This window comes from Anser anser (assembly GCF_964211835.1).
Source record: "Anser anser genome assembly, chromosome: 7".
NCBI lineage: Eukaryota > Metazoa > Chordata > Aves > Anseriformes > Anatidae > Anser > Anser anser.
In genome coordinates, this window is record NC_139727.1 from 10,710,254 (window position 1) to 11,257,001 (window position 546,748).

Sequence of the window (546,748 nt, forward strand, 5' to 3'; positions counted from 1 at the left end):
GCTACTTTGTCTTGTGTGAGCCATTTATTCCTTGTCTCTGAAAGTTGTACATTCAGGATTCGCACTGTGGAGTTCCACACGTAGCTGCTTCTAAGGCAAGCTCTAGTACATTTGGAAAAAAAACACATGCGTGTATGCGCACACACCCACAAATGAACTTCAGGGTATCCTGTTTGGAAGGCTGCCAGGCCCAGCTGCGTGTTGTCTCATAAGAATGTTCTCTTCAGGGTACAGAGCAGCTTAAAGGAATAGAAAATCCTCAAAGGAGAACCAAAATACACCAGAGACTGACATTCAAATACAAGGAGAGCATAAGAGCTAGAGGACTAACTTTCAGCTGGGCAGCCAGACAAGGTATGTTAGCCAGCCACAGAAGAGGACTGAAACATATTAAAAAAAAAAAATCCGTAAATCCTCCTTAAATATTCAGGGCAACAGGACTCAAACGCACCATTCTGTCTAAATCTGTTTCTTGCAGCTCCTGAATAAAGGCCGGGTGCTTTAGCCGTACCAGCTGAGTGTCCAAGGGCTTCTGTTCCAGCGCAGGCAGACAGGAGGCTGCCTGCCAGGCGTGCACCAGGGCTCCCTGGCTGCAGAAGCCGGCTGCACGGCCGTGCGGGCAGCGGCCACATAAAGAACTAAGCCGTGAACCCTGCTCTGGGATGGGCACGCTGCTGCGGCAGCCTCTGAGCAGACGTTAACCAGGCCAGTCTCCTCGGCGTTCTTCTGTTAACCACCTTACAAAGAAGCCATATCACACGCTTTGGCTGCAATTATTTTTAATGGAAAAGACTAATCGATGTTTTACATAAATATCAATTAGTGATAAGTCAGTTAATAAGTAAAGGAATACATACCCCTAAGTTTGAAAGGCTTACAATGAAACTGACAAGGTAGCACACAATGAGGACTACAAGGAATTACAGGAGGTGGGCTGCACTTCGGTCACCTTCAGTAAGTTCAACTGCTAATCAAATTAGGCTATTATTGGAATTAGTCACAGTGCAGTCTTCCCGTGCAGCAACAAGGACAGATTCAAAGGGGAAAAGAACTTCAAAACCATCTTTCTGCTTTCAGTAGAAAGCCCCAACTATTAACGTACAAGCCTCTAGTGGTCCGCTGATGTTAAGCCCTTTCGGGATCTAGTTACAGATGTGCAGTGTACCCATCTGAAAACTTAAATACACGGGTTGTATCAGACAGGAATGTGTTCACGTGTTGGGTCTTGCTAGTTTCTTTTCTACAGCACTGTAAAGAATTGAGGCCACTTTTATTTTCGGGCAGGCTTCAGTGATGGAGAGGAGGGGGAGCTATTTTCTGTAGTCATTAAGACTAAAGTGACTGGAAGCTGTACCAGAAACTACGAAACTTCACAGTTTTTCATGCAAACTGACAGATGTGATCCACATTTCCATCTGACTGCTTTTTTTTTCTCTATGGACCCAAAATGTTAAATACCTAAAGAGATAGTGTCCACAGCTATAAGGGTCAGAATTATTGGAACCCCACTTTTATATGCATAAGAATAAAATTCCACAGCTAAAACATTACAATGGAATAGACAGTGGGATCCACAGTTTGCTGAGTTAGTGCTTCCCAATTAAAACATCAATCTGATGAGAAAGCATCTGATTCCCCAAGTATTACCTTTAAATACCATGTGGCTAAGATGCCTGTTTTCCAGTGGCTTAGTCAACAGAAGTTCATTCTGAATTATCTAAAACTAGCAGAAAGATACACGTTTCATTTTTACAGCTGTCCCAGTGAAATTCAAATAGTTACTGAATGCTGGGGACACAGCAGGTTCTGGATCTACTGATGCTTGAAAGTGAATACTCTAGAAAAGCCCATCAATCCAGCTTTGTCCTATTTCTTTGACAAACCCATGTCCACCCTGTCCTCTGACAGGCTCAAAAAGTTGCAAGAAAGTTTTATTTTAGGACTACGTTTCCAAGTCTCCTGTCATGTGTCAGGTCCCACAAATTCATGTATTTTTCAAAATCTAGACTACACATACTCAGCTGGGAGACAGCAATACACGATGCAAACAAGACCTTTATAATAAACAACTGCTCAATAAAAAAAAATGCTTCCAAATACAGCCTAAGCTACCTCACAACCCCAGTAAGCTGGAACCCAACCCACATCAAAGTTGTAGCAGCTGAAAGTAAATGCAACATTTCTGAAGTTGATGCCAACAGTGGACATTTGACAGCACCAGAGAGATTCTGCTTTGTACTTGCACTGGCTTCAGCATACTTCAAGTGATGATCCATTACAAGAAGATTCATGTAGTCCCGTAACAGATACAAATTCACTAATACCTCTATAGTGTCAGATCGCTTACGCTCAGTGGGTTTACATTTCAGAATTAATCATAAAGAGGCATCTTCTGCACCATAACTCCTATATTTTTTGTTATAATTTTAGAAGAAGAAGCAGACGGCCAAACACAAACACAAGAAATCAGCTGGCTGCAGTCACTCAGCGTGATGTGCAATTATTCAGCAGGAAGGGGACAGTTTCAATGCTTCCAGTTCTTCACATCTAAAATTTAAAATAGGATTATTCTTTTTAATCTATGATAAACAGAAGAGAGTAGTTCTGGAAAAAGCATGTATAAGACACTGGAAAAAATCATTCTAAAACAGTTTCTAGAACTTGGTATCTTGCCTTATAGGGTTTGACGGACTCTTACTTGCTAAGAAGAATGCCTTTTCTCATTTTTAAAAACAATGATAAGGAGTTACCTTGGCAGAAAGGACAAACATGACATCAGGTGCAAATACACTACCAAGGTAAGAAGTCACCTAGACATTTAGACGTGAATTGCATGTTTTAGTTACAACAGAAGTTACCAAGATTTCACCAAATATCAATGTTTAATTGTGATCTAGTCAAGAACTCAATTCCCTTCCTGGCTTGGAATCAAGAGAAAAGGAGTAATGAAAAAAAAAGGAATGGTCCAAGCTGCTAAGAAGGTGCTTGGGAAGGAAGTCTTACAGAATCACAGAAATCATTTAGGCTAGAAAAGACCTCTAAATCAGCTAGCCCAGTCTAACCAAGCACTGCCAAATCCACCATTAAACCATGTCAGTAAGCTCTACAACTACTCGTTTTTTGATCTTGATGCTGTTAAATATTACTTTCATAGGTCTCCGAAGATGAAAGCTGCTGCCTCCTCTATTCTGTACCGAAGTTACGTTTAGGCTCAGGTATTCATTCTATGCATCCTACCTGTAAAGGAGTGCGATACAGCCATTTTTCGTTATCTCCATTGAGCTTCATACAGGCAAAAAGGTCACAAACTGTAGGAAGGCCAAACTCCTGGAAAAGAAATCACCTTAATTAATGATAGCTAAACATAAAGACATTCTAGTGCCTCTTCAAATTCTGTCAGGTGTTCATAAAGAAAAAACTGAATCCTGAACCTCTGAGATTAATATAGTCTAATATTAATTAAATTTATTTAATTAATAAATTAATTTTTAGATTAATAAAGTCTAATAGACTATTAGACTATATATTAGATTATTTATACTTCAGAATTAATTCTTCTTGTATGTTAAACACTGGCCTCATCTACTTAATTATTTAAGTAATTTAAGTAATAATTGCTGAAAACATTAAAAGAGCTTAAAACACAGCAGTAGCAAAAACTTATGTGCATGCTCACTTGTGCTTTCTTGCGTAGGAGCCATTTATCTTCCACTGGAGGTGGGTTAGCATTTTCTAGGTTCTTTGAAGTCAACACCCAACTGTTTACATTCAAGGGAAGGTGGAATGGAGCCAAGAGGTCTACGAAAGGACTCTTGAAACTATTTGCTTTTTCCCTGCTTGCCTTTTCTTCTGCACTTTCTGTTTTGTGCTCAGACTTTGCTAGCCAGCTTGTCAGGGGCCTTTCGAGCAGTACTTTCCATGGTTCTGCTATCTCTGCTGAATAATCCACTTTCTCTACGCTAACAGGCTCCCCTGCAAGCTGCTGTGAGGGGTTAAGCCAGGTATTGGCAACAGACTTTGTCTTCTCATGCTCAGGCTTTGGTACAGCTTTCTGGCTCACTGGAACTCCGTTTTTATCCTTCCCTTCCTTCTTCAGAAGCCATTTACAAAGGGCCACTTTTCCACAGTTTTCATCACACACGCATTCTGAAAAGCTGGTGCACAGCTCATTAGCTTTGCACACATCTTCCACTTTGAAAGGGGCCTGGGGATGCTGAAGAAGCCAAGCATTTACGGCAGATGTAGTGGGTGATTTCTTTCCGTCAAGATGTTCATTCAGGCACTTCAGATTTCCCAGGTTCTCAATTTCCACGCTTTTGATCTGGCTGCCACAACAACTGGTACACGTTTCAGCTTTGAGGAGCCAATCATTCAAATTAAATTCTTCCCTAAAAGGTTTGAATTCATACTTCCATTTCTCATCTGAAGCACTACTTCCATTTTCCACCTCAGGCGTAAGCAGCCAGTCAGAAAGGTCCACCTCTTCTTGTTCAAGGCATTCCAATTCCTCCACCTTTTCCATGGAAAAGGATGAGTTGAAAGTAGAGGTGGAGTCCTTGCGAGCAGGGGAATCTGTCTTCCCAGCAACATCATGCTGTTGATTCTGCAGGAGCCAGTTTTCCAAATCTTTCAGATTTCCCCAGGCTTGCTCAAAATAACAGACTTTGGAAGAACTTAAATCCTAGTAAAAACACATCAAAATGCATTTATTAGCACTAAAAGGCAACGTTCAGTAACTGTTGGCACAGTTTTAACTTGGAATATTCTGGTAAGTGCAAAAGTATTACTGGAGCATGAGGCAGAGTGAAGAGAATTAATGAAGATTTAATTTCCACCGTATTGCATCTCCAATCACTGTCCCCTTTATTAAACTAGGTTAGTGCATAAAAGGCGTACCTGGCTGGGTTCCGACACACATTTCTGGGTAACCCATTCTTCAAGATTGGTGCTGGGAATATATGGAGCCTGGCAAACACCCACAGGTCTGCTTCCAAGTAACCAGTCAGCAAGCGAGGCACCCACTGTCCCACACAATGTTTTCTGCTGGTAAAAAACATTCTTGGTTATGGAAGTGTGTAATTGCTGAGGCAATTGATGGTGAACATCAAAATGGTCAATACATCAAATCAGTATTTCTAACCAAAAGAAAAACCCTAAGTTCCTTCTGGTTAAGAAAAAAAAAATCTTCAATTATCTGTATGACTTTAAGCCATCGCACCAACGGATTGTTTTGTGATCCTAGATTACTCAGAGAGGGAATGATAAGAAAGGAAAAGACAACTTCTACAATGCACAGTTCTGATGCATAATCCAGCCATAACACTCCTTTTGACCACACTTCCCCTTACTAATTTGCTGCTCTCTGAATGTTCACTGACACTGTTTCTGTGCAGAGCCCAACATCCTGTTTCCCGCGAACTCCTGGATTAAACCTCATTGGACAGTTCCAAGCCCTGACGCGACAACACTCGGTTAAAACATTTTGACTGACAACCAAACTCCAAATTCACATTCATGCATCTCCTTGCATGTCTGTTCTTGGAGCAGCTAGAACATCAGATCATTGACGCTTACCACAGCAACTGCTACTAGCTGCTCAAACATCTTAATGAACAGAAGTCATTTCTCAAGCAAGCTAATATACTGTGCCTGAGTTCTCCTTTTACCACTCCTTACAGTGAAACGTTCGCAGATACAAGTCCTAATCTTACCTGCTCACAGTTCACTAGGGCAAAATTCTGCCCTGGGAACCAGGGAGAAGCATTCTCTCTCTCCGAGGTTTGCTATAAGGAAAGAAGAGTAAAATTCAATTTAAATCTCAATTTTGTCCAGTTTCTAGGATGATTTCTACAATGAAGCAGAAGCAAAGCGCAGTTACAGCTGGTCGCTCTTTATAGCTAATAATTTTCTCAACATTTAAAAAACACAAAGATTTGCTCTAAAAATACTACTTCCATTCGACTGCCTTTTAAGAGAATTATCTCCAATAATACAGAAGATACACTGCTTACATAAGAATCCCAAAATATTTATACATCATAGATGGCTTTCTGCAATATAAGTATTAACATCTAAATAAAATATTAACATTAGTTTTTCACTTGCTGGAACCATAATTCCCTCCGTTTCTGCCAAAATATCAAAGTAACATATACAAAACTAGATCTATGCTCAGTGAAAATCACAATTAGGTGCATAATTAATAAAACACTGGGTATGTATTACACAGCTAGAACTATATGACTTGTACACAAGATTTATTCAAGCTCTAACTGAAAGTGGAAATACCACTTGGAATATATTGCAATACTGCCTATATATACATATATACATGGGTATGAAGTATTGCAGTCCAGGAAAGTCTTGATGCTTACCATTGTTTTAATTGAACCAAATGAGGTAATAGCCTGGCGAAGGTAGGATGTGTCAGCCTCAAAATTCAGGACAGAAGACTCCTCTGGTTTAAGAGTAAGACTTTCCAGTCTGAAAGAATAAGATGGTAGTTACAGAAATGTTATAAAAATTGCAACCTTATACATGTCATCTGTCACGTTTTGTGAAATCAGTCTGTTATTTCATAAGGTTTCCAAAGTGACTTGGCACTAATTAACTGAAAGATTTTTACTGTTTGCACAAAAATAGGGAGATGCCTGTTCATAAACCATGAAGAAAGTAAACAGCCAACAAAACACAAGTTTTTCCTTCATATTTCAACAATTAATATTTGAAAAAATGTGCATGTCCACACCCATTGCTTTTCATGATTCTGTTTTGGGTTTTTCAATCTGATAAAGATGAGAGGAATCATACTTCAGACTGCTTTAAAGATCTTACTTCTAGGAACTATTATTATGAATTAGATCTATTATTAGTTCTCCTAGAATCACAAATTGAATTAAATTCATAAGTCAAAATAAATATCAACTGTGTTAGCTTGCAGAGACAATATTTACCTCTCCAGACAAACTGAAATCTGGTTTGCTAGTTCGTTACTGTAGGAGCGTTCCAGCTGATGAATAAGGCAATTGAACTGTCCCAAATACTGCACAAAGACAAAATACACATTACTGTTTTCGCTTCTAAAGTTACAATGGAGAAAGTACTTGCAGAGACAGTTTATTTAAAAATCTGAGTGCAACAAAATCAATTTGCAGCCAGATCTTACCCAATACAGCTGCTGAGCTTGCTGCTGCAACGCTTCCTCTTTCAGCTGCTGAATGAGATCTACCTGCTCGAACAGCCAGACTTCACGACTGCGCAGGCATTCCAGGTGGCGACTTATGTGGCTGTGAATCTTAGCTTTTACCTGTAAGGCGACAGGCACCACTTCTGTAATATCTGTCACACAACAAGCATATACCGTGCTAATTACAAAATATTTGCCACAGAGAAGTGGTATTTCTGTACCAATTCATTTCTCAAACGCTAACCGCAGTTGCCCACAGCACATGACTCACCAAGGCAGTGCAAGTTCCAAGGCTACCTCTGAAGGAGTATCAAATAACAGGGTTGTTTGCAATCTCTCTCTATTCTGATGTTTCAGCCAACAGCTACAGAAAATTCTGCGTGCCTAAGCTAGTAGCATAGGAGTAACTTTATCAAAAACACGCCCACGTTATACACCAAGATACTTGGCTGTCTCTAGGGAGATTTCGTACCATCATCATATGATAAAGTACTCTGGAGTAATTAAAACTGTCATCAAAGTCGTATTAGTTATTAATGCATTCTAATGAATTAAAAATTACCTCCCGCCAGTTCTCTTTAATCTGTTGCTCAGCTTTGACAATTCCAGATATAGCTGCTTCCAAGTCCTTCTTTGCTTGAAGGCACTTCGCCAGTGGCTCGCTGCTGCAGGAATTTCTACTTCTATCTTGTGGTGGACTCATTCTTAAAGTGTTCCTAAAATAAGACAAACAAAAATCTTAATAGTTTCTATTCCTCTTTAAGGGAAGAAGACTGGCATCATATGAAGAACCATCTGGACTGCTTCACTATTAAGGTGAACAAAAAAGCCTAAGACCCTACACCGACGCAAGTTTTCTGAACACAGTTGAAGCTTTCTGCGCAAGTGACACCAGTCTCGAAATGCCTTGGCCCAGGGAATTTACGCAACCACAGGAAAACCAACAGATTCTTGACAACAGGTCCAACCACAGCAGCTTAGGCAATCCTCCCTGCTGCTCACATTCCTCTGGCATTTGTGCCTAGCCAGCAGACTCCAGCAGTTGGGAGCTGGTCTGGGCAGGGTTCAGCAGACCTGCGGGAGCTGGGGAAGAATGGCCTGGCAAGGGGCAGTCACTAGTTGAGTCACCCTTTTTCCACCTGCAGGCAATTTAACCAGCTCCCTTAAATTCCCTCATAAGTAAGAAAATTCTTATACAGTCTGATCAGCTCAAAACCCAAGCACTGACACAGACCACTCTTTACTAAGTTGCAAGGGCCAAAACTTACTGTGGCTGCCCGTTATTTTTGTTATGGTCACAGCCTTAGTAACTTACTTAGCTTCAGCATATCCTCAAGTAAAAAGGGCTCAGATACAAAATTTCTAAGAAGTTATGCTAGTAAGGATTTTGGAAATAAGGAAAAAAAGCTAAATACAGATTTTAAGTGAAAAAATGGGAAGCATCAGTAAAAACATGTTTTCTAAATAGTGGGTATTTGTTACCCAAGAGTTTCAATTCTCCTGTTCAGTTTCACCGGATTCCTGAAAGATTTCACAGGATCTCTGAACTTCAGATTTGTAGAAAACACCCCATTTAAAATGTTAAAACAGGTACTCAGCAATAACAGCTATGGAAACCCTCAGCAGAATTAAAAGGTTCATATCTATCAATCAAAATATTACATAGATTTCAACACCCCACTGGAGAGAACTCAAAAAGTATTCCAAATACAACAAAACCACAGAGCTCGTGTTACTGAGCAGCTAGTTAATCCGCAACTGCCAAGCTCCACAACTGCACAAACTGCAATCCAACAATTGCAGTTTACAACATGAATATACAACAAGAAAATACAACATGAACCAACAGAGCTGCTTCTTGCCCCTCTTGTTTTGGATGGCTGTACCTGTATGATCCAAACGCTTAAATATACATCCACTGTCTGACGTACATCCTGCAGGAAAACCTAAATGGGAGCCCAGCTCTCAGAAGTAATCTAAAATTATTAATACAAAGACAGGGAGATACCCAGCCAAGAAAACAATGACACTGGATATATTCAAAGCTGTCGTATACTCAAAAGAAAAAAAATATATTTTTTTTATTATATTCTTATGCAACAACTACAGTCAAAGTCTGAAAGGCTAAAAGTAATTGCCTTGCTTACTTAGAGCATAAATAATGCACTTAAAGGACTGCCGTGCCAATGACGTTAAGCATGTATCTACAAATGCCAAGTCTGAGCAAAGTATACCGCACTGCTATTTAAACATTTTCTGAGTTTATGTCACAGGGGAATTCTGCAGGAAGCCTGAAGAAAAGCTGCTTCAGTTTTTACAATGTAGATTAGCAACTTCATCCTGGCACAGGCAAATTTAAGAAACTCCCACGTGGTCCCCTAATGATCTCTGAAAATACTTTCTTTTTTTCGTCTTTGTTGTGCAGGAGTCTCTCTCCGGCACGAACAGAGTCTCCCTGCAGCCCCTATAAAATGGCCGTTCTTTCGCTTCCTCAGACCGCAGCCGCTGCAAGCAGTGTCCCAGCCGAGGCTGACAGCCGTCTCTCGCTCCTCAGCTCAACTCCCCCAGCCCAAGGGACGCGGTGAGGCCCCGCTCCACCACCCCCGCCACCACCGGTGGCCCCAGAGGCACAGGGCGCAGCCAGCAGCCCCACGGGCTGATAAGGCAGCACGCCTCTGCGCACGTAATCAGGGGAGAAGTTGGGGCTAGAAAACAACAACACGCCTGAACAAGGCTTGAAGATAGCGTTATTGCTGCTAATAAAATACTTACTAGTCTTTACGGGGGGAAAAAAAGATTTAAAAAAAAATTGTCTGTTTCTCAGTACCTAAAACCTTCAGCAGAGTTACAAAACCCCTTCAGCTAAAGCTGGTGGTGACAGCTTCACCCCTCTTAATGCTCTGTATAATCTCAGCCTCCAGATCTTTTGATTTTCTTTGTAGCTCAAGCTCCCAGACAAAAATTGTTTTTTAAGACTGTAATTATGTATAGTGCAGCTGGGAGCAGAGGACAACCTTTCTTCCCACACAGCTTGCTAACAGGCTGACAGAAAACTGGTTTTACTGGCTTTTCACTTTCAGCACAACCATCCCAGCTGCTGCTGAAAAGATCCTTGTTTTCCATTTCCAGTGGATGGTGCAAACCCTCAAAAGATGACCTTCCTGAGCCCTTACTAGGAGGCTGTCCCGAACAAAACTGGCGTTTAAGAGACTATTTATAAATACGGAACGATTTCTTGGAGCTGCCAGGGCCAGGCTGTTCCCAAGGTTTCACCGACCTGGCTTCATGTGGTTTCACACCAGCTGGCCTGTTTGACCTGAAAGCCCTCTTCGTTTCCATCCTGCCCCACTAAAAACAGGCGTTCCTCTTCACAAACTATCCCGAATTAGGCGCGTGGGAGTTGTGGTCAGGGAGCAAAGCACTGTAGGCGTAAGAGCCGAATCTCAGAAATTTCCATTTAAATCCAAAAATAACAAGCATTGTATAGAGCACAGCACCAACGTCACAGACAAGTACCTGTGCGGAGCCTCATCCAGGGGCATTATTCTACTGCGGAACGGCTGCACACCCCGTATTTTGTAAGTCAAGCCTTTTGCAGAAAGCGAGCTCCAGCAGTTGTAAGTAAGAGAGAAACTGGAACAGGGCGGCAAGGAGCACTAAGCCTCGGGCAGGGCATTTCCCCAGCCTCAAGCGGCAGCCCCGTGCCGCCGGCCCCAGCTGCGCGCTGGGGCCGCCCGGGGAGCGGCACCGTGCAGGATCCCAACGCTCCGGGAAGCCGAGGCCTGGAAGGGCCCTGCCCCGCAGCGCACGCAGCAGGGCCGGCGTCCCGGAGCGGGGAGGTCTCACCGACGCGGCGTTACGGTACAGCACAACCACCGCCGGCACTTCTGCGCTTAACGCGCCCTGGAAAAGCGCCGGACAGACGCCTGGCTCTGCCCGAGGCACACGGCCCCGCAGGCGGCGCTGCCCCTGGCCGAGCGCAGCGTTACGGGGGCTCGCTGCTGCCGGCCGCCTCCTCCGCGCCGCGGGCGAGCGGCCCGGCTCCCGGCTCAGCCCGTCCCTTAGCCCCGCGGCACGCCGGGCCCGAGGCCGACGGCACCCGCCCGCCCCGCAGCCCCCGGCGCCGTGCAGCCGCCGCGGCTCCGCGCAGGGCTCGCCCCCCCCATCCCATCCCATCCCGGCCCCGCGCCGGCCCTCACCGTGCGGCCGCCGATCGCTCCCTCGGGCTGACGGCCCAGCGGCTCAACGGCGCCCCGGGGCCGCTCTCGCGAGAGCCCCGCCCCGGCCCGGCCCGGCCCGCCCCGCTCAGCCCCCTGGCGGCGCGGCGGAGCGGCTGCAGGGCCGGGTGGCGCCGCCATGGCGGGCGGGGCGCGCAGCGCGGCGAGGGGCCGCGGAGAGACAAAATGGCGGCCGCGCCGCGCGGGCAGCGGGGCCCGGCGGACACGGCCCGTGCCGGGGCACCCGGCTTGGTGGGGGGGTTAAGGGAACGAACGCGAAGCCCCACGGAGCACCGGCACTCAGGGCCCCGCTGTGCCCCCCGGCGGGCACCCGGCAGGACGGGCAGGGGCGTTCGGCCCCGCTTCCCCCCTCTGACAGGGGCTCCAAGGAGAAGCGGGAGCGGGGTCTCCTAGAGACCGCTCTGCTGCACCCCGTGCCTCTGCCCCAGCCACATCAAAGCACTGGAGGAAGGCTCGGTGCTACAACGATTTTCTTTGCAAATCGCACAGGGCTTATGCACACGCTTTAAAAGAATGGTCTTGGCACTCCTTTAGACCGGACCTCCTTCAATAATGGCAGTAACTTAACGGAAGGGGATCAGCTGTGTTGACGCTGCGTTCAGCCCCCATAACGTGATGTACTCTCTCTCCAACTCAGCCGGCACTGGGGCTGTCTGACAGACAGGGCAGTGGCACCTCTAGTGGGCCCACAGCGCAGCAGAAATCAGAGAGAAGTCGTCATTGCAGGCGAACAGGAAAGTGTTTGCTTTGTCTCCACAACCCCAGCTGCAGGTGGTGTGGCTACATATCCCTCCCTGAGGCCTGCACTTGGTCCCCTGCCAGCAGCCCCACAGCCCTACACCACGTCCACCTGCAGCTGTCCCCTAGTGCTGGTGCTGGGCAGGCAGCAGCTGGTGGTCCTAAATGGTAGAGGGAAGTATTTGTGTACTTTATACATGTACTCCATGTATGCAATGAAAGTAAAACAAAACCACAGGTACAGTCATTTTAATCCTCACCCAACTTTTCCTGCCTTTTTTTTTTCCCCCTTAATTTTTCTCTCCTGAAAGCCTCCAAAGCTTCAGCTGGGAGAAGCATCTCAAACAGTGACCACTTCATACACACACAAGCTTCTGCAGACACAGGAGATTCGATAATGGCCAGAAATTACATCTGCCCAGTTACCAAGCGGAAAGCACCTTCAGTTCAGATATGATGTATACGTAGTGCTACTCACCATGCTTTACAAATGAGAGGAATTCCTGTATACGATTTGTGGGACTACAATAGGTTTAACCACGTCTTCCGTGTAAGCAGGCATGGCCCAAAGTCAGACAAAAATTTGCCCACATGAAGTATTATTTGTCCGTAACTGCTTCAACAGCAGCCACTTCCAATGCATGCTATTTGTGTCACTGAAAAATTATCATAAAGGCTGTGCATACCTGTAGCTAGACTTCCAAGACCAAGACTACGGCTTTGCTTCAGCGCCTGACAGAATTGTCCCTGTGGCGTTTGGCTGAAAATACTCTCTGCCACGGTGTGCTGGCCAGTCTAGAATACACAGAGAAATACATTCAATAAGCAAAGTCATATCCCAACAGTGGTTCACTGATCCCCAACTGAGTGGCTCCGACAACTTAAAATAGCGAGGAAGGAGTCGAGTAAACAAATCCTTTGTAATATCCTGTGTATGCTACACAGTCATTTTTTAATAACTACACAGCACACTTGGGATGTTAAAAATGCTGTAACGTTAAGAAGTCAGAACATCAATGGAAAAGCTTACCATGTGAGTGTAGAGCTCACTGCTCACATTTCAGGAATCTAGTTTCCCGAAGAGCTGGATTTTGGGTTGGAAGCCAAACGTAGGGGTTGTGTTTTTCACCCTGCAATTGACTGACTTGGGGGACACGGCAGGACAGCTGCTTTCTGTTTGGCTGCTTTGAGGATAGCTCAGAGACAGGGTAAGGGCAAGCAATCAGTTTTGTGCCCAGTTATCGAACACAAAGTTTCCAGTGGCCTCAGGACATCATCTCTGAAACACTGTTCCCAGAGACTCACTTTGCATCTAGATTAGAAATACAAAAAGCATTTAAAAAAGGAAAAAAAAGTACTCCTGCACAGTGTATTTCTCCAAATCATCCATTACCTTCTGCTTGTTATGGCAGGGTTGGGAGGGATGAACTTAAACTAGTTCAGGTTATTATTAATTGTCTTTGGAAAAAGACATTTGGCTTCTGCAAAGCTAGAAAGCCAGGAAAACGATGCAGGAAAGGGTTAGTGTCTGGTACTGGGTAGGAGTCTCCAATTTTCATGTCCCCACTTGAGAGAAATACTTTATGTCACGTAGAGCCATAAAATACCCAGATACTCCATGTTTCTGTGAGAGAAACAACAGAAATCTTGAATGAGAACCTGAGGAGGAAAAGACACAAAGCATCCTGAACACCGCTGCCGTGGTGCCTGCAGCACAAAGGCTGGATCCAGCTCCTGGGTGTGGGGAGGGTGTGGAGATGGTGACCCAGGTGGGTTGCCCCTGCCGCAGAACCGCCTGTACTGGAAGGCAGGAGTGGGGCTGCTGGGGAGGTGACGGCAGCAGAGAGCCGGGGCCCTACTTTCTGCAGCCCTGGGCAGGGGCTCTCTGTCAGCACTCACAAACAGCACCAACAGGCTCACAAAGGCAGGGAGGGAGGCATGTGAACAGCGTACAACATCAAATCTAACTCACCTAAAACTGGTTTTTACAAAGCTTCAGCCTACTTCAGATCTATCACGAACAGATTCAAACTGTAGTGAAAGAGCTGTGTGAGTTTTTCCTCATATGCTTATATATATATAAAAATACACACACACACTCCAGCCAGAACTGGAACAGGAAAGGAGTCCCGACGTAGGCTTAAGGCACAAGGGCTGCTTTATCTGACAGCTTTGCTATGTTATGGCTCTAGGGTTTGCTTTTATTTGACAGAAGTGGTTTGCTGAACAACGGACATTATGCAATCAAAACAGGTCTCTTCTGCTTTTTCAGAAACACTTATCTTTTCCAAGTTCCTTTTTAAGAGAGCAGCTACAGCAGCATGGCACTAAATTAACCCATAACTCTGTTAGAGTGAGGTTGATGCTGAAAAGTCATAACACTTAGCAAATACAGATCACTGAAAACAAGGAAGAAATGAACAACACAAACCATAACACCATAAATTCAAATTAATGTACAGGCTTGCCTGAAATTGGATTCTCAGAGGCAATAGCATTTGTAGGGTTTTCCAGACAACACGACCACAAGGCAGAATTAAACTTATGTGCATGCAGGGATTTCAGCTCAGTCCCAATGTGGGGTGAAGAAACTCGCAGTACAGCCAGCGCTAGCAGCAGGGCAAGTAAATTATCTGCAACTATTGCAAAGAGAGAAGGGACTGACTTTTTATGCATGTATCATTACTGATGGTAATGATGATTACTGTGGCAGGGGAAGGACCAGAAAGGCCAGCTCCTGCTGTCAGGGCAGTACAGCACAGGTCAGATCACACCACCCGAGCCCCGATGGTTCTGCCTGCTTAGCACGCAGCAGAGAGCTGCTCGTCAGCAGTTTCGCACTGGAAGGCACAAACAAAAGGGTGTTTCTGCAAGGTTCACTGCACACGGAGCTGTGAACCCATCTCTGCTTTACAGTTAAAGTTGCAGGAGAAGCAGGCACCATAAAACGGGGAGGAGGGGGTCTGTACTGCCAGGCGGTGTGCCAGCTGCTGAGCACCAGGTGGAGCTAGGAGATGTATTCTGGCCAGCAGCATCCCTGCGCATTACTTCATGGAAGGCTCTCGATCCAGATTTGTGAAATAATGCTACCTTTAACTGCACGGGGGACAAAATTTCTCCTTTACTACATTGCTGAGACACAGCCACATGAGCAGCATTGTTGTTGGAGTTGCCTTTTTTTTGCCAGGAAGCGAGCAGGAGGGGGTTGGAACAGGATGGAGGTTTGCAGTGTCATTTCCTCGCTTGGGCTTTCCTCTGTGTTTCCTAAGCTTCCTTCACAGGCTGTCTGAGTGGCATAGCTGTAGTGTATTGAAAGGCCGATAAGATAGATGACATCTGTTTAGGTCACATATTTGATAGGATTAATGCTTCTAAAGACTTAAAAGCTACAGCTTAGTACTCTGCTATCTGAACACATTGGCCCTTGGACACATGACGGCTGTCAACTCACGACCCAGCATTTGCAGCGAGCGACTGAGAAAGATGGAAGCTGGACAACCAAGTGACTGTACCAACAGCTGAACACCCATTTCCTTCTCTGATGCCAGTCAGCCATGAGAGACTGGGTACTTAGTCCTGCACCAGGACTTCACAGTTCAGCCCCTCTCCAAGGACCTCTTTGCACAGCATCTTCTGCAAGAAGAAATAACTCAGCATCACCATTTTTTTTGCGTGTAGAGGTGCTGCCCCACAAAATGGGTATGCTTGTTTTAGCTTACATAGGTGAAAAAAGAGCACACCCATTCTTATACTGGGCAGAATTTTTGGCTGCAAGCTTCTTTATGAGTGAGAAAAGGAACAAAATTCCCATTAACCCACAGAACTTACCCAACTCTTCCCCTTCACAAGCCATGTGGCTCTCTAGAGCTAGCCCCTTTGGAGGGCAGGGGAGCGGGCTGCCACTGACTGCGAGATCACCAGGAAGCACCACTGCCCCATCTCTCAGCTGCGGACACGAGCTGCCCAGGGCTCTACCCAGAGGCTCACAGGCATTAGTCTCCTTATTTGCAGAGAGCCAGCTGGATCTTGTGACCTATTTAAATAACAAGGCTTTGGAAAGAATCTCAATAGGCATGTTGTTGTCATCATTTCAGATCTATAGTTCTGAATAGCAGGAAACAAAAGACAGCTTAGAAACCAGAACTCTCTCTTCTCGCTTAGAGTCCTAAAAGGGAAAGGCACGAATGACTGATGCAGTCAGGTTATTTAACTGGTATGGCAGGAGTTGATTAGAATGATTTATTTCCATCTCATAAACCCACATGCTGCCTCCCTCTCTTTTGCCAATTAACAGCATTACTTAGCCCTAATAGACTGCTTTCATTTTCAAGGGGCTTAGGAAGACAAATTAATCACCTCAACATGTCTGAAAGGAACAGATGGCAGCGAAGTATTAACATTGCAATTTCACAGTTGGAAAAGCTCCCAGAAGAGGGGGCTAGCAGTGTCTGAGGGCACCCAGCCCTCCATGCTTGGAGCCAGGATTCCTGGTCTTGTCCCTGCCCAGAGACTCCGCTTTATTCTAACCTCACCACACATGGCTTCTCCTGAGCAAAGCTGCACAGTTTCACAGTTTGTATTACTCCATCTTTAACAAGGAATAACATCCTTCCAGAAGGCCTCTTACCTCAGCATGTCTCCAGACAGGTCATTACTGCTTTGGATTTAAAAGACTAAATGTCTATCCAATAATGCAATTAGTCCAGCTTGCCATCATTTCTTACTGTCTATAAGCAGAGAAGCGATCAGGAAGAAATACGTTCCTCAGGCCGTACAGTGGAGATGCTTTTTTTCCTCTGAAACATCTGTGGTTACAGCTGGGCACAGAACAGCTGATTGCATTTTCCTCCCCACTCACTCCAGTCTCAGCAGACTGGGAGCAGCATTGCCCTGTGGGGCCTTTTGGCTCAGCTGTACAGGACACAGTTTCTCAAGCTACGTCCAGAAGTGAAGAGAAGCTTATTCTAGCACAGATGTTCCTAAAGCAAAAGAAGAAAAAGGGTGAGATTTGTGGCCATCCTTAACAGAACCAGCTCAGGATCCAGGCTGTAACAGCTAGCAACTGAAAGATCACTTCCAGCAACATAAGGCCAAAAGCAAATTAAACTTGCCAGAGAAAACCAAATAAATAAAAGCAATGGTTTTAGAACTAACTGGTATGACATTGACTAAGCAACTCTTCAGGGTAGTTTTTTTTTTTTTATTTGAATGAATTAACTATGGAAGGTTTTTATTTAAAGCATTAAGAAAAACAGTCTCTACTTTAGCTATTAGCCCTATAGCCAAAGATGATCTCAAACTACACGTGTGCAATGATAATGAACTCAGCCAGCAGCAAATGTCCGACAGGTTTTGGCCTCTCCTCTGGGAACAGTAACAGTAAATATGGTGACACATCTCCTTTATAAGACAATAATTGAGTGAAATTAATTATTATAACTTCTTCAGAGCTATTTCATCAGCATACTGATATTATCAATTCCCTTCGCTATTTGTGCTGAACCACTGACCTAAGCATCTCAGCCCATTATCAGTCCCACAGCCATCACGCAGCATTTGCAGTTCAGTCCTTCTAGAGACATCAGTCACCGTGCAGGGATGACTTACTGTATTTGGAATATTGCATTTGCAGGTGGCTGTTCCTATGTTTCAAAGGAAAGAAAGAGCACCATAGCAAAAGTGTTAAAGTTGCCAGTTCTGGAAACTGAGGATTTGTACCAAATGCAGCCCCAATTTAACTGTTTTTCAAATGGGCTCAAGAAAAGAATACACTCTGATTTCACCCTTGCTTGACAAGCACCTGGATTTAGCATTGATCCACTCAACTATAAATCTAGAACGTCTTCCTTCTACTTTATATATAAGTAGAATTAAATGGATTTTGATTTTCCTAAGTTAGAAAGCATTCAAAATCAGAGGTAGTTCTCACATGTGCAAGAGTTAACACTTGAACAGAGATCTAACATGAAGAATATGTAATGTACAGCCTGGTTGTATTTAAATTTAAAAAAATGAACCCAAAATGCAGTGAATCTTTTTTTTTTGAACAGGCATCCACCATACAAATAAACCAACTTATTTTACCCATGTAGTTAACATTCAGATGAGTAGGGTTTTTTCCAAATGTGCACTAATATGTCTTGTATTTTAAACCTTTCCAAAATCATAGGAAATCCATAGATACAAACACTATTTTTGTTACCAACAGGTTTCTTGACAATTCTTTCACTTCAAACAGGCTCTGCACCACATCTGTATTACAGTATAATAAAAGGTTTCTCAATGGGAATTTTTTGTTTGCGTTACAAAATTGTTTTGGAGAGAAGAGAGATCTTTAACCTGCCTGTATGACTACGGCACTCAGAACAAATCTTATTTTGAGCTGTACTTTGGTGAAAACAAAAATCTCATGTTCAGCAGACACTTGACATCAGATCAGATATGGAACACAGGACAGGTGAACATTACATGCAAACCGTCCTCTGTGTGGCTTATGCCACAACAAAGTAACCACTATTCAGGATAGACACACATAAGAACTCTCTGGAAATTACTTTTAATATAAGGATAACAAAACTGCTTTTGAGTTGTAGGGTATGATAGTGTGACAGACTATGAACAGCTTTTGTTTCATGTCTTCAAGAGATAAGCATTCAATAAATAATTCACATTACACGAGTCATCTTTGGTAATACTTTACATTTGCATCAGTTGGTAAACATCAGTTCTGTGTATTGAGGGTGTAGTTCATCATAACTACAACCTGTTTTGAAAGTTGCAGGAGCATCCTCCAACTACACATCAGTTTGCAAAGGGATGAGTTCAGGGTAGTAATAACAAAGTCACATCACAGAACCGTGTAGCAAAAGTTACAGTTACTTATAATACAGCATTCACTACTTCTTCATTTTGTCTACAGCTCAAGTGGGTTTATAGTCAGCATCAGCATAAATTAACAGCAGAGTAGCTACCAAAATTTAACGAGCAGGATGGAAAGCTAAGAATTTTGATTAAAGTATCATTTTCTAACAGTTTCCTAATCCTAAATTATTAAAATACAGAAAAAAAATCAACATTTTAAAAAGATGCATCATTTAGAAAAGGTCTTATTCCTTACAATATTATGTAAAACCAACATAGAAGAATAAGGGCTACATTAAATACAGTCAAAGCAGTCAGATGACATGACAGGGAAACAACCCTATGTCCTCTGTTGTACTGCCCAACCGTAAGTTTTTCCTTGCTTTGCTGTGTATCTGACAGCCACGGAACTTTTCCCACTTACACCAAAGTGGATTCTCCACATGTACTTGTGTTAACACTTAAGAGCCAGCATTGTTTACAATTTTAAAAAAAAAAAGCACGGCTGTCCTACAGCTATGCTCACTCCACTGCAGTACTGGAACGAGTGCAACAACTTGGGTATCTCAGGGAATGCATCATTGTTCTGAATGGTCTTTTCTTCCCCATTTTATCAGAAGATGTCTCCTTATTGAAAGAATCCTCCTTTCTTTTCCCAGCCAGCTGAAGGGGCTCTGTCTGGAATTGTTCTATTTGAATCTCAAGATGTTTTTGAATAGCTAGACCAAGGACCTCTGGATCCACAGATGCCCCATACACTTCCCACGTCATTCCTTCATCATCCCATCTCACTTCACGTACTGGAGATTTGGGGGCCTCCAAGTCTTGCTGCTCCAGGTTCACCTCTGGGAACACGTGTGGGTGGCCTTCTGCTGCAGCTGCTGGGCTTGTTGCCACAGATTTGCATTCCATGGTGGGAAGAGTTTGTACCTCGGCATCTCTACGCTCAAGAGCTGCTTTCAGTCCTTTGGTTAAGTCATTTACAGAGGTCATAGTCCACATATCCTTGGTCTTCATTACCATGTCTGTGCCTTGCTGGTTGCTAAAGGCCACACAGGCGGCCTGTGCTTCTGGAGGAGCTCTCTCCTGCTGAGTGCAGTGCTGAGCATGCTGCAGTTGTTCTCCAGGAATGCTACAGCACTTTAGGACTCTCTTGGCATCCAGGCCTGATTCACTTACTGAAGACACAAGCTTAGGGTACGTCAGAATGTCTGAAGTAGAAAAGGAATGAAAATAGCCAGGTGCTGCCTGCTCTTTTCCTGACTCGCTAACCGAGCATACCAACCGCGGAACAAGTTGTATAGATGGTATGGGCAAAGAATGGCAATAGGCAGGGACGGTAGCATCTACTTTCAGACAGGAGTCCTGCCTTATATTACAGGGCACTGCAGAGTTGTTATGAACTGGCATCACCATAGGTGAGTATGCAGAGTTTGGAATATTACCATAAGTCAGACCACCATGAATAATCCCAGTGGCTTGACTGAACATGGTTCTGTTTGAGAAACCATTGCCAGGCATGTGGGGTCCAAGAACAGCGCTGTGAAATGTTCCAGGATCTGTGTAAACAGTTGTGTTACGTGGAATACCGCCGCTGTCAAAGCTATTTGTGGGTACTTTTTGGTCTGTAGGTATTGCTGGAAGATGAGTCCCAAGGTTTTGATAGGGAGATGTATTTTCATTTGTTTCTGACACATCTCTCTCTGACTGGAAAGACATCCTCGCCACTGATGGACCATGCCTGCTGCTAGAAGAACTTAGGCTGGAGCGAGTAGCACTGGTTTCTATGTGAGCAATGCAATTCTGCTGTTTGCAACTGCAAGTTAGGTCGGAGTGGCTTCTCTGAAGAGCATCTCCTGGTTCTTCCATTTGGCATGTGCTATGCTGGTGTACAACGCAGGCTGAAGAAATATTCTCAACAGTGCTGCTCTTCACATACATCTTAGTGTCACCCACTGCCCAAGATGCTGGGGACTGTTCAACGATAACAAAATGGTTTGCAGTCTTAGTTCTGCTCTGTGAATTGTTATCAGGTGACAGATTGCTCATGGTTTGGACTACTGATCCATCTGGTACCATCAACCCAGCCTGTGAGAAGGACCATCTCGGACTTGGCACACTCCTGGCATCACTCTCGTTTCCCAGGGTTTGGCAGACAGTGCTACTATGGCTTTTCCTAAGCTCCAGTTTGTTGCTTTGCCTTTCCTCTAAACTTGACTGCCCAGCACAGATCAGACTCGAGGAGCTCTTTGACAGGGGGTGACTGTTGACATTCAAGAGACCATGACAAGTAGGACTCAGTGTGTCCTTGTGGGAATGAGTGTGGAGCTGGTGGCTGTCAGCTGACATGGCAAAAAAGAGGAATCTGGAAGAAACAGAGGAGGAGAAAAAGAAACAGTTTAAGAAGGAAATACAAAAACGTTCTCCTTGGTTTCTACCTTTTACCAATAGTCATTTAAACTGCGCCAAGTACCATCTCCTTTGAATTTACTGGAGCCAGTTTTGGGGACGTATAGAGATATCGTGCAAGTTAAGCAAAGGCAGGTATGTTTTTAAACAAGATAGCTTTTTGCCATGATGGTCATCAGCCAGCAATGTTAACTGTACTGTCAAAACAAAGCAAAATATTCAGTTTTTAGTCTCTTGATGTTATCACTTCAAAAGTTATTCAATCACCTCTGGAGTTTTCAAGCAAAAAAGATCCTGAGAATCTAAACAAATGAACAAGTTCTCCCTTTTTCCTTACCCTTCCTAGCAAGCTTCTTTCAATTGCATTTTGCAAGACCACCGCTATATTAGTCAACTGTTTTACCAAATAGTTCCCATACAAATGTACAGTAGATGTGGGCAAAACCGTTTTGATCACCAAAAGGAGACGAGCCCTGCCATATCGGTATGGAGTCAGTGCCAGTGTTCCCAGAACCAGTAAAGCTGGGGAGCATAGGGCGAAGATACGCAACTGGCCCACAGCATGGTCAGCATGCCTTCTAGCTTACCACAGGCACGATAGGAGGTGGCAGCAAAGAGGGATCCAGTGAAAGGCCAGAGGTGAAACTCCCCTAGGAACCACTGAGCTGGAAGGAAAATCAGTTCTGTCCTATTTGCAGCGCACGCAGCCACTGCTGTTGTTGGAAAACACTTGCTTCTACTGGTTAGCATACTATCCTTTTGTTGCCCTTCCAAATTGTTAGCGTGTATGTTAGCACACCCACATTTAGGAGAAGTTGTCAAAGTTTCTGAACCTAACCAGATTTAGTAGTCTTTTTTTTTTTTTTTCAATTGAATCAGGTTTTCCACTGTGAGTAGTCAACTCACATTCCTTCGGCATCAGATAGATGTCTTGCATATTAAAGTAACTTACTACACAAATACTGAAAGTATACCTATATCTATCTATACACAGACACATACATATAAAACTCATTCTGTTGAGCAGAAAAATCTCGAGCATTTATTCTTTGCTTCAGATAAAGCTTCCAGGTCAAGTACTACTGGGTCATTTGCTGTGCAAAAGTATAGTGGGAGCCACAAGTTACCATTTTAGGAAGCTTTCCACCAGATGTGCTGCTCTATACATTCTGCCTCCCTAGCAGAACTCCTACAGAAAATGTTCACAATTTCTTGTGAACCATATCACTGAGGAAACAACTGTGTGGAACAAGACAGCTATGTACACATGGAAGACAAAAGCATTCTGTAAACATAACAGGAAAGTTCACTCATAACACCAAGAGACCGACAAGGGAGCACATTCAAACCTCTCAGTGAGAAGCTTTTAGCATGATCCTTTTAATATGATATTTACAGGATCAAAGAGTCATCTGCCAACATAACTGATAAAGAGCACACCTTTTGTTCCATCTACAAACCAAGTGCTCTTCTGCTGATCCAAACAGCCATCAGCGCTTACACTTGTGATTGCATTTTCATTGTTAACTTTAGCAAGCTAGCAGTTCATCTTGCAAATTTCCCATCACTTGAAATCCACCTGGGTTGGCTATTTTTCATAATGAAATTACTGTGAGCAAGACAACATTTCAAATAACAGTGGTTGGAATCACTTCTCTGAGAAGAGTCTTGACATGCACTTTGTAGTAGGGACTTGCAATAGGCAACAATATCCTTTAGCATTAGGGTTTGCTCAAATTTGGACAAAACTGTATGCCAAAAAAAGGCAATTTCCCCTCCTTCATTCATATTTGTTCAGTTAGAAGTTAAACTCATTACGGACTGCAACCACAGCAAGCCTGCTCTATTTGCCATGCAGCCTCTCTGGCCTGTGGGACTCCACCAACCGGTGGCATCCAAGGATGACAACATTAAAAACAACACCACCACAAACACCACCAACAAAAGCATATTTTCTTATAGGTATGAAGTGTCAGCTTCCTGGGTTAGAGGTGTCGCTGAGTGCAGCTGCAGTCAAAAACAATCACTTCTTGCCAGGCTGGCTATTGGTATATTTCTATGAGTTCTTCAGAAGCCTCCGCAGAATTTCCCTCTACACTTAGAAAAGAAGCACGAGCTGGGAAAGGGACAGTTTTAAAATACTTCCCTCATCCCCTCCTCCAGAATGTTATCTATCCTGCAGCCACTTATACCTATGGGTATAGTCTGCCACATAGAGTTCAAAGGAGTCAATAGGATTAAACACCAGAGCACAGCTGTCTGCAAGGTGAAGACCTTATATTTAATCTCTTTACAAGATAACACCTGCAAAGGCTCTCACACACACTGGGATGAAATGATATTTACCAATGGATATCCTGTAACACATATTGAGTCTCAAGTGAAAGAAAGCTTCAAACATAACCTGCTGTAAATGCTGTAAGGCTATGGAAGCTTTAAAGAGCTCTCTCGGAAAGTTGACAAGATTCAAATGTGTACGTGTACACAGATAACAAGATCAGTGCTTTATGTAGCATTTCTGCAGAAACCTGTGTAACTAGAGGTGATGCAAATTTCAGTTTGATTCATCATCTGAATGAGAAGCAGAAACATTCACCTGAATGAAACAGTCCAAGTATATCAACATCACTGAAAACAATATCCTGCGTGACATTTGCAATGAAACCTTCAGACAACACCCAAGAGTTGTATTTTTGTCCCACCCATATGGACTCCCACTGCAGCTGAAATTATAACTAAACATGGGCCAATGCTACATATCTTACACATGTACAAAAACGTATATAAACTATAACCAACAAGTATCAACAGCATTTGAATATTATCTTTGCTCAGATATACAAATGTTCCTCCATGCTAGCACGAATGTAACCATTACCCCATGACTTTCAGGCCTTAAAATCCAATGAGCACACACTTACATAGCACCTCACCAGATACTTTAGGACACAGCTATGGGTGGGGAAAAAAAGAGTGAAAAAGAAAAAGCCCCACTGAAACAAGATGAATCAGCTTCCTTTACAATAATGCACTTTTCTATCACGTTGAAATCCAAAGCGATGTTCTCACACACAGCCTGAACACTTCCCTACTTATAGGCCACCCATTGGTATCCCCCCTCTACTGCCTGTTCCTTTCCCACTCTGAAAAGACCTACGAGCCCTTACTCAACCAGCACATTTTGCCCACCTGGCACAGGCAGGGCTCTGAGCCAGACATGCCCACATGGAACTGGAGGAGGCGATACAGAACAAATGTCTGGTAGACCTGGCCTTTGCTCACCTCTGCTGCAGCCAAGTGTTCCCACTACATTTCACATTAGCATGAGTGCACACGCAGCTGTGTCACAAACTGCATCAGCTTCTTGACCCAGATTTTATTTATTTATTTATTTATTTAACTGGCTCAGCACTCACTACATCAGATCATCAATCCAGCCACACTGATCACTAATGTCAGCACAGGAAGGAAACATAGAAAGACCATCCCCTCTGCAGAAACAGACTTACCACTGCAACCAGAGCAAACCCGCACAAGTGGTGCCTTCCGAAGACCTCGGAAATGACATGCAATTCCACACCTGCCTCGCCAAACATCTTCATTTCATGTGCACAATGCTGGAGCTGATTCCCCAGAGCCTGCAAAAACTCACATGTATGTAAACCTCCCTAGAAGAGGTGGCACAACACTGCATGCACACACACTGGAGATGCTGTCCTTCCCACATGAGTACAGGCACACAGCATCCAGCTGATGGCTTCTGAGAAGTGCAGATGTGAGAAGATGTGCTCCTTCCTGAGAAGGAGCAGATGTGTCTGGGTGGGTACACCAACAGTTAGTTGTGTTTTTTTGTTTGTTTGTTTGTTTTAAACGAGGGAGGGGCTGGAGACAGGTGCTGAGAATGGTGTGATGTTTGTTTAAAAACAAGCAAAACAAAAATCAAAATATGGAACCTCTCTGCTATAATTTTATAATCATGCAGTGCCAGCATATTTTGTGTCTTTTGTGTATTTCCAGATAACCAGAAAACAGATTACCCATGTGAAACATGAACACAAACACAGATGATTTGGGTACTTACTGACCTGAAACCTCACACACATTGGGTGAAGACTGCTTTGCTTAACTTTGTTGTTGTGTTGTTTGTTTTAAGGAAATGCATCATTTCTAAGACAGTAATCATATTCAAAAATACCTATGGTATATTCTGAGATGATCAGAGAGATTTTGATTTGGAAATTCAAAGGAAATCTGCACCTGAGTACACAAACAAGAAAGCATGAACTTTGAGACAAACACCCTGCTATGAATATATAGAAAATTGTTAGACGAGCAGAGAAAGGATTAGGATAGAAATGGAATTAACATCCACTATTTTTGGCTTAGCTTCAGATAGCTTATGAGGGGATCTAGTCTGCTTTCATTAATTCCACTGAACTACTTTAAAGCAACAAATGTGTATTTTGCTATGACTTATGATTAAAGTTGCGACCTATTTACTGCACTAGCAAATTCAGTCTCAGAATATTAAATACCATGTATGTTATCAATCGAAATATTCACTGATAAATTAACTATCATTTTCAAATTATTCAGCATTTATATTGCATGCACATACTTTTAAGTACATTTTTGACAACAAACACAACAGGATATAAAGAGGAGTAGTTAATTGCGATCATGTCAATATATAGAGCAAGCTTTCATGTAATATGCAATACCACATGATATTTCAGTATGATCATATTTAACTCCCGCATCATGTATTTGCTAGTGATTGCTTTCTTCCCTGCATTGGGCTTCCTGGTCTGACAATCAGGAAGAAAAAAGCTATTTTTCAGAACCATCAGAAGAAAGTTCTTCCTTCATCTAATGTTCTGTTTTTAAAACCAGCATCTGACTACAAAATAAACGATAAAATCAGGGTCAGCTACACAGATAAGAGCATTAATAAGTACATGTGGAATTTGGAAGAGCTGGGTGATTTGATCCGTACCAAAAGTTTAGGATGACAATTGTTAATTGCAGGTACTAGACAAGACCCTTCTGTGGTAAGCAGCAGCGCTTTCTAAGAAAACACACAACATTAAGGGGTTGCTAGGTCTTTGCAAGAAATTCACTACTTCCTTTGTATCATTCTAGGGCCCCACTGTGCACCAGCACTTGCTAACTTGTACAATAATCAGCTTCGTAAGAGAAACACAGAATTTCTGCAATAGCACCATACTAGAACACAAACACATGCATGTTTTATACCAGAGGAATAGTGTGATTTTAATTAACTTACAAGATTTACTCGAATAGAAGGCTGCTATATCTAGGTTCTTAACTCTGTTTAATCTTATTACAGACACCATGGTTATAAATTTGAAAAGGCAAGACCAGCCTTTAAAATAATGCAACTTTCATTCTAACCTAAGTGACAGCTGTCAGTTAGCCATAAACATTGCCTCAAACACAATGCAGCACACACAGAAAACTCAATTTCTGATTAAATAGTCAAGTTACCCTGTGTACCAGAAGCAATGCAGCATGTTCACACTGCGTTCTCTTCAGGCCTGGTATTTTAAGCAATGCATCCTCATTGTTAGTGTCTACAACTGAACTTCTGAGATAGACGTTTACCATAGGCAAATTATGTAAAAAATGTTTTCTAATGAAACATTAATTTCCTGTAGAGCTATACTCATTTTAAAGAGACTCATACCAACAAACTTATAAATTTTAGTATGGTCATATCTAAAAATTTGGTCCTGCCTGCCCACACTGCAAATTAGGGGTAACTTGCACAAGATAAGAAAGATCTACCTGTTCTGCATTTACACGAAGATTGACATGCTACTTGCTAATACTTTATGAAACCTAAGGGTCTTCCTTCCTTTACCCCCCTTGAAGAAATAGTCCATTAACAGTAATCAATAGCATCAACTGTTGGGTGGGGGAGAGTCAAACCACTCGAAAGGCATTGGCAAAACAGGATTAGCCATGTTAAAAAGCTTAAAGATTCAAGTGTTTGGGATTAGTTTTTGTCCTTTTAATTATTTTATTTTGGTGAGCTATAAGGGAAAGGAAGAAATAGAGGAGTTAAAAGAGGGGAAAAGATTTTCCTCATCAAGGAACTTAGAGGATTTTCTCTAAATTCTGTAAATACAACTAAATCAATGCACCTAGATTAATACAGAATCAGGTTGAGACCCCAATTACTTAACCTGTAATCCATCATCTTCCTTTAGGCTTTCCATTTTGGAATGGCATTGTATGTTGACTATGTTTTGTTCAGTTAAATCTGCTAATGCCTTCTTCTTAATATTTTGTGTCATCTTGTAATACTTCCAAGTATCAGACAGTTCTACAAAACAGACTGATCTGGGTATCTACAAATACCATCATATGCACACAACAGACAAGTGCATACTGTGTATGTGAATGGGATTAGTCTTCAGTTCTGACAGTATGTTGCTGCTTCCCCTGCACCACAAGGAGCACTGGTGACAGTGGTGATCACCAGAGCTCCCTTGTAGGAGGCAGAGTACATTTGACAGACTAGAAAACACAAGAGCAGAAGAGTTACGACACTCAGTACTCATCACAGCAAAAGCATAAATCGCATATATTATACATTCATATAAACTGACTATTCACAGCTTCTCTTTCATTTCTGTTAATTATCACTTTGCTTGTCAGACTCAGCTTAAAATTCTCAGCCCAGACTTTGTCTTCACACCAGCTGAAGCTAAGCAGTCTGGACAGACACCTCTGTGTTGACTCTGTGTGTGGCAACAAGAAGAACGAGTACCATTTTACTGGTATTGCTGAACCTTAGCTATTTCCTTATGTAGGACCCAAGCAGAGACCTCTTCCCCAAACACTGAAGTTTCCATGGGTAGCCTTGTCACCAGTGACCTCACCAGAGGATAATAAATAAAATAGCTACCATGTCAGAAATGAGTAGGTTCAAACATTTGTTCATACATACACCTCGAAGCAACATAACAAGACCAGTGTGTCCCCAATTACCTACAATAAGGTCATGTAAGAAGATGAGCAATCCCTTTTAAAAACATCAGGCACAGCCTGTAGCCCTTCTGGGGAGTTCTGCCACAAGCAGTCATAAAAGCGAGCTGCATGTTATTTTGGGAACCAGTTTTAGTTCTTATTAATGTACTTATCCTCTGAAGTGGGTAAAACTCAGTTGTTAGATGGGATCAGGAATGAGAAATTCAGTAGCCTGAGGCTGAACCCTAGATAACAGCAGGCTATGAAGTTGTTTACATCACTGCACACTTGAAAAAATTTAAGCACTTAGTCAGAGGCAGTAAATCAACATTCAGAACCAAGCCCAAGAAAAATAAAAGGCTGAAATGGTCCTGGCAAAGTCTGAGCCAGGAGAGAAGAGCTGGGAAGTCTAAATTCTAAAATGAGATTGCCATAGGAGATAAGGCTGAGAAGTATGAACCAAAAGGAGGCTATTTTTATGATAATTTCAGTGGAATTCCCAAAGAGAAGAATTCACATTGGGCTGTAAACAACTTATTGGGAAACCAGAGAGGAGTATCACAAGGGAGGCACATGTTGGGATGCAGCCCCGACACCACCACACAACGCATTGCGCAAGCATGCATCCTCTTCACCACCTTTCTTTGTTTAATCATCTGTCCCAAAAACAACATTAAAGATCTGGTTAGGATTTTGGTATTTTTTGGAATAAACTTACATACAAAACATTACTGCCACTGTATCTCCTTGTACACACAGACCTATTTCACTGTGCAACCTGACAGAGCTAAAACACCATGAGATACTGTATAGTCGTGCTTGATGCTTACTGTTAATATAGTGCCAGTTCAATTTTTTAAAGCTCACCTTTTCAGTCAAAAGAGTTAGAACTTGTTAAATTACAAATGGAGTATGCTGATATGCTCATGGATTCAGATGGTTTCAGCAGCTGGGGCTTTAAAAAAAACATCAAGTATCATGAGATCAGGCAACAGTGACCTAGAATCATACTTACAGTGAACACAGTGCCTACAGAAGTGGTACATTGATAAAATTGCCTTGTTGGTTTAAGCAGAACAGAATTATGCAAAATGAAACTGTTAATTCAACTGCCAAATCTATGCTAGTAAGAATTGCTAGCTACTGATATCCACTGCTATTGCTGTAGTCATATGAGAAAAACATTTCATAATTTCTTTAGGAATTAATCTTTAATGAACAGAATTTGCAATTACCTATATACATTTGGTTTTATTTCAAAGAGACAGATGTGAGCAAACTTCTTCCTCTTCATTGCAGAGGATCAAAACCTATTTCATCACATGCATGAATTTGGAGGGGACAGGTCAGGCTGGTATCAAATGACTCATTCTCCTCCTCAGAGCTCCCTTTTTGGGTCCACTCTTCAGTTGCGAACAGCATGCCTCCACAGCAAACCTACTGATCTGCAACTGTGTAAAAACACATGGCTATAGCTTGTTCAGAAAGCTTCTACCCACCAGAGGGCCAACCCTGCAAACTGCATGGATCACGGTTGCTTGTGAAGCATCACGAACATAAAAATCATACGGAAAACTAGAAGTCCAGCTACAGCCTACTTCCAATCTCACAGCAAGGGAGTACAGCTGTATATTAATGCAACCTGCTTACAAGAGGCCAGCAGTTCGCACACCACAGTGAAGAAAAAATCACCCAAACTGGCTAAGTGATTAAACTATCTCCTTGTAAATTCACGTGTCATAGTAGAAAATACTCAAATCATCTCTGCTGTTTGCTCGAAAGCCTAATAGGAACAGTTAGAGAAAGAGATGAACTCAACTTGGCTTAGCCTCCCTGCCATATGGCTATCCTAGCTTTAACTTCAGGATTCAGCACTGTGGTTAGTTACTTCTGATTAAGAAGAGCACGAAGATACTAAGATACTCCACCCTGACAAATTAACGTGCATCTGACACCTAAAGCTCTGTCACAATCTGTGTGAGCTGATGGACAGTTACATGTGTGTGCTCTGTGCTGCCTGGATGGTGGTGGCCAAAGCACACAGCTGAGCCTTTATCTAATATGCCCAGCCTCCTAAAAGAGCTTATTCACTTGGGCTCAGTGTTATCCTGCTAGCACCCACAGTTTTATAGCTTGTTAGGGTGGCAGACAAAGCACGCTTAAGTCTGCATCAAAAACACTAGGTAGATACAGCCACAAGCACAGCAGCTTCTGTGTCTGCTTATCATCCTTGATAGAAGGATGGCAGTTCCTACAGCGGCACCAAACAGGGGTAATGCTGATATAAGCAAAAGTATCAGTACTCTGAAGCTCTCCAAACACCTGTTAAGAGAAAATATTTACAAATTGAAAGGTGCCCCACCAAACCAACCAAAGATGGTTCATTCTTCTTATACATGTAGTAATTGTCTCCTTCTGCCTAAAAAAAAACAAACACCTTATCTATCCAGTTATCTAGCAAATTAGTAAACCTAGTAAATTAGTTTACCCTCACTTTTTGTTCCTTCATTTTTCCCTGTGATATACCAAGGGCTATCAAAAACACTCATTCTTTACTTAAATTACGATGTTTATAAGCTGTACATAATACACTGGAAAACAAAGATTCAAGAAGGCAATCCAACTACATCCAGAAGTTGCTCTGAGCAGCGATAAGGAACAGAAGACAACTGACTTCTGGATTATAAAAATAAGAATTTATATGATTAGAAAGAGGAAACAATTGCCTTCTGCTTCTGTGTTTACTGACATAATTGTATGACCTTGAGCAAGTCATTCACTTTGTGACTCAGTTTATTCATCCGTGACTCAGGGATTAGATACAGAAGCCCCTGATGTAAGAATTTAAGGCTTAATTCATGATTGCAGAGCACTCTGAAATCCCAGGATGAAAGATACTAAATATAAGACATTGAGAAGATATACTGTGGGTTCTTTCATAATATTTGGTTTGAAACAAATAAACAGAGCATCTCTTTACATGAAATTCTTGTTGCACTTGCAGAAAACTCATCTAACTGGTCCAGTTCAGCTACTATGTGTGCCTCTGAAGCATTTGCTTAAAGCACTCCCCTCCTCCCAGCGTCAGGCCAGGACGAATAATCTTAAGGATTCCAAATACATAAAACCACTATTAACAGCAGTTTTATTTCACTAAAACCTACATAATTTCTCAAACAGAATTATGTATATGTTATATATCATATATATGATATGCATGCTAATATCAGCTATATTATGCAGCAATGATTTACTGTAAGTAGATTCATTATACCTTTATAAGCAGATCTGACAACTGGAGATCATGTTGTCCTGCAGAGCTTCATTCACTTGCATGCTTTCATTTACTGTGTGATGATTATTCTCACGTAAATCTCTGGCAGGAGCTACAGAAGACTCTGTGACAAATTTAAGGCTTTGGTTCACACTGCAAGTTGTCTTTTCCATATATTTAAGCTGAACAAGACTTGACAATCTCTTTCCAGACAGATAAGTGGTAATACACATATGTTCACGTAGGAAAAGGACTAAAATGAAGTCTATTCATTTATACTTTTAACACTGCTAAAAGTTCCTTTTTTCCTACTGTAGCATAAGCTAGCTTTGGAACCATACAAGCATAGAGTAGAGCAGAAACTGTAAAGAATAAGTTTCCTTTTCAAAATCGGTATTTCATCACAAATAATAGTTATTATGCCATTCTGTGTTGTCTCAGAAAAAAAAAGTAACTGTCCCAATTACTCTGTGGTCTAATCAGACTTATGTGGGCAAACGTCTAAACAGGGAACATCTCTCTACTCTCTCAGGACTGAGACAGGAAAAAAAAGCATTAGACCTTGGGTAGAGGAGGGGTTCATGCTCACAAAATGCTATCCAAAGCTTGTTTGACACTAAAGACTACAGGGAAAAAAAGAGAGACAGAAAAGCAGCAGACTAAAGCTTGAAAATATTTTCTAAATCTGAGTATATGAAGAACTTCCTTAAGAACGTATATTTACATCCTTCTCTGTTTAAAAAAGCAAGTGTCCCCTCTTCTTGCCTAATCTCAACCATGAAATGAGCAGTGGAAGTCTCCACTTCCTTATTAACATTTAGCAATGTCAGGAACACAGAATATTGAGGTATAAAGAGAGCGACCCAGGAACTGCAAGACAATGCAGGTTCTGGTGATTACCAGCGTAGAGGAAGATCCCACCTGTAACAACATTTTAAGACACTTATCCACCCTGTACATTCACTCCACTCAGTCACAAACTCTGAATGCCCTAGCAGATTCTTGGCAAGAAGCAATAAAATATTTTTAAAAGCCTAGAAACAACCCAGTTTAGAAGAGTTAGCATGGTTTTGGGCATTGTCTCTCCAATTTCCACTTCAGGTTTATGAGTCAAAAAGGAAGCTGAGTTGTCCAATTCAGCTTAGATGAACTGAGTTCCATCAGTCTTATGCACTGTTGACTGGAGTAAAGCTTCTGCAAGCCAAATGTAGGTCTTACATCTATCTGCTCAATCCCATTAACCTTCATTTGCACACTGAGGTGTGCCCTTGCTGAAGCTTAATTAGCAAATATTCTGCAGATAGAGAAAGACTCCCACTCCTTTCTCTGTTTCATATCAAATCCATGGTGCGTAAGAGTTAAGTGATAACTTGTGAAGACACACGGCTTAAAGATGCAGACAACTTCAAAGGTGATCTTTCTTATGATTCTTTGTAGGTGCAGAATGACACTTGGAAATAACTCATGTGCTCAGTGCTCACACTGAACACCATGCTGGCAAAGACCTGGCTATGTGGATTTCATTTAGCTAGCCTGTACCTATTCCCATGTTCTAATCGAGTACATACTCCTAAGCAGTCCCCAAGTGTTTTTTTTGGAGGTTCCTGTTGCTGAAGGTAATTGCCCTGAGTGGGACTTCATTCTGAAGATCTTTAACAGCTTTAGTAAAGGAAAGAGACCACCTTTCCCACAACCTACTAAAGAAATGAAGGATATTGCTACAGCACAGTTCTTCACATATGTATGAACTATCAGCTATGTAGCTTCAGATTAATTCAATAGTTTTAATGCATCCATAAGAAATCTTGCAAAGATCTTAACCAAAGAATGCCTCATTCAAAATCTCTCAGTATCCCTCATTGTATTCTCATTGCATGCCTCCTGCAGACATTCCTAACCTCTGTACTCCTTTTTTCATTCCCCCTGCTCTTTTTGCTTTTACAGAAAAAAAACATCATCGTTCCCTGGGAAATGTACCTGACTATTCTTCATGTACGTTCAAGTAAGCATCAGTGATGTTATCTTAGGAAAGGATATCAACATAAACTCCTGTTAGGGAAATAAAAGAAGTGTCAGGTGTTACCATAAACACTACTTTCTATATGCCCATGGGCAGAGTAACTTAGAATATAAATCCTCTTTTGCAAAGGCCAATTTTTTCTTCCCGTTCTCTTCCCCCATATTTTTCTTATTACTATACAATGAAAGTGCAAGGATTCACCAAAAGGCGAGTGCTCATAAAACTCATGGTGTTGTTCATGGTCACGAGAAATGGAAAAACGGAGTGCAACGCTGACAAGGAGACTAAACTGTAACAACATTGGCAGCCTATGATTCATGCTCCATTGTTGCTCTTGGGCCAGACTGGTTTGGGACTACAAACAAGCAAAATATTGCATACATTTGCTAAAGACGCAAGCTTTTGTTTCTTTGAGGAAATAAGAGAATTGTCCGGTCCAGTTAGAGTCACTTGCAACAATAAAAGCATGGCATATAATAACAGAAATAGGATTATTTTTTTCTGATTTACTGAAAAATAAATATGGGACACAGCAAATGATTTAATACCATTAACAGTTCTCTGGTTCTGGAGCCTTTGAAAGCTTCTTTCCTAGACTGCATCCTCCTACAAGGTGTAAAACAGCTTGCAAACACAAATGCAAGGGACCCATCAAACACACTCCATCTTCATTTTAAAAACATTAAGTATAGGGGAAAGGAATGTAAAAATCAGCCTGTAATCTCCAGAAGAGTTGCTGAAGAGGGGAGAGGATTCTGCTGTTGTTCTGCACAGAACTAACTAGCCTACCGACAGGTATAGCATTATCTCACTGATACAGCAAATACTTTCTGCTCATCTGGAGTGTTTTAGAGCTACCTCTGATTTACATCATTTTGCCATTGCTCTAAACAGAATGAACACTAAACTTTAGAAGTATGGTGATCATAAAGAATTTTTGTTTGTTGCATTCTCCCTCATACATTTTTTCCAAGTTGATTTTGAGAACGCATAGTTTATCATGGAAGGAAAAACGTGGATTTGGAGTGGTTAACTAAAGGGGAGTTATCAGATTTGGTAATGTAAACCAGCCCAAACATCACTAAGCTGTACAGAATTTACTGCTCTTGTTGTTTATGTAGTCCTAGGTAAGTGTCAATAACTAAACTCCAACTCCAACTTTCTAGATAGAGTACAAGTACAGCTAAGATAAAAATGCATGGGTGACAAAATCAACACCTTATAATCAGAGAACTGTTTTTATAGAGTGACTGAGCCATGACATAGGAAACATGAAGCCCTCAACAAAACCACCATCATAAAGGAAACCTTCCCCAAACCTAATTCTTTTACACAGAGACCCCATGCAGAGGCCTTTGAGCTCAGACCTTACTGCAATCTTGGTCCTGAAAACATTCAGACACATGCTTAACCTTAAACATGCAAAAAACTATGGGCAGGTTTTAATCAACATCTTGTTGAGGAAATCGCTGATATTTTTGTACTGGCTGATTACTTTGAAATAAGAGTCACTGGAAATTTTGATCTTTACATGGTCCATCTTATTTAGGCACAAGCTCATAAAAAAGCATAAATATTACACATTTATCCGATGGTTATCTTCCGTCACCTGTCATGCTTAGAGTTCTCTAAGCAAAAGTAACTGCTTGTTCTCCCTCTCCTTTTTAAACCTCTTCCCCAAAATCCAGAAGTGCATCAGCACAAACTCTTACATTTAATCACAGGTTGTAATCCACAACATACACATGAAACAGTCTTCTGCTATGGTTTCCTATTTAAAATGTTGACTCTAATGACAATTAAAAGCCAAACCAAATCAAACCTTCAACTTTAAAAAATGGAAAATTTGAGAGAATATTTTATTGGTCATCCTAAATGGTGATTGATCATCTATTTAGTAAAGCGTAAAATCAAAGCTGATATTCAGAAGACACTGAAATATTTCTCAGTTTTTCTTTCGGTATCAGATATTAACATCTTAGAAATTTTAAAAAAGACGTGTTACGCTTCATGGAAAAGAAAAGAAACCAGATTAGTACAAACAGGTAACAATTAAAACTGTACAAAATCTAGAAATACAGTGACAAGTATATTCTACAAACACTTGCTAAAAGGCATACACATACACACCTAAGTTAAAGACATGAGCACAGAAAAACACCTTCCGCACAACTACGTTAAATTTGATTAAAGCTCAGAACCATAGGTCCCATTTTTTAGTAGAAGAAAAAAATATGATTTCCTTGGCTTTTCAGTCCAGCTATCAACCCCCTGCTGCCAACACAGCACTTACAGAAGCCTGGGTCTGTCTCTCTGCAGCTCCTCTCCCTTCCCCTCATCTGCTTTGTTACTCTCAAAGACTTACTGGCAAAACGGAGAGGATTCGGTGTCCTTACAGGAGGCGAGAGACCAGGCAGCGCCTGACTCCTGTGGTCCTTACCTTCCCGCTACTCAGAGATTGCGCATCCAGCTTCCCTGTTCAAGTTACTTGGAGGGGATTTAAAATTGATGCTCAGAAATGTAAGGAAAACAAAAGCCAAAAGAGTTCAGACTTCCTTTAGAAACTGGGCTCCTTGATCTGCCTGATGCTGTTGACACTAAGGTAAGCATTTAAGGAGAAGGAGGGGGGATTGTTACAGAGCATCAAAGACAGGAGACTGGGAGATGGGGTTTCCTCTGCCTAGAGGTGACGCCCCTTCCTGCCTCCCCCCTTGGCTGGAGAGGAAATAAAATGGAGCCTAGGAGGGAGGGAGGGAGAGAGATAATCCTGCAGCTTCATCTGATTAGAGAAACTGGGCCTGTGCAGAGCCGGCAATGCCGCCAGGGAAGCACAGGGAGGGGAGGCAAAGAGGGGCAGGAAGAGGAGGAGCAGAGGGGGAGGAATACAAATGATAGGGAGAAAAGGAAAATGATAAAAGCTATACAAAGGAGCCAGCACCTGGACCAAGCTATCCTGGATGTGTTCAATTTCAACCCTCATGGAAATGTGAAAATACCAGTAGGATACACCTGCTGCTTCCAGTAATCCAGAGCATTAAAAAAAATAAGTCAACCACAACCACACACACAAAAAAGCCAAACCCAGAATGCATCAGTTGTATGGATATGGACTGGGAACAAGTCTATCCTAGTAGATTCAAAAGACAGACTGACTGAGCTGAATAGGGAAGACGGAAAATGCAGCATGCTACAGACAGGTAGTTGTCTTGCTTGTTGTGGACAGAACACAATTCAGAACAAATTTTCTGTTGCAAGTCTTTTTCCAGAACCTGTTTCCTCTTACTAAAACAAATCTGAGTTGAACCAACGTGACTTTTTAAAAAAATACGTATCAGCATGCACGCCACAGTGCTTGCAACTCTGGCCTCAGTTGTGTGTGCGCACCTTGCCCTCCCACGAGTTCCATGCCATGGTAACTGCCTCCCAGTCTGGCCTCCCTCCCATGCCCACGAGTCCATGGGTACCCACTTACACCTGGCCACCTGCACCGCCGTGCTCTGCGCCTGTAGGAGGCTGCAGCCAACCTGGCCCTTGCTGCCCCCAGCTGTGAAGGCAGCACCGTGCCCTTACACTTGGCCTGACACTGACAGGGTCCCCAGTATGCTGCTGTTGAGCTTCGCGGCCATCTGCAGCGGCCTGTTTTTGTAGTTTCTCCTTTTCCACTCACCTTTATCAGCTGCTGTACTCAGTCCTTTCCCAAGGACACCTCTCCTTGTCTCCACCTTGTGAGCCTCATTTCTTTCTGGCCTATTTTCTTCCATTTCGAGCTTCACATGAGGCAGGCCAGTTGGATCTCTGATGGGGCAAGGAAAAGGATGCCAAAATGTCAGAAAAAAACTTTCAAATTCTTTTTTTTTTTTTGATCAGAAATAATTTAATACCTTTCCTATATAGCACCTACAGCACATTCTCAGTTTGTTCCTGGGTCTTTACCTAGTACCCTCCCATCACAACTCGCTCAGCTGGGAGAGGGGGGCCAAGACCCACCTCATAATGCTTTTGTGAACACAAGAGTGCTTCCTGAGTCTTCAAAACAGGCTACAAAAAGTCACTTTCTATGTGAAGCCAGGCTTTGAGCCTAAAAGACCTCTCCACACACACACAATGTGCAACTACTCCTTTAGATTGCAGGTCAGAAAGCATTTTAGGGGTTAACAGCCATGCCTAGGTCAGCAGCAGCTTTCCGGCCACTTTATTTTACTTGCCATGTTTATTACAGCAATGAAGCAGAGTAGGCAGTTCAAGTCAGCAGCTTGTGCTGACCATATGCATCCTACATGGCTGGAAAAAAAGAAGTTCCTTGAACCCTTCTGTTCCTGAGCACTCTTACTGGTGTCCCTGGTAGCCTGAGATCATGCCTGGACAAATCTCACCGCAGTAGTATAGGACTTTGTGAGTGCTGTGGGGAAGAGTACAACTTGACAGCATTTTACTTCCTTTCTTATTCCGACAGAAACCTTTGGCTGAGTTGATGAGAAACACCCTGGCACTTGTAGATATTCCAGCACTGTTCCATGGATGCCAACTGTGAAATGATTCAGCACACAACCCTTCCAGTCAAATGCATTTTCCAAATTTCTTGCAAATTGTCCAATATTCCAAGAACACGTACATAATAAAATGTGATGATAGCATCACATTTTTTTTTAAACCCTCCACAGGATGAAGTTTCATAACGTTCTCATCCTGGATTTGGTATGTCCAGCAAGGCTGACTATTTTCATTGAACGCATCAAAACATGCTTACTGAAAGATAGTGGTGACCAACTTGTACCTTAAGGGGTTACATACTACTGTCACCCATAACATTGTGATATGTATATAGCTTTTTAAATTTTTCATTTCATCAGAAAAGACACAAAGATGTCTCAAATCCATGTTTGCACAATTTATTCTTTCTTTAACCAAGCTCACAGTTAAAGGATATTGAGAAGTCACTAGCCTACTGTATCTTTAGATACATTAGAATAAATTCAGACAATGTTTGTGGATTTCTCCTGGGAAGAAAGGAAGAAGTGCCCTTCTGAGCTGACTCACAAAAATACTGCTTGCAGTTTGTTCCTATCTCTGTCTGCAGAGTCTGTACGCAACCCCTGGAAGGCTGATATTTGCTGTCTGATGATTCAAAGCCACTTAAGCCAGTGAAGCTGCACCTGCAACCAGGCCAATTTTAGCTTAATGCATTTCTGGAATGTGTACTAGCTTATGACAATAATGTAGCCCTCCAGGAACAGTATGCTGTCTTGTGGGCAACACTGCTCAATTGCCAAATGTCATCTGCCACAGTCAATTTGGATCAGGTCTCAGTCATTGCCATTGTAAAGTATTTTTGAGGGTTTCTGAAGAGTAACAGCACTTAAGTAGTCTGAGTGAGCCTTCAAAATCAAAACTAATGTACCATAGCTAAACTTAACTTTCACTATGCACAAAACTGTTAGAAGCTCTCCATTCTAGATACCGCTAACCTCTTCCTGAAATTGGCATCCTGTATGCAGTGCCAGATTTTCAGTTTTTGACACTGTTTATCCAAGAGAGTGCTGATGCCAACCCAAATGAGTACCAGCCAGTCCAGTACCGGAGCTAGAACAGTGTCTGTTTTCACATACACTCTAGGCAAGTAAAATATAAGTGGGACTGTTTGAAAGCACAGAACTGACCATCACCTACAATTTGACATAGGCAGCACAATTTTTTTTTAAAACAGAATTTTACTGTCAGACAAGCAATATCACAAACTTCAAATTAAAGTAAAAATACACATATGCAACAGCTGTAATTCAAAGATAATTTACCAAAACAATCCATCTGAACACAAGAAAGCAATGCCTTTTATATATAAATGCTTAACTTATTAAAAACACCTGGAACTACAGGCCATCTTTTCATGTGCAGGCTTTCTTTAATAAGATGAGCTCTTCACAAAGACAGCCCAACTGTAGCCAGTATGGTCCCTGAATAAGCCTCTATTCTAACTTTATTTTTCTGTAAGAAGGAAGATGATTTGTGTGGGTTTATCCCATCTGCTGGTTTCATAAAGTCATTATGAAATCTGGCAGGTCATCTACATTCATCTTTCTTGGGAATAATGCTCTAATGCTCCTGACGTGACTTTGTTCAAGGAGCAGCATAGATGTGGTACTCTTCTTTGGGGGATTAATCTTTTTGAAAGCTGTCAGGCTTTTTAGTACTGTGAAAACTGTTGTTTTTGAGCCGTGTCATCTCCTTTCTCTTTTATGTTGGGTTTGAGAGCAGCTTTCTCAACAAAGCAGCCCAGTTCTTTTACCTTGGCAGTTTGCAAGGCACCCCGCTGATGTAAGCAATCTCATATTTCAAAGACTTAGCAAATCTCTACATAGCACTACTTTTTTGTCTGTTTTATTAAATGAATAGAACAACAGCTGATTACGAAGAATACTGATCCCTCCTTTAAGCATGTTTTGCTGTAAACAAATGATTTCATGACATGAAACCTCAAATCTCATCTTAAAACAAGGGACAGTCACATGGGCACTCTGCTCTCACTTCTCCTTTGCCCAGATCTCATTTCCTCCAATGCACAACCACCAGAATGTCTCCCCTGTTCTCTACAATTGCTCAATATCCAGTAGGAACAAGCAATAAATAATTGTATACACACAAGAAAAAAACAAGCAAAACCCCTTCAAGCCAGTTTCAGGGTAGCTTTAAGCTGCCTTTCATAGAATAAGGGCTTTGTTCTTTTTGAGAATTTTAATCACATGTTTAGCTTCACTATCTTGCTGCTAGTCTTCCATCTGTTCTGTTACGCTCCCAGACTCCCACAGAAAAAAAAACGAACAACCAAGCAACAACAAAAAAAATACAGGACAAAACTCCCTGGGTTTTAGCTCATACCCAGAGCCGAGTGCTGTGAATAAAGGCTGCTGTAGAGACAGTTAGTTCTACTAACTGTCTTAGATGTAGTCAAACATCTAAATAAAGATTTGAACTTGGATGCCTCAGTAACCAGGTGTAAAATGAGGAAATAGTATCAGCAAGAAGCTGGGGAAAGCACCAAGGAAAACACTGTACAAGGAGAAAGCAGCTTGGGAAAATAATTTCTGACCCTGATCCACTTTGAAGAAACAGCTCTGCAGCTCCAAGAAAGGCTTTGTTTTCTCATGACCTGGAATATTCTCAACCAATTCAGCCTACAGTCATCATAACGTGGTTGTCAGATGGCCTGCGGACTGACTCTAGCCCATTCAACACTGCTAATCCAGCCTCCCTTTCCCTGGATAACATGCTTGGACGGTTTACCCACCCCTGCCTCTGCCCCATGCCTTTCTATACTGGTCTTCCTGACAACTCTTGCATCCAGGATATGGTGGGGGAGAGTATGACAGAAGGAAGAGAGATGGAGGACATACTGCAGGGAAGTTGGGGGAACTTGAAGGGGCTTTAGATGTAGTCTCTGTGGCTGCCTTTATTGGTCCACCCTCATAAGAGGCACGGTCCTTGGTTAAATAAAACACAAAATTGTTACGCAAGCAATATACCAGGGTGACATTCCAAATTAGACACAGGGAGCAACAGTACTGTATATTAAATATGGCATGCACAAGTAAGACCTGTAAAGTACACAGATTTCAGAGCAGCCCCACAGGAAGGAAATAATGCTATTTCATGTGCGACCAGTGCCAGAGGGAGTCCGGCAAGATGGACTGTAAACCTCAGGTTTGCTCTGCCTGCGATAATCTGCAGGGTTGACTCTGTGACAGATTGAAATGCAGTAACAGTGTTTATGCAACTAAATCTTGTTCTAATCTATTAGTTTACGTAACCTTTGCTCATGGACATACTGACTCATAGGTCTCAGAAATCCTAAGAAAATGTTTAACTCTCTCACATCCTTCAGCCCCTGGTTGCCAAATACAAACAGATTGTCGCAGAGATCTCATTCATTCTCTAAGGAAAAAGTAGGTTGGTATGGCAAAAAAGGTATCAACTCAAGTCCTAAAAAGCAACTTACATACAACCAAAACTACATAGTAAGTTGGATAACAGTAGGCAGGAATGCTTCAGGTTAGCATTTCCAATGCACAATGTACCACTTGAACCTCAGGCTGGGACAGGAATAGAAACGGTTTACTTGGCTCCTAGGGGGGAAAAAAGGAAAAAAATGCATTTTACCATTCAGACATCACCTTTCTCAGTAAAGTGAGGCAACAGTGCCTGTGGGAACAACACTGATTCTTGCTAGCTTGAAAGACTGACTTTTACCCTTCCTATATTTCTTGAATTTTTTAGAACATATACCTTAAGTAAGCAATGGGAACAGACAGTGTGCAGTACTCTGGCTGCAGCAGACAATTCCAGTAATTGCTAGCCTGCCCACATCTGCTTATTTCAGCCCTTCTTGTGAGCACTTACCTTTGTTGGCTTGTTCATCTGGCTAAGCACTAACTTAGATTTTTTTTAAATATTTGAATTAAAATGAATATTTAAAAAAAGTCTTTCAATTGAATAGTTCACATAGCTGCTATGATACTGCCCATGCGGCACTTCTTGATACCAACACTGTTCCTGATTTCTTTTTCTAATGAAATAATCCTTTGCATCGAGGATTTATGCACAGGCCAAAGTCCATTGATATCATTTGGAATTAAGTGCATTTAGGGCCAAATCCGATTGTGTTATGTGTATTTAGGAGACATCATAATTTATTTCTGATGCACACAAGACACTGATTTACTTGCAGGGTACTGTACAATCTGTAAAAGGATCTGATCTCACTGCTTGTTGCAAAAGCAGTACAAGAATAGGCATGGTGCCTTTTTATACAAAGTTCCCTTATGTATTATGATGGCTTCCTAGTGGATTCTGTGATCGTACTGAATCATTCACTCTGACAGAGACAGAAGCTGGGTCAGTCACTTCTGAGCTCTGACTTGTGCAGTGGTTTGCAAACTGCAATCCAGCAGAGGGAGCCAAAGAAGTGCGATCTGCCTGCAGCCCCCAGCGGCTTTGCAAAAAGGGGATCACTTACACGGATAAAATAAGGACTTAATTAGCTGAAAAATTCATTCGTTTTCACCTACAGTCAGGATATTCTTGGGACATCCCTGATCCTCAAAATCTCATTAGTCTCACTCAGATTTTTTGGCACCATTGCTTAATTACTGTTTTTCTTTTGTTTGTTTGTTTAACAAATATGTGGGATGGCATCTGTAAATCTGTCACTGCTATACACAGAAATATTTTAGGTGTATGTACCTGCAGAAACAATCGCAAGTTAAAATAAACAGATTGTATTTGCTCCCCAAACAAAGATCCAATTTTGACATAAATTTATAGTCCCATAAGGCTGTACCAATTAGGGCTACGTTATATATGGCATAATTCTTATGCCATTATATATACCTATGCCATTATGCAGAAAAGCACAAAATCATATACATATAATATATATTTATGATTTTTATAAATATATATATATATATGATTTTGTGCTTTCCTGCACTTCATCCGAATTTCATGATGCATTTCTGCCTACAGAGATATATGCTCAGCAATCCCTCCCCATTTGCTTATACTTCTTATACTTTGTTTACATTGTGTTTGGTCTAAATCTATTCTCTATTCCAAAGGGACTGAAAGTTAGGAAAAAATACCTATTAAAAATTAATAAAAACTAGTTTTGCCTTTGAGCAACATTTGTTCTTCATCACTACAGCTGTGTGAACAGTTCATTTTGCATGTGTACACAAGTAATCTTGCAAGGCCTTGTCAAAGCTACGGAGTTTAGATTATTACCACCAAGGGTAGGTGGTATACAAAACTGTAAGCCAGACATTACCCCCAAAAAGCTTTAAAGCCATGTGACCCAGAGCTTCACAAGTCATCATCTCTGCAAAAAAATCTCTATAGGCCTTGCACACAACATCTGTGAATTTGGTGCTTATTAACAGAGGTCTTTAAAGGAACATTTTGTACTGTTTTTTCTTAGAACAGCAACAGCTGTTAACTTTTTCAATGCAATTTACACTAGCAAAAAATATACCATGTGAACATGTTACAGTAAAAGCAGACTTAGTATCTCTGAAATTTTTATTGTGAAACAGGAAAGGTCACCTAAAAGGCATAAGAGTTCACATCATCTGCATTCTGTTCCATACCAAAAAAAGAGCCACCTTTACAAGAACTTTGTGTCACTGCATCGATGCACATCAAAGCCCAACATTGGACAGGAGGTGGCGCTACAGCCTGCATAAATATTATTATTCGGGAAAACCAATGGTCACAGCATACTCTGAGTAAAAGGAAAATATAAGGTAGAAAAAGAAACACTGAGTTGTGCGTAAGTGGTGACATGCAGACCTACGTATACTGTCATATCAGCAGGCATATTATAACACTGCTGAGAGAAGACCTGTAAGAAGACCCTGAAGAGGAAGTAAATGCATTGTATCCCTGTTTGTCAGGGAGTTAAATACCCAGTAAAAGAAGAGCCAAGTACGGAAAAGTCTGTTTTGCACAGCATGCTCTGCACAAGCTGTAGCAGTTCTTTGTATGCTCACAGGCTCCGCTGCTTCAGAAACTGATGGAACAGATACACTCAGGTGGAAGCTTTGCACAGACACAAAGCATTCAGCTTGACACTTCATGAAGAATACCAAGGTTTGCCCAGGAAAACCCCTGACACTAGCTAAGTAGGAACCCCAGACCAGGGTTCCTTAATTAGGTTACAGCTATCTTTCTTTTTCGGCTGCCTTTCTCCCTAGGTCCTTCTAGAGGCACCAAATGTGGCAGCTTTCAAAGATTTTTTTTTTTCCTGTTCTCCGTTTTGGCCCTGTCTCTATGCCCGACTGTTTTATACCTGCAGTATTACTGGCTGACCAGTTCTGGATTGTGACCTGAGCCACTCAGAGTGCATAAAGCATTCAACAACAGTCAACAGTAAAACCAAGAGAGAACATTTCTGGGAGACTCATTCCCTTCTGGATGTCCTTACTCTTCCATATTCCCAGCTTTCCTTTTGAAAAGAAACTGACAAATAGCTCCCGGAATAGATCAACCTCACTGTAAACACAACGGTGTGAAATACACTGAATGAATATTTCTCAAAGATATCCAGTTTAAGAAATAAAATACATCATAAGATAAAAGACACAAACATATCAAGTTGGTGTCTCAGAAGCACAGTGAACATATTTTTAAATCAATACATTTTAGAAAATTGTTTTGTAAGAGAATATTGCTTAAACTGAGTGTTCTGACATTCAAAAACAATCTGAATTCATTTCTGACTTTTCTTTCTATTTTTCAGAAGGCTTAAGAACAACATTATAGCAGCTGTTCACGCTTACCTTTTCTACATCTCTTCCAGTGCTCATGTCTGCCTTTTCCACATCAGTTTCAACTTCGCTGAAGCTAGAAGAAAGCCTCCACCCAAGCAGCCACAAAAAACAGCATCATCATTCTGGTGTACAAAACAAGAAAGCTAAACAACCACCACCAAAGTAAGGAAATCACCCATACGCAAAGGGGCGTCAAATGCAGCAAGAATCACAGTATCTGGTTTCTTCCCAGACAATGAGCTATGTATATTTTCAAAAACAGGAGACAGACGTTTCAAAGTTCAACAAAAAAAAGAATGACAAAGAAATATATATTACTAGTTGGGGTCCTTGCTTTTGTTGCTAATACTACAAAAATCATAAAGTTGAGAAAACGCATACCTTTATCCTCTATTCTGAACTAAGACATCTTGGTGATAATCCTGAAGTATAGTAAATATAACTTTGTATATAGTGAAATTTTTACATGGTCTTTTAAAGGCCAAGGTAAGAAACGAGACCTAGATATGCACGCCACAAGATACATGTGTTATGTTATAGAAAATGAACCAGAAAGTTAGACTGTTAGTACAATTTCTAGCTCAACAAAACATTACACTCTCAGCTTGCTCCAAGCTGTTCTAGAGATAAACTTTCTTTTAGAAATCAAAGCTATTTTTCCATATGAAGCAGATGAGAAACAACTGAATAAACATTCACAGCATCAGCTGAGAAGCAGAGAACACAAATTGATCCTGGTCAAGGCTGGAATGTGCAGAATGCATATTTGTTAAAGTGACACTATACTCTTGAAATGGACAGAGTTAAAGTGCCACAACTTAGGCAGGAAGTCTCTTTAAGACACTTCCAGAATTCTCTCTGATACAATAATAAAATTGTAGTATGTGAACACAGGCAGATCAGCTTCGTCTTATATTTGAACTTCGAAATGGGCTTTTTAAACAGACACTCCACGGACAAAAAAAACGCCTTTAAAATAGAGAAGCTTCCACTGCCTTTCATAACCTCACAAAAACCTTTCATTAGGTTATGGCCTAATGAAAAGGCTATTTTTGTGCCCCAAAAGGCAAAAAACCTTTGACCATTTAACACAAAGGAGACGGGGAGAAGAAGAAACTATATTTTTTCCTTCCCCAAACACAAACAGAAGACTTTGTCCCTGGTAGGCTGGAACTCCTTCTACCCCCTCTTCAAAATGTTTTTTCCAATTTAGTTAACATACAGCAGAGCAAACAGGAAGACAAACATGATCTCCAGTATTAGTTATTTTGACTAGTAAATTTCAATTCTTGGTTTTGAATTCTGCACACAAATGATAACCCGTTACTTGGACGTAACCCAAAACGACCTAAGAATTGACAATGATGTTATCAGGCCTAACTACAGTTATTGCATCACCATGCAGAGTAGCCTCACCAAACAGGTAAGAAGCCCAGTATGAATGTCAAAACAACATTAGCAAATAAAATTTATACCCTACAGCTTCTACCAGCCTCAATAAAAGGTACAATCAGACAATACCGATCACCCCATCTATATATTTGATTGCTTTCAGAGTAATAGTGAGCAGGCTGATGCTTTATGAAGTCAGGTACAGTAATCATCCACTCAGTCTTTTAACGATGAACATCACAAAGAATACACTAAGACTTTAATAAGAATTAAATGCATTTCTAGATCTTATTGAACTGAAAGTTTTGTAAAACTGAGTTAAATTGTCTTTGATTGATTTTAAATTGGTTTAAGGTGATTATGTTTATTTGCTAGCTTATAGCTACATGCATACAACTAAATGATTTAAGGTGACCATAAAAGAATGCACCATTTGAAACTGTTTAAGACCACTTAAATTGATGCAATAACTTCTAGCTACACAAGATTAGATTCTCAGAGAGCTATTTTAAGAGAAAAAAAACAGCAAAAATGCTGAGACAGAGCAGCAGAAATCTTGCTGTTAAAAGACAGAAAGCAACCACAATAGGATAGTAAGCGCAAAGACATAACAGGTAGGATGAAAGTCTTTTTAACTACAATGATGCTACTGAATTGTGACCATCTTCCTCTAATATGCCATATCTGAAAAAATCAGTCTCTTAACATTAGAAAACTTTTCTGTAGAGTAGAAAACTGAGATACCAGCAAGAGTTTATTAAAATAAAAATATATGTATAAAAATACATTTTATGACAATTCATCAGTTTTACAGCAGTATTATATACAATTAGCAGATATTCCATACCAGTCCTTTTGTGTTTTTTTGAGGGGAAATAAGTTAAATGCAAAAATGCTTATTGTATTTTAACAAATATTTGCTTCCTTGAGCTAATTAATTTTTCTTCTGCTTGCAATCTTGTTCTTACAGTGTTATTCAGTTGTGGCAGAGGTCAATGCTTCAAAGATCAGGATGAAAATTTAGCAGATGGAAATCCTTTTGCAAAGGATAGCTGTTTTCATCTAGCACAAAATGGCTCTTAATTTCCAAGAAGTACGATGCTTCTGTATCTGCTAGCAGTGAATGACACAGATCTGCTACTATTGTGCTGTACGTTATATCCGAGGAAGGCACTGCAAAATACAGAACAATCTGATTTACTTACTTCATACTTTCATAATAGAACCTAACACTGAAGTTCTACATCCATGAAAGCTACACTCAATTACCGGAAATGTAACCTAACATCCAAATACAATATTAGATTTTGTTTTTCATCATTTTTTAAGACAACAATGTGCGAAGAGTTCTTCTGTAGTGGGTTTCCGTGGCAAGGTTTTGGTAGCAGGGGGCCATAGGGGTGGCTTCTGTGAGAAGGATCTAGAAGTTGCCCCATGTTAGGTAAGGGCCCCACTGCTGACCAGAGCTGAGCCAATAAGTGATGTTGTTTTGTGCCTCTGTGAGAGCATATTTAAGACAGAGGGAAAAAAAATAAATAAAACGCTGTGCCACACAGCAGCTGGGAGAGCGAGAGGAGTGAGGAACAGCCTTGCAGGCGCCAAGGTCAGTGAAGAAGGAGGGGGAGCGGTGCTCCAGGCGCCGGAGCAGAAGTCCCCTGCGGCCTGTGCTGAGGCCCATGGTGAAGCAGGCTGTCCCCCTGCAGCCCATGGAGTACCACGGTGGAGCAGGGTTCCACCCTGCAGCCCGCGGAGGAGACCACGGTGGAGCAGGTGGGCCTGCACCGATGGAGGCTGCGGCCTGTGGAAGACCCCTGCCGGAGCAGATTCCGGGCCAGACCTGCAGCCCGTGGAGAGAAGCCCACACAGGAGCAGGTGAGCTGGCAGGAGCTGCTGCCCGTGGGGGATCCAGGTTGGACCAGTTCGCTCCTGAGGGATGGACCCCGCGGTACGGACCCATATCTGGAGCAGTTCTTGAAGAGCTGCTGCCTGCGGGCAGCCCACGCCAGATCAGTTCAGCAAGGACTGCATCCTGTGGGAGGGACCCCACAGCACAGGGGACGAGAGTGACCGAGAAGGAGCGGCGGAGAAGAAGCGCTATAGACTGACCATAACCCCCATTCCCCCGTTCCCCTGCGCCGCTCAGGGGGAGGAGGTGGAAGAGGGTGGATGGGGGTGGGGAAGGGGTTTTGGTCTCTTTCCTTTCTCACTTCTCCAGCTTGTTAGTAATAGGCAATAAATCTTACTATCTCCCTATGCTGAGTCTGTTTTGCCCGTCACAATAATTACTGCGTGATCTCCTTGTCCTTATCTCAACCCTTGAGCCCTTTTCATCATATTTTCTCCCCGTTCCTCTTTGAGGAGGGGGAGTGAGAGCGGTTGTGGTGGAGCTCGGCCACCCACCCGAGTAAAACCACCACAGCTTCTCATTAAACTATGCTTGTGAATCATATACAACACCTCAACAATCCAAACTCAAGTATCATCAGTGGAAGCCTGTCTGATACAACACCATTTATAGTTATTTCTATAATTAATGTATGACAGCTACTTCTAAAAACTTCTAAGGGATTTTTTTTTCTATACAGGAAATCCATTTAGTAGCTGAATATTTAGCAAACTTTGCTGCCCATAGTATTTCTACCACAATTCATGAAACAGTACCTACTGATCTGTTCAGCCAGTCGGCAGGAATATTGAGGAAGATTTTTTCCATCAACTCAGACACCACATGAATATTAATTTCACATCCACTATCTTCTACTGTCATCAAAGCAGGCCTAGGTCAGAAAACACAAGACTCTTGAAAGTTAGCTGCAATATTTTTTCTGGTTTAAGCAAGATTTCTGAATGAAAGTAATATAATGTAATACTACCCTCCGACATATCAAGAACTAGAAAGCCTCTACGCACTTACCAGTCAAATCTGTAGAGCTGTAATATGAGCTTGATATATACTGAACTTCACTACACAACGTTAAAATAACTTTAAAGCTATTAAGTAAGCCTTACTTTGAAACAACGGCAAAAAACAATGCTTTAAGCAAATCAGGCTTTTTCCTGAAAGACGATGAAAACTGCACCAAATGAGGTTTTTAATTCCTGAAAGCATAAACATGTCAAGATGTCATAAAGCTGAACACTTGATGTTTCTGCTAAAGCCTGAATTTCACTTCTTGAGATTAAAGTGGATTGAAGATAGAGCTTTTTAATTGCTAAAAATTAAAAAATCTTCCTTCATTTAAGAAACTAATTTCTCAGATCAGGTAAGTGTACAAAGGAACTGTAATAGCAATGGAAAGCTGAACCTTATCAGTCAACTTGGGAAACACTCAATAGTCTTGTATTTCAATACTTTGTTTTGATAATATTCAGGGCAAAAACCTAAACATGCAAACATAACCTATGCCAGATCTGGAAGAAATTCACCTAACAAGTAACACTTGTCCTGTTTTGAATAAAAAGGACAGTTGTCTGCATATGAAGTGACAAATATAGTCCCAGTCTTCTGAACACTTCTAAAAATAATTAATTAAAAAAGCTGTGTAGCTCCAGTGAAGTTGCTAAGTTATCTGAAGTCGTGTATAAGCAAAATAAATATACACGAAAATGCATGCATCCACAGTTTTCACTATTAGTTACCAATCTCATCCTATGAGTTTTAGGCCTACTCATTTCTAGTGATTTACATACCTTTTCTTTTGTTAGTTGACAGGCAAAACTGGTTCTATCACGAAGACAAACTGAGTAACAGATATTTTTAACTAGATACTAGAAAAATTTGTTCTGTTTATTCACGTATCTACTATGTCTTTTCTTGAAGACTTCGGTTGCTGTAATGCTCTTTCTTAAAGATGCAGGACTATTTTGCAGAGCAGAGAATGATCAAGTTACTACCCTGTTAGACAAAGAGGCTTCTATTATTTAAATCAAAGTCAAGTAAAAAAACTGTTGAGTATGTAATGATTCACTAATGTAACTCACTATGAAGTAATTTAGGAATAATTTTATAGGAAGAAAACTGATTGAAGACTTAGATATTCTAGAATTCTATTCATTCTATGATTGTCTCAGAATTCACTGTACCTACAAGTCTTTCAAGTTACTATGATTCTTAAATTTACTTTGAGCTTTTGAAATGTGACTACTTATTGTTCAAGGTATTTCTACATCAACCAAATCCAAATAAGCCGGAATCTCATATTCTTTAAGTAAATATGCATATTCATCTTGAGTCACAGTGCCATCTACTGATAATTTTGCATCCCTGCTCTCTGAGAATATTTAATGAAAACATTTGTTAGTTCTATTCCCAAAAGGCTAAAATAAATTTATCAGTTTAGAAACGTGGTTGCATGTTCACACAATTTCAAACTTAGGCTGAAATATGAGGCTCAAGTTTTACTTTTGTCCTGAACATTCTACTTCATCCTAACTCACTGAAACAGTACTGGATAAACCTTGTTACTGAACATAGTATTCAAAGAAAGTAAAAAGTTACATTACTTACAGGTGACATTCTTTGTTTAAATCTAGTACAGCAATTTATGAACAGATTGTTGAAAATTCATTAGAACACCAGAAACTACAAACCACACCTTAAATACACAATTTTATGTGAGACTTAAAATAGAAAAATTGTAGTTTACTTCTTTAATAGTATATATTCTAGCTTTATCTTATTTACCTGTAGAATGTTTTTACTTTGTTGTATGGCAAACATCTAAAACATTGCTTGTAGATCATGTTCTCATCTGCCTGTAGTTCCAAGCCACATTTAGCACAGCCTGAATACGTAATCATAGGCAGAGAAGCCAACACACACTCCAGGGAAGTGTCAGCATGGAAGATGAGTTGCCTGTACTGACCAGTTAAAACAATGAACTTCAGCTCTAAGATGTGGGCTTTCACTTGAATCACTCCTACAGAAACAACAATTTCAATCAAACTTGCGTTCAGTTTTGTAGATAAAGCAAAGTAAGAGGTACAGCTGATTCAAAAACAAAGTCATCAATATAACTTTATGCATTTTTTTTCTTTAGAAACACATTCTCAAATGTAAGAGATTATTTCAACAGTGAAAATTTATCGTACTTTAATACTACATCTAAAAAATATACATAACTATGTAGTACTTCCTTTGTTACTGTTATGGTAGATCCCATTATAGAAGAGCCTGAATAAAGGATCAAGAGATCATAGAATTTTGCAAAAAATTTTGAAATCCAGCAGTACCATAAAACAATCAAAATGACTTTATTAATCTCGAAACACAGCTTTTCTAATGTGGCAGGCCAAACATTATTCTGTGGTAATCAGAATATCTTACTTAAGAAAAATTATCAATAGAAGTTTAAGCTGCTTTTATATCACATGAACACAACGGTGAGGACTGAGTTTAAGTGCACAGAATGAAATAGGGACATTCAAAATAAATGGAAAATGATTTCATAAACACCTATAGATCTCAATGCATACAAGCAAAGTAAATTTCATATTATACAAGTTTTAGATACAGGTTATAGATATGGAAAAAATACTATGAAGTTTGTCATGGGGATTTTCTGCAAATAAAGTCCATGATCTGATGTATTAGATGCATTAACACAGTAATTGGTAAAATAACCTACCTGTTCTAAAAACTTTGTTCTGAAAAGGGGGTGTGCCAATAGAAGTGGAATATAAGCCATGATTAGATCAGGAACAGAAACTAATTGCTTTGCCTCCACTCTGATTCAGAGATAGACACTAAAAAACAGAGCTTTAACAACTTGTTTGCTGCTATACTTATAAATAAATAAGAAGTTAAGTACTGCAAAAATCAATTTTATTGAGTTATTAAAATGTAACACCAACCTTAGCAATCCTCTAGGCCTATTTATGAGGGGATGACTGTCCAACAGATTTTTTGATCTTCTGTAAGAAGTTTATAATAGCAGTAGCTGTTTTACTCTAGCTTCAGAGAATTCAAGAGTACTCCGCAATATCCAAAGTAGTTTTCCACAAACTCTTTGAGTGGTTAATCACATTATTATAATAGTTGACATAGGCAACAAAAGGCAGCACTTCCCTATATGTTTCAAAGCTATCTTTGTATGACACCACATACCACACCTACCTCACTTCTGTGCTCCCTGAATGAAGGCTGCATTCAGTTTAGACACTGAGCAGCAGCCTCTAAAATAAATTTGGGCTCTCAGCAGAACTATGTTAACTTGAAAAAAAACATTTTACTTCAATAAAGAGCATCTATTTTGCTTAGCTATGCACCGCACTATACAGATACAACAGTACTAAGAATAAATTTACCTGAGTATTTTTCATCCAAATGTGCTGATAGATTTGTCATTTTCGTGACAGAGGTTCTGCTTTTCTGAAACTTTTCTTTAAATTCAATGGCCCTTTTGTCATCATCAAACAAACACTCACAGTATGACCATGGAGTTGTGTGCAACTCTAAGTCACCTGAGACAGAACTACGTTGGACCAGAAGGTATTTAAAGTCCCATAGATGACCTACAGACCAGAAAACAAGCAAGAGTTTAATTTCCATATCTTGGTTAATTTATAGAAAACTGATGTCATTTACAAGATTAACTAATAAATCAGCAAAACGTTCTCATATAGTTGGTTCCAGCAAGTTTAGGTCAAGCCTCATGAAATGCATGTTTTTTCTCTTTCTCTATCAACTTTGCATAAGAATTGCATGGCTCCTTAAGAGTACCAGAAGAACATTTTCCGGGTTTCAGAGAAGGCTCAAAAAAAATCTAAGCGTAAAAAAGATGAGTAATGTTTTCATGTTTTTGGAATGGTTCAGGTAGGTGATACTAATGCAGTGTTTGCTCAAATGGGAACGTTTTACACCATGATTTCTTGTACTTCTCTTTAAGAATCTCTATTATGCATATTGCTGCTTCTTATGTTTCAACGAGAATTTTTAAAATCTTTCAAACCTTTTCTGTTGAAGTTCTGGGGGGAAAAAAGACAGACATTTTCAGAAATAACAGTTATGACAAAGGATTATTCAGAGAAGAATTAGACATTGCAGTGAAACAGAAGTAGCCTTGAAGAACCAATGAGCTCGTATGGTATGTTGAGACCAGTTCAGGTTCTTGCAGTGGCTGATTTTTCATAAATCATTTGAACACGTGCACTATTACACTGTTTAACCCCTCTGGGGGTAGAGCTAAAACGTTAAGAAAATTGCTTGGCTTTCCTATTAAGCTATTGCTTTCAAAACAACTTTTTTTTCTACAAGTTGTCCCTCATTAAATTATGAAGGTACTCCTATAAAAAAAGGAAATACCACTTAGTAATATTTACTTCATCTTAAAAGCTTATTCTGTGTTTTCCCCATCAATCTTCAATGGGTTCAGAATTTCACCCCATGTTAATAACAGCTACCCTCATCCTCCAAGAATGCTGGTTTACAGAAACGTATTTGATGTGTTTGGTAGGATATGGCAGATGAGAGAAACATTTACTGAATGTCTGATGATTGTATGCTGGAAGCTTGGACCGATTTTTAGAAATAGATGAGAAATTAATTTTTATTGGCAATGATTTTTATGTGCTTCAAAGCTGTATAGTCTTCTGTACTTTACTCTAAAGATATACACCATTCAAAATTTACTAGTTTCAATCCCTTCCTCTACAAAACTGAGTTACCTAATCTACTAGTATAAACAGTAACACGTCCCAGCTGTTCGCCTGTGACTAGAAGCAAGAATAATATCACGTGCTTTCCACCTGTAACCCACTCACACTATTAGCTGCTGTGTTGTATATACTTGTTTTGTATCATGTGAGCTTTTTGGCTATCTTATGAGGATCAAATGTTCAGTTTGTCTCTGATGCATATTTGAACAGTTGAGAAATCTCTCTTATCTTGAATTTCAGATATAATCTTTTAATCATTAAAACACCAGCCACTAGATACACAGAATTCTAGCTGGAGAATAAGACATAAGCTTTACCAAAAAAATGTAAGCAAATGTAACACTACAGGGCTGCATCATCTTTTCTGCTTTTCTACTTTAAGCATCAGGTAGTTATATATTTTTCTGTCTTAGAAATTACCTGTGGAATCTACTTAATTTTTTGCAGCTCCAATACACAGCATAAAATACTTCAGAATTCTATATTAAAAAGTAATATCCTAGCATAATAAATTCTATAAAATTTTTAAGCATTTATCTAATAAATAGCATATACCTGCCTACACTGAAGTACGCACAAAAGTAAAAGCCATGTAAGTTTTATGAAGTAAAGTTAATTGGTTAATACTTAAATTGGACTGTCTTCTTCAGGTAGTCCAAGAGGCAGACCTTGCAGTTATGCAATTTCTTTTTTAGGACTGTAAATTATTGCTAAACTGAAGCGGAACTGGCAGAATTCAGAATTTCTAAATTTAAAGTCAGAACTCAAGTCAATACTCACTGAGGTTGTTTAACCTTTCTCGGTTTTATTTTGAAACTGACTTTAAGCAGACATGCTCAACACTTCCAGTAATACAGCATCTACTTCCTAAATGTATCCACTGATCAGAAAGGCTAACTCTGGAGTAATCAATTTAAAAACCTAGTTTTTAAATTAAACCTGGTTTCAGGTACTTTAAAAGAACAGTAGTAGGCACTGCTAAAACACAGGCTATGTAGTTCTTACAAGAGATGCTTTTATTCAGTTAATGGCTAGATTTGTATCTAGATTCAAATTTTTGAATATTCATGCTTCCTCCATGTTGTAAAAAGAATGCATTCAAATTCTGTTGCTGATGACACTATTTCCAAATAGAGGAGACTTGTTAAAGTTCAAAAAAATATATACTGCCATTTCAAGGGGAGTATATAAAGGTTGAATGGAAAGTATCACCAGTTGGGTATGTTAAAGCTATTAATAGAATCATATAAATCCTATTACGACAACCTACCTATAGGTACAAAGACTTTACCTTTTCTCCTTTGAAGTTGAGGGCACCAGGCAGCTCCTGCTCCCCACAGCACCATTCTGTAGTGTCGGTCTCTGCTCTGTTCTACTGTTAGAATAACTTTTCTCTGGGTGCCGCCTCTGTAGCTATACACGGATTCTGGAAAGTTTGAACTTATGACTTGTTTGTTATATAGTAGAAAGCATATAAAAACACACCTCAACATTAAGATAAAATCATGCTACTATAACATTTCTAAGCAAACAAGACACCTACAATTTCTTCAGGACAGAACAGTGATTTCTTCAGTAAGATCAATCTAATTCGGAGGAATGCATAAAGAATATTCATTTACCCTTATCCACCTAACTACTTGGCAACTGGACATCTCCCTTTAAAACAGCAGGTATCTGAACATCTTTGAGCACCCCTTACTCATCCTAATTGATACAAGTGGAAAAAAATTGTACTCAATCTCTCAGCAATAGATTGCCATAATGGGAAACTAAAGTTCCTTTGAAATATATTGAAAGAAATATTTCTCAACAGATTTTCATAAAGTTACAGTCATGTACAGCACAAAGGCAACTGTATATACAAACTGAAACAATTAAGATATCTACAGGTAATACCTGTACGTTTCAGTTCCTAAACACTTTTCATCAACAAAATCCTAGGATAAGAACTCTTGCTTTAAATGTCCTAATCATTCTGAGATCTACGTACAATAATAAATTATGGAGATTTATATCTTCAAAAAAATCTCAATTTATAATGAGTAAAGGTGACATTGACAGTGATAAAGTCATTTGAATCTTTGACTGATGCAAGCACTAATACAAGATGCCAGTGGAACATGACCAAATTGATGTGAAAAGCATTATGTCAAACGCTGAGAAACAGTGGTACTGTAAAGAAAGGAAGACCATCAGAACAGTTAAGTAGGGAGAAGACGACTACTCCTTTCCCAGGGGTTAGAAAAAACATGGCAGGACACTGCATAAAGTACTGAGAAGGCCCCAGGCCAATTTGGTTTTGTTTCTTTCAGAATGTGGAAGTGATATTAAGCAGCAGCTGTAAGGCCTGATTGTGAAGTAATGGAAACAAAATACAAAATTTAACATGGAAAACAGCTTCAGTAAAAGGAATCCCAAAATAATCACCTTCATTATTTTAAGCAGTGTCAAAGAACAAAACCCATCACATTGAACACTTGAATTGGTGACAAAGACACTTTGAGAAAGCAGTCTTTGCAAATACACAAAGAAATACACCGGAAACAAATTTTGTGAATAAGTTACATATTAATGAAGTAGCTTTCTGTTCTGCTTATGCAAAGGAAATATAAGTATTGCAGTAAGACACTGTAATTTCACACCAGGAATTCAGCATTGAAAATTTCCATAAATAGGTATACAAGTAAGGACAATAAAGAAATAACACAAATGCAGATACATAAGAAACCAGAAGTGCTTAGCTTTAAAAAAATCTATTTTAACTAGGAAAAAAACAGAAATAATTAAAATGTTCTGAATAAAGCATCAGGAAAGAGCACAGTTCCATTACAAAGAAAAGAGCAAATCCTAGAACAGTATATTAAAATAATAATTTCCTCATTTCATTTTGAAAAACCACAGGATTTAGAGTCTAACCACAAGTATTCCTTTAATAACAGAAGGCTTATATGGAAGGTATCTGGAAAGCAAGGTTTGAATTAGTGAAACTTCACTGTCCAACGTGACATTTTTATAAACCTTTTCCAAGCAGCAGGCTATCACAACAACACATCTGTGAGTTTCCAAGAGCCATTAAAAACAGGTTTATGTTCCTTCACTGTACATTCAGTATCCATCTCTTCTCAGGGCTCCTACTAATCATTCCTTAGTGAAAACACCAATCCTTCAGCGAGCACGAACACTGAGTATCAGTGCTCTCTGACTGCGTGCTTTTTGAACAGATGTGTACGCTATTGATCAGAGTGTGGAGTAACCTCCCTCAGCAGCTGAGTTCAGTCATTATTTCCTTCCTGCTTAGTTCCATTTCACCTGCTATGACCTCTCAGTGGATCTTCACAAAGGTTTTATTTCTGACTCCTGTCAAACACTGGAGTATGGAATGAGAAACAAGCAGCAATAGGTAGAATTTAAATAGTCATTTTGCAAGGCAGTTCTGAAGTTCTGTAAGTTGAAGTCCAGTGCATGAACTTACCTGTTAATATGGCAATGTTGATGATTTTTAAGATCAAGTGAACCAACGTATTTGGCTGAAGCTGGTCTAGCTGAGCATACTGAACACTATTCAGTCTCTGAACTTGCCTTCGTGGAATGTGTCCAAAGTGTGGAAATTCTGATGATACATATGCCAGTAAGCCATGGAGAACATCACCATCCACTATATGATAAACTTGTATAAACAACAAAAATTAGAGGGACCTCTTTTTTTTTTTCAGCTTAGCAGTATAAAATTAATTGGTACATATTTAAACCAGCAAACCCAAAACTTAGGAAATTCTAAGGCAAGAAATTATTGAGATTTGAAATATTAGATCCAAAATTTAACTGTACTGCATCTGCCTCCTCTTGATAACATTCCAACATTAAGTGCAGTTATGGTATTTTAAGTTACACCAAAAACAGGAAAAAGACCTGGTTTTGTAAGTTCGTAAGGACAGCCTTTTGATCATTTACCCCTGAACCTGTCTTAAATAGCTGACAATAATAGCTATCAGGAAGACTAAGAATAATGCAAGTTCAATGATACTTCCACTGTATTTTCCCTTACCCTTTGTTGCTCCATAGCTCATGTATCTTTGAAGTCTTTATTTTTAAATAACCAGCAATTAATTATTTTCCCTGAATGTTATCTATTCATTTAAGTCTCTAAAATTTTTGCAAACAATTTCATCCTCATGAAATCTCAAACCTCTTGCAGTTGAGCCCTGTGATAACTACTGTTTCTTAAATTAAGCTCAAAGGATTCAGTTTTGAATGTTAACCACTCAACTTTGCCATAAACTTCACATGCCTATCTGATGACATCATGCCCACATTTTCCAACAGGTGTTCTTGTCAAACTTCACTGTAGTGTTTTGTACCTCTCAGTCATTCACATTCCTATTTTACCCTGTGTATTGTGAGGCATTCCAAATAAAATGGACTACTTTGAATAGGTATTTTGCTGTGATTTTGGGGGAAAAACTTATGCACAATCTTACATTCTTCTGGCTTGAGAGCTGAGCAGTTCCCCAGATTCAGTAACTGACTGGTAAATGTAGATTGCAGCATGATTTCTCCATACCAAAGATTCTCATACATCATGATATCTGGAAAAAAAAAAAAGCCATTTATCAGTTCATGCATCCAGAATATTGACATGTATCATACTATTCTTGGCTATAGAACCAAAAATCTTGAAGTTGGCTTCAGATCAGACCTTTAATTTTGAATCCTCTCCATTCAGCTTGCTATTCTTTCAGAACCTCATTATCTACTGTGTACTTCATTCTCAAATAGCTACCTCCCCCCACCCAAGGGTTTTCCTTCATTACTGAGGACTTACTGCATCTCATGTATATGCCAACTATGGCTGACATTTATAATTGCAAGGGTGTTGCAGAAAATGTTGGAAATGCACATAATTAATCAAGTCATTCCAACAGTTAGGATATGTTCTGTGACATAGACAGTAAACTGAAGGAACTTCCACAATTCAGACACATGTAACATGCACATCAACATCTACTACCATTTCCCATGGAACATCGACAGAAAAGCTGTATGAAAGGCAAACTGAAACTAGTATAATAATATAGTGCTCTGCATAAGATCACTGGGAGCTGTACATCTGCTTTAATTTCTTCAACTGCTACTAATGAACAATTTGCATGGTAAGAGAAAAAACTGCACAGAAATCTTAAAATATTTCAGAGTAAAAAGCAATAATGAAGGACTTCCTTCAAAAATGCCAAATACTAGTTAGATTCTTTAAAGCCACTTAAGGGAAAAAAGTTACAGAATCCCAAAACCATGGCTTTTAGATGCTATCAGTGTCTCTGCAGGAAAATCTCGTTACGTTCTGGGTGCAGAACAATCTACATGCCAACCTCAACAGACAAAACCGTCTGTACCAACTACTTTCCCAGCAGAGTCACTGTCATCACACCTATCTAAGCGCTGTGCCTGCTAGTGCTGAATGCTGCTATGCAGTGCAAGCAGGAGACTGACAAGAAGCCACCAAAGGGGAGCAATACTAGAGAAGAGATACACAGCCGACAATAGAGCAAGCTGCTAAATTTAATTGACGGCAGGATGCCAGTAAGGTGTCAGAACTACAGTAACTCCCACACATTTTCTGGAGTTATATACACAGATCTGAGTTTGAAAAAGACCACTTGGAAACAAACTGATTTTTAGAACCTACCAAAACCACTTACAAAGACTTAAACACATTTGCTCAGTAGTTTAATTATTCTTGTAAAATATTTAATAGCCCGATATTAAGCACTGTATAAACAAAATTGGTAACAGTATTGGGCAATTTATTATGTCACATTTCAGATAAGTAAAGTACCAGGCTTACCTAGAAACACTTTTGATGTCTTTTGGGATAAGAAAGTCTAAGCAGCAAAGAAAGCCCAGCTATCCTAAATCATTTTAAAACAACTACCACTGCAAGGTAAGCCCTTTAAGAACTCTTAACAAAGAAACATATGCGTCTTAAAAATAAACCATGGAAGTATTCAAACAAGGTGGGTTTTTTTTTTTTTCAAATTGCAAAAACTAAATGGCCAGATGACTATCAAGTTCTAGTCAACTCCAGCTCTAGTATAATAAAGTTCTTGATAGAACTGCATTCTCTTACATGACACGTATTCTATTAATCATGGATTTTTTTTCTCCTCTTAGGTATTAACAAATACAAAGGATTTGTTGTGAAGAATCTTTATTACCAGCTGACTTGATAAGAAAAAGGAACTGAAGACAATATATTTATGCAGTCTATATCAGTAAGTAATTCACAACATAATCCAGTTTAAGATGCTAGTGCTAAGGTACAAATCCTTCACATAAGGAAAAGAGTATTTCACATCCTGAGACCATACGACCATCACAATTTTCTGGTCTGTATGCTAGTCCAACAGAGAATTACAGAAGTCAATACGTACTAGTAATCTGGTTTGTAGCAGCACTTACACATTTTCAGAAACAGCTGTTTTAAAACACTGATAAGTTACAGGATATACCTGACTACCTACAGCACAGCACCAGTGTCTATGCACTGCTGTGCCTCAGATCAGAGACTACATAAAAGACTGACAGTTGCTATGGGATATTCAATGTTCCAATGGCAGTATGACTACAGGAATTCAAACCAATACTAAGCAATATGAGTGATATAAGTGCTGTAATAAAGATACTGACAGACGCTTAGACAGTTCGAAATTAATAATTATACATCGGTCTAGTTCTAACAGGCATTTTAAAGATCCAGATAAAAAAAAAAAAAACAAAAAACTAAAAGAATCCTCACCTGTAAGTAATACAATATCCCCAGGAAACACAGTGAGTGACCAAAATGCAGCACCACGCCATAGCACCACCTTCCTCTCAGTCTCTGACTGGTCAGTAACTACAATTGTTGCTACTGGCACTTTACACGAAGATTTTGGTCTAGCCTTAATCTGTATTTCTTTGATAAGACATGGATGTACTATTGTGACCAACACATTGTACTTTTGATTTTTGCAGCAGCAGTTCTTAAGTGGTGACAGTAGTTCCCTTTGAGACTGCTTGAACTCTGTCCTTTCTTGATCCACTCTCATTCCAGGACCAGCTGGAGGAGAATTCAATTTTGCTCTCTTGCATTTCAGCTGCCTTTTAAATGTTGATGGGAAAATATGAAAAAAATCTTCAGACTTGTGGGCTCTTTTAGAAGAGCTCTTATGAGAACTTTCTCCCTGAGAGCACAGTATTCCTGAGCTCAAAGGTTCAATACGGATTTCATTTTCAAATTGCACAGCAGAAACATGAGATTCGTGAGACTTCCTTGTATTTTCATGAGCACTCACTTCTCTTGCAGCTTCAAAGCAAATGTTTTTCTCATCACACTGCGAACTGAAAAGTTCGAGAGAACTTGTATACTCCTGCCCACAGTCATTTTCAGCCACGCTAAGACATGTTCCAGCATCAGATTCAAATTTAAAGTGATCACATGGTCTTCCTTCACATTTATTCCCTGTTTCTGTTTCTAATAGCTGTACAGTTCTCTGCATCTCATTCTTGTTCTTAAAGTGATTCTGTGCAAAAACAGCCACCTGACTTGAAGTCATTATACTACGAAATTCAGTATCAGTTGACACTGCAAGGTCTACACAACCACTTGGTTTTCCTCTTGGTTTTGACTCTTGATTTTTGGGGAAAAACATATCCAGATATTGACTTAGATGTTCATGGTGATCATTTTTATCATCTGATTGAACACCTTGTTCCACAGACCTTAGGTGTATGCTAATCTCCTTTGTACTAGCCACCAAATCAGAAATGTCAGAACCCTTTTCTAAATGACTGGCTTTTACTTCAGTGATGTTTGAACAGTCACATGACTGCTTACATTGTCTATTGGATTTCACAAGTTTTTGAGGAAGGTGTTGATCTGCAGCCGGATTTATGTTTGCAGGTTCCTGTCCATCTCTGGATATTTGACAATCAGAATTAATTAAACTTCTGGTCTTTTGGGGTGTACTGGCACAAGTTCCCATGATAGGTACAAAAGATGACAAATACTCTTTTGCTGCTGTTAATCGCCCCTGTTCAGGCTGCTGAGAGCAGTCATCATTTGCAGAAACTGCTGTGACTGGGGAGCTTCCTGCCTGAAACATTAAACAGTCTGTCCCTTTGACTTTTTCAGAAAAAAGACTGTGTATATCAAATGAACAGTGGAGTTCTCTCCATTTTTCAACAGCAGGTGCCAAACTACTTTCTTCAGACATGTCCGTTTGGCTTGGAATAGTGGGCGCTCCAACAAAAATATGAATTTGAGATCTTTTCGACATTTTTGATTGTTGGCTAAGTTTGACTTTGAACAGTGTGGTTTATGCAGTAACTACAACACTAAACACTAGCACAATAAAAACGATTTCAGCTTTTCCTTAATTTTGAAATACCTAAATTTCAAAGGAATACTTCATAATTTTACTAGTAAAAATACTAGTTAATGCTTATAAAATTAAATGCATGATAAAAAAAAGTTATTTACTGGGTTAAGCTTATTTAACATACTAAATTATCTACAGTAGGGGTTAATTTATGATTCTTATACTTGGAAATATGTAGCAGATGCAGACCTGTAGTGAAGTTCAGTATGTACTGAAAAGACCCTCACAAAGTTTCCAGGAACCTAACTTTTATTACTCACTCTTCTATCACCTGAGCAGACTTAAGTTCATTTATTATCACTAATTAACATCATGTGAATTTACATTTTAATTGATGTGAAATAAGTGTCTCAAACTTTTACAGCAGTTAGGACAATTTCATCCCCTGGAAAAAATAACAATTTTAACTAAATTAAATATACTAGAGTCTCTTAAATTTCAGAAAAATTCAGTAGAATTTCATAATTTACATAGCTATAAATTAACATTGCTGTTTTAGCACAAAAGTACTGTATTTGGTAAGTGAATATTTTAAAGGGCATATTTCAGGATATTACCAATAAATTTTTAAGTATTTAATAAGCATTAAGTGGTCACAGTGATGCTTGAGCAGACAATTTAGAAGTTGCTTTAATCCACATATTTATCATACTGTTGAAGTTCAAAACACTTCTAAGCTTATTAAAAAGTTATCTACCTTACACACCACAAAACAGAAACCTTAGATTTTTAAGTTATCTGCTATATTGTCATTTTAAAATACTCAGCTACAGCTACAAGCATTTTATGCATTAAAATGCAGACACCTAACTACACGTTTATAAGTTTTGGCAGTGTTGTTAATAAATTACTGCAGTAGGGAATTCTGCAGAGGTAGAAAACAGAACACCAGCAGAGAAATTCAGGAACTAATCCATCTGCAAGCAGAAGAAAGAACATTAAAAGATACAACAAATCAAAAATTTTTGCATTTTTCATTTAACACTTATTAAATTAACAGACATTTTGTTCACAATCCACTAGGGGTCAATAAATCTGCACATTCACAAAGCTCATAGTAACAGAAAAAACTACAAACATCCTGGAACACTAAACTCAGGTATATTATAGATGCAACTAGAAAACCAGTGTACAACTGCTGAAATTAAGTATGTCAACGTAATACAAAGAAGCCACAAAACAGAGGAACTAGTGTTGCAGTTTTCCATAACGAGTAACACTTACATTGGCATACAGTATCCAAATTTCTCCAGTTATACATTTAAATTTATGCTCATAAAACAGCTTTTAAAGGACAATTATATTTTTGAAAGCCTTATATTACATAATTATAGAATAATAATACACAACTCAGCAAAAAAAGACAGAATGAACAGTTCAGCACAATAACGTATCAGGTAAGAAAGGAAAAACAGTGACAGTAAGGTTGAATCCTTAAAGAAGTTAAGTGATGTTAATTTTTGCAGGTAAGAGGCAAAAGTCTCCCCAATACATGAGTTAAAACAATTTCAGGAACAGATCCACTACAACAAACAGAATTTGTTATCCTTACTTTATGTGAACTTTAGAGCTGCAACCCAACTGGTAAGATTAAATTATTTCTTTCATTTCAAAATGTGTTGTCTAATAGCAGCTTTTTTTTTTTTTTAGTTCAGTTGCCTTGGTTACATATGGATAACCTTAGATACCCTATAATGGAACAATGTCTACTAATAAGGAGGCTCAAGTGAATAAAAGGTTCAAATGAAATAGGAAACAGTTTTATTCTCCATGTGTAATACAAAAGTGCTTAAAATCTGACACAGATCTATGCTATTCCTAAAGAACTTAAGAGATCGGTGAAATAATGCCAAATTGGGCTTTGTCCAATGAGGAACAGTTCTTTCATTTCAACAGCCTAGCTGCTACGAGGACTGAATACTGACCTGCCACAGGTGTAAGATTCAATCTTGTCCCAGTCTGTCTGTTACATGTCTTTTTAACCTGGAAGAGATTTCAGAGGCTTATCTAAATTCTGCAAAAACTCTCAAGCATTTGTATATCAAATCTCAGAAATATTAATTATAATGTGTTTATTAATTTAATTATAAGTTTATTAAGTTAATAATTCATTATAATGTGATCAGGTCAAAATAATTTGCATACCTATTTTCTTTACCCTCAGATTAAGCCTGTAAGAAACAGAGCTCTAAGTTTTCTTATGAGGAAAAACAGATTCAACTGCACCGTCAGTGAATCCACTGAGTGTTTGATGAGTTATGAGGACAATGGAAGGGCACTTTGGATGCTGAGTAAGTGAGAATTAGAATAATATGGTTAGAGGCTATAAGCTATTGCTTATACCAATAGATACCATAGCATACATAGCATAAAGTACTCAACATTAAGAACTGTCATGTCTTAGACTGCTTCTTGTGAATGTAATTCCGGGCTTCTTGTATTGTACTAAAGCAAGTTCTTGCACCTTATAGCTAAGAAGAAAACAGTACTAAAGGAAGGCTTTTATGTAACTACATATTTCATGGGCTAAGCATGTCTTTTCAATACTGAAAGTTAGTCAGTAGGAAAATAAGTTTAAGATCCTAGAAATGTAGTTGTACTTGACCCTACTTCCAGCAGAGGTATCCCGTACTATATTTCAAATGCATTCTTCCTATAAATCATGTTGAATAATAAATTACTCTGTTTAACCCTTCAAGGAAAAAATTACTGAAGAGCAGTATTTGTTTTTATATTTGTAATTCTGTAAAATCCCTATGACTAAAACCATGGGAACTAGCTTCATTTTTTGATTATCAAGCAAAAAAAAATTTTTTTAAAAGACAAATTTTGTCAACCTACAAAAGCAATAAAATACAAACCTAAATGCATCTCAATAGCCCCACTTCCACCATCTCCACACACACACACCCCGTATATGGAAAACAAACTCTTTACTCTTTATGCAGTCTCAATTAGACAAAGCTAGTATCTTCTTGCCATACTTGTGGTCTTAATAAAAATCTATGTTTATCCTTGAGATTCAACTAGATACATTCTTCTTACTAAAAATAATATTCTTGTGGCTAAACCTCTCATCCCCTTTAACCATCTCTTTGGGGTACTTTTTTTTTTTCGGTCCTCTTTAATGATGTTATATGTAATTTCAGAAAGTTTTCCTTAACTTTCCAATTCCAAAAATTCTCTAAACTTAGGTGTTTTTTCCTGATTCATACCTTTAAACAGTATAAGGATACTACATCAAAGCAATCGAATCTTTCTATTACTTGATGACTTTTTGAAACTGAAGCATTTATATTTCCAAAGCCTTCAATTTCGATTCTTAAGATCTTAGGAATGATTAGTATCTACTTCCTGACTCACCTAATAGGTCCACTAGCAAGGGACCTGCTTTGGCAATTTGAGTGGTTTGTTATATTAAAAACACCAGCTGCAGTATCAGTAATCATCCGTACTTATAATCATTTACATCTGTAAATTAAAAAAATGCTTTTAAGTTTGTATAAGTTTTCCATATGTAAAATTGCTTAAACAATCATTTTTATGCTATCTTTAGAACAGAGTTAGTACTTATTTAATTAGTTATTAAACTTGTCTTGCTTTAATTCTTCTTCCAGACTATTACAAGTCTTCTAAAATAAAGAAAACTATCAGTCTAACCATATTACCAGCATATCACTGCCACAAAATGATTTATTTTTATCACTTATTTAAAGGATCCGTGGGTGGACAGGGGGTTAACTGCTAAGATAACAGGAGCTAAAGCTCATAAAGATATAACCAAAACCTGAACGCACATATCCATTATGCCTGTTAATTATTACACCATTTCTTAATTTGTGAAAAGGTGCTCTATTCATAGAGCCAATGGAAGCCTAGCTTTTTATCTCTGAAATGGTCAGAGTCTGATTGACGGGTCAATGATCTTTTAAAAACACTAACTACATCAGCAACTTTTACATTTGCAAGACACTGCAACTAAGGAGTAATACACCTATGACAAGAAATACATTATGGCACATATGTCCTCCAACCTACACAGTAGTATGGGAATTTTTAAATTAACAGTATTTAATAAGTACAACTGTCACTAGCAGTTTATTCATCTCTAGTCATTTGCTATGCATAAGACATACTTTTCAAAGTAGCTTGAAAATTTTTCGTCCAATAGTGAAATACCCCAGAAACCTTTTGTGAAGCTAAATTAATGCCCTTAAATTACCTTAAAAGATAACTCCTATTCCTTATTTCACTTCTCATTAATGGTATCAACTCACCATGACAATCACTTAAGCATTCAGCCAAGGTAATTTAAAAGTGTGTGTGTGTGTGTGTGTGTGACAGCTTCAGCTGCCTATCAGTCTTAACAATAGCCAAATGCCTAAACCCGTTTTCAAAAACTATATCCAAATACGATTTTAATCAAGGTTTCACTGCCCTACATATGGAAAGTAAACTGCAGGAGTTCCACCTCTCAGTAGCAATTTCTTCATATGTCTATTACACGATATGGCCTTATACATTAAACATACACAAATACAGACAGTAATGTATCAGAAGATATAGGGTTAAAGAAATATAATGCAAACATGTAGCTTCTTTTCCTCTCTGAAATTCTTACCACCTACAAACCCCAAAGCTTTGAGGTAAAACTAAAAAGTGTGTGCATTTAACTTGTAGCTTTGATTTGATATTGAACTTCTTAACCCTTAAGTAGTTCGTAACACGATTCCTGTAATATGCAAAAGAAACACTGGCCATCACCTGCTCAAATGCTAGCCCTTTAGATAACAAATACCTATAAGTAGGATATTCTTTAACTTCTGAATCTTAAATTTTACTGTAAGCTTTTTACCTCCCTCTTATTTGCACGGTTAATTCTATACTGCTATCTGCAGTATGAAGACAGTTTCACTGACCTTAGAACAGAAAAACTGAGTTCTTAACAGACACCTTCAGGGTATCAACCTCTAATTAAATTCCAACTATAGTATCTTTTTTGAATAAAGTTATCCCCTATGATGCTTGAATAGAAAATCCCTTAAGATATTTGTCAAAGGAAAAAATGAAATAAACCACTACATACAGGATTATTATACCACTGGAAAATCTTCTGACACCTTTACCATGCTGCTCAAGTTTTCCCTCAGTACTGAAGTTTTACTTTGTTCAGTAGCAGTACCTGGTTTAAAAAAAAAGTAAAACTGAACCAACTGCAAGCAACGTAGTGACAGTTTCATACACTTTTCGAATCTGAAACAACTCTGGGATTAAGAGATGAACATATTACACATTTGACTGCAACTTGGGCAAGAAAAGAGAAAAATGACCTCAGCAATACCAACAACCCTTGCTGGTGCTACATGTGAATCAGCATCAGCAACAGCACCTACCCACCCAATCAATAAGGTGCTTGGTCCCAGTATACAGATGTGCATGTGTTAAGAACAGCCCTATGGAAAATAGACTGTCAGAAGAAATTAAGCGAAGCAATTCATAACAGGAGCTGTCTAATACTCTATATCTGAGTAAGGGATGTACCATATGGACCTAAGATTGTATTTCTTCTAGTGCACTGGCAACACAAGGAGACTTGAATGGATTGTTTTAGACTAAGCCAGTGGACCTACCAAGAAATCAAGAGAACACGCATGCGGGAGAATGGGAGTACATATACATAGGGTTAACTGGGAAAATGAATAGGACAGGCCATAACAGATCCCATTTTTGTCATCCCTTACTTCAACATTATCATCTCCTTCCTATCACCACATACTGTTTAAGTCTTAATACAGAACTACAGTATTGACCTGAAAGCCTATCTATAACTGAGCTTGTTAATTTCACTCCAAGATGGTTGTTTAGCTCACATTCTCCAGAATACTGTGCACAGGGCAGCCATCCTTGGGTAGATACTGTTGTATAGCCATAACTGTGCTAGTCAATGTCTGAATTTATGAAAATCACCAGCCTTCACTTGCTAGTAGGAATACTGTTGCTGTAATAATTAGGATAAAGTTACCACTAAATGTGATTTGAATAGATTATTTCTTTCAGTATACATTTCTTTTAATACTTATTTATATTAAATAGCAGAAATTTTTATCTATTAGTATTGAATTTGTCACTTACTATTACCTGAGGACTACTGTATCACTTGGTCTCAAGACATGCACAACTGGTTTACAAACAAATGTAAGGTGTGCATGTATTGCCATAAAAGATTTAAACTTTTTTCTCATCCATGGAGTTTTCAGCAAACTTTTTTTTAATATGAAACACCTATGGTTTCGGCATTTAATGAAAAACCTTCCTAAGCACTCCTGCAAGCTTAAGCAGTGAGATCAATAATTTAAGCCTAAAAGTAGACAATGTTTTAAGCAGTTCTATAGGTTGACACTTTTCAAAAGAAGAGTGTAATCAAAATACAGAATAAAAGGCCAGAAACACGCTGTTGTTCTTCATAGCTATTACTGAACTATTATAATAACTAAGACAAGAAATCAAATGGCATTGCTAGGTTTAATGTATGCCTAAATGCCTGCAGGATCAAGGCCTACAGTTTCTAAAGTTATGCTGCAAGGAGGAGTATTTTCTTTGATCTGAAATAGAGACATTTCCTCTGTTTGGATTGTATGTAGCTATCTACTTACGAGTTGCATCAGACATCACTTTAAAAGGATTATTTTTTGAAACTAAATGATGCGAAAATCTGAACGCTCAGACAATTCATTTTCAGTTCAGTCACTGAGATAATCTTCCTTGCAGTTAAAAAAAATGAGTAAAGGTAGTAGGGTTTTTTTAATTAACTCAGTAATTCATTCCTCACTCCTTTTGTGCCTTGCAAGATCTTTTAAATAATAAACATTGTTTATTGATCTTTCTTTTGCAATACTTCAAAAACACAAATAGAGATGAACACAGTGGCTGTTACAAACAAAAGAAGTTAAAAGCTCTTCAGAACAGTGACCTTTTGAGTAGGAAGGCGAGATAAAGGTAAAAGGTTAAAGATACACAGAAGTTATGTGCACGCTTTGTTGAAGAACATGCATTCTCTACACCCTTCACTTCGAGAACTATTTTAGACAACTGAACTGCTATACCATCTGTCAAAAATATATTCTTTCAGGTATTTCAGTATACTCCAAAACCTCACAATACTAAAAAGACATAATTATGGCTTGTTTTCACAAAAAAAGCCAAGTCTGCAGAAAATTATCCAAAGGTATCACTACCAATGAAAACCTATTTTCGGACTTTAATCTTTTGATAAACTGAGGTTGATAAAGAAGTACAGGGAGAACCTAAGACAAAAATGAGGCAGCTAGTCATAGTCAAAGAAACGTGACCATAACAGACCTATTTACATCAGATTAACTGCCTGTAGATTTGATTTATTAGGATTAAGATAAAAATCAAAGACTTTTCCAAGAAGAAAATAAAAACTGATGCATGCCTCATACCTTGTTTTTCTGAAACAGCTTTTTGAGCAGTAGAACAGAGTTGGTTTCCAAACTGAGCAACAATTCACTGGCCTTTGATTTAATGATTTTCTGTAAAATCTACTTCTAGACTAGTAAATGCCTGTCAAGTTGACTTAGTATTCATATCAGAACATCACTAATGTTGTGTAACAGGCGTAATATTAATCAAGTACATCTTGCACAAAGAGTTATTTCTCCAAAAATCCAAGATCCTTATTTAGGATCAAAACACATAAGCTGATATTTCACATTTTATGAAAGTTACTAGAATCCATCTTCTGCAAGAATTTTCAGTTACTTGGATTAGCCGGCTATTGCACACAGTTAGCCATAATGAAAGGCTGCTCTCACAACTGCAGTTGCCTTAGTGGTTTGGGAAATACAATATGGATAAGTAAATTCTGTGGCAGACAAAAATCATTTAGAATACCAAGGGGCCATTATTTTCTTACTTATACCAAAAAAGTGACTCAAAGATGAAATTTATAAACATGTGGATGCTGACTGCATATTCCTATACAAAAAATGGGAGATCACCGGTGTTTGGAACAACAGTGGTAGGTAAGACTGCTGTGCTTGTGCCTTTGTATTGTGGGAGACAGGGTGTTGAAAAGGTATCATTCACAAAATGAACATAATTTTATGCAAATCAGTTGTAGGTGTTACTTATCTACATTTCATTCTCCACAAGTGGATGTTAGCCCTAGAGTTAAAGAGTCACACTTCCGCTTGCATTTTGAAGTCTAGTGAGGTATTTTTCATGTCAGCATTATTAAGCAACTCAAGTTACATGCTTGTTAACTGAAAAAGCCAGCCAGCCACCCAAAGGAGTCATACCAGAGATATGCAAGTCACCCCTTGATCCCACATGCTTGAAGGCTGTGCAAAACTAGAAGCTACCCGAACACTTTCATAAGCCAGATAGCACAGAACCCCCAAGAACTCTTTACACCAACAGCTCAAAAGTTCATTCTCCCCCTCACTGTTTACGTAGAATTCCTCCAGAGTAACAAATATTTAGTCTTCCTATAAACAGAAACCAGTGTTTTCTGGTATGACTGAGCCTACGGCACCAGATCTCTTCCATTTCCCCCCCACCCTGAGATATGTTCTGCACGTTCCAACTATTTCTTCATTACACAACTACATCCTTCATGTGGTGTCAGTTTGTTTTTGTGAGGTGCAACCTAAGTGGTGATAGGATATATTACACAGGTCATCTCTACTGATACTTTTATAGCTCAGGAAGAAGTTATCTCCATACAATTTTTCTATAAAACTAAAACCTCCAAAAGGTAGCGCTTTTGATGTAAGTATTGTATTTTAAACAAAAATGACTTTTTTTTTTTAAACTCCATGATGGCAATACTGGAGACTTGAATACAAGTCAGTTTCTCTTCTTGAAAATGCAGAGAAATTACCAGGTTGTTTGGGGATCTTAGCAACTGAAAAATATATGCTTTTCTGTCTACAAGTTAGAGAGTACGATTTTTCTGAGATAAAGCTCCTTCTAGTAATTATAACCTTCAGACTTGGGCCAAGCTGGTTCTGTACAATAGTGAATGGCACTAGAAAGATCACAGATGGTTCACTGCACATGCCTGCTTCTTATTGTGGCTACAGAAGCAGCATACCCACCCCTTTCTTTATAGGACTGTATGAACATCAGCCAAGCAAACACTTTCACAGACATTATGGATAAGAAGTATGGTTGTTAATTTACTAGAGCACTGCAGGGAAAAAAAAAATCAAGATAAAATTTCAGTGTTTTAAATTAGTGAAAACTGAAGCAATACATCTGAACTCAAAGTTTTAAGAGTTCCTTAGCATTTGCCTAGCAAGAAATTAAGATATGCTACATAAAGGAAATTACCATTAGCTTTTTTAATAGATAAGCCTTTACATTTCAATGGTTTAGATAGATGTTAGTTTAGCAAGTGAGTTAAGCTTTAACAGAGCACAGGTGACACTGAGTAACTATCAACACAGATGACTGAACCAAAGGTGCCTTTTAGATGTAAATTTCCCCATTTCAAAGACAGGTAACCTCTCACCGCCCCCTCCACCTCACTGACTTCAAGGCAGACATACACTTGGATTATTTTGAATAAATGGTCTAATTGATGAGACTTGAAATCTGCAGATTGCAAAGGCCAATTGTGTCCTAGGCTGCATCAACAGAGGCATGGCCAGCAGGTCAAGGGAGGCAACTGTCCCCCTTGGTTCTGCTCTTATGAGACTCCACTTGGAGTGCTGCATCCAAGTCTGGGGCCCCCAGCAGTAGAATGACATGGAACTGATTGAGTTGATCCTGAGGAGGGCCATAAAGATTAGATGGCTGGAACACCTCTCCTATGAACAAAGGCTGAGAGCTGGGGATGTTCAGCCTGTAGAAGAGAAGGATCCAGGTAGACCTCACCATAGGCTTTCGGTACTTAGAGAAGCTTATCAGAAGATGGAGAGCAACTTCTTACACAGACAGATAGTCACAGGACAAGGGATAATGGTTTTAAACTAAAAGAGGGGAGATTTACATTAGGTGCTAGGAGGAAATTCTTCACTCTGAGCACGGTGAGGCAGTGGAACAGGTTACCCAGAGAAGCTATGGATGCCCCATCCCTGAAGATGTTCAAGGTCAGGTTGGATGAGGGTTTGAGCACCTTGGTCTGGTGGGGAGTCCCTGCCCATGGCAGGGGTGAGGGGGAGCTAGGTAAGCTCTCCTGAATCAACAAGTACTCCTGAAGTGACATTGTTTAGTAGGCAACTTGAAGATTTTCGCTTGGCAAGTAAAAATAGAGATTGTCCTTAAGTAGTATCCTTCACTGCTAAGTAATGCAAAGCCATTTCTACTGCTGTATAAAACAGTTGTATTATACCAGGTTTATCTTATTTTTATTCCCTCGTCACAACTCAGCTATTTAAGACTATAAATGTTAAAATGAAAGACCATAAAGAAAGGTCTTGATTCACATTTATCTTTCAAAAAACAATCTTGTTCCAAGACAACATTAGTATTTATCAAAGGGGTGGGGAGATCTTATGTGAGACTTAGAAGGAATTGTAAATTACCTACTCGACAATGAATCTTATATGAAGCAAAACACAATTTAGCAGGGACTGAACTGCTCCCATTTAAAAGTTACCTACATTTTTTCCATATTACATTTTATTTTAGTTCTAGTTCCAGGCTCCGTGACAGAAATTTGCCACCATGCTTTGTACTAGTAACAGTGCTTCCTGTAATTCAAAGACTGGTCAAATACCTTTACCTTTAGAAGAAACTACTGATTTCTCAGGCCAAGAACTAAATTTCAAGAGCAGCACTACTGGTGGAAGGCTTGTCATTGATCTGTAAGATTAGAAGAGCCTTACAAGCATGGATGAAAAACATTCCTCTTTAGTGATGATCCTACTGTAGGAATCAAACTGCCTCACAGCTGACAAGTCAAAGCTCTGTCCACTGAGGTCCCATTGCTGTTCACTGACAGACCAGGGAATAGCTGAACTGCGACGTTTGTCCTCCAACAAATCAATTTAGAATTGGCAGTGCATGCAGTTATGATCTGTCACTTTGACAACCACAAAGTGACCAAGTCACTTTGGTCCCTCTCACCTCCAGAATTTATATTCTCTTATGATCTATCTTGGACGGAAAAACAAAATGGAAAAGCGAGTGCAGATGTAGCCCAGGAAATTATGTTAGATTAAGTTGATCTGACATGTCTTCTCAGCATACTAAAGGCAGTCCTGTCTACACTAGCACATTCCCAAACAACTCATGCCAATTCCAACATCTATTTCATTTAAGTAATTTAACCTCACTGAGTATATTAGAAAGCTTTATAACCAAATACAGTCACAGATCAAGTTATATTACCTTCTCTTCACTTGTCATCCTCAGACTTCCTTTAAGAGTCTGATTTCATACATGTTAAATACATGGAAAGAACTGAAAATCTACTGGAAAAACCTACTTAACTGATATTTGATAATCATTCCTTTCATCCGAACTAATGCATTGAAATACCTTACAGAGGCAGCTACAGCAAGTATTTGTTATTCCCACAGGGAGAGCTTCTGCTTGTTTCCTTAATTTCCGTAGATTCTCTTAATCCAAGAAAACCTGGTAAATTCTACAATAATTTTTCCTTAATTTTCTTTAATACTCTACAAAAAAAAGTGAACCGTAGTTCCATTAGAGCTCATGGATTCTGTTCCTAGGAAGAAAAATAGCTCAGTAAAATTATTATGCTCTGATATAAAGGATAAACATTCAAGACAATAAATTTTAGTTATCACTTTAGACGATCTTAAGACTTCTCTCTTGAGAAAACCTTACTTTGGAGAGGAAAAACTGTATTAGCTGGTTAGAAAACGCAAATTCTGAGTTCCTCATTTCTCAGAGAATAAATACTGTATACGCTCATAATTTGTCCTACATTTCATTACCAATTTGAAGATCGCAAAACCAGATCAAGTTCTAAATGATACTTAATGTATTTGTCCTCCCCATGTCTTTAAGTACGGAAGAAATTATCACCCCTTTCTTACGGAAACCAAGGCCAAGAAAGATTAAGTGACTTACTTCAGCTCACAGAGTCAGCTGAAGCTAGCAGAGAACTCACTTTGTGCAAGCATTTAATGCTTATCCTTCAAACATTGCACAACCATAGCCCAATGTGTAGTTCTTTGACTTTTTAGGTAACTATCACAGAACTATTCTTTTCAATTCAACTTTTCAGCTTACCTGTTGACATTTTAACATTTACCACCTTTGGTTAGCCCATTTCTATATCTAATTTCCTCTCTACCTGTAGTGTAAGACATTGTCCTCAAGCACTTTTATTCCTTATTCCAGGTCTGAGATACTAATTTATACAATCATAAATAGCCAGTTAATTCAAATTTGGTACTAACATGGTGTGCTTGGTGTTTTTTTTATTCAGTTCTTGAACCTCATACTATTTGAAACAGGTTCTCTCTTTATAAACTAAGAGCTTCTTTATGTACTGTGCAGAACCAACCCACACAAAAGTTAAGATTTTCAAAATGCTGCAAATTAGTTTTTGATTTATTTCATGAGGCACTGTGCTATATTCTGATGTGGCTTTAAGATTTGTACGTTCTGGGAGGAAAAAAAGGTGATGAGGGTACAACATTTTGCTAAAAATCTTTTTCTTTTAGTTAACAGGCCCATTAATTTCCTTGACTTAAAATAACCTCCACTGAATTAGCCACATAATAAACAAGAATAAATTAAACCTCGTACTAAGTAACACTAATGGACTTGCACTACAAGTATTGGTTCACTGCTAAGTGATGCATAACGTGTACAGAGGGAAAAGAAACGGTGAAGGAGACTGGCTTTCTCCCTCCTTCCCCTCTATTACCTTCACGAAGCATTTGTCGAATGGAAGAAGCCACTCCATTTCTGCTTATATAGCCTACCATTTTTATACATCCCAGTGTTACATTTAAGCAACTGCCACAATACCAATATATCCTATAAACTTGAGGTGAACATACTTGTGTTGAAGAAAGTTGATTTCTCTAATGGTAACTGCGAACAATGTAAAAGCATATATTTAGACAGCCAGTTAGATTTCCTTTACTGAAGACAAACACCAGTTTATCTAAAAAACCGATAAGGCAAAACAAAAGAAATCAAGATAAGTGCTTTCACAAATTCCATGACCATTTTAAACTGACAGTCAGATGACAGCAATATAATATTCCTTCCAAAAGCAAAAAATCAGTTACCAGCAATGATGCAGAGGTTCAACCTTACAAGTATTTCAAAATAAGCTTCTCAACCTCCTGACTTTCAGTGAAAAAAATCAGAGGTGATAAAGTAAAACAGATAATAAGTAAGACATTATCTTGCCAACACTGACAAGCTTAGACAAAGAGTAATCAAGAAATATTGAAATGCAACAGAGTCTTCAATTTGGCATTTAAAAGGAAACGCTTATCTAAATCAGATTCTATGGCTGGGCTGAAGGTTTATGGCGGTAATAGCAAAATGTTCTCGCATCAACTGGGAATACTTCTCAGATGCTCTTCATACCTCCAGAGACCACTGGGTTCATCCCACCCTTGCTCCTTACATTGTCCACTGCTCCCACACTGGCACCAAGCTACAATGGCAGCAACAAGTAGTCCAGAAGGTATTCCAGGATAAGGAGGAGAAAACCAAATATAGATTCTGTCTGTGCGTGTTTTGCCACAACTCCATAGACTGATGTCATTTATGTCTGGCACTGCATGGTTATTTATTTAACATTATTGGCATGTTGGCAACTAAACACCATACATAACAGGTCATTTTAAAGAACTCTAATATTTTACAGGAAGGCATGATTCACAAACCAAGTTGTTTAACTAGAAGACGGACTAAAAGGACTGGAAAATGTCTAGCTTGGTTTTTTTTTGGGGGGGGGCGGGGGGGGGGGAATATGGTAGTATTTTCAAGAAGTGTTCATAGATGTTCTTAGGGTAGGACCTTTTCAATTAGAACCATCTCTTCTTCTGACATGATTTCCCATTCTGAGATTCCCTGGTAATGAGTTATGTAACACAGTAACTTTCTGCTTTGGATCTCTAGATACTATGAAGGATGTTTAGGTCTGTGAAAGAAAAGATATCACATGATTTTTAACATTCAGCATAACCAGTGAAAAATTTTTGGAAATCTTTAGTGTTGAAAACTACCAGCCAGCATGTATCTCGACTTTTTTGACGAACGACTGTTTCAACTGTACCAACAAGCTTAACTCCTTCCATCTATGGCTGAGATACCAACATCTTCCAAAGGGCACTAATGCTATCAGCTTTTTTGAATTAAGCATTCAAATATTTTAAGACTTCCATAGCCAATGTCTTACAAAATCAAAGAGGATAAAGTTGATTTTGTTGTAAGAAATACAAAAGCACTACAGTAGACTAGTATCCTCTAGTTCTTAATAGCTTTGTTTATTATTTAAACAACAGACATTTGATTTATGGCAACAAGAACTTCTGATTGCCAGTTCAGTACTAAAGCAAGAAAAAACTGGTTTTCCTGTCTCCGATGCTGGGATTCCAGGATGACAGAATCTCTGCTATAATTTTCAGCCAGACAGCTAAGGCCAACAAAAGAAGCAAAATAGAATTTTCAACTGTAAATGTTGCTCTCTAACAATTCTTTGTTTGCCCTAGCAAACCATACTTTCTACTCTTTATTATGCTGACTGAAATAGACAGCAATTCTAAAAAAGAAGAGTGTAACTTCTGGGAAATAAACTGACTAAAATATCTTCCCTCCTAACTCTATTTAAGGGACCAAAGCAGTAAGCTCACAGTGCATCTCTGAATGTTTTTATGCCTGTACACCTGTCAGCTTTCCCATTGATAGCTTTTTCAAACACGTTTAATAGTTGGGTGAAAACCTCAAATATATTGGCTTTTTCTAACTGTATCATCCCCTCGTTTGTCTTTGAAAGTCAAAGTGAGAAAGCACCAAGCAAAATACAGCTGTTATTCCACAAAGATTCAAAACAACTGCTTTAACAGATTCTCACTAATAAAGGAACTGAGAAAAGTCTTCAAACTGACCCCTAAAAGCCTCTATAGCATAATGAACGGCCATGCTGACTGAAAGGTCACCGAAATCAAATTTGTTACCGACTTCAGTGAGCTTCAGATCAGGTCTGCAGCCTCCAGATAAAGTTATTTTGTCCTACCTATCTGAAAGCCAGAAATGAAATTACCATAAATAACTGTTACTAAAAAAGGCATTTTATATTTCAAGTGTACTATCTGACAACAGCTATTAGTTAACATATTGACAGTAACACAGTACCAAAACATGTCACTGAAAATTTTTGCATATCTATAGACTGTCTAAACAAGAGATGAGGACATTATCTCCTGTGTACTTGAAGAGCTTTTTATATCTGTTCTGTCACAGAGCTGAAGTAAGCAGTTGGCAACCTCAGTCATCATGCACAGCAACAATATAAACAGATGGAGACAGAAGGTCTTTCAAAGCTGACAAACATAAGCACCACCGCTTTTCACAGCAATCAGAAGTGTATTTACTCACGAGGCAGTTATCAGAATCGATTCAATATTTTCTGACTCTGCAGCAGAATTATTAACATTTAAAAAGCTCAGAATGCTGCCCTCTGACACTTGCTCTGAAACACTGGTGGAGGATCCATTCCACTTACTGAGGGTTTTTCAAGTACCTTTCACTCAGATAATTAGGAAAAACCTCTCAAGCTGACATTCTGCAAAAAAAAACTAGTAATTCTATTGCCATAACTGTAAAATAAGTATGGTACCCTGTTTCTAATGTTCAGAACAAGTAAACCTTGCAATTGTTTAAATAATAAATTTAACCATTATTTTGCTGGTGATTGCTTTTGTAGCAATGCTTCAAACACAGAAAACAAGACTAACATTTTAGACTAGCCTTCTCTAAAGAAAGTCCCTGCTAGCCTGAATCTGACAGGTTACTCATTTCCTTGTACAGTTACAAGTTGCATTCCCCACTGTTATAGTGCTACAGACAGGCAAAAAAATATATATATGAGCAAGATGTTAGCATTTTATAGTTTAGTAATCATGAAAACACACTTTTACAAAATAAAAAAAGGGAAAAAATAACTAATGGTGTCTAAGCATCTCACTAGTAACATAATATACTGGAAGCTTTAAAGTCTTACTTCAAAGTCATCAACATACCCCGTTCTCTAACTCTGCTGCATTACAGAACACACATCCCAAATCTCCAGCATGGTCATATCTCATTTCTGCAGCCTGCCTGGAGAACCACTGAAGTCAAGTCTTCACAGCATGGCAAAGGGAGCCAATAAAGAAAACCTGCCAGTCTGTTTCCCAGCGTTGTTATGGCTGGACACAGGTAAAGCTATTTAGAAGAAAAGTTACCTCACAGACCTCAGACAGTTAAGGGACTCAGATGTTTACCAGAATTTTAAGTTCACCTGGCTCCCCGCTAGTCTCTATGCAGGTATGTTTAGGCATTGATACCTTACACTACCAGTGGAAGGCCTTTTCATCAGCTTCAGTCTCTAATTAGTTGTAAAGAATCGACTGAAATAAATGAAGATTTCTAGTCAAGTCCATTCTATAAGAGTGTTTAGATAGACAAGCCAAAATAAATCATCATCTTCTGGGATTTAACTAATTCATATGTTGCCTGTACCAGCAGCTTATAGAGCCAGCCCTCTAGCAATGCTGACTGTAAAACCAGATGACCATGCCATGCTTCTCATTTCACCCCTGTTATATCAAGTACCAACTTTGCATAAAAAAGAAAGAACACAACAAGGAAAGAGGCACTTAGGTTCAGATCTAAATTATAGAGTATTACTAACTGATTTGGAATGAAAGCTAGGACTAGATCATTCTAATCACTCCTTAGATTTACAACAATCACATTAAACTCAAGGCACAAAGCAATGCTGCATAACACAAGTCCAAGAAAAGTGTTTTTGTCATTTCTAGTGAAATTAGGAAGGGACATCTACTCATAGGGAAATCAATGGGGAACATGACTTTGCTTCAACTCATCGAAGGGATTCTTAATTGTACCGCTGGGCTGGAACCTTTGTTTTACAACTCTACACGTTTTTTTTTTTTCCTCAAGTTATTCCAGAAATAACATCTCTTACATGTGTAAATTACCAAAATATGGTTGATAGCTCAAAATGAAGCTTGCTGAAACAACTGTAATTCCATCTGCAGTGTATTTCAAAATCCATTCCTGTTCCCAGAAGAATGTTTCCTCAGTTTACCAAGGAATTTACAAGGGTTACCAAGTTTACAAAGGAATTAGTTCTCTGCCCACTATACTGATCAGCTTTACTCCTGAACATTGCCTAACAGATGCTCCAACTGAAAACGCTGAACTGGAGGCAACCCTGGGGTTAACCCTGAGTTCAAAGGGGCTCAGCCAACCAAGAGCTTCACTTGCAGCTTTTTGGATCTCTCACCTGCTTTGGTGAGCTAATACAGAGACCAGGATGTGAACAGGCGATAGCTATCCTAGCTTCTGAGAGAATTTAGCATCGGGACATCTTAGGCACATTTTAACCAACACTGACAGAGAACACTATGCCGACCCTGACTTTATAGCAATATTTTTCTCCATTTATGACGATGCTGTTAATGATGTTAAACACAGGAAAGATTATCCTGGTCACCTAGATACTGTCAAACAGCTCATACTTCAAGTAAGATTCTTGTATTAAAGCAGACAGTACTGATTTCTGATTAGACCTCATTTTATTCAACAGATCTTTAAGATTTGATACATTACATTTGACTCCACTTGCTCTGAAATTGATAATATTAACCTCAGAACTGGATTCCTTCAGGAAAGAATGATGCAGTGCTTATTATTTATGTATCTAAAAAGTAATCAGTTCACAAATTATATAAAGATGTTTCAAAACCTCAGAGAGAAAGTTACACCAACTTGTTTATCTTCCTCACCTACACTTCACACATTTTCAGTAACAACTTACACCACCAACCTACCACATGCACAGTTAAAAATGACCACATCACAAAGACTATGAGTAATACAGACAGTCCCTAACCACACAGGTACTACTTAAAATATATATATACACACACACGTATATGCTTGCATCTGAAGGGAGGTACATGTATACAACCAATATTCAATACGAAACTAAAAGGCAGTGCAACTTTTGGCTGTAACAACAAATAAGTTACCTTTGAATCCATCCAGGATTTTTTTCTACTGATGCTGCTCAAAAACAGATCTTCTGACAGCACGCCAGGTACTGCAAGAACAAATAAGATACTGTTAATTTTTCATCATTACAGTTGTCATTTTCAAGCCTGCTGGCATTCTTTCCAAAGCATTTTTTGATTTTTTAGATTCCTTTATAGATTACAGATTCCTCTGTTTAAGGAAACTTGGCTTTGACTAGTCACCACTGGCCATATAAGAACCTTGGTATTGTATATATGATTCTTGGTAGCTTGGTTACTCTCACCTCCACGTGGGATGCGAAGCAAAAAATACAGTAGAAAACTACTGGTTTCCATAAAGAGCCTGTGAATTGTACATGCAAGTTCATTCATTCACAAAAACACGCAAAAAATGCCTAGTTATCTTTTCATTTACAAGATTTAAATAATAAGAAGAAATTTAGCATACTGATTTAGTTATTAAGTATTCAGGTAGCTTCAAACTTTTGTTAAAAAAAACTTGTTTAGAAAATAGTACAACTGTGGTACTGCCATTACTCCAAATATAATTGTATGACCAAGTCAATGGAGAGACCCACTTTTGAGGGTCCCATTCCCAGCAAAGCACATTCACAGTTACGCATTGTAAAAATGTCCTGATGCTGCAAGCAGTTGATAATTGAGTAAAGCCCATATAGATTAGAAATGCCACAGCTGAAGGCAGTGTAACAGCTACTGATGTCCACCTTCTCCTTCTGATCCAAGCCAATGCACTTGGGCGAACTGGTTTAGTGATTTTTTTTTCATTCAACCTTTCTGTATGAAGTGGCATTCTAGATAACCCACAGCACAAGCTGCACATCCCTAGCTCCCAGGGACTACTTACCACTTAATTTACCAAGTATTACCACCTTTTTTCCTGCAGTTTCACAAAATGTAAGAGCTTTACAAAAGCTCAGCTTTAGCTAATGAGAACCTGCAGATAATGGAAATCAAATCATAGCTCAAAACTGATACAAGCACCAAGAACACCACAAAGCTGCAAAAAAAAAAAAAAAAACCAGTAGAAGTTATCTAATACCTATCTATGCTAGCAACAAAAAAGATGTGAGACGGTAAGTTTGTCTCTGACACGGTGTGAACGCCCAAATAACAAACTGGGCTAAGAACAAGAAAGGAGCTTGTTCTTGTTTCCCTATCACTTCCTATCAAGCATCTTTGTTCTCCATGCTACAACTAAAACCCACCCTCGCTATGGAGAGGAGGCAACCATTGTCCTTTTAGCAGCCATAAACCTTGTTATGAAGCTCAGGCTTAAGAAACACCCCTTGGAGCTCCAACAGCCTCAAGTGACGAGCTGCATTGCAGAAACCTACGCTTTTGGCTGACAAAAACACGCAAAACGCACGCTGCTCTCCCCCAGCCTGGGCCGGAGAAAGCCCCTCAGGGCTGAGCGCTCCTGTCTGTTGCTGCCCTGCGGCCTCCCTGCGCCCCGCCGGAGCCGTGAGCGCCTGACCCCAAGGCAGACCAATTTCCTCGGGCACCAACCTGGCGAGGGCGCTGCGAGGCAGGGGCGGCACGCCTCCCGCACAGCCCCGCTCCCAGGCTGGGCGCTGCCCTGCGGAGGCCCACCCCGGCCTCCCCTCGCCTCACAGCACTACGGGCCGTTAACGGCCGCCTAACGGTCGGGGCGCGAGCGGCCGGCCCGGCGAGGGAAGTGGCAGCGGCAGAGGCACGGGAAGCCCCGCCCCTTCCCGCCGCCGCCCTATCAGCGCCCGAGGGGCGGGGCCTGCCGCGGGGCCGCGCCCCTCCCGCCCCGCGCATGCCCGCCGCACCCCCCCCGCCCCCCCGCCCCTCCCTCCGCGAGGCTCCCGCGCGCCGCGCCCCCCTCAGCCCCTCCGCCAATCCCGCCGGGGGCGGGGCGGGGCGCGCAGGCGCAGTGCGGGGCCGGGCGCGCCCCGGCCCCCCCCGCGCCCCCTCCCCTCCCTCCTCCCTCCCCGCGGCCGTTTAAAGGCGGCGGCGGCGGCGGCGCCCCCCGCCTCCCGGGGCAGCCCAGCACCGCGCGCGTCTGCCGGCCGCCGCCGCCATGTACCGCTGCCTGGGCGAGCAGCTGGCCTCGCGCCTCGCCGCCACCGCCGGCTCCGAGCCCGCCGGGGCCGTGGTGGTGGCGGCGTGGGGCCGCGGCCGGTGCCCGCGGCGGCGCTACTGCGAGGCGGCGTCCCCGCGGCAGGAGGACGACCCCAACTTCTTCAAGATGGTGGAGGGCTTCTTCGACCGCGGCGCCAGCATCGTGGAGGACAAGCTGGTGGAGGGGCTGCGCACCCGCGAGAGCATGGAGGAGCGGCGGCACCGCGTCCGCGGCATCCTGCGCATCATCAAGCCCTGCAACCACGTGCTCAGCGTCTCCTTCCCCATCAAGCGCGACAACGGCGAGTGGGAGGTGATCGAGGGCTACCGGGCGCAGCACAGCCAGCACCGCACCCCCTGCAAGGGAGGTGAGACGCGGCCCGGGGGTGTGGGGGGGCGGGCGGGACGGCCCCTTGGCAGGGCTTCCCCAAAACCCTGCCTTCCCGAATTCCTCGCTTCCCCGAGGTGGATGCACGGTGAGCCCGACCCTCGCCCCAAAGAGGCCGCCTGAGCCTCCGGGGTAACGGGGACGGGGCACCGGCACCGCGCCCGCTGGCAGCAGGGCCTGCAGGATCTCCGTGCAGCCGCTGTTGGCTCAGCCCCTGCCGCAGCCTGCTGTAAAACACCGCTGCTCGGCGCCCTGCCGCCCTGTCACTGCTGACGTGCAGCTTCCCCGTGCTGCTGCTCGCAAACAAGCCCTTCTCCACACTGCCCGTGTCGCTCGGTGGCATAACAACGCACGGCTCGGTGGCAAATGAAGTAACGCGATACTGGTTAACACCCGATAGCTTCCAGTGGGTCCTGTTAGCATTGCTCAGAGCTGGGAGAATGCTTATTCTCACAGCCAGCAGTTACAAAATGCTCTGCACACAAACAAAAGAAGCAGCTGGGTGATCGGATACCTTCTGTTCCGATCCTTACGCTTCTAAATCCTCGGTAGACATTCTTGATTAAGTAGCATTTCTTATGCCCAATTTCTCTGACACGGCAGCAAGCACTGCAGCACTTTTGGAAAGGTTAGGGCTCTGCCTGCTAGACTGGTCCAAGACAGTTTCCTCAACCTAATGCACTCTGGGATTTGCTCCTTGGTTCTATAGGCATCCGTACTTGGGATCTGGAATAAGAATGTAAAAAGTAAATAACGTGGCTCTTGAGATGTCATAGTCTTGCACAGAAAATGTCAAGGCAGTTGGAAATGACAGCTGAAGAAAACACCCGGTCTCAGCAGTTTGTTCTTTTCTTCCTGTGCCACTCCCCTCCATGGGTTTAGGGAAGGAATTGCAAATGATATTTCCTTTCCACTCTACTCAGTGCAGTGCTCGTAAATGGATTTCACCTTCTAATGCTCTCTAGGAATCTGCTCCCTATCAGATGACAGGTCTGGCTTTGTAGTAAATTTAAATGGGATGCAAGATACATGCGTAGACTGCTTGAGACCTGCTGTAAAAAAGGTGGGGGGAACTGGAATATTTCTTCTTAAACAGCACAGAGAAAGGGTGGTAAAGATATCTCTGCATCCTTCTGGAATGCACCAAAAACTTAAGCTTTTGTTTAAAAGTGATTTTTAAACTATAATCTTAATAGATTCCACAGGGAAAAAAAAATCCAAAGCCCAGGGAAATGCAGCTCAAACTCTTATCATAGTATGAAATGGAAAAACTTGCTGAAGTGTCCTACACGCTGCGGAGTGCAGAGTATGATGCAAGTAATTCACACCAGCAAGAAACTGCAAGGGACATAAGGTCACCTTTTAAAAGAGGGGGGTGAGTTGGCATCTGGAAGGCTTTCAGAGTAGTAGGAGGAACACTGCTCCTACGTCTCTTCAGATGCAGACTTGTGAACTTCGGCTTTGTACTGCCTGAAAAACAAAGTTTGATAAAGTAAGATTCCCCATACCAAATGTTTTTATGGACATGTACTAAGAGCCTTCAGTTACTGCTAGGTAATTGCTAGCAAGTAGGTATGCTTTGTCATCTCTGTCGCTCTTTTAAGGAGTGTTGTACTTTAAACTTTCATCTCCTGTGTGTTCCTTGAGCTTTACATGTTGTATCAATTGTGATCGAATTTGGCTAGAGGTGCATTTACAGAAAATGTACACAGTAAGATTTTTATTAATAAGCCAAAGAATAAGAGGTGCTGGTTGAAGAATGCGAAATACATTCTTCTGTATGCAGCTTAGAAGATGAAAGAGCACTTCAAGATTCATGCAGAAAAGTGATGGGTTGCGTTTAGTCTTTTGAAGATTGTCCTACTTTAATTGCTTATTTCTTGATACACGTCCATACCAAAATACTTCATAAGTGATTGTATGTTACATCTTCATACCTTTTTGTGTGAGATAATTTACAGATTTAACCATGAATTAACCAAGAATTTGTACTGTAAATTGAATAAATTTTTGATTGAAATGCTCTAAACCTGGAGACAGCTCGATTACTTGAGGTAACAGACTACATAAATAATTTAATAATTCTGCACTTTATGCAGGGCCTTACTTTTTCTACTAAGTGTCAGCTTAGCATCATAGCAGTTAGTCTGTTTCCTGCTGTTACCGATGTCATCCTCATTTTTTTTGCCTGCTCATTCTCCCCTAGAGGGAAACCTCAATCCCTGCCTAGTAGTCCAGCCCCAATCTGTAAAGTGCCACGGTTGATCTTTCTAAAGCAAGTTTAAAACACACAAGCGCATGCAAATGATACCTGCCGGTAGAAATTGAGCCATTCATTCCTTGACTACTGGTCCTTCTGTACCTTCCTTTCTGCTGTCATTTCTGTTGCCTGCAAGTAGACAGAACTCAAGTCAGCAGAGCAAGCGTCAGAAGAGGTTTGCTTTGAAAATAAGGGTTATGAGTGGAAGACGATGGCCTGATACAGACATGGAATGGCAGACCACACGGGCTGGGCTGGATGAAGGCAAATTCAAGATCAATCATAAATTTTTGCATAGCAAACCTTCTGTACTTCGATGGGAAAGTTGACTTATTTCTGTACAGGTATGATGCTCTTAATGCCCCAGATCTAACAATCTGACACACAGCTAACATAAATAGGAGATTATTTTATGGCTTTCTTATCCCACCCTCCTCTCCCACCAAGTGGGTATAGAAACACAAGTCAGCTTGATTGTGTCAGACACAGTTGTTGCTACACAGTAGTGCATGTGACTCTTCAATGGGTCTAGAGAAGTGCTTTTCAGGAAAACCGAGCACTACATACTGAAACATGCTTTGTTTTTAGTTTATAACCTCAGTGTCTCTTTCACACCATTGAGGGAACATGGAAATAACATTTCTTTCTGCATCTTGTGGCACTTACCTGTTTCATTTTTAGAGAAAAGAATCCTTAATTCTGTTTTCAAGACTGTGGAGAAGAGAAGCCTGGAGTAGCAGGCCCTGCAAACTTTTGCAACTCAAGAAGGTGGTGATTCTTTCTCTTTTGGTGTGCTTCTCTTCTGCGCTGTAGGTATCTTTACAAGATGGTCATGAATACACCCATTTAAGTAGTAGGTCTTGCAGCACACAAATCCAGGTTTTAAAGACTGTTTTCTGCAATTTAGCTGTTTGCTGGACAGGAAACTAATTAGATGCCTCCTCATCCCTTTAAGAAGTTGGACATGAGCAGTTCTCTTGCATGGAGGAACTCCAGTTGCTTGTGATCCAAGCTGAGTATTTGAGACTGGGCTGACGCTCAGTGGTAGCTGAAGTAATGCTGCGGGTCAGATTATTCTTTCCCTTGCTTCTGTGGTGACTTGCGTGCTAGTGGCCAGCACTAACAGGAAACCACAGCTGCTCTTGTTCATTGCAGTGACAGCTGCCTGAAGAACTAAAACAAACCAAACAGGGTACAGGAAATGAGATGGCTGAATACAGATGACTCTGTTGAAAAGTACCCATGCAGTTCCTATTTAAAATAATGAGTCTTTGTAAATAATTTTATTGGGTTCTGTGAAAGGTATAAAACTGGTTAAGCTGCTTTCTCATGCAGCTGCTGACAACTGTTTCCATTCATAGGTCCATGTGAGAGACTAGATTAGTGAAAATAACCATTGTGCAAATACGAATAAGCTCATTGAGTTCCTACCTGCTCAGTAGTATGGAAGTGATTCCATGTTTGCTAGGCAGCACTTACTGCAGGGATAAAGCTATTAAATGGTTTTAAAACTTTTTAAAGCCTTCTCATGTTAACTGACTGCCCAGTAGGTCTGTTATCAATGAAACAAAATCAATCAGAATTGGCAAACAGGCTAACCTGTTGTTTATGTTCACCTAGATTGCCCTAACAGAGCCTCAACTGCTTCCTTAGTTCAGAAAGACCTCAAAAATCATCTTTAGCTCCAGAGCAGATTTAGTCTGAATTTAATTTTTATAGGGATTTTGAAAAACTTTGTCATAAGTTACTTCAAAAATCATGTTTACTATCAGTATTAAAATACAGATAACATTTAATTTCCTCGGTTGACTTGGAGGTGAATGGATCCAATTTTCTTTGTGGTTTTCAGCTGGTTAGTGGAAGGAGCTTTTTTCAGTATTACAAAACTTTCCAGTCTTCTGGTTTTGGCCGTTTTTCTTCTGTCTATCAGAACTTCTCCTTCTCCCTTGACCTAAGTACATGTTAATGAGCTTCCTACTGCACAAGGTGACATTTATTCATCTTACCCTTGCCACAGTTTTCCAGTTGCAGAGATCTATGGCTGATGCTAATCACAGTGTCCAGTCACCAAATAGCTGCAGTTGTGCACATGACCTTGTTTAAAACAGCATGCATACATGATGCTAACCTTGTTTGCAACAGAGCAGCACAGCCCCTTGTGTTGGCTTGGCTACTGTGACATAACTTATTCCCCTTTGGAAGCGGGGTTTTCATCCCTTAACTTTCGTTGAGGGGTGAAAACGTAAGGTACCTTGACTTCCGCAAGGCTGTGTTTATCTGGGGTTGTTATGATGGCTTGTTGTGTTTTTTAAGTCATGCATGAAAGTTCTGAGGGTCATGTCTTTGACCCAGGGGTCTTAGAGGGTAAGATTTGGAAATTTATCTTAGGGGCCATAGAAACGACAGAAGGGTAACCTAGACCATCAACAGCCTGAAATAAACCATGGAAGCTGATCTAACTTTGAAGGAATTTGAGAGCTGAACAGAAAAAAAACAAAAACAAAAACGGTAATTAGCCTGTGATAACACTTTCACCAATATAGCTGAAGCTTACATGAGTGCCTTATTTTCACATGTTTCTGTTTTCATATTGCAACTTACCAAACCTTAAAATTAATACTGGATATATAAATAAAATGGAGAAAAAACAAGGATAAGAAATGGGTGGCTTATGCTATTGCTATCTTTTTATAAACTAGTTGCAATTCTCAATGAGTCGTATCAGTTTGGGTTTTTGCCTCTGATACTCCTGCAGGAGGGTATGCCTTTCTCTTCTGGCTATGAACCGTTTCAGTCTCAGCTTTCTCATGTAATCAGCTCATACTGTTTGTGCAGTAGCCAGCTTTGTCCTTGATCTTAAATAGTTGTTTTCCCTTGCTACTGTTGGCTCCTTGTCTATTTATAGAGAGATCATACCTCTCAGCATTGGGCTTTCTGAATAAACACGTGCTGGGGGTCGAGGAGGGGAACCTCTTGCATGGTTGTCTCCCTCGTGTTCTCTGGGTCATCTGAGCAGGTGTTTTTGCATCTGATTTGCATGCATTGCATCAGCTCTATCTTGTTAGGGAATAAACTCTTTGGCACAGCATAGAGTTTGCCTTTTTAATGTCTGCACTGTGGTGGCTTATTGTTTTGTGGCTCCAATGGCATTTGAACTAGCCATGGCCAAACTGTTATTTCTGCCCTCTGTGCACACCCATGCACGTAGTATTAATATCTGCATGGAAGCAATGTTGCCGTATCTCTTTGTATCAGTCTTTAGTACTACATTGTTCTGAGCGCAACTGAATGAACAACCTCGTCCTTTAGGTAGGGTTGAGGTAGCTCTGTAGGTGAGACCCTACTTCCTAGCCATATTGTAAGTTCAGGTACTATGTGCCTTCCTGGCGGGGCCAGTACGTACACAAAACTTGCCATGTTCACATTTAAAAGTGCAAGATCTTACTAATGCCCCACAAGCTGTTTTAATAGTGTTCTCTGCATGGACTGAAATAAGCATACACGTATGTTTACAGATACATTTCAAGTAACAGAGCAGCTTACTGAAGGTGCAGAAGCGGTAGGGTGAAGCATTCTGTCTGGCTCGGTACCTTAGTAGTCACTTGGTCACTGCATGGAGACTTCTGGTTGTCAGTACAGTGGGATCTGTCCCTAGGGGAGCCTCTTTTGTGTCCCAGCTCGTTAGCTGACTAATGCTGTATGTGAAGAAACAAATACTTTTATCTCCTCCCTTGGCAGTCAGTGAATTAAATTTAGGAATGAGTAATTCGTGTTGCCGATTATTGTACGATGTTCTTATTTTCCAGCACCAAATTACTCATCTGGCTTTGTTAGAGGTCTGCCTGGAGTTTGCTGGGTGGTGTGGGGAAGTTTCTCTCTGAGACCCGCAAGACGTGAGGAGCTGTGGCTCAACCGTGTTTTGCCTCCACTGTTGCTGTGGTAACGGTTTAGTTTTGGGGCCTGGCTTGGGCTCCTTCTTAGCGTAGGTAGGCGCCGTTTGTCATCACTGCACTACAAGATCGGGCCATAAGGACACTAACTTACTCTAAGTGTGCGGTATTACATGGAGGCAGTCAGTAATCATCCTCCAAAAGTCAGTGGTTCTGTACGCTGCTTTTCTAAGGAAGCATGACAAACATACTGGAATCTGCACAACATAAAAGCTAGCCAGTTTTTGGTTTTAAATCCAAAGCCCAGTTACGTGCCTGTTAGTACAATCCTTAATAGAAACCAGCTGATTAACATGGTAACTCACTGCTGTGATCACAGAACCCAAAATACAGTCACGCTGATAATTGCTGCTTTGACATGTATTTCAAAAATACTGTGCCTCAAGTGCTTTGCTACCTCTTTTTGCAAAAGGGAAAACTAGTTCATAACAGCTAAGAATCTAAGCTTAAATCATAAGCAAATTTTACTCCGAGCAAAACAAGCATTGGGCTCAGTGCAGGAGTTAATTGGGTGAAGTTTAGCTCCAAAATGGAGGTCATAAAATGGAAGATTTAAAAGCCACGACAGTGCAGTGTGGTAGCAAAGCCCGAACTATATACTGACCAGTAATGAAACAACATTAAGATGAAAATAATTCTTCAGCTAGACTGTCTTCTGCTTAGAAAAACAAACTCGGGCTTCGCATGCTGTTTAACTTCGTGGGGTGTGGCAAGGAAAAAGAATTCTCAAGCAGAACAAGAATCTGTATTTTTCAGTGAAAAGTATTTTCCATGGCAGTGAGTCACACTGTAACTTGAGGCTTTCTTCAAACTATTTTGTCTAGCTAGCTAGCTGTAAAAGTCACAAGTTTCCAGAGACTTAACTATGTGGAACTTGCTAGGGTTTAAAAAACTATACTGCTGTGCAGTGGTGGCTTTAATTGCTTATGTATTAAGAATCAAACAAAACAACGAATAAAGCAGTACTTTATCTGTGGTCCATTTTTAGAAGTGGGTTATTGAATGCATAGTAACACTGCCAAAAGAGCCATATTAATGCATGGCAATACTATCCTCCTGCCAAATTAGGAAGCTGTCAAACTAAATTTCACTCATGTCCAAATAGAACAGAAATTAAGTCTTTTAACTGTGTGCATCCTCTCGCAGCTGGAATGTACAGCATTCTCAGATGCCTGGTTCTCATCAGTCCTAGCAGCGCAGCACAAATAACTTCCCTGTCAGAGGTGGGCCTCCTGTGGAAGGATTACAGTTCCTGGAAAACAGTGACTAGCTGAGCAGTGAAAAGGAATGAACTGTTAGCACATCTTAAATGCTATCCATCCGTGCCACAGAAGGCAGGAACTGCCTGTCACCTCTCAGGGAACCTGAAATCCACACCCTGAACTGCATCTGACATTGTAATAAATGTTTTAGTGGATAAACTGGAGTAAAGTGCCTAGCAAAGTAAACACGGCTCCGAATTGGCTAGTCACCTACTTATGATAAGCCACCCAACAAGCCATTTCAATTAAAACTGGTTAAAAGACTATGAAAGAAGCTAAGTTGCTCAAAAATGTAAAGTTGCCCAGAAAAGGATAATTTCAGCCTCAAGTCTAAAAGCTGTCCCTATTCTGGTGTGCATGTGTGGGTGACAAGGATATGTCTCAGCTGAAAGCATTTCAATACTTTTGTTAGTGTTGGGTCTTTTTGCCTAGTTCATTTGGTTTGAAAGTTTAATATTTATTACAAGAAAGTTTATAGCAACCTGTGACTATAACACTAAGTGATGGAGATGTAGCTGTTTTGCACGTGTCTTGTTAAACTGCTGCTTGTTCACCTTTTCATGCCCCGTCTTCCATATGAGGTGCAAAGGGACTGGTCTGTCCTTTTGTATTTTGTTTCCCTGTTGAAATTGTACAGAATAACTATCCTAAACTATTTCACCCCCCCAGTGCTTTCCGTATATCCATAAACAACATTTTGTGTGCCTGCAGGAGTAGTTCTGTCATAGTGCTGGCAAAACCACTTTGTGTACACAACTTGCTGAAGTCTGAATAAATATATGGGTTGAATCAATACACAGTGACCTAGTTCAGATGAGGCTGGAGGGGCAGAGTTCATTTCTGCTCAGCATAGACTGGGGCTTTGGAGCTGGCTGGCTTGAGCAAGGCCTTCAGAGGAGCCCTGTTCTGAGCGCACCTGATGGGCCAAGAGGGACTGCAGGCCCCAGGCAGGACGGTCAGTGCCACCAGTGGTGTTTGCTCTTGCTCAAGGCTCGACAAAAAGCTAACTGCTCCTCTGAAAGATCAGTAAGACCTGTTAAAGCATATGTTGTAACTTAGTGTTGGGTTGGGCTTTAATAGGTATCACGTAGATTTCACACATTACTTCCTGTGAGAAGTTTCTTGAAAGCCCAAATGTTAACACCTTTACAGCTACCTAAGTCAGAAACCAGTGAATTCGCCTTTGGAGGCCACCCTTCCCCCATGGACACACACAATTTAAATTCTGTTCCATGGAGGCATGGTCCTTTCTTTTGCTGATTGAAAACACATAAGACAGCAGAGCTGGGCCCTCAGCTTTATTTGAGCAGCACTCAGTTCCTCTGAAACTGGGATGGTTTCCAGAGCATTCAGAACTGGCTTTCAGAGTGGCACAGTGCTTTAGTTTGGGTAATGTATGCTGGCCTTTTTTCAGTCCTGAGGGCCTGAATATGGTCTTCTCTTTACATAATAGGAAATTCGCGGTGCCTTGTCCTAGCATCTAAAGGACACTCTGTGCCTGCTACAATCCACTGTGCACCTTGGCACAACCTACGGCCAAGGATTTGGGAAGTAGAGGGGGAAATAATAAATCCATCAGGGCTCTGTTTTCTGGTTAGTGATGTAGGAGAAGCTTGGATAGAAGCTACCGTACAGCTGTAGGGTTGTTTTTTTTTTTTTGCTGTTGCCCCATCACTTTGGGCATTACATTGATTTTAAATTTCTTGTTTAGGCTCATGTGTGCTGTCAGTTTGGCTACAAATATTTTCTGTTTTGCAGCTACCTCCAGCATACATGAATTTTAGCTTTGAATTCAGTCGATTTATTGGGCAGCTACAACCCAGTTTTAGAAAATGTGTAAGAGTCAGGCAGGTGACAGATCTCTACCCCTGTGTAATCATTGTCTGCTGAGTGCTGAACTGCCTTGAAGGCAGTGACCACCCATTTTGCAACCTATCTGCTATCAGACCACAACGATTTCAATTTGCAGCTGGACCATTTGCCAGCACACGTAGCAGTTCTGCTGGTGACTAAGAACAGATGAAGGTGTGGGCTGGCTTCTGCATGGTATAGGGCGGGTGGCCTGCTCACACATGAGCTTGCTGGGGTAGAGTTATTCCATCAAAATGTTTAAAGCAAATTTGAATTAAAGGAGCGGCTTACAGCTCTCTGTTACGTGGCAGTGCCTAGCAGTCAGAGCCCTGAAGCGGCATATAGTTTTGCTGGACCGCAGCCAGTGTGTTGCAAGGCTCATAACTTAACAGCAGCTTGCATTACTCTAGTAAGGAGATCTTGATTTTAACATGCACAGGTAAGTTACATTCAGGAACATGGTTCATCTTGTCTAAACAATGAATGAAGTTCAAAACTAAAGATCTTACAGGTTGCTGATGAGCATTATAAGCCTCCCAAAAACTGCTCTGAGTTACCTATCAGCTCGGCTTGTCTTCCTCTGAAGGAGCATTCACTTTTGCTCCAAGGTTGGTTGCTGCTTTTAAACTACTTCACACAGAATTGCTTGAGTCATGAATTCTTGCTAAAGAATTAAGTAGAAAAATGGGTGACTGTTCTCAAAGTCCTAAAGCAAGAAAGTTCATGAACTGCGTCCTGGTGTCTAGAATTAACCTTCCCAATATATAAATGCCTGTGAAGTTGTTCGGTGAATTCCTTTTTTCCTCTTGTGTCTTTTGCAGGTATTCGTTATAGTTTGGATGTCAGTGTGGATGAAGTGAAAGCCTTAGCATCTCTAATGACATATAAATGTGCCGTTGTTGGTAAGTGATGATTTTTCAAGCAAGGATATGATCTTTAATTGCTATCAGTACTGATGTATTATACAGAAAAGCATCTGAAGGATTAAATTAAGTGTTAGACACTGATCTCTGATTCAAATACGTAGCAAGTTGGGAAACAAGAGCATAGCAACCAAAACAATCACATATATTCCCTCTTCTGTTACTGTAGACACTTGAACCTGGATAAAGTTGCATTTTCATTTGGAAAGTCCAAACTCTGCTAGTTATTCCCCTGTAAAAGTACTGCTCCCTTAACTCAAATGTATGACAAACTTTGATTAATTGGGGGCTAATTTTAGGGGAACAGAGGCTGTAAAGGATTCAGGCTGGAGGTGGGGAGAGAGAGGAGGGATAAATTTCCTTTACAGACATGATGAGGTACAGGCTGCTAAACTGTAGGACAGGTTAGACAGAATCTACACATCAGCTGATGGAAAACAAAATCTTGAGTATAGAGACACTTCACTTAGGACTTGTAAAACAATTTGTTGAGATAAAACAGTAAAATATATGCTATAGAACTTGTTGCTTCTACAGGTGCTAAGTACAAAAGCTTCAAGTGTAGCAAGTTTAAATCATAAACTTTTGCATTTCAAAGGCCATTTTCAAGCTGCCCCTGAAAGATTTACCATTTTAGTAGAAGTACCTAGATTGAGTTATAGCTTATACTTGTGAAGACCTAAATGCTACATGTGGCAAAAAAAAAAAAAAAAGCAAATTCAGTACAACAATCAAAAGCTATTTACTCACACATACTATTGATGTGTTCTGCCTGTATTGTTGAAAAAGTAAAATTATTTTCCTTCTTGTAGATGTGCCATTTGGTGGGGCAAAGGCTGGTGTCAAGATCAATCCCAAGAACTACACAGTAAGCTTAATCATAGACAAAAATCCTGTTAACTGTAGTACTGAAGCCAGCCAGTTTAAAAAGCTCTTCTAAAGGTGTTACTGACCTATTGAAACTTCCTGCCACTTCTGCCTCTGCAGAGGTTGAATTTAGCTTGTGCATGCAATAGGTACAAAATGAATTTTTAAAAGGTGTTTCAAAGGTTGAATCCTTTGATTTAGTTGTTTTTTTCTTGGAAGTCAGAATACTACAAATAATTCAGATCCTGAATATTTTTAAGTTGACATTGTTACTAAAGGCTTAAATTTAATTGTTCCAAGAGGAAAGTTAATGTTTTAGTTTATTTTTGACATAGTTTTATGCTCCATTAAACCTTCTAATGCAGTGTTCCAGTGTAAATAATAACTAACTTGGCTTACAAAAAGTTTTTTGCAGGCTTGCCTTCCTTTCCCAATTAAAATAACTTGTACAGAAAGGAATACTAGAATATGTACCAGATATTCTGAACTCAAAACTCTGTAAGGATTTGTGCAAAGTAATTCAACTGTGTTGATTACGTAACCCAGAGGCTGGCTATTGCTGTCACTGGGTATAAATCTCTCACATAGGATATCAGATTTGTGTACTGGAAATGTCTGCACAGGTGGTTCTTACTGCACTGCACTCCTGACTTGTCATGGATCAGAATGTACAGAAAGAAAGTTGAACATTTCCTTGTGCTGTCTATATACCAAGGGGCTGTTAGGAAATGGCACATCAGCTACGTAAACATATGAATCATCCTTCCTTCTAAAAGAAAAGGGCGTCTTTTTCTACTTGGGTGTAAGTTTTAGCAAGTATTCATAAACACTAATGATTTCTTGTAATATTTATTGCATTTTCTTTATAGGACAATGAATTGGAAAAAATCACAAGAAGGTTTACTATGGAGCTGGCAAAAAAGGGTTTCATTGGTATGTTGCTTACATACATAAATTTTAGTGCTCCAATTTAAGTCTGATTTATTGTACATTGGCAGCATCAACTAAATACTATCCTTAAAATAATTGCATTTGAGAGCCGTAAATAATTTGGGTGTAATAGTTTCAGCAAAAAGCTGCAAACTGAGTCATTGCTACTTAGTACATGGTAAAGGGAGCTATATCTTAACCTTTTTCTGTGGGCTGTTGTGCTGTGAAAAGCCACAAGAGCTGAGCTCGTTGGATCCAAAATGAATCACGTTTTTCTTAGAGACAGATTATAAAGTTGTGACCAAGTCTGTTGCAATTTTATTCTCTTAATATCAAGCCGTTCACTGTAACTGTTTCCTGTAGTCTCAGTTGAGGCTTTTGGCAGATATCTGAGGAAACAGAGGAAGGAAGATCCACCCCAGAGAAGGTCGGTGGCTTCACCCATGGCAACCACAGGCTGCAAGGGAAGCATAGGCAAGAACTATAGGTGCCTGTCGTAACAGAACCTGTGGTTGGTGCTATGTCCTTCTCACAAGCCTTTTCCAAATACTTAGAAAACAAATTTGTAGAGTCAGAATTGGATTTAAGATCATGCTGATCAAGGTCCTCAGATCTCAAATAGGCTGGATAAATGCTCTATTCAGTTACGTAGAAAAACAGAATTTGCTTTTATTGCAACAGATGTGTGAAAGTTATTTCAAAGGCTTAGTTTGTGAAGAAAGATGAAACTCTTTCTTGAAAGGAGGGGTTAAATCAAGTATGTGCTACAGTACAATGGTTAGAGAGAGCCTATCTTAAATTTTCAAACAAAAAAATTAACCAGAAACAATAAGGAAATTCTAATAAAAAATATATGGCATGGTATATAGAAATCATACCTAGATGTTGCCCTTTTTGCTACAACAGTGATCATTGAAAAGGTAAACGTATGGTTTTGATGCGTTATCTTACTCTCACTTATTGAAAAACTGACTTTCAGTTTACTGAATGCCTTGTGTGAAAAGTTGGAGGTTTTGATAGTGTTATCCAAATGTGTGATGTAACATCTAAAACTGAATTGAACCCAGAAGAAGCAATTCCTTGAATAATGAACTGAGGATTAAACAAGAAAACAGTTCCCCTCTGCCAAGCCCTGCTTCGTTCCCAAGGGAATCGTGTTTGAAGATAACTATTCATGCTGGATCCCTAAAAGCTATTTTTGCTGTTGCCAACAGGTCCTGGAGTTGATGTGCCTGCTCCTGATATGAGCACAGGGGAAAGGGAGATGTCCTGGATTGCTGACACCTATGCCAGTACAATAGGACACTATGTAAGTTTTGAGCAGAGGTTTTGAAGTAGAAAAGCTTTTTCAATCTTTGCCAAAGTCCTTTTATCTAGAAATTTATTATTACGCTGCTTAATCATATAATTGTATTTGATTATGTGGAACTAAATACATTCTCAACAACTGTAACAACTTAATTGATATGAGTTTTTTAGGGTACAATCGAAGAAAAAACAACTTGAAGGCTAATCTTTTTTATATTTGGCTTAAATTAAGTTTGCCTGGTCCCATACTGATTGCAACCATTCAGCAAAAGGATTATACCTTTTTTAAAAGTCTCAGACTAAGATTTTTTTCTATTTCTACCATTTTGCCCTGTTAGTACTATAATTACAATTTTGTGTTTGCTAAATGATGATTTAATAATAGTTGGTATAAAGTACTGACATCTCTCACTTTCAGACTATTGAATTTACAAGTTTCATTAAATAAATGCTGATTTTGTGCACTCAAGAGACCATGTAAGTTCTCACTTACTGGTATAACAGTAAAAAAAAAATGTTTTTAAGTCTGCGAAAATGAATTTTTAATTATAGCCCATTATTTGACCTTTGTCCTTATATTGCTTAGTAGGTTATTTGTACCTGCATTGACTGTACCAAAACCATGACTGTTGACTAAGCAAATACTTACATTATATACTTCTGACAGATTGAACAGAAGAAAAATGTATTTTGGACAACTTCCTAACACTACTCTCATGCTATCTAATCCTTCTAGCTTGCCTTTCAGACATTTTCTGCTACCTCAGCAGGTCATACTTTCCTAAGAATCTTACCATAGTTTCATATTAGGGTGTAAATATGCTAAGCTATTGCATGTTTGCCTAACCCAGGTCCTTTTGAATTGTAAAGATGCTTTCTTTTCACATTGTGCAGTTACTTCCGAAAGTTTCTCAGAAGTACAGCAGGGTGTATACTCCTAGTAACAAGGCATTAGAGCCCTCAGACACCTATTTCTTTGTGGCATGCCTGTACGAGACAAGTCTGCCTCTCCTGAGAGAGCAGTCTCTTGGCAGAATATTAGTCTTGTGCTGTCAGTTGCCTTCAACAAGAGGAGGAGGGGATGGCATGCTTTATTCTAGGTCTGAAATACAATCTAAAGTATGTTGCGGGGGGTGGGCGGTGGTGGTGAATGATTAAGGAATAGGCTGTTAGCTTGCTGATTAGTCAAGTTAAATAGCATGTACACAGAGCTGTCAGGGAAATGAGTCTGAGACATTTACCTGCCTTTTGTTATTCACATATGTAAATCTTATTTAAAACTGTAAGCCTGATAAAAAGCCAAAAATATAACTTCAGAAAAATGTAAAGGTGCAAAGCAGCAACTTGCTCCCCAGTCATAACTTAACATTCCAGCATCTGAGAAAACTACTGCCTCAAGGCACTCTAAGTTTTAATATTTAACTCTTCGCACTAAAATGCATATTTCACTGTGATTCAATAGCGTTGCTGTATTAAAAGTGACGTGGAAGGCTTGCAACACACATCATGGTTAAATTTTTGCTGTATTTCTTAATAGTCAGTTCATATACAGTTGTGTATTCATTTTAAATGGGGTCGAAAACTAAATGTTCATCCAGGAAAATGTTTAAATGGCTGAATTTCTTATACTTTCTCATCTCAGCTTATGTAGTCCTACACATGTACACATCACTGAAGAAAGCAACTACTGAAGATAAAATCACATCTGAATTATGCTACAACTTCTTTTATTCCTAGCTTCTCCCTGCATGGCAGTGTTCTTATTCTTGAACAAAACCAATTGAGAGGATTTAGATAATATCTTTCAGAAAAGTGAATTAGAATTGAAATAATAAGGAAAAATTAAATCAAGGTTACTTAATTCTCTTGACTGCGTGAAAGAGAGAACAGCAGCCATAGTGGGACTTGTAAGCTATTGTGGAAAACGAGCAGGTGTAGAGAAGGAAGGTGAGACCTCTGCATGGCTGCAAAAAAGTGGAATAATCTGTCAAAAATAGTCGGTAGAGGAGTATATTTCAGGTAAGCATCTGGCTGAGACACAAAGCACAAAAGTGAAGGTGACTAAGGAACTACACAACATATGAAGGTGATTATGGGGGAAGGAGGGGAAAGCAAGCTGAGAGGAAAAGAAGGACTATTGAATAAAACAGAAGCTAACCATAACTGAGAGAAAAGGTGGAAGCTATGCAAGGGACTATGCTTGGGTGGAAGCATAACTCTTGGGTGAGAGGGAGCTATCTGAAAAATCTACAGACCTGATGAATCAGTGTGGTTGCACACAGATGTGTTTAGGGAACTTGAAGTGGAAAGGAAAAGTCAAATAAGAGAGAAACAGATAGGGAAAGTCTGCTTGAAACCTAACATACAAAGGCTCGAAGCTGGAGAAACAAGCAGAGCATTACCGCAGCATGGAAAAGGGTTAAGACACAAGCAGAAGTTCGGAGTGGCTGAACTTCACCAGCTAAGTTCAAAGACTAATGCAGAAGTCTTTAATGATAGCCATAAGCCATTTTACCAACTTCTTATTAAAAACCATGGTTTGTCTTTTGTCCTGAGATTTGCTTTTTTTTAAATAGACTTAAAAGCAAAGTTTTCAGGACTCCAACATCAAACGTGGTTTGCGTTATGTGACTTTAAGAAGATTGGGACCTGCCCTCAGCTCATGCTCTGTTTTCTTGTCAAACCATGCAAGTCTTTAATAACTACCATGTTAACTGTTCCAGAAAATCCATCCTGAGTTACTGGATTGCTGAATGGAATATGGCTAAAGTTTTTGATTAAATTCATCCTCACCCCTTTTTTGTACTTCCTGTCTTAGTAGTCAGTTTGATACAACATTTGAAGGGACTTTAATAAATACGTTATTGTATATGATAGAAAGGTATATTTTTTCTAGTCTTTATCATGTGATTCTGTGATTTATAAAGAATACTTTCTCCTCCGTGAATGCACAAAGGCTAAAAATGTGTTTTCAGTCCTAAGAACAGAATGAAAACGTCGTAATACTCGGAACACCGCACCCAAGTTGTTCCCAGCAAACCACCACCACGAGTCTTGTTTTGGATATGCCACCAGAGGGAGCATACATACAGCTTAGTCAGAGAAATGCAGCTATGTTTTGGGAATTAGGAATTGCGTGTCAAGTCCATCATTTCTCTTACTGCTTTTCAAGAGGGGCAGTTAAAGATTACGTGTACCTCACTCTTGTTTTCAAACAACAAGTATTTCTACTTTCCATTATGGCTCTAGCTGTCTCCTACCATTCCGCCTCCACTTATTTTTGTCTGTTCCTTTCCTTCCTCTCACCAAGCATCTTGCACTCAGACCACTGGCATGCAAACATATTTGGCACAAGTAATGGAGAGGAGGGAGCCTCCCAGTGACTACACTGCTGGTGGAACAGAAACCCATCCGGCTGCTGGCAGACTCATTTCAGTGGATTCCCTTTCATCCCTATTCTTTCACTTGCATCGGGTGCCAAGGCACTGTCTGACTGTGCTCCGAGGGTGTGGGAACATGGGAACCGGTGGTGACAGAAGAGCGAGGCCCGAGCAGTGTCTAGTCTGGGAGAAGTTTTTTCAAATTACTAATTTCAATTGAAAAGTTAGTCTGATTTTACATGGTCTATTTTTTCTTGGGTAGCTGTCTAGCATGTAAAAAGCAGTAGTCTTGACTGTACATACTGCGTTTCTGAATAAAAGCAGTCAATGCATACGCTGCTTTTCTGAAGTAAAAGCAGTAAATGATTATCTAACTTCTCCTGTGTGACCCTTACACTGTAGATTTTCCTCTGGGATCAAATATCCATGTATTCTGACAACAGGGAGGTATTAGGCCTGTGTTGTAGCTTCTAAAAAAATGATTTCATTATTAAGGAACACTAAACAATGTTTACAGATGATGAAACAGCTTTAGCCGTGACCAGCCAAAGGATATGTCTGAGCCCCTTTGAAAGACTGAAATGTCAAGAGTAACGATGGAAAGTATATGGCTGTAATAGGAGCAAGTATTGAGAAACACATCCCTCAGAGCCCTTTGATTTACCAAAGGTCTGCTCTGTGCTAACCGTGCACTAAAGATGTCACCGCAATTAACTGCAGATTCAAGTTAACAAACACTTTAATGCAACACAAAAGTTGCAGAACATACCCAGTGTTGCATTATGTAACTTTTCTGACATCTGCAAGAGTACTTCTGAGACGCTGGCCATACAAGCTCAGGAAGGAAATTGACTACAAACTAAATGTATGTGAACTATATCATGTACCAACTCCCACAATACCTGTTGTCCTGTTCCTGAAGCATACAAAATTTCCTGTTCCAGCTGTTCCTTGATTACTCCCATAACTCACAAGTCCTTCCCTGTTTTACAGGATATTAATGCACATGCATGTGTAACTGGCAAACCCATCAGCCAGGGTGGGATCCATGGACGTATATCTGCAACTGGTCGTGGTCTCTTCCATGGAATTGAAAATTTCATCAATGAGGCATCGTATATGAGTATATTAGGAATGACTCCGGGATTTGGGGATAAAACATTTGCTGTTCAGGTAACTATTTTTTCCTTTAACTGCAGGGAAAAAGTGGTAAAGAAAGTTCCAGCAGAGCTACTTTGAAAAAGGGTTGTAGCAATAAACTCTGTTAGGGTTTTATGACTTCCAAGTTAACCTTTACTCCTTAAGTTTAGAAATGCTTTTCAAGCAACACAGGTGCCCTTTATTTTGGACTGTTTTATAAAAACTGAACTTTCAGTTGTACTCTATGTGTACAAAGCCAAATCTCCTGTCTTTATAGACTGCAAAGAGCAAAGTGAAATAGATTACGGGGGTTCCTTAAACTAAGGCTTTGCAAACTTGGCAGTGAGGTATGACACTGCTTCTGCCTACACAAAAGTTTTTGCACCCTTTTTGAATTAAAAAATTAGGAAGAGAAGGAAGTTTTTGTTCCACTATGAAATAAGTAGTTGGAAAAGCAGAAACCAATACCTTACCATAAAATTGTAGGGTTGAATGTACCTCTTGGTGTTGGTGTTCATAAAACTTCCCAAGTCTCTAATTTATGTAGTTGAATTTTGAAAGGATTTGGTATTCAGTAACACACGTAATTCTTAAAATTTAAAAGAAATAACTCATTCTATTCATCAGCTTTGACAAGAAAGTTAAATTGAGGATTTAAGGGATTGCTTTGAGTTGTCGTTAGTACCAATGCACTGGTTCTTAGAAATACAGTAATTGTAACCTCCAAGTTGTCCTCTAGTTAACCAGTGGACTCAGACAAACATCTCTGCCCTGCACTGACGCAGCAGGACGCTCTCTCCCTGCACTTAAGCATGCTCACGCTTGGCAGAGGGCTAACCAACAGGCACTTAAACATAACTCAGACTGAAACCGTGGCCAAAAAAATAACTGAAAATTAATCTGGGAAAATGAGGACACAACATTGCAAACAGACCTAGTGCGTGATGAACTGCATCAAAGTTTTCTTCTAATATATATGTATATAAAAAACATAAACATAATTGAAGTATGTTTTACTGGAATTTCATATTCAGCTTTTTTTCCAGCATGTAATCTTTCTACAAATTTTTACATGGATTGTGTGACCTTCTGGTCTTTGGCCTTTGCTTCCAGAAGGTTGAATAATGGCTTAGACCTAGTGGGTTTTTGTTTGTTTGTTTTTTACTGGGAGGGATGTAGGAAATGCTGATGAAATGCAAGGTTATCTAAACTTAGTTTTGAATTGGACAGCTTCAGAAATTTATTAGAAATTACATATCTTTCTGCTAGTTCATATGTTTTAATGTGAAAACTTACATTGTTTTATATTTGTTGGCCTGCATGTTAGTCAAAACTCAGAGTCGTTATAGAAAAATCCATGAATCCCTCTAAGACCATAGCAGTTATAGAATACATATTGGTAATATTCCTGTGTTGATAAACATCCTTTTTTATTTTCATAGTAATGTTGACATTTTTCTTTCCAGTATAAAGAACTTAACAAAACTGCGTTTGCTGTGTAGCAAAACTATGACATATAATTTCTACAATACTGTTCAGGCCGGTAACACATGTAGATGTTTTCCATCTTTCCCATACACATCATCTAATGCTAGGACATACCAACAGAGAGCTATTTAAAGCTATATAAGCCCTAGCAACAATCATCATTTTAGCTGAAAGGTTAACTACTTTTTCCTTTCTCTTTTCACATTCAGGGATTTGGTAACGTGGGCTTGCATTCTATGAGATACTTGCATCGGTTTGGAGCAAAATGTGTTGCTGTTGGAGAATTTAATGGTTCTATCTGGAATCCTGATGGGATTGACCCAAAGGAACTAGAAGATTACAAATTGGTAAGAAATCTAGCTAGTGGTTAGCAGAAATGGCTTAATTTTTTGCCAGCTCTGCAAGCACACAGCATGACTGTAGACAGGTTCTGTATGTAATATTTAAATCATGCTGCAGTTAGTACTTTAAAAAACGGTGCAGGAACGGTGATTCTTCTGGCTTTCTCCCCATCCCCAATATGAACGTAGGTGGTTGACGCTAACTGATTTTATGGCTTTAGCTGTCTGTTTGGTTTATAATGTTGTATATTTTTTACCCTTTGACCTGACTCTCAAAGAAATGGCAAGGGATCGCATGCATGTGGGTTAATTATTTTGGTTTCAGAACTGGAGTTCATGATTATTTTGCCTTTCCTGTGACTAAACTAGGAGGCATGTCTCAAGAAAATAGGGGAGGGAGGTTTCTGAAAGATTGCTGTCTGAGAATCAGGCACGTGGACACTTAAAAGTGCACTCTTTCTGCTTCTGTTGGATGTTTCTGTACTGATGCTTCTCCCTTCTCTCTCTTTTTCTCGCTTGAAAAGTTGGAAGAAGGAATGGGAGTAAAATGAGTACACACTAAAATCACTCCGGTTTGTTTCCTTCCAACAGCAACATGGGACAATCATGGGCTTCCCTAAAGCACAGACACTTGAGGGCAGTATTCTGGAAACAGACTGTGACATTCTCATCCCTGCTGCCAGCGAAAAGCAGTTGACTAAGGCCAATGCTCACAAGGTCAAAGCAAAAGTAAGTTGCAGAGCTCAAATACAAATAAGTAGTAGAAAAGGCCAGTTTAAATACTGGTATTCAATGATTAGTATGAACAGAAACATTTCTCTTTATTTCTTTTTTTTTTTTTTCAGATTATTGCTGAAGGTGCCAATGGGCCTACGACTCCTGAAGCTGACAAAATCTTCTTGGAGAGGAATATCATGGTTATTCCTGTAAGATTCTGTTATGACCTTTGATTTTCATTACAGGGTAATATTTCTGTAAACTACAGCAAGACATTATTTATTGAAAATTTTTATTCAGTCTCTCAGAGTAGTGTTTAACAACTGGTATATTGGACATGGGTGTTAGTGTTGCTCAAGATTGGTAGTAATTACTCAGAGATCTCACTGCAACTGTAAATGCCCAAAGATACAGCTAGTACACAAAGGCTACATATTCAGAAGAGAAGAAATTCACAGTTACTTCTTAAATCTGTAGTTTTGCCTGTTGAACTATTAACTGATACTTGATCAACTAAATAGTTTACTAAACTAAGAAGGAAGGCAGAGTAAATATACTGAACAGTTTGTAAACCTTGGGGTCTACAACTAGTGCTCTGACAGAATTGTTTATTGCAGATTGTATAGAGTAAGTGTTTGCACATAGAGATTATTTGGAAGAGTAAGATCTAAATGTGTAATGATATCCTTTTCCCAGAGAAAGGATGTCCTGATCAAGAGAGAAGAGCTAGAAAGAGTGGCTAATCTTCTAACTCATTGACATAGCCCAAGAATGCCCTAATTTTCTTTATTGAAACTTGTGCTAAAATAAAATAGTCAAGCCAGTCAAGTCAAATCAGTAGAAGTAATCCCTAGACGCCAGAAGAAGATAAATATTATCATGTAGGAATACTATCTAGATTGTCTTCTGTATTGTGGTTTAAATTTGTACATAATACTCCTGCTCTCCTTTCCGTAATACAATAGAGTTGTCTATCACATGGTAACACTGCAAGACACGTACTATTTCTTTGCAGGATCTTTACCTGAATGCAGGTGGTGTAACGGTGTCCTATTTTGAGTGGCTGAAAAACTTGAACCATGTCAGCTATGGTCGCCTGACTTTTAAATATGAAAGGGATTCAAACTACCACTTGCTCAGTAAGTGCTCCCTTCTGCTTTTACTCCCTGTCTAATTGATAGATTGAACTAGTAAACACCAAATGTGGGAGAAATGAGTATAGAGCTTATTTTAAATTCACCTTAGTTTCCTGTAAGTCTATTACTGCTGCATACTGAAGAGAAGAAAAGATTTGATAGGGTAACCGAATTGCAACTCGAATGAGGACAAATGCTTACTTCAGTTATCTTGCAATTCATGAAGTGATGGCTTTCCTCAGTTTTGTGAAAATACTGAACTCACTTTATGAACTTACGTCAATTATTTATTACTTAACAAATGTCTTTCAGCTGTATACATGGTATTTGAAGAATATTCAAAGTTTGAGTAACTTGACATCTGAGTATTTTTAAATACAGCCTTTTCTTGTAAGTGACACCTATCAAGGTGTTTTTGAAGTGGTTGAGGGTTCTGGTAATTCTAGTTGAAATCCCTTTCTTACCTTTAAGATTCATTTCTGAAATACTCCGTTGGTTTATGAGAGCTTATTAATTATATTTCAATAGTTAAGATGAAATAACGATCGATTAAAAATATCGAAGCATTTCTGATGTCCTAAGGAAAAAAATGCTAAAACTATGCTTTTTTTCAGTGATAGGGGATAACTGATTGCTTTAATGTCAAGAAATATTTTGTCTAAGGCTATTTGTCAAGTTATGAATGTTGATACAGATTGCTTTTGTCAGCTTTATGAATTTAGTGAGGTGAGTTAAATAAAACCCAGTCACTTGCCACATGAAATAGTCCTATAAGAATTTTACTACTAATACTGGAGGAATTCCCCTCTATATAAAAATTAGAATCAACATCTTCCCTGTTTCATAGGAAACAAAATTAAGATGACCCTTCTCTCACCCTAGCCGCTACAATCTGCATTTCATGCCATGGAATGTTAGAAATCTTGGGGACAGCTAATTTTGTTAGAAGTTGTCCTTTTCTTGTCCATTACATTTCCTCTGCTTTATTCCTTTCTAGTGTCTGTCCAGGAAAGCTTGGAGAGAAAATTTGGGAAACATGGTGGAACTATACCAGTTGTGCCTACAGCAGAATTTCAGGATAGGATATCAGTAAGTAGATGCTGTGGGTGTGCCTGTTTGTTTCTATAGTTACAATACCAGGATACAGCTACATAACAGTAATCAAAATTCCACCTTTCTAGCTATCATGGAGGTTTTTGCCCCAAGGCATTAGCGCACAGTTAGCTAGATGGCCAAACAATTAAAGGAAGCAAGTGATCTGAACTAAGGAATACAGGAAGTAAACTATTTTGATTTTCTTAAGCCCTTGCAATATATCTCCAATATTGTTAAAAAGCTGCAGTTTTAGTACAGACCCATTTTGTATTTGTAACTGCTTTGTAGTGTCAGATTGGTATTTAAAATACTGTCCTGGTTTTGGCTAGGATACAGTTAATTTTCTTCATTGTAGATAGGTGCTGAGGCATGGTACTGTGTTTTAGATTTAAGGTAAGAATAATACTGATAACACCAAGGGTTTTTAGTTGTTACTGAGCAGTGCTTACACCAATCTTCTATTACAAAAGGAATAAATACAACCTCATTTTGTGCAGTAACAATAGAAATTTGGATGTTTTTTCATGTGTTATCATCTCAGACTTCAGAAAGAGTTAATCAACAGAGAATTGCACGCTGCTGTTCACATAGCAGTCTGTTACTCTAATGAACTCCACTATCTCCATCGGTCAGATGGAGATGTGAGGGTTGTTCTGTTTTTTTAATTGGGGATAGTTGAGGATGATTCTTTTTTGCAGGCCAGTAAGGAGATTTTTCCTGATGCTTTTGTTTGCTATGACATACTTGATATCTCTGCTATCTAAGCTGATAAATACATAGATTCAATAATATCTTTGATCCCTGGCTATCAAAGATTATCAAGCTTTTGTAGAGGGAAATTCTGCTTCAAACACTACCGGAATTTGTTTTAGAAATCTTGTTGGTAGAGGTTGCCTGGATATCCAAACAGCTTTCAATAAGATCTCATACCGCAGACAGCTTCATATGCTGTTTCTGTAACTCCAGGGTAATACACACAAGAGCCGAGTGAAAAATTGTAGAATGTTACTCTAAGACTTGGATTAACGGGCAAAAAAAATAAAAACCAAGGTGAAATTTAGTGTTATCTACTGGGTAACAACATACAGTGAGAAAATTTTTACACAAAATAATAGGTTGTAAGCTCATTTGTATGTGTTTGCATTCAGAAGGAAGATCTGGAGGTAATGACAACACATAAGTTTAGAAATCCATAGCAATCAAAAAGCAAATCCAGTGTTAGGAACTGTTCTGAAAGGAATAGAATGAGACTAACTATAATGGTGCCACAATATAAATCCAGAGCGTGTCTGCCTTCTCAATCGTGCATGCATGTTTGGTCTCTATCTTAAAACACTGTAATGGGGAAAGAGGTCAGAAAAACATAATTAAAGATACAAAAGCTTCTCATACATGGAACAACAAACTAACCTAGGCCTTATTAGCTTGAAATAGTCTGGGGATGGAGATTAATCTATAAAATGAAAGGTGTGAAAATGGATGGATAAAAATAGCCATCACTGGAAGGAAGAGCGAACAAAAATAAGGTGCTGTTAAGCAAAACCAGTGGAGGGAGATTCAGGATGAAGAAAAGGGACGATTCTTAGCACAACAGACAGTTAAGCTGTGGAATACCTTGCTTAAGAGTGTACAGGCCAAGTTTGTTTTTTGGGGGGTGTTTTTTGTTTGTTTGGTTTTGTTTTTTAAACACAAGTTCAGGAGGAGATTGGACAAATAACTAGGGAAAAAATCCAATAAATAACAAAAACACTAAACCATCCTTTCTCAGGAAGAAATCAGGGGAGGTACATGTAAACTTGGTCTGCTGTCAGATGATAGAATTAGACCCTTAGCCTGACGTAGTAGGGTGCTAGCATTTTCAAAAACATTAGAGTGAATGAGTAGCATAGTAAATAGGTTCAGTGGCTTAAAGTGACTGCTGTGATCCCTTCAAGAGAAGCCAGAGAAACTGACCTAGTAATATGTTCATCTTGACCAAATTGGTATTTGAAGGAAAGCATGTACTCTGTGAATCCAAGTCCCCCATTATTAGTAAGTGACAACAGTCAGGACGATGGAACATGGAAGATGATGCTCAGTCATCCCAATTCAGGCTATCTTCAATTATTTATTGTTCAGTGTATTTAAATTTTATTGGGAACCAAGTGGTTCTGGAGTTGCACAGGGCTAATATGCAGCATATATGAATTGGGGATCCACACCCTTCCTAAAACCTGTCTTCAGAATAATTGCAAATAACTTCTACAGGTTATTGACTTCTGAGAGCTTTTTTATTAACATTTACTGCGTTTTGAAGGCTGAAAGCAGTAGTTACAACATCACTAGAAATGCTAGCATCACGCGTCTAGAAGCCAGACTTCAGTAACTTACATCTAAGGTTTTAGGATTGAATTGACTATAATTAGCACTTAAGTAACACAGTATAGGCAATTCAGTTTGTCTTACACCAGTTATTAGAAGAAAATGAGAGCAAGCGTCAAGTAATTACAGGACTCCTATCCACTGTTTCAAATACATGACTAGTACCCTTCTATTCATTGGATTAAATCCTAATTTTATTCTGTGTTGTTGCAGGGTGCATCTGAGAAGGATATTGTCCACTCTGGGTTGGCTTATACAATGGAGCGTTCTGCTCGGGTAAATGTTGCTTTTTATCAACATACTTACAGGAAGAACTTAATGTGGCTTAGCAACATACACACAGTTCATGGTAATGGATGTCACTGATTCTGAAATATTCGTTCTGTGCAGGGATAGCCAAGTTTCACCAGGCATAGAAAACAGACTAACACAGATCAGGAAGTATTTTCTGGAAGAAGCTATAGTAACTGGAAACACATTAGTTGTCTTCTTGTACCCGAGACAAATACTTAAGAGTGCTGTACTTTGCCATCAGCAGTTTTAGATTTCTCTCTTTATGCAGTATTTTTAATTAGTGGGGCAAAGACTGTTTGAAACTTGGTCGCTTCCTGTATCTGAGGTACACATGGATCCAAGACCTGATAAAAAGCAACAGAAATCTGGGGAAGATTTGGTTCCCTTTTAGATCTCAGACAGATAATTGAGAAATTCTAGACATGATCCTTAAAGAATATGAGCTCTAATACCAGTGTAGGAGCTCTTCCAATCCTACTTTCATCCTGTAAGCAAAATCTAGTATAGTTCCTATGGAGAAACTTGCAACAATCTCATGTAAGTTTTTCTGTTCCAGCAAATCATGCGGACTGCCATGAAGTACAACTTGGGTCTGGACCTGAGAACAGCTGCCTATGTCAATGCGATTGAGAAAGTCTTCAAAGTCTACAATGAGGCTGGCCTGACCTTTACATAAGTAGGCCGTCACTGCTCCTTGTTGTATCCCATCCCTCTTGCCGTAAATGTACCCTCTTCTTGGAAAAGTTTATCACAAGTTTACATGTAACCACAAAAATTTCTTTTCTTCTGACATTATAGTGGATTCTATTCTCAATTAGTTTCAGTACAAACTAGTCTTTTTTTTTTTACAATAAAAACCCATGGATTAGGAACTTGTATACAAGCATGTATCTGAAGATAACAGTTCATCTGCACTTGTGGGGGCCATTCTGGGTATTTCACCTACAAAGCAAAATGGTACATTTTGTGTGTGAACGAGTGGTCTTGCCACCTGAGCCACTTCTCAAACTTCAGATCAGATACTGTACTAGATGAGCACTTAGCTCATTATTACTTCATGCACTTTTGTTTAATGATGTAATTTTGGCTTTGGCACTTTCAATAAGGCCTTGTATGATCAATGCTATTGCATTGTCAGAGGAAGAATGGGCCTCTAGCAGGGATTAACTTTGATAGGAGTCTAATTTTTATTTGTAGTAAAGCTTCAGGCCTGGTTCTCTTTAGGCAATGTTTTTTCTTTACTGTGCTGCTGTTATAGGACTGCATTTTATTGCTTGTTCAAGCTAGCTTAACTATCACCACGAAGTATATGTAGAGTCGACAAACTAATATTTTTATAAGCTGAAACTATCAAGCAACTCTAGTTACATTTTTAAAATCAAGCTTCTATGTAATTATTCTGACTACAGGTTTTCTTTTTTTTTAAGGGATAGTCCGAATTTTGGTAAGCAATCATACCTAGGTTTTCAGCATTCTTTTTTAGTCTTTTCCTTTCGGAGGCGTTTTGAAAATTAGATGCTGCCTCAGTGAACAACTACAGTGAAATTGAACCCAGAAGTCATTGGCCAAACTACAGAGGAGCTAAAATGCTGCTATAAACTTAATCCACTGTCTTAACACTTAGCCTTTTTTTTTTTTTTTGGGTCATCAGAAGATCTCAGAAGTTTTGTTTTGCACATACTCGAATATGACAAAATGGACCTCAACACAATATTGTATCAAGCACAGTTCTTAAAGTTCAAGGCTTTTGTCCAGTGGAGTCCCCTTGAAGTGCCAGATGTTATTTATGTAATGAATGTTTTTTTTAAGAAAGACAACTAGTCCCTCCCAGAAACTCATGCTTTTTTCTATCTACTTTGTAACTGCATGACATAACATGGAGAGAAGAGCAGTTATTAAAAAAAGTTGACCTTTCCAAACCTACTATGTTGGCGTATTATTGTCTTCTATTTCATGTAATAGCTTTCAGTTTTTTTCAAACTGAATCGTCACAACACACTTGTTTATTCACTACCTGGCTACTGGTAAGAGACTGTCTTTTAGTTATAGAACGGGACTCACTAATAGAAATCACTATATCAAACTTGCCAGTCAACAAGATGGCTGAAGTTATATATGGTTTAAATAGTTTCAGGTCTTTAACGTGTTCCTGTAAATTTGTATGGAGAACTGCTCTAGTAGTGAGAACTACTCTCATAGTTATCTTGGAGCTATAAATGTGTAAGATACATTTATCTAATAGCTTACGCCATCACAAACGCTAATAGTCAGGGTTAAAAAAGTATTTTCAATCACCTAAATGCAGCATATATATCCTGACATTTATAAAAAAGAAAGCTGTGAGCATGACATAAGTACTATGATCAAGGTGTGGATCTCTAAACACAAGAGCTGTATCTTGGATCATATTTTCAGGTGCAGGTGCTAGATAATTACACAAAACTCAGATTGCATGCCTCTGGCAACTTGCAGTCTACTTCAGCTAAAACTTGGAGACCAAAAGTTCACAAATTTTATTATTGAAAAATAATCTTAAAAGCTAACGGATGTACGCTATCCGATGACATGGTTGGTGAAAGCAGAGTGCAGTATCAGTAGAGGAACTTGGCTAATTGTCTGTTTTCTCCCTCCCTGTCCCCCTCTCCTCTCTAGTAAACTACTCTCTCACTACTTCTATTTGGCTGTGCAAACAGGAAGAGTGGGACCCTTTCAGTACTGGAGCACACAGGAAGCTAGCACAGGTAGCTAACAAGGGTATTTTCTACCTCCTGTCCTGGTTGAAGGGAAAAAAGCTAATAGCTGTGCAGTGCCTAGCTTTAAATCCCCCAGTTCATTAGCATCGTACAGTCTTGTAATACGCACCCATTTGTATATGCTTTCCCAGGACCTTCTGTAAGATATCCTCAAAGAAATCAGACCTACCATCAGCCATGATTTTACCAAACCTAGAGATGAGCCTTTACCAGAGAGAAGCCTTTGAAGACTGAATTTCTCCCTCAGCCCACTTGGCTGCACTGACCTTTCGTTAACAGTGTCACTGTGGAGACCTGTGAGGCATGACTTTGAGCAGAAGGAGAACTTGGGGGTACTTTCTGTCAAAGACTAGATTCTTGATGAGACTGACCTTTGGGGTTTGATTTCAGATTACAGCATATCTGAAGATTTGTCCTTTGCTTGTAGCTAAATGCAAGAACCAAGTTGTATTGGTGAATCCAGACTTCTGGTGATTGATGCCCTGCACTGACGTGATAGCCTACGTTAAAGGCTACACTAGAACTGAGTATATGTGCAGTATGGAGCTCAGTCCCATTGTCATTACATAGTTAAGGAAAAAAATAAAACCAAATGTTCCTTATCACATTTTTAGCACCTCTCTCTCTTTCAAGACCAGGCAACAGCAACACAGAAAAAAAAGTAGTAGTAAAACTTCACACATTTGCTGTGAGCAACCCTAGCCTTTTTGTAACCACAGCTGAAAAAAACAGTCATGGCCTAGGACATAGATTATAAATATAGCCATAATGTTTTCTTGCAATAACTGTAACAGGAATTCAGTTTTTAGATCAAACTTTATGGAGAACACTCCCCTCCTTGCACAGACGCATGCCACACACAAGCTTTGCCTCCAGCTAGCATCACTGTCACTGCTTGCATTCGCTGACATGCCACTACACGCTTCACCAAGGTATTTGCCAGGTTGCTTGGTAGGGAGCCAGTCAATGCTTGAAGTCTGATTTGAGCACAGATTTGAAATGGTTGTGAACCATGCCTACTAGCTAGAGCAAGTACTACAGGGGTAGGTGTAGCTGAGTCCCAGGAAAGACAACTACAGTTTTCAGTTCCTTGCCTCCTGCAAGCTACTAAACATGAAAAGATTCTGGAGTACAGAATAGCCAGTAGAACGACCATTTTTCATCCCAGCAAAGAAATCAGTACTACATCAGTTTTCACTGAAGGCTCCTGTTACCACCAGGAGGAAGTGCTGGAACAGCGATAATTCTCACTGTGATTTCAAGACACTAAGTGATCTCTAAATTATACCATTAAAAATTAGCAAGTTTGTAGTGCCCAGTTCCTGACTGAAGTAGCAAATCAGTTCTCTCATCGCTCTTAAAGTTCGTATGCATGCAAGGTGGTGACTTTGTTTCAGCCCAGATTTGCTCTTTGTTCTTCTGGCTCATGTTTGATTACTGTCCATCTGCATTTGATGGGAACCATGAAAACGTGATGCCTCCCTTGCTGTACTGTGCACTGCATTACATATCAACACTTTGCTGTGGAGAGCTCTTCAAGTTACACTGATAATCCAGCCCAGGCAGCATTAAGCAGTTCAGTGGTGAGTTAAGTGCTTCACCAGCAGTTTTTGCTGTTACTGTTTTGACGTTAGCATTGGTTCCAGTATCATGGCGCTGTTTTATGGTGGTTCTGTATACCTTAAATACAGCTGAGCCTTCATTTGCACAATTCCTAATCACAATTTTACAGATAAGATCAGAAGTGAGAGTAGTCACAGAAGCAATAGGTACATACCTTGTCTTGAAATGGGTGTTTAGGTGCTCAGCTTTTGAGACTTGCTCTGATGGGGCCCTAACTTAAGCTCAGTGACTACATGAGAGAGGACCCTAAATTGCAAGTCCTTGGCTTGCATTGTGCCCACTCACAACCATCCCTTAGCTCACGCAAAGAGATGGTGTTTGGCTGGATTAATGGCATAGCACAACTTCAGCAGTCTGCTCTGTGCAGTAATCCAGTCTTTCTACACCAGTGACTATGATTCAGTGTGTGTAATCAAAGTAATCCCAAAGAATGCACGCAACCCATGTAGATTATAGGGGTTTTATTTAAGAGTACATGCAGTAAAAATTTACAAGAAGTTCGGTGGTGTTACAGTATCATCTTCATTGTCCAAAGCTTTTGCCCCAGGAAGTTGCTTGATTTGCTACATTTTTTACAGCTTTTTCCCCAGTTTCAGCTGCTTTGTAGACTTCATCAAGAGCTTTTAAAACAGAAAAAACATAGGTAACTATCATTACTACAACAGCTGCTCTTTCTCACCAGGTGTAGGTGAGAGGGGAGTCTAAAGGGGATCATAGAAGGTACTAAAGGAGTCTGGTTGTAGTACAGTTCTGCCCAGGCAGGGAAAGAGGCTGAAGTGGCCTTGTTGCTTTTTGCTGGTCAGCCCTGGGACGGCAGTACAGCCCTACTAGGAGGGGGCTGCATCCTCAGAGCCCCCACATCAGCACTGAAGTGCTGTGCTCTGGGTGGAGAGCGTTGGGAAAGCAGGGCTCTCCCCTGCTGCCGTCACTGAGGGCACCAACATATCCAGCAGCCTCTCACAAGATGAGGGGTGCTGGGGCAGAGGTGGGGGACCTATCTGGGATTTCACTGGAATGGCATTAAAAGAAGTAGAAACGGTATTGTACCTTTCTGACCAGCTTCCTTAGCCTGATCCACTGCTTGCTGCACAGTCTGACCCACTGTGTTAACTGGAATTAAGAAAACATAAGTGTAAATTAAGCAGTCCACCCCTTTCCTAAATTCAGTAATGACAACTCTGAAGGGTTACCTAAAAAAAGGGGGGGGGGGGGGGGGGGGGGGGAAGGTTAAACAGCCTTCAGTTCAACCTGCATGTTTTATTGACCTTGGCTCCAAATGCTACCTTCTAAAGGCATTGATCTGCTCTGCCCAGCAGCCACTGCAGGAAAGGCTGAGTGAGCCAGAAAGAGGATGCAAGCACACTGTGAGGGGCTATTGCTTGGGTGAGAGGACAGCACTGAAGCTTCAGACACTCCCAACCCACTTAAGAACTCCTCCAGGCTTGGACTGAATGGCTTTCCAACAGTAGCTGTTGCATTAACGCTGTCTCATAAACCAGCGGCCTATTTCACCCTCAGTTCCTAAGACCTTTTACTGCTTAAAAGCTACGCTAATTATCAGCATGCATCATCTTTTGATGCAGTTTACTAACTGGTGGATGATGCGGGCTGATCAAGGCTAAGAAAAATGCTTTCTGTACCAATCCCAGGTCACATCCAAGTTCATGGCTCCCTTTAGGAGCTCTGGAGCAGGTGCCAATTTTAGATGCTTGCAAAGACCAGTTGTTCCACTCTAAACTTAGCAATGGCTCAGGGGACTAAGCCCCCAGGGCACATGCAGGCACCACTGAAATATTTCAAAGATAATTTAATTAATAGTTGCAGAACCACCAGTTGGACGGTCTTGTTCTGCTTTGAAAGAAGTGGCACAACAACCTGCTTCCCACTTTTGTTTTCATTTAATGAGGATTTGGAGGATACCTCTACTGATAATACTTCCGAGACTGGGTGCGGCACTGGCAGTGAAACAGCACAAGTTGAGCACCACGTGCTGTTTATTTACTGCCTCTCATCAAGGCGTGCGACAGTGCATCGAAGTGGTCAGAGTCAGGCCAGTGCCTGGGAGCTCCTGTTGTTGCTCCTGCTCCATCCGGAAGAGAAGCTGGACTGCAGCATGGGGCATGCTGGAAAGATGCGTGTGGGGTTCAGCCCAAGGTGTCTGCTGGTATCCAAAGAGATGGTTCAGCATCAAGCACTTTGGGCAAAAGGGGAAAGGGACATGCTAAAATGGACAAATGCCATGTTTAAAATTTCCGTATCAGTCTTCTAGCAGAAAAAAAACAGTAATGTTCCTCTAATATTAAGAAACAGAGCATGAACATTAAAAACCCTCCACCAAAAAAAAAAATACAAAACATATCTAGGGCTGCTGTACAGCAAAAGCAAGAGGGAATCTTAATTCAAAAACAAGAAGTGGTGGTTACCCTCTGCTTGATTCCTGGGGTGTTTATTTCATGCTTCAGCATAAACATAGTTGGTTTCAGAACCAACTCAAATTCTTAGGAATAGGGGGTAGTGAGTGTGGGGTTAGGGCTCTTTCACCTCCTAGCAAGCTGACCCAGGAATAGATGGTAAATTAGTAGCAGGCTTAACACTTGCTTCACTGAGCACTGCCTGGGGATCTGCCCATTAGGGAATAATATTAAAAAAAAAAAACATTTCTACTGCATTTGAGGTCACAGTATCCAGTTTCAAGACTCACTTTCCATGACATTAGGTAATCTCAACCCTTCACATTATATGAAGCACTAACACGTCAGGAATTGCATCACTACAGAGTCTGCTTGGCTTCACCAGCAGTGGCTCACCTAAGTGGCACGCTCCTTAATTCTGGAGAAATGCTGGAAGTGTCACAACAGCAAGACTCAGGTGCCCAAGCCCCAGTGATTACACCAATGCTTTTAGTGGCATGAGCAGCTACAACATCAGCTGGGCTGGAACAGATCAAAGACCTCAGAGCTTCAGGAAGCTAATCCATTACCCTACTACAAAACTCGTATTTATCATGGCTGTTCATAGTTTTTGTGTTTTTTTTTTTTTTTTTTTTTACTAAGTCACCTCACCTCCTCTATCAGCTTTCTACTGTCCTCTCGTCTCTTCAGGAGATCATCTAGATACCCACTTGTTAGAAGTGAGCAGGAGAAGTATTTAGAAACCAGTAGTTAGTACTGGTACCTTACTGTAGTACCAGAGGGTTTTGGAGACATACCAACCACACCCCTGAGGGGAGCATCTATAAAGCCAAGTTCACACGTGAGACATTTGCTCCATGCTGCAGAACAGAAAGCCCACTGGGGTGCAAGCAGGGCACACACTTCAACACCTAAAAAGAGGTACATGCAGAGGGAAATAGTGGTTTGCATTTACCTGCCACCTGTGCAGCACTTTCAGCTTGTTGTGTTGCTTCCTCAGCGAGCTTCTTCCCAATCCCAAACATGGCTGTTTTCAGTCTGCTCTCTCCACAGAGGATGGGTGATCAGGTCCCTAAGTTTGGTTCTGTTACAGTGTTCAGCAAAGTGCAGCTTTTTATAGACAAAGCAGAACTCCTCCCAGTAGTTAGAGGGCAAATGCAGGCTGGAGCACGGGATAGCTGTGAGCCCTTGTTAGGTGATTAATATACGATGCATAAAAGGGTGAAGAGACATTGCTGTTTGTTGTGCTTTCCTCCCCAGAGAAGGGGTGTGGATTAATCGGCAGAAGTTTTCCATAGCCCAGGAATAAAAGCTTTGTTTTTCCATGGCAAGAAGTTGGTAAACAGAGCGCATTCCACAGCTGTCCTTATGAAACCTTCCCAGGAGGCTGCCGGGGGCAGAAAAACATCCAAAATCCTCAGCTGAGGAATTGCCTAAACGAGCTCTGGTATTTCAAAGCCTTACATAGAAAAGTATCCAGTTTCAGAGGATTCTTGCCGACTTTTTCCTCCTCCAGTCAAGACTTAAACACAGAGTTAAAAAAAGAAACAGGCGGGGCTAACATTGCTTTTTTAAAAAAGTACGTGATGAAATCTTTGTTATGTTAGACAAGCCTAATAATCTCATGGTGTGTCATAACATTTTAACTCTCCATTTCCAATACCCAGCTGGGGAGGCTGAAAATGGACGGCTGGCACCCTTCCTCCATCCCCACAGTGCACGCTTGCAGGATCCAGCACAAGGAGCAGTTACAGACAGGTTTTTCCAATAGCAAAGCACTACAAGCCCAACCACGGTGCTCCCACGCTGCTGGGTAGGACAGGACGTGGCAGCAGGCCATCACTGTGCTAGAGGCTGCCAAGTATGTCCTGCTTACCCTGTACCAGAGGAGCAGGATGCAGCCCTGCCTCTGGATATCCCTGTGCTAGGGATTATAGCTGTGACAGGGGAAGGAGGAGGCAGAAAGCATCAGGGCAATTCATCCCCACTCCATTGTCTCTAGGAGAGCTCCTGTGTGCTACCCAGCTGTTCATACCCATGGTGACCAAACTTGTATTTTGCTGAGATCACCAGCTTTCTAGTAGAATTGCTTTATGCACCCTTCCACACTATGTACAGCCATCCCTCACTCTGTTCATCAAACAATTGTTGCAAAAGTAGATCAAAATGTAATGTACCCTAAAACAAAATGCTGACCCGGCAGCCTGATCTTCTGCCCACAGCAGGCTCTAGGAGAACCTCTCTCTACCCCAGACATTTAGCTCCATGAACAACAGCTCCTCTACAGTTTGCCCAGCTGCATGCAAATTGTAAAGACATTTCACCATTGCAGTTCCAGTTTTACCATTCCAGTTTACATAGCAAAGAGACATTTTACCATTGCAGTTCCTCGCTTACATAGAATAGGTCATTGCACTCAATTATATAGGATACAGAGGGATTTCTGAGCGTAGAGATGGACATATCGGTATCATATTATCTTCTGACAGCATGTATGAAAACAACTTTTAGCAAAATATACTTAGAAAAACAACAACAACAGTATGATAAAAGTAAACATTTAGTTTTGAAGTTTTCCTTGAAGTTAAAAGAACTGGACGTAAGTTAGGAACCAACATACAACGCAGCAAAACCCTGAAATATTTCTGACAATCCAGAACAGCATTTGACCTGGGGAAAACCATTACACAACAGCAGAGCAGTAAAAAATTCACCTATTGTTCTCCACAACATCCTTAGTTATCCACACCTAGATCCATTTTCAGGAAACAGCGACTTCCTAGTCCTGTACTGCTACTGCTCCACTTTCACAGCGAAAGATTCGTGAGGGCAACAAGCCTTACGAATCAGCAGCAGGCTTGCACATTTCACAAAACAACAGCTTGCCTTACACAGAGGCACCAAAAACACCCCTCTTCAGCACTAAGGGCACACTCTGAAAATGCCAAGGCACAAGCGGGTACCTGACCCAAGCTCAGTCAACCACCATAGGCAAATACTAACAGAACATGCAAGAAAAAAATCACGCACCTTTCATCACCAGCCCAGGCTGCAGGACACCCACACCCTCTGTGATGGATAGCCACTGCCACCACACGCCACCCCCTTCTCCCCCAGATCACGCACCTCCCACCTCGCACTCCTACCTTCCTGCTGTGCCTTCCCCCCACACCTGCAGCCATTTTATGGCCTGCCCAGGCAGGCCCCCAGGCCCCCCAGCAGCCATTTTGTGTCTTGCCCAGCCAGGCCCCCCAGCAGCCATTTTGTGGCCTCCCCAGCCAGGGCTCAGCTGGGGCAATCTTGGCCCAGGTGCAGGCAGTTTCAGGAAGGGCTCCCTGCGCTGCTCACAGCAGGGCCGCTATTTGCCAAACCTGGCCAGGGTTAGGGTTAGGGGGCAATTGTTGTAAGTGGTAAGAGATAAGCCTGAAGGGAAGATCATCCTCCACAGGTGGCAACTGCCAGTGAACCTGCTGCTACCACGGATTCTGGGAGCAGACAGCATTGGCAATGCCAAGAAAGGTTCAACAAGTTCATAGGCAGATCTGTTCATAAATGGAGGCCTGAGGGAACAGGTGAGGATGGCCCCTCTAATATCTGCAGTTCAGCAGTCATGGCTGCTTCGACAACAAGAGGGAATGGGCTGCAGAACGTCCAAGCTTGCCAGAATTCCCCAAATCTCCATTCCTATTGGCATGGCTTGGTGCTGCTCCTGCTGTTTGGGAAGCAGAAAGGCTGTGGGGTTTGGCTGGCACTTCTTCAGGTCGTGACACAACAGCACAGCGCAAAGCATGCAGCCTCCCCGGCAGCTCCCCCAGCAGCCACCTGTACCCCTTCCATCCCCGTCCTGTCCCTGTCCCACCGCTCAGCCCCAGGGCCTGCAGCAGCGGCTGCCTGTGCAGGGCCAGCAGGGCTGCGGGGCCAGGGGCGCAGTGGGTGCCGTGCTGATGGCACAGAGGCTGATTTGGGAGGGTGAGTCCTGCAGGACAGAGGCTGTATTTCATAAACCCATGTGCCCTGGGTTGGGCACGTGACAGAGCCAGAAGCTAAAGCAAGCAGGCATGAGAGCAGGAACTGGGGAAACTGAGGCAGTGCCGTTCTGGTGGCCAGCTACGGGGCTGGCTATGCTGAGCCCAGCAGGAGATGCAGCTGTGGCTTCCCCTAGCCAGGGCTCAGTTAATGTTTAACACTGAATGCCTCCCCAGGCATGCAAGCCAGCCTGTTGCACAGGGCGTTTGTGTTCTCTGCCATCTAGGTTTAACACACGCTCTGCTGGCCCAGCTCCTAAAAGTAACCCTGAGCGCTAGAAATGCTTGAAGGGAAGTGGTTCTTGCTGGGGTAGGTCTGCAAGTTGTTCAAAAAGGGAAAAAATATATGTTCAAACTACTTTTAAATGGGAAGAAGTAGGTACTCATGAACAGGAATTGCTTGCCTGAAATTCCTGGCAATTTCCTATCTGAATATTTTGATATTTCCTATCAAAAGGGAAACTATAGGCATCGCCTCTGTGGCCCCTGCATGCGCAAAGGCTGAGGGGCTTCCTCCGGACAGCAGCAGAACAAGGTGCTGCTGCCACAGGGCTCGGGGGCAAGCTGCAAACTGCCCGTGGAAGTGGGGTTGGGCGTGAAACCAACTTCGTGGCCCCGGCTGGCAGCCGTGGGCTCCTGCTCCACACCGTGGCCGGAGAGGGAAACTGCAGGGAAACAGTACAGAGTGCAACTGCCTGGGGGAAATGGGAGTTGCTCAACAAGAAAACGGAAAAACGTCTGGAAAATAGAAAATATACTTTTTTTATGTTGCAGAGAAGACTTTCTGGATTTTGTACATCTTTACTAAATAATAATGAGTTTGGGAAAAGTTACTAGGAGCAGCTGAGACAGTAGACTCAGTTCTGGTATTTCATCCTTTAGGATTACAGGCTTAGTTGTCCCTATTGCTACCACTGATGGCAATCAGGGGAGCAGCCCTAGTGAATGGACTGCTGCAGTCAAAGCTGAAGTGGGTACAAGGAGTTCATAAAACTCCATTCCTTGATAGCCCAAAGGTATTTATTTGATAGCAGCACTCACCTGTGCAGGTGGGGCCAGGCTGGGCGTGAATCCGCTTTGATCAGACCTCAAGGCTCAGCCAGCTGGGGACACACCCAGGAGCAAATTTTAGGGAATTTGAGAACACAGCTGGTGGAAGCTCAGCTGTTAGGTAACTCCACGTGTCCCTATGGCTTGTGGCACATGAGCTGGTAGGAGCTGTAAGGCTCTCGTTTTGCTTTGATGCACTATCCGGAGCCTTTTGGTTTAGATGGGAATACATGGTACTCGGTTGGGAGCTGGCTGCCTATGCGATGCACAAGGGAAGGATGAGCCCCAAATTCTTTAAGGCCAAAGAGCACTGTGAACAAGATCGTGATCTAATTTGTGGAGCAAAGCTCTAAAGTTTAGCCCTGGAAATACTTGCCAGTAAGTGAGTCAGACTCACGGGTGCCTCTGCAACAGCATCTGCCCTCAGGACAAAGGAGCTGTGACAAACTCTGCTCAGGCTCCTGGGATCAGTGCTGAAGCAGCAAGGGCTTTGTGTCACGTCCCTGCTCCTGGCACCGAGTGCTGGGAGTTGCCTCCTGGTGCTCCTTGGCCAGATGGAGACCAGCATTTCTGCTCACTGGAGGAGGGGGCTGGCCTCCAGTGTGCCCCCCGCCTGGCAGTCCCCTCTGCGGCTGCAGCGAGGCAATGTGAAGCCTGCATGCTGAGTGTCTGGCCTGTACCAGGAGCACAGAGCACCAGGAACAGTATCAGTTGTTTAAGAAGATAAGTGGTTTTACTGGGAAAAACAGAACAAACACACACCATAACTGCCGATTTTTTTGTTAATATGAACTAAGAACTGCTTTGCAGAAAGTAAAGTGTAATGAAGACCAGTGCGTGGACTACTATTACCCACAAACACAACACCAAGCTGTGAAATTCCAAGCCTAAGTGCTCATTTTCTGAAGATTTCACCATGAGGGAAGTAACCATGGAAAGTACTAAATAATTAAGTACTATTGAGTGTCGCCCGGTAACTGACAGTGCAATAGTGTTGCTCTTTTTCTGTGAGCTTGCACTTGGGTAAATATTTAGGCTTTTAGAGCTTTAAATGACAGTGGACATTGCATTGGGACACTCAGTGCAAAGCCCTGGACTATGTTTGCTCACAGGTGATGCGTCACATATAGGTTCCTCTAAAGGTTTTTCAGTCCGTGCGGTCCTGAGCAGATTGCAGCCAATGCTCAGTGCTCTTCATGTTCAACAGTGGGCTACTCTGTCCCAGGACTGCACCAGCAAACACCAGTGCTTCCAAAAAAACCCTTGTCACCCTCAGCTCTTGGCCAGCAGGTGTGAGACAGCAGTGTTTAAACCTGGCCTGGGCTGCCCTGTTTCTTTATATCCAGATGCCTTTAGTTAGTCTTTGGTTTTCTTTTGTAAGGCCCAGATTAGCTTTTTACCCAAAACAGACTGGTGAGACTTCAATCCAGTCAAAAAAAAAAAAAAAAAGAAAAAAAAAAAAGAAAAAGGCAAATATTGCCAAAATTGCTTAGCAATGAGAAACATCCAAAGGCAAAGGTAAGAGCACTTACTGTGAATAAGTGGGTAATAGTGCCTTCTGTTGACAAAGGAAAGGCTAAGTGGGCATCCTGTCAGGCTGCAGCCAGGCTCTGACTGCTCAGCAATCAGCAATTTAAAATAAATATTTCCATCTCCCAGGCCAGCAGATTGCCCACTCTGCTCTGTAGCACAGCCACCTCTAAGCACCAACACCTCGAGAGCGGGTACCCGCTGTGCCGTGTGTGCTGGGACATCTGTGAGCAGTGCTCAGGGACTGCTGCTCATTGCACCTACCTTACGGGACGGTCACTGGCCTCTTTGGACTTCAAATCAAAAGCAAAAGAGATTGGCAGGACATTGTGCGATCCTTTACTGAAACCCCAATGACACAGCAAGAGTACATTACAAGGTGATACATTTCCAGGGGGTGGAGGGGTGGAAATCTTAATAGTACTTTTTATTTATCTCAGTCTGAAAATACAGCAAAATAGAATGAGTGAACAACCAACATGAAATATAACACCAGCTTAACTTTTGATTACTGAGAGGAAACTTAATTTCATCATGTGAATATTCTGGTGCCCCAGAAAATTAACAGTTTTGCTATTTTTGTAAGTACACTCAACAAATGTGGCAATAATTATTGCACTGTTGTAAGAGCAGGGCAATAACATTGCTGAAGCCTTATGGTCCATTTTGAACAGAACATTGTGAACAGATGTTATAAGATGTGCTAAGAGATGTAATTTTCCTATAGGAAGAATAAGGAGAGCATTCTGCCTTACGATTTTGTACTTGGGGAGAGAGTAGTCATCCAGATCTCAAACAGTTTTCATTTTTCCACATGCAGGAGTAGGGAGTTGCAGAACTAAGATGGATTTTACATGCAATACTGTTTGCTTAAATTAACATTATTTCTTAAGTCCACATTTTTTCCCAAAGCCAGACATGGCTTCTGCAGCTTGTCCAGTTGCTTTTTCTACACCATCCTGTGCTGTCTTGGAAGCCTTATCAATAGCTGAAAGAGAGGGAAAAAAAAAATAACAGATAAGCAAAAAGCTTGAAAAAATGCACCACAGTTTAATATTTATGATGGGAAGGGGAAGTGTGAAAATGTTTACTCTGTAAAAATACAGGGATATATCTTGCCAGCGTCCAATGATAAGAAATGAGCTGCCAAAGCTCTGTGCTCGGCGCCCTTCCAGCTTTGATCATTAATGATTGACCCCGGCTGCTGCCTCAGCAGGCGCTTGGGGCTGGCCTGGGCTTACCCCTGGGCGGACTCCTGCCCTCGGGGCTGGAGGAGGCAAGATGCATTGCAAGCCTGCTGCATCCTCAGGGAGGAAGAACGAAGTTTTGTCTGCTTTGTTCCCAGAACTTTTCTCTACAGGAAGGCGAAATCTGAGCACGAGGCTGAGTGCCATGCACCAGACACGGTGACCGGGGGCAGGTCGTTGGTTGTGGGATGTCTGCCAGCGAGCGCATGGTGCTACCAAGGAGCAGATCCAGAGATCCTTTCCCAGGAGTTTTGTGAAAGGCCAAAATTGTCACAGACACCAGGGGACCGTCATCCCGAGCGTGCTCACAGGACAGGGGGCAATGGGAGCTGCCTGCTGTGCGCGTGTTCAGCTGCTCCATCTCCTGTTGACTTCAACATAATTTCTCATACCTTTCTGGCTGGCATCTGTAATCTGGTTGACTGCATCTTGCGTAGCCTGTCCCAGTGAATTTGCTGTAATTAAGGACACAAAAATACATTTCCATCTGTTCACACTTATGCTCATAGGACCTCCTGATGTCAGTAGGCTTTCCCTGTCAGGGGCAGGTTACGTCCCTGCCACTGACAAGGCTGGGGTCTGTGGGGTTTGCTCATGGGCACCCTATGAAGTATGGGTGCTGCCAGAGCAGGCAGCTGTGAGATTGTCATCAGCACTTACTGATAGCTGGGCACATAGATGACACATCAGAAGATAAAAATATGAGGAGGAGATAAAGGAGCAAAGGTTAGCAGGGAGCTTGAATGAGACATTGGGCTGCAAGTTGCTTATTTTGCACTACACTAGCTTTTATTGATTTTTATAGGTCATTATGCTTGAAGATCTTTGACCATCTCACGTGCATTGTCCTTGCCGGCTGCTTGGATGTAGTGCCTTTTTTCAAGAAGGAAGAAAACATACTAAACAGAGCAGGACAGGAAAAGGGAGATTTTACAACAATCTAAATGAGCGTGAAGAGAACTAGAAGAGAAAACAATAATGGATCAGCTCCAGAATATAAAGCATTAAAAGCACGAGACGCAGTGTAGTCTTGTGCTTTTGTAGACAAGATGTGTGATAGCTTATCAAAGAGTGGCAGCCATCTTATCACCTCTGCTAGAAGGTGAAATGATCCCTCAATGCCAGGAACACATTCAGGATGCAGCAAGAGTTATTTAATTTTTTCAGAAAGGAGTACCACCAGATCTCTGGGTCTACTCTACATTTGCTCCCAGATGTGTAATACTCTACTCTACCTTATTCCAACTCCAAAGAAGTCAGTGAAGTCACTCACATGTTTCAGCTATACAGCAAAGTGCTTGCAGGACCTAAATCCAGCACTGAATCGAATACAAATTATACCCTGCTAGGAACGGTCTGCACACAAACTCTAAAGATTATACTATAAAACGCTATAGTAAGCTAGACGCATGGTGATTTTTTTCTTTTTTAATTCATTTAAAGGTGAAGCTATTATACTTCGCATTGCAAGGTTGGTTTCCAGTGCACAGTGCTAATAATAACAGAGTACTTGTCCTACAACATGGGAATATTTATGACAGAAACATATACACAGGCTTTTTAAACCATGTAAAATCTGGTGGTCACTGATGGATAAGACTACAATAGAAACACACTTGTATTATTTCTTACAAACAGTCCATTTTAATCACTTTAGGTATTACTAGAAGGCATTGGTATTCAGGCCAAGTAGCAAACATTCAAGGCCAACTCCAACTCTTGAACAGAGAGCAGCTTAAAAACCACCACAGAGAACAAAAAAAGACCACACTGAGCAAAGTAAATGCTAAATACAAAAGGTCGTTACCATTAAAAAAAAAAAAAAAAAGGCTTCAACACTTAAAACCTACCAGGTTTAAGATCTGTGTGGGGAGAGCTCGAGAACCGCGCTCAGCAGTGCCTGCACCAGCTCTGCAGAGGTGGTGCCTGGGCTGTTCTGAGAGCCAGGGCTGGAGCCTGCTCCAGGTGATGGCCAAAACGTAGCCCCAGGGACGGAGAGAAAACGAAAAGCCATGCCCTGCTCTCAGCGTGGGCCTGCCTGCAAGCAGGGCAGCAGCTCCTTGTCAGGACCTTTACTGTCCAGTCTCAAATGTTATCTGTTAATGGGACGTCTTATCAGTTACAATGAAGCTAGAAGTATAGCTTCAGATTTTGGTTTGGGTAAGTGCAAGCCGAAACTAACCCCCTGGCAAACAGACAATGATATTCCATCTTCCTTACCAGCATCTTTTGCTGCACCTTCTGCCTGCTCCTTCAGTCCCTGGAAGCTTTTACTTGACATGGTGGCTCCTGATGCCTTTTCACAGCCCTCTGCTTCAATAAAGTTCAACACCTGGCAACGTACAGCACACTGTGAGGGGTGTCCTGCCCCGTCTGCTTTTATACGTGTGCCAGGAGACCTGCCGATGCTTTTGGGGATGACTGGTGCAATGGGTGGAGTTTGAATTTGAGGAATGAGAGCTGAAAATCTAAACAGAAAAGACGTTTATTTACCCTTCCCAATGAGAGGGTGTGCCCAGGTGGAGATTTCTGCTTCATCGCATTGTCTTTGTTTATAAGTGTTTTTTGTTTTTTTTTTTTAATTCAAAACCAGAAAAAAAAAATCCTGTTCCATCATAACAGACAGAGAAAACCACTGAGCTAAGCTCCATAAAGAGCTCTGGAAAACTACTACAGCAATAGTACCTGGGCTCGGTCAGAGTTCACCCTAGCCAAGCTGGCTTCCTTCTTCTTTCTTCCTTCCCCAAGTGTTATGGTAGAGCTGAACCTCCTGAGGACAGGCTGCAGCCTGAACTTCATTTAGGTTTTAGCAGTTTTAATCACAATACACTTTTCTGGTCAGATGCAATACTTTCTAATTGTGAGGGCTGTAATTTTACCTGTGTTTTTACAAGAAAATGCAAATCTGGCATCCTCCCAGTTGCATGTTTATGTTGGATTGTAAAAAGCCGGCATTGTGAAGGCCTTGCCTAGGCTGGGTGACAGCTGGGGAAAAAAAAAAGACAAGAAAAAACACTGTTTACTGGTATGACTTTGTATTACAGATTTTGTTGGTACAGCATTATTGTTTAAAATCATTTCCTCACCTAACATCACTACTTAAATAACAGTTTCTGGCTTTAACCTCTGTCATTTCACAGGTTCCTACCAGCCTTTGAAATTGATGTTTTCTGCCACCAATCCTGTGCACAAAGAAACTCGGTACAAATAAACCGCTGTGCCTGGGCAGAGCTGAGGGTCAGTGGGTTTGCCAGCTTCGAGGCTCCTCATTACCACCCTCCAGTTCACAAGGCGCCCTAGTTCAGACATTCACGCTCATAGCCACATTCATCTTCCTGAGTAAAGCCTTTTTGTTGGGAAATGGGCACAAGAACAAGATACCGTGGATAAACTAGGGTGGGAAGTGACAGCTCTTGTAAGTTCAGTACTTCATTAGTACCCAAGTGAGCAAGAGCAGCCGAAAACAAGCCTAAACACAGACCGCTTCCCTCTGCGGCTTTATTCGGGCTGGCACTGCACAGAGCTCTTTTCAACTTCTGCACCGCTGGCACCGCTCATTTATTGTTTCAGACAGCAATCCTCTTTCCTCCAAGACAGGTCAATTAGCATTTTAGTTACGCATTCCCATCACATATCTTTCTCGATTCCTCGCTGATTTCTTTTTTTCTGATCAATTTTCTCACTTGGCTTTGCAAAAACTCTGATAAAAGACACCGATATTTTGGGGTTCATGGCAGTTCTTTGACTAAAACACCACCACAGACCTACTTATCTTTCTTGCTCAAACCCAAGAAACTAGCAACAACAAAACCACAACAAACAGGCAGATTTCACCAGTTCTCAGCACCCTCAGCCAGCTTGCTGCCGCCTCGATTAATTTTGTGTGGAGTCATGCTAGCAAAAGCAAGACATAGGCTTTCTAGCATCCTCCAAGAAGGTTGTCACAGCTCCAGAGAGATGTCCTCACATCTCTTCTGTGCTGCTGGAATTTCAGCTCAAGGGCCCCACTGGCTCTGGCTGAGGGAGTCTGCCTAGAAGGGAGAAAAGGAGTTTGGATAACATTTACAACTGAAACGTGCTTGTACTGAACACTAAACAAGCCCTATATTGTAACAGTATTTTAGAGGCAGCATAGCAGTATGGCTCCTAGTCTGATGTAATCCTTATCATTAATATAATCCTTATCATTAATATAATTGTCCCAACTACAGTAAACTAATAAATGAATACACAAATCCAAAACCAAAGTAAGAAAATTACATGTCCCCAGCAAAATGACATCACAAGTCATTATAATATAATCCAGAACAGAAGAAATAATCCTATTGGGCTAATACGTACCCTACCATGTAGAAATTCTGGCTCTACCATATCTACATGGTAGGGTACGAATTAGTCCCACGTGAGGGGACCAAAAGGTCTGTGCATCAGGTGGCTTGCAGAGTTATGAAGCCACATCAGAAAATTCCTGAAATGTCTTACATCATCTTTATTTACTTTGTGAGTTAATGTTATTTTTTTAAAGCTCACATGAAGCATTTAGAACTGATGTTAGGTATACATCAAAGTGCTCAGAAATAAAAAGGATGATTGACATGAGCAAATATGATGACTTGAATTTCATTTGCTCAGGAATTTGCAGCAGTTTGTTCCTGTGTTTTCATTTTGTTATGAATATTGAGACTGCTAATGTAGATCAAATCTATTTTTACTTTTAGCAAAATAAGTATTTCTCTAAAGAATTTAGCCTTGTCTTGGCCTCCAAAGGGAGTAATATCACAAGAGAAACAGATTAAGAGACTATTTAAGGAATAGCAAAAGTAAAAAGGTAACTTACTTCTAATTTTAGATCCATGAACTAAGCAAACTAACCATATGGCTTTAAATTAATTCCTGCAGGATACAGGTCACCTGACATACATTTCACTGAGCATCTCCCCATGCATGTTCATGCTGGGCTTGCTGTGGATCTCTTGTGAGTGTCCTGGAAGTATCGAGCCCACGAGGTGTGGGTGGCCACCACCAGCCCCCCAGCACCAGCAGTTCAGTGTGCTCGTGGTGCCCTGGGGAACACTCAAAGTGCTGTCTCTGCTTTGGTAGGAGTTAAGCTATCCTGAACATCTGGGTGAGCTTTTTCAGTAACTTGGCCTCCTCATTAATCCCAGTCTTTGCTTTGACTCTACTGTATGCTTTTTGATAGTCTGCCACTGTTGTCAGAGATGATCCATCCCTCACCTGATGGACCTGACCTGCAAGTACTGTGGGATTGTTCATTTTGCTATTGTCAGCTCTCAACTGTGCTGTCTCAGGAAAATAAAATCTAGGGGTGGGACAAGGTACTATGAAGTATTTTGAAAGCTGAATGCCAACACCCTGCGGCCTCTGTGCTCTCAGTCTCTTAATTTCTCCATGGTATTGACCCACTGCTCCAGCCTCTAAGTACATCTACAGCTTTTTACTCCTCTTCCTCCCACGGATTACCTCTTTCTCAATGGGTTTCCTGGTCTTGGGTTGCATCATTCTGAGTGTCCTAAGGTCAAATCGAACCGCCCACAGGTGGAAAATTGGTTTGGACTTTTGCCCCATTTAGTCCCTAGTATTTGCTGAGACTGCAGACGTTCTGGTTAACACCAGCTGTGGCACCACGTTGTGCAGGCACAGCCACACGCTGAGGTTCCCCTAACACTTCAGGCTATTCTAAAAGTTACTCTATGTGGGTTCATCACTTACTGATGCATCACTTCCAGCTGAGATGTGGAAAAACATCGCTACTGATGACAGCACAGCTGCTCTCCTTCAGTGTGCAATCTGTCCCACCAAGACGCTCCTTGCCTGGCTCCTCAGACTTCTTTTCTGTATCTACACCTTCTCAGTCTGATGCCTCAACAGTGCCTTTGATCAGCAGCAGGTTATTTCCTTTCAGGGGGAAGAAAAACGAACAAACACTGATTCCTTAAGCTCTAGGAGGGCTCCACAAGCCACGGCTCTGCCTGGAGCTAGTTGGCACCTTTGAACATGCAGCCCAACTAGCTTTGAGACACTCTGAAAGCCAAACATAAGGCACTGCAGGGAAACCAGGAATTATTCTGATTTCCTTTCTGTTCCCACCTCCACCACAGCAGGACACATCTCTGAATATATCACCCTCACATATATCAGTAACACAGCCTTTCTGGTGGCATTACCTGAGAGGTGTGAGAGGTACTTAACGACAGCTAGAGCTCATGTTTTACACATGAAAATAGCCAAACAGGGTTAATTAAGTGGAAAGTGTTGACATGTATTTGTTGTTTTTTTCTTGTTGTTGTTCAATTATACTTTTATATATTTATATTTTTATATACAATTATACTTATACCAGGGATGGTGTTTATAGATATATGGAGTTTCCAACAGTAAGGTAAATACAATGATGTGTCAGGGCTGAAAAGTCTTGCACAAATCACTCCTGAAGCTAACAAAGTATGTGACAGTCAACATCTGCATTTGCTAGAAGAGCCTGGCACTAGAATGGCCAGGACATGATGATTACCTTAAGAAACAGAACTGTTTGCTGACAAAAAAAGATGTAATTATGCTAAGTCAAGTGTTACTCATTTAAAAGATCAAGCTAAAGCTGTTCTAATTAAACTAAATTAGCCTTCCAGTTCAAATGTAGAAATTCAACTGGGAGAAAAGTAGGTCTGACTGAGTCTTACCTTGCAGGGGTAGTAATGTCCCCCAGAAATCCCCAGTCAGGTCTGCTTCAGACTTGAGATTAAAATAAGGCCAGTATGTATGGACTGCTCCTTTAACTCCTGGATTGTCAGGCAATTTATGGTATCTCATATCCTCCACCTTGAGTATTTTGGGAAAAAAAAAATAAGTAAAAAAGGAAAAAAAGTCTGGTCTGATTATAAGAGTTAAAAATATAAGAAAGGCTGGACTACCACCTTGAGGTCTGGCACAAGGCTGCAGAAGAGAGAACTGGTCCTGCTCTCCCAGGACTGGTGAGGAGCTGAGCTGGGCTCGAAGCCGAGGTGAGGACCATGGGATGGCCATGGATATTTTCTAGATACATGGAGAGGAAGAAGAGCCACAGGTCTTTGAGCTGAATTTCAGGGCATGCATTCTCTAGATATGAAAACTGGGCTTTCTGGTGAAGTGTGGCTTTAAGAAGTCTATTATTACCTGATTTGCATTTAAATTAGCAAGTATAGGTTAAGGCATTCATGAGAGACCTGCTGCTTTCTTACCTGCACGCCAGGCAAACCTCTTCAGAAACCCAGGCCTGCATGCTCTTCAGCCCTTGGCTAAAGCCTGGTTGTGGGGGGCTCTCAAGGACCAGGACCTGCGTCAGAACAAACCACTTGATCAAGCCTAACTCTAGTTTTACATTGAAAGTAAGTTCTGCTGTTACAAGGGGGAAATAAATAAATAAATAAATCAGCCTTTTGTTGGTCATTTGTATGGTAAAGCTGAACCTCCATGGAGCAGCAGCCGTTCCTGCCTCGTGGGACCACCGAGCTCCAGGCAAAAGCAGCAGGGTTGGAAGCTGGCCTTGCCATGCCACAGCAGGATTGAATTAACATTTTTTGTGAGAGCGGTGCCATGCTGACAAGGTCCATCTAAATAATTCACAGCATGAGATGTGCAGAAGAACCTCGTGGTCTCCCAGCTCACGGCCCATCAGCAGACTGCTTTTGGCCTGTTCATCTCCATCAGCGCTCACCTAGGGCGGTGAGGTGGCTGGCGTTTCCCTCAGGCTCCACCATGGGATGTTGTCTGACGCTCTCCTCCACGCTCACGCTTTTCAGTTTCTTTCCATCACCTGTAGTTATGTCTGTGTGAACACCCATTAAAAGCACCGATATCCTTCCTACACGGTAAACCAAATAGGTGCATACAACAAAGCTTAATGAAGTGATTAGGAGACAAGCCCTTGGCTCTTTCATGCAGACCCTTCTCCCTCAGGGGAGGCACACTTCCAGCTCCCTCACCTCTGTCAAGGCCGCTGGGGCTGTGCTCTCCGCTCTCCTCACCCAGGCTGGGGCCAGCCCGAGGCAGCTGCAGGGAAGAAGAGAAGGCTGCTGAGCCCACGCGTGGGCAGGGTGACGCAGGTGCTGCGGCAGGAGGAAAGGGCACGGCCTGACCTCCTGCCTGAGGGCTGGCGATCGCCTCGTGCAAGGTCCATGAACGGCCCTGGCAGCTCCAAGCACGGCTGGGATAGAGCAGGAGCAGGCAGGGGCCGAACCCACCCAGCCTGCCCAGGAAACTGCCCGCTGGTGGGAGCAGAAGCAGAGCGTTGGGAACCATTCAGGTGTTTATGCAGTAGCCGAGCAGTGTTTTTAGGATTATGATTCAAGATACAGGTGTGTAAACATCAGTTAAATCATTTCCTTCCCACAGGAAAAGCAATGCTACAGCGTCCACAAGTGGCGTGCTGCAAGCCTCTCCCACAGGCAGTTACAGACCTCGCTGCTGCAGAGCAGTGCCTCTGCACCCCTCGCTTTGCAATTCCAATTCTCCTTTTTAAGCTGTTCTGAACCAGGGCAAAGCCTGCAAGAGACAACAGGCGTTCGGGGAGTGGCTTCCTCCTTGCTTTGAATTACAATTTGACTAGGCTGATGCATGCCTTTACCTTCCCCATGTGCTGGAGCTAGCAAGGGCACTCAGCTCCACCTTCCTTCTGTCTGGCAGAACATTTTTTTGCATCACTGTAAAGCAAAGCTTTGGAGCAGGGGGTCTGTTTTCCTGCCTCTCTCCAGTGAGCACTAAGAATAGCCACTAGCCTCCCACTGCTAGGCATGAGCATCATGACCCCTTACACCCTCTTACCTTGTCCTTAGCTTTTGTTATTTTAATTGGCGAGTTCTGTAGATGTTTTGCAGGGCATCAGAAAAGAGTGTGCACATGTTGGATATAAAGCCCTTTGAGGGACGTTGTTATCTCTGCTAGTGCATTTTTGTTCCCTGCCCTTGTAGATAGAGATCAAACATCCGTGAGGATGGAAATCTGCCACACTCTGCAAGGCAGAGTTTTATAGATAGCATTAATGAGTGAGAGGGGCTGGTATCTCACTTGCTACACCCTTTCATGCTACAGCTAGTCTCTCCTGCAATGCCTTCAGTAGTTATCATTATGCACCTTAATGAAGGTCAACAGTCTGATTTTGAAGCAGCCTAAATCTCTACAGGTTACACTGCTTTCTCTTGACTCCAGGGATGCTCTGCCTGTTGGTGAATAAAAGATAACACTTTTAGATCCATACATATTGATGTGTTTTAAAAATATTTGTCAATATTTACAGTAATAAATTTGTAACATTTTTCAGTTCTCCGCACTTGTGAATGCAGAAGGTCTCTACTGCCCTCACCCACCAGCTTATCTGTGGACTGCCTGGCTGTGGTAACTGATAGCAGCCCACATGTTCTCATCACACTAATAATTCTCTGACATCTACTAACAGACTCATTTCACAGTAGTCCCGCCCGCCTGTACCAGCAGTAACACACTTTAGATCTCACAGGCTTGTGTCTGTCACGTTTTTTTAATCACACACTGGCTGTTCGCTGCACCCAGAAGACAGCAGGATATGGTTTTCAAGCCCTGGTGTGCACAGGGTAAACAGCAACGAACAAATGCCATCTAAGCTCAAGATGACTTTCACATTCCTTTATAAAGCATCCTTTTTCCCAAATCCCCTCATGTACAATCTCTTAAACACAAGGGTATTCTTAAAAAGCATGAAGTCTGTATTTAACTTTATTTACTTAAAAGGTTAAAGTCTTTATTTTTCAACCCTGAGAGACTGAAAGCTGGCCTATCTACGCTGCTGACTTCAGAAATACAAGTTGTCACTATTCCCCATCATTTATGTCATGATCTAAGGCCCTCATGGCCTGGAAATGCTTGTATTTTGGTGGCACACTTGCACAGGAAGAGATCCTCATTTTGGAAGTACTGACATGTAAACTGTGCAAATAAAACCAACAAAATTTTTTTCAAACACTTTTTTATTAGTTTTAAAAAAAATAATAATCCACAATACCTAGAGATCCCAAGTGCCAGTGCAGGTGGACATGGGCCATGGATCAGTGAGCCCCACCAAAACAAACCAGAGCACCAGAACACGCAAAGCTGGGGGTCAGGAAGCCACAAAAGACATGGAGGGGAGGGGGATCACCCCTGGTCAAGTGTCACACTTTCCTTACAATCAGGAGCCTGACTTACATTGTACAGTAAGGTTGGTTTATGAGGCAAATGAAAGACAACAGTGCTGAATGCAGTTAAGTCTGTGGATAGCAGGACTTCCTTGTTGCAGTGTCAGCTAGTATTTCCATGTATGCTCTTGGGATTCCCTCTTTTGAGCTAGAAGTAACTCAGTTGATTAATTGCCTTCATTTTCACCCTGTGAGAGAAGTAAGAGGAGAACAGTTACATATTTTCACATGGAAAACATACATAAACTTTGGGGCAACCAGGGGTCTTTGGACTGAAGTTGGCAGGGAAATGCCACTCGGGGAGTGTTTGTCCATCTTGTGCAACAAGAGCTCTACTGCCCTCGTTCAAGAGCTGGAACTGACCCCAAAACTGATGTTTGGCTTTAAAAGGGCATTGCAGCTAGAGCAGGGGAAAAAAAAATTAAAGTCTGGTTGAGACCAGAGAAAAGCTATTCTGTGTGATGATAAAACTATAGGAAAACGTTAGCTATTACATGTGTGTTTACGTTCCAAAATAAGCCAAAATCAAGCAGCAGTTGATAATCTGTCATATCTGTCACTCATGGCAACCTCTTGGTCCTTAAAAAGGAAGCAGCAAAACAACCTCTGAGCTCAGCTCTCATCCAATAACTCATTAATAGGGGAACACCAATGGGCTTCACGTGCAGCAGATCCACGATCACCACCGTACAGAGAGCAGAACCCTCCTGGGGAAAAACACCACCACGGAGGACAACCAGGTGCAGCCTCGAGCTCGGGGGGCTGCATGGAAGCCGGGCTGGGGCATCCATCTCCTTACCTCTCCGCTGCCTTCTGCGCTCCCAGCTGTGGCCGCCTCTCCCGCGGCCCCCGGCTGCTGTGGCGGGGCCAGCTCCTCCTGCCAAGCCACAAAGGAGAAGTTTGGTCTCAGCAGCACAAGCGCAGACATCACCCTCAGCTCGGGCTGGCTGCCTGAGCAGGCTGCACAAAGTGGGTCTGAATGGTACACACGTGAGTAAAATGCTACAGCATGGGGTACATGTTGCTCTGAATCCATTTTTTGTATAGCTTAGTAGAGAGGAGGCCTATGAAAAAGCAATTTGATTTCTTGCAGCCTGCCTTAGGTTTGCTTTATATGGGAAATCAGTTCTCTTCCTTAAGTTTTCTTTTGTGTCACTGAGATCGAAGACAATTTTGACCCTTTCCATTTGAAGAAACTTGGGAGAAACAAACTTACCCGGAGTAAGATCATGCTCAGCCTTTTCCCACATTATCCCATTTACCCTAAGCACTGGTTGCACAGACTATAACTAATTTTATATAGAAGCATTGTGGTGGTATTAATGTCACTCCTCAGATAAAGTTTCATTATCAAAGGACAAGCTTTCCTTTATGTTTGAAATCCAAGCATTTTCATAAGCACTTTTTTTAGCCACTTCCCCACATTTTTCAGCTACCTTCCTATTCGAAGAAAAAGAAAAAAAAATGTATAATTACCAGGCAATTACTTTTAAAGTGATTTTTACCACATGAGAAGAAAAGTCATAAATCCTGAACATGGTGGATGTGCACAGCAGATGCACAGAGAGCAGAGATGCACTTTTATGCAATTGGCATAGGTCATCGGCAAGAGCAGGAGGAAGCAGAAATAACAGGACCTCTATGGAACAGACCCACGTCCCTAGGGAACAAATTAAAAAGCTTCCCTGGAGTCTGTCTGTGAGTGCTTTCCTGCTTTTTAGGACTGTATCTGGAAGAAAATGCTATTAGGTACCCTTCACTTCTACATGTGTCCTTATCTTCCTGTCCCATCACAACTGCTCTTGTCAGTGGGAACCAACACTGCTGCTTTTAGTACTGAATTAGGAAAGAAGATGTGATATGAAATTAAAAGGGGAAAAAAAAGCACATATTTCACAATTACATGAGTAGTAGGTAGATCCCTTGAAAATTTAAGCTGGAAATTGGACTTCACGTTCATTGTTAGCAGGAAGGGGAGCTGGGAAATGGCAGCACTGCGGTGTGCTTGTCCTGCTATAGGCTGCCGGCTCTCCTTGAAAGCCCCTGTAAGAGATCAATCCACCTGGAAAGACAATTGCCAAGTACCAGTGGCAGCCCAGAAATCATTTCCGCTGCAGCTTCGGGAATTCATTTCACCCACCTCCTGAGATCCGACTTGTTTGTTTGTAAATAGAGGCTTGCAATGGGGGTGGCTCCATATGATGAGCGCAGTGGGATTTTTTCCCCAAGAAATGTACTCTTAGTTTGTATTGCATTGCTGGCTGAGATGATTATTGTCAGCATCAGTCTGGCCTGCACTAAATGAGCCCAGGCACTCCAAAAATATTAAATTGTGCACGTGATGGAGATCTATATCCCAACATAGCAGGGAGCTGAGGCTGCTGGGGTCACTTAGCCATAGCCTTTCCTAAACAAGTCAAGTCCAGCCTCAGGATCCAGACCGTGGCTTTAAACACTTCACATGCATATAAGGCTACGTGACAAGGGCTTATAACTTCACAGCACATGTCAAGCCAAAGCACGACAGGCAGTCTGCTCAGCTGAACGCCAGGTCGGAGGACAGACCCACGGACAGCCGGATCCCTCCCTCAGGACCCTGCTCAGCACGCAGCATCTGAGTGAGGGGCGCGCTGCCGATGCCCCGTTCAGCCACTGTGCTGCCTGTTGCATCCCTTACGTTGTGCTCTCTGCCAAGACTGAGTTACAAAGGGTAGGAGTGACTCACCCCTCTATTTATAGAAAGGGAAGCAACCATGCTTTTTGAGAGCTTTCCTAAGCAGTGGCGGCAGGAACCAGCACAATCACAGGATGAAGAGGTGTCAGTCTGTGTTAAGGATTTCTCCTCTCAGCCTTTTTCTCACACACTCCCCACCCTGCCCAGAATAGCCAGCATGAGAGGAGGACCGGCTGCATTCTTCAGCTGGGTGTTAGCTGGCTGGGATTTCGGCGACTAGCTGGTAAAACAGTACGTACAGGGGGCCACGTGGTGTAAGGGGCTTCGCTACAGATGAGGAGCCAGAGATCCACAGGTACCAACCCCAGCTATAACAGCAACTCACAGTGTGATGCTGGGCAAGAAAGCAGGGGTGAAAATCCAGCTTCTCGTGAAGGACAAAAAGAGCTTTGACATTGCTGTCAGCATTCATCCTCTAATTAAGAAGAATAAAATGTTCTAAGGGAAAGGCATGTTGCAACCATGACGTAACCTGTTAAATGTTTCTCCTGTTCTTAAATGACATGCATATAATTCTTTTTTTCCTCAGAAATATATTGTCTTAGAAAAATTATTTTAAATGGGGAAAAAAAAAAAACTCATTGCGATTGTTGTAGGCTGTTCTCTACTTTTTGGGGGGCAAGTGTTGAATTGCTTTGGCTAGAGTAGACAGACAGTGGTTTAACGTAATAGTTGAATGAAACAAAATGTTAGGATTCATTACAAGAATACTACACAAGATTTTATATATGGATGCATACAGCATATATACACTATAGTAGATTCTTGTTTATAATCTCTCTCAAAGGTTATGAAACATGGTTATCTGTTCAGATATCACTCATGAAAAACCAGAAAAATTAGGACCTGCCATTTCTAAAAGCTCCTGCACAATTGCATAGAGCATACTATCTATAGGCTTCTGGGTTTGGATATTTTAATATGTTCTGTAGAAACAGATTTTAGAAATTCACAGGTTTTGCGAAGAAATTAATTACAACTTGATTCTCTGTTTCTGGATTTCTCTATAGAATAGATTTCTGTCCATCTATATTGATTTCTCTGTTTTACAGGTTCTGTGAAATTCCTTTCTTCAGCTCACACTTTGAGCTCTATGCTTCTCTGTTCATACATGAAATTGAATTTATATGTTTATTCATATTATGCTTTAGGCATTTTTTTTAACAGCCCCGCATATTATGAGATAAATAGGGAGATAATCCTGATAAAGTTAATCTAACAGAGAAAGCAGGCAGACTGGATGCTGAATGATGGATGCTGAAATATGATGTACGAAACACACAAATTCACTGGCAAGCAAGATTATTTGATATAAATAATTATTATTATTTTAAAGCTGTAAAACCACAGAGGTGCACTGGCAACCTACCCTGCCACAAATCCAACAGCCAGCCACGGGACATCAATGGCATGAGGCAGGGAACGGCTCGGCCCCTTGCAGCAGTGGAGCACCTCATGTGCTGGAGCACAAGTAATGCTGTGGGGCAGCCTTACCGAGCCCCCAGGAGCCTGTGGAGGGGCTGCGGGGGGCTGAGCACAGTGGGACGATGCTGACAGCCCTGTCTGAGGGTCTCCCCGCCGCCAAAGCCAGCGCGGCCTGCCCCCTGGCACTGTGGGCATGCAGGTGGCTGCGCAGGCCCAGGTGAACCCTCGGGACGATGCGGTTTTCATCCTCCTCACAGCCAGGCTGTTGAAGGGTTTCCTGGGGCTGCTTATACAAATAATACATTTTTTATTGTATTTAAAATATTATTTGGCAGGATGGTCAGGGCACAGCCTTTAGGCAGGAACATGCGTGCCAAGCCTTGTGGAGTTCAAAGCCTCACCGGTGCTACTGACCCCCTGTTCTGCACAGGACAGGCGTGCAACACCTGGGTGCACAGGAGAGAACAAGAGCACAGGCTGCATGCAGAGCAGCCCCGTCAGCTTCTGCTTTTAATTCCTCGGGTGCAACCGTCTTCACATGAGCAGAATTAAGTACACATACACCAACTGCTCCTATCCAAAGCGCAGTGGTTATGAAAGCTGCAGGCTCGGACATGGCACATGTGCACCAGACCCAGCCCAGGGAGGAACAACAGGAGCCACGAAAACACCCAGTGCTTGCACATAACTGACACCTGCCAAAATTGCCCGTGGAGCGAGAGGGAAAATGATCAAAACCAATTTAGCATGGCAGAGCTACAAGGTGACAACTAAACCATATGAAAATTGACAGGACAAATAGATGTAAAGGGAAGATTGAGGTGGAGGGAGAACTGTGGGGAAGCATTAGCTGCTGGGGAAATTCCCCTCATCCCCAGGGACATTTGGTGTGCGTGTGTGAGCCTGTGTGTTTAGGCACACGTACTCGCTCCCAGCCACACGGCGTCTGCAATGCAGCAAACTTTGTGCTGTGTCATGCAGACAAACAATTAATCCTCTTCTCAGACAGGAATATTTACTGGGTGGTTATCTCACTGAAATCCCTCACTGTCTACTGCAGGGATCGAGATGGGTGCAGAGCCACAGACAAAACCCGTTATTGATGGGTCTTATTCCTTTGCAAATCAGAAAAATACATGGAGCGTTTATAATCTTTTAACTTACATATATTTTAAAAACTCCTCACAAACTGTTGGTCCTTTCATGTACTCAGTTAGCAGTGACCAGGGCACCAACAAAGCCCTACCACGCCGTGCCAATGCCACCAGGCTGCTCTCACCAGGGGCTTGGCCACCCTGCGAGGGTGCCTTGGGCACGTGTCCTCCTGTCCTGCTGGGAGCAGCGGGGGCTTGTCCAGTTGCGTGCCAGCCACCCCACGTCTGTACAGGTCTCAGCACTGGCCCCAGAGCTGGGTTCTTCCAAGCCTACATGCTCCCATAAACCAAACTCGCCATTTATTGCACCCATGCTGCTCAAAGACCCCGTGGCGGCAGCCCAGAGCAAAATGTAATGCTGAATCTCTCTTCCTTGCTCGTAGGTGTCAGTCACTGGCACCAGCTGTCAAACGCGCAGATTAAATGTCCACAAGCCACCCGTAATTGATACAAATACCGGGAACGCGCCTCCTCGGCCACCCGACTCCTGCAGCACTGCTCACTGCCCCCCACCTATCCACGCGGACCCCTCACACAGAGCAGCCTCGCCATAAAGCCAGCAGGGAGCTATGCTGGGGGCAGCTGAAGACAGAAGCAAGACTTCAGCAACTGCTCTGTGCAGTAGAAAAGAAGGACCAGCTGGGCATGGAGAAGTCTCAAGACGGGACACAACAGCTATCCCAAACTTCAGGGCTGAAACACTTGCCTATAATCTCAGGATTGCAAGGTTTTCACAGTACGTATTCAATTTTTAAACATCTAACTGCTATCCCTTTTCTAATCTCTAATGGGTCTCTCAAATGCATTACAGTGCCCAGTGCTGGTACTGGCAGCCTCTGCCTGTATTTCCATTAGCAAATTGAGCAGCACAGTAGACACAGGCCTGGAGAGAAAGCAGCTGGTACAAGAGCCCAGCACAGCCCTTTTCCTCCTTCCAGGCCTCACCTCTGAGCAGCTCTGGCCCCATGGCCATCAGCCCACTTGCAGCCCGGACATGCTCGGGGTGTATTCAGAGCCCGGGTGCCCTGCTGGCACAGCTGAAGTAGGGTGAGTGAGGACGATCGGCACTCCTAATCCAAGTCGAACTACAGCACCAGAGTAGATGAACCCCTCTCTTTCACAGAAAACAACATTTTTTCCCTGAATTTATTTCTCCTGTGACTTGTTTGCTTTGCTTTCCCCCCCCGTTTTCATTCTGCTGCCCACCTCTGCTATTTGGCATGACACAGTGATATTGTATCAAAAGCAGTTTCCTGGCTCCCTCCTGTATGTTGCCCTTTGGCATGACACATCCCACATTTTTTTCCTCTTGATCAGCCCCCATTTTAACTCTAAGCAGGCGGGTATCGACAGAAGGTGCCAAAATGACAGTTCAGAAGCCTAATCCTGTGGAAAACTTGTCTATTGCTGCTCAGCCCTGGCCAGACGTGCAGGCAGCTCAGGTCTGCACGACAGACCTACGCCATCAGCAAATTCTTACCTCTCCTGGGCCAACCAACCCTGTGTTTGGTCACTCAAAAGGTACAAAAGGTTGCCCATTCCTGCATATGGGGGGATGATATGTTTGCACTCCTGCAGCCTAGCTGCCAGTCCCTGGAGCAAAAGAGATTAACCTTATACCAAGAGCTTAGTAGATCTTCTCTATCTGCCGTTTTGCATGTTCGCAGGACATTTTGCATCACTTGTAGCTGCTTTTCTCCTCTTTTGTTAGGCTATTCTCTCAGGATTTACGTGGTGTGTAAAGGCCCCATTTCACATCACAATGTGTTTACTGTCAGGTCAGGAAATTCATCAGCCAACCGTCTGAACAATTAAACCAAATTTGGCCAGCTTTGCTTTGCTTTGACTCTGGGTTTGGGTGTTTTGTGACTAATCTGGCTCACGTCACTATCAATGCTATTGACTGCAGCTCTGAAAAGAGGGGAAAAACAACCAGGCTTACCAAAGAGCTGCCAGCCTTGTGGCTCCTGAGCAGCCTCATGTGCAAATGGCTGCTGCTCGCTACCCCATGGGGAAAGTGCCCGGTCTGACGATCAACTTGGCCTCTACTTAAGGAGCTGTTCTGCTCCTTCACATGCCCCTCAATCCTCATGCTTGAACTAGCTCAGTTTGTCAAAGTAGATTTGAGGACAGAAGATGCCTTGTTTGAATATGGCTTATCTGATGCACACTTGGGGTCCCACAGTCTGTATCAGCAAGTGCCTAGCTATTGTTAAAACAAGTACAAAACAGAGCACAAGGGCAATGCTCCCTGCTGTCTGGAGCCGTGCAGCTTTGTCAGAATCGCTGCTGCTGGCTGAGCCCCCAGCCCCTGCCCAGGCAGGCACTGGGGGCATTGCCCACCCGATGCAAAGCCAGCTGCCATGAGGGCACTGGGGGGCTGCGAGAGGACCATCCAGTTCCCTTTCCTTCCTCTGCCAGCACATCCCAGAGCTTTGGCTCCTGCTGGGCTTTCCACCACAGCCTGGTCATATTTCTGCTCAAGTACCTCAAAAAACAGTCCTTTACAGCACCAAGAAATAGGGAACCAGGCTTTTAATGGTAGTGTCCACTGCCAGGACAAGAGGCTAGGGGCAGAAGCACATTACCATGCCCCTCTGAACACAAGAAAGAACTTATACTGTGAGGATGGTCAAACACTGGTACAAGTGGCCCAGAGAGGTTGTGGAGTCTCCATCTGTGAAGATAATCGACGCCTGACAGGACACAGTCCTGGACTACTTGCTCTTATCCTGCTCTCACTGACCTTACGGGACTCAGACTAGATGATCTCAAGAGGGCCCTTGCAAACTAAACAATTCTGTGATTGTATATTAAGTATTTTGTAATAATATGAAGCATTATTTAATAACAAATATTGTTGAAAACCTTTCATTAAATAAGTGAAACCTTCAACTGCAAACATTTGCAGATATTTTAAGCAAAATCCAAAGACGACACAAACATACCTTTTTTACAACTCCTGTAGTGGCCACAATGGTCTCTGCTCCTTCTACTGTCTTGTTCGCCACTGTGTTCACACTGGCTACTACGGCTTCTCCCACCACGTTGGCCTGCTCCTTGGTCTTCTCAGCAACTGGGATTTCAACAACAGCAGAAAGTCAACAAGTGAGGCACAAAGGCTGCCAAATTAGCTGGGACAATAAAATGGTTGCATTAAGGTAAGGGAAGGAATCAGTCCTACTGCAGACCTTATTTGGATTTTTTTTGTTTTAAACTATTATTATTTTACTATTTTCTTTTTTTAATAGGAGAGCACATCAGAATATAAAGCATATATGTGAGGGCTTCGTCTCACCCAAAATGCTTCTCAGGGGAACGCAGGCGCTGAAGCCTGTCAGTCTTCATGGGTAATTGGGGACTGAAAAAATCATTGTAAGATACTTAGAGATAACTGAGCAAATAAAGTATTTTGGATTTCAGACTGTGTATGACCTCTCTCCAGCTACCTTCTATTTGTCTGTTCTGTTTAATGTAATACAGCTGGGTGGAAAACAGTAAGTCAGTCAGGAAATTCTCCACAGAAGGGATCCATTCACCTCTCTTCAAGGCAGTCCAGACCATTCACTGCCTCAGAGCTTGTGGCTCCCGGAAAGGTCCCTGCGGGCCACTGACAGGCCACTGCACCTGGCATGAGTCCCACAGAGCAGGGCCATACCCCAGCAGGAGCTGAAGCAGGCACAGCCCCCTGCAGGCCACACAGCACACTTGCCTTTGTAAAACGTTGAAACTCCTGTGAATCAGCTGAGTCGGCCAAGTAACATTTGTTTAATGTGCTGTGTTGTTTTTTTTTTTGACCTGCTCTGCCGATTAAATATTTTCTCCCATCCATGTGCACTGCAAATGCCAGACCCTGAACCCTTGCTCCTGGCAAGCACTATCCATTCATCAAATGGAAGGTCACGCAGATCAGTGGTGTTCCCCAGAGACCTTGCGTTTGGCCTTATCTAGGGCTACAACAACCCATTACAGATTTCCACATCTCCCCCAGGGCTGTGCGCTTACCTGAGGTCACGCTTTGCACTACGCCTTCCTTGGTTTTGGTACCTGTGAAAGGAAACAAGTGGTCTGTCAGTGTTATCTAGTGAAGAACCCTCTGGTGTCTGGACGTGGGTGGCTTGGCTTTTTGGCCTTACGAGGCATGGTGGGGAGCCGTGGTGCTGTTGGTGGCTCGCACAGCCTGCAGAAGGGGGTTGGCTTCCTTGCCCAGCGAAGCCAGGGGGTACCTTAGTGCAGGCAGTTGGGTAACTTCAACCGCCCATGGGCTGGAGATGCCCAGACTTGAGAAATCTTGATTCTAACAAGATTAAGTATGAAAAAACTGTCCCTGGCGTGCTTCCAAATGAACAGAACAGTTGAGTGGAGGTAAGTCAATGTTAGGCTAAAAGTCAAAACAAACATGTACTAAGTGACCTGGTAAAATCTTGCTTATTTCACTCTTTCAAATGGAATTACACCCATGACTCTCTCTTGCCTTTCAGCAGGGTATTGGGCTGCAGTGGTCATTTGAAACTTCATCCTATACTCTTAATAGACAGTCTGGAGAAACTCGAGGCTGACTTTACAACACACTGCATACCTCCCGACTGGATTCCCACTTCAGTGCCTCGGACCAGGCGGTAAGTGCCTGCTCGTAGCAATAAGCAGAATGCAGATGTTTGTATATACAATTATAAATACACACCATATATATGCTTATCTCGCTGTTCTCAAGGCAGAAAAGCTAACAGGATGTGAGGCATTCAGCTTACAACAGAAGTAGCCCTTGAGGAATAATTAACCTCCACAGCTTTCCTCCAGGCATGAAATGACCTGCTGTACGTCCCTTCTGCTTGCGCACCGCAGCACGTATGTTATGTGGAATCACGCAGTGGATGGGCAGCCTCCCCGCCCCCAACAACTAGGTGTCATTTCACAGTAGGGAAAAAACACTCCAAAACGAAAAAAGTACCAAATCTCTCTGTTGGAAGTTGAATAAGCACACACCAAAATGTTCCACTGGCTCCATTGTGCTGCCTTTTGTAAGTCATCTGTACCTATGGAGGCTCCTTTCAAGTTTTCCATACCAATACAACAAAAAGGTTTTTATGGCCAGGTTTCAAAGAGATAGAAATACAGAGTAAGTCAGACCTTTAACTCCAGCAGTACTGGAGCAACCCCGGGTGTGGTGGGAGAAGTCGGCCACACCTCGTTCCCATTAACAGCCTGAAAAGCAAAACAGGTGCAGGGCCCTGATAACAACAGCCCAGGCCCAGTTCTCCCCTGCCTGCCTGATATAATGTTATGTATTATTGAATGTAATTCTCAATTGTTGATGTATTTTGGTGGCTGCAGTGGTTGCCTGGGGTAGAACAAAGCTGTCCTGCTACAATGTGCCCTGAACATTTCACTCCACCCTCCCAAACCGCGTTAAAACTGAAGGGATGAAACGCTCACTTCGTGCTTGTTACTGCTGCAGACTGCATCTACTAACGATGCAGATGGTATGCGTGCACTGCTGTGAACTGGATTTTAAAATGATGCGTATGAGAGACAAGTGTGCGCAGAAGCACAGCAGCGAGCAGAGCAGCTGCACGTCGCATTTATGCCATGAACATGAGCTCCTGGACGGGCTGGGTGCACTGAAATCGGTTCAGATGCTGCTCCATTCCCCAGTCCTCTCGGGGCCGTTCCAGCCAGCTCCAGCCACACACGGCCACAGCACAGACGTGACTTACAGACCTTCTCGCATCACACACAGATGTCCAAGCTTAGTCCTTTTTCAGTCAAAGAACAGCACTGAGGTAAACCGAGTACTTAATTTGCTGTCCTGGCCTCAGCTTTGCATTAAACATACCAAGACAAGAGCTGTACTTCTGTACATTTATTTACACGGCTCTTGATTTAAGGGCAGGTGGCACTGTTTGTGATACAGAGACACAAGCAGAGGAAAACCACCCGACACACGAGAAAGAGCAGCAGGAGGTGCTGCTGCCTGCAGCCCGGGGGGAGCCGGCCGCGCCCCGTGACTCAGCCTCCAGCTCCTCATGCAGGCCGACCTTCCGCCGCGCGCCCTTGCCAGTGCCCACAGCTGTTGAATCAGAAAGCGATCACCTGATGCTCAAGCTCATTTCACTCCTTAGTCCTTGCCCGGGGCTGCTGTACACGGAATTAAGTGTTCATGCATCCTGCCCCTTCTGCAGGAGGAGCATCCGAGTGCTGCGAGTCATCCTTCGGCGCTCTGTGCTGCAAGCGCGCAGGGCCGGGCCTGGGGTTCTGCCATGTGTGTGACTGAGAGGGGCTCTGGCAAAGCAGAAGTGCTTCTGAATGCCAATATTAAATTGTGTTAACGACTGTATAGTCATTCCTCTGATACAGCTTCGCATTGTCTCCACGAATTACCTTTAGCATCACTTATCCCCCGTTTAACCCAACCCAGGCAGTGGCTGACCGAACCGCCCCTGTGCATCGTTCATGTGAGACCCCCATTGATGCCCGGGCAGCTGCCACGGGGGGGAGGACAGAGTTTTGGCAGAGGCTGGATTTCTCCCACTGCATCTCACTCAGGGGTGCACGGGCTGGGGCCAAGGCTGTGTGACTCGGGGACAGCAGAAGTGGCAGCACAGCGCCCATGGGTATCCCACAGCGAGTGTTTTGTTCTGGTGGCTCTGTCAGAACCTGCTGGGACAGGGCTCTGCCTGGGAAGAGCAGCGCAGGTCTCCGATTCACCCTTTGTGAGGCACAGGGTGAGACAAGGCGGAGTGCACAGCACACTCATCGCTCCTTTTAATGGCTATACCTGGCCTCTGCCTTCTCTGCTCATTTATAAACCAGATCTGTGAGCTAATCAGCATCTGGCCTTTGCTTCTCATGTCCATGAAGGACCAAGTGTTGTTCAGTGCATGACAGGGCAGAACTGGTGGTATACAAAAGAAAAACAAACCTCTTCATCCTTACTTGATCCTCATTCAGTGATTTTAAGGCTTTTAGAAAATATTATTGAAGAGGCTGGAATCTCACGAGCAGACTTCATACTTTGCTCCACAGCTGTGTGAAAATGGAAAACAGGTCGGAGTATGGAGACATAAAACACTACCAAAAGGAGATGCAAGGAATTATGTATAAAAATTCAGAAGAATCCTTTCTGACATTGCTCAGACCAGGGAGCAGCAGAAGCAATAGGGATGCCACAGTCTGACACCCAGATGTGACATTTCACAGGCTGGTGTTTCAATTACTGTGGTTGGTTTAATTATTTACAGGGATGCTGTTTACTTTTCTTCTTGCAAGTCAGATTCAAACTGAAATGCGAACCGTTATGCGTGTTAATTTACAGCATACCAATAGCTGAGTGTTTAGAAATTTGGGATAAAGACATTATCAGATCTGCTGCACATAAAATTAGTATTTCATTTCTAATTTATATGTGTATATATATATGTATAGCTACTGTCAATATAGCTGTTTTAAATACAGTAGCTAGATACAGCTGTGGATATTGCAGCATGACAGCAGGAAGAGTCTGCATGTAAACTTTCCTATTAAAAAAAAAAACATCTCCCACATCCAGCAGATATAAAAGCTGTACAAGGTGCAGCAATCGGCACCAGGGTAGTCAGTCTTGGGAACTGAGGCCTTTGCAGCTTTTATAGCACCTGTATTATCTGGCCACCCAGCCATGAAATCGCATGCACTAGCTAGTGCAGGTACTGGGTCCCAGGGGTGACCTTGAGCTGGGAGGTTTAATCGAGAGATTTCTGGGCAGGGCAGAGGACGCAGAGCCTTTCCTTTGTGCACAGTGAGTTAGGGTGTCTCTCATAAAGTGAGATGAACGTGCACACAGGGAACAAAACAGGTCGGCAAATAAGGGAAGGATTTCAGGACAGAAGGGTACACTTCCCCAGCTACTGACACTGCTGGTGGCCCTCAGGGACCAGTCAGCGTGCAGCAGGAGGTGCAGCAGGGATCGCGGTGCGCAGAGGTTGAGCAACGCCCTGCAAGCCCCAGCCAGCAGCCCCAGCACGCACCCGCCACCCAGGCACACGCTGCTCAGCACCATGCCAGTGCTGCCTCCCCTGAGGCAGCGGCAGTTTCTGTGCCTAATTGACAGTTGGGGAAACTGAGGCACGGGATGGACGCGGTATCCCAGGCTTATACAGCTCTGTGCCAGGGTTGTGGACATCAACCAGACCTCCTGATGTTCACTCCTAAGCTCCAGCCACAGAATAATTTCCCCAGACTTTCTCAGAGACAATCTACATGGCAGTTCATGCTCAAATGTGGATAAAAAGCAGTTCTCTCTTACCTACATACATCACACCTTCTTTAGTCTTCTCTGCAGCCTCTGTCACTCCCTGCTTGGTCTTTTCTGCAGCAGCCACCACACCTTCTTTAGCAATGGAGAAACCTTTCTTAAAGACATCCATCCTTTTTGCTTGTTCAGGTACCACCTGGACGATCTGAGTGAGGGGCAGCAGCAAGCAGCACCTCGAGAGGGAGACTGCAGTCTGCAACCCTGCCCTTGCTGGATGCTCGCTTTCCCTGCCAGTCTCTGTCTTTGCTCTTATTCCTCTGCTGGATGAGGACAGTGTGGCAAACCTCGCAGCCTTTGCTGGCTCTTATTGATGAAGTGCACTGCGGAGTAGCCAATGCCTGTGAACAGCTGATACTGAAATATTAATGATATGGATCTGCTTGGTAAGATATAAGGAGGGAGGGGGAGAGGAGGACAGAGGTACGTAAGGGACTTACTGGAAATTTTCCAGATAGCTAAAGCTTTTAAAATACACTGCAGTGTTCTCACTCAACGATGCTGTCAAGCAAAGAGGGAGAGGTTTTAGCTAAAGAGCTGAGATCCTGAAAGTGCCTCTGCCAGGGGCTGCAAGCACAAGCTCTCATGGGTTCCCAGGAGGTGGAAAGCATGTAAAGTGTTCGCAACAAACCCAACAAAGTCAGGTCTCTTGGTCTAGCCATTACCAGAACCCATCCTGCACAAAACAGTAACAAGAACATTACTTCTAGTAAGCACAGACAGAAAAGGGGAACCAGCTAAAGGCTGGTGCCAAAGGACAGGGGGCTGGAAGTCCCATGAGTCACATCTGTAATGTTTGATGCTGGTCCCCCAAGGCACTGAGTATAAATGATGGTTTTTGCTTGTCTGCATGTCCCATTACAATGGTTTTCTTCTAAAAAACCCGGTGGCTGTTGGGGGAAATCCTGTTTCCTCTTTGTTTCTCGGAGTGGCCCTAGGCAGAGCTTGGCCAAGCCGCTGCAGAAGCAGCCTCAATGGGAGGATTGGTGGAGGCAACCTTGCAGCCTGTACCCCCCAAAATCCCCCCATACTCAAGGCCTCACCAGCAAAAAATATCAAAGCACACGATCGTTAATCACAGTTGGATATCCTAATGTGCTTAATAATTTAGCTTGATGATTTTTTCTTTCTGAAATAGCCCCTAACTGGCCCAAATCAGCTTTCCTCTCACTAGCAAACTGACATTGAACAGAAGTGAGTGCAAAATCAAATGCTAGTACAACAAGGTACCATTTTGCTTCTGGTGCCATACCTAAAGCTGTGAAGCCCCGCTCTGTGCACACAAACCCTGGCCAGTTCTCGCTGCTTTCCCTCCCCAGGCAAATGGAGAAGGAACAACCAAGGCCCAGCACTGGGATGGGGGCAGCACACAGACAGAGCTCTGGCTGCTGAAGTCAGCACATTTCTTTAGGTTTTGGCAGTGCTGTCTTACTCCGTACTGAAACAACTGAAAGAAAGACTAGACTGTTGATCTGGAAAATAAGATACAGATTTCTTAGTCTTTTCCTTACCACTGGTTTTCCTTGCTGATAAAGCACAAATTCCAATTCAGATATAGAGGAGCTAAGTCTCTGACAGACTAAATAGACTAATAAACTTAACTGTTAATTCAAACAAACAAACAAACAAACAAAGCCCATGCCAGATTCAGGGGAACAGACCACAACTCAAAGTGCTCAACCCCAGGCTATTCCATGGGAACGTCTAGCCTGATAAGGCTGTGAGAAGTATATTTTGATTTTGCTAAGCTATTGTTCTGTCACTGGAACTCGTACAATTAAATGCTACATATTTGGCATTGTTATAGAAGTTAACAAATACATGAAATATCAACCTATCCTGCACTATCCAACATGAGTCATCACCAGACTGAATCAACCCACATTTGAGTGGGATACTCCTTTCCTGCCTTCTCCTCTCCTGATGACCTTCAGACAGAACTCACAAGAGGTATTTAAAACTCTCTGGATCACTCCCAAGACAGCAGGCAGCTTGCACGGGCATTGTTTTACCTTGAAACACTTTTAGGAAAGCTCTGGACACAAGACAACATTGTAGGTGACCTATATAGGGCAAGCATCAATACCAGTTCCTGAACATTGGCCACCTCATGGCATTTGTACCCCCCTTCTACTCTAAGCCAAGGATTTAATCCTCATTTGTTGCCAGTCCTGCCTCAGGTGAACCTAACAGCAGGTTAATTTTGTGTCTGAAAAATTGTTCTCCCCTTGTAGTAGACAGAACAACTTAATCAGCAGCTAGAGAGGAGTTAGGAGTTCTTCCAGAGGGCAGTTCAGAGAACCCAAGTTCCCATGTTGCACACCATCTGGTGGCAGCCTCTTTTTCCCTGTTACCTACTGGGGACATGGTGCAGAAGCCAGCTAAGACAGGCATTTCTGAGGCACCCGGGCTGCAGTGAGCTCCCAGTCTTTTCTACTTAGCTTCACGCATACCACTTTGTGAAGCTGTACCTCACAAAAGCTCAGCTGATCCGCATAATACCAAAAGAAAGCCCTGTTTTATCTCTGTAATGACAAACCATCAAGCTGCTATTCGTTTAAAGTCTGAATTTTGCTAAGTCAGGCTTGCCCACTGGAGTCTCTTGCTGTGTAACACCACCGCTCTTTCTTGACAGTCTCCGAAAGGTGCAGTTCCCACATCCCACATGCCTACAGCTCTCCCCAGGGGTAACGGCTAGTACCTGGAGGCCTGTGCAATGCACGGGTTCTCCCACTGACTCTGCAATACGTGCAAGACAGGTCTAACTCAAGTCTACTTATTCCCAAAAGCACAGACATAAAGGAAATCAAGGAATGCAAAGGAAATAAAGAAATAAAAAAAAAAAAGGAAAAAGGCTCCTGTCCTCTAGTGCCATTTTGTTTGTGACTATGACGGATTGAAATACAATTTTAATTAATTTTTCTTTCTTCCCTTGTTAGCTTTCCAAATTGTCACTCTACACACAACAGCTTAACCTTGTCCTTTAACAAGGAACTTACTCTGCAGACTGTCAGCTGATGAAGGCATCTCGCTGGGCGACAGGACTGGGATTTGGTCATATTCTACTGAAGTATTTTGAGCGTGTATGATGTCTGGAAGACAGGTATGGAAAGGAAAGACAGGCTGCTTTGTGGCTGGTACATATCCTTTGTTCAGGACGCTTTTGTATGGAGAACAATACTAACAGTAACAGGATCAAACCTTGCTCTAAACAAACAGAAATCCTCTCTCTCTCTCTCCCCATTTATGAATACTTCAAAATGCAGAAAGAACTGTCTCCGATCATTCATTTTCATGCTCTCAAGTAAACAAGCCGTTCTGCTCGACATCCTCCCGGCACACAGCTGACAACTCCAACCCGGTACGGTATGTAGGTTTGCATAGCTAATGAGTAATTTCCTCTGCCAGGGAGCAACCAGAACAGCATGCGGCTGACAGAGGAGCCTTTTGCGAGGCACATGTGCAGGGCGCTGCCCGTACAGCACACGGCAGGCTTTAGGGGCTGCTCTCTGCTGCTGAACACCATCAATGGATTTGGAGCAGAATGATACATACACAGCAAGAATTCATCTTCCTCCCCTGAAGGGCAGATCGCTGAAAAACTGTTTTCCCAGCCCGGCTGCCTGCCTGAGGAAGAAGTCGCGCTCCTGCTGCTCCCCTGCACATGCAGGAGACCAGCCGGATGCACGCACGTGGGCCTGCAGCAGCGGGCAGAGGATGAGACAGCATTTTCCAGACCTAAAAGCCAACGGCGAACGAGTAGCTGCCCCCTTGCTGTGCAGATATCAACAAAATTGTCCTAGTCCTCTTCGCAGACATCAAATGCATTCAATTATTCAGCCTGCTTCAGAGATTTGAAGCTGGGATAAACAAATCTGGAGCAACTCATGCTTGTTAAAATAAATCAAGCTTCTCTTGTTTTTTTAAACATTTTTCCCAAAGATTTTTTTCTCTTTTTAAACTCTTAGATTCTGAATTTAAGACCATAGTATTAATTTAAGAGCATTATGGAATTGCTCTAATATATTATAGCAGTGAATCTGGGAAGATACAAAAGAAACAAAAAATAGTCTGAATGTATTAATTGAAAAATTTCGATTCTAAGGGCTCTTTTTTTCCAGAGAAGCTGCCTGGCATGGCCAGTGCATTTGCTTTCCAAGTGCACGCAAGCCATTTCTCAAGCACGCCGCTTGGCGCTGCTTACCTTGTGCTCTCCACCTCCTGTCCAACTCAGACGTGGGCTCGGACTCTGAGAAAGCAGATGGGGCCAAGATGAGAAACTGGATCTTACGTCTTCCACGGATCACCCAGAAGTCAGCACCGTTATTTGGCACCTTGGTTATGGAGCTACAAAACACATATCGAGTTCTCAGGGCAGACAACATGGAAAGGGGGTTAAGAGCTATGCTTAGCATAAACAGTTATAATTAACAGAAGGCAAGAGCAGTCATGACAGTTAATTGGCAAGGTCACAGGGCGCATGGATGAGCCTGGTGTAATGAGCATTATCAACTCCTTAAACACTGAAGACGTGTTTGAAATAGTTCTCAGAAATACTGGGGAGAAAAGTATTTTCACGAATAAGGACACAGAAAAAAAGCCACTAATGACTGGGAACCAAGAAGGAAGAAACAGTATCTCACCTGTCAAATTTAGTTGCTAAAATAGAGAGCAAATTTGTTTTTCTCTAGCTGTTTTGAGAGCTGCTAGAAACTTCTGAGAAGTATCAGGGCAGATCCAAATGTCTCTGCACCACTATTACTACGTCACTTACTGACAGGCTTTCAAGTATACTTTTGGAGTAACATCTACTGCCAAATCATTTTCCAAATTAAATTTGAAATTTGATTTATCTCACCCATTTCTTCCATTCCAGCAGTGGTACACAGCTCTGTAAAATGCACCAAGTTTCCAGTCAGGTAAGTAATGGAATAGTGAATAGACATCTACTCATACTACTTGGTGCACGCTTGTCTTTCTCATCTAGTAGGTACCTCCTGGAGGAGACTGACCTCAGAAGGCAAAGAGCAAGCTGTCATGGAAAATGACCTTATGTGTCTATTTTTCCCTGGTTGCCTGTTGAAGCAACTGCTCAAAAAATAAAGTAGTGATGTGTCATGCTCCTAAACAGGTACTCCTCATACCTGCTCCTCTGCAGATGTTAAACACAAAAACTTCATCTCAGTCCACTAATAAATTAGCTGTTATGAACCAACAGTATAAACTGAATACGTTATTCAGGGACCCTAAACCAGGACAGTTAATAATTAGACAGAAATCTTAACTAGTGTTGTTTGGTAATGAGAGTCCTTGGAATAATTCTCGCCTTCTGTATTCATATCAGCATCCTGTGCTATGCCCATCATGAGGAAAGAGACGTCAGTCCCTGGCATGCTCAATATTTTAGCGTCTTTCATAACCGGCACCCAAAAGTCATGTTAAATTATTAACTGGCAAATGGCTGAGCAATCTGTGCCTTCTGACTGCTGCACTGTGGGCAGCACCGCTGCAAAGACACACAGAGCAAGTCCCTGCACCTGCAGGAGGAGCAGATGTTTGAGCTGGGAGGATGGCAGAGCAACTTTGCCCCACTACTTGTGAGATACCACACCTAGGAAGAATAAAGATTTAACGGATGACTAAGTGGAAAGGTGTACGCTGAAAGACAAGACCAAAAGGGTTAGAAAGTAGGTCACAAATGGGATAACTTCATGATCTCCAGCACAAAATCACTCTTCTGCAAGCCATGATCATACAGCCATTCAGGTTTTAAGCCTGTTGTTTATTTTGCCTCATGCTTGTTTCAGTTCCTTCCCTACAAAGGGTCATCTCAGATAAACAAACACAATGCTTAGGTCCAGTTCCTTATAAGAAAGTCACATTTGCATGTGAAACAAAGCACATAAAATAGTCACACATCAATGTTAACTCGTATTACAGCAGGATGTGCACAATTATGTAATAAAAGCAGCAGGAAGGAACAGAGGGAAGTTGCTTCTTTCAGTCTTAAGTCCAGAATCTGTGATTTCATCTCCCTGGAGGAGTGACTGCAACAGCAAGAGCAGGTTTTGTCCTTAGAAAGACTGAAATCTCTCCCTGCCTTCCCCCAAGACGCTGCTGTGCCCTTGCCCTGCGGTGTCACAGCCACCAGTCAGAAAGGGCATTTCCATGTTTCTAGGTTCTTCCATTACACATAAAAGAGGAGCAAGCAGGAGGAGAGGGCTCCAGATCTAACCCGTGATAAGGAGATGCAAGTCCACAGTCTTTAATAACAAGATTTTCTAAAAACCGAGCGAGATTTTATCCTCCTTTTTTCAGCTGACATGGGAATGACTCCAAAACCCCTTTACATTTAATACTCACAGGACAACCTGAGCTTTGGAATGCGCATCTCATCATTCAAACCAAGACATGATCCAGCAGTCCTGCACCAGAATCCCCACCTGCTTTGTCAGGGAGCATAATCCCCTTTTAATTTTATTCTTAAAAAATGACAGAGTGCATCATGCAGCAAGACAGGGAGGAAAGAAATACACTCTGCTTTACGATAGCAACCAAACCTAAAAGCAGCACCATAAAGTGAAGCAAGACCAGTTAAAAAAGCTACATCAATCTACTACAGCCTTTTAAAAATTATTACTATTAGGATGAGGTGACAGATGTAGCTCCATAGAGGAGCTCTTGGCAAGTACTTTCTAGTAATATCAATTAAAAATGCACAAAGAAGAAAATTAGGCTTAAGATCTAAAGATGACAACTCCCAAAAAATTCCTAAAAATATTCAATAATCTTGACCTCCCTGAAGGTCTACTTGAAAATCTTAAATTTTGGTGGGAATAGAAAAAGATTCACAGAGTTATTTTGCAAAGTCACACAAAAAATGGATGTCTGTAAGGTTTTTTTGTTTGGTTTTTGTTTGTTTGTTTTTTACTGTGAATTTACTCCAAGTACCTTAATGGCCCCAGTTTTTTGCACATACTGTAAGCATTCTGTCGCTAAAGCCAGGGTATTTCAGCCTTTACATTTGGGAAAAAAAATTGCAGATATTAGAGTAAGCAGATATTTTCTGGCACAGTAACAAGAGCCTGTTACACCACTCAATATTTTCTTTCCTTTCTTTTCTCTTCCTTTCCTTTAAAGCTAACATCCTTTTCCTGTGCCTGAGGGAGAAGGCAGTTGATAAAAGCTGAGTTCCTGTTCACAGATAAGTTTAGAAGGCAGTCAAACTCAGAAGTTCCTTGAATAAGTTATATTCCTACCACCTTTTTTTTTTTTTTTTCTTTCCTCTGTCAGAGGCATTTGAGCCCCACACAGGAACCAGGCTCACATTGTTCGATGGCCATGGACATTTCCACAGTAGCTGGGAGGGTCGAAAGCTTTTTCCGCTCTTTGTTACAAATCTTTTTTTTTCCTTCCTTCTTCCAACTTTTCAGTTAAAGAATATTGCCAGGGCATTCCAGAATTAATTCAGGCTGCGCTTCAGAGACGATAACAAGAGACAGGTGTAACCAGGTAGGAAAAAAGCCCACAATGCTACTGAAGCTTTTGCTCATCTATCATGCGGTAGGACTGGCAAAGTTGGTCAGGCACTCTGACCATCGTGGGCATCGTGAGGGTCCCATGCACAGCTCAAAGCCACCAAATTACGAGACCTCTGCGTACCCTCAGAGGACTCCTCTCTCACGTGAGGAAGAAGGTTACTGGGAGGCAGAAGGGCGCAGGGAGGATGCAAGAGACTACCCTTCAAGCATCTCCTCCTCACATCAGGAAGAAAGAGAGGATTTTGAAGCTGCAAGCCCGCAGTCCCCAAATGGGTAAGTATCCAAATATGCATGTTTTACACGTAATAATAGTGGAACCATGTTCAATAAAGATATTCTGTTGATGAAGGACATTTTTTGGTAAAAGTTTCTCTTTAGAGCACACTAGATTTTAGGGAACAATCTATATCCAAACAGGAGGGGTTTAAATGTTTTATCTACAGGAAGATAAAATTTAATTGCTTGTGGAAGATGAAACCATAGAGGGGACTGACTCTTTCTCCTAGTCCAAGACAGCAGAATAGACTGAGGTGCTTGGACACACCTTGCATAGCAAAGCCATGGGGTCAGGGTTTTGCAGCTATTCTTGTAACATGACAAAAACAACCAAATCAAAACAACAACAACAACAAAAACCCACCACTGTTTCTGGCAAAGCAGAACTAGACAAACTTCATTTACTGCCTTTTTCTCTTCTCACCCCAATACGGACTTTTGCTGATTGAGGCAACTTTTGCCCATCACCAGAACATACCAGATGCAGACTTGGGCCTTGGGAAAGAGAAAGGTGGGAAAAAGAATGGCAGGATGTTAGCAAAATAAAAATAGTGAGGGATAAATATAAAAGGAGTAACAAATAAGCATGAAAACGACTACAGATTCAAGCATACTTTCTCCTGAAAAAAAAAATAAACCACCATATTTTAACAACAGTGAAATGCTTCTCATGGTCATCATGGTCATCTTTAGCAGAAGTATAGCCAGCCTGAGTAGAAAAAGCATGTACTTCACTAGAAAGATTTCCAAATGCTGTGATTTTTGAGTTTTACAGAGCATGTAAGTAGGTCTCTGAATGTTTAAAATAGATGAAAACCAAGCAGGACAGTGTATGAATCTTTTATAGCACTGATGGAAGGCTACTGCAGAGCCTTGTTTGGGAGAGCTGAAAGAGCAGCACAGCGCGTGCTGTTCACAGCTCACTGCTTCGGGATGCTCTGATATTTTTCTTTAAATGCTCCTGAGGCAAGGAAAAAAGGGAGCTGGAAAGAGACTACAAAACCTTGTTCATGTCATGCTTCCCTTTTGTGACAATGAAAGTATGCAATCTTGTTTCTAAATCATATCTACATGTAAAACTAAGGCCTCCGTCCTGCATGGTGAGTGTTTCCCTTCATACGAAATCCTCCCACAAATCTGTAGCTCAAACATTAAGTCATTATCCAAATCCGCAAGTGTTGACTTGCAGTTTTCTGATGGGTAGTGTTCAATAACAACACATACTGTTAATTCACTAACTCCTGACTAATGCTCTGTCAGAGCAAGGAAAGCAAAGCAGAACCAGTGCCCTGGCCTTCCATGCATGCTGTGCTGCAAGGTGACAGTCATTTGATTAGTGGTTGAAGTGTTGAGAGCATTCTAAATACTACAAAAACTCAAAGGTGTAAAAAAGGTGCATGCATAGGTCAGCAAGACACTGTAATATAATATCCTAATAGGGGTTTCTTCCTTTGCTATGTAACTTTGTTGAGCAGCAACTTGTGTAATGCTGCTCAGCACAAGCTATTACTCATTCTAATTTCCTCCCAAGAAGAGAAATACTTCCTCCTTTTATGGAGATAGTTGCATAATGAGTCAAATCACAACGTTCCCTCAATTATAAAGTAACGTTGATGACTACAGGCAATCAAAATCTAATCTGGCAGTAACTTGAAGGTATTTGTTCTTTTGCTGAAGAAATCACGTTTATAGTGCACAAGTAAAGAAATGCAAGATTTTGAGAGGAACTGTGGCCAAAACTGAGAGGAAAGAGTGCCGGTAATAAGGGATGGCACTGCTCTACTTGTACCTGCGCTCCAAATTCTTCAAGTCACTGCAAATGGCTGAAACAATGTACCTTCAGGCTCCTGAAACCCTCAAGTCCATATCAGGTATTCATGGCCGGAGTGGCCTGCTATGCATACACAAGAAGTTATCACGAGTTTGGTATTTCCTCCCTGCAAATGTGACACGTGTTCTGGAAAAACCATTGAGAAGTCAGAGAGAACTAGGAAAAACGCACCATAAGTTAATGAGGAACTAAGAGACACAGGGAGATAAACACACCATAGAACAGTCTGGGGTGGGGGAAACAAACTGACAGTCTATGGCAACTTTGCCTGTGACATCTAGTCTTTCTCACAACAATGATATTTTTTGCCCAAACTCTTGCTATTTCCCCAGTGTTTTAGAAATAGTGGTTGCTACAAAATATCCTTAAATCTTATAAAAATAAATTTTAGAGTATTATTTTTCTTATTGTGGCTATTTGAATAATTGGAGATCATAATGACTAATGTGTCCACAGTAATTAGAGAGAATCCCCTGTTTTCTGTTTCAGCATGTAAGGTGAAATGACTCATTAGATCTCATTCAAATGCTTGGATGTGTTACTTCACTAATGAATTCTTCTCAGAATAACAATAATAAGGGCTTTAAAATAAGAAAATCGGTTAGAAGTCACTGGCTTCAGGTGACTGTTTTAATGAGAAATGTGTGAAGAATAATCTTTTTGTTTCGACTGTTCTTCAGAGGAAGAACTAGGTAAGAGTTTAGTATCTTAGCTGTTGCTCGTATCTGAGTACACCAGAGAAGCTTTGCATGTTCAAAGTGGGCAAGTATTTGTACGTGTTATTTACAAAATCCAAACCAGACAGTTTTCCGCAGGAAACCATCTTTTTCTTTTTTTCTCTCATTTTTCCCAGCAGCTGTGTCTCATATGAGCTGATCAGTTTGACATTACTTACTTCCTTATGGCTGAGATAAATGGATCCGTGTGTACACATACTTCCATCAGAATTAAAAAGGGAAGTGAAAGCACAAGTATATGCATAGATATGGAGCACATTAGCATCTGTTTTAGCTACGGAAGATGAAGAGTAAGAACAATAAAAACAAGTTCTGGATTTCATAAATACTCAATGCATAATACCCATAATACGTGCGCACTCATTTCCCATGTGAAACAGATGCTTAATGCTGAACTTCATAGGAACGCTCTGTCGTTTCCAGTGGCTTTCCTATGTGTGGGTATGAACAGCTAAACTGAGCCTTAAAAAGATGCTTGGGACATGTGGATGTTTTAAAAGTGATCCAGAAAATATGAAATAAGAGCTTTCAAGGTTGCCTTGGTTCATCACCTACTGTAATACTTACCACTAGGTGTAACCAATTAACTACGTCTGATCAAGTCATATTGAAAGGCATAATACATCAAGGAGATAATACATCACAGTTGTTATCCTGAAAATTGCTATGTAAACAACACCTGATAGCTTGTGAAAGCTCATCATAACCTGACAAGCCACATGGGAGATTTTTGTCTCTTCAGAGCCACTTCCATCAGATAGCTGATGACAGGTAGCCAAAGCCTGAGCTGATGAACGTGATGAACCAGCCTTTGAAACAAATTCCCTGGCCCAGGGAAGAACACACCATTTTATCTGGACCCTTGCCATCAACCCACCCCTATTTGTCTAAGATCCATGGAAGGACCTATACTGTAATTACATTCAGAAGGGTTTGTTTCCCCTTCCTACAAACAGGTTGTTTCTTGAACCAAACAGCGCAGCACAGCGCCATTACCAAAGCAATGTAGCGGAAGGCTCTTATATTTTCTCAGCATTGAGAAGAATTACAGCTGGCTGGCTTTAATCCAATCCATGTGCCCGCAGCCCCAAGAACAGTCAGGTTGACAACTCAGATTTCATGCACTTAGTGTTCATATTTCATTTAAAAAACATAAATGAAGCATCTAAAAGGTGCAATTCCGTCACATGCTAGCTTGGACAGCACAGCCTAAAGTCCTCTGTGTCCTCAGGTGGCCTGATCTGTCTGTCAAGTAACACTGTAAATGAGACCACTTAAGTGTTCCAGGTTAAAAATAAACTTATGAAAAAGCAGACGCTTTTTTTAACCTTCCCCCTCAGTAACCATGCTGACAGAGTTGGTCCCAGATGGATGGCTTACGCAGTATGGGAGAAATGGACTGTGGTGATGAGATGCGAATGAGCAGAGGAACTAAAGCTGGATTCCCTGTCTATAACCGAGTCTCACAGAACTTCTCTCTCTTTCCTAAAGTGGAGTCACTGCGAAGTAGCCCCTGTCCTGGATTTACCGTATCTCCAAGTTGGGCAGGTCGTTTAGTTTTCCTTTCCCTTTATTTCACAAACACATGCTCAGTCTCCCATCTGTTGCAATTTTTCTTACAATTAAAATATTTACAAAAAAAACCATCACGAATTATAAATAGAAAAGGCAGAAATCTGCAGAATAAGTAAATCCGTGACTGCATTAACATATGTCAAGGTTTGTATATGCAATTCTGTCAAGTCACCCCTTGATTAGAGTGCGGCTTCCTGATGTCAGCCAGGAGCATTGTTCTCACTGAAACACACGCCTCTTCCTTCAGCTCTGCACTGAGACAGCCACAAAGCAGGCGTCTTCTCGTGATTAGCCAGGGTGTCAAAATATGGAACAACTATCCTCTGAGGTGCAAAGAAGCAGAGAAAACCAAAATCTCTCTTATTCTAGGGAAAGTCAGAACAATGCTCTATCTTAATAGCTTGTTTTCTTTGTCTGCTTTTACAGGAAAACATCCATTGATTTAATTAAGACCAGTTTCATACTGACTCATCTATTTTTTCCAAATTAGACAGGGACTTTCTTAGGAAGCTTATGGGATACTGAAATTTCCCACCAAAGTGGAACAGAACATAAGCTTAAAATAAAACACGTCTTGGATGAAATGCAGCTAAATGTGATCCTCAGCCCCTGACATCCTGCACACTAGCTGAATGGCCATTGAGTGCTCAACAATAGCTTGTGCAGTGCCAACTTCATTAACAGAAGCAATGGATTTCCTATCAAAATTAGGCACTTGGCTCCTTTCAGGACTTTTGGAAATTCTCTGATAAAGCTTCTGCCTCAGACCGTCACTGCTGGCCAAGAACACCACTTGCTATTTGACTCAGACTATCTTGAGCTGCATGTGGAGCAGCTCCCCACTAATGTACACCTGATGCGAATGACCAGTTCCTGAAGAAACACAGCTTCACTGCACGTGATACAGTAGTTACCAAACCCTCTGTGTCCAAAGGATTGTCTTATTTCCTTTGTTACACAGCTCATTAGTGCAAGCTCGAGCAATTCCTTCCTTCAGCAGACAGCAAGGGGTCTCTTGTTAGTGTAGTGACAGACTCCCCATCAACACTGCCAGCAGGTGGATCCCATGCCGTCCTACTTCTGAGGTCAATACTCCCGAAACAAGTCGCCAGTGGCCAGCCCTCAACAAACTGAGGCTTTTGCCAAGGCCAGCCAAAAGACGACCAGGACAAACCTTGGTGCACACTGTCCTCACCCTGAGTGCACGCAGTTTGGAAAGCTTGCCTTCCTTCATGTTTTGACTCCCTGGCACCAGCACAGCCGTGCTGGGAGGTGGCCACTGGCTGTGACACTAGCTCAAGGCAAGGTCTGACAAAGAAGTGAGAGTGCTATATTAGCAGTGAACTTTCATTTGCAGAAATCAAAAGATGAAATCCAAGTGTAGGCTGCCCTCAGAGCGGGCCACAGAACTTGTATTCTGTGAAGAGAAAAAAGCCTCCTGCATTTATTTCTCTGAAGTAGCTTGTACAGCAGTCGGGCTTGCCTCAAAAGCAGTTGCAGCCAAGTCTGCTTTCTCTTGAACACCTGCTTACAGCGAGGCTCCAAGCTGAGGACAGGATTTACTCAGAAACCCTTAACTGCACCAAGTTTTTAGGACATTCTGCAGGCCAAGTGACAACTAACAGCATACTAACAGGCACTACTGCTGGAATAGAAGTGTCATTTAACCAGCTTACTCAGGGCACTGGAAGACTTGCAGCACCGCAGGAAAATTCAAACACTTGACACTACCACTGCCACTCTTTCAGCCTAGCTTTAGGTAAATTGCTAATAAGTCAGTCTACCTTAATTAACCCTAAAGGAAAACCGGGGTAGTCCACAGGATGAGGTACAGGAAGATCCCAGATTCCTGCCCAAGAGGGAGCTCTACCCATTAGCAAGGAAAGACAGAGAAGCAGGAGATGCAGTAGCTTCTGCTGCCTGACTGTAATACACGCTGCTGGCTGCTCAGAGCAGGAGAATTCACCGATGTGCTGACAAGCAAGCAGTAATCACATGCCAGCTGCTAATTAAAAGCAAGGCCACACCTTGTTCCCTCTGAGAGCCAGCACCTTTTTCAAGTACTTAATCCCTTTGGCATTCCACAATGAATAAAAAGATACGTCTTCCTCAAAACTGAGGCACACGGTCCTGGCTTACACTAAATTAAATGCAATAGTCGCTCTCTGTTTTATTGAATGCTTTTTCTTGTTGGTGAGAATTTTGCACTGCAAGGAAAACAGCACACAGGTTGTTCTACAGCTAAAGCCTCAATCTTTTTTTCCACTTCAATTGATAAAAGTCAGGAGTTCACGCAGCTTAATGGAAAATCACTAGAAATTTGAACAGAGCGGTCCTCTGTCGTCATCTAGTAGCACATTTTAGCAGCAATAATTGCATATCTTCTCACTGTACAGCAAATGAAAGTGTCACAGGCCTGAAAAGTATTGCACTCTGTCAGAGACAGACACAAATAGCTGGGAAGGAGTTTTCAAAGTAATTATAGAAACTGGCTTCCTTGAGATAGAAACATAAGGAAACTGATGTGAAGGACAACTCAATTGTACGAGTACAGACAAAGGAATAATAAAACTTATGGAAAAACAATGTCCTGAAGTCCTGAAGCTTTTGAGGCAAAAATTCCACTGACCTAGCAAGTGTCTAAAATGACACATTACAGTGCCAATCAGGAGAACAAGAAAAATAAAATGTGTAAGTATGTAGCTGAGCTAGGAGGGCATTATTCACATCCACCATCATGCTGCTATCGGCAGTGTAGTGCTGTATGAAAAAAGAGCCAACCTTATATTAATTTTAGCATGATGTTACTGATAGCAGACCAGCCACCTTGCTTTATCTCCTACATTTTGAAGAGTTGTTCTATTTGCTATAACAGCAGGATGTCTAACCAAATCCTAAAAGCAGAAACAGAATTGCCTGCATTTTGCTATGTTTCAGTAAAAGCAGGGATAGTATCCAATATAAGAAAAAAAAAAATCATTCTAAAATCAATTTTCAGTTTTAAGACCTCAAAGGTTAAAATAAAAGGAGCTTAAGCTAACCTAAATCTGCTGAATCTTATTTAAATATAGGCTGTCTTGTAGCCAAATTTATTTAACCTCACAGAAAACAATACACTTCACTCAAAATAAGGCAGAAATAGACACACGCATGTTAAGACTCTTCAATACTGAGATTAGAAGAAAGACTTAAAAAAAACACCTAGTCTAGTAAAGAAAACTATTCAGATGCTTTTTTCCGGGTTTAACAAGAAGATCAATTTACTTAGACTGTAAAACAGGAAAAGCAACTGAACAAATGAAGTATATGTAGCCCTGGTCTGCTAGGGTTCACTTAGGTGTTGCTCCAACATGCAGTTTTGTTATAAACTTTACCAATCCCCACCCTGGAAAGAAAGCTCTTCTTCTCTCTTCACCCAGCAGCTTCATTCTAATCCCCTCTCCTTGGTAGCACAGACTTAAATCAAAAGGAAACCCTTTTAAAGGGAACAAAAGCAGAGCGTGTTAAGTTGGTTATATATTCAGCGAGCGAAGCTACACAATTACAAAGAGGAAAAAATGCAGAAGCAGAACACAAAGCTTCTGTGTCCCAGAAACAAGCTGAATAAAGGAAGTCCTGTGTGTGAAAGGGCAGTTCTTTGAGACTTCATAGCCCGCTGGTGTCAGCAGCAGAATTCCCGCTCGCCTCACTGAACTTTAAATCAAGCCTTTTCAAGTCTTTAAATTATTCCACTTAACAATAAAGAATGACACATTTCCCTCAAGTTTAATAGAGTCAAGAAGTATTTTTAGTAATAGATAGCAAAGTTCCCTTAAAGGAAGCATTTGACAAGATGTGCAAAAAATACTGCAATAGAAATTTCACCTTTTGGCACACATATCTATACTGCAGCTCATTACAGATGGGAAAAAATATGCTTTATGTACTTACTTGATGGAAGAATAAATGTTTGTAAACTTCAAACTCAAAACCACCAGAAGTTTTTGTGATTAAAACCCAAACATGATATTATACAGCTACTCAGCTCCACGTGTAAGCTTTTAAGAAAAGGAGAACTAGTGAGAAGATATAAAAGAAAAACAAATACAGAAACATGACCATCATTAAAAACAGTTTTTACTGAAAGTCTATCAAACTCTCTGTTGTTCATACTACTTGTCCTGCATAATGCATAAGTGTCCAAAGCAAGCATCAGGTTGGGATCAACTATTGATTCAACTTCTGGTAGCACACAATGCCTTTCTGTTGGTGGGAATCTACAAGTAAACACGCAAGATGCCTGCAGCACATCAGCGGACTCCGAAGAGAATCCTAATATTTTCTATTAAATGTGTTTGTGCATTTATACGTGCAACATCGCAAAACACTCATTCTTGGTCACACACGTGCTCATGCATGTAAACATTTGGTTTAGATTTGTATGGCTTACATGACTCAAAGGACTTATTTGGGAGCTGCGTATGGTGGGAAAAGCAAATCAGCACAAATGATGATTCATGGGGCGTGGATTGTTTTCATCAAGAAAAAGCAAAACATGAAAGCAAAGGAATCCTATCTGAAAAGGAGGTTTCCACGTTGAACACAGGTCCTGCCGGGATCTGGCAGGTATCCCACCAGGCAGGTCCGAGGTACTGCAACTGGCACCGGTGCCAGCTTGTTCTAACAGCATGGCCAGGTCAAGTTATTTCTCCAGAGAAAACAGAGCAGAGGGGATTTGAGCTGGAAAAGCCGCTCCCAGCAATGGCTTGCCAGGCACGTGACAGAGGACTGCATAAATACAAGCACAAATCACGTCTCTGTTTCTGGGTTATTAACTGTATGCTGCCACTGAAAAGCAATGCAGCCTTCTAAAACCTGGTGGACTTGCACACACCTTGGACCAAGTGACAGCCAGAGCACGTACATTGGCCTCCTGATGTTAACTGTGCTGCCTTGTCACACAAGCAGAGCATTGGATTATTCAAGAGTAATAATTTAATAAAAACTTGAGGATTTGACCTCTGGTTCAGTCCTACGGAGCAGAAGTACCTAGGGGTATGGCTCCCACTGAAAATAGACACAAAACTCATCCAGCCATTCACTTAAAACTACAGCTCACCAAAACAGCTATTTCGGCTTGAAATCAAAAGGAAAGCTGCAGCACACCGCTTCCATGCTCTGCTTTCGCACCTGCCTCTCAGAAAGGAACAGTTTTGTCTGCAGGGTGCTCACTGATGTCTCAGTCACATTGCCCCTCAAGAAGCCAGGGAGCAGAGGAGGCCTGGGAGAGAATGTGCCCACCTCACCCAGGCCGTCTGCTTTCCCTCTCCATGCTTCCAGCTTCCTCCCCTTCTCCGGGCCGCCCTGCAGCTCCCTCGGCTGCTGTGACCACAGCTTCGGCTTTCGTGCTCGATGTGGTTCCCCATTGTTTCTGCAACTCAGTTGGAGAGGCAAACTTTTTCCATATATGCTGATTATCGGAGATTTGGTTCCTGTGTTCCCATTTAAAAATATACTGCCTAAAGTTCAGTTGTTGTTTTATCAGGCACAGCTCTCCCCCACACAATGCTCTGCTCCGTTTTAACACAAACCCATGGAGTACAAAAACCTCCAAATCTTTCCAAATATCCCAAGGGATATGACCAGTATTATAAAAGGCCTGAATCTGCTTTTATTTTGAGAATCTACAGATGATTTCTTATGGGAAAATAGTTTAATAACATGCACAATGGCATATAATATGATTTGTAATTTCCCTTCAGGCTTCATCTAAGCAGATACACTGCACGTATTGACACCGGCAAGCTGTAAGTTCACAGCAATGGCTATAACTATAGGGGATGCTTGAAGGCAGGGAAAGGTAGAACAGCAGACCGCTAGAGATGGCAGACAGAGGAAAAAATTCATAATGTGAAAATAGCACCTGCTTACTCACCAGATTTAGTCCTGTGCATTCAAACTTTCCAGCAACAAATGTCTGACTACGAGATTGCCAGCGGCAGCATCAGGAAAAACGAGGTTACAAAAACCAACCAAACAAAAAAGACAACCATAACGAACAAATCTTGCCATCACTAATACACCTGTCACTTGGGCATCCAACAGCAGAGCAGCTCAGATTTTGAGATTTAAGTGGTCTTCAACCGGGACAGCTAATTTCATGGCCATTATAAGGGTGTTTCTTCTGCAGGTGCCTTACCATAAGGAGTTATGAAGACCTCAGACAACTTTTGCAGCCAACCTCATGCCAGACTTTCCTTCTGGGATATAAACAGTGGAGCTGGGTGTCTCAATTCAGACTCCGGCAGCCCCAAGGGACTGCAGGTCCTGCTGCAGAGGGGGAGCTGGGCTCGAGGGGCTGCGCTCCTGCAGGCCACCCTGCGTCCAGGCCACACAGGCTGTGCGACGCCGCAGTCACGCAGCCTCAGGCAGAGGCTGAGCTGGCAGATCTGGTGCCCCGCAGTAAGCCGGTCGGCTTTCTGTGGTTACAGGCTGCCCAGCCCCACAGCAGCCTGTTTCCACCTGCCTCTATTGAGAGGCTCTGGAAAGTTAAGCTGAATTATCTTTAGCAGTGATGGCGGTATATATTTTTTATTTATTTCTCCCCGCTGCTCAAGCTCACCTCTTCCCAAAGGAAGAGGATTAGCACAATTTAACATGAATATGCTGCTGAATGTTATGCTGCAACTTCCTAACGGCCCTGCACATACAGCTCCAGAGATCCCCATGCTCCCCTGCAGCGGGCAGTATGCGAAGCCACACCACTAGAAACCCGTGAGGGACACCAGGCCCACGCCTGTCCCCAAAGTGGGTAGTGTGTAACATGCAGCTGCTGGTTCAGTGACTCTCTCTCAAGATTTTATAACCAGAGAGAAACAGTGAGGCAGCAGGGACACGTGGTCTCTGTACAGCTTCTTGGTCCCAACAAAGCTGCCACAGCCCCCTTCTACGCATTGCTACCCATGGAGCGCACCAGGGTGCCTTGGTGTTTAACTGGTGAACTTCTGTAAACACGTCATCTGAAATAAGGCATTCAATACGTGTACAGACTTCCAACAGTAACTGCAATTACGAATTAATCAGATGCTATTCATCGTATTTTTTTCCATTTCCCGCTACAGTTATTACTCCTCACTTCCTGTCATTTCTGAAATTGGTTTTTAACCATCAAATTTCAACCAACAATACACTTCATCTTGACTTTTAACTCTTGAAAATAAAGATGCTCATCTACACTCTTAAACTGATAGATGTCTATATAGTTCTGACTGGGAAAACTGCCTGAGGTCATTACCAGACTAGTGAAATTCAGTCGTCCTTGATAAAAGCATAAAAGCCAAGAAAACAACCCTAATTTCCCAATATTATTTTTCTGCAGGGCATGGGAAGAGGTTATTTCAAAGTTAGCCTAATTAATAAAATCTGATCAGTTACTAGACCGTCTTAAAGCAGCAATGCTTCGGAAGACACCGATTATTAATGGAATTTCTGTAGGATTAAGTTTCCAGAAGCAGTCAGCCCGGACACGATGAGTCAGACGTGAAGCATCTGAACTGGCAACACGCCGACCCAGGCAATTTGACATTTAAAGCGACATTAACCTGCAGGTTATCGTGGGTTGGAAGTGCCTCCTGCTAAATGAAAGGCCTGGAAATGGAACTAATGCATCAAAGTTCAGACAATCAACCCTTCTGAAACAAACTCTGATAAGCATCCCGAATGAAAACAAAGGAACTGAGAGCTGAGGGAGAAGCTAGCAAGCATTTTCCACTTCCATCATGATGAGGAAAATCTCTCCAGATGGAGAAAAAAAAAAGAAAAAAAAGGTGGTCCCTCTGCATTTCACACCATTACAAATAGACTTTAAAAGACCTTTTTCAAATTCTTTTCCTGACTTTTTTTCCCCCCACCAGGAACTGGTGTTCCTTCACGCAGTCCCGCCTAGTAACATACGTAGAAGCCTGCATGAAAGAGAAGTACATCGTCAACTCCCAGCAGCCCTGTCCAAACGGAGCTCCAGACTGCCAGAAGATCATGTAAGTATCCCATACAAAGCCACTGGAGGCAACAGAATCTTCTGTGAAGTATCTAAATGATATTTTCAAAAGCATTTAATGGCACGTTTTAAAAAGAACTAAAGCACCAACCACACACACACACCTAACTTCAAAAACAAAAGAAAAAATAAAAACTTCTGCCTGTGGCCGTCAGTGAGACTGTTCACAGTTAGAGACATGCAATTGCCCAAGCGCTCGCTCTTCTTTCAGGACTGGCTGCCCAAAGGGCACTGGCGGTAGCCAGCAATGTCCCTGAAGGCACCATACTTGATGCATTTTTATAGTTGTAAGACATTGATTCGAAACTCACTTTTTAAATGAAACAATATTTAATACCCATTTAATAAATATTTTCACATTTATGTCGTTCATTGATTTGTGAAATAAAAGTGCTGTTGCTATTTGTTAATGCAATTCATTTTTCTCTGAAACAAAAATAGTTTTACGATCACTTCTAGTGGCAGTTTTAACAAATTTATGTCTTTCTTGGTGGCAGTGCCGTTCTGTAATGCTTGCTTAAAATCAGAACTTTCTCTACAACTCATCAGCACAAGGCAAATGTTAAAGGTCAGTCCGAGTTCAATTGCAAAGGACTAAAACAATAAATATTCAAGTTGTGTTTCCGATAGTTACAGAAATTTGCCACTGTGACATCTCTCTTTAAAACTCCTGTCATACTAGTGCCAACATTTTGGAAAAAGTCTCTGCTGGACAACAGCAGGGGTGTGAAGTAGACCACTGCAGCCCTGCTAACTGAATACTATTTATATTCTGCCAGCATGTATGAATCTCCGTATACCTCCTATTGGAAGCAGCAGTCCTGAAAAGCAATCTTATGCGGGGAAAAAAACGCTGTCAATTACTGCTTAAATGTTTTACTGAGCAATAACAATAGAATTTATGACAAACTTCTTAACCACTTTCTGTATTAGTCATCTAGGACACACTTGGCACCAGACTACAGTTAGTCAGTGAATTTCCACCAGCTGACAGTAGCTTGGACTCTAACGCCTGGACCCTTATTCCTTAGGTACAGGACAGCCCTGAAGCCCATCTATCAAGTCAAACAGAAGGTTTTGAAATCTTTGCAGTGGAAGTGCTGCCCTGGATTTATTGGCAAGGACTGTGAACAACGCGGTAAGGAAAGCCAGACACCAAGCATGAAAATTCAGACTAAATGATATTCACTGTGGCAAGAAATAGCAGTTTGCCTATTTGTTTTTCCTATTTGAGAATTGATGCCTTATATTCTTTGGTCTGCTATGCTTCAAGGCATCAGTGATTTGGGGCAAGCAGTAGGTGTAATTAGCTGCAAATAAGGCTAATAGCATCAGCTACTTTTCTCTAATCTTCACAGATTGAGAGAGGTATTCATTTAGCCAGGGCAGGAGGGGTGCTGCCTGATGTACAGCTCCACCTAGGAACATCTAATTCCAGGTAGAAACTGATGTAATCAGGCAGCAACACAAGCTTCTGACAGGTCCGAAAATTAGTTTACAGGAAGAAGTCATTTGGTAGGGAAATGGCCTTGTATCCAGTTTCAGACAAGCCCTGAACTACCACAGCTCCTAGCACTACGTAATGACACCTGCAGCTGCTAAGTAAAAGAGAAGGGAGGACGGTGTGGTTTTAAGACTGGACTCCTTCATGAAACTGGCAAGATTTAGCAGATAGTACTTCATTTGAAAGCAGAAGAATAAAAATTGAAAAGAGGTAATTCCCCGTAGTAATTAAGGCAATCAACACAAAAAAGTCAAACATAAAGGTGAAAATCTTTGTCCAGTTCACCTACCCAAACAGACTCTGCTGATAAAACCGGAGTTTCTGTTTACATCTCTGTGGGTTTAGCTTTTCTCTGCAGACAGCTTTTCTTAGATTAGATAGATAGATTTATCTCTAAGGTGATGCATTTACCTGGCTTTCATTTGTCATGTTAGAAGGATGTTACCAAATGCAGTGTACCTTGTTCAGCCCCTCCTCTGTTACGCTCACTGACCAAAACCAGCTGCTTCCTTATCTCCTCATTTGTACAGCATCACCTGCTGAAACTGGTGCCACACTACCAGAACATTCAGGTAACTGGAGTAGCACAGTGGAATCTGCAGAGCGTTTGGTAGGGCTCTCCAGAAAACAAGCATCTATTTGTATCTGACTCATTTCCTATCAGTAACACAGCATGAATTTAAAAAACACCCCCCTACCACATAGCATTAGCATTTATACAGTGCTGCATGTCAGTGCCGTACCACAAGCGGGGTTCTCCTAACATGATGTTGCTTGCCCTAGGAAACCTGCAGTGCAGAAGCCTGTCTCCACATCTGTCACATTACACATGAAATTGCCCTGTCTTGCCTTGCTGAACTGTAGTGGTTTCTGTATCTGAAATGTTTTCACAGATGTATCACATGTCAATTGCAGATCCCAATTTCATTCCAGTGCCAGGAAATGAAACGGAAGGATGGGAAGAGGAGTTCTCAAACCACAGTATGTTCTTGAACTTAATTTACTTGCCATTCTCTTACCTCTCAGTCACTGCCCCAAAAGACACATTTTTAGCTGCTATTTTAACATGATAAGCTATAAATGCTATCTATAGTGAAAGCATTATTTGGGAACGCTTTTACACGATGACATTTCATTTATTGGCACTAATGAGGGCTTTTGCTATAACATTGCATGAATGCTCTTGACAAAACAGCCAAAAGTTTAAAAATTGTATGCTGGCTGGTCATCATCGACACCTAGTGAGTGCTGGTGTGTTAAACCTTAACACTACCTACTGGTAGTGTTAAACCTTTCACTGGTATGGATGTTTAACTCCTTGTTCTGCTCAGTGGATTCACAGGAAGGCACACCATGCTCAGAAGGTTTACCAGAAAAAAATATCTATTCAAAATGCCATTTCAGAGCAGCTACCCAGTAGCTTTGAGAATATTGTTATGAGATACCACAGAACCATACCTCAGGCACTCTACCCTGCCAGTCTAATATCCAAGAAGGACCTTTTCTTACCCTCTGGGAAAAGGTGGCGCCTGTAGTGCTATTAAATAACTTCTAGCAACTGGGTTTAGGGTAGCATTACAGCCCTGAAAGAGAGTCTTCTTCACATTATGCTCTCAGCACTGAGTGAATAAGCAAGCAGTTGCTCTAGAGGACTCAAGCTTATAAAACATTAGATTGAAAAGTCAAAGGTAACCCTGGAGGGCAAGAGGCCCTGAGGATGGCACAGTTAGGGTATACCAGTTTCTGCAGACACTTTGAATTCTACAGCTCAAATTAGCAGCTATTTATTTAGAGTAACATCAGTTAAAGGGCCACTCAGCGAGAGTCAACTGTGACACTTAAACCCTATGCTCCTGAATCCTTCTTGAAACACCTTTATTTTTCTTTCATCCTGTCCTTTTATTCTGGTTTGTTAAACTTTGCAATCCTTTCATTCAATTGGATTGAAAGTAGTCATTATTACAGAATATTTTTATGGCATGAGGAGGTTTTACATGAATATTTTACTGCCATGATGGCAAACATGGCTGAAGGTCTTCTGTTAATATTTAAATACATATTAAGTTTCCATCACTGTTGGGGAAAAAAGAAAGAAAGAAAACCTTTACAAAGAAACTGAGTTAAGCTGCTATAAATCAACAAACCCCTAAATGTCAGTGCAAGATTTCCAGAGCAGGAAGTACAGTGGTGTTCTCAGAGCTTGCAGGTCTTGTAGGAATACATGCTGCACTCCATTGCATGACACTTTCTTTTTGAATCTTGTGATTAGTGTCAACATCAGTGGATTCAAGAGAACTGTTGGAAGTCATTCAAAATCAGGAGGCATTACTGGATGATCTTCAAAGTGATATTCATCAAGCAGTCAGCAACTTAGGTGATTTACAGAGAATATTTGAAAACAACGGTACAAGCATGGTGTTAGAAGTGAACCAGAGCAATGCAGGTGAGAGGTCTGACGAATTACCAGCCTGCCAGCAGGCCCTATAAAACCATGCAGATCAGAAGGAAAACCTGGAAACAAGAATACACTGACATCCCTTGGTCTGCAGGTAGCTTCCAAAGAGAGAGAAAATGGGTGAAATTCCAGTGCAAATTAACAAACCAAGTCCAAGCAAAACTTGAAATGGGAGATGAGATGAAAGGCAGATCGCTTTGTACTTACCTGAAATTTCAGAATCTGCCTTAACCACATAATAAAGAGGTTGCTTTTACTAATTTGTTAGCTTAATATTCTGCTTCTCTGGCTTCTTCTTTTCTATGGGGACGCAGTGTTAGGTTTGGTTTTTGTTCTTTTTTCATGCTCATGCTAGATACTATGATGTGCTGAATCTCAGACTGGTGTATATAATAAAAATAATTTGCCCCTTTATCTAAAACATTATTCCTGCTGTATATTGCAGTGAAAAAAAAACCAAACAGCAACATTTGACCTACTAATGTGAGCCACTGGCTTACAGAAACATTTTCTAATATACAGGCTATTGTCTTCACTGAACTTCAAGTCACTCAGTTTGAACATTAAAGTTAAAAATCAAGCCTTAGTATAATGTACACCTAGTACAGATACCTCACAGAATTTTCAAGTTATTGAGTCCTGGCCTGGAATATTCAGACGCTAAGATGCTGCGTAACTTTGTGAAGCAGAAGGTATATTGTAGAAAGCATCAGAAAAAGAACAGCATGAGAAAGTCAAATAAGCACACCAAGTAAGAATTATTGTGAAAAGGGGCAGTTATGGCCACTAACAAAACTGTTCTCTAAGGGTTTAAAAATGCAGTATTTTTCTGACTTAAACGGGGCAGACAACACATATCTAAGTTACTGTCTGCAGACTTAAAGATACAGCATGCTTTGCACTAACTTGGATTTAAAATTAGATTATTTTTGCAATTGTAAAAACTATTGCATGTGCTCAGATTCTGGGGAGTAAGATGTCAGTTACTGTGGAAAAATAGATACTCAAGTTATCCTGGCCAGATTAAGATGCTTTCTTAAAGCAGAATTTACATTTAATTAATTACTTTTTAATCTTTCCGTGTTAACAGATTTACAGGAAAGGCTTCTGCAGCAAGTTTTGTTTCCCCATGTGGAGAATTTTCTTAGGAAACATTTTAACCCAATGTGGGCAAGCTTCAACAGAAGCTTACAGAACCTCTCCAACATAGTGGGAAACCTGTCCCACAATGTGGAAGTCAACAAGAAAAGCATAGAAAGATTTCAAGAGAGCACTGTACCTAAGAGGGAATTCCAGGAGCTAGGAACTAAGTTTGAATCTAAAGTCCAGGAAAATGTGGTGAAAGCTGATCACATGAAAAGGGATATAGAAAATCAATTGCAAATGCAGCAGGCTAGTATTCACTATAACCTCACCATGATCAAGGCAGATACTGACACAAAGCTCAAGAAGTATCACAAGATACAGCAATCGCATTTCTTAGCTTTGAACAACAGCTTAACAAACATGAAACACGAGCAAAACAAACTTGAAAATAAATTTGAGACTTTGAAAAAAAATTTATCAGAACTCTCCTCACATCATGGTCCCAAAGATGAAACCACCCAGTTAGCTATCAGACAAATAAATGACATGCTGTCAGGGCATGGAAAACAGCTTAAAGAACTTTATATGGAGTCAGATGTGGCCTTTCAGAATATAGCAGTTTTAGAGAGATGGTTTAAGGAGTTAAAAAAAAATATCTCAAAGTATAGGCCTGAAGATCTAACAATAACTTTAATGGAGAAATCACTTCTAATTGAAGAAAACAAAGCAGCAGTGGAAAGGCAGATAACAGAGCTGAACTATACTCTCTCAAATCTTCGGGAAAACTATTCAGATCTGTTGAGGTACATGGAGGAATGCAATTGCCAGAAGATATCTTCTGACAGTGATATACTCGAGGAAGATTTCAAGAATATCACTTACTCCCTTGAAGGCGCGCAATCAAACTTAAAGGATATGAAGCAGTTAGAATCTGTTTTCAAAGATCTCTTGAGGAATGAAATTGAAAAGCTCTCCTCAGCTTTTCCATCTATCCATCAGTCCCTTAACATCCGTCAAGAAGAAAACAGACAGCTTCAGTCACAAGTTACATCTTTGTCAGAAGACATAGGCCTCTTGAAGAAGAAAGACGAAGAAATTCATAGACACATCAAGTATCTCAACAGTTCTTTTGGTTCTCTTTTAGAAGATGCCATGCGGCACAAAGTAGCACTGGAGGCTTTACTGGGAGAAGAGTTTATGGAATTGTTGTTTGAAGAAGATCCTACTACCCTAGTAACATCAGTGGTTCAGCTGCAAGAATCTCTCAGAGAGATCTCAGATAAACTCCAAGAACAAAATATGACCTTAGAATCTCTCGTGAAGAGATTTCATCTCTTGGAGAGAGGTCAACGGAGTACTCATGATGCTCGTGTATCTTCAAAGCATTCCAGACAGGAAACTCAAACACCCTCTGCACTGGATGACGTTAGTCAGCGCAGCAATGTAGAGCATATGGAACCTAATTATGAGGCTTCCCAAGATGACTCCTCGGATAGCTCAGCATATAATGACTTCATGACTCTGAAGAATGACATCAAACATCTGAGCCTGGCAATCAAGAGGCATGAAGCCAGAAATTACATGAATATCTGCTGCAATCATACAATAACAAATGTGGTGGAGCCACTGAACGTTTCTGTGGAAGTTCTCTCAGGAGATTTAGCAACCATCAAAGAGAAGCTGGAGGAACATCTGCTGATTTTCAAAAAGCTATTTGGAAGCAATGAAGAATTAGTTGCCACCAATATAAGCCTGGATGTTGCAAAGATTCAGTCAATGCTGACCAGAAAAGTGAGAAGGCAACAGAAAGGCCAAGACAAGCAAAGAGACAAAAAGAAGCCTGAGAAACACAGAGAAAATACACAGATAGTAAGTGGAAGAAATACAGTGCAGACAGAACTTCTGGAAAAAGGTAGGTTGTTTTGTTTTACTTGCTCATGTGCAGGTCTAGCTTCTCTCTGGGCCCTGCTACAGGTCTTCCTCCTCCCCCTCAAAGCACATGAATTGTGACCTGCCAGATATCTTGTGGGATGTTGAAGGAGATGTTTTGATGCAATTTACATCCTGCCCCTCCATCTCAACACTTTTAGTGAAAACCAAGTTGATGCTCTGGTGCACTTTGTTCAAAGTCGATAAAATGACACCCATTACAGCTGCTAGAGAATTAGCCTTGAATTAATTGAACTTCAGATATTTAGAACACAAATTCTGTCTGTAGATGCTCATGTTAATGCAGTAAGTTTTCTCTTTCAAAGCTGATAGGGAGTGCTGGGCTTCCTGGTTTTGCTTCTTGTTCCTCTGTTACTTGAGCCTGGAAGGAATGTACTCAAAGCAACAGATCCTAGCTCATCTGGACAGATGCATTAAATTCACTATAATAACTTGTGCAAATAGAACAGGGAGGATTGACCAGAGAAACTCACTCTCAGCGCTAAGCTTCAGAGACAAGTTTTTCAGCTTATACTGGACTGAGTGGCCAGTTCCCTTTCCCTATAAACACACAGCCACAAGCACCCAAAGTAACTGCCAGAGTTTTAGCACTGGCTTTTATGACTGTAAGCCCTTGCTATGGACATATAATACAGAGCAAAAATCACCTACTTCAGGCAATTCTGCTGGAAAACCCTAGTTAAGACTGAATAAGCAGAGAATGTATTTCAAACAACTTTTAGGACAGCAAAAAGAGTGCAATTTTTTTTCCCTCCTGGGTGGTCTCAGCCTCATGTCTTTCCAAGGATACTGATCTAACCACTGTATCTACCCATACAACAGAACACAGACCTGAAGATGTAACAGTAACTTTAATGGAGACATCACTGAGGCCTGTTTTTGCTGTGACATCTGCCTAAGTCTCTACAACTAGTTGTTTCTTCAGCTACATCAATCTACATTTTTTTCCTCAGCTATTTCTGAACTTTTTTTTTATAACTGTAGTTAAGCCTCTATTGACTTTGCTTCTTTCCCAAGAATAAGATGTCTTATGTGCCAGCAAAACAGAAGTATTTTCTAAAACATGTTTATCTTTGTACTGAGAACCCTAATTTAATGATATTACTTGAACAGAAAAAAGGAACGTTCTTTTAATAGAAAAGTAAGAGCCTACTCATGTCACAGGATCTCAATGAAAGAGGCTTTTCTTTGGTTAAGGAATTTTCCTTTGTGCTTGATTGCTTCTCCAAAAAAGATAATTGCAAGAGGACTTTCCACAAATTTGAAAACATACGAGTGGAAAACAGACTGCAACCTACAAACTACTCCTGAAAATATGTGCAGACAGATCTCCCGACCAAATTCTCAGTCCTAGAAGTTCAATTGTATGTAGCACTTCTTTTCAATAAAAATAGTGTTGGGAACAAATAATTATTAAACTGTTTCCATTTATATAACCATGAGGCTGAAGCGATGGGAATGCTCCCACCTTTTGCAACCCTGTCGTTGCAGCTGAGGTGGGCAGGCTCCTGGAGGGCTGCAGTGCAGTATTTTCTCATAGGAAGGAACGCCCCCAGTCTCAGACCAAGCCTGGAAGCAACCTGTTATCTTTCAGTGTAGAGTAAACCACAGCATTTCATAGCCCTGTGTGCATATAATGCATGCGCTCCCTCCTCCACCCCAAGCAAGTTTTCTGCCAGTGCTAATATGCCTATTCTGGGCATTTTCAGTCCCACAGTATGTGTGATTTGAAAGCAGGCATCAGCAGAGGCTCAGGTAGTTAACTAAGTGCCTCACAGGTACATGTCTTTACCAGCTCTTTACTTCTGCTAACAGTCTCAGGCATGACTTACTGAATAGCTTTCGTGTCCAAAAGCTTCTCAAGTATTTTCAGATTATTTTTTTCCAATTATGTGTACTGGTCTAGTTTTACCTCTTCCTGACCTCTCACTTTTTATAATGTTAATCTTATAATAGCTGCAAGAACAAGTACCACTGCTACATTTAGAAAGAGTAAATGTATTTTGGATCACAGACAATGTTTCTGAAAGACTACATCTAGAATTGTTGATAAAAAAGCTCTGTTTCATGGCTTGGGCTCCTGTACAGATAAAATAGTAAGTAATAGCTGGGGAGAGAATGCTCATTGCTAAAAATTCTGTTCTCTCATTGCTAAAATTCTGTTCTTCTCTCTTTTTCAGACTCATCAGTGGCATTCCATGTAGGATTCTCAGACCGAAAGGATAAAGAAAGAACTCTGAGATTTAATGAAACATACCTCAATTACGGACAGAGCTATTTCCCTGAACACGGCTACTTTAAAGCACCACACAAAGGTGTCTACTTCTTTGTCATCTCTGTGGAGTTTAGTTCAGGACCGGCACTAGGACAACTTTCTTTTAGCCGTGGACACAAAAGAACTCTCTCAAGTAGCCAAAGGAAAACACCAACTGGAAATACTATGACTACTTTTGCTATGGCAGAAATGGAGAAAGGGGAGAAAGTATGGTTTGAATTGCTGCAGGGCTCTGTGGTAAAACGGAGTCCACCTGGGACAACAATGGGTGGATTCCTACTATTTAAAACTTGAACAGTGACATTTTGTTTTACTGATATCTTTTCCATAGATGCAATGGATCAATTCACTATTGCTTCATCTGTGATGTATTCAATCCTACTGCATGTGTTTAAACATAGCACTACTCTAGATTTGTCTTCAAGCTTCTTTTCTGGAAGTGTTTGGCTTTGATTAGTTGCTTATAAGCAGCAATGGATTTCTTTTCAAGTGATAACCTAATGGGTTGGACTCCAAACATTATCAGGACACACGTTCCCAAATCCTTCTACCATGAGAATTATACCTAATTAGGAAAAATGCTTTGTGGGACTTTCTTCATTTACATCACGACTCATTTCTCTTTCCCCCTTTCTCACGAGCACCTAGAGTACTGCAGTCAGCTCTGGGGCCTCGAACATATGAACGTGGATCCGTTGGAGTGACTCCAGAGGAGGGCACTGAGGAGGGTCAGAGAGCTGGAGCACCTCTCCTATGAAGACAAGCTGAGAGAGATGGGGATGTTCAGTCTAGAGAACAGAAGAATCCAGAGAGAACTTATAGCACCCTTCCAGTACCTAAAGGGGGCCTACAGCAAAGCTGGGGAGGGATGTTTGTCAGGGAGTGAAGTGATAGGACAAGGGGTAATGGCTTCAAACTGAAAGAGGAAAGATTTAGATTAGACATTGGAAAAAAGATTCTTTATTCAGAAGGTGGTGAGGCACTGGCACAGCCTGCCCAGAGAAGCTGTAGATTCCTATCCCTGTAACTGTTTAAGGCCAGGCTGGATGGGGCTTTGAGCAACGTGGTCTGGTGGGAAGTGTCCCTGCCCATAGCAGGGGGCTGGAAGTAGATGAGCTTTAAGGTCCCTTCCAACCACAGGCATTCTATGATTCTGCAAAAACAGCACCCTCCTTATGGCAAATATCCTCACCGTCAAGGAAAAAAGAAAAAAAAAGAAAAATGATACTTTAACACTTTTTTTTTTTTTTAAATGTAGTTGCTCAAAACCAAGAAGCCAGGACAATTTTACCTTTCTGTTCTGTGTGGTCCATAGGCAGTCACACGGTGTTTTGCAAACTTCTGCAGATCACTCAAATTCAACATTTCTGTCCGTACATACCATGAACACTAGTAAAGATCTATCAAACCCAGTAAGGTGCACCCTGTAACACCTATTGGTAAGCAAGGATCTTAGAAACAGCCTGGTCTTTTTCCTTGTAGGTCTGTGCTGTATTTCAACTACATTGTAAAATTTGATAGCAATATAACATTGTCCAAATGTTTCTCTAATATATCCCTAACATTAGGAAAATGTCAATGATATTCAAAAAAGTTTTTGAAACTGCTCCTTATTTCTACAGTTATTCCTGAAGAACACTGGGAATACAGCACAGACAGTCCAAAATTTAGTGAATAGTTTAAAACCAAGCAAGCAAGCAACAGCAAATAGACATGCTCACTGGTCTATTGCCACTGTTGAATATAAAATAAATTTATAATTAGAGTAAACCAAACAGTAGAATTTCTGAACTGCCGACATTCAAGTCTCCATAAGTCTCAAAATGAGTATGTCTGGTAATGTCCTAAATTTTTTTTTCTGTCAAAGGAAGTATCTCCAAAGGCTTTCATTTTAAAGACACTTTTATTATTCCTTGTTTACCATAATTTTTACCTTACAAAACAATATATTAAAAATATTAGATTTGCCAAAATGAAACATATTTAAAAATTCCCAATAGTTTTGATGAAAGAGATAAATTCCTATCGTGTATTTTAGGTCTTTTTAAGATAGTATTTTCTAACAGTTACTAGAAAAATGCTGTTGAGTTTCTCTCCCCACCTATCTGCATTCTGAGCAACATCAAACTACAGGATAATTAATAAAAAACACTGATACTGCACCTAAGACAACAGTTTGACAAGCGTCTTTTGAAATAAAATTACAAAGCAGGCTTAGCTACAACTTGCTAGACAGATTGTTACTCTCCTTCCAGAAAAAGGCAACAAACGAGTAAAAATGTACTGCTTCATTTTAAGAATCTGAAAATTGGTATGATTAAATCCCTTCCAGAGATTCAAAAACAGAGGGCCACAAATGAAGATATTCATCCGCTCTGGAAAGAGAAAATGCCATTTCTGACCTGATTGGCAGCCCCACGTACTCCTAGCCAGTGCTCCCCTTCGTGTGAGACTAACTGGACAAGTCTCTCCATCTACCCGGCATGGAGCCGGGCCTGCACTGCTCTGCAGTAGGCAACACAGAGCGCCCACGAGCTCAGCGTCATCTTCTGCCCCTCACATCGCTCAAGTATCTGAGGGAAAGAAGAGAAGAAAAATGTGAAGAGGTGAAACGTCAAAAAGGAAGAAAATGATCGATCTATAAGCCTGGGTTCTTTTAGTAAAAAGCCATTGTACCGAGGTGACCCAGCCATTTTGACCAGCGGTCCTCCAACTATGGACTTTTTTGCTGGCAGCATCCTGCAGTATTAAGTGTGCTGCCCAGGTCAGGAGAGAATAAGGAACACCTCATTTTTGGTGAACTAACTCTGTGCACCTCATTTTTGGCACGCTAACTCTGCAGCTACCGGTCAAATGCCAAAATTAACCACATTGAGGGGATATATACATATATATGTATTTAAATACACGTGCTTGGTTTTAAAGCTTTGACAGAAAACTTCAACTGGAATGAAAACCACACAGCTGCTTGGAAAGGGACAAGGTAGGTAGTAGTTATGATATCAGGGAACAGAGAAAGGTCTATGTCATCTCTGATCCTAGCAGTTATCCAGGCGGGACTTTTAAAGGTTTGTTATCTTCGTGCTTACCAGAGTTTATTTTTGTTGAAGAATAAGCCAGACTAGTTCAGTGATCATCAACTCGTGTGAATACAACTTTAATATAAAGATGTTTTCATGTTTATATTCTTCAAATACATGCTTAAGTTAACCACCTGCATACACAAAGAAGAGATACTTGACTGGAAAACTCTTGTATTTACATTATGAATCAAAAATTTCAGGACTATAATGGTTTAAAAATTCTATCGACTGCGTAAACCAGGAAGTTTTTCTTTTTTTTTTTAATTTTTTATTTTTAATATCTATCATCACCACCACCATCATCAACCTGAGACTCATGTTTAAAAATATTTTCCAGCTTCTTGTAGTACTTCCCCCAGATCCTCTAACTGCCAGAAAACCTTGCTGTTAGTTCCAGATTCTGGATTTCCAAATGAAACCACTAAGCTTTATAAAAATATATTTTAAAAAGTGCCGTACATATTTCAATGTCTTTGTGAAACTTTTGTCAGTGAAACTTTTACTGCTTTATGAATGTCAGTATCTTATAGTGCTTTGCATTTTAAAATTAAAGTCTCTTCATGTTTTTTTTTCCCTTCTGCATTACTAAGATGATCTCCTTACTTCACTCACAATTCAAGTACCCACTGTGTACAAGTACCCACTGTGTATCAAAAATTTTACTTTGTATACACCCAACAATGCCTGTATTCTCTAGTCAGATTCACCTGAACCCACTTCACATATCCACATCATGCCAGCCTCTGAAATCCACATCGGTCGCCCCTCATGAGCCAGTTTCATAAGGTGACCCACCTATAATAACAGTCCTCTCATGAATCTGAGTCACGCCTGGTATTGAAAGACAACATTAACATCAGTGAGATGGACTGAAATGGTATTTTGGGGTGCTGTGACGATAAAGCTAGAGAAAGGATTAATGAAATTTACGGAATTGAACCCAATCCTTAATGTAAACAGTGATGCTTCTGCAATTTGAAGCTTGTCATTTTCAGTTATTTAAAAACTTTTTTTTTCAGAAAGATTTTCATATCTTTAGGATATGGCACCATCCTGTGGCCGTTTCAAGGAGCTACATTAGGTTGCTTGGTCAACACAAAGACTGGTGCAGAAGTTTTAGTTACCCACAGTATCTTAATTATGTCCTCCAATAATCCGATTTTAAAACCCAATTTTCATCCCAACCACAATCAGTGCAATCTGCGAAGATACTCTACAAACTATACCCACAACGGTGAGAGAAAGTTTCCTCTTTCAAGATACTAACTGTAAAGAGGGCAAATCTTTGTGCTCTGTAAATTTCTGCTATTATGTGTTGAGAGGAAGAAAGATATAAAAAATAAATACAATACTTTCTTGAACACTAATGCACAAAGATATCACTTGAAGTTATGGAAAAGTGTTATAATTTTTATAATATACTGGTACCTGTTTATGTGGTGTTCAGATATGAAACATTTCCAGCTACTGTAAGAAGCTAAGTCTAAAGAAAAGATTATGCCTGATAAAAACATACCTATACACAGACGAAAAGGGGTAGAAATTGACTTTATTTTTCCTCCTTGCAAACTAGACCTGAACTCTATATGCAGTTCAGTAGCTGGTGCATTACTGCAATGAGAAAACACATTCTGAGATTTTATAGAATTGTGTACTCACAGACAAGATATCCCCTTCATTGGTCTTCATTTACTTGAACCATAAAGCAGAATGAACTTAAGCTATATAGAAACAACTGCGTGACTCTGTAACCAACAGCACATATTAGCTCAAATCTCATTATTTGGATAAAACTACACAAAAAGAATGTTTTTCACAGAGGGAGAACACATACAGAACTCCTCATTCCTTTATTTTTCCCTTTTTACTTGGTGAGCTCGACCGACTGAGGTGAATTTATATAGATAAAAGCAGCATGTAGTCAACTTGCACATGTTCAAATAAGAGAAATAGTCAACTTACACTTGTTTCTGGCTTTGCTATAAGTCAAGTATAAAAATCAGACTAGGAAAACTTCGGTTTTACCATTGTGCTCAACTTTAGGCCAAGGAATACAGACCTTAACTAAGCACTACGCAATTCTGAACCCCATTGTATAGTCAAAGTTACCACTCACAACTTACTCAAGAACTGTGGGAAAAATACATGTACGAAGTATTAAAAAGTTGGGAGTATTTAGTTAGGGTATTATGACTTCCAAGCCATTACATTTTTAAGGCAAAATGTTATAGTAACAAAACACATTACTAATGTGTACTAAAATAAGGTTATTTACTTAAAAATGATACATTGGACATAATCTGTGTACAGAACAAGCAATTCATGGTAAACTCAGTAAGGCACCTTTTAAAGCAGATGCTGTACAAAATACATTAGCGTGTTACATTTTTAAAGGAGTATTCTACACTTCTGGCATATAACACACGAGAGTGTGACCGTTTACCTTGTTCCACTCTTCTTTCATATTTTATTTACATCTTCTATACGTTAACTACAATGTTATTTATTCTTCTTGTATACAATATAGTACATTTTATTTTGGGCACGGCATGTCAGAGCACAAACATCACTACTACATGATGTGGGTGTTTGTAACTGCATTCAAAGATAAAATATTACAAAGCAACAATTACATAAAATTTGTTCAAAAATTAAAAGTAATGTGCACTCCACTTCTGCTATACCAACCAAGGCTAATACACCATGGCTCCATAAAGCACTGTATCATGCAACACTGCCAGTTGATTTCAGACATCACTCCCTATTTGGAACAAAGATTGTGGGCACCAGATAAAATCCATTGATTTCAGAGGCACTCTCAGAAGAATGAGGATGTGCTAAACCATTCTAATATTTGACTGAAGATGAGTATAACTTCCCTTTAGAAATGTCTGCTATAGCCAATTTTAAAAAAATAATTACTGTATTTGCTTTTCAAACATTTTAGACTGCTGAAATACAGTCTATAAAGATAGAGTAGATGAAGTGTGTCCCAATGATTCACTTTACAAACACATTCAATTGGTCACTTAGATCAAGATCTAATGGAGGTAACTTAAAACATTCATTTTACACTTCATAGAATATTTCAAGATAGATTAATCACGAAAATAATCAGGATGCATTTTGGGAAAGCTGTCTGTTTCCTGAGTAAAACTCAGGAAAAATAATATTTTGAGTAAAACTCAAAAAATTCAAAAGGAAAGCCTACGTTTTATTGTGGGAATATCATGGAATTTGCAAGTTAGCCAGGAACACAAAAAATTTCCACTACTGTAAGAGCAACAATTGTGTAAGATACTCAAATTATTTTGCAGCTAACTAAAATCACATGGAGCAGGTTAAATTTAAAACAAACCTTCCATACGTGAGTGTAAGAAATTCTAAGGCAGTCTTAATACTCTCAACATTTATTCCACATTTCTGATTTTTATTTATATATTTATGCTCATATATAAACCATTCACTAGGTTTAGGAGACTTTTTCTGTTGTTGTTTTAAGATGACGAATCCTTAAAATTTCATCCAAAGAGAGGTAAACACATGACAGACAAATCCAATTACGCACTCTAACCTTAAAGGCTTCCGAATTCTATGGTATTGCATAAAGCAACAGCTTAGATTAACAGTATGTTTAATCATGTTATAATTAACAGGCTGGTTTAGAGCTAAGATCTGCTTACATAGCTAAAATATCAGTATAGTCACACTTAAGCTCCAATCAGTGAATTACTTTGCATAGAATGCAGATGTGTCCAAGTGCTTTATGCAACCAGGTCCTTTAGCAGTTAGCTTTTTTTTGAATATTAAGGAATCAAAAAATACCTAAACATCTAGCAGCTCTTCATGACAATGAAAACTGCACGTGCAACATATGTTTGCATACGAACCTACTAACTGAAGTGCTGAAAAAATTAAGCTTAACCTTACAGATTAAAGATTTTTTTTTCTCACAAGTATCAAAGATCATCTTTGCAGCAGTCAGCTTACTTCTTCTGTGTTAAAATGATGGATAAATCAATTCAAGTCTTAAGATGTCTACCAAAGATCACCATCCTATTGCCTTGCAAATGCCTAAACAATAGAGGAGAAAACAGATGAATGATTAAAAGCTGTAGAAATTCACACTTCCTTCTTTCACTTATACTACCACCAATGGCTTCTTGAAGATTTGAGAGAAACTGATTTTAAAAAAGTTTACTGCTTATAATGCTGTAGCAACTTCTGAAAGAAACAAAAATAGGAGTGGGTTAATTTAAACATCTCCATGCTCTGAAAGTTTAAGCTAGCAGGGTATCTACATAAACATTTCTCCTCCTTATTGACAAAAATTCTAGACATGAAAACAAAAAAAAAGCTTATCCCTTACTTTTTTGGCTCATACCAATTGTTTTTCAACTACCTGTGCAAAAATTATGCGCAAAGACATGATTAACCATTTAAAATGCGTCACGTATTTCTTGGCAATGGATGGAGAAACCTTCTTTTAAAAATCCCTTTACCATGAGAATTGTGGCACAATATCGTGTATTTTTTTTACCATTTTCAAATAAATTAAAATTATAGTTGATGCACCTATGAACTTTTCAGCCAGAATACATATTAATACTTAAAGGCATTACTGAACAAAAGTAATGACTTTATTAAAAAAAGAAATGTCCCTTGAAATAGCTAGTTATCTATAAAATATGTAGCACTGTTAAATAAAGTCTGTACATCACAATAGAAAATAAAAATACTGCTATCTTTTGCCTGACCATTTACATTATGTGTACTACAGAATTAAAAAGAAAAAAGAATGTTAGAAGGCTGTAGTTGTTCACAAATCACATCAGTTCTGCATTACGCTTTTTTATCAGATGTATTTTCAAGGGAAATTTAAACATAACAAAACAATCTCCATGTACATACTTTAAGACAAAAGATAATCTGGCATAAAGCAATCTGAAGTTTTAACATTTTTTATTCAATTTTCATATTATTCCTTTTTTCTTCAAATCTCAGCTATGGCATTTATGTGTGTGTGCACGCATGTATCTAATTATACACATGTACATAGGACTAGATTTTTTTTTTTAATAAAGCACAAAACACACTGTATAAATAACTTCCCTTTTTAAAGTTATCTAGAACAAGATTTACAGTACAAAGTTATAGGCACTTAAATTATCGAATAGGTTCAATGATTCCCATACTGTGTTTTCATTCTTCTGATGATTCATGCAGTTGAAGCTTCAACTTTATCATACTATTTTCTGACTTCAAAGTAGAAGTGCCAAAGAAATTATAAATCATTACTTCTGCCTTACAGTAACCTCATGGAGGGGTTCTGGTTTTTAACCAACTTGTCTGGATCAGAGGAGAAAAGGAAGGAACTACTGTTTCTTGTGCATACCAAACAGTTGGCACAATAGGACCAAATTTTGCAATTATACTAATTTATTGTATCTTCATAAAGTATCTTTCAATGCCATTCCTCAAAAATGTGGCTAACTAGAACGTAAAACACCCACTGATTTACTTTTTCTCAATTCTTGAATTTTACAACTGTCCACTAAGTGTCCCACAGACATGACCTCCTGCGTTTACATCAGAGCAACCCAGCCCAAAATCTTCTGCATGTTGTGGATCTTACCTTCAACATTTCATGTATTCTGTTCTGCAGGTCTGGCCCTTCATTGTATTCTCTAACCTTCTAATCTTTCCTCCTTTTGTGTCTCAAAATGATACTGGTTCTCAAGCCTTTAAAAACTTATCTTCTGCCTAGTTTTGTCAAACAGTGAGAAAGCATGCTTCCACAGCTGACTAGTTCCCTCCTGTATGGAAAAGTTCAGACTATGACATGCACCTACCAGTGAGTTCCACTAAAGTGTAAAGGCAAAACCACAACATTAGTGGCCTTTCTGTTCAGATATAAAGTACCCTACAGCAAGAATACTGGCTGCATGTGGCATTGTGAAGAATATACCAAATTTCATAGTCATCCAATTATGGAGCCCACTATTCTGTAAGCAAGATGACCAAGGCAGTATATACCTCTAGAGAAGATTGTTTCAAGTGCTCTACAGACCAGGTAGGCATTTCTTAATTTATTAATTGTTCACATTTTAGCAGTTCTCCTTGTGACCTAAACAAGAGTTCAAATAAAACTGAGATTTTTGAAGGATAACTTAATGGCAAGGAGTAAATTCTGTAGCAAAACTCTAATTGTGGAGCCACACAATAGAGCCCCGATAATAAAACTTCGTTCATTTAAATGTTTTCTTATCTATTCCAAATGGCAGCAAAATAATCCTGGCACACACATAAAGGCATAAGGAACTGTTAAACTGAGTAGTATCACAAACAGATTCATAACCTACAAGCTGTTTCACAAAAACTTGGTATGGATCGACTAGGTTTTTATCAGGTAGAGGCAAATAAAAAGCTTATATTCTCCATCTCTGTTGAATCCATATAGCTTGTTAGGCTTTCACAGAAAGCACTGTAATCTGAACATTCAATTCAGTACCCAGAGTTTTACTGGAGACTCACTAAATGTGACTGAAGTCTCAATGCAGCTCAAACAAAAACAAAAATGTGTATTTTACCAAGGCTGTCCATATACGTAGCATGTAGTGTACAGAGGCTCTCAGTATCACAGTCTATGAAGTACTGAAAGATTGGATTAGCAGCCTGTAGAAGCGTGGTGAGAAAATATACTGAATCTCAGTTATTTCCTCTTTCCACATAGGTCTCACCCATGTTTGGGTGAAAAAGTTCTAGGAGTCCAGCTTTGCTCTCCAATGTCAATTTACTAAGTCAAATCTTGACATCTTGTGATTCCACCATCTTGGCAAGCGTCTTCTTGATCCTCAAGGCAGTGAGTCTTGAGGCAGGATTATGAGCCCAGCATTCAGACATTAATTTCAATATTGCTCTTAAACACTGTTAAATAAGAAACAAAGGAACAGTATTGTAACAACTGACAGACCTGAGAGGTGTATAATTTTGCTTCACTGTCGAATCCAAATTAGAGAACTCAAGTCCAAACCTGTAACTTCCACATTTTCAGCAAATTTGTTCATAGAGAACTTCCTCTTCCCTTCCACTACCTAGTATTACAATAGTTGGAACTAACTGAAGTGTCTCTTTAGTTTAAAAAAGATGAATTGCCACAACTCAAGAATGTCAGTACAACAATGATAGCAATAAGCAGAACACACTCCATCTATACAGCAAAACAAACTGTAGACAACTTTCTCACTGAAAATGAAGAATTGACAAAAATTCTTAGCCATCCAAAAATACTATGGGGAAAACTGGGAATTCCTATAAAGTAAATCAAATATTTGGAGAAGAAAAGCTGCATATGCAGCTTTCTATGTGAAACAGTTAAGTCTTATTCATTGGGTTCAAGCTGTGGCCCTTTAAAGGCACATTCATATTTAATATTTTAGTAGTATCATAGCATAAAGATAACGTCTTTTGAAAAAGAAGGACTGATCTGGAATGTACCGGTAAAATGAGGAAAAAAATACCTGTCACAATAATCACAAGACATAATGCCATTAACAACCCTATTCCAGGGTCAGATATGCTGAACTCAGGATATACTGTCCAAAATAAGGGTAATGAAATTACTTTATATTCCACAAAACGCCTAATGTCACAAATAAATATGCTACATGCATTAAAACTATTAAAAAACAACCCAAAATTTAGTTTTAGATTTGGTCAGAACACTGAAAAGACACTCCACTATCTAAATAGAGGATCTCACTTAGAGCAGTATTCATACATTTGGACACTGCTTAAGGATGTCTTCCTCTTAGATCACTGAAAAGATACGTAAAAATATGGTATTTTGAGTTGATTTCAAACAGATCTTTATCCTACTATTGCTGTGTGGTTCCAAAATATCAAAATAATTGAATGTAGTCTCTCTGAAGTTTACAACACTTTAATATTTCTAAACTAAAATAACCTTCTGTATTAATAAACAAACCGAACTCATTCTTCCTTTCAGCATACTCACTTCATCACTATTCCATCTGTTAGATACTACTGGGCGTAGACGTTTGACACACACCACTTCTCTCATGTCCTCATAGGATGGATCGTTTGGCACCATGTCATAGTATGGCAACTGATACTCTTCAACAATACCTGGGGATGATTGTGAAAGAACAAGCATCGTTTAAGAAAAAAGTAAGAAAATAATTAACAATGCTTCTACTCTCAAATTTCCTTAAGCAGGAGCAAAAATAACAATTTTGTGCCAAATCAAACGCAACATGCCGTTATACTGTCATAAAAAGCCAAAAACTTCATTAAAACAATTGTTTATCAGAAAAGCTCCAACAACTATGAAAAGCAAGTTTAAAATTTAATCCCTTGCAGTTCCTTTGACTTTTTATACATAATGTAGAATTTGGCATCTTCTAACCCACTCTACGCTATAAAGAAAAAGGGAGAAAGCATAAGATGGAAGAAGAGTATGCAAGCCAGAGGACCACAAAGGAACAGTAAAGAGAAAAGCAAGGATGAGTCACAAAAACGTGTAGAACACTGAATTAGAACAGAAGCACAATAAATTATAGCAAAATATCCCAACAATTACATTTTAGAGTTTGCATTGACAGCACAGTAGTTGAAATACATCTCCATCCCACTACTTCTTTTTAGACCAGGTACTTTGGTTTTTGAGTAAGGAAAAAAACCCTGAGCTGCTTAATCGTAACAATCAGAAAGGTTTAGTTCACTGCTTTTCAAGCTATATGTTAGACAGGTTGTTTTGACTGCTTCAGAATAAGATAAGCCTGTTGATAGCAGGCTTGTTACATTATTTCCTGGAGAAGTGTTGTTAAAGCAAGACAAAGGCCTAGTAGATTTTATATATAATATTTAGAAGTTTACCTCCTGTGACACAACGCCGAGCCATTTCCCAAATGATTAGCCCAAAACTGTAGATGTCAGCCATGATATACGGTTGAAAATGGTTTTTATTCAGGCTTTCATCTAGGACCTCTGGAGCCATGTAACGTTTTGTTCCCACTCTAGTATTCAGGGGAACATCAACTTCATTTGTGTCACTGTATGAAAATGTGAAGTTAGTGAATTGTGGAATGCTACAAGATGTGGTATGAAATCCTATGTGATGCAATCATTACAACGTAAAGTTCCCATTTAGAAATCACTTTTTTTTTCATATTTCCCTCTCAATACTACAATTACAATACATTGTACCTCCCTGAAAAAGATTATACACGAAAATAATTATGAGTATGGAAGATGGCATTTTACATCTTGTTTTGCAATACGTTAAAAACAACAAAAAAAGAATTAAAAACCACTATAAAGATGCACATATTTGGCAGCAACTCAGATGAAAATTACTTGCAAATGCTTATGCTTTCTTTCAGGCACTAGTGTAGAAAGAGACATTTCTGTCTTTCTTGAGATTTAAAAAAATATATATATATATTCAATAGTACTATTACCATACTTCTTTCACCATTTTCACCATTAATTTAATCAATTTCAACTCCTTTTATACTGTTTACATTTTCTATGGGATAATTTATAGTGAAACTATATGATAGCAATTACTATAAAAGGTCAGTTTTGAATAACGAATAAATTAGTCTTCTCTTCCTTTCCTCTACAAAACTATTACATCCCACAAGGAGAGGGTTTTTTCATTATTCTCTTCTTAACAACCTATTTTCATCTTGATGCTTACCAGCATTCAAAAGATTAACTGCATTTTAATCTCAAAACAACAACAACAAAGCCCTGAAAGCATGAAACCAAATGACTCCGTCTCCATTTTACTGGATATCTGGTGTATTAAAAAGAATATATAAAAGAATTTTTTTCCATTATACAGGATTTGCCTATTTACCTGTTAAACTTGACTGCAAGACCCAAGTCAGCAATGCAGCAAGTTCCATTTTTCTTTATCAAGATGTTTTTACTCTTCAGGTCCCTGTGTGCAATAGCAGGCTTGCCTTGTGTTCCATATATTTCTGTGTGTAGATGGCACAGACCGCACGCAGCAGAATATGCCAGTTTGAGGAGAGCCCTGTTGTCTAGTGTAGTGCATTTCAGAAAATCATAGAGTGATCCATTTTCATGATAATCTGTAATCAAGTAAAGCTGTGTCCAGGATCCAGTTCCTTTAATATCTGCAGCTATAAAACCTATCAAATATATAAATAAAGTTACAATTTATTTGCATGTGATTTGTTTATTCAACAGATTTGGTAAGAATTCTTAAAAATATATTGTCTAGTACTGTACCAAAAGATACCCATTCCCCTTATGAAAACTAGTAACACAAAGTGCTAAGATTTCACCTAAACGAGGTCATATGCACAGAAATAGCAGAAGCATGTTTCCAACCAAGAACAGCAAGAATCTATAACTTCTATAACATTTTACTGGTTATTATTTCTATATTTTTCTATATTTTCATTATTTCTATAACATTTTACTGATTATTCCATAGAAGAAGCCATATGCTCCTCATCCCACTCATTAAATGCTCCTCCTCCTTCACCCTAACACAAGCCTGCCAAACAAACAACATATTGCTTCCTTACCAAGGATGTTTTCATGACGCATTAGAACAGTTTGGTAAATCTCTGTTTCTCGGAACCAACTGGCTTCTTCTGTGGTGAAAAAGACTTTGACTGCAACTTTTTCACCCCTCCATTTGCCCATCCACACCTCACCGTATCGTCCTTTTCCAACTTGCCTCACCATCTGAATTTGTTTGGCAATAGTGCGCTGAACCTACAAAAAAAAAAAAGGAATGGAAGTCGGGGGGAGAAGAAGAAAATCCAGCAGCTAAACAAAGGGACATGGGCAAGCTGCTTGTCAAGCCCCAGTTGCTTTGAATTTTGATTCTGTTGGAAAATTTGTTCTGTATTATTTTCCAATATTCTCATTCCAAAGTTATAGTATCCAGGGAAGAATTGTATAACAAACTAAAAAGATATCAATTCAATTTCCTATTTAAACAGGATATATTCTCTTGCATTCTATTTCTAGATTATAAATTTATCATCCGTGTCACTTGCTAAATCTTTATACAAGTATTAAATGTGACATTGAATCAAAAAATACGAACAACCATAAAGCAATAAAAAAAATATCTATTTTATCAGAAAGTAAAACCTAAAAAAAAAATCTGAGTTCACTGAATTGCATACTTGTGTTACCCATTCAATGCATTTACATCTTAATGTTTGTAAGGCTCTAATTTTTCTTTGTGCTTTGCTGATGTCAAGAGTTCCCCCAAATAATCTAATTTTGTACTTCGCTTTAGTTAACTAAGTGAAGATAGGTTCCCATACTTATTCAGTTTGTACTGTATGTTCCACAGTAATTGAATATTAAAATATTAAAAATAATTAAAGAATGAACTGCTTTATTCTAGGCACTAGGTACAAACCCAAACTTTGTATTTAATGGAGAGAAGTTCAGTGAAGAAAATCTTAAGTTTATAATTTACCAGCAACGGTAGTCCTGATCCACTGCCAGAACTCTGTGACTGGTCAATAAGGTCTTTTAATGACTCCCCAGCTGGAATAAATGCTTCATCTTGTTCCAGGTCACGATTATAACAGTGCCTCTTTGCCATCGACTTACAATAATGCCTGCAAATATTAATGGTAGAAATAAAGTTGAGCTCCAAAACACTTAAAGTATGTAGTATATTAAATATCTTTTTTCCTCATTGAAATGTACAAGTTTTCTTAAGAAAAGCAGATTTTGATGTACAATTTTATCCAAAAATGAGATTTAGAGAGGTTCTTTTTAATATTAAAAAATTGTTGTAATTCATGGAGAGCACATCAATTTATTGTGAGTCATGTAGAAAAGCAGCATTTTTAACATGCAGCTCACAGCCAGTGTTACTAGTGTAAACCACCACTGGTTGTGGATTAAATGAAAGGACTGAACCTTGAACCATAGCAGATGAGGCTGACACAGGTACATTGCTGCTGAAGCTGCCAGAATGATGCTAAGCTCCAGCAAACGGCTGAAGCAGACAGAAGCAGGCATGGTCTATTAAACTGCGCCTGTATGAACTACCATAGCTCAGGCAGTCAATTTTATAAACACAGCACAAGTTAGAAAATACATCCTTGCCGTTTAACGTTGACAAAAACAGAATGTAAAGGTAAATCTCCAAAGCATATCAAATTTTGGTATCAAAAGTGATTGAAGACCCAAACATACAAATATTATTGACATACTCCTGTTAACTGGATGCTTTAGTAAAGTTACACGTAGCTTAGAAAACTGCAATGACTTTGTTATCTAGTGTAAAGAATCAAATTCACCTAAATTCTATGCTCTGAACGTTTAATTTTTACCTAAAAATGCAAACTTGTATCCACATAGACATGAAATTTAATTGCAATGGTTTTACCTCCAACCTATTCTGTTTACAATCATTTGGGAAATGAAAAATGTCACCGGTAAAGGAAGTGCTTTCCTTACTTGTAACAAAAACAGCTAAATAAGATGATCATGACAATTATGCAGACTGCCATAGAAATCAACACTGCCATCCAACGAATGCTGCCATCAAAAAGTCCATCTGTTGGAAAAAAAAAAAGTTTCCAATGCAGTCTATTAATTAAACACGTGGCATAAACATATTTTATCTAAAACATGCAGATTACTACACCTAGGGCCCCCTATGTAAACTCTCAAATGCCAGCATTCAAGACATTTACGCTGGCAAATTATTAAAGCTTGCTAGACTCTCTAGAACTCTCTCTAGAACTACTCATCTGCTATTAGACATGTTCTAGGAATCCATACTGCTATCCCAATGGGAACACTTATTAGAGATGACAACATATAACAGGAATTCATTTAAATAGAACAGTTAAGTAGAATCTGGTGTCCCGGCTTACACATGAGAAATTACAGAATTCATATATTCCAAGTTTCACAGTGTTCCAGATTCTCTAAAATTCATCTGCTTCCCCAGACTTTCAAATGGTATTAAAAGCAGTTGTGTGACAGAAAAAAAGGGAAATGATGAATCTACCTCAAGAACATGAGGTTCATCTATCCACTTGTCTTGTTAATTTATTCATTTTTTAAACACACAGGAATCAGAGTCCATATACTGGCTGAGTATTTTAAGAGTGAATAATGATTCATTAAGTTGTTATTCTTCCATTTAATATATTAGATTAGTAGCTTGTCATCAGCGACTGCAAAATTTCTTTGGGAAAACGGATCATAAAAGCCATGAAGAATGGCTGTATCACCGTCACTGTCACTAATCATTATATGGTAATGAAAGAAAACAAACAAACAAACAAAAAACCCACAAAGAGCCAAGAAAACAGTGAGTGAGGAATTACTCCAAACTTCATAAACATACATACATTTGTGCCTTTGGCACAAAAAAGGCAAACTGTATCATAGGCTGCATTAGGCAGAGCACTGCCAGCAGGTCAAGGGATGTGACCCTTGCCCTCTGTCCAGCATTGGTCACACCTGGAGTACTGTGCCTGGTTTCAGGCTCCCCACCACAAGAGAGACATGGACATACTGGAGAGAGTCCAGCACAGGGCCATGAAGATGATGAAGGGGACTGGAGCACCCCTCCTACAAGGAAAGGCTGAGAGAGCTGGGACCGTTCAGCTCAGAGAAGAGAAGGCTCAGAAGAGACTCATCAGTGTAAATAAACAGATCAGAAGATCACATGCAGATCAAGAAATGAGTGAATGGAGTAAGAATACTGTAAGTGACTGTGGAGGAAAACCTCATTTGAAGTGGCAGAAAACTGAGAAAGAGTATGCAGTGTAGTATTGAGTTTCATATCAAAATGACTTAGTAAGGAAAAAACAAATTACTACAATACTATAATTACATTTTCTCCTTATTTTTCATCTGTTGATCAGGAAGAAGACAACCTACATAGCATAAGTATGAATGCTTAGGAGCTGTTTACCTGTGCTATCAAGTGGCGGTAAAGTTGGTTGTAAATCCTGATTGCAAAAGTCAGTCCTACAGCACTCAATTGTCCGACGTAATTGTGCTTTTGGTGAATCCTGTTGAAGGAGAATTGAATAAACGTTTGACTTGCAAATGTTTCCAGAGAACTCCATCAAGCCAGGACTCTACTCCAATCTTTGCTCAAGGACCATCAAGAGTCCTTTCTATCACTGCTCACCCATGACTATTCACTCCAGTCATATTCTCCTCAGTAGCAAAGAACAACATGCAAAACTCTATGATGGCAGTCAAGCTATGGAGATTTATATATTGCTTATGAAGTTTCCCTACTTTATCTCCAAGGAGATCTTGGATTTTAATGACACCTCATTTTACCCATTTACCTTGCACTGGAAGTCTGAACCTTCATACTTCATGCAACCAGAAGCAAGCGTTGGTTCCCCATGTTCATCTTCCTCAACAATAGCAAAGCAATGCCCATTAGTTCTGGAATAAACAGATCAACTGTGCTTTACCAGCTTGTTTGGTGTTTAACATGCAGCATTAGAGATTACCCTGAACTCATTAAAAATACTTAAACTGTGGTATCTAAAAATTTTTTTTTTGTAACACAGTGGTTGCCATACAGTCTGAGATCAAACACACACTCCAACCCTTATTTTCAAATAAAACACTGCAAGGATGTTTTCTACTAAGTTTCGGCCTTTACTACCCTCCCTCCCTACCCCCATCACTTCCAGATTGCTGGTAACCAACTACACAAAAGAGTTTGTTCAGAAACAACTGAGGTGGGTGCGTGAGTGCAGACGGGACCAAATCAGCTTATTGATTTACAACTGTATAGGTTAAAACAAACAAACAAAAAAGCTCAACATTTCCCTTGAGTCTGTTCTTGAAGCTACAATGATAACAATAAGCTGCAATGATGGAAAAGAAAGTCCCAGTATTTGAAAATTGGCTATCTTTATTTAAAAGGTACAAAAACCTGCATTAAAAAAAAACACGCCAGAAAGCAATCAACAAACAAGCAACTCTGAACAGAACACCCACAGTCACTTCCTGAAGCTGACAGCCACGAATAAAATTTGTTAATAAAAAAGGCACATTTTTGATTTCAATAATAGATGAAAACCTCAACGATATTTTTAAGGAATCCCAAACCAATTCCCAAAAGACCGTGCTTTCCATACTTATAAAATAAAATTAAGATTTTATTAGGTCAAAATTCATTCACTCCCTCAACACAGACATTAAAGAACACAAAACCCCAAATACTTTTGTTTCCCAAAAAGATTGTTTAACTAAAGACACTCTGATTTGAGAAACGTAATTCCATAAAGTACCCTGCATATGTTCACTGCATAAGCATTACTAATTCTCTAACAGCTTATTTCAGAATAATCATTCACATTGCCATTAGCCACTTCAGAGGCAAAAAAAATAAGGTCTACCCTGACTTTATACACTAGAGGGCGATAAAAGGCAAAAAATAAATATCAAAAGGAATTTTAAGACAAAATACTGGATAATATCTGAGAATTTTCTAGGTATAGATGTTTGTGTGTTCTACGTTTGTAAAATACTGCCTGTATTTGCATTTCAAAACATGTCACCAGTGTTTGTTCCAGCTCCTTGGGTTCCACAAAAACTATATGCCAAACGACAGTTTAAGATACTTAATATGGTTTCAAGTAGAGTCAAATTACATTAGAATGCGATATGCTTTCTATTACATACCTTTGGGTTAATTCTTAAGGAAGAAAAGAGAGGGGCCTTAAACATGGAACATGGTGAATGAAGAAAAAAGGAAAGGGAAAAAGGGACATTTCAAGACATAAAAGTAAAAACATCTTAAGGAGGCAGATAATCAGTACAAAAGATTCATAAGACACCTATGCCTATCCAAGCTGAAAGCTACCCAGACGTCCTATGTTCAGAGACTCCCTCCCTGTCTTTCCCTCACTCACCTCTACAACTAACATACACATAACAAGAATAATTCTCAGTAAATGGCTATGTAAAAAAAATAACATTATCTTCTGAGTCCTATGTGAAGATATATTAGAAATATAAACAAGCATGCGGTCGTATCAGAAGGTTTAGATTTGGGTCATTTAATACTCACCCAGTTACAAAATGCTACATACAGGTCACTAAAACCTTAGTCCTTCAAAGCAGCTGGTGGGGGGCAAAATGGCTGGTTGCAAATGATTCTAAGATCCAGTTAAAGCAGTATTGTTTACATACAGATGATTGTGGATTTTAACTCTCAGCTTTCCTCAGAACTAGTCAGTTTCTCATCAAGTACAATCAAATCACCAAAGAGAACCTAAGTCAGCACACCAGAGATACTTCGTGCTCTCATGAACAAAAAGCCTCTTCCAAGATCTTGTTCTATCCTGTATTCAATACTTACATGCATGTGTTATTAATAGCATCATCTGGACAATGTCCTGAGCAGTAGCACTTAAGAAACGGTAAGGTGTCTTCTGGAGCAAGTGTTACCCCATTTGCTTGTTTCTTCTGGTCAGGATTTGTCTTCATTCCAGTGCCATGCAGCATGCTGTCTAGATTTTGTCCTGGACATTTAAAAAATAAAAATAATTTATTTTTTTTAATACATTTCTGTATCTCTGATAACTGGTTAGGAACTTCAGAGGAAAAAAACACCACCACCATAACAGAATAATTTTATTAACAAATAATTATGCAAGATATCAGAACTCCCCTGAGATTACAGTAGAAATTCACGTTAATAATGTTATTCTAGAACTATCTAGATATTTTCTATCTTAGTAGTAGATCTTTCAGCCATAATCAACATAAACAGAAAGGATATTTTTCCTTTTTTTGAGATGGGGCAGAAAAGTAGTGATACAAGACTGGTACCAATTTTCTGAAGAAAGCCCTTCTCATTCCTGCGCTCAGAAAATCAAAATGCTGGCCGCTGGATAACCACAACAGTCTAATTTTATGCATGACCGAACATACTTAATATGCAATTTTGTAATTCTCTGAACTGAAGTCATTTTTTATGGATTCACAGTCTCACAGAAGAGCAGTAATAACTCCAAAATCTCTTGGGTTTTTTGATCTCTGTATGCATTAGTACTTCAAAACAGAGCTAAAGTAAATCTTGTTTGCAAATTAAATTTCAGTAAATGACATGAACATCCACACAAATGAGCTTTCAGAGAATAAAAATAGGGCTAAATAATGTTCCATGTAGCCTTCAATTTCTCAACATTAGTAGACTTGAGCATCATTTATTCTAGTTCATATTATTAAAGTGCTTTTCTGAATGTAGGCATTCATAAGAAAAATACCATCTGTCTTCTTCTGAGGCAAGAACTTCCACAAAAAAAAAATTGGAACATTAACTGCCTCCTTTGGAAGATGCTTTGTTACCACTATGAGAGATGAGATTATCTTCATCCATTTCCTCCAGTTTTATCGCACATAATGTCACTGACAGAAAACCTCTTTCTATTCATTTCCTAACAGTATTCTTGGTACTTAAAGTCCCCGAAGTGTGAGCCAAATAAAGTCAGAAGAGTAGTGAACAGACTGTCACCTGCACTGGCAAAATTTATAGTCAGTCTCTGTGGGATGCGTAGCATTGAGAGAAAAGAACAGCCACTTGGGGCTGATGGAAGCTTTCAAGAATTCAGTTATTAATTCAGCACGTGCAGGTACCTCAATACCTCTCAGAAAGATTTGCTACAAGGACAACTTTCAATTTATCTAAGAATAAAAGGTATTTTGGAGGACGTTCATGGTCTCCTTTAACAGATTTTTGTGTCTTCTTGTCAAACACACTGAACGCTAGCTGTAATAAAGACATTACCCTAATGCTGCACCTTGTCTGAAAGACTTGCAGAAAAGATTAAAAACTTGTACAGCTACCACATTCTGCATGAGTCTGTTCTAACATCTGCTCTGTCATTCAGCCAAATGTGCAATTCAGTATTTGTGAAATTTGATCATTTTTCTTTTTTTCTAATTTCCTAATACAGTACACTGAGTGCACTGTCCTGATTCAGCCATTTCCCTGAAAGTACATTGTGTCTTCTTCAGATATAATTAAGAGTACATCCTAATTTACCTAAACGCTCAAACCACTAAGCCGTGTTTTATTTGAAATGTAGTTTTCAAACAGTACTTCAGTATTATCCGAGTTAAATATCTCCAATATGTGCAAGTTGTTTTTAACACCGGACCTTCTTGTTAACTTCACATCAAGTTTACCAGTGCAATAGGTATTTCCACTTTAATAAAAAGAAAATTTTCATGTATGAAATGGCAACTCCTCCAATGTCTGTCTACAGTTTTCTTCCCAGCAAAAACTGAAAAGCTCATTTTAATACTGTGCTGCAGACATTATACAACATTGTTTTCACATTTAAGAGCTCCTTACTTGCTCAGAGAACTGGTAATTCCACTTAATATTTACTTAAAGGAAAAGCCATTGCCTATGTACAAATATTATCTTTCCTTCTAATTCTGTTGAACTACTAAAGTATCTTTCTAAATAGTTAATATTGGGAAAAAAAAAAACAAACCTAACTTCAGGGACATTCCAGATGTTAAAGGCCCGAATACTTTATGATCTACATCTCAAAGTTGCTCATTCATCTTCCTACCCTGAACATGAAATGCATTTTCTCAATTTGTTAGAAAAAAGCATCAAGGAACCCTTAATGCATGGCTTCTCCTAGCTCAGAAGAGAAAGAGCAAAATACTAAACTGCAGTTTGCAAAAGATCCAGGCTAACATAACCTAAATCATTCTCCAGAGTTGGCGACAGAAAAATTTGTAAAGCACAACTTTTATTATTCACTGCCAGTGCAAAGGTACCATCTAACATTTTTATTTTATGACCTGTCTGGCATTTTTAAAGCAATATTATTCTTCTTAAACTAACACCGCAGCATGACTACATGTATACCACCCTTTAACAGTACATGTTAAGATGAAATTAATTTTTCCTCTTAATTCTTTAGGATGGATTGTATAGCAAGTTTTATCAAAAATAAATACCCCAAGAAATCCATGCTAGATAACAGTATTTTCATATAATATCTTTGTATTTTGTACAGTCTATACAGGCAAAGATTTCTATTCAAAGCAAAAATACAACTTCATTATCTTTGAATGGGAAAGAGAAACAATACTCCATGGTAGCCTGCTTTCGTCTTACAGGCAATATTTGAATTGCGCAAAGAAAAAGACAAAACATCACTCTCGCATTTTTACTTTCTAAGAGGACAAAGAACTCCTATTAAACAGGAAAGACAATTCATTGAGTATCAAGGGAAGGAAGAGCAAGGAAAATATTGAGACTGTTTGGGATTACTTCACAAGAAAGTTAATAGCCCACAGCTAGTTTTTACTCCCCACTACATCCTTCACTGTGATACCACAATTCAAACTCAGCATTTGAAGTGCGGTTAGTGCCCATCTTCAAGATGGTAGGTCTGAGGAGATGAGCAGGGATAATAAGTTGGCTCCCATTCACCTGAGACGTGAAAGGGGCAGACCAAGACCCAAATGGGGGCACAAAGATGTTTCATTGCCTTTTTTTCCTGGTTAATAGATACTGAGTAAACAAGCAAGAGTGAATGAAGGATATAATAAATAGTATTTTGCTTCAGGAATCATGTGGCACTGTTGTGCCAGCACTCTTGTTATTGCCACACTTGAAAGCTCTGCCTGTCAAACATTCACTCTGCTTTATCTTCCTCTGGGTAGCAGAAGACAGAGATAGAGGATTACATTTTAGAGGTCTTGTGAAGCTACTTGACAATATAGTTAATGGCTTCTTTTCTACTACACGTGCAGCTGTCAGTCCCATGGATGAGCTAAGAAACACACAAACCTTACAAAACGAAGAGACTAAGTTACAAGTTAATACACAACACTTCAAAAAAAGTAACCAGATTTCAGGCACAGCAAAACTCCTTTCTGCATTATTTCCTACCCTTTGCCCGTAAATTGCAAAAGCCTGGTGGAGCTAAGCAATATACATTAGCAGCAAATGAACAGTCATGCATTGGAGAACTTGATCACGACTGTGGACCAATTTCAGCCTGTTTGTCCACCCTTGAGAATAATTCCACCATATATCTTTTAAAATAGGAATTCCTCTATAGTAGATGTTTTATCCCATTTCTAAAACTTACAACACTCAAATATCAGTGTGAGTTGGAGCATTCTCTTTTTGTGCAACCACAGTGCCAGAGAAGGAGAAGCTGATGGAACTTCAGTGTCACTTGCTCCAGACCATCACGACATTGTCTCACGTACACTGCATTTCTTCTAACAGATTTCTCGAAGAAAAGTGTGAACAACTGCTGCTGACAGGAAGATGTTAAAATGACTTCAGCACTGAACTTTTTTTTTTTAAAATAAAACCAGTTTGTTTTTAAATGAAACCTGCCAATGTATCATACTCAGCCGTTGATCAAAAACATCAATTATCCAAAGAACTTCTATCCCAATCTTAGAAAAACATTAGACTGCAAGCGTATGTTAACGAAGTACTATATATATATGAAAAACCGCACTAGGCTAGAAATGTAATTGAAAGCTTCAAACACTAATATGAATATGGATAATCCTAAAAAGGTACTGAACAAGACAGTGAATTGCTATTAGCCACTGTGAACTGAGCTGCTACTCAATGCCAGGATGCATATGTCATTTGACCAAGTCTTCTGATCTAAGACAAGGTTTAACACAAAATCAGTTAGAAACACAGAGGGCAAAAAGCGAAAGACAGCAATACAAAAGCCAAAATTCTGCCTATAATTTCTTATTCAACTATATCACCTCTATCTCCACAAATAAAGTTGTAAGGCTAAAACTAGTAAACTACAGCAGTCAAGTTCTTCAACAGCTTTCTGAATTCATAATGGTATAGTTTTCCCCTGATATGTTTAACAAAATTAATACAGACATATATAAAAACATTTTGATTCTAAAATAAATTATCCTTAAATGGGATTTATCCTTGAAGAACTACACTACTCTAAACATTTTTTTTATGTTAGGAAGGCCTGGCTTATAAAAAAGAGATAACTTGAACTTTTTTTATGTGGTAGTTTTAAATTACTTTTTCTTGCTTCACAATGCAGATGCTGCAAATCATCTGCTACAAGGACTTATCACCTTTCTGCCTATAACAAGCTTTCACAATGATTTAACATGTACTGCTATATGAATTAAACCTTAGTACAACTGATACAGCTTGAAGAAAATATCAGTGCTTTCCATTGAAAAACACTAATAAAGAAAAACAACACAAGAATGAGGTTTATAGGTACAAAGAAAACATCTTCAGTACTTCTATTAGCTCTGTGTCTGGCATTTTTACTCTAATTGTTCACATAGTGCTTTTCCTTTTTTTTTTTTTTGTTGAATATATCAAGCCTGTGATCTCTAAAGACCAGGCACGTTAGAGGTAGCTCCATCTAGCAGAACTGGTTCCTAGGGAAAAAAAAAATGGACCAAAAGTCACAGCAAGTTCCCAGCCTACTTGTTTAAAACCTTTCACTGCCACCCTCCAGCTACCCCAGGAGTTACACCGTGGCTCTCATCACTGAGAGGGTGCCCAGCAAACGCAAGCCTCTGGTCTCACTTCCCTGAAATGTCATTTCTGAAGAATGTTTGCTGCTCTTGTGCTTTAAATACAAAAGACATAAGCAAGATTTTATTTATAATTTACTTTAAAAAATATATACTGCATTTTAATTTACATTAAATGTATTTTTAAAGAATAAAGTTACTCATAACTATCATTCAGATTACAATATGGAAATATATAATCTCTTGGTAATCCATTAAAGTAACTTAATCAGCCAAATATTTAACAATAATTGACAAGTTTTCATTTATAATAATTTAACAAGTTTACTGCCAATGTTTTAAAGATAGATGTGGGGATAATTGGATAGATGGATAGATAATTGGGGAAACCATTGGTAAGCAGAAGTACGATATTTTTCAGCAATAAATCATCTTCTGAAAACTCTAAATACCTTTCGCAGATTTTAGAATATTTTTTTTCAGATACTGAACTTAAACACATAAACTATTCCACCTGAAATTCAAGAAGTGCATAAAAGTTAACTGATTTTCTGTATCAAATCTTTACATAAAAGGAGGTACAATACTGAAACAAGCCTCAACAGATTTATTTTCAGCTCACTAATGGACAATACCAACTTTAACAAGTCTTTCAATATTTAATATTAATACTACTTTAAAATTTAACTTCTAATAAACTTCTTCATGCATATTGAATGCAATTAATACTTCTTTGTAACTAATTTAAAAGGATTAAAATACTGGTCTCCTGCAGCACGTCCGAAGGACACACAAGAACGTGATGATCCACGTATGTAATATTACATCGTACTGTCAGGATACTGTATCAAAGTGCAAAACATAGGAGAACACGTTTAATTATATTTGAAGCTACTTGACCACTCCATTACACATATTGATTAGCTCTGTTCATCAGTGCACTGTGAAAACAAAGAATGCTGCTCTGAAGTAAGACTGGTTCTCTGAACTCAAAACCTGCACTAGTGGTAAGACAAAAGCATATTGACCACGGAACTTAATTGCCGTTCAAGCTGACGAACTCTTGCCTTAGATGAGCAGAAGTAGGTGGGTGACTATGTGAAGCAGTAGTGAGTGCAGAACAACTCACAGGCCTGAAGATATTGCAAAGGCCTTCCACAACGAGAAAGGAAATACAACGTTTTTTGCATTTTGATTTTTAACAGCTGTTACTCAACTTAGTTATCTGCTATCCACTCATTTTTGTTCATTTCTCTACTCATAGAAATGAGAGCAGCGTCCCATAAGCTGAAAAGAGGACCCAGTCCAAAAGGTGACTGCTGTGTTCCCCTGCTCCTTAGTACCAACAGCCAAACAGCAGCTGCTCCCCAGTAATTTCATGGACTTGCCTGCTTTCTGCTCTTGTCGGAAGAATATTTTCACATCAATCAACACATGCAACCACTTGTTTTTTAGAAGTTACCTATTAAGGAATGTGTGTACATATACTTGCACGTACACAGACATTTGTTATCTATCCTTCTCCCAGGTCTCGGTAAGCCCTGAAGCTCCCACCGTTCTGAAGCAGCCTCCAATACAACTGAGCGAGCAAACCTTGGTACCAGTCCCTGAAAGCACACGTGCTCAATGATGTTTCCTTGTCTCCCGTCTTCTCTCCTCTTTCTGTAAATTACACAGATTCTCTTCAATTCCTCCTATTGTGTGTTCTCCACCTCTGCTGGTTTCTATATGCACACTGATGCATTTTTGTAACACCTTGCAAGTATCTTCCCTGTCGAGACTGTTCTTTTCACATTAGATCACCTCTTTCCTATGAAAATTTCGAATACTTGATAACTATCAACTTTCACACACACCCCCAAACACAACTCCTCCAAGAATGCAACAAAAAGCAGAGAGGCAACTTTTTCTTGCCACCCCTAGAAACCAAACATATTTCATGTGTTTGAAGACAAGCCCTTGGGCAAGTTGCATCAAAGAAACAACATTTCAGCTAGCTCAACTTTCCCAGGACTTTCAGAACTTGCTCAGTATTGATTTGAAAGTCAGAGATATTCTTAAGAGTAATTCCTTCTTTAGAAGCTGAAATTTTATTTATGTTTTCCAGTGCATTTCAACTTAATTTAGTGAAATTTATTACTGTAATATACATTAGAAGGTATGCATTGAACCATTGTTAAAATTAAGAATTAATCTATTTTAATTTTAAGTCACTGTAAGACCTACATATTTATCTTATTTCTATTTGGGAGATTAGAGAGAAACAATTTTGCTCCTTCAGTTGCTCCCACCTTGAGTAAAATACTAAGTATTGACTATGCTAACCGGTAACAATTTCAGTACAAAGAACAAAACAGATTTCCAACTTCTTCATTGGGAGAAGCTGGTATCTCCTGCAAGAAGTAGCAAAACTGATTAAACAAGCTCTATTGCAAATTGCCAAGTCTGAAAATAACCTAGCATGGAAGAGACCTCCAAAATGCACCTGGTACCACACCCCCAGTCAAAGAAGGACCAGCTTGGAAGTTAGACCAGGTTGCTCAGAGTCATTCCAATCGAGTTTTGGACAGCTCTAAGGACACGTGTGACAAGTTCTCAGGCAGCCTGTTCTATGCTTGTTCACATTCACCGTGTGTTTCCCCACCCAAATTTTTCACCCCAATTTCATTTATTGTGATTTGTTCTCATTACCAATATAATCACCTCAGAGCTATCTCTAAAAGTCTGTAAATCCAAATTTTAACTATACTTAAACTATGTTATTTCTATCTAAATAGATTGAGCTATTTCTTGCTAACTAAAGATTGCACATTCACAATGGGATGAGGGACCGGTATTGAGGATTTCCCTCTCCCAACCTAATGTAGCCAAGACTCTGAGATTCATGTTTATTTGTATTGCTGCCTTCAACCTTGAAATCTTTGCTACAATCACAAAGCTTCAAATCAATACCCATGCTCTTCCCCAGTCCTGAAATGTGTGCATACACAGCCAAAAAGAAATGCAGCTTTAAATATCTTTAACAAACTGCAATTCTGCACAGATCCAGAGAGAGGACTTGTGTTCCACAGAAGTTTAGCTGTGAATGTGAGTGGGATGATACCAGAACAAGCTGACAGACAATCTGCCTTGCACAGAAGCGCTCATTGTTTATTCTCTGTGTAGCTGACCAGCTCTCTCACAGTCAATTCCAGGTAAGAATCTTTCATGTCAGTCTTGTCCAACTGCACCCCCAGCAAAAGCTAGGATCAACATGGGTAGAACAAGAAATTTCCATTGTTAATTTGAAATATCATTTATATTTACTGCTTGATAAAGTCTGGTAGTCTGTGGAAGTGCTTCTCCCCACCTAGGTTAGCAGCTGCAGCAGTTCCCAGATACAGGTTAATAAAATGGATTCACTGACACCATCCTAACAACCACTAATAGTATTCTCTTTGCACCCATCAGAACAAAATACAGCCAGTTTATTTTTTTCTCCATACAGAACTACTTTTATACTTAAGCTTCCTTTAAGCTACTTAAGCTACCTTTATACTTAAGCTTCAATTCCATATAGAGTCAGAATGAGGTGACAGCTACTTTGGTCTGTCTACTCCAAATACATATTAATTTAACCCAATTTGAGAAAGGAACAGAAGACCTAATGACAACTGTATGTCCAGATGTTTTTTGGTAAGTGATGATCAACAGACTCACAAATGAGTATTTTCACAAACTTAAAACCAGGCTCTTATGACCACTATGTAGTCCCACCTCATCCAATTGAGTAAGGACAAGCAACTCATTTAGATTACTTAACGCCACACTATCTAGGGTGCTGGGAATGTTAGAAGGCATAGGGAATTCCACACTGCAATTTCTTCAGTGGGTCAAGCGTAAAAGGCTCAGACAGTTACAGGAAATTGCAATTCAGAAGGACACACCACAGAATTTCCTCAATTCTGCTGCTCACGTTAAGTTGCTCCAGAGAGTACTATGTATTTCTGGTAACTATTCAAGCACTTGCTAAACTAGACTTATTCCATGATCTACCCTACAATAACATATGACCACTATACTATAATGCTCCTTGTTTTTGTCAAGCTTCTGCATGGCATGTCAAGCAGACAAGCCACCTGACTGGGAAAGAATGGTCCTGGTATTTAAACAGAGTTAAAACAAACAAACAAAAAAACACAACCAACCAACCAACAACAAAAAAAAAAGCACAAAAAGAAACAACAAAAAAGCCACTGGAATACACATATTCTTCAGTTACAGATTAAAAATACACTTATTGCAGCTAGCAGACATTTACCTTGAACATGTAAAATGATAAGCAGGTAGGCTCCAAGCAATCGCTCATAAACTCTTAGTCGAGTCATTGTTCACTTTTAATCCTTCCTGTGCAAGGCAGTGGCCCTTCTGCTTGACAAACGTTGAGCTTAGTCTGTCCGGTGAAGCCTAATACAAGATTTGGTGCTTGACTGCAAAGATGATTTTGCAACTTTTCAAACTCTGTTTCCTGAAAGACACAGTAAAGCAAAATCTTAAGTCATTATTTGCATTTCTGAAAATAGGAAAAAAACAACTCATGATTCTTCATTGCACTGAGCATAACTAGGTTGCTCAAATAATTAAAAAGGCATATATTTATTAAGATTAATAATTGAAAACATTAGTTGTTTTTACCCTGAAATACACTTGATAACAACCAGATCCACAGCATATTTTTTTTAAATGTTCAGATCGAACAGATTTGTTAACTCACTAGGTACAGCCATGTATTTTAGACTCTTATACAGCTAACATAGGTAACATTTAATAGATTAATGTGCAAAAGTTAATATTTAAAACCTGCTTCCTTTACATGAATTAAAGTTTATATTCATTATTTTTCATAAGGAAGAATTCAGCAGGGCTATTTTCTAAAAGAACAACACATTTTGTTACCAGATGAAAAATGCTTGCAAAGAACATAGCAACAAAAACCCAGCCTCTCAGCTGGATGAAAAACAAATTTGTACTAAAATACTTAGTTTAGTTAACTAATTTACTTACAATATTACTTTCAAAGATTTTGTAATATTTCAGAAGACAATAAACAAACAAACCTAATAACATTTAACATTGAATAATAAAAAAAATAAATTTCATTTAGTATCAATTGTATTCTAACCCCTCTTCTTGGGAGCTAGCATGTTATACAGTGTTTGCTGGAGAAGACGAAGTTAGTCCAATCCACAGCATCAACGAAAATTTGTTAATAATACGTTAACTCCAATTCAAAATCCTGATATCTTTCCGGATTCCCAAGTTTCATGTACATAACCCCCTCCCAAAAAATTACGCTATCATATGTGCACATCATTTGCTCTGAAATTAAACAGAGTTGTTCTCATTCAGTGGACAAGCACGCAGATAAGACAGTCAAATTGAAAAAAAATTACTTCTTTGGACCACAGTGGTCAAATATTACTCATCAATTCAGTGCATATTTGTGGTCACGTTCTGCTTAATAAACTTTTTACAGTGATTAACAAAGGAAGCGTAATTAGGCCTCAAAGGACTACAGAGCAGCTCACACACCTAAACAGTTAAGAGAAACAAAAGCGATTTTGCAGGAGGAGGAGGAGGAGAACCCCGATTCTGCCTCTCTCCAGCCTCTTGTTTCGGTGGGCCTGACCCCCTGACCCCTGTCAGCCTGGCGCTGCTCATGAATGCAAACCCTCGCATTTGTGCAAGGATGTGCTGCAATTACTGCTGGTGGCCGCTTCCACCATAACTAACTCAATCTGTCTGCTGGTAAGACCCGAGAACTTTTCATTTTAATTAGTGCTTCAGAGGCATTTGCCATGGAGGGAAATTAGCGGCAGAGCCGGGAGGTGTCTGTCACTTCAATTGCGGCTGGGAAGGGGCACGCAGCCTCCGACCCGTGCCCTACTTTTCACACATCTCTGACTTCTCCCTAATGAAGCAACAAAGTGCTCGGGCGCTGGCGGCCGCGGGGCCTGCTTCGGACAGGCCGCCTCCGAGCTGCCGCGCTGCGCCTGGACACAACCGCAGCAGTGGTGTTTGCCATGAGGGAAGGCAGGTTGTCTGTCCTACGGTCGCGCCGTATTTACAACGATATGCCTTGCAAACATCCTCAAACACTCCTAGCTTCAGAATAAACTTCCTTTCCAGGCACAAATGAAAGCAATGTGGTAACGAAACTATTCTCTCTTTAGCATTTCACAATCAAAAGAAATATAACCGATTCCGACAGCTGAAAGGGAACGTCCTTCTAATTACAAAAATGTCAGGACAGCAACATAAAACTATATATTATTGCTTTAGTTCCTGTTTCAATTGTGATGAACTTCAATCCTCAATAAAACACGTGGATGATATGAGTGGCCAACACCTTGTATGTAGTTAAGCAAAGGTTTAATTTACACCATTTTTGCAGTCCATCAAGGAAAAAACCCTCTAATAAACTGATTAAAGTGCATTTAAAAATCATTTCTGCACTTCTTCAAGCAAATTTCTGTAAGTAGCACCTATTCTCACTGTCTTTCACATTTCAAGAGGAGGAGTGTTTGAAACTTTCAGAAAAGTTTACATACTGCGCAACACAGTACACTATCATAACATCAGGAAAAAATGGAAAAAAGACCATTTTAAGGCAATTCACTTCCAATTTCCTGGTGATTTTTGTCTCTGAGAGACAATCTAAGATAGTTCTCAAAAAATTTTGTCCAACATTGTAGGATGTAATGCCCTCAGTTTAGAGCCCATATTTTGTACCTGGATCCTCCTTTCACTAATATTTCACTTTTCAGAAGACAAATATGTATAAATATATACATGAAAGTGTATGTAATAAAATAACAACAGGAATAAATTTTGTTTTAATTCCCCATTTTTAAATCACTCTAGTTTTAGAATGCTTATCACCACCTAAAAGAATACATCAAAAATGGAAACTAAAACCCAGCAGGACTGCAATTCCTTTCTGTTCCCCTGAAATGCATACGTGATGCCTTCACGTTATTAGTAGAATTATCTTTCTGCAGTGTCAAGCATTCAAGCATCAGGTTTGCTGTTAGCCAGGAAAGCCCTGCAGCTGGTTCAAGGCCTTGGTAGATGGGTGCTACGAATATTGCTGTACTCACAGCTGCAGTGACCATGTCTTATGGTGCGGCAGGGAAGCTTAAGCCACAAATTTAAAAACCAACCAAACAAACAATACAACAGATTTAGAATGAAGTGCCACAGTACAAACTACATGAACATGTCCTGTTCTATTGCCCACACTTCAGAAGCAACAAACAAATGTCAAAAACCTGACGTGGGCAGGCTGAGGCAGTTTATTCAGTCACCACATTAACATTCAACAGAGTTCCTCTGCCACAGCTATCACACAAGATTTGAGGTGTTTCTTATTCATCTTTCGAGCTGCTCTTCCTTTTTATGACTTCAGCTTCTGAGCTAAGCTATGACAATTAGTTCAACAGCCTATGCTGTTCCTTCTCAGGAGAGGAAACTGAAAATATTTAGTTCGTAACATTACCTGGCACTCTGATACACCTATATAGTTCCGACAGATTGAAAAAACAGACCATTTTAAAACAGACTAGTTGTTCCAGCAAACACCATACCCCAAAGAGTGGTTGTTATGACCTGCGTCTGAGAATATCTTTCGTTAAAACAAGACGAAACAACAAAAAGTACATTTGACAGAACTGAAGGGGCCACAGCTGCACCTCTTCCACGTTGGTCGTTGTTGATGGGAATCCAGAAAGACTGCAGCCATGCTGTAGCATACTAAGGTAAGCAATAGCTGGAATTTCTCCCAAAACTGCCTGGTATTAATAGTCTAGAATGACACAAATAAATGAGCACTTCAAATGTGTTAAAGCACCAATTAACTGCTGGAACATTGGTCTACCAACACAGTAATGCTGAAGAACTTCAAAACCACAAGCCAATCAGTTGATTTCAAAGTCCTCAATGTCTATTTTTCTGTTATAACCATGAAGAAGTATTCAGCTATAATCTTTCAGAAAGTAATTTATTCCTAAATCATAAATCCTGATTTGTCTACAGTGTAATTTATTATCTTTCTTAGAAATATTTTATTGACGATAATGCTTTTGTTATTGTAACTTTTTTTTTTTTGAAATTGGAACTCAGCTGTGAATTTATGAACCAGCATGGGCATCTAGCCCTACGCTCTGTATGACTCCAAAAATATGAAGCAAAAGTGCACAAGATTTGTTGTATGGTCTGAAATGATTTTAGAAGTAGGGAATCTAGTTGTAATTGTTCTTTAGATGTGGCTCTGTAATATTTTTAACAGCATGATCCCCAAACCAAATGAGCCGCACTATCCCAGATTTTAATAAAGAATGATAGTGCTGAACATAGCAACAAAGACAGTATTGTAAAAAGGGAATTTATCTTGTAAAAAGGGAATGTATCAAAAGAAATGTCAATCTCTAACTTCCCAAGAATAAGAACATTAAGTCCATTTCAACACACAGGATATGTTTCAAAACATTTGCAGCAGTACCAAGTAAATCTATTTGGCAAAGCAAAACTGGAAAATATTAAATGTAGCCCCTACGTGTAATGGGGGAAAGATGTGGTTTAGGTAATTATAAACATGCTGCCTCAATCATACGTGCAACTTTGAGGTTGAACAGAATGCTGGAGAAACTGGATTGTCAGTCTAAGCCAGTATGCAACAGCAACTTTTCTATTACAACTATTAGAACTTTAGAAAACCTGATATGGTGCTATAATTATTGATTTGCATGAAAAAAATAACAGTAAAGAATTCACTACAGAGCAGACAATAAGTAGGTCTGAGAAAAGAGATTACAACTGCAGTTCACACAACATTCAAAGACCTAGATTCAAGCTTATTTATCAACTTTCATTAGAGAAATGAGCAGAGAAATGAGCACAAGGAGTAGGATGTTGATAAGCCACATCGGCTAACATGAATTGTCAATTCAGTTGAGTGTTGTTTCTACGCAGGATTTGGATCACATGAACAATCGAAGTATTGGGACTGGAATGAAATACAATGGCACGACAGTGGCGAAGTTAAACATATTAGGAAGAATTTCTTCTCTGTGTAGCCTAGGAACTGATGCAAAGGAAATAGCTATAACCAACTCGAGTACACTAACTGAATACCTCATGTCAGAGACACTGGTGAGATGTGGCTAGGAAGGAGGCAAACATGACTCTAAGACCTTGCAGGAAAATTTTCCAGAGGAAACAGTAAAGCATGAACAGCACTGTACAATAGATAATACAACTGATAAATTCAGCATATGCCTAGAAGGACTGATAATATTATCTGGAGAACAGGAAAACCCTATGAATGGAGGAAAAAAAAGATTAATAAAGTGGAAGTTGGCAAGGAAATGATTACACTTTGGAAATACAACATATGAATAAACACATGGAAAGATGGGCAAGCATTCAATCTGAAGAAAACTACTGGCTCAACAACGACTAGATATGGATTAGCCATTAAAGTCTGTTTAGATCAGAAATTTGAAGACAATTTCAAAACCCTGCTTAGGCTTTAGGGAAGACTTAAATAGAGTCCAAAAACTTAATTTTTCCGTAGCTTATAAAGGCCACCATCTGATCTAGCTGCAGGTGATAGGAAATGAACAGACTGATCTGAGAGTCCTTCCAACTCTATGTTCATATTTATAACATAAAAAGAGCTGTAGTTAACTTTAGTCAATTCCACAAAAACAGGAAGTTTAAATGTAAGTTTCAGGTTCTGTACAATAATTCAGGCATAATTCTGTCAAATACTCATACAGGCCTATTTTCCTCAGACTTTTAAAACAAATCTCTATTATTTTATTGCAAGGCATGCCTACACAAACTATTGTAAAATGTGAAACTTAAACATAGCTAGTACAGGACTAGTTATATTAAAGTGTTTTTCAAATATGATACCTTAATAATGCAGGTAAAATTGCTAAAATCTATTAAGAAATCAGAGTCAATGGAGAAAAAAAATGAAAGCCAGTTGCCTGCATGGCACCAACAAAAACTACTCCAAAGAAGGCCCTATTTGTTTAGGCGCTGATCTGTGCAAGTCCACAAAAATAATTCCACTGAACTGCAGATTATATTAATCTAAAAATATTAGTCACTGCAAAATTTAAAAGCTAAAAAGATTGTTTAAATTATCTCCATGTTCTTTCTCCCTTCACAATCTGCTACAAAATTTGAAATATTAAATGAAGGGTGTGTGCATTATATACTCCTTGAGACTGAAATGAAGAATATATCTCAGTTCTATGCAGAGGATGTTTATAAACGTGTTTATAATGCACCTACTGCAATGGTGGATTTGTTCATTCAAAAACCATAAACCCTAACAATTGCCTTCTGCAGCATTGTTAACATTCTTAAGAAAGGACTTATTTGTGAGCAGCTGGAAGAAAAGTCACCAAAATCCACTCAGGAATCTAACAGAAATCTTACAAAAGGAAGATTTCACGTTGCTTGCCAGTAACAAATGTGTGTATTACTGCAGACTTTAGAAAGCAAACTACTAAATTATGATATATCTGTCCGTTTCACAAACAAAGTTGTTAACCATGAAGAAATTAAAGCATAGCTGCTTTTTACCATGCCCAGCACAATTAGGTAATTGGGGACGCCACTCAATGGACTCCTGAATGCCCATCTTACTGTTATTCTGGAATTCCAATTAACTGCTACAAAGTTTCTGCCATTAAATTAACAGTAATGAAATTCACTAAACTTACTTTCCCAGTGCCATCAGGTATTCAGACATATCCTTGTGTGTTATAAACATGACGCATTCTGTTATTTGAGCGTATTTAAACAGGATCTCACTACACAGTTTTTATTCATCTTGACCCAGTTTCCCTCTTTCAGCTGCACCACTTTTGCGATTAGCTGGCTGGGAGCTTCTGCACTTAAGAGAAGCAGCAAGCGGACACCCAGGCTCCTTCCTACCACAGAAGGCATCGATTTCTGCTATTCTACTAGGAGCTATCACCCTTAACTGGTTTTTAGTATCTGTTTATCGATTTTGCTAGTTCCTTACTGTCAATACCAATCAATGCAAGTTGCAGAAAAAAGCCATTAAAATTGTTACAAATTTCACGTCACTATTGAAAATATTATGTGGTCGCACTATGCTGCCTACGAGACCTAGAACGTACTTTGGTTCTGAGCTATGAGTATTTAATACAAACAAGTATCGAATACAAACAAGACATGTAAGCTGAGGAAGGCAACATCCTTACTCTACATTTACTCCCATTTAAAAATGAACACACGGATCTGAAGTCAGGGCCAGTACCTTCAGAAATATAAATGCTTTTATCAGAAGGTTTTCAACACGTAACATCCCTTTCAGCATTACAAAGATGACTAATGAATGTTTTAACAGCCTTACAGTGTGGTTTTTTTTTTCTTAATTTAAGAACAATTGTTCATTAATCTATGTCAAAAAATCCCCAAACCAGAAAACTGTCAGGGCAAACTTTATTACACTTGGGCTGCATGGTGTTAGCCCATTGCTGTTACACTGCTGGCCTTTGCCCAGCGCGGAGAAGGAGCCTCCTGGCCACCTCGGGTGTCCCCAGCAAGGATGATCACGCAAATCTCCCAGTGTGGTGCGAGTTCTCCAGCACCTGGATTTTGGCTGGTGGTTGTGGCACCCATTTTTTGTTTTGTGGAGCCTTTTCCTGGTGACTGCAGCCAGCCCACGGCCAGGCCTGTAACTGTCCACAGTGGAGCCGAGCCGCGACACGCAATGCGGCCCGGCTGCAGCACAGCTACCGCACGAAAAGCACTGCTCTGATGTCAGATTTGGTGCGAAGAAGAAAACGAGAGCAACGCATCTGCGATGGGTCGAACCCTCTCCCACCTCCCCATTAAATACTGAAAAACTGACTAGGAGCCCTCTCCCGCTGCCCCCGTCCCCTCCCCTGACGCCTTCCCCAGGCAGTGGGCTTTCTGTGGGCCTGCGGCCGGCTGCCAGCTGCAGCGAGCGACGCAGCCCCCGGCCGGCCCTCCCCGTGCAGCCGCGGGCGCCCGACGAGGCTGCGCGCAGACTTCCTGGCTCCAGCGCCATTGTCCGCATGGCTGCCCCCTGCCCCTCCGCAGCGGGGATTAGCATGGCGGAACTGGCTTCCCCTCGGCGGCCGGCCTGCTCCCCTCCAGAAGACCTTCCCAACAACATGGTTTGGGGTTTCTACTTTTTTTTTTTTCCCCTCCCTTCTCAGATTGTCTCCATCAATCGTCTTTTCCTAGTCAAGACTTCCCAGAACTAAGCATGAAATAAAGTGCTCAGTAACCGTTGCTGACAAGGCTCAGAAATACCCGGCTGCACAGCGTAGTAATTAGCAAGGTCACCGGAGTCAACTTGGCAACGCTGCTCACAGAGCCTTTGCTCTTCACGCTCAAGTGTGTGAAATCAACTGCTGTAATTTTACTTCTTATTTTAAAGGACATACTTCCCCAAACAGAGCGAGTAGCGAATAATTTCTAGGAGGAAGCAGCAGAATGGAGACCTTGAAGCCCCCTTCCTTTCATTTACTCCTGAAAGTGGAGTTTCAAGTTGAGAACTGGAAGGAGCAGACAGAAAGCATTATTGATCAACCCCCCCACCTGCTGGTAGTGACATCTTCAACACAGGAATCTCTGCTGCCTACCTGAAACTGTGAATACTTCTCTGGTATCTGACCAAGACACCATGGTGTCCCTTGTAATGCCAATGACATGTGACCAACATTAGAAAAAGGTCAACCAAAGAGAAATTCAGGAGAAGCAGACTGCTTGCCTCAAACTGTATAAACTGTCAACACAAATACTTTTTTGTTAAGCTACCCTTAAGAGGTAATTGACGTCCAAATTAACTCACACATCATTTTGTGAACAAGATAAACATAGCAAATGCTACTTCATAAATAAGCCACATCATTTTTTAAATCATCAAATTCACACCTCATTGCTATGGGAAAGAGAAAAAATTTTCTTTACTATTATTTCCTTAATACAAACACAAAAAGACAAGACTGACAAGTTCGACATCATCACAACTTGCTAATACAAAATGCGTCTTGGCAAGGTAAGCCTTGCTCCTCATTTTCCTCACATGCTTGCCATGCCCATGGAAGCACCATAGCCTGCTGATAGCAGAAATTTTTCAGGATAGCTGCTCTCACAAATCACTGTAGAAATAAAGCGCAGTAATTCTCAAAAGCGCAGTCTCTGTCAGTCTTCCAAAGAGGCCTTTTAATAATTGCACAGGCTGAATAAAGAAGTGGTAGCTGCTGCTCCTTCAAACTCCTCTAACACAGATGGGGCTGATGAAAAAAATATATTTTTAAAAAATATTACTACAGAAACAAGATTTTAGGTATGTACTTCACAAATGACATGTAACTCTCAAGTCTGTTATCCCTGTTAGTTACATTGCCCTTCTAACTTTAAATTGCTGAAACACGCCCTTTTAACCTCTTCTCATAATTCTCTTGAATTACACGAACAGTCAGCTAGCAGCCCTTCTGTCAGCCCTGAACCTCAACACTCACCCTGGAAACTCACATTGGGGTATTTTTAAGAGGTTACAAGTCCCAGCCACAAAACATGAGGAGGTGACCACCTCCACAGTGAGGGCACAAGAAGTGAGCAAGCATTGTCGGTGGCAAGTCTAGCATAGCCTAAACCAGAATCACTGGCAGTTTAAATTAATATGCTGGGCTCTGAACAGCTGTGGCGATGAGCTGGCACATGCTCAATACTGCCTCGGAGGCACTGACCTCCAGCAAAAGAGCACAGAGCCCTCACACCAGCAACTCCTGGGGCTTGCGAGGACAGCCCTGACACATACAAGGAGGTTAACAAAGCTTCAGCAGGCGCAAGCAGAAAGGAGGGCGGGGGGTTAAACACCAAAATCCTCCTGAGAACAAGCATTCTGTAATTACAACATTCATTATCTAACCTCATTCTTTCCAAGTTCTATGCAGTTCTCAACAGCAGAGTGATAAAAGCTCATACACAAAGCATGCCATGCTCACATACAGAGTTATTTCACAAATACTGGGGGTATTAAATTAGATGGCTATACTAACAAAGTGCTTCCACAGTACAAATCTAGAATTAATTCCGTGCTACATTCACTTTCTACTTTTATCCCCCGTGCTTAGCTTTTAATTGTGAAGTATATAAGAAAGCATGATGGCTTTGGGAGAGTTTTCCAGGACTAGATGAATGCAGCTGAGCCTCTCTGGCCCTGTTAGTATTCTAACAGGGTATTCTGCAAGGCTTGCTGAGATGAAAATGAGAGTTTAACCTTGATTTGCATTAAACTTTAAGTGCATTGTAGATTCGCTTGGTTAAATAACTAGAGTAACAATGTGTCACACAAACTACTCCTCATAAGTTTGAACAATGTACTTCCATCGAATATAGCTTCAAAGACGTTTCTAAATCCAAACACTGTAATCTTTCAATAAGTAGACAATGACAGAGTTCAAAGGTAATGTTTATACTTCAACAGTTATAGTCCCCTATTTCCTTCTAGTCAAGTGCTAAAGCAATACTGTTGGATTTTTTTTCCACACAAAATTCACTTAAACACACAAGAAGCACGACTAGAAAGCAGAGTAGGATTAAAATATTTAAACTTACTGTTTAATAGTTTTATTATTAGTATCTTTCCCATTAGTACTCATGAGATTACATCACTTCTTTTTCTTAGTGCAAACAGGTTATTTTAAATATACTAGGAAAGGAGTTAATACCCAGTCATTCAAGATCACTTTCATGTAACGACCACATCCTGCCTTTTTCCACGTTACTTCTGTTAAGGCAATGACCACATTTAAGTCACGTAATCCTTCCACATCTCCACCAACAAAACCTTCTTTCTTTCATGATCCTTTATCCTTCACTGATCACCTCCTAGTTAGTGCACAAGTTACTTCATTTTTCAAGGATGAACAATGACCTCCCCATCCTTATACACACTTCAATAGCCCAGTGCATTTGCACCACAGAAATAGCCCATAAGCATACTTAACTTTTTACTACCATTTTACACTGCAGTAAAATAACTACACACCTCTGTCTTATGAAACTGAAGTCTAGGTTTAACCTGAGCTCCCCCTCCACTCCTGGCTTTAGTTGCAAGTAAATAAACTCTTTTCAGATAACACTATCAATATATAACACCCTATTAATAATTGATTTTTCTCTCTAAGTCAAAGAGCAGGAAGTAAGATTTATAGTCTGCTCAGAGACTGCCACAGTCCTTTAGAAACAAACAGAACACAAGACACAGCACTGGTTTTATAACTGGTCATTACACACAATCTCACACACCAGCTGTGCCATAAGCATCTGAACTTTCTGTTTTTACCAACTCCTGTGAAAGTGAGATAAATTAATATTGTCTTACACACGATGTGCTTAACTTCCCCAAACCTGCAGCTATAGGATATGGAGGAACTACTGTCAAGGTGAAGAACTCCACAGAGGCCTCAATGATGAGAATATAAATCAAATCTACAAATGGGAAAGAAAAAAAAGCCTTAATAAACCATAAAGGAAAAGAAGAGTGGAATCATTACGATGATGATAATATTGGTTGTCAAACTACTATTTTCAAACTACTACTTTCAACACTCAATGTGAACATATCAAAAAAAAAAAAAAAAGAAAAAGCCCCGACCCCTCAGAGCATTCCCAGCAAAGAAATATTTTCTTGATGACAGATCTAGATACACATATGAGAAATATTTAAGATCCAATCTCCTTAGTCTTTCTTCTTTGTTTTCATTCTTGGTTGTCTTTCTTTACAGCAAGATCAAGTATTGGCATCACCTGGTAAGGTGAAGCAGGGAGCAACCCCCCACTTTAACCTTCACCGTGGCTTAGCTGTACCAGTGATCTTCAGCATAATTGTCTAAGGGTTGAGGGTCACCAGACCCCATCCCTCTCACCTGCAAAACTTAAAAGAAATTCTTCACGTCTCAAACATCAGGCTGAGCCACTAGGGCAGGTCTGTCTGGTAACAGGTACTTCTTCCATTACAACTGACGAGAGCAAGCATGACAGATGCAATGCAAAAATTAAGCATTACTGGCAGAACTCAACTTGCTGCTGGAAAGAACCATGTATGAACCCAATCCGAAACCTGTGTTTACATCGAGTGACTGTGACACAACAGTTGCATGCAAGCACTCCACAGGACCACTGGATAAAAGAATGCTCAAGCACATGATCCTTGTCAAGCAATTCATACAGACTTTCAAGAAAAACACAGTTTGCTTCTGCATCATGAAATAGCCCCACATCCTGTTCTTTCAATATATATTTCCTCCCATCTCTACCACTTGAAATCCTGCAAGTGCTTAACAGATCTAAAATTTTTTTACATCAAGAAGTCTAACAAAGTGCATCCCTAATTTCTGAATTTATTCACATTCTCAAGACAGAAACTAAAAAAGACAATTCTCATGCAAAACAAAATTACTTTAACTGCTTTAAGAAGTTGTCAGCAGATTCCTCTTTCCTGTTCATAATTTTGTAAGTGAAGTAACTTCAGAAATAACTTTCTGAGGGCAGGAAATTTCAAAAAAGAGCACAAGTGTATCTTTTCTAAGTAGAACAAAATAATACTGATTATTTCTGCTTCTCAAATTGAGCAGGTTCATTAGCAGTGCTCTTTGAACTTTCTAGATTATAAAATTGCATCAATGTAAATTGTTTTGGGTGTGGTCCACAAAGTGGTGACAAGGGAAAGGACGAAACTAGGTAAAAACTTATGTTTCAGGGCTGCTTACTGTGACTTAATGTAACCATACAGTAATGTAACCAGAATTAAGACTGATTAGTCAATTTAAATCTGTGAAGGAAAAAGAAAGCGTTACAGGAAAACCTCAATGAAGGGAAGAAGTTTTTATTGTGATTTGAAGAGCGTAAGGAATTATTTTTGGCAAAAAGAAAAGGAACAGAAAAAGTCATCATTACTGAACCATCTCTAGCAAATGCAGCACAGTATCTTGTAATGACCCATCCTTTGTCACTTCCCCAGTATTTTTCCATTCCTTTTTCTTTTTTTCCTGTGACAGTTTTTAAACATTTAAGAAGAGTACAGAAAACAAAACCAGTAAATGAAACACTGTGGTATTACACAGCTCCACTGCAGTATTTTTACGCACCTCTACTGAAGAGGATTAGTCCTATTAGCTTACCATGCCCTTAGGAGGTCAAGAAGCATTGTTTTGGGCAAGAGTATAAAACCCAGAGAACGGTTAAAATGCTCTTTGTCCAGATATCCCACTTCATTCATTTCTTCTGCTGCAAAACGTACCCATAACATCAATATCCACAGAGGCACCTACTCATCATGAATTTACCCATCTACCCCTTTAAATCCATTCTAAATTTTAGTCTCTACAACAGTTTACAATAACTGAATACCACTGCGTAGCTCTGCCCTACGTTTAAAAACAAAATCTCACAAACCTGGAAACTGAAACATTAATACTAACACCTTCACAAATGTTCTTGATAAGCAATCAATTGGCTGCCGCAAAGTACGTGAACGTGCCTTATCCAAACTCCAGTTTGACAAGAAAACTGTACAACTTCTTCCCCAATGCTTAGAATCATTCTACTACTCACCTCCCCCAGGACAGCGTAGGACATAGAGCAAGCTATTTTTGTTTATCCACTCTATCAGAAGCACAGTTTTAATATTCTTGATACTCTGGCACAGAGAAAAAGCACAGCATACTGAAGACATGCCTCCTAGATCACAGACGTATTAATACGTCACATGCCATATTGTAACCGCTCCCCTTAGATCTGACATTGAAACATTTGTACATAAGCAAGCAGAATTCTTTTTCAAAAGCTTAATTTTTAATCGTGACTTTCTCCTCATCCTTCAGCTTCAGCCTAAGTTACATAACTAGCTTTTTCTTCTCTGAGAGGGTGAATGACCAAAGTATCTGTTGGCCACTGGGACAAATGTTACATTTTTTTTGAGGAATTCATTTCAGATGGTTATCTGATTAGCTGTAAAATTGACAGATACATTAACACATTCAAAAATAACATTTACAAGACCAAGGCATTAGAATATGTGCTCACTTTTGAGCGTATAGTGCGCTTCATGTGGGATTTAGTATTTCTAATAAATCCCACTGGTAACAACAAGGTCAGTCACTCTCACAAGTTCCAAATTTTTAAAAGATCTTTTCAGATGCTTTTTTTTTTTCTTTCCAGTCACTGAAACAGTATGCTTTATTTTTGAGACTTTGTGCCCACAGAAGGCTTCAGCAGCTGTTAATCTGAAAGCTTTTCATATGCTTTACCTAACAACTGAAGCAAACCATCCTTTTTCAAAAACTAGCAATTTGAAGCTACATGTCTGAGTAAGTGCAAGTATTTAAACACCTTGGAGGACCTTCTGCACAACTTCACTGTTGAAACTGATCATCTCACCATCCCTCTAGCATTACTCTGTCTCCAACAGATTTGCATTTTCTATTAGCGTGACCAGTTGCAGACTTTTAAAACCTGGGTGTATGACGCCCTGTATCTATCAGAACATGGAATAATCCACGCAAGATAACTTCCTCATTACTGTAAGCAAGCCGCAGCTTCCAGGATACTTGAACTAAAAATAGTCACGAGCATCGAAGCTTCTGTTTTTTTCAGAAGTCTGTACACAAAACACACAAATGTAGGCAAAAGCTTATGCCCTGCCCCGCCTCCCCCCATGCATTTTCTCACCCACATGATTATTCTTGTAATATATATATTAAACACTCTTTCTGACAACTTTTCACAGAGGAAAAACCTCTGAGGACTGTGTAAAACCAAGTCTTTGGTTCTAAATCAGCGGTCTGACTTGTGCACTCACAGTGTCGCAGAAGGTAAGGCCATCCACTTGGCCAGCTTTCTGCATGCGCTTTGAGGTGGCAATAGCTAGGCTCCCAGGAAGGGACGGGTATAGGGCCGGTTCTGGCAGGTCACTCACTCTTCACCAAGGCGACACAGGCTCCCACAGCTCTCCAAATGCAGCTCTGCCATCACGTTTCTAAAACTTCGCAGTAAGGACTTCGATGTCTACGTCTCTATTTCTTATCTATTGTAATGTTTTAATATTTTACAGCCACCTGCCTTACTACTTTGATTAAATAAATGCCTACTGTGACAACATTGAACTCGTTCTGGTGGAGAGAGCAGCAAGGCTTGCCTCATTTCCACTAAAGCAAATATTTGTTTGCTCATCCTACCTGAATAGTTAGGTTTTCCTTCCTTAAGTTCACACTAAATAGATCAAGTAACCGTTCCCTTCATCATCAGTCATTCTAGAGTTGTGTACTTCCTTTACTTTTCCCCAAATTACATAGTCTTGCATTTTTCCTGTTAGCTTGCTCTCAAAATTATTAAGAGATACAGCTAAATTAGTATTACCTTTTGGGAGACAGCCACCTCACTGGCCTTTTTTTTTTTTTTTCCCATTTTCAAACTATTCCATTATGAAAACTGAGTATTTTTATTCCATTTTCTTACTCAGTTACAAACAAGCACAAGTGGCTTAGAATGTATAGCTACCGCACATACTGGCAGCCACAGCCGCTCATGCAACAGCTGAACCAGTGTTTTACATCTGCTTTTCCCTATACACACATACTACCATCCCAATATTTGGTTCATGTTACTAGAATTAACTACTGCCATAATCACAAGTCACTTCAACAAAATGTGCATGGAGTAACTTTTTTTTTTGTAGAGTAACTTGCACCATCAACAGACAATTCTCCATTCTATGTATTATCAGATTATCCTGTTTCTAAAAAATAGCAGTACATTTAAACTCAATGGCATATGACTAACCAAGCCATGAATATTTACTGCCTATTATTATTCAGATTATATCCCACTGTGGGTATTTTAACAAAGAGAAATTTCAGAACATAATATTTAGGTTTTAAAATAATGCAATTACTCAAGATCTTTAAATCCTGTACTGTGTTGTAAGCAAAAAATGTATTTTAAGGACATGATAAAAATATGTCTTCTTTACCAAGACGTGGCTACAGTTCACATTGAATATTTTTAAGGATATCACATGTTTACATTAGAAATGAGGAAACTAGTAATTTCCTATTGCTTTTTTTTTTCTTTTGGACATTAAGGATATTATATAAGGACCCTTATCTAAACTAACCTTAGATTTTGCTATGTTAACAGGTAACTGTTTATTACTTTAAAATGCATTTTAACTGGACCCTTAGATTTATTTCCATGTAATTCTGTTTATCAATTCTAACACTCCAGAAACATTTCACCTAACATTTCATGAAGCTTACCATAATGTTATAAACTTGGAATCTCCGGAGAAGGTCATTCTTAACTTTTAATCCTTGCTGAGGGGATCCTAGTTCATATCTAATATTTTAATGTTTCAAAACAGTACCATCATAAATAAATGTTTATCTGCTTGGTTTTGCCTTGAGGGAGTAGGGAGACAAAACCTATTCTTCAAATGAAAACAAAACAAGCCGTGTTATTGTTTAGGAGATAACCACATCTTACCATTCTTAATCTAAACAGCAAGTTAACAAATAAGCAAAACAGAAAACTGTGTATGTTTCTGATTGCATATCCATGTTACAATCTCATTGTAAAATATGTTCCCATTAATATAAACATCTTCAGATTGTACGGTGAATGCATTCCCTATATACTTCTCTCATCTTCTTTTAAGTTCTTAAATTAATTTTCCATCCTACCATAAATTCCCATCCTCAGATACAGAAATAAGACAAAATTTAGCCTCCTCTTACTACATAGGAAATTGCTCAGATTTCTTTGAGATACGCTACACTTTCAACAGTAGCTTCTGAGCCCGACAGGTTCAATATCAAAAATAAATAAATAAATAAAGGGACTGTAGGACAGTATAACGTGATCTTCCTGAACCTGACAGTCCTGGACCAGCAACCGGGAAGGTTTTCAACCTAAGCTGTCTGAGATTGAGATGGTCTTGCTACTCGCACAACCTGGGCTAAGCCAGGAAAAGTGGGTTTAAGTACTGCCAGGAGGATGCTGACCACAGACGAGGCATACTTTACTTTCCAAAAGACCAGCAAAATGTGTGACAACATGCTTTAGAAGAGAGCAGCTCTGCAGTGGAATCACTGTCACTTCCTGTTTTGATCAGCAGATTAAAAAGAGGACACATTTCTAGTTACTCCACTCCTGGAAAATGCTTTCAGCACACTGACCTGCATTTCCCATTCGTGGTTTGAGCCCAAAGTGGCTGAGCCTGTTTGTTATGGAATTAACTCTGAGCAAATAGTTTGCTGCGAAGGAAATTCAGTGACAGCTACCCCAACCTTACACAATAATAGCTTCCTAACTGAACTGAGATCTTGCACAGTCTTGATGGTTAATAAGAAAATCATCACAAGAACAACAACTCATCACTTCAAGATTTTGTTCTGAGACACCTGACGTGTGCTCCTGGCTACTAAACGAACAAGCTCCGTTCCACGAGCTGAGATGGCTCTACCACCGCCACTTTGGGACTCTACAGGCACTAGAAGCTGGGAAGTAGGAAGCTATTCCAAAACCATCAACTGAAGTTACTGGCCAAGCAGCTCCATATCACAGGTCTTTAATCTTCTTTTAATTATTCCCTTGCTAGAAGAAAGACAAACTAAGGGACTGTATCACAGTTTAATGGAAAAAATACATAGAAGCAATCCAAGTTCAGTTTTCAACACTCTAAAGAAAACAAAGTAACCACACAACCAAAATCTTTATGTTAAATAAAGACACAACATGATACAGGAGTCTAATTGCAGAAGGTAATTAAGCATACACAGCCATACTGATTAGGTGTAAAATACTAAACTATATTTCTCCAATTACATCATGCAAATGCTGAAGATCTGCACAAATTCACAGCTACAATAAAAAAAGACACGTATCCTACTAAGACATAAGAGAATTTTACACTCTCAAAAATAAAGTACAATTAGCTAAACTACAAGAAGTGCCATATTACCAAGAGATTCTGTATTAAAGATGAAAATAAACTAAAATTATTCCTCATCTTGAAATCTCAAAAACTGTCAGACACGCATGATACGCTTCACTGAACCTTAACATGGAGGAGATAGAGAGATTTAATTGCAACTTTTCTCTGTGCACCACCTAGGAACTAACAAATGAAGTTCCAATTTTAGATGCTAACATCTTCTTTTAAATGATATATTTAAGATTAAAGCATTCACTTTCACAGAGTTTTGTGGGTGTCAAAGTAAGAAATGGGCTAGGAAAATTCAACTGAAAGCAGGTCATGCTGTGAAATACAACACTGCTGATCTCACTTAAAGTATATAAATTGGCTGATCAACATCTGGGCAGATATACTCTGTCCATATCCAGTATTCATATTCTTCCCATCTTTTGGCCTTCGTAACCTTTTTTTTGCATCTTCTGTCTATGTCACTTGGCTATTCAAATTAAATTACAAGGTATGAAAAGAGGGGATAAAACATGTAGGAACACAAACGACTGGCAAAATAACCTGTTTTTATTTGGTTCTAATACACTCCCTCTTTCTTGTTATTTGCATGTTTGTTGACTTACAAGCCCATAATCTTTAGTAAAAACAGGACAAGCTATGTCAAGATAGTGAAATCTTGTGGTGGAACAGTGGTGCTATTTTACTTTTTGCCAGATCACTTATTTACCCATATTGCTAATACTATTAAAAAAATATAATGGACATCGCGGAAGGAGTGATGGCAAACTGTGGAGTTATGGTGCTTCTTTTTTGTTTTTCCATTTAATTTTAAAAGAAGGCTTAAAAGGAAAATACAGATAGTATCTAAAAGACACATTAAATGAATTTACTGGTATTCTTTCTGTAGAGAGCTCACCTATACTTGATATCTCCAAACATTTACCTTTCCTCAAATCTTTTATAGGAAAGGAGTGAGATTTTTTCATTAAAATTTAAAAGACTACTCACGTAAATACTGTGATCAGTTCTAAATGCTTTGGGAGTGGGATCGCTGAGAACAGTGGGCAAGAAACAATTGTTTTATGATGACCCTACCCCTTACAAATCTCTATTCTTATAAAAACTTGAGATTTAAGCAAACACAGCACATTAATCACTCTTCTCAATAGCAGATGTAGTTCTGGTGTTCAGAGCAGACTGTCTAGGTTAATGAAGCTATTTAATGCTACAAATAGCCCCTAATGTTTACAGCTTCCTATTAGGATGCACATGTTCCCCACAACCTCAGTTCTGACATTCTTGTAATTACATGGCTGAAAACAGAAACTGTTATTCCTGGTAGGCAAAAGAGTGACCTTACAAGACTGCCACATCTGCAGAGTCCTCCTTACTGATAAAAAAAAAAAAAGAGAAGAGAACTGTTACCTGTTGTTCAGCTGTCTCTGTCATTGGATGAGAAATGATCTGCTCCCTTCCACAGGGAGGGAAAGGGAGGAAATTAATTTTTGGTCCTGTCACAGTGCAAAGCTTTTAATTTTCAGCACTACCCTTTACTTTGTAGTAGTACGTAAGTGTGCTACATCTGTCCAAGATGTTATTTTTGCTGCAAGATGCACAGTACAACTGGCTTTTTAATTACCCTTACTTCAATATATGGAATATGGATTAAACACAAAAAAAAATAGCGCTTGCCTGTCTTCTTGTATTGTCAAGCATAGAATAACCTGAGTAAAACAGAAATATGAAAGAAGCTAACATACATCATCAAGCTAACATACATCAAGACATGTTCAATGTAGACCAGATTAAGATCTTCCTCACCTGAAGTACTGTAGATTGACTACAAATCTTACACTTGCCAACACAAGTTTAACTTTATACCTTTGTTAAGTTGTTTATAGTATACAGGAAGTTACTACTTTTGAGTAATGACTCAGCAGAAGAAAAATACAGGTTACCTGAATTTAATGCTGATCTTTCCCTTTGAGCTTTTTCTCTAAAATTACACTTCCACAAGAGGATAAATGCCTATATGGATAGGTTATACGTGTCAAATATATGAATTCTGGTTAACCTTCCTTGGTTAATCTCTGTAAGTGGAGGCATCAGCCTGCTTTACGTGAACTTTATTTTCTTGAAAAGGGGATTAATGTCAGTTTGTAACAGGGGCCACAATCTACAGGACTACAATAATTTGAGACACAAACTTCTTTTAAGAAAGAACAGACGACAATTGATCAATCTTGGGAGCATAAGTCTCTGAAGCTGTCTCACCTGTTATGAAACCCTGTTTCTACCCAAATGGGAAAAAGTGAGAGGAAGGGCCAACACTATCACATCTTAAACACTGTATGTGGGCATTACTTAAGTTCTAGTTAAGCAAAACTAGAACAATGAGAAGCTAGATGTAGGAGGGCCAGTGATCACTATCTTGAAACAGAGTTAGTGCTGCAGAAGAGAGTTCTGAAATGTGTCAGAAATCTGATGTTTCAGGATGTTTGTACATCTTAATCACATAAAGGAAAAAAGCTTTAGACACCACAAGGCAGCAAATTTGAAACAACACACCTCCATACCCATCACTCACAATTACAGGAATGACTGAGTTATCAAGACAGTGGAATTTATCATGAAAAAACATGTTATTAATAGTAGTAATACTAAAAAGAACAGCATAATAAAATTTTGTACCCATCAAGCACTATGCCAGAAGACAAGATGCCCAACTGGCACGTCACTTCGCAGCATAAATAGTCATTTACTTCAACTAAAGGATTACCAATAATTGTAACTGGACAGGTTACAGTGAATAGAATTTGACTGATATGGTAAGGTAAATTTTTTTCAATATATCTCCATAAAAGAGGTCTCTGTAGCTGATACAGTTTTGTCTCTTTTCATAACTGAAACACTGAACAGAAACTAGATCAAACAGCTGTTTCAGAATGGTACTAAAAGCTCTGTTATCAGCATAAACGGCTCAAAAAATTTTAAAGGAAAGATAAGGTGGCTGTTTATTATATGCATATTTACTCCTGAAACATTCAGGATAGAGCTTTGCATGCATTTACCTTACCTCAGAATTAGGAAACTGAATGAAACTGTATTGTACTTCAAGCTTCCTCCAGACTGTTTTCATCTGTACTTCCACTTCATCAGTTCAAAGGTGATACTACGGAAATGCATATTTCTATCAGTCTGTAAAACAGAAAAAGAATTTGATTTAAGCGTTATCCAAAGAAATTGTATTGACAGTTTACAGTACATAATGCAAACTGCAGAAACTGATATTCAGAAGTACAGAAGCCCTCTGATACTATGAACTGCTCCTAGAAAAAAACTTCTTAGACACTTGCATTTGTGGTAGTTATACAGCTGCAGCATATTTGTAAAATACTGATACTAAAAAGCATTTAATTTTATTTCTACTACATACACATTTGTCCTAGATGAAAGGAGATGCTTGGGAGGAGGGGTGTTAAAAACCCCTGTAGATTGTTTTCTTATGAAAATATGCCTTTCTAATCTCTCCCAGTAACACTCTGATTCACCTGGCCTGCACCGACCTGATTAACAAACCACTAGGTTTCTCAAACTTTGTTTTTAAAACGATGCAACAGATTAGAGCAAGGACACTTTGTGTGGTGACACCAATGGAAAAACAACAACAAAAACAATGCCCAAGTCAATCTTTATTGAACACAGAAGAATCTGTAAGACTGAAGCCTCACAACAAAATTCCACTGGTGTCACCCCGTTAGTTCTAGTACACAATGAGCCATATACAGAGAAATAATAAAATATAATAATAAAATAATATAGTAAATAAAATATAATAATAAAATATACAGAGAAATAATCAGTAGGTTTATCATAGCTACACACAGGTATGACTGCTCCTGGGAAGAAAAAGCAAGTCAAGAAGTTTGGCGAAAAAAGTACAAATGCTGGCAATAGGGTGGGTTTCATTTTTTGTTCGTGTTTTCGAACTGGCCTACATCCAAGTGTCAGAAGAAAGCAAGGAGCAGCAGGCTCTTACCCTGCATTCTAACAGTCGTAGCAAGCCTGACTTCTGTCAAGTCCCATGGATTTTAAACATTTACGTGGAAAGCTAATTTGGGCTTATCAGCTTTACTACTTAGATTCCAACTCGAGCATATGGCGCATATTGCCAGCTCTTCCCATTTTATCACAACGTCACAATTTGTGAACGCTTCCATCATCCAAAGCTTTCAGAAATATACAAGAATTTTATCATTAAGAACTTCTAGTCTTAAAACTGCAAAGATAACCTTGAAAGTAACAAATGCTCTAATATCAGTAACCCAGACGTGCTGTTAAAAAATATACAACCAATCTTATAATCTAGTGACTTAATGCCTTATTTCTGAACGTGGAAGCCAACAGTACTGGCTGAACCATGAGCCTAACATGATTTCTAGCAGAGGAGAAGTTTCAGCGTCCACCTCTCTACTCTTTTCCTTTCTAAGCTCTATAAGGACCTTTACCATTACAAGGTCAGGATACTTCTGTCTCCATGTCCATTTATAAGCACTGTTTCTAACACACTGAGGTTTAATAGTCTTGGTAATAAATAATAAATCTGTGTAAAATGGCAACCTGAAACCGTCCTGAATATCAGATAGCAGCAGTTCTTAAAGACAACTGTCTCCACTGAGCAGACAGGCTGACACTTGATTGCTATTTCTTCCACGGTAGAATTGGAAAAACATTCTTGCCATGCAAAGGTGTTTGTGGAGAATGTTTTTGCTTTTTTAAAGCAAGTTTGTAAAGAATCTGCAAAATAAATCCATCTCTCTCTCTCACCAAGACTCCAGTTCACCTTCTGTTGGACTCCAAAAGACAGGACTATAAACAGAAAAAGGTCAGTGTGCTTTCTGTTTTTACAGCATGGCCAAATCCCCTGTATCTAATATCTGATTTATACAAAGACCACTTTGTATTATTTAAAAAGCCTGCTTTGTAAAGACATTTCTGCACACTGCTAGTCCTTTTTTTTTTTTTTTTAAATGATGTCCTCTTTCCAGACTCCCAAACTGATGAAAATTCTTAGTAAACATTAATTTCTATAAAGTATTTATTGAATTTCCTGATCTTACTCCCATGAATCAGGTACCCAAGTTCCCTCAACAAACAGAATGATTTTAGTGAACTTCTTGATCCGCATGACTGTGTATGTTCATATCTGAATTCAAATCAGTAGTGCTCTTCAGAAACCAGTCCCCCCAAACACGCCTATTTTCCTTGCTTTACTTTACACAGCAAGGCAGCCTCCGTGCACATGAAGATTTATTTTGAGTATATGTAGATCAGAAAACAAGCTTCAGAAAGCACATCGTATATGCTCCAACCGCTCGCAGGAATCCAGCCACAGACTCAGAGGAAGACTGGTTTGAAACAAAACCCTCACAACCTGTATAGCATGGCTGTCAGGTTCTCAGCACCTGACAGATCTGATTCTCTTACGCCACACTGCTGGGTAATGGGGACACAGCCTCTTTAGTGACTTTCAGAATTTTTGCATCAGTTCCAAATTCATCTCTCCTTTTTTTAAAAGGACTACAAAACCTCAGAGATGAGTGAAGTTAATGCTAATTATTAATTCATGGGAGTAACCTCACTGTGTTCTATTTCTTCAATTTCTTTATCCGCATGAAATGCTACTTAAGAACATACTGAATTTTATGAAAAGCAATTGACTTAAATATTTATAGTTATCCAAAATGCTCAACTATTAATGGATTAGTTTTTCAAAATATTTAGTGTCATTCTTGATGGCATTTTCCCAGAAGAAATGCTGTTGACAACCAATAAAAGTATTTAATAAGTTATTCACACAATTCCATCTTCATTTTATTAGAACTTCATCTACTACAATGACTGCAAAAAGCACTAACAAATTCAAGAGTACACAGGCTCACAGCCCTTGCCGCTAGTTACGTATTGAATCCAGATTTATCTGGAAATTTTTGCAACATTAAGATTACATTTAGGATCTCCATACACTATTAACTCAGGAATATTGCCCCCCAATCTAAAGAAATGAAAAGAAAAAAACTGAATGACATTAATATACTAACTATAATATACTAGCTAACCCGAAGAGCTGTAACTTTGCAGACACCGGCAGGCCACAGGGAACAGTCCGAGCACCCAGCGTGGGCTGATTTATCCTCGTTCGGCAGGAGGAAGGGCTCTCCTGCTAACGCGGGGCAGGAATGAACAGCCCTCAGCAGGACAGGCAGAACGGAGGGACTTGCAGCGGCAAAGCTCGGAGCAGAAACCAGACTCAGGCTGTGGATTCCTCCTCGTCATCCCACTTATCTCTAGAATCAGCTTCCCTTCGCAGCAGCTCCCGTTCCTCCAGCTCCAGGGCCACATCCATCTCACTCCCTCACCTGTCTACACCACTCTCAATGCAAAAGAAGTTGCCTGGCGCTTGACTCTCCCTGTGCTTTGTTTCTCCAAGTCATTCCTCCTGCATCCCCAACTGCCTCACCAGTTTTCAGCTCAGTTAACTTTATTTCTCTTAGATGATCTACTCCACATAAACACACCTTTTTTACATCTTGCAGTTGGGGAAAATTGGTAATCACCCTGTATTTTGAAAAGAATCAAAAAAGGAGCCTTCAGTACAGATTAGAAATTTTAGAGCAGAACAAAACAGAGGTGGACGAGGGGCATTCCCATGTGTCTGTAAACATCTAATAGCTGACAAATCTACAGGTGAATAACCACCACAGCTTTTAGTCCAGAAACAGACAGGAAAGGTCGGCACAGCGGAAGCCTGTAACTGAAGGACAGAATACTCAGAGGGCTCTACCTTTAAATGAAAACTGACTTACTATGGATCTGAGGAACAGAAAGGTAAAAATGCAACTATTTGCACAGAAATTTCTGGTAAGCTCCTGTAACTCAGGTGTGCATTTTAAATGCAAAATTATGCATACTTAAGGAACACAAGTTTAGAAAGCAACTTTAAAGTAACGTAACAGTTAAAGTAATTCATTGGAATTAAGTACATGATCATAGAAGGATTCATGGGTACAGATTATGGGTTAAAGACCTATCAATTAATTCCAGTTTCCAGTTACTTCTTCCTCACTCCTAAATAATCCAGCCACCACTGCTCCTCTTCTGCAAGGTTCGCCAATTCAGACAGTCATACCTTTATCACAGTTTATGAAACAGAACTCTGTTTCAATGTTCCTGTGAATTCAGATCACAGGCTTGGGTGATACCAGACAGTTGGAAAACAACAGGGGCAATAACCTTCATCACTTGATACTTGGGGTTGGAGCAAAGGGAGAATGAGGAAATCAGGCGGTGCTGGCAACATGTAAGCAGTGCTGAAGGGTTCACAGCCAGCCGATGGTTCTGTTAACAGACAGGAGAGGTCTCAGAAGCAGATCTATCCATTCTAGGGCAAACTATAGTCAAAAAAAAAAAAAAAGGTTTTTTGTTATAAATCTAGGTATGCATAAAATATACCGCAAGCCCAGACTGTGACTGTGGAAGACGTTTTATTCAACAGTCTCATGACTGCCACTAGCAAATTTAGCCAGAGCTCCTATAAGCTAGAAACAGTTTAAAAATGTTGATTATACTGCTATGAGAAGTCTACTGTAGCCATGAAATTTGAGTGGAATTTTAAAGGGAAAGCTTCCATACCAAATTTCCAAATCCTACTTCAAAGTTCATGTCCAAGGATATGAATTTCTTAAGGAAAACCTTTTCAACAAATTTACATGTGAGTAAAACCCCACACTACATTGGTAAAGCAAATACAATATTGCCTGCAGCACACCCAAGGCTTGATGGCTTTGTCAGTGGAACACTGAAGGTATATGAGGATCTGGGAGAGCAAACAGTCCTTCCAAAATATATGGGACCATTATATGAAATAAACTGATGCTTAGGTCGAACAAGCTTATGCAGCCTCTAGACACCGAATTGCAAGGTGTGAAAGAAGAGCCTGAAAAATGGTATAAGCACATTTATCCAACCCTTGAGGCAAGCCAGTTTTGACTGATCTCCTACTTCATTAAGGATATATCTTCATGAAAACCGATTTTAAATTTTGATTTTAAGCCTGGCTGTATTCCCTTGCATTTTAATACAGAATCACCAATGTATTCTTGTGAGGTATTTAAAATGCAAGGAACAATATGATATTCCAGAACTACATGTCATGTTTCACATCTGGCCGTGACTCTCAAAATCGCTCACGATATCACTGATCTTTTAGCACTTGTAAGTTATTCTCAGAAAGCGCGGATTTCATCATCTTCACTGAATACTGTATGGATCCCTTATGGCAAAAAACCTTTTTATCATTTGCGGGCAGATTTACTGAACTTCGAAAATACTACCTTGAAACAGTTTGATGAAAACAAGATATTGCGTATAAATAATACAGACCTAAACATCAACGGGTCAGCTGAAGTACTAATCTAACCTGGCTGATGGCATATGCAGGCAGGTAGGACAGTGAGTGCTGCTCACCAGTTCAAAATCTCAACTGACCTTTTATTTTCAGTCTCACAGGAAATACAGGGCAAATCTGTACAACTAAAAAAAACAATACATCAGCTTTTCTTTAAGTCAGATCTCCCTCTTTCTAGGGAAAAGCTCTTCTCTACTGGCAGACTGCAGCCTTCTTCCTTCTGGAGCATGATTTTTATTATGAACATTATTAGTTGCAAATTAGACCACTGGACTAGGCCTAGGACATTCACATAAGTTTTTACTCAGAAGGTGTTAGAGCACTCTTCGTCACATCTCACACCATTCTCTCCCTGTAAATAGGGGAGAGGGTCCCTGAACAACCTCAGGCTTTACTCGTGAGGCCTTACAACTGTGCAAACTTACACAAAGGCAGAAGACGCCCTAAGTAGGTAGTTTCTGAAGGACCCACACTTCTTCACAGCTTGGTACTCTCCCTGTGCTTGTTATGCATTTCTGTTGTCATCATCTGAGCTTCCTGCAGAAATACAAGACAAAGTGTTCTACATGCTCAAACTTCTGAAAAATCATTGCCCTAGGGCCTATCTGGAAAGATCAGAACAGAAACTCCTGAGTGAAACCGTAGCATGCAGTATGAGACAGACAGAAAAAGAGGATGCATTTTACGCAGTGACATGAACCTGTATAAATCGCAATGCACTGCACCCTCCAGAAGGCTTTGTGACACAAGGAATTTATTACTGGGGCCATGATGAAAATCCAGACATGAACCTCCTGAGATACTGCCTTAGACCTGTAACAAAGGTCTGCTTTGGCAGTAGGGCCAGAAAATTCCACTAGGCTTTTACTTCATCCTGACAGATGTAATTTCCTATAGCAGAAGGTTTAAGCCTTCTCATTCCTTAGCAGGCTATCTTGAATATTTCACTCTGGCATAGTTAGCTACATCACCTGAAGTCACCGAGGGACTCCACAAGGCTGATCTTCTTTAGCTGCTGTGCAAGCAGACTCTGCACTCACAAAGCAGCCTCAGTATTTCTTTCACTTGTCTCAAATGTTCTTCATCCACAGGTCCAATGAGTCAGACTGAAAAAATATCAGCTGACTCTCTATACTTTGGGGCTAAAAGCTATCTGACAACAGCCTGCTGTTGAATCAAAAGCAGTTATGTAGAATGCCATCCCCAAAGGCAATCCCATCAGCCTACAGCACTTGCTTGATGAACTATCCAGCTCTGATGCATCACCATGAAGAAGTCAAGCCAGAATATGACTTGCCAAGCTTTGTTACTAAAATAACTGGACTGGAGACTTTTCTTTGCAAGTACTTCTTTCATCACAGCTCTCCAAGTACCCCAACCAGTCCTGAAAAGTGCCTCTGTTTTTAAGAGATCTAAAACTCAACTGTTTTACCTCAACTCTGGAGGTACCCAACAGAAAGCTATCCCCCCCATCCACAGTCTAAGCTTGCTCTCAGAATTGTGAAGACTGATTGGCCTCACAATTAACACTGTCTTCTGCTGCATTTGACGCCCCTGAAAACATGGCTAGCTGCGATTCCATGTACTTAAGTCTTCCTAAATTTTGGAAAGTCATCAAAAACACTTAGGCTCTATGCTGTTTAGTCATCAAATTTCATAGTCAACTTCTCAACGTGCTTCGAAACCTGCCTGGGCCCTATCACTTGGCTAGTAGTTTGCCTTGTGCAGATAAAAGTAACAATAATATGTGATCACTTGGCACACAGACCTAGAGGCGCACATTCTTATCATAATACTGATCCTGGGAACGCTGCCCAGACTTCCATTTCTCTCTGACAAAAGCACCAATGAAATCTAGCTTCTGCCTGTGCTGCAGGACCACTAGGCCATGTTTTGCCAGGTGATCCTTTTCCTCCTCCCGCTACGATTCCTGCAAAAAGGTCAAGTGTTTCTTCAATCTGCCTTTTCACAGAGTGATTTAAATGTGATACAGAATTTCAGGAATGCCTTTTTGTCTTTTTTTTTTTGGTATTTATTTATTATATATTTGTATCTTACATTTATATACATATGTTACAACTTCAAAGTCCCAGGGTCTTGGACACTATCAAAATACTGCCTTTAAACTTACAAAACATTCCTCTTAGCTTACACACTTTCTGAATCCACTGAACACAAAAACCAAAACCTGGTACATGAAAACCATCCATCACTTTTTCATGTCCTTTCATACCAAAAACACAGTCGGAGCCATCACTGCAACAGTCCTGAGCACATGGAAACGGTGACAATCTTCACAGAAACCACGAATCCCTCACACAAACACACGCACAAAATGGTTAAAGGCCTCCACCACAAGCAAACCCATCAGGTACGGAAGTTTTCCCAACAGAAAACAAAACGGCCTTCAAAAGGGACTACATGCTAACAACCAGGATCGTAGTCTATCACTCCTGGGGGAAACAAGACATGCTAAAACTCAAAAAATTACTACTTTTTCTTTAAGATAAGAGAATATACATGGGTATTTTTGGCAGCTTAAACAGACTTTATGTATTGTAAGAACCCTTAAAATTAACTTTATTCTAAAATCATAAAAACACTTTTTTAATACCTCAAAAAGTGTTCTTCCCCAAAAGCAATGTAAGCACCTCTGTCTTCACTTTAACTCGGCCTTCTACAACAAAAGGCTCATAGTATGAATCCTTTCCACTTTGAGATCTGACACACAGAAAGCAGCTGAAGGCCAGTCATAACGGTTTTTTTTGTTTGTTTGTTTTGATTCTCAGTGATGGTAACAATTTACAAAGAATATGGAAACCTTAACGTCCAGAAGTTAGCAACTGGCACAGAGACAGAGTTTAATCCTCCACCCCTGGAGCTACAAAAATACACATACTCCATTAAATGGCCTTCAGTGAAACCAAAATTCTATTGGCATTAGAGGCACAAAAACACAGAATTCTTGCCTTGCCCAATAAAATCTGTTCTGCTAAACATATAAACCTTAAAATTTGCATTCGTTTCCACCATTGTGAAGTGAAATAAAAGAATCAGTCAACTATCATTAACTCTTAAAATTGGCAGTGACTATTAAAGCAAGGGAAGTATGAATTAAGTTCATGCAGTGCACGTTACACCAATAACACAGACGAGACTGTATTTATATACTAAACCAGAAATTTAGGCTCCTATTGATGTAATCCCTAGTAACACAATGGCTACTTTATTTTGTGTAACTGGTTAGTCATACTTTAATCAACACTCGAATTTTATTAAAACGTACTGCAAAGTGTTTCCCTTCAGACTAGTTAAGACTTATCAATACTGCTTTGGAAAAAAATGACTATAATAAGGATGGTCAGATAAGGAGGCTCAAAGCTGCTAGAGATCCGTGCATGATTTGGTGATATAGATGACTCAACACCTGGAATAACATTATATGTAAGTTTGGTTCCCAGTAGACCCACCCATATTTCCCAGAATACAAACACATTCATGTGAAATAGTGATAGGCTATGTGGAGAACCACCAGACTCACCTCCAAAAACCTTTAGAGCAGACAACCAAAGACAGGAGTCTTTTGCAGACAATAGCTTTTAGCTAAGAATAAGAGATCCCATCCAGCCCCCTGCTCTCTTTAGAGTCATTAACATACATTATGGTGGCACAACAAACCCAGAAAAGAAAGGCATATAAAAATACTACAAATTATTCTAGACTACTTCAGAATTTATTCTAAGTGCTGTATCTGAAACTTAACTATTCCCAAAGTCTATACAGTAGATTCGCTTGCATAAAATTTCAGGAAGTCACGATCTGATATTCCTCCAGCACAAAATGTTCTGCATGGTTATCTTAAGGGACGGTCTGGTTTTATGCAATTAACTGATATTACAGAAAAAAACTATACATCTTTGGCAGAGAAGACACAGAACTAAAAATTTTGCCATTTTTTCATAAATCAATGGTACAAAACCCTTCAACTTCTATTGGTAAGGCAAAGTGAAGGTGTGCTTCATAACCCAGAAAGCTATATGAAATTATCTTGGTAGCATTTGATTACATCTGATCTCAAGTGGACTAGACTTTCCTACATCTGTTTAAAAAATGGGGTCATACCTTCAGATGACCCTTCCCAATAAGGTAAGATTGATTTGTTATTCAGACAATGATTAGTCCCATCCCCAGAAAACAAGATTTTTTTTGTTTTTGAGAAAACATTATACATTAAAGTAAGTATATGTATCACCTCTAAAAAAAAAAAGTAATAATTACGGAATCAGAAGTATTTGATTTAAAAGTATGCACTAGGTACTTACCCTTGTAATCTTGGTCCCTGAAAATTCCTCCAAAATTATTTCAGAACAAAATGAATTAAGAAAATTAGAAGAAAAATCCTAAGTAATAAAATAAAATGGATCCTGCTAAAGCATCCTTTTACTCGTTAGAATCTTGGAAAAAATGACCACAAAAAGAAGTCACACCCCTTACCATCTGCATGATGATACGGAACTTGATTTGCAAGTCTGAACAATTAGGCTGCAGTGGCCTCAACCTCTCAAACAGAGCTCAACAGGTTAGAGAAAGGTAATGCATCATGCAGGAAGTAATATACACGGGTAACTCAGCATAGAGACAAAGCTGCCCCAAAATCCTCAGCCATTTTACCTACTAAGTCTAACAATTATAAGTTTGGAGTGCTGGAACACTGTATGCCTGTAGTTCTTTGGCCGCCAAATCATGGATTTTCAACTTGATCTAATGACACATTTGTGGAAAAAAACAAAAACAAAACAAACAAAAACACTACATACAGAATAGACCTTAAGGGCTTAGACAAAAAGAAGGTAGGAAAACTCAAGACAAAATTCTGGAACACCCTGAATAATTATCTAGATTTCCAATCTGGCCTCTTGCATGTCCTACTGACTTATATGTTCAGAAGTAACTGTAAATAATTTCTATCAATCTCAAATTCTCTTCTCCAAATGCACAGGACTACTGGTGCCTTCGTAAAGGAACTGAAGAAAAACAATCTTTTTTTTTTTTTCATTAAATTGTATTTAATACTGGTGACAGGTCACTTACAGAGAACAATTAACTGCTTGGAAACGGGTTCACTTTATATGGCAAGACCACCCATCTGTGAACAAATACTGTAAAAGACTGACTATATCCTGGACCGAATAACTTTACAAAGAATTTTTAAATGTAATCCATGAAAGGAATTAGGCACCACAAGCAGGATTTACCTGATGCTCAGCTTCTTCAGCCATGAAGAGGTTTTTGTCAACAAAGCTCTACAGCCAGAGGTTTGCTACTGCTCAAGCTGAAAAGAGCTCATCTGCTTAAGCCTGCTGAGAAGTCTAACCTGCTTGGTGTTCTGTATACATCTTGAACCACTCTAACAATGGGGGCATGGTAATGTGAATTGTAACTGTCACTTTTCTTCAAACACACTTTTAATTCAACAATCTAGAGGTTGCACCATTGTCCTACAGGCTTTGGATGAACAGGGTGCCCCGAGACAGACCCAGAGAACGTAGGCAATCATTCTCCACTGCACCTACAGAAGACACACCACTTTGCAGAGCACAGCACAAGGCCCATGGAAGAAGGTGCCAGAGGGAGGACCTGTTTTTCAGCCAAACAATTAAGCATACGTGGGGTGGAAAAGGAATGCTGAAATATGGCCACAAATTTTAGTATTTGCTTTAGAGCAAAACACACTCCAAACTATAGGTCACTTATTCTTGGGACACAGAGAAGGGGGATAGAATCCCCTTCATCTAATGAAGTGCGACTCCTTGGATTTCCTGTCGAAGAAAGCATGCCATCTGCAAGGATGTAGGCATAACCATGTGGACTTGTACTCTAAGGAAAGGATAAAACGATAACATAGTTCTCGGCAGCGTTAACAGTGAAGTCTACAGTGTAATAAAATAATATAAAAGCTTCCCATCAACACTGAGACGCTACATCAGGAAAACACATAATTTGTAAGTTATACTGCTCAGTAAGTTTGTTTGCTTTAAATTTCATGTTTCTTTTAGTTCTGAAAGGCTTGCCTCCTTGTAAGAAACTTAGGATACCTGATGTTGTTGCTTTAATGTGACTTCTCTTTAACAAAGGAAGAAAAACTCTGACGCTAGCAGCTTTTTCTACTTAGCAGAGGCACAAGAGCCAACAGCTGACATTTGAATTTCATCTAAATTCAAACAGGAAATACACTCAAACGAGTTATCAATTACAGACTGATTCACTCACGACTGCAGTGAATTCTTCATTGCCAGAAGACACACTGGATATACTGCAGTTATGTGCACTTACGGCACACTGGGGTAGAAATTTACATAGATTTCCTTTTGCCTTTAACAATCTAAAATGAAATTCCTCACACCTGAAAACTGTGCCCAAGCAAACGAAGCAAAGCACACCCACGTACAGGACCACTCTGGATTCCCTAGAGACAAAATTCCATTGCACAGAGCAAGGACTATCACAGGAAGATCTTTTCTTTTCCAGCACTGTCCTATTTGTTCCCAATTTATATTTAGGCTTTTACAAAAATAATCTTTGAAAAAAGCTTAAAGTAGAGCTATTTCAGATGTATGCACTACTACACCCTGTAACTTGAGTCTTTTAACAAAAAAGCTGAAGTAATAAATTGTACAGACACACTAAGTGATTAATTACCTTAAGTAACTGCTGCTTCATTATTACTCTCTGAGATATTCAAGAGCTAAGAAAACAGAGCATCTTTCCATGCTTCCTTAGCCTAGGTATTTCACCTTCTATCCAAATAAGCGAATAAAATTCTTGTTTTAAGAAAGGAAAAATGCAAAAGGAGTTCAAATATAGAGCTAACCTCTGCCCCTCTCCACACTGAGAACCATCTGGATTCTATTAAATTGTCAAGCAAGCACCAGGATTAATACGAAGAGAAATAAAAGAACCACTGAAATGTTTAACATTGGTAGCTTCTTTATAGGCTATGCTAAATCTCCATATGAACCTCAGCTGATTAACACTTCAAATGCATGACATCTATTTTATAAAATTATACAGACCACTTTCACTCTCCCTTTCCTGTGACTACTAAGCAGAACTGCAGCTAAAAATTTTTTGTATTATCCTACTCTACAGAGCAGCTGCCCAAGCAACTTATGAAACTGTAAAATAGCAATCAACGTTGTGAAATTCAGGGGAAGGCAGTAAAGCCTTCCATTTAAGGTTGTCAGATTATCTTACCTCATGTAGTTAGTTCTGTGCTTTAATGTTGTATAACATAGTGCAGATTATACAGAACAGAGTTCATGCATTTCCGAACCCAAAGATTCAGCAAGAAAAGGGCCTAACTCCAGACAAACGCCTCCAAGGCTCTGAAGAACTTCAGCCTCATCTAGGTTTACAATTAAGTGACAAGCTTGCATATGACTTACAAGCCTCACCAAAGGGAGCATTCCTCAGAATAGTTTCATACTTTAAATAGATATACGACTGAAGCATCAGTTTTCAGGTTGGCCTTCTCAGCATAACATCATTCCCACTGAACCCAAAGGCCAATTAATTTCCTTCCTCCTTGCAGAAAGGAATTTCACCTCGCTGATGATTTCCTGGAACTTCAGCATTCTCCATGTGATGTGACACACTTCGGAGCACTGACAGGTTTTAACGGATAGTTTCTAAAGTATTTGTGGGAAACAAAAAAGAATCCAGATTCGGGGTAGCAACTTCCTTGTTCAGGTGAAGAAAGGTAAGATGCTGCACAAGAGCAAAAGGAAAGGAAATGGCAGGAAAAGTCATTTTTCCCCTCGAGTGTTTTATTAAAGACTGATAATTAATATTTTGCCTGTTTTTACACAAATATATATCAATTAAAACTCCAACACCAATACCATACAATTATACAGGATTACAAAAGAACAAGATACATACACAGAGTCATGACCACTTCTGCTTGTTTAAACCTCAAATGCAACTGGGGAAAAACGTAGGGGCTGTAGATTCAAGTCTTCTGAATTTGTAAGATGCGGCATTTAAAACAAAAAAAAAGAACATAGCCCCTTCCTAATAAGCCACATAGTATAAGGAAGGTTGAAATAACCATCCTTTTCTTTATAAGTAGTTTTGCAAAAAAATGAAATTGACACAGAATGACACTGTCAGGCATCAGCAGGCTCTCTCTGTAGGAATGTCTCACTTTGCCCCACAGAAGTATACAGCCTTTCTAACTGTTGGCCCTACCAGCTCAACGCAGGGTCAAAAACGGGTGACTTCCTTGGCTTTCCTCTAACAGAAGGAGATTCTGCATGAGAAAGTATGTACCCAGATACGCCACTGCATTTACCTCAAGTGATTTGTTCAAGTATACAAGACTGAAAGTCAGGAAACAGCTTTCAAGCATACAAGAAAGATTAGAACATCTGACTTGGTTGTGCCAGCTCTGAAGAGTCATGAGATAAAACAAGAAAAGTTACCAAAGTGAGCAGAAACAAATGAATGTTTAAATAGAAGTTGTGCTGCATAAAAGCAGTGCTCTTGCACATTCCTTCTCACGTTAATACATTCTCAAAACTGAAATAGAACAAGTATTTGAGTAATTTAAACAGAACCACACAACAACTCAGTAATGAGCTTACAGCTCTTAATATTTAAAAAGAAAACAGAACTTTAAAGATCTAAGCAATGCAACTAAATCTTGATCAAAGAAGCATGCAATCATATTCTGGCAGTTGCTAGAACAGATGCCTGCCATTAGTTTAGTATAAGTATCTCCATAATCTAACTCATCCTTAGTTAGGAAGAATATCTGGGATAAGAACAAAAACAAAACAAAACAAACGACCTTGAAGTTACAGGAAACCCAGGAATGAGTGAGCTCAAGATGCTGTAATATATTTTGCTTGTGCATGTATGTCTGGAAGTCAGGTGAGACCCAGAAATCCTCAAGTTCTTTGATATACAGAATGTCTGTCTCTAATAAACAAGAGTGTTTTATGGTAATTCAGTAATCTGATTAAATCAGTTTTAGACTGTCAAGCCAACAAAATGTCTAACTAGTTTGGACTACATGGGTTTTCGTCTTTCTTAAAAGCAGAGAAGGGACTGGGGAACACATGGAGGCAACGACGACAAGGGACGCAGATACACGTGATCCAAAGCAAAGAACTCCTGACAGCATCCCTGCTAAGTCTTGCCAAGGCTTGCAAAAACACAGAACGGCCTCAGGTTATTTTGTGATGAATGAAGAGCTTGTGGGCTTTCCTTGCTTGCACGCTCACTCAGGGGTAAGGTTTATCTCTTTGTCAACAGAACCTAATACGCTGCAATTTGTTCAATGCCGATACCAGTTCTTAAATGCAGAGTTCAGCAAACTGGTCTGGGAGAGGTGGGGTTTCCTTGGTTGGTTGCGGGGGGGTGTATGTGTGTGTGTTTTGTTAAATAAGCTGAGACCTGCCTGTAGTTCCTCCCTACTTGTTATAAGTAATAAAAACATTTTTAAGTTCTCGAGAGGAACATTCTTAGATACTGAAAAATAGCAGTGGTTTAGATACATAATCCTTATCGCACTATCGTAACTTGATCCTGGAACTGACAAACTCAAAACCAGCCTTGGAGCCCTATTACCTGCCTCTGCTGGGGGGAGGAAAAGGGGGTAAAAAAAAAAAGACACTTGATGATTCAAAAACACGATGATCAAGATGCTCTTAAAAGTACCAAATGGGCTAAGCCAAATACAGTAAAACACCAGCAGAAGGAAGCTATACCTTTCTGTTTGATTCAACAGGTACCGATTGAAGGAAGAACAAGATTTCATTCCCCATCAGCTTCAAAGGTCATAAAACAAAGCTCATCCGTTCATCAGTGATGTGTACAGGAGGGACTTTCAAATAACTGAGTAACTGGAAATATTTATACTTTGAATGGGATGAATAGGAAGAGGGCTGTTTAGGATAATGGCAGAGGTAAGGGAAGGATGTGGAGAGAGAATGGCTTTGTTTCAGCCACCGCTCCTCCGCAGACCGATTAAACAGCTCCAGACCTCCGGCTGGCCGTACAGCCCGGGAAGCGCCCACACCAGGGCTCCTCCGCCCTGACGTGCTGCTTCAGGTGTGCTGACTCTACACAGAGCAACAGCTCAGAAGCACATTGCCCACTGTACACAGAGTAATGACAAATAATTTTTGCATTACTGCAGGGATACTGTATTATTTTTCTACCGGTCTTTCAGTGCCTAGATTATTTAAAACAAGATAAAAATATGCATTTTAAAAATAATACTTTTTGACTTCCAATTACTCCGCTTAACTCACCCTTTAGTCAACTGCTCTTCCTTTCATTTGGTCACAACTGTTAAAAGCTTTAGTAGTTTAAGTGCTACCTAAAGTTGGAGATATTTTGATGAGCTACAAGGGCTTCTTTTCACTTAAAGACAAGACAGGATATGATGCTGAACAAACAGAAAAGGCCATTTAATACTTTACAATGTTCTGATGTTATGTTTTTAGGATAAATAATTGTGACAAACACCAATTATACAACACCACTGGGATACAGAGCTGCCACTGAAAAGCAGATAAAGAGCCTTCCAAGCCACTGTCAACAGCAGTGAAACCAAAATAGTTTATGGAGAATCTAGGAACTATTGAAAATCATGACTTCTGCTACGGTGGGACTAAGAAACAGTGCACAACTATAATGGGAAGTTGCTTATAATCTGGTCTTATCTTTCATCTTATTATCTTTATTTTTTCCACTGTAAAAAGGCTTGCTCGGATGCTATGCAGTTTATGTGCTACTATAAAATAATGAAAAAAAGCCACTTTTCATATGAGAAATTTTTCCAACACAGCTGTTACAAAGAATATCAGGGGATGGAATTTCATTATCTAATCCTTTGCAAAAGCACCTCTACTTTGAAACCAATGATATTTAAATTTAAATGATAAAAAGAAGACAAATCAAAAGACAAGGAAGCAAACCTCAAATCCCAAGGAATTCCAAGGAAAGGGACCGTTTATTGAAGTCTGTGCTTAATCCAAGTGGAAAAACAAAACAAACAACCCCCTCTGCTACAGGACAACTAACTGTATTGGCCTGACATTTTCTTAACTTTTCTTTGATAAAACTACAGCCACATTTGAGAAAGCTTTCCAGTTCAGAGATTCATTCTATTTCTTGTTGATGCTGCTATAAGTTTTAATTAACAATAAAAAAAACATCAAATACACACAGTTTTACATGAAAGCCCTGAAAGATATTAAATGTTTACATTTCCATGTTATAATGATGTTCAGGGGAAAAAAAACAGGTTATATAAAAGAAGCAACAGTTGCAGAAATGCTACCAATGCAGAACATAAATAAAGGAATATTTTGTTTTCTGGCTTAACTCATATGTATCACCTTACACATAAACATGATTTGCAAGCTAATGCTGGCCCTTTGAAGTTATCACCATACATTTATGTATGTGAGGTATAGAAATTGTTATTTTTTATCTGTCAAAATTGAAAGATGAAGTCACAGGACAATAGACTAACAGGTCTTACGTAATGCCAGTATACAGTTCATACCTGGAAAACAGACAAAGAAGAGCAGGTTAAGATTCATGCCTTCAGTATACGGGGAATTTTCTCTAGTCTTGTAATGTGCCTCAAGGTTTCTGGTCCTCCATCAAGTTCCAACATGGTTTCTTTAACAATTTAATTTAAGCATTTAAACTAAAAAGGATTCTGGGGAGTTGGATGATAACATTCACATCTGATAATACAGCCAAGAAAATCCAACTGAAAAAACCCCAACGGTTTACTAGTGTGAGACTTGCAGATAGCCAGAACACCAATTCAAAACCTGCCATAGTTTATTACTGATTATTGCAGACATATCATTGTCGTTTGAGTTCGAAAACCCAATGTGCATAGACTTTTGCTGAACAAATTTGCTGCAAGTTTTTGGTTACATATATAAAAATAATTGCTTACAGGCCAACAATTTCACATATAGCCATTTCAAATCCTACCTCACAAAAGGAGAGAAGAAATCTACGATTAGCTCACTTAAAAGTGGAGGAGGCGGGGAGTTTATTTCTAAGTCTTACAATATGATTTTAACGTTTGCAGAAAAAACACGGGTCTCACAAGAAGTACATGAAGAGTTACTCCTTTCCTGGCATACTGCTTCTTGTGTTTGTGAACCACTGCCAAATCTAACACTGACAGAAGAAACACTTCAGAACTTCAGCATTTTTTAAAGTCTTTCCATTGTTTCAAATACGCTCTTAGAAACAAACAACAATTAACATCCATCGTATTATGTTCCCTTTCCCAGGTCACAAACACTGATATTTTTTAAAAATATAAGAAATTGTTGTAGCGCAAGACTACATACAGTTACTTTAGTTAATTCAGACGCTAAGATTTAAAATAAAATAGGAGCCCAGATCTATTTAGACAATTAAGTGGTCAGACAAAAAAAAAAAAAAGAAAAAAATGCTAGGCATCCGCCCAACAGCTCCCACTGACAAAATATTCAGATTGAGATTTTCAGATAGCCTGTAGCACTAAACCATTTGGCAGCTCTCCTGCCTCAGTTCTCTGTATACAGACAGGCTTAAATCAGAGAATAAGACTACCACAAGTAAGGGATAAACAGAAAAAAATAGTCTACATATTTCTTCATGCCGCAACCTAAACCTTCAGAAAGGTAGAATTCAGGCCATCTGAAATAAACAAACTTCAGCGACAAGTAACTAATTTTAGAAATGATATGAAAAAAAATAATCCTGTGAGGTTGCCTTCTAAAGAAAGATCTACTAGAAAAGCTCACCAATCTGACACTAAACGCAAGCCATCACTCAATGCCATGTCTGTTAGCTCAGTTTTTCTCTCAACTGTGAAACAAACAGAAGATCCTGATACACTTGGAAATTAAACACTGAAGTTCCAGTTTGCATTTTAATTACCTGATAAGCCACACAAATCAAATTTAACCATAGTAGACAGGTAAACATACGTGGCTGGTGCCGAACAATGTCAAGCAATTCCTGCTCCTGTCCTCTGCTCACTCTCTGAGTCGAGTGAAATGATGCCAAATAAGAGGGACCCACCAAGCAAGCTGTTAGATGGGGCTAGGCAGCAGCCGAGAGCTCCGGAGGAAGACGAGGTAACCACTTACCACAAACCAGCAACCCCACATGCCTGATTTGCTGCTAGTGGCACCGCTGACCCACTGAAGTTGGAAGGGACTTCTAGAAGCTGCTTACTCCAACCTCCTGCCCAACACAAAGCCGAAGTGAAGCTGAGTTACTCAGGACTTAGTCCAGTAGTATCTTGAATGCTTCCAAGAACAGCAATGCTGCAACTTCTCTCATTAACGTGCCCCAGTACTTCACCATTCTAATTGTGCTTTATTATTATTTTTTAAATCCCGTAAGAAGTTACCTTGCTGTTACGCGTAACCACTGATTTCTCACCCTTCCAAAATACACTTCCAGGAAGAGTCGAGCTCCACCTTCCTCACAACACCCGCCAGGGGGCTGATGACACCAAACAGGCCACCGCTCGCCATGGCTCTGCAGGCACTGGGCACCGAGGCCTGTCGGCCCATCCTCCCTCAGCCCGTGGTGGCGGCCTCCCAGCCACAGGTCACCCCGCTGCGGCCGGCTCTCTCCTCCTGGGGGCCCACACCCCGCAGGCCGAGCACACACAGCGCCCGGCTATGGCTTCTGTTCCCATCTGGCAGAACCATGAGCCAAAACCATGAGGTTTAGTCTGGGTCCAACGGCGCCCTTTCCCCCCCAAGTTGCAGACCAGAGACAGTACTCACTTAACCAAAGGATGAGGTTCCTCAAGTAACCGATGTGGTTTTGGGGTAGGATTTTTTTTTTTTTTTTTTGGACAGGTTAGTTCTCTGTCAGATCAGTACAAAGGAAATAACTTAACCCAGTCGTCACAGTTGCTTGATGGAATATAACAAAAGCAGTGAAAGGCGCAGAACCACCTCTCCGGCCATTATCTCACTGCACTATCAGATGAACAAACACCTGAAAATTTTACAGAGAAAGCAACACTGGAAACATCCATCTGCACGGTTGTTAGCTCAAACACCGATTTATTTTAGTGCCAAAATAATTTTGTTGCTTGCCACGGCACATTGAGGGAAGTGTTTTTATGAAGATCTATGCAAACATTTTGCAAGGTAAGCATGTGTGGGCAGAAGCTACATAATTCCGATATGCCCGTTGGTAGCTTTCAGCCCAACTGCAGCAGCTATTTCAACTAAGGCAGAAGTCGGGTGCTGGTGATGTAGTTTTACAGAGTACTCTGCATCCACTGGTCTGCCCTGAATCGCAGCACAGTGAGTTCACCATCACCACTAAGCTGCTTGAAGTTTCTGACCTGGCACAAGTACCTAAGTAAAACAGAATACGAGTGCATTTGGAGTCATTTTCTCTCTCCTAGGCATTACACACAAAGATCTAAGCTTGACAACGAAGAAACCGTCCACCTGAATTGCACTAAAACACATTACAGATGTATATATTGGAACAAACAAAAACAATTTTTCTTCTTCTATCATATCTTTATATATTCTCAGCAGCAGCTGCATTCACTGCATACTGCTTTTCTGGAATAAAAAGATTTTCAGCCAACACTACACACATTTTCAAGGACAGTATAGGTCACAATGAGTTGAGCAAACACTAAGAGAAATTTGGCCAAGGAATAGATGATCAAGTCATTTATTTTTACTATATCCAGTCTCACTACGGAAATGAGATAGAGTCTCTTTTCATTTTGGCTCTTACAGGTAAATTCAACCTTCCTACAGAGTTTATGTTCACATTTTGAACATGTGCAACGGACAGTAATTTGTGGAGCACAGATTTCTGATGTTCAGGCAGAGAAGAAAGACGCTTCTGGTAGGAGAGGGGAGAGACAGAAAAGACACTGCAGTGAAACAGAAAGGAACAGTTTAATCCTTGGTCTGGGAGAGCACAGGGATAAAGCAGCAGCAGCTTCCAGAAAGAATTTTCATCAGAACAAGATACTCTCTGTGAGTGCTTTGTGCTAGCTAACTAAAACAACTGGGGAATTTTGACATAGGACTCCCAATTTCAGTGGGCGATTGCTTTTATTTTTGGGAGGAGGGAGGAGAATAAAAGGAATTCCTTTGACGAGAGCTGCATTGCTAACCACAACCAGGATCATTTTACCTCTATTGCTACAAAGAGGTTACATGCCATGACGAAAAATTCCATGATCTAACAGCTTCTTATTATTTTACAAATAATGCAACCCCAATAAGTTGTATTTTTACAGTTGATTTGTTCTGTACATTCCACAGCACTTATACACATATACACATATACAGTGTTTACCATCCAGGCTCCAATAGATGTGCTATTTTGTATCCTTCATGAGACAGCCCATGAACAGAGCTGCACTTAGCTCTTGAAGCAAGTCCGGAGTCATCATTTATTTCATTTTTGTGCTCTCACAAAGAAGGTAGAGGCAAAAAATGGGGGGGTGGGGGGGGGAGGGGGGTGTAACAACAACAAAAAAACACAAAACAACATGTCAGAATTCCAAATTTTTATTTCACCCTTGCTTTCTGTTACCTGAAAAAATTTATGCAGCCTCAGAGAAGTACACAGATATGTTAATGACCTACAGGAGAAGCAGATAAAAGCTGATATTGCTGTATCTTTAGACCATAACAACTCCAATAAATACTGCACAGAGCATTCTGTTCCAAGGTCAACTTGAAACTTTATATACAAACATAGTTTTATTAAAAAAGCCGTAATTATATTCTCCTGAAGGTTTTCTTTTTCTTTTTTTTTTTTTTTAAGTGGTGAAAGCTTTAAAAAGTGTGCGCTAAGTACACAGCCTCCGAGGAACAGCTGAGCACTGCTGCAAGGCAAACATTAAATGGAAATTATATAATCCTTAAAACACACTACTTCAAATTGCTATTTTGTATTCATGAGAGGGGGAAAACGAGCAAAACACACCAACCTCCATCTCCCTGAAAACGATAACCATTTATTTAGAATTTACGTTAAGCTGTAAATACGGGCAGCAGCGTGAAACACCAGCAGGACACCGGATGGAGCACCAGCTCTGTACCCCTCGAAGAACCAAGCCTCAGCGCACTGATCCCTTCCCAGCACCCGCTTACAGGGGCCGCGGTGGCCAGCAGCACCGCGCAGAGACACAGCCGCTTCCAGCAGCTGAAAAACAATAAAAAAACCCGCTCCGAGAGCGAGCTGGCTCCTCACACCGCCCGCGCTTACTCGGGGCAGATGAGAGACAACGGAGGGCCGGGGCCGAGGCGCTCCCTCTCTCTTTCCCTGCCTCCTTCCCTGCCTCCCCCGGCCGGGCCCCAGCCGCAGCCGCCGGGCGGGGGCCGTGGGCGGGGGCCGGGCGCTGTGCGCGGCCGTAACGCGATCGTGCCCGGCCCGGCGCTGCGGGAGCGCCTCAGCCGCCCGCACAAAATGGCCCCGGCCGGGCCTGCTCTGCCGGCATGGGAAAGAAGGCTTTTTTTTTTTTTTTTTTTTTAAATAAACGTGCCTCTCTTGAAGTAAAATGGAGGAACCGGGCCTACCGCACATTTGGCTCCGGCGCCTGTAGCCGGTATGCCCAGTTATTTCCCCTCAACGCGGGCGTGCTCCAAGCCAAAGGCGAGCCTGCTCCTGGGAACAATCACTGCTTCCTTAGGCCGCGGAGGCCTCGTTGCCTTGCTCCGGCCCCACCTGGGCTCCAAGCCCCTTGGTGCCGGTGACCTGGGGAACACAGAAACGAGAGCCCCAGAAGGAGTGCTGTGCCTTAGCAAAGGCTCATGTACCGGAACCGGGACCCCCCCATTCACAGCAATGCCACTTCATAAGCCCAAATGAAAGGGCCAACTACATCATGAATTCACTTCGTTTTTCAAACCATATCCATACAGTTCACGATGCAACCACACCACAAAGTCTAAGTTTTCACCTACCCGCATGCACAGAAATAACAAACACCATGAAGCTATGCCTCAAGAAAACACAAAAGCCGATCTTACAGACAAACCCTTTCCTTCTTTTCTAAGACAGTGCTTCTGTAGCACAAAAAAGGCTGTTGCAATTCAGAGTATTTTCCTGTAAACAAAATAGCCAAGATTTTTACCATTCTGAACATACTGAAATTAATAAGATGCCATTATCCTACTAGATAAGAGACAAAGACTTGCAGAAAGTAAGTAATCAATCATTCTAGTAATAGCACAATGTAAGAAGAGAGGGGAAAAAAAAACACGCTGAAAAAACATTTTCCAGCAGTAGTAATTTTACTTACTCAACACATTACCCAATGTTATTCTATCAGGAACAGTGAAAAGAAAAAAAAAGCCCTCAAGGCACCTTGGGAGGGTTGCAAGTCTTTAAGGCATCAGTACGGCAAGGAGGAGCTCACACTGACTTTCTTCTTACACGACTTTCATAGGAGGTGGTTTATCCTTTTGTTAGCTTAACTAAACAGGACTCTGTGAAACGCTGGTAAGGGTGGCAACTGTTCTGCGCCTCTACCAGGAACAGACCTTTAGACAGTGTATTCTGTGTCTGCAGAATCGTTTTGTTCGTGTAAAAACACATCTCACTAGCAACAAAGGCTGCCAGAAACTCTTAACTGTCATCAAGTTCTGGGCCTAGATTTTAAAACATATGTAAGAAGTCAGCAATGGAAATTCAGAGCTGAAGGATCTTTAGATACACACTCCTTAACTCTCAGTTTCTGGTTCTGGTTCCCAGCTACAAAATGGAAACAATTTCTAATATGGAGATGTTGAACTGGAGCAGTGTTTTAATGATAAAACCCCAGAATTCAGTAAGGAAGGTCAAATACCACTATGATGGGGGCTTCCAGAAGACCTAAAATCTTGAAAAGAAATTACAGTAGACTGGATGTTTATAAATATCACCTTTATCTATATTCTAATACATATAACACCTTCCACCCCCCAGAAAAACAAAACAACACACAACAAAATGCTATGGATATTTTTAAACCTTAACCAATAACCATTGTAAGTATCAGAAGCACCAACAGCAAACTATTTTACCCTTACATTCTAGGCAAAATAAATTCAGTGTTGTTATTTTTTTTGTGATGTATCAGAATAAAAATCTTACACGGATGCCTTTGATACTTACAAAATATAACCACTTTCTACACAATATCTGTATTTACTGCAAATGCTGACTTAAATTTGCAAGACCTTATTTTACAGAAAGCAAAATGGTTGTTTTCCTGTATGCATTACATGCGACACCTTCAATTTTTCACATTATGCAAAACTCTAAATCTTTACTCCCCCCTCCCCCCAAACAAAAAGGTATTACAGCTCTTATCTGTTACTCATCTATTGAATTTATTTCTGGAACAGTTACTTCTGATCTACAACTTGGGATCTGACATCCAAAGTTCGAAGCAAGATCATGATTTCTAACTGTCAGTATTTTCTGTTTTACTTCACATTTCTGTATTAACCTCAAGGTAACAGGAAATTCCCCAAATATTCTAAAGTAAACAATCAGTTATTTTTCTTTTAAAATATATTTAATAATGCTTACTCGTTTGGAATAAAATGCATTCAAATTGTTGGTCAGGAGTGGAAAAGCAAGTATGTTTACACATTAAAACTGAAGTTCAAACCACCATAACATGATTACCCGACAGATATTAAATGCTTGCACAACGTTGTGAGTGTTGAGTCTTTTCCAGAAGACCCACATAACAGTTCCATCCTCAGCATCTTCCCTGCAGTCATGCCTCCCTCCCTCTCTCCTTTTCTTTACACGTCAACTCCCCTCTCCCACAGGTTGTGTTCTGGTCCACTATATATATATATATACACACATATATATACACACACATATATATATATATATATACACACACAGAGAGAGAGAGAGAGAGAGAGAGAGAGAGAGAGAGAGAGAGAGACAGAACTGAAAATACAAAGTCATCCTGAAGTCTTCAACACAGGTAGAACCCATTACCCTCAAATAAAACATGTCCACATATTTTATTGAAGATATTCTCTGCTGGTGCACTGCTTTCCAAGACAGCAGTTGGAAAACATGACTCTGAAGTTTTATAAGGACAAATGCCTTTAGTACTTCACTTCAACACAGATTTCATTCCAGCAAAGATTACAACCAGTCACTGGAGTAGAAAAAAACAAAACTGAACAGATAACCAAAAAAGATAACCAAACAAATCCCCAGAACCCTAAGCTCCCAGAACATATTGAAAAGGGAGAACAATTATGAAGGATTAGAATTCTGCCTTCTTCCCCAGACTTTTAGGTCTAAAATGAATCCATTATTTTAGGTTGTTATCTGATCTGTATATCTCACACAGTTCCCTTTTTTCCTTTCCTTTTTTTTTTTTTTTTTGTCAAAACAGCCGCATCATCAGTGGAAATTATTGTAATAAATGACAAGCAGCATCAGGAAACATACCAACTTGTAACAAATTTTGTGGTTTCACAATCACAACCTTCTTTGAAAACTACAGACCACATATCAAAGAAAAATACATAGCGAAATGGTGATTATCAGCAGAAAAGAGACAAAATAAATTACAGTTGCACAAATTACAGTTGCACAATAATTACTGTTAAAAAGCAGTACTGAAATGGAAAATATCCTCTAGCTTCTTTTCCTAGTGCTAATCTTAGGTGTACACAGAGCCTGACAAAAGCCCTTCTAAACCAACCATACTTCTGAACATACTTCATTTCATGAGAGAAATGCAATTGTGAACTTTACTAACAGCTTTAATAAGCACCGCTTTAGACAACAATCCGTAATATAACTGTGCCCAAGTAGTCCTAGTGTGTTATAGCTGAAGTTAGTCTAACCAAATGAAGTTATGCCTATGTTACTGCTTTCAAGAACAAAGAAACAATCTTCTGAAATATGCAACTAAAAATAAAAAAGTTATAATTAAAATATGCTTTTAGAAACTTGCACTCTGTAAATTAAAATAAACAAAAACAATAGCAATTGGGAAATTTGTTTTCACGAGGATAAAATATTTCATGGTATACCTCCCAAAACTACATGTTCTGGACAATAATCAATGCTTCCCACTGGAAAGAAAATGCACAGCAAAAGCATTCAGCAAATCCAGCATTTTTCAGAATAAGTGACTCTGTAACAGACAGTTTATACAAAACCTGTTTTCTAGAATAAAATAATGGGTTTGGCAGGTGGAGGAGTGTGGACTGCAGACATACTAATGTATAAACATGGGTACTCCTTGGACCTTGTTGCACATTTCAACACTATTTTTAGATTATTCTCTCACAGCAACTGCACTGGGAAGATGGCATTTATTTCTATCATGTCCACTGTCAAAAAGTGAGCCTTCTGCTTCAAGTGCAGCAGTTCTTTGGAAAATACATTTAAGTACACTGTATTTAACTCTCAACTATATTTCCCTGTTCACAGCTATGAGCCAGCTCTGCATAATACACAGAAAAGAGCATCCACATTTCACTTACTAGATTTATGCCCTTTCAATCTCCTTTTGACTGTGTAAAATTGCTTGGATCTGGGAACAGAATTTACATTGCTACATAAAGCTTCTATTGTTTTCTCTGTTCTTCTGAAGCTTGGGTTACCTGATGAAAACAGAACAAAAGAACTCAGTTGAAGTGATGACTCCTGCCCTGGCCATGAAGCCAGACAAATACCATGGTATTTCTTGGTTCTTACACCTCTCCTACTTTTTTCATTTCAACTTTTCTCTCCATTCAGGAAAAAAAAAAAGTCACCACCCATCAAACAAATTGCACAGCAGGCAACAGACCTAGGAAGGCCTGGTTTCCTACAGATGTATGTTTTCTTTTGGTATGCATATTTTCCCAATGCAATTGCTCCAGCTGTCCCCCCATATCCTGTAGGATTTCACTCTCACCATCCTTTGCAGTGTAGCCACTTTTCTACTGACATGCATATTCCTCTAACCACAGCTCTCTACCCGTCTCCTTCCCACATCTCCTGGTGCCGAACAACGTCTCGCTGGCTGGACTGCATGTGCATATCGACTTCCCCTCATCAGTCTTAACAAGCTTACCAAACACTTCTGATGGTAATATCCTTCACCTCTGGGGACATTAACACAGCTTGATACCTCTGAAACCAGAACAGGGACAAATCCAGTCCATAACATTACCAAACACCTAATCTTCAAGCTTGCTGATATGTGCAGCTTGTCTTTGAAACTTTCAGGATCAGAGCTTTGCCAAAATCCAAAGTCTTACATACTACATCAGATACAGAAACACTTCACTGAAGCAAAGGACAGCACTGCAAAAGGAAAAGAACAAAGATGAATGTGGGGACAGGAAGACGAAGTTTCTGCTCATCCCATTTTGCCTGAGGGGTGAGGGGAGAAGAACGTGCTCAGCGTACACTAAGAAGTTAAACGGGAAGACTATTATTCCAGGCAATGAACAGCAACGTTCCCAAACTGCTAACACTCCGACAGTGCAGCTCTGCCCACGAGCACCTTACGCTGCAGTCATGCTGCAGCTGGCAGGGGCGTTCCATAGGCCAATACGGTGCTCGGTCTGCCCTCAGCACTACCATGCTGGACTGGCAAAAAGCGAAGCCTATGGAGAAAAAAAAAAATAAAAAAATTAAAAGGGAAAAAAAAGCTTTCAGGAGTAGTTTAACTTCCTGCAGCATCACAGGAGCCCCAGTGCTGCTGAAAAGGGCAAGGTAAGGACCCACATGGGTGGTGGTAATGAGCGCAGAACTGGCCTTTCTAGCGCACCTAGCTGTTGGGCTTGCTTATCTGTAACACAAACCCGCCCTCAGTCTGCTAGTTAGTTATTCGTCTAGCAGATTTTCATTGCAGACATCAATGGAAGCCTATCTGGCTGTAACGCTGCAGTCCTTAGGAAACTATATCATCAGTCTTTCCACAGTAAGCAAAATAAAATACCTGAACAGAAAATGTTCAAGACAAGTTAGACAGCAAAAACATGTTACTTCACGTTTGATGGCAATATCATTAAACCAAACCCAATGAATGTGTCAATGAAGGCAGCTAGACGCCAGCGCAATGTAACAAAAAGTAGGTGTTAAAGACACTTCTGAATACACAGCAGAGAAGCTGACGTGCCTGGGTGTGTGTGCTAGTGTGATAAAAGGCCTAAGGATTAGCATAGTGATTGTACCAGATGTCTGGCTGAGTCCTCTGCTTGGGACACTGCCTGTAACCAGACCTGTCGGGAAAGAAGGGAGGAACTGCACCTTCCCTTGCCCCCCCAGAAGCCCACGCAGTTCCTGACCCAAGTTACAAGACACCACACTATTGCCATTAATGGGCACCTCCTTCAACACATCCGTGTCATCCCAAACTTGTGCGATACTTTTGGCCCAAGCCACACATTCCTCCACTCACTCTTCAACTACAGTATTCACTGCGAGAGCGGCAAGGAACTCCACATTTTACTGTGCTTGTAGCCTGTCTTTCCTTATGTTGTGGAAAAGAAAAAACAGCGGTGAAAATTATTCCCTATCAATTTCTTAATATCATTTAAGGTTTGATAGATTACCATCACATTTCCCGCTCAGTTGTTTTTCTTACCCTGACTCAAGAAGCCCAAGTCTATTAAGTATTGCATCCCATTAGTACTGCTGGGAGGGGGAAGAAAAAATCCACAAAAAAATCCCAACCTTCTAGTTTTAATGGGATTTTTGAAATTGTGTTACCAGAATTATATAATACGCATGTTTATGTATAATCAATGTGCACAGCTGCATAATCACATTTTTAAAAAACGTATAATGACTCTATAGAACGCTGCTTCAAAATTGGCTTAAGCTTATTTAAGACTGTGCTGATTGCAAGAAGGGAAGTGCTGCCCCTCCTCTCGCATTACTTCACATCTGGTCTCATGCTGAGCTGGAGGGGCTGAAAATTCAGGCCTTTTTTGTAGGGTTAGTTTTCAGTCAGATTAGCAAGCAAATCTGACCTTCCACCTGGCCACAATTACTAGCGCTGATGCAAAAGTGACAGCAGAAACAAAGACAAAGAGGAGGATGGAAGAGAATAATAATAATAATAAAAGTCTTTTAAGACTTTTTAATAACTGTAAGCAGGTAGTTACAATCTAAAGTTGGATCTTCACAATGAAGAGCTGTTCAGAAAACTACCCAAGATCTCCCAGAAAGTTAATACCTACTTTTGAGTCTGTTACGGTTTCCCCCCATCAGAATTAAATCCCGTTGCACTTAGGGTACCTCACTGCTATTTTATCTTTCAGACATTCAGTAGTGCTACAGCAAGTCTACAAGCCCTGTATCCTCTACAAGTTTCATCACTGTCCACTCCCCTTTCCAAATCATTTCTGAACACACGAAATGGTACAGGCCCTGCCACTTGCTTCCCAAGAGGCTGTTAGTACCTTTCCGCTGTATGAGTAACTGCAAATTCCTTATTTTTTTCCCCTCATTTCTTTTGTATTCCATTATTGACACATAATAGAAATATCCCCCTACTTTTTTTCCTTTTTTTTTTGAGTGGGGTGGTTTTTTTTGCCTTTTTTTTCTTTTCAGTGGACATAAATATTTCCTAACTTCAAGATGACTTTATGAACTGGATCACTGCTAACCAAATACCTGTTGCTCCTTCAAAAGTCTAATAAGGTATGACCTCTGCTTATAGAAGTTGCATGCCTCTTCCCCAGTCTGTGTATACGTGCATGAATACTTGCATACACACATCATAGTTCATTATACCAGTTGGCCTAGTTCCGAATATCTCATGCCTATAATACTCAGTATTACCATCATGTCTGCCACCTTCACTTTCTTTCTCAGAGAAAACAGATTTAAAATAGTAAAGTGAGTAGAGAGAAAATTCATAGTGATTCTCCTCAAAACTCTTGACCCTGGTAATTTATGTGACAAACTACACATTCCAGCACTTGGTTAATACTCTGCAGCAGACAGAAGTTAGTTAGCAGACTCATAAATACAAGAAAAAAAAATAAAACAAAGAAACAAAAACAGACTGGGGTGAAAATTATTTACCATTAGCCAGAATACTAAAGACCGTTCAAAAATGCTGAAACCTGGTGACTCTGCAGACAGCGAAAAAAAAATTATGCTAGCAGCTCAACTATTTTCAAACCCAGAGCAAGTGGCAAAGCCAGTATGGAGGACAGCGAGTTTCCAGTTAGTTCAGAAGAGTAACCTAGCAAGAACGGTGCCTTCCCCCCAAGTCCTATCTAAAAAGCAGTTGGTAGAATTGCTTAAAACTTGGAAGCTTCCTTCCCTCAGGAAGATCACATAACACTTGTTAGATGAATTCTCTTGCATACATTCAGGCACAGCTCTGCAAACAACTAGGCAGATTTAATAGCTCCCTTCTCTCCCTCCCTTCCCTCTCACAACAGCGCAGACCCACCCTACCTCCTTTTGCACCGGCTCTGGTTCATCATGTCTTTCCGCAAGTCATTTTAACTTGCTAATCCAGAAGTAACACGCTGATTCTCCCTCTGGCTGGGTTAGTTGTCTGCTGTACTAGCGGCCTGAATTAACTTAGAGGGGTACAACAAATGCTAGCCCAGGTTAATGGCACAGTAGATGGAGGAGGTAGAGGATCTGTTCACTCCACACAACAGCCGAAGTATTTGAGAGACATGGCTCCCTTACTCATCCAACTTGAAACAAACCAACAGAAATTGCAACTGACGTGGCAGTAGGCATGAAAAAATTAAGAATGAAAGGCTAAACTGAAAGATAATATTCTGAGAAATTCAGAAGGAAAGATAATGAAAAGCCAAGGATTTAAGGAAGAAAGAATGTAAGGGAATACCTAAATTTGTCTAGGTTAAAACAGGTTTCAGTAAATTAAGACCCACCAACTAATGCCAGATTTACAGAGACAGAGAATGAATGCTGTGGAAAGCAACCCCTAAGAACTGCCCAGTGCTCACAGCAGGGTGAGCTTCCTCACACCGCCCAGAGTCGCTCTCGGTCACGTTCTGGATATCTCTTAAGATGGGAAACTCCTCAGCCCCTCTTGGGTGACCTGATCCATTGTTTGACTAACCTCACAGGTTTTTTTTGTTTGTTTTTGTTTTTTAAAAGGCACAAGACTGTTTCTGACGGTTAAATGGAATTTCCTATATTCCACTTTGTGCCTACTGCCTCGTGTCCTGTCACTGACCACCACCGAGGAGACTCCGGTGCAGTCTCCTTTACGCTCTCCCCTCAGGTATTTATACACGCTGGTAAGACGCCCCCGAGCACTCTTCTCCAGGCTGAGCTGTCCCAGCTCTCTCAGCCCCACCGCACACACAGGGCCTCCAGTCCCTCAGCACCATCACGGTCCGTCACTAGCCACCCGTCTGTCGTGTACGGGGAGCACAGACAGGTCTCACCGGTGCCGAGCCGAAGGGAACAACCGCGTTCCTCGACCTGCTGGCAACGCTTCCCAGCGCAGCCCGGGACACCATTCACCTGCTTTGCTGCACGCACACATTGCTGGCGTAGGGTCCGCTCGTCCACAGGGACCCCAGGGCCCTTTCTGCAAGGCCAGTCCCCAGCCTGTACCACCGCAGGATCTCAGTGGGACGGTGGCCATGCGGCCGCACGCACACCTCTGATTTCTCCTGTTTGTTCCCAGTATGTGGCAAGTGGAGTCAAATCAAAAGAAGCAAATACAAGTAGTAAATTGTGTGGAGGGAACCGGCACGCTGACAAAGCTTCAGCAGTGGAAACCTCCTATCACACTGTGGTGAGGTCAGAGATGCTGGAGGGAGAAACAAAAAGTGACAACAATGGAAAGCCAACTACTTCCTGGGAGGAAAAGTACAGATAGAAAGGAAAGAGGTGCGATGCAGTATTAAATGGAGAACGATGAGCAGTTCTCCATCTGCTGGAGGAGGGCTCAGGGGGAAGGAAGCACCCAGCGTCCACCTCACCCCCTCCTGTGTTGCAGAGCTCAAATCCATCCAACCTCCCTCGCTGTCCCGCTGCCTTGTGTCCTTCTGCCTGAGCCCTCCTGCCCCAAGCCCTATTTCTGCTCTTTCAAATCCTCTAGAGACCGTCACCTGTATTTGCGGTTCACTCAGAGCTTCTTTTCTCAATTTCTGAAAAAAACACCTTTAGTAGTATGTTACATAAACTCAATGTTTAAAATTTGGGCCCAAATTCTTTGAAGCAAAATTATCTTGGTTGTAACCTTTTTACAGCACAAAAGGCCATCACAGGCTCTTACACTAAGTAAATCACTGTTTCTATAACCCGCGCTCATAGGCCTATTCTAATAAAAGTAAATTTCAGTATCAACAAGCAACTGATTAAAACCAATGCTATCAGTAGGAAGAAAAAAACAGCACAAAGGAAGATGTAAAATTACACACTTTTATATCTTAATAGCTCATGAAGACATTTTCAATTAAAACCAGAACTCTAAAATACTAAGATAGTGTATACAAACATGCTGTGGATACATAAACATATGTAATGTCTCCAGTAGCTTCGGGTTATTGGGATTTAGGGAGAAGCTGCCACAGAGTGGTGTAATTCCACAGTTGCCTGCTGCAGACTGTCTCACGCTTTCCTCCGGAGTGCTAACGCTGGGCATTGCTGGGAGCAAAACTCTTGAGACTGGTTTCTTTATCTGTACCATTCTTCTTTTACTAGTGCACTGTCATTTCATGTGTTTTTATTTGGTTATTTTTTCTGTGACCAACTCACCTTTGAAATTAAAAGCCAGCTGAGATTAAAAGATACTCACGAAGAACCACTGAGAAAGAAAGTCACAGACCTTCGTGCAGAGGACAGGCTAAATGCTACAGATGCTTGCTGACAAAGGGCATTCTTACACCGCTTTACCACCTCGTCCCTCCACCTCTGTTCTCCCCCATAGGTTTCTAAGACTATCACCTGAACTATTCCAAAGAGGCATAAATATTACACAACAGCATTTGAAACTCTGAGAAAAAGTTTACCAATGCCATTTCTGCAGCAGAACCCCTGCCTGAGGAATGCACAGCTGCCGAGCAGATGTATAATTTCAGCATTTAGATTCCATTATTTCAAGGGTGATTTTTTTTTTTTACTAGATGTTTTCAGATTTTCTATTTCCATCTGTTTTTTGACCTCCCTCAGTTTAGTCCCCTCCTTTCTGTTTTAGTTCATTACGCCAAAATAATTTTCTAAATTGGAAACATCTCTACTTTTAAAAACTTGTGAATTTGAAGAGAGGTGGGGGAGTGAAGCAGGGCCAGGGGCGGAACAAAAACAGACAGTTCAACAGAGGCTCGGGTTTGAATAAAAACTGTCCCGTCTGGGTCGGGTTTTATTTCACAGTTCCTGGTTCAACCCAAATTGGCAAGTCTCTCTCACTGCATTCCTTCCATGAAATTTTAAGAGCAGGAAACTAAAGAATATCAGCTATATGGGAATGTTCCTGCACTTCACCGTAGCCCTCTGCCCTAACTTTTCGGTAGGAAAGCATTCCAATTCCTCATTCTTTCTAAAAAGAGTTGTATTAAAGAAACTGTACTTGTAATTATTTTTTTTAAATGTAACTCACCATGTACCAAAACAGTGTTACAAAACATTAAGATCAGTGTAAACCAATACCAGTGTCTGTCAACTTCAATTAATTCAGTAAAGATTCGATTCATGTAAAAGTAGCACCAAAAAATGGAAATGGAGTCAGCACAGTTCAAAAAAAAAATTCATTCAGCTAACCAAAGCAGAAGACCAGGGCATCAATGATCCAGTCATTCTTAAAAGGGTACACACTATGAGTTTTAAAGAAAAATTATCACTAATAGAATCACTGGTTCAGCTTGGAAAACGTGACAGACACGGCTCCAAAACCTATCAATTATCATTTTGATTTTAAGTTCACAATAACGATTTACCACTGATTTCCAGTCAACTTTGGGATCAGGCTCTTACATGGGAGGTGTGAAGGTGCATGAACGTGTTTTTCTCCCCCCTCAAATCAAGAAAGAGTGGTTAATAATTAACCCTGTAAAGGCAAGAGACTTCAGGAAGAGCAAATACAGAAAATTTCAACACCTACAACAGCGAAAAGGAAATAGTTTCCACAAACCAGGTCTGTATTCTGGACTTCTGAGACTTCCTTTGATATCTTCCCAACTTATCCCTGATACATCTGCTTGTATTTGTATCAGCCAAAACACAGTAAGATTGACACTTCTTTTCTCCCCTGTAAGGTGGTGAACTGAGGGAATACAGCCAAAGAAATGCTAGCTGCTTTCACGTTTTATGCTAAGGAAGTTGACTGAAGCCACCATGAAAAACAATTAACTGAAGAAACATGGAGAAAATGTGATTTCAAACTTCTGTGAAGAGTTGCTGCAGTTATAACGTATAGCAGAAATTAAGCCACAATACTGTTGATCTGAATTAATAATACTGCCCTTTTCCCCTTTTAATGTACAGCCAACCTACCACGTAATAAAACTCACATTTAAAGCTACCACATTTTCATCTCTATTTTGGGAAATTCCGTTTGGGGGAAAAAGAAGTATCAGAGCGCTGAGCTGCACGCTGCAGGTACCACACCCCACCAACTATTACTTCACAGATTTTATCGTATCGGAACCTTTTAAAGTATTTAAATAATGCACATACCCTTCATGCTATTCAGAACGCTGTTTCCCCCAACTAACACAACACCAGTGAATTCAGTACGTGCAACTGGTCCCAGCGATGAGCTCACAGGAAGCGCTCCATCCAGCCAGCCCACTGCACTACAACAATAGAGCGCATCGGGAGAAACTCTGAGGCAGTAACACGCTGGACCTTAACTAAGTCTTGGGTGTTGCTTCTACTTTTACTTATACAACCTATGCATTTTAACACATTCACAAACTAGAATCGATTTTCCTGCTTTAATACTTATTTTTATTTACTACGCCATCACATAACAGTCAAGCCGAGTGAAATGCGCAGAACTCAAATGAAATAGGAAGGCAACTACATGACACCCATTAGAAAAAGGCGAGGAGTAAAGCTATCTGGATTATAAATCTGAGAGATAATGATCATATCGTCTACAGCATCCTCGTACAGCTGAAACAACGGCGCCATAATCAGAAACTAACACATCTTATCTCTACCGTAACACGAATGAAGTCTTCCATCCTCTCAATCTACCCAAACCACTACAACAGTGGTTGCTCCACCTTGATCGGACCCTCCCGAGGCTGCACCCTACTGCCTCACGGATCGGGACACCGCCTCTCAGAGAAACAAGAGGAACCTAAAATTCACCCTCCCTACAGAAGAATTAAATTCTCAATATTGAAGACTAGAGTGAAAATTGCTTGGGGGGGGCGGGGGTGGCGGCACAAAATAAATACCCAGAGTGAAAAGTACTGAGCATACCTTTCTGGACTGAGCCCCTCACAAAATGGCTGTTGGGTGTATATCATTAATAAGAATATTAAGAATGCTAACATGATGTTTGCTCTCCAGTTAAGATAAATGAGGTGACTACTTCAACATTTTGCCCTATTTCAAGGATAACCTATTACAATCTCCATATTATTTTTTAGGATACAATATAGCAGGCTAAATTCTGCATTTGTTTTTAAACAGTTTTTGAATAAATAAAACCGTCTGAGAAAATCAACCACTCTACAGACTTCACTGCGATTTGTAAGTGTTACAAGAAAGAGAGAAGAAATTCCCTGCTTTCCCTTTAAAGTACTAACTGTTTTAGAAGGCACAGAAACTCCATGACATCACCATGACTAGGGATAATCAGCAAGAGTTTGGTAGAGCAACTGCAGAAGATTTTGCAGATCTTGTTCAAGAAAGAAAAAAACACTAAATCATCAGCTAGAGGCAAGTTTGCTGTCCAAGTTAAGCACACACTGTCCCCCCACCCCCAAACCCTGCATTTTGGGAATGTTAATGAGTGAAACAAGGCTCTAAGCACTCCATCAATGCTTAAGAGTCCATACAACAGCTCTGAAGTGATCTATCTTTAAATTACTGTGACCTTTTCATGATTTATTTACGGAAAATATTAAGGTACATGAAGCAAAACTTAGGCACTGAAGACATGCTCTTTTAAAAACAAACAAACAAACTGGGGAACCAAGAAATACAAGAAGCTTTCCCAAATACCCAGACAGATGAGACTTGAGCTGATGCTTGACAAACACAGGAGAAAGGTCCCCATGTGTAACACATCCCCGTCACATCCTGCCTTGTCTCGTTTATCCACCCAGCTGACCAAAGAAGTTACAGCAGCTCCACATGTCACACGTTTACCTGCCATTGGAAAGAGGCGCTGTCCTCATGATAGAGGTTACCAGCCACAACGAAACAGAGGGCTTGTTCTTCTCCTTTTTTTTGTTTTTAAGGACTTTGGAGGTGAGTTTGGTCCTTTTGGAAAGCCTGGCTATACCAAAATCAGTGTAAGCACCAATATAATCTGTTCTTTGATCCCTTCAATGAAGGGGATGTATTCAAACCCTTAACTGTATCTGTAACACATTTGTGCCTGACACTGCTTTGGAAAGCTGTAGAAGTTCTTAGTTATATTGACTGATGCACAATTTAAGAGATATTCCATCAGAGTTAATACCACTATTTTCAATGCCATTTATTCTTTTAAAATATACACATAGCCTGCATTGGTTTCTCATTAAAATTTAAGTTAGTGAATATTCAAGCAAATCCTTCCCTACTTTTTTTTTTAAATACATCGCATAGCTGTGTAATCTCTATACTTCTTCTTGGAGAACAAATACAGCATTACCGTCATTCCTAATTTTAAACCAAGAAAAAAAGAATCAAGCCATCCATCAACTGCTTGCTTTTCAGGACTGCAGGAAGCAGACAGAACCATGCACTGGTTCTTCAGAGCGCTTTTCTTTCACAGCGCAACCCTCCATGGCATTTCATACCACAGCAATGCTCATCTACAGCAAACATCCATTTTAAAAGAAGCTAGCTGACTTGGTGTAGTGCACATCTGAAAAAGCACCACATTCAATCCTAAATGGGATCAAAATTTGGCTGGCCCTAACTTGTAGTAGTTCAATAAGCATGCCAACTACTACGTATAATACAGTTATTGACTTTGGTCACATCACTTATGCTTTAGACCCTTCATTCCTGAATTCAGGCACCCAGAAAAAGCACATTTATCACTTACTGTACAATATTATGTATTTATAATTCTCATAACAAAGCATTCAATTCTCATTGCAAGGGTCTTGATGAGCACCATCAAAACCACTGGGAGTTGGATGCCACACGTTGGGTTTAGGAAGCTCCACTTGATCAGTGAATTCCAACCTCCGGGGTATTCGTTGCTAGCCATTTACCAACAGCTGCCTTCTCCGCTTTGAGTAGGGGCTGGACCCGGTAACAGCCAGGGGTCCCTTCCAAACCCGAACAACTTCATGATTTCAAAGGTTAAGACTCAGGTCCGGCCACATAAACTCACTGTCCCTGCAAGAGAGCTGCCAGTGGGACACACGAAAGCCTGGCAGCTGAAACTCATGGCTGCAAAAGAAGATCCTCTACAAAACTTCACGTTCAAAGCCCACCGGGGCGTGCGCGCCCACTCATACACACAAAACCCAGGGGCAGCGACACCACAAACCAGTCACCTCTAAGGAAGTAACAGATGTACGGCAACAACACCCTGCCTCCTGCGGACACCTGCCGTCAACAAGAACTTGATCCCGACTGCTACAAATACCACAACATGGGGGTTTCAGTGGATATAGACTAAAATGAAGTATTTTAACGTATGGTGGTCTCATGTAGGTTTGTATCTGAGGACGAGGTTCTGCCACTAACCAGAAAACGTGTTCGATCCAGCCGAGCCTCCCACCTCCGAGAGGGGACCTTCCCACGGGCAACAGGCCCCGAAGAGCCACGGAGAACAGCCGGGTACGGACCGCGCACAACCGGGGCCCTCGGAGGGGCGATGGCCCCGCAGAACCACAGCGACCGCGGCGTGGGCCCACCGCGACCCCCGCCGCTGCCGAGCCGAGACAAAACGCAGCGCCGCGGGCTCGGCGGGAGGCCGGCAGGGCGCCATGGCAGCGCCTCAGCCTCCCGAGGCTTGGGCTCCCATCTCGGGCTTGGGGCTCGGCGGGCGGGCAGGGCCCGGCGGCACGGGGGGACGGAGGGAGGGCGATGGCGGCCGGCAGGGCGGCCCCCGGGCCCCCGCAGGAGCCGTCCCGGGCCGCGGGCAGCGCCCCCAGCGCCGCGGCGGGGCGGAGGCGGCCGATCGGCGGCGCCGAGGCACCGGGACGGGACGGGACGGGACGGAGCCGGGGCGCTCCGCCGGCACCCGCGGCCGCGGCCCCGCACTCACCGTCGCTGCGGGCTCCTCATCCTCCGCGGTCGGGGTGCGGGCGGACGGAGGGAGGGAGGCTGCCGCTGCCCCGCAGGCCGCGCCGGGGCCCCGCGGCTCCGCCGAGACGGGTGCGCAGCGGCGGCCGCGCGTCGGGACGGGTCGGGCCGGGCCGGGCCGGGGGGGGCGGGCGGGGCGGCGCGGGGCGGGGCGGGCTCGGCGCAGGCTCGGTGCCGGGCGGGCGCTCCCGGCGCGGGGCGGGGCCGCGGCCGGCCGCGTGCACGGCGCGAGGGAGGGAGAGGGGGAGCGGGGGCGCGCGCAGCCCGACGGCCAACGGCCGCCTCGCGCCGCCCCCCGCCCTCCGGCGGCGGCTGAGGGGCGCCGGGCGCGAGCCTCCCCCCCCCCTCGTGGCGCGCGGGGCGGCCGTTGGGGGGCGGCCGTTGGGGCCCCTCAGAGCGGCGGCGGCCGCCCCGCTCCTCCTCCTCCTCCTCCTCCTCCTCCTCCTCCTCCCCCCGTCCCTCCCCACGGGCTCCCCGGGATAACGTTGGCCGGGAGGAACCGGCCGGGCCTGCTTTTCCTCCCCCGGAGCCCCTCCTCGGGCGGGAGCGCGGGCCGCGGCCCAACGCCGCCTCAGCCGGCTGGGCGCTGCGCCCCGGGCCCCGCCGCCCCCTCAGCGGGGGGCGGCCGGGGAGGAGCGGCGGAGGCGGGATGCGGCCGCCGGCTGGAGGAGGGACGGGCTGCCGGACCCGCGGAGTAGGTGGTGCGGGGGATGAGTGCGGCAGCCTGTGTGCGAGGCGGGTTGGGGGCCTGCGTGCGCGGTCGGGCGGCCGGCGAGCAGCTGCGTGTGGAAAAATGAGGGCCTCGAACGGGCCTTTTGGCTCTGTGGAAAAATAGCCCTGAGAAGCCTGGCGTTCCAGTGCCTCTGTGAGGCATGAGAGTGCCGCTGCAAAGCACAGAATTATTTGCTTTCTTCCATTTCCTTTATCTCTAAAGGAATAAGCCCGGTTAGTTAGATTGGAATACATTATAACTCGTGCAATGAGCTTCTTTGCTCGCTGATAAGGTTGCTAAAGGCCATGATTTGCATTGCATTTCCAAGCTCCTCGTCATTAGGGCAAATTACCAAAGTAACAATTTGTCTGTCTGTCTTCAAGGGATGTCTCCCAAGAGCAGCGCAGAAGGAGCCTTAATGACAGTGTGCCATATGACAAGGAGGCTGCACAGTTCCCACCCTGCCTGCTGTTTTTAATCCTTCACTCAGCGAAGTGGCAGCGGTTGTGTTGTTGACATGGTCTTGCCTTTCAGTTGTCCCATTACATGGTTCTTCTGCATCAAGAACTTTGTACGCGAAGCCAGCTATGGGGGCATATGGATAACAAAAACCTACTGACTTTCCCTTTGCTGTAGCCCCAAACACCTTTTAATCATCAGGAATTGCTAGTGTCAAGATGCCTGCCCAGATAAACTGTTTCTAGAGAGTAACCAATTGGGAAGCAATCTCACTCACGGATTCCAAACAGCCACATGTGCTTATATTGTGGGAGACGCTGGTTTGCTCACTGTGAGGGCCTTTCCGCGGTCCAGCTCTAGTTTGCGTGCTAGTATCAGATAGGATCTGTATTGTGTACTCCACTCCAGAGATGGCACCTCAGCGCTCTCACATTCGCTATAGTCCACATGCATTGTACGCACAGATTGTTAGGCAAGTGCTTAGCCTGCACACCGTCCCATATAGCAAAACAAAAGAGGAAATGTAATTTCAAACCTATCAGCTTTGCAGACTCTTTTAAAATGCAGGCAATTAAAGGCACACCTAGTAACTGTAGGTGGCCAGATACTACAGTGAGCGGCATTTAAAAATACAGGTCTTGCCTTACTAGACTTTTGGAAAAAAAAAATCTGATGATGCAGAAAAATCCATTGGTGTCGAAAACAAAGACAGCCTGCAAGAAAGAAAAGCTCACAGTGTTCATGCCAAGCAATACAGAACTTGTATGCTTATGTTTATAATTTCAAAGGAAAATATGAGTCTGCTGTTCCTCCACTCTGTCTACTATCAGATTATAGCAACAGAATAGACACTCAATATGGAAGAAGAATGCAACATGCGTGTGTGTGCTCCCAAGCAGAACCAAAGCTGTTTGAGCTAGCATCTCTTTAAATAATAATCTGCGTGGTAATACAGTCCTGGGCTTCTCAGATGTTGGATAGTGATTTGAATCCAGCGAGCCTGGATTCAGCAAAAGCCACTAGCCTTGAAAGTTGTTTGACAGAAACAAATCTATTTCGAACTTTGTACAAAACAGATCATTTTCAACCAATTTCTGATAAGTAAATTTGCAAATCACAGAAGTTACTGGCTCAGCTGCTACTTTTTAAGGCACTCAGGCACTGAAGTGGTATCACTCAAGTGATAGCCCCTGTCAGGTCAGAAATAATGTTGCTGAGGATGAGGTTTGCATGGCCATGCCAATGTGTCTTTTTGCTGCATTAGTAAGGAGTATCGGGCTGTGTAAATACTAGTCTTAATCACAAAATAAATTCAGTAAAAGTAAACTACGTTATCATAATATATGGGCTGTAGGAGACAGAGCTGAATCTTGATGTAAAATGATGAATCGGAACAACCTTAAAAGGTATTTGGATCACAGGATTGTGAGGGATGTCTAATGAAACATCGCGTGGAAAGTACTGGTATCTTTCAAAACAGTGCAGGACTTACAGTATGGTTCCAATTTTGTGTAGGTATAAACTGATTTTTTGAAACATATGGATTAACAACAAAAGTATGAAAACAATGTGTTTAGACTAAAATTCTGCACTGACAGTCATACAGCTGTGTGAGAAGAGGGGATTGCCGGCCAATGCTGATGCACGAGACGTTCGACCTGGTGATGCAAGAGCCTAGTTGTATTTCCCCTAATGAGAGTAACTGTGAAAATTTAACTTCAGATTTTTGTCAAGGATAACACGAAGAATCAAACCTGTTTTGTTCTGTTTTGGTCTGTTTACCTTGCGGGATAGGTAGAGATACCTGTTTAAATCAAAGACGAATACTTTAGGTGATAGGCACTCAGAAAGACGCAGGGTTCCAGTCACCTAGTTATCAGTAACAGACATCTCACCTGGTCAGGATTTAGGAATCTGCAAAAACTTGGACACGTCAGGTTCTGGTAACATGAGGTATTTATTTTGTTAATGGAGCAACACTCACAGACACTGCAGTCAGAAACACTGAAAATAAACGTGTTCATTCTACATTTGGCCAGGACGGGCTGTGGAAGCCTAGCATGAAATACAGAAAGAGCAGTTCAAGACTGTCAGGATGAAGAGAGCTGTATTACAAAAATAAAATCATGATTTTTGGATAGCCTTCCAGCTGCTTTCTTTGTCATTTCCTCTCCAGAAATTTCTTATTAGTTCTTGGAATCACTTGGGAACTGCAAATCTTAAATATCAAAAGATCGTTAAGAACAAAGGCGTATGTATAGGTAGAAGGTCATCCATGTGATAGGACATTATCTTTGTAGATCCTTCTTCACTTCAGTCTCTGGAATTCATATGTCTAAAATCTGTGGTCCAAATGCATTTTTGAAAACTGTTTGCAATTAGATGAGTGCTTCTTTGTTACTGTTACCAAAATAAATATTCCATGTTACATATTAAGAGAATATTACCCTTCAGACAGGGACACAATTTTTTCACTTTAAATGATGTGAATCTGGCTTTGCCTTTTTCCAGAATTGTTTTACCTGAAAACACATTCTTTTGATTATAGATTAATTGAGCTGTCTATTAGTTAGACATGTCATGGGTTGTATTAAGTGTTTTAAATGTAAGCATAATTAATTCGATAAGGCAGAATCAATCTGTGAGGGAAGGTGTTTTGCAAAAATCTGTGCTCATGAAGCACTGATATTAAAAAGGAGGAAGTATTCATCAGCATTGCAAGCCCCGGGGAACCTTCAGCCCAAAAGGCGTGATGTGGAACCGAGCACGGGGCAGGACTGGAGAGCGCTGGGAGAGACTCCAGAGAGTGCCAGCTGCATGTGCAGAGCACAGGCGGGAGGAAACAGGAAACTCTTCCCACAGTGAAGCACTTGGTGTATTCCAGGGTTCCTTCTTGGTCTCTGCCAACCAGATTCTTCTTTAGCCTTGTGCACGCAGACAGCGAGGAAGGAGGACGTAAGAGCTGTCTGTACCTGTGACATGCCTTAGGCAGCTGCTGGAGGATGCAAATGGATTCCTTAATGAGCCCTGTAGTAGGGACCACAACTGCATCTTGCCAAGGGTGTAGTAATGGGAGTGTTTTGCCTGATTTTACAAGTGCTCTAGGAGACATTTTGCAGTCAAGAACCAAATTTCCTGTTGCTTTTTCTTTTTTTTTTTTTTTCCTTTCTATGCCTTGTTGAGCTTCGTGTTTGTTTTTTCTTGTTGTTTTGTTTTTTGAGAGCTAGGAATATGTTTTCCCCTATATGCAGGCAAATAAAATATAGAAAGCCTTCATTTGCTCTCACAAGATTAAGTGTTTAGGGTTAGAGTCTAGTGCTGATTTTTAAAATGATATTCAGAATTAACTGCCACTCTGCAGTGCCAAATGATCTGCAAGGAAGCTTTAATTATCAGCTTCTCTCTGAGAATATTTATAATACGTTAACATATATCTGTGCTTCTCTACCTTTTATTGTAGGAGGCGTTTGTTAGTTACAAGTTTGTTACAAGTTTGGGTAATCCTTAGATCCAAAACCATCTCCTATTAGCTTTTCTCCTATTGATGCTGAGGCTTCATCTCTCCAAGCCTTTTTAATAAATAATTCAGTTCTTGACCACTGTCCTTTTCAGCTACAGAAACTGAATGCTAAAATAGAAAATCTTTTTTAGCCTGCTGTTAAACAAGGAGAACTCTTTATAGTACAGAAAAATGTCTGTCTTGATATAACTTTGTCCTCAAGAGGTGTGGATTCAGGCAGCTTTGTTGCTGGCAGCTATGGTGGGTAGTGTTGGGATTTACAAAGAGGGACATTTACAGAACTGAAAATGTTGTGTTCCAAGGTTGTTAGAATGAAAGAGATCTGAATCCTATACAAAACAAATGAACCAAATAATTATAATTAACCATGAATGCATCACCAGTAAATAAGAAGAAATGCAGCAAAATACTCTCATTTACCTCTTTTTTTCCCTACTCTCACACAAACAATGTAATACAGGTCCTACTAAATCAAAAAGAAAAAGATATGCTTGTATTTCAGTCACAGCAGCCACCTAATCAATCTAAAAATATGTAATGAAATTAAAAGCATAGAAATTAAGCTCTTCTCCCTCAGTCTTGAAGATACTTGAATATGTACGGGAACTTGAACAAGTTTAAAAAAAACATCACGTGCAACTAAAAGAAACTCCCGACAAACAATCTGTAACCTCCTTTGCTTCCAGTGAGAAATGGCCTGTGTCTGCAAATCTCTGGATTTGGCAGCTATACCTAATTCAGTTCAAGCTCCCACTGACATCAGCAAAACATTACCTGATTAGGAATGCAGGATTGGATCTAAGATAGTAGCATATTAAAATGCCATTATAAATTCAAAAGCTACTACCCAAAATATAAAATGTTCAAAGCAATTGAACAGCTCTCAGCGTACACATTCAAAATGCTAAACAATAGTAGCTATTGCACGTGTGACCATCAGGAAACGCAGCTGTGCTTCTTTGTGTTACAATTAATTGCTTCCGTTGTATATAAAATTGAAAGTATTGGTACTCTGGGGCGGAAAAAGGATATCCTGATACACTGCTCCTGTTTCCTTAGGAAGACCTATTACTGAACCTTTCACCATTAATCCAGTTACAATGAATTATCCTGTGATGAATAAAGGAAGGGTAAATTGGGTGGTTAATTGTAATGTTAACGGCACTTTCTCTCTACGTTTTCACACTCTTACATTTATATCTAACTTTACTCTTTTCACATGTGCCCTCTTTGATAGGGATGGTTTACTTTTAAGTAGTGGAACTTAATAATGAAAAGTCCAAACCAAACATTTGGCTTGAAGATTGTTCCTTTTTCTTTTAATGTTACTAGATCAGAAGAAACCAGAAGACTTTGTCACTGTTCGTTAGCAGGATGAGTAAAAATCTTCTCAGCTTAAGTTTTTGTGGCCAGATTCTCTGAAGCTGGCACACAGAGATGTAATTTATATCCTTCTGTGCCAATAAAGTTCCCGAAGCTGGAGGGGGATGGGATGAGAAGTCTCACCCAGAGTTAGGAAGCAGTAGTAACAGCCCAGCATTTCTGTTATGCGCTTTTTTTTTTTTTTGGTGAGAACTATGTGAGAGCAAAGACTGTTTGAGGTTGTACAAAATAGTGCAAATCTGGTCCCTAGTGATATATGCTGCCCCCAAACTTTAATATCTACTTTTTAATAACACTGAACTTTTCTTCGTAGGGAGCTTCCAGAGAGCAGCTTCTGTGATGGCTTAGAAAATCAGTGACGTCTCCAACAGCCACATAAGTCTATAAAAGGGGGATAACGTGTTTTGTATTTGCTACTAAGAATTTAATCTCTCAGGATGTTCCCCCTAACCATAGGCATGCATAGGTGTAATTAACACCACCAGCCTGTTTAAAATCCGTAAGATGTGTAACATCACCAAATAAGTGATGTGGGGGAATAGTGGAGTCCTTCAACATGAGCACAAATAAATTCTGTCAAATGAACCGAAATCTTTGCAAATTTTAATTCAGTCTAGTCAGGGTCATAGAAAAGTAATCGCAGAATGCCAACTCAGAAGAGCTGCCATTGCAGAAACTGGTCTACATAATACAGATGGCAGAAAATCATCATCCACATAAAATACACTTGTATTCTCCTTCTTTTGCTGCAGCAGCTGGCACTGGAAATACTGTCTCAAAAGCTAACTGTGCTCTGTCATTATTCCATAACTAGAGTTTAGATTCAGGTACGCTATATTTGATGTGACAGCTAGAACCTGAACCCCTCTGGCTAGGACTACCACATTTCTTGCAATGATTTTTTGGCCAAAAGTATGCGCAGTGTAGCATAGATGCTGTGTAATGTACATCCAGTAAAGCAGAAACTTTCGCTAAGTGTCATATATATTGTGTATCCACAATAAATCTCAGTAAATCTGGTATTTCCAGGATGCATTAGGCTGAGTACATTTCCACTAGCTTCACAGCACATTACTTTGCTTCCTACCCCAAACTATTACACAGCTTGCAAGCATGTGTAACAGTAACTCAGTTCAGGTTTCCACATGTGCAGAAAACATAGACAAATTTATTACGTCCTCAGAATCAGCACGGGATAGAATTTCCCGGAAGAAAAAGAAAAATGGTCATGGAAGATGCAGGCCTACCACCGGCATTAGGTACTGCAGAACAACATCTGGTTGTGAAATGTAATTGTTTTTTGTTTATAATGCATAAATAAAGTTCTTACTTGTCATCTGAAGTGGTGTGTTTTTTATATGAAGCCAGATTTTTGAAAGCGTGCCCTCCTTTCTGCTCCCACATCTCCCATGCTATGCCAAGTCTAGAGGAGCTCTCTCATAAAGCACAAATACCTGACAACAAAAGCTAGGTCTCTGAGTGCATACAGTTTAATGCTTTATTATTATGCTACGTATAGTAAATAGACTATACAACTCCAACAATTTAGGCTGAAATACTGCAAGTATAAAGTGCATCCAGTTAAAGGGAGCCAGAGACTCAATTCTGAGTAGAGTCTCCTGTTTCAATTCACGCACGTTCCATACATGAATTTATGCATGGTTGCATTCATCAGCATTAAGATGTCTTTAAACCAAGCTAAACCTTGATCCCAACACTATTTTCCAGTCTATGTATGATTAGATCTTAAAATTAATAAAATACTGTAAATGTTTCTTTTCTTCTGAAATGAGAGCCTTTGAGATTATGGATATAGATATTTATAAAGCTTCCTAGAAATCCAGAGCAACCCCTATAATGCACCATAAGAATAAAACGTTCCATAAGAACAGCAACTTTCCTAGCTTTCTGGTAGCAAGCTGTATTCCTTCCACAAGGACCATCACCTTTATTAAACTGAAAGTTATATTTTTCTTTTTAATGTACATCTCGTAATTAAAGGAAAAATAAATAATAGCTTCAGTTTCAGAAAGACCTCAACTCTTTTTCAGTAACACTGCACATAGTAAGCAGAAAAATTTCCATAACATCTTTGTCATTAATGAAAATAATCTGAATTCTAAAGTAGCAAGATTATAATATATTTTACAGCACAGGAAGATGTATTAATGACACTTTATGCATATTTATTGATTATTCCCTCACGGTTAAAATCTGGAAAATTTTAAAGGAAAAACATGTTCAAAGGGTTAGTTTCTTATGAAAAAAAATCAGTTTGTGCTTATTACACAGAAAAATCGTGTGACTCAGTCTGACAGTCCTTATTAATACATTTGTTTCTGTTTTCTTTTGATACAATCTTCCTAAGACAGGAGGAACTGTATTTTTAACAGATATCTAAGGGCATGTTTTATATGCATACGGCAAAGAATTTGTGCCTGAATATAATCTGAATCTCATCCATAACTCTCTGATTTGGCCGAGAGAACAAAGCATTTCATTGTGTATTCAATAATGGTTTCAGCAATCTCATTCACACATTCCTTTCTTTCTTAATCAACAGAAACTGGCAGAATTTAAGATTCATTATTTAGGGGGAAAAACAATGCCAAAGCCTATAGTTTTGAAATCACCATTTTCTTCAGAGCAAAGTATAATCTCTCTTCTATTAAGAAGCTCTTAATGCAACACCTGTCATGCTATTTTGAACCATGTCCTTCTCTAATGAACTTTGCTCTGTTCACTTTTTGCACCCTATTAGCTGGCATAGTACTGTGCCTCTATTGCTTCCACTTCCTACAGCTGAACTCTCCCGGGATCATGGTGCACTGTTTAGGCACCAATGGCTAGTGCAAAGGTTAAAGGTCAGAACAGACAATCTGGAAAAACAGCAGTTCAGAACTGACAGCAAACTGGGTACATTCTAGTCATTCTTATGAATTGTGTTTTACCTTAAGCACACTGTAAACAGAAATTATGGTATAAAATAAAATCAGAGTGTGCAAAGTTGCAGTTTCTTATGCTGTACTTTGAAATGCCATCGAAAGCCAAGTCTGTCCATTTATTATCTAAGTTTTTAATTAGGTTTAATATAATTAGTTGTACCTTTAAAAATACCGCATGCCTGAGGGGTGTGGATTAGGAATGCACAAAATGGCTGTTCTAATAAGCCATGCTGCTATACGAAGACATCCTTTCATTTGGAAGTACTTTTTGGCACTAGAGTTCAATGAGAACATTTAAAGCATTTTGTATATTATTTAAAGTCACTTCTGCTAAGAAACGGAAGAACACCCACCTGAATTTAGGTAATCAAACTTTGTTCTCAGATGCATCCATGTAACCCAAGACAGAAGTTACCCATTCCTTGTAAAGTTACTATAAACAGTAGTTGTTGACACAATAAGGTCTGTGAATATACAAGTCGTGCTAAGTTACAACACGTACTGTTAGTACACTACATCTTTTAAGCACACTAACATTTGTTTAAAACAGCATAATTTGGTTAATAAAACATTCAAGACTGATATACAATAAAGTTGAAACCAATGCTTTTAATTTTATTTTCAAATCTGAAGTAGAGAATACAACCTTGTATACGCTTTCTTATCGGTACTACATAACTAAAAGCTGTCAGCTGTTCACATGCCATATTAATAAATATACCCAAATCATAAAGCTTTAAATGTATTTGTATATTTCTTTTATTACTAGACTGTTTTATTCATGTTGGCACAGATAATCCATGCAGAGTACAGTTACTCACACCTCATAAACCATGCTATATTCTGTTTCTGAAATAACTAGGAACTTAAGAAAAATATGTATCTAAAAGCAAGGGCACTTGTGGCATCAAGTTGACATGTCAATATTTTATAAAACCTAGACTTCTAGTATGATCACTGCAGGCAAGAAATCACTCAGTTTCAAATTCCAATGTTTATAAATACTAAACAAATTAATATCTGCTACCTGGAGACAAGTATTGCCAATAAATACTAGTGTGCCCAGCATTAGACACTAAGTGTGTTCAGTGCTGTGGACATTCACATTATTAAACATAAATATGAGTAGCCTTTAACAAAACATTTCACCCAAAGCGCTGACCACTGAAGGACCAAAGTAAAATACTTTTCCTTGTTTTAAATTAATTTTAGAAGTGTGCTATGTGTGAATCCAATACACTAAAAACTAACATGTAAAAGAGGTCAGTGTTCTGCTTTTTTTCAGATAATAAAAGCAAAGTCTTCTTTGGAAATGTTTAATTTACTCTTTTCTGCTAAAACAGCAGAAAAAGAGAAAAAGCATTAAGATCATTTTTGAAGCCTCTGACTGAAAAGAAACTGAACACTTTTTAATTAGATAAAAGACGGGTCTTCTTATTTGATCATTCAGAGGTCCAGGATCTTTATTTTATTATGTAAAGTCCCATGATAATTAGAATGAATATAAATATTTAGAGGAACTTATGACTTATCCCAGGCATCAGTTACAAGACATAAAACATAAACAAGTACACATTATTCATCTTGCAAACACTATTTTTGTACAGCATTTATATTCAGTGATAGTTGCAGGGCCCTATTTGGAATTATAGATCTATCTATGCATCTTCCCCCCCATATCACAAAGGTGAGATGTGGCAGAAGAGTATCAGCAGTTAGGTGGGATTCTACCCCTGTGAAAGTTAAAATACTATATTACTATTCACAAATTTCTGGTTCGCATATGTGCAAAAAATATATTTTATTATAGATATCAAGGGCAGGTAAGTGGATTGCCTACTTTTGGACCATATTATGAAGCAGCACAAGTCAAAACAGGAAATTTATTACATGATAATCCTCAGGGTATCTCTGTTCTTCACTCAGAGATATCACTGTACCTCATACAGTGATATGTAAACTAGCTTTAATCTCACTTGCTCAGACACCAGCTGGAGTCAGGGCATGCGTTACAGTGCAGATTAACTGTCCAAGGAAATTTTCAGGACTCTGTCAAGTTAGTACAGCTCCCACTGAAGTCTGTGCTGCTACATCTTCTCTGTTGTGACTCCGCAAGCTAGCTCAGCTATACTTACATATATTGCATTCACCCTTCTGCACTGCTGACTTCAAAATTACTAGGTGGGATCCTGGATCTTTCTTGCTCACCCCTTCTGTATACATTCATATGTGAGCTCCTTGTACCCTAATTTCTTGCTACAAGACCTTTCCTTGACTGTAGCAAGTCATCCTAGCCATTCCTCCCTTTCACCCTCTGCCCCACCTCGAGTATCTAATATGTCAACTTCGTGCAACTGGCCTTATCTAGCTCTTCCTCCAGCCCCAGCTTCAGTAAGGACTTTCCCCATCTCCTCAACGCCTCACCTTTCCACACCCAACTGGAGGCCTCCCAAGCCCCCACATTCTGGCTGTTGTGGGTGCTCTGCCCTCTCCGATCCAAGCCTCACTTCCTCTGCCCCTGATGGAAGTCCTCCTATGTCCCACACCACTGTGCACCTGAGCTCCTCACAGGCTGACCTGGGCCACTTCGGCTGGCAATCTCCTTGTAAACAGGGAGAAAAGGAGCAGTCCCAGCCTTGCAGCCTAGCACCATCTCTGCACAGACTGTACCCCTGCCAAAGCTGCATCTGCTCCTCTCTGACCATCTCCAAAATGTTACGATAGAATCGTAGTTACAACCTTCACTCCTTAACAGTGACAGCAGAGGGAGCTTTTAGGGACACTGAGGGTGGAGAGGGAGAGAGAGACACACACACACACAGATCAGATCATAAAACTCCTGAGGCGTCACATGCCCTAGTACTTTGTGTCCTGCCAAGGAGCCTGACTCCCTGTTTTGAGAGTCTGATGTTGATAGTAAGAGACTAGTCCCAGTCAGTGGGTAACACAGAAATCTGCCTATGGAGCATCTTCAATGCAGTCTTAGTATATAATATGCTGATACAAATTCTCTTAAATAATAGAGAATAATTCACACCATTTTGTTGATGGCATTCAAAAATTAAAAGGAAATATAGAATTGTCTCACAGTTTTAAAAAGGTATTTAATGAAGTTAAATATGATTGATCACTATTTAATTTCCATGACTACAGTTAATTCTTCTGGAGAATATTATAAGCCCAGAGCTTTGGATTTTGTGATCAATGGAACCAGATTTAAACCAGCCCAGCACTGACTGAAAACAGAAAATGTGTTTGCTATAGAAAAACAAAAGGCTTTGCATATAATGTAGTAATTTTAGAATAATTCATGCGTAAAAAATCTGACCCTGTAGCACTCAGGTCAGATCACTGCTAAGATCAGTGAGAACTATGATACCTACTGAATAAACTCAGGTCATACATGTCAGAATTGCCACAGGCAGTTTAGGTTGTTATTTTTTTCCAAGATGTGGACTGCCTCCAAGCTAACTTAGTTCACATTTTAGAACCCCAATTTTCTTCTATTTCCTCCTTCCCCCACTTCTCCCCAAAGCTTTGGATAGTTTTTCATCACTAAAAAGACCTATTTTCTTAAAATGGGCATTACCCATAGGAGGGAAAAGGCAGACAATGCCAAGTCATTCCTGGTTACTCAAAACAGAAGGTACAAGAGGGTGCAGGTGGCACCAGAATGTGGCCCACAGAACTCAGCCTCAGCAATACTAATTCAAAACTGTCAGTACTACAAGCTGTCAACACACAATCACAATTCTCATTTAAACAAATTAATAAAACTTGAATAGTGATCAGGCTTTCCATTTTAAGTCCACTTTCTATTAGACATAACTGTTGTCTCCAATGCAAAAGTCGTTGATATTTAAAATTAAAAATTAAAAATCATTACCAGTACTACAAGTATTGCTCTTTTGAAAAAAAAAAAATGTTTGATAAATGTTTGAGCAACTTGAAAGTTGTAGGATCGAGTAGGGAGCTTTTGCAAGCTATTTACCACTTCCTAGTTGTAGTAAATGGAAGTGAGTCATCATTGTTAATCAATGTGAAGATCCAGATGTAGATTCTGATTTCCCACTGATATCAATGGGAATTAGAAGCCAAAGCAACTTTCCATATTTTTTTTTCCACAAGAGAAAAGGCAATCTGGTTTTGAATTAATAGCCATTTTTCCTTTTCAGCCAGCCCTATTCCATTCAATTTAAGAGCAAGCTGGAAAAGCCAGTTGCCCTCTTCCATTATGATTTAAAAGTGAGGTATCTACCACCCATGTAAAAGCCCAGTGCACTAGCAAGGTTGACCCAACTTGCTTTTCTCAATCTCACGGGGGTGTGGAAGGAGTTAATTAATTCTATTTCCACTTCATTCTCAAACTAAGTTAGTCATTGTCTCCTAGGCTTCCCAGCTACATATGCATTCAAGGCAAACTTCTTATTTGGAAAGAATCTAAAGTATTTGATGCTATGAGGTAGCACCACAACATAATGGAATAGCACACACTTTTCATAGAGAAAACCCTAGCCTATTTATTTCTCTTTGAAAGCTATGGCCTTTGGTTCTACATACTATTGTTCACGTAGCACTTACTCATTCTTTGTAGGGAAGAAAATGAGTTATTACAAGAAGGACTTTTCCTGTTATTCTTAAACACTAGTGTGTGGTCTAAGCAGTAAAACCGCAGTGGGTAGTTCATTTGAAACTGTATTTCTATATTACATTTTATATTACAGGTTTTAATCCATATTTCTCCAAACTGCTGCACTAATAATCTATTTTCAAATAGACTAGTTCTTTTGTTTTTGATTATTCATTCAGTAGGTTTTTGTATGAACCATGCAAATGCATGTTCTGCTTATAAGAAAGAGATTAAAATTAAACTTCAGAAGTATCAACTTCCTAGCTTTTACCAAGAGAAATGCTAGTCATGGATATCAACTTCGTAATTGCCCAGTTAGTCATCACTTTTTCCCAACATTACTGACTTCCAAATCTTTTTTTTAAACATTGATGGCATGGGCATGTTTCTTGCACAGTGGCTTATCCTTCTTGGAGTAGAATGGTTGACCTTCCAAATTCACATGGCATACCTAGAGTTAATAATAAATACAATCAGAAATCACAGAGGAAAAAAAGAGAGAAAGAGAAATGGAGAAAAAAGAAAGAAATGTGATTATCAATTTGAACTGTATTTTTTTTCTGCCCACACATTTCTTTGCCTATGTCTAGACAACACAATACAGAAGTATGTTTGATTTCCAGGGTCAAAGTGCACGCCCTGGCAGGTTTCCTACTCCATGCTGAAGTTAGGTCTTGGTTTGCATCAGCTCTCAACTCCGTATTTTCCTGCCACCACTATCCACTAAGTTCACTAGTTTCCATTACGATGAAATCTGGACACTTAACCGTCTTCTGCATGGCATGTCCATAGTGCCTACGCAGACCTCAAGGAATAGGGGCACACTCAAGCACATGCAGCTGGCTCAGACTTTAAGGCCTGGATTCTGATTCTTGTAATGTACAATTTTACAATTTTTAACAGCTCTGGTTATCTACTATGGCCCCAGGGGTACCACCCTGCCAGGGTACCAACAGATACTCATTCCCCTCAGTACTTTGTCCTGATATTGGTGTTTATGTGATCAAGGAATGAATCATTCAGACAGCTGATAGCACTGAAAACAAATTACTTCTTACCAGGTTCTTTTTCAACTAATAGAATTCACTGCCTGGCTGCATAAGTGCCAGTGTTGACATAAAGCATGTGAAAATGCATGGCTGAGGGCGGGGCAGCCCAGATTTAGATCAGTTTTAACTGCCCTGGAATTGTATGGATATCCACACAGGGCACTGCAACACCACTTGCAAGGTCAGAGTTAACCAGAACCACTTAAGGAAGTCAGTACATCAGAATCTAGGAGCAAGAATAATGACATTGTCCCAAATGCTTATGGCAGGCTTAAGACCTCAGTGATGTGCCACTTCATGTGGAAGGAAAACCATTTGAATGGATATAAGGAAAAGCATATCAGAAAAGGTCACTTGTTTATTTGCATATGACTTTCAGCTGACTGAAACTAAAATTAGCTCCTGCAAAAACAGCTGTGAGAACTGCATTAATGAAACAGATTTCACCTCTGCTAAAAACTGGGTTACTAATTAAATAAATACATAAGGATCCAGTTAAATGAACAAGCAAAAAAGAACAGGAAGTGTTCAGGTAAAGTGTCTTATAAGTGACTAACAGCTGTTAGCTTGTGAAGGAAAATGGCTGTCTTGGTATTGCTTTCTATGTTAGAATTTCAAAGATATTTCCCTATTCACAGAACACCATTGTGCTACTCGCTTCATGTACCCTTGAAAGACCAGTAGCCAGCTTAGCCTAAGATATTTATGAACATTTTTATACTTCCTCCTCTTCAACCTGAATTTTAAAGTTCAACAAATGTTAGAAATTCTCACTTGTGTTGTGGCCAACATACTATTTTTAGCTAATTAGATGTTCTAACTATTACTACCTTAGGAACAATACACTGGGGAGCAGCACAGCTGCATGAGATCTATATGAAAAGTACCATTTATCATATGGCTTTTACTACTTTGTGCGCATTGTGGGAATACGGCCACACTATATAGCTGTATGCACACCACAGACTGAAGAGTGTGACCAACTTCTCTGTTCATTACTGTTCATTTTCTCTAAACAGACTCCTTGTTGCAAGTTTCATCAAGTATTCTGAATGGAATTGTAAACTGTGCTGCTTTGTAAAATTATGGCTATCCTCTTCAGTATGGTTTTAATTTATTCTATATCCTGATTTATATTTATTTGGTAAATACTGGAAAGAATAATAGCAAATAGTGCTATATGTAACTGTACATACAGACTCTCTAAAACTGCATGCTTTATTAAAAAGCACTCACTTGTGATGGTCAAATTTAATAATTCTAATACAAGTTTACAGAGGAGAAGAGAAATGACTCCCATTCCACTCCATCTGCAAGTAAAAAATGAAATTCAATCCCTCTGCATCCTCAGGCATATGTTAGTCATTTCTGCTTCCAGATCTTCTGATGTTACATTCACAATTTATGATAAAAGTATAAAGAAATGAGATAGTATTTGGTATAGAACCTACAGCACAAATGAAGCAGGTATCATGCCAAGTGTGTCCAAGGGCTTCAATGAATTTATCTCCAGCTTCAACAGGAAAATCACAGCCATGGCATTTTGTGCTGAACAAAGCAATATAATCTAAAAACAAACAAACAAAAACAACCAATGAATTTAGAACAAATTCTTTAACATAATCATATTACACCCAAGAGAAATAAAGTTTCCAGTGAATAATTTTTATTATTTTTGCCCAGAGTTTCACACCCCATTCAGTGAACCCCTCCCAAAATGAAATTTTAGAGCTGCTTTTTTCATTATTTAAATACGAATTCAGTGCAACACCCTATGTCAGTACAGAACTACAAGCTGTCATCACAAACACAGAGAACAAGCGTAAAAAGTGCATGAAATTCAAAGTTATGTTTCTCACATTAGTTTTACGTTAGCTTTAATGTATGTGGAAGCTATTTATACGGACAAATATGGTCATACAAAGCACAACCTAATGGCCAGTGAGTGTTAACTTTAAGGGTGCTGTAGAAGCATAGTTTAAGTTTCCATTAGTACATTTATTTCATCTATTTAATGTTGAAATGCTATGCTTTTTCTGCATTAAGAAAGAATGTTATAGAAACCCCATACTGGCTGCTTAATACATTTTTATTTTGAATATCATGTCCAATATGGAATTACCTTGCCTTGGAAAAGAACAGCAAAAACTCAAAAGATATATGGAATTTGTGAGAGTAATTAGAGGCTATGGGAAAACCTCCAACTTTAAAGGGTAGGTACCAAGTCATTCATGTTGTAGGATTTTCATTCTTCACTAAGAGTTACTCTGTTATGTAAAATTTGATTTGCACAACCATAAAGACTGCATCTCCAGAGAGACTAGGCCAGAAGCATGTTAAATGGATAAGGCTGAGCTTACAGTGGGAATACCAGTTTAACCTTTGCCTACTTCCTGACCCTGTCAGACAACTCATTTGCACGGCAAGCTCCAGTTATTAAACGATATTACTCTTTCTATACTTTCGGAAATCCTGACCTTTTCTGATCTTAGTTGGCAAGAAGCAGTACATTTGTACCAGCGCTCAAAAAGCAAAATCTGTACTACCATGTGTTGCACATCTGGGCAGAGCTCTTTTCATGTGTTGATCAATTGTAGGGGGGAGTAGAAGTATTAAACAACTTAGTAGAGAAAATATGGGCAGCAAACCACACATACTGTATTGAAGCACTACCAGAAGAGTTTCTCGCCCCTGTAATAGGTAGCTTTCTGGTGAATAGAATCTACCTGGCAAGGTACGGGGACAGGAGCAAAAGTGGAGGGAGAGAAATGAAAGGTAAGGTGCTCTGGAATGTAGAGGCAAAAAGACCAGCACTCTGCCAGTCTATCATAAAGTGGAGAAAAATACCAAGAAGGAAACATTCGTATACGCAGACAGTGGAAGCAAGATCCATTCTGGATGGGTAGCTGGTTTTATTTTATTCAGCAATTGCTTTATTCGTCTGTTGCTTCCATACAACATAAAGCACATGATTACTAAGCAGAAGCGTCCCGTTCGCCATACCTTTCTCACAGTATGGCTCTCCATCTTCCATGTGAAAGAGGCTATTCCCAAAAGGCTTCTTACAAGCAGCACAGACAAAGCAACTTGTGTGCCAAGTCTGTCTTAGGGCATGCATCACTTCCTGTAAAACAAACGAAAATCTCCAGCAGAATAGCATGCACTGCAACTACCTACTGAAGAACAAATACAAGGCAGAGATGTTCTAAATGTTTAACTTCTATATCAGCCAGTTTCTCTCCTCAAAAGAAATTACTGTGACAGAAACTGAGTTCCTTTGGGAAGAGAGAGGAAATTGGACTGCAAACTTTCTAGAGCAATGTATTTGCCAAAAAGAAACAACATAGTTCAGCCAGCTGTTTGTATCAACATGCCTAGTTGCTGTAGCAGGAAATATTTTGCACAAAGATTTGATTTTTTTTTTCTCCGTTGCTCTAACATTATGAACTCTTCGATACAAGAGTGTGATTTGTTAATTAAGTTTTAAAGGACAATTTTATCTCTAAGACCAAGAAATGCATGCAAGTGATAGGTGATTTAAGTCTGATGTTTTCAAAGCAACTTAGATTATGTACTTAATTCTTCAAGACTCTCACAAGAACTCTTTAGAAACTAATGTGAAAATGAAAATAAAAGTTCTTAGATTTTAATTTATGTGATTAGTCTAAAAGAGTCCGTATATGTGTTCCTAGGCCATGTGTTCATCACAAAAAAAAGCAAAATCCCCGCAACTGACATTCTCTACAGAAAAAAAGCTTGATTGCGTACAGGTCACAGTTTTTAAACATTTTTACACATGCTTGTGATGGACCATACTCTGTGTAATTGGAAACACTGTAAAGCAACTGTAAATCTCTTGTCACCAAAATGGGATGTCCTTAGACTCCCACCATGCTCAATTGCTTCTTCCTCCCCTACACAGATACCACGCTCATGAACAAGTATTTATGTGACTAAACCATGGAACAGACCTTTCTTTCTCAGGCTACCTTAACCCTTAACAGTTCTTTAGTTGTGTGCACAGCCACACAAAAGTTAATCCAACACCAAGAAATGGATAACACGGGATAGGAATAAATGATTGGAAGCAATGCAAGGGTTTAACAACTTCTGGCATGAATATCAGCTTACAGTATTCATGAACGTAAGTTACCCAAATTCGTATGTTCACCTGAACTCATGGAGAGAGTCATCAGCCAGACTCTGACAAACCTCCTTTTTAGTCCTATCTATATAATATGCATCTTGAGCAGAAAAAAAAAGATTTTATCAGTTTCTTTTTTCCATCCAGTACAGAGCAATCTGTATTCATTTTTATGTTGTCATACAGAAGTCCTGCAAGTCCAAAAGCTGTTGTACTGCGCTCTGATGCATAGTTACCTGCTAATTTGTCAATTGTACTTGTGCCCAAGAGTATGCTTGACAGTGCATCTCTGTCCAGATGTCAGAGGACCAGATGCTCAACTGGAGTAATTCTATTTAGCTTTGTTAACTTCAGTGAAACATTGATTTAAAGCAGCTGAGAATCTACATCTAATTTTATGTTGCTTCTGATTAAATATGTAGATTCTGATTCTCTTTTGAGCAATTTTAAATCTCCATTGACTAAGACAGAAGGGACTGAAATCTATTTCCATGCTTTCAATCCAGTGAATAGGCAAAATTGTCTAATTTATGTTTACCATACATCTCATTAGAGAATCACCATTGAGATTCATTAACCTCTGTTACTGTTTGCAAAACAGTTATCACTGATAAATAGGTTTGGATCCATTTATGAACCTCACTGAGCTAAGAAGCAAAAAACAGATTGAGAAATCTTATTAATATAAATAGAGGCAGCTGGCATCTTTGCTATTTTCCTGATGAAAATCCATAATGGGGAACTGATTTGTGCCAGCATTAATTAGATAAGTTAAGTCAGTACTCTGCTGTAAAATTACTCCTACTGCTGCAGCAAACAAGACTTGGTTGGAGCCAGAGCTTCACCATAAATGTCTAAGACTGCCATTCCTAATTGGCAGTTGCAGAGAAAAGCAAAAGCATCTACTCTGTCAATACCACTATTTAGACAGATATCAAAAGATTACAGCTAAGCAGTAAATACCGGTGTGATACTTCTTGCTTCCTCATTTAAGAGAATCTTATCATATATTCACTATAACTCCATGCATAAACATACTGTTAAAAGTATCTTGTGGTAGTCCAGCCTCATTACCATCTGCAGTATGTGTAGAGCATATTTAGTTGCATCTAGGCATGAGTATATTAAGAAAAAAAGAGGCATCTATTTTTGCCTTTCTGGAATTCAGATCTTTTTATTTACTCTTTATTTTCTTAATTAGAAGAGGTCAGCAGAATCCCTCTCAGCAGCTGTGTTGTTAGCTAACAGTGAGGTGCAGCAAGAGCAATTGGCCTCTTCAAGATTCTTGACTTCTCCATGGAGCTTTAGACTAAGTCTTGTATAAAAACTTCCCTGTTCAAGTCCCTCTGACATAAAAATAAGGAAAAGATAGATAAGAGAACAAGTCCCTCTGACATAAAAATAAGGAAAAGATAGATAAGAGAAATATGCTGTGTGTTCAATAGCAAAGAACAATCCAGAAAGTGTTATGTATTTACACCTGAGAGATGGTAATTGGATTACACATTCTAAGAGTTGAATAAAGTACAGAAATATCCCTGATTTTGGATACATAAAATTTGTTATAAAATATGTTTTTCATTCTGAAATTATCAACAGCCTAGGAAATTATTATCCAAAAGGGAAATAATTAAATATCTGCATTCATTGTCTACAGTCTAAATTATTTCTATTTTCAGTGAACCATGTAGCTGGAGAAATGGTTCTCTTGCTTACCCCCATGATCTTGGTGTGGCACCTGGCACAGGTTGGTGCAAAGAACTGCTCATAACAGCGCTCACAGTACACACTATTCTGCTCTTCCACAAAGCACATATCAGCCAAGGAAGTCTTGCAGTAAGCACAGTTAAATTCTTCTGGGTGCCAAGAGCGACCCATGGCGACCAAGAAAGGACCCCTGTAAACAAACATGATTTGTATTGCAAAGGTATTGAGTGATACTGATTACAAACCCATTTTGCTAGATACTGCATCCATGTATAAGAAGCAATGAAAAACTACGAAGGCACATATTTAAAAGAAAACCTGACCAGAAATGGTACTTCTCACAATTATTACTAAAATACTTTGCCAACTGGTTAAAATATTTCATTATTGTTTAGACATGTATATTACATTTATAAACAACTGTTGGAAAAGTAGTCAATTGTTTTTGTATCTGCAAAGCTGTAAGTGATCTTTGTGACCAGCTGCAAAGACAACAGGAAAAGACCAATGTATGTAAGACAGAAGATTAAGCTACTATTTGTAAGTATGAAAAGGTAGGCAAATTTCCAAACCTACCCACCTACACCTCACAAGAGCTCCTGTCTCCTGCCTTCTTTTCATGTCAGAGACTGCTGCATCCTGCATGTACTAGAAGTGTCAGTACTATCAGATGACAACTTGCTGTTTTATTATATGGAAGACAAGTTGGTTTTGGTGATTTACTCTCAATTGTAATTAGGTGTAGCTATCAGGATTTCATTCTTTTATTACTGGAGACTTTTTATTTCAGAATATATAAAAGGTGACAAGCAGCAGTTCCACATCACAAAACTAGCTCCTTTTTTAGTGGGTAAGACTGCATTAAACATGGTTTACTGCAAGTTGCTTAGCAGTCCACAGGGTAACACTGGGCACTAGTCCAGCAGAATGAATTGGGAGAGAAGGGAGAAGCATGCTATGAATCACTGGTAATAAAGTGTAGGCATTATCTTCCTCCAGACACAAAAGCACCAATTACATTTGGCTGCTGTTCCAAAATGATGTCTCATTCCTTTTCTCTCTACCATGCTCCCCTTGCCCCCCAACTCTCTCAACATAGTGGTATGTACCTCCTTCAAGGAGTACTGTAGGGACCAGTAATTTGTTTAAAAAACAAACAGTGAATTGCCACAGCATCTGTGAAACAAACAATTAGCATGTATAACTTTGCAGTGATAAAAAGTGAACCACACAATAGCTAAATGAGTTCTGGAAATGTTAAATTAATGAAGCAGACAACAGACATCCCTGCTGGGTAATTTAACTGAGTCTTAGGCTCTGGTACTATATATTAACATACAATAACCAGTCTCCCTGTGATATTTTCTTTTCTGCTTCATCCCTCTCCAAAACCTCATGACCTTACCGAATTATGCTGTTACAATGCCCACAAAGAGGAGTTCGGCTGCTGGCTGGAAAACGCTCAGCCCTCTGAATTGTTCCCCGGGCTATTGCAGGAGCCTGGGAAGAAGCTGAAACTGGAGATGGGTAAGCAGAAGTTGAGGCAGGAGATGGTACTGGAGCACCCCTTGGTAGGATGTTCTTTGTGACGGTGGTGGTAGTTTTTCCAGGTGAAAATTTCTGGGAAAAGGAGTCATCCGTTACCCAGGGAGGACGGCTTGCAGGCTCAGTGTTGGCAGGGGTGTAGGAATGAACTGGTGCTGGTGCTGTTTTAAGTATGCCAAAAGAAACCAAGAAGTATTTTAAAGTCTTCTCTTCTGATAGCAAAACAATAACCAAATGATCAGATGACGATTAATTATGGTCTGTCCTATTATCATTCATTAATTCTGGACCGAAGCCAAAGATTTCAGCACAATCACTGGCTTTTAATCCATGTGCATTACAGAAATGTTTGCCTACTGGCTTTTACAGATTTTATGGAAACCATTTTCAAAGATCTCTCTTCATTTTCTAATAGGAATGGATATGAGAATTTTGTGATAATTTAGAAGGCTGCTGCGTAGTCTGTTTAAGACAGGTTTAAAATTGAAAGAGCAGATCACGTAATGAAGTTTTGGACAGAATTCCCCATAATTTCAATACGAAGTTATGCTGAAATTTTGATCTCATTATATGCATTAAAATGCAGTCTTTTCCACAGATGTCACTATTATTTATCATTTGTAGAAAGTTATACTCGTATTTTCGGAAGAAAAATAGGCTCACACGAAGCACAAAGATCGAGAGCACTGGAAGCAACAGTGAGGGAGCGAATTCAGCTCACATGACCAGCAAGACAAAGGCAGCGGCACTTAGAAGAAGGCCAGGCTTGTGGTTATAACCGATCTCAGTTCTGTTCTTGGCTCTGCCACAGATTTCCTGTATAACTTTGAGCAAAGTGTAGTATCTCTGTGCCTCAGTTCCCATGTATAAAATAGAAATATACTTCCTTTCTTCCACCCTTCGACTATCAGATAAAATCTTCAGCGCAGAGACTGCCTCTGTGTTTGCATGTACCAGGCTTTATTCTTGGGTGGAGCTTTATCACATAAAAATAAGCAGAAGCTAGAGCCTGTACATACTGAGTTTTCCCTTTGCCCTTGCTCTTTTCAAAAGATCAGATCTAGCATTGTGTAGGACTGAAGTTACTGCCTGAGAAACTGCCTCACTTTGCCAAGTACACGAGCACTAAAAGCAGTTTTTCCTTTGCAAAGAAAACAAGTGAAGGATTGTCAGTCTGAGGAGGAACAGAAGCTTGGAGAATTGAAGTGTTTTGCCCAAATCAGAGCATGTGGATTTGGGAACAGAAGCCAGGTCTCCTGCACAGTAAATCACAGTGCCAATACAAAATTTATAATTTTAAGGGGCTTGCAGGTTAAAAGCTTTTCTGAGCAAGAAAAGGTTTCAGAATGCAGACAGATCTCTCTGGACAAAAAAGTGGTGATAAGATTATGTTCTACTTAACACTCCTCCGTTAGTTCACACTCTACCACATAGAATAACATGAGCTGATTATTGGCATGCTTGGAGTAGATATATATGAATCTACTGGGATCACCCTAGTGATCTCTCATTTTATTCTTTTTATTGAGTTCACAGTTGAATATAATGCACCTTCTTGATAAAACTTTATTATACTACAGCATCAACAATTTTTCTGTTTCATAAAACTGTATCCCACCTTAGCCTGAGGCTTCTTTTTTCACTTGGGAATGGTAAACAGTATTTAAAGATTTCAGAACAGAGAGTTTATATCCAATCTCTTTAAACCCTGGGGCTGTTGCTATTTATGTACTATGGTATTAAGCTAGGCAAAATTATAAGGCAATATTTCATCTCTAATTGGTGAGTTCAAAAGGCTCCTACCTATGAGGCTCTGTAATTAAATAAGGTGACTTCTAGCTCACTCAGTTTTGTGAAAGGATTCTCCCTCCCCCAAGAGCCAATTCTTGTTCATGCAAAGTAAGACACTGTATACCACAGAGGGCCTAACAAAATGGTCAGATATTCAAAACCAGAGATCCAGAAGTGAATGCAGGCCAGGTGCCATTTTTATGTCTTTTTTGTTGTTGTTTAATGATTGTCTTTAGTAAGTTCAGGTTACAACCTCACAGTTTTCCACTTTTTCATCCTACAATTCATAATATCAATGTTCTGTTTGACTTTTCCCCGTTTGTTTATTCCAACCATTGTAGACAGCATATGATTTATCTGGGTTCAGGTTAATCTAGACTCCTTTGAAGGATAAACACTAGGAATGGGTCTTTGTCTTTCATTCTCTCTACCTCCATCTATTTCTTTTACACTACTTTTTCCACTTGCCACTGTAAAAGGAAAGCAACATATTTTTTTTTTCCCAGTTGCTGAAAGAAGATGCCAAGGGAATTATTGAAAAATGACAAATATTGGGCATTTGCAACTGCTCTGATTTCTCCATAGTTAACTAACTTTTCAGCCATTATCATTTAATTTTAAAGGGTGGATTTATTACCACATTTTCTCCATGTGAACAGGCTGGAATCATTTTAAAATAGTTTCACTGCAATACATTAGAACTGTTTTACTAACTATGAGATTTTAGCTATTGTTATTAAAAGAGAATTATTATCTTACTATATCTCTAATCTGTTATGAACAGTTTTTTTCTTAGTAGCTACTGCCATATAAATTCACCTTGCATGTTTATGTATTTCTGAAGTCTTCCAACATATATGCAGCAGATAAGAGGTGCTCTTTGCTGCTAACAAGCACTAACATTCAGTATATCAGAGAACAGCTTCTCAGAATACCAGTATTCCATCAGCTGACCCTTAACTGTTCAAGAGTGAATACTTTAAATAATTCAGTAACTCAAACGCTATCACCTGGTTTCTTTGAGCCCTCAGATTCTCTCATAGTAGGAGAGAAACAATAGGACTATTGTTATCCTGGAAGAATTGTAGAAGAGGTCTCTTAACAGCCATAGGAAAAAGCTGATTCCTTGCTACTGAGGAATTTGGAATTCTTCTCATCAGCTCTTAATTTACTGTCAATGGATATTTTCCTTCCAGAAAAAAAAATTCCAAAGATTCACATAGTAACATAAAGATTTGGATAGTCCCAAATGCTTTAGTTTGACGTACTACACTGCTCAGAATATATGAAAGCACTATTGTTGTCTGGGGGAAGTACAAGCTGGAAGATGCAAGTACTTTCTGCCATCTAGTGGCCCACGTTCAGAAAATAAATTATGTGCCTGTTAATAACATGTTATGAAATTTGTGGGACAGAGAAGGGTAAAGATCTCCCTATAGGAACAAAAATGAAAAGATTTTTAGCAGCAGAAAGTTTCCAGCAGAATTAGCTTAGTCAAAGTGTTACTCTCTCCTCGCTTTATAGGGTAGACTTAATGATATACTTCCATCTGAGCAAGAAACTCAGCAATGCAGTTTCTTTTTGAGATCATTTTCAGTGTAAACAAGATTTAGTTCCCTTATATCTCAATCTGAGCCATATTAAAATAGTCTTGTAGACCTTCTTAGTGACTAATTTGGGTTTCTGGATATTGTACACATGGGGCTATTGATAAGTGTTTTAATCTTCAAGTTGCTGGCCTGGAATATTAAGGGAAGTAAGGCATTTCATTCCCATTAATACTGAGGGCTACCATAAGGGAATCCCTTTGCTAAATTTTTCACTGCAAATCCTTATAGTTATATCCGTTATTTCAGCCTTTTCTCACAGTGGTTTTAAACAGAAATCTAAAAAAATATTTGCTAAAGTGAGAGTGCAGTTAGTACAAAGGCCCGAGATTGGAAGAAAAAGGTGGATTTTGTGGTCTCATATGTCATCCTTTGAGAATAATTGGTCTTCTCAGAACAAGGTTGCATTTTACACTGCAGGAGAATTTATATGCATTGACAAAATTGGATGAGGAAATTTTTAACAGCCTTCATGGTTCTAATCTGTCAGTCACAGGAAACATAGGAAACACTTTTTACTCTATTTCTTCCCAAGCAGCAAGTTTGTGGTTGCTCAGAACTGCAGCTGTCTTTTAGAAACAGCTCACGTTCCGAAACCAGTTTCAAGTGCTGCTATGCTAAATGTATAACACTTGAAAAAGGTACCAAACAAAAAACCAATATCCTATAAAATCCCTGTTACCTCATGTGTCTGTCACTTTGGGGTTTAATTTTAAAGGTGTTTTAGAATCCCTTACTGTACATCTCAAATTTCTCATTACAACTTCCTTTTGGGGGGGGGGTAGCACAGAGGGAGGTGCCCGTCTTTGCTCCCTGGTCACTGATGGCAGGACACACAGGAGTGGCACCGAGCTGCACCAGGGAAGGCTCAGGCTGGACATGAGGAAAAATTTCTTTACTGTGACCGTGGTCAAACACACTAAGAGGCTTCCCAACAAGGTGTTTGATGTTTGAAGCATTTGGACAATACCCTCAGTAATTTAACTTTTGGTTAGCCCTGAGATGGTCAGGCAATTGGACTAGATGATCTTTGTGGGTACCTTCCAACTGAACTACTCTATTTTATTCTAAACTTCTAAAAAATACAGAGAGATTTACTGTTTCTTTCTCTGGCAACTCTTTACTGTTATTTGCATTTGTAATTTATCACATTACGTATTACTCTGAATTTTCTCTTGTCTTCTGGAATACATTACATCTTTGTTGTGCCTTCAAAATAAGAATTTCCCACATGCAGGCAGACAATACATACATTTGAAATGCGTTCACTGTATACATAGTAACACAGAACATAGTTTCCATACTGTGCATTTTAAGCCATCATTGTGAGGCAGTGGGGCTCAAAACCAGCGATATAAGGTATTGCAAAGAAGATGCCCATCACATTGGAAAGTAAAAACATTGCCTCTTATTCCAAGTCAAATTCAACAGTCAGCTTCTTCCTTAATAGATATACCTTCTAATTTATTTCTGTGGCAGGTTTGTGTAAACCAGTTTACACTTCCCCCCAAATAAGTGTGTGATTTGATATTAATCAGTTTATTTAGGAGATACTTGGACATGCCACAGTTTGCTCTGAGCCATCTTACTGAAGTAAATCCTCTGTTCTCATCTTTCCTTCTTTTGCACCACAGAAATAATAACATTTGGCTTCAGTGAGAACAGTATATGCTGACACACCTAACCAAAATCAAATGAGGAAAAAAGTGAAGATTATTGACTCTGTGACCCCTAAATAGCTTGTTAAAGCTCCGAACTGGCCTTTTTCCACCTTTTTATATCAAATACAAAGATAAATCAACCTGTTTTATATCTAAGTAAAATTTTAACATTTTTAAAATTTAACAGTTTAATTTCAGTAGGTCCAGATACAAAGCACTACAGAAAAAAAAACAGTTTAAGATTGTTAGAATTGTTGGCCTTTTCATATTTACTTGACTGTCAAAATATAAATCAACTTTTTAGTTCTCTTGCTAAGGTCAGAACAAACTTAATTTGAAACAGAACAGCATTTAGACTTATATTGTTGCCTCATGTAATTTGTTCATTTTCAAGGTTCACATTTTGGTCATCAATGGTTTTGGAAGTTCACTCCATTTGTAACACATTAATTCAACTGGGATTTAAATAACATCAAGGAGCATATTTTCCGCACAAATGAATAATCAAACATATTCCTCCAGTAATTGAATCTGTGGGAAATGGAAGCATAAGTATTTTAACAGGTCATTCTTTATTCCAAATATAAGCCTGAATTTTAGAGGTTCAATATATGGCCTTATCTATTTTGCAAATAGCCTACTTCACTTACTTCATCTCCTTCCTGACATATACATTCTCCAGATAGTTTATCAATTCTGAAGTGCCCTGGGATTCCTGAAAGGGTGCGCTAGGCTATTTTACAAATGCATTTCTTTGGAAAAGTTGGGTCACATATAGTTCTTAGAGACTTTTCCCTTGCTTTTCTTCTTCTTCCTTCTCCATTTCACATTTTCCACTCTAAAGCATAATACAATGTAATCCTTGATCTGAAGCTGAAGCAAATCTAACAATCCAGCAGCATTTGATTCCATCTATATAAATCTTTTTAGATGTGTGCGTGTCCTATTGCAAAAATTCACATATTCTTTTCCTAAAAGAAATGTACATACATTTCAGTACTCCTAAGTCTCCTTACCTGACTGGTAGACAGAGGGCTTTATGCTGGCAGTAGTGATAACTCTTGGTTTTGAAGCAGCAGAAGCAGCAGGACTTTCACCATAGCTTGCAGAAACAGGCACTGGTGTATATGACTGGGTTGTGTTTCTAAAAGCAAAATGAAGGTATGAGCAACTTCATATATAAACAGCAGAAGTTACTGATTAGGAAATCAAGAGATCTGGAAGCTTCCACAGCATGCCAAAGGTATCGTCCTTGAGAGCTACAGAGAGAATACTTTGAGATTCATTAATCATTGCTAGGAAAGGCTTGGACAATTCTTCAGAAAGAAAAACTAGCTGGATAAGGGTTTTAAATAATGCCAAGTTGTTCTTGTCACAGAAGACAGCTTACTGAAGGAATAAGACAAATGTATTGAAGACATTCTCAGTTTAAGAATTGATCGGACGTCAGGAACACGCACAAAAAGTTTTGGTTTTCTGGCCCTTTACAAACCAACAAGCCTGTTCTTGTCCAAGATAAATCAATGGGGGATTTCTCATTGACTTAAAAAGATTGCTCAGAAGCACTATTTATGGAATTTAATTACTAACTACTGGTTATATATGCATAGTACTCACTTCAAAAAGATTAGAATGCTCTTTTAAAAGAAGAATTCTGAAACTTTTCCATTTTCAGACTGAGATTAATTTATGTTAATTTTTCTAATGCTTGGATTCAGCTAACTGAAAAGCACATGATATGCAATACTGTGATGTGATTTCTGCATTCCTTGACTAAAAACCTTTGCTCGGGGTTCCAAACACCAATAAGGAATCATTTTTCTCCACTTTATGGCTCAAATAGCGATTCTGATTATATTAGCACATAGAAGTAAATGCCTCTTCTATTTGCTTGTTACTTAGGATGGCTCTATTTCATGATTCTATTTATAATAATTTTGATTCACAGACTGCTAAAAGAGCATAACAAACAAAGCAAGCAAGAGAGAATGCAATAACGAAGTACACGGAAAAGGCAACAGATAGATACTGAGATCCCTGCAGTAACAGAAACCATTCAGTGTTTAACATCTTTTATACTTACCCTCGTAACATAGCTTTACTCTTTTTCCTTTCCGTTTCACTGTCTCAATAAGCTAGATACCTATTTATTTGTGCTGAGATTTCAGCATTTATTTCTATAGCATCTTTGGCTGTAAGAGACAGTTCGCAAGCAGAAGAAGAGAAGAAATGTCCTGCTTTGCAAGATCAATGATTAATCTTTGCTTGTACTTTCTCTGACAATGGAAACAGATTCAGTCTGGAGAGCATGTTATAATTTTTACCTGTGACAAAACCAGCAAATTCCTTCCAGTAACGGTTAAAAAATCTTACGAACATAAAATTTTGATTTGATTTTTAAATAACAAAACTATCCTGAAAACACAATTTTTTTCTGCTCTGACAGTGCTTATACTACAGATCTAGTATGCTGAGCGTTGCTGCCTCAAGCTGATTTATTTTGCTTATTTATTTAGACCTAGACACATTGCTATTGCTATAATGATGATAGCTAGTTATTTCTATACCTAGTTGAGGACTTAAGGCTGGATTTGGGCCCATTTGGGCCCAACAGGCTCTCCAAGATAAACTATTTCACTGATTTTGTATTTACTGTAAATTCTGTTGTGCACTGTGCCATGATTTTGTAACAACCAAAGCACAGTAAGATTTTTTACTTTCCATTCAGAACATCTACTTCCTATTAATCCCTCCATATCTATAATGCATAAGAACAGACTGTACTTGGGGTCACTGGACAGAGAATCATTCCTCTCACTGTAGCACAGAGAGGAAGAGTGATACTTCATATACACTGACTTGATACATGTCTATTAAAATGCCTTTAGCTAAACATGCAGTATCTAAAGATTTTTCCTTGTTTAAAAATCTATTGTTCAAGGTAAACTAGACAGAAAACCAGTAAAAAAAAAAACCACATACTTACCTTTACAGGATCAGAGATCAATATTTACTATGTGGATTAAAAGATTTGAATCATGTGGGTTGTACAGCCTTAATCTGAAAATGGCACACAATCAGGAAAGCCTGCTTCCAGGGGTGCAGGGCCATTGGTGTAAAGACTCATTTCAACATCTTTTAACGCACAAAACACAAAGAAGTTCTGAGCCAGGTTAGTGATACTTAGACTGCCATGAAGAAAAATGTTTTGTTTTTTGTTTTTAAAGCTAATAGCATGATAAAACCATGCTACCAGATTTCCTCGTATGTGTAGGGAAAATAAGTTGAAAAGACAAAAACAATACCAAAAAGAATTGTATTCTTAGTATCAAATTCATGACAAAATTAGAAGCCAACTACTGAAATATTTTACAAATATATGATGCATATTAAATATAGTAAGGAAGATAAAAAGGTTTGTCAGAGAAATAAAGTGTTATACTACATCATTAAGGGTTTTAGTGAAGTTAAAAGATTTATCAGAATTTTGCTGAAGAAAAGGAAATAGCGTATCATTATAAAAAAAAGAAAAAGGGGAAAAAAAGAGAAAAAGAATGAAGAAGAAAAAGAAAAAAGATGTCCCAAGTGTCAAAGATGCTCTTATGTAACAGGAAGCAATGGCATATAAAAAGCAGTGAAAGCACCTTTACTGAATTTATCTGTAGCAGCCAATGGCATGTGACAGGCAATGAATTAAATACTGGCTCTGAAAACTATTAGTTGTAAGAAAGTAAATATTTCTAGGCAGATTTTCATGTTAATACTTCACTAGATGCCTATTAGCAGCAATAAACTGTTAAGTGCTTTCAAGGTAGAGTAGCTGCACAAAACATTTTTATACCTCTTCTTTGACTGGTAGCTGATGGAGGTGGAAGAATGCCGGTTGAAACTAAAATGAGACAAAAGTTGTATTTGAAAAGAATATACCAAGAAAATTGGGATATCTTGTCCTATAGTGAATTTCTTCATGAATAGGAGCTACTCTTAGTAAATGCTATAGTAAACAACATGTACATATTTATAATGATATAAGATCAGTATTACATTACATTTTGCTTAACTTGATCAGGGAATCATAGTGAAACCTCAACAAGGGTAACAAGTAAATGAGCTGAGTATATTGCTCCATAAGCTGCTGTCATCCAGTTTTGTTTACTTTTTAGTTATGGAATTCTAATTCAACCACTGAGTCTTTGACATTCACCATCAATTTGTATCATCACAGAAAATTAAGTATAAGTTTCTTTTTGTCGGTATCACAAGCTTAATTTATGCATAAGCAAAACTTGAATGAATGAATGTTCAATGTTCAGCTAAGTTTCCTAGAGAGTTATGGGTCAACAAGGATAAACCCCGCAGAAAGGACAAGCAGAAAATAGTTGAAATGGCAGCATCAAGCTATCACAATCAATTTCTCCATTGCAGTACCATTCTACTGTTTATGTGTTGATCATAGCTCTGGGCGAACAGGTAGATTTTTTTCCTTGGAGAAACTGTATCATTACAGAACAAATGATTCATTTATGTAAATACAAGTACTTAAGACTTTGCACAACATGTGATCTGAGAAACAAGAGGGTTCAGAATGAACATGCGCCCTGTCTAAATGCAGAGCAGTGCAGAGCTGTGTGGCAGCAACCACATCACACAGGAACACAGGCCCCATTTGCCAAAAATAACAGTAGGACCCCATCAGGTACCAGTTATTTTCCTCCATTTTGGAGAAGAGTTTTTCTTCCCTTTACCACAGACACAGTGCTTGGATTCAGACTCTAGAATCACAAGAGCTACCCCTTTTTTTTTTTGAACCATAATCCTGACTCTCCATTGCTTCTCCTGCTTTTATATTCCCAGAGTGCTGGTCTCACTGGTTGCCCTGCTTTTACCCTCCCAATGGCATCACCAAGCACATAAAGAGCTTTGTGGCTTAGTTAAAAGACTCCTGCTGTGCTTTCTTCTTTGTAAGCAAGATTCTAAGTGGAAAGGATTAACATTGCAGGTTTAAAAGTAAGGGAAATGCGATCAGTTAAAGATTAATGACTACAAACATCCTTCTTCAAGAAGATTATGAAGATTTTACCCACGTTAGTTGTTATGTGTACATACAGCCTTGCTCAAAAAAGCAAAAGTAAGAAATAGATAAAACCGACCTAACAAGCTTTAAAAAAGATTAAAATAGCTAAGGACATTGATCAAGAAATCCTCCTGCATTTTCTTGATAGATGTTTTCTAAGGTATCTGAAGGAAGAAAAAACAAACTACGGGATCAGTGGTGGGACAGCCTTAGACTCATTCTCCCTGAACATATTTTACAAGACAGGTATACTGTTGTAAATAAGATTATCCATATAATTTTAGTTCAAAATAAAATATGAACTACAGTAATGCTCCAATGGTATATGTCAAGGTGAAACCAGACTTTTAAATCTGTATTTTTTCATGCTAATGCATTGCTTGATTTCTAAATGAAAACTATCAGATGCTCAACAATTTGAACTATAAATTAATTTAGAAACACCTTTTAGGCCCTTAGTTAGACCACACTAGCTATAATATGTGGCAGTTTTAAAAATAAACAAACATGAAACTAGTGCACAAAGATAAAGAACAAATTTCAGCTGCAACATAACTTTCCAACAGAATGCAAATTTGCATCTTGTACCTGATTGTCAGGGAAGCAATTTTTAACAAGTCTTACAAGTTTCTGATTTGCCTTTATGTCCTAAGGCTTGTTGCATTACTGAACTACCCGGAAAGATATTACCTAAGAGAATAATATATACCTGCTGATAACAATGCCGTTGTATAACAAAGTGTATGTCAGCATGATACCTCTGTCATCCACTGGCAAGTAAGATTTTAGGGCACTGGAATACAAAGCTGATTGCTGTAGATTTTCTCTCTCTGACTTAGGTAATTGCTGCCTATGAGCAGTAGCTTTTAGTAGTCTGATTAAAACATTGCTCTCTGAAGTGGACACCTGTTTTTCATAGATTCTCAGGGGCTTTCAGGTTGCGAAGGACCTCAGGAGGTCTCTCATCCAAGCTCTTGCTCAAAGCAATGCCAGCTCTGAGGTCAGACCAGGTTGCTCAAGGTTTTATCCAGTGTGGTCTCGAAAACCTTCAAAAATGGAGACCTCTCTGCCTCTCTGTACAACCTGTTGCCCTGCTCGACTTGAAGGGTGGCTTAAGGTTTTCTCCTTAGCCAGTCAGAATCTCTTTTCAGTTTGCAATCATTGCCTCCTATCCTCCCACAGGAAACCACTGCAAAGGGCCTGGCTCTGTCCTTGTAATATTGATACGTAACTAGAAATGAATTAATAATTATAAATGATTTTATAGCTTCAAGGCCTCACATTGCTTCCCTTTGCTGAATGAAAGGCATGTGAAATTAAAGTGGAATGGATAATTCTGAATGAAGCAATAGCGTTATACTTGCTTTAATTTATTAGTTGTTATAGTTAGAAATATGTTCTCTCATTCAAGATATTTAGGTACTTATAGGGTACTTAGACAGAAATTATCCATGGATAATACTTTTTTTTTTCACTGAAGTGTAAAAAAAACCTCTCTAATCTAGGGTGTGCAATAAAATAAACTTTATTGCAGTTTTACTGATGGATCCCTGAAAGTGATATACGCAATAAACGCATCTGTGATTTTATCTTTCTGGATTGCTACAAAGTTGTTCAGTACGTAAAATTTTTTCATTATCTAATAATTATTCTTAAAAGAGCTAGAGCCTTTTACGAAGTTAACACTAATCTCAAAGAAATTACTGCAGAAATAAGAAGTACTACATGCTGTATTACTACATGCAGGCTACTACGTGAGACCTATTAACTAGCTCTTTTGTATAATTCTCACTGAAGTTAGTAGAACACAAAGGAAATCTCTCGTGCAGATATGTAAAAATACACATATCATATCAAGATTTATATGGGTCCTAAGATATAGGCTGATGAAATAAATAGATGTCCACTGACTGGCCAAAATAGTCAACTTGAATTTGATTTCATGTTCTCACTGATGGATACATTTCAGTCCTTAGCTTGGAGAAATACTAAAACTGAGTCTCTTCTGGAGCTCAGAAAAAAATAAATGGATTTTGCACACCAGTGTTATAAACAAGCTTAAATACACACAGTTATTATTATTGTTGCTTAATAAGTATGGGTCTTTTTTTGGTTATTAGAGACTTGTAACAGACTCCTAGAAGAGCTACATAGGACCCTATTCTCATAAAGCTATGCAATCATTCCAACTGACTGAAAAAGATTTGTTAGTTAAACAAACATCAGATAATATAATACCAATGACATTTAAGAGCCTAATACATTTAAGAGCCTAATCTGAGCACAGAACTGAGCAAAAAGACAGTGTAAGAGTTACTTCTGAAATGTACTGAGCACTCGTAATTCGAAAATTAGGTCCTCTCACAGTATTTTAAGATGGATACCCACAAATAATGAATTACCTACATAACTAATCTCTTGGGAATTTTGCAAGTTCATACATAAAACTAGATGTCACTGGCAGTAAAAACCCTTGCAAGACCTGTTCCATTCTGTCCTTCCATTCTGGGTAACATTCTTGGTGACGTTCACCAAATTCATGATGTAATCAAAACTGAAGATATGACTATTGTACTTCCACTCAAATATATGGCATTGCATCAACAGTTAGTTTTATTTCTTATCTTTTAGCAGCTTCATACGGGGAATTATAGAAACAAAAAACCATGCTTACATCCTAAAACTCACAACTCTCCTGATCTTCTGTTCTGTAGCTATTTCATTTTTGCTTCGGTTTCAGTGATGTGAGGCCAACCAAAATGCTTTCAAGTAACAGTGCTTAGTGCTTAACTGCTGTTTTTTATGATACTCTTGAATAAGATTATTTTACCGCTAATGTGTAGCCTTCAAACCTATATGCTTTGTTCATTTCAAGCAACACCTTTGGGTGATTCCTAACTACATTTTGTTTTAAGGTAAAAAAGACTTGGGATAATAACCATTTTGAATGTATTGCTGACTCACTCTTTCATTATTTGTGAAGACTCTATTCAAATAATGAACCTTAAAATCTACTGCTTTTTCCTCTGTTAGTCTTGATAAAGTGTTAATGAAAGCTAAGAAAAAGCTTAGCAGTGGGACAGTACAGCAGCATTCTTTATTGTGATAGATCCTATCTTTGTCTATCAGTAGTCTTTCATTAGCCACAACTAAGACTGTAATAAAAGGAGATCTGTGGTCCTTTGAAAGTGCATCAGATGCTTAAACTATGATCCTGTGTTTTGACCGCGAGGGGGGAAAAAAAAAGTCTGTCATGCCTGCCTGGCTTCACTGAGGCTTGATGCGTATTTTCATTTTAAGATGGCAAAACCAGGACAAACTAACCAACTGAAATACCTTTGATCTAAAAAGATGTTTTGGTTACATATCCTAAGACTAAACCCTAGGTGTTTACTAGCTGGGTTTTAATGTGAATGATCAAGCAAGAAGGCTATTCCTTTAAACACATAAGGCTTTTCAATATTCTTCACAAAACCAATCTCTTAAGAAGCAGAATACCTTAAATTTGAGAAAGTAATACAGAACCAAAACAAATTAATTAAAAAGAAACAGAAAAGAGCTTTGTAGGTATACCTAGACTGAGATGAGATAGCAGATGAAATAGTGGAAGCTGCTAATGACATGTTCTTGGACCCAAGGAAAGGCTTAGGTTGTGAAAGAGAGCTGGGGGCTGCAAGCACTCTGCAGAAGACACAGTAAAAGCATGAAAGCATGTACAAAATAATTTCACAGGGACAAAAATCACGATATCAGAACCAAGATTTGTCGGAGTTCAGGTACAAGAGGACTGCTGTATAGTCACCAGGAACCGGTTTTCTGTAGTGTACATCTGCAGACTTACAGAACAGCACAACCAAGCAACATCCCTACAGAACACAAGACAAAATGCACACATAATGTAAAAAATCTTAAAAACAGAATGTATTGAAAACTAAAACAGACAATATTTCAGGACAGGACTTTTGCCAACAATACATATTTTTACCTGCAAGATCTGAGGATGTTTGAGTCTGAATTCAAGCTAAACATTTTAATATGAAAGCAATACCAGATAAAAGATTCTCCTTAAAAGTTATTGGCATTATTAGTTGAGTAGAGGCATTTGTTTTTGAGGAGTGTATTAGATAATTCATTTTTTTCATGTTACAGTTTCAACAACAGGATAAAATTGCTTAAGCCATATCATTATTTCAGGTGACATGCCTTTCAGCACAGTTCCGAATTACAGTATAATACCTTATTCAAACCTCTTTTGCTGGCTGGATGATTGGTTTTCTTGCACTGGAATAAAAACACTGGAATCCAGTAGGTGATGATTTGGAAAAAAATGACTAAAGTGAAAAACTAAGTAGTTGGTATACGTATATAATTTAAGTGAAATAGAAAAAATTAAACAAGAAATAGAGCTAAGAACGCTTCCAAATCTATTTACAGAATTCTAAGATATGGCAGACTACATCTTAGATCTCACTTATTTAAAGTAGTTTGTATTACTGATTATGTGTTTTTCCTTGGATTTTTTAAAGCATGATAAAATATAAACATTTTAGGAATATTAATGTAGCAAAACCCAAAGAATGAATAATATACAGCAAAAATTCACTCCTACTATCCCCAAAACTACTGTAATGTGACAGCAGCATAAATCCCATCTATTTCTTCACAGACTGAGTCTTATCGCTTCTGATATACCACTCCTAGAAACTCACATTAGCTCTATAACTGAATTGCATTAGAAAAAAAAACGTAGATCAAACTATTAGAGATGAATTGACTTAATACTCAGTGCACTCGATCATAAGATGTGTGGTTTTACTGGTCACTGTGCATCCTGTTCTACTGACATCTGCTACAATATGATAAGCTCAATCACATCAGTAAATTACTTTTATTATTTTATTTTTTTTTGGATCTTCCACTTCATGTCGTACTTTAGAAACACTATTAAGACAAGCTGTGAGATGTTGTTTTGGTTTTATTACAAGCAGTGAAAAAACACTTTTGGTTTTAACCCCAAACTTTTTTTTTTGAAAATGTAAACTATATACCAGACAATGCTATTTTTTAAAAAAATATATTTTTAGGACAGTTTTATTTTGCAAGTTCTTTGCAAACATGAATGTACTTTAAAATAAGAAAAAAAAACCACAACAAAATACATAAAAGCATATAAAAAGGCTACAGCATGTACATACAACATTCTTAAGTTTAGAATGTGTATGCAGCATTTCCAGAGCCATACAGGGGTACATCTGCGAAAGGAAAAAGCAACGAAGCGTTACCTTTGGAAGGAGGATGAGAAAGACTCTTGCACTACTGAGGTGGGAGTGGTTGCTGGCGGTGTCATCAGACTGGCTGTATTTTGAGCAGCAGTAGCAGGCTGATGTGCTGAAGCATGTGGTGCAGGAGCAGAGGCAGAGCTGGTAGACACCGGAGCATGCTCAACAGGGATACTAATTAGAGTTAAATTAAATAAAACAAGAAGCATCTTAAAAAGGTGCATATTTAAATGTAGAGCATGAAACCTATGTTTGCACCTGAATCTGCAAACATAGTAGCAGGCTGTGTTACTGAGAGAAAAGCACAATGGGGGGAGGGGGGGGCGTGATAAAAAAGACATTTGTTAGGCCTTTTCATATGAGCAGTTAAGACTGTAATGCAGTTTTTGGTCCTGACTGAAATTTATCCCAGATCTGATACAACACTGAAGTCCTCTTCCCACCGAAGCCAGCAATAGGGAGCGTGGCGTGCAGTACTTCAATAGTTGTATAGACTCTGTCACAAACTCTTTGAGTTAGGATAAATTTCACATGATATTTACTGCAGGAGCTGAAGTTTACATTGAAGAGTAAACCTCCAAATTAGATGAAGAAAAGCAGTTTAAGGGATATTATTACAGTTTTGTAGCAGCAGGTTTCCTGCAGGTTCTTAAAGTCTAGAGATACAGCACACTTTTGTGCTGACTTCAGTCAGTTTTCTGCCATATAGGTATTGGAAAGATGTGTTTAAGAGTCCACCGATCGTTAGCTCATCTCTGCCCTAAATTCACCCCATGTTATGCTGGCCAACCTATCAAGTGATAAGACAACTCACCTTTTTATACATAAGAAAAGTATGTTATGAAAAAAAAAGTAGCATAACATTTTACTATCTTAGGTTTAAAACCACTTGGGTGATGAGCATGAGTTATCCTTGGGGTCCTCTTGTGGCACAGATAAAATAAACATTTATACTTCTCTGTTATCTTTGATTGCAAAATAGATTTAAATGAACAAAGTCTAGTCTTGTATCCTGTGGTCATTTTGCTAACATCTTGCACTGCTTGCTATGTGAGTGTGCAGTGCTCGTTAACATATTTTAGCCTAACACCGTCACTCAGATTGGAAAGTATTATTCATCTGTTACAAACAGACAAATTGGGTAAGTTGATCCATTAAACAACCTTGAAAGATAACTTAGAGTTAAAAATTGAAACAATCTTTTGTGAGGTTCAGTTTGTCTTCCACTAGCTCTTCTTAACATCTAATGAAAAAAAAATATATATTTTGATGGATTTACAAGATTCTAGGTCTTTGCTGATTGTGTCAATGAATTGGATATTAACAAAAGGAGAGTAATATGTACATTCATTATTTACTTGTCAATAAAACAAATAAAAATCACTATGTCATTTAAAAGTTCTCGGTGGGGGAGTGGGGAGTTCTGTCTTTCAGCCATTCTGTCTAATATTTTCTTTTGCTTCTCTCAGAAACCGATCTTACAAGTTGCACTCCTCAGGAGCTAGAATGAGTGTTTAGTACTTCAGAATTCAGGATACCCCTTGCTCTTCAAGGGACTGTCCCATTTCCCCTGTCCTCCTCTCATACGACACCTTGTTCTGTGGGTCTGGTAGTCTAAGTGATGGCGTCTCTTATTTCAGCTAAGTATTTTACTGTTTGATTAGCTGAAATGGAAGCATCTTTGCTACATCCACTGATTAAACATAGCAAGTGGACTTTTGAAAATACTCATCTTGTTTGCAATTCTGGATTTCAAATCATTATGTGAAAAACTTTTGCACCACTTTTGCAAAAGTTTGTTCATTATAATCTGCATTTAAATTCAAGATTAACTCTCCCTCTTGATGCATTTGCATTATGTTGTAAATTTTTCCACTCCATTAATACTGCATCAATTAGATAGCTATGTAGCAAAGTAGCTGTATCTTACACATCACAGCTATAGATCATGGGCTAGTCTATTACTGAGTTTTAAGGTAAAGGAATACTCGCACAATTCCCCCCCCAGCAACAGCAGGCGCTGGAATTTTCACATTACATGATGTTGACTCAAAATTTTGTATTTACACATCTTTGATTGAGCAAACATGAAAGGACAAACTGTACATTATTATATTCCATTTTATAATGGATTTTCATGCATGTCCTAAAAACAAACAATGATTACACCTATTTTGTCTATTTCCACTGAAATGAAAATTGCTACAGATATCAAAAGAATCAAAACTTCATACCTTAAATAGAAGAAAATAGTGAGGTTACTTATATGTGTAACAATCTCCAAAATGTTAACCAAAACACATACTCATTGATACATACTAAAGAAAAAAAAAAAAGAGGAAAGAGGAGAATGTACGTAGACATGGACCTGTATGGAGACAGATGTCAACTGGACAAACACATATGAACTAAATGCAAATATACTGAAATACCTTAAAAAATTTAAGAGAAATAGAAAGAAATTTTATCTTACATGCTGTAATAGATTTTTAATGCGAGTAAAATGTTAGAGGCTTGGTCACATTCCTGCAGGGCAGAACACACTAACTGTTCAACAGAAAAAGGAAGTAGAATAGATATAAATGAAATATATAAAAACCTTAAAACTCAGGGTGATTTTACTACATATGTGTACAGTTGGTAACTAATTCTCTTTTTATAGAACGAATTCAGACTAACTTGACTGTTTTTAACTGACCCACTATGAATTTTAAATAGATATTTTATGCAGATATTCAAATATTTTTTCCCCGAATTGCCTCCTTTCTAGAACTTCAATTTATTGTTATTATTATTTTTTAAGTTATTCAGGTGTGGAAGAATTTTGAGTTTGTAAACGTGAATGCTGTTTATAAAAAAGTCATCTATTTTAACAGCTTCATTAAGTTTTCTATTTTAAACAGGTATTCTGTACACTTTTAATCTTTACAGTATTTTGCATTTTAAGGAAAATCAAAGGAAATGTATCTTCTGAAACATCTCTGTATTTGTAACAAACATAAAATGCACGATGTGAGTAAGTTAAGTGGATGAACACAAACACATACTCAACTGATTTTCACTCATGGAAAGTAACACCGATCAGTAGAGGTTAAGAGGATAATAATGGTTAACAACCATAATGAGGAAACAGAGCAACAAATGCACTCAAACATTAAAAATAAACTGCAGATGACTCTTCGTGATCTCAGTAGAATCTTAAATTATGAGACTTTCTGTCCAAATAACAATTGAATAGATTATTACAGCTGCACTTAGTCTCCTTTATATAATGCATGAAGTCCTTTTTGTTTCAAGTCATCCAACAGATCTCTTGTATAAAATTGAAAATATATGGGACAAAATCAAAATGAATAGGCAAAACTTATCTGTTTTACATTAGCATTTTTAGAATGAAGTGCTGGAGAAGATATTTAGAGAAAGACTGTGGAAGAATTTTGCATTTGAATATGGGAATGCTTGTAGAAATACAGTGAATAGTATCAGCTGCTGCTTTTCTGCAGAAGGTGCTTAATGGCTCTAGCCTGTATATTCTGGATGAAATCCTTAAGAGTGTCACTTTAACATGTAAAATCCATGGGAACTTGAGGTTGCTGGAATTTATGGAACTTACACATCTGCCTTTTAGGCCACGGGCATTTCTGTCTGGAAGAGTTAGAGATTGTTATTACCAAACCATTCCAAAGCTCCAAACCAGGTCAGTTACGCAGTTACACGTCACAGTGTACCTTTGATTACTGGATGAAGTTAGAGGGACTTTCTGGCCAGTAGTGATGAAACTGGCTTCCCTCTGACTTGTACCCGCTCCAAGCCTCACAGACCCCTTGGAGGCCACTGGCTTAGCATTGTCAGTGTTGGCATCCTTGGTGCGTGACTGAGGAGGATGCCAAATACTTGAGGTCACATACTGTGGCGCATGTGTAGTAGCTGAAGGCCTGGGTAACAAAGATTACAAGGGAATTTGTAAATGAGATAATTGTTATCATGTCACCAGATTCCTAGATAATAGCAAGTTTTTGAGGGAGAGGGAGAATTCCAGCCATAGAAGAAGCTGGTTCCTTTAACAGAAAAAGGGTTGTTTGTTTTTTCTTGTTTTCAGAGATACCTGGTGTTCTCTATCCATGCTAAATACAGCAGCACTTTAGAACACTAATACCTGCCCCTTTAAGGCAGCAGTTATTATTTGTACGCAGCAGGCAAAGCTGGGGCAGGAGGGCCACACGAGAAGACTAACAAAGGTGCTGAACCTCTTAACTGAAAAATCAAGTCTGGGTTTAATAATGAAGGCTTCATTTGTCTTTTTTCCTGGAAGATTTAAATCTGTAAATACCTCGTGTCCTCTTTTTGTATCCCCAAATTCCTTACACCATAGGAGATCATCATGGTACTGCATTTGAAATCATGACAAAGCTTGACGGTTCATTACAGCTTAAGACCAGGAAAGGATTTAAGAATTCAAAAAAGTACCTTGTGTTAAATCTGGAAACCATATTGCTAGGCATATCAAAATAAGACACATAGCAAAGCTGTGATGATAATGGATGTGGAGAAAAGCTATGGTGTGACAAACCATGCAAGATTAAGGCAATGTAGTGTGACACTAACACCAGTCATACATCAGAAACTGTTCCTGGTAAAATCCAAAAGAAGAGATTTCAGTGGAGCAGCTGCACAGTCCTGTAGATGGTTTTGCAAAAGTCAAACAGCTACTGAAATGCTAATGTGTTACTTCCGTTTTCAGTTTAATTCATATACACTTGTTACGCAGGAATTGAGGGTTTTATTTCATTCTTCTGACAAAATTCTTATTTTACCTAGTGTTCCAAGTGCCAGTTACCATTGCTCATGTCATTAGTGAGGATAATGCTTACACTTGGATTTTAGTTCTATGCGACCTTTGTTCAAATGTGAGAAGTCTTAAAAACAAAGTAGTCGTGCACTGTTTATGGAGGGATGAACAAGGCAGAAAAGCAGTGAGGTAAAATTTGTTTCATGGCATGAACTAATAAGAGGCATTTCTTTGCTCCATTAAATAATCGATCAGATTAATTTACTTTGTTCCAGTACTTGTGTGTACCTTTATAGATATATTTCTATATGTAACTGCAAAGTGTGCTGAGATTCTTTGGTAGAAAACCACTTTTGAATTGAAAGAAGTTACTTACAGTGGTATGTTTTGAACCTCAAAGCCCAGCAAGAATAAAACAACATATGCAAGAATCAGATATAAAAATGTTCTCACAATACCCAAAAAATTCTTACTTAGATCTTAAAAGCATCTTGAACAACCTAGACAAAGTTTAAAATGGAAATTGTTCTTAAAACCCCATCAAACGGGCAACATTCCATTTCAACAAGACTTGATAAAAGCTTCTCATTTTTCAGGCTTATAAATTGAGCTACTTGATCCCCCCTTCCCTGTTTCATAGTCTGTTACCATCTCATAGAAATTGGAACTCTACGTTAAAAAGAAATGCCCAAAAACTTGCTTAGTTGCAACCTCTATCCTTAATTGTCCACTCAAATTGTACAAATTTCATATGGCTTTGAGGTAAGAACAATATGGGTAAAGTGGAAGCAAATTGAATAGGAAGAAACAGAACACGCAGAGCAAACGTTACCTCTTTTCTGATGCTGCTGCAACATTTTCCTTGTCTCTGTGAAAGGAGGGGATACCATATGAATAAAATAAATGCAACTCTAAGTGGTGGTGGGGGAAACAAACAAAACAAAAACAACAACAAAGAAAACCAACCACACAGGGCAAAGGAAGATGAATTGAGGAGAAATGTTTGGTTGCCAAAAGCATCCTAGAGTGGTTGCTTGTAAATATAGCTGAGAGAAACACCTTCAGCTCTCCAAGTGAAACCCACTGAATTTGCAAGCTTCCTGTGAGCTTTTTCTCTTATTCAATATTAAAGAAAAATGAAGAAAAATTAACAGTTACAAATCTGGCATTACCTACATATACAACTTCAGGCATAATTTTGACTTTAAATTAAGGTTCACTTTTAAAAGAAAAATACAATCATATTCCAGCAAAACATAATCTGATGCTAACTCCAAGTGGTAAAAATCAGACTTGGGCAGTCCTCAAGGACCCAGTACTATGAAGTGATACGGAATTAAATAGTTAACAAAGACTCACATTTGATGGACTGTATATGTCTGGCCTCACTTAAAAGTTCTCTGTCCTGCCCAAATAAGTACTAGTTTTCTCAGTTCTAAGTTTGATTAGAAACAAGAAAAGTCACCCCTTCAGAAGTGAGAAATAAGTCCACCTCAATTTCAATGATAGAACATTAAGCTGTTATCCTGTAAACACTCACACACTCTTACAGAAATAAATGATCAGTTTAAGTGCAAGCAACTGCATAGTTGTGGAAGAAGTTAACAAATGGGTATTTTTGTGAACACTATAATCCTTAAGCTCTAGACTCCTATGTTTGAAATCCAGTTGAGTTAAATAACTGAGATAAGTCTCAATATTTAGCAATATGGTGGGCTACATCTTTTCTTAGTCAATAAACTGTACTGAAATTTCAGCATGTTTAAAGTTAAAATATGCCAAATTAGAGCACTTTCCATAACTGGGATCTAAAATTACAAGACACAAAGCAAATGCCCTCATTTAACCAACTGAACCTCCTTTCTGAAAAGTTCTTCAATAGAAGAAATACAAGAATTTATTTAACTTGTTTTGTTGAGTGCCAATCATTGCCTTAAATTACATTTCAAAGACTGTTCTTAGTATTTTCCACATTATTAGTAGTATTTTATATACCGGTCTGTGTTTATTTATGTACACATGCATACATACACACATACACTTTCCTTAGTTTAGCACCAGTAAAGTTATAAACACCAGTCCATCAGCAAAGATTTGGGCATAGATACTCTCTACCCTCCCAATTTTTAAAAGCTCTTGACTAAAACGTAACCCCAAAATAAATGAACTGAAGCCAGACTTTCAAACACAGAAGTAGATCTGAAATGAGCCTCAGATGTGTCTAAAAATATTACTCTGGTCAGAATGGAAGAACCTGACTTGAACATAAATACCACCTAATAAGATGAATTGTTCACCACTCTAAAGCAATGAGGAACCAAACACTATCTGTATGGTAACCAAGCCACAAGTTCACTGGATTGTCCTGTGTTGGAAAGCCAGGCTGAAACAAAGTGGGGGAGGATGGATTAGAAACTGGTCAGGGATACAGGTAGGATAGGAAAGTGTTAGCATACCAAGGGCGATAATCATGCACCAGACTTAAAAAACACAGTTGCAGCCAAAAGAGAATAAGGCATTGTTTATTTCCAGCATTACCAAATATTCATGAAAAAAATATAGGCAAGAGGAAAAGGCAGGCAGTTAGGGGTAGGGCAGAAGCAGCATTAAGCCTCTGGCGTTACTATTAATTTGATCGAAACTCTTCCGCTCTCCTAGCTGTGGCTATACTGAAAAACGCAGAAGAATGTCACTTGACTGTAAGGTTGGTATTTTACAAAAGCTTTTTCCCTGAGCATATCAGTATAGGATAATGTTGAATGATAATGGCAGGGGGAGTTTTGAAGGTTACAGATAGAGAGAGATGTATAGTAAACATACTTCCACAGAATAAAGCAAAGGAAAAGGCAGAGAGTAAAGGAAAGACAAGCTCAAAGGCACACAATAGTTCCTTGACGGTTTGCTTTCAGGAACTATTTCTCTTCCTAGTCAACAGGAGTAATTCCTGTTCTGCTAACGGTGAGAAAGGGTCAAGATCAGATCGGTCTTTTATTGGTGATACTCGTATTTCGAGGAACAGGCTATTGAATTTCCAGCCTTTACATTCAAACTGTTTTTGCAAACTAAATGCAGAATTCATTTTACTTTTGAGTCAAATACATCGCCGGGACAGGCTTGGTAAACTTGATACCTTTACATGAAAGAATTTGGCTCAGAATATTAGGAACAGTTTGTATCTTTGCGGTTACACAGTCTGCTCAAATAAACGACACTAGTTTTGAGCTACCTGGGCAAGATTTAATATTAATGTTTTTCTTCTACAGTCCCTTTAGGTACCTAGCTAAAACGTCTTTTGATAGAAAGGCCTTAGTCAATGACTATTTGAGAGAACACTGCAGCTCCCACAGCTTTCATTAAATATTGGACATTTCTCAAACGAGACTTTTATATGCAGCAGACTGTCTATCCCAATAACTCGGTATGTTATACAATGGAAGCTATGAAATGTTTCCTTCTCATAAAGCTATGCTACGTGATACAGTCATAAAGACGGAGTGAATGGAATGACTCAAATAGAATCCTTCCCTCCCCCACAATAGCAAGAGCTGTATCAGTTGGGGTAACAAAACGCTAAGTTCATTTGCATTGTGTTCATTCAGCTTGTGCGTTCTAGTGGACACTAAGATAGGACACTGAGAAACTTCAGAGAGCTTCTAATAACTGATTCTGATGAATCTGAACTGTATGTACTGGACAGCAGAACACTTTTATATTTGGAAACCAAATGTAAAAAGATTTCCAAACAGTCACGTACATGTAACAAGCAAATCGAGATTCTGAGAAACCTGAGAAATCGAGATTCTGTGCATCTACCTTCACCTTAGAGGATCTAGACTCTCTTGAACACCTACTTGCTGTTCCACTAAAACGTAGACACAGAATCATTTAATTTGTAATGAAGATCCAAAGGCATCGGGAAAAATTGGCATCCTGAGAGACCACACGGTCTTTCAACTTTTCTGTCTTTCAGTACTGAAGCAATAAACGAACACCATAATTATTTATTCTCAGTATTGCAGCAAGTTGTTCTCATTTTACAGATGAGGAACTAAACAGAATTGTCCATGGCCAGATAGAAGGTCTGTGGCAGGGCAGAGAATTGAAATGAGTCAATCCCCAAAACTCAATTAAGTATTTAAAATATCAACTCTCACCCTATTTAGTAAGAAATCATGGAGCTATTTTTATAAATATTACTATTCAGTTTATCAGTATTTTCCTGTATCGATCATCCAACAGTCTTCTATCAAAGAAGATGCCTCACAGATCTGTTGTCAAAAAGTAAATAGTTACTAAGACTTACAGATTATTAGGGTCTATATCTCTTGAAATTAAAAATTCTGTTTTTCTAGCAGCATGTTGTGAATTTACAGGACTTTTCCTTATTAGACTAATAATAGCTTTCATCCTAACAGATGCTTATATTTACATAAACATATTTATCTACGGATAAAATTTCCTTTTAAGAAATTGAAGTCACAAAATAATTTAAAAAATTTTTCTTATAGGTTATCTAGGGAGAAACTTGCATGAAAGTTATTTCCTAATTGTCTTGCAAACATTTTTTGACTCGAAGGCGTAAGATACTGATGCTGTTGGAAACTGTACACTGAGCTACACTAACTGCTGTTCTGATCCAGTGAGGCATTTTCCAGCTTTCTAGCTAGGAATTTTTCTATAGACACATGAATATAAAAGCATTGAGATAGCTTCCCCCCAAGCTATATTTTTGTAACTGTAACAAACTATTATCTTAACAAAGACACCATAAAACACACAAAAAAATCATAGGCAGTTAACTGGAGACGACAGAAGATGACTATCATGCTGGTTTAGTTAAAACTTTAGCTTGGGATCAGAAAAAAGGAGTAGAAGAAGAGCTAGTCTCTCTTTTTCAGCCACTGTAGTTAAGAATGTGAGCAGCCCACGCCAAAACGATCACAGTATATCCTGCTAGTACGTCTGCTTTTCAAAAGAGGGAAATACGTTTCTCCCAGAAGGTATCCTGGTTTGTGCAGACAGTGCCACAGAATAGGAAAAGCATTGCCATATATTCAGTGAAAAAAAACAGCCAACTCATTCTCAACAAGTAGTATGAAACTCAAGTCAAAGCAGCTCACTAAATCACAGCAAGTACCTCCTATGGATGCGTTTTAGTGGCATCTACTAGTATGCTGTTACATTAAGCATTCAAATAATAAATACATCTAGAAATACAGCAGCATCTGCATTTGTGAAAGGGAAGATAACTTGTCCAAGATTTATGTAGGGACATTTGGCATGCAAGTATGTACTCCAATTTATCTTATTGGAAAACACAGCACTTTAATAAGAACAAAGACTGTAAAATCCTGAGTATACAGAACTATTTAAGCTTGGATATTTTCGAGCTCAAAAGCTACTGCAGATAGTTTTCCCCTATCTCGGCCTTAACTCTGTAATCAGATCTATCTGAACGGTTCCCTCTAGCATTTTAGAACCCCATTGGTAAAGCACAAACATCTGCCAGCAGGCACCTGAACACAGGATCAGAACTTTCAGTTTGTATTTGTGCACTTCTTTGTCTACAGTGCTCACAAGTTCAGCTATTGTACACTGGAAGCGATTCCCCAATCACTGAAGCATTCTCTCTCATCACGACCTCATATTGCTCCAGGGCAGCTGAGAGAAAAACAAGAACTCATTGATCTCACTGTCAGCTGGCAGTTTTTTAGAGCCAATTTTTAATTTGTGCACATTGATGGTGAGAAACTTCATACTTTCTCTACGTGGCATTTTCACCCATTTGTAGGTGTATTAGTGCATCTTTTCTGCTTGGTTCCTGAACCAAGTAACTAAGTGGTACGAGTTACAGCAGTTGTCTTTTTTTTTTTTTCTTTCAGAACGTGGATTACATTTTATTTCACAGATTCCCTTAAGGGTTTTCTTACCTTCCCTCTCTCTTATTTGTAATCATATAACATTTTAGTCCACAACAACAATTGTTTACATAGAAATGAACTATTAGGAAATGGTTAGTATTTAGCATAATTCTGCTGACATGAATGCAAGTTAGAAAAGCAGAATAAAAGGAAGCAGTGCCAGTGCTATGCCATCAGCCAGTTCTCCAGCTTGTCCTAAACAACACCCTGTGAACCAGCCAGAATCCACAGACCGCAGCTCGGGACTTTGGGCTTACCCATGCCTATTGGAAAGTTGCTACATGCAATAACTGCTTTTTCCTTGTTGGACTGAAGGCGATGGCAGAAAACAGAGTACAGTAAGAGATGAAGGCAGTGCTGTGCACTGGTATTTTGGTTAGCCATTGGCATCAGTGGAAGGATGCATACAGGCATCTCAAAAGTTGCACAGAAGGAATGAAAGTAATGTGAATTTCTGTCCATGCTGAAATGTGGACAGGAACATGCAGAAGAGTGAGATGGTAAAGGAGAGATTTTAAAATATAGTTCACTACACCCACACACAAAAGTGAATCTTGAGCTTTGACAAGATCTGTTAGCTTATGCATTACTTTATATATTTTGAGAAAGATTTTGCTTGTTTCATCTGGAGGCCTCGCTCTTTCACCTTTAAGCAAGTGTATTCAACTGGATACAGCAGACCTAATGGCTCCTATCTTTGATCAATGGGTTCTACAGAGAACCGGCTTGGAAACAAGCAATCTATGGTCTCTGAATTCACTTCTCCCACAGAACTTCAAGGAGTATTTGCAATGTTTTGGGAAGACATATTTGATCAATTTTCCCTTCTGGTTTCACTCCAACATTCCATAGAAACAACTGAGTTTATTCACTATTTCTATGTTTTTGTCACTCTTCAGGCACTAAAAGGTGAGTGAGGATCAGAATAAAATGATGTATTTATTTAGTGTAGCAATCACAGAATCATTGAGCCATTCCATGATTACTACACTAAATAAATACATCATTTTATTCTGATCCTCACTCACCTTTTAGTAATGATCCTTAAACATTAAAAAAAAAAAAAAGCTAACCACAGAAGTCTGCTTTATTTTGTGTGCTGTTGTAGAAAAATAAGCTACATCCTTCAGAAGGACTTTTGCTAATCTGCCTAGCATAAAGATAGGAAGTTTTTGACTGCTGGTAAGTCAGCAAGGCTAACCATTGGAAATTTTGGCAAATAAAGGGATGAAGGCACCTTAGCTTGTCTTGGTGGTATCAGATGGCTTTGTTAAGCAGAACAAAGAACGTTACTGTGCTTGGGAGCAAATTTTAGCCATTTTTTTATGAATATTGCAGAAGGCGGCTGATTAAAGAAAGCCATCATGTGGTACTACCAAGATCTACTACTGTCATGTACTGTGCCAAAACTCTAAATTTTTACATTTGCAAAGTGGAATTTGTTCAAATGTCCCGTTATTTTCTGAAGGTGTAATGACAGTCCTAGTCACTGAAGCCTGTGGTAGACACTGCTAAAGAAGCCACAGAATCACTTATTCCCTGTGGGAACCTGAGTGTACAAGCGAAAAATTGGTCACCCCTTCCTGTCCATGAAGAAGGCTTCAGACAGCTCTGTGATACATGAGTTTGACTTCTCAGAAGTGATAAAGTAGTCCCTAAAATATCTGTCCCTTACTACTGAGGATATACTCCACAATTGTATGTAACGAGAGAGAAACTGCAATGAAGAGAAAATGACCTCTACGTTTTAACATAGCAAAAAATATTTCTTCTCCTACCCATGCAGGCAGGCCTGAAAAGAGGGAGGCAAGGAAGGGAGCCACAGAACCTTCCTCCTCTTGCGATTTTTTCATGCACAGAAGGAAGAGAGGTCAAGTTCTCATGCCTGCTTTCTTAAAGGCACACTCTTGCCACGTCCCATCAGCATGCACTGCATGCAGTCAGTACTCCTGCTGCAAACTAAGCGCTGTAAGAGGTGAGGAGGAGGCCATTTGAGTAGAGGACAAGGCAACAGTATTCAGGAAAAGGGTTAGTTTAGATCAAACGGTCTTACACCACAGCAGAAGATGAGCATTTCCCTGTGTCATAACCAGACAAGCAGATTTACCTGGAAGGCCTTTTGGTTTTGATTTCCTAGTGGCATCAGCTTTGCTGTATCTTCATTAAATGCTTATAACACTAGGCTTTACTGGCAATATTGCGAAGGGCAGGGTACTAATATCACTATCCACGTACTACATTTTACTATACTTATTGACATGGAGATTATTTAGAAGACACTATTGTCACCAACCCGGTGTCCTTTGCTCAGCAAAACAGCCATGGTTCAGAATACATTCAACCTGGGAGAGGTTCGCCTGCCCCTCCTCAGAGCTATTTTGAAGTACTACATGACTCACTAGTCTTCAGTGGGGAACCTAGTCTTAGCCTTATGTTCACTAACTGAGACTAGTTCTCCTAGGCGAAACAGCGGACTTCCACAAATGGTCAAGAAGTGCTGGAAGATGGGTTTGGTTAATCAGGAGCAACATACAATGAGAGATGAGCCTGGACATGTTAAAAATGGGACGTAACCAGGCCAGCCTTGACCTTTAGCCGCAGCAAAGCTAGTGGCTTCTCAAAGCTGCTGATGAGTTCTCACCAGATCTAAGCCTGTCACAGCCTCCAGCAATGCGATGTAGTAGAATGACAAATGCAACCCAGTTTCTCCACCTTACAGAAAAGCCTGCCTCCTCCCCAGGAAGGAAAAACAAAGCCTGTCAATAGTTACACAAGGAAATAAATGTAACGTTCATTTCTGGGGCCCTAAGATCACCATGACAACATAAAAGCAGATTTTTGAGGTGTAAGAGTTAAGCAACTACAAAGCAAAATATAAACGAGAAGCTGGAGAGAAAAAAATGACTGAGTTTAATTAATGAAATTCAACAGTTTGGAGAATTTTTATTTTTTTAAGGGGATTGGACTAACGAGTAGAAATATGCTGTGGTAAACAATCTTGCATTAGGGATTAATAACAACACCTTCACAAAAAGGTGTTTTGGTCTTTCATTTTAAAAGTTTTAAAACTTACCAACTACTGAAGATTTTTTCTATTACTTTTTTTTCTGTGCTTACATAAAGAACTGAAATTCTAAAAGCTTGTAGAGCATTTAGATTCTATTTTCTAGCCTCCAGGGAAACAGATAGTAGCTATATCTCTTTATGAGCGAGTACATGGTATATATGCACCGTTTCTTATTAAATCTACAGAAGCAGAGGTAAGATGTCCCTTAATTACATTTGCATTAATTTCATACCTAACCAAACTATGCTTTTCTGATCATTAAAAGGTATCTTTAAAAGTAACATTAAACATAAACATTCATACATAATATAGACATTTTGTTTTTAATTATAGTACATGCAATAGGTGTATTTGAAATAAATAGTATCCATGTTCTGTTCATAAAACATTAAGGATACACAATTCTAGTTTAAGTGAAAACTCTCTCATGTACTTATTCAGAAGACTACTTAATTTGGTTGAAAGTTACAACTGGAAAATTTTTTACTCAGCTACATCTGTTGTTTAAGAAAAAAGTGAACTGTGTTGATATTTTAAATTTTACCACAATCTTCCACACAGAAATAAAATTTACCAACTCTGAGTTCATGTCTGATCTAAGCAACACTCAGAAAAAGTTAAAATGTTGCTCTTATTTTATGCAGTTTCATTATGCTGATTTTCCACAGATGCTAGTGAGATAAGATCAGAATTTGTTTGCGTTCCCATAAGGAAAATATAAATGAATGTTGTACATTAAATAGTATGTTTACTGAATTGCTATGGTACTTATATTGAAAAAAAGTGAAGTGCATTTTAGAATGATATACTGCCCATGTGGTCTTAAGTAATACTCAAACATCTGTTTTTTTGTTTGTTTTTGTTTATAAATGTCAGCTAAATTTTTTTTCCTTCTTTAAACACTCATGTATTTGGTTGATTCATGCAAAATCCTCTGTGAATAGGAGCTTTTCCTGCCCACAAAATGAGAGTTTAAGTGTGCCTTGTTCCTGTACAGACTGTTGATATAAATTGCAGATGCTTGAAATCAGCAAAAAGTGTAAGATTTTCAATTGCACACATTAATCTCTTTGATCAGAATTACTGCTACCAGATAAAGGCACCTAATCTGCAGTTTAAAGAATTTTATAATAAAATTATTTCCTTAACTGGGCTGTAGGCAGGGCTGCAACATAATTAACCCTCTGTTGCTGAAGGAGAGACCTATGCTTTATCACCAGAAACTTCTGCTTCAATCACTGCTAAGGACTCCTAATGCAGATTGCTGTAAGGGTTAACATCAACTGTTTCTATGGAAACCATAAATGCAGTTTAATTGAGTTGCATTTAATGATCAGAACATAAACTAGAAAGGGAAGTGATACTTCACTTGGTGTACTTTATACAGAAACGTGGGGGCCTTTCGGATAGATGTGCTGCATTTTGACTGACACAGTTTAAAACTGAAGCGTTGTTGTAATGCTGAAACAAAGATCCCACTCCAAGCAGCACATATTAGTGTGGTACCTTTGCTGTGTGCGCATATTAATGCCATTATTGCCAGAGAATGCATAGTATTCAAATGGATGTCTGTGATGGCATTACCAATAGGTTGTCATCTAACATCTATCAATGATGCCATGTTCTCATTCACAACTAAGAATGTACTTGTTCATTTCTGTTGCTGTTTTTCCAACTACTTTGTCAGGTTTATTCTAATTCACCTAATTTAAAGGTCAGTAAGAACTACGGGTAATAGGGAAAAGGTTTTTGACCAAATTTTCTATTGTGGAAAGAAAAGTTTACCCTTTTTCAATAATCAGTTGAAGCAATTATTTTTTCAAAACAGAATAAAGTACTGTGTAAAACAGGCACATAATTATTTTAGTTTTAAATCCTTTTATTTCAGATAATGCATGCTGCTATATACAGAAAAATGTGGGTCAAAGCAAGAACAATACAGAATGGGCAACACATTTCTTAAAACTTACAAGATGCTTTTAAAAGCTTCAGTGCACCAACAGTACTATATATTCTTCTCACTCCTAAACACATCTAGCAAAAAGTCCTGAACAACCACATTCTATCCCTATCTTTCATCTAATGACATATTCAGGTTTCAAACAAATCTTACAGCAATGGTTTTAGCAAATAACTTTTGCTAGCATAATATATTGAGGACAAATAACACTGCTAATGTCTTATTTCAAACAGCATTATTCAACTACGCAAACTAAGCATGCTGTATTTTAGCGAACTTTAGGCTAGGTTCAGTCAGCTTTCCTTTTCATCTTGCTTTCTCCTATTTAATTATCTTTACAGCCTCAGAAAAACTCATTAAAAGCCAAATTCCTCATCCTAAAGTGAATAACTTTACTCTCATTTTCTCCTATAATCTAAGTCAAGAAAGTACAATAGTAATCTTTTCCTTCTATCTGTATATTGAAGTTACATTGAACATCATAAAGGACAAAAGCTAATCTATTTTGTATCAAAGAACATGAACAGGGTTGTATGATTATTTTTACTTTTGGTGACAGTGAGTGGATTCCAGGCTAACAACAGAAATCTATCAAAGACAGGCACTCAGAGAAAACCCCTAGCAGTAAGTGTTTCTTGTATGTGTGTGACACTCTTAGGCTCTAACTCAGGACAGCAGTTAATTCTTTACTGTAATTCTCTGTCTCACATATTTGCCCGCTAAATGTGGGCTTTTAACTTTTAACATTAAGGATTTGCGCCGACAGGCCGTGATGCCAGTTGCGCAATTTGGCAAAGCGTGGGCTGTTACGTTCCGTTTCAAACCTTTCCCTGTGGCATGAAGAAAGAGAGAGAGAGAAAGACAGAGACAGAGAGAGAGAAAGAGAGAGAAGAAAAAGAAAGGAGGGAGAAAGAAAGGGGTTAGGGAACATGACTACCACTCCCCTGCCTTACAACTAGGGCAATAGCAATTTATTTGGATTTTTTCCCAACTTTCAAATCAGTGCGAAGAAGGCTGGGTGATCCTTTTTAGACTGTGTATGAAGAGTTTTGCAGTTTTTCATTTCTGAGAAGTAACTTGATATAACTTCATATTCTGTGACTTTTGCTTCGTATTACAGGGCTGCTTTTGCTAGAAATGCAGTGTAATCCCAGTGTTTTCCTGCCAGCGGATTCTCTTGGCTCTCCCCTCCCCAACCCGAGCAGTCAGTGAAAGTTAATTCAGTACAAGAGCAAAATCAATGCAAATATTTTCCATTCTGTAGTATCTAGGTCAATGTGTATGTAAGTACAGATAGATACATTGATATATTTACCTTCTGCTGTCCTGTAATCAGCCACAGGTTTCAGCAGTACTTTCTATAGGTTTTCTCAATAGGAGTGAATATAAGCACTGACAGTAGCATAAATATTTCTGGCCATAATTTGGCCAGAATGAAGTGGGATTTTAAAAAGCACTGTCCTGTGAAATGTCAACCACCTCTTGTGAATACCTTTGACTGCAGACTGAGGCACTTGAGCAAGTTGCAAGCAATGTTCAGCACCTCTCAGAGCTTAAACTTTTCTAGATGTTCTAGAGTTTGAATTCAGGTTTTGCAAATAAAAAGGTGGAGGAAGATGACATGGGATGAGAGCACAGCCAAGGAGATGTATATCAAACAGAATGGAAAATGTTATTTGCAAATGTATTTGATTCATTGCAAACAAGTATTTTTCCCTTCATTATTTAAACCCCAAATGCAAGACAACCGTGTTAATGCAGCAGAACTCGAGAGCGAAATCAGCCAGACACAAAGGAACAGACCAGGCTGGTTTTAATCTTCAGTCTGAATATAGCACAAGACAATAAACAGAGTAAATGTCAACAAATTCACTGATATTTCTAATTCTTCTTTCTAAATCTAAGGGAGTCTTGGTGTATGGCTTCTTGAATTATCTTTCATATTTTTAAGTAATTAAAAAATATGAAGTATTTCTAGCTGAAATGCTGAAAATTCATGGTGACATTTTTTCAAGTCACATTGTAACATACTAGTTACAGTGGGTCTTACATTAAATTTAAGAATTCCCTTACTGCTTCAGAGATATACCCCTCCATTCAAGGAACCAGTATTAAGAAACATCTGCTTGACTTGAAATGGATATCATCTTTCTGGGAAGTATTTCATAACAATCATCACAACAGCAAATTAATGTTTTCATAGCAAGTTACAATTGTATGCGTGCCTTCAAAATAGCAGTAACATGAACAAAAGGCTGTCATGCACTGCACTCTTTAGGATTAACAGAAAGAATGCTCTGCCACCTGAAGATTCCTAAGCTTTTTAGGTTCTGTTCAGAGAGCGTGTCAAGAAGTTGGAAGGAGCAATCCAAAAGTAAGTTGTACGTTCTTTTTCCAAGTGTTTGGAAGAAATCTTTGGCATTATATGCTGACTACACTGAAGAACTAACACAGGGAGACAGAAGAAAGCACCAGAGAAGGATTGCTCACAGTATGCTCTAGGACCAAAGTTCTCCATTCTAGCTGTTTAAGTTTTGGAAAATAAAGTGTGGTCCCCCCCACCCCCAGAATGGCAAAACAGTTCAGGATTAATGCAACACTGAATTATACAAGACTGTTTCCACAATTCCAAAGAAGCCTTTTGCTTTTGGGAGTTCAGGAAGCCTTACAGCTGATCCCAAATGGCAGGTATGGGGCAAGGTGTGGTTGTACAAGTTACAGGGTATCTGGAGAAGATACTAACAAGGAGTTTCTATACTCCATTACTGTGGTGGGAGAGGAGAGGAGAGTTCAAGCATGAATTTTGTGTATCTGACACAGGTCCTTCTATCCTTTACAAAACCAAAAGTGACAAAGGACCCTCCCAAAAGATGGAACAGATGGGGTCCAATAAACCCAAAAGAACATATGATGGACACATGCATAGCCAGGACTATTGCTAAAAAAAGTCCAGAGGTGGACTAGGTACAATGCTTGAGGCAAGCACCACGCCACCAAGATTAGGCTATCAGTCTGCTAGGCTATCAGTGTGATAGGTAGGAGGCCCCTTGCACCAGAGCTCATACCCATGGCACTATACCACTGCTTAACTACCCAGTATATTCTCTTCTGCCTCTGCTACCAATGAATGTCCTTAAATTTCTCTAGGTAATGCAGCTGTGCCTACATACATTCAAAATCACTACTGTCCTCGTGAGAGGGAAAAAAAAAAAAAAGGATAACACACACTGATACCTCCAAACTGCAGAAAACATGCACTGTACAGCAGATATAGTCACGTACTTTAAATTACTTCACTGTTCTCAACATATCTAATACCATGTTAATTTCCAATACCGAGTATTTTATAAACCCACAGACAACAGCTAGAAAGATTATTTCTTTAAGAGAATATGCTACTGTCAGATATGCATATAGGGGAACTGTTAGATTCAGTACAACATTTTAAATCCCACCATAATAAGGATTTGGATGTGTGCTATTACATCAAAGCACATAATGCACAAGACGTTCACTACGAATTAGGCTTGCACATTCGAGGAAAAAAATGAATCCACAAGGAATATAACGTCAAGCCTGATACTCAGACATCCAGCCATGAACTTCAGCGAACTGCAGTGGAAGGCTTATAGCAGACATAAACTGAAAGTAAACGTATTGTATTTTCACAGGGATGATGACAGACATCTTTCTCACTGACTCAACATTTGTAACTTGCTGTGATCAAAAGCTCAAAGCCTTTATGAAAGACACACGGCAGTAAAAGAAGAAAAGGAAAAGCAGTAGTAGGAAAAAACACGCAAGTGGATCGAGTATCAAAAACACATCACAAACCAGCCAGTTTATTAGAGAAGCTACCATGATATAGGGATTTCAAGTATGCAAACAGAAAATTAGGCTGCATGCAGGATGCTCCAATTAAACTTCAATTTTTAAGCTGTGCAAAAGAATCTCTAATAACTCTTTTTCCTGGCCGTATAGGACAACATAACGTGACCACTGGTCTTTAATTCCCTGTTATCTCACTGAGTATACACATTTTATCAGCATTATTGTTAGGTCCTAAAAGACAAATAGACTTCTCCACTAGCAAAAGCAGTCCTGTGCCTCTATATTCTACAGGTTTGGGTTGCACTAATTTCAGACAAAACATAAGCAAATGGTTATGGATATGGATGGAAACAACTCCTTTACTGTATTATGCCAGATGAATCGGTTATCAGTCAGGATCATCCAAATAAATTGCACATAAGTTTCAATGCTATCACAACATTATATATTTTCATACAGTTACACCATCAAGCAGTTACACAGGGCTTGGTCTTAGGATCTCATTGCATTCACACACCCAGTAAAGTACACGAAAGTTGCATGTGCAGAGAGCTTTCAGATCTGAAATCACACTTTTTGCACCATCTCTCCTAAATACATGCCAATTTGTTACCCTTTTCATTCAAATTATTCTCATTGATAGCATTTTAATTTTAGTGACATTTAAGTAAAAGTGTTAAAGTATTTTAAGACAAGAAAATAGTAGTATATGCTTGTATTAATGCTGTTTCAAAACATTATTTGGTTATCAATAAAGAGAATGCCATATTTTTCACAGGGAGTTTCTTACCTTGATCTCCTCAGGGCTTCCTCATCTGGATCTTGCACTGCAGTTAAAAAGGGTTGCAGTTAGAAAAAGAAAGAAAAAAAGAAAGAAAGAAAGAAAGAATTGACTTTATGATAAAATTACAAGTTCTTCAGAAGAGTATCAAAAGCCTGTCTAAAGGTACACTCATGCTGACTTTGCAGCAGTAGCTTTTATAACAGTGGGAAGAGAAGCAGTTCCCTAGAGCTAAGAAGCAGGATGTTAGGGGGAAAGTGGCTATTACAACTAGTTTCTCATTCATTTATTAGCAGTGTTTCACAGCTGTAGGCAATGATCCTACAGAGAGGGTCTGCTGTTTTGTAAGAAAGCATCAGAGGCAGCAGCACATTTATACAAGGAGAAAATAAGTATTTCCCTGTGATACGGGAAAGGGCCCTAAACTTCCTTCTCTCTAGATCAGAAACAAGATCTGAGGTTAGTTATCAGTTGGTCAGAAAAACATTTCCATAGTCAATAAGCAACAAAGTTCAAACTCCCATTACATTCACAGCAGATCTAGGTTTACATAAAAATCTGACAGAGAACCATTTGTACAATGCAAATGATGATCCATGATTATTTTTGACCTCAGGAAGTCACTTCTATAAAAGACTGTTACAGGCGAACTAAGTTCTTTATCTTTTTTCTAATGAATTGACAGCTTTGGTTGTCTAACATAGATTTGATTTGTAAATATGAAGAAATTCGGGGTCACAGATGTTCTTCCGCTGAGACCCTTGGCAGATCAAATAATTTGCTTCTTAAAGCAAAGGTGATGTAACACTTTGATTTCCTAGTTCCCTTTAGTTACATACAGAGCTCTCAGATCTTAGCTCTTGCTGACAATGACTACAAGCAGGACGTGAATTGTCCTGGACTATTGGTCACTACTACTGGCGGAAGAAAATAAAGGCATAAATCTAAAACTAGAATGAAGGGGGTGTTTTGATATTTGACTTACTGTACTCCGTTCCAGTCATCTGGGCAAGGATGCGGAAAGACTTAGACTGCAGATTGGCAGAACGGCGACCCCAGTCTTCAGTTTCATCTTCAGGCTTGTTCTGAGTTTTCAGCACAGCCTGATACACCGGAGAGGCACTGTCTACGTGAGGATCTTTAATAGGAAGGGTACTGCAATTCAGAAAGTGAAGTGTTGTTAAACAGGACATGGTAACTTTCATCTCAACCTTGCTCTGGTCTTACAGCTTCTTGTCCAAAATAACAGCAATCTAAAGCAAGGCTTTGAAAATATCACTTTTAATGAAAAATACATAGATCAATATTAGGTGAATTAACAGAGATTATAACTTTTAAATGACCTGCTATCACTCAAACTGTATATTCAAAACTATGTGAAAATGCATGGAAATGTCTGTTCATGATTCCTCAGCCAATGCAGCCACAAGCTTATGGTGGTTATAACAATGGGTGATGGTAAAGGAGACTATGCCAGCCAAAAATATTTATTTATTTCTCTGAGCATTCTTGTCCAATATCATTTCTTACAAAAACAGCTTAATGTTGATATTATGTTTTGTTATAGTTTTGAGACAGTGTACTTTAAGGTTGCATTTAAAAATAGAAAACATATTTCATTATAAAAGTAATGTAATAGGCTTTTACATTTTTTTCCAGAGATCATTATTCTTAGCCAAAACTCTGAATTAAACATCCAGCTGCCATAACTCTGGATTCATCATTTACTTAAGCTTGTGAAACATAAGAAATTTTGACTTGTACTCAAGACTACCGCACATATTTTATATCTAAAATCTTCAGCAGCAGAACATACCTCAGGCTCTTACAATGTCCCTAATTGCGTTGAACAGTGATATATCAGAAACTTCCAGTTTTGTACACCTAAACCAAAAGCTACAAAACTCTGTAGCACAAATGAGGTAAGCTTTCTTTGATTAATAATGCAAGTGAGAAATAGACTTATTAATAGCTTTTTTATTTCTGTGAAAATTTCTGCATAGCACAGTTTAAATAGTGACAGAACTGCAGAAATATACAGTGAGGGAATGATGTATGCAGTCATATAGTAATTTGACTCCATGCCTTCTGTAAATACAAGGTCTATTTCTGCAGCAAGTGATTTATTGTAACTGGTTTAATGTGCTATTCCACGTAGAGCTTTGCAAGCAGCATGCTCAACTTCACAAAAACTGAGAAATGACTCTAAAAAGTGACGGGCCATATGGTCCAACTAAGTCAGTGCTATAAAGTTCAGGGAGCAGTCACCTGCTGTAAAAGTTGCTTCTGTGCTTCAGGCTCAAACTTGGAATTCTTTCGGATGCCATTTTGCAGAGAAAATCTACAAGGAAGTTGTTTTTGTGCTTTGAAAGTACGAGAGAAATCAAGAAAAAGCCCCAAAGTATGTCTGGTATTCTACAAACAACAAAAAGTTACACTAATAAAAACATATTACCAGGTAATGCCTTAAATATCTGTACTTTCCAGCTGACACACATCTCTACTTCACATTGCATAACATCAGCTGTTTTAATGGATTTGCACCTGACAATAGCATGGATGCATTCTTCAGGTAAGACTGCAGGTGGCTCAGAAACATGATGTGTGCTTACATACGTTACGGACTCGCAGCGCAGGCGATACAGGGTTGTATCACACCCCAACTCCTTAGGACTATTTTTTTTAAATAAAAGGAGTATTTATATTCCTTATAACCCCTGAATATGCCAACTTCTCACTTTCTTGAGGACCCAGCTGGGCACAACCAACAGTTCCTTTTCTTTTGTGTTTCAGTACGGTTACCTACATGGAGGAGTGTAGCTTAGGGGAAAAACCTAAATAGGAATCTTTAGTTCAAGCTCTGAAAAAAAAGTTCCCCCAAAGCAGACCCAGGTTTTCAAGTTTCCATTTCTTCAGGCATTTGTCTTAGTATTGACTAAGCATGCAGTATCTTTTGTCTTATTACTGTCCTAGGTGACTGCTTTTATCTGGCCAACAGTTAATATAATCTTACACTTGCAATTTAATGCTGCTGAAGTTTAAAAAACTGCTGGATATGATAGCAAATTTCACAACTGCAGACTGCTGCAGACTGGATAATAAACAACTACATGAATAATACTGCTGATTTCAACCACAGACTACTGTGGCAACAATGGTATGCAAATCATGGACAGTTCAAATTCCATGCTTTAAATGCTCTAGCTAAAATGCTTTATTCTTATATTATCACCAGTATACGAAGAAGCAGTTTAAAAGTGTATGTATAGATATGCTATTTGCATAAAGGTAGTTAAAACACCCCTAGAGCCTAGATCACAAATTTTACAGTAGCAACGTGTGGCATTAATATGACATATTAATATCTTTGTGGTAGATGATTAAGGCAGGAAATGGAGCTTGGTGAATTAACCTTCCCTAGCAAAGTGAAATACGCTCCTATAAATTGAACTAGATTAATGCAATACATTGGAATATTTCCAACTCTGTCTTTAATGCAGCAGGCCTCTTTCTTTTTCTAAAATTGTAATTATATTGCAGATGAGTAACTAGGACATATGAACCACTCAGCATGGAAGTGCAAAACACAGAGCATCGCTAATTATAAGCACTTCATAAAGCTAAATGTGACAGTTGACTCTTAGAGATAGCCGGATGATGTACATAACAATGTTAATAAGTAGCTCTTATACCTCTTGTTAATTTGATTTTTTTTTCCATCTGGGTGTGCATGTGCAGAAATATCATACATCTTTAAGCACATTACCTCAAACTGATGTTACTGAAAAAAAAAAAATCTGCCCTAAGGGGTTAGATCTTTTGAAGGTTTTTCATACAATCTCCTGATACTACAGTAGGATTTGACAAAAAAAACCTCTTTTCCACATCATCATACAGGTCAGATATTATTAATACTAAAACAATCTTTAAAGACAGTCAAACCTCTTTGCATAAGTACAAATGTGATTTTATCTTGCACTTCATTATAAACTGTGGCTTACCATGTGAATCACTTCCTGGAATCGTTACTCAGTTTTAATTTGACCAAGTCGATAACTGGTAAGTAAAAACTTAGGAAGGACTATAGATTTCTATCCCTAATGTAAGCATTCAACAAAATATTGTGACATAGGATATTAGACTGATTATACCTCATAACAAAAGCTCTGAGAGGTAAAAACAAAAAAAAACAAACAATTCCTGCAGGTTGGTAAATCATGCGGCCAAGCTGACTTATTGTATTAAATGCTAGACTTTATTTAGTTTGTACAATCACATTATTGATTCTGCTACTGGAACTGTTAGATCTTAATCCTCATAAAATTGTTGGATTTACATCTGCTTACACGAATTGTGAATTTGGCTGAAACGGCCTAATGGAATTCAGAAGAGGTTTGACAGAGATGTACTTGAAATACCTAACCACAATGTTTTATTGCAACCAACTCTTGGTTCTTGGTATATCAAAATCAACTGTAACAAAGCAACATAGAATAAGAAAAGACATGAAGTCAGGACAGTTAAATATTGCTACCTTTAAGCTCCAGCATGAGGTCTGAGTTAAGTGCAGTGTAGTTTATAAGCTTTCCTTTAAGTTTTCCTTGGTGGCCCAGTATATGTGGGTTATTTTCTAAGCAACATACACCTGATGCTGATCTCACTGACAGGAAACATCGCTGATTTCAAATGGTCAAACTGGAGAAATAATCCTTATGCAAATTCTAATGACACTGATAACAAAAGTAAACAGTGTTTCCAGCTATTGCCTGCCAAAAAGAACCGAAGCCCTTTGGATCTGCAGTGCAAGTACACTTAATGTCTTACATACTGCCTCGTGGCTTCAGGACTTACCTGTAATGTAACACTAAAAGCCCAAAGAAGAGTAATTAAGTGCTGAGACCACATTATAGGCAGAGAATTGAGAGCAAATAAATCAGTACACAATTTGGTCTGCTTTTATATGAGAAGCTTCTCATACAATTATTTCTGCATTAAGCGAACTCTTATCTCAGACTTCATCAACTAGCAAACTGAAGAGTATCCTCAGTTTCCACTGCAAATTAAAGTTCAGAATAACACAAATGTCAAAACAACACCTTAAAGAAATGAGTTATGTGTTTGATCAAATGATTGCAGGTCAGTCAATGGGTAGGCTGTTGTTACATCAACAAGAACCCTGCCTTTATATCTAGATTTAAAATGCTGTGTTAATAATACAATCTACTGAGAAGAACAAAAAAAAAAGTTACAAAACAGGCTGTAACACACAGCACAGCAGATTTAAAGAGTTTTCTGCACCTGACTGAATGTAGAAATAGAAATGAGTTTCCTCTGGAATCAGGTGAATGTTAGGCTTGGGAGTCAAGTTTTTAAGCATTAAGTACTATTTGCATTATATAATGACATAGCATTTAACAGAAAATACCAATATATCAATCCATACCTACGAAGGATGTGAACCATTACAAAAACCACAGTCACAATGAATTTCTTTCATCGTACTTTGCTAATTGGAAATATGGGTCTACTTACACCTGTGGAGATTCACTGAGCTATGGTCAACATGAACAAAAGGTTGAGAGGAAAGAGTCCTCCTCTCAATTAGGGAGAGTCGTGATGAACACAATGAAATAATATTGGTGCAGAAAATTAGTGAAATAAGAAGTCTAAAAAACAGAAAAGAAATGGCCAGTAGAAGGGAGCACAAGCAAATACATAAAGTATCTGCATTTTGAATAAGGCTGCGGCTAGCATTTAAAAGAAACTATGTTTATGCGTGTTGCTGTACCTATATTTCAGTGTCATGTGATAAGCAGTTAAGTTCTGTTTTAGGTAGAAAGATACTTGATAAGAAAGAAACAGCACTACATTCATGCCACATATAATTTCAGTTAAGCCATAAGAAATGTGGATAAGTTTATCAGATAAGAATTGCAGAAATATGCACTAGAAAAGCAAAATCATTAAAGATCAATGGATTTTGCCCTAGTCCAAAGGATACCAAAGCATATGCATAAGACATATGCATATGTACAATATATAATCTAGGGATAGGGATAATACAGAACATTCTATTCTGAATAATAAAACAGTAGACAGTACTAAATAAATACGTCACATTCTTTATGTATCAATCAAAATCCCACCCCCTTCTTTTTTTGAACTATGCACATTAATACAGTGGTTATTACAAAGCACGGTCATGATAAATGTAAAGTCATCTAACTTCATATATGGTGCACTAAATGTATTTTGGTGGGGTTTACCATTTCTAGGAAGAATACTAAAAGTTGTTACATTTTCTAATTATCCACCCTTTTAACTTCAAAATAAATAAATGCTTTCAAGCACTATCTAGAATTGATTTGTATTTTTCACGGATAAGATACTCCAGAAAAAAGAGTCAAGGAAGAGCTGTTGTCATGCACATAGGGGTTATTAGGTGTATCATGCAGAGGAAGAACATTTCACACAAAGAAATAATCTTACCCAGCAAATTCTCCACCTTGGGCTTGTGCCTGGCCTGCAATTGCATCCATGATAGCATCTTGGGAATACATGCTGATCGGAGTGTTATACTGGGCATGAATTATAGTAGCCTTGCCGCCTAGGCCCTTCACCTCAATGGGTTTGTGTGTAGACAGGGCAGAGTCCTTCAGGACATTGGGGTTGAAACGCTCCGTGAACTCCGTACTGGGTTATGCAAGAGTGAGGTTCAAAAGGGAAGGGAAGGAAGAAAGGAGAAAGGTGTGATAGTTAAGTGGGAGAAAAAGCACCAAGAGAGGAGTGTGCATGCGTACTCACGGCATCTCACCACAAAAGCTTCTGTTCAGAGAATAAGAAACAACATAATAACAAGTAACAGCTCAAAGCTGGCTGCGCTCATGGATGGCATTTTTGTGTTGGCTCACAAACGTGCTAACAGAAAAAAAGGTGAGAGTTGTCACTTTCAAAAAAAAATCCCTATTTGTATTATTTACAGATATTGAAATTATATTCTTACATGAATATATATGTGTAAGTGTATACACACATATATACCTGCACACCTGTATGTATCCATACCCACGGATGCATGTAGGTACTTCAGAGAATTCCCAGTGAAGGGTCTTACAAAGTGCTAGGAAGTGCAATGGGGTGAACAGATGTCAGCTTCGCTATTATTTAGGTTACAGTGTTTTTTGTCTGCATGATTAATCATAGTGGAATTTCGTACTCAAAGCTTTTAATGTTCAAAGCTCTGTTTGCAGAATCTAAATTAATCTGCACAAAATCTGCAAATGGCCAAAGTGTTGCTGTAACATGATAAATGCTCAGTCTCAAATCAAAATACCTCACACTGCAATCAGTGGGACAATTGCAGTTGGAGGGTGTAGCCATCTTTTTTCAGGGGCTTCATTTACAAGGAAGGGCATTTATTTGAGAAATTGAACCATAAGCAAGATAACTGGAGTTCCCATAGCAATAGGAAGAGACAGTTTAATGTCAGACTTCCACCAAATTGCACCTGGGTTCCTTGTACCACCTAACTGTATATTGTCACAGTCCTAGAGTGACGACTGAGGATTGTCTGGAGTTTTAATGAAACATCTAGAGCTCAGCTTTCAGTCACTGAAGTAACCACTCTTCTCTAACCTGTGGGAGATAAGATTAATATCCAGTGTGCTGTTCTTATCTTGCCAACAGCAGGAGGATGACAGCAGTATAGATTCTGGATGCTCACCAGAACTGAGCAAAACAGAGTCCATCCTTTGAGAAACACAGGTATGTCACAAAGGTTTCATTTTGAACTGAGCCAAAAGCTAGAAGTGGATATATTCCACCCCCTCCTGTCCCATCCCCCCCAAAAATCTTATTTTTAAGATTATTTATTTTTAAATTAGTCATATGTTTATAATTTATAAATCAATTTATATTTATATATTTATATATATTTATATAAACACACATTTATAGTTTATATTATATATTTTTATATATTTATATGTTAATATTACTATATTTTTAAGATTATTTATTTTTAAATCAAGTTTCATTTTCCGTTTAAAATCACTAGATCATAAGTTTATCAGCCAATATTAAGTCTTGCTGAATTTCTTCCTGTGACTGAACAATATCAGCTCTGGTAGTGGAACAAGAGTGTTCCTGTCTGTCATGGGTTAGCCACAGGGGGTGTTTGAGTGTTAAATCTGAACCATCAACTCTGCATGGAGGAAAATGGAAAATCAAGTAAAGCTGGCAGCCATCTGGCTTAGTTTTCCAGTGATTATGAAAGGTGACGTGCCACCCCTGAATCCAGCCAGAGGACTCCGTTATGCTTTCAGCTTTTTTAGTGGTGGGATGCCCTGATTGAAGATGGGCTGTAGGAGAGATACGATTACACACGACTCAAAACTACTTGATAGAACATTAACAGCAACATGCTCAAGAAACAGAAACATAAATACACACATGCTGTATTACAGCCATAGCTTTTAATTACACACACCACTGTAAGGGAGGGAAACGGGAAGCTGCATTATGCTTGCAGTGCAAAGTGAAAATCATCTTTTTACAAAGACATTTTCACATTTAAAATGTCCCTTCATTAGCTATTTTCAACTATGACAATATTATTATTATTAAAAAAATCATCTGTTGAAACGTGATGTGCAGAGATGTGCAAGCTGTTATACTCTTGACCTTCCAGCATGTACATGCCTTACTTTAACAATGGTCTTTTCTTTGTAATACCCTCATCAATCACCTGATCTTTAGGAACACAAAGGTCCTTGAAATCTGGAATTCAGTGTTCTCTTTTCCACACACTATTAGACGTATCGAAGAGATTCTAAACCCAAGATCTGAGAAGATTATGAATGAAAAGACAGAGGTTGAATTTGCCATTTCTAAAGAATAATGCTCAAAACAATTGGTTTCCACAATCAATTACATAAATAAAAGCTACTAACCTTAGAACAGCCTAAGCTTTCCTAACAACAATAGTCATAGTGATTTAGCCTTTGACTCATGGCATTTAAACAGTTTCAGTGATGCCTTCCAATCGTTTTAATCATATTACACATACCAAGGCAAAACTTTCACTGAAGTCAACAAGATTCCCATAAAAGCAATAGAAAAAGGTACAGATTTTCAGCTGCAAAGCTTTCGTTATAACCCTGGAAGTAAACAGAAGGCATGAATACTTGTAAGGGATGCTGTGCTCCAGGACAAATTGGCAGAAGTAAGATCCTACAGACAGCCGGAGCAAATGTGCAAAGTGAACGGGATTTTTCTGCTAAGCTGGAAAAGGACTATTGATGATACGGAAAAATGAATGCCAAAGAAAGTAAGATAGTAACACCCCTATAATGTGACTTCTGCTTCCCAATACAATTGTAACAATAATTATCAATGTAAATTGGCAAGAACTTCATTTGTCCAAAGGAGCTATATCATATGCAGGACATCGCTCTCACACCTCATAAAATCAACTGAGAATGCCAGACCAGTGTACATTATATGCATTAAATATTATTTCAACTTTATGTCTTCTACTGCTTCTAACTTCCTCTTTTCAGTTTAAATTTGACATTTAACCAAGACCATTATTTATTTTAAGCTGAATTTAGCCCAGTCTCTTCAGCAATTTCTTGCCAACGCTCAGTTCAGAGACAGAAGCAGTAATTTAGAGAGAACCCTCTGCCCTTATCCTAGGAAACGAAAGATCAGAGCTGAGGACTCTGTGAACTTCCCTAAATAAAGCAGATCAATCACAACTTCAAATCAGTGGTGTCTTCTTATTTGGGGAACATTTTTACTCAGGTCAATTACTTTTTAGATCTTTTCAATATCAGTATCTAGTACAAACCTAAATGTGAATTTTAGTGGAGTGGGCCTTCAGAAATTAACTTAATACTTACGTAAAAATATACATCACTAATAACACATCAAAAAAGGCTTTGATCAGGCTCCCCAAATCCTGAAGGCATGAAGATTCTTTAAAAAGTTAGGAGGAATCCAATCCTGACTGTAGAGATGAAAAAATCTTGAAGTATTTATAAGAACTGAGCAAACACAGATGCTAACTCCATTTGCTGTATTAGAACATCACCACGAAATGCCAAACACATCATGTGCTTAGAACATAGCACCACTGGACAGCAGTGGCAGCGTACGACACTTGCTGTAACAACAAGATTATTTAAAAAAAAAACAATACTTGTAAGCAAAACACAGCAGGAACACAAGGGATCATGCTACCCCAGAAAGCAAATCTTCACACATAGAGCGTAACACGAATACTTGGCACTGTATAGAAGTGATACTAACTTGGAAGTGGTGTTGGTTATAACCTAAAAGAAGAGAAAGAGAACAAACAACATCAAAAACAACTAAACAGAAAATAACAATAGTTTTTAGAGTGCAAAGGGCAAAAGGTATTTACAGAAGCTTACTAAAGCTTTATTTTCGGACCATCTACAAATAAGAACAAAAAGCAAATGCATGTCTGAGAACCCCAACATGATTAAAAAAGGAAAAAATGCAGGGATTACAGTTTATCCACTAGGACTTAGCAAGGTACCATGGCATTTTGGCTGACCCTCGATTTTATTGCTGTGCATCTCTGAATGTGCTATTGTCAAAGTCTGTGGTAGAAAAAAGAAAAAAAAAAATATTGGCAGAGTATATCCTCATCTGACAATACCAAATGAGCTGCAGAAATTATCCTCTTCCCTCAGATACTAAATATTCAGGGGTGAAGTTTGTTCTCACACCATCCTCAGAATTGCTATTGCAAGATTGACTTTTTTGTCTTTTACTTGCTGGAAAATACCCAAAGAATGTTCTAAGTCTAAACCTAAAGAATATGCCTTTATATTTAACAACCTCTTGGCTTAAATTTAACAGCACCTACATTATGCCAACAGTGGTTTAAGCCAATTAATTTCTGCATAGTCATTCTTAATTTTCTGCACATGAAATGAAGAAAGATTCCATGCATTCTGGTTTTCTAATTTGGCTATTCAAATCCGAACGTTTTATTCCATGTGTTACGTACACAGTATGAAAAAAAATATGGTCATCCTATATTCTGCTTCACTCCATAAACAAGAAGAGACTCTGATTTGCATGGTCATTCCAAAGGAACACAATACCAGGCTCAAAACGTAGGCCTTATACAGGCCAAAGCTTGCAGCAATGAAGATAGCATGCTCAGACGGTAATATTATACTATATTATTGGCAAATAACTCTTTCTTTTGGATGGAAAAATAGCTTTAACAGGCTGCAATATTTTTCCCCTTAGTTTCTTCAAAACTTAGATAATCATTTTTTTGCTCTTATTCCTGGACGAAGAGTAATTTATCATAGGTTGAGCAAAATAAAAAGGAAGAGAGTCCAGCATCAGTTAATAAACATTTCTTCCTATTTAGCTGCACAGAATGCTGTTGACAGAACCGGGCACTAAACCTTCCAAATTGCTGCTGTAACATGGCTGGATCTGGAGTGGATCTGGGATTGATACAAAACACTGGACAGCAATATTAGAGTGACATTCAAACCGGATTTGTCTCTTTCTGCTTTTGTCTTGGGGAACCTTTGATATACTGCCTTTTTTTTTTTTTTTTATACACACAGTCCTTTTGCAATTGGCTCATCCTGCTGCATCTTTCATGAGCGAAAAATACTCTAATGAGACAAAGCTGCAGTAAAGGATTTGCACTTCTGCATTTCCATGGAAAAGCAATCACAGATCACCATCTATAATTACCGTTCTACAGCCTCTCAGATTCAGGAATATTCTTCTAACTTCATAAACCCTATGTTAAGCCAAATATATCAGTCTGTTACAGGAACCAGTAGAACTATATTAGGAACAAACTGCAGCCTGTAAGCACCTCAATGATCCTATATCCATTTTAGGTACCTACAGGACAGCTGGACACTCATTTACAATGAAACATGGTGTAACAGTATCATTTTCTGAAGTGGACTCTGATGGCTGCTTTAATCCTCTAATCCACGTCTCTGCCTTGCAGGTACAGTTACACTTCAAAGGCAGAACTGTGAGATCCTTAAGACAGGCCATAATGACAGGAACCACTTATTTGCATGTAAAAATATGTCTATAGATAAAAAATCATTACGTCCACACACTAGGAACAGCTCAACAGCCACATATCTCAGGAAAGATTTTTTTAGACGTGAAGTCGTTACTAGTTTCCCTCAAAATGAGTAAAGCTTTCCTTCTCTTTATGTTCAGTGTGCAATGAAAAAAACCTCTCCAGTTCAGAGCCACACACTATTTTAGCTTAATTCTAAATACGGACACGTATGAAACACCCAACTTGTTGCTCACAGAGGTCACACAGTAAGAAGCCAGTAACCCAAGCCACCTGGCACGTACACGCGGGGCAGGTATTTACTGCCCTTGACCTACAACGTGAAAAATAACTTAGACTGGAATGAAAAAGAACCACATGTTAGAACCTATGACTCACTCTTCGTATTTATTAATGCTCCCCTTTCCAGAGCTTTCAGCACATAAAGTTCCGCACTTTTAACAAGCCACCTCTGTATTTTCCACCCTGGCCCAAGATGGTAAAATCTTTATGTAAGAGTGTATCAGAGAAACACATGCTTTGTTATTCTTCAAAGGTCAAGGAAATAGTGTCAAGATTAATTTTAGTTTACTGATAGGATTTTCCAAAGGGTTTAGCTAAGCCTCTGACAGCAATTCGCACAATTAAGCTTAAAAGATTTGGTGAAAACAACACCAAATTGAAATACAAAATACATGTTTAGATCTACCCCCAGACTTGAATTTTTTTGGAGATTTTACTATACTGGTAAGTGGATGTTCATGAATGCATAATAACTTCAAGTTTTGAAGCTCCATAATTTAATAATCTTTGTCTCATTCAAAACAACAAAGTCCAGAGCTGATTTTGCAGGTCTTACAGTGCTTTCCCTGTGTGCTCGTTCATATATGAGATCAAGACTATCATGGATGATATGAAGTCCCAAGATAGTCGCGCATTCCATGTTACTATCTGCAGAGCAGTAAGAAAGATGCCTCTCACTTCATGGGCAACGCTCCAGTGGGAGCAGATTTAACGAACTCTTTTTTTTTTTTTTTTTTTGCATGTAAACAGAGATTCAGAATGCTCTAAAGCTCAGAGGAATTACTTGAGAAGACACGTACTTAATAGCTCTTGGCTCTTCCATCTTTTCAGTTTGCTCCTGAGCTGCAGGATAAAGGCTGATTTAACAGAACATTTAGATAATTTTTCATATATTTTCTTATTTGTTCATTATTCATGTTTAAAATATAGACTATTTATCACTGCTATGGACATTACAGGCAGTTAGTCAGCAAATTGACTCAAATTTTGCTCAAACTCAGAAAAAAATCTCAGATGGTTGTTCCAAGGTAGAACCTTCCTTTGTTATTCAGTGTATTGCCACGGGTGGGCACTAACAGAGAACTTTAATTATATTTGGCTGTGAATGCACACATAAAAAGGAGACAAAGTGTGGAAAAGCAACAGAGTGAAGAAAGTGAAATGTTTCCTGCAGCTACACTTCTTTTCTACCCCAATAGTCACAGTCATTATATTACGTAGCCCTATTGCAACGCTCTCTGGCATCAAAAATGTGGTCCACATTGACTCCAGTGAGTGGTAAATGCAGCTGTGTTGTAATTTTAATAATAGAGAAATACTCAGAATGCTGAGCCATCCAAAATACAGTCCCTTCACACTCACCCTTGTGGATGTTAAGAAGGTATGTGAAGATAGTGGGAGAAAGACAGTGAGATATACTCCCAGGAAACTTTGTGTATTGAAATAAGACAAGAATTGGTTGTCCTGAAAAAAAATGTAAATGAGGAAAGGAGCATTTTGAGGTTTATTTTGCTGATCTTGCTTATTAATTTAAACTCTTTTCCTTTAAACAAGAAAGGCCTTTCTTAATTATCCAGTATGAGAAAAGAGTATAGGATTTCTTCAGATAAGTTAATTAGGATTTGAAATGCTGACTGCTCGAGAGAGTTGTGATGAATTATCTAAACTGCATGAATCATCTAAAGCATGTGTATGTGATCTTTTATAGGAATTAAATATCCTTTGCAACAACTTAAAACCCTTAGTTTTACTCTTAGAAAGAGCTTCTGTAATCAGATATAAAGTACTTGAAAATATGCATTCATTATCACACCTTGAATGGATTGTCTGATTTTTTTCCTCATGTAACCAAGTCCCTAGTGTTGAAATTACACTTCTTCCCATATTCATAATAAGAAACTTCTCTTCATTTTTAAACACAAACAAATTTGAGATTTGTTTGCAAATTAATACATGAAGGCAGAAAAAGTTGGAAAACTTGTTTAATATTGCTCTTTCTCATGTACTGTAGCCCAAGTTGCTCACTTTACACACCTACCAATAAAACAGTCTGCAATACACTAACACACTGAAAACCTTGACAGCGTGGGATCAAAGGCAGCATCTGCAGATTTTACCTTCTTAACATACAAGTTAAGAACAAAGCTGTGAGATCAGATGTGAGACAGATGATGTTCAAACCAGAGGATTCAGCAAATTGCATTTTGACTCATTTTGCATAGGAAAGCCAATATATTAAGGAATTATAGCAAGACACTGCAGTACACTAGGATGTCAGATGCTGGTCAAAGCAATTTCTCTTTTACAGCAGCTTCTATAATGGCTGGTATGGATACTAGACTCTACAAGACTGCATGCATTAGTTTAAAATAGAAAATGCCAAAACTCTGAGGTGATTACAGTTACTTCAGTCATAGTTCTTCCTCATGCTCTGGTGATAATTGCCAATCCATATTGCAATTCAGATACCAAAGACCAAGAGTTATTCTGCAACTGTACTGTGTATATATTGTGGGGGGTACTATGCAATTTAAAGATTGTTCCAGACCTTAATCATGATTACAAGACAAACGTTCAATAGGGTAGGTACTAGTACATTCATTTTTCAGCAGAATCACACTTGAATATTATTATGAAATTATTTAAATATTAAATATTTTACCATGTTACCTACCCTCTAGGAAGTCCACCTTCTGAAGCCCTTCGTCTGAGACTTAATTTATGCATCTCAGCCATTTCCCTTAGAGTCTCTGCTGAGTAAAGGCCAATAGGGTTGTTATACTGCCTTGCAGGGCTCAGCTGGTGTACAGGACTATTGCCATCAGCCAAGGCAGGGCTTAGTTTTGAACCTAGATTACTCTTTGCAGGTGAAATGTCAGGAGTCACAGACTGAGAGGACATGGAAGATCTAACTGTGGTAGTCTTTAAGTAGGAAGAGCTATTTGAAAAGCTGATCTCTTGCTTGTTGAGGTAGCCTGAAAATGTTCCATTGGTTGCTAAAACACTACCCATAGGCCCAGTCGCCGTGTTAGTTAGAGGACTGAAGGTTGTTCTGTTGTCATTGATTTCCCAAGCAGGTTCCTGTAGTAGCAAACATGCAGGCCAAGAAGAGAAAAAAAAGAAAAGAGCAATCATAGAACACATGCAAAAAATAACACATCTGCAATTATTGCTTTTTAAACATATCAATAAACTTGCAATAAATAGATTAAGGGCCAAAGCATTCAACCTTTCAGGAAAGATTTTAAATGAAGAATCTCACTATTTCAAAATAAAGGAAGCAAAACATACTCAGGCATTTTTATTGCTTTTTAGTTCAAATCAACAAACAAAAGCTTATCATTAAAAAAGCATTTACTACTAGTCAACCTCACAGCAATAACTGCATACGAAGACAACACCGTCCATTAAGTTCTAGGATAATTAAGAAATCTTAGAAGATGTCTTGAGGTCAGAATTATTTGAAATAATATACAGACACAAGAGTCAATCTCGTTATTATAAAAATACAACTATTCTATTTTTCATAAGTACACTTGAAGTTATTGAAGCCCACACGTTGCATTGCTTTCACAGGCTTTCATTCATGCTAATTAGGCCATGCAGCATGGTTAGCAAATAGACCAACTGGACTCAAGAACAAGTATCTGCTCAATGGACAGGAATAGTCTATTCTGATCATTTCTGCATTAATTCCCACTTGAAGGAATGTGTGCATGAGTATATAAATTAAGGTTGTATGATCCTACAGCTATGTCCCAGATAGTATTTCTAACTAGGGCAGCAGGATGTATTGTTTTAGTCAAAGTCACAGCTCTCCTGACAACAGCTATACCCATAGAAGTATGGTGCTGTGCTGTGCTGGTGCTCAAATTTGAATCATACTAACAAGAATTCATCCTGGAAAAAGGCAGTACCATGCTTCATTTTCATAAATGATTTGCTATTGATGGAACTCAGTGAAACTAAAGTAAAAGGTACTATCAAAAAAGAGAAATACTGCTTTTCTCACAACACAATATAGGAAACAGCAATTGTCAAAAAACAAACAAAAAAACAACCAAAAGCTGAACAGCAATTAATAAATACAGCTCATTCTCTCAGTTTTGAGGAAGTTACATGTAAAAATTCTGTGCTCATGTTGGCTAAAACATCCTATCCCTGATTCTGCCCTTTAGTTCAAGCTTATTCTGGAGTAGCACTATCGAAGTCACTGGGACTGGAGAGCACTTAGCACTTCACAGGAAGCACTGAGTACCCTTCTTTGGGTTAAATCACCTCTTTTCCTTCCGTCTACTGGCAGTGTAGTGACTGCAGTTCTGTACTTTTTAGAAGGTTGCCTACCTGCAGTATCGACAATTTTATCAACGAAGATACAAACTTCTCTTTCAGGTGGGCGTTTTCTGCCTTTCCTCTCAGTTCCCTTATTCATATTTTTAAAAAACTAAAATAAATTACAGTCATTAGTTATGGTTGGATATGGAAAAAAAACTTTTTTTTTAAACTATTCTGCTTGTCAGCCTTTGTCCTGATAATACCTATCTCTGTGGTTTCCTTTTTTTTTTTTTTTTTTTATTTGAGCAAAGCTGTTTCCATACGTGCACTATATTAATCTTTAAACATGTCTGTTCAGCAGTTCAGGCTCTCTACATGCAATGTCTTTGAAAATATTTTGGCAATTGTTTTTTGGGAGGTTGCTTCACACAATGTGAAGGAACAATTAGCATAATCAATTATGAAACTGCCTAATCTAGGGTACGATGCAAAAATTTTCCATGTTTAAATAAGAAAAAAAAAATTCAATCTACAGCTGAAGTACCCAACAAAATATTTGAGTGCCTGGCAATTTATAGATTTCTCTAGAGCCCATAATATTGATTTTTAGTTTATCTCAGAAACTTAACGTCCTGGCTCCAGCCTGATTTGGGCTACATGTGTCTTGCTAAAGAAGGAGGATCACTTTCCCCTCTCCCTCTGAACCTAGGACACACTGCAGCTGTAGCTGGTACCCAGATACCTGCCTGCTCCCAGTAACGCTGCCAGCAGGCTGCAGTCCAGCCTGGGGGGACAGGAACAAGGAGGGGACACTGCTCTGCAGAAGGGATGGAGCTCACAACCTGCTCCCAGTGAAAGCCAGAACACCAGCAGGTGTGGGCCTGCAGGGACATTTTGCCTGGCACTGCTTTGATTTTCATATTTATTATCCTACCTGCACTTCCCCCAGCCTTTTATGAATCACAGGCCCAAGAATAATTTGGCCTCTGATTTTCTGTTTCTGCTACTATTGGTTACCATTAACATCATTTACTGATTTTCATTTTAAGGTTCACTAGAAAGATAAATATTTTATATTCTCCTCGTGGATTTTTCTATATTACATATTTAAGTTCAGGGGTTTAAGGAGTTCAGAGGAAAAAAATCAAGATAATATGACTTATCTAATTATAATTCATTGCAAAAAGCAAACAAACAAAAACCCAACAAAATTAAAGGTCTGGAGGATAAAATTAATCATAGCATTAATACATTTAAGACATTTTGATTCAAACATGTAAGTCAGATAAAATCAACTGGGAACATTTTTTCGTGGCAATAAACAGGAAGAGATTTTAGCTGGCAATAACAGCTGCCCGAGGCTGTTGAAATAAATAATCACAGAAGTGTTTTTCAGACTATTCTTTTTTTAAATAAATAAATAAAATTGAACTACGTACTTCAGCCATTACACCCTGATGTTGAAAAGATCAACCAACCAACCTTAAGCGGCCTACTGCAAGTTTCCAAGTATCGATAAATAAGCAGAAAGCACAGATTCTCTCTAAAAATGTTTTTAAAAAGGGGCACATGCACAAGGACGTGTTCATAAATTAAATCACCACTTGTGCAAATTAATTTTACTTGCTAGCAAAGGGGAAAAAATAAACATTAAAAACAAAACAAAACAATATGGAGGCAAGGAAGAAGAAACAGGATATAACAGAGGTATATTAGTTTGTAACCTTGAAAACTCTTTTATCTGAATTTACTTTGGGTTTCCTTTCTAAACCATGTAATAAAGGGACATGCAAAGAGTTCTAATTATACAGTATCAGTGTTAACTACTAATGAGAGAAAAGACATATATCTCCTCAATCAAAATGCATTTTTGTAATTTTGTGTTACTGGACATTAACAGTAAGCAAAGGGAAAATTATAGGTCAGCCGTAAGAAATGACAGTTGATGATTTTGCCAAGCTTTATGACATGAACGAGCTTCGGTTTTACTCCTCAAACAATTTCCAGCTGGAATACTAGCACACTAGTAGCCCAATGGTAGAACTCCTAGGAACCCAGCAGTGCCAGGTTAGCAGCATCCTCCATTTTGCATTAATACTCATGGTAGTTTCAATGTAGGTGTTTTCCCTTTATCTGGGGAGAAAGGAGTGGAATAGAAAGCTGCCGTTTAATTTCTGCAGAAGAATTACTGCCCAATAATCAGCTCATTTAGCTCTTTCCTGTGGTGAGTTACAAAGTATCTCTCATTCAGTTTATTCAGTTTATTCCTGGGATGATATTTTAGAATAAACTTTTTTATTTTTTCCCTTTCAGTTCAGTTGCAAAAACAGATCAATGCAGCAAAAGGATTTCTGAAACATGAAGGTCACATTTCTAATACTGAGCAGCAGCGTAGCCACTGGCACGACATCTCATGAAACTCAGCAATAGTAACAAGCACTCTCTTGCTGCCCAGCTTTCTCATCCCATTCTGTCTCATAGTCTCTGTGGCTGGAAAAGCAAGCTAACATTTCCACTTGTGCCAGTCTGATGCTACTCTTCAGCCGACCAGAAGAGGAGGCTCTGACATTGAGCAATGGGCTTCTTCCCTGAAGCAGGATGCTGTGATCTTGCAGCAAACCCTTACACTACGTGGGGAAAACTGGGTTTTGATTTCCCTGTGTAATGTCAGTGACTAAGCTTGAACTGACAAATGTAGAGGAGTCTCAAACTTTTGGGAATACGAGGAAGCTATGAATCAGATTAATTTCCATACTGCAATATTTTATTCTTTTCCTTATAAATATTTAATTTATAAGAAAGGTAAATGCTCCTTCTTACACATGGGAAAAATGAGAAACAAATTTACATAGGAAGATACTTTACCATTTTTTTGGGTCTTCATTTGACAGACCAAGTTCTATTTGTCTGTTCCTATGACCATACAGCCTTTCATAAACTACTCCACCTTTTTGCACTTCTGGGAGAGCAATTTTAAAACTCTTTGGCGACAGTAATGAACTTGACCTCCCAGCATGCCCAAGAAGAAGCTAAGCGTTACCTTAAGCTTTTTACAGAAAAGAAAATGGAGGCACAATGGCATTAAGTGACTCTGCTCAAAGACACCCAACAAACAGTTTTTGGCTCAGCCTGTTCTTCCATACTATGCTTTGCTAAAGTCAATCATCTCTTCATCTATTTTCTCTTAGCCACACAGGTTTCCAATTTTGTCATGAAACAAGTCCTAAGCATTATGAGATCCTTAACGGGACTCTGGAGTAAGTGTGTTTGGTAGTGTAGTTATATTATCAAAATTAAAGAGGCTGTCTTAATACTTTTACACAAAGAGGCAAGTGTTAAAGATACGTGTTTAGCCTTCAAGCTTCAGCTCAAACATGTTGAACTGCACTGAGGTGAATCCTCACCTGTATTACGTCCCCCTGAACAGCTGCAAGAACTCACTGACTGTTGATGACTTAGTCTCAAGTCTGTGGATTCGTGCTTATTCTTGCTATTTGAATGCTTTCAGCCTTAGTTATGCCCTCCTCCCAGCTATGCCTCATCTGTGCAAAATATCTGACCTCAACTCATCCTAAATCAAAATTGTTGCACGTTTGGTTTTAGAGAAGGAAATGGTGAAAATGCAAATCAGACAAACTCTTATTTCTAATAATAGTTCTACAGCACAGCTGATGCCATACTTAGGGTTGCAGAACCTGTGTCATCCATAACATGGATCAGGTCAAGAAAGTAAGGAGAAAATGTATGTTACTTGGGGAACATAGACAAATTTCTATCATGCTGAAGAGCTCAGGATTTTCTTAAACCTTCCTCACATCTTTTTAAAAGAAATACATGCTTGAAAATTAGTGGAAGCTAGAGTCAGATCAGCAATAATGTGCAAAAGAATTCATGTCTTATACTAAGACACTGAACTTGCAGATGCAGATTCTTCAGCTAACATTGCCATGCCTTAACCTTGACCCAGAGAGAGGCAAGAAAAACTTCCCTTGATGTTCAAGGACAGCACTACCATGAACATTTTGTAAGGCAGTTTTTTTGCTATTTTGGAAACGCAACTGAACTCACTTCATGTGAACCATCAGTCTAAACGCTGTCAGGCAGTGATGTGGAGGAGACAGCTTCTTGCCTATGTGTCAAAGAATTCTTCATTTCTACAGTGACAACCACTGATAGAAATAATAAAGGGACAAGCAAGGAACCTTGATTTTCCAGTATATTTATATATATTTAACATACCTTATTTCAACATCCCCATACAGCTCTTTGCATGACTGAAGACTTTTTATTCTGGATTTTGAGACCTCTTTTCCAATGGTTCATTCCCTTCCAAACCACCCTCAGAGAAATCTTCCACTTTCTGCACTCAGCATTACCTTGATTACTTTCTAACAGTTAAAATTACTGTTGTCTACCTCGGTTTTTCTATTACTCAGAACATGGCTTAGCCCAAGAAGACATAAAGCTGGCTTTCACAATTCCTGTTTTTATATCTGGTCAGGAGTTTCTGTACTCCAAAACATAAATGTCACTCCTCCTGGCCTGCTACTGGTGCCCCACTCCAGCACTCCACTGCTGCCTGTTCCCCTAGGCCAAGGACCTTACCTAAAAAAAATGTCTGAATACTGTTAGAAAACCTGTTCCTCACCATACCTTCAGTTAGATGCCCCCTTCTGCCACAGACAGGTCCTTGTAAATCTTTTTTCCAGCTGCAACTACTGCCTGTAGCCCATTCAGAATAGGCTACCTTCAACATCCCCTATAAACCATTCCTAAGCACCGACACAGAATGCTCAAGTGTAAGACAACACACTTTTGAAAAAGGACCAAGTCCTTTGATTCTCATATCACTCTGAAGGATTAAAATAGAAAATGTGAAGTGACCTTTTACTTTATATCTTTTGTGTCAAAGGTATTTTTAGGACTTTTAAAAAACTACAGTGTGTAAGTTAACTGTTCTATAGGGTAGTTAGTTACAGGAGAAAATAGTTTTGTGTGGTAAACAGCTTTGAATGTCTATGGCAGTAATTTTAAAATTAACACCTGCCAGGGAAGAAGCGCACCTAATATACAGCCAATAAAAATCTGATGCATCTTTATACAGGCTTTTATGTACCTGTGGTGGATGGAAGTAGTCAAATCTGTCATACCTGCACAGGTGTGATTGAGGGTCTCAAATGATAGTTGTCAGTCTTGTGCTGGTGAATAACTCTGAAGAGAGATGTGTACTTGCTGCCTTGAATACTAACAGCATTCTGTGTAGTTCTTAAGGAAAATAAGTACTCTCTCCCTCTTCCTGCACTTAGTACTTTGCTGGTGCAGTGGAACACCAGTACAACTGAAAGAATGGTCCTTTTTCTTTTAGGAATTTATGTTTGGTGACTTACAATAACTTTCTCCCAGAGTGTATTTACAAAATGACAACATAAGCAGAAACAACTCTGAGGAAGATAAATTATTGATTTCTTTTTCCCTTGCCAAAAAGTTTACAAGATCCAGAGTGAAATAACATTATTTCTGTCTCAACTAATAAATAGCCATTCACGTTCATTTCAAACTTGGCAAAATAAAATTGAATCAAATTATTCTCCCCAAATTCATTCTCTGCTAGTTTGAATGTGTCTGCAGCAGTTAACATGGACGATGTTTACCTTCTGAGCTCTGAATTTGGAAAGCATGGCATTTATTAAAAAAAATCCTTAAAAATTACCTACAGAAATCAGAACTGCTAAAAACTGAAGATCACCTAGTTCCCCATGTATTTTAATTTTAAGCGCTTCTTAGTTATGTTACAAGGTTGGGATGAAACTGCCACTTACAAAATGGGTAAAATTACAGCAATGGGGATTTTACCTCCTCTTCATTTATCTAATTAAGTGTATCAGCAACACAAACATCCTCCCCAGTGCTTTAGCCTAAGGATGTACACCATCTTTCAGGCACCCTTACTTCTCAGTGCCTCCAAAATATAGATGATGAGTTGCCAGGTACAGTCAATGAATGATGTTTGTTCTAATACAAAAATTTAAATTATGGAAGATAACCAACTTTGACAACAGAAACCAAGCCATCCATTTCCTCTGCCACTTGCTGTTATTCACTAAATTGACTCACCTTCTCTTTTATTTCAATGCTTATTTAATAATACAAGAATGCAATATGCAAGTCTTCAAATGCCCTAATATGTCCCCTTTCCAAACCACTGCCTTTTCAGTTGCAGTCAGGATTTAGTTACACTGAGGCTCAATCTAATGGGCTTTTCCTGAAGAATAAACAAAAATAAATGTATATTTTGAGAACTTTTGGTAGATTCTAGTAGTCTAGATGAAAGCAAAATCAAGAAGACAACAGATTCCAGCTGCTTGATTAGACCAAATTGTGTCAGAGGATAGCAAGATGCTTTGGTTCTGCTAATCAGAAAATAGCAAAGTACAAATTCACAAGTACACTGCATTATAGGCAGTTTTTCTACCTGTGCATTCATTCCATGTTTACCTATCTGGGAGGGGCAAAATCTATTTTCTGTAGTAGGTTTACCTTTACCCATTTTTTTTTACCTTTACCCATTTACCTTTACTATAGTAGATAAAAATGTTAACTTTGGATGAGTAAAAATGTGTTACATACCTTCTGGTGGGGAATTACAGCTCTGGGAGAGTCAATTTTGGGTGCTGTGGTTGAAACTGGCACTGGACGTTTAGATCTGGGGATCAAAAAAAAATATTAATCACTACACCTAATTTTTGGATAAAATTTTACATTTCATGCAAAAATGTTGCTTCATCTGGAGTGAAAGCTAGGCAAAGCTTAGATTTTTTCTAGTGATCACACTGCTTTTCCTACATTCTCATTTGCAAAAGTCTTGGATGTGAGAAATAAAGTTTGATATATTTTCTCTGAATGATGAAAAGCAAGCAGTTACAGAAGCAGCCTCTGACTTGGAAGATCATCCATTTTCCTCTACCTTGTGACAAACTGAATTTTTATAGATGCCAATCAGCCACAACAAGAGATAAATTCAGGTTTGGGCAATGCTCTGGAAAATGGGACGTAGAAGAGTCTTAAAATGCAAAAACTAAACTTTGATTCTGAGGCATCTCAAGATCAAGTCCTCAAGAGATTATTATTTAATACCTTAAACTATGTAGCAATTAGCATACTTCAAACTCCTGTGCAGGGAGAAACATGAGCTTCATATAACAGAATACATAGTTTCAGCAGTAGATCACTAGCTAGTTAACTGCACTCCAAATGCCCACCTTTCACCTGTGTATGATAAATATATGTACACGATAATTTAAAAAAACAGAGATAATCCTTATTAAAATGATTGCAAAATGCACTATTCGCCCTTTCATTGAAACATAACAAAGAAAGCCAATAAAGCACAGTGACAAATGTTAACCGAAGTACTGTAGGATGCTCAGGGAAGCGAAGACCTATTTGTGGAGCTTTTGTGAGAACCTGTGCAGCACTGAATAACCCTCTGAAATCCTCCCAGAAAACATGGGCTCACAAGAGAAAATGAAATGAAAAACGTACAAATAATCAAAGGAATTGGAATTACACAACTACTACCCTATTGCCAACCAACAGATCAGTATGCCTGGAATTCTTATCGATAAAGTTACATTTCAAAATTAGGATAGAGGAACAAAAATGAAATTAATATACTTAAAAGCACACAAAACTGTTACTCAGGCAGAAGTGATTAAGACAATTGGAACTGTTCACTTTAGAGAGGAAATGAGTAAGGGAAGACATTACAGGGCCGTAGAAAATAATGAATGATAGAAAAAGGTGAATAAAGCTGTGCTCCTGGACAGTAAGTGAAATTGAAAAGACAACACATGTACAATTGATAAAGGCAAACATTGTTTCCTAGAGTACTTGATTAACCTGAGGTGAAACTCATTGTTACAAGACAACATTGAGACAATGAGAATAGTCGGATGTCAGAATGGGTTAGACAGATAAACTTAACAAAAACTGCAGAAGATGCTTTAGGTTCAGTAAAAATTAGTAGCCATCCAGATTCTCAGTTTTTATGGCATAACTTAGATCGACAGTGGGAGACATTCCATGCTAGCTTCATTCCTTCCTTACAGAGGGCTATATTGCACTTTCCTCTGAAATACCTAACAGTGGCACCTATCAGAGAAAGAAAACTGAGCTAGATAAAAGCTGGGCTTATCCATTGTGGCAATTCCTGCATTAATACCTAGCTTCATGTTGAGCTGTGTATATGGCTTTAGTTGACATACATAAAATACCCGTGTAAGCAGAAACAAACCAACCAACGCCAGGAAAAATGAGATGATAATCCATAAAGAAATTGGAAATATTTTATAGAAGAGATGGAAATTATGCTCGTTTTGACAGTTAAAGTCAAAGACAATATCCTGATTTGAAAATGAACAATCTGAGGAGACAATGAAAACTGGTATTTTGGTAAACAATAGGCAATTAACCTATGAATTTCACTGGCATACTGTATTCCTGAAACAAGAGGCTAGAAAAGGCACTAATGCTGATATTCACAGTATTCACAGTTGGAACTATATCATAGTATACTTCCTAAAAAATTAATTATATGAGAAATATATACCTTCAAGTTCCAAGAACAAAAGCTAACCACTAACTGCCTAGAACAAACTTTCCTCAGGCGCGTTACTAACTAGTTTTCCTTCAGGAGTGACACTCCACCCTTCCTCCAACCATTTTAGCTTAAAAAGAGAAAAAATAAATCATATTTATGTGACATGCACACTTACCATGAAAGATAGCCAAATCAGAGAATGGAAAAAAAATATATATATATATCAGCTGCGGCCCAGAACAAAGTGTTGCTGAAAACTGACAGCAACAATTTATGGATAGGCAAAGATTTAGGGGGAGATTCTGATCCTTCTTCCATTGCTGACATTTCTCAGTAAACCCAGGTATTTCTGTGAAGTTGTTGACGGGGACCTGGGCATAATCAAAACCAGAGCCAGGCAGAGCAGACACTAAGTGTCCTTTTTGCTTTGTCCAGTGATTATGATTTTTCAGTGCTAAAGTTGCTCAGCAATTTAAAAAAATTTTGTCACTTAGAGCGATATAGCAAACATATACTGCATGTTTGATGCCAAACTGGAAAATATTTGTATTGCAGCAAAGGGATTTATTTACCAAACTACTCCATCACTTCCGTTGTTTATTGTCTATTTTTCTCAGTCATTCCCTGACCACAGAAGATGTTAAAAAGTTGTATATCTTTCAAATATTACTGATAATGTACCTCTGTCATTCACAGTGCTATCCGCCTAGGATTTACATTTCACACTGACTTGGAGATTTCAAGATTTTACTTGAAATCAAGGAGGTTCCTACATCTCTTTGCCCTGGATGTTTGTAGCTGTGATATTTAAAAACAGAATGATGAGGCTTGCTGGATTTAAGCACAGGTTTTCACCACAGAAAAGGGCAGAAGAGGTGAAATCAATTTGCGGAATGAGAAACGTATGAACTCATAAAGTGATTGTTTATGTAAGAGCTATTATTCCTGACACAAACATCTGCAAATTCAGGACATTTTTTTCTTCCCCCTTTTGCTAGATTAATCTAATCCTGCAGCAACACTTCTAACTTACATTTTTGCTTTCCAGGTCATGAAGGTGCTGCTGTACAAAAGCAAACCTAGGTTTACATTTTAATCCACTGATTGCAAAATTATTTTATTCCAAACACTCAGGGAATGTACTTGCTTAGTAGGGCTGTGAGGAGGATGAAAGTCCAAATTTCACAAATGGTTGTGATAATTACAGATCTGATGTTGAAATATTCAATAAAGAGAGTTTTTTCCAGTCAAAGCAATCAATCTGACTTCAACTTTCATGCATTCTGTTCTATATTTTCAAAGTTAAAAATGGAAATAAAAAGCTCATTTCAATATAAAACCCCTCAGCCTTAAAAGATGAACAAATGAATCATTCTGGCATTTTTGGAATTCCTTCTCCCACAGTACTGGTCCTCTTCCTTAACGAAGTTCAAAAGCAAGATGGATCTAGTTTTGCAAAGCAGTTCCATTTTGATGTAACTGCTGATAAGACTGTCAAAATTTCTACTTGTTCCCACCTACGCAAATATATCTTTAATTGAAGAGCACTTGACTTCAATCCTGATATTTTTGCACTTGCAGCAAAGGTTCATTAGGAGTCAACTGCATTAGGAAGAGCTGCCTGCCTAAGAAGGGCTGCGAGAGAGTTCTGTAACGCAGGAACACTTTAACCCTTCCTCAGGGGAGCACAGGACCATACTTGCAGAGAGGTGACATGATCTAAGAGATAGTAGCTCTTTTTCATTTGCATATGACTTCTTTTATATTTTACAACTTTACCAGTCAGCGTCTCATCTTCACTTTTTGAATTCTCAGGACAGCTAAAATCAACATTTCTTTTCTTACAGTAAGCTCTTGCTTTAATTTCGTTGCATGTGAGCACTCGCTCTTTGAGCATCTTAACAATTGTATCACAATGTCTCAGGCACTGAAAAATGGAAAAAAGATCAAGTCCACAGAAAGGTAATAAAACAGATTAAATTAGGGTTAGAAATACTTAGAAAACATTTTACCTACTTTACTTTTAATTAAATTGAGTAATTATGGAGTGGGTCAGCACACAGTGGGATGCAGAATATAGTTTACGGAGTTGGGGTTCTGATATATATTTGTTTTAATGCAATAATATTTATATTAATTAAAATTTGTAAAGAAAAAGTAAAAAGGCCAGACTAAATCTTCTTCATGGTCATCAATTTGACATGTCCATCTTCAGCCAAACAGTGAGTTATATTGCCAAACACAGAAGCTTCTTATTGTTTCTAAGTCTTGCAAAGAGAATATCGTGTCTTGTTTTTAAGTTCTCTAAGCGTTGCTTGGGACATCAGTAAAACAGCCTCAGAAACTTCAAAGAGAATCACAAAAAAAAAAAAACAAAAAAACCTGAGCATTTCACAATACTTCAAATATCACTGTGATCACTGTGGGGCTAGGACAAGGCATAGTTTTCCCTTATCAGGATATCATCTGTGCCTGCAATAAAATTGATAAATACTTCCATCAGCAGTTTTGCTCTCTCTATTTCAATGGTGAACACAAATATTAGTATTTGGATGGATGACTGATTTGTTAATTATTTCCCTGCACTGCGCTGCACTTGGATGGATTGTAGGACTGGCAATTATGCTTTCCACGTCTAATGCTCATACCCATAGCAATATATGAAAAAAAAATAAAAAAAGCCTTATTCATAAATGTGACCAACCTGAAGGGAAGCAGCTACCCAAATGTCTGTGAAAGAGAATTTGTTTGCAAGTATGTAACACCTGACTCCCACAGAAGGGATCCGAGCAAAGGCTAGATGTGCATGTTGTGGGAAAGGGAGGGGGAGAGAGAGAAAACTTGGAGAGTTTTGTGGAAGGAAGGAATGGAAGAGAACAGGAGAAGAAGTATGTATGAAGCTGTGATTTTAGAAAAGGAATATGCATCTAAAAATGTTGGAGAAGCAATCAAATTCTATCCCCTTCTTTTCTCTTTGACTCCTCCTGTCACACTGCATAGTGCCTGCTCCATCTTTTTTACCCTCCCTGTCCTTCCTGCTAGACAAAATCTCTTCACTCCAACTCCTGCACAATCTGCCCTCAAGCCTGTTCCCTTTGAGTAGAGTGCCTAGCTACTAATGCCTCCATCGCCTCTCAGTTGACTTGACATCAGCCCTCAGATTCCTCCACCCCAGCAGCAACTGTGGGCAGAATTTAGATTGCCAAGCTACAGAGAAGGGTTTTACAGAATCAAAACTGAGAGACTGAAATAGAATCAAAATAATCAGAGAGTTCAGAGCTTAATCGTCTATAACCTCACTTGAAATCCTTGAGTTCAGCATAGTTTTTATTATTCATGATTACACGGTTGTATTTATTATTTCTAATTACTGCCAGATGCTAAAAAATCTAATTAAGGTAAACAAGCAAATAATAAGATAATTTGTTAGTAGAAGAGAAGGACAAGGCATTTGGGTTATGGAAAGATCTAATAATGGAGAACAGAGAGTTATAAAAAGCAGGAGAGGCGCTGTCTTTATTCAGTGATTGTATGTAGCCTATCACAACCTGGTCTAGAGATGCGAATCACTCTCCCCAGTAGACATAATAGATAAGAATTCTGAAGACTCGGACATCAAAAATATTTCCCTAAGTTCTTTAGCTGAAAAGTATCTGATGTGAAACATAGCCATTTGCCCCGCCACGCAGATAGTGTACCTCTCATTTTCAGACTACACCATTCAAGTACCATCAGACTCCGGGGCAGTCTTGCAACTCTTGGCTTCTCAATAACTTTCTAAAGGGTGAAAGTCATTCAGCTAAAGATTACAGAGCAGCTCTTGGGGTTGCTGTAGCGCATCACCCTGAAGAACCAGCAACAAAATCAGGGAATCACAGCCAAGCCTCAAAGGTATGATGATGAATCTACCTCCTTTAAAAAAAAAAAAAAAATTCACAGAAGAATAATAACAAGCTTAATAACAACTGCCTTCTGTAGCCACACAGGAGTTCAGGTGTTGTCTAAATCCAAATAGGCTTCTCATGTTATACAGATGAAGTCTATTTTTTCCCCTTGCATCTCGACTTTTTCTAAAAGTGAAAGCCAAACTCTGGATACTTTGAGCATCCTGACCACAAATAACTTTGGGTTATTTTAATTAATTTAAATTTATTTCCTGAAGCCGTTACTGACGCACATTTACTTGGCTGGTTTTCCTGTAATTCCTCTTACTTGGAACGTGGACATTACAATGTGCCACATGGCTTTTAGAGCATTTCTAATTGACATATACAGCATATATGGAAAGAAAAATTAGAAAACTGGGATAATTAGATCTTAACTACAGTTCAACTCATTTATATATTCACTCTTTCTGTTTCCAAGCTAAAATACGTCAATAAGCTTTCCATAAATAACTTTTTTCACTACCTTTTCTGATTGTTTAGAGGACACGAACTGCTGTGGTGTACATGAAGCCAAACACCCCTTGGCATTGTCCCACCACAATAACATTCAGTAACTACTGTCTGGGCAAAGCTTTAGAGCTTGTGAAAGACAGGAAAACCTTCAACTGTTGCCACAAGCAACTGACAGGTTTGCAAGCACTACTTGGAGATACTTGCAGAGATGCACATCCTACTTTGTAGTGTGCCGATACCTATATATTTACATCTTGCTTACTAGGCAAAACAGGCAAATTAACAAAGACTCTCAAGAAACCCAAACTGAAAAAAAAATACATATACCACAGCTACTACACAGGTCAAATGCTCTTTCTTCACCAATAACTGAGATTTGTTGAAAAAAGAATGAGGCCTGTCAGCTTTTTTAGTGGCTGATGGGCATGCAACACCACAATAAAAAGGATCCAAAGGAAACCCAGTAACCTCACGTACACAATAATGCATTTCAAGATCGATCCTGTAAAGCCTTAGCATTTTGCCTGATTGAATGATTCCTCATTCCACTTCTTAAAAACACCGTCTCAGCCTTTCCAATCCGATTGAAGCAAATAATTTACATTTTGACACATCCATGCTTAGGCCAATCAACATTAATCAATAAGAAAAGGTCCCAGCCCTAACACATCGTGACCTTCTTGTCAGCTGTAACATTTGGGGTAACATATCGGCTTCCTGGTTGCAGAATGCAACCAATAACTAACTGTGTGTTAGAAAGATTATAACTGTCATGTGTATTGAGTTGTGTAAGCCCATTGACTCTGATGAGATGCGCCAGTGATACTCATCATGACCTTTCCATGGTGAGTGCAACGTAATACATACAAGAATTCACATGGAGATTATCTTTAGCTCATCCATAGAATATTTCTCAGACAAATAAAAGGATGATTTTAACCTCACTTCTGAGCTGGTATTTGGGGGACAGGGAGGAAGTGATGTGCATGCTGAGAACCGTTCTAATCCCCAAGCAGAATCTTGCTGTAATGAAAACTTCACTGTCCTTTAAAGCCTTGGCATATATCCACAGTTTCCAGGCTGTTTTCTAAAACTAACAAGGACACTTAATGCAGCGAGTGTAAATAGCAGTCCACTCAAGCTGCTCGTGTAAGGAATATATTTATATTCATTGCAGTTACTGACATTTATATTTTATTTTCCATGGAAAAAGCTACTCATCAATTTTTAAAGCATTAAATGTTACTACTCAAAGATGGTAACTCACAGCCTTGTCGAAATGCCAGCCTAGCATCTAGTAACAAATCCTACTATCCTCTCATACCTGCATACAGAGAGGATTGGGTGGGCAATGGGATTCACCTCTATTTCAACAAGGACTGAGGGAGTACCACTTGTCAGCTCATAGTAATAGAGGTTAACTTCTTTAACCCACTAGAAGAGCATGTCTTTTTCAATGCTCTGAGCACTCAGCATCATCAGAAATGTGGGGAAGAAACTGTGGATATTGAAGGTAAATGGTTGTCTGAAGTTCCAGAGTGAAATGCCTAGGCAAAACAGTCTCACATCACATTCACCATTATTGTTACTCTCCTTTTTTCTACTAACCTGACTAAAATTTTGAATTCACACATAATTTAAGTAAAGCATGTAAACATCTGACTACTCAGCTATTATCATCTTTCCAACAGTAAATTTTGTAATACCTCTCCTGAATACAGGTACATGCAATCACCTACAGACTGAAGTGCCCAACTGAGTAACTGTCCTATGAGGAGAGGCTGAAGACCCTTGGGCTGCCCAGCCTGGAGAAGAGGAGGCCAAGAGGTGACCTTGTTGCTCGCTACAGCTCCCTGAGCAGGGGAAGAGCAGAGGGAGGTGCTGATTTCTTCTCCCTAGTCACTGATGGCAGGATGAAAGGGAATGGCACCAAGCTGTGCCAGGGAAGGCTGAGACTGGATACTGGGAAAAAATTATTTACTGCAAGGGTGGTCAAACACTGGCACAGGCTTCCTAGAGAGGTGGTTGATGCCCCATGCCTGCTGGTGTTCAAGGGGCATTTGGATAATACCCCTAATAACATGCTTTAGTTTTTGGTTATCCTTGAAGCGGTCAGGCAGGTGGACTCAATGATCTCTGAAGGTCCCTTCCCACTGAACTACTCTCGTCTATTCTGACTTGTGCAGGTCTCCAAAACACACTGTCCACATGGTTGCAGATCTCAGTACTCAGCCCAGTCTAGATCAGAATTACTCCAGTGAACATGACATGGAATATCTAACATTACACCAGATTTTAATTTTTTTCCTGATATTTAGCCAGTATTTTCTTGATTTAACCTGTAAATTCTGCTGATAATCATAATAGCATATTTAAACAATTTCTACAGAACTCAGGAAGGAAACAGATTAAAGGGCAGTGTTTAACTCTTTTTTTTCTTTTTATACTCTGATATTCTTTTCTCTTAAGTGTCATCTAATTTCAGACTATATTTCTATGGCAATATGAACATATTTGTACTTGAAAATATGGTAAGAGCCTATCATTTCTAGTGAAATGTTATCAAAGCAAGTTGAAATGTAAGTAGTGTGTTTTGAACACTTAAGGCTGAGTTGTTAAATACAGTGTTCTGATAGAAGACAGGCATTCATATCCGTAGTCCAGTCTGACATGGTAGCAATGGACTTGCTTCTGCATCCAGTAATTCAGAAGTCCTCAGTGGAGTCTTGATTGGATCCTTGTTCCCTGAACTTTTCAGTGCTGCTGTGCTAGCCATTGAGTCCCAGGTGGGAATCCTGAGCTGTAAAAGTGTTGCTGCAGTCTCATCCAAGAAGCTGTTGTTTGGCACTGGGAATTCAGTTTCCACGGTTTTAAGATAGCAGTTGAAAGGCAGTAACAACGAGTTAAAACTTAGTTACCCCCAGAATGGACTTCAGGAGATGCATTCAAAATGCTGAACACAAACACTAGCAAATTATCACTAGCATCAGTGTTCCTTTCAAAAACAGAAAAAAGTCACATTCACATGGGCTCAGACTCTCCTTTTATAATTAAGTAGTGCCTGAATGGAAGCATCACTAATCTGATGAATGTAATAAAATCATTCAAAGAAGGAAAAAATTTCCAAAGCCATACTTTTATTTTCTGTTTGGTTTTACTGACAATTTCCTTTTTGGCAATGTTTCTACAGAATAGTTGGAGTACCACTATTTTAAACTGTGCTTTCATGACAATTGCCTACAGAAAATTGTTTACCCTTAAACTGGTATATACACCCTCTTCTAATTCTTCAAGCATAAACCCAGCCTAGATCTGGTTCTGATTTTAAAATGTGCCTATCAGCAGACGTAAAACATGCACAGAATTGTTTACTATTTACAGCTTCAGACAAAAGAAAGCAGTTTACAATAACCACTGAATTTCCTTTGCTTGCAGTTTGCTGTCACCACAGGCTTTATTTATAGCAGGCCTGAAATAAATACTGCAGAATCAGCCATCTTTTGGTGCTGCGCAAGAAAAGGAAAGCTATTAAATATTTACCATAAATCTCTCATAGCTTTGCCTCTGATTCTTTCCCTTTTGCTAGAAAAAAGGATTATTTAGCTCCTGATTTTCCAGCAAAAGGCAGTCAATTGTGGCTGCCTGGAAGTAAATGGTGCTCCATCATCGGCATGCCCTTGGAGGGGAAGGTTGTGTCAATGCCCACCAGGCACAGAAGGCCTGCACCTTCCCTGCTTCTCTGCAGCAGCACATGGTGACGCCAAAGCAGGCGTCTTAGAGTGTCACAGGAATGCTTGTGCCAGCAGAATGAGACACACTCATGTTACAGCACTTTCCAAAACTAAGTCAGTACATTTGGTGAATCTTTTCCAAGGAGGCTGATCAGATTCCTTGAGTTAAGATCAAATGAATGTTGTGGATGCTCCAGTGAAATGTGTTGACAAATAATACTGCACTCATGCATTGCATTTACTGTGAATTTAAAAAAGAAACCTATTTGTAGCAAGTAAAAATAGATTTTGCATGCATCTCATTTTTCACCTGTGAAATGAACGCTGGAGGACAATAAGCAGATGGCCTAGTCTCTGTGGGACAGACATCTAGTTAAAGATGAACTTTGACTGGCCCAGAACTAAAATGCCTCAGGGCAGCTGCGTAGCTCAAGTAACCGATTAGAAACCGATACTGAAAAATGACTGAGAACTAAACTCCAGTAAGGCACAAAAGGATTAAAAGCAATCTCTTTTTCCACCAGAGTTCATCACAGAGTATGATCATAGCCTTCCACAGCATTGTCTTGCAGAGCTAGCACCATCTCATTCAGTACATCCTGAGTACTATGGGTATCTAAGGAATCACACAACAGTCTGGGTTGGAAAGGACCTTAGAGATCATCTCCTTCCAAACCCCCTGCCACAGAAGAATGAATTCGCTGCAGCTGTATAAGTATCTAATGTTTTAGAATATCAACATTATTGTTTGCCTGAATATTATTGTACCTCATGGAGCTCTACTGTGTAACAGTGCTCAGTGTCGAAGAACTTTCTTTCCTTCTCCCCTCACTACTGCTCTGTCTCCTGCAGAGAAAGAGAATTCACTTGCTAGATACATTCTTTTGTTTTCTAAACTGAAGGAAGCAGAGCTGGCCTGGCCCCTCTTCCTCGAGGATCTAGGAATAGTCCAAATACTTCAACTCCTTACCACACCACTTGCCTCTCTGCATCCTTTAACTTCCCAATAGCAGCACAGGGAAGCACACTGCAAGACTGAGAACTAGGTATCCAGAAATTGAAAACAAGCAGTCAGAAAAGGCAGCATTTCACTCAAAGGCCAGTAACAAGTCAAGTTCTGACTGCCTGATCAAACCTCTGGCATAGCTGGCAAGACCTCCATTCACGTTTTGTGAAGGTTCATGTGAATCCATAGCAAGGATGAGGTGATGAAAGGTAAATTTAACAGTGAGTTTAGGGAAGGAAGTGGTCAGAAAACACTTGACACCCACAACTTCCTGTAGATATCCCATAATGGGATATCTACATGACAAACATGGACAACTGAGCGCCGGCCAGCACTCCACACCAAGCACTCATTGAAGAGCTATGTTAGCTACACTGAACAGTGCAGATTGACAGTACTTGAAGAAACACTGTTTGTGTACTCAGAGAAGTGCAGATTCTCATTGTTTGGGCAGGAAAGTATGGATGGGCAGTCTTATTGCTTCCCCTCTGCTATATTTGATGTCTTGCAGTTCTATGTCCTGCATAAGTGCTGACACCATGTACGCTTTTCTTGACAACCAAATAAAAAATAACCAGTCCCCCACCCTGAAAAAGAAACTCCACGGGGAATTTAAGTGTGATAATAAACGTGAGTAGCAGCAAACAGTGTCTGAACTGTCAGGTTATAAACAACGCTCATGAAACCTTCTTGGTCAGGATCAATAAAAGGAAAGACCATCACTCTTGAGAGCCAATAGCCATTAGAAAAATAAAAAGCTTTTGGTCTCAGAGTGCTTACGTCTAGATTTCCTGTTCCACTGCTTCCTCCTTGGCATTATAGACTAAACAAGCGAGTTCCCTGTGACTTTAGTGCTACAACAGCGGAAACAAGCCACAGATGGCCTGGTAAGGCATTCCATGATCTTGAAAAATGTTTTGTAGAGCAATATGACTACTTCACATTAATGTCCAAGATCATCAGAAAGTAGGGCTTAAATGTTCGTATCACAGCAATCAATTCCTAATTCGCATATATGACTTTCCATTTGAAAGGATTCCCGTTTCCAAACTTCTACGCATATTAGATAATTTAGTGTCCCCATCTCTACAGCATGTACAGAAACTAGCTTTTGTTTTCCATAGTAGCAGTACAATCCACTCCAGCTCCATTGCTGCAAGCTATTTCAAAACAAAACAAAACAAACAACAACAACAAAAAAAAACAGTCTTTTTCCTGGTAACCAGGTCACAGAAGATTTTGATTTTATCCTTCTGTTCTTTCTGTGGTTGAAAATTACAATCACTTGTTACCTATCCAATATTTTTGTGTGTTAACTATTCTTCCTCTCACGAATGCAATTTTCATAAAATTGCGTTGAAAAATTTTTATCTCAATATAAAACACAATGATCCAATAGAAAAGCAAACAGATGTTCTAAATATCAGAAAGGTTTTTCCTTAACTTCCAAATAACTCAAAACAATGTAAATCATTTAAAAAGGTGTCATACATATCTCTTTATCATTAACATTCATTAGAATGGAGTATAAAAATGTTGGAGTTGGCCATAGGATGAGGATTCAACTACATGCATCCAAGATATTGCCCCATCACCCTAAAGTATTTCCAGGCCACAATAATTCTAAACGGCCATTTTTTAACTGGCTTCTGATATAAAGCCCATTTCAGTAAGTTTAGGATCAGGCTCCTGGTCTGTTTTATTTTGGCTGAAAATCTTGCGTAAGCACATTAGAGAGACACTTGCACATCATATGAGGTGGTAGAAATCAGTCCAGGCATCTCCTTATCTTCCTTGCATTTCTTGAAACAGCTAGACCACAACCTCAAAGAAAACTCTTTGAGAAAGTCTGAAACACTTGAAAAGTGGAAAGCTCTATTTTAAGCTCTTTTCTGGGAAATATATAGATCTACCCAGCGTTCTCACAAAAGCTAACAAATATGTTGCAAATTTGTTAGCATCTTTTCACTTTATGTACTTATTACCTGGGATATCCACTTAAAGACAAACTTGAAAATTACAAAACCACGTGGGAAATTCAGCCATACATCTTTCTTTAGAGTATCCTGCTATGTCTTAGAAACCTGAGCTAAAGCTCTGTGTCCCTTAGGTGTTAGCCTGTTCCTGATGCTACTTAGCTCAACTCTGTATCAATATAAGATTTTCTGATATGTTCTCAGGAATTTTACTTCCCCATTAAAATTTTTCTAATTACCACTTTCTATGCCAGTCTTTGCCCAGCCTATGTAAAAATTACCTCCTCCACAAGGCAATAAAAATGGCAGTTATTTTGATTCGTATTGTAGCAGAGCTGTAAATGTTAATGCAACTATTACAGAAAATCTCTGTGCAAGGTTATCTGACTTGAGATCAAGTTTTCTAAAAAGGAAGCAATACTAACCAGGAAAAGTTAAGAGATCTGTTATGCGAAGGGATTCTGCAACTTTCAATCTCACAGGTGCTAAACCATGAATAAAAATTCTCAGTCTGCTGTGAGCATGCACTCTGGGGATGACAGGTTCCCGCCACTGGATCACAACACTTGTGATATGATGGCTGTTTCTAGAATAGTCACTCATAAATGACCAAACAAAATTGCATGTTGCCCACGTGGGAATGAGCAAAAGAAACATCACTGTTGGACTTAGTTTTTAACAAGAGCCTGAACTCACAGGAAATACACCTGTATTCAATGGGCTAAATTCAACACAGAAACACTCACATAACATATCGACCATACTGATACCTATAAAAATCCACGCCAACTTCTACAAGAATCACAGCAGATTTTGACTGTCTACTTCATATTTGTGCCTGCTTCAAATAAATCTAACAGGCAAAGACGAAGCGCATATCCCTTAGTCATGAGTTTCACAGGAAGCCCTTCGGAAAGCAAAAATTTTAACCTAAATCAACTTACTTCTGAAGAGTAAGGCTCAGGTTATAGCTGGCAGACTTGATCTTGTTCTGAGCCTCTAAGTGGGTCATGCTGTCAGTGTTGACTCCATCGATGGCTACCACAAGGTCCCCTTGGTTCATCTGTGACTGTGCTGCCTTGCTGCCAGGGGTGATCTGTGTGGGAGAAGAGAGAAGAAAAAGAAAAGTTCTTATCTGTGCCAGTCATTCTGCACACAAAGCACTTCTACAGAAGCTGTCTAGAATTATAATGGGAGATTTCCCTCAACTACTGCTATTGCTACAGCTATTACTGTGCGGAAATTAAACAAACTCAGTTAACTCACATTTCTGAAAAGGACCGGGACAACGTCTGCTTGTCATTATTTACATGTTAAGAAGTTAAATCCAGTGTAGTGGTTCTCTTACCACATATTTTCTCCTCTTCAAGGGGATAATTATAATTACTTATATTGGAGTAGTATATAGAGACATTAGTCAGAATTGGAAAACTAAGAAGTCACTATCTGCAGCATTTGTTGTGTTTTTCCTCCTAAAAGTCATTTTTCCCTAATTAATTCATTATCCTGAGCTGACAGAAAATGGTTGCGTGCGAGGGGCCTTGGACATGCTTTCCTTCTTTTGTAGTGATCTTTACAGGAAATAATTCTTCTTAACCTTACCCACATTCATTTACAGCTCCATTACCAAGACACACCCCTACATATCCAAGATAATCTCACCAGCCTGTTGCACTTGACACTCAAAAAAAAACCAACAAACACCAGCACATTTAGAAATAAGAAGCCACAATGCTCTGACTACAAATCCAACTATTGTGACAACAGTTTAGAAATTCTGTTTGCTCAGTATGGCATTGCACTGTGTTAGCTCCCGATGCCTTGTGGAATGCATCTTCTTCAAGAGGACAGTATCCTGACCTCCATTTTACATAGCCCCCTCAGCCTGCAGCTGTATGACATTGATTCACTACAGCCATCTATGCAACTTTGCTCCATTAGGGAACTCCAACTAAAAGAGAAGAGCCTTCACATACCTTCAGCCACTTTTTAGTGAGCACATCAGATTCATCCTCTGCTCTCTGCACTCAGTATTTAGAAGGTACAGACATAAGCTGTAGTCTTTTATTTTTTAGGTACCCACTTCCTTATATTCCTCACTTAAAAATAATAATAATAAAAAAAGACACTAAAAAAAACAAAACAACACCACCAACAAACAACACAATGATAATCTAAAATGCTACAACAAAGACTGCAGTCAACAATTCTCTTGTGCCTTCTATACATTGAGCATAAAAGTGAGATGTCTGTTTGTAAGCCAAAAATCTTGTGTGACAGGGTGAAATATGTTGACTTCTCTCTCAGTTTCTCTGATTTCCGCTTCTTCCAATCCAAAATTTAGATGTTATATCTAAAAATAAAGATACAGTGGGTAACTACAACTGACACAGAATTAGAGTCAAATTAAGAGCCAGGAGATGGTCATACTAGTGACTTGGTTTCACTTACTCTAGGGGGATATTTTCTGCCTAACACTTTTAGAAAACACTACCAAAATGAAACATGTATTTATCAGAAGAACCTATAAAGCACATATTCCTGGGCAAATTTGGATTTTTAACTATGGCCATTGCATTGGCCTATCTGAGGCTAAGAGCTACAGAAGAGCTACAGAAAAATTGTGAAAAATAAGGAAATGGTCATGATCATGGCTTACCAGCCAGCAAATGAAAGGAAGGGGATTTATAGTCATCTCTTCAGCTACGTATAACAACAGTAACAAATTCTGTGCTATATTCATTCATACAGCTCTACTGTTCCAATTCCTATTTCAAGAGCCAGTGCAGCATTGATGTCACTTTCCCTCTAAAATTCAGGTTATTATAGCTGCATAAACAGTACTACGTAAGACTTGCAAGTTTTAAAGATGGATCTAATTTATTCTGTCCATAATTCAGAATTGTAATAAGCATCAGGAAAGGATTACTTCTTCCCCCCGTCTTCTCACTGGCTAATAAACATGCTATGTAGGTTAATTGGTTCCCTACAGCTTTATATAGGAGGCACTGTTAAAATCCAAAATTCTAATTTGTAATCAAAAAATCAAAATCAAGAAATATATCTATTTTAGATAGAAGCTAACAGGCCTATCTGAGAAACTTTCAAGTGAACCCAGAGTGTGCAGTTACAATGGACACTGAGAACAGTCAGCAATTACTGGGGACAAAATACCAGTGTACATATAGAGATACAGGAGAGCCAAATCTGAAGTGTCAAGGCACTTTCAAGACTATCTTGTTCCCATTTTTAAAGATCCAGCAGAAAGGAATGGAATGCAAAGTGTTTTTCTGTTGGCATGCTCCTTACTCTGAAAATTCAGTTCTGATCTACTATTTACTTACTAAATAATCACAGACAGAGAAGATCTGTCTTTGTGAAAATTTCAGAAATTATTTTCTATTTAAAAAGTTTTAAAAAAATATTTAAAAAATGAAGCGTGAATGTTAATTCAACCTCAAAATTAGACTGAAAATCCAGACCCAATTGTCACAAAGTCAATTCTAGTTTGTATCCCAGCTTCTCTTTTAATACAAAATTACAAAAGCAATACTGAATATAGAAATATAATACTGTCAATGTAAAATATAGTTTCATTTTGTCCACTAATGCTTTTATCTTAAAACATCACTAAATCTACACAGAGCTATTTCAGAAAACCTTTGTAATGGTCTTAACTCACTTGCTCTAGATTACAGCACAGCCTTCGGATGCTAGGTGTTGTGAGTGACTTTATTTAGGGCTACAGTGAGACGTTTGCCAGACATTCGTGGTATAGCTACAATATCTGTCAATTGATTTAAAAGAAAACAAAACAAGAAAAACAAGCCAAGATACTGCTGACATTAAGATCTAATTTTAATGGCATTTCCTTAGCACCCCAAGCACAGACTTCATCTTGAAAAGCAAAGCATATTTCACCTCTCTCAGAAGAGCACAGAAATACTTGCTGCTTCAGAGATGTGGATTTTTAGCTCTCAAAAATTTCCTACAAGACAGACATCTGACTTCCAATATCCCCAGCTTAAAGCAAGTGGGCTGGCTGGAAGTATCACATGTTGCTTTGAATGCACTACAGAGAATTCTTACTACACTCTTTTGTGAGGAGAGCTGTATACTGGGTGAATATATAGCACAACAGTGACAGCTGTGCCCTAAAAAATAAGTCTGCACCGGGTTCAGAGTAAGTGCTACTTAGCAGCAGTCCTGGGAGGCAGCGTACAAAGTGCAGCTGCTGCACCACCTTGAGAGCAGCATGTGTTCTCGTGCAAGCCCCCTCAGCTCCACTCCAAAGGGAGAGAGACAGGGATCAGGCAGCATTTGAGTGGCTGAGTGTTAAAATACTAATGAGAATGCTTGTATAAACAGATGGATGGACACAGCTTCCCTGCCCCCAAGGAATTCCTAATTTACAGACAGACAAAAATACATACAGAGGCCTTTGCAAGTGAGAAGGTGCTAATACAGCAGCTTGCAGCATTAGCCAGGGCATCTTCTTTTCCTAGGACTTGAGCTATGCCTGCCCCCTTTCTGACCCAAGCCCCCAAATCAACCAGTTAAACTTTTCTCATTTAAGAACAGTATCTCACTAGCACTAGAAATATGCTAAAGCATTGGGAATTAATACCCTCTTCTCCTCGGGATGTCTAGGACAGAAGAAAATACTGAAAGGAAATGTTCCTTTCCACAGTCAGAAAGGCTAAAACTCTGAGATGGGATATAAGCTATCAGTTACCAGAGGCTGTAGCACATATTACTACAAGAAAAGGAATGGACAGATGCTAAGGATCATCAGAAAGTAAAATCTATTACCCTGTGGAGAAAGCAGCATTTAATCTCCCTCTTAACTTTTTGCCACTAGATTTTTATATAGAAGTTTCCAACAAACCTTCATAGGCTTTCTAAGCACTGAGGCTCACAGTGTCTGGGAGTGGCAGGAAAACTTCCTCGTTTTACAGAGGGGCACGACCCACTGGAAGGAGACACTGAAACCCCTCTGCAGACCAATTAACACTGAATGCCCATATGAACCAACTACTTATCTCTGGACTGGAGACAGCAGTTCCTCTCCTATTCACATTGTGAGAAAGTTAATCGGGGAAATTTATATTATTGTTTCCTAAATGTTTCCCTTCCCATCCCTGTCTCCATAACAAATGTGTAACAACTCCCAAGGGAAATTCATTGGTTTTCTTAGACAATTCTGGACAAGAAATGACAGCAAAGAAAAGGAGTAAAAGTCACTGGGGTAATTCATCTGACAGAAATTCACCGTTTCACCCTGCACATTGCCAGAAGGCATGAAACAGGAACAAAGGAGGAAACAGCCTAGATAGCCTTCCTCATACAGCAAGCATCCCACTATCTTTGATGATGGCTTTTATACCTTCCAGGTCTGGATAGGAGAACTGAGCAACTCTGATTAACTGTAAAGGCAGGGGGCTGCAGAATACTGCAAATAAAAGTCCTTGTACATATCATTAACCACTCTCAGAGAAAGTAAGCTGTAAAAAGCAGCTACCATTTTCCCAAAGACAATGTCTGACTGTTTTTCAGTTTACTACAAGGCTTCTTAATAATAAATATTTTGCTTGGGTTTTAATAGGAAAACAAACCCCACCTTAAATAAATGCTCAGGGGATCTGCAAAATATGCCACTGACACCTTGAAGAGTTTCCATTTATACTAAACAGAGCCGAGCCGGCAAGCTGCAGAGGCATTCTGAAGTGGCCGCTCAGCCTGTGCTTCATCTGTAGTTAGGAAGGAAGATTACAATACATGTGAGAACACCCAAAATAGCTTTAATCTACCTCTCTTGCGTACCAGGAGCCACAATGCCACAGCAGCACAGAGATTTTGTAGGACAGCCAGTCAAAGGCTTATAGTACAGGACACTCCGTGCTGAGATCTGTACTGCAACAGCACAACTGCAATTAGCACTTGAGCTGTGCAGTTTACCTCTCAGCCTTGGGTATGCCAAACCATGGTGGAATGCTACCTCCATAATCAACAAACACTTACTTACATTCTTCTTAAAGGCCTCTACAAGGCCACTGTTCATCCACAATATATAGGCTTTTCAAGGGAAATGACTGAGAAGCAGCTCTTCTTGCCAAGCTAAATAGACCCAGGTGATGAAAATAAGCCTAAAGTGAAAGATTTTCAGCTGGGAAATAGAAGGAAGCACATGGGCAACATTTAGGGAGAAAAGGCTTTGAGGAATATTTTAAATGAATGCAAATGCTCTTGTCCCTGATTAGGAGAAGTTGCAATCATTCCCTCCCCTGTCCCCTCTCCACCTTATCCTTGTTTAAAATAAAGGATAGTCTACAGATGAGATAGTCAAACATGGATGGGGCTTTTGAAAAGGATGTGTTGGCATAGCCAGAAGACTATTCAGCTCTCTAAATCTTGTATAACATTACTGTTAATAATCTCTTTTCTTTTTTTCTTCACTGAAAAATAGCTGCTACATCCATTCAGTCTACTCAGCATCATAGCATGTACTATGTATCTTGCAGAAATGACATGGAGGCAGAGTTGAGTCATACAACAGACTTTGATTGTTTCAAGGAACAAGTGAGCAAGTTCTTTGGTATCAGAGTTTAATGTCCTTAAAGCAAATAAAATTTGAGAAAATATTTGAGGTATTGATGCTTCATGTTCTGGCAACCTAGTATATGTGAGTATTTCTGTCAGCTTCTACAGGACAATTCCCTGCAGCAAAATTACACGGAGCTTCTAAGTGCTTGAAGGATTACAATTACCAAATTTCTTCAAAGTTTCCCTCTTCCTTAACTCTCTTTTATTCATTTTGAATTCATTTTAAGGCAATTGATACGGTAATAAATTGATAAGGTTCTAGTAAACAAATCTTACCTATCGATATAACCTTTCAGATTGTCACAGCTCTCAGCTTCTTGAAATCTATTCTGTTTTTTGACTTCCTGATACAATTTGTCTCATCTCCCACTACAAGCATTAGCAATAAACTGAGGGTTTTATGTCTTTTACTATTGGCCACTATGGTAAGATTTTCTTTAAGTTCGTTCTTCTTAAGGCATTTCATTGTATTTACCTAAGACCACAATGCTTTATGATCTGACAGAGTTTTGATCCATTCAGCAACAATAAGGCCTCTCTGAAAGTGCATTTGAGACAATACTGTTTTAGTTTGGCATTTAGTGGCCCGCAGCCATTTCGACCGTAAGCAGCTCAGAATAATAGCTTTGACTTTGAGCATGTCCTGAGGATGGGGCACAGATATGTCTGCTCTATAAGTGACTCTTCTGCTCCTGTGTGTTTGTAAGTTAGGGTGCTTTGATGCAGGCTTAGACTTAACTCTTCTTTAGATGTGCATGTTTATTGAGTTCTTTTTGTTTCTGGCTGCCAGAGGAATAATTCCTCCTCTGATCAACAAAACACTAGCTGCCGGTTTGACACAGCAAATAGCAGTCCTGTCTCTAAATGAGAAATATGTAGCATTCACCTCCATGCTTTGCCTGCAGACACTACAGTAGCATTGTACACATAGAAAGGTATATGTATAAGAGAAGATGAAATGTAGCACATGTCCACAGTGACAAGGATGTTGAATCAGAACTAAATTTGCAGGAACTACACCCAATAGCATGTCACTATTTTGTCTCTAAGGTTTTAGAGGCCGTATTTCCCAGTGTGAACCTGTTTCAGTTGGATGGCCCAACATTATCCATCTGCTATACAACATCAGTTACCTATCAAACACTCTTCTTAACTCCAAGAAAAAGTGTTTTGCTCCTGTGGCATTCATCCATGCTTTGTGAGAGAATAAACAGAAGCGTGAGCTTCAAAATGCCAGCATGAAAAAAATCCGTAAATTCAAGTGAATAAAGGAAAAGGAAAGAAACCAAGATCCCCTGAGGAAGTGCAATGCAGAGTTCTTTTGTAATATGCCGTGCCATGTTTAGTGGACAACATGACATCCTGCTAGGTATCCCTGCAGATTCCTTGGATTTTCCAGCATTTTGCTGGATGTTTCATGAAGCAAGCAAAGTTCTAAAGACAGGACGTTTCTTTTACCTGTTAAAATTTAACAGCTTAAGGTTTGCTCAAGCTTTTGTATCAGAGATGCCAATTCCCTTTGAAGCGAAAGGAACCACATTTGTTTAAAGGGAATTGATTTGAACACATGGATATAATCTCAATGTTTACATATAACCTCAATATAATCTTTGAAAGGCAAAACTTGTGATGAAGATTATAAAAAGACTTATAAAACAAAATTATCAGATGACAATCAGAATTTAAATAAAAAGGAAGAAGCTTGTTTTACTGGTCCTTTATCTTAACTAATGAGAAATGTGGCTGCTGCTCAGTACAAGGCTTTGACTTCTATTGAATGATGATGCTGACCCTGGTTTTGGGTGTTTTAACCCATTACAGTGGTGGGTACAGCAATCTGCAAAAATTTTCCACCTAAAGCTTGAAGAGAATAATGAAAAAGCAGATCTTATTTGACAAAGTACCAACCAGTGGCATATATGGCTTTCTCAAGGCAAAAGCCTTCCCTCTAGGTGAATTTTACATCCATCAGATTTGTAATCCTCTGTTGCATAAATGTAGCTAAGTACCTTCCCACACATCACACAGTGACTTCAGGGCATGTAGCAGTATTAAGCTCAACAGTTTTCAAAATGTGTTTTTGGTCTTTTTTTTTTTTCGATGAACATGTACTCTACAATAACCAATTTTTATGTGACTTCAGAATGGCTTCCTGTTTACAGACAAAATGAAATAATAGAAATGAGATGTTTTAACATACTGTTACTGTTTGTAGCTAAAGGCTATTTCAGACTCAAAATAAAAAAGACAAAGGAGTAAGATGGAAAAATAGTATCAATTACGGAGAAAAAACATTGATTTTTGTTCAAACTCTAATTCAAAAAGGGTATATTCAGTGACCGTAAGTTCACCTGCTTGCCTTCTCCTCTCCCCTCCTCGCAATCAAGCTTGTGATGAAACAGGAGGCCAAGTAAATCCTGACAGTGTGGACCCTATACAATATAGGTCTCACAAGCTTGTTTCACATCTTGTCAGAAAGAAGATCAGCTGGATGCGCTACATACAAAGGTAACCTGGACTGATAGCCTTTTTTCCCCAGCAAGTACTTCTTCGTCAGCCCCCTTCCCTACCTGCACCATTTCGTAGGGAGAATCTGAAGAAAAAATCTTTTACAAAACACTACGCAGAAGACAGAAATTATATGTTCTGAAAAGGTACAGAAAGTCTTCATTAAACTAACATCAATATTGTTTATAAGCCAACATATCCTGAAAGGTACAACTGAAACTACAGGTAAAGTAAGAACTTGTAACATCAAGAATGGTGCACTGAAATAAAGTTCTAACAAGGATGTCCCATAAATTTGAAAAGCCATAAGCTGATGCAGAGGCAGATAATTTAGGAAGAGCTTTAAGGAATGAATGGCCTCAGCTAGTTAATATCACTTTGCCTATGGTGAGTGGCTCTTCATTTAAACTGCCCTGTGTTCGAAGATCCAAACAATGCCACTCACCTTCATCACTATGTCTTCTATTTTTATGCCCAAGTTTCGGGTTGAAACATGACTCAAAAATTCCCAAGCACTACAAAGAAAGATATTCTTGGGGAATTTCCATCCCAGATAAAGGAAGGAATCTGTGATCTCATGATTCCTAATTCAGCAGAGTGCATAGTTCAAGCAGCCTCAATTTGCTTTGGATAAGTGACTGAGTTTTTAATTTGCTGAGTTTTTTTTTTTTTTATACTCCCAGTCCCTCTAGAGTTCTCTAAAATGGTACGGCATTTTTACTTTACTATCCCATTCAGCAGCATATTCCCAACCTTGTTAGAAAAATATATCTACTTCAACAACAGGAAAAGCACAAACTTTGACTTTCGTAGGAAAAATTAGTTACTGCTGTGACAATGAAGAAATTTGGATCCCTTGCCAGCAGTAATACCAGGGGTCTTGCCTATTTTTCAACATTCATCTACCAGTCTTTTAGGAGCCCAGAAAACCACTCTCTTGTGGACAAGCTAGTCTGGAGCAATGTTTCACTCAATCCTTTTTGGATATTTTGCTTCTCTCCTGTTTTACCTCACCTACATTTGGAGTTCACTATTTAATGGCGTAAGCAACACCAAGTTAAGGCAGGATTATTCTTCCAATGCACTCAGATTTTAGTAGAGTGCTCCATGTAGGGCCTTGAAGCACAACCTCTATGTCTACTTCAACTCTCACTCCTCTCTACATTCCTACTTCTCTCCAGTAACTAATTGTACTTGGAAGAAAAGTAACAGTCATGACAAAAGATGTCTACAAGTTTTGTAGCATGCTCAGAGGTACAGAAGCTAGGGCAAATGTTTGAAAATGGATTAGGCATTTATCTAATAAACTTTCTTAAGTAACAAAGTTTAGATGTGTGAGTTTTATGTGAAAATCATCCTTATCCTCCTTGGTATATTTAGCTAAGCTTTATCTAGGTGAATGTGAGCATGTTTTTTAGTTTAAAATACTTATTTATGTTTGAATCAGAGCATGGCCCACTATGGATAATGAAGATGTGTAATTTACACATAAGAATTGTTCTGCAAGGTGCTTCACTTCCATTCCAAAACTGTATTTTTTATCTTTCATTCCTTCCTTGTAAACTGCAGACCTTTTTCTCAGAAGCACTGGAGTCAGAGGTTGTAATGAGCTACGTACCTAGCCACAGTAAGTTTCAAAATTCAGCATGCCCAAATTAGGAATTTTCCTCTCCTGCTCCAGGGCAAATACACTAATTATGATAATCTGTTTGCATATTTTGTGTTGGAATAGATGTTCACAGGACATCTATTTAAGTCCATGGAAGGAATGCATTCAAGTTAAAAATTTGGCTTAACAATGTTTTCTTTGGCCAAGCAAGATACTAACTTCTGCAGTGGAGCATGTCAAAAGCAACTGGCTTGGAGGAGGCAGCAGGGAAGTTTGTTTGATCAAGAAAATTTCAGAAAGTTTGAAGTGGGCTGCCTCTCTGTGCCCAGTTTGTCTTTTTTTCTTCATCTAGCACTAAATTAATTGCTTACCAATGAATTGTGTAGATGACGAAATAGGAGTAACTTTAATAGGGATTCCTGTTGCTAATAAAACTGTTACTTGTCTGATACAAATAAGGAATGAAAGGAACATGTGGAAAAACAAGCTAACCCTCCACTTTGATCTCAAATGAAGACTTAGCTAAACTGCAGAACAACAAGCTTCATCATCCTGTTTTGTCAGAAAACAAGCCTCTGAGTGGCTAAATTAAAGTGGTTTGGATTGCATAAAGCAAAAACATCTCTAAAGAAGACAAAAGATTGATGCATTCCCCAATATCAACATGCAAATCTCAGATCCAGCCAGAATTATAACTGATGGTATTATGAAAGTTCTGTTCTAAGCAGAGTTATATTTACAGTAATGTTTTTCAGAGCTGTACACCCATGCACAAACAATCTGTAGGCATTTTGGAGTTTTAGTATGTTGTCAGTTTGATCTTAGCCAAATTTCTCTAAACCCTCTTTAATCAGGAAATTACTTAGTGAATGACTGGCTCCCACCCCTCCTAGTCTTTATTTTTCACTTTTTTTCTTTTTTTTTTTTTTTTTAATATCCTTCTTTCCCTGGCTGCATCACACTCACTAAGACTGCTCACTCTCGTGAATCATGTTTGCAGAGAAAATATTTAATAGCTGTCAGCAACACAGCTTTGATGTGCTCCACATAAAGAACGTGCCAACTGCAACGGCAGCAGAAAGCGTTTCTCAGAGTGAATATGCACCTATTTAACAACGGGAGGCTTTTACTTCAGATACCAAGAACTGGAAATAAATGAAAATTAAGATTGCTTGGATAGTAACTGGGCAGCTGGGGAGATTTCTGTGGCACACAAAAGTGCCAAACAGAGCTGTATTCATAATCTCTCTTTAGCCAAGGACAGGTCTTCTATTTATAGAATTATAAAGCTCTTCAAGAGACTGTAAAATTACATACACATATGATATGGGAGCAACACAAGCATTTTACACAGACTGCCTAATGAAGTCTGAAGATCCTCCCAAACTTTTACTAGACATTTTTAAAATAGCACCACAGATTATGTCCATCTGGTGTTCTCAGCTGGTGACAGGCATTTTCTTCTGACTGGCCTTTCCCTCTGCCTTTTTGTACCATTTCCAAGACTGAACGAATTTTGGCCTCTACCTGCTGCTTCCACTTCCAGTGCATCTCCTACACAATTCCAGATAATACCAGTGAGTCTTTTGGGTCATACCCAGTCCAGGATATGTACAAATAAAAATCATTCCCATCCCACACAGTGACATGAGCCTCTTATTCCATATCTAGAAAGCAACAATTCATGTTTCATATCGATGCTATTCTTCAACAGCTATCCAAAGTCAGAGCTTGAAAAAGACAATATTACCAGGTCTTTAGTCCTGAGTCACTACTAGCAATAGCATTTTACCAGCAGAATTTTCTTATCAATTTGGAAAGACTCCCAAGGTTGCAGAGGGAAATATTAAATTGAAGTGATAGCTGATATTAAAGCTACATGCATCAGTCACACAAAGATGATGTAAATGCAAACTTAGATTAACCTATTAGTCTGCTGGTAAGGCACCAGAAATGTGAGCAAATTCTTTTTTAAACAGCGAGACATTGACTACTCTCTTCCACATATGCACAGTGCCCAGTGTAATGGGGCCCACACCATTCCTGACACTGTTCCTTAGGGTAATACAAGTATTACAAACAAGCAATAAATGTGTTTGAGAGCGAAAAATAAGGCATCAAATACTGTTTTGGGCAAAGAATACAGAAGACTAGTATGAAGTCATCATCTGGGTATTAAAAGGAATTCTTAACAAAATAAAAAAAAAAAAAAGGAGAAACCAAGACATAAGACTTTAAAAAGAAAAAAAAAAAGATTCTGGATGCATCAGAAAAGAGCAAAACTGTCTTCACTCTCCACTTCAAAACATTATCATTCCTTGTCTAACCCTGCTGCTCTGTGAGAATACCACAGACAAACAGAACTGACATGAAAGCACAGATTTCAAGCTCTGTTTTCCTCTGCCCTGCAGTCCAGGCAGTAGCTCTAGCATCTGCTGCAGCCCTCTGAAGAGATGTGCAATAAGTGAAGAGCTAAAAGCTCTGCAGACAATAAGGTATTGGTCATATCTCTTGGGAGGCCCCTTATCCTTTTTTTATCATGCATGACCCTGTAAGAATGTGCAATGTGATAGTTCAGAGAAAAAGCACTAGGCTGACAAGCTGGGCTTTTGCTGGCTGCAACTCAGATATGACACAAAGTCATGCCCATCTTATGTAAAGACTGATAAGAAGGCAGTGTGCTGTTTATACTGTATCAGTGTGTAATTAGAAAGTCTTGTGCTTGCATTAGTAGGTACACTGATAATCAGCCCTCAAAAAAAAAGGAGAACTGAAAGTCTAAATATCAAAAGCGGTTAAATCCTTCTACAGAAGTAAGAGGAAAGAACAGAACTGTTCAAAGATAAACAGCTTTTGAAACAGCATGACTACAAGTACCTTCCCCAAGTGAGGTGTGAATCAAGCTGGTGTGGAAGTTTGTGAGTCAAAGAGTCTCACGCAGGAAATTAATTCCTTTGTGCATGCTCCTCCTGTGACCACAGCCTGTCTGTTTGGAAGACCAGAAAACTTCTGTCTCTCATGTTGACAGGCAACAAGAAAATAAAATCCCATTACAAGTAAAGCAAAAGCACTGCAAAAATATTACGGTCCTAATTTGCTATTACTTAGCCCGAAGTTATTCTCTTGAGTACAAATGCAAGTATTTCAGTTTCTCTGTTAACAGCTTTGTAGCACTACAAGTGACTGCATAGCTGCCTGGATATGGTAAAGCAGTTTATATTTTCACCTCAGGCAAAATATCAACAATTTCTTCTCAAATAACATTTGGAAAACATACCTTTAATTTACAATAGGATTCCAGAAGCTCTTCTGTACCCCTATTGTTTTAGGATAATGTTTGCTGGTTTTATGAATATGGAAATAAAACTAAGGATGGTGGACAGCCTGGTGCTTGTGTCCATTTTCTGTCCTTTACTTTGCTTCTGTCTTGAAGAGCACCCTTCCTGCTCTTATCAATAGTAAGAGCTTGAAAGTCCATCTTACCTTTACATTAGAGAAACCCTCTCTAGAGGGTATGGCTGGGGCCACTGCAAACTCCACGAGAGCAGGCTGGGCCCACACCTAACTGGCCCTCCTGCAAAAAAGCAAACCTTTCACTTTGTGACAGGCAGAATCATAGAATCATGGAATATCCCAAGTTGGAAGGGACCCATAAGGATCATCAAGTCCAACTCCTGGCACTGCACAGGTCTGCCCAAAGGTTTAGACTGTGGGACTAAGTGCACAGTCCAATCTCTTCTTAAATTCAGACAGGCTTGGTGCAGTGACTACTTCCCTGGGGAGCCTGTTCCAGTGTGCAACCACCCTCTCGGTGAAGAACCTCTTCCTGATGTCCTGCCTAAACTTCCCCTGCCTCAGCTTCACACCGTTCCCGCGGGTCCTGTCACTGGTGATAACAGAGAATAGGTCCCCTGCCTCTCCACTCCCCCTCGTGAGGAAGTTGTAGACTGCAATGAGGTCCCCCCTCAGCCTCCTCTTCTCCAGGCTGAACAGGCCAGGCGACCTCACATCTCACATCTGACAGTCCATATCTCCTCTAGTATGTGAGCTGAAAACTAAGTACACAGTTTTTGCAATCTTTTGAATAAATGACATGTAAGCTTAAATCACAGAAACTAATGTTTGAAGATCCCTGTGTTGGCAGAATGCAGAAAGCTATCCCATGTTAGTGGCAGAAAGACAGGAGAGCAGTCCATCAACAGGATCCAACTACGTTAATTTGCAGTTCCATTAAGCAACTCCTTGTCAGGACAAACCTATGAAACATGCAATAATGAAAATAAAAAGATATACACAACAGATTTAGGAGAGACTGAATTTCAGATTTCAGAGTTGTACACTTAGCTCAGTGGGATGAAAAGATGTTTACAAAATCTTCTGAAGTAAATATGAGTTAATATTAAGAAAGTCACTTTTTTTTTTCCTGAAAAAAATCTTTTGTTTTCATTTATAGCTTTATGTAATAGATATAACAATTCAACTGGGAAACATCATCCACGTACAGAAAGTGCACACACCCAAATCCTATCATAAAATATAATAATGCCAAAGAGATAGAGGGGTCAGATTTTACATAGCTATAGACAAAGTATTTGTCAATCCTTAACACAGCTATTTCCATAGCAGACAGTCATTTGAACTGTGCTGACATTAGTAAGGAAAAAATACTAATCCATTTGTTACAAGCTTGTTATCTAACCTACAGTAGTATTTTCTGTACTTAGAAATACAGCCTTGTATTTCTGAAACTTGACTTAGGAACATTCAGTGTAACAGCATTCATTAATACATTGAACTACTTAGTTGTTTTAAAAAATTCAGTTTCTTTGTATCAGAACTTGTTTTGCCTTGTTAAAAATGAAAGCATTCCCACTCTGTATGAGGCCTGTACTTACACATACATGCCCCTATTCCGTGAAGGGCAGCAACCCAAATTATTACAAGGACTAAATGCTAATTAATTCTCCCTTACGAGTTATGATAAATGATTTCAGGGTGAAGCTATACATTTTCCAAAGGGGCTTTATCACAGCTCTGTTGACAGGACTTTCAGTATGGTGGTATGCTCAGTACTACCCTGAAGTAGCTGAAGTATGTGCCACAGCAGGTGCCACAAGTAGAACATAGATTTGCTTTGACATTAGAACACAGGGTATACAGTGAGTGCAGAATTGTTTTATGGGTTTAAAAAGCATATGTCATGAATGGTTTGGAAAAGCAGAGCCTTTGGGGTACAGCATTGGAGTCAAAGCTAAGCTAATTTGAGGAAATCTTGCCTCATTATGGTAAAAGATGTTTGTACTTTATGACTACTAGGGTATCTGTTATTAAAGAACCATTTTGCCCTCTAAAGCAAAAGCTTGCTGAAATAAGACCAAAGTATTAAAACACTGATGGAGCTTTAAGGGATACATTTCTACCATAGAATTGCGAAAATTAAATATACATTTATTATACAAAATGTAAAAACATCAACATTTCACATTTTTGATAACGATGTCTTGATAAAAAATTCATCTTTAATTTTTGCACCAACTCCCAGTGTCATGGGGCACTGGTAATCAATGATAGTCCTAGTCATTCAGTTATAAAGTGGCATAAAACATGACATCTTTTACCAACAAAAAGATCTCTCTGCATCTATGACTTTGTGCGTCCATAACCTAGACTGATCAATTCCCTCTAACAAAGTAGGAGATGAAGAGCACCTCCTTGTTAGCCATAGCTATACCTCCCTGCTGACACATACACTTCCTACAGCCACAAACATGCATACACTCCTCCGCTTTTCATGATGATTTGGAAACTTTCAACATTATTGTGATCTGTGCAACAAAGCTTTATAAAAATTTCTTTCTAGCTTCTAACAATTTTGGCCTTTGTAATGGCACCCTACAAAGATGTTGATGATTCCATTCCTAACACCTGAGCAATGGTAAAACCACCTAATTTTCATTTTCACAAATTACTACTGACCGTTCTTGGCCCATCTGCAAAATCAATTTATTGCCTTACATATGAATTAAGGTCAAGGATAACTTGCAAAAATGAAATGAAATATCTAACCGGTCTGCTTGATAGCCAGCTTATAGACGTGAGGTATGCCAAAACTGTATCTAAAATTAAAGATGTGTGAAAAATAATGGAAACATCCCAAATGCCATGAGGAAAGCAGCCTACGCAGTGTACGTATTTCCTAGATTAACCTTAAGATAAATATATATATATATATAGACAGAAAACCTCAAGCCTAGCTCTTAGATTAAAACTTTTCAAGCTAGATTTTCAGATATTAGAAAAAAAAAACCCAGCATATTCCATGGTGCTCAGTATCCTTAATGGAGTGATGTTGGCTTAAACCAGGTTAAAAAAATATATATTATTCTTATATTAGGGAATGTAGTATTTCTCTTGCAGAAATAATTTTATTTTTACATTAAGCGTTATTTTTTCCCCCAACCTCCTTTTTGCACAAGTGATTGAGAACGGCATTATTGTCCTTCAACTCTGAAGGGTCTTTACAAATATATTTCCCCTGTAACTTCATAGAACTAGTGGAATTATACCAGGAATAAATCTGTTCCAGTATCTTCAGTTACTCTGTTTGGAAACCAGTCATTTGCCTGACCTTCAGTGCAATGCTAAAAACAGAGTTTGTCTGTCATCGAGAGCCAGTGAGATTTCAGATAAAACAGAAGTCATGGCTCCTGCAATGAAATTCCAGGACTGTCCATCAAAAGCTTGCCAACAATAGCATCTCACTCAGTCCATACTTCCATACTTTTATCAAAGTAAGAAAAAAGAGGAGATCTGACATTTGGAATTGGGCAGAGATGGTACCATTCCGAAGTATGTGAAACCAAAAGGATTCCTTAATTATATTCTACACTCTACTTAAACTTGTGACTTGAATAGCTTTAGTTCTCTAAGGGTCCAGTCGTTTCTCACACTTCTCAGAAGTAGTTTTTTTTTTCCCGTTCAAAATAGTCAAAGTGAAATATCACTTATTAGACTATATGGAGAACTGTTCTTCTCACTACCAACCCAAGAACCAATATAAAATAACATACAGATCAACACAAAATCTTTGTTCTAAGCCCCAGCGTAAAAATTGTGAGCAAGCACTGAAGTGGAAACAGGACTCTTTGTTCTCCAAGCATCTAAATTCCTTGTTTAAATTAAAATAGATGACTCTTGTGTTTATTAGAATATGAGGCTTTCTTACAGCAGAGTAGGTGCCAGGTAAAACTTGAACTTTCTTCCTTATGGAACCCTATGCCAGCATATAGGTTTAAAGCCTTCTCTCCTTTTTCAGACCTGACCCTCTCATTTCTCTTGACACCACTCAATCCAAACTTAAACCTCAGTATACCGTCCCACACCTAGCAGGATAGTACAGAATGCTTTGAAGGTGAAAGATGTGTAAAGCACAAATCACCAAAGTAATTTCCATGTTTTCTAGGTATCTGCTAGTACACACACATCTTGCTTACTACCTCACTACCCTGGAATAAGTTTACACTTCCAACCTTCGTCCAGCCTTCCAGTTACTTTTTACTTAGGTTTGCACTTACATGACAAAACCATGCTTATGGATGGGAGTGGGTTGGAGGGAAGCTAGCAAAAAGGTTACCATGTCATCCTTAACATCGTGTGCTCATATCACAAAACTGACACTGCATATCTTAATCCAAAACCACAGACCTGTCCTGGTCTCTCTCTCACTAGTCTCTGCAATGAAAATTAGCCATAAAAATAGAAAATGGAAGTGTCAGAGGTAAGAACATAAAGGAAAAAGACAATGTCAAGACAATGTCAGGGCTCACAGGAAGTGAAAAGAGTATTTCAAGGCTAAACAGTGATTAAGAATCATATTATCAATTTTTAAGAACAGCTTACAGACAGCTCTCCTTCAAGGTGATGTTGTGGCCCTTTCCCTGTTAACTAATTGAGAATTTTAATAGTGCAAGCTATTTGCAATACAAAGTGAGGCAAATCACTAGAGAAATAGTATCAAGAGACACAACCGAACCAATGGCTTTTTGCTTGTGGTGTCACAGCAGTGCCCCACTCTGACAAGTTCAGAGCCTGTTGGACACGCTTTGTGAATTCACTGATGGCCATCAGAACTATTGTCTAACTAGGCAGAGCAGACAAAAGGACTAGAAAAAGAAACAAAGCACTAGAGCTAGGAGACAAATCCAAGTCTCAGGTGTCTTTGAATGCTAAATGAATTAAACTGGACAAAGTAAAAAGACACCATCAGCACAACCTAGATTTTTACTTATTCTGGTAGTACAGCAAAATAAACTGGACAAAATATAAGTGATGGTGTGACAAATGATAGAGGGAAGGGTATGTGTATGTATATATACATATATATATATATATAAATCATGGGGATCTGTTCAACACAGACATTTAAGAATAAAGCATGAGAGATTTTTCTATAGGCCACTTGTATCCAAAGACAAATACACAAATCATATGCAGTATACATTCAGGAGAAGACATGGGGAGAATATTTCTTGTGTACCAGGAAAAATATAGAACTAAACTCAACTAAAAATACACCAAGGACATTGAAAATCACCATCATCATCTATTCTCATGATGTGATATCTTTGTAAACAAACATGCTATTATTTGATTTCCTTTTATTAAAACAAAACAAACAAAAATAGGGATGTGGAGTGTTTAATATTATGGAATCACTAAAATACATGAAAATATTCAAATAAATATTGGGAAATTATTTGATATTTCAACTTTACCTCAAGGTGGTCACCACCAGCTCTTGGATGGCGAGTCAGAATTTAGGCAGAAAAATGGTTTTAGTTTATGACACACTGAGTAAACTATTTTTTTACTGAGTATCACATTAATGTAACCATAGCATCAGTGGGAGGATATGAACAGAATATGGCATACGCGCTCATCTTTTTTCAGAGTTGTTTTGGGAATTTAGTTTTCTTTTTTCCTTGATAATCCTTGATCTGTATTTCTTTATTATAAAAATAGGTGAACTACAGTGGAAAAAGATAATCTTTTAAAGAGTTCTTCCTATACTACCTCTTTTTACAGAATTCATAGACACTGTCATACCAGGGAGGATATATGGACCAGCCATTACTCTCAGACAGCAGCCAAGAACAGGTACTTTAGGAGAAGATTAAAACTAAGGACTGCTGACCTTCAAGCCAGCACATTCACTGTAAATGTTCTAGAATTAAATGCCAAAAAAATAAAGTTTTTTCCTAACATGTTTTTCTACACATTGAACAAGGATGCTTACCAATCAACTACCTGACATGAGCTCTTCCTTGGCCTTCTAACATTGGAGACACATTTAATGTTGGGATCCAATATCATTTTTTCCAAAACCAGTGGAGGAGGATCAAGACTAAATTTAGTCCAAAAGGGTAATGTTATTTACAAGCAAAGCTTTCCTCAGAAATAGTTATCTGAACGTCCAGTTAATATGAGGCAAATCATTTTAAGTGGTAAATTATTTTACAACTACTCCTTTGTCCTGTTTCCTGGCTGACACGGAGTTTAATGAAAATAAAAAAAGTTACAGGACAAATTAATAATTGAGCTAAACACTCATTGTGGCAAGAGAAAGGGACATATCACAGCATGAAACTCAGATCCAGTTCTAAGTTCCAGAACTTCCCCACGGGAAGGATCAGCATCTCGCACTGTACTTATAAAATATAATACTGTACCAGAGTGTCCTGCCTCCTTTCCAGGTTGTCTTTAGGACACATGAACTCCAGGGAATTGTGGGTGGAGTGTATGAAAGATCTTATTGCAGCTGCTTGTACTGCACCTGTTCAAGGGATAAATAAAGCAGCTAAGTTCTAGTTTTGGTTTCATTCGCTGACAGTCCCTTGATGCGGAAAGAAATGATATACCACCTCCTCATCTTGTCAATCATTCTGCAAATATGTATTCAATATTGTGGAAGTGATGAATTTTCCCCCCAGAATGTTCCCACAAGCTTGGATAAGCTCTCTGACAAGTCACATACACATAGGGAAAAACTTATGGCTCATTGCTCCATACTCTTCCAGACAATAACCCTGTTCACATAAATTATCAATCCTGCAACTTCATCCCATTTTTACTAGGAAAGGGATTAGAATTAGGTCTATATGAAACCAAAATTAAAACTGAATTAATTCACATTCTCTGGAGCTTATGAAAAGTTTATTCTGTCGTCCCCTGCCCCCCCCCCTTTATTTATGTCTGATTTCCAAAGCTTGAAGCATAATATCATACTGTATAAAAGAAGAAATATGCTAGATCTTTATGCATTGAAGATCCAGACCTTTTTTATGTGAGTCATTGGGGTCTTTCCATTGACATTTGGGACACAGATGTGCATCTTCACAGGGCACATTTTCCACAAAAGCTTGCTGTTACTCTGCAGGGCAGATTTTTTTTTTTTTTTAAAATCTATTTTTCTTGCTTGCATATTTCTTTAGGTCTCCTAAATAAAGATTTCTAGAAACACAATCAAGTAGATTATGTTAGCCTCAGAAGACACAACACAGGTTTAGAAAAAAGAAGCACATTCCCATATTGGGAAGCTTCACTGTGTTTTACCACTAAGAAAAGGTGGAAATGTTCACAATGACCACCCATTAGTATTTTTCAGGAAAAGTAACATGTCCTACTATCCACATTCAGCAGATTTTCTTCATTGAAAAGGTTGTAGATAGCAATCTAAAGCTGTGTTCTGTAGGGTCAGGAAGTGAAGCTCTGCAGAAATGTAGCAAAAGAAGGGAATTGCTGACGAGCAGGACAAAAACATTAGATTGTGGTTCATAGGATGTGTGGTTGTAAGAGGAGGAAATGGTCTTCCAAAAATTCTCCATGGAAATATACTTCACTCTAAACAGAGAAATGATACTGGCATTAGCTAAAGCTTGGGCTCCCCAACTCAGGGTAACAGACTATTTAACACAGCAATACATGTAATCAGAGGAACAGGAAACCCCACAGCTACACACACAACACTTGTTAGCCTCCATAAGGTACCCTTTTTAACTAACTTCTTCGTGTATTGTTTCTACCAGAATAGTCTTTCCACCTTCCCCTTCAGTCTTCTATGGGAAGTTATAACACCTTGTGGAAGGATCTGTGATTTTCATGTTCCAAATGCAGTCTTCATTTCCTTGCTCCTCCGCTCAGAGTGCACTAAATTTAAACATCACTGAAAGCTGGAAGCAAAGAAAGGATGGCAGACCCCAATGAGGGAGAATGTGTGGGGCAGAGCAAGGAAAGACAAGCAGAGGAGGCAGCCCACTGCAGCCTTCTAGGCGTACAGAAGCAGGAGACAGCACAGTACCATCCCACATGGAGGAAGGATGAGTGCCGAGAGGCAACATTAGGGCTGTCCCACAGGACCACAGTCCACAGCAGTATCAGTGCTTGTCCTTGCAGTCATCTGAGGCTTCTGAAAAGAGATTGCTGTTCAGATGGGTTTGGTTTGTTGTTGCTCAAGAAAACAGCAACACTTGCAGACTTTTGACCACTTTTTGTTATCAAGAAAGTAAACACGTAATAGTGAAATCTTGTTTGCCCCATCACATATAGATGGCAAAAGGACTTGATCTTAAATAATTTGTTAGATCATTTAAGTAAACAAGTGAGACAAGAATCTTATAGACAGGAAAGTAATTTTGACAGTAGGGCAGGAAGGTATTCGTACTTTGCAACTCCTGACAAAAAAAATCATCAGGAAGACTATCCATTTATTTCCTAGAGTAGGTAATCTTAGCCAACTCTGATAAAAGAGAACATCTTGTTTTGGCTGTCTATTTCTTTTTTAAACACCTGCCATAGTACCAACTGCCCTTGGCCATTTTTGAACTGGCTATGACTAGGTAAGGAGAGAATGCTGACATTCTCAAATAGAGCAGGACAGTCCCAGTGACCCCCAGGATCAAGAAAAGGCAGCCCAAATTCACCCTAATACCAGAGCATTCTGATTTGGCACTATGTACCAGAATCTGGGGTTACATGTAGTATTTTTGGAATTTTGGATACCATGTCCCATTCCAGAAGCTTGAGGTAAATGTAGCATTCGTTCCAAATCAAAATAGCTTCCTAAGTTACAGGATGCTTTAAATATAGAATGAGAGTCCCACAGCGGCTTCTGAAAAGCATGCATGCCACCCTAACCAGGTATAGTAAGTACTACGATGCCTTAACAGTTGTTTTTTTTTTTCATGCCACAAAGATGAATTGCCACTAACACTGGCTTTAAATTGAATAGCCATAGATTGTTTAAAGTGTGTGTCCTTGAACTAGTCACCTTTAGTGAGAATAAGGGTTTATGCCTTTAGTAACAAGTATGGCTAACCAAGAGCAGCAAGTGAGGGAGCCAAAATAGCCCAGCAGCTGGAATTTGGACTCTAAGCAAGGGAAAGGAGGAGGTATGGTGCCAGCACATGAAAGGCTGAGTTCCTCCTAATCCTCAGCTGCCATTGCTACAAATCAAGTGTATTTAGAAGGATTTTGGGGAAAGGTTAAAACCTATTTATTCAGAATCCAGGCACTAGACACCTGTGGCATAGATAATCACAACTTCAGCTACGCACGTGGGAGGTGCAGAAAGTAACTCTACCCTATTCAAGGGATTTGCATGCCTTGAAGACATTTGATCCATTACATCTTCCTAAAAGAAGAGCAAGAACTCACTGACTTTCTGGAAAAATGGCTGTTAGCCACTGCAAACAAAAAGAAGAGTCACCTTGTAGTAAACACGTTCAAGATGTCATCTGGAGACATTTGTAAGCTGGAAACTAATTATTTTCAGGTTGCCTACATCCAGAAACAGAGTGCTTACAGTCAAAGTGACTAGAAAAAATACGTTATTTCTTCCCCCTACAATTAAGAGCTGGTTGTTCTTGTTCCCCAAAGTCTCTCAGAAGAATATAGAAACAGCTTCACATTTGGGGGAAAATTATACTTTTCATAGACCCGGAAAGGAAAGTATTTAGGACTGTTCCCAAAGGACACCTAACAGGAGAGCTGGACTAAGCTTCAGGGCCATCCTCAGGCTGGCAACTCATTTGATCAAGCTTTTATTTCGCTGAGCTGCTATTGTAAGTTAAGGGCCTAATTAACATTCATAATTCTTTCCTCATCATCTATACAGCACATTTTGACAGATGATACTTGTTTGTTTTTTAATCTACCATATTATGTAAATCATGGGTCAACACAATGTGACCGAACAGCACATTTGTTGACATCCTTGTCCTCACTCTGTACTGGCAAGAATTCAATTCTTTATGAACTCCTATTCAGTTAAATATTATAGCATACCTTTATGAAGTTAGGATTTAAGAAATTTGACAATTTTAACAAGAAGCCTATTCTGAAATTTCATTCTCACGTAACTTTTTTATTAAGACTTTAATTACAGTAGTACTAGAAGAAACAGCCCTTTCACATGCAGTATAAACCATTCTTTTCAATTAGCATTATTCATTTTAAAGTATGCATAGCTGACATTGTCAGACACAGTTTAAAATTAATTATTTCCGTAAGACTTACAAGTATTGATTTTTATCACGCTCAGCAAAAGTTTCCCTCCTTCTCTCATCCTCATGATCTTTGAATGGGGATTAATAACTTACCAGCACACTGAACAGCCAGTTCTTTCTGCAACAAAACCCAGTGAACAAAGAAGAGCAGTATCTCACATCACATTGGACACCATTTAATGTTACTTTATAAAATGGTGGTATTTGAGGCACTTATGTACAGAAACTTCTAGCTATACACAAAATAAATCACATGTATCAAATAGTGGGCTGGAGCTAGCTGAGGATACAATCAATGCTAGATTATAATGAAGACCTTTCCTTTCAACACACTGCTTTAGTACTTCAAAGGCTACTGAATGCTTTTTATAGTTATATACAAACTGGATTTAAAAAAAAAATAAGGTACTCTTTACACTACTAATTAGACAACAGGAGTGACCAGATGAGAACCGCTGTTGCTAGTATAGAAAGTTAATGATAACATATTGGCAGAATAAATTTCACTCTTTGTCACATTAGCTGTAGAAGACTTGGCAATAATGTATTCAGAATGGAGCTAGTGACAGTGCTATCTGCTGTGTTATGGAAAACTGCCATTTGCTGAGTTCAAATATCTGACACTAATAAAAAGTATCACCTGAAAAAAAAGTGTTCAGCAGCTTTAAATACATAATTTAATGGTTACCTCCTGTTGCGTTTACTGGTTCTAAAGGATCTGCAAAATTATGTTCATTAATAATTAAGTGAATTTGACAATTTCTTGAAATACTACATCAGCTATATTCGCAACTAAATTAACTTTAAGCCAAAGGCGGAGGAATTTGTCACACCAGAATACCCAGTTGCCAGGGAACACTTAAATGTTAAAACAAGATTAAAAGCAACAAAACTCATTTGAATTGTGGACTTGTTAGGTTCCTTAGGTTAAGAAACCTCCTCCTCCTTCATAAAGAGGCAATAACTATGCTTATCCCCACTCTTGAGCTTCTCAGTTTCTCACCATTCTTGGGCCCCAGTTTCTTAACACACTTAACATTATGCTTCCTATTCAAGGGAAAGGTTATGTTTCCCTCTTAGAGGAAAAAGCTGAAAAGTCACTATGGAATTTATTTATTTTTTTTCTCTCCATCAAGAAATACTGACTGTATTTATAACCAAGTTAGTAATTGCATAGATTCTATTCAGTCTAGTTTTTTCATACACTGAACTCTCCTACAGATAATACCACACCAGCACTGGTGATTCAGATACAATCACAACACAAAGAGAACAGCTGCATTTGGCAGGTCAAAAAGAAAGGGCTTCAAACCCATTGGTTATATATTATGTCAGAACAATGAGAGCAGCAGGTTTTATTATGTAACATCCTTTAAGCTAGTACTTCAGCTATTACAGACCATTATTCGTATGAATCTGGCCTACATTCTAACAGTGCTAAATGTTTCCCCTGAAATTCAGAACAGACAGAATTGAGAAACAGAAGCTTAAATAGAGCTATGCATGATGTCTGCAGAGATACTGCATGGAGTACATAATACTGTTTATATACTCCTGGCATTCAGCAATAAACTTAGTATTCAGTGATTACTTTAATCACACAAAAACAGGTAAGAGAGGCTGCCTTTCAGTTCCAAGCACATCTTTGCTTTAAAGGAAAAATCATTAGACCAAGAGCTGCAGTTAGTTCCATAACCTTCCTGAAAGCTATTTGGTGAATATAATACGCATTCAAATCACATTGCATTATGATGCTGAGATTTCAGTAAAGACTCTTCCACTGGAAATCCTGAGTTTAAGAATGTAACAATAAGCCATGTGGATTTTTCAGAATGTTTTCTGAAAGGAAGTTAACAAAATATTCTTAGTTATGTCATGATTGCTTAACCAGAGGGGAAGAGAGTAGATCTTATGATGAAACTGCTTTGTGTCCTCCCCAAAAAAATCAGGTGTTGGTTAAAAAACAAACCTTCTTATAAGTTAGCGAGCAGCTTACATGAAACATCCATTGTGATTACTCCTCAGACCTCACATGGTATTTGCAGTCAGGACAAGGAAAGTTGTCTACCTCAGAATATCTACCACCCTACCTCTCAGACGACTGGAACAGCCAGCTTTAAATCTCTGCTCTGCTTTATTCAGAGTAGAGCCTTGAACTGAGACCCCACTACCCAGGAATGTTCTGATCCCCAGGCCCCTGAACCCATAGTATTTATTGGGCCAGAGAAATAGAATACAGCTATACCATTAGCTCCTTCCCTCCTAGTACAATAAAGATTTGCCACTCATGCAACCGTATCAAACAACTGCCCTCTATACTGTACTGTCACTCACAGCGTGAACGCTGACTACTGCAATACCTCAGATAAACAGTACCAAAACAGGGGTTTTAGGAGTTACTTGTAGAGTTAAGGCTCACAGAAATGCAATCACTTCTGATAACTGTGGCTCTAAACACACCAGAATTCGATTGCAATAGTTGGAGAGCATCAAGTAACTAGTGTCTCTCATGTCACCAACACATCTGTACATCCAACAAATGACTACGCATAATAAAAGTCAGAATTCTATGACTTTGCATGGGATGACTGGATCGTTCAGGAAGTGATCTAAAAGTTACAGATCATCTCAAAGAAATATTGATGCCCACAAAATAGGTATTGTGTTACAAACAGATAAGAAAGTTTTGGAGTGTTCTTCAAAGCTGCTCCGGAAGCACTTCATTTCCCTGTCACAAGGAACTATTTGAAGTTAAACTGTAGAAGACAGGAAGAATGTGAAACCATCTGTGCTAAGAAGTTACCAGTTTATCGAGCCATAAGACAGTCTTTAGATTAAAGTCCAATGGCTTAGTCCTACTCTCAGAAGTTGATTCAAAGTCATTTGAGTTTTTTGGGGAAAAAAGGGGAAACATCTCTACTCATCAGTACTTAAAAGGGAAAGCTTTTAGAAGACAAGGCTTACCTGTTAGCTTTATAGAATATCAACGATTCTAAATACTAATCTGCGGCTTTTAGGATTGTGAAGGACTTCACATTTGGAGATGAAACAAAAACTCTCACATTGGAGTTCTGGCTCTAGAACAATAACTGCTCAGTGATTAGATTCACCAGACATGGATGCTTAACATGTGACGTGGACTCAGCGTTTCAAACGAACTTGTTAAATGTCCTTAGTTCAATCAACGCAGGTACAGCTCACTCTTCTGTTTGCAATATATATTCACCACATGGCTATCCAAATGACAGCAGCAGACTGCATAGTGCTTGCCCCTGAGGTTTCCCTGCCTTCAAGCATAGCAGAAAAAAGCCAAGAAGGAATCCTTTTGCCCATCACTTGCCTGTTGTAAGGCACTGATACCTGATACGTAATAAAGCAAATGGGAGTACAGAATAAATATTATTACATAGTGCCTTGAAGGAAAAGCAGTCATAGTGAAAGGATGACATGTATTCTAGGGAATGGAGGAAAGACAGGACACAATCAAGAAAAGGTGCTAGTAAAAGCATCTTTTTAATAAGGCATCTTTTCCTATTCGTGTTTCCCATTTCTCCTCATTGCACTTACATCATGACCAGATTTCAGCTACTCCTTTACTTAATAGAATAAAGCCAAAATAGTTCTCTTACACTTTGTTTAAACATTGTCTCCTTTGCCATCAGGTTCTGACTTTTCATTTGGAACCCAGGCAATGTTAAAAAAATCCTCTCTATTAGGAAACAAAAAACTGACTGGACAATCACAGAGTGAATGTACCAATCATAAGCTACTGCACTGTTTTGGGCGATATTTCTGTATACCTTTCAGCTCACTGCATCACCTGCAAGCCAGTCTGTCTTACTAGAAAAGTTTGCTGTTATTCACAAATACACAAAGAGACTCTGCTGTCATATCTATCCATGTACAATCACACCACCTCAGGTAACTCTGCAATACAGCACTTGAGCTATACTTAAAAGCCTTCTTAGGCAGGATTAGGTCTATAAAATTAATTAATTCTGCTCACTTCAGACAGTTCATACCAGCAGTAGGAGAAAATAAACTGCTTTGCTGCCCACGTTAATTTTGGAAGACCAGATTTGCACATATGACCAGGCCACCTGTGTCAGCTCTTAGTGGTGCCAACAACCTGCAAGCCCCATTCACTTCAGTAGGAGTGACAGATGCTCAGCTTCACTAAGAGTCAGCCAGTACTATTCTCCTACCTCTGGTACCTGCCTATTACATCTCATGAAAGAATTTGTTCTAGAGGGTAGGATGGCTTGTGGGGTGGGGACTAAAAAAATATCTTTAAGGTCTTCCCAGATTATTTTTTAATTCCATTGTTAAAGGAGTGTGAAAACTGCAGAGCGACCTTAACTCCTCTCCACTTGTTTTTGACTCCTCTCTCCTCATGAATACCTTGGAAATTTAAGTACAGTTTTTCTTTCCCCATAAGACGGCAATTATGATTGAGTACAAAGCTCACCTCACTTATGACTGTAAATTGCTGATAATGGGAATATCTGATCTATTTGAAGATATACTCATGTAAAAGATGATAATGTCCTTATAAGGTCTATTTTTTCTTTGGCAAAGGCCATGTGTAACACTGTGTTCCAATTAAAAATATCACAACTTGCTCCTACTCCAGCCCTCCCTAAAAGAAGCTATGTTCATTCCTGCATGCCTGCTTTTTCCCTAAGGCAGGCTACAAAACCCAATGTGAGCCAAAAGCAATCCTCTCAGCTAAGAACTGGGCCTCACTGAGGAAGATTTCAAAACATTTAACAGTGCTTTCTGATACTACTATTGCTAGAAATTCATCCAGCTGCGTGAAAAGGTAATTCCGCCCCACCTCTGTGAATCCAACCATTGCAGTTCCACTCCTGCTCATCACACAATTCTCAAAGGCCCCAGTAGAATCACATTGCCTTCGGGCACACTGAGCGTACCTTAGGAGATCATAACCTGTGACAATGGGTTCGCTTTGAAAGAACTGTCATTTCATTTCTGCAAGTGTAAGTGCCATAGCCCCAGATGTTGAATGGCAGACTCTGTGATTGAATTACTTATAAAAAAAAAACCAACACCTTACAGTGCAGTCTGCAAAATGTCATGAAAATGCCTACAGAAGTATGTTGGTACCTCTCCGTACTTAATTTGGGTGCAATAAAGAAATACCAAAACTATTTACCAAATACCAAAACTCTTAGTGAAATTAATACAAGCGTATGAAGTAAATTTATTTTTTGTAGGCTTTTTTTTGCCCTTTTTTTTTTTGGCATTACAACACAGACAGAACAGCTTCCCTTGCCATTACTGAAGAACAAAGACTGCTTTTGCAAAAGCGTTTATGAAATGTTCTTCTCATTATAGGACTTAGTGTTAAGGTAAATATGTGTCTATGGAGAAAGGAATACTGTGTATTAGAGTAAGGGAGATCAAGTAAGACAGAGCTTTACAGTTTAAATATGAAATAGGATAGTTAAGGTTGCAGAAGCTCACAGATGACTCTGAATCATGATTGCTGCAGGGATCTCAATTTGATACCTACAACAGACTAGTTGTTTCACTATGAAAAAAAACTTTTCAAAGCAGTGTAGGTGGCTCCCCCCCAGTGGAGCAGACCATTTGTTTGCGTTTTATTTGTTTATCTGATTAAATCATTCTGGTATTCCATTTAAACACTGTTATGTAAGTAACCTCTCTTGTCATTGCTCTGCAAAATATGCCTTCTGCAGGTGGTCTGTGGAGGAACAAAGACATCTCTAAAAGATCTGAACATTCTGGAATAGATTTGAGACTGACAAAAAAGGAGGAAGCTGTAGGAAGCAGCATAAAGCGGAAATCTCCCAAACCAAAAGTTACATAGAACTATCTAGCTTGGTTAGCGAATAGTAAGGGGAAAGCTTATGAATTTCTTTATGGCGACCCAATGATTAAAAAAAAAAAAAGCACAAAAAAAAACTTTTGAGAAACCAATTTCTTGGGGGTGGCGGTGGGAGGAAGAGATGACTAGAAAATAAATGGACTAATCTATAATCAACAGATACATGAGGTAATTAATTATTAAGTCACATGCTGTTTATCAGCTACAAATGGAAGGCTTCTGCATAATTTAAGTCTGCATTTTAAGCACTATCTTCTGCTTGACGTGCCTGATTTTCATCCAATTATTGCACCCCCTCCAAGAGATGGACATATATCCTTATCTTTGTCCAGTTTGAACAGACTGAGAGTTTACATATTGACAAGCAGTTACATAATTATTTTCTAGAAATACTATTTTGTATTCCCATTCATAGTTGTTCTACTCTCTTCCCCCAAAACAGACAGCACCAGCAAGGCCCCTGTCAGTAGAAAAAGAGACAACACCATACAAAATAGAACTGGAAGCACATTTAAAAGGAGACAGCATCATCATTCTTAAAAATATACAAACAAGAAATGTCTGAGACAGCATTGATGCCAGGCTGTGCTGTGAATTTGTGTATTTGGAGTCTATATTATATTCTCTGATTCTTTGCTCAGACCTAGCTGCAAAGATCCTCTATTTTACTTGGCCAGGTCAGAGCGTACATACAATTAATTTACTGCTACTTTCCAACCTAAACAGGCCCAATGAGGCTTTTTGTTCACTTACTCTGGAGATTGTCAAGGGCATGTTGAAGTCCTTGCCCCCCTGCAGTCGGAAGCCCCATGGTCCAGGTCCATTCAGAGTCACGCTGTAAGCCATCCTGTACCTCCTTCACAAGGCACCAAGACACTGCAGAACAGAAGGATGGGGTAGAGTGATGGGGTGAAAAAACACAGTAAGAAGAGCGCAGAGTTTTATATAACGACAGCAATTTTCTTTCTGCCTTGCCTGTTCAGTCGTGCCGGGATATCACCTAAGAATAGATGGGAGCTATAATGCAGATGCTGATATCCCAGCTGAGTAGGGCCCATAAAAGGTTTGTAACCAGACACCTACTATGCAAAGACTTCATGACTCAGAGGTCTAATATAGCCCCCAGGGAGGGGGGGACAGATCTTTCTAGGCTTCTCAAGACCCTCTTCATGTTCAGTTACTTCACGGGCAAAACATACTTGGAATAAAACATGCAAATAGAATCCCATGCTAAAATCCCAAATGTACAAATCTCATTTCCAGTCTATTAAACAATTACATAACCAGTTGTAATTTGATTCAGAAAATGTGTATTGTACAGTGATACATAACATACTACAAACAAGTTCTTACATATATATACACACACCTTTCCATACATAGCAGAAAAAAACACCAAAAATATGTGTTTACCTTCTCTTACACTGATCTGTTAAACTGAAATAAGTACCTACTACACACATGACAAAAAAACTTCATAACTTCATTTTTGGCTCTTGTTTCCATAGCCTACACTTTCTCAAGGGACAATTAAAATTTATTCTCTTGGAATGCAGATAGAAGTATGAGCTATTTCTAAGCAGCATTTAATTTCAATAGCATAAGCATAGTTTCATCACATACTTGTCATACTGTTTTGATACAAGTCTTCTAAAGGCATGACAATTAAGAATACAATTAACTAGCCGCTTCCTCAATTCACTCCATAATTTTTCATAGTTTATATACCATTTGTGTTAGGTGTTCCATAAAAAACTTTATAACCCTTATTTGGTAACATGGGATACATTTCTGCCTTAGATTGGGAATAACTAAAGCACAGAGAACAAGAGGGAAGGGGAGAAGCTGCTGGCAGAACTAAAAAGATAAACAGCTTCTGCTCTTAGGATAAAGCTATAAACATTAAATAACACTCACCACTTTTAAGTCATTAACATGTGCAGGAGCTCCAGAAGCACTCTAGTATATCTCTGTAGCACCCTTGCTTTTACCCTCACATTACAAAGAAATTCTCATTACGTTAAGGTGAAAAACAAGCACAGGCTCTCCTCTGATAATCAAAAAGACAACCAAAACCACACAATGCACTAGTGAGGGAGCTCCATTTGGTAGTGTGCCAGTCTGCCCATGCACCCATCTTAAAATGTCATAGAAAACTGATGATGAAACTACAGAGAGCAAATATTATCATGGCCTCAGCCTTTATCTGTGGAGTTGATCAATAATTTTTCAAAACCACATACGTCTTAGTTTGTTTAGCATGCAGAGTGGCAGAAAAGCCATTTGTACAAGGAAATAATTATGCACCACAAACTGTAGACTATATCACATAACCACATTTCTCAGTCCAAGGTCCAAATCAAACCACAGAAATTCACATAGGTTTGACTCAGACAGTAGAAGCGGCGCAAACCAAAACCATAGCAAGACACAGTTTCAAAGAAAAAAGGTTAATGTCTCACAAATATTATGGAGCACGTTTACATGAACTACATTTGTAAACTATCTCTGTATGAGGCCAGAAACAGTGATGTTTGAATGATGACTTAAGAGGGGGAAGAAAAAGGACTTTTTGCACTTTGAACCACGCCACTTTCAGCTCTTCCATTTATCCTGTAGGCCTCTTAATTCAGATACTGATTTTTTTTATTATTATTATTTTTGAAAAGGTCACAGGCACACACAAAAGAAATGTCCACTGCACTATTCCTCTCCTTTTTCTAGGAATTCACTGTGTTTTTCTAGTGCCTTTTTTTGGCTCCATTTCAAAGGTTCAGAAAAATATAAGAAAAACATGAGTAAAACAAACACGACAAGACATTGCTTCACTAGTAAAGAAAGCATTATAGAAAAAAAATATTAGGAGAGGTTACATTTATATGGATGATGAACTCCATGCATGTTACTATCCTGTACTTAAATCTTCAGTCATTTGAAAAATAAATAAATAAATAAAAATGGCAAAAACGATAACAGCATAAAACTGCACAGACAGCAAGCTGAACAGACCTAAGCATTAAGAAACAAATGCTGCTTAATCAAACACTATGTGCTTCTATCCTACTTTCACATCCGCAACATGCCATCTGCTTATCAGTTTAGGACATCTGAAAGGGTTTGTGAGATCCTTCAGGCTGGGTTGGGTGCTACGAAACTAAAGTGGTAATCTCATTAGGGGCACTCACATTTGAATGACATGTTCAGCTGAGGACACTTGTTTCTACTGCCTTGGTTTCTGTCTGTGTCCATACAAACATCCAGCGTAGCTTGGCACTTTTACAAAGAAAGTGCAGGCGATGTGCCTGCATCCTGGCCCACGTTGCCCTTCGACACAGCAGGACCTCTTTCATGTGCCCATGCAACCACTATCAGGTCCGCAGTTTTCTTTTTCCAGGCCTAAGTCCTTTCCTGCTGTTTTTGTTTCCCCTCTGCGAGCCCGCAGAAAGCTCCGTATTTAATTCTGGAGAACGGCAAACAGTAAAGAAGACTGTGCTGCAGTCACAGCTTCATTTGAGGGGATGCTCAGCATAGGTCTTGTTTGCCTTCTACAGAATCCTGCTACAGGCAGATCAGAAAGCCTGTGATCCACCCAGGTGATTATTTCAATCCTGCCTTGTTTTCAGAGGCGAGACACACAGATGCATTCACCATGTCATGTATCCAGAGCAAACACAGGGAACTGGACTGGTGCAGCAGGTACGGTGCCATCATAGCTACCATCACAAACCTCCACAAAACCTTCTGGGAAACCTGGGGATGAAATGAACTGTGTATATATAGTAGACAACCCTCTTGCTTTCAGAAGCCTGTGGTGTTTGGATTAGATTTTAGTTGCTTTACATAACCACCTATTAGACTGTTCCAAAAATCACTTTTTGTTTGCTCAAATAACAGCATTTTGTTTCTCTTGGGGTGCCTTCTTTCCTACATTCTCCAGCTATGTCAAAACCTATGACGTGCATATAGTTCCCTTCCTTCAGACAGGAGCTATGCTGAGTCAAATGAGGCCACTGATGTGAGGAGTGACATTTAAAGGAATAAAATACATATTCCAGGAGCCAGGTGACATTTTCTCTTCAGATAGCAAAACAAAGATTTGTCCAGAGCTCACAAAGCCCCCCCAGAGTTGTCCCCAGGTGACTGATAGGAACAGCTGCGAGGAAGCTGGATGGGTACCAGGCACCACGGGCCCGCAGTACCAGCAGGCTCTGCGCACAGAAGCGTGCTGCAACCCCCAGCAAATGCCGCAGAGCCCGGGCAGAGCCATCCCTCCAAAGCTGCGTCAGAGGCGTTACACTAGCGGAAACAATTCACATATGCTAGGAGACCATGTGGTATTACAGCGAAAAGACTTTAGGAAAGCTACAACTGCATGCTCAGGAGTGCATAGCCATCAAGTGAATGAAATAAAAACCACTAGTGTCAATGCTAAATTAACATGGAAGGAAACAAGTCATGGAAATTCCAATTGTTCAAGTTGCTACCACTTCGTTAGGCTGGCCACATTACTCATCATGTATTTTAATTGCAATGTTAGATGTGCTCCTGGGAGAGCCTTGAATTACTGCTACTGCAGCAATGAAGTTGTATCATTCGTGTCATTTCAGAAGTAGATTGCTTGAAAGTTTATTTGACTTCTGATCTGCAACAAAATGTGTGCTTTGACACACAGAAAGACACCTGTGAGGTCATGGTTGCTATAACCCTTTATCGTTTTCTTTGGGCAAGCAAAGTACTTGCACTGCAGAGAAAAGCTATAATTTATTTGCTGATAAAAAGATCTTCACCAAGAAGGACCAGAAAAAAGGACGAAATAGCATGTATTTACTGTATAATGGCTAATCAGTACTAAATAATTCGATACAAATATATACAAATTCTATACATCATCAATGGAAAACATTTTTAACTCTTAATTCCTACCCTGCCAATGTCAAACTGAGAGTAGAAGTAACTACTGGGAGCAAAGATTTTGTCAGCACAAGATCATTATTGCTTCCAAAGCAAAACTATTCTACAGTTCCGATGAGCTCATTGCCATCTCCTTTCCTTCACTGCTACAGCCTAAACTAAGTTCAATTAATCCTCCTTCTACTTCTACATACAATATTGTTCACCCATTTAATCAAAATCCTTCTGTTCTGACAGAACTTCTGAGTTCCTCTGTCAAGTTGTTTTAAGTCTTGTAGTTTGTACTTTCTTCAGAAACTAAACTTTCTACCCCTGGCTTCAGCAAATTCTGCTTTGTCGGTATCTTTTTCACATGGCGGTTTACAGGTCCCAACAGAATATAGTATTCTTAGGGAGACAGCTCGAGCAGCATAATGGAACGTTTTCTCCCTTCTCTGTAACACAAAGCCTTCAGAAATACAGCTCAAACCACTTTCTGTTTGGCCCTTTGCTGCTGCCCGTATCACCTTACCAATTCATTGAATTTGCAGTTTACTCTCACTTCCAGAGCATTCGCCATGAATACTTTCGCCATTACGGAGAAAAAAAAATACACTTTTTTCGATATTAAATACTCTTTTTTACTCTGCTACAGCCTCCTTTTACTATGACAAAAGAGTGAATACACACCATAGAGTAGCCAACCTTCATATTTAGAAGATTTTACGACTTTTGAGACTATGTTAAACTGCAAACCACGCCTGTGGAGAGGGGGAGAGAGACAAAGAAGATACTTTGGGAAGGGCGTAAGTCACACCTGTCCGGACTATTTGCAGCCACTTTCACCCCCATATTGCAAAAAGACTTCAGTGTGTGTTACAAACTTCTCGCCTTATCAGCATCTCAATCATGGTTTTCAAAGGCACCCACTACAGCATGTAATACTTAACGCTTCTGTGGCACCTACTTCACGAAGATATAAAGGTTTTTGTTTGTTTGTTTGTTTTAAAGAGAAAAAATACCCAAACACCTGTTGTTTAGGTAAACGTTACCAACTCCTTTTTACCTATGGAGCCAGAGTGCTTAGGTTACCAGCTTTAGGTCACTAATTGAGCCAAGAGCAGCAACTGGATTAAAATGCAGCTTAGTTTCAAAGCAGGTACTTGAACCAGAAAGACGGCTGCAACGTGCTTTGCTGTTTTGTTTTTATTCTTCTTGCCTGACTCTGGGCTGAAACCAGAAAAGCAACCCTGCAACTACTCTAATTTGTGCCTTGCTGCAGGGAATCCTAATCAACAGTTTCGGCTTAACGAGAGAAAAGAGCCAAGAAGAAAAAAAAAAAAGGGGGGGAAAGAAAAAGGGCTGAAGAGGCTACGTGCAGATCGCTGTCAGCTCCACAGGGCCAGGGCCAGAGCTGACATCTATGTCACAGGATTTCTACGCTGCTGGCTCGCTGCCAGCGAGCCGGAGGCTGGGCACGGCACGAAGAGGGGACAGCACGATGAGGGGACAGCACGGCTCAGAGGAGGGACCCCGCGCTGTCCCTGTCGGTTCACCACCTCAGAGCCCCCTCACGGCTCCCTGCGCCGCCCTGATGGAGCAGGGTCCCCCTACGTGCACGCCCACAGGTGCAGCGATGCAGGATTTCATCTTCAGTGAAGAAGGCGCCCCGAAGCTAGGTTTGACCCAAATGACTCACCTACTTTCTGCCTTCCCAGCACAGCCTCCCCTGGGCAACACCTTCCACTACAGAAACTTTCAATCCGCGGGGAGAGTTTTAAAAGCGGCAAGGGGCTCCCGCCCTGTACCCTCCTCTTGCCAAAGGCGCTTTTCCCCTTGGGCCAGAACAAGACCCCCCGTTTTCCACCCCGCCGCCTCTGCCCCGACCCACACGGGGGCTGCGCGGCTCGGGGCTGAGCGGCCGAGCCGCCTCCGGGCTCTCCCCGGCCCCACGGCTGTGGCGGGCCCCTCTCCTTCCCTCAGCGCCGCGGCGCCACCCACCTGTCCCGGCCGCCGGAGCGGAGCTCGCGGGGCGCAACCGGTAACTCCAGGGGCCGCCGGGGAGCCACGGGCCCTCAGCGGGCGGCGCTTGCGGACACCGGGGCAGAGGGGAGCGGGGAAGGGCGGCGGCACCGCCCGCCCCTGAGGGCCCCGCAAGCGGCGGCCGCCCCCCGGAGCGTGCCCGGCGCCCCCCGGCTGGGCTGGGAGGAGCGTGAGGGGAGCCGCTGTTGGTGCGGGGACCGTTACTTTCCGTGCCGCTTTGTAGCGGCCGGCTGTGAACTGAGATCGCCTCTTGGCGTTGTGGCAGAGCAGGAAAGTGGCAGCAGGCTGTGGGGAGCCGAGCGCCGGGGCAGCAGGTACTTGGGGCCGGGGGGCGCCGCTGCCCGCAGGGAGGCGGCGAGGCACGAAATGGCGGCCGGGGGGGGGGGTGGGAGCGGGGGCGCCCTCGGCGGGGCTCGGCTGCAGCCTCCACCCGCCGGCCTCCTCCCCGCCGGATCACGTGGCAAATCGCTGCCTTCCCCGCTGCGTCGGAGTTATTTTTATTTATTTATTTATTTATTATTACTACTTTTTTTTTTTTTTACTTGCCCGCTGTCAGTGTCCCGCAGGCCCCTGTCAGAGAGCCCCGAGGCCGGTTTCACCCTCGGCCTCGTCAGCGGCTGCCTCCTCGTGTCAGCCCGCCCGCCTGTCCCGCCAGGCTGAACGCGCGGGAGGCTGCTCCTGGCCGCCAGCCACCCTTTTACGAGTTAAAAAATAAAATTAAAAACCACCAAAACCCCCAAACCCGACAGGCTGGCGCTGCCTCGCGGCCCGGCCGTTAGGTGCGCGTGCCCGCGGCGTAACGGCCGCTTCAGCACCAGGGACAGGCCCGGCGGGTCGTTGTGGGATCCTAAAGTCAGCGCAACAAAAAGCGCTCAGCATCTTTTCCCCTTCTGCCACAAGAGCTTCAGAACTTCAAGAGCTGTTTCATTTTTCAGCGTTGAACGGTGCTTTTACCATGCTGTAAGCCTCCATCTTGCTAACATTGCACCGAGGGGCTTTGATTCCCTTTGGGAAGATTCGGTGGAAATAAATGAGGGCAGAACCTGATCTGACCTTCTGTGGCACTTCTGTGTACTCTGTACTAGTTTCATCATATGCTATGTGTATTTAAAACCCTCCACAGCCCCAGAGTAGCATGTTTAAGGGGTAGGAATTGTAATTGTCAGAGGATTTTTGCAGTGGATCTGTGTTAATAAATATCAGGATGAAAATACATGCTTTGCTCTCCTTGGAGTTAGCCTTTGCTCTCTGCCATCCGTTGAAGTCCTCATCAAGTCTGCTGGCTTGTAGAAGCCCTCTTTAAATAACAAAAGCTGCAAAATCACAAGTAGTTCTCCTGCAGATGAGAAAACCTGGTAAAGTAGCAGAAACAGTGACTTAGCTGGAAAATGTGATACATACGGGGGGAAATTATCTGTATTTGATGATAAATAAAGTGATGATCTGTTAGATTATTCTGTTCTACGCGGGATTGAAAAAAATCATATGAACATTTAAGGGCATAGAGCTGAACCTTTACAAGACCGTTAAAAACTTGGAATCTGCTCCCTGGAGAACGTTGGCAAGGAAGACTGCAGGTTGGCCTGTCATCCTGTTCTGACAGGAGGCTGATGGGTTCTGCTTCAGAATTTGGATTTGTTTGAAACAAGGTTGAATCTGCTAGCTCGTGTATTGATAGTTAAATCACTCAAAGCCAGAGAATTTGAAAGTATGGGAGCTCAACCTGCTCAGCAGTCTCTAAGGCAGCCTACAGACTGGTTCCCGATGACTTGTGCTGGACTTTTGGAGGGACAGAATCCCCGATCCTCTTTTTCTAGCAGGCACTGGTCACAGTATTAAACTTTCATTTTAAACAATGTTTTACAAAAATGTTGCTGACCTACCAATGGCCTTGGAATAGTTCTGTGAAACACCTCCAGGATCACCAGTTGAAAACTAGAGACTGCTGGCAGGCCATCCTATGCAGACAACCCTAGCTGCTCTCTGGAAAGTGGCTTACTAAAGATTTAACTGTCCAGTCTTCTCTGAGACTCAGTCTATGTGATTTGCTTTTGACCCATGAGTTTCAGCCCAGCCTGGACAATTTCCTTTCTTGGAAAATTCTGATAGTTCTGCCAAGGGTTAATTCTGGGTTTTCTCCAAATCTTTCTCCAAGTCTTTTGTCCAGCTTTCTAATCACAGTCTGGTCTCCCTAGCTGCTTCATTGGCTGTTCAGCCTCAGATCAGTCACAGGATTGTTTTCCTCTTAAAAATAAACAATCAAAAAAACCCATGCCTCACATATTTCATAAATTCCTGTAATACGATTTCATACCTGGTTATGTTTATGAGGCATTTTGATAAGCTGTTTGCCCAATTTAGTTGCATTAAGTGTGAACTGAAGATACAACCATTGCAGACGGAGAAGTAAAAGAGTGATTGCCCTCAGCAAGGCTGGCCTCCTCCGCTACTGAGGGGCTCCTTACCAGTGACGCTGTTAGGGAAATAGCGAGTAAAGTAATACATTGCAGCACAAAGTACGGACGTGCTTTCTCCTGGGATAATGCTTTTGACATCTGATCTCTTTCCCTCGGCCACTGAAGGGGTTACAGTTCTGAGTGCAGAAGTAGTGGTGAGGGAGTGATGAGTGTGGCTTTCTGAGAGCTTTTGTTACTTTGATTGCAACCGATAACAAAATATTACCTTTAGTCTGATTTGCACTGTGTAGGTGTTATTTCTCTGTGGTGACTTTGATGTGGCTGTTGCAACAGAAGAGCTCACTTTTAGAAGAACACAGATCTAGGGTGCATTTGCACTCCATCAGCTCCAGTAAATGAAGCCTTTACATTTGTGACTGCGTTTATTGCTTACCACCGTCCTTTGCACATGCTGTGTAAGGGGGCTGGAGATTCAGTGGTCTGTTCCTTCTGTCATTAGTGAATAAAATCAATTTGCAAAACAACCCCCAGTTTTCACTTCCCCTCTAATAAAAGCCTGGAGGAACTCCATTAAAGCGAACACTATAGGTACGTCCAGTAACAGTCTGATTGACGTGGGATTATAGCTTAAATATTGGCATTGGCAAAAAGTCTGCCAAAGGAATCTAGTATTTTGGTTCTTCACAGTTATTTTACCTAGCAGAAACTTTACAGAAGATCTTAGGGAAATGTACCAAGCATAGGTCAGTTGAGAATCATCTTTTTAGTGTGGTTCTACCTTGTAAGACAGAGATCTGTTGTTCCCATTTTCAGTCTTCTACTACTTTTGCAAAGTTCCTAGTGTTGCCAACATAGAAAGGCAAACTCATTGCAACTCATCTTTGCTCAAAATGAGGTGTTTTTTTTTTTTTTGAATTTTGCTCAAAAATAAAAAAGAAGGCTGTCAATATGGTAACCTTCTTGGACTGTTCCTGTCATTTCTCTGAGCTGCATTATTAGCATATGTGCCCAGCACAGGGTCAAAGCAGAGTTAGGGCAGGAGGTAATTCAAGATGGGCCGTCAGTGGGATGGACTCCAGCAGCACAGCTTGACTCATAACCCAGGCTGCTTTCATGCTTGGGGCCAGTCCAGCCTCAAAATGCCTACACAGTATCTACAAATCTTGTGGTCCAATCTTAGACAGAAGAAGAGCTTGAATTCTCTTCAAGTTTAAATTTGGTCTTTTTTCAGTTTATCTAAGTAAATGTTGGCCTCTTAATTCTAGCTCACTGTTCGTCTGTAAATACTCAGGTATAATTGCATGCTCTCTGAAGGGAAGGGTATTGTGAATGTCTTCCTGTCTGTTTCACTTGATACCTCTCTGCAACTTTCAGTTGCGGGCTGATTAATCCATCATTGCACTTTTCTTAAAACAGAAACTTCAGTCCTCTGTTTTGGTATGGAAAAAAGCTCACAGTTTGGACCCTTTACACAAAGCCTTCAAAATTTTGCAGCACTCCCAGAGTAAATGCTTTGCCCATTGAAAGATAAACTTGGGTACTGCGGTAAATTGCATTGTCAGGGTTGCAGAGAGACTTCATGCCATACTCTCACTCAGTGCTGATTATCATCGGTGCTTACCACAAAGTGGTGCCAGCTGAGTATCAGTCTTGTTCAGCTTGGTTACCTGGTGCCTTGATCTGATGATTTGTTCAGCTGATCCTGTCGGTTTATTGAAACAATTTGAATTGTGGCCTCTGAAGACTAGGGTAAACTTAGCTGAGAAAGCTGAGCCAGTTGGCTCTTCCAAATAATGGCTTAACTCAAGCACCACTTTTCCTTGAAAACTAAAGAATTTGGAGAGCATTAAAACATACATTCCCAGAACCTTTTAAAAGAAGTATTTAAAAACAGATTTATGACCCCTGGATGGTCCAAATGAAGAGACTGTCCACCTCACCTGCTTCAACAAACCAGAATTAACAAACATTTTGCTCTGTCACTGGTACATTCACTGCATCAAAGCAGTAAGTGTGTGGTAAGGAGGAGTGGAACGACCCACACTTTTCTGAGAATTTGTCATCTAACTGCAAATAGAGCAGGTAATTAATAGAACAGGTGAGCTGCCTAAGCAGCTTTTCTCTCAGTGCCCTACAAATAATTCTTTGGCCACTTTGTAGTTGTGGGTAAAGATAATTTTAAAGATTTTCTAATAATCTTGGCAGCCACTGGGGAATTACTGCAGGTGTATGGGTGTTTCAAAGGGTAGCATCCCAGTGCCCCACCTTTCAACATCCCAGAGAAATTTTCCTGGCTCTTCAAGCATGAAGTATATTTGTTTAACACCAGTGCCTGAGCAGGTACACCAGAGTAAACTATTGTTGGAGTAGTGTGCATATTAAAAATGAAATAGAACAAACTAGATTTAAACCTGAACACAACGGTTTTCCTTTAGTACATTTATTCTAGCAATCTGCTTTGCCAGCTACATAAATCTACACAAGAGATTTCTGTCCAAAACTAGATATTTGCTACTCAGCATCCATAGGAGTTTGTACGCAAATTCTCCAACAGAATACAGTGACAGAACAGCTTCAGAGGAGGACTTAGCTATTTAGTAATGATGTAATCAAAGTCATCTCAGTTTTCATTTGCACGTTCGTCCATTCCTTTCTTAGTGCTTTCAGTCGTACTGGCAGTAAAGGAGGAACTGAACTCAAAGCACTCAGGGATAACAGGCCTAAACACATCACTGCTGCAGTAAATGTGGATTCACAGATTCCTAAGGACCTGGAATGACTTTGGTCCCCAGATTCCATGTTGCCAATCTTCTTAACCATTCTTGCATTTTATCCTAATTTCCAGCTATGTCTGTGGCATAGGGCTATACTAGCAGTAGCTTTTAACTCCTGTGGTTCACATTGTTACTGTATGTATGGATTCATGACCTCCGGTTGTAAGAAGCTCAGACACTTGATGTATTAAACCTTTTGGCTTATCCAACAATGAGAGGTAGAGCTGCTCGCACAATTTACGGATGGCCAAGATGTGTTGTAATACTTTTGGAAGAGTTACAGAGGCTTATGGCTAGATTAGAAGGGCAGGGTGAGGGAGTGTGCTGGCTGCCACAGGCCAGTGTGATCCCTAATGAATGTGCTGCATGCTGGTTTTTAAGTAGTAAAACAAATCAAACTGAATTAATTCAGAACGGTTTAAAATGACAATGACATGCCACAAAGTCTTCTAAGAAAGGCAATTCAAAGGTTAGGTTATTGTACAACTTGCAAGAAAACCCTGTGTTAATGTTCCAGTTTCTGTTGCAGAGTGAATGTTGCAATGAAATATGTGCTGTGTGATTTTTTTTTTAAGAGATCTTGCAAATTGAGATTAAGTAAAATAATAACAGTCAAATTGTAACTGAAGTCAAGTGATTCTGCTGGAGCCAGTGTTTCTTAGGTAGAACCAAGCCACTAGCTGTTGGAGGGAGGAAGCAAGGGAAGACAAGTGCCTACGAGTTAGTTTTATGTTGAAACAGAAACCTCATGGTGTCCTCTTGACTTGTCAAATCAACCGATACTTTGAGTGTAATTTGCACTGAATATATAATAGCTGAGACTGTTGCATTAATACTTAGCCAAAGTATTTCAGTTGCTGAAGTTCCACTAAATATTCCTTGCACAAGCAGGATCCTTTTTCAGATATCTCTTCACTCCTAAGAGGTCTAAAACTGGGGATGAGATACTACTATTGTGAAAATCTTAAGCAAGTAGGAAACTAATCATTAAGACACAAAGTGCTCAGTAGCGGATGTTGCTTTACTGCCATGGGACTTTTTGTTTTCTTTTGTTTTAACATTGTTAATTGGCAAATGTAGAGCTCATTTGAGATCTCTGTGAAGTGCTTCAACTCTCAGAGAATCCTCCTTAAAAAGTGGGTGAGAAATTACATTTCTCTGGAACTCAGCTTCTATCAGGATCTACTTCATGAGACTGAAGTATTATATAGTAAGTCCTTACTGCTGTAAGGACTGTTCCTACCTGCATGGCTTTGCTGGTAAGGCCATGTGGCCCTGGCCAGCTTTTAGCAAAAGAAATGCACTGATGTTACCTAAAACCCAAATCCTATGTTTCCCAGAAATAGTTTCCAATGATGCTGGACAGTCAGCTGCATAGTTTTGAAAACTCCTGCGGTAATTTCATTTTTAAAATCTGGAATTCAGGCAGCTCAAGCTATTGCCATGTTCATGACCTGATCTAATAAGCAATTGCCTTTTTGCTGTGACCCAGTAAAAATGGAGCATGTTCGGCTGTGATGGGGATTCTTTCCATTTCAGGAGGCAGCATAATGAAAGGAAGCTGGCAGATATAGCTCTCTAACCCATGCTGTGGCCTCCTTAGCCCTTTCTCTGAAATCACTATGGTTTGGGTCCTACACATAAGAAAACTCGAGGAGGTTTGAGTCAGTGAAAGAAGCAAGGGGAAATCTGACGCCAGATGGTAACTGTCCTGTTCCTTTCGGTGATAGTGGCCTACAATAGGAAAGAGGAGAAACACGTTTTGTACAAAGGTATTGTGTTTCATGACACTTCAGGATTCTCTGTCTAATTTACAGCCACTTTATTTTGATAAATTGTGAATTATGTTTTCTTTTTTGCTTCCTTTGTTCTTGGCCATCCTCTTAAGTAACAATTTGGGATAAATCAGGAATTAAAATGGCTGTGATTTATTGAAATGGAGTTTCACAGGATGTTTCATGGAGCTTTCATGTTTTTAATTCCTTCAGATGAAATAAATGACCCCTGCAGTGTGCAAAGTGTGCTTTTACTGTCAAAACTGCATGATCCATTTCTTATCTGATTGAACATAATGATCCAGGACCTGAAAGATTGGTGTGTTAGTTTTTTTTTTTCTTTTTTTCTTTTTCAGATAAGAAATGATTTTCAGAAGGAATCTATGCAGTGATTGTGACCTACCACTGAGCTGCCTGATGCTACTACCTCAACTCCGTCCTTCATAAGATTAATCACACTTCTTACTTCGCTGAACAGCAGCAGAAAGTGAGTTTTAATTAGTGCATCTGGAAAACAGCACTTCAAATAAGATGTATCAATACACTTAAAGGGTTCTGACATGTGCTTCTGTTACTCAGAGACTTCAGCTGAGGACAGCAGCATCAAAAGGATTCATATTTTTAAATAACAGTTGAGGGATTATTATAAACCTGGATTCCATCTGTTTACATGCTAAGGTCGAAGCATCCATGCTTCCTTTAAAAGCCAGGAGGGGGCTGTATTTAATTAATGCTGGCACTGCTGCCTGAGAACATTGGAAATTGCTTGAAAAGGGGTACTGTAAGTGTGAACTAGGGAGAACTAGGAGATGGTGACACTTCTGGGAGGCAAGACCCCGGAGGGCTTGAAGGCTGGGCTGCTCCAGGACCATCCTTGGGGTGATGGATGAGTATCTTGGCCATAGGATCTGCCTGGTAAAAGGAGCAGAGATCTGGGCTTACGGGGTCTCCAGAGGTCAGGGTTACAAAGAGAGGTGAGGTGAGAAACAGCTATTTCACGTCAGGCCTTTGGAGACGGTAAGTGAAGGCCTGCCCTCTGGAGTAGCTAGCAAAGAGATGACTGGTCTCTGCTGGGACTGGGCAAAATGAGAAGAATCTCTAGGAGATGAGGACTGAGTTGAGCAGACTCTCTGCACCCAGTGCAACAGGATGAAGGTGAGTAATGGTATTGGGAAGGAGTTTCTAGATTCAGATCTGAAACGTGTAGTTTAAAAAGAGAAAAAAAATCCTGGTTTGTTTTTAAACCTGCTTCTAATTTTTCCTCATTTTTAAGTGGACTTTCATAGTATTTCTAATATAAACAAATACAGGGAGAGGTATAACCTGAAATTGTATTCTTTGGCTATTCTTCAGTTATGTGTTTACAACTATGACCAGTCTAATATATATTAATACTACTCAAAGTCTGATGGAGATCTGATTTTCTCAAAATCACAGCCCAGCACTGGGCAGATGCATTAGAATCCAGAGCTTTGTAATGATAGCCACACTCTCCAGACACTGGAATTGCTGCTTAGAGTTCTTGATAATATAATCCTATTCTTTCCTTCAATAACTTCCTTCTCCCACTGATAATTTTTGCCCATTAATAGAGCAGAAACCTTACCCATGATGCATCAGCCCTCTTTCAAGGATCTCTCACTTAAGATTGTACCGGGTAAATTACATGCGTCTCCCCATAGGTCTGTTTCAGTGCCTTCTCCACGGATAGTTTTTCTTTTAACTTATGTATAGTAGAGGAAAAACTTGATTCGGTGATTTGTAATATACAGCTTCCTCAAGGTAATACATTATTATACATAGGGCTCTTCAAAGAATGTATTCAATTGCATAATACATATTTTTATTAGTTATGTTTTACCATTAAAGTGCTGATTCTACTTCACTCTTGTAACAAAGTAAAATATACCTGTAAGTGGTAACTGAAGTCAATTTGGTGAGTGTGTCTATAAATTATTTCTGTTGAGTACCTCCTGCTGAGAAAATGAATTACTATGCATCCCTTATACACTTCAGTACAGTCTCTGGCTTTCATCTGTAATTATTTCACAATGAATTCTTTAGACTTTTTGATAACCATGTAGTGAAAGATGAAAATGTGAGCAGTTGAAAAAAGAAGTATTATTTCCAGTTGTGAATCTTGGAATGAACTGCAAAAGCTAAGAGAGTAGCCTCATGATGATGAAGAGGATATTATCCCTATTTTACAGCTAGCAATACCGATATACGAGATGATTAAGTGATTTGCCCAAGGTCACCCATAAAAGATGGGGAAAAAGCACAAAAATAGAATCTTCAACTTCTGATTCTAGCTTTGCATTGTTGCAGTACTGTCCTTTCTCCTCTTTGTAAGAGTTGGTTTTATCAAAGTGCTTACTGCTTTCTACATCAAATCACAGTTTGCGGCACAAGTTATCTATCAGTATTAACCTTGGCTTTACAAAGTGTCGAACTTAGGAGGCTTATTAATGTACAGTTGCATGGAGTTAGCAGCAAATACTAAACTGGAAAAATATCAACAAAATCCAGTAACTTTTAGTACAGACCTAATGTACTTTTAACTCTCTCGTTTCAATTATGTATCCTGAGGGGTTGTGTAAATGTCTATGCATGCGATTAACTTTAGGCATCTGAAAAAAAATGTTAAAAATCAATTATACAGTCCAAAGTGCACATTTGGGCACAGATAGTACATTTTAAAGTACTAGGGCTTTTGAAGGAAGGGCTTTTACATTAGGTGTTTGGTCACTTTCTGTGTGAACCTTCAGGCATGGCACTTTGTGGCAGGGTACAGGTGTTCTGTTCTTTCTAGTCAATGGAAAACATACAGTAATTGTAACCATGCCTCTAAGTGTCCCACAGTCTATTCAAGAAAAGTCCTTTATGAAACTTTACGTAGGAGCACTTGTGCTATCCAATTATGTAGTGTCAGATTTTTGTGGCTGTCTCTGAACTGTCTTCTTGTACACATGTGGTAGTTACAGTGAACACTAAATACCGAGGAAAATGAATAATGGCTTTGTTTTTACTTTGTGGATAAAGCATGCTTTGCAAAAGTTCCCTTGAGCAACTCTTTTTTTTTTTTTTTTAACATATATATCATAGTCACATTCTTAGTGGCTGAATCTAATTATTCCTAACAAAATAAAATGCTGAAGCTGGATGGTGTTACTGAGAGCAGATTCTTTGCGGGGAGGAAGAAACACATGTAAACTTATATAATGTAATGTGCATTGTAACTGCACTATCATAATGTTTCCCATTACTAATGTAGGAGGTAGCTATCTCCAGAATAAACTGTAATATAAGAAAATCACATACAAGTCCATAAATGTAAGCACCAGACAGCGATGGACTAAGAGGCACACCATGAGCTTTTTTTCAGGTCATGCCTGCGTTAGATTGCTTGCTGAGACAGTTTAACCTGAGCTGCAGCTCTCTCTTTCTGCTCTACAGCATATCTGAGGGTTGACTTAAGCCTGATAAAGTTAAAAAGCATTTCCACTAATTCTACTTATTCTTCAAGTAACAGATAGCATCAGAAGGCCTAATTAGGCCTTTTTTTTAATGTGAATTTCTGTGCTTCATGACTGTGTATGTATTCTAGTAGCCCAAATGAAAGTGGATATTAAAAATGGTCTCCCATATAAAATCTCGTTGGCAAGGGTTGATTACAACTTCCCTGAAAACAGTCAGAAATGTTTTTTATACTGACTCTCAATCAATACTGCTGTTTGTGTAAGCTTAAAAAATTAAGGAATGAGAAAAAGGTTTCTGACAAGAGGGATGAATCCCTTTCCATTTTTCCCAGCCACTGGTCCTACTATTTATCCCCAGTTTCAGGTGAGTCTTAATCTTAAGAGTCAATTTCATTGCCAGAAAGTGTTTCTAGGTAGTATGCCAACCAACCACCATGAGACAAGCACTGTGGCCTAATATCATGAGATCCTGACACCTCTGTACTCAGTGAGGTGATATCAGTGTTTGAAAAATGTACCAGCATTTTCCTATGCTGACATGACTCTTCCAGCATTTGCTTTGCTCTGTGAGCCAGGTACATAGAATTCCCGTGCTGTCTCTCCAGCGGAACCCAGCTGCTGGCAGGACTGCTGTAACCAAGCTAATGAAGAAGTACTTTTCTCTAAAAAAGAGCTTTTTTTTTTTTTTTTTTCCTAGTGTTGCACTTTATATTAGACTAATAAGGCTATATTGGCTCTTGAAAAACTTTACTGGCTTTATTAGGCTTACACTACGCTGATCATCTATTCAGTCTACTGTCCTGATAAGGGATGTGTGAAGTTCACGGTTGTCAAGATTTGTAAGTTGTCCTATTTACAAGTTTGAAAATGAGCATTTAGGCTGCAAATCTGATGGGGTGAGGAAGATACAGTAACCTCCTTTTTTGTTCTATATAAAATGCTTAGTGCATGGGACTGTAGCCCGTCTCTAAGGTTGCTAGGCATGACAGTAGTCATCAGTTATTTCTTTGTTATAAGAGTGCTTTTATATAAACCTATTTATAACGTGGCACTTTTCACATTCCTATGACATTAACAACTGCAAAGCTACAAGCACAAGTGTTTAAACTGAGATACCTGTTGCTCAACAACTGAAATACCATAGACTGATACTAACGTTGCTTTGCAGATAAAGGCCCTCTTCAGAGTCCTGTGGAAATTGTTTCAGAAGCAGAGACATGCAGCTGCCCTGCCAGAGTTACTGAGAGGCTAATATCTTTCCTTGAGGGATGAGAGAAGGATGAGGGCTACACGGTAGCACTTCCTGCAATGGCCTAAGGAATACCTGGCACCAGTCACACTGAGAGAAATAAGGGCACATGAAATTTATCCACATTATGCCTTAAGGGGTGTAGAGACCCCCAAAAAGCATTGGAGTTGCCTTTTTTTTTTTTTCTGAATGTCAAACTTGCTGTTGGTTTTACATAGGACTTCAAAAAGAAAAACCACTCTTTGCTACCAGAGTGGAGAGAGACCTTTTCTTTCTGTTGGTTACGATAATGCTAGTAAAACTGTGTTTACACCTCTGTTCTGCAGGCTCTTTGATGGCAGTCTGTATCTGTCTTACATGAGAATGTGTGCAAATTTACTCAATGTCATGTGATGTCACTTTCTAGCCTAGTGCTGGATAGAAAATTGTTTCCCAAAAGTATGGAAGATGAGGCTGTAACCTGCAAACCACAGGAACTAAGATCCTTGACAGTATGTGAAAATTGGAAAGACTGGCAGCTTGCAGCTGCCTTCCTAGGCAGTACTTCAGTCTTGACTTCGAACAGCCTTCTGTTACACGGGATCATGATACCTTCATTGTAGGACCACCAGTAGAGCACTCAGCAGTTTTGCAGAATCGCTTGGAGGATCAGACGAAACATTTTTACTTCTGATCCAAGTTTGAATCTGAGCTGCAGCCCATGGAGGTAAAAAGCATGTCTGTGAACTCACAACAGTGCTTGCTGTTGCCTTTGCCAGCAGGCTGCTCTGTCAACAGCTGCTGTAGCACAAAAGGCCAAAGGGAAGTGCCCCAGTTTTGCCCTAGTCCTTTCACACCTCCAAGTCACTGGAACATACCAAGTGCATGGTAAACTGCAGGCAGTCTCGCCAGTGCAGAACAGGCTGTACAGTTGACTTTAATTGAAACATGAATCATCTCAGTCCTAAATTATTTTAATCCAATCAGTCACATCTCTGTTAAAGGGTGTAAAGAGACAGCAAATCGGAAAGAATGGCTGCCAAATAGAGGATACAGGACACAAATAAAGCTGCTAAGATAAGATGGAATATGGACTAATAATGATTTATTCCAAATGCCACTGGGGTTACTATGTGGATGACTTGGAGACAGATTCAGGTGAAATGAGTTTTGAAGGCTTTCCCCAGAATGATTTTTCTAGTGTCGGTAGAGGTGAAGCAAAGTCAGAGCTGTTAGTTACATAGGGAGTACACACAAGAGTTTTGAAGTGCTCCCAAACAAATTCTCCCTAATTAATATATGCCTTTCAAGCCTCTTGTAAGTAGACAAGCACTAGCAGCTGCAGTTCTTTTTATAGATACAAACTAATCTCTAGTACATGTTGGAGCTGAAGGATAGACAGAACAACATGCTGCAGATTCGTGGGGCTTTTCCGTGGACATACTCTTTTTTATACCCTCTAAAAGTGGAAGAGAATACAGAAGAGTGTGTAGTCTTCAAGAATACTTCTTGGGAGTAAAATCATATCAGGAGTGAAGGGTCTAGTTCTTAATGACATACCATACACAAATGGCATCTTACTAACACGAGAAAGAGCATGCGTGAGCTTTGACCTATTTTCTTGACAGGTTCCACCTTTTGCAACCCATATGAAACAGGCAGAATTTGCTAGCATTTCTTCTCTATTTTCACATGGCCTTCATGACAAAGGATGGGAAGAATTACATGCTTCACGTTTTCATATAATTTTAAAAGCCAAGAGAGTAAGTCATAACAAGATTCCTTAGGCTTAATGAACATCTTTGAATGTACTTCCTGTTTGAAGGTGATATGTTTCCCCCCTTCTTTTTCTTTGTTGCTAGCTGTATATATTATCAGTTTAATATTGTTTTCTGCCTGGAGACAATATCCGGTAGTGGGAGGTGGAGAGAGGAACTGTACTACTTCTTTTCCATTTCTAATGCCTGTGATTTTATTTCCATAAAAACAGCCTAGATTTTGAACACTTTGTTTCTTTTGGTGGTTTATTACCTGTCTGAACTGGCCAGTTATTTATGATCTGATATTGGGCTGCTTCAGAAGTCATTATCACCTCCATTTCTAATTTTAATAACTATTCTCTTAGTAAACCTCAATTCAAGTAAGTTTCCAAAAATTTGCTTCAAATCAGTGCCCTCTGTCTTCTGGAACCCACTGAAGTTGTTTTCCTCTCAAAGGAATAAATAAGTGTGTTACATTTTTAGGGTCTTATGGCTTTCTCTGATGTGACATAAAGAAGAACTGATTTACTTAGGATAAAATTGCTTGTGGGGTTCATTCATTCAACCAAAGGGAGAACTATTGGGGCTCCCTTGTTAAGAAGTGTTTCAGTAGCTCTTTATGCCATGTGCTTTTAGGTTTAGAAGGTATATATTCCCCCTGTGGAATGACTATACCTCATCATTCTTGTGATACATACCTCTATAGATCGCAAATTAATTCTTTCCATTTATACTCATGCTCTAGAAGGAGCACCAGGGAAAAGCAGAAAATTACTATTATTTCATAGCACTGTTTTCCTTTCCTTTCTGGGGAAATAAGTACAATCTCATGGATTTAGTCACCGTGGACAAATCCTTGGCTATAAGGATGCTGCTGTTTAGAGAAGGCAAAAATTGAAGTGCTAAATTGGGAATGGTGCAGATTTCCACACATATGTAGAACAATGCTTTTTTGGAGAACTACATCTTCTCCCAAGGCTTAGTTTGGAAAAGCACATCTAAAGATATACCACTGTGAAGTGCTGGAAGGCAAATGTACTGAATTAGCCATAAGACATTTCAGTACAAACACTGAATTGAACTCTGCATTCTTCTCATGAAACATGCTTCAGAGAAGTTGGAGGGGGCTTCCAGAAACCTTCTTATAACTCTGGAACGTTGGCTAATTGTGGGTTAAGTTGGTGTTTAAGTGACTATTGGATAAAGAAGCTCAGTATGGAAAGGAGTGTAGACTCGTCAGTGTGATTACTTTCTCTTCCCCCAGTATCTCAGAAATTAAAATAAACATCTGAGACTTCAAATTACTGCTCAAGTGCATTACCTTTCAATCGCATTGTACAAGAAAATGAAGGAAAATATGTTATTAATGAGAGAAGGGAGCACTGACTGTGTGATTAAGTTTTCATTTGCTTGAGGAACTTCAATAATGAAGAAAGCATCTCCAGAAAGTAAAGTAAGTTCTTCCTCAAATAGCTTTGAAGTTAAACCACAGTAAGTGAACAAAGGCCAGTTTTGGATCTCATACTTCCCTTTCCTCTCAAATTAATCATAGTAGGCTTGTAGGTAGGATCCATGATGTGGTAGAATATACCTGAGAAGAGTAAAATCCAAGCGAAAGAAATAACTTTATGAGCTGCATAAAGAAGAAATAATAAAATTGCAATGTGATTCAGATCAAGAAGTGAACCACTGGAGACAGTTCTGATGCTGAACAGGTTACTCCCCTTGATTTTATCCTTGCTTGTCTTGTGTTGGGTGTTTGTAGGAGTGTTTCAGAGTGATGTAGGATGGTCTTCTGGATTCAGCTGGTCCATGGTTCTTGCAGAGGTAGTAGCTAAGGTGATATTCTGTCTTGCACCACTCAGCTATTGAAGTTGTTATTCTGCCTGTGGCTTTTGATCTTAGGGCTTAGGAAACCAGAGCTGTATCCAGAAGGAAGCTCTACACCTTGTGTGTTGCTGTATGTTACTATAATGCTGGGTATCTGGGCTGCAGATGGTCTATGGCGAGCCTCTCCTTTTCTTGGTCCAATACCGTTCAGGCACTCACCTCTCTAAAGGATGCAAGGATTTAAAAGAAATGGAAAATGAATATCTACATGGAGATCAGATGGCATCATCTATGAAAATATGGCACATATTCAGATCAGCACTTTGCCAATCCCTACTACTATCTCAGTGCCAAACTGAAAGGATGGAGAAAGAAGTAGATCTGAACACTTTTTGCTATGCCTCATGAGGAACTCATGAGGAGAAAAAAAAGTTAAATAAGATAATATACTGAAGCACAGACTTCGCATTTGCTACTTAACAATCTGGTTTACTTTGATGAAATACCAGGCTAATGACAGCACATTCAGTTGTGGAAAAAAGTGCTGATGATGTGCTCAGATGGTCTATGAATTCAGTGATGTAAGGAGTCCCTCCATAAAGAAACCTAGATAGATGACAAGGCACCAGTTTAGGTTCACTGGGGCAAGAAATGATGTAAAACTTAGGAAAAACAGCATGGATATTTTGAAGGGTAAAGCCAGTTAGAGAATGGAAAACAGGATTCCTGAAAACAGGAATCGAGAGAAAGATTAATTTATATTCAGTAGCAGTGCTTAGCTGTCAGTAGCACAGGACCAAAAAATGAGTGTTAGGATCAGGCTAGCAATAGCTTATAGCTTAAAAGGATTACTACTGACAATAAAGGGTTAAAATGTTTCTATTACATTTTGATTATTACTGCAAAGATAAAACTGGCTTTTCTTCACCTATCAACTCTCTTTCTCTTATTTCCCTGTCTGTCAAGAGTTAGGGCAAGTTGATTCACTTGTGGTGTATATATATATGTATATATATATATGTATAGAGGTATATGTATAGATATATATATATCATTATGCCATAGCTTTACACGGAAGCTTTACATGTTACATGGAAGAAGAGAGAGACACTAGGACAACAACTTACTGAAGAAGTAGTATGGCACGTTTCAAAAACTTACCTGTATTTCCTCCATGTTGCGTTTTTGTGCTGTCTTGCACTACCCAAAACAGAGAACATGAAATAGTTACCAGTGTGACTTTGCACAGTGGTACTTGCCACAGATTACAGCTGTCTCAAAGGGACGGCTATCTGAACGGCTATCTCAGCTTGCTTTGTATATTATTCAAAAAAGGTGTCATAAAATAATGCTTCCATACTCCACTAAAGAAATCACAGATATCATCAGGGAACCTACTGAATTCAAAAAAATACTCAAATTCTTTTAATAAGTTGGTCTTCAGGAGAACCCTGTAGCACATGTGTTCTGTATCAATCTCTGCTTAGTTTCAGCAGTGATCTACTCTTTGTGGACATATTTTCTGTATACTGGTGGGAGTTTTGTGTGATTTTTACATGTCAGCGAGTAACTTAATTTGCTCAGAGACTGGTAGTGTCAACAGTTTTTGTTCCCTCCCTTAGTTAGACCCATGCCAGATATTTAAATAACAATTCTTACAGTAGGTGTAGCGGAATACTCTGCAACATTCAATTCCACCATTGGTATGTCATCAGCATCTACAACTGCCTGAAAAATGAACACAGATAAGAAAGACATAAATGATGTATGGGTATGTCACCATATCCTACATATGTGAAATAAAAAGGGTGGGAAAAAGAAAGGGAACAGAAGAGGAATGTAGTAATATACTGCATGTAATCTTGTACTGCTGAATGTAGTAATGTCCTGAATATAGTCTTGTTTTTTTACCTCTCACTGTATGTGTTCATTTCATAGCAAATGGTGAGACAACAGAAAGATGGATCAAGTAATTTGGGAAATATAAGGAAATAAAAATATTACTGAATATACAATTAAAAGCAAACACAAGACAACATACCGTTCAGATGCTAAGTTCAATATAATAGTTCCTTTGCTTGTCAGAAGTGTAACAAGGAAGCTGAATAATGAACCAGGGGAATAAAAACCTGATGACCTTTTACAGCCTCAAAGTCATTACTTACTGTGTTAACTCATAGGTTATTCCTATGTTCTAGGCAGGAACCATCATGATTAATTATGATAAAATGTGCAGATTTGTTAACCTACCAGTTGTCTGAGAACTTAGATACTATACAATCTGTTACCTTCTCAAAAATCCCAGAATGATGGCTTTGCAGTTTAGGTTTGGTTCTTAGGTTACTAGTTTCAGTTGTGCCTTTGCCTGTTCCATAGGAGACCTGTCTGCTAGCAGGACTAGAGATCATACTGGTGATATCGGTTTCCATATCAGTACAGCCCTAAAATGAATACAGCAAAAACAATCACTTTAGGTTTCTTAGATTTCTGGCCAGATAGTATCATAAGAATCAGTTTTGCCTAAACAGAAATTGTTAGAGAGACAGACGCTGCATAATATTTTTACAGAAACTATGCCGCGTGTGACTTCATAAAATGTTTTGCTTAAAAAGAGATACAAACAAACCACCAAGTCTATTAAGCCAAATTTGGCTTTTTTTTTTTTCCCCTACAGGATTCACTGCAATTTAAAACAAACAAATGAACAAACAAACAAAAGAAACCATTCTGTTATAGACTAGTGTTGAAACTTTTCTAATACACCTGGTCAGTCACTTTAGAAACACTTTGTTCCATGAAGTAGTTCTAATTTATAAACTGTGTTTCAATTAATGGGAGAACATACAGGGAAAAAAACAAACAAAAAATTCAGGAATTTCCTAGGAGTCAAATGTTCTTTTCTGAACTACCTTCTTTTCCTCACTCTGTCAGCCTTTTCACTACATTTTGACTGAACTAAGAAGTCAAAAGAACATAGTGTCTAAAGAAATTGAAATGTCACTGTTAAAAACAACTGACAGAATGCAGAGCTTGACTGCTTAGATACAATGATTACCTTGACTGTGAAAAATAATCACAGAGAAAATAATGGCCTTTTCATATATTTGGAAATTTTATTTAAAACAATTACAGAGTTACTAATGTAACTTTGGGTAGCAAGAGAGAACTTGGGATGCCAAATATTTGCTTTGTTTCCAGCTGCTGTGCAAGACATGTGGCTTCGCTTACACTGGCAGCAGCAAGGTGTTGAGGTCGCCTGTGAAAACAATTCTTTAATGCATTTGTTGATTTTTATCTATGTCTGATGATTAATGTTTCCAAATACAGCCCACTTCACCTTCAGAAAGCATTACCTGTATCCTTAAAACTTTGTTTTCACTAGAGAATTGTTTAGTGACAAGAAGTTTGGGGTTTTGTGTGTTCGGACTCCAGATCTGTGGTCAGATAGGTACCATCCTAGAAGGATGGTCAGGCTTTCAAGGGTGCTCTGACTCTTAAGCTTCCTTTACTTTCTAAAATTCCTCTTGTTCTGTCTTCCCACCCTTCCTTCAGTGTCACAAATGGGAAAGAATACAAAGGGCTACATTTTGCTCTTACACGTCAGCTTTCTGTCTTTCGTTTCACTTTGACCCTTGACTTTTTCTGGAGCTCTTGTAATAAGCACCATAATGCTTATATGCTTAATGAAACACCTAGAGCAGCTACCACTTTGAAGGACTCTCTATGAAAATTAATTACTCTGCAATTAAAAATGTGTGTATGGGAAGCATCTTCCTTACTGATTCACTTTCAGAGAGAGAAGATAGTCGCCTTCTTCCTTTCTGCAGCGCGCTTGTCTCAGAAGACTGGCTGGTTACAGTGGCTCGTCTGGAGGAGGGATAGCTGCTGAAAGATCGTGAGTCTTTTGGAGAAACTCTCAGCAGGGATCCAAGGCAGGGAACATATGTTGCAATGGCTGCTCTAATGGATGAGAGGTAGAACCAGTCAGATTTTTTCTGTTAGCACAAAAATTCAGTCATCATAAACAATGCGTTTATTCAGAGAGATGGACTTATGCCACATGGACTGGAAAATTACTGGGCACAATAAAGGGTTTTCCAGATATCCAATGCCTCATAAACAATCACCCTGCAAGATCACTTATTCACAGTGTTCTGTGGAATTCAAATTTACTGCTTGGCAGGGACAAGGGCATTAAAGTACAATTCTTTGAACCGAAGGGAGCTATTAAAATGATGTTTTATCTGCTTTCAGCTTAATCAGGGCAAAAATAAAATTCTGTCCCTTTAAACTGAGCCTTGCAGAAGTACCACATAATGAATTATTTTAATCTTCCCCTAAGCAGCTATTCTAGCTTCTTCTTGCACATCTGTCTGCCTGGTATCTGCAGAGTAGTACAAAATGTGCAGTTATATTACAGTATTCTTTTTCTCATATGCAGCATAAGGAAAGTCTTTTGCACAGCTTTTCTCTCCCTCCCAGCCTTTCCACCTAGAAGTCCGTGCCTGCCTCTTCTCCATCCACTTCCCTTATTGGTCTGTGTAAAGGGTGAAACAAAAGAGTACGTATGGCTTTGCTGCCATCCATCAGATCCCACAGCCTGCATCTGAACTTGATTTGGTAATCACCCTAGATGTTACAAGCCAGAAGAAATACTATCTGAAATACGGAAGCTTGAAGAAAGGTGGGGAAGACACGCAAAACAGGGAAGGAGTGGCTTGACTTACTGAATTGCATCCCTCCCTGGCCTGGTTAGTTTAACAAACTGCTATTTGTAACACTGACAGATGTCCGGATCTCTCATGAAGATAGTTCACAAAAATTTACGATGATTTCCTCTGAGCTAGGAAAGTCTCTATCTTTTATCATGTGATCTGTAAGTACAGATCAGCATTCCATAAACATCTCTAGCTCCCATCTGCACAGTAAATTGTTCCAAGTACAGATTCCACTGACATTTATATGGCATTGAGAAATTTTCTTGGGGAAGGGAAGGTAGTCTTTCAGAGGTAGAATGAACAGGTGAAGCAGAATTCAGATACTAATCCTTTAAGTGACAAAGTTACTGTCTGATATTTTCTGGTATATATTAAACATAGCTTACAAAGTGAACTTACCTGTATTTGGGGTGAGTGATGGCATAAATGATGGGGTTATGGATAGCAGAAGCTTTGGCAATCACAGCTGGTATTGAATTCATGAAGGGTGTTAGAACATGTGAATACCTAGAGTAATGCAAATGTATTATATATTTAGTATTGAGTTCTACATAGTCTATGCAGTTATACACTGATGAGAACCCCTAATTACTGCTCCTCCAAACAGTGAGAGTGCAAAATTTTACATCTTTTTCCTGCAAGGATCAGCACCAGCCTAATTGCATTTCTGAGAAAGGTGACTTTCTTGGTGCTTCTCTTGCAGCACATCAGTTTTATGACTCAGAGGTAACCCTTGTATTGCTTGCCCTAGGGAGAAAGTCTTCCTGCAGGGAGTGGATGTGCGTTCATCAGAGTATCTATCTGTTCAACACTCAACAGATGTACTTGCTAAATTAGGATAACCTAATGGGTGTGCAGAATGAGGCATTAAAAGGAAGGATAATTAATAAATCATTTTTCCTTTTCAAACTTTGCTTTTTGCCTGATCTGATCTAAAAAAGAGGGGAGAATGTCTCTTATGGTGTCATATGTTTTGCTTATGTTACTGTGGCCACACATATATACAGGTTATGAGCCTCTAAAGTATACAGAAATTATGACTGATGTCCATATGCTGTGCCCGTCAGGCAATTAATTTGAAGATAGCCTGAAGTAGCCCACAGAGTCTTGGTCAGAAAAAAAGTCAATAGAACAGCTCAGACCAAAATAACAATAACATTTCGCAAGTGGTTTCAGACAGGCAGTTTCTCCATGGACCTGCTTAGGGGCTATGATGACCTCTTCCTGCACTTGTAGAAAGTGCTCTAAGTGAAACAGCCCATTAAGTCAGTCTTTCCTTCCATGGATATAATTCTTTCTTTGTCACAGCTCTTCTTCCTGAGAAGGCAGTCTAAGCTCTGTCTTTCACTTAGCCTTGCATTCCCACTTGTATTCCTGAAATACTCGGATTATCCTGTCTCAGAAGGTCTCTCATATGAGTGCTGCAAACAAACAATGAAGAGGATTGCATAAGTAGGTGGCAGTTCATCATCCTGGTAAAGACATTTTTCATCATATTATGGGTATGTTTACACTCCGTGATGAGGAAATGGTTTGCCGGTGGTAATACAGGAACCATTTTGTCAGCTGCCCAAATGATGAGATGCCATTTCACCACTAATTTAAAGTTTTTCTCTGATAAGATTTGTCCAGGTAACATGTTCTTCCTAATACAATATTTAACATGGTTGATCCTAATCATTCTTTCAAAGCATTGGTTAGAGGAGTAATTCTTCACAGGATCTGGAGACCACAAAACAGTATGACCTTTATGGAATGGAGTTTTAGACCCTGAGATGAGAGGCATGGTGCTTTGGTGAGACTGGCAGAGCATTCAGCTGACAGAAACAAACAGCAACGAAAGATTTTGTTTAGACTAATCACTCGCAGAAAGTACAACTTTAATGTAACCTGGAGATCAACAGTATTAGTGGTCATGACTGTGTTCTAGCTCAGTAGTCCCCTTCCAAAGGGGCAATTTTATACAGGAATTTTTTGAAGGAGTTAAGATTCTTCTTTCTTTTTTTGGATATGTTGTTGCTCTGTCAGATGTTGCTCTGTCTTTAGTCCAGGACAGTAGCCACAGACTTCATGTCTACCTTCATGTCTACCTTCCATTGTTTGGCATGCAGTGATTTTTGTCTAAGTTCGTTGTAATAAAAGGCAACAGAAGGCCTCCAGGCTTGGTCTATTAATCTCTGAAAAATCCCAGAAGTATTGCCCAAAAAGCATAGTTCAGAAATAGAAGAAAAAAGCTGAGTGAAGATGTGTTGCTCACCAGCTGTCTTTATGAGCAAAATTTGCAAATTCTCATTTGTCAGATACTGCACAGTTGTAAAATTGGCCATTTGTTCAGATTTTTGTCAGTATGAGACGTGGGCCAAAAGTCAAGTTCAGCAGGTACTTGATCATCCTAAAGTAGATGCTGAATCTTACAGAACAGCCTGACAGTTCTATATGGCTAAAATGCTTAGTTTAAAGCATTTTTATCTTTTTTTATGTGTCTGAGAGCAAGTAGTGCTGCAAGGTAGCTATGATGCATTTCCGTGTCTTTCTTTTCATCTATCTCTAGTGTTCTCACATCCCCAGTGTGATGGTCTCACATCCCCAGTGATCCCCAGCAATACCAGACAATAAAGCTGTGTGTAGATTCTGCATTAATAGTATCACACTTCTGTTGAAATTACTGTATAAAACACTGGTAATTAGATGAACATGCTTATGTGATTTATGTTTACTATATTTTATACTGAGCACCAAAAAGCTCCCCAAAGGAAGTATGTACTTGTCTAATTCTGAGCTATCATATGCATGTAAGGAATTTCAACAGTTTGATGTAACACAAGCAAACAAATAGACTTTTGTAAATAGAAGAAGTGGAGAAAGAATCTCCATTGGGTGAATCTTTTTGCCTCCCCTAGGCATTTTGCTGCTAAGTAAAATTAACATAGTTCAAATGTGCAAGCATAGAGAATCTGCATGCAGAAATCACTGGCAGTTTCTTATCTTGCTAGTAATAACCTCCCTATTCCTGTTTTTTTTTTTTTTCTTCTTGAAAAGTTGAACTAAGAAAAAATCACAGTCACTGTGTGTCTCATTTGTTAAATGTCACTCCTGAATATGTTGTTGTTTTAATGCACTTCAGGCATTAGACTTGACAGGTATCTTTGACTTTCATCTGTCTTTCACAATTTCACACCTTTTGCTTTCACTGAATATTCCTTTGCTGATAAATTCATAATTACCCAGCAAAAGCCACCAGAGCAACAACAGAGTATGGTGACCAGGAAATGACATAAAGCAAGATGACAATCAGTGCGATCTTGGCCAGCTTCCACTCATTTTTCATCCTCTGGTACTGTTTCTGTAACTCTTTATTTCCGTGTTTGCATCCAAATGTCTGTATAGACCTAGCGGAAAATAAACAGAAAACAGAAAAATGGAGACAGGGAATTAAGCAAACTACTTCATAAAATGTGGCAACAATTACTCTTATGCTATTTTGTAATATGTCTTGTACTTTTATTGTATGTTTCTGTATGTATGTGACCAGTCCCTTGCAATTCAGTGTACTTCTGTTGGACTAATCAATGGCAAAAATCAGTGGGAAAAAAAAGTCCTGTACCAGAAGAATTTCCACATATAGCATTGTCCAATTAACTTGAATACCTGATTTATTAAATATAGTTAGAGAAATCTTTGCTTTTGTAAGTCAGATTGTGGTACCGTACTGTCACTCTGCACTTTCTGGCTATGCGACTAGATATGCTGCTATCTACAGGACAGATAGCTACAGATTACCAATGTAGTGGCAGCTACTGGCCTTTGTTTTTACAATAGGTTTTGTTTCAGAGACCTGTAATTAATTTTTATCTCTTTTTCACTTTTTGTCAAACATGGAATTTGCAGTTAAATTCCATTTTTCTGTGGAATAGTTTTTATACTCAGTTATTAGGCATCTCTGATGCCCCTTTAGTATTTTTGTTGTTGTTGTTAGAGTTGGTTAATTTCTGTAGTCCTTTCTCATCATTCTGGTTTCTGAGGCTGCTACTCATACCCTTTTCTGTATCATTAGCAAGAATCCTTAACAGCTTTGGTGTAAATTCAGAACCCTGAATGGCCCTTCTAAGAACCATATTTCTTACCATGTTGACAGAACTCTTGTTTCCTGTCTCAGTCATGCATATGAACAAAAAGTAAAAAAAAAGAAATGTCCATTTTTCTTTTGTTAGTCCTTGTTGTAAGAAAATAAGCAGTCATTTAAACAAAGGAATAAAAACTTAAGACTGTTGGCTACTTACTTGTTTGCCTTCTTGATAGCCTCAAATATAAAGACATAGCTGTATATGATAGCAATTAAAGGAATGAAAAAGACAAAGCAGAAAAGCAGCATTGTGTAGGCGCGGACTGATGGTGTGAAAGTCATGTAGTCCCAGGAACAGGAAGTCATCAGACCTTCGGGAACATATGCACCTAGAAAGAATGGCAGGAGAAGGCATAAACCATGAAGTGATTCTTATTGAGCATTCTGAATGCAAAAGTTAGAGAAGGATACTCAGAATAACATGGGATTTAGACCCATTCTCTTCTAGGGGAGAAAGAGTATAAAAATATACATGATTCTTTGTTTAAACTACCTCTTTATTTTCATGTACTCTGTTGCAACAACTCCGTTGTTGTTTTTAAGTTTAGCAGTCTAAGGCTTCAGTAGATCTGAAAACTGAATCATTTTGTTTCCTATCCTCATTATAATCTAAAGCTCAACATAGTCAAAGGGCATTTCTCCAAATACTTCAGTTGGTCTTGGATCAGACCCATGCTGTTTTCAGATCTGCCCAATTCCTCTCATATTGCTTTCTTCCCAAGGAGTGAAATGAAACTGAAAATGAAGCGATAGCTACCACTTCTTTAAACTTCTGCATATTAGAGAAATTTACTGTGCAAAGGAGAGTGATTTACTGTGCAGGTCAAATGAATATAAAGTTGAGTACATGGTTAAAAAAGTGTCGTACTTGCATAATATTCTGCCTGAAATAAAACAGAATCTTCTTAGAGCAACTATGTCAAACAGGTAAAGAAATTGTCAACAGCAACTTATTTTTCCTTTGTATGTTAATTTTCACTGTTTACAGTGGTATTTTCTGTTGAACTTTTGAAAATACTGCACCAGATGTGCTCAGATGCATCCAATTATTGTGTGAGAGTTAGTACTGTGGATACTATTAGAATCTAATTATAAGATAACAACACCCTTCAAGTAATTATTCTGCCTTCTCCCATTAAGATTCCAGAATCTAAGACTGTATTGTCATTTTGTTCTTCTAATACTGCCTCATTCAACCGAAGGCTGCTTCTCCCAGTATTGAGGTTTGCCTGCTTAAACATGCCTCATGTTTAAGGGGGACCAGACTGACAATAACAAAAATCTACTAAAACTCAACTCAGTAACTGAGTTTGTTGCAGCATCTTTTGGGAAAACAAAACATTGCTGTATTCTTACCTCAACTGAGCTGACACATTCTATTCTGGAATTAGGGAACACAATAATGGGCTGGAGTTTTTGAATGATGAGTTCATTCTAACTTACTGACTGAAACTGGTGACTCATAGGAAACAAATAAATGGTACCAAAATGGTTTTGATGAGGAAGAATAACAGTAACTGTCTTTGTTACAATGATCAAGATGCTGTATGTGTGTTCCAATTTGCATGCATAAAATTAACATTTGCAAAAGCAAATTGGTTAGTTATTACTAAATGCCACCCCTACTGGAAGCTTTAATGAAGATACCATTGGCTGAATGGACAATGTGACCGACACCTAGTGCTGTTTGCTCATCTATAATATAGTCAAGACTTATTCATGATGTACTTGCACAAAATATTCAGACTGTATTCCTCTTTTATATGAAGAAAGAAATTCAGTTTGCCACCACTCTCTTACACAGCACCTCTGGGAAGGAAAAAAGCCATCAGAAAAAATACAAATATATCTATTTCACTTTTATATAGTTCAGTTTAGCTCAACAGAAGTAGATAGAGGATAATAGGCAAGGACATCATTCATAAATTTTGACCTTTATTTTATCTCCTGCTCTTTGTACAATAAATAATGAGCTCAAGGAGAAGTGCCAGTGTCATATAATTTGCTCATATGCTCTGGGTGTTTTTTCTTCTGATTGAGATCTTCAGTTTCAATATGCGTTTTATCAGTTTTTCTCAAATTGATTTGTTGATGCCTAATATGCAAGCCATTGATTCACCCCCTCCTATACCTGTAACAGACCAATATTTATTTAATCCAGTGATATGAGGGAAAAAACTTGTATTCCATTTCACTTACTCCATCCAAAGAAGGGTGGGAGGCTCCAAGCCAAAGAGTACAGCCAGACTCCTACCAGGATTATTAGGGCCTTCTTCTTTGACATCACTCGAACAGAAGCCAGAGGTTTTGTGATGACAAAGTATCTGTCCAAGGCAATCACCATCAAAGTGATCATAGATGTAATGCCAAAAAGAGCTCCGCAGAAGGCATACAGCTCACAGCCTTTCAATGAAGATGACAGAAGTAGCATTGAAATTAATCTACCCATGCTAATTAATTTCTGGGAGGTTCAAGTCTGTGTTTCCTATGAGCTAATGTCTTCTGGAATTCATAAAGCAATGGAACTTCAGTTTCACAGCAGTTGTAATACTATTTCAAAGCTAGTGTTTATCTTGCTAATTGTATTATCCATGGAGATAAACTTCAAAGATTTTGTTTGCTTCGATTGCTGGAGACAGCAATACCTAATCTATTTTCACTCATTGACTTACGATATTCCTACTGGGAACCTTTCAGCAGTCCCATGTCTTGTGTAACTCTACTTTTACTGCAGCTCCTGTAGAAACAGCTAGTTTGTTCAACAGTGTGTTCTGGTGACTTTGGTATCATGGAGTCATTGACATCTCAAAGTCAGTGTAACTGGAGTAAATATTCAGACTATGAATATATTCATGAGTGATTTGAACTATTCAAACAACTTCACAATTAGAAGCCGGGGTTGTGGTTTTTTTTTTTTTTATTTCTTAACATGTGCAATTTAACACTTCATGGAAGTGTTTTTTGTTTTTTTTTTAAAAACCATCAGAGATAGCAACACCATGTCTCATATTCCTCTCTGTCAATACCTATTAAAGAGGCAAAGACTTGTCTTCCTGATACTGTAGTTATAGAGGAAGAATGAAAGCACATTCCTTAAACAGGCTTTTTTATGCATTATTGATTGTGGGCTCCGTAGGACTGATTTGTGCACCTGTTATACCAAAGGTGAAAATCCCACTATTGAAGTCTGCAGCAGATTTGCTGTTGACTTCGGTTGTGCATGTTTCAGCTGGGGTTTAAGACTCTATTGCAGGTGCATCGCCTTCTACCTGCCGGATCAGAGGTTCTGGAAGGTCAGAGTTAAGAGAAGAATGATTCAGCAAAGACTGAAGGCTGTGCGTTATGATTGCTATACAGTCTAAATGGTAAGAAAGGTAGTGGATAAAAATCAACAAGAAAGAGCAGTTTTGAATATTTGATAGACCTTATTAATTTTATTTTTGTTTTTTTGTAAGAGGCAGCTGACAGAATCTGTACCATCTCTCCCCTTGTGGTTGAATCCCTTAATATCATCTTTCCTTTTATATTCACTATTTAGACTGTAAACTGGTTTGTACAGGAATCAGAGTTGATATTTTTCTTAAGTACCATTGCAGCTTTTCGCGCAGTCTAGTCAACTGTTCTCATGCAACCACGACCAGATATTTTCTGTAAATCACACATTAACAATGACTCCCTCAAGAACATTTTCTTACAGGAAATGTTCAGTTAGCATTTTTGATGTGAAAACTTGCTTTTGCTAAGCTTTCCAGTGCAAGTCCCTGAGCAGCTTATCTAGAACGGCTGTTACGCTGGTGTGTATTGAGTTGGTGGTTCTTTGTCACAGGACTCTGCCAGTAACTACTTGAGGAGATGATTGGGGAAGAATGCTGGCAAGGAAGCTGCCCCTGTATCTTACGCTGCCAGTGTCTCCTTCGTATCTCATGTGTGTAATTTTCCTGGAAGTGTTCAAGGCCAGGCTGGATGGGGCTTTGGGCAACCTGGTCTGGTGGGAGGTGTCCCTGCCCATGGCAAGGGGTTGGAACTGGATGAGCTTTAAGGTCCCTTCCAACCCAAACCATTCTGTGATCCTATGAATTGCAAGTGTACCCCAGGGAATTGTAAGTAAGTTAACTGGCAGTATGGTGAGAACATACTTTGTGATTTTTTATAATTAATAAATAAATATACAAACCTTTCTCACCAAAAATCCAGCGTTTGTGGAGACTGTTGGTGAAAAAAACTGGAGATTGCGTAATGGACATAAGGAAGTCACTGACAGCTAGATTGACGATGAATATGTTGGCTGGCTTCTGAAGGGTCCTACTCCTACAAAGAAGAGATCAGAAGGAATGTTGCTAAACACTACTGCAGTGTTAATTACGTTGTTATTCTTTCCTGTGAGCCTTCACAGCTTCACTAACATCAAGGCACGCTACAGAGCAAGCTAGAGGAGAGTGCTTCTCATTTCCCCTGTGAGAGAACGTAAGCAAGTCTCAGTTTTTACACCCTTAAACTCCTGTGCATGTTAGAGGGTTGTTTTGATAACCAGCTCAGTGATGGGGATAAAGCACGTTGGTCTTTAAATACTCTGACCCAGTGCACTGCATGTCCATGATTAACAGGAAATTAAAGCTGATGTACTCTATGGATTTGCTGGATCTGGGTCGTGCTGAGCTGCGGGAAGGGAGTGCATATCTCCCTGATACTGATCTTATAAGCAGTGACTTCCAAATACAGGGATTAGGCAAACTCACTAGGTACCACATCAAGCATTATGTTTTACATCAATTCTGCTCTGTGACACGCATTTCGCTTGCCCAGACACTGATTTTGAAGAGGGCTGTAGCTAGCCTAGAGCATATCTGACCTGCGTATGCTATTCATAATATTATAGTACAATGCCTTAAAGGGTACACATAAAAGCTCAACTGAGAGCACCTCCATTAGGGGTTCATTGTAACTTTTTTTAGCTCCTTTTTCAAACTTTTGGTCTTACATAGAAACGAAAACTGTCAGAATAAATGATAGGTTCTTTGCACTGCTCCACAACCAATCAGTAGGGCTGCTGTCCCCTAACTGTTGGTTTGGGAACAAGGAGATATTAACAGGTGCTTTGGGGCCACTCGTTTTTATTCAGTAATCTGCAAAGTTGCTGAATATATTTCTGTTTCAGACAGCTGGCTCAGTTTTGCAATTTCTTGAGACTGCTTTGTAGGCATCCAGTGTGTTCTCCGAACTTCTGATAAACTCGTTACTTTGCTATCAGTGTCCTTTTTTGTCTTTATAGCATCTTCCAATGAAGACAAGCTGTGTCCTCCACTGGAACCACAACTGCCATGGTTGGACTTCCTGTATGGGACCAGGCAAAGAGCTACGCTAGGTCACTTCATCCTTGTCTCACATATCTGGTCTGTGTGCCAGCATCTTATCTGTTCTTAAGGCCATGTCATTCACACTGAAGTGTTGGTATCTACTCTGAATGCACACACTGAAACAGAAAATGTGAGATTGCCTGGGAAAACTTGCTGCCATTTTACCTTTTTAACCTATCATTTACTACACCAGATAAATACAGGCTCAAGACCCAAATTAGTTTGCTCTGTATTCCAGTGATTCAAGTTAACACCATCAAATTGTCATATATTTGTTATTGTTTAGGTTTACGGTAGTGCGTAAAGATCAAACATAAAGCAGGAGCTCACTGGCTTGACATCATTCCAATGCTCTGTCACACAGTGCTGAGTGTGACAAAGCAGAAGCAGGGTGAATAAATAGGAATGGTGAAGATACCATTGTTGTCAGAGATCAAATATCTTTCAGATACAAAAGCTTGGATGTGGCTTTGTTGAAAGGAAATAAGCCAAGTGTTAGAAAAAGTAAAAATGAGAGACATTGCCAGTAAGGAGTAGGGAACAGAGTAACTGAGAAGTAAGCAGCAGGATGAAGGAAACATCTAAAATAGTGAAGATACGTGAGAGAGGCAGGTACAAAACATCCCATCAGTGCACTACAGGAACTGTTCAGCCAGTAGCAAAAAAATTCACTGAAAGTTTTCTGCTCTGGCTGCATTTTTATCACTTGGTATATCGGGGTGATTGTTTGCCATTTTGCTACCAGACCACGGTTATTGGGAATTCAGAGGGGAATGGCAGGTTGCCATTTTGTTTCCTAGAGCAGTGTCTCAGTGCATTTACAATGGCAGTATGTCTGCACTGCATGCAGAGTGCAGTCCTGGTGCTGTTAAAGTTAATCCATTTCAGTATTTAAAAAAAAATCTAAACCAAAATACCTGCAGAAAACATAGATGACCAGGAAATTACCCAGAGTTCCTGTGATCCCCACAATAAGAATGACTGCTCCAATTGTGTAATGGGCATGGTCTGGGACATCCACTGTAGGAAAGGCACCAGGAACACCTTTCGCTGTCATCTTCTATGGAGTAAAGAAGTCATAGGTATATGGTCAGATTTTACTGAATAAACTGACACGTGCTTCTGTAGAAGGGGAAACAGTCAAGAATGTGAAAAGCCAGCAAGCAAAAAAGTCAGAATAAGCTAATTGATTTCAAATTACATTTACAGTTGATCATCTTCAGGGGCTATGTATGCTATCAGCAGCACAAAGGTCAAACATTGTTTTATGTGTTTACAGTTGATTTAGACTTATGGTGAAGAAAAGCAAGCTATTCTCTCCCAAAAGAAAGAGAAGGATATGGAGGAGAAAAAGAGAGACAGGAAGGGACCATTTGTATTGCATCTGACATTAAGTAACGCAGTGCTTAACAAGTAAATTGTCTGCAGTTTTCATTTAGTGAAAGTTTCTGTACCTGTGAAGTGTGATTTCTGTTGTCCTCTAACATCACTGTCTTAGAATTCTCTAATGAAGTAGAAATTACCTTCTATTGATAAACATGCATTTAATCCTTTAGCAGCATGGCTATTTCATTTCTCCCACTGAATAACTACCCTGAAGACTTAGTTACCAAAAGCCTGGCAGCACTGAACAACAGTCTTTTGGAAAGTAAATTAAGGATTAGAAAAACTAAACCACAGAAACTTTATAGCATGTGTCTTGTTTGCATACCTGCCTATTTTCACTCTGGACTGAGAGAAGTTATTTTGCTCCCTGTGAAGTTTGTGATAAAGCACATGATGAAAACGTGTTTTCCCTACTGATAACCCATGGCAAAATTCACTAGGCAAGTCTGAAGACTGCAGCATTTTAAATAATAGTTTAAAACATTTTCTTAGTGTCAGGAGCCACACAGAGTGTTTAGACCAAGTGACCCCAGCTAAGTAATGAAGTAAACAATAAGTCTGCAGCCAGGAAGCAGGATGACCTAACAGAAATTGAAGAGGACAGCCAAACTGTCACTGTTCTGCTGCCTTTTTGATATAAGGTCAGGCAAGGAGATTTAAACACTCACCTCTGTGCATGTGCTACTGTCCTAAACATGCCTTGGCATCAGCTCTGACCAGCTAACGTAGTCATGATAAATACCAAGCCCTGTACTCATTCATCCGCACAGACGTATCCTGTCTCTTCTTCATAGCCAGGTTTTTCTCGTCAGGGGTGGCACTCACTCGGGAATGGCATGCCGTGACCACTGCTCATAATTCAAGTCTGCAAGCTGCAGCCATGGCATTCCTCAGCTACTGGGCTACAAGAATCATGCCAGGGTTGAGAAAAGCCCAGGAGGTATCTTGAATAGTATATATCTTGCCTCCTGTAAATATTATAAGTCTGGCTGTGGCCTAGGATCCAGGGCAAGGGAATTGCTTGTATCAAAGTTTTTGCCTGTACCAAGTGTAAATAATGCTTTGAGGCTGGATATGTTCTTTCCCATCACAGGTAATGGTACAGCTATCATATGCTGTCCTTTTTTTCCCAGGAAAGGAAAGTTGCTGTTTGGAAAGGAGGAAAGCACGTAGAGGTATGTAGGTATGGAGTTCTCACATTTTTTCTACGGCTGCGTCAACCACTGGCATTCACAGTTAGAGCGGAACTCGTGATTGCCTTTGACAACACCCCAGTTATCAAAGGACAAGAGTATTTCCAGACAATAGGGGCAGACATTAGCTCTGAATAGATCTCTGAGATTGTATTCAAGTTACCAGAGACAGTTTGCATTTAAAACCAATGTGCCAATAGCAAGAGTCAAACCCCAGGAGTGTCTGAAATTGTACAGGAGATTGTCTCTGCTTGTGTGCTGAGGATCTGCCTGCAGCAATCCTCAACAGGAAGAGTGTACTCCCTGGGTTTCTTCATTAGCAGGGATGAGATGCTGGACAAATAGTCTCATCTCAGAGAGTGAAAACGTAGCTCTGGCTGTTGTTATAATTGGAGCAAGATGTTATTATTGCATTAAGGCAGATATGCTAACTGAATGACAGTAGCATGATGTTTATTGCTCAGGTTCCTTCAGCAAGTGTAAGTTGGCTTCACATCATAAACACCAGTGGGCATCTTGCCCATGTAGAAATTGCTACACTTAACGCACTGTCAGTAAAATAACACAAAATCCCATACGAATAGCAAGTGGGAGAGTCTGAGATAAAACTTAAATAAATGGGATCAGGTCTTCTTTGGTTTGGGCTTATTATTTTTCCCCTTACCTTTATGGCTAAAACATTTTTTAAACTGCTGCTCTGCAGAGAGTTAATCATGATTATTAATGGAATGGAGATTTCTGATGTTTTCCCCCGTAGCTATCCATTTAATCAGAACTGGATCAAGGTAACAGAAATGAAGCAATTAAAGGAGCTTGTTTTGGCTACAAAGAACAGATTTAAAATGGCTTTGATTTAAATGAAATTTGTGGGGGACTAAGGACAAGGAAAAATTTGAAAGATAAATATAAATACACAGAGAAATATCAATAGAGGAAAAGGTTATTTAAGGGACAGCAGAAGACTTCCAGACTTCTTACTCAGGGATGAAACAAGTTCAGAATGAATAAAAATGTCAAGTGTGAAAAAAAATAGGAATAAAATTTATAATGGAGGAGTGATAAGACATAAAAAATACTAAATAGATGGGGAAAGAAGAGGTCTGGCAAAGAGAAATAAATTCACATTTTAGTGTGGACTTCCTGGAGGCCTGTTATTTTCACCACAGGATCCAATAATGTCTGTTCTCCAAGAAATACATTTGATAATTTAAAAAAAAAAAGTCATTTCAATCTTTTTATTGGAAATACTGGTCTGATTCAAAATGTCTTTAAGTCAGAGAAAGGTGCTAACCAACCCAAAAGGCATTAGATCAGGCTTTACCACTTCAGATTCATCCCTGAGTTGCATGCATACAACTTCCTCGCTAGGAGATGAAAACACATGCCTGTCTCAAGATCATCTTACAAGGAGAAAAGATAGCGCATGAGAAAATCAGGACAGCAGGATAATTGAGAAATCAGACAATTCCCAAAGCTTTTCTCTATTCATTTTCTCCAGCAGATAAGCTTTGTTTAGACTCTATCTTCTATTGTCACCCCCCAGTATTAGGACTTGGGTGGCATGAGAGAAAAAAATCCCACTGTTGCAATCCCCACCATAGCAATTGTCCTTTGTGAATGCTCAGCCTGAGCAAACTATTTCAATTGCATTGTTAACACAGAACATCATTGCTCTGCATGTTCTTCTGTTCAGCCTTCTTTCTATATACACTTCATAATGAAGTTAAAAAAAATCAACAGGCAAAACCAGCACTTCATTATTTCTCTCCCAAGTAACATGACGAAACAGCTTGTTTTATGTAACATGATTCAAAACATCACCAAATGAGCGAAGAAGCAGAACTGTAAACCAAGAGGTTGGACATCTTCCTGTGGGTGAACAATGCTCTACAACTTCCCTGGGACAACAAATAAAGGCACTTGCATCTGAGGCCCTGGACCACTGGGTGCCAGTATACCCACAGGGTTACTGTGCTGTGGGTAGTTTAGATGCGTATTAATTCTGTGGGAAACAGTTCACTGGGAAGCGTCAACTTCCTGACAGTCAATGTAAGTATTGCACATTTCTCAAATAAGCAAACAGAATGGTTGCTTGAGAAGCTGTGGAGGACATCGAGGTAGTAACTGAAATGTAACGTGATCTCTTCACTGCAAGTACTGAGGGTCAGTTTGAGAACGTATCTTCTAGCCAAGGATGGCATTTTAGCCATCCTTAAAAGCAGGCTTTATAATATTGCTTGGGTGTGTATGAAAACTGGCCTTTTGCTAGAACTGTAAAATAATTTATAGGTATAATAGGCAAGCCATTTATTATTTACACTGTGGTTTTGCAGAATCAGATGGATAATTAGGGTTTGTTAAGGAAGCTGGGAAGTGGTCGCTGATTCATTCCGGCAGAAGTGGCAGAACACCAGTCTGCCTTTAGCTAGGACTGGGTGTCTAGCAGAGCTGCAAAACGTGCTTAATGAACAGTGATGTGGGAATTCCTTTTCCACCACAGAGTCTTAGCAGTTGGTCCATACCCTAAAACAGGGTTATTGTCCCTTCAGAAGGATAATCTTAATGGAGGATATTTTTATCCTTCATATATAGGTGTAATCCTTTTCTAAATCCTACTCTGTCATTGCCTTAAGAGTCAGTGGCAACAAGTTATGAAGACTGCTCCACATCAGTGTATTTTCTTCCAGCAGGTTTAAGTGTGTTCTTGGAGAAGCGCTAGAAAAAGAGGGAAACAACTACATTTAACACAGTCTGCCTTCTTAAAACGTTCATTGTTATCCCTAAAGAAATGCTTGTCTGCTACCTATAACAAAACAGCTAAAGCAGAACTGGCCATATTTTCAGCTATCATTCACTATCATTGACTGAGTCTTAGAAGCATGAGCTGCTTTTAGGGAGTTTGGAGAAAAGGAAGCGTTTGACAGTTGGTGAAATCTGTTTAAATCCTTGCTGTTCTGGCCTTGTCCATGTAAGCTGCAGCACGACGTGGAACCTCTTTATTTTTACTGCCTGCTGCCAAAGCTGATTGCAGAATCCTTCCTGGAAGGCCAACAAGAGGAGATACCCTACTTCTTCGGGAAAAGAGCAGCGCACAGGCCCTTCTGCTAAGGCCTGGTGCAAGCAGAGAAGGGGTAAACATCAACCAGTTGCAGAGAGCATCAGTGTGCAACAGAACTCGTATTTTGATGTGTAATTTGCTAAGACCCTGCAAGAGGCTTGTCTGAAGAATGTTGTAAGGATAAAGGAATTCTGCAGTTAAGGACAAAGCCCCAGACTCCTTAGTGTTTTGCCTAGGTTAAAATAAAATCTAGACCAGGAATATTTGATGCCTTCATCTATTCTATCTTGGGAATGTGTTCATTATACACATTTTTCTAAAAAGGAGGTTTTCTAAGTAGCTATTTTAAAATTGTTAAGAAAGCAAACAGCAATACCAGCTCACCTCTGAGTAAGTTCTAGTAGAAGACATAACATGGTTGAGAGTCCTAGTGACCCCTCACTTCCATGGCATGAGAAAAATATTTTTGTCTAAGTGAAAAAAGGACATTATGCAAAGAATACGGTGTAACTACTACTGGTAAAAAAAATGTTCAGAGTAAGAAAAAAAAACACGTTGTTTAATTGCTCTTCTGAGAGACATTGATTACTGGAATCCGACTAAAGCTAGGAGTGATGATGGTAGAAGCAAGGCCACAGATGTAAATATTTGTACTGAATATAAATCACATTTGATGTAGCCCATTCCTCATATTCTTCCTATTGCAAGAGTGTAAAGTAAGGTTTAGTTTGTAGGAAAACAAGAAATCCACATAGGATAGAATTCGAACATATTTGGTTCTGATTGATTGATTAATTGATTTATTTCTCTGACATTGTTTCAGAAGTTGGGAACAGAAAAGACTAAGACAGGGACATTTTTCAGCTAGTCCTGCCTGAACACCAGATGGATTATACCTAACAAGACAAGGAAAGGGAAATGGGGACTAGTATGTTGTTGTTCTGAGGCATTCATCTAGCTTTCAAACTGTAGTCACTGGTTTTGCAGAATGACTGTTTTAATGGAATAGAGCCCAGTTCCTAAACATGGCAAGTTTGGCAGTCCGACTTTGACTTTGGCAATGTATTGGGTCTCTTTGATCTTAATTTTCCTACAAACATTGGTAATGAAGTTGCTTATTTGTAAGTGTGGCTTATAATATCAATAGTAGCGTTAAGCCTTTTACATTATAACAAATCATATAGCTTGGAAAAATTATCAGAACTGAACTACTGTCATTTCCTAGAGTTTCTAGGTGCAGTTTTAGTTCTGCCTACCTACCAGAGTCTTCCAACAACTGACAGTACTTATTTGTCTTCACAGTTCCTTACTCTGATTTCTGAGCTTGCCTCTATTGGCACTTTTTCTGTGATGACAGGCAGCACAAAGAGGAGTGTAATCAATTCCACCTCAATTATGGTTTCAGCAGGGTGACGCCAACTGCTAAGCCCTCATTCCAGTAGGCAGCAGGGCTTTCCATGGATGATGTTTGTCCCGTTGAGCAATTTGGATGGCAGATTTTGTATCCTGTCTTCCGGATTTAATCTCAGCCACAAGCAGCACACATTAGTTTAGGAGAGTTTCAGGACTGAAAGCAATCTTGATATCAAATTAAAATGTAAAAGTTTGAAAATACTTGACGTAGGGAGAAGAAATGGACAGATAATTTCCTCTTTCAGCAGAATAAGGACAAAAATAATTTTGAACTTTCCAGTGTGAATTACTCTGTCCCCAGAATCCTTTTCCATTTTGCCATGTGCTCTCCAGTCCCACATCTCCCTCCCTGCTATGTTCTGCTATCCTCTTTCATTATGTTATCCATCTAATTTAGTTCATAAGTGCCTTGCCTCAGGATACTTCTCTGTTTATTTTCATGTAATACACTGTGCATTTCCAGGTTTTGTTAAAAAAATAAACAAAGAGGCTGCATTATTACTCTGTAAATAATAAAATATTTACTGCTGCTTCATTATAAATTAGGATCAAAATGTAACACCTGGTCCAACATGCTTTATGCATAAAAACTTCAGGAGTGTTTGAAACTTTCACATTTTTTTTAAGTAGTCACTGGGTTATGTGGCTCATTTCAAAATACCTGAGGTGACCACATCAATGTTTTAAGTTGAATTTCAGATTTCAAAAACTCCAAAAACCAGCGTGGGTCTTTTTTTATTATTTTCTTTTTAGCAGTCTTTTGTATGAACAGCAGCCAAATAAAACTTTGCAGGTCTAATAGTATATAGAGATACATAGCCAAGAAGAGATTTCTGAACCCTTTCGGTTTGGTTTGTGGGGTGTAATGAAGAATATTTTTAGAAAGCCCAAAGAGACTCCATCCTGAAGTGTCATTACCACAGATTGCACCATCACACTTTAAAGGATTTTTTCTGTTAGCATTTAACAACTGAGAAAGAGCTTTGGTAGAACTTACCTGGAAAACCTTTCTGAAAAGCTTTCTTGAGTAACTGCAAGTAACAACTCCTCAACATTTACATAAACGCTTTCTTACATTTACAGACTATTACAGAAATGATGGGGATTTCCATTTTGAATAATACCACAAGCGAGCATTGTGTTTGAACTGCTGAACAACTGTTTAACTTACAAAAACATGCTCTTTTTATAGTTTACAACATATTCAGTGTACTTTGCCTCCCTGTCTTCTGCCCATGTAAAACTGCCAAAAACCAGTGTTTCTACAGTCCTTTCTGCAGTAGATAAAAACAGAAATAAAAAGGTTTTTAAGTTTCCATTATGTTGTTCACTATTGCATTACAACATTAAATATGCACGTGTACCTTAAATGTCCATTTACAGTTCTATAAATGCCAGCTTCGCCAGCAGAACTACCTGCTACAGCTTTTAGTGACAGAAAGCACTTACTGTTGGGGCTCTAAGAGGCAGGTCCATCAGTGTGTAGGCAATCGCTTCCGAGTCATTCCATGCGTTAAGGGACTCCACAGTTTTGGTGCCGTTGGGGTCCTCAGAGGGACAAGAGATCCCCCTTTGAATGGGCTGACTATTCATGTGAACAAAATCTAAGCAGTAGCAAAGAAAGCAAAGCTCTCCCCTGACTTTAAGTCAGCCAATTTATCTTTTTTGTGTGTGTGTGTGTGTGTGTGTGTGTAAAGCAGATTGTCAAATTCTCCGTCTGGAATACTGTGAGAGCTAGTGCAGAGTTTCTCACTAAAGCTTCAGATTGCTTTGCTCCATCTTCAGCTTAGCAAAGGGCAGCAGCAGCAGATTCCATTTAAATACAGGAGCTGCAGGGTCTGCACATGCCCAGTTTGGTGCTTGTTACATCCAGATTCCGGCTTCACTTTAATGACAGTATAAAAGTGATGCTCGCTTAAAACTATTGTTTTGTTTTGTTTTTGTCTTTAACAAAGTTATGTCTGAATTGCAATGCTATGTCCACAGTATCACTGTATGAAGAGAAAGATGGTTAAGGGTTGACTTTGCTAACTCTCTAAAATATTAGACTTTACTGCTCATTGTCAGTGTATTGGTGAATTAGTTTTTTGTACTCAATGATTAAAGAAAATGTATGTGTACAGTTCTGCTGAAATTGTCTGAACTCAAATAGATTCTGATATTTAACAAAGTGCTTGTGTGCACTTCTGTCTTGTAGAATTTAGGTCATGGTTATTTGTTGGTCCACTTCTAAAAATAAACAGGAGAAAACAGGGATAAAACCCACTGACATCATCCTTTTCTGCTCTTCAGTTTAAAAAAACACCAAACACACACGCAAATGCCTTAGGCAGAGAACAGCAAAAAACCATTTGTTTCAAGAGTTGTCTGCTTTCTTTTTTGGTCTTGTTTAGTTGGGTCATACATGAGCAGATTCTCATTCACACAAATCTGCCTTTACATTGGTTGCACTGTAGGGGCCAGCTGAAGGCCCATTATAATGGTAAAGTGCAGTTTAATTGCAATAAGGTATTTGGTACAGAGTGTGGAAAAGCTGTTCTAGCACATACTGCAGCCTGAGTATGAGTATGACAGGGTTCAGGCCTTCCAGCCAGCATCAGAATGACCCTACTGCAAGGTACGAGCTTCATTGCAGTTGGTAATGAAAACAGATGGTGTGAACTGTTTCTGGAAAAGCTTTGTGAGAAGTTTGTGATTGTAGCAGGGGAACTGTGTTCACTCCACTCTGCACAGACTCTACTTCTCATGTACCCTTCCTTAAATTCACACCTGCACTACCTGACCTTAAATTGAGGGAAAAGGGTTTGCATTTCTTTGTATGAACGGGAGGCGTGTCAGTACCATGGATGTATGTGACCTGTGCCTCCATATCAAAAACACTCACCTATAGTGCTGCAGATTCCCTTTCATTGCCAGTCATTTAAGTAAGGTAGCATTTATCTTGTATCACCAGGCCACTGAGCAATAACCAGATGAGAGACTTCTTACATTCTACAGGCTGTCAAACTGTGAGACTTTAAAAATAATTATTAGCAGACCGGTTGTGAGAGGCAGAGAGATTTCATCGAATAATCCCTGCCCTGCAGAGTTAGGTAGGCACACCCAAACTTGGTTTAAACTAGCTGTGGCTTGAGGCAGAGTTGCACTCAGAGATGGCTAATCGCCTGACAATTTTTACTTTTGTTGACTGAGATTCATTCTATAGTCATTGTCTATGGTATGCTCTTCCCCTCTTATCCACATCTAGCATCATACACATAAATATCAGAGTTGGATGTGGTGTTAATGGTATGAACTTCAAAAGAAGTTGTCATGAACTCAGAATCCATCACTGTGTTTTCTTAAATATGTGGTTTGGCTGCTACAGCAAGCATATAGCATACTGTAGGTATAAGGCTGCAAATTATGTTTGACATCTTGATGGACAGGACCATTTTGGAATATAATCTTGCATTTTACTACTATAAAGGTAGGAGATGACAGAAAGTCACAGTATGAAATTGGCAAGAACTTGTACTGTCTTCCACTAAGGCATATGAAGGGAGTACAGCAGAAAATACATTTAATGATTGAAGTGGAGAGAAAGGAAGGAATGTGAGATCTCCCATTTGTGTGAACTTCATATTCAAAGAAGTTGTATACAGTTACATCCTGCTCTTACCAAATTTATATAACAATGTTCAATACATAAAATCTTCAGGGACAGGCATAAATACTAGATCATAGATGTTTGACTCTGTTGGGTTTTTTTTGTTGTTTTTTTTTTTTGCTCAAATCCTCTTAGTTTTCTCCTTTATATCGCAGTTTTGGGCAATGCCAACATTCAGTCTGTTTACATACAGCTTGTACATTACATTTTCCTTTTCACTGGGTCACAGATTACATTTTTCTTCCTTCCTATTCCCTCTTCATGACAAATCAATGCACTGAAAATGTTTCATTCGCAGTTAGCCTGGAAACATCCATCTCTTTGGATGGCATCCTAGAGGAGCCCATAATATGTTTGGCAGAGTAATCAAGTCATAAAGTAAATCTGGTGCTTTTAAAAGTAAATCAGACATTATAGAAACTGTCTTCTTGCTTCATTAGATTTAGCTGTGTTGTACATGTCCTTCCAGGCAAATCAATTTGATTAGTTCATTAGCTGCTGAGAATGTATTATGACAAAATATGCAGTACAAAGGAAAGGAAGTTTCCACCAGAAAGAAGTGGATGCTAGTCCAAAGTGGGCTATTGATTTGGTGTCCTTCCTTAGCCTCCGGGGACTGCTTTTGAGAATGCTAAGCAGTAGCAAGCTGGGTGAAATCGTTTTTGAAAATTATTCCCTAACACTAAGATTTTTGTTCAGTGGAAATGTCCTCATATGGTTACAGCTTTCTGATCCTGTGTTGTAGCTAATTGCTAGAAGCAATTCAGGTGACCTATTTCGTATGTGATGCCTCGGCTTCCTTTGAAGAAGAGGAATCATGTCCTAGAGCTGCACAAGGTGTGAAGCATGAGAAATCTCATTCTCTGTACATAGTGTTTGGGAAGTAAGGCAAAGATACATACTAAATAATTCACAAAATGTTTTCTTTTGGATTTTCATCTGTTTATATGCAGTATTAAGCCAGAGAGAACAATTCAAAATAATTTACTGAGCAATAATTGTTTTTCTTTATAGGTAAGGCTATTTCACTTCAGTCATCAGACTTACAGACTTACGGATCTGGAGGGAACTTTGCCCTCTGTCTTTCCTGTTTACTCTTGACCAAAAACTTAAATCTGTTGTATCCCTGCAAAGCGTAATGGAGAAAATGTATCAGTTAATGACCCCTGGTACTTTCTAAAGCCTCTCTGCCCATCTTAAATTTTTCAAACACTTCCTCCACAGTCTTGTGTGTGAAACACAGCAGAAGTCCATTTGGCTTACGGCCCAGATCTGAATTGCCATTCAGAGTCAGTTCTGGAGAAAATAAAACCTGCCAGAATTCCTCTCTCTGAATTCTGTCATGTTGAGGTATGGTGAGAACATCCTTCCCAGTTTTAAAGCCCTGACTTTCAACTGCACCTCTTGCTACTGATAATTAACTCTTGTTCATAGCTTTTTATAAAACACAGACATAAACAGCACAAAGACTGGGGACTCTGGGGTCCTACCATGAAACTGAGAAAACTGCCTAGCAGAACGAAGGAAAGATAATCCGTGGGTAAAGCTTAATTAAAGTCAGATGAGCACAGGATTTCTTTCACAATCAGTGAAAGGGAACAGTTCCTTCTCCTTGGCTGGGAGCTCTGTGTGGAATTAGGTTTTGGCTTGTCTGCAGGAACACAGAGTGGACTGAAAGAAAGGGGAACCTGATGCTTAGAAGATAAACAGGTTGCTATTTGGAAGGGCTGGGAGAGTTGGAAGAAAAGGGCTATGGTCAGCCAGGCATGAACGTCCCTGAGATATATTTACACAAATTCACCTGGGCTTCCTTAAACTCTCCTCATCCAAAGCCAGGATGAAGAAACAGGAACAGACCACTCAGTAAGGGGCAAAGTAAACTCTTACTCTTCTTTGAATACAGATACAGTTCTGGAATTTGAGTTACCACAAACTAGGAATGCAGAGAGCATGAAGTTGGGTGTTTACAAGGCTTTCTAGTAAGTTAGGTCATTTTTCCCAAGTTATAATGGGGAGAATGAGAGTGATAACCCTGGTAAAACATTCTGGGGATAACAAGGCTAACCTCAATTTCATTTCACTAGTGAAAAATGTAGATGTTTTTGTTAGAGGAGCATCAAATTCTTCTTGCTTTGTGGGACTGACAGTCTTCATTTCTTTATGTCTTCATTTCTTTATGTCTTCATTTCTTCAGTCTTCAGTCTTTTTATCAGTCAGATTTCTTCAGTCTTTTCACCACTTCAGTCTTCATTTCTTCTTGCTCAACTTCAAAAAACAAAACAACACCAGCAAACAGCTGCTTTCTAATGTACCAAGTACAATTTTTTATCCTTGATTAAAAGGCCCACCTCATCCTCCTCAGCAGCTGGCTATGAGGTTTAAATATGCTCTGCATGCCCTCCAAACATGCTACCTCCTCCTGTAAGTGATGGGATAGAGGAAGGCATTATTCATTTGTCACTTGAGAACCTACCCACTTTCAGTATCAGCTTTTCAAAAGGCACTGCCACACTATAAGAGTCTGAGTTCATCACAGCCTTCCTTCTACAATCCCTCCTTTACAGGATTTGTTAGCCCTAGGTATCTGCTGTACTAATAAATGTCAGTAACACCTGAAAACATGCTTCTCAGAAACATTTTCAGAGGCCTGCTTTTGTACCAGTGCCTGCAACAAACCTATTTGCTTAAATAGGTGGGTGAAAATGTGTTGTTCGTTTTACACAGATATCCATTTTCTACTCTCTGTATTCTTTTTGTCTTTTAACACCTAAGATTTATCAGGTGGAAATTCTCCCCCTTCCTAACTGTTCCCAGACAGCATGCTGCCATTTTGGCATCCCAAATAACAAAGCAGGGAGGGGGGTGTCTTCTGTGTGCATCTCCTTTTGTGCTGTATTAATCGCAGAAATTAAATTTAGTTGTTCATGCCTGAAGTAACTTGGCAAGGGAGGCTGAGGCAAGAACACTTTGTAAATAAAATTGTTAAATTGAGTACAAAGTTTTGTATGGCCCTTTATGGGAGCATGCTGTTGGGACTCCCCAAAACTCAATAGACAAAATAGAAAACAGTAAATCAAATCAATAAAGTTTCTGCTCAGCTGTAGAAGTGAATAATTCACCTCATAGGTAGTTCTGATTTTACAGGGTAGCCAAGATCTGTGGTGAACAGCAAGAACAGGGACCATGGAGCAGTTCAGCCCCACAGCAGCAGAGTGAGAATCTGAGGTGAACTGAGTACAGATGGGCCAGACAGGAGAAACAGTTTAGAAGAGTCCATTCAAGCACAATGTTTTTCTAAGACTTACAAAAAAAAACAAAAAAAGTCTCTTCCCTCTTCCCCAGAGATAAAAAGATTATGTCAGTCTTCTCTGCAATGGTACCAACTTAGGTCTGTGACATGGCATTAGACTGCCATGCTATGGCAGGACACCCTCCAGCCTCTCCTCTGCCTTAGTTTCCCTGGTAGTATTCCCAGTTTACTTTACTGGTTTATGGATTCAAGGTCAGGTAGCTTGAAAAGGCCAACCCACCCCTGTCCCTCTGGTCTTTTCTCACAGAGTAAAAGAGCCTGAAGACGTAGTCACACACAGCACTCTCCAGCACAGCCAAGTCCAATCTGCAGTGCCCCCAGAACAGCTCATTAACTTGCTCCCTGGGCTGAGCTTTCAGGTTCAGCCTTCCCTGTCTGCTATGGCTCAACCTCTGCACAAAGCCTACCGTCTCCGGGGAACTCTGGTTAGCCAAGCTCGTCTCAGATAGTTTCAGTTGGTAGCTTCCCTAATTCCAGTTCCCAAATAAGAGTTCCCACCTTTCAGCCCTTCTCACATGTGACATGATAAAAAGCAAATTGTACTGGTGCAGTTTAGTGCCTACTGTAGTCAGTGGAAAAATGGTATTTTAAAAATTATAAAATGTTGAATTGGTAGCACTTGTTCTTTTTTTTTTTTTTAATCTTTTCTGCATGTGCAGCAGTTACTTCTGAAATGCAATGAAGTCGGTGACTAGAGCCTATCATGGCAGGATGTGCGGGGGGGAGCTGCACAAGTGTCTTGATGGGTAAGATACAGGACAAAAATGGAGACAGCCAACTCTCTGATGGAAAGACTAAGTGAAGAGGAACAATGAGAAGCAATTTGTACCTACACACAGCAATCAAAGTGAAAACCCTGGGGTTTGAGAAATAATAGCTCAAGATAACCAGAAAGTAAAAAAATGTGGTCTCATCTGATATTAAAGAATTATCATCTTTATCCACAAATAATAGGACTATTGTTTTCAAACTATCCACAGAGAATACATATACTGCCCTAATGGCTATGCAGCTATTTTTCCTGGCACGTACTGTCTTGTCTGACAACATCCCTGTGCAAGAAATCCTGTCCTTTCTAGAAGTATCATCGGTGATACTGTTAGAAGAAGAAAAAAAAAAAAAAAAAAGAACAAGACAAGATTGTCAATCCACTCGTGGGAGAAAATTATGTTATTGCACTAATAAGCAGGCGGCTTTATCACTGACTGCAGCTTAAGTCTCAGCAGCTCATAGCTATTGCAGGTGTCCTTGCTTTGCTGTTCTATCTTGCGCTGTGCCCAGTGCTTACAGGAATCTGGACAGGATGAGTAGGAAGAAACAAACCACTCAGTAAAATCACCAAAATTTCAAAATCTTCTGTTTGAATTGTTTCTAAAGACAGCTTGAAAGAGTGAGTGCAGGTGAAAAACACCAGCGGATGTTTTAGCTGAATCTGTCATAGATTTCAGTGACGAGTGCCCTGCCAGAGACAAAATGGCCAGTGGCAGCTGAAGCAGGAGGTGGCTCAGACTACAGCAGTGGGCAGGATTTGGGCAGGATTCTGTCAGGACTGTTAAGGACAGAGATGTTCTGAGGCATTTCTCCCTGCTGCAACTTGAAACCTCTCACACGGAGTCCAAAATCAAACAGACGTAATGCTTAAGCTAGAAGAGAATCTACTGCAGCTCTGTAATCAGAGTGTCTCTGTGTACAGAGGTGTAAAGCCATATATTTCTTTATAAACTGCTCTGCTAAGGCTGTCATCCAGCCTGTCATCACCGTGGACTTCGATTCCCCAAGTGTTCATGTGAGGCCTGTACAGAAACAGAGCTGCTTCTTTGTCTAGCTCTCTGCAGTAAGGACTGTATTAGTACTTACTCTGCTAAATGCCTCATCTGGATCCTCACTGACTTCTGTTTCAGTTGCTATGACATCCTTTCTCTCTGACCTTGATTAATGGAATGTAACAGGCAATTATCACAAGGATGCAGACAGGATGCAAGTGTGTTGGTGTGGCTGTGCAAGCAGTTAACACCGTGGCTACGTCCCACCCAGTCTGAGCCCTTTTCAGCTGGATCCTGTCCTCTCCCAGATCATCGCTTTGACTGCTATTGCTGGGCATCATCTTAGCTCCCCCTTTTCTATTAAATCATATATATATGATTCACGTCCAAGGGCCTTGATGGGATGTCTGTCTCCAGCTTACCTGTCATCTTTCAGAGAGTGCTGGCTTTCCAGCTCTCATACCCTGTCAGCCAGTGATGCTCATTTCCATCGTTCACTTAACACAGCTTCCAACATGCATGATTTACTTGTCTTCATGCAGTTCCTCATGCTGGTGGCAGTGGCAACAAAAGACATTGACGCTAGCTAGGCTGCAGGCACACGGAGCCTGCTGGCTGTATTGTCCATGCTGACCTACATTGTCTTTTTCTTACCTGCCAGTATGCCTTCGCTTCTCTCCATATACTTTGATAATAAGTTCTCTGGAGCAGAGACTTTTCACTTGGTGCTGGTATAATGCTCTGACTTGGCTAACGTTTCTAGGCATGAGAGTAATGCAAACAATAAAATGGTGGACATCTGTTCTCTGGTAACATCATAAGTTTCCTCATATATACTTTACTTATTTTTTTGCTGATGAAGTAGTAGTTCAGTATGGCCACAATACAAAGTCAACTGAAGCTCAGGGTTTTCTTTTGATATGTGTGTAGATTTTTTTTTTGAAGATTGTTTACGAGGTTTAAAAGGAATACAGAAAACCTTCTATTTTGAATCAACAAATATCTAAAAAACAAACCTATATGAGCTAAAATGATGGGAAACACTAGCACTTATCCTCAGAAAGCCAAACTTATTTTTCACTTCGCTCTAATTTTGTAGTTACGCCTGCTTTGTACAAAACTGGCGTTCCTGTCCATGACTTGCAGATGATGCTTCAAATCATGAAATCATAGTTGGGTAGTAATTTTACAGCACAGCAGACAAATGTAGACAAACATGCCATCTTTATTAAACTTACACATTTTTCACTGAAAGTGTATATGAAATTCACGTGTGATCAGGAAGACTTTGTACTGTATTCTTTCTGCTCTTTCTAGATGGCTACCAGTTTGCTTGAAACAGCAAGCCACACTAAAACCATGCATCTTTAAATACACAGTGAGTTTCTGGGCCTGATTACCCAAAGCAGTTGAGCTATTTCACACACTACCATACCACTTCCTTCTTGTGCCAACTGATATTTCAGAATGTCAACAGCAGGAAATGACTGACATCTCCCTGTCTAATGAAAACCTGGATCCCATGATGAAAGACATCACATTTAGATGAGCCTTATCTCACTTATGAGTGAATGATTGAGCATCTTCTTTTCCTGGTAAGAAAACGAACGTTTTCACTTTCTCTGCAGTTTCAGTAGTGGGACTTAAGACTGCAGAACACATCGATAAAGAATGAACACTGAGAGACATTTCTTCCTGATTACAGAAACATTTTGTTGTTTTTTAATCTTTTTTTTGCAGCATTTAGTAACGAAGGGTAGTTTTCTCAGAGCAAAATTCTCGTCATCTTCTTTGCTCCCCCCAAAAAACATTACTCAGTCAGAAAGTTAAGACCCTGCCCTTCTTGGATAAAGACTTTTTTTATTAAATAAACGCGTTGTTGCTGCCTCATACACAAGAAGCAAAGGTGCTACATTTTATCATTGTTTATTTGTAGTAACCAATTGTCAGGGGGAAGAAGTAATGAGAAATACAGTCGCGTCTCGCTTACACATTCAACTGAAAATGGAAAGTTCAAAAAACCCTAGCCATGCAATCAGTACAAACTATTGATTGCTATTGCATTCCTGACTATGAACATACTTAATCTATTTGGTATTTTGTTTTCAAATTCATTGACTTGTGGTGGAGTTACTTTCATGCATTTCTTTTCAAGTGAGAAAGAACTGTTTATTTTACATTTCACAAGGAAACATCCTTGTGCAGCAATCATAACTAGTTACTGTCATCAGACAGCTGCAATGGTTTTGATGTGCTCTGGTGTCTTGCAGACAGCAAGTCAACAATGATCACGTTGGCTACTCTGTAAAAGGAATAGAAAAATAATCTCAGAGCACCATTCTGAAGTTATATACCAAAGAAATTCAAACCTATTTTCTGAGCATAAACATTTCACACACAAGTCCTAACAGATACACTATGCCTTGACTTCACAGTTCACCAAAACAGATATTCCACAGAAGGTGTGGAAAGTTTCTGGGTCATTTTGCCCTTACAGAATTAAGCTGTTTTGCACTTCCATTGTGGATGAACTCCTCAGGTAACGTAGATCAACCCAGGGATGGCAGCCAGGATCAGCCGAGACTCTTGGCTATCTGGCAATCCCATGACCTCAGGGCAGGTCTGAAGTAAAACTGTGGAAAAAAAAAGCTGCAAGTCAGGGGCAGTGAGAGTACACAGGGCCAGACCAGTGAGTTCCAGAGCCAGGCACAAGCAGAGTTGTGCCAGAAACAGATACACAGCGAAGGGCCAGGACTACGCTTAAATGGAGCCCTATAAGCAGAGGGGTGGATGGGCCCCAGGCAAGGCCGGCCAGGGCAGTTAAGACCTATTAATGCAGTCAGGGTCCTGACAGATGCTGCTTCTCAAGTTCTTGAGAAATTCTTAGTATTAGTTTTTTTCTGCTAAAATGAAGTCTTAATAAATGAGCACATTTCTCAGGTACAGAGTGCTTACTACCTTGCACTTAACTGCTCCTTAATACCCATCTAACATCTGGCCATTTATTTAGGGTCTTAAATTTATAATCTTCCAACATTTTGGAAATTCTGAGCAAGAGATCTCACAAGGGATATTTTTACTTCAAATCATCTGTTTCATTACATTAAAGAAAGATAGCAGGGTTTAATATGTCTAAGAACATAAGAATACCGGAATGACCATTCTGAGTCGGTCCTCAGCTCTAACCTCCAACATCAGGCTCAAAGCAGCATGCTAGGGAAGAGTGCAGTATGGTGAGATGGTTGCCAGAACAAACCTGCTGAGACACAAGCTCTTTACCTCCTTTTTCCTAATAACCGGAAGAGGAATCATTCCTCTCAAAATGGCACTCATGTTTTAGTGAGACTTTTTTTTTGTAGACTATAAATAGTCTTACTAGAAGCTCCGATTTTTAGGATTTGAAGATCCGAACTCTGGGACTAATTACAGAGAAGTGCTTGCAACTGAAGCACCCAGAATGGCTAGCTGAGCATTTAGGAACAGGGGTTTTACATACTGCCCCATAGGTTGTTGGGTATTTAGTCCTTTAATGATCACCTGTGCTAGTGCCTTCTGGTGCGCTGGTTCCCGAATTTCTCCTATATACTTGTGAGATCACTTGATGCACTTTCAAACTAAGAGGTTTGGGCAAAAAATTTGGAAAGAAACATTTCAGCTTTACTATGGAATATCAGATACTCCATATCCCACTGATAGTACATTTTGCTCTCTTCAGTTTTGGGTTTTACAAATACGTATTTTGTTTCGGCTGAATCTTACAAATTGTATGTGGAATCCAGCAACTGAGCTGGATTATTTAAGTTCTGTCATTTCTGTAGGAGCAGCAGTTTTCAGTCACATGTAGCTAGCAATTTTTATGATGTATGAGCCAAGATGAAACTCAGCAGTTTCCCTTGATCATTTTGTCTCTGTACTGTTGAAAGGACTTCAAATATCAGTACTCCTGTTACCAATCTACATTATAAAAACAGAGTGATGACTGTGGTATGAAAAAGCTCTTTCGAGAGAGGTTTGGTTCCCCACCCCTTAACCATAAATGTTTGAAAAACATGGCGTAGACGTTATGACATGCTACAGACTGGGCAGCAATGGGTACCAACAAAAGCCTGTAACTTGTATTTCTAGTTGCCACAGGAAGTGAAAGGAACAGACACCTTTATTTACCATATGTCTGACCAACAGGTGCTATTTCCCCACCGGATTTTGCCTGAACATGTCTGAGAGTCACATTATTATAAAACTATACTGACCCAATGCTTGTGAAGATCTAGATTTAACTTGTGTGGAGGTATTCGATCATTAAGTGCAGCTGTTACTGAAAGTCATTATTGGAATACCATACAATGAAAATCTTGCAAGCTTTAATAAGAACAGTATCATTTTGGATGGACTGGGGCCATTGATTAGTATTAGAAACAGTGTAGTAGTAAAAGCACATTTTCCCAGTGATTTTACCTGGTGTGATTTTTATCTGATAAACAAGATCATCTGCTTCCCTGGGACAGTGTCCAGTTCTGGGTTCTCCAGTACAACAAAGATGCAGACTTACTGGAACAAGACCAGCACAGGGCCACACGGCTGGTTAAGGAACTGGAACATATTTTATAAGTGGAGACAGCTATAGGACTCTTCAGCCTGCAGAAAAAGTGGCTTTGAGGGCAGGGTTCTATCTCAATGTGATTAAATATCTGGTAGGAGGGAATGAAAAGGAGAGCCAGACTCATCTCAGTGATTTAAAATCCAATAAAAACAAAAAATAAACAACAACAAAACAAAAACACAAATTCCCTGAGAACACTAGAGGGTGGTCAAACACTGGGACAGGTTGTCCAGAGAGGTAGGGGAGTTTTGATCTTTAGAAATATTCAAAACCCAACTCACTATAATCCTGAGAAGCCTGCTGGGAACTAGCTGTAGCTGACCTTGCTCGAGAAGGGAGTGGACTAGATGATCACAAGAGGTCCTGTCCAGTCTCAGTTTCTTTCTCTGACTGTAGGAAGAAAGCTAAATTCTTATTTACCAGATGTCTACTAGCCAGAACAGCAGGAGGAACATAACAGATCAAAAAGCCTAATATGGATAATATAAAAACAACAGTCCTGCATGCTAACAAGCTCTGAACTCAGCTTCAGGTACACAAAAAAAAAACATAGGGAGGGGAAAATCTGAAAAATTTTTCTCCTGCCACAGAGTGAATGCTGACATGAAGAGTTAAACACTGGATACTTATTCAGGCTGCTAATTCCATTCATACTTTCAGAATAATGTAATTCAGAACTTGATAGCATTTAGTTATAACTTTCTCAATTTGTAGACATGAACAAATGGTAACCCAAGTGTATTTTTCCCAGCACATTACCATATACTAATAGCTCCTTTCTTGAAATAAAGTATGCTAATGGACAAGTCAGAGAAGTTAGTTTCTTTGTTCAACCATTTGCCAGTTGTTTTCCTGTTCTGTCACTTGAGAAGTCACAATGGAAGCACCTACTGTCGTTTAATATCTGTTAATATAATTAACTATGTTAGTATACATTGTAAACTCAATTTTGTCTAACGGAAGATTTTTCTAGATAAAATAAACACTTCATAATAAGAAATTGTAATATGTTGAGTTAGATAGCTCCTTTATTGCTGTCCAGTAGTCTACAGCAACCTCTCTCCTCCTGTATATATAAAAATTTTTTATGGTTTTTATTGCTAAGACGTTCTACTAGAAATGTATTTGTTTCATGTTAGAAAAAGTAGATTTAGTGCTGTTCTGATACAAGAACATGGTTGTCTGCCAAAGGAAGCTTCTAAGATGCTAAGGAAACACTCATAAACTGTGTCAGGGCCCATGTCCTTCATCAAAATAGCCATGCCTGCTTTGACATGTTTTTCTAGTTGACACAATGTGCAGATGTTCTTGGTAGCACAGGTGCCCCTCTCCAGCTGAATACAAGACAATTATAGCACAATATCAATTTAAGAGTATTTAAAGACAATAAAAAGCAGGAGTATCCACTTCCACACTGTAATTACACTGACAACTTCTGTGCAGACAAGCACTTAAACAGTGTTCATTGTTAAATTGAACCTGAGTTTCAGGCCAGTGGTCCTTCTGCAGCACCAGGGTTCCTGCAGGTAAGGAGTATGTCAGTCTGGCAGCTTGGGCTTCCCTGAACTAGCTTCACACAGCCCTGGCTCTTAAAGACCACAGTGATTGACTTGCCAGGTCTTTCACCCTTCTCTGAACTATTTCTCTTCAGCATCTGATGCCCTTGTCTTGACTGAGCAAGACATAAAAACAACCCCCCTCTTTGTTTTTCCTTTCTTTAGAAAAAGAAACAGTCATAGGTATTCAGTGGACAACAGTCCAACTGCTTAGAAACTTTTCTGCACAGAAAGTTTAAGGAAGAAACCTTTCTTCAGGCTAGTCTGCAATATCTAGAATTCTACCAAACATTTTTGTTTACAATAGATGTTTATCATGTTTTGCCAGAGGCTTGAACAGTTGGCAGCTTTTCCTAAACATCAACTGTTAGCACAAAAAGTACAGGAAAGCTGACATACCTGCCCTTTTACAACAAATCATGATAAAGAATGTTGCCAGCTGTAATAAGAATTTTTCATTTTCCCTTTACTGAATTTCAGAAGAAATTTACTGTTTACTGCAATGAGTTAGCATTGTATGAGGCAGGAGGTTAACACTGAATTAGCAGGAGGTTTACTTGCTTAAATTCAAGGTACAACTTCACACTGATTTATTTTCCAGTAAATAAATACTACTGAGTTGATTGAAATTAAAACTTTTTCCTTCACAGATATTATCAAGATACGCCTTCCAACAACCTGTACCCACCCAAAGAACTTTCTGCTGCACTTCAAAGTGACTGCTTAACTCTAGGTCTCCTTGCAGAAAAATAATGGCTAAAGAGGTGACAAGATCTAATGCAGAAAGGCATAACCCAGACATGTGGAACCAGGTACATTTTAGACTGTTGTTTTATAACTCCTCTTGCACAGTCACCTGCACTCTATCATTTAGAACATGCACAGGCCTTGGTTTACATAGGCATGTGACTTTCATATTATCCTGTCCCACACCGATGGAGGTGGCACACATATTTAACAATTAACTGTTGTGGTTTAACCCAGCTGGCAGCTAAACACCACACAGCCATTTGCTCACCCTCCCCCCTCCCTCTCTGGGATGGGGGAGAGAAACAGGAAAGTGAAGCCGGTGAGTTGAGATAAAGACAGTTTATTAAAACACAAATATAATAATAACAATAATAATAATAATAGTGATAATGATAATAGTATTACTAATAATAATGTGTAAGAAAACAAGTGATGCACAATGCAATTGCTCACCACCCGCTGACCGATGCCCAGCCTATCCCCGAGCAGCCGGCCCCCCCACCCCGGCCAGCCACCCCTATATATTGTTTAGCATGACGTCAGATGGTATGGAATACCCCTTTGGCCAGTTTGGGTCAGCTGTCCTGGGTCTGTCCCCTCCCAGCTCCTGCTGCACCCCCAGCCTGCCCGCTGGCAGGACAGAGCGAGAAGCCGAAAAGTCCTTGGCCTGGTGTAAGCACTGCTCTGCAACAATTAAAACATCAGCATGTTATCAGCGCTCTTCTCTTCCTAATCCAAAACATAGCACCCTACCAGCTACTATGAGGAAAAATTAACTCTGTCCTAACTGGAACCAGGACATTAACTTAAGTAGCTAAATCTTAGAGAAGTTTAATAGATAACCTAGTATTGAGTAAGGTTTCTCAAAAATACTATTTAGTACTTCAAGAAGTCTGGCCTTGAAAAATGGTATAGGTCATCAGTGCTGATGGCCTGAATATGACATCTAATTAGAACTGTAGAACAAAAATAATGGGGGACTTAAAAACATAGGTGATAAATTAAATAGGTTAGTCAACAAAATGTCTGTGGTCTAACCAAAGACATAACCTATAAGACACCTGTAGAACAGCATGCAAAAAAATATATATTTGATCTGTACTGAATATGGAGGTGCTAATGACTGAGGTATATTTGTTCAATACATACAGTAATTGCAAAATGCCGAACAGGAGATGATAGCTAGAGGAACATGCACATTGTATAAATTACTAGTTAAAAGGAGCTTTATAACCTTTGGATTCAAGGGATTGAGGAGCTAGATCTGGTTGCGTGCAGCTTGGTCACAGCCTGGATAGCACCCTACCGTAAGGCCCTGAATGGAACACAAGAAATCTAGTAGTGAGCCATTACGTACCTGGGCACTGCGGACAGCTCGGTCCCTTGGAGAGGTGGCACGAGGAGCAAATAGCTGTTGCAGTGAATGAGGAGGCAGCAGCTCCAGCATCAGCAGCAGGTTGCAGTCCCTTGACAGCAGTAGCAGCCAGGGCCAGAGCAGCTTGTGGCCAGTGGCAGAATCAGGCTCTAGAAGGAACAATGAATATGAAACACCACCATTACCGTAGAAAAAAGTAATGCTGTGCATGCTTGAGTTTTTCATTTTTGCCCTACCTTGAGTTTTCTAAAGTTTAGTGCAAGTTCCTCTTTCATAGAAAGTAGCTGGAAAGGGCCTAACATTTAGCTGAGTATTACAGAAACAGTGGTAAAGGGGAAAACAGGACAGTGGAATGGGACAGACGAGCAGAGGAAGGGAAGGAGCCTAGCAAGGGACCAAATAAATCAAGCAGTTACATACCATTCATCTAATAACAGTAACAAGAGGTGCCAATTCTTTATATTTTAAGAGCAGAAATAAATCTACTTACAGCATTAATCGGTAATGCTTGAAATCAATATTATAACAGACTAATGGATCTGAAAAGTCATTAGTGGCGCGTAGGAAGCTTACTTCCTAAAAGTAATCTGCATGAACATTAACATTAGAGCTAGTTAGAGAATATATAATCCTGCCTGTGCAAAAACTGATATTAAATCTTCCCAAGTAACCTGAAAAGCAAATTCTTATTTTTTTTCCTATAAAAATCCTAAAATTCCTTTTAATAGGTCCCTCAAAATTTTTGGGTAAAGTTTCTGAAGTAAAACATTTTTCTGAAAAATATTGAGAAAGAAAGCAGATTTAACTTTTTCAGGATTACATCAGTAAAATTCTTAGAAAATATCTGGCTCAACTGTCTTTTACTGATGGGCAATATGTAGAAATTTATTTTAGTAAAGCTCTATCTAGCACCAAAAGTTAATGATGTGGGAAATAATGAAGTACAGTGACTACACCATCTTGATTCCTTTGCTTTTAGCTAGATAAAGCCAAATAAATGTATCTATTATATCAAGAAATTGAAAGGCTGTTGCATTACAGGAACATTGTTGCAGACTTTGTTATTTTTTAGGCTTATCATAACCCTTGGAAGCTTTCCTCTAATAAAGAAAATCAAATGTATTTTTATAAGGAATATCTACTGACACTGAGCATATTGATCTTGATAATAGTTTTGACATAACACTTACATGAGAGGATTACAACTTCGTAATGCAAGTTTGTCACTGAAATCATCTGTTCAAAGAAGGGACTCCTCTGGAAGAGCAGCTGTACTTCTTCAAGAATGGCCTTTGCATCCAAGGCAGATGAAAAAGGCCACTCCCAGGATTTGTTCATGAAAGACAGATGCTGCTATTAAAAGTTGATACTTGTTCCCATCCTGTTTCTGTGCTCATTCCTATCATTTATGACCCTACAGAAGACAGCTCTGTTCTGGAAAAAAAATACTCTGAAATTCTGTATGAATTATTTTTAAAAGTAACCAGCAGACATACAAGACCTTCAGAACGTAACACAAATGCTGATTTTGTTACATTTCTCCTCACACTATAGGAGATTTAGTAACTTCAAGCACTACTATTAATTTACTTGTGTTTTATCCTTTCAGTCCCTTTCTTTTCTTCCTTCTTTATGCCTCAAAGTTGCTGTTTTCTAGAGAAGTGAATTAAAAGAACCAAGTGTGAGATCTAACTGGAAATAACAAATTAGGTTGAATACATCTATAAATAAAACAAATTCTAATAAAACTGATTTCTGAACACCTGGCAAGTTCCAGAAGTGTTTATAGATAAAGAATATATTTTAAAATATTACAGAAAGCCTGTAAGAACCAGCATAACATAGCTTAACATCGCTTACTCTGTCAAAACTGATAACGTAGTCCCAAGCTATAAGGACATGAAGTTTATAATAAATAATACTGAAGCATGTGTTAAATTGCATTAATTTTAATGGTATCTGTGTGTTGCAGATTAAACACAGTTAGCTTTATCAATCCCTCTACTTGTTAGGAAAGTAAATATTGATATACCTGTTTCACTAACAGATCCTTGCTAAAGAAGTGAATAATTTACAGTACACAAAATCTGGAGGTCTGGCTGTAATGAAGTGGACTAAAGTATACTCTGGGTAAAAGCAAAAACTGCCATTAAACCCCACAATGATAAAGACTGGAAGGAGGGTTGAGATCTTTCAAGAGTTAGTATATTAAGATAGAACTACTTTATATAATACAGTACATACTAATCTACCAGTTCAGAGCAAGTCACCCTAGGGGTTTGAAGCCGGTTGAAAATACTAGATATAACTGTAGAAGAAACTTAACAGTGGGATGGGCCCTCGAAGAAATTGTGCTCAGAATTACTTAACTAGCATTCTGTGAAAGACAGAGTTCAAGCATCAATTCATTTATTTAAAATACACTGTTCTTGTTGCACTGTAAATTTTTCCTTAATGCTGAAGTAACTTCTGCTCTCACAATTCCCCTTACTCTGGTCTTCTGCACAGACCTCCCCCCCCCCCCAACTGTTCTTTCATTTTCTTCCAATCCTTTATTTCTTCTTATATTCCAAATGGCATCTTTCATTCATTCTCCTCATTCTTACTTAATCCTTTCTTCATTTTGATATATTTCAGTCTGGGAAAGAATAAATATTTAGCTTTGTAGGAAACTGGAAAAGCACAAAAGCAAGCTATTTTTCATAACAGGATAACAGGGAAGTGGTGAACCATGTCTGCAGCAGCCTAATTTCTGGAAACCTAACAGTCCTTGCAGGGAATAATTCAGAGTTCATCTGCCAGTCCCACTGATTCTGTGTTCAAGAATTCTTTGTGTGCTCAGAAAACTTAGAAGCATGCTGACTTTGTAACAAGACCTTCGAGATGCTATCACTGCAACATTTAGCACAAATTTAAGGACTTACCAGCTAATTAACAAAGAATACATTGTAGAGAGATTAATGACAAAATGAGAACAAGGAAACATGGATTTCCCTCACAAACACACATTACTACATGTTGCTGCACGCAGTGCACCAGTTGAATTACAGTCATTTGGAACAGCCTGCATTTACTCTGAAACTAACAATTTTAAAAAAGGTTCATGCCCAGTGCTAGAAAAACAGAACTAGATATAAGACCCTTGCTAAATACATTTTGACCTGTTATTTGCACTTTAGTTTTAAAACAATATCATTCTGTTTTTAGAAGCTAGATAAAGAGAATGGAATTATTTTCTTTTAACAAATACCATTAAACTAAAGGAAATTTTGGAGGTGCTTAGTAAACTGCTAGTTTTTTTTTTTTTATAGTCTAATACAGTCTATTGAAAACTAAACAATGTAACTGGGTTTGTGTGTTGTTCCTTCATTTGATTACATTGTTCAAGCAAATGCAATCACAGCAAGATTAACTTGTCTCTGATATAAGACACAGGGCTCAGCCAGAGGCAGTTGTTAAAGTTTCATATCTGTTTTACATGCAATTAACTGTTTTCAAGTCAGAACTATCTGATACGAACAGGGGGTAGCTTGTTTTACATGTAACAAGGGCAAACTAATTTATCTGAATATGGTTTCATTTGACACTTAAATTGAAAGCGGACAATCCCCTTACTTACTACCTACTTTATCACATGACAAAACTACAGTGCCTTGACTTCATCTTTTCTGCAGCAAGATATCCAGTGTATATTTGTTACTTTATAGGAAATACCTTTCTTTAGTGAAATGATAGCCTCAATTAAGCAAGGCTTTCTGAAACAGTACAGCAAGAAGTGTTTTAGCAAAGAGTCCAACTCCTTAGAAAGACCTCTTGCCTGTTCATAGTTCTTTTGTAATACATCCTCTGTACTCACCTCTTTCCTTTCTTTGTTCTCATCTGCAATGAAAGCATACAACAACTTTCTGAATCTATAGTAAAGTAGTGTTCTGCCACTGAGCCTATCCTCTCATCATAGAGCCCATGGAGGACCAGGTTTCTCATACTTTTGTCTCTCTTGGTTCTACTTTGAAAACAACACTTGTTACAATCTCGGTAGTATCTCTCGTAATTCCCCCTGCCATAATTTGGCAAAAAAAAAGAACACATCATTTGGTTTGAGCAATTCTCAGTGCTTGAAAAGCAAGTTCCTCCATAACACACCATTCATTAACATGATGAGATTATATTATCTATTAGATTATGATTAATCACTAAGATCTCCAGGAAATTTGATTTTAAGTGAGGCACATACTGTTTGTTACTTCAAGCCACCTGCTGTAGTAAGGTTGGAAATTATTCAGCTGCTATGAAACAGTATCATATGATCAGGTTTTTTTGCTAGCCCACTTACCAATTTGATTATAGCAAGACGGAAAAACAGCAGCAAAAGCATTTCTTAATTGTTAGACTAGGAAAAAAAATACACAGAACAAGTCACTGGTGAGGAACACTATTTCATGATCATTCACCACTTAAGGAAGGTCCTCAGTTGGAAGTTGCACTAAGGTTTTTTGATATCTTTATGGCCAACTTGTTTCAGCAAAGAAAGGAAACCATTACAGTAATCCACAGTAAGCATCAACATTTGTTTCTATCCCTTTTCATAACGTACTACAGCATTGTCCAATTCAGACTGTAAATTGTGATTAGCAAAGAAAACACCAGTTAGGCTATTTCTCAAGAATCCTGTGGCTCTGTCACAAAACTAGAGTTACAACAAGAGAGACCAATCCATGCAAAGTTAAGCTTGAACGTAAGTAGCCTTTCCTAAGCAGAGCTTTATTGCAAGGACTCTGACTTGAGTCCAAACAATAGCGGTAGCTCTCAGTTGCATTTTCCAGAAGCAATGTTTAGGTATAATAAATCAATGCAGCCTAACACACACTGGTGGTACTCACTCAATATGCATCACCTAAAATTGTGAGTTGAGAGGACTTGTACATACTTAACTCTATTACCTCCTTCTGATCTAAGAGTGGCAAGCCTTGAAATTCTTGACCAGGAACGAGCTCAGGCAGAGCTCTCGTCTTTCAGCTTTTTAAGTGTCTAAGAATCACAATGATAACAGGGATATTATTGTGTTACAAGTAACAGATTGGATAAAATTGTTTATGGGCTCATCACTTAACAGTGGAAACTCTTGCTTTGAGTTATTACAGAACTGATACTTCATATGTAGGAAAAACATTAACACCAATTTAAGTTTCATACAAGAACCAAGTGCAATTTAAGCAATACTGTGATATAAATGTGAATAAGAGCATCACAGTTATAGACAGAGGGAAATGTTTTCCTAATGAAGTAGGATAATTGTATATAAGGCTTAAATTAACATATAATTATCATTTACAGTAAAACTGAGTGTAACAATCTGAATTAGTGTTTAAAGACTCTTAGAAAAATAGCAGAAGCAATACTCAATGCAACAGTATGAAACTCTTACTTTCTTATAATAGGAGGGTTTTAAGCATGAATCACCTATGGAAATATTATTGAATTAATTCCATTCCTGTAGCCCATATTGAATTACTACCATTCATTTAAGAATATAAGAGAATTGGAGTACTTAACTCAAAATACTATTTTCAGCAAGTGAAACCAATGCAGAAAGCTTTGTACCAGGAAACATGGAGGACCAGCAGCTCTCCAAAGAGCTACAAACCAGACATGGTAGCACAGTCAGGAGAACCAGTACTTCCATCAGCCAAGGACCAGTCAGTCCCCTGTACTCTGAAAAACAAGCAGGACAGGCCCAGGGAGAGCAGCTAGCAGTGCTGGTATTCATACATACTCTTAAGAACAATGGAGGATATGTGATCTGAAATCAAGTTAAGGAACCACATCAGAATTAGATCTAAGAGATATTCAAGGTCAGATACAGCTTAAAGAGTACACCTAAAATCACACTAAAAAGCTGGAGTCCAGCTTAACAAAATACAGCAATAGTAAAACTTACACACCAACTCAAACAAAGGGTAAGCTTTTAAGGCTGAGCTTAAATAGAGCTCCTGGACCCATTGGCAGAGCCATGGGTGGAGGTACCAGCTGGAGCTGGCGAGGGCAGTTAAGGCTTGTTAGTTCACCAAGGCCCTGACATGCTGAAGGCGCTCTTGCTTCCCATGAGAGTGGCTTATTTACTGCTATCTGTGCAGCTATTCTATTGCTATTTCTTGTCAAACTTGATAAAGTTTAAACAAAAAAAAGAAGCCTCTCTTTCAAAGTTGCACTCTGGTTGAGCAAACTTGAATGACATTCCCAAACATTCCTCATGTGGCATTTAAAGCTACCATAAACTCTCTTCAAGCTCATGATGTGAATGATATTTAAGTGATTTTCAACTCCTCTTTTATTCTAAATTGGACTTTAACAAACCGCCACGTGAAACAGCCATGAGGCTGTTCCATGTTTCCACTCCTTTTATCAACAGGGCAAGAGTATTCTGAATCAGGAAGAGAACAGAAGGCATGTCAACATCGTACAGAGCACCATGCACAGATGCGGGTTTGGATTGTGGAAGCGGAATGGAAACACCAGTACAGTACTTCTTCCAGGCCAATAACTCCTGCTGAGCACTGCTTTTCAGTAACATTAACCATTCTAACCAGAGTACAGAGCTAACTTTGTTCTGAAACTTATTTGGCTACTACTAGCTTTCTCCTCTGCACAGTACGATAGCACACGGCATAGGTACATTCAAAATGATCTATAATAAAATAGATTGAGCTCTTGGTTTTCCCTTTGGAGTCATTATAAAGATCCCAGATATGGGGAAGATATACACACAGCCTGTTCTGCAAGGCGTTGCTGGACATCCTTTAAAATAGCAGTTGGAGCGAAGGAGAACTAACCATACTGATTGAAGAATCATAGTGTGGCGCTCCTGCCATTTTCCAAACAGTAGCTGAATGGCTGCAAATGAGCACAGGCAGGACAAAATGTTCTGAGCTGTCACAAGGCTGACAGGAATGTGATCACATGCTGAGCAGGCGCGAGTCGTGCAGAGCCAGCTGTGCCAGTAACTGCTTGAAAATTAAATTGTGAAAGCAATGGGGCCTATGTAGTCCTCTGATATCTGTTTGAAGCAGTACAATTCTTCCAAAATATCCTCGGTTTGTGCAAATACAGTGCTTAAGAAGCTGTGGATTCTCTGAAGAACTGTGTTACTTTTTTACCTTTTGTTTAAGATAAATCAGTTATATGTGCCAGGGCCAGGAGTGACTAGGCCTTAATAGCAGTAACCAACCTCAGCCGGGACCCACACCCACACACATACTTATTCTCTGACCATGGGCCTAGGAGCTCTACTTAAGCTCAGGTGTGGGCCTTCAATATCTGTTTGAATTTTGGTGTAGAAATGCTATTCTGTAACTCAGCTATGGCCTTCTTGGTTGTTGGCCCCAGTCCTAATTTACAGCCTGGCTTTGTATCTTGATTTTGGGCTTACCCTTGTTGTCACACATCTACTGAGCACCCACCAAGTTTTGTCTGACTCTGGTTATTTCTGCTAGATTAGTTCTGGCCTGAAGTTTGACTGCCTGGCTTGACCTTGGACCTGCGTCATCACCAGAACTTGCTGTATAATCTAGATGCTTGATCAAATTTGGCTACTATCCTTGAGTCAACCTTGCTCAGCTAACGGGGCTAAGTACTACTAGCCTTGTTAACTGTACTTAGCTTGTTGTCTATTAAAGAAAAGCTAGTTCTTGCTGTATCCTGACAAAATGAAGCTTAGTAGCAATAGAACTAGTTTGTATGACTTTCAGGCATCTGGAATGACTGTATTTATATTCGATAGAAAATCTCAACGCTCTTGTTACCAGTGCTTTACAGCTCATGGAAATCCCTGTGCTTGTCTTCTTCAACTGCCCTTCAGGCCATTCTCGGAGTTTGTCACTTATGTAACCCATGTTTAAATTGCATCCTAAAGGCATGGTTCTTCCTTCCCTGTCCTGAGGTGCCTGTTCTAGGTGCCAATATGAGCAAGTATGCAGTTGTGCAATAAGGCAGTATAGGGAACTGAAAGCCAAGTATAGAAAGCTGATGGAGGCTGAGCATAAGGGGTGAGACAGGCTTACCTAAACAAAGGAGAGTAGAGATATCAAACTTCTTGTAGCTTTGCTTCTAGTTATGCAAGAGTCACAGGATGGCTTTGGTTGTTCTTTTACTGCTTCTGAAAGCGATTACAGGACAATTATTTGAGTGAAAACTTTACTTAGTGCTTGAGACAGCCCCTGCTGTCAAATCTCAGTGGTAAAATAGTGACAGGACAATCCATGGATTACTGCATGTAGTTGTTTTAGTCTTTTCTTGTTTTTTCTTAAAAATGTTGTTAAAATGTTTGTTATGAATTACAATGGGCCAAACTGCAACTCAGATGTGACCACTCCTGTAGTATCAGTCAGGTCCTACTGTACTTTACAAGGGAGGCCTGCCAGGCCAGATACTGTTCTCAGACAGGTAACCTGCTGAGGAACATTCCCTTCTCTCCAGAGCAGTGTTTTTTACCACTGAATGACTTCTTTTTAATGAGCAGCTGTAAAAGACTGCAAAAGATGGCAGCTTTGCATTCTGAGTGTCAAAAAGAGGAATTTCTCCTGTCCAAAGCCATACAGATGGAAGACAAAAAATGTTAGCAAGGCAGAGTAGTATTTTCATTTTGTACTTCAGAAATTGGACGTGAAGTGAGAGAGTTGTGCAAGGCTATTCAGAAACACAGGCTGCCTGAGTCTCAGCCTCATCTAGAAGACCTATCTGTGTCCTTGCTTGCACAGAAGAGGACATTCTCCCGGAAAGAAAACAAATTAATTCTGCCTGATGGATATTACTAGAGAAGATACTGGCTGTTCGGTAGCAGAATCTGTATTTGTGGATGAGAGTTATCAACTCTTCTGTCTATGGTAGTCCTTTTGTTCTGTGTGAGAGCTGTGAGTTAACAACATGTTGTATTGAATTTGTTGTGTGATGTGGTGTGTTGGCAAACTCTATAGTGGAGTGGGATCAATGGTGCCAATACAGCAGTTCCCAGTCAAGCTAAATTTGCATTCCTCATAAAGTGCTACTGCTGCCTCTGCAGGATTCAATTTCCTTTCTATTTTTATATGATTTTCTAAGTCTGTAGTTAATATTAACTGACAAGGCCAGCCGAGAATCTTGGGATTTCCTATTACAGATAATTAAGGAAACTACTAATTCATGTACAGACAGATGCCTTGTGGTAAATTGCACTGTATGAATATCATTGCCTTCACTGCTAATTCTTATTCCTACTGATTACCGAATCTGTCTTATACTATAAGGTGCTAGAAGCATGCATCGGGTTTTCTAAAAAATAGATGTATAAAGAAAGCAAAGAAGCTTTTATTCTTAAATTTTTGACTTTTTTTTTTTGAGTCGGTTGTCCAATTTTTTTTTTTTGTACCTAGAATATGTGGGAGCTTGCACTTCTAAGCTTTATTAGTGGAGCTTTGAGAAGAGCTTAGAGGGCGAAGGAGGACTTAGATTCATCAAGAACTCTTCCAGTGCACCTTAGTCGTTAACAAATTGGTGTAAGCTTCTAACCTAATGTAGAATTGAGCTTCTTGTTTGTCTCCAAAGAATTGTCTCTGAAGAAATTGCCATCAGGTAACCTCAAGAATGGGCTGCTCCACAATGAAGGCTGCCAGGAGCCGAGGCTGACGGGAAGGTAGGCAGGACAGTGGCCTTGCCAACAAGGGTCACAATTCCGTGAGACCTGTGTGGCAAGAACAGAGGAGGGGCGGTGGTAGTACCGCAGTTATTACCAGGCAAGTCTGTAGTGATGAGGCATGCCCAAGGCCTAATGAGAGAGCCAAGTCCGGCTGGGGATCAGCAGGGCACATCACCATAGCCAGGCATAGGTTTACCTACAGCATAGCTATGGATTAGAGGTTGCACTTCAAACCTGTTGAGCCAGACCAAGTATGAGGGCCTAAACTTAAATGCAGCATGAAGCAAGGCAGAGAAAACCCTGGCGAGGCTTCTCACAGCTCTTGCGCACAAACCAAATGTTTGTCTGCATCATGTCTGAGCTGGTCGTGAGCACAGGCAGCCAGAGTGGGGTGGTGGAACCTGTTGAAGCACTCACATAGCAGTTGTAAACTACTCTGTTCCTGAGCTGTTTCCCAGACAGGAGGTAGCAATTTGGGTCAGATGGATCTACAGTCTTATGTGATACGGCCATTGTTAAGGTAGTGTGTTAATAAAACTTTCTGGCCTTAAAATCTTAATCTGACCATGCAAGAACAGGACTCCAAAATTCATCTGAATGAACTGCCTCAGATTGAGCAGATTTAAAGTGTAACATACTTTTGTAAAATAATGTTTCCTTATTAGCTGTCAGCATAAACATATAATGCTGTATTCAAACAAGCAGGTAGCTGTGATCTGAGGTACAAAGCTGCATTCTTTAATATCTTGTGGAGTAGAATTGTTTCCTGAGAGATTGGCTGTTTACCTTGTCCATTGTCTGATAGTTTGCTTCCTGTTCTCTAGGAAGGCACACGCTGGGGTCTCCTGACTCATACCTTAGCAACAAGCAGAAGGTTGTATTTGGATTGTAACGTGTCTGAAGACAATGCAACATGAGCAGAGAGGAAGGAGATCTGTGCTTGAGACAGATCCTTCTCAATTGTCTCCTGCAGGAAGGATATGAGAGCACTCTAATTGGAGTCGTACCAGTTCGCTCTCTTCTGCCCACACTTGGTCCCAACAGGAGGGACACCATGGCAGGTCTGGCTCTTGCAGTCCTCTGTCCCTGAAGAGCTAGCTTCGGTATGCTGACTCAGACCAGAGACATCCTGCCTGAAGTACAGGTGTAGCCCTCAGCTTAATCAGTAGAGTTGGTACTTTGGAGAGGGGAAAAAAGCTTTGCTGTGTTTGTAAACTTCATTTGGAATCGAGGAAAGACAGCAAGTATGGCCTGAAGGAGATAAGAGGCTAATTCTTGAACCGGCTCACAGATAGGCCGTTCATTCAGTTGAATTTCCAAGTCTTGTTCTTTTATGTCCAAATTATCAAATTGAAGGTACTACAGCTCAATCAAAACTACTAGCAGGAAAGCTCAATGCTAACTTGCGTCATTTAAAAAAAAAAGTAGATTTTGGAACTGAGCATGGAAGATGAGCAATCAGTACAAATAAACAGGACATAAGTTTAATATAGCATGATTGTACTTGGCTGAGTATCCTTTAAAACAAGAATATGGCAGAGCACAGTCAATGGATTGTGACAAGCTCCATCACACCAGCCTGCTTTTCTAGCCGTGTTGTACTTCTGCTTTTATCAAATGCCGTATATTCATATCTCAGCGTGGTTAGCCCTGATTATGATCATCCTGATATCTGTTAAATGAGCTGCTTTTTACCAAGCTTAGTTTCCAAGACCATTAAAAACAAAGAATAGGGTTTGCTATTAACAGCCCAAAGGCAATCCATGTACCTCCAAATTGTTACCAGTTCTTTATTTCCTCTCCCTGGGAATGCTGCAAAAACATATCCCATAACACACTTTTTCTATTGATCTGAATAACCAGCTGTGTGCTGAGACCTGTTATTTCTATTCATGTACTGCAGCTGCCCTAACCTACAGTGTTGGTTTTACAGAAAATGTGGTATCCTGTGGGCTCTAATTTAGGTGCTAATAATATAGACAGATGAAGTTAATATATTCTAGGGGAGCTATTAGTGTATATATATGATGCCATCTTCAAAAAGTGTATGGGTCCCTTGGCACTTACCTGTATATGTAGTTTATCACAGTAATCCTGGTGAGAGGGGACCTCAGGACGTCCCTCATCAAACCTCCTGCTCAAACTAGGGTCAGGTGTAAGGTCAGGTCAGGTTGCTCAGGGTTTTATCCAGTTGGGTCTTGAAAACCTTCAGGAATGGAAACTGCACAGCCTCTGTGGGTAACTTGTACCTTGGCCTTCCCGAGGAGTTTTTTTTTTCCTCCCCTGTATCTGCAGTTGGAATTTCTTGTGATATTACAGTTAAATCCATAGGTGGATGCTATTGTAAAACAACTACATTGCAGTTCAGCTGTTTTAATTAGGAGTGATGTCAGATGCATAACACAGTGCTGAGACCTGCGTGGGCCGTAGGTGAAGTGCTGGTGATGGGGACAGAGGCTGATGTCTGTAAAATCTATGCTCCAGAAGGGATATAGGAGCCCTACACATGCTGCAATTAATTGCACTTGGAGCTCTGTCTGTAACTCAGCCAGGGTAGAGGTTGTTACAGAAACAATGCCATGACACCCTAAGTACCCAAAAGTCAAAGGTGTGTGAAACTAAATGATGTGTAAACACTGAATTGGTCTTCCGTACCTTGTTTTCCCAACAAGCTTTATCATCCTCCCCTGCAATCTAGGCATGATTTTTCTGTATCTGATGCTGCTCATATCTTTATAGAGCTGCAAAACCACCATGAAATTGATGTGATTTTCTTTCACTGCTGCCCAAAAGGGGCTGAATAGCAGCCCTGGAACAGAGTAGGCTTGTTGACTTCATTCTGCAGCTGCATGACAAATCTGCCTCTAAGCCTGCAGCTTCAAGAAGACAGCACAGCATCTGTTCACATAAAAGATAGCTTTTGGCTTGTCTTTTTTTTTTTTTTTTTTTTTTTTTTAATAATGAGAAATTCAAACTATTTGGTTTAAATGGAAACTTAGAAACAGGTGACTTAGGCTTTCCTCACTTGCCAGGAAAAGCTTCCCACTTACTGTTCACAAAGGAATGAATGGATTATCCTCAACTTAAATTAAATATTTTTGCTCCACATGTGGGGAGATTAACATCTAATTTACAAGAAGCTTAAATCCTGGTATAATAATTATATTCTGTTATGTGAATCTGATTAGTCAAGGTGTGAATACAAAGTCTCCTTAATTTTTATGGGCTCATTCTTCCTATATGCCTCTCTTTCTGTGTGCATTTGTTTGTCACCATGACAGCTTCCCATGAGTTTGTCTGACACTGTGCACTTCAGCAAAGTTACAGTTAACCCTGGGTCTGAACAGAGTGCCAGGGAATAACATTTGAGCGTCCAGTTTCCATGACCTCATGCATAGTTCTGCTCTGGAGTCTGATGCATCCATGTATGCAAGTTTTAGAACAAAGAATTAACATTTCCTTCACTAGATTCAAGCTGCAACATATTGCTATTTCTCCAATACCTTTTCATTCTAATTATATATACACACTACTGACATGTTTGTAAAATCAGTATTAAATTATCACTTAAAATATTAATAGCCTGACATATAAAGGTATCCACATTTCCTTTAGAAGCCATTCTTTTTATAGTCTAGCTTAGAATTTTTTTTTGAGTACTGGGATCAGCATTTAATGTACCAGTATTCTACCTTAGAACTGAACTGCCTCACACCTGCCTCTGCCCTCTCCAGTAACTTAGAAAAATATTCCTGTCTCTGCAAACTTGCCTGATCTGTTTTCTTTAGGTCAGGAGTAATTTTTGAACTTAAATTATGGTACTCAAAAGATCTGTGCATTCCTTGATCTGGGATGCCCATGCTGGTGTCTTTGGGAGCCATGTTGATTTGTGCTGCTGGGTAGTGGCTGCTCATTGCCATGCGTCTTCACCCCTCCACACATTATTTTTGGTCTCTTGGGAGAGTGCACAGATCTTTTGAGTACCAGACACTGGGAGACTTTACCAAATTAGACTTTTGGACTGGAAGCTTCAGTTCCTTGAATGACTTGTAGCATGTTTATTTGGGATGTTTGGTTTAGTTCAGTGATAAGAGTACCTTAATGTTAGAAAAGGTGAAACTGAGGCAACTCTAAGCCTGCCAGAGGTAGTAAGGACAAAGTTTTCAATTGACTTATGGATGGAATTGACCCTTATCAATGTGATGTTTATTGCCAATTGGTTGACAAGACTGGTTAAAAACCTTGCATATGCTATTTCCCCTTCAACCTCAGAACAAAACCCTCAGTCACAAAGTTTCTTAAATATACATGACAATACACTGAATTAGCTCTCATAGTGGGGCCTACATTGTAGCTGGAGAGACTAAAAGTACTGCTTCTGCTTATTGTGCTGATCCTGTGTGCTCCTGCTGGTAGCTGCTGTGTCTCTGGATGTACATCATGCATAATGCATCCATTCTCTGAAGCAGAGCTGTAAGAAACATATAAAGACTTGCATCAGGCTTTGGAGTTGTAGGGAATAACCTGAAAGACGCACGGAGGATTCTCTTTTCCTAAACAAAATATCTCAAATATCTGAAATGGAAATTAGTTAGCTTGGTTGCATTACCTGATCAGAAGGGTATGTAGAAATGTGACAGCTGTATTTCTACTATAAAAAGAGCTACTCATTGCAGTCTTTGCTGAAAGGCTACTGGAAATAGCTTCTTTGAATTGTGATTCTGGAGATGGGAAAGGTAGGCTAATCTTTCTGTTGTCTTGCTATTGAAATAGTGTTCCAGGAGCTTTCTAGGACTCATCATGAAATCTCATTAACAGGGTGAGAAAGGTCAGTTTTCTATCACCTAACAGAAAAGGAATGCACAAACTACTTAACGGAAGCCAGAAAAATGACTCCCAGCTATCTCTTAGTGAATTTATTGGTATTTATTCTTTTACAACCAGCTCAGCACTACAAATAGGAGGGATTTCTTAGAAGCAAAAACACAATCTCAGCTGGCTTTGCTAATGGTGATGCGATTTTAATTATTGGAATCCATGCAAAAACACATGCAATTGAGAGCAAGTGAAGATGTATTAAGTTTAGTTTCTGACTGTAGTTAATGAAATGGTTAAAGAAATAGTTGGAGACATGTCAGTGTACTCCAAGCCAAAAATCCACTGGACTATTCTACTGTACTACTGTCAATAGTAAGATATGATTTGACAATATCCTTAGTGATAAAAATACAGTTCCAAGAAGTTTGCAATCAGATGGCATCAAAATCCTGTTTTCAAAAATAAGAACAAGTTTTTCCTTCAACTCTGACTCGGAATTGTGACATGATTCTCAGCCTGAGCTGCCAAAATGAATATATTTAGTGATCCTGAGGGCAGGTGCATAAAGCAATGCTTCAGCATTCAATAAATGTTTGGTAACTTCTTTATTTACCAGTAGGTGTCACTGGAGTCCAGCAGAGAGCTATTATTACTTAAAAACATCTTTTCTACTTGATCGGACCTTCGTTTCATAAATGTTTGGTATTTGTACATGTTGACTTATATCCAATAACAATGAAGAAATACAATCAGTGCCCTTTCAGATATGTTTTTTTCCACTCTTTCAGCTACTGGTAAGTGTTGATGGATAATTCAATGGCTTGGGAAATAATTTTGATTTTTTTCCTCTGCAGCATGTCTGAATTTGGTCCAAACTGAAAATGACTAAAGTGATTATTCAGTGCAAAGGTGAAGCCAGTAAGCAATGTCTGTATGATTACTCAGCCTTTACTCAATATTCCATTGGCAGGGGGGAAGAAGATGATGGAAAATCAAGCCAGAAGACTCGGATCTTCAATTTCTTTGGCACCTACACTGAAAATTACAAAGCCTGGGAACTCAATGGGACAGGAAAGATCTGCACTGTCAGCCATGGAGCAGCTTTCTGCAAGTCTGAGATAAAGCATTTAGGGAGGAAATCTAGTGGAAGCTCCACTTCTGGTGTCTGTAGGTACCTACCTCTGGAAATAAGCAGTATGCTCTTACTGATGTCTATTTTTCTCCAGTCTTAAAGGTAAATTACTTCCAAAGAATACAAATAAAAGGAAACCTCAGAGGTTATCTGTGTAATCACCTCTCAATAGCTTTGTGCACTAGTACTTCATTAGTGGGATATTTCTTTGAAGATTTGGATGTTGCATCCTGTAACTTGCATTAGGAGACATGGAGCACAGCACTGATCAAGGTTGCTTAGGAGTGAGCTGAAGTAGACTGTGAAATGATATTTCTTGTTTTAATGAGCTCTAGTCCTTTTTTGCCATGCCTCTGCTAGGTAGGTGATCAGCAATGGTATTTGGGTTAAAATATGCTTTCAGGTACTCATGTATTTGCTATCCGTAAAGCACAAAAAAGCACCAAGTAGACACGTGTGGTTACCAAATGTTCTAGCTGTTGGAGATAACATATCAGAAGATGAAAAGAAAGGGGAGTTAGGTTTTGTTTTCCCTCAGTTATTAAACAGGTATGGTAAAAGCGTTCTTCATGAAAACCAGCAGGGAGCCATTATGAGTTATTTGCAGCAGTCATAGCTTAAGCCTAAGCTCTTGCATAAATGCGGTTCTCCAGTCTTTCAAATATTTACCAAGGAACGACGTGATACACAGTAAACATTCATCTCAAACTCAAGATCACACATCCACTGGAAAACTGTAGTATAAGGAGGCTGTTGCAGACCAGTATTATGAGGGTAATAATGTGCTTTTGGACAGTAAACACACAGGGCCTGTTCTGCTGTCTTGAAATGTGGCAAGATCCAGTAAAGAGTTTTGATATGTCTAAAGAACCAATTGAAACAAAGGTTCTTTTTTAGCCTTTTGCTAAATTTAAATACAATTCTGAAATACTTTATCACTCATTAGCAGGCACTTCTGCACGTGGTCTTTGACCATTTCACAGAGCATGGTACTGTTGTATGTAGTGAACCTTGTCAAATGCAGAAAGGATTGCAGAACTGGCACCATGTGTGGTGCTGGGTGTACAAAGTTCTTGTGCAACAGGCAGAAGACATTACAGCTCTTTATGGTACTGCACTCTAATTGGAATAAAGGGGAAAGTAGTTGGTTCAGAGCTGTACTGTGGCAGGAAACAACAGTAGCCACTAACTGATATTTTTGTTGCCTCCTCCTTCTTCAGGAGGAAATCTTCACGTAGTTATTTTTTAATTTTTATTTTATCAGTTTTATTTGCTAGATAATTAGCTCTGCCATGAGGTTCAGGGATGCATTCATCCAGTTCTCTTTAGTCCTGCAAGCTTTCAATTGTTTGTGGATTTGCTTTTCCGGTTGTTGTTTGTTTGTACTTTGTATCATTGTCCACAGCTTCCAAAGGCCACACATAGGGGTCTCAGTGCAGCAACTTAGTTGTTTGACCTGACATTGCTATTGCTTAATGTTTTGTGACTGCTATAGAAGTGCTTGGTTTCTGGCTGAGTTCTACTCTTTTTGAAGAACAGAAACAAGTATGTAAGAAATACAAAGGTGAAAACTAAAATATTATGAATAAACTCAAAAGGGAACAGAGTGATTATAGCATCTGTGTATAAAGAGCCACACAGAAACCTAATAAAACAGAGGAGAAAGGAATGTAATGTATAAGTGGTGGTCATGTACAAGCAGGTGAAGGAAGCACATTAGTGAAATAAGCAACAGTAATGGCTGCTACCCTAGAAATAGAACAGGGCAGTCAGTTCCATCAAGCTCTTTATAAGAAAGAGATTTAAAACAGCAATTGCTTTTTGCATTGTCGTGTCTTTCTCTCCCCATTAAGTGCTATGTCGGTACATTTTGATAGGTTTCATTAAGGACTGCCAGCATGAAGACAGATAAATTCAACAACAATGAGAAACAAGTTCTTAAAAGAAGAATTCTTAGAAAACTTCAGGGAGGAATTTTATCTGCTCCTCTTGTAAGGTTGCAAAAGATCTCAGGCATTTGAGGGTCAGCCCCACTTAGTTTTGTAACAGAGCAATGCAAACTTTATCGGACCAAAGAACCTAAGCTTTCCTTGCCTCTTTTGCAGTGACAATGCAGCCTAACTTTAAATGAGTGTGCCTTTTTTTTTTTTTTTTAACCTGAAACATGCTGGCATGTTGCGAAGTCTTCATGGAAAAAGGCACAGGCAGTTACTCTCTCAGCAGAGCTTGCTGAGATAAACTGAACAGCAGAATAAAGTTGACCTTGGCTATTATAACAAGGTGAAAGCTACTTTGTGCTTTTCCCACTAGTATTTCACCACGGGTTTTTCCAGTAGACTTGCAGGCTGATCACCTAGGGAAAAAAATTGCTCAGAACAAACACTGAGAATTTAGCCGTAGGTGAATGACTACTGTTGGTTCATCGAGTAAAACTAGTATTTCCAGAGGCTTTTATGTTGTAGAGATGATGCCGCCTCTCATATGATTGCAACAGATGGGTGTGCAGGCTGGAGAGAAGGTGGAGTAGCACAACATTTTTTTTTTTTTTTCTGCTAGCTGCCTGGGTCTGATTCATTAGTGCCAGGATCCAGAGAACTCCTTTTATCCCCCCAAAACTAGCTCCTTGCTGCACTCCCATAAAGCATTCCAGTGTTCTGCTCAGTGGTACTTCTTTTAACCTTTCAGTTATGAAACTTAATGCCTTGTCTTGGCCATCTTGTATGATGAGAAAGCCGCAAGATAAATACAGAAAAACATGATCCCAGACTGTATCAAGATCCCCTACTTGAATGCCTTTCAGCCTTCTCAGGGATCAGTGTCAGAGAAGTAACATGCTGCCCATCGGGAATGCCGTACTAAGAAAAGCTGTTCTTGACAGAAATCACAGTCGGATGCACGGGGGGGCTGCAGGTCTCCCCTCCTCCCCTCCCACCCCTGCGCGCTCTGTCTGATCTGAGCGCTGCAGCTCTCGGCACAGCTGTTTTCACCCACTCCCATGCTGCCACTGGTGGTTTTGCTGAACTTCTCCAGCACACATTAGCAGTGATACTAATGTATAAATAACTATTTTCAGAGCTGCTTCAGAGAGGTTGACTAAAGCATGGTAATTAGTTACTTAATGTGTCTCTACCCTCCCTTCTTTGCTATGCAAATAGGAAGGGGGAAATTCTAGCCCCAGTGAAGTGAAATGGCAGAGCCCTGAGTGCTCTCACCCAGGTGTGCAGGGTGACACTTGAAGGACAGGAACAGGAGGAGACAGACATTTCACAAAGAAAAAGCAAAACACATTGAAATGTTTAACATTTTAAGTGGTACTAATTGAGACATGAAAGCACTGCAGCAGCTGTGAGTGCAGCAGGAACAGCAGGACATCCTCTTCTTCCCCATCCCTTCCCACCTGCAGAAGAGGTGAGGAAGGAAGTACTGTAGGAAGCTGGTGAGAACATGGGAGGCAAACAGTGACTAGGTGAGACACAGAAGAAGGGGGAAGAGGAGAAGGAGGAGGTGCTGAGTGGACTCAGGTGCCACTGTGTTTCGTAGTTCTGGGGGAAAAGTTCTGGGCATTAGGAAAATGGGGAGAGCCTGCTTGTGAGTTGCTTGTTGGGTAATGCTTAGGAGGGAAGCGGGGCAGTGGGTTACTGAATTTATTTTCCCTTGGTGGGAAAAGGAGCGAAGCAAAGATGCATTACGATGTTAATTTGTATACTTGATATAAAGGGTACCTACTGCTATGCTCCTCCTAAAAATCTGCTTGTAGCCTCATGTTAAGCTGTCAGATGCTCACTTTGACTATAAGGCAACGCTGCGAAGCCTTCCTGGCAGTTTCTGGAAGGACACCGCGGTCTTCATCTTCTGCATATCTGCTGCATGGGAAACCTTCCATTTACCTGCAGTGTTGCCTCTATTTTCTTTTGGAAGAAAATCTAATCTGAAACAGTTTAAAATGTTTTAATGTCTGCCGTAAGATTGAATTCTGTGAAAGGCTCTGTACTAGGCTACAGCTTATTTTGAAAAATCTGGCTTGTAATTTCCCATCCCCTGCCCTGAGATCTCAGCACAGAACCTCAAAAAGAGAACTGGGAGGGCCGTAGGGTGTATTAAGATGAGATGTATCCAAATAACTGTCTGTCCTTCTTATACATTCCTCCTCCTCCTGTTTCACTTCTCTCTCTCATCTCCAGCTTTGATGCCTTTGTGCTGCATCCTTCAGTGCTTTCTAACTTTATTATACGTAGTAAAAATGTTAGTTTCTTTTGAGGGGGGAGTTACGGAATGCAATAGTAAAGCTGTATGACATACACTGGCTTTCCAGAGTAAGTTTTTAAGATGGAAAAGCTGGAGATGTAAGATGGCTGCTTACCACCCACTGCTTTCTTCATGGAGGCAAATGCCAAACTGAAGTGTTTTGTGTGGTTTGTTTCTTGTGAAGTTTGTGGTAGGTTTTTTTTTTTTTTTTTTTTGGATGAAGGGAGATGGCAACTATCAATAATAGAATTCCACACAAGGAATAAGATGCCCGTTGAATTCCACCCTTTATGAGAACTAAACTTACCTACTGCCAAAAGTAGATGGGGTTTGGCTTTTATTTGCTCTGTCTTGTTGCCTGCATATTTGAGGTAAGCCAGATAAAATGGAAATAGCAAGGTTTAACATGTTAATTGCCAAAAGTACTGAGTTACTGGGAGTAAAATTTTCAAACGTATCTAAAGTAAAGTAGGTGTGGAAAAATTGTCCCTCATTTCAGCTGCTTTTTATCATAACAATGTTTGGTTCCCGTGATCATTTAGGTAAAAGGTTTTACTGGACTTACAGGCTTCTGCTGATACCTAAGATAGGACAGTCAGCACATAAATTAGGTTAGTATCGTCTGCTAGTCATGTGGAATGCCACCATGACCACGAATCTGCAATGTGTTAGATTACTCTGTATGGAGATTTTATGAAGACTAAAAATACTGTTGGAAATACAAAGATAACCCATGTTTTCTAGGGTTATATGAGAGCTTTCAAATTATACCCAGTTATAATCGCTATACCACAAAATTCTCTAAATTACTGTTTAAATGATATAAGTAGCTCAGGCTTTAAGTCAGGAACTTATTTAATTTCATTTCAATTTTTAACATAACTTTATATCCAAATAGATTTAGAAACTATTTCCAAATAGTTTCTTGGTTTCAATTCCATATTCTTCACTTCTGTCTCGGGATAATTCTTTTAATGTTGTAAAGAACTCCAGAGAGCCTTGAGGTATTTTGAGCTCTCACAGTGCTGTTCTTCCCTCTTTGTCTAACAGATCAGTCACCAAATAAGACTTTTAAACTCATGCAATGGATAGCTAAACCAGTTTGAGTTTTGCATGCTGTTTTACTCTTGAAGTTTAAACAAGCTAATTAGTAACTCTGATACAAGAATACTCACAGGAAGAAAAACACTTATCCCCTTTTATATTCAAATTATGTACTTTAAAATTTGTAACCGGTTTTCCATAGCTCTTCCATAACTAAGTCAGCTGTTTAAGGTATAAATAAACCCGTAAACCTTCTTTGAAACATAATAGGCACTTCTATGATATTTCCGATCGCCTTGTATTTCTCACAAGGCCCAGTTTATTTTATCTTCACTTTCTTGAGCACCAACTGTACGGTGTTTTTTACAGAGCACGTTCAGAGTGTGTTCTTCAGAAGTTGTACCTACGAGCTTGTGATGTATCAATAGGTGGCAGGTAAAGGCAAGCAATTGGTTTACTTGAGGGATCATTAAACAAAACATTAATCTTACATCCCTTTATTGAAAGCCATTAACTTGCATTGGATGAAGTAAAGATTAAGAAAAAAAACATGTTTCTTAACCAGAAGTATTGAGACAACCCTAACCTCGTGTGTGCAATGAAATAGGCCTCTTATTTTTGTTACTGCTTAACATAAATAAATAGCGTTTGGCACATGTATTTTAAAACTGTTTCGCAGCGGGCTAGTGTGACCAGACGGGTTGTGAAACCACTTCAGGTTCCAAGGCTGGGATTTTTAAAATTATTTTCCACTTTTGCGTTGTTATTTCACTATATGCGAGCGCCTCTGAGTCTCCAAGGTGCGCATGAACACCCTGTACGTGGGTGGAGGTGTTGACTTGGGTGGCAGCGGCAGCACGCTGCAGGCCGGGCCCCAGCCCCGCGGGCACGGAGCCGAGCGGGGCCGCTCCCTCCCGGGCAGGCCGCCTCCCGTGGGGGGGCTCCGGGCGGGCCGGGCTTAGGCCGCCCCCAGGCCTCGGGCCCCGCGAACTACAGCACCCAGCAGGCACCGCGCGGCGCGGAGGGGGCGGTGCCGGCGAGGCGGTGCGGAGCGCAGGCGCGGCGGCGTCGCGCTGCGTTGAGCAAGGCGGGGTGCGATTGGCTGCGGGCGGCGGCCGGGCGTGGGCCGCGCAGTGACGGAAGGAGCGGGGCAAATGGCGGCGCGATGGTCCCGGGCCCCGGCCCCCGCGCGGCGCTAAGCCCGGCGCGGAGGAAGCGGCGCCGGAGGAGGCGGCGCCGGGGGCCCTGACGGCTCTAACGGCTCTAACGGCCCGCGCGGCAGCGCCACCGGCGGGGGAGCCCCGGCGGGCAGCGCCTCGGCCAGGCGGCGGCAGCGAGCGGCGCCCACAGCCCCGGCCCCAGCCCGCAGCGCGCCGGGAGCGGGCCCGGCCCCGCCGCCACCGCCCTCGCCCAGGTGGGTCCGGGACCGGGCACCGGCGGCGGAGCTGGAGCCGGGGGGGGGGGAGGACGCGGCGGAGCTGGAGCCGGGGGGGGGGGAGGACGCGGCGGGGCCCGGCCGCTGCAGGCCGCGGGGGGGGGCCGGGCCGGGGCCGTGCGGTGCGGTGCGGGGCTGCCCCGCGCCCCGTCCGGGGGGAGGGGGCGGCCGGAAGGGAAATGACATCAGGCGGCGGCGGGCGGGCACGGCCTGACCCGGTTCCGCCCGCGGGGGAGGGAGGCAGAGGAGGAACTGTCACCGCGGGGCCTCGGCAGCGCCCCGCTGCCGGCCGCGCTCCGTCCCTCGCTTATGTAAGGGAGCGGGGCCGCCCCAGGCGCTGCCTGCCCCGCCGGCCCGGGCCCGCCGAGCCCCCCCGCCAGGCGGGAGGTTCATTTCCCGGCCTCGCTCTGGGCTTCCTGCGCCGCTCCGGGGAGCGCAGCGCGTTGCGAGGGGAGAGGGGGCAGGCAGCGGGGGCAGGGGGAGGCTGGCCGGGGTTTTTGCTTCACTCTAAGCAAAAAGCGGGGCAGAACTGTAAGTAACGAGTAAAAATCCAGCCCCGTGCGTGTTCAGAGGTCAGGAAGCGCATCTGTACTTCCTTCTTTTTAATCTTAGGCTGAGCTGTGCGTTCATACCGTGTAGTACTTATCTTCCCTCAATACTTAGCTTTCATCCTGTTCACATCCTATAGAATATACATCAGAGCATTGATCGCTTGATTCAGAACTTCTTAGGAAACAATCTTGATTTTTAAACCTATAAATAGGTTGATCTATATTTTGGAACTCTGCTTTCTGAAAATGAAGTCTTCTTGACTACAAAAACCTTCTCTTTAAAGCTGCAAACCAAGTCTCTTCAAATATGTCATTATTTTTGCAGGTGCTAAAAATGTAGTGTTGGAAATATTTGAGTCAGGCTTTAGGAGAGGAAAATTCGCTTGTTGCGAGTCTTTTTCTCACGAGAGTTACACAGAAATTCAGATGTTAATAAACATTTCAATTTAGTTTCAGTCATTGTAAAAACTGGCCTTTCCTGTATGAAGTGTTCTGGTGTTGCAGTTGTAAGCATTTTCAAATGGCCTAAAGTAGAGCTAGTTACTCTGGTTTGGGGGAAGATCTTGGTTTTGCTCTTGGATGGAAGATAGGAGATGAGCTACCTACAGGGGAGCAAAAAGTACTGGTTTGGCAGTGTCGTGCTTGGAGCAGCACGCAGAAGGCTCACGGCACTGTGAGAAAAGGGGTCGGAGATGGGGTTGAAGAGTAACAGCCACCAGCAGCACTGGTGGTCTGTTTAATTTTCAGCAGTGATCAGAAACAGTCTAGGGAGCAGCAGAATTCTGGTCGGTAGGTAAGCACGTGCCTTTACCGCCCATCTGCTAAACTGCTGGGGAGAGGAGTGTTTCCCCAAACGGTTGTTCCCTTACCTTTGGCATCACAACACCGCCTGGCTGGTAAACTTCCAAAGCTCAAATTTGATACTCTGAATTCACCAGGGCTTAAAGCTGGGCCTAGGAATTGCTTAGTGCATATAGTGAGTGAAAGTTAGCCTGGCCTGATAAAGGGAGGCTACCGTGAGTGGGACTGTCTTGCTAGAACTAAGTGGTGGAACGACATTTCTGGAAACGTCTGGCTCTTTTGGCAGAAGCTATGCTAGTGCTTCAGGTTGATAAACTGTGTGTGTCAAGATAAAAACGTGCAGAAAGACGATATACCATTTATTAAGTGGAATAATAATAAAGAGTATTGTCTGACAAATAGTTCCTATGGTAACCGTAATAGTGATGGCTGTAAGCCCTATTTTTGATATACTTTCCTGTAAATGAGGGCAGTTGACACTTAAAAAGTTGGATTTCTCTGAAATGCTCCCCTTCCATCCCTTAGCAGGCTTTTCTCCCCTATGGAGAGCAGCTTAAGACAGAAAGATGGACTTGATTAGATTAAGACCGACTATAAAGAATTACAATTTCCTATTGATGTTTGGGCCAAAATAAAAAAGGAGGCACATGCTGGTGTCTTAAAGAGTTACACTTGTTTTTATGTTGTCATTTGTTCTATAGTTGGACTACTTGTTTTTTTGGGGGGGGAAACCAACAAACTGGTCTGTCATCCTTCTTAAATCGAACAAAAGTAGGAATAGAACGCATGCAAGGAGCAGTTTAATTTTAATTTTAAGCAGTGTTCCGGTTTAATTTGTTTATATTTAAACTTGATTCTTCTGGCAGAGCAAGCTGTGAATCAGGCTGCAGTTGTAACAGCCAGTGGACAGTCAGGGTTTGTGCTCGTCTGCGTAACGTGTCCTCCATGTTCCTAGCAAGGGACTGTCTCCTTGTCCCTGTCCCTTGATCGAATCACGTGCTCGTGGAGGCTTGCTGTGTACCAGTCTTTACCGTGACTGTGCAGATAAACGTGCTTGCTAAGTAGGTCCGAGTGTGTGCAGAGAAGAATGTGGAGTTGTCATCATTATTTGTGATGAATTAGTGTTTAAAGTGTCTGTAGCAACTGAAATACTTTGAAAATCCTTATATTTTTCTACAGAGAATCTAAAACCATACAGTAGTATTGGACTCTAGCAGAGAGCTGCACCTTCGGATGTGGTGAAAATACTGTTTAGTTTTCTGCTGATGCTTTGTGAGAGGAGTACCTTCTATACTTCAAAATCCAAACGTAGAACAAAGCAATACCAAAAGTAATATATTTGTAGCATATTTTTCATAAGGCCTTGTTGTGCTATGTCTTGTTTTATAAGTGTGCAAGGAACTAAACTTTGCGTTGTGTTGGTAGATGAGCTGCTCATTGCAGAAACCTCAGATGTAGTGATGTTCACAGGTAGATGAGTTAGTCCTTAGAAAGGAGCAGGTGATTTGTCTGTCTAGAGCTTATGCAGAACGTAACTTTCGCCTATGCTTGTAGGCCCAATAAATGGCAGAGGTGCAATCATTTGTACTAAAAAGTTTGTGAATTTGTTTCTCTCTTTCTTTTCCAACAGAGAATATGAAACAGGAGCCAAAATGACATCCCGATTTGGAAAGACCTACAGCCGGAAAGGGGGAAACGGCAGTTCAAAGTTTGACGAAGTGTTTTCCAACAAACGGACCACCCTTAGCACAAAATGGGGAGAAACCACCTTCATGGCCAAATTAGGACAGAAGAGGCCCAGTGTCAAACCAGATATTTCCGAAGTTCCTAAAAAACCCAAAGTTGAAGATGAGGTAACAGAGGATCCGTTTGGATTTGACAGTGATGAAGAATCTCTTCCTGTGTCTTCAAAGAATTTGTCACAGGCTAAAAGCTCCTCTCAGCTGGACCCCAGTGAAGCTGCTCAGTCTGAGGACTTTGCTTCTCTCCTTGAAGCTAACAACAGAATTAATCAGCCAGACAGCGGAGAAAACATTGCATCCAGCAAGCAGATACCTTTTGACAATACTGTTCCTCTCTTAAAAGAAAAGAGCACAAGCAAAAATGCGGAAGATGGAGAAAGCAAAGGCAGCAGTGCTAAACTTGTACCTGCAGGTACGTTTACTCAACTGTCCACTTAGTTTTATTTGTTTTTTTGCTATTCTACATTTAGACTTGGTGCTTTCTGGGGTTGGTTAAATGTTCTAATCAAACTGTAGCACAACTCATTCTTCATGTAGAGGATATTTTTACTAAATACTTTTAACTAAAAGTGCCAAAAAACATTCTGTATTTTGCATTTTGGCCTGAGATCCTTGGTACACAAATCCTTATGGCTGCAAATTCAGATACAGTGCTTTAGGTTCCACGTGGTATTTTAGTCTACCTTGTGTAGAATGGAATAATAACCTTCCTTTTTAAAATTCGTTCTGACCTCAGTGCTTCTGTCTTTTTTAAGACATGTTACATAGTGATGGGTTGGTAGTGGTAGAATGCCTGATTTTTGAGTAATTGGCTCTAATTTAATGCAGGTACATGGGTACTTCTGTGCAGGTACAGCTTATGATCTGCCTGTTCAGTGATTTGTATGGAAAAAGTAGTCTTCTGAACTTTAGCTGCCTAGAGGTCTGTATTTTTTTTTTTAATTAGCACATTTTTATCAATGTGTATGTAAAGAGCTTCAGATCTATCAAACAGAATTCTGTTAAACTTTTAGGAGCTCTTTTCAGACCCAAACAGTTTGTAAGAGATCTTTATAGCTTAGAAAGGGAATTCACAGACCCCATGGTGCTGAATGCTTCTATAATTTTGTTCAAGTCATTCTTAGACAAGATCACATGTCATATCTCATTAGAAGTTTTCATATAATGGGCTGATTAAACCGTAGCTTCTAAAATTGGGCAGAAGATCACATTAGATGAACCTTGATGAAGCTGACACCTACTGACTTGCTCTGGATTATCATAATCAACTTTAATGAGAAGAAGTTATGTAACTTTGAATTCTCAGATACAGTTAACTTATTCCTGGGATCAGAAATTTGAGTGGACTTTTTTGCAATAGACAAGAAAGATGCTGAATAGTGCAAGATACGCATAGCTTAGTAATTTGTGAAATAATCTTACTCAAGAAAAAGCATGTAATGTTGATGGGACTTTAGTTTGACAGAAGGATTGGTGGGATATGTAGTGTTCTTTCAATTTTACTCTTATTTTTGTTACTGAAATTTTCCTGTTTTTCATATTCTTTTTGCAATTTTTTATCTGTAAGTATGGAACACCTTCAGTCTGGAAATAAAATTTATGTTTTGCTAAGTTTGAATTTGCTTTTCTTAAGAGATTGGAGAGATTCATCCCCCAATATTTACAAGGAATGAAATAGTAATGAGTTTTCCTGATTGTTGATGTGAGAACATAGCAGAGCAGATTTTAGAATGAAATAGCTTCCACATAGAAGAGCCTTGTTAGAGGAGTATTTTTCAGGTAGGAAAATAAAATATATGAGCTGTGGGGAGAAAATTTGTGTCGCATAAAAGGCTGGGAGGAACAGACCTCAGCAGTTTTATTGGTGCTTCGTTGTTCTGTTAGTGTGGAAAATAACAACATAGAATACTTAAAACAGAAAACCTTTTTGTAATTTGCCTGTGTAAATTGCAGAACTCCGTTAGACAGTGCCACGTATGCCATAAGTATATACGGCTCTGAAAGGGAGCTGATGAGTCTCGGTGGATGAGGCCGTCAGTGGTGGTGGTCTGGATGCCAAGAGGGAGGTTACCTCGACAGCTCACTGAAGGAACGAATGCTTGCCTCGCATGCTTTACTGAAGTATCTGGCACTGGCTGCAAATCAGCCAGCAAGTGAAGGACAAGGTGGTTCTTGGCCTGACAACGCTGTTGTTTCAGAATGTATTCTTATGGACGGTTTACACCCAGTCATATGAAGATATAAACCCATTTCATAACTCCCTGCTTCAGAAATCAAATACAACTGATAGCGAATCTTTGCGTAACATCTTATTTAATAACTGTAAGGAAACCAAGACTGGCAATGGTGTTTATTTTGGACAGGAAGTGTAAAAGTAACTTTGATAGTTTAAGCAGATGTTATGCTTGTGCGTGGACTTAACCAAAATAAATAAAAATGGTCCCTGAAAATGTCACTGAGAGCATTGAGCAATTAGAGAGAGTGGTGTAGTCAGCCACTATGAATGTAGCTACTTCAAAGGCTTCCTTGTTGCATTGACTAGTGAGTAAAGTTTGATGATACCGGGCTGTCTTTCAGACCTGCAGAGATTTAGTTTGCTTGATTTGTGATGGGGGAAGAGGGAACTTGGGGGAGAAAAACAGAGTAACAATAAAGAGGTTGTTTCTTGGTGTGTGGTCTCCTAACATATAGCTCATGTACTTGCACTGCTTCCAGATCCTTCCCTTCCCTAATGGTTCTCCCCTTCCTGGTGACTCTTGAACTCTGCCAGGTTCAACCAGACTTGTTCAAAGGGCTTACAGATTCTTGAGGGAGCAAGTTCTACCATAGTTGAAGAGAGGGAAGGAGGGGGGAAAAAAAAAGGCAGGCAGGTAGAACAGTATTAATATTCCCAGTGTGAGGGGGACTGCAATGTGAGCTCAACTTTAACCCACACACAACAGTGTATGTCTAGTAGAGGAGACTAGGCTAAGTCTGTACTGATGTTCGTGTTGTGCTTGTTAACTTAAGTGCAATTTACGAGTCCTTGTCATGATATTGAATGGACAGTGCATGAGCCAAGGTCTCAGGGCTCCCTGATAGCATGTGCCATCGCTGGATCTTAATCCTTATCCCAGAATAAGGTGAAAACTGAGACTGAACACAGCTAGCTGAGAACTATGGTTTGATCTGCTAACTTTGCTCCAGATGAGGCTCCCTGCCTCAGTGCTTGTTTCTTTGGTTGTTAAAATGGTGGTGATGCAACGTCAGTTAATTTTAACTACTGTTTGGTATTAAAAAGCAGTCCCCTTTTTTGATTGTTTTAATAGTTGTGCAACCTTGTTGTAATGCAGTTGGGGATCTGTGTCGTTTATTTAAAATGGTGTGCCTTACTGTTTTTTTAATAGCCTTCAGCTAGTACTTGTAACCATCTCATTTTAAAGGCTTTGAGAAGCTCTTAATGTGGAAAGCTTCTCATAATCTTACCCTTATGTTGCTAGATCGAGACTTAACACTGTCTGAAGAACGTTCATGAGTAATCCTGTATGTAACAGGTAATTTACAGAGAGTAGGAGTTTAGGTAACTTAAATAGCAAAAGAGTGTTCTGTATTAGTAGTCGCTGCTAGGTCACCTTTGTTAAGGTAGAACTTGGTAGCTAGCAAGTAAGTTGAGTCACTTGAAAATTATCAAGCTGCTAATTCATATCAAGCAAAAATACAACAGTTTATTAGTTAGGTAAACCTTTTATGAGATACTGGCAGTGGAGTAAGATGAAAACCTACAGATCCATACTTAGTTGGATTTCTGAAATACCCTGGTGATTTTTTTTAAATGTTAAACTTATTCTGTGAAGCATAAACTAAAACAGTATTTGACGCTGGATTCATGTTCACACAAGTTTTAATATAAAAACACTTAAAGCACTGCAGAGCAAATTGTGAGGTGCTAGTTTCAAAAAATTCTCTAATAACTCTTTTGTTAGAATATGTTAGCTTGTCTGTTGAAATCAATGTTGTGTATTTTTTCAGGTGAAATGTCAAGTCAAAGCGTGATGCAATTTAAGAAATGGTATGGCATTTTGTAACTACGTTAGTGTATGACTATATTTCAAAATGGGTAACTCTCGTTTCCCTGCTCCAGCCACTTCGGTTTAGGGAAATGCTGCTTATGCACTTCTGCCATTCTTACCACACGGTGAGTTTGCTGTCAGCCTTTGTGGCATCCTTCTTTAACTCGGGCTTCTGGAGGCTCTACTCCAAGGTGTCGATGTACTTAGGCAGAAAGGGCACTCGTGTCGAGTGATGTTTCAAGTGGTTGGATGCGTCTCATCTGTGTGTGCCTCGTTCCTGTTCCTGGACTGTGTAATAAGACTGCTTAGATTAATTCTAAGTTAAAATCTAGGTATTTTAAATGGGCATGGATTGCTTTAAGTCTTTTGTGTTTTAAACCCTGTGAGTTCTTGAAAATATGTTTTATTTGGTGTAGAGAAACAGAAAACAGGATGGTTTAAAATGTCTTCTCAGAATACAGAGCAGTGTAGGAGTGGTATCCCTTTCTGCTGTGTTGTGGTGTTAAGTATAGTTTTTGGGGTTACTGTCTAGGCAGTGCAATTTGAGTTCGTGCTTTTTTTGTTTTTTTTAAAAGAATAAAAGGACAAATGATAGCCTATCAAGTATTTGTGAAACTTTTGTTTCTTGCCGAACATTTAGAATATTTATGAAAAATGCTCTACTGCATATTGTCATTTGTTATGTAGTAGTACTCAAACAAATCTTTGTTCCCTAAGTTCTTTCACTTATGAGACCGTAAGGAAAAAATTGGCTGTGTGGTGTGTGCTATGTAGTTCTTATGTATTTCTAGGTAGGTTTTTAATGCCCTTGCTTCTTGCTCGGGGCTCATGTATGTATCAGTAGCAAATCAAAATGACAAATGCGATCCTGCTTAATAACTTGGGCTTATGCAGTGCAGAAGTGAATGATTCAGCTGTGCTTAACCACTTCAGGACCCACTATGCAGAGTCTGGCTGTATTTAGCTGCTCAAAAGGAGTACTGAGGGAGTAGTGTAACTTGCAGAAAATGGTTGCTCTGAAAAGAAGATGGTTCAAGTCACTGTGTCTGTTCCCTGCAGGCGGTCTTGCTAGAACCATGACGGATGTGTCTGCAAAGCCTCTGCCACCTGATGATGTGGGTGGTGGAGCCCTATCTTCAGAGCAAAGTTTCAGCTTCTCAGCTCTGAGTTTGGTACCACTTCGTAATTACATTTGGTAGCAAGATTTGCCAGGGTCGTATCTTCAAATTCCTTTTTAAGCTTCTATTTTAACAGTGGCTTGGACATTTAAGATAATACTTAGACTTGAGTAATCTTACCTTATCTTCCTTTGCAGGGCTGTTTAGTACAATTTATTTACCTCTTAGGGAAGAATTTCAGTTAAGTCATGTTCTGTCCAAAAATGGAGCAAAAAGTTGGGGGAAACTGAATGAGGTCTGTGCGTTTGGCTGTCTTAGGAGACAGCTGGTAGCAACCATGATTAAAAAGAACAGCAGCTGTCCTCGGACTGGCTCAAAGCATTAGAAAACTGATAGCAAGGAAGGGGAAAGGTTTGAAAGAAAATATGTACCCATAGAATTTCAGTGTTGTGAAGCTTGTCTAGATGGCTGCAGTTAAGTTGGGCGTACAGGTAGCTGGAGTTTATCTGCTCAAGTCTTTTCTTCTTTCTGTAGTTTTTATGTTTCCACTTTTTTGAAGGGGGAAGTTGTCCCGTCTCCCCATGCACGCAGTTTCCTTGCTGTGATGGTAGCCCAAGTTCAAACTACTGTGATGTGGGTGCTCTTTTTTTTTTTTTGCTATAACTCAGATACTTCGAAGATTCCCTACTTGTCCCCTTCCCCATAGACATTTTTCAAAAGTCTATAAGGACTGAAATTCTTCATAAATTTCAATATTTATACCGATTTGCTAAAATAGCAATACTGGAGGAAACAGTGTTTGGGAAGCAATCTTCTGGTTTCTGCAACCCATTTTTCCTAATGAGAGGAAAAGGTACTCTGTATGTCTACATACAGAGCACATGATTTTTTTTTTTAAATGTGTAGCTACCCTTTCCCAAATTATAGTGAGCTTCTTAACCCCACTTTTAGAATCTATACTTTAAAAATCGTTCTTTATTTATAGACTTCATTCATACACTTCGTTTTTTAAAAGATCGAGTTTTTGACTGTCAGAAGGTCTCTTGCCAAGAGCTTCTCTCATGTTTAACAAGTTGAAATAAGTTAGTATTCAGAACAGTTGTTCGGTGCTTCTAGAAGAAAGCCTGTTAACAGGCATGCTGCTTAAGCTGACCAAAGTATGCAGGGAAGCAGAAAACGGTTGGTAAGGCAGCCATTTCAGGTTCAAACTGCTGAGATCTGCGTTAGTATTACTACCTTAAAATTAACTATGGAAAATGTTCTTCAAATTCCAACTGTTAGCTCATATGTTCATACAGGAAACTGCTACTGTATTCAGTAAAGGGTTTCAACATATTTATGAGTGGTGTCTGAACCCAGACTGACTTAGGAGTCTCAGGATGCATTTGTTCTAATGGTTATTAGTGCTGCTATATTACTTCTGTGTGGTAAGCCCTTCTGAAAAAAGTTGGTGCCAGCTGTTTGTGTTGCCCATGGCACTGTCTGGCGTTCCCTGAGAGGGGGAAGTGGTTCGCTTCCTGGATCAGCTTTCCTCCTGCTGCTCTCAGCAAGTGATGCCCTCCAAACTACCAAGGAGGACGAATGTGGCTGTTCACTGGACTTTCTGTCAGAGGCGAAGGCATGATAGAGCTCTGAAAACTCCTGCTGTACTGAGTATAGCAGCTCTTCTGACAGTTGGATTCAATGTTGGACAAAGTCTCATCGCTTCAAGACTGTTTTAGTTTTAGACTTCTGACCAAATGGTCTTGCTTGCACTGTTGTAGAGTTCTTCATTGCGTAATTCTTCATTGTTAGATGAAAAAGGAAGGAATTTTAGCATTACTTATTAAAACCGTGGTCTCTCCTACACTTCAGAGAGCTGTGGACTTTGGTAACAAATTGGGTGTGAGCATTGATAACGTGCTCCATGGTATTTTTGTTTTTTTTTTTTTTACGTAATAAATCAGTGTATATAGAGTCACATTATAACTTAGATTGTTATCACTGTGGATAGATAGAAATGCAAGGCAATAAGGTTAAGAAACAGTCGTGTTTCTCTTGTGGGTATATACTTGTGGAAGAAAAACAGACTTTAAGTGAGGTTTAAGTAATGTTGTAGAAGATTTTAAGGCAAGATTAGGAAGAAGAGTGGAGGAGAAAGGTCAGTTTCTCCACCTGTAAAAGACAAGCTGAAAGACTAATATATATAACTTGGATGAGAATACCTATCTGGGAAAATAGAAAGGACTGAAGTGCAAGGGGTCATTTAAGGAAACTAGTAGGGCTTAAATTTGATAGAAATTGAGAGACAGGGTATAGCTGATGACAAGCAACCTAGGCTAATTTTTACTTACATTTTAAATGGAGGAGGAAGCGCCTTCAGTAGCGAAGGAGTAAATTAGTCATTGTAGCTTTGTTTCTCACTTCCCCAGAAATGTTTGCTGGGAAGGCAGTCGTGCTAAGCACGATGCTGTGTGCAGTTTGGCCAGGTAAGTACGTGTAGATTGCTATGAAGATGGTGATGAGCTGTGCAGTGACTGAAGATGCAGTGAAAGACCGGTGACCAGGCAGAAAATCTGCTGATTGCTGGCTGAAGAGGTGGTAGGTGAGAGGAAAAGCAGTTAGATTGTTACTTAAAAATAAACTTCCTATGTCTTTGAAAATTAGGCCTGGGATAAAGGCCTAATGTAGTGTAATCCAGAACTCGATTCATCTACTTAAGCTTGTTAAATAGTAAATTTGGACTTTTCATATAAAGTACTTAAGAATTTTCACTTTCAGGGTGTAACAAGAAAAGCAAACTATTCTTAAGGAAAGTAGTTCTGTGATAGCAGTAAATTAAATCTCATCACTTCAGGGTTTTCAGTGGAATTCTGCGAAGTAGGGATGCAACTTAAAGTATCTGCAAAGAAGCAAAACAGTGTCTGTCCAACCTGCACGTGAACTTAATGGGAACTCATTTTGTTTCAGAGAGAGTGAAGAACGAGAATTACGTAAGAATCAGTAATCATAGCTTTGGATTTGGTGGTTCTATAATTTTAGCTATTTCGGTGATTGTCAGCCATGAAACTGGTCTTGAGAGTCTAATCTTTTGAGGCTCTTACACTTCTTATCTTATGTTTATGCTTGCTAACAGGCAGTGCTTTGCCAGATCTTGCAGGCATCAGTGGATAATGATGTTATCTAAGTGGTAAATTTTTGCTCGTTTCTTAGAACTGTATATTTTATATCCATAAGCTTTTTTTTCTGTTCCCCAGCTGTTCACTCATAGGCAGAAAACATAGCAAAGGAGTCTACTCTAACCTTTTCTCCTTACCAACCAAAACATTTGATTTCCAATATAGAGAAGAGGAGAGAAACTAATGAAACTCATTTTCATATTTGGAGGAAAACATGGCTTTTCTGTGGTTAGTAAGTCTGCTAGTTTTCTGTCCAAACCAAAGAAGACACTGTATGTCTTGTTTGGGCTCTCTTCCCAGAAATGAAGATTATGATACAAGCACTTGGTAAAGATTTGTCTTTTTCCTTTAGCTTGGCCAGCTTTGAGTTGTAAAGCGATGTAGTTTTATGCCCTGAAAAATTGGTGACAGTAAAATGAAACTACAATAAATGAGTGTTTGGGAACATCAGGCAGAGCTATAGCTCATAATGAGCTTACAAACTGTTTCTTGTCTCCTGTGTCAGTGGTCTGTTCACGTGCTGTGTCCTGTTAATGTATGTGCCCTCAATAGCTGGCGATATCAGAAGGTCTCGGATACCAGTTTTTATTTTTAATCTTACCGCTGCTGCCTTCTTGATGTTTCTTTTTTCTTGGTGATGCATCTGTCTGGGTAGTGAGGTCTCATTTGAAGAGAAATAGAGGAATGTGAGGTTGGCATTGTGCCACCTGCCTGCCCTTCTAAAGATGTCATTGCCTCTGACTAACTTTAATGTCTATACATTGGCAATAAATTCTGTGAATTTCTGTGGTTTAGAGTAAAGGAAACCTAGTTCAAGTCTGTAGATCTGTTTCCTCTGTGTAGTAAGTCAATTATGTTCTTTTCAGTTTTAAAGCGAAGGCTTCCCCAGCTCGTTACGTGGCAGTGAAGGAGCGTAACATCTCATTGCACACCAGCTGTGGAGGGCAGTATGTGTATCGTAGCTTCAGGATGCTTCGGTTGGCAGCCATCAAGAATTGGTACAAGTGAGAGAAAACTAACCTGGAGTGAAGTTAGTGGGGCTGATGTTTAATACTGGCAACTCTTTCTAGAGTAAGAGAAATAAGCATTCATTTTGCATACGTGACAATATTTTGATATCTTAGCCTGTTTTCTTAGCATTGCAAGACTACTGTTGACTGTTGTTTTGTTCTCTTCACTTCCCTAGTAACTTTGGTTCCAGTTAGCCAGTACGGGTCAAATCTTGAGTGCGAAAGAGAGATTTCAGAGATAGTGGTATTTCAAATGTTGTGGAAAATGGAGTTGAACTGATTCATCTGTTGCTTTCCCTTCTCTATTCCCTGGATGCTTGTAAGGAAAATGCAGTTGTAAGCGGGTGCCTAACCCATCTAAAAGGTGGGACCTGCAGCCTGCGCTGCCTCCTGCCCCATCAAGTGGGCCAGTGCTGGGGGGCTGCAGGGACAGCCGTGCGGTGGGTCATGGTGCTTGGTCTGCTTGGTGTGCCCTTGGGCCCTGCTGAGCAGAAGCGAACCTCCAGAGATAGCGCTCTCGCAGGCGGAGGAGCTGGTCTGTGCTCACCGTAACTTCTCAATGGCAAGTAAGGCACTAAGGCTCTGCTGCTGGAATGTTAAGAGAAGAATACAGTGTTTGACTCCAGGCAGTTAGTGTCAGGCTGGAAATGGTGATTTGATTTTGTGAAGGTGAAATCGATGTTTTCAGACTCAGAGCCAAGCAGCTTAGTCGTGTAAGTTAAATGGAAATTAGATTAAACTGAAATAGGGCCTGAGGTGGGGTGTACATTTGCTGGTGGTTGGTTTGGATTGTGGTATTTTTGCCAACAAAAGTACTTGGTTTCCTAAAGGATTTCTTTCCATCAACTTTGTATAGGATTCCATCTTGGTTTATGCTGTACCCTACGGATCAGGGTATGAAATGGTTAACTGCAGATTGTTCCGTGATGGCAAGAGGGTTTATCAGAAAAGATAAATTTCAGTGTTTTCCTCTCCAAGTAAGAATGCTCAGTCAAACTCTGAATCTGCTGTGGGAAGTGGAAGGAGCCACTTTTATGACTTCCCCTTTCTGCATTGGCATGCTTACTGCTTTTAGGCCCTGCCTGGAGCAAATTTGGGCCAAGTTTGTATTAATGCAACTGTAAACACCATTATGGTGAGCCACGAGCAGGAATGAGGATGGCCGCTTGTAATGCGTACCCAGACGCTAAATGTGCAGCACTAGGTATTTAGTCAGTCGTTTCAATGGAGTTTCATTGCTGTAAATACTCGAGTATGTCACCAGTGATGATATGAGAAAATACCAGTTTGAGCCGTCTAAAGAATTCTGATAAAAATCTCAGAAGGTGTCCAGGCAACAAGATAAGTGGCTCCAGTTTGACAAAACAGAATGAGTATGGCAAGATGGATGAATCCTGGAGACGCTCCCAGCTCCTGGAGCACTTGTGTACCCGCTGGTGCTCCCGTCCTCTCCCCCTTCTCCCCATGTACTTTTTGGATGCTTTCTGCTATTCTCTAGCTATATTGTCTTTGACAACCACCAGACAGAAAACTCTGCATTAATTACTCACTGCTACAAGGCATCTTTGCCTGGCTACTCTGGGCTGTGCTGGCCTGCTGCAGCTCTCAGTATTGCAGCTGGGTTTTGCCTGGTCTGTTCCTTGTGGTATTTGCTGCTCGTTTTAGGTGCTGAGGCCATGCTCACGTGTCTTTGAACACTGCCTTATGCTTACAGGTGTTGGTCAGTGGCTGTTGCGGTTCTGTTGCTTATGCAATTAACTTCCCCTTACATTTACTTTGTGTTATCAGAGGAGAGAAGTAATGAATGTGCTCCATTGTGTGCAAAACAGTGGGGGGACAGACAGAAGTCAGGTTTAGAAATACTCGGGCTTCTGCGTTTTTAAAAAGCGTATACTTTGGTCTCTGTTTCTTTGCTGTTTTGAATACAGTGTACAATACAAAGTGACTGGAGTCACTTAGTCAACGGTGAAGGTAATTTGGTAGATGTCCTTTGTATTGGTTTTCAGGAATCTGTTTTTCTTATTCCATCATCAATCCAGAAGTGAAGCTTTTGAGCCATGTGAATAGAGCAATCCTTAAGAGTCCTCTTCTGCCTCTGCTATAGAGAGAGGTTTGTGTTACTGTGTCCTGCTCAACTGTTCCAGCGTGGCTTCTGCTCTGGAAAAGCTACTGGATTTAATTTTTTTGTTGTTCTTTAAAACAATATATAATTAAAGATCGAAGGTAAGAAGCATAATGGAAGTTGTCTGTCTTAGTTCAACTACAATTATTCCTGTGGGTGACATAGAATTAAAAAGGAAGTGATTCTTTTTACTCTGAAAGCAGTTTCTGGAAGCCTTGCAAATTTTTTTTTTTAAGACCTTTCACCATCTCAACAAGTCTGTATGGTGTTTTTTGCTATTAGCAGGATTGAACCAAATGTTTTGTGGATGAAGAGATTTTCTTCGTTGTGCTATGTGAAAACGAAAGAATTAATGATGCTTCTAAGGGTTATTTGGGAACACACTTTGAGGTAGTTTTTTCAGAGAAAAAGCCTTTTAAGATAAGGGTGAGATGTATTATGGGTGCTTAATGAAAAAATGAAGTTGAAATCTGAGACATCTTAAAGTCAAAATTATAAGAGATATCCAGCTGAAGAATGTAGGTGTGATATCTCTAAAGGAAATACCTTTCCTTTTCTTAAAAAAAAATAAATCCAAATAAACGAAGTCTAGAATAGCATTCTCCCTTTGTATGCGACCTTGGAAATGAAAAGCCGAGTAGTAGTTCTGTAGCTGCTTGTGATAGTCACAAGGCACTTCGTGTTCTGTCAAATGTATGGAAGAGCGTTTCTTCCATCTGCCCACCAAGTGACTGCTTATGTTAAGCCTGTATTTGAAAAAAATACAAACAGAATGTAGACTAGATGGATATAGAGTGAATATTATGCAGGTCTAGGTAGGCTTTTGTGTAATGTTTAAAGGTTATTATTAGAAAAATGTTTATTACTGGAAAAGTGGTGGGATTTGGGGAACTCAGTTACGTTCACACAGTTTAAGCATTTTCTTCTGTCTAGAGGAAGAAAAATTGAGTGCCTTGCAGTGTATGAAGTTTTTATCTCTAGTGGTCATCTTACAAAGCTGATGAGAATAATCATTGTCGCTCACAGCTTTGTGAAGTTTGGTCATGTTTATCAGTCTGTGAAAACATCCTATGTGTTTAGCGAGAAAGAGTACAAGTTTCATATCTTCTGTATTCATCAGCAATTCTTAAGACATCCCTATCTTTCCACTAGAAACTAGAGCATAAAATAAGCAAGGGGTATGTATGTATGTAAGTGTGGGTGGTTTTATATTCATTAACATTTAATTTGCCTGCCAGTCATTTAGATTGGTTCTCTCATACTCTGGTAATTAAATTCTAGAGATTCAAACAGAGCAAACAAATCATGATTAGTACAGGAGATTGTTATGGTTCTTCGGAATATTGTGCTAACACCTGGAAAAAAGACTCTCCCGTGGATTATATAGCTGTGTGATACCGCTGATCTGAGATTTCTTGGGAGATTTCTTCTGGTATTTGAGCCCCAAAAGAGCCTAATTGCAGTTAAAATTAGGAGGAGAAATTACATGACTCTTTTGAACTACAGAATATCTAGTCATTCACAGTACTTTTAAAATAATTTCTCTGTGCTTTCTGCATCTGTAAATAAGTTGAAATGTTACACGTTTATTACAGTCCTGCTAGCTTCAGCTATAACAGTTACTGCAGACGGATATAGTAATTTTTAAAATCAAGGTTAAGTTACTGGGATCACTGGTATCGTACACCTTTGGCAATGAAGGATTTTCAGTAATTTCTGTTCTAGAAGCTTCAGCCTGACTGCTGTTGACCCACTGATGAAAAGAACATGATGGCGTGGAGAAGTATTCTTTGAGGAAGTACTTACCTAAATATCACTGCTTAGTTTTCCACCAGTGCATTATGATGACCCAGACTTGAAGTCACACTTTTTATCCTGTGTACAGAAAATAGCTTACTAGTTAAATTTTTCATCAACCTTGCTTATTAAGAGGAAAAAAAAAATCTCATGGCAGCTAGCAGAGGGTCCAAAGTATGAGGTGGTTCTCAACTGCTGGTGTCTGATAGGCACAGAAGGAGTGGGGAGCAGGCTGGCTCACTGCCACTTGGTTGCTGTTTGCCAGTAACATTTCATGCTGTATTGAATTACTGGCTCAATGAGTGCAAAAAATAGGATGCAATGCTCTGCTGCTAGTTAAGTCTTTCAGAGAGGACTCAAAATTCTGAGTTACTTATGCACGTATTCAAAGAGATGCAGTGCAAAGGCAGTGGAAGTCCTGCTGTGATACAGAAAGAGCTGTTAATGGGGCGTGCTTGCCTTTTAAAGATCGTTTTTTGGAAGTGTCTCTTCAAAAAGAAGCACTGGTAAAACTGTCTGATGGGGATGGAATGGGTTTGTTATTTATTAGTCAGCTGAGCTGACTGGAGAAAGTGACTTTATTGACTATGACAGATGAAGAGAAGCGAGGAATTCAGGGCTGGGAGGACTGGTGTACACTGCTGCTGCTGCCTGAACTCAGTCAGATCGAATTGTTCAGTGACGCAGGCACACAAACGCCTTGTGTGTGTTTGGTAGTTGTCTTAGAGGCAGCAGAGAGTGGCGCTGAGGGGCTAATAAGGGAACCCAGGACATGAGTTGGGTTATTGGGTCCGCTGGGAGTAGCAGCACAAGGAGAAAGCGGGTGGCTTGGCGATGTGTGGAACTGGCAATGAGAATAGGAGCCACATAGACACGAAGGAATTAAACAATGCCATTGTGGCAAGCCCAGGAAAACGGAAATGGGGAAAATAAATGCGATGGATAGTTCTGGTCATGATGCACCTCTCAGCTGATGGCTCAGTTTGCCCAAATGTGGCTGCTGCAGTGAGGGAACAAAACTTTTTCCTCACATAATAGGTTACAGATGACTGGATGGGACTGTGTTGCCTGCTTGGAGTTGTACAAATACTGGGCTAATTTTAGCCCATTCTGAAATATTCTAGAACAATGTGTAGAATAGTTTTTCAGTGTATGTAACTACATAATCAAAATCAATGTTTTCATTAAGAAGGAATTTTAGTTATTTGTCATGTGGATTTATTATTACCCAATGTAATATCTGATGCATGTTAGAAAAACTTATTTTTAATAAAAGCAGTGCCGGGATTGATAGAAAGTCAAGGATCATCTTTCTTACAGGGATGTAGCAGAAGAGAGCTTTTGCTCTTACTTAGAGTAACTTCCTGGTAAAGAACTGAAACATTAAAATGGCTTCAGCAGCCAACCACTGCTTCAGAACTAAGGAATGACCAGAAGAGTTCGGGGGTGTGTCTTAGTGATTTTGAGTGAGAGACCTAAATAAGTAGTCTACCTGAATATCTTTCCTTTTAAATATTTAATGCTCTTTAAAAAATATTTTTTACTTTTAAATAGTCCAGTATTTTTTAAAATCTGGAATTTTGAGAACGCAGATGAAAGTATTTGAGAGTATTTGTTGTACAGAGTATTTGTTGGTTGAAGATTCCTTGGTATTTTTTCCAATAATTTTTTGACAGTGGTAGCTTGTGTATATCTATAGATACAGATACGTATATTTGTTTGACATCTTCAGTCTGTTTTGCAGGCTGGGTATGTACATCATCTTTTGTGCTTTAGAATACCAACTATAGGTGTAACAATAATGCTTCAAACTATAACTATATAACACTACATTTCTGCAGTACTCATCTCAAAACAAATTATTGAATTATTTGACTGTTCGGTTGTAATGTGCATATGCACACTTGTATTGCATTCCTTCCCTGGGAAGAGCAGATTAGATTTGTTCCCGATATGCCATGCAGGTCTTCAAAATCGCAGGCATCCTTAGAATAGGAAAACCTGTCCCTTTACAGAGAGACATGCTAAAACTTTTTTGTAACAATTCAAAGTGTTGTTTGGTAAGCAAAGGCATGCATATGTTAAATGTGTGTACTTTAAATGTTGCTTAGGTTTTATTAATCCAAGTAAATATGCGCTCAGATATGGAATAGTAGTGGGAAGGCTGCACTTGAGTGAGAAAGTCTGGAAATCAAATTTTGTAGATATAATTTTCTGGTTTTCATGCCTATGTACTACAGTGGCTTTCAGTTACACAGTAATAAACACATGGCAGGAGAAAGAAACATAGTGTATGCTATCAGGCTCACTCTTTAATTCTACAAAAACTGATATTGTTTGGGCATCCTGGATTAATACTGTGCATCAGATTGAAATGATTCCTTGTATTGTGTATTGATCATGCAAGACAAAGACTGAACAAGATTCCATTACCGAGATGGCTAGGACTCCTGTTCTTGACAGAATTTAGTATTGCATGTTATATATTCTGTGAAATGTTTTTTTTTTTTAATTATTTCTAGCTGAGTATTTAAACTTCTATGACAGGCCTCAGGTGGACTCCCAGAAAACATGGATGCAGTGTGAAATATTACTTGTCTCCCTGAGGAATTTCAGCTAGGATTAGATTATTTTCATGTAAAACTTGACTTGGTAGTCATTGCTTTTGGTATATTTTTTCTTTAGAGCCTAGAAGTTTTTTTACAATTGCTATGAGCAGGGACAGGCACTTACATGATGCAGTTTTAATCTGAAAGCAAACGAACAAAAATCCCTGGAACAGTATTTGTGCTCGCTTCCTTCATCAAGAAGGTTGAAACCTTTTGGTCAGTGCAATGAAACTTCCGTGCCGCTTGGGTAAATGGTACCTGATGAATGCAGTCAGGACCGGTGCTAAAGGATGCCAAAGCCTTCGTTTTAGTTCAGGAAGCATTTGCTACATGACAAAGCCAAAGCTTAGCAGTTGCATTCTGCCTGTGGAGCATCTTCCATTACCGTGGCCTTCTGTGCCTGTCTCTTGACAGCGTGTTCTCTTCTTGCCTTTTGTCTGCTTGTTCCTGTCACAGTTGCTTCTGTTTCTGCAGTTTATCTCATCATGTGCTACTCTTCCGTGCATCAGGGGCTTCTGCATCCCAGTCGGACTCCTTATCTTGCTTCTCCTGGCCCATGCTGCCCCTACAGTGAGTGCTGATACTGCAGTAGGCACCTGGGTCTGTGTGTGCTGGCACTGGCTGACACAAGTCCTAACAAGATTTCTTGGAAAAAGGATGGGCAGGCCTAACACACTCGTGTTTTTTTGGGTATGTGTGGTGCAGCAACAGAGTATGGCAAATGCAGATAAAATCTTCATGAAACTCGTGTACCAAATCCACTGACCTTTGGTTGGTATTCAGGGAAAACAAAGGCAATGGTTTCCATCCACATTCTCTGCTGTCTCAGCTGGCATTGCTATTCTGGTCAGCTGAGAACAGACCTGACAAAAAGTGCTTACAGCCACATCTGCGCTCCTTGACAGCATAAGATGCAAGTGTGGCTGTGGGCTGGAGAAGTACAAGACTAACTTTGGCAGTAGCTTTTCCTCGGATCTGTGGAAGTATGTTGTAAAAACGGCTCTTGAGAAGTAATTCAATTTAAAATTGTGATGAGAATTAGTTTTTCTATATTTCTTCTGGAAGTCTAAATATTTTCATTTGATGCAGCAAAACGAGATAGTTGTTGTGTGTGCCGTTCTGATCAGGGCACATGATTGAGACCTCTAAGATACAGTTTGTAAGGGTCTGTAGCATATTTAGTACAGATTTTACTGGATGACTTTTACTTGTTTCAGTTACTATCATAGGCAGTGGACTATAGCGTAATTTTCAGGAAATTTACTTAATTGATAGGTTCTGTAGCTCATGCTGATTTCCATGTCTACTGTTACGTTGCCTTGCTGCTATCTAGTCCTTAGTTAGACCAGGAACATACAAATGAGTGGCTGTAACCTGCTCCTGCATCCCCTTTCCTACTATAGTTGGATATCATAATGCATCTTGTAGTATTAGAAATGAGCATGTGCCAACTTAGCCATGCCATTGATTCACGTGTTTTCATGTTACTAGTTATGTTGCCTGTTCTTTTCAAGTACTATGCAAAAGCAAGAAAGCTCTTAAACTAGGGCAACTGAAGCAGATCAGGCACTAATATGTGTATCACAAAAGTTGATTAAAAACAAGGATTTGCGAGGGACAGCACTCAGCCTAAGTGAAAGAAGGAAAATAATACTTTTTTTCTAATTACATTAGAAAAAGAATTATAGTCATCCTTTATCCCTAATTATTCATTGTAAGACACTGAAACAGTTTGAATGGTGTTTTGACTTCATAGAATATTTTGTTGCAGAATTCTCCTTTTTTGTTGAGGTTGTGTACATCAGTAAGTGCTTCTATTTGGGGGATATTTTTTTCACGATGCATTTGTTTTCAAAGTGACGCTTAATTCAAGCTGGTGTGTATTTTTGCTAGGGATGATGAAGAGACTTTATAACAAAGATTGTAAGCTGGAAGACTTAAGGTATATCAGTATTAATTAGGAGGATTGAGCCCCCTTTAATGATTTTTTAAATTAAGTACTGAATATTTACTGTTATAGTGATTTTTTTCAGATTTGTCTGCAAGGGTGATTATTTTCTTAGCAGAGCTTTTTGCTAATAAATTTATTTTCTTTCTTTTAGATAAAATGCAGAATTTGAATGAAGATAATGAGAAGAACAGTCATTTCACCTGTGAGAATGCTGAAGACAGTAACAAAACCAATGCTGAAACTACAGATGCTTCTGGATTCAATGCTGAAGCCAAGGACTTGCCTGATTCTTGGGACTCCCACATTGGAAAAACGTCAGACTCTCCATCAGAAGCGTCTCAGACGAAGGGGCCATTAAGAACTCATTTGTATGAATGGGAGGATGAAACTGAAGATACCAGAACTGGAGAGTATATGTTAGATTTTGACAGTGAACAACTCTCAGAGGTGAAGAGCAAGGATGAGGAGGGTGATAAAGAAGATACTGAAAATCCAAAGGAAGCCATTAGCGAAGAACTTGTGCAAACTATTCCTAGGCCAAGCAACTGTAGGACATATTGTAGATCTAACAAAGCAAAACCACAGGGGGCAACAAATTTTGACAAGCTAATGGATGGCACTAGCCAGTCTTTATCCAAAGCAAACAATGAATCAAATAACGATGGTCTGAACCCAGCAAGAAAAGCTTCTTTAAGTAGTGGGACCAGTTTTAGAGGGACTGTTGGACGGACTAGAGACTACACTGTTCTACATCCATCTTGCTTGTCAGTTTGTAATGTTACTATACAGGATACCATGGAAAGAATTGATGAATTTACCACAGCAACCCCTACTGACTTAGGAGAAGCTGGGCGTTTAAGAAAAAAAGCAGACATTGCTACTACAAAAACTACAACCAGGTTTCGACCAAGCAATACCAAATCCAAAAAGGATGTCAAATTAGAATTTTTTGGGTTTGATGATCAAGATGAGGGAGGGGGAGATGAAGGTGCCTCTAGAAGTTCTGGGAGTTCCAATTACAAAATTAAGTACTTTGGGTTTGATGACCTGAGTGAAAGCGAGGATGAAGAAGAAGAATGGCAGGTAGCGGAAAGGAAAGCTAACAAAAAACGAAGTAGAACTGCACCATCTTCCTCACTTCAGTCAACCTCCGAGAGCAATGAAAACTGCTCCCAGGATAGCCAGCTCAATACTAATGCAGGTAAACAGAACTCTTCTAGAATACATGGTAAATATTTTAATTTAGTTGGCCTTTATTTTGTTCTTTTTTTTTCAGTATACTGAAGGGTTCATTGAACAATACTCTTGGGTTGGATATCTGAAAGTTACATTTGCTTATTTCTGCTATGGTCTTGTTTAGTGTTTTGTAGCAGCCTTGAAATATGCCAGAGGTAGAGGGTTTTCTTTTTTTTAAAAGGAGTTTCTTACTTGTTTTAGTGTGTTTTGCATACAGTGCCTATGCCTGGCAGGCCGATACCTTCCTACAGAAGCCCTGTGTCAACCCCAGATTACTGAGCTGAGACAGAAACTTGTGCTTTTCGAATGCATTTGTAAACAGTTTGCACCTTTCTCAAGCGAAAGAGGCTCTGGGGGCTGGTGGAGTGCCAGTCAGCTACCTGACTTTGGTTGTGCCCCTGCATACTGAAGAATTTTTGCTTCCAAGTTTTCAGCAGCAAAGCTGCTATCTCTTACATAGGCGGTACGCTGGTGAATGTGTTTGTACATATGTGTACACACATGAATAAAAGTGTTCATACAGAATTTGCTAAGCACGTTCTGGTACCTTTGAATAATTGGACTATTGCTTGGTGGTCGTTGTGGTGACTTTGATCAAGGCTGAAGGTGCGTTGGTGAAGAAGAGGAGGAATAACCGTGGGGAAAGGTTTCTTTCAGCTTTTTCTTACTGAAAACGTCTAATACCAAAGCCTCGTGCGTGTTGGATTAAGTGTTTCAAAACATTGCTAATACTCTAGCGAACTTCTTGGCCCTCCACTTTGAAGCATGAATCTGCAAAGAAGTTTTTATCCATTCATTGATGGTTAAGACTTTTGGCAAAATGTGTTTTATGGCAATGGGGAGATGGGAGAACTCGAGTCTAGCCTTGCAGATGCTGGAGAAGCTGTTTTTTTCCCGTGTGCAAATTATTTCTGCTAATACAATCCAGAAAATACATTTCGTAGGAAAAGATCTTCATTTCTGTCTTCTAATTATAGTATTCTCTAGGAACAGAATTGTCTTCAAGACCTTCTAATTAAAGATTAGAAGAAGACTGAAGACTGTAAATTTTTAAAGGACTGAGTTAATACTGATATTACAGGGGAATATTGTGTTTTCAAACAAAAATACTTGAAATCTCAAACGCGTTATGGTGAGAGACTTGCATTCCAGCATCTTTGGAAAATGGGTTTAACTTACAGGGCTGATTATGAGGTACTCCAGCTGGGTTCATTTCTCTGACTAGCCTTTGGTCAGCTGATGATTCCAAGGAAAAAAATCCCTTATACAGTTAAGGCAGCTGAGATGCTGATCCATCAAATTATCCTTTCGGCTACTGTCCTGTGGAGCCTCAAAATATCTCCTGTTTGCATTCGGCACTGTGGTCACAGAGGAGGCTGTTATACTCTGACGTATCACTGATTATTTCTCTGACGCGTTCCGAAGAGATTGCCTTGGCACAGGTAGATGTAAATTTTTGTGGTTTCTCAGTTTCTTAAATGCACTTCTCCAGTTCCCAGGTAAGAGCTGCCTCTCAGTATGTCCACTGATGCGTGCTTCCCCTGTATTTGTCTGCTTTACTCAGTCGATTCCTGGTTTGGGTTACTGGTAACCAGGTGAGATTTGACTTTTGAAAAGCAAAACTTGAAGCTTTTTCCTAAGTCACAGCGTGTTCCCTAGCTCAGTCCTGTAGTACAGATTATAAAGACAGGGAGTCTAATGTTGGCCTGAAATCTGTAAGTCTTTCTGCTATTTCCTGTTGTCTTCTCTCAGACCTTTCAAAAGGCTGAGTGTTATGATCAGTCTGGACAGCCATTTGATGATCCTTAAATATAGTGATACTGAGTTGGAAAATTTCTCAAGGACTTTTGGATCCAAACCTTACATTGAGGTGAAGTAACTTCAGTAAGTTACTGAAAAAAAGCTGCTTCAACAATCATGGAAAACGCAGGTTTTGAATCCAAATTCAGAAGCTTTCAGAATATGTTGCACGTAAAAACGTTCTTCACAAGTTACAATATTGAAAGGTTGTAGTGCTTGCTACCTGTGCTGTGTGTGTGCTCTTCTTTTTCATACTGATGAATAGACCTACAGATCAAAATTCAGTGTGCCAATTCCGAGATGACAAGTGAGATGCCAGCTCTTCTCTCTGAATTCCGGCTCTGGAAATCATTAGACGTAGTCATTTTTCTCCTATTTTATGTAGACTCCATTGTATTTTACAGAAACACTATTGACCATGTGGGCTTACTCCCAATGTAGTAGTCTACATTTCAGGCATTTTCACAGAACTACCATTGGTCTCTCCTGAGGAGCCACCAGTCTTTGCAGGGACTGTGGAACAGGTCAGGGTTGGTGGCTGGCTACTGCTTGTAGCTCAAAGAATGAAGTCATAATGTCTCTGTCTTGGAAGGAACTCAGTAAGAAGATGTGCACAAGCAATCAGATGTTTGGTAGAGATAATTTTGATAAGGTAACATCACCCAAAGAACATAAAATCTGTGGTGCTCTGTTAAGAGCTGTGTGACAGACTGAAGCATTGAGCTGCGTCCAGTAAGGGTTGTTCAAAGGCGTACACTTCCCAGAGCACACAAGGCTTTTTCCTCTCTGAAGCTTAAGTGAGACAATCTCCTATGTTATTTATCTTTATTTATTTATTTTATTATGTTATTAGTATGGGAGAAATGTTTTCCATCTACTGTAAATATAAGACTCCTAGGAGCTTTGAGATCTGTCATGGTTCATAGAAGGGTGAACTGCCCTGTCAGCGCCCCATATCAGCAGGCACAAATGCTGAAGCCTAGGGATGGCTTTTCATGTTGCATGTGCTGGCCTCATCACTCACCATTTCAGCAGGGAAGGGGATGAGGAAAAGCCCTTGAGAGGTATCTGAAGGGGGTTGTTTATAGGGAACAAGGCTGAAAGAATGGAAAGGGGGTGTAAAGTGATAGGACATGAGAGACTTTCTTGTTTGTTTCCTGTTTTCTTTTAAAAGAGTGAGTTGTTCTGGGGGAATTGGTCTCAAGATGCATAAAGGTTTTAATTTTTGCACAAAACTCCTAAGACTGACTTTTGAAGTTCTGTGAATAAGGAGTGTTATATGATATAGTCAGCTTTTTGAAAGAGATTTGGTGCTTTCTGTTGCAGTCTTGTCCTATTTTTGCCTTAATACTAATTTGGTTACTTAAAATAATCCAGACCTATTTTTGTGAAACACATTTTAGAATCTTACTCTGAAGCATTATGCAAAGATTTTCTAACTACGCTGGAAATGGGCTATTCCTCCCAGGCTGGGCAGAAAGTAAATTTGGTACACAGATGCAACTGTTCCTGCAAGTCGAGTTCAAGGAAGCACCAAAGACCAGATGGGTAATGTTGTTAGTGCTGGAAAAAATGCAAAGTAGGTAATTTCAGTTTGAGTTTGAGACGGTCTCTCACTGAACTGTGTCTGTTCTGTTCTTCACTTGACCAGTGAGCTCGTCTGAGGTGCTCTGGCTTTTAAATTCTTAGGCCCTTTTCACAGACTCTTCTGTTTTAATGGAGGTACTTCATCACTTTGAACCTTAGACTTGTAGTGAAGCTCTCAGTTCCAGCTGAAGTTGCCGTTCCTCTTCGCCACTTGCAGTCCAGGCTTCTCTCACCCTGGCTGCAGCAGAGGCTGCCTTCTCTCTGGAGCTGCAGCCTGTCGGGGGCTAAAAATACCGATTTGGCTGGACTAGAGCTGAAACTGTGCTGGTATCGTTTCCGTAGCCAGAATACAGGATGACTCTAGGAAAGAGAAGCCTTTAGTACCAAAGTGACTTAATTACTTGATTGTATTAATTAGTAGGGAGTTGTATCCAAGAGCAGTCTGAAGTAAAGGCAAAGAAGAGAAGGTAACTTTATAAATATATATGCATATTTATGTATTTAAAAATAAGTTGCAGTTTTGAAGAGCACACCTGCATTTTTGGGGCAGCGTTAAACTGCTGTAAATAACTGCGCCATCAGTTTGTTTTCTGCTTGCCCCCAAAAGGTCCAGTCCTGTCCTGGCTGTGTGTGGTTCTGGTGATCTCTTAAGATGCCTGACATACATAACTTCTGAACTTGCAGCCATGGAGGACTTCATTTCCCACCTGTTCAACTGGAACAGCCAGGACTTTGTTACTACTTGCTTTATTACATTTCCCTTTAGCCAATGACAATGAAATTATTACAGAAAGTGACAGGAATTTAAATTAAAAATTGAGTAAAATTATATGTTTCGTTATCTTAATACAGATTGACATAAACAGGGTAGCTCAGTTGCCCTGAAACATTGCATTAAATGAAGATATCAAGATCTATATTCTTTAATGTGCTTATTTTTATTTACTTCATGTCCTTTTTCACTATAATTCTCATAAGCAGCACAGTAATTAAGTACTACAGTATTATTGACTTAAATTACACCAGCAGGTATGTTGTTATGGTAGTATAAGCATCACAGCTTAGCTTTTGCTGTGTAAATCAGTTCTGATATACCACTAAATGCCTGTCATGCATTCATTTTCCTTTCAGTGATCAAGATGAATTTCTTATATTCTTTCTGGAAAGTCACGTAGCTTTTTCATATCAGTATCTAGCACTCAGTGCATTTATGATGAGTGAGCTTATTTTTTTCTTTACTTACATCTCATTCCAAACTAAATCACCTTAACAGGGTAAATATTTTTAGCCAGTTACATTGAAGTTCTCAAAGCAGAGTCCTGTTTGGGCTTCAGAAATCTCCTGCAGAATTACTGTCAGGCTCTAAAACAAAAGTTGGTTGGCTTTTCCTCTCGTTTTGCCTTCTAGTTGATATTTGAACATCTTTCTAATTTAGGTAAGCCAGACAAATGATCTCAGATTATATATAAATGACTTGAAGATGGTTGGATGGAGGAGCAAAGGGCTTACATGCTTCTGTATTGAGAGGAAGACCAATATCCTTACCTTTTTTTCTAAAAAATATATATATATATATATATATATATATAAAAAAAAATCTGTGTAAGAGAGCTGTTAGAAAACAAACTTCATTAACATCACTGCTTGCACATCTACTCATGCCTTTGCCTGGCTGAATTTATATTAGTAAAAGACTCTCCCCGCATTGTTTAACTGCAATTTGAAAATGTAGTTGGGCATAAATGCAGACTGATTTTAGGATATCCAGAAGGCCACAAAGGGCATTGCTTAAATAAGAATAATCCAGATTATTTTATGAAATTAATTATAAAAGCATATGATGCGCTAACATCATCAAAAGATGAAAAATGACTATAATAAATAGAAGTTAATTTTTTAAAATCAAATTCAAAATTATCTAATTTAAATGGGATAGTTAATATCACACAAGAGTAGACAATTCAAACAAAGGAACTTAAGTGATTTAAAAATTGTGGCCTAGTTGGTTTAGAGCGCTACCAATCGTTGTCTATCACAATACCAGCTCCAGGTCTCTGCTGTGAGGCACAAGTTGTTGGGCTGATGGGGTGGGTGAAAACCTCTCCTGTGTTTCTAGTGCTTTGCATGTTTGTAGTTACTGTGGACAAGGGAGTTACTTTTTAGCTCTTTATCTGGAAGAGGAGGCTTTGTCTCTGTGGGTTTGTTTGACCTTCTATTGGAATTGCAGTCAGGGCCTGTCTTCTCTGAAGTATTTCAGAATTTGTAAGAATGTGCATCCGAGCAATTGGATTGGAATCCTTTAATTGGGAAGTGCCAGTGAAGCGCTAAGTTGACTTTTATGTAGATTTGGAAGTAGTTTTGCTTTATTTAATTAAAGGTAAGGGGAACTGGCCTGTAATTTTTTCCCTGTCAGACTTATTTATCCAAACATCTTTTAAAAAGCCCTGCTTACTTTCAGAGGGATCGTTCACGCTCCTGTGCTGACATGGGGCTGAAGGGAAAACCAGCTGGTGGGGGCACAAGGCTGGTCCTCTGGGTCTCTTGGGGCGGGTTTGTTGTCTCACAGTGTTGCCAGAGCTGTCAAACTCAGTGTTTTAAAATAAGGCCCCCAAGCACTTTAGGAATACTTACATCCCAGGTACTAGCTCAATTTTGTGTGCTTCCAAGTGCAGTTTGAAATTCACTTGCTCGGTTTGCATTGGATTGCGTCATCTAGGAATTTGGCTGGTCCTGTTTACTCGATGCACTGAGGATTAAAGTAACTGATCCAACCTGCTTGTATTTTTGCAGTGCAGCTTTCAAATAGCAGCTGCTTTGGAATAGATCGGTTTTCTACATGGTTTATCAGATAAAACAGTGCTTCTCTGTGCCTGTCTTCATTTCTGTTTTGAAATTTTATGGTAACTTCTGGGTTGTGCCAAGTCAAAGAACACAAGCTGCTCTCCAAGGGATAATGCTTCGAAACAACACAAGTTTAGAGAAAAAAATAGGACAAGGATTTAATTAGATCAGTGAATTGCAGGTTTATAGTCCAAAACTGGTGAATAGAAATACTGATAAAGGAAGTAAGGAATACAGCGGAAGGCCGTTTTGGGGGCCTTCAGGCTGACTCCTTCCCAAACTGATGGCTGCATTTTTTTTTATTACTGTTGCAACAGCACAAGCAAATACAAGCAGGCTGCCTTCATGAGACACAAAGTAAGGTCAATTCTTCATTCCTGTACTTGCAGTAGGAAATATTAATCTCATAGTCTTGTACTTCTGAAGACCCTCAGCTGCAGTTTAATTTGTCTGGTGCTCAGCTGTGGCTGTAAGCTGTGAACAAGCACATGTAAGGCGTGACCTGGGACTCAGAGGAGTGCACGTATGTATGGGGAAATAATAACTTGAAGATTATACAATGGGCTAGAGGTGCTATAGTGATTTTTGGCAGTGTACCTTGTAATGCATCACCTGCATACTATGACTTTTCCAGTCAGTAAACCTGAGCTCCATCAAGAGCTATGTTTGAGTTGAAAACTGACTTTATGGTGAAGATTGTTTGTTATATAACTTCACAAGGTACATGTTGAAATGTTAAATGCAAGAAATGCTTTAACAGTTCAACAACTTTCAGTAAGGTTTTATACTTTTTTCCTTTTGCAGAGCTTCTGGAATTCTCAGAGGATGCATCCGGTGTGCCTGAAGGCAATAAAAAATCCACAAATAAACAAGGTGATAAATCTAAGGAAAACACCAGGAAGATTTTTAGTGGGCCAAAGCGGGTAAGTAATAATACTTAGACCAAGTTCTTATTTTAATCAACTCTTCAGTGTTAATGTTTCTTCTATATTTAAACAGGCCTTTTGTCCTACTTTATATCTGTGCTTGGATAATCGTTATTTTGTAAGATTACACCTTAAATGTGGAAAAGGAAACCTTTCTTCCAGTGAGAAAGTTCTTGTGTCAGTTACTGGGAGTATCAGATGCAAGTCTGAACTCATGGGTTGTGCAACGGTAACTCACAACCTTGATATGTTCCCTTCTAGATGGTGCTGAAGGCAAAGCACCGTTAGATGCTGCGTGGACTTCTTTCTTCTCTCTACTAAGCCATATGTATCACACTGGAGGATTGAACCTCAAACCTTTCAATTTGGCATTGGTGTAATCTTTATAAGGACAAGTGCTTTTGACACATGGAAAAGTAACATTTTTTTCTTAAAAAAAAGAAAAGCAACCCCAGATCCCATGCTACTGTATACCCCAAGTATGTAGCATTCAGTATGAGTTTGCCATTTCATATTGTGAACAGAGCTTGCTTATTTTGCTAATGCTAGGTGTGTTTTATTTTACCTGTTGTTATAGGTCACTCAGTATTTTGAGGCTTTTGAAGAAGTGCATACAGCGAAAATTATGTTCAGCTGAAAGTTTACAGTACCAGGATCCATGTGATTTCCATTAAATGAAATTTTTATGACGATTGTCCAGGACAGCTATTTTTAGCACCTAAGGCCTTTTAACATGCTTTTTGCATCGCGCATTCCCATTGTCTGGACTAGAGTGTAGTTGTCTCACAGTTATTGCAATCCAGAACTGGGGTAATAAGAGAGAGATGGAACTGGAGAGGGAAAAGCACGTGTATTTTGTCTTTGACTTTGATTTCATTAAGTTTTACAAGACCCAGAAGGTGTATGCTTGAATATAAAAACTTCTATATGCAGAGGAGTTTGTTCAGTAGTCTAACAATTCTAAGAGATTAAAAAAAATATGTATATTTTCCTTTGATATGTAATGCTAAAAGATCTCAAAGCTAGTTAATTTCTTGTATTGTAAAGTATCTTCACTTCAAGTATTTTAAGGTTTTTTTGTTTGTTTTGAGAACTAAGTCATCTTTTTTATCCCCCCAGCTGTGTTGATATATAATCATTTTTCATATCAAATGTGGATTCATGGGTAGAAGAAGGAGGGCAAATCTGTAATATTTTTCAAAACACACACGGGAATATTTTAATTTCAGGGGATGTGTGACCACTAAGTATTTTCAGTTGTACTGCCCTTTTGAACAGAAGTACTGCTTCTTGGTGCCTGGTGACTTTGGGCAGAATGAGGAGCCCTTGGCTGCCGACTCTTGCTTCTGGAATTTCAAGTCAGGCTGTCGATAAGTGAGGAAGGTTTCTTTTAAAGAACAGAAATATTTCTTTAAGACTGGAGTTCCTCTGCTTCTGCTGATAATCTTTTTTACAAAAGATCAGCTTCTTCTCAGGGAACATGTTAGAGCAGACTGAGAAACAGAATTACCGAGAATGTAAATTTGACTGAACCTGTTTTGCTGTATTTTCAGCAGTGTATAACAGCTCTGGGTGTTCTGCTGAATATGGATTTTGTGTGTGTTTAAGTACTAATATACCTCACATACTATTCTGTGATAACTTTTTATTTTGCTTTTGAATTTCTGTACTTGAAATACTTGAGGGTTTGTATGAGAACTGTTTTAATTAATTTTGAATGTATATGTAGGGAAAACCTTACAGCAGTATCGTATTATATGGGGAAAAATTGATTCAACTCGGGAAGATTCTCAGTTGGGAATACACTTAATTCAAGTGTGAGATGTGAGAATTAAGCAACCTTTTTGACCCTGCCGTGGTATAATGGACATAGAAGTAGAAATTGCTGTAATTGCAATTCAGATTTTAAACTTTAATGTTCTCTAATCATACAGCTGTTACATGGAGTTAATAATAATAAAAAAAAAAGCTTGTAAAGCTTCTGGTGGTAATTAGAGGTGCTATAATTATCATCCTAAATTATAGATATAAACTCTTAATCTCAATTCTATTTTAATGGAATTTTCTTTCTGGGAAGGGGAAGAAATGAACTAAAAGTACTAGCCTGACCTTACCTACCTGATCTTATTAAAAATACAGTAAAATAAAATTCTTGCACCTTCTTTTTTTTTTCTTTCTTGCAGGAACTAGCAGTTAAAGTATTAATTATTTTCTGCTAGGTGGTGATGTTAGAGGTATGGCACTTTGTGTCACACTGAGCTGAAAAGTAAGCAGCTCTATTAGTCGGGAAGCAACAGGTGGTATTGTTAAACTTCAGTAGATCCAGAAAGCTGAAGAATTTTTTTCTAGTCTGCAATCAGTAGGGCTCTTGCTAACATTCATGCTTTTTGAAATCCAACCATCACGCTCCAGTGTTCAAGTCCAGTTCTTGAAATTTGGAGCACATGTGTAATAAACGATTACAGACATTAATGATTGCTTCTAATGTCAATAGCAAATATGTGTTTCAAAAACTGCTTTTAATATAAGAAACCTCACTAAAATCACTGACTATTCATACACATAATGAGCTTAAAAGTTGCAGTAGTGTGTGTACTTTGTTACGTATGTAAAGTCTTAACCTGAATTCTACTTTTAAGTGACTTAATTCTCTTTATCCTGAGCCTGAGTTACAAGGGGGATATTATGTACTGTAGCAATGTAATTATGTACTTACAGCATATAAATATTAGCATTACTTGACTTGCAAATTATGGGTGTGAAGCCTGCATGAGTAACATCTGCAAGAGTTTGTTTGCAGCTGTCTACAATTTTAGTTCAACTTGTTCAGTAACTCACCGTCCAGGTAGTAAGTCTGGGAGCTCTGTGTGCCTGTGGTATGCTTACCTACCGGTCCTGCAGGGCTTAGTTCTCCTTATACAGATGAAACTAATTCTGAAGTGTGCAAGAACTTTTCGGTTGTGGTGCTCCAAATCTACTCAAGACTAAAGACTTGAAAATAGGGACTTTTTTTTTTTCCTGTGAGATTTCTTGCTTCTGCCCTTCTCACCACAAATTTGGGCTGGAGTCAGCAAATAACAAAAAATCAGTTCTGCAGGAGTACATAGTACAGTTCTCAGTGGTTTTATGCCATGCCACTAAATAAAAGCTGGAATAAAGCCTTAGAAACGGAGAAGAGAGAAGTAGTCTATCCTCAAACTTAATCTTTTGATTATCCTTAACAAGTTGATGAGTATGTCTGGTATTCTGTGCTAGAGCTATACTGTCAGTTCAGTGTTTCTCTTGTCCAGCATGCCATTTAGGACCACTAGGTCCTCTGAATCCCAAACAGGTTTTGGGATTGTCCTCTGCTCTTAAACCTTAAATGTATGATCAGGAATGCCCTGTAATATTGTGCTGGTCCATAGTCTGTGGCTATGGGAGGCCAGCCTAGGCAAGGTGAATATGGATTACCTTTGAATATTCCAATGTAAGATTGTGAATAGAGTTACTTAATTAAAATATATGGAAGTCTTTCAGCTTAAGGGGCCAGGTAGTAGGGGGAAGACTCTAATCCTGTTGGTGCTCTTCAGTGCTGCTAAGACATGGGAAGACTTACTGTGTCACGTGAAGTAGGACAAAGGAGGTATAACAGAAAACAAGAATTCTCCTTCAATAGATGTGCACCTAAACAGCTTGTGTTGTGTCTTCTCAAATGGGGGACAAGTAGTGTGAAATTTCAAGGTACTAGGTCAGTGTCAGGATTTCAGTGGTTCTGTGCTCTAGAATAAGGTAACTTTGGAAATTAGTCTTTTGGAATTAACTTCTTAGATTTGGATTTTTTTTTCACTATTTCAAAATATATTGTAAAATTTTTGAGTATATTTCATAAAACTTCTGTGCTAGTATTGACAGAATTCAGTTCAGTACAAAAGCCTGTCACTTTCCTGAGGGAATAAAACATCTACTTGTTATGATTGGTAACATAAGGAAGTGAGTACTTGCTACGTGGACGGTCTGCATCAGGGATTCATGGGCAAGTGTTCAGAATAAAAACTAACCTGACTTATTAATGACTTGTAATGTCAGTTAAAATTTATACATTTCTCTTAACTACTCACTCTTGCAATGGCAACTGGATGTTTATAAACAAATTTAAACTGCCTTCAGTATTTCTTTCTCTTTTCTTGATATACTAATTTTAAATAAGAAAGTTTTTTTAAACTCACGTGCTGAGATTTTGCCCCTAGAAAATTTGTTATATGACTGTAAAATACATCTGCCTGATGTACACAGTGAATGGGATGAAGAACGTTACAGCTGTGTGTTTTTTTTCTTGTTATACATTCATTGGATTATGTGGGAAAAGGTATGGAAAAACCTCTTCACCGCTGACACTCTCACAGTGTTTCATTTGTGCCACTTACTCAAGTGCTGGACCATGGGGTTCCCCTTGCAAAGCACTTCCGTTGATTTTAATATATAGCATATTGCTTAAATTATTCCACTAGCATAGAATGCATTAGCTAGGAAAAGTTGATCTTGTTGTGCATTAAAAAATAAAATAAAATTCTAGGAATGTTTTGGCTGTAAAAGGAGGGGGGGAAACAAGAAACTTGACAGGAGTATTTGATGAAGCTGACTTGGCTGTCCTTTTGCCATACCTGTTCACTCCTGTTCCCTTCTTCCTGTAGTTTCACAAGGTACTGAACTGAACGTAAGGTACATATTGAACTAACGCGAGGAACTGACGTGTGTTTAGAAAATAACCCAGTAAAAGGAAGCGTTTAACACAAATCCCAGTCTGGTTCACAAGGAGACTGTGGACAATTGTATCTGCTCAGTTAAGGGAACCAAAGAAGAGGAATTAAGTCGTCTTAACCTGGTTAAGTCAACATTGCAACTGAGAAATGCTCACTAAACACAGCCGGCGTTAGGAGGATTACATGCATTACTTTGATCAAGTGGCATTAATAGAGTTAGGCATGACAGTAATGTTGAATACATGAATGAAATCATTGCTGAATTCAGACGTGGCTTAGCCCAAAGACTGCTTCTGAACTCTGTGGCCAAGATAGACCTGGTTTAGTCATAACCCTCTAGACACACTTCATGTTTTATTTGAGTTTTAGCAGTAAGTGCTGTGTTTTGCTACAGCAGGATACAGAAACTTGTGTGAATTTTCAAAGCGTGTTTTTTGGATTGATCAGATTGGAAGGGTGTGTCAAATCACTGCTGTTTGAAGAGCACAAATTTCCAGGTAAATTGGCTATCTTAGTGAGTGCTGAGCCAGTGAAAAATATATTTTCTCCTTGCATGACTTCAGTGTCAAACAGTTGCAAATAGCAGGTAGCTTGTTATTTAATCGCATCTTTCTTGTGCTGTGAGCAGTTTTTTTTCTGAGTAGGTTTTTATCGAGTTCTTCCATATTTCTATTATAAATTTTAGGCACTGTGAGAAATTGTCAGTCCTTGAAAATAAAACTTACATGTGATATTGTTGTTCCTGATAGGAGTTGTGGTAATGCAAGTTTGAGTGTATAACCTACAAGATATTTTACAGGCGGATGTGAGCTTTTTCCCCTGGTGCTTTATGCTGACTAGAAGCTATAAATACCAGCTTGAAAGAAATGCTGCGTCTAGGTTTACTTGCAGTCCAACATGAAATGCTTCTACCTGATCTTTGTAAGAATTTTGAAATTGAATAAGTAAGAAACCATGTGTGTCTCTGGGTTTGACTAATTAATCTTACGGCTCACAAGGCAATGACGTGTGTGGGAGGGCAGAGAAACTCTGTGGTGAGCTGTAGTTTTCCACTGAGCTTGTGTGATACTTTACGGTAGATGTTTATTGAAGATATCCTGCAAGTAACATTTATTTTTGCTTGCTTGTAAATGAATCTGCATTTCCCCAAACCAAACCGAATTTTTTAAAGATCTCTTTTAGATTTGATATTTAATATATGTGAGAATTAAATGCTACAGCCTTAGTAGGTTTTGGTTAATTATTTTTCCATAGCTTAATTTAAGTGAATAGTCTTTGAAAAACAGCAGTGGAAATGTAATTCTAAAGTTGTGCTACATCAGTCGTAACCCTTTCCATAAATTTAACCATAGGGTCAGAGTAGACTGGTCAGAACTAATTCTAAAAACAACTGCTTATGCTTGATTTGCATAACCATTAGAAAAAAGAGTATCCCACCAGAAGGATGAACAGTTATAGCAGGGCACTTTTTGGGTGATTTTTAAATAGCTGATGCTAAACACATTGAACTGTTTTTCTGCATCCTAATTTAGAATGTCAAAATAACATTTTTTAACAGGAAAGATTATTAGTTGACATTTGCTATTTTGACTCTGTTGAGGAGTTGAGCTGAATTTTGACAATCAAAATATTCTGTAGAACGCCTGGCTTCGATCAGCGTGGCGTTAAGCCAGCAGTCTGTTTCATCAGCAGTTTGACAAACAGCAGTGGTCGGATCTGACAACCTGTGACAGCATGTTGCTGCTTCTGCAGTAAATTCCTTTCATTTACTGGCTGGTGCTTCTGGCAGATGGTCTGCCCAGTCCTGAGCCTGAACTGTTTTTGTGGGTTTTCTGTTTTGTCCAAAAACTATTAGTTGCAATGATGAATGACTGATGAGCTGTTCTAAGTGCTAACCAATGATAAACAGTTTGTGTACTTCAAGCAACTTCTATATTGCTGAAACAAAAATGAATTTAGTGAAGTAAAAGATGACAAAAAAAAAAAATGTGCTTCTAAAACAATTCATTCAAACCAGTTTCATATCAATATGGTTATTTCAGTAAACCTTTGAAAAACCAGATTCTGTGCTAAGCATATGTGTTTCGTACTGACTTCCTACTGCTTATTATTAACACTTTTTCTTATATATATATATATGTTATATATATAACTTCTTTTTCTTATATTAACATTTTTTTCTTATATTGCTGTAAGTAGACCAAGACTCCTACCCAGCCACCCCACTTCTCCCGTGCAGTGTCAAGGAAGGGCTTACCAGCTGAGGCATGGCTTTGGCTCTGAGAAAAGTGGGAGTGCTAAGTGCGGAGTGAAGGTAACAGGCCAAGTCCTCAAACAGGGATGAGGAGCAAATGTGGGAGTTGTAAGTGTGGGAATCCCTTTCCCCTTGTGTGTACTTTACACTTTTAAGGAATATCAGCTTGAGTGGAAGCTGTATTTTATCCTTCCAGCTCCTACTGTTACTAACTCTTCTTAGCCAAGAAGCAAAGATCGTTTATTTTGAAACCAGATTCTCTTGCATCTTTACATTCTGTGTGTGTCCCCCCCTCCCCCCAGCTGTAATTAACTGTGTTTTAGTAAATTAGGCATTACAGGATAACTGTAGGATAAATTAAATGCTTTGCTACACAAGGCTTCAGTCCTGTGAGTTCTAAAATGCCAAAAACGCTGTAAGAGAGCGAAACATAACAGTTTCATTTGCCAGTGGGAGCTTAACTTATATGTGGATGAATATGCAAAATTGTTCTCACAGCTCCCATACGCTGTATGAGCGCGGCTGGTTCACTCAGCTCTCTTGGGCCTTTATTTACGTTAGGTAACAGTGCAACACAACACAAGCAAATCTTGAGTGTGAAACAGTTTGTGCTGAGGGCCCAACATCGTGTGTGTCTGTCTGTACGTAGCAATAAAGTAGGCAGAAACTTTGTGTAACAGTGTTTGCAAGGATGTGTTTGTCAGTAAATGTGGCAGTACGGATGCTTGCTGGCTGATAGCTTTTCTCTTCTCTTGATTTGAGGTGATGTGTCTAACCTGTTGTACCTTGTCCCTTTTAATTAGAATTACCGTAGGTTTCAGGCCACGTTGGTAACAAGAACCATATGGCTTCTGCTTCCGAGCTGATCAGCTTTGATGACACTCGGTGTAAGCAGCATACAGAACACCATTATTTCATTCTGTTAAAGAATGAGTCTCATGTTGATCAAGCTATCCTGTTTCTTCGACTTAATTATCATGTTCCACTTCAATGTTTGACCCATCTCGTTGTGTCCTGTAGGCTTTCTTTTGAGCTATGAGGAAGAGAAAACATTTTGCAGTTCTTCAGAAATCTGACGCAAAGAAAGCTTCAGTGCCATTTATTTCTGCCGCTGGTACTCTTAAACCTTGTCTGATGACCAGCTTGTAGTTGTTCAGCCATGTGTGCACAGTGTTTGTGTACGGCATGTTTGTAGGGAGAATAGTGATTAACAAAGAGGAGGGATACAGATAAGATGGAGAAAAGGGAAGAAACGCTTTGGGTAGCCTGTAGTAGACTGTCTGGCTCTTGCACTCGTTCCTTGGGATCTTTTTTCTTCCATTTCTTTCGGCCTCTACAGAACCACAAAGTGCATACAGTCCAAGTGGTCGCTGTTCTGTGTTTTAATTCAAAGGCATATGTATGGATCATATAGACAGTTTCTCTAGAAAACTGTTTTCAGAGATTGTGAAGTCTGTGTGGCAAGCAAGTCTCCAGAACCATTCAAATTAGTGGGATCTGTTTTAAGTGTTACTCCACTTGAAATAAGTAAAAATGTTCAGAATTTGCTTCACTTAAGAATCATCAGATCATCTTTCCAAACATGATTAGCACATAACACCGATGTAACTAATGGACGTTTGGTTTTTTATAGAGACATAAGAGAAAATATTGAGGAAAACATTTAAGGAGATTGTTTTTATTAAAACATCAATATTTAATAATAATAAAGGAGCTTTTTCCCATTGTAGTGCAGTTTTTTATGTAAACATGAAAAAGGATTTTCAATAATGTAGCACAAGTAGAAGAACTGGATATAGCAATATTGTAGTCTGTCATATCAGTGCTTTGGAATACTGTAAAGGAACACTGTGTCTAGATGTTGAAAATGTTTTTACAGCCCGGCTCAAAACAGATTTTATATGAGGCAATCTGAAGATAAATGTATGCTTTGAAAGAGTGATTGAAAATGATGGGACTCTCTCGTGACGCTGGTCTTTACTAAGAGGTGTCCACAGAGCTATTACCAGTAACTTGGGAATTTTGCATTCGTGTGTTGAAAAACAACAGCTGTTCTGTCCCTGTGAACAAAGGAGCTTACTTCTTTCCTGAAATGACACAACAAAAGCTAAGATACCGATTCTAGCTGTATAGATGTTTCTGTAGATAGCGTTAAAGCAAACCTAATTTTGTTTGTTGTTCTAAATGGTATAGCAGCTCATGATTAAGTGGTCTGTGGGACCCAGAGGTGATTTATTGGCACTAATCTGCTGTTCTGATCCAAATAATGGAGATGCGATTCACATTAAGAACACTGAGTAAATGGCTGGGTTCTGTTTTGCTTCTTGTTTTTAACTACTGTTTGAACCTGCTGTCTTATCTGAAGTCTAGATTAACTTTTCTGTCTTACATACGCATGGCTGAGGCTGTGCTGAATTGATATCCCATCTTCCTGTTTTGAAGTGTAATTTATTTTTCTTTGCTGTGAATGGATGTTCATTCCTTTCCTTTTTCAAAAGAAACAGTCCCTTATGAGTAGTTTTCTTGCATAACATATTTGTTATATTTTTTCCTCCTCAAAGCAAGACATGCAGGGGAGAGTAGTGCTCTTAATGACTATGAATCCTTCGTGATAAATAATAAAATACTTGGATTTATTTGGCTTTTTTTGTACTTTTGACAAGCATCTGGTATGTGGTTGTCTTGAATGCCCTTCAAATACAAATAATGCATTTATCAGGATATCTATTAAAAATGTGTGTTTTTTCCCACTGTCTTCTACCTTGGAAAGCATTCTTGCCTGCAAATAGCTGCTGTCTTTCTTGTTTTGCTAGTATTTTCAGAATGACTCATGTCCCTGGCTCTTATTTTCTGCTATTCTTACATCCGTGAATGGCAGGCAGTGCCGCATCAATATGTGCAGAGTGCCAACTCTTGAAATTTTGGCTTTGAAGCTTTCAGGGATGAGAGGTTAAGCATGACCCATAGTTTATGCTCTTTGGAGATGATCTTTATAAAATTGACAACCCCATGCATTTTGTAAAAATCCCTGGCATTAGTTATGGTTTTGCATCCCAGCTCACCCCTCAGAGCCACATGCAGAGTCCCATGGTATAATACTCTTTACACCATCACAGGAATATTTGCACTCTTTCAGATATCTATTTGTGTGTAAACAGCCGTCAGTGCTCTACATATGAAAAGGGAAACTCTCTGCTAATCAGCAGAAGCTCTTAGAGCTGATTAATATTGCAGAGCTTATTTGCCTTAAGAACACAGAATTCAAAGGAGCAATGTACATCCACTTGCATCTCTTCGAAGTTAATCTTGAGAGGAGGAATTCTGGAAGACAAGTCTGAATTATTTGAATAATTGCAAGGTTGTCTTGTCTTTAAGAGAGACAGTTTCTTAAGTTACTCCTCCTTACATACTGATGTCGCATCTTCAGAGAAGCTTGTTATCACAAGCATTTGAGCTGCTGTTTTTTTGTGTGTATGATCAAGCCTCTGAAAACTGTTCACCAGCGTTCATTTGATCTTTTCTGTGTTACTTTTCTTGGCTACAGTAATCTAAAGCAAGCCTATGCAGTGCTTACTGATTGGTCGGTATTGGTGCTGTGTCTTTGCAATTGTTTTGAAAATTCATCTTTGTGTGTTGAAAGCGAAAATGTTCAAGTTGCTCTAAGAAGTGGTTGTAAAGGAGGGATATATTTATGTTCACATCTGTGTGAGTGTGAGAGGCTCCAAGATGTCTGCATAATTTATTAGAAAAGATTTCTAGAAAATTCTGTTCTAGAAAATATTTCTTTAGAAAGAAAGTGGTTTTTTTGCAGGTGTTTGCAGTGGCTGAGTTGTTAGTGTGAGACAGGATGCAGCTGACTGGGTAGGCATGGGATCACAGGTGAAATTACTTGGATCTAGAAGTGTGAGGTAGTACTAGGGAGAGGGGCTAAAACTCATCTTCCATGGAGTTTTGATTTTTAAGTAATTACCATTTTCAGTTACAGTTTGGGCTCAGTTAAAAGGTAACTTTTAAATGAAGACCGTCATTTCTAGAAGCAGATGTTTATTGCTGGTGTCACTTGATTTCTCACATAAAATTCAGATTTCTTCTATATTGTGTTGCTTGTGCCAAAGCAAGTTGCAAAATGCTATGTCACAAAACACTCTGGGATATCCCAAATTTTGATTTTTAGAAAGGGGTTAAAGAAAATCATGGTAGGAAAGCTCATTTCGACCCCAAGGCTGCCAACACTTCTGACTGGCAGTGGGCGAGGGCTGGGCCCGACTGCCACTTAAGCGCATGAGGCGAGGTGAGCCTCGTGAGGTGAGGTGATCCTCGCGCGATGAGCCTCGTGTGGCTGCGCTGCCCCTGCGCCTGCTGAGGGCCGCGCTGGGTTTGTCACAGTGCTCAGGGTGTGAGGAAACCAGAAGCGCAGGCAGGTGGGGTGCAAGCAAAGGCCTGATACACCGGGTGAGCACATATGGCGTGCTCTTCCCCGAGCTTCATAAAATCAGGAGTCGTGCAGCAGCAGTGGAGCCTGCCTCAGTCCGTGCCGCTGTCAGTTGTACGTCAGGCGATGAGGTGGGCATGAGTCCAGGAGAATGTTCTGCCCAGCCTCACGCGTGGGCTGCATCTCCCTGCCATGTCCCTGCTGGGCGCTGAGCCCCACACTGCTGCGGAAGGGGCCTGAGAAGCTTCTGTGCTGTGTGTAGCTGCTGGACAGCAAACTGAGGAATACTGCTGGGTTTGTATCCTTTAAGCAGGGCTAGAATAATGTTTGAGGTTATATCTGAACTTGAGGCCAGTAGTAAGGAGCATCCTGTGTTAACAGGACCTTGGTAGCTGTAATGCATTACACTGTTGTCAGAATTGCAGTAGTTAAGCTTCCCTGCGAAGTTAATAAGAATTCTGCATGATATTTTCACCAGCAGTCATACTAAGCTGAACCGGATACTAAATACACTTTGTACTTCCTTGCTGGTTATTTGATAGTGTGTTATTTTTCTGAATTACCCCTTATATCATAGAATCATAGAATATCCCGAGTTGGAAGGGACCCACAAGGATCGTCGAGTCCAACTCCTGGCTCCACACAGGTCTACCCAAAAATCAGAATTCAGGCCATATGACTGAGAGCACAGTCCGAATGCTTCTTAAATTCTGACAGGCTTGGTGCTGTGACTGTGTCCCTGGAGAGCCCATTCCAGTGCAGGACCGCCCTCTCGGTGAAGAACCTCTTCCTGATATCCAGCCTGAACCTCCCCTGTCGCAGCTTGATCAGGATAAGGTGCCCAGAAACTTGCACCCTCTTTGCCCCAATATAAAGCATGCACTGAGATACTCTTCACAACTGTTCCACAGATTAAATAAAGTGAATATGTAGAAAACATTTAGTGTTTCATTGCCATTACAGACATTTCTGAAGCATTGTATCTTTCTTGATTTAAGAAAGCATCTTTATTACTAAGTTCTCTCATTTGTTCACCACAAACCCTTATTCAAGTTCATGGCAAGAACTTGTTAATCAGAAATGTTTAGGGGATAATACCTATGTCTTAACCACTGTGTCAACAGTCAATTATTTTCAAACGGGGATCTATACAGCATGATTTTCCTGGTTTTGTACAGACATCTCCTCTCATAACTGTAGCAGCATGAACTGTTTTAAGTTTCTCTGTTTAACTCTTTGAGCCTGGTGTGATTGTCAGGAAATGGTGTCAATTAGTGCTTCTGCTACTTGGGAAAGTTCAAAATTTGAAACTGTTGCAAAAACTTCATTTTGTTATTGCTGTCTGTGACTGTTGTGGCTAAGTGTGGCTGCTGAAAGACTTCCTATATCCATCACCTCAAAGTGTCTTGTTTAAAAGAGCTGCTTTGGAAAACAGATAAAACTGCTAAAACAATTGTATACTTGCTGATGTTTGGTATGTGAGCTCTACTTTTAAAAAGCAAAAAAAAAAAAATAATCAGCTGAGGTAAGTTTCTTAGGACCACAACAAAGTACAGTGTAGGAGGAAAAGAGGCTTTTCTCTTGCTTGGAGACTGAAATGATTTAGGGCTTGACAGATCTTTTGGGCTTTGAGAAACTCAGCTGAGATTTTCATTCTTCTAGTATTCTTCCAGGTTTTGTTAGTCAGGCGTTTCTCTTCTTGTAAAGAATGGGAAGATGTAGCACAACAGGGTTTTAACAGTAACGTAGAAACTCCCGAGTTACAAAATCTGCTTACCAGCTCTTGAAATGCTAAAGCTTTGTTACACTTCATAAGGTGGTGTGAGGTCCGTAGATGTTTCTGCTGGGTTTGGTACACATAGCCCACATTTGACAAAATTATTTTTAGTGCCCAACTTCTAAAAATATTCTTCCACATTTAAAATACTATATAGGAGCATGTGAGAAGTTAATATAATTAAATAATTTTTGCAATATTGGAAAATAGTGGAAAATAATAATGGCATTAGTCTGAAATATTTTATACAATTAGACTGGTAAACTCATGTGCTAGAAGTACAGTTCTCTCTTAGTGAACCTCAAAGACTTAAATTGTAGTTCCCCCAAATTGAAGGACAGTAAATTTTGCTACATCTTTGATTTGTCTTGATGTATCTTTGGGCAGGAAAAATAAGCTTAATTTATTAATATGGATAAAGGTATTTTATTTCAGTATTTTTGGTTCTTCCAAGCATCAAAATCTAGGTTGATTTTGCATTTTGATTCCAAACTATTCATAATTTCTACTGCTGTGGTGTTTACTGTCAGTTTTTTTCTCAGTAGATGTTTTTGTCTTTAGGAATGTTGCAAACCTTTTGTGTTTGAATAAATTTTAAAAGGAAAAAAAATCTGAAATATTTTAGCCATTTGTTTTTTGCCATTTGTAGGGGTCCACATGTATGTAAACCCATAAGATGCTTCAAAGCCTTTCAGATTTTCTGATATGTACTGTATTGAGAATTTGAATGAAAACTTGTGTTGCTAAGATGAGAGAAAGGAAAGAATGAAGCTCATTTTACTTTTTACTTTGTCTCTTTTCTTGGTATAGCCATTTTTGAAGTATATAGTGCCTACAAAGAAATTTGCATAAAAATAAATATCTTGATTTTTATCTTGTAGTCTCCCACAAAAGCTGTATATAATGCTAGACACTGGAACCAGCCGGAATCAGAGGCTCTGCCAGCACCACCAGTTTTGAAAACTCCCAGTGTCCCAGTAAGTAGACTGTTTATTTTTTTCTCAAGTGTAGTGAATCTCCTTTTAAGATTGCCTGGTATTCTTTGGAACCAATGGAAGTTACTGATAGTTGGTAATGTCACAGTGATTCAGAATCAAGTCCACTTTGTGATGTGAGCCACTGGGTATTTGAAAGAAAAGGGAATTGTAGTGGAAATACTCTACAATGGTATTTTCCATATAATTTTAATTTGCAGATACCTAAAAAATACTCAGATTTGTGTTCCCTAGCCTGCTGAAGTTAAGCTTTCTAACAATGGACTCTATTTCATCTCCTGTGAGAACCCGAAGAATTAACTTGCTAATACCCATAAAAAATCAGCAATCTATAGGTCAAAAAGAAAAAATCTACAGAGAGATTTCATTTATTTTACCTTTATAGTGGAGTAACGTGTTGTTAATATCTGACTAGAGCCTTTAGCAGTATAGGAGAAATGAAACGTTCTTTATATACGTAGAAAGACCAATATTAACATCAGATATAAACATGTATACAAGGTGTTAGCAAGAGATTAAAACAATTCTTAAAAAAAAAAAATCTTCAAAAAACAGTGTTTATTCAGAGCTTTAAGGTAATGATTTTTGGATTGTTTTTAGAGAATCTCTGGGAATCCAGGGCCTTGGACTTAAGTACATGTAAAAGCTGTTACGGGTTATGCTAGGAGGACATTGTATATTGTCAGCAAATGTCACTTAATTTGCCATGTTACTTGCATGAGAACAGAAATCAAAATGCAGTTATTCTAGCACTGATGTGTCTTCAGCTTTTGTTGTCACCTGTTTGGGTTTTGTTTTTTATTTCTACCTGTGTGTGCTTTGTTCTGATAATAGCTCTTCATGTTTTTTGCTGTGTGTTTTTTTTGTTTTTTTTTTGCTGTCCTCACTTGATTCAGAATGGCCTTCCTTCAATGTTAACTGCACTGCCTGGAAAACACAGATGACTCATTAAAGTAACTATTAGCAGTAGTATTTGAGAAGAGCAGAATTTTCAGCCCTGGGTTTTTTCCTTTAAAAAAAAAATAAATTAAAAAGACCCTAAACTCCCTGCTCAATTTGAAGTGTGTGCATTTGAACTGAAGCTTTAATTGCTCACTGAACCTTTGTCTTGGTACTGACTTTTATGAAATACTCTGATAGATAACTTTAAGGCAGATTTTGTCTGAGTCTTCTCAGACAGTTTTTGAATATATCCTCTTCAGATTAGTAGAAAGTCTGGATCATCCGTATTCAAACAAGACATTTTATCTCTTGTCAAACTTCCACTTTGGAACCATCAATATATTAATTCAGTAATATGGCAGAGGTTTGACTGTACAAATTAGTTAGGGAACCTGTTTGTAGGTTTTCCTGGTGGGATGATGTGTACCTGAAGTTACTTCAGTCACATTTTTTTAATGTTGATTTCTGTGTGTCTGATCAAGATTTAAGAGTAATGAGGAATGAGCCATGTTCCAAATGTTCAGCAGGAATTACTGCACAGATCATCCTGCCTCTTCAATTTCTGTACATACTTGTTAGCTGAAGATACGGATAAATTTGTTTTCAATTTATGGTGAGAAACTATAACATGCAAATTGCGTATGCCAAATATTCTTCCTTATGGCCTCTCCAAAGTCTCTTAGAATTTTCTTTGAAGGGGAAGCCTTTAACCAAGACTTGGGTGAGATCATTACCCTTCAGTGGATCTACTGCTTTCATAAACTAAGACCAGAGTCCTCCATTAAGTGCTCTAAGCCAGCTTTTCAGGGTGGTTTATTATCTTTTTGCCACCAGAGCAAATATTGAAGTGCTGCACACTGATAGAGGCAGTGTTTAATGAATACTGCGTTAATATACCAGGTTGTTTTGGCTGCTATCTTAATTTTGACTGCTAATGTACAATGTACAGCAAGAAGGCTTTCTTCTCTAATATCCCCTGGAGTGCGTAACAGTTGATGCGTATTCTGTGCCTGCTTTCAGTTCTTTCCTACCTGTTGTATCTTCTAAATAGGTCTTGCTGTAGTTCCTGCTGTAGTATGCTGTTTCTAAAAAAATAAAAAATAAAAAAATACTAGTAACACAAATATGTATAAGGCCAGTGTATGGAAAATACCTATTTGAGGCTTTCACCATGTTTTCCTCACTTGTGTGAGAATTATGATACTACAAAAATGATGTTGGTAGTCTTCTACCTGCACACAAAATACACTGTGGAGTGTCACGTTGGTGAGGTTAGTTTCTGATAGCTATACCCAGAGTACAACAGTGTGGTAGCCTCCAGTAGTTAAAAATGAGAGCAGTAGACACAGATTTCAGCTCAAGATTTGTTGAGACAATGATTCCTCAGTGCTGTGATCGTATGCAGACCATTGGGCTTAATGATGGTTCAGTATAGCCACCAATTCAATCCTGGAAGCTCCAGTTTGAGGGGGTAAGATACCTGTAACTATCAACAAATACTTGTTTTGCAACCGTCAGATTTGTTGCTTTACTTACCCTTAAAGAACCACTGTAAAGGATCCTTTTTTTTAAGTTTCAGAATTCACTGGAGTATTTCTGACTACTTAGAACTGTTTTTTTTTTACTTAAAAATGCATGTATTTTCTGACACTGTTAATTTTTTTTAAGAGTAGGTACATTATCACACAGCTTAGGCAAATCTTAGCAGTGTAAGGCAAGGACTAAATAGTCCCAAAATGTGAGTTTGACAATTGCACACCTGTACTGTTTCCTGATGTATTTAGTGTATGTTTACATGCTCAAAACATCTGCCCATTTTAGCACTTTCTTATTAATAGGTAAGGCTATCTTCAAAGGAGGCAATTCATAAAGATGATGGAGTTTTTAAGGCTCCTGCACCACCTCCCAAAGTGATTAAAACTGTGACAATACCTACTCAGCCCTATCAAGAGATAGTAACTGCATTGAAATGTAGGAAAGAAGACAAAGAAGTAAGTATTCTTAACAAATTTTTAAGATAAAGAATCTTTGGTAATTCTAAGTACTGAAGGAACAGTGTCGAAATTTGGCTTTTCTATTAAAGATAATATTTTTTATCTAAACAGTTGAATGGCCTTCCTTGACTTCTTAATGTTTCCTTGCACTCGAAACTGAATAGATTTAAAACTGTACTTGTTAAGGTTATAATCAATCCCAAGAGCAACTTACCTAGGTCAAAATATTTGTCTCTTCCAGTTATACACTGTTGTTCAGCATGTAAAGCACTTCAATGATGTAGTGGAATTTGGTGAAAATCAAGAGTTCACAGATGATATTGAGTACTTGCTAAGTGGATTGAAGAGCAATCAGCCCCTAAACACACGTTGCCTTAGGTAAGATATCTTAATATAAAACACTGAACTTATTTTTAAAAGAAAAATTGAATTAAATACCCATTAAAGAACTGGCCAAACTTATAAATGTCATTTGGTAGTTAGTTACCCAGCACTTCCACTGTAAAGTGTAACATTTGAAAATAATCTTGAAGATGACAGGCTGTGACTAATCAATAGTAATATGAAGGAGATGAAAAGATGAAATAGAAAACTGCACAGTAAGATGCATCTTCAAAACCTGTTTGCCTTACTATAAATTAAAAGAAAAAAACTTTTTTCTTTGTTCAGTGTGATTTTTGAATTGTATACTATGTTTAAAGAAAACCTCAATTCTAAAATAAAATCTGAAAGATTATAAAGTGTGCTGACTGTAATATAGAACTAATCTATGGTGATATACTAAGCTCTCCAACTGTCTTGTCTTCATTCTTTGTTGAGAAGTAACAGCTATCATCCACTGGAATCATTGTGGCATCAGTATTAATTGGTAGCTTTCCTAAGTTGTCTGGAATACTCATTGCACTTTTAATGTTCCAGTTGCACACTATCATGAAATTGGTATAAAAAATGTTACAGTTGGGCTTAGAAAAAAATTATTCGTGCTGTAATACTGGGTTCCATTCTCTGGACATAAAATTAATTAGTGATGTTCTGTACCCACATAATTTATTATCTTCTGTTTTGACACTTGTGAATTTCCACTCTGTTGACCACAGATAAAATGCTAGAGAAAGGAAAAACTTGAAACCTAAGACGCAGGTGTTAAGGATGCTTAGTGATTTGGCTGTGGATAAGAAAAAGCTTAATGATTTCAGGAGAGTTACTATAAAAACAACTTATTCTTCACATTCCTCAAAAATAATAATGTTGCTTTAGTATAAACTCAAGAAATCTGTTATCCTGTTTGCATTTATGTTCTGAAAATAAATTAATACTGTCATGACGAGTCACGAATATTTTTCACATTGAGTATATTTTCCACATTACACTACCTCATATGGCAAGCTTCCTAAGACCTTAGACCAACTTCTAACTTCCCAAAATTTTATTGTGTGGTGTAACTTACATAAACACCACAATATTTTTTTTCTTTCAGTTAACAAATGGAAAGGAAGTCATTTTTGTAAATAAAATCAATGTGTAAGGATAGCAGTAGATGTAAAAGAATCAGAAGCTGGTAGATGAGCTCTAACTGGTGCTGCTATGATAGGAGAGAAAAAGGCCTAGTTGTTTTCAAAACACTATACCATATGAATCTCATATTGTTTTCTTCGTAGTCACGGATGACTTGATTCCAGTATAACTCCCATGTTACTCTACATTTTAAAAACAATATATTGCTAATTGTCCATGTGTTGGGCTGTGCTGGGAACAACAAGACAAAATTCTAACATTCTAAAATTCTAAATTCTATCTAATCTAAAGATAGGGGAGAAACGTCCATTTTGAAAAATAGAACTGTTATCGTTGATAAGACCACTGCATTAACTTCAGATTTTTCCTCATATTAGTACTGTTTTTTATCAACTATAAATGTAGAAATATTAAGTATTTTACTTGCAAAAGTAGTGTCAGACATGAGCACGACTAATCCGTCAATTAAATAGATAACTAATAGATTGTGATGGAAGCTCACGTTCATAATTTCTGATCATGTCTCAATCCATACAGAGCTCTCCTGTGCCTCTACATCCGTTTCATGTTTGAGACATTAAGATTTCATTTTCAGTGTAACTATTTCAAATTATTTCAAGTTTTGTTTGAAAGAAGCAAGTTCAGGGAATGCTTTCAAATCCTGTTCTTGGCCAACATTTGGTAAGCAACTGCTGAATAAAATGCTGGTCTCTTTACCAATTATAAAGTTGGCTTATACAAGTTTTAGAAGAAACATCCTGACAAAGCTTGTTGGGGACTGAGGTATACGGTCAGTTGTGTTTCTTAGACTTGTTTAGCTACAGTTTTTGTAAATATGGTGATATTAGTTGTTCTAATTCAGAATTATTTTTTTCTAGTGTAATCAGCTTGGCGACAAAGTGCGCCATGCCCAGCTTCCGAATGCATCTGAGAGCACATGGGATGGTAGCCATGGTTTTCAAAACACTGGATGATTCCCAACACCACCAGGTATGGATAGATTGTGTATTTCATTTACAGTTTAGCCATACCCGTCTACTTTAAGGTCAAGCATCTAGTGTAGTGTGTATCTGGAATCAATAGTGTAATTTGAGAAACTTGAAGAGAAATGAGAAATAAGTTATTTGCGTCCTAATGACAAATTCCCCTTCCACTGTTTACATGTTTCTAGGTTTGGACTCGTTTTTAAGAAAGCTTTTTAAAAACAGCTTTATCATTTTATTTTTTCTTCAAAATAGATTTGAAGGAAAACTGTTTTTCTTTCAAATAAAAGTACTTAAAATTTAAAAGGAATCTTTTTATTTAAAGATGGCTGTAAGTGCTTATCTTCACACTTGCTTGCATGTGAATTGTTTATTTTTCTCTGGCTTCTGTGGGGTTTCTTGCATGTTTAGGGCTTGTTTCCTTGAGCAGTGCAGTAATTGCATTTGTGGGATGTCTTGAATGTGTGCAGTGTTCTGTGATAAATTTCAGAAAGGTAAATTTTCAGTTTTTATGCTGGTAGGACCTGAGACTTGAAAACCCAAAGCATTTTGTCCTTTTCTTCTTACTGGTTTTACAAGCTTAATTTGGCTGTAATAGAAAATGCTTCTTGTGGGTGACAGTTCTTTTTTTTTCTTCCAGCGGTTGAAAACCGTGTGTCTATGGGGTACCCCTTGAAGTATTGTTACAAAAGCTGAACATGGGAAATGTTACTTGAAGCAGGTGATAGTTATGTGTATCCAGTCAGGTTTATTATTATTTTTAAATAGCTCAAGAAAAATTTGTACCCACAGAAATAAACATTCAAAAAATTGCATCTGGCATCTTACAGTGATTGGGGGAAAAAGCTATCGAGTTCTAACTAGCTAATTTTAGAATAGAAGCTTTCTTCCCCTATTCCTCACAAATTAGCAATGGCTAACTGTGAAACATATGAACCAAGTTCAATGTGTTCATTATTTTGTGCGCTGTCAAAACAGTGCTGAGTGATACTAGCATAAATAAAGTATAGTCATGCTATTCAGGACAGATACCACCACTGAGTTGTAAGAGATCTGCAGAGGACAGCTACAGTCACTTGGAAAATGTGCAAGCTTTCTCAGTGTATTTTAGGCTGTCGTTTAACAGTTACCATTATTCCTTCATTTTTCAAAAGAACTTGCTCATACAGTTCAGAAGCAAATTGCATGCTATTATTAGTCTGCAGTAGCAAAAAGCATTGATTATATTCACTATTTTCAACGTATCTGATGAAATGCTCCCTTCTGTCAAGAAAAAATGGAAGTTAATGTTTTAATATATATTTCTTGGTGTATATTATGGTGTTATAAAATCACTGATTTATCAAACTACTAATAAGCACTAAAATATGTGCTTTAACTACTGACAGCATATGTTTCAACAGTGATCTTTTCTGCATAACCTCACTGTCTTGTTGTTTTGAGGTTGTTTCACTGATTGTTTCACTAAACTTTTTTAAGATGGATGGAAATTTGAGTATTAGTGGAAGGTAACTCTAGGACAATAAATCACACTAGGCTCGACTTGCATGTCTCACATCCATTTAAGATGAATAAAGACTGGGGAAAAAAAAAGAAAGGTACAACTATTTTGTTGCTATTTTCTGTCAAGTATTTTGGAGATGGGAGAGAACTGTCACAATGATAGTGCTGATGGAAACAAATACGAGCATATCCTGCATTCAATCGTGCTGTACAGTGAACAGACTGAGAAAGCAGAAGACTTGCTTATTTCCATAAGTGTATAAAATAGTGGTTGCAGAGCTGTAGTTGACTCAGCAGAGAAAACAAGATAACCAGTTATGTTATTGAGCTGTGCCCCCAAAATATTTACATGAAAAGTGCTTGCAGCACGTAAATTTCTTGTAGATTTGTCTTTTAAGCTGCAGTTTCATTTTTTAAGCTGACTTTGTCTCTTTAGCTGTACACTAAAGGCTTTGGAATATTGTTATTAACTTTTAAATGAAAATCTGTATTTTCATTATAGTTGTCAGTAGTTAAGCACAGAAATGTGTTTTTGTAATGTCTTCAGCATATAAGTCAAAAAAAAAAAAAAAGAGCACATCGAATGTAGTGCTTAAGCCTAGAAAATAACCATCTGTTCCTGCAAGTTGGAGTATAAATAGAATGAGCAAGGGAAGGCAAAGATGAGCGTGGGTGTGACTGGCCTGCAGTTTCTGGAGTAAATGTTCAACTAGGATGTCTTCCTGAATACTGTAGAAGTATGGATTGCAACTCCATAGTTAAGTATGCCTTAAAGTTTCTGTCTAGAGCAAATACTATTAATTTTACTCTTTTCTCCCCACCACAACACTTGTTAGGAAGCAGGATGTGTTTTAAGCATCTTCAGGAATAAATCGGGAGGGAGGAGAGGGAGCAGGTCCACTACTCCAATCTGTATGGGTGGGATTTTTTGAGGTTTTGATTTTTGAGGATCAAAAATGAGTTGTACAGATTTCCACCTTTTCAACTTCAAATTCTATGTATGATAGGGTATGAGTTTGTTTGAAAGCTGTGTGGTTAATTGTCTTTAACATTTACAAAAGACTGGAGCAAGATGTATTATATTCAAGAGTTACTATTTTTTAAGATTAAATCAACCTGTCTATAAGGAGTAAGAAAAATGAGCTTTAGCAAACCATATTGGTGGCATGTAGTTGAAGCAGGCTCATCCTGCAGTATAAGCACTGTTAATATTTGAAGTCCTTGCTTATTTTGCAACATCATTGTTTTCCGGTTGCTCTTGAGCACTCGGAGGCTTACTGGCCTGGTTGCTTACAGGTTTTCCTTGTTGCAGGAATCTCGTTCCTGTTAAAAGTACTTACTCCACTCCTTTTTGCTGTTTGGCAGTGCTCCTGCAGCCTGAAACTTTCAGTATAATGTCTTAGTCCCCACCTTGGTTCCTTTCTCATCTAAGCATTTTAAAACCTGGGTTGGAAGGTCTGAAGGGAAGTGATGACAGATGCTTATGTGACAGAAAGCCATTACTCACTGTGTGATAGGAAGTCAGTTGGAAAAGAAGCAAGCCTGGGAGAAGTCAAGGGCTTGGTGCAGAGGCTTACGAAATGAGTCTGACTGCCATTATCAGACTTCAGTGTCTGAGTTAGTGTTCTGTGTAGCGACCGAAGAGCAGTCTCTGGCTTCTTGAAATGCCTAAGAATTGGTAGTCCAGATTATAAATTCTACAGTTTCCCTCTTGACTGCTGTGTAGTTTGTGTTTCAGAAACTCTTTTGAGGGATTGAGCATTTTTCTACCAGGGACGTCACCTTGATAATGCTGGTCACTAGAAGATGTTCTGAAAAACTAGAAGTTTTTCATCGATGTTACTAGAGTAGGTCCCCCATTTGATGAATAACAGCGAGGAGTGCTTTGTTACCTTTGTTTTATATGGAATGTATTTTTCTTAGATCCTGTTCTAAGAACTGCTATTCTGAAGGAACGGAGTGTAGTCACTTTCCAGTAATCTGGAATTTCTTACAGTTTAAACCAGAAACAGTTTCTTGAATGTAAATGATAAAATTGCAAGGTTTATTTGAGAAAGACAGGCCACACGTTTTCCCTTAACTTCTTTTCACTGTCTAGGCAAGCTGCAAAGACTGCTTGCTGCCTTAAATGATCCAGGTGGCAAATCTGGAATAGTGACATTCATAGCTAAGGTGGATTTTTTTGTTTTTTCTAAATAACCTTATGTCTTGAGGTTGTACTCATGAAAGGAGATGTAGATTTGGAAAATTGCTTCCTTTAGTATTCCAAATGCATTTTATTCACCTCTGCCCTCAAGGGTTTCCTTGACTCAGACAGAAAGGAGTTTTAACATACCTGTTGATAGACTGTCAGCTGCCTAATCCTGCTTTGGAAATGCTGGTACTGCTTGGTATGACCAGGTATGATTATCACTTCTAAAATAAACAGAGGCAGCTAATGATGGCTTTGGTTAGCTGAACCCTTAACAAAATGTTAATCTGTTGTGACCCAGAAATTCTGCTCCTTCCTGTTGAGCTGTGCAACATTGACATCCCAGACTTAAATTAAATTCACATCACAGAATAAAACTTTTCTGCAAAAGCTTTGAAATTACCCTATATGCAAAAAAAAAAAAAAAAAAAAAAAAAAGATGTTGACTCTTCTTTCAGGGTTGAACTCAATAATTAACAGTTATTTGTAGTGAAACACACATGCACAGCTTTTTTTTCCTCTGGATGTCTAGAAAGGTTTCTGAAAGTGTTGTGCCCAGCATAACTTGATTCTCCTTGATTTTTTTCTTCTTTGTTATCACTTTGGACCTCACCTGGATAGGTAGGTCTCTTGGTGCAAGCACTGTACTTGCTGGCGCTAGGGACAGGTAGTTCTGGTCTGACCTCTTCGCTCCTATTGTCATTTGTCTCTTTCTGACAGCCATCTTCTGCCTTTGCTTTTCTGGATATTCACAAAGATGAATTTTAATTATTTCTTGAACTTGAAGAAAGTTTAAGTATTCTTTAGCCAGTAGGAGGTTCCTATATACCATTTCTGTCAACTCTCCATAAAGTAGAGGTGGTCAAACTAATAGGATTAGCTTGTTAAGAACTGATGGGGAGCAGGGCTGGTTTGATTTGTACTTTGGCTACTTTGAAAAAGCCGAGTTCTACTGGAAATTGAAGGTGTGTGGGGGGGGAAAGGTTTGGATCAACTACTGACAGACACACCTGCTTGGTGGAATCGGAATGTATGTCACCGGGCACTTTTTCCTTTCACATGTGAATGCTGTCTTTATGATCTCTATCTTTTTGGTGTTTTCTGTCACCAGCTTAACTCATCTAACGAGAATTTTCACCTACCTTGCCACATGTCCTGTACCTTTTACTTTGTTCCCCTGCCATCTGTTTCTTCTGTAATTCCATATTATTGGAGTTACTGCTTCTTATTTTGAGACAGAGTCCCTTAAAAGTAGAAAAACCTGCTTTTCTACCAGGGTTTTGTAAATGTATTAAATGATTTGTGTCTTATTTGTATGGGTGAAGAAAATGCTAGTAAATTGCTAGAATGAGTCCATTTATGTACTGGAGTAAGTACTCATGCAAGTGCTAGTGGAGACTGGGACTTGTCAGGTTTTTTCTTTTGTAAATTTTTATCTTGTTTATTAAAACTTTTTAAAACTTCTACCTAACATGATTACTAAAAATATATTTTTTTTCTTTCCTCTCCCAACCCAAGAATTTGTCCCTTTGTACAGCAGCTCTAATGTACATCTTGAGTAGGGATCGTTTGAACATGGATTTAGACAGAGCTAGTTTAGATCTGATGATACGGCTTTTGGAATTGGAACAAGATGCTTCTTCTGCCAAGCTCCTGAATGAAAAAGACATGAATAAAATTAAGGAAAAAATTCGGAGACTATGTGAAACTGTTCACAACAAACATCTTGATCTCGAAAACATCACGGTGGGTATTGTGCTTTTGTTTGAAAGACTTGACACTAGTGGAATGTTTAATAAAATGGAATTGATAGTATCAGCTTTAATTTCTTATATCACAACTCAGAATTCATGACGCTGTCTGCAATTGTAAAAGTGTTGCAAGTGTTGATTGCAAGTGTTATCTTTTTTTGAACTTAAAATTTCCTTTATAAAAGCCAGAAGAAGTTATGTTCTTCAGCTCTCTGGTTCACTGTTGACTACTGGTAAGAGCAGTTCGTTAAAGGTAGCTATTAAAACAAGTAACGGCCGTGTGCTAAAGCACAGTTTACACTCAGTTTGACTTTTGTTTCTCTGCCTACGTTTTCATCTATGTATGTTCATTCACAAAGAGTAGTGGTTGTTATGTGGGAATAAGAGTGTTGTGTGTTAAACTAGAGTTGTCGTACAGGTACTTATATTTAATACTAATAATATTGTCTGTCTTCCAGAAACCAGTTTTTCTTTGCAGGGAGTGTAGTAACAGATCTATTGATAATCGTATGTGTGGATAAGGGTTGGTTTTTATACTTCGTTTCTCAAGCATACTTGTTTTTTATGAATGTATCTTCAGATGCAGCAGAGTGAACACATTTTGTTTAAAAATAAATTTGGCCATGGTTCGATGCTAGTTATTGAGCTAGCTTGAAAAATTAAAGGGTAAGTTGCAAGTCTTCTAAAAAGAGTATTTTTAAAGACTTGATGACAGATTGACTGGATGAGTGGTCATAGATGGCACAACTTAGTGCTTTTGCTTTCATCATATTTCAGTATAACATGTTAAGATGATAATTTTTTTAACATCTTTTAATACTTTCTTTAAAGTTTCAAAGATTGTTATAAGGTTTTTGCTATTTTTAATCCAGTACTTCACAGTGACAGGAGATCTGATCTATTGCTTATGAAGTGAGCTTTTTAGAGTTTTATCTCTGCAAGAGATGTTACAACTCATCAGTAACCTGAAGATAAGATTGTGTTCAGTCTTAGAGTAGTTTAAAAGATGATATGCCTTGATGAACCGGCATCTTCTTCTGTAGTTTCAGTGACTTTTTTGTCCTTTTGACACCTCAACCCCAGCCCAAATTTCAGATGTGGAACAGATAGCTGAATTGGTATGAAAAGTCAGTATTACATAGCATTAGGAAGAATTGAATTTTAGGGTAGGAAGATAGTCTTGATGGCATAATTCTTAACCTTGATAAGCAATTTAGGGTGATAAAGGAGAATTATTTCAGTGTTTCAGTTTTAGGCATATTTCCTGTAAGTGTGTGGAATCTGTAGGTAAAGAACTTGGTGACTTTTCTGGCCTTTAGAATCTGCAAAAGCAGAATAAATTTGAGTTCATGTTCTCTGCCTTCACTTTAGTCTGTTAAGTTGTGTGATACAATCTTAAGATACCAACACAGAACAAGTTTTGTTTTCTATGTGACGATTAGCAAGGAATTGGTGTAATTACTGTCTTAATTCTGAAGACTCACATAGCTCAGTATCTCAGTGCCAAGGTATCTTTTGCACTACAAAATGCAAGACAGATCTGTTTATTAAGTGTGGAACAGCTGGTGTAGGTTCCTGATTGCTAAAGCATCCAGCCACGCTGACCACTGTCTCCTATTACAGCTTTTCTTATATTCATGATCTCAGTAGGCCTAATGTTTTTCATGAACTATAATTTCATTTTTGTTTTCTTAAGCATGAGTTTTAAAAGGGAGAGGATATATTAAAGGGACTCTGTCCTGCAAGAGATACATCCATGAGAAAAGAATATTATCATCACAGGTTTCGTTTTTTTTTTCCTGAGGCATCTTGATTTCTTAAAATTATATCGAGCTGTTGTTGCAAATGTGTTAAATACTGTAGTACCTCACAGATGGAAACTGGTTCCCTCCCAGCTGTGCCATCTTGAAGTAGACTATTATAGTGTTCTGAGAATATTTGCAAGCCAAATGATATGAATAGATTCTCTGCCAGTTTATGATAGTTGCAATGGTAAGTTGAGACAATAATGAACTTCATGTGTGGAGCATAAAGTTGTTTTTCACATTGATCTCTGTCATGAGGTATAATATTTAATCTGTTTTGTACCAGATGACAAACAGGCAGAAAATTTTAACAAAAAATGCAAATTTGGGGAGGGTTAAAGAAAAGATCTGTACTTCTTCAAACTCAGACATAAACACTGAGAAACAGAAGGATTGCAACAGCTATTTTGATAGCTCCACTTTGTGCTTAACCAGTTAACACGTTCGGTTTTTGAATCTGAGCTTCAGTGAAGGTGACCAAAGCTGCCCATATCTTTAACGCAGACAATGTTGTTTGTGTGACTCTATCTGGAAACTAGTTTGGACTAATTCTTGAGTATTCATAAAGGTGTTCAAAGGATTCTGTTTTCTAGACTGCTATGAACAACATTGAAAATGTAAAGCCAGAAGTTGAAAAGGACTTCTCTGTGCATTCAGTTTGTTCCAAGTATTTCCTGGTTTAGGAGAAGATCAAACCTGAAGAACTTAATCTTCATGATAGCAAATTGCACTTGGCTGTCAGTCAGCATAGCCCAGTGTAGCTGATGCTTGCAAGCAGCTCTTATATGTTGCGTCATGATGAAAATGTTCAGAAGTGACTTCTCTTTTCAGTTGGTGAAGGGTTATTTTGTTTTTCAGTCTCAGCATAAGGCTGAAATCTTAAGGAAACCATGTTTTGAAACTTTGGTCTTAAAATTTTATAGTAATTGACATAATATTCATCAGAATCATAGAATTATTAAGGTTGGAAAAGACCTTCAAGACTTTCCTCAAAAGCAAGAATTAAATCTTGAATAACAATTTTTAGTATATACATGTTTTTAAATGTCCTCTTGTCCCGTTGTATGAATATCAAATAATATTCTCCTGGAGTTTTTGAAGTCTTACTGCCCTTTGTAGGAAGACTAAGTACTGTATTTGAAATACTACGTGGACTTTGAGGTTTCATGGAAACACATACAGAAGATTAGTTAAATCCTTTGTAGCCCTTAAGATCTCTAAGGAAAGTCTCTGTTCAGCTTCTATCAGTCTGATTTAGGTTATGCCTGGCTTCAGATACCCATGTTGCAAAATTTTCAAGCTCAGTCTGAAAGCGTGAAAAATTTTCTGAAGATGGGAAAGCTGTGGAGAACTAGGGATCTGTCAAACTGCTGTCTGCAGGTTCTTTCCCTTCCTCCCTCAAAACACTTGCTCATTTGGTTGGCATCAGAAGGGCAGTTCTACATCCGTTGCTTAAGATGTTGTCTGCTATTATGCTTTTAACTTAATTTGTAAAAGTGAGGTTTTGGATCTTGTATCTCCCAGTGATAAGAAAAGTTTGAAACCAAGTGGGCCTCACTTCCCTCCTGTGGGAAGACTGAGTTGAGTGGCTGCTGGCAATTAAAGGTGGTTACCTGTTGCCAGGGTGGTGAAACAGTGGCAGGAGTAATTGCAGCTCTGTGTTTGTTTCCTCTGTGATGGGGAATTGAGATGCTGCTGACTCAGTGAGCAATGACCTGTTGTAGATTTGCTGCTGCTCATGTTCTCTTGCCCCCCACGATGCTTTCATGACCCAAGGACACTTCCACTTACGTTGGAGGAATGCAGTTACTAACCTGTATGCTCATCAGTGACTCTACAGCAGAGGTTGCTTCTTAAAAAAAAAAAAAAAAAAAAAAAAAAGAAAAAAGAACTTTTGGGTAGTAACTCTTTATCAGCATTGATCTTGAACTTTCTTCTCCTTGGAGATCAATAATCTGAAAAAAAAAGGAAAGCATCTGAAGCTGTCAAGGTTGGTGGGGAGGAATCATACAAATAATAACTTGGTTTTCAAAGACAACAGGGTGTTTATTCAAGCCTGGTGAGTACTGTTATTCCCAGGAGGTGCTGAGGTTTGCGCTTGTATCCTGGAATATGCTGCACATCTCAGAATAAGCACAGCCCTCCTTGAAGTGTTAGAAATCAATGTGTCATGGAGGGAAGATAACTTTAAAGTGGTTGAATTTGGTTGACTTTAATGGGATCTTATGGCTTTTTCTCTGGCTGTTCGTTGTTGTATTAGTGGCACGTTAAATTATAAGGCTTATAGTAGTCCACATTTACTTGTGTGTTTTTCAGAGATTACAGAATTCAATAATCTGTGTAGATATAAATCTTATGCATATTAGACATGTGTACATGTATGTATATAATGTTTTATTATTAACATTTGGCTTTTTTAGAAGCTTTTATAAAAACAAGATAAACAGTCTTTTATAGATGGGGTTTGTTCTGCTTAAAAACATTGCAGGAGATTAACTAAGATAATCACCTAAAATCTGTTCGACTTCAATTTGCAGGGAGTAAGCTTATCTTCAGTGCTGTAGAATTTCAGTATGTATTCCTCTTAAGAAAAAAGAATCCAGTAAATATAGTAAGGTTTTTTATCAGCATTGTAGTTGAATTGTTTTCTTTAGTGCATTTAAAGTAAAGTCACAAAAAAAATGGTTAGAAACATATTTTTTACAAAGCAGCAAAGCTAATGTATCTGGGGAAAGAGCAGTGTTCACTACAGGTTTTTTCCTACCTGGCTATTTTGTTCCTTTCCTTTCCTTCCTCCACTAGATATCAAAAGAGACAGGAGAAGCAGATGAAAAGAGGCTGTTTGGACTTTCTAAAATATTAAAAATATCAAGAAAAAGTTGAGAATGCTAACATCTTTTTAATCAGTACCAAGGTTTTTTATTTTTTTTAGATGCACACATTTCTCTATCTGTTCTTGCTCCCTCTGGTGGTTTTTCTACTCAGAAACTGTAATTTTGTTTTTTGTATGATATGTATTTGTATGATCTGATGTGTTGGCTGCAGCTGCATATGACTTCACTAATTCTGGAATCTAACTCTTTCAGACCGGGCATTTAGCAATGGAGACATTGCTGTCTCTCACCTCAAAACGAGCTGGGGACTGGTTTAAAGAAGAACTGCGACTTCTAGGTGGTCTTGATCATATTGTAGATAAAGGTATATTGGAGATCTTGCTTTTACAGTGTGCAAAAAATAGTAAATCCAAGATGTTTGATTTTCTTAATATTAATTTTCTTTGCTCAAGAATAGAAAAAATGATACATTCTCAATTTTTAAAAATGCAGTTTTATGACAAGTTATTGGGAAATATTAGTGACAAATCTCTGTGTGAGATTGAAAGTACATTAAAGTACTTTGAAGTACTACAAAGCAACGCGTCTTTAAGATATGTGGACTTATTTGCAGTTAAGAAACATAATCATGTACTGTACAATCTCTTAGTAGAAAATAAAATATACAGATAGGTAATTAGTGTGGCAACAATCACAAAATTGTAAAGCCTTCTTTTAATTTACCTGGAAATGTTACAATTTTGGAATGCTGATCATGTCTTTGAGATTGTTTCCTAGTACTACAGGGTTTTTAAGATGTAAAACAAGGTTGATAGCTATTCAGAGAGTTGCTAGTTAAATCTAAATGCTTGGCTTTTGAAGACATCTTATTGACAGTGGAAAAATTTTTTTTGTTTAGTTAAAGAATGTGTGGATCACCTAAGCAGTGATGAAAATGAAGAGAAATTGGTTGCTTCGTTATGGGGTGCAGAAAGGTGTTTACGGGTCTTAGAAAGTGTAAGTATGAACATTACGTTTCTAAAAAATGATTCCTCTAAAGTGTTCTGTAAATATATAGTTATATAAGTAACAATAAATGTTTTAATCAAAGCTATTAACGTTGTGAGGTTTATCAGTGTTCCTGGAATATTGGAAGTTTTGTTCGTTAATGTAGAATATCACTCACTGTTGTTAAGAATAACTGTGTATAACCTGATGCTTTTTTTTAGTTACTCTGAAAAACTGCTCTTTTCTTTTGTCACGAGTTTGAGTTTAGCGTGAGTCTAGTAATAACACAGCATAATGTGTTTTCTTAAAACTATAAATTGATATGTATATTATTAAGAATTACTGCATTCAGACATCAGCTAGCTAAGTGCTGAAAGAGCAAACTGCCTTGAAGGTCACACTAGGTCTGTAGTCAGTTGATTGTGTATATTGAGATGGTAAATGTTTTTCAGTGAGAAGTTTGAGGAGAATTAAAATGTGTGTTAATTTTTGTAGAGCTTAATTGAGAGAAACCTTGTGCATATGCTTCCCTACAAAGCCTCATTTTGTTGAGTTTCATATTTGTTGTTACTCTTTTTGCTTGTGATATTGTAAGCAAATAGAAAAATGTGATGTTTTAGAAATACTGCTCTGCACGTCAGTGTTCAGGTGTGTTCAGGTTCAAAGTACAGGTCAGTAAGTCTTAATATCTTAAGCCTGAGTCAGAGGGCAAGTAGCTGCAGTGATACTTCTTGACTAAAATAGCAAGATAAACTCAAGGATACTGTAAAAGTAAGCTAAAAAATGAGTACAATGAACAAATGCAGGTGTGACTACTTAAAAGTTACAGCACCTATCCCTTTACTTCATAATAGTGAGAGAAAAATTTTCAGATCCAGTTTCTGCTATTATATTCCATGGATGGAATTGCCAAGCAACAGCAGAAGAGACTTGTTTAGTGGCAGAATATTCAAATTTGAATTTGAGGATGGCTTGTGATACAGTAAGATCCTTAGGAATTTGGGAGAGGACAAATCAGCACATCATATAATAAAAATAAGAAGAGCTTTTACTGTTTCTGTAAATCGATTCTGTATTCCAATCCAAGAGAACTGAGGAAAAAGTTTATGGTTGGATGTATAATAAGCTGTCAGAAGTGGAGTTGATATCAAGTCTTAAATAACAAAATATTTACATATATATGCATGTGCACACACATGCATTGGGACTACAGTGTCCCAGGATATAGGTTCAGGTTCTGCTGTGGCAGAATATCTTCCCACAGAGTTCCTGTTTGCAGTGTATCAGGGAAGATGGTTTTATATGCAGTGCCCCAGTCTTGTGGGATTACTTAAAAGGTGGAAACTCCAAGGCAATACTGGTACAATAAGTGAAAACTGACTCTGGATAATAACCAAGAAAAATGAAACTAAATAAAGTGGGGTGGTAGTGGAAGTGAATAGTTCTTTCAAGGAAAAGGTCGTCTCTTTTTTTTTAATGCTACTTTCTGCTCCCCTTTTTAGGTTACTGTGCATAATCCAGAAAATCAGAGCTATCTGATAGCATACAAAGACTCACAACTCATAGTCTCCTCAGCTAAGTAAGTTGTAACAAAATACATTTTTGTACAGCTCTGCATGTGATACAGCAAGAAATAAATTTGCTATACCAGAAAATTGTAGGGGAAAAAACTTAATTTCTATGTTGCTTTTCATTAAGTAATGTTCAAGTTACTTTAGATGAGGGTATTGGTAACTGCCCGAGTACTAAGAACAAGTAGTTATTGTTGGTTCTGTTGAAGTTGCAAACTGCGGATTAAGATTTTAGTACCAAAATAAGATGAGCACAGAAGAGAAGCTACTTTTGGGAAGCTACTTTTTTTGATAGTGTTTTATTATCTTAAGTGTTTGTTGGAATGGTGGAGCATAATAATGAATTGACAGTGTAACTATAAGAATAGAGAAAATTTGTTCTGAACTGTTCTCCCAGCCCCACTTATCAATCAGGATGAGGTCTCAGTTGGCTGGCAGAGATTGAATCCCTCTTGCACTGCTCAAGTGGTTCATAAGAAAGCAAATTAGGCTGAAAATTTGACTGTGTAGACCTCATTGGAAAAAAAATGTCGTGGTTGTAGGCTAAATATTTTGAGTGGCTCTTTAAATTAGAGACAAAAATCTGCTTACTGTGCTAGTTGGTCCAATATGTACTTTTGACGTCTTAGTTTTGTTAATAATTGAAATCAGCACTGTCACTTTGTCAAACTAATGTAATGCGGTAGAATTATGTCTGGTCTGGTAGTGTTATGAGATGAAGGCTGCTTCTGCTGGAAAATCACGTGTCTCTTACTTATCACAGAATAGGGATAGCTCTGGGGACAAGACAGGTGAACAGAAAATACTATCAGAATAATGTTGTGCTTTGGTCAGAGGATATGGGAGGCTGTTTGTAGGGAGAGGAGATGTCTTAAGACCTTGCGATGAAGTTGGAAAGAAAAATGAACTTTTGCACTTGAAATCTCAAGCTGTTAAAGCTATAGGCAACGAAGCTTTCCTGTTTTTATTTTCACAATTTCAGTTGAACTCATAAAAGATTTTATAGGTGACGGCCTTATCTATCCATACAGATTAGGCATCTTACACTTTTATCAGAAAAACGCTGCATAAATTCCATATTTTCTGTTTTCCTGTTGAAATAAGTATAAAGTGAAATATCCTGTATGTTGTCCAGGTAATTTTGTTCTGCATCTTCTCTTTGCAGAGCATTGCAGCATTGTGAGGAGTTAATCCAGCGATATAATCGTGCTGAAGATAGTATCTGTTTACCAGACAATAAGCCTCTGCCTCACCAGAATGTAACCAACCATGTGGGTAAAGCAGTGGAAGACTGCATGAGGGCCATCATTGGTGTCTTGCTCAACCTAACGAATGATAATGGTAAAAACAAACAAAAAATACACCTATTCAGTGTTACAGCATCAGAGATAGTATGTTAATGTAAACCTTTTTCTTATACTGATTGTTTTTTTCCATGTACAGTGCAGTAAGGCAGTATGGTAAAGTATGGTAGATGCTTGCTTTGTAGTAATCAGTAATTGGTTTTTGGGAATTAGGTGAATAACTGCCAGTATGAAGTGTTAACAAGATGCATGCTTGGGCCAAGAGGGCCCAGTTTATCCTGAGGGCCGAAAGGTTTTATTCATCTGCTTAAAATAATGAAAATCTATCTTGTAAAAATTGAGCCTTTTAAACTCTTTTTGTTTACAGAATGGGGTAGTACAAAAACAGGTGAACAAGATGGTCTGATAGGCACAGCTATGAATTGTGTGCTTCAGGTTCCAAAGTTCCTACCTCAAGAACAGAGATTTGATATTCGGGTGCTGGTAAGTTCTTGTGTTTGTTACATGACTATTAAGTGATTTGCTGCCTGCTTGTGTGTTTAACTGCTCCAATTCCAAATTAAGGAGCAGCCTCTATAAACTTCATTGACCATGTCCTTAGTGAAGTACTTAAAGGAGGTTTCTGTAAGGTCCAGGGAAAACTCTAGGATTTGACGGCTTTGAGCTCTCCTTTTCTTTGTGCTCGAGGGGAAAAAGTAGATGAATTGTGAGAGACTTAGGTAAATAAGTCTGAATTGATAAGTTTCAAATGTCTTTTCAATTTTAGAGATATAGTGGATGTTATTGTTGTGGATAAAGGCAGTGTCAAATTTACTTCAGCGTACATAAAACGCGTCTGTGGCCTAAGTAACACTAAAACTGTACATGTGAATGGTCTTTTAAGAACAGAAGCTGAAGGTTGGACCCTTGAATCCCTAATCAATAAATTAAATCTAACCTTTAAAAACATTTAAAATGGTTTTGTTCAGAATTGAAAAATCTTGAACTTGTATGCAGAATTCTCAGTTTTGCTTCATATTTCTTTAAATCCTGACCCCGCCCTTTATCAAACTGTTATATAAAGATGTTAGTATGTATGTATCCTGGGAAACATACAGCCTAAGGACATTCTGATAATTTTTTTTAATGCGTGTAATATTCTTTGATTCTCCAATTCTTGCAGGGATTGGGTCTGTTGATCAATCTAGTAGAATATAGTGCTCGGAACAGGCACTGTCTTGTCAATATGGAAACATCGTGTTCTTTTGACTCATTCTGTACGGGAGAAGGAGATGATAGCCTAAAGATAACTGGACAGATTGATGCTGTTCAGGCTTTAGTGCAGGTAAGAAATGAACCAAAAAATGTGTTTTTCCTGTAACAGTCACCATTTTTCATTATCAGACTTTCAAGGAAGAAGAAAGAACTCAGCAGCGAAGATGCTTGTCAAAAATTTTTTGTTACACATTTTGAGAATGTAATACAGCATAGTGAGGGAAGAGGGGTGCTACTCACAACTTGGCAGCATTATTACAGACATCTGAAAGCCGCTCTTGTGCTCTGTAGAGCTTTCTTGTTCCTATATAGTTTATTCCTCATGCTGTTTTTAAGCAGCTGCAAAAATTGTAAGCTACTTGTCTCATCTACTTTGCTTCCATAGATTTTTAAGTACTATTTTTATGGGAGTTTAAGATCATTTTTTTAAAAACCATGCTTTATCAGTTTTTTAATGTGAATATAATGCATATGGGTTTGAAACACCATTCTTAAATGTTGTATCGACTAACTTCTTAAAAGAAATCCACTAATAATGTTGGTGAGTAAGCTCCAACATGCAACCTAAAATAAAAGTAAGTAACAGGATAATTTACAACCTTGTAATTTTAATGGAGATAAGTTTATGGATTTTTTAGCAGTTGTTCCATTTCATTATGTGAAATGACTGTCCAGCAGCAGACAAAAATGTCAACAATATGTGAAATGACTGTCCAGCAGCAGACAAAAATGTCAACAATCAGGATATTAATAATAATAAGTATTTCAATGTACACAGCTCTGCAAAGCAATATTTAAAACTGGTGGTTATATGATTTGGGAAGTAATTCACAAGATGTAAGTGTGCAGTATGAGATTGGTTAAGTCACATTCACCTTAACATGACTTGCGAAGTCGTTTTAAATTACCCTTTCAAATTTCAAATTTTTGCTTTTTACATATCAAGGGAAAAGTTCAGCAATGAGAGGATAGTTTGCATGAAAAGAAAAATGAGGATTGGTAAAGAACTAAAATTGACAAGAAAATCTGGCAACTTTTACTCTTCAAGCTGTCTCTCAAAGAAAGCAATTAAGCATTTTTGATACCTAAGAGGAATCTGCCAGTTGGTTGAACATTGGGGAGCAAGGGAGGCAAGCCTTTTCTGTAGAGCACAGCATTAGTGTTGTGATAAATCATGTTACCCTTTGAAGAAGAAAAGGCTATTGTGAAGAATAGTATTGAAGGCTACTTGTATTAATGGGTGAGTTGTGAAGGAGAAATATACTTTCAAGTATTAATTCCATGTGTGTAGGATTTAATTTATAATTGAAATCTTTCTGAATTTTTCCCCATCAGCTATTTCTTGAGCGTGAGCGAGCGGCGCAGCTGGCTGAGAGCCAGACAGATGAATTGATTAAAGAAGCTCCCACTGCTCAGCATGATAAGAGTGGGGAATGGCAAGAAACAAGTGGGGAGATACAGTGGGTCTCCACAGAAAAGTCAGATAGTACTGAAGAGAAAGATAAGAAGGAAGAAGATGATGAAGAACTTGATCTTAATAAAGGTATGTTGGAGGGTTTTGATGAGTTCAGAAAAAGGCAAGAACTCTGCGATGGCATAAACTCTTAACTTGTCCTCTACTTCCTGTCTATCTGCAGTCCGTTAGGCTGAGATTTCCTCAGTGTATTCCCCACGTGAAGCTGTTAACAAAGCACGAGTATGAGCAGTTCAGAGTTGAAGCATCTGAAGTGTGTGTGGGGGGGAAGTATTACTTTTTACTTAATAGCGCCTTCTGTCTGTCAGTCCCTTTAAAAAAAAAAAATGTAGGCATGTTCTGTGTAAGAAATTCTGAAATGGAACTTTTAGGCATTTATAGTTTTCAAGGCCTTTTGCAGAAGAACAATATCTGCCTTAATTTTGTATTCCACTGCGTAGTGACCCTTCTTGTTTCATACTCCATTCAGTTCTTTTCTCTTTTCCCTGATTTACTTGCATGTATGCTGCTTCTGCCTTCTGTCCCCATCTTCTTTTTCTGAGTTCTTCTTGCTCCATCGGTGGTATCTCAGGTACCTGTGTGATGCCTTGATGTGCCTCATCTTTAGGAATTTATTTCAGGAATTTGAACATGTTTAAGCTGAATTACACGCTTTGTTTCGGGAAAATACAGCTGGTCAAAAGCATTAGTCATTCTCAGTTGAGTGGCTCATGTTAATCTTCTGATAGCAAATGCACTGCCTTGCCTTTTCCAGCCTTGCTCTGTATGCTTCCTCCTTTTTTCAATTCCATCAGCTGTTGTCTGTAGCTATTTGTGGTTTGTCCCCCAAAATGCTGAGCCATTAGCAAAAAGTGCCATATCTGTTATTTGTAATATGAAAATCTTCTCTTTTGTGTAAATCTTATTGGCTTATAGCATCACAGAAAACATATTTGTGTTTTGTTGTGTTAAACATACAATTTGCCCATTGAAATGGTACGACAAAGTACTATAAAATATAATGGATTAAAAGAGAATGAACACCATTTTTCCGTTCAAGAATGTGTGCTGCTGAGTTAAGTAAGGAGTTCGATTCTTGCCTCTGAAGTCTCAGTGCAAAAAGACATTTTGTTTGAGAAAATAGAATTCTGGAAAGTGATAATGAAAGATTGTATTTGAAGCAGTAAAAGATACCAGCTGCTTAGAGGATACAATACACTGTTGTCTCTTTTTACAGCTCTTCAGCATGCTGGGAAGCACATGGAAGACTGCATTGTGGCCTCATACACAGCATTGCTTCTAGGCTGTCTCTGCCAAGAGAGTCCAGTAAGGGAATAAGTCAATAACTCCAGTAAAATATTTAGTGTAATAATTTGCAGTGTTGAAATGGGTTTATTAAATCAGGGTTCAATGTGAGCTGGTACACTGATGAAGCTAACTTAATGTATATAGTTCTATGGAAAATTGCCACAAGTGTTCCATCCAAAACAAATCTTTTGAACATCAATGTGTTTATCAAAGAAAAACAGGAATTGAACATTAACCTCTTCTGCCTTTCTACTGTTTGTTGTTAGTCTTAGCTCACAAATGAACTAACACTGGAAAGGCGAAGGAAGGTTGGCTAACCTGTTCTGAAATGATAAAAGCTTGCTTCATTTTTCAGCAGTTTCAATAAGCAAGTTAACATCCAACTTGTTTTTTTCATCCTAGTCTGCTTTTTTATTTCCAGTGAAGTTTGTATGAAATTGTGTATGTCCACATTAGTTGAAGATGATTGCCTCAGGTTGGAAATACATAATGGAAAGTTGAAGTTAAAAATGTGGAACTCTGGCATTTGAAAACTTCATAAACTTTCCTGTCAAATACATGCTCAAATGAAGATGAGGTTCAGCCTGCCTTCAGGCTAGTTTAAATTTACCATGATGGCAAAAATGTTCTTGAGCATTCTGTTCTGTACTTTACAACTTAACTTTCGATTACCTGTGTATAATTTTAGTGTTCGGAGAGGTACTGATAGTAAGTTCAAATACTTTCAACCCTTGACAGTTATGAAGGGAGATTCTTTCCATGTCAGGAGAATAGCCTGGTCATTTTTTTGAGTTCTCGATAACCTTGTAGGTCCTGGGGAGGTCTGATGGTGGTAATGATCTTTAACAGGGAAAAAAGGTAGCAGGAAGTGCTGTTTCCTGGAAATAAACACCTTAAAAGTATGAGTTTTGAGGGACTTGAATCATAGAGATGACAGCAAAAAGCCATCTTAATCAGGCTATGAATACATTTGTCTTGCTCCATCTCACGTGAAGAGTAACAGAGTTCTCGGTGTTGGAAAAATATTTCACAAATTAAAATAAGTTTTTTTATTTCTTAGATCAACGTGACTACTGTGAGGGAATACTTACCTGAAGGGGATTTCTCAATAATGACTGAAATGCTTAAAAAATTTCTCAGTTTTATGAATCTTACTGTAAGTAATACATATATATATTTAATTTGATGGGTATATATATTTGTGTAATGGTGTTATCTGCTAATAACCCATGCCTTTTTAGAAGTTTTTACTATTTCCGTATGTCTTTAGAAGAGCTTAGGGTGATTATCTGTCTTTTTAAGTATTGAAGACCTGTTTATGTATTTTAGTAGTAAATAAAAGGAAGCTACCCTGATTCCATTTGAATGCTACTGTTCAGGAAAATACTGTGAATCTTCTTCCTGATCCTAATTCTAAACCCTAAAATTCTGAAATGAGCATAGCTCTCAGTATTTTAGAGGTAATATTACAATTGCTTATTTGTTACTTCTTTCTCTTATATTTTTCAGTGTGCTGTTGGAACAACAGGCCAGAAATCTATCTCTAGGGTGATTGAATACTTGGAACACTGCTAGATACTTAACTTCCGCTGCAGGCACTCTAATGCTGGAGCTACCCTTAGACAAAAGAAGAAGTCATGAAAGAAGTCCTTGAAGGATATACCAAGAGCATTCATCTGTGTCATTCGTGTTCGGATTTTTAAGGCTACCTGGTCTCTTAACCATGCATTCAGCATTTTCTAAAAGACAGTTACTACATCAATCTGCAACTATCAAAAATGAGGGGAAAAAGGTTCTGAGGAAAGTAAATAAAGAAACCATGCTGTTTATGATGCAGTGCAGTATTTAAATATTTTTGGCAGGGTTTACCCTCCCTATCTTTTTTCTTGCTTTGTTCGTGACAAGTTTCAAGGAAAAAAACTTGCTGCTGATAGTGCAACTGCTGTTTACTGTTGAGCCACTGTTTCATGCCAGCCAGGTGCAAAGGCAGCTTAGCTACTGAGGTATCAAATGTTCTAATAAAGAAGTTCTGGACAGCAGCACCGCTCCTATTTGAGTTTAATTTGCTCTTGCTTTTTTATTACTAGATTATTCCAAAATCATAAAATATAAATTTTTAAATACTTTTGTGATTTTAACTACTGTCTATATTTAAAATTTGTTGGAATCCAAAGAGGCGAGGATTGGATAGTTTATTTTTTTATACTGTTTTGATTGAAATTAGGTTGTTGAACTATTTCTCAGTTCTAAAACTGTCATGGCCCATGTACTGTAAACTGATAGACCATAACACTTTGTAGTTCCAAGAAGCATGCAAACCCATAGACACATAAAGCCATTTGAGAGAGGGAGTGTTATCCGCAAAATAAATAGCAATTGTAAAAAAAAAAAAAAACAAAAAATTGTACCCTGTTTAAAAAAAAAAATAAATGATTAAATCCCAGGTTAGTTTACACTTCTAATGAGCAAAACCTTTGAAATGCTGTTTTGATTTGTTTCAAGGAACTGCTCAAGATGTATTTTATAATGCTCGATACAAAGAATTTGGATGTTATAGGGGGAAGAATTTTAAAGAAGCTAAAACACCAATGGGGATTAATGTTTCCAGCTGACATAATCTTTCTATTTCATTCTTCTGTAGTATGACAAAGTTTAAATGCATACAACACAAAGCCTTAAATTGCTGATATAGCTAAGATTTTGTTCAGTCTGAGGTCTAGTTCATAGCAAAGCATTGTGTTTGAAGACTTAAATGGAACAAAAAATCCCAGAAATTACATGACTTTGTTTTTTAAAAAACAATAAAAAAAACCTTCTTGCACTTGTTATTCAGACCAACAGAATTGGTAATTATTTTTATTAAGCTGGTCTTGAATATTTGCAGACTGTTCTGAGATCTGCTTCATTGACATTTTTAAATACCTGTATGGGTAGTTACATCATGTTATTCCATTGAATTTGTAAAACTTGAAGCCATAAAAATATTAGTTCTATGTATAATGAGGGGGAAATAACAGGAAATCTAACCTGCTTTTAGATCTTGTGTTATCTCCATGTATAAAGTTACAAACTCGTGCTTTTGTATCAGTGCCAGCTGTAAATTTTTTACATACAGTGGCTGCCTTCTATGTCTTCCTATTTTTGATAATGCAGATTGTTGGGAATTCTGTAAGGAAGTAACTGATTAGCGGCAAAAATCCAATGTTGGTCATACTTTTTTGCGTTTTCTCTCATCACCTTCTAAAACTTAGTGTATCAGTGTAACTTAGAAAAGTTTTTGAGGTTGTATTCCCCTTTGTTTAAAAACTAAACAAAAACAGCTCAGTATTGAGAAACAAAAGCTGTATGTAAATCATCTCTATCAGGAGGAAATTAATGAGTATTTTGTCCATCTAGTCTTCTGATTTTAGAGATTTTCAATTATAGTGGGATTTCAAAACGATTATATAGTTTCTGTAGAGTGATGGCAAGAGACAATACAGATGTGATGTTGGGGGGGAAAGCAGGGACAACTACCTTTCTTTGTTACACTGGTAATTGTTTGGGAATTGATTTACCTCAGTGTTTAACAGTTTTTTTAAATGTAACTAATTGTCAAGCACTGACAAATGCAGATCTTTTTTTTTGAGGGTGGGGGGAGAAATCACCCTGTGAACTGCAGTGCATTTTTGTGTGTTAGACCCTCAAATAACTCTGCATTGAAGGGTACTTGAGGCCAACTTGCAAATTAAAATTTTAAAGTAACTTTTTTTCCATTGTAAATATTTGTGTAAATACTCTCAATTGGAAATTAGAACAAGTAGAGTACTTTTCTGAATCCAATCCTATTTTTATTTTATACAGTATTTCTCAGCTGTGATCTTTGGAGCAAAAGCCAACGGCAGGAAAAATAGTTTGTACCAGTTTCATGAAGTATGTCTTTGGGTTTTTGTAAATAATTTTAACTCAAATAAAATTGCTACTTTCAATACATATCTTGTCTTTTAACATGTAATAAAGCACTCCCCTGAGTGACTGCAGAAAGAAGGCAGTGTCAGGTAAATTTTCAAAGAAAAACATAATATAAAAAGAGGCCTAAAGGTAGTGCTGTATTTTGCATTGGTGTTTTGGGACAAGAGAATTAAGTGCCTGGACCCCAAGTTGATTGAACCAACTAGGGCTTGACATTTTTTGGAGATGTACTGAATCTCTTGATACATTTTTGGAGTTCTCCACACAAGTTGCTATTGATCTTAAAGCTGAAGGGGCATGTGACAGTTCTGAAGAGCTGTAGTTGAAATAACAAAAATGTGTAAAAGCATAGGGGAAATGGGGCAGTTCATGTTATGGTGATTCTTTTTACATTATGAAGAATGTTAATAGCTGCTTTCTTCAGCAGAAAAAATGAGAAAATTAAAGTGTGTTGTTCTTTTTGTTAATAGGAATGATGCTTTAATTGATTCATGATGAATTTTTTCCATGTAATTTTCTTAATTGATCCAACTATGATACAGGTACAATATGCAGAAAGTCATCAGCTATAATAAGGACAATTGAAACTGCTGTGTCATCTAATTGCCACTCTAACAAGCATCAGCATAATGAAATTTTATTTCTGTGCTGTGAAGGGGTCCTTCTGGAGTTTGAAACATGGAGCAGTATGTTATTAGTATGTGGCACTGTTAAAGGCAGATACAGCTTTATGTAGGCAGGTGTTTTCCATGAAATTCATAACATCCAGTAAAAGAAATATTTCCTCTAGGCTATTTTGTCAGTAGCTATGTAATGGAAGCATTATTTGTGGGTGCTTTGAGATGACATCAGCATCTTCAGATTAATAGGACAATTGTGAAGCTTCTGTAGATGATTTGGGAGTCAGCCTTTCACATAGATTATTTCATTTTCAGACTGTTTTGAAAAGTAGGATTTCTGCATAATAACAAAGTAGTCTGGCATGATCTGTATAGCACTGATTTATCAGAAGCTTTATGTAAAAGCGGGTGATAGCGTTGGAGATGATTTCTCAAGCTGGCCTAATGGAGTTGGTTTTCTGCTGTCAGCAGATTGAGTCTCTGAGCGGGAAGACTGGACAGTGATTACAAAGGTATAAAAGCTTTCTTCTTACCCTGGAGTGAAGCGTCTGTGCCAAGTGTGCAGCTGGAATAGTGCAGTTCTAGGGAACTGTTACTGCTGTATGGCCACTTCTGGGTGGACAAAGATGCTGGTGGGAATTACCTGTTTTTTGTTCTAACTTTTCTGTAACAGGGCATTCTAACAGGCATTCTTGGTGTTCACCATGTTGGTAGGCTCAAATGCCTCACTGAACTAATGGAGATGTTTTTGGTGTCTGATGCACTAGCAAGTATTCTGTTTTCCCTCATTTTCCCTTTCTGGATATCAGTAATTTCTTCTTTGGGTATGTGGAAGTCACAGCATATTTAGGTAGCTGGGACTGTTACCAGGCCAGCCTATGTGGCCTTCTCAGTAGAGTTCTTTTTCTTCCTTAATGCGCTTCCTTGTTCAAGCAGCAAAAAAATGTGTACTTGAGTTCAAAAGATAAAGGAACTTAAGTTGTTGCCATTCTTTTCTATCAAGCACTTATTTATATGGTGGTTTTAGTTTTTTGATTTTTTTTTTTAAGATTGAGATTGGAATTTGTCCTGAATCTCTTTGCCAAATGTTTTCAAAACCAGGTCAATGTAATTCTTGCTGCTGCTGTTTCTCGTCCTATGTGTAATACGTTAATTTGCCTCTGGATAAAGGACACTACTAGATTCTTTTAGCTACATGGAACAGAAGCCATTCGTACATGTCTTTTTTTACTTGCCCTTCAGGTCCCCTGTCTAAGGGACTCTAGTTTATTAAGACATTAGCAGCACCAGTAGGTGCAGATAGTCTTACTGTAAATAAAAGTGAAACCATTATAAATAATGGAACTGCTTGAAGTCCTTTTCCAAAAGGTAGATTGATTTACTAATGCCACAAGGATCTTCATTCCAGCTGTGAAAACTGACCTCGATCTGCATCTATAGTGAAGTCTCAGGTTGCCACGCTTGGTATGATAGCTTAGTGACAACAGGCCCTGCCTGGAGATGCAGGGGATGTTGTAAGGTGTCCTGGAAAAGGCAGACTCACTGGGAGGAAAGAACTACACTAGAGAGAGTGCCTTAAATATGAAAGACACATTTGTATTTTTCACCTCTTTTTGTCCAAACTGTACCTCCAAGTCTCCTAACCCCCATCTTCTGGTACTACACATTGAACCTCTGTTTCATCAGCTTACAAGTAAAAGCCAAAGAATTTCTTGAAATGTGTTCTTGAAAGCTAGGTTACTAAGTAATAAAAAGAGTTGTGAAGATGTTAGTACCTAATTCCTTCTATATCCTGTACATACCTTAAAATTCTAACCTTGCTTAGGTAGTCCAAAGATATCTAGAAGATTCATTGCTGGATAAACATTAATAGTAGGGTAAACTCTCGCAGTGTAAAACTTGGTGATACAGAGTAGATGACTGATCCATTTTGGAGTAAATGGAAGAGCAGCAGGGATTTTATTTAGATTTGCTGTTCAGTATAGGAATTCTTAATCAGTTTCCTGTTTTATAACAGAAGATTTAGTTGTCTGCATTTATTTTCCCAAAAGTGGGGGAGAAAGAGTGTTAACCTAGAGCATGGAACGGATTAAGTGGTTTTCATCCCAGCTGTAAAGATGACTGTGATTGCATCCTAGTATGACAGTTCGGTGTTGGTCAGGTGAGTGAGTTGGTGTGGTTATTTTTTACTCTTTTGCCAGAACTTTATAGCTCTGTCACTTGATCCCCTTAAGGGGATTAAATGTGTTCTTTACATTGAAAATAAAGAATAAAGACACTGAAAAGAGGATGCTCTACTGGGAAGAAGGTTTGAGTCAAAGATGCACTAAAGACTTCATGTTTAAGTGTGGAGACGGTTATTTGTCACCTGAAGAAATATTTCTGTTAAAGACCTGAAGCAGATTTCAGCAGGTTCTTAACTTGCATTTTCTTTTCCTTTAGTTTCAATGACGTTTAATGAATCAAATAGAAACTAAAATGAGGAAAGTTACAAGGGCTATGATTTGAAGGAAAAAACGAAACAAAACACAAATGCATAAACTAGAAATAGTTTAGTTCTTTCCAGCCATTGATAGACATGAAAGTGTTAATTTTGCTATGATAAATGTCCTAGTGACAATTCCTGCTGTTTGGGTTCCTTCTCCATTACAGTATTGTATCTGGTAGGAAGCCTACAACGTAGATAAAGTAGTCTAAATTCAGAAGTCAAGCAAGGTCTGCTGAAAAATATATGGGAATGTATGTATGTTTGTAGATAAACCCACCCACCCATCCCTCCCTATGTATTTTTCTGTTACTGCAGAACTAATGCATAAAAATCAAAGTGAAGGGCGTTTCTGCAGAAATATGAATGAGAAAAAGAAGTTGCTTTTGTATCAAATTAATCCATTCAAAAGCTATACATACTCATATTTTCTGGGAATGATCCCAAAGTTCTACAACTTCTGTTTTACAGATGTGGTGTTGGCCTGTTGTCCCACGAGTTTGGCTCTTGGTAACATTTCTGGGGCAAAGTTTTTAAAACATCCAGCCTGCATTGTTTTCCAGTCAGCTGTTTAATTTATAGTTAGTGTCTGAATGGAATTTAAGTACAAACCATAAGGAAAAACTTGCAATGAGATTACTTTGCGTCACAGCTTTACTCTTAGGCATGAATTTAGGTTCAAAATGTTGATCTTCAGGTTACTGAGCCTCAAACTTAACAAGTAATTGATTAATGTATTACATAAAATTGTGTAGCATTGGTGTCATTTTGCTGGCTTGTATCAAAGTTTTGTCTTAAGGAGTTTTAGGGCAAAGCTTGCTTATCCAATTAAAAAGGTCATCTTGCTTTTCCAGTTTCAAGTGCTAAAATGAAATTAGACACTAGTGGCAGAAACGGAGCATCATAACTAAATAGAATTGTATGCTAAATAGAAGTGATGCAATTGTTGTTTGTAGTCTCCTTTGTCCTAGCTATTTTTATAACCTGGCAGTATATTTAGTTTTACTATTAAAAATTTTATGTTCCCAATGGAAAAATCAGATTGGAATTTGTGTGCTGCATATAGTCACATCATATACATCTGATTTTAAACTGGAGCCTTATCTCACAACATTCTTTTTTTTCCTTCATTTTTTCCTTCAATCCTTCAGATTACAATGAGATTCTTATTGAGGATCTTGGGGGATAGGGGGGAATAGCTATCTTATGCCAGGCAATCATAAAAATTTCTTCTTTCCTCTTTAGGTGTAGGTTATACTGGTTCTTGAAGAATGATTTCAAATGAGACAAAACAGTATTACACAAGACTTCATATGTCAGTTATGTATTCCTGTAGAACATCACTTAAAACTGCTGGGACAAAATGGTACTCTAGAATGATTTGCTAGTCTATTATATATCCAATTTAAGACTGTAAATAACTTCTCTTTAGAGAGGGCTAAATCCATTTATGTTCCTCAGAAGAGGATATAAATATACAGCTATCCTATTGTTGTCATCCCATGTTAAGATGCTTATAGAAAGATTAAACATAGTGCAACTGTAGTTTTGCTTAACACCTGTGGTTAGCCTTCAGATTCTCAGTAAGGAGAACTGGTTCGTGCTGCACAAAATGTAGTTTCAGCTTTTTAAAATCTTATGAAAATCACTTAATGTGCCACGGTATTTAAATTTTGTGCTATCTGGGACCAATCAAAGTGGTTCTTGAACTACAGCTACCTATGTAATTCTACCCTTCTCTGTGAGGATTTTCACTAGATACGATTTTCAAAATGCTGA

The 546,748-nt window shown here is 39.5% G+C and overlaps 13 protein-coding genes and 5 long non-coding RNA genes across 64 annotated transcripts; 6 read left to right on the top strand and 12 right to left on the bottom strand.

Moving 5' to 3' along the window:
* Positions 1-762: 762 nt before the first annotated feature.
* Positions 763-11,597, bottom strand: NCOA4 (nuclear receptor coactivator 4). 4 transcript variants are annotated; one of them, XM_083845333.1, is made up of 10 exons: positions 11,386-11,597; positions 7,749-7,902; positions 7,166-7,306; positions 6,954-7,042; positions 6,375-6,483; positions 5,712-5,783; positions 4,897-5,040; positions 3,677-4,681; positions 3,238-3,327; positions 763-2,547 (listed from the first exon to the last, which is right to left on the bottom strand). In XM_083845333.1, exons 2-10 carry the CDS (start codon positions 7,887-7,889, stop codon positions 2,542-2,544), a joined length of 1,797 nt encoding a protein of 598 aa, XP_083701459.1. In that variant the 5' UTR covers positions 7,890-7,902; positions 11,386-11,597; the 3' UTR covers positions 763-2,541. The 4 variants fall into 4 exon arrangements, with proteins under 4 accessions (XP_083701459.1, XP_083701460.1, XP_083701458.1 ...); XM_083845334.1 differs by having other exon boundaries at positions 4,897-5,043; positions 11,386-11,533; XM_083845332.1 differs by lacking the exon at positions 11,386-11,597 and adding an exon at positions 10,703-11,094.
* A 76-nt stretch (positions 11,598-11,673) lies between these two features.
* On the bottom strand, positions 11,674-37,517 carry GPRIN2 (G protein regulated inducer of neurite outgrowth 2). Of its 8 annotated transcripts, none has more exons than XR_014587139.1 (4): positions 37,390-37,517; positions 17,673-21,388; positions 15,991-17,141; positions 11,674-15,795 (listed from the first exon to the last, which is right to left on the bottom strand). XR_014587139.1 is itself a non-coding variant. In XM_083845338.1 (2 exons), exon 2 carries the CDS (start codon positions 21,370-21,372, stop codon positions 19,546-19,548), a length of 1,827 nt encoding a protein of 608 aa, XP_083701464.1. In that variant the 5' UTR covers positions 21,373-21,388; positions 37,390-37,517; the 3' UTR covers positions 11,674-19,545. The 8 variants fall into 8 exon arrangements, 1 of the variants encoding a protein (XP_083701464.1); XR_014587140.1 differs by having other exon boundaries at positions 15,991-16,195; positions 16,790-21,388; XR_014587141.1 differs by having other exon boundaries at positions 11,674-12,957; positions 13,193-15,795; positions 15,991-21,388.
* On the bottom strand, positions 37,390-82,511 carry SHLD2 (shieldin complex subunit 2). 9 transcript variants are annotated; one of them, XR_014587136.1, is made up of 12 exons: positions 82,269-82,509; positions 80,739-80,809; positions 64,434-64,491; positions 60,885-63,425; positions 58,570-58,677; positions 57,564-57,758; positions 55,380-55,514; positions 52,739-52,945; positions 51,117-51,351; positions 49,094-49,209; positions 41,713-47,605; positions 37,390-37,517 (listed from the first exon to the last, which is right to left on the bottom strand). XR_014587136.1 is itself a non-coding variant. In XM_083845316.1 (12 exons), the coding sequence occupies exons 5-12, from the start codon at positions 62,404-62,406 to the stop codon at positions 47,433-47,435; spliced, it is 2,691 nt and encodes an 896-aa protein (XP_083701442.1). In that variant the 5' UTR covers positions 62,407-63,425; positions 64,434-64,491; positions 67,595-67,690; positions 80,739-80,809; positions 82,269-82,509; the 3' UTR covers positions 37,531-47,432. The 9 variants fall into 9 exon arrangements, 7 of the variants coding, with proteins under 7 accessions (XP_083701442.1, XP_083701445.1, XP_083701441.1 ...); XM_083845316.1 differs by lacking the exon at positions 37,390-37,517 and adding an exon at positions 67,595-67,690 and having other exon boundaries at positions 37,531-47,605; XM_083845319.1 differs by lacking the exons at positions 37,390-37,517; positions 82,269-82,509 and adding exons at positions 67,595-67,690; positions 81,607-81,961 and having other exon boundaries at positions 37,531-47,605.
* Positions 82,512-82,710: 199 nt separating this feature from the next.
* GLUD1 (glutamate dehydrogenase 1) lies at positions 82,711-110,461 on the top strand. The gene is made up of 13 exons (XM_083845362.1): positions 82,711-83,215; positions 93,380-93,460; positions 94,294-94,349; positions 95,218-95,281; positions 96,493-96,587; positions 100,960-101,139; positions 102,804-102,941; positions 103,527-103,664; positions 103,781-103,861; positions 104,668-104,791; positions 105,786-105,877; positions 108,458-108,520; positions 109,095-110,461. The coding sequence occupies exons 1-13, from the start codon at positions 82,807-82,809 to the stop codon at positions 109,212-109,214; spliced, it is 1,641 nt and encodes a 546-aa protein (XP_083701488.1). The 5' UTR covers positions 82,711-82,806; the 3' UTR covers positions 109,215-110,461.
* Positions 84,059-118,509, bottom strand: LOC310902962. The gene is made up of 2 exons (XR_014587160.1): positions 118,472-118,509; positions 84,059-86,668 (listed from the first exon to the last, which is right to left on the bottom strand). It is a non-coding gene; the product is annotated as an uncharacterized lncRNA (long non-coding RNA).
* On the bottom strand, positions 113,361-116,512 carry LOC310902960 (uncharacterized protein). The gene is made up of 3 exons (XM_083845372.1): positions 116,281-116,512; positions 113,962-114,024; positions 113,361-113,534 (listed from the first exon to the last, which is right to left on the bottom strand). The coding sequence occupies exons 1-3, from the start codon at positions 116,348-116,350 to the stop codon at positions 113,437-113,439; spliced, it is 231 nt and encodes a 76-aa protein (XP_083701498.1). The 5' UTR covers positions 116,351-116,512; the 3' UTR covers positions 113,361-113,436.
* A 3,827-nt stretch (positions 118,510-122,336) lies between the features above and the next one.
* Positions 122,337-126,179, bottom strand: LOC310902961 (uncharacterized protein). Its single transcript, XM_083845373.1, has 4 exons — positions 126,057-126,179; positions 125,398-125,645; positions 123,570-123,632; positions 122,337-122,918 (listed from the first exon to the last, which is right to left on the bottom strand). The coding sequence occupies exons 2-4, from the start codon at positions 125,456-125,458 to the stop codon at positions 122,812-122,814; spliced, it is 231 nt and encodes a 76-aa protein (XP_083701499.1). The 5' UTR covers positions 125,459-125,645; positions 126,057-126,179; the 3' UTR covers positions 122,337-122,811.
* Positions 126,180-128,045: 1,866 nt separating this feature from the next.
* Positions 128,046-147,309, bottom strand: SNCG (synuclein gamma). 2 transcript variants are annotated; one of them, XR_014587159.1, is made up of 6 exons: positions 143,644-144,199; positions 142,698-142,739; positions 141,641-141,768; positions 134,179-134,256; positions 129,876-133,567; positions 128,046-129,093 (listed from the first exon to the last, which is right to left on the bottom strand). XR_014587159.1 is itself a non-coding variant. In XM_083845371.1 (5 exons), the coding sequence occupies exons 1-5, from the start codon at positions 147,095-147,097 to the stop codon at positions 133,547-133,549; spliced, it is 390 nt and encodes a 129-aa protein (XP_083701497.1). In that variant the 5' UTR covers positions 147,098-147,309; the 3' UTR covers positions 132,517-133,546. The 2 variants fall into 2 exon arrangements, 1 of the variants encoding a protein (XP_083701497.1); XM_083845371.1 differs by lacking the exons at positions 128,046-129,093; positions 143,644-144,199 and adding an exon at positions 146,977-147,309 and having other exon boundaries at positions 132,517-133,567.
* Positions 147,088-166,826, bottom strand: LOC310902958 (uncharacterized protein). Of its 3 annotated transcripts, none has more exons than XM_083845368.1 (5): positions 162,327-166,826; positions 151,187-151,329; positions 149,982-150,074; positions 147,423-147,483; positions 147,088-147,339 (listed from the first exon to the last, which is right to left on the bottom strand). In XM_083845368.1, the coding sequence occupies exons 1-5, from the start codon at positions 162,368-162,370 to the stop codon at positions 147,111-147,113; spliced, it is 570 nt and encodes a 189-aa protein (XP_083701494.1). In that variant the 5' UTR covers positions 162,371-166,826; the 3' UTR covers positions 147,088-147,110. The 3 variants fall into 3 exon arrangements, with proteins under 3 accessions (XP_083701494.1, XP_083701496.1, XP_083701495.1); XM_083845370.1 differs by having other exon boundaries at positions 147,423-147,658; XM_083845369.1 differs by having other exon boundaries at positions 147,088-147,658.
* Positions 153,484-179,919, top strand: MMRN2 (multimerin 2). Of its 4 annotated transcripts, none has more exons than XM_083845359.1 (7): positions 153,484-154,796; positions 166,835-166,957; positions 168,009-168,115; positions 169,415-169,462; positions 170,751-170,924; positions 172,027-173,934; positions 176,153-179,919. In XM_083845359.1, exons 1-7 carry the CDS (start codon positions 154,513-154,515, stop codon positions 176,539-176,541), a joined length of 3,033 nt encoding a protein of 1,010 aa, XP_083701485.1. In that variant the 5' UTR covers positions 153,484-154,512; the 3' UTR covers positions 176,542-179,919. The 4 variants fall into 4 exon arrangements, with proteins under 4 accessions (XP_083701485.1, XP_083701486.1, XP_083701487.1 ...); XM_083845358.1 differs by having other exon boundaries at positions 153,486-154,796; positions 169,397-169,462; XM_083845360.1 differs by lacking the exon at positions 170,751-170,924 and having other exon boundaries at positions 169,397-169,462.
* Positions 179,920-181,584: 1,665 nt separating this feature from the next.
* Positions 181,585-263,981, bottom strand: BMPR1A (bone morphogenetic protein receptor type 1A). 2 transcript variants are annotated; one of them, XM_083845366.1, is made up of 13 exons: positions 263,814-263,981; positions 226,016-226,137; positions 205,192-205,398; positions 195,721-195,883; positions 193,688-193,790; positions 193,300-193,399; positions 191,826-191,925; positions 190,831-190,975; positions 189,917-190,109; positions 189,217-189,514; positions 188,229-188,404; positions 187,348-187,478; positions 181,585-186,257 (listed from the first exon to the last, which is right to left on the bottom strand). In XM_083845366.1, the coding sequence occupies exons 3-13, from the start codon at positions 205,256-205,258 to the stop codon at positions 186,132-186,134; spliced, it is 1,602 nt and encodes a 533-aa protein (XP_083701492.1). In that variant the 5' UTR covers positions 205,259-205,398; positions 226,016-226,137; positions 263,814-263,981; the 3' UTR covers positions 181,585-186,131. The 2 variants fall into 2 exon arrangements, with proteins under 2 accessions (XP_083701492.1, XP_083701493.1); XM_083845367.1 differs by lacking the exon at positions 263,814-263,981 and adding an exon at positions 263,291-263,525.
* Positions 263,982-264,105: 124 nt separating this feature from the next.
* On the top strand, positions 264,106-277,951 carry LOC310902968. The gene is made up of 2 exons (XR_014587164.1): positions 264,106-264,545; positions 264,947-277,951. It is a non-coding gene; the product is annotated as an uncharacterized lncRNA (long non-coding RNA).
* LDB3 (LIM domain binding 3) lies at positions 273,465-395,266 on the bottom strand. Of its 8 annotated transcripts, XM_083845383.1 has the most exons (18): positions 395,127-395,266; positions 388,989-389,111; positions 359,026-359,177; positions 344,997-345,072; positions 332,018-332,040; positions 328,196-328,399; positions 322,692-322,861; positions 321,716-321,752; positions 306,979-307,014; positions 305,086-305,292; positions 299,652-299,759; positions 294,846-294,893; positions 292,021-292,148; positions 285,806-286,106; positions 284,410-284,590; positions 281,553-281,673; positions 280,001-280,116; positions 273,465-277,951 (listed from the first exon to the last, which is right to left on the bottom strand). In XM_083845383.1, the coding sequence occupies exons 2-18, from the start codon at positions 389,079-389,081 to the stop codon at positions 277,862-277,864; spliced, it is 2,091 nt and encodes a 696-aa protein (XP_083701509.1). In that variant the 5' UTR covers positions 389,082-389,111; positions 395,127-395,266; the 3' UTR covers positions 273,465-277,861. The 8 variants fall into 8 exon arrangements, with proteins under 8 accessions (XP_083701509.1, XP_083701508.1, XP_083701510.1 ...); XM_083845382.1 differs by lacking the exons at positions 305,086-305,292; positions 328,196-328,399; positions 332,018-332,040; positions 395,127-395,266 and adding exons at positions 301,361-301,531; positions 336,769-337,175 and having other exon boundaries at positions 388,989-389,693; XM_083845384.1 differs by lacking the exons at positions 294,846-294,893; positions 299,652-299,759; positions 305,086-305,292; ... (1 more) ...; positions 332,018-332,040; positions 395,127-395,266 and adding exons at positions 301,361-301,531; positions 336,769-337,175 and having other exon boundaries at positions 388,989-389,671.
* On the top strand, positions 307,022-317,926 carry LOC310902970. The gene is made up of 2 exons (XR_014587167.1): positions 307,022-312,980; positions 313,103-317,926. It is a non-coding gene; the product is annotated as an uncharacterized lncRNA (long non-coding RNA).
* A 75-nt stretch (positions 395,267-395,341) lies between the features above and the next one.
* On the top strand, positions 395,342-461,265 carry LOC310902967. 3 transcript variants are annotated; one of them, XR_014587161.1, is made up of 5 exons: positions 395,342-395,482; positions 402,491-402,621; positions 447,205-447,366; positions 455,089-458,343; positions 459,171-461,265. It is a non-coding gene; the product is annotated as an uncharacterized lncRNA (long non-coding RNA). The 3 variants fall into 3 exon arrangements; XR_014587162.1 differs by lacking the exons at positions 455,089-458,343; positions 459,171-461,265 and adding an exon at positions 449,752-450,057; XR_014587163.1 differs by lacking the exons at positions 455,089-458,343; positions 459,171-461,265 and adding an exon at positions 449,852-450,057.
* OPN4 (opsin 4) lies at positions 395,505-449,745 on the bottom strand. Of its 5 annotated transcripts, XM_083845394.1 has the most exons (13): positions 448,662-449,745; positions 447,758-447,988; positions 425,544-425,686; positions 423,447-423,580; positions 421,472-421,675; positions 419,430-419,601; positions 418,374-418,538; positions 415,549-415,656; positions 414,211-414,391; positions 412,720-412,872; positions 412,091-412,159; positions 411,593-411,631; positions 402,628-410,654 (listed from the first exon to the last, which is right to left on the bottom strand). In XM_083845394.1, the coding sequence occupies exons 3-13, from the start codon at positions 425,681-425,683 to the stop codon at positions 410,463-410,465; spliced, it is 1,557 nt and encodes a 518-aa protein (XP_083701520.1). In that variant the 5' UTR covers positions 425,684-425,686; positions 447,758-447,988; positions 448,662-449,745; the 3' UTR covers positions 402,628-410,462. The 5 variants fall into 5 exon arrangements, with proteins under 5 accessions (XP_083701517.1, XP_083701519.1, XP_083701520.1 ...); XM_083845391.1 differs by lacking the exons at positions 402,628-410,654; positions 447,758-447,988; positions 448,662-449,745 and adding exons at positions 395,505-396,520; positions 433,126-433,939; XM_083845393.1 differs by lacking the exons at positions 402,628-410,654; positions 447,758-447,988; positions 448,662-449,745 and adding exons at positions 398,586-402,093; positions 433,126-433,939.
* LOC310902969 lies at positions 451,195-455,077 on the bottom strand. Of its 2 annotated transcripts, XR_014587166.1 has the most exons (4): positions 453,620-455,077; positions 453,013-453,069; positions 452,536-452,558; positions 451,195-451,317 (listed from the first exon to the last, which is right to left on the bottom strand). It is a non-coding gene; the product is annotated as an uncharacterized lncRNA (long non-coding RNA). The 2 variants fall into 2 exon arrangements; XR_014587165.1 differs by having other exon boundaries at positions 451,195-453,069; positions 453,620-453,707; positions 454,233-455,077.
* A 6,349-nt stretch (positions 461,266-467,614) lies between the features above and the next one.
* Positions 467,615-541,885, top strand: WAPL (WAPL cohesin release factor). Of its 8 annotated transcripts, none has more exons than XM_083845375.1 (19): positions 467,615-467,762; positions 474,003-474,526; positions 492,080-493,156; positions 500,197-500,315; positions 514,405-514,500; positions 517,299-517,451; positions 517,696-517,832; positions 519,848-519,959; positions 525,165-525,392; positions 530,289-530,400; positions 530,935-531,032; positions 532,526-532,602; positions 533,760-533,935; positions 534,266-534,381; positions 535,061-535,222; positions 536,488-536,695; positions 537,843-537,931; positions 538,974-539,069; positions 539,423-541,885. In XM_083845375.1, exons 2-19 carry the CDS (start codon positions 474,025-474,027, stop codon positions 539,486-539,488), a joined length of 3,624 nt encoding a protein of 1,207 aa, XP_083701501.1. In that variant the 5' UTR covers positions 467,615-467,762; positions 474,003-474,024; the 3' UTR covers positions 539,489-541,885. The 8 variants fall into 8 exon arrangements, with proteins under 8 accessions (XP_083701501.1, XP_083701503.1, XP_083701500.1 ...); XM_083845377.1 differs by having other exon boundaries at positions 467,616-467,762; positions 492,080-493,129; XM_083845374.1 differs by lacking the exon at positions 467,615-467,762 and adding an exon at positions 470,699-470,999.
* Positions 541,886-546,748: the final 4,863 nt, after the last annotated feature.

Coding starts and splice junctions, on each gene's coding strand:
- BMPR1A (XM_083845366.1), bottom strand. CDS start 205,258: ATGACTCGACTAAGAGTTTATGAGCGATTGCTTGGAGCCTACCTGCTT. Junction 191,926..193,299: donor ACCGCCACTTGATAGCACAG/GTAAACAGCTCC, acceptor TTTTTCCAACAG/ATGGACTTTTTGATGGCAGC. Junction 190,976..191,825: donor TTTAGCTGTTTTTGTTACAA/GTAAGGAAAGCA, acceptor TAATATTTGCAG/GCATTATTGTAAGTCGATGG.
- LOC310902961 (XM_083845373.1), bottom strand. CDS start 125,458: ATGTCAAGTAAAAGCTTCCAGGGACTGAAGGAGCAGGCAGAAGGTGCA. Junction 123,633..125,397: donor AGGTGCAGCAAAAGATGCTG/GTAAGGAAGATG, acceptor CCTTAATTACAG/CAAATTCACTGGGACAGGCT. Junction 122,919..123,569: donor TACAGATGCCAGCCAGAAAG/GTATGAGAAATT, acceptor CCTCTCTTTCAG/CTATTGATAAGGCTTCCAAG.
- WAPL (XM_083845375.1), top strand. CDS start 474,025: ATGACATCCCGATTTGGAAAGACCTACAGCCGGAAAGGGGGAAACGGC. Junction 517,452..517,695: donor GTAGGAAAGAAGACAAAGAA/GTAAGTATTCTT, acceptor TGTCTCTTCCAG/TTATACACTGTTGTTCAGCA. Junction 537,932..538,973: donor GTCTCTGCCAAGAGAGTCCA/GTAAGGGAATAA, acceptor TTTATTTCTTAG/ATCAACGTGACTACTGTGAG.
- SNCG (XM_083845371.1), bottom strand. CDS start 147,097: ATGGATGTCTTTAAGAAAGGTTTCTCCATTGCTAAAGAAGGTGTGGTG. Junction 141,769..142,697: donor AGTGCAAAGCGTGACCTCAG/GTAAGCGCACAG, acceptor TTGAAATCCCAG/TTGCTGAGAAGACCAAGGAG. Junction 134,257..141,640: donor CTACAGGAGTTGTAAAAAAG/GTATGTTTGTGT, acceptor GTGGCTTGGCAG/GAGGAGCTGGCCCCGCCACA.
- MMRN2 (XM_083845358.1), top strand. CDS start 154,513: ATGCTACTGAAGCTTTTGCTCATCTATCATGCGGTAGGACTGGCAAAG. Junction 154,797..166,834: donor AGCCCGCAGTCCCCAAATGG/GTAAGTATCCAA, acceptor TCCCCCCACCAG/GAACTGGTGTTCCTTCACGC. Junction 168,116..169,396: donor CAAGGACTGTGAACAACGCG/GTAAGGAAAGCC, acceptor TGTCAATTGCAG/ATCCCAATTTCATTCCAGTG.
- SHLD2 (XM_083845315.1), bottom strand. CDS start 62,406: ATGTCGAAAAGATCTCAAATTCATATTTTTGTTGGAGCGCCCACTATT. Junction 58,678..60,884: donor GGATATTGTATTACTTACAG/GTGAGGATTCTT, acceptor TTTTTTTTCCAG/ATATCATGATGTATGAGAAT. Junction 47,606..49,093: donor CTGGCTGAACAGATCAGTAG/GTACTGTTTCAT, acceptor TGTATTTTGCAG/TGCCTTCCTCGGATATAACG.
- OPN4 (XM_083845390.1), bottom strand. CDS start 433,269: ATGAATAGTCAGCCCATTCAAAGGGGGATCTCTTGTCCCTCTGAGGAC. Junction 419,602..421,471: donor CCCACCCTTCTTTGGATGGA/GTAAGTGAAATG, acceptor CATTCTTTCTAG/GTGCATATGTTCCCGAAGGT. Junction 411,632..412,090: donor AGTATTCCGCTACACCTACT/GTAAGAATTGTT, acceptor TGTTTTGGGTAG/TGCAAGACAGCACAAAAACG.
- LOC310902960 (XM_083845372.1), bottom strand. CDS start 116,350: ATGTTTGGGATTGGGAAGAAGCTCGCTGAGGAAGCAACACAACAAGCT. Junction 114,025..116,280: donor AAGTGCTGCACAGGTGGCAG/GTAAATGCAAAC, acceptor TCTTAATTCCAG/TTAACACAGTGGGTCAGACT. Junction 113,535..113,961: donor TAAGGAAGCTGGTCAGAAAG/GTACAATACCGT, acceptor CTGTTTTAAAAG/CTCTTGATGAAGTCTACAAA.
- LOC310902958 (XM_083845368.1), bottom strand. CDS start 162,370: ATGAAGCTGCTGGGTGAAGAGAGAAGAAGAGCTTTCTTTCCAGG. Junction 150,075..151,186: donor CAGGAGGTGGAGAGCACAAG/GTAAGCAGCGCC, acceptor CCTGTCTTCCAG/ACATCATACACGCTCAAAAT. Junction 147,484..149,981: donor ATCAGCTGACAGTCTGCAGA/GTAAGTTCCTTG, acceptor TTTGCTTGACAG/CATCGTTGAGTGAGAACACT.
- GPRIN2 (XM_083845338.1), bottom strand. CDS start 21,372: ATGTCAGCTGACAGCCACCAGCTCCACACTCATTCCCACAAGGACACA.
- NCOA4 (XM_083845331.1), bottom strand. CDS start 10,728: ATGCCCCTGGATGAGGCTCCGCACAG. Junction 7,903..10,702: donor CTGGATGAGGCTCCGCACAG/GTACTTGTCTGT, acceptor GTCTTATTTTAG/GAACACTTTAAGAATGAGTC. Junction 3,328..3,676: donor TCCTACGCAAGAAAGCACAA/GTGAGCATGCAC, acceptor TTTCTTTTCCAG/GAGTTTGGCCTTCCTACAGT.
- GLUD1 (XM_083845362.1), top strand. CDS start 82,807: ATGTACCGCTGCCTGGGCGAGCAGCTGGCCTCGCGCCTCGCCGCCACC. Junction 96,588..100,959: donor CCAGTACAATAGGACACTAT/GTAAGTTTTGAG, acceptor CCTGTTTTACAG/GATATTAATGCACATGCATG. Junction 103,665..103,780: donor CTCACAAGGTCAAAGCAAAA/GTAAGTTGCAGA, acceptor TTTTTTTTTCAG/ATTATTGCTGAAGGTGCCAA.
- LDB3 (XM_083845382.1), bottom strand. CDS start 389,081: ATGGCTTACAGCGTGACTCTGAATGGACCTGGACCATGGGGCTTCCGA. Junction 321,753..322,691: donor GATGACTGGAACGGAGTACA/GTAAGTCAAATA, acceptor TTTTAACTGCAG/TGCAAGATCCAGATGAGGAA. Junction 301,532..306,978: donor GCAGCAGCATCAGAAAAGAG/GTAACGTTTGCT, acceptor AACTCTAATTAG/TATCCCTGTTGAGCATGCTC.